Source organism: Podarcis filfolensis (assembly GCF_964270895.1).
Source record: "Podarcis filfolensis genome assembly, chromosome: 2".
NCBI classification, from domain to species: Eukaryota; Metazoa; Chordata; class Lepidosauria; order Squamata; family Lacertidae; genus Podarcis; species Podarcis filfolensis.
The window spans coordinates 105,376,567-105,953,282 of NC_139605.1; the positions used below are offsets into that span (position 1 = coordinate 105,376,567).

The 576,716-nt window shown below is 45.0% G+C and overlaps 4 protein-coding genes and 1 long non-coding RNA gene across 9 annotated transcripts; 1 reads left to right on the forward strand and 4 right to left on the reverse strand.

Annotated features, from left to right (window-relative positions):
* Positions 1-68,400: 68,400 nt before the first annotated feature.
* On the reverse strand, positions 68,401-71,373 carry NOG (noggin). Its single transcript, XM_083599962.1, has one exon. It carries the CDS (start codon positions 69,786-69,788, stop codon positions 69,114-69,116), a length of 675 nt encoding a protein of 224 aa, XP_083456088.1. The 5' UTR covers positions 69,789-71,373; the 3' UTR covers positions 68,401-69,113.
* A 57,110-nt stretch (positions 71,374-128,483) lies between these two features.
* On the reverse strand, positions 128,484-400,381 carry ANKFN1 (ankyrin repeat and fibronectin type III domain containing 1). Of its 4 annotated transcripts, none has more exons than XM_083598613.1 (20): positions 400,266-400,381; positions 259,623-259,723; positions 247,742-247,949; positions 246,259-246,568; positions 227,999-228,209; positions 222,491-222,685; positions 220,396-220,509; positions 206,128-206,225; positions 203,748-203,838; positions 194,068-194,175; positions 182,489-182,588; positions 178,731-178,863; positions 176,052-176,168; positions 170,276-170,491; positions 160,195-160,361; positions 156,996-157,143; positions 152,560-152,728; positions 143,880-144,046; positions 136,144-136,363; positions 128,484-131,294 (listed from the first exon to the last, which is right to left on the reverse strand). In XM_083598613.1, the coding sequence occupies exons 4-20, from the start codon at positions 246,442-246,444 to the stop codon at positions 130,501-130,503; spliced, it is 3,234 nt and encodes a 1,077-aa protein (XP_083454739.1). In that variant the 5' UTR covers positions 246,445-246,568; positions 247,742-247,949; positions 259,623-259,723; positions 400,266-400,381; the 3' UTR covers positions 128,484-130,500. The 4 variants fall into 4 exon arrangements, with proteins under 4 accessions (XP_083454739.1, XP_083454738.1, XP_083454741.1 ...); XM_083598612.1 differs by lacking the exon at positions 400,266-400,381 and adding an exon at positions 345,902-346,038; XM_083598615.1 differs by lacking the exon at positions 400,266-400,381 and adding an exon at positions 259,994-260,034.
* A 70,120-nt stretch (positions 400,382-470,501) lies between these two features.
* Positions 470,502-488,098, reverse strand: PCTP (phosphatidylcholine transfer protein). The gene is made up of 6 exons (XM_083598980.1): positions 487,718-488,098; positions 480,282-480,399; positions 474,386-474,465; positions 473,907-474,078; positions 471,849-471,916; positions 470,502-470,738 (listed from the first exon to the last, which is right to left on the reverse strand). The coding sequence occupies exons 1-6, from the start codon at positions 488,075-488,077 to the stop codon at positions 470,676-470,678; spliced, it is 861 nt and encodes a 286-aa protein (XP_083455106.1). The 5' UTR covers positions 488,078-488,098; the 3' UTR covers positions 470,502-470,675.
* Positions 488,099-500,531: 12,433 nt separating this feature from the next.
* On the forward strand, positions 500,532-517,685 carry TMEM100 (transmembrane protein 100). Of its 2 annotated transcripts, none has more exons than XM_083599052.1 (4): positions 500,532-500,687; positions 500,783-500,892; positions 510,675-510,859; positions 516,215-517,685. In XM_083599052.1, exon 4 carries the CDS (start codon positions 516,280-516,282, stop codon positions 516,682-516,684), a length of 405 nt encoding a protein of 134 aa, XP_083455178.1. In that variant the 5' UTR covers positions 500,532-500,687; positions 500,783-500,892; positions 510,675-510,859; positions 516,215-516,279; the 3' UTR covers positions 516,685-517,685. The 2 variants fall into 2 exon arrangements, with proteins under 2 accessions (XP_083455178.1, XP_083455177.1); XM_083599051.1 differs by having other exon boundaries at positions 500,783-500,888.
* Positions 517,686-520,670: 2,985 nt separating this feature from the next.
* LOC310755785 lies at positions 520,671-522,101 on the reverse strand. Its single transcript, XR_014544544.1, has 2 exons — positions 521,445-522,101; positions 520,671-521,227 (listed from the first exon to the last, which is right to left on the reverse strand). It is a non-coding gene; the product is annotated as an uncharacterized lncRNA (long non-coding RNA).
* Between the last annotated feature and the right edge of the window lie 54,615 nt (positions 522,102-576,716).

Here is a 576,716-nt window from a genome sequence, read left to right on the forward strand (position 1 = left end):
CCTCGCTAGCTGATACTTCTGGCCCTAACTGTTCCCCTACGAAAAAATTTCACTGCACACATGCTGCTTATATTCCTTGTGTGGGAAAGGCGGTAGAGTACAGTGGTACCTCGGGTTAAGTACTTAATTCGTTCCGGAGGTCCGTTCTTAACCTGAAACTGTTCTTAACCTGAAGCACCACTTTAGCTAATGGGGCCTCCTGCTGCCGCTGGAGCACGATTTCTGTTCTCATCCTGAAGCAAAATTCTTAACCCAAGGTACTATTTTTGGGTTAGCGGAGTCTGTAACCTGAAGCATCTGTAACCTGAAGCGTCTGTAACCTGAAGCGTATGTAACCCGAGGTACCACTGTATTAGGTAAAGGTAAAGGGTAAAGGGACCCCTGACTATTAGGTCCAGTCATGACCAACTCTGGGGTTGCAGTGCTCATCTCACTTTATTGGCCGAGGGAGCTGGCGTACAGCTTCCGGGTCATGTGGCCAGCATGACTAAGCCGCTTCTGGCGAACCAGAGCAGCGCACAGAAACGCCGTTTACCTTCCCGCCAGAGTGGTACCTATTTATCTACTTGCACTTTGAGGTGCTTTCAAACTGCTAGGTTGGCAGGAGCTGGGACCGAGCAACGGGAGCTCACCCCGTCGTGGGGATTTGAACCGCTGACCTTCTGATCAGCAAGTTCTAGGCTCTGTGGTTTAACCCACAGCGCCACCCACGTCCCTAGGAGGGCAGGCCAAATGGCACAGGACATATTTTGCAGAAAGTCTTATGGAGGAATAGAGTGATGGTTGTTGTTGTTGTTGTTGTTGTTGTTGTTGTTGTTGTTGTTGTTCTTCTTCTTCTTCTTCTTCTTCTTCTTCTTCTTCTTCTTCTTCTTCTTCTTCTTCTTCTTCTTCTTCTTCTTCTTCTTCTTCTTCTTCTTTAGGAAGGTCCCAGTAAAAAGTGTGACAGGAACACGGAGATTGCCCAAAACTGCATAAACATGGGGATGTGAGTTGGTGTGCATATACAATGGTACCTAGCTTCTCAAATGCCTTGGTACTCAAACAACTTGGAAACCAAACACTGCAAACCCGGAAGTAAATGTTCCGATTTGCAAACTTTTTTCGGAAGCTGAAAGTGCTCTGTTTTGAGTGCCATGCTTCTGATTTGAGTGCCACACTTTTGTTTTGAGTGTTACGCTGTGGCCTGTGTTTTTGCTATTTATTTTGTGTGTTTGTTTTTGCGGCTCTTTTTGTTTTGTTTTTGTGACGGTGTGGAACCCTGTTCAGCTACTGATTGATTGATTGCGTGACTGCAGTATGTTGTTTATTGCTTTCATTTTATGGATCAATGGTCTCGTTAGATAGTAAAATTCACATTAAATTGCTGTTTTAGGGGCTGCTTTTAAAAGTCTGGAACGGATTAATCTGTTTTGCATGACTTTCTATGGGAACGCACGCCTTGGTTTTGGAACGCTTTGGTTTTGGAACAGACTTCCAGAACGGATTAAGTTTGAGAACCAAGGTACCACTGTACTATTTTCCCAGTCACAGTGTGGATGAGGAAGTATGTGGGATAGGGAAGGGTGAATCATGCAGACAGATACACAGTGCTTGCACACAATGCTGATATTCACACAATTCACAGGTGCCACTCACAGACACATGCAGCATCCACGCAAACAACTGAGCCATGAATGCTGACAATCTTTTCAAAGTTCAGTTGGGATGTTCATAAGTCTCCCATAACATCCCAGAAACTGAGCTAATGGCTAGAGAAGACTAATTTCCATACTGAGCCTATAATTTCATCATTCGCATAGTTACCGCAGCTAGACTGGTGACTGGGAGTGGCCGCTAAGACCATATAACACCAGTCCTGAAAGATCTGCATTGGCTCCCAGTACATTTCTGAGCACAATTCAAAGTGTTGGTGCTGACCTTTAAAGCCCTAAACGGCCTATCCTCTGTATACCTGAAGGAGCGTCTCCACCCCCATCATCCAGCCCGGACACTGAGGTCCAGCGCCAAGGGCCTTCTGGCGGTTCCCTTGCTGCGAGAAGTGAGGTTACAGGGAACCAGGCAGAGGGCCTTCTTGGTAGTGGCGCCTGCCCTGTGGAACGCCCTCCCAGCAGATGTCAAGGCAATAAACAATTATTTTACTTTTAAAAGACAACTGAAGGCGGCCCTGTTTAGGGAAGTTTTAGCTGTATTGCTTTTAATATTTGGTTGGAAGCCGCCCAGAGTGGATGGGGAAACCCAGCCAGATGGGCGGGGTATAAATAATGAATTATTATTATTATTATTATTATTATTATTATTATTATTATTATTATTAACCTTTTTATTTTTTTATTTTTGGAGTAACCCCGTGTCTCAAAAGCTATGGTTTTCCCAGTAGTGATGTATGGAAGTGAGAGCTGGACCATAAAGAAGGCTGATCGCCGAAGAATTGATGCTTTTGAATTCTGGTGCTGGAGGAGACTCTTGAGAGTCCCATGGACTGCAAGAAGATCAAACCTATCCATTCTTAAGGAAATCAGCCCTGAGTGCTCATTGGAAGGACAGATCGTGAAGCTGAGACTCCAATACTTTGGCCACCTCATGAGAAGAGAAGACTCCCTGGAAAAGACCCTGATGTTGGGAAAGATTGCGGGCACAAGGAGAAGGGTACGACAGAGGACGAGATGGTAGGACAGTGTTCTCGAAGCTATCAGCATGAGTTTGACTAAACTGCGGGAGGCAGTGGAAGACAGGAGTGCCTGGCGTGCTCTGGTCCATGGGGTCACAGAGAGTCGGACACGACTAAACGACTAAACAACAACAACCATGTCTCAAGCAATTTCCAAATGTTATCAGAGAGATGCGATGTCCATTTCAGAAAAGCACTAGCAGTTGCTGCATCTTACAATACTATGACATATATTCAATGCTGGTTCTGCTGAATTGAGAAACCTAACTGCTGGAACATCCTAACAAGTCCTGAATAAGGGTTATGCTGTTTCTTCTAAGAACTACGATAGCTGTTCCTGTGACTGGCTTGATGTAGCTAGATTGACGCCAAGTTATATTTTGCATGCCTTTTGCATAAACCCCCAGCAACATTAGGGAGGCATCTTCTCCCTTTTCATGAGTCATCACGGGTTTCTTTTTGGGCGTTGCTTCCCTACATTACGGTGAAGAAGATTCTTGGGCATCATGCATGCTGCCTAATTTTTTTAAAAATGAAAAGTCCACTAGAGGGCATGGTGCACTCTTAGAACCTTTATCAGCCATCCCTTTTCAGCTCACCCAATCACAAAGCAATGGCTGCAATAGATTTGGGTTGGGGTAACGCACTGGAAAGGGAAGATGAAAGTAGCCTGTTTGTTTTTGGGAAAGGGTAGGGCTGCTCAAACTTACCTACCCATGTTCAAAGCCAGGTTCACTATTTGAGAAATGAAGGCTCATTTTCATTTTCATTTTTTTTATTCTTCTTCTAGGGCTCCTCCATGAACATTTTGAGTTTGTCTGACAGCTAGGACTGCGCACAAATGTTCACCTGTTTTGATTTTCAGGTCAAAAGTAGTGTGTTTAGAAATATTTCCTGCGACAAACAAGCCCATATTTGTAAGACTGTTAGTAGTCACATTTTTTTGATCCCGTTTGTTACTATTCCTTTTTCTGCTGCTGCTTTGCTGCCACATTCTCTTCTAAACCACGACATTCTTTACTCTTGGAATAGTCATGTGACAACTGGACACCTTCATCTGCCCCAGCTGCAAAAAAAGGGGGGGGGGCTATTGGGTTTTTGTTTTTAATTTTATTGTGTATTTTGTGGTTTTATATCTTGATTTTTTTCTATGAACCACCCTGAGAACCCCTGGTATAGGGCGGAATACAAATTCAATTAATAATAATAATAATAATAATAATAATAATAATAATAATAATGTCTCTCCTGTATCAGTCTCTACAGCCACAGCAGATGCTGTAAACTTCCAACAGTTTGAACTTACTCCCAAAGGCAAACTCCTCCATTGTCTCCCAATACAGATGGATGCCAAAAAGTCATGTGAATGATCCTGGCTAATCACGGATGACTGGGATGACACTGTGGTGCTATTTTTGGCTACATGATGTCACCGAACGTAAAAAGCCAACTGAGAATGAAGACAGATCTCCCTATATTAGTAACATGAATGATTCCAGCCAATCAGGGATCCTGCTATGCAACCAATCAGGAGCGTCTCCACCCCCATCGTTCAGCCCGGACACTGAGATGCACAGCCGAGGGCCTTCTGGCGGTTCCCTCATTGCGAGAAGTGAGGTTACAGGGAACCAGACAGAGGGGCTTCTCGGTAGTGGCACCCGCCATGTGGAACACCCTTCCTTCAGATGTAAAGGAAATAAGCAGCTATCCTATCTTTAAAAGACATCTGAAGGCAGCCCTGTTTAGGGAAGTTTTTAATATTGAATGCTGTATTGTTTTTAACACTTGATTGGGAGCCGCCCAGAGTGGCTGGGGAAACTCAGCCAGATGGGTGGGGTATAAATAAATTATTATTATTATTATTATTATTATTATTATTATTATTATTATTATTGACTTGTGACAATATCACTGAGGGCAAAAAGAAAAAGCCCACTCAGAATGAGACCAGTGCTTTCTGAATAGGAAGGCACTTCTGATCGCCAAGGTGGGTGGGAAGGGGTGGGGAAGCTTTCTGCCACTGTCAAAAAGTTCATTAAAAAGTGTGTCATTTTGGCTCAGCCCTCTGTGTGTAATTTCATCATGGTCTCATGCATGCCTATAAACTGAGGCTCCATATACCTTTGAATTATGTTCAAAGCACATTCTTTCCCTCAAAGAATTCTGGGTACTGTAGTTTACGCTTTGCAGAGTTGCAATTCCTAGCAACTCCTAACAAACTATAGTGCCTAGAATTCTTTGAGGGGGGAAATACACTTCTAAGGTGCATTAGATGTGTGCACAGTCAGAGTACGTCCTCAAGGAACACTCCAGCGACACTGAGATCTGAATGAAGACCCCTGAGCCCATTGTAGGGCCAAAACAGATACCACATAAACTGAGAGCAGCCGCTTTCCTTTGTGGAACAATTAGGTGTGCCTGAAAATGGAACTTCGTGCTGATACCAAATGTGTCAATCAATCAATCAATCAATCAATCAATCAGTGTGGCCCAATTAATTACAAACAAAGGCTTTCTGGATTTTCCTAGTGACAGTTATCAGCTTGAAGCCAATCAACAAAAATCGATTACCGTTCCCTCTTAGGCACAAAATGTTGAAGACAGGGCCGGGTTTAGGTTTGATGAGGCCCTAAGCAACTGAAGGTAATGGGGCTCTTTATATTTCCAGCTTTATATGTCTGGTCCATGGGGTCACGAAGAGTCGGACACGAATAAACGACTAAACAACAACAACAATATGTCCAGCTGCCCTTTGTCAACAACAAATTGTCCCTGTTTTTTTGTGTTGAATATATGCTATATGGTAATTTATGGACATAATAGGTATCTAAAGCCGTTTGCACATGCAGAATGTAGGCACCCTATATACAGTCATACCTCGGGTTGAAGTTGCTTCAGGTTGAGTGCTTTTGGGTTATGCTCCGAGGCAACCTGGAAGTAACGGAGCACGTTACTTCCGGGTTTCGCCCTTCGCGCATGCGCAGATGGTCAAAATGACGTCACGTGCATGCGCAGAAGCGGCGAATTGCGACCTGTGCACGCGCAGAAGCGGGTTGCATTCGCTTCAGGATGCGAACGGGGCTCCGGAATGGATCCCGTTCGTATCCAGAGGTACCACTGTACAGAAATGAGCAAACCAGTGATATTTTAGGGAGCAGGCTAGCAGGCGGGGCCCATGACTTACATCATAGGAGCCTACACAACACAAAACACCGTTCCTGTATGTAGGTTTTATTTTATTTGTTTTTTATCTTATATTTTGGAAATGTACATCCAGTTTTCCCCCTTTAAATTTTTTTTGGGGGCCCCAAGAGTGTGGGGCCTTAAGCTATAGCTTGTTTAGCTTATACGTAAATCCGGCACTGGTTGAAGCTCACACTGGCTTCACAGTATGGAAAAGAGTCAAACATTCCTTCTGTCAAGTGTCTCTTCCTCCGTCCCCTTGTCCTCCCGTCTGTGTGCTAAGACGGGTGTGAAAATGACGCCACCGAGCTGCTAAGCCGTCAGAAAGTTTCAAACTGCTCCAAGGAGAGGAGCCAGTGGAGCTGCTGAAAACCCTCATTCTGTCAGGGTATTTTTTTTTTTTTTAAAGAGCTGTATATGTGTTTGTGAGCCAAGGCTAGAAGCGCCAGGAAGACTGAGGGGAGAGGAAAAATAACCTCCTTGAACATGCTTTTACGTATTCTTCTCTCCAGTCATCAAGCAGAACCAACAGGAGCTGGCCTTAGGCAAACTGCCTCTGCTGCCAAGGACGGCTCAATTTGCTCTATTTTTTATTTTCATTTTCCCAAGGGACATTTCGTATCCCAAAAAGTCAAAGCCCCATAGAGCGTGCTGGGTGCCCTTAGATCCATGCTTTGTACTTTGAGAGAGGGACGTGGGTGGCGCTGTGGTCTAAACCACTGAGCCTCTTGGGCTTGTCGATCAGAAGGTTGGCGGTTCGAATCCCCGTGATGGGGTGAGCTCCCGTTGCTCTGTCCCAGCTCCTGCCAACCTAGCAGTTCGAAAGCATGCCAGTGCAAGTAGATAAATAGGTACAGCTCCGCTGGGAAGGTAAATGGCGTTTCCATACGCTGCTCTGGTTCGCCAGAAGCTGCTTAGTCATGCTGGCCACATGATCTGGAAGCTGTACGCCGGCTCCCTCGGCCAATAAAACGAGATGAGCGCCGCAACCCCAGAGTCAGCCACAACTGGACCTCCTTTACCTTAAGGAGTCTCAAAGCGGCTAACATTCTCCTTTCCCTTCCTCCCCACAACAAACACTCTGTGAGGTGAGTGGGGCTGAGAGACTTCAGAGAAGTGTGACTGGCCCAAGGTCACCCAGCAGCTGCATGTGGAGGAGCGGAGACGCGAACCTGGTTCACCAGATTACGAGTCTACCACTCTTAACCACTACACCACACTGGGTCCCTTCAGCTGTACAAGTCTATGATTCCAAACTTCAAAACTAAGTGAACAATGTGGCTCTCGAATAAGGAGTTTTATCTGTGAAGCAAAGGGCCTCAAACATCAGACTGAATCTCTCAACTAAGGCTCACTCAGAATGCAACTTACTCACTAGTGCATTCAGCATAGGGATCCTGAAAATAACTGAATTAAATTTATTTTTAAGTGTGATGCTTTGCTTTTTAAAAAATTGAATACCCTAGAATTATTTGAAAAACAAAAAGTAGAGAAGTAAGCAAGTAATATTCCTTGAGGGAACCACTGGGACAGTTGGTATATTTACGTATATTTGTTTATACCACATAACACGCTGACGATCCCATTCTTTTCATCTCTTAGTCGACGCCTGGAATAGAATGATTACTTCTACAGCTCATTTGAATAATTCCCACATATATTCCAGATGTTGGCCACATGGCTTGCTTTAGGATGGTTGAAAAGGGGGGGGGCTGGGTGGGTTTTGATTTGATAACCATATTAATTTTGACACAGATGTTTGTCGTTGCACAGAAAAGAAAACACAAGCACAATACAGTATGTAATTCACATGGAAGAAGCTGGGGGATTTTTGATTTGATCAGGATACAGAAGGCATGTCCAAAGTCCGTTTTGGGGGACTAATTTGGCCCGCCGGTCGGTTTAATCCGGCCCCTGTGGCAGTTTATTTCGTGCGGTAAAATCCTAATAAAACCTTAACAACTTCAATCCTAAAAAAAGGTCCACAACTCACAGCCCTTCACTTCATCAAATCTGGCCCTCTTTCAAAAAAGTTTGGACAACACTGGAATACAGAGAAGTAACACAACTGAACCCCAAGATGAGCAATACTTGTGTCCTAAAGAGCAGAACGCAATTTGGGGGTGGAGCAAGAAAGGATAACTCCATACCCTCCAACATTTCTCCAGTGAAAATAGGGACGTCCTAAGGGGACGCGGGTGGCACTGTGGGTTAAACCACAGCCTAGGACTTGCCGATCGGAAGGTCGGCGGTTCGAATCCCCGTGACGGGGTGAGCTCCCGTTGCTCGGTCCCAGCTCCTGCCAACCTAGCAGTTCGAAAGCATGTCAAAGTGCAAGTAGATAAATAGGTACCACTCCGGCGGGAAGGTAAACGGCATTTCCGTGTGCTGCTCTGGTTGGCCAGAAGCGGCTTAGTCATGCTGGCCACATGACCTGGAAGCTGTACGCCGGCTCCCTTGGCCAATAAAGCGAGATGAGCGCTGCAACCCCAGAGTCGGTCATGACTGGACCTAATGGTCAGGGGTCCCTTTACCTTTAAGGAAAAGCGGGACATTCCAGGATCAAATCAGAAACAGGGACGGCTTCCGTAAATCTGGGACTGTCCTTGGAAAACAGGGTCACTTGGAAGGTCTGGAAATGCTTTCTTATAAACTAAGGCGATGGGGTGCAGGTGGTCTTGTGGTTTACTTCTTTTTAGAAAAAAGAATGAACTATTTATTTAATGGTGTTAATTTCTCTTACTCAGATTAAGACAAAATAAAAATACTTCATTGGCGGGGGAAAGAAAGAGTAGCATGTGCAGCTACCACCCTCAAACGCCCAAGGAATGAGAATCTCAAATAAGGAATCGGGTATACTCAGGTGCAGCCTGAAGCAGGCAAAATTCGTTCCATCATATATGGCATGTGGGGAGGGACTAGCTATGTACCATGGGAAACAATGGCACCGCTTGAAAATGGGACATCTCTACATAGGCTGTTGTTCTCCCTACGTTGATGAGGGGAGGGAAATGTCTTCTGTGGAAAGGGTAAAGGTAAAGGTAAAGGGACCCCTGACCATTAGGTCCAGTCGTGACTGACTCTGGGGTTGCGGCACTCATCTCGCTTTATTGGCTGAGGGAGCCAGCGTACAGCTTCCGGGTCATGTGGCCAGCATGAATAAGCCGCTTCTGGTGAACCAGAGCAGCGCACGGAAATGCTGTTTACCTTCCGGCCGGAGCAGTACCTGCTTATCTACTTGCACTTTGACGTGCTTTCGAACTGCTAGGTTGGCAGGATCAGGGACCGAGCAACGGGAGCTCACCCCGTCACGGCGATTCGAACCGCTGACCTTCCAATCGGCAAGTCCTAGGCTCTGTGGTTTAACCCACAACGCCACCCGCGTCCCGCGTGGAAAGTTTAGCTCAAGTCAATTTCTTCTCCATTATCTAAAATTGTGGAAGACGAAGATTGGGACTTGTGCATTTCATAGCCCAGTTGTATGCATGTTTAGTAGGAAGTGAGTCCTACTACATTCAGTAGTCTGTACAGGACTGCAGGCTCAGAAGTCTGAAGGCACCGTGAAATGTTCCCACTAGGCCAATAAGCTGATTTCCACTAGTCATTAAGTAGGCTGGGAAAGTATTCTTTGGAGCCATCAACATATATTTATTTCCTACAACATAAACCACAACTTCTCCAAAAACGATTGTAATAAAAGGAAGAAGCTCAGTCAGGAGGACCTCCCCACCTAAGGTCACAGCATTGATCGAAGTTCTGCTTTCAAGTTCTGGTTTTCTATGTCTGTGAATCACCCCAGTCAAGTTCCTCCCATGATTCATCAGTCAAATGCAATATTAAGGCAGGGCTAACCAACCCTTCAGATGCTGCTAGACTGAACAGCTCCCATCGACCTTGCTGGCCGCGGCTAATGGGAGTTGGAGACCAGCAACATCTAGAAGGGCCCATGTTGGGACTCCTGTTCTGAAGCCATCTTTGTTACTCCACTACAGTCTTCTGGGTATAGTGGCATGCTGACCATGAGAACTAATGACAGAGTCCACCTTCTCTCCTTCCTCCTACCATAAGAAATATCTGTGCGCTATCCCTACTTAAAATATGGTGACACAATAATTCCCTGCTAAATCCTGGTGAAAGATTAATGCATTTCTTTTACGCTTCCTTGTTTTTATGGCTGCAATCTATGATCCCTGGCTTCTCAGGGGTCATGGGATCCATCCAAGCCCATTCTTAGAGAGAGAGAGAGAGAGAGAGAGAGAGAGAGAGAGAGAGAGAGATCTGGTGCCAGATGACCTTATGAGGCTGGGTGGAAAGGTCTGCATACGGTTTCTTTCTGTCCTTGGAGCTCTGACATCAGACGGTTCGAAGATAAGACATAAGGGGCATTCTGGGAAAGGATGTGAATTCATGGACCTCCCATTCTCCTAACACCCCCCCCCCCAGATCAGGGGGCAAACGTGAGTTGGCACTGTTTATTTCCATCAAATTAGAAATAATGTGAGGGAAATCATAAAATGATGTGTGTGTGTGTGTGTGTGTGTGTGTGTGTGTGTGTGGAAAATAAATAGGAAAATGCCATTTATTTGCTATGTACCCTTTGGATAATTTTGATTCTCAGACACCAGAGTTCCCCAGTAACTGTAGGTTTGATACACCCATACATCAGTTGCCCTTCCAGGTAATCATACCCCAAAGAGTGTACAATAAAAGCAACAGTATTGGTAGAACAGTAATTTCCCCTTCTGGTTCTCATGACATGAATGAAGATGGGCCGTTATTTTAATAGCATGCAGGCTTTGTTGGACATGTATTAAATATTTCATCTGATTCTATTTTTCCTCTGACAAAATCCATAGAACTTTGGCATACATTTTATAAGGAATGGAAATATTTATTTGGATCCACTGTCCAAAATTACGGGATTTCCCCAACGTATATCCCAACACACAGCCTCAATTCATGCGTTCAGATTTCACCATATGGAGCAGCTGAATTGCTGCAACCACACTGGAATTTAGGAAATCAGCACATCTACTGGTGGCCACACAAACTGCAGCATGAGCACAGCCTTACAAATTTATTACATAGTACAAGAGAAACAAACAATAGGATCAAATGAAATAGCTAGCTGGAATAGGTATGGTTAGGAACACTTTAAATGTTACAAAACTCTCTCAATGATACAGGGCAAAATTGCAATACTGTAGTGAGAAGCACATCTCAGCTTTCGGGGGGCAGATGGGCTAGCTCTTTTCTAAGTCCTTAAGGTGATGAATCGGCAGCTAAAGTGTTACCTGTAAGCAGTATGTATATTAAGAATCCAGGTGCTACATGATAGTTTGGAAGCTGCTCGAACACCCTAGTGCTGGCATGAAGTATGCTGCCATACAGCACAACTGCTGCTTAAAAAGATGGCAAGAACTTCAAGAAACACAGTGCACAACTCTTTCTCAGAAGGATGATTTTTAAAGTGTGCAGTTGGATGTAAAATGTGCAGCTGGAAAGATATCTCTGCAGTTGGGAAGCTGTTAATGTGCAGTTAGAAAAGTGGAGGGAAATGAAGCACAGGTGTATATGTTTATAAAGCATTTAAACAACATGCATTGTCAGGGACGGCATTTATGCAAATGATATGAAGGTAGAATGCACCCAGTTTCCGTACTTAAAACAAACTGGCCAAACAATATTGAAACACCCTTTGGGCCAGAACCATAGCTGTCAACTTACAGATTTGAAAATAAGGGACCAGCAGCCTTGAAAATAAGAGAACAGCAGCCAAAATAAGGGATTTTGCGAGCACAGGTATGTTCAGCTTCTGAGCCCCACCGAGGCAAAGGCAGAAAGCCCAGCCAGCAGCCAAACAAAGCCTCAAGCGGTGGTTCCCACAGCACAGCAACCCGGCAAAGGGGATGCAGCAAGGAAAACCACAGTCACCTCTCCGCTGGGAAGCGCTGAGCAAAGGCTAGTCCCCAGGCAATGCGGCCGATTTGATTGGCACAAGGCATGCAAGCTCCACCCCCCCAGTCGTTCTTAGACTCCTTATTGGGTGAGCAACGCAGCCAAGCAACACAGTTGGAGCCTCCCTCCTCCCTGGCCAGCAGGGAGGGAGGGAGAGGAGCTGCTTCCTTTGAATCCCAGGAAGTTTAAGGGACATCATCAATAAGAGACAGCAGCGGGACACGGCGCTGGGATAAGGGACTTTCCCGCCAAATAAGGGACGGTTGACAGCTATGGCCAGAACCTCCTCTACTTCATATTCATCTTTGGACAGGTATTTGTCACCACCCCCCAGTCCAACCCCCACCAATGGGGGAATCTTTTGCCCAACGTGGGGCTCAAACCCGCAACCCTCAGATTAAGAGCCTCATGCTCTACCAACTGAGCTATTGATGGATGATAAGGACTCTTGGGTTTCACAGCCTTGCATAAATCTAGGCACAAAATAAGGCACGAAGGTGCCATCTGTGTGCCATGTCCTGTCCAGATGTGCGTAACCACAACCAACACACATTCATAACTCCTTCTCTTCAGTATAAACGAGGCCATGCCTTTGTTGGTATAAATAACTCTTCCGTGATATGTGATTCAGCAGCAACAAAGGAAAAAAAGATGCGGCTGGATGTCATCAGCACTGGAAAAGGAAGTGCAATGAAATGGGGCTTGAGTGGGAGGAGGAAGAATGAGCAGTCGATGTGCAACAGAGACGATGAACAACCATTGCTTTCCTTTGAGACCAGCCCTTTGACATGAGTCAGAATAGTCTCATGAATGCCTGCCAGCCATGCCACTTGCACCTCACTATTTATAACATCAAGGAGCATGAGCTTTATGAGTAGCTTTCCCCAACTTGATGTCCTCCACATGATGATGATGATGATGATGATGATGATGATGATGATGATGATTTCATTATTTGTACCCTGCCCATCTGACTGGGTCTCCCCAGCCACTCTGGGCAGCTTCCAACATAGATCAAAACAAAACAAAACAAAACAAAACAAAACAAAACAAAACAAAACAAAACAAAACAAAACAAAAAACATTAAACATTAAACATTAAAAAAAACTTCCCTGCACAAGGCTGCCTTCAGATGTCTTCTAAAGGTGATATAGTTACTCATCTCCTTGACATCTGAAGGGAGGGCATTCCACAGGGTGGATGCCACTACCAAGAAGGCCCTCTGCCTGGTTCCCTGTAACTTCTCTGCTCGCAGTGAGGGAACTGCCAGAAGGCCCTTGGAGCTGGATCTCAGTGTTTGGGCTGAACGACAGGGATGGAGACGCTCCTTCAGGTATACTGGGCCGAGGCCGTTCATTGTTTATGTATTCTAAAAATGTAACACTGGATGGCGCTGTGGAGTTCCATTTTAGCCAACCCGATTTCTCATGCAAAGTTTGCAGTGCGTTTAACGGATACGCTTCTTTGATGTGTCTGGATCTAGCCCCATTCACCAGTCTAGCTGCTACATTCTGGATTAGTTGTTTCCGAGTCACCTTCACTACAGCTCCCATTAACCCGGGCCATTGGCTGAGGCCGATGGGAGTTGTATTCCGAAATACCACATTGGTGAAGTCTGGGATACATGTTCCAGACTTTGTCACAGTGAACCAGCCCTATCAAAATGCAGCAAGGAGAAGCAGGATGCTTCGGGAGGCAAACTTTAAAGCAGGGATGAGCAACCTATGGCCATCAAGACGTTGCTGGACTAACCACTGACAAGACTGGCTGAGGCTGATGGGAGTTTGGAGTTTATCTGGAGAGCTATGGGTTGGCCACCCTTGATTTAGAGGGAAATTATATTTGAAGGACACAGTGAGACTTTTAAGAACGTTGGCCTTCACATGGTGGTGGTGGTTGGAGAGAGCAGTTCAGAGTATCTCACTTACCAAAGTTCACAGGTAGACTGAGGGAACAAAAGCTTGGCTACCTATTTCCGCCCAAGTTAAAGGGAAGTGACATAGAATAAGCCTGGCAGGACAGCTCACTCTATGGCATTAAGCCCTTCATGCATTAATTTGACTCAAACATGCTGGTTAGATGAGTGGTTTAACTGGCATTTAGATTTACACATGTTCTACTGAACGGTCATGTTGCCTGTGAATTTGTAGTATTAAAACAAAAAGCCATAATATTACTGGATATTGCATGCACACCTAATTTATCCCACTATATCTAAAGAAGACATGGTAAAACGAAACAATAAAAACCGCTAAATTATAAAAAAAAATGCAGACCTGCTCAGTAAATTTCTCTTGGGCACCCGGAGTGGCACATATGCCATGCATCTGGGGGCGGGATCCCCACGGGGGTGATCAGCATGGTGATCCCCGCCCAGGGGGGTGATTGGCGCAGCGATTGGCAGCGATCCCCGCCTGGGGGGAGATCGGCGTGGCGATCCCCGCGCAGGGGGTATTTTGTCACACACACCCCAGAGATGACACCTGGGCTGGACCACACCCACCGCCCCCCTTCCTACGCCCCTGGGCCTGGGAAGCACCCCCTGGCCAGCCCCAGAGGCACCATTCACCCAGTGAGCTTGTAGCCAGGGTGTGACGTTAACGTATGAGAGAGTGTTGGAGGTGAAATAGTTAAACAGGTTGCCCAGTCAAGACCCAGGGGGTCAGAGGGACTATAAAACCAGCTCTGGGAGGAGTTTGTGGAGGAGTTCATTGGGAGTTGGGTGGTTGGTTGGAGTGGGAGTGAATTGGGCTAGAGATGGGTAGGTTGAGATAAGGTAAAGGTAAAGGGACCCCTGACCATTAAGTCCAGTCGTGACCGACTCTGGGGTTGCGGCGCTCATCTCGCTTTATTGGCCGAGGGAGCTGGTGTACAGCTTCCGGGTCATGTGGCCAGCATGACTAAGCTGCTTCTGGCGAACCAGAGCAGCGCACGGAAAGGCCGTTTACCTTCCCACCGGAGCGGTACCTATTTATCTACTTGCACTTCGATGTGCTTTCGAACTGCTAGGTAGGCAGGAGCTGGGACAGAACAACGGGAGCTCACCCTGTCACGGGGATTCGAACCGCCAACCTTCTGATCGGCAAGTCCTAGGCTCTGTGATTTAACCCACAGTGCCACCCGCGAAATAGGCTGAGTCAGGAACAGTTAGGGGCTAGGCAGACAAGTAAATATCTGAGAGGTGGTTTATTGAGTGAGAGCAGGTAGCGAAAGTTATAGGTCTGGATAGGCACCCCATGAATGTAATTGACTGATCCTCTTTATGAAACCACACACTTGTTAAACTGCAATAAATAAACAAAAGTTTATGTTTCAATTTAACCCTGACTGGACTCAGTATTGTCCCAGGGTGGTGGCAGCGAGAAATAAAGTGGTGGCACAGGGATCAATAGACGGTGAAACGTCCGGGGACCCTGTGCGATCGCCACACAGAGCTGCTGCAACAAACAGCTGTGCAGGCCTTTGGGTGGCAGAGATGCAAGAAGGCATCAGAGGAGGGAGAGAAGGGACAGAGGGACAGAGGCCAGGATTGTCCATGGCACCCCTGACCATCCTTCAGGGCACCCCAGGGTGCCACGGCACACTGGTTGAAAACCACCGGCCAAGAGAAGAGAAGAGAGAATTTTCTTGGGGGTTATTAGGGACAGAACTACCTAAATGGCATAGAATTTTTTTCATTTATGCGACTACAGCAGCAAGAATGTTACTTGCCCAAAGATGGAAAGAAAAAGAAGTCCCAGCAAAGGAAGAATGGATACCAAAACTGATGGGATATGCAGATGTGGTGAAACTTACCAGAATAATAAGAAATCAAGATAACAAACTTTTGATAGAAGAATGGAAATGGTTTATGGAATATTTACAGATAAATTGTAAACAGATAAAAACACTGGATTATTGTTACGCAAGAGTATAGATTTAAAGAAGGTGAATAAATGAGTAATTTAAGTGAATTTGGATATGCAGAAGATATTAAAAATAAATTTAAGGAACCACAGAAAGAGGGGGAAGGAGGTCAAGTTTTAAAATGTCGAAATGATTACAATATTTAGCTAAATAATCTTTAAATTTCTTCCAATCTTCTTGGTACCCCTCTTCTTTCTGATTGCGGATTGTAACATAAGGTAATTAGAAGTCACTTGAAAGTATCAAATAGGCTTAGGATTAGAATAAGAATGAATGGTAAAGCAATATGGATTTAGACTATTAAGAAAAGAGAAGAAGATAGTAAATTGAAGGAATTAATTTTATTAGAAAGATATTTTGGAGAACTGTTACAAGGCGATACAATGAAATTCAGTTAGGGGGGATTTGAGGAAGTCAGTTAAGAATGAAAGTTAAATTGGGTTTTACAAGTAATACGTGTTTATATTTTTGTTTCTTTTTTTTAGTATTGTAATGTGTTTTCTTTTGTGTGTTTTATATGTTATATCTGTTATAAATGTGGGAAATGAAGAAAAAAATTGATTAAAAAATTGTCAAAATGATTGTAAAATTAGTGAAATGTATATATCTGAAAAGCATAAATGACAATTTTTTAAAAGGCCAATCCCCCCGCCACTGGCCTTAGCTCTCTGCTGAATTCCACTGTGAGGCAGGCACATTGGTGGTGCTAGAGAGTTCGCCTAAGTCCTAAGCCCACTCATCTTAATCAAACAGTCATTTCCACGAGCAGCAAATCCACCCATAAATCTTTATTTTGTGCTTTCAAACCAGGCTTTAAAAGACCAGCTTTAAATCCCACACACAGAGCTTTGTTGCGCAGGTGAGCGTGTCTGTGTGTGCATGCATATCAAGTTAGCTTTTAAGAAATGCTCTAAAGCATTGAGTGGCATTGTATACAAGGGAGGAAGGGGGATAAACCCTCTGAAAGAGATCTCTGTTGGCTGCCTCCATTGGGGAAACTGAAGGTGCTCTGAGGCAGACTAAATACTGCGAGCACAACCTCACTTTATATCACAAGGAACCTTCTATATGTTACCCTTCAGGCGAAAATTTCCGAGGGGAATAATTACGCCGGATTCTCAACAGAAATAATGACAATAGTTAGTTATGTTGTTGAGGGGCTCAGCTACGAACCTGCGTCACTCTTTTGCAAAATGTAAACAGAACCCATTTCTAACTGAGAGCCAGTTCCAGGTTTCAGAGAGGAAGGTGGGACATTTAAAATTGCCCACAGTGCCCCGGAGCAGCCATTTCATTGCTCCAGGGCATTGTGGGAAATTTAAAATGGCCAGCAAGGAAACTCGCAAGGGGAGGTGGGGGGAACCAAGGGAACCATTAATATTAGACCTTCACTGTATTGTTTTGGGCTACCTTACCAGGCATGCAATTTTAACATGCAGTTTTGTTATGTGTGATTGTTTTTAAATTCGCTTTTATTCGTGTTTGATAAAGTCTTGTGTCGCCTTAATTCACTTTTTTTACTCTTACCAGTATATTCAAATGCACATTGTAGATTTGTCAACAGCTTAGAGGTTTTCTGTCATTTTGTTAAATAAATAAGGCCTCTTTCCTCACAGAAGCTGACATGGCGCAATCAAGGGAAGCCATTTAAAGAGCCATTGAGAAGTCGTTTAGAACCAAGCCTCCAATAAAATTAAAAACACACAGGTCTTTGATTTATTTTATTTTTTAAAAAACCCAAACCTCAAAACCTATTAAAAAGACCCTGAAAGATTCCCCCAAAGCCTTGGATACTGTTTTAAAAAGATTTTGCTTGGTACCACCTGCCAGATATCTTTTGACAATGGCATATATATGGAAGAGGTACTGGGGTCGCAATTCATTTAGGACTTTAAAGCAGTGTTTGCAATTGGGTTCAGAATTTGGACTGGAAGCTAAAGTGGCTAACAAATCACTAGCACAGCATTGTGAAAATGCCCAGTCCCAGTTAAACAATCTTGAAGCCCAACGTTAGACTAATGGAAGGTTCTATAGACCATTTCCAGAGGCAACCCCATGTATGATGCTTTGCAGTCAACCTTTACTTCAATATTTGGAGGTTGGTGCTCAAGTGTCCATCCTTCAAAGGCTTTCTTACATCTGAACTTTTTCCTTCTCCCAGGCACTCTCCTCCCCTTTAAAAAATAATTAAAAACTCCTGTTGTTTCTGAGTGAAGGGGTATCCTTAACTGTGTGGTGTAGTGTGGTGTAGTGGTTAAGAGCGGTAGACTCGTAATCTGGTGAACCGGGTTCGCTTCCCCGCTCCTCCACATGCAGCTGCTGGGTGACCTTGGGCTACTCACTTCTTTGAAGTCTCCCAGTCCCACTCACCTCACAGAGTGTTTGTTGTGGGGGAGGAAGGGAAAGGAGATTGTTAGCCGCTGTGAGACTCTTCAGGGTAGTGATAAAGCAGGATATCACATCCAAACTACTCTTCTTCTTCTTCTTCTTCTTCTTCTTCTTCTTCTTCTTCTTCTTCTTCTTCTTCTTCTTCTTCATCTACACCAGGGTTGGAGAACCTCTCTCTGGCCCTACAGATGCAGTTGGACTCCAACTCCCATCAGTCCCAGCCAGAATGGCCAGTGGTCAGGAAGGATGGGAGTTGTAGTTCAGCAACATGTACAGTCCCACAGGTTCTCTCCACTCCGGGGCTAGATGAATATATAAATATGCTTGCCCTGGAAAGGAATTCAGTGCTGTCCCCAGCTGTTCAAAATCTGTTGAATGGTCGAAAGCAATGAATTTGTGTGAACTTTTGTCACAACAAGACAGGGGCACCGACTTGCCCCCCCAAACTGAAGGGACTTGGCGTCACATGACGTGTCTTGCCCCTGCCATCAGCGGTAGGAGAAGGGGGGCACAGAGGAATGGCGGTCCCCTCAATATTGGGTGGCTCATCCCCTTGCCCACAAATATTGAGGGGGATACCCCTGCAAGAAGAGGACCACGTGTTTTCGGGAACAACACCTGTTTGGGGAAGGACCAGGTGTTTGCACCTGTGGGTGAAGGGGCAGCCATGATTTGGAATTTCTGCCTCATGCACTGAAATATCTTTTTTCAGGCTTGAAGTTGGGACAGAGCCACCTCAGATACAAAACAACAGATGTGTGATATATATGCAGCCCTTTGAAAGGTAGGGCCCTGTTTAGGGAAGCTTTTAATATTTGATGAATTATTGTATTTTAATATTTTGCTGGAAGCTGCCCAGAGTGGCTGGGGAAACCCAGCCAGATGGACGGGGTATAAATAATAAATTGTTGTTGTTGTTGTTGTTGTTGTTGTTGGAGGACTTTGGGGTCGGCTGGTCTTCCCTAGAAATATTTTATAAGTGAATGTTAGAGGGTTTGTTTATGCTACTCCAGACGCCTGCAAAATATGCTCCTCCCCAACCTATTTTGTATGCAGGCAAGTTGAACAGACTGACCCTTCTTTCCTATTTCAATTCAATATGAACGGGCCGATCTTTCTCTTTCTTTTGCAGCGAAATTCGTATTTATTTGCAGAAGGCCAACCTGGCCAGGGAGGGGTCTTTGCATATGTATGTTAAAAATAAAATGAAATGCTGATATGTTTTTAAAGTTGAAGTGCTGAGTAGGGAAAGAAAAATATCCACCCGCTTCACCTATTTTTACACTCCGAAAAAGTCCCAATATAACCAAGTTACGTAAGTACGCCTGTAATTCCCCCGCCCGCCCCCATCCTCCGTTTCATAATTAACCTGGGAACTTTAGGAATTCACATTCTGAACATCATTCTGAAGAAATATTTCTAATAATCCTCTCTGTGTACAAAGCTGTGTTGCCTCATCCTGCTTCTGGGACTTTATCCATGAGTTACTATTTGGGGAAGCTATTTCCAAATCTGAACAACAATGCTGCATTTAGCACCTTTTATCCTTAAAAATACCCTGCAGAATGAAGCATAGGGGAAAGAGCCTGTGGGAAAGAGGTGGCAAGGAGGAGTGATGGGAATTCTGGAGAATTCAGTTCCACAGCTGCCACCCAGGTTTAGATGTTTGGCTTTCCATGGCTGCCTATCCTTTTGTGACCAATCAGAGTGTTTCCTCCCATCCATGGCAACTTCCGCCATTGCTAATAATGATGACATGGTCTCCTGATGTTATTAACTTCAACTCCCATCAGCCTCAGCAGCACGGCCAATGATCAGGGATGTTGTTGTTGTTGTTTAGTCGTTTAGTCGTGTCCGGCTCTTCGTGACCCCATGGGCCAGAGCATGCCAGGCACTCCTGTCTTCCACTGCCTCCCACAGTTTGGTCAAACTCATGCTGGTAGCTTCAAGAACACTGTCCAACCATCTCATCCTCTGTTGTCCCCTTCTCCTTGTGCCCTCAATCTTTCCCAGCATCAGGGTCTTTTCCAGGGAGTCTTCTCTTCTCATGAGGTGGCCGAAGTATTGGAGTCTCAGCTTCAGGATCTGTCCTTCCAGTGAGCACTCAGGGCTGATTTCCTTAAGAATGGATAGGTTTGACCTTCTGTCAGCCCATGGGACTTTCAAGAGTCTCCTCCAGCACCATAATTCAAAAGCATCAATTCTTTGGCGATCAGCCTTCTTTATGGTCCAGCTCTCACTTCCATACATCACTAGAAGGAAACCTTAGGCTGGGGCAAAGCCTATTTATTTCCCCAATGGGAGTTTCTTCCTCCCTTCCCCTCCCTTCCCCTCCAAAGACCACATCCACAACATACTGCTACAAAAGTTGGGGGCCACCTCCACTTTCTGCCGAGTTGCAGTAAGATTCCAAGTGGTTCCAGGCACTCACCTGGGATCTGTGGCCCTTTGGAGAACTGAGACACAGTGGAGACTGTCATAGCTTTATGAAATATGGTTTATTCACCTATTTACACCTTCAGTCTGCATGGAGGGAGTCCAGATCTTACAGCACGGTCATTTCAAGAGGGGCTTGTCCCTCACATCAGTGCAGCCCTGGAGTCCAAGTCATCTATCCCAAGCTTGCCCAAGTTGGATCACAGTCTTCTCTCTCCCTTTCTTCTTCCCAGCACACCTTGCTAACAGACTCTCTTTTCCTGTCACCTTGCATCCAGTTACCATGGCAACCTTCCAAACCCCAGTCTCCGTTCACACAAGGCAAGAGGAAGGACAGTTCTCTTGCATTGCCAATGGTCCTCAATGACCCTGTATTGCTTCTTAATGGCCATAGCTTGGCCATGTTGGTTTGCATAGGCTAGCCCAGGAATTCCTCTGCAACTTGTATTTCTCCCTCCACATCCCAAATAATCAAAATCCTACCATTTATTAATTTCTAGAGTTTAGGAGGGGGGTCCCCGTCCCAATACATGTAAAGCACCATTGTTAGAATTCCTGCTCCATGATTGCAGTCATGGGATTTTTGTCTATCACATGACGTGGTATGTTTTGACTCCACAGAGTGGGAAGTGATGGAGACACGATGTTTGTGTTACTGTGTTCCATGAAGTGGGACTATTGTCCTTTGTCCTTTTTCTCTTTGCTGTCTGATGCTAGAGAGAGAGGGAGCCATGTTGCAGTGCTCCATGTGTGTTTATATGTAAATAAAGTAGATTAGCCAAAATGCTGTGTTGCTGACATCTGTTACACAACTACGAAGACTTTGCGGATCCCTAAGTGTGCTGATGTCTGTTGGCATCGGTCACTGTGATGTTTGGGCTGAAGAAAGCTTTTGAAGCTCCCGAACGATCGACCAGGAGGGAGAGAACATGCCAGTCGGGCATGTGTCTCTGCCAGGGTCCTACTCGAGAGTAGGACGAGCTCCTGACAACCATCACGCCACTTCATTATATACCGTTAGGCGCCAGGCAAAATCATTCGTCTTCAGCCAGGACTTTGGCTGATTGACACCCAATGCTCTTTTAAAATGTGTTGGGGCAGGAGGCTATTGGGTTGTTTTCGTTTTATGTCTTTTGTGCTTTTATTTTGTGATTTTATTCTGTGAACCGCCCTGAGAACTGCGGGTATAGGGTGGTAAACAAATTTTACTAATAATAATAATAATAATAATAATAATAATAATAATAATACCACTTGAAACAGTCATGGCTTCCCCCAAAGAATCCTGGAAACCATAGGAACCAAGTTCTAGGGGCAAGGGGTCTTTGTCCCCCCAATATTTGTGCCCCCCCAGTGAATAGGCATTGCCATTCAAATGGTATACATGCACATGTCATGTGATCTATTATGCAGGGTGGGGCTTACGTGCCCCACCCCCAAATATTTTGTTCAAGTTGGCACCCCTATTGGCAACTGTAGTTTGTTAAGGGTGCAGAGAGTGAGGGATTGTTTTTCCACAATGAGTTAAAATTAATGTTCTGCAAGGCAACTGATATAACACTATTTGCCAGCGTGCCATTCCAAATGGCAAAGACCCTCCTATAACGTCAAAACTTTGCTTATAAGTTAATCCTCTTCAGCAAAGTTCCCCTGCAAAATTAGTTAGCAGCTTTCTCCTTGCGGATTCTGCCTTGGCCATTGCTTCTGATGCGTTATCCTTTAAAGGTAAAGAGGTAAAGGGACCCTTGACAGTTAAATCCAGTTGTGAACGACTCTGGGGTTGTGGCGCTCATCTCGCCTTACAGGCCAAGGGACCCGGCATTTGTCTGCTCTGCAGACAGTTTTTCTGGGTCATGTGGCCAGCACAACTAAACCGCTTCTTGTGCAATGGGACACCGTGACAAGTGCCAGAGCGCATGGAAACGCTGTTTACCTTCCTGCTGCAGTGGTACCTATTTATCTACTTGCACCAGTGTGCTTTCGAACTGCTAGGTTGGCAGGAGCTGGGACAGAGCAATGGGAGCTCACCCCGTTGTGGGGATTCGAACTGTCAAACTTTTAATCAGAAACCCAAGGCTCAGTGGTTTAGACCACAGCGCCACCTAAGCTTAATTATCCCTGAATTTTCCCTTAATTGGTCAGCTTCTGTTACTCAGTGATGGTAGTAGTAATATTTTCCTTACTGGTTGCTTTTCATTCTGCTTTCCTTTCCTTTATAACAAATGCATCTATTGCACTCTTGAAAAGAACTAAAACAGCCCCCTAAACAGGGAGTATAAACCAAGTTTTATGCATTTCATGAACATTGGTAAATTTGACAAATTGTATGTCTTTTATGAACTTTCTTACAAGCCAGTTTGAGTTTGTTATATGAAGAAAGGTAGGGCACCACATTTTAAAATAAATGCATAAGCATTTTGATACAGCCCCCTCTGAATGTTTATCCCCACAACCTCTTTCCTCTGCAACATGTTACACTGTGATTATACAGAAAGGACGCGTGATAGTAAGAGAGGCACAAAGTTGTTAACCCTCTTACCAGGCAAATGCTTTATTGCAAATCCTCTTGGTTGTGAATTCTCCTGTTCCCTTTTCTTTTACATAATTTACACAATGGGGTGCATTAAAGTGGCTTTTTTATAAACACGGCACATGAGGTGGATGGTTGGCGCCACATTTAAGTCCTTCTGTACCCTAAATCTCCACAAAGACTCTTGTATAAACACTTCTGTTCTAAAAATGAACACAAAACCAGGCATATTTTGTGGCATTATCTCAGGCACTAAAAATATCAGGCTAGCCCTGACAGGGAAACTAGGCCATGTTGTAAGTAGGTGAACACAAGGGCCCTACTCAGATAAATCAGCCCAAGTTTGGAAGGTGATAATGATACCCATCGATAAATGATGGTGGTGATGTTACTCATATCAGGGCTGGAGCATCACCATCATCACAGACCCTCCAGGTGTTCCTATTTTCCAGTGACAGTCCTGGATTTCTGATTTGATCCCAGATAGGACACTCCTATTTTCATTGGAGAAATGTTGGCGGGTATGGACTTACAGTCGTACCTTGGAAGTCGAATGAAATCCATTCCAGAAGTCCGTTTGGCTTCCGAAATGTTTGGAAACCAAAGCGTGGCTTCTGATTGGCGGCAGGAAGTTCCTGTAGCCAATCAGAAGCCGCAGAAGCCCCGTCAGACGTCCAGGTTCCAAAGAACATTTGCAAACCGGAACACTCACTTCCAGGCTTGCGGTGTTCGGGAGCCAAAATGTCTGAGTACCAAGGCATTGAGGATCCAAGGTACGACTGCATATGTGACCCCCGAGTCAAGGAGATATGTAGCTATACAACCTTTAGAAGACATCTGAAGGCAGCCCTCTATAGGGATGTTTTATAATGTTTTAATATGTTTTTATATATGTTAGAAGCTGCCCTGAGTGGTTGGAGCAACCTGGTCATATGGATGAGGTATGAAAAATAAAATCATCATCATCATCAATTGTCAGATGTCAGTGGTGGTTGCTCGTGAGTAACCAGGCAGGACTCCGACCTGTCTTTAACAGGTTTTATTTTGGTGCAAAACTATTTACAGTGCAGAGCCATCAGTTCATGTCTGCCTCAATCGCTAGCAGAATCTGGAAGTGGTTGTTTCCGGGTCCTCCCAGCCTTTTCCTTCCTTCTTTGCATTTTACACCTCTGCACAAGGTGGGCGACGGAAGAGGCGTGCTTCCCTCCTGGCCCGCTTGGCAAGGAGTGGTGCCAAGGCTTCCAGCAGCATCCTCTAGCCCTTTCCCCTCCTTTACCTGGGAGGTGTGGCTTTCCCCACCCTCAGACTGACGAGGTGCAGCGCTGGGGCTCCCAGCAGCACCCTCTGGTCCCTTCCCCTCTTCCCCACTGGAGGTGTGGCTTTCCCCACCGCAGGAAGAGGAACTGCTTCTCAAGATTTTCGGAGGTTCCCTGTATCCCAACTGCCCCTCTGCCTCCCTTCCCTGTTCCGATGGCATCTGTTCCCCTGACATCATTGAATAGGACGTCCCTGTTTTCACCAGAAAAATGTTGGAGGGTATGAAATTTGGATGTGCACCCTGTGTCCTCTTTTGTCCTCTGTTTTGGTGATGCATAAACGGCCAGCTTAGATTCAGCGTGAATGAGTCTTACTCATGGCTCGGGTGTTAGGAGATCTTTTTCAGACCATCTTTAATTTAATTTAGGCGGCTGCCTTTGGGCCTAATTGGAAAGATGTAAGCGCTAGGTAGGCATAGTCACGCCTTATATAACCCAAGCTGTGTGCACCAGTCTTGTGTCACTGCCTGAATCATTTAGGCACGCTTGGGAGTTTACAATTAAGATCTGAACTTTTCAGCAGACGTCGTTTCTGAGCTGCGCAGTGTTTTATAGCCGTCCCGTTGGCTTACGACAATAAATCACAGAAATGACTCTGTGGAACGTTTAGCAGGTATATTTATTAGGAGTTGCTTCCAAACCTGCCATATTTGAGAAGTCAAAATTGAGCCAGTTCTGTCCTTTCCACCCCCCGCCACCCTTCCCGTACTTCTGACTCAATTTTCACTGTCAACATGCTTCAGCAATTCCAGGCAACCAGTGCGATTGGTTACAAGCTTCTGGGTGCGCGTTATGAAATGCTTATGAAATGTGTGTGTGTGTGTGTGTGTGTGTGTGTGTGTGTGTGTGTGAAACCTTTGGCGTGACTGTTTAGTCATCATCTGGGTTGTATTAAGGCACAGTGAATTAACAGTGGATCATCCCAGTACAGCCCATTCTCCCCAGCATCTGCCTCAGCTGGTCCCTGGGCCTAAGAGAAATTCTGCTGCAGGCCTGCATAACCATTCTTATTAAGCTTATGAACTTAACTTGCAATAGATCCCGATTTTTGCAGTAAAGGGTCAACAGGCTGTAGTGATCTCTGGCAGGAAAGCAAGCAAGCCCTGATAAGAAGTAATGACTCTCTGCCAGTTTTATGTACGTTTATTTACAAAAAAAACACATCCAGAGCACGACTTCTCACCTGCTCGCATTGACGATAGTTGGTCAGTCTGAATCTTCGCCCCTTTCACAGCAGGAAGGACGCCAAACCCCACCTTTCCCCTCTTGCCCTTCCGTTCCCTTCCGTTGCCCTCTGATCTTATCCACTCTCCTAGAATGGGGACTGAGAGGCTGACCTCCCTCCTCCCCAGTTTTACTTCACACAGTCTCAGACCTCTGCTTATCTGCTGATTGCCTAGCAACGCTCTGGTTGCCTTCTAGCTCTTCCTCTTCTTGAGAGCTAACAGTGTCTTCCTTGAGAAGGGGGTTGGAACTGCCCTTTCTTGACTCTTGTCAGCCAGCTCTCATCTGCAGAGTCAGTCCCTCGTTAACTTAGCTCAATTTCTGAGTCTGACACTTCCGCTGTGCTCTGGTGGGCCACGTTCCTGACACAGGCAATGTATTATATTCATCAGAAATTATACTCAGATATGTGCAGCTCCCTTTGTACAAATCCCCACTCTGCCTGGGTGCCCATAGGCCAGTCACAGCCTCTCTGCCTAACCAACCTGAAAGGGGTGTTGTGGAGGTTAGGTGAGGAGTGGGGAGAACAACAAACAAACAATGCAACAAACAAACAAATAAATCCATCCCTTGATATTCTTGCTGTTTCCCTCCTTCCCATCTTCCCTTTGTTATCCATTGAGACTGCAACGGACAACAAACTGAGACTGCAAATTTATTGGGGCAGATATTTTTGTTCTTATATATTATTGTGTGAAACACAGAGTACACTGATACTGCTATTATATTTCCTTTCTCTTCTGGGTAGACCCTCTGCTTACTGAGACAGGGATCTCTGATCCCAGGCGTTTCTCTGTAAAGAGTGTCAATCATTGTGTAGGAATTTCCTGGTTGTATGACTAATCTGGAGAATGACAGCTTTCTGCATTTCGTTTGCCAGGAACGATGGCACATCTATTCTCTCTAAGATTTGCTTTGGGGTATTTGGAACAACTCTTGTAACAGATAATAAGAGGGTTATTATATGAATTGTCTGGAGTTTCCAGACGGGCTTTATTCCTACAACTAGGTAATGACTTTTTTTATTCTGCTCCCCCCCCCAATGTTATGTGTGAGTGGCCTTGCAATGTATATTAGAGTTGCTATTCAAAATCCCCAGCCCCACCCCAGAATTATAGGTTAGAGATAGCAATCTCTTAGGTTTTCCCCAGTAGAAGCTATAATAATTATTCTCAATATCTGGGACAGTTTTATCTGTGCAGTAAAAAGGGTGGTTCAGAACTGATTAGTTGGTGGTACTGCATACTGAGTTGGCAGTGAATAATTTTCCACCTTGATTGAGTTTGGCTTGATGACATTTTTTTGGCCAAATCACACTTTTAGATTTTGCTGAACAATTTTGTGGTTAGAATGAGGCTGTCAAATTTAGTTAGGGATGCAATGGATAATTTGATGTCATCCTTTTATAAAAGATGCGTGATTGCTATTCTTTCTTAGCTGCTTTAAAGCTAAGATCTGTTCTCTTATAATGCTAATAGTGCCCATCTGAGAGGTGCCAGAACTGAGTTCTGGCAAGTTCCAGCTAAAAAAATTTAAAAATCACTGTAACTGTGTGTTCTTATAATATTTTGTTTAAGTTGTCTGTTGTTGTTTCAGTTTTCTGTACACCGCTTAGAGATAGTTTCAACATATTAAGTCGAAGGAACATTGGTGGCGCTGTAGTCTAAACCATTGAGCCTCTTGGGCTTGCTGATCAGAAGGTCAACAGTTTGAATCCCTCCAACAGGGTGAGCTCCCGTTGCTCTGCCCCAGCTCCTGCCAACCTAGTAGTTCAAAAGCACGCCAGTGCAAGCAGATAAATAGGTACCGCTCTGGCGGGAAGGTAAACGGCGTTCCTGTGCACTCTGGCTTCTGTCACGGTGTTCTGTTGCACCAGAAGCGGTTTAGTCATGCTGGCCACATGACCCAGAAAGCTGTCTGTGGACAAACACAGGATCCCTTGACCTGAAAGTGAGATGAGTGCCGCAACCCCATAGTTGCCTTCGACTGGAGTTACCCGTCCAGGGGTCCTTTACCTTTTACCTAATATATTAAGTGGCATAGAAATTAAATAATCAAATCAAAATCAAGACAGATGCTTCTGCAATGAGTCCTGGGTGGCTGCCGTTTTAATTACCCATGATGCCCTGGAACAGCAGGCAATTGAGGAGTTGTTCTGGGATGATGACCCTTCAATTAGGCCAGGCCCTTGTTCTTCCTAAGTACAGGAGTTGTCAGGTAGAGGTGTTGCAAGATTTCATTTCTCCCACCAGTGCATTCCTCAAGGTTGCACCAGCACATTGCTCTTTATAAGCACATGTTCCTCTGGCACAGCCTTTCTGTTTTCCTGTCATTATGTTGTCGGTCAAGTGCTGGTTTAATACAGTGGTACCTTGGGTTACAGACGCTTCAGGTTACAGATGCTTCAGGTAACAGACTCCGCTAACCCAGAAATAGTAGCTTAGGTTAAGAACTTTGCTTCAGCATGAGAACAGAAATCGTGCGGCGGTGCGACAGCAGCGGGAGGCCCCATTAGCTAAAGTGGTACCTCAGGTTAAGAACAGTTTCAGGTTAAGAACGGACCTCCGGAACGAATTAAGTTCTTAACCTGAGGTACCACTGTATAAGGGCTGTTGGCAAAATTAGTGTTTTGTGTACAGTTAGCCATCATGGGACAGGGTGAGTGTTATTCAGTTAACAAGGGTTGTCAGACATACAAAGATTATTGTTTAGGATCCAAAAAAGTTCACCAATTATATATACCATGTCAGAGAGAACTTTGTGAACTTTATTGGATCCCAAATAGTGCAGCTGAAGAATACAGCTAGATTTTATGTGTGCAGTTCAAATGTTTCCATCAGTAATCCTCTATTTTGTTCCTTCCAAGAGCTCTCCAATTTGGGTCATTTTATTGCTGTACTGACATTTTCTCCTATTATATCTTCCATTTCCAGATAATTGATACTATTACTTTCAGCGGCTGTGATAGGAAGCCATGCAGTATTTTCGTTATGAGTCATCAGTCTAGGGAAGATCTCCCTCAAGTAGGGTTTAATTTCTTCTTTTTTGCGGCTTCTGTAGTGGAGTTTGTTTGGTTTACTTTGCCTCTCCCACCAGATTTCTTTAGAAATTGCTTTTGATTGCATTATTAAATTGTTTTGTTGATTACGGTTCAGTTTTTATTGGTGTGGCAAGATCGGCACTCAACAAGCTTTCCATTTCTGCTCCTGTGTATCAAGACAATCCACAAACGATGTCATAAAACTACTTGGTTTGATAGTAAACCTTTTAATTACAGCAGGGAGGGGGAATCTGAGGTCCTCCAAATTTTGGTTTAATACTCCCATTTTCCTTATTGGCTGCGCTGTCTGAGGCTGATGGGGGATAGATTCCAAGAGCATCTGAAAAGCCACAGGATCTCTGTCCCTGTATTACAGAGTTTCTCTGTGAAAATTCATATATATGGCAATTCTATGTAGTTCAGCACACAGATCAGATTTTCCCCCTATTTTCATGATTCCTCAGAAATCCCACAGTATTCAGTGGGGGGTTACTGGCTATCAAGTACGCTGTTTAGTATTGCAGCTTCAATCCACCTATGTTCTGATGAATCAGTTCTTTCATTTGCTGGAATATCCTTAAGTTGAGTTCGTCCTTTATCATTAAAATCACTTTTTGTAAGCCATTTTGAGGTTGAGGTTTGTTTGTTTTTACAGTCAAGCGGTATATAAATTTTTATGAAATAAAGAAACAAGCAGCATTTCCTTCTACGCATTTATTCACTCTCACACTTTTTAATGGCACCGGGTCTTGAAAGCACATCTTTATTTATATACATCTTGATACATTCATGAAAGGTATCCCATATGTTATCAAACTCGTCATTGTCATCATCATTACTGCTGCTCTGGTTTTCTCTTACGTCTGCAAAGATGCTGAGAGTTGACTCACTTGCTTCATCATTTCACTTTTTATCTATTTTGCTTCTGTTGGAAAGAATTGGTTTGCAAAGTGCAAATGGGGCAGTTTCTCATGAAAATGGAAAGGAAAGGGAAAAAAGAAAAATTCTCTCCTATTCCTCCCTATAGCTCATTTCCCCTAAAGCCCTTTCCCTAAACTGCAGCTGCATTCCTTGATAACCTGCAAAATGGACCATTGAGTGTTTTTCTTGTTCCTAAGAATCAGTGCTTTTTTCTGGGGTTACTCAGGGGTACACAGCACTGACACCATTTTTTCTAGAAGAAAAGCACTGGTTAAAAGTATGGCACTTGTGTGCGAAGACCCCCAAACCCCCTCCAAAATAAATCACACAGGAAACAGAATATTTGTTTAAGATTTTTGGCATTAATTTGGCCACAACATTATTGTTTACACAATGTGAGTGGTTGCTTAGGCATTGGTTCGGACTACTTGAACCTGCACCGGCAGGAACAGGACTGACAACTGGAACCTCCAGAGGTCAGTAAGGGAAAACATACTGAGGCAGCACAGAGGTGGATTTTCGCCTCTTAGTTCACCCCAAATGCTCCCAGGAACTCTGGCATGGCCCTACCCCTGAGAGGGGATCGGACAGAGCAAATCGAGCCCCTGGATTCCTTTAACGGCATTCCCTAGTAGCAGCAACAAAAATAAGGGGCAGGCACAGCCAATCCGTAATCCCCTCCACCAAAGAATGAACCAATGCCTAACCGCCAGTCTTACAAAGTTGTGACGATTTGCTATACGGTAGCCAAAAACCAAATGGCACCAGCCAATCAGCCAAGTGGCAAAATTCCTTCCCGTCCCCTGCTCCAAAAACAGACCACCCCTAGACAGGCATAGCAAGGTCAAAAACACAACCTTAAATTATTGGGAGGGAGGGTGGGGGATCAGCTGCACGATGCAAAAGAGAAAGTACTTCGCCTCGTGCAGCCTCTTAAATAGCCCCTTAGTTGCCAATCAAACCCCAACCGACAGAAATTTTCCTCAGTAACAAAGGGGTGACCAATGAGGCAAGGAGGTCATCCAAACAGGCCCACCCCAGCAACAAGAAGGCAGTTTGGTGATCTCACCGCAACACATGGCTCTCCATTATTTGGAGGACACGATTTATTGTAACAACCTCACTGTGAGAACCAGCACCGTTTTATCTAGAAGAAAAGCACTGATAAGAAGCCTAGTTTTTGTGTTTTGGTTTGGGTTTTTGAAATGGTTCTATGCATTTTAGACTTACGGATAGTGCCTGGTGGAGTATTTCAACTGCCTCTTATAGGATCTGACAGTGCCACTCCCTGGAAGTTCAGATGTTATCCCACATATACAGATGTTCACCTGCCTGAAACTTGCAGCTTCACTGAAAAGCTGGGTTTTGAGGAGGGGTTCGGAAGAAGACAAGGATTAAGCAACCCGTAACTGTTTCGGAACACGGAAGGAGTTCCAGGCATTTGTTTTAGAAGTTGGAAAAAAATTGAATTTTTAAAAATGGGGTTGTGGTTAAGGAATCGACTAAAACTTCAGAGGCTGGAGATGTGGAAGGGAGGCAAGCAGACTGTCAGACTGATGTCTTCATTCAAGGAGAGTAAACCAGTCACCAACGACTGATTTTTTACTTGAGTCATTTTGTTTGCTGCTGAAATCTGACGCTCCGTAGTAATCAACTTTCTCGCCATCAACTGAACTTCAGACAGTAAAGGGAAATGGGGCGAGAGGGTGGGGGAATCTTGGCATGTGATATTGTATAGCAATACGGAGCAAAGCAGACTTTTCCAGCCATCCTCTCGCCAACTGTACATTCCATCTAGCTTAAGATCGCTGATCATTTATGGCCACTTCATGGTTACAGAGGACTCTTCTGTCCAACTAACTATTTATTCAAGATTCCAGGAATTTATTTTTAACAAGACTTTAAAAATACTGTGTGTGTATATATATGGCATTAATAAAGAGGTTCCTAAAATGCAGGTAGCTTCTTTTTCGGCACAAGACTGACCTCCTGGCGTAAACATACCGTATTTTTTGCTCTATAGGCCGCACTTTTTCCCTTCTAAAAAGTAAGGGAAAATGTGTGTGCGTCTTATGAAGCGAATGCAGGCTGCGCGGCTAAGCCCAAAGCCAGAACAGGGAGACGGAGCGCTGCGCAGCTCTCCGTCTTGCTGTTCTGGCTTGGGGATGGCTGCGCAAAGCCTCCACTGGGCAGCGGGGTGCCTTCACCCCGCTCCCCTGCAGAGGCTAGAAAGGCTGTCCCTGAAGCCAGAACAACAAGAGGCTATCCCAGAAGCCAGATCCCTCTTGCTGTTCTGGCTTCTGGGGTTCAGAATTTTTTTCTTCTTGTTTCCTCCCCCCCCCCCCAAACTAGGTGCGTCTTCTCGTTCGGTGCGTCCTATAGAGCAAAAAATACGGTATATAGGTGCACACTTTCTTCAAACAAACAAATTCTGATTTCTGCCGGATTACAATCAGCACCCAACACAGCGGAAAACTTTCACACAAGATCTCAAAGTGCATCTTTCGGGATCACTTAAAGGTTGCAGGGGTTGACAGGTTGATGCCAATGCAATTGGATTTCTTTGAGCAGGTGTGGAGAGCACACACAACTTTCTGTCACCAAACATTTGTTCACATGGAGTCAGGGACCGTGCTGAGGAGGGCTGCACTGAGGAAGAATGGTGGGAGCCACCCCTCTCCCTCCCCTGATCCTGATCCTAAATCTTCCAAGGAGCAGGAGGACAGTATAGATTTGGAACAGTGGTTTGCAGAGGGGCATAGTTCAGAAGGCAGAAGCTGGGAAATACTGGATGGGGAACAGCTAGGAGAAGAAACACTGGGAGTGAGAGCGTTAACAGATTCACTGTCTCTGGACAGCATTCAACCCCCCTTCTCCAAAGACATGGAGAGCTCAGAAAGCGCAGAGGGTACAAGCTCAGATTACAAAACGTAGAAGTGACGTAGATTAATAGGGATGGAGGGGGGAGTGAGCCTTAATTGGGAGCACCGCCATTTCTAAGTTGACGTGTTCTTTTACTTCTCACTGTGATTTTTAAAGAATCTAACTGGTAAGATGTTCCTTTCATTACTCAGACCTTGTGGGGGGCTGGACTAATTTTTTTTTTGGGGGGGGAATGAACGAATTCCTATGCCCCACAAATAACCCAGAGATGCATTTTAAATAAAAGGATACATTCTACTCATGTAAAAACACCAGGCAGGCCCCACAAATAACCCAGAGATGCATTTTAAATAAAAGGACACATTCTACTCATGTAAAAACACGCTGATGCCTGGACCGTCCACGGGCCGGATTGAGAAGGTGATTGGGCCGGATCCGGCCCCCAGGCCTTAGTATGCCTACCCATGGACTGGATGAACCTATGGCTCCTCCCAACTGTCCAATTCTATGATTCTATGAAATCAAGTATACGAGGAAAGATCCCTGTTTTGTGGTCAGTATTACATTGACCAGATACCTACCAGGGTGGGTTGGCAGATGAAACTACTGGACTATGCAGAGATGGCAAGATTAACTGGGGAAATCAGAAGGATCAAAACTTCAACAAAGAATGGGACCAATTTATATTATATTTGAAAGACCACTGTAAACACTTGAACCCTTTGGCAGGTTTTAAATAACTCTTGCAATGATACATAGATTTTGGATACAATGGAAGACTCTAAATTAGATGGATTTATAAAGGTAAAGGGACCCCAGACCATTAGGTCCAGTTGTGACTGACTCTGGGGTTGTGGCGCTCACCTCACTTTATTGGCCAAGGGAGCCGGCGTATAGCTTCCAGGTCATGTGCCCAGCATGACTAAGCCGCTTCTGGTGAAACTAGAGCAGTGCACGGAAACACCGTTTACCTTCCCACTGGAGTGGTACCTGTTTATCTACTTGCACTTTGACGTGCTTTCAAACTGCTAGGTTCAGGAGCAGGGACCGAGCAACGGGAGCTCACCCCGTCGCAGGGATTCGAACTACCGACCTTCTGATCGGCAAGCCCTAGGCTCTGTGGTTTAACCCACAGCGCCACCCGCACTTATAATAAACTGCTTATAATATGCAGTTTAAAAGTTACTTAAAGAACCCACGGAGGGAAGTCTTGAGATTTGAAAGAATCTTGTGTAATTTTCTACTATGGGTGATTATGAGTGTGAATGAAACCCACTAAAAACTATTTTTTATTATTTTAAAAAAGACCAGGTTAAGCACCAGAGGATTGTCTACTTAAATCTGGTTGAAACTGATCATTATTATCATTTTGGGGTTTATTTTTAGCAATGCATGAGCAAGAAGGTGACATTCAGGAGCACTGCAGTTCCTAGTTTGGGCTGGGTGCCAGCAATGCGTGTGACTCGGCCAGACAAGATGTTTGCCTGTCTCGGTAACTTGAGGGAGCCACTGTCAGTCCTCCAATCCCATGTGAAAAGAAGCCTTTGCCCAGACTCCCTTCTATTTTCTCAGCTTTTACCAGATCCTACCGCCCCCCCACCCCCGCTCCACTACACACATATTTCAACTCTATTTCCAAGTTTTTCACTGCAAGCATGAAGGATAGAGATTGATTTATTTTTAAAAATGAAAGCTGACATTCTTTTGAGGATTCTGAACGAGTTATGGGATTTCATGTTAAAAAGCCAGATTCCACAGTCTGTCTCTGCTCTGCTATTTATGGCCGAATGTGGATTTCAAAGCATTAATTTGACACTCACCTTGGAACACTAGGGTCTATTTATGTCTTAAAATCACAAGCCGTATCTGTGTTCGTTGCACAGGGATGCAGTACGCAGGGCAAACAACTACTTCCAGTATGACATAAAGTTCCTTCTCTACTCCCCGTGCCCCACCCCTCTCTCCCTCCTGTCAAATCCCAATAAGTCAATGGAGAACAAGTCTAGTCTTGTGGATGGGATCGAGACACAGTTTAATTGCAGGCCGCCACATGTTGGGCAGCCTTAATATTTGAGGCTACACCAATGCGTGTTGGCCCCTGATCAAAACAACCATTCATATGGCCATGATCCATACGGATCTCCACTGTGATGCAATTGTAGAAGGCAAGCGTAGTGCAGTGGGTCTGCATCACTCACCTGGCCTCCCTCCAGCCAAGTCGCTGCTGCATCCTGGGATGGAGTGGCGAGGAGGCAACAATTTTGGCATGGTGCAAACGTGCCTGCAGGAGCTGTGGACCCTACCTGCCCGCAGACTGTTTTGCCAGAGTGGTGCATGCTCTGGTTATCTCCTGCTTGGACTACTGCAATGTGCTCTACATGGGATGACCTTTGAAGGTGACCCGTAAACTACAACTAATCCAGAATGCGGCAGCTGGGAGTGGCTGCCGAGACCATATAACACCAGTCCTTAAAGACCTACATTGGCTCCCAGTATGTTTCTGAGCACAATTCTAAGTGTTGCTGCTGACCTTTAAAGCCCTAAACAGCCTCGGTCCTGTATACCTGAAGGAGCATCTCTACCCCCATCATTCAGCCAGGACACGGAGGTCCAGCACCAAGGGCCTTCTGGCAGTTCCCTCACTGTGAGATGTGAGGTTAGAGGGAACTAGGCAGAGGGCTTTCTCAGTAGTGGTGCCCACCCTGTAGAACGCCCTCCCTTCAGATGCCAAGGAAATAAACAACTACAGTGGTACCTCGGGTTAAGTACTTAATTTGTTATGGAGGTCCATTCTTAACCTGAAACTGTTCTTAACCTGAGGTACCACTTTAGCTAATGGGGCCTCCTGCTGCTGTCGCGCCGCCGCACGATTTCTGTTCTCATGCTGAAGCAAAGTTCTTAACCTAAGCTACTATTTCTGGGTTAGCAGAGTCTGTTACCTGAAGCGTCTGTAACCTGAAGCGTCTGTAACCCAAGGTACCACTGTATTAAACCAGCACTTGACTGACAACATAATGACAGGAAAACAGAAAGGCTGTGCCAGAGGAACATGTGCTTATAAAGAGCAATGTGCTGGTGCAACCTTGAGGAATGCACTGGTGGGAGAAATGAAATCTTGCAACACCTCTACCTGACAACTCCTGTACAACTCCTGTACATCCTGAAGCAAAGTTCTTAACCCAAGGTACTATTTCTGGGTTAGCGGAGTCTGTAACCTGAAGCGTATGTAACCTGAAGCGTATGTAACCCGAGGTACCACTGTACCGTATTTTTCACTCTGTAAGACACACTTTTTTCCTCCTAAAAAGTAAGGGGAAATGTGTGTGCGTCTTATGGAGCGCATGCAGGCTGCGCAGCTATCGCTGAAGCCAGCAGAGCAAGAGCAAGAGCCCCTTCCGTCCCTTATCCCGCTTTGCTGGGAAGCCAGCAGAGCAAGAGGCGCTGTGCAGCTATCGCTCTTGCTCTGCTGGCTTCAGCGATAGCTGCGCAGCTTGCTCTGGCTTTTCAGGGAGGTAGGAGAAGGGACGGAGGGCAGCCCGTCAGTCCCTTCTCCCACCTCCTGGAAAAGTCAGCAAGAGCCACTCTATCTTTAAAGAGCTGCGCCAAGGGAGCATATCTGCGGCTCTTGCTGGCTTTTCTTGTTTTCCTCCTCTAAAAACTAGGTGCGTCTTATGGTCGGGTGTGTCTTATAGAGCGAAGACTACGGTACCTAACTTTTAGAAGACAGCAACCCTGTTTAGGGAAGTTTTTAATGTTTAATGTTTTATCGTGGTTTTATTACTCTGTTCGAAACCACCCAGAGTGGCTGGGGAAAGCCAGTCAGAAGGGCGGGGTGTAAATCATCATCATCATCATCATCATCATCATCATCATCATTATTATTATCTGCCAGCTCATTTCCACTCTGCCAGCCTCTGTCCGGGTATGCCTCAGCAACTCTGCTGGATGGAGGTCAGGTGAGCAGTATAGCTCTACCACACCACTACTGGTAGAAAAGGGCAGGCGCAAACCCTCCAAGTGTCCCTATATTCCAGGGTCAGTCCTGGATTTACAGAAGCCGTCCCAGTTTCTGATTTGATCTTGGAATGTTCCGCTTTTCCTTAGGGCGTTTCTATTTTTGTCAGAGAAATGTTGAAAGGTATGAAATTATACAACCCCTGAGCCAAGGAGATAGGCAACTATACAACCTTTAGAAGACATCTAAAGGCAGCCCTGCACAGGGAAGTTTGTAAATGTTTTCTGCTCTATTATGTTTTTATATACATTGGAAGTCGTCCAGCGTGGCTGGGGCAACCCAGTCAGATGGGTGGGGTATAAAAAATAAAGAAGTTGTTGTTGTTATGGAATAGGACATCCCTATTTTCATCAAAGAAATGTTGGAGGGTATGAAACGTTATGCCAAGAAAACAAAAAAAGCTGTGTCCAGAATATGCACCTTAGCCAGCCCCAATGTGCAAATTAGTAGAGTGTTGTGGAGTGAAATATGCTTTGTATACAATTCCTCAATGCACATTGTTGATTCTTCACGGTAGTAGGTGAGTGGGTGGTTTTCAGGGGGAGAAGAGTGGTGCCAGTGGAGGGATACAGGTGATGGGGAATATGAGGCAAGGGTAAGGGAACATGGCTGCTATGCTGGAAAGGAGCAAGTAGATGACGACTATCCTTTGCACTTGTTATCTGCAGAGTTTCAAATGTTTTCCAAGTCCTAAGGACTAGAAATATGCTTTAAAACATGGGTAGGCAAACTAAGGCCCGGGGGCCAGATCCGGCCCAATCACCTTCTTAATCTGGCCTGTGGATGGTGTGGGAATCAGCATGTTTTTACATGAGTAGAATGTGTCCTTTTATTTAAAATGCATCTCTGGGTTATTTGTGGGGCATAGGAATTCATTCTTCTTCTTTTTTCTCCAAAATATAATCTGGCTCCCCACAAGGTCTGAGGGCCAGTGGAACGGCTCCCTGCTGAAAAAGTTTGCTGACCCCTGCTTTAAAACTACAGTGGTACCTCTGGTTCCGGAGGTCCGGCCGTATCCCAAAGTTTCCGCAACCGGAGAGACCGCTTCTGCGCATGCGTGAACGGTGAAACACTTCCCTGTTTGCTGCTTTCGCAACCTGAAGTTTACGTTACCCAAGGGTAACGTACCCTGAGGTTCCACTGTACTTTCACCACAACCAAATCATGCAGAATATGCACAGAATTCAGTAGCATCAACAATCATTTATAGTACATGTCTAGCCACTTATTTGCCCGGGGACTAAGTAAAACTGTAAACATGCACACAACTCAATCCTTTGCATCATTCTCTCTTTAGTGTTAAATCTGAAGTTATATTCGCAATGGGGATGTCCCTCCTAATGCATGGGGATGGGGATGGGAAAGGAGTGGGGAGGGCAGGCTCTCATCTTCTCTGCAGCAATGCCTTGCTGCATTCACCACATAATCCACTGTCATCACATTGGGAATTGTTGCCATTTATTTGGTGGATTAATGTCACGTTAGCAAAGCTCCACTTTTTTTTAAAAAAAAAGACTTTATGATTAGGAAAGTGACAGGGAAACACATTAGAAGTGTGGAATGAATGAATAATGGGAAGATGTAGAAACGCCTACAAGCAAATCTGGGCAGGACATTGCGCAACTCCCACAAAAAAACTTGGTGCAAGCAAATTATCTTGGGTGTTTAGTGTGTAAATGCCATGCTTTGTTCACACACTTCTTACGGGACGACCACATGATGCTGTCATCCATAATGCTTGTTTACAAAGCTATTTTACTACCAACCTTACTGTATGATTGTGAAACATGGACCACTTATAAACACCATCTTCAGCTCCGTGAAAGATTCCATCAACGGTGTCTCCAAAAGATTTTATGCCTCACTTGGGAAGACGGTCAAACTCATGCCAGCGTACTGAAAGAAGCAAAGATCACCTATGTCAAAGCGATGATTCTTCAGCATCAACTTCGTTGGGCTGGCCATGTTGTGCGGATGCCTGATTATTGTCTTCCAAAGCAACTACTCTATTCCAAACATAAAAATGGGAAGAGGTTTAAAAACTCTCTCAAGGCAGATCTTTAAAAAATGTAGTACAGTGGTACCTCGGGTTAAGTACTTAATTTGTTCCGGAGGTCCGTACTTAACCTCAAACTGTTCTTAACCTGAAGCACCACTTTAGCTAATGGGGCCTCCTGCTGCCACCGCGCCGCCGGAGCATGATTTCTCTTCTCATCCTGAAGCAAAGTTCTTAACCTGAAGCACTATTTCTGGGTTAGCGGAGTCTGTAACCTGAAGCGTATGTAACCTGAAGCGTATGTAACCCGAGGTACCACTGTATAAGCACTGACAACTCAGAAACACTGACCTGCGGGTGCTCCAACTGGAGAACAGCCTTTACCAAAGGTGTCAGGGGCTTTGAAGACACTCGAACTCAGGATGAAAGGGAGAAACGAGCTAAGAGGAAGGCACGTTTGGCAAACCCTCACCGTGATCAACTCCCGCCCGGAAACCTATGTCCCCACTCTCGAGGTCCCATGAGGCCTGCATGACTATATGAAAGGACGTGTGGATCCAGAATTGGCCTCCACAGTCACTTACGGATTTACTGTTAACATCGGGTTTATGGAAGACAATCTTCCTTGACTACGAATGATTACCCAAGAAAGAAGAAAGCTGTCATCCAGTCATTGGTATCCTGTACTTCCCCTATGATGATGTAGTATGTGGAGTGAGCGTTCCTAGATGTTACACCAGACCTGTTGGTTGTTTTTTTTTTGGAGTTGCAGTCTTTGGCAATGGCCTTATGGTGGGTGTAATGGGTAGTCTGGCTGTTAATCATTGCTTTTTATGACAACCCCACCTCTTCTGATCTTTGGTCCACCTCTTCTGAGCTTTGGTCCATGCCGTGTGATGGCATCACCTCCCCCCATGCCATTTCTTTTTCTTTGATCACGTATTTTATCCCATTTTTCTCTCTGGTCAGTGGGACTATGTAGGTTTTTGAGTTACTGAGAAAGCCTGCAAGCCCTGTGGCTGAGTGGAGACAATGGTGGGAGGAGTGTCCAAACCCAGGTCAGCCGTGATTTTTTCATGCCGTTTCCAGCTCTCATTGGCCTCTGAGCTATGCGAGTCTGGTTTAAGTTGAGATCTCTGTGTTAAAAGAAGACCCTCAGTGACTCATGTTCCAGCTACAACAAACACAGTGAGCACGTTGGCTGCGTGCTGTTTAAGAGATTCTCTGATCTACAGTAAAGGGCATTACCTTCTTCTTTTGTCTTCTTTTTCTGGCTCTTTCATACCCAATCTGCAGTTTTTGAAGGAAAACGTTTTTCATCCGCCAGTGGAGAAACTCTGCAAGCAGAGAGTCTTCCATCCCCGCTCCCCGCCTGCTTCTCCATTCCTGAAAAAGGACTCACTCATGCTTCGAACTGTAACTTGCGAGTAATTAAGAAGCGCCTATATTCTGTGCACATTACAAGAATCGCAGTGTGTTTGCCTTTCTAAGAAAAGTCATCTTGTGCCTGACACTGTACTTCGACTTCTAATTGGCTTCTGGTGCTTCTTGCCAAAACTCAAGACACATCTTTATTTGTGGGGGAGGGGAATAAAACTTTGCATAATTAATGGAACAACTTATTTCTAAATTCGGCAGCTAGCGCAAGCATGCAAGAACGGCACTCTTTAAATAAACAAGCAAAAGATCCCATTTAGGTTTACAAACATTCACCCTAGTAAAATCTGACATCCTCTTAACTATTGTGCATGGGGCTTCTCCGTAATTTATTTCTGCTGGCGTGAAAAACGTGGACATGTTGGATTTTTATGCAAGTCAATTAAGCTGGTGTGTGTCTGTGTGTTTTAACTGCAAAGGCATGCTTTGCAAATAAGATTACTTACTATAAATTAGTTGAACATAAGGCCCCATTGAGACGAAGACGTCGCCCACTCCCTTCCACATGCATAAGTCTGCAGAACATAGTTCTGCACCTTGACAACCCCGTTCAGCTATGGGGATAGACATATCTTTGGTTTATTCCATGGGGGCTTCCCAAAAAGGGAGAGGAGAAGTAAAAGGGAAGAGAAGCTTAATTAGTATGTGTCTCTAGTCGACACGAAGCCTTTCTTTACACCACCCAGTCAATTTCAACAGGCCCAGCTCTCTTTTGGTGACTGGGGTGGGGGGTGGGGAGGAAGAGATTTTATTGAAGCTAAAAGAAGCTTTAGATGAATTGACTCTTTAGAACAAAGAACTGAAGGATGGAGCCAGGACTAATGGGCTGAGTCATACATACATGCTCATCTAATGTATAAGTGTGCATACTTCAGCCTTTTTCTGAAATTCAAAGCTATTTCTGGGCATTCAACCAGTGTACACTGAAGACATTCACTATTTGCTGTTGTTTAGTTGTTTAGTCGTGTCCGACTCTTCGTGACCCCCATGGACCAGAGCACACCAGGCACTCCTGTCTTCCACTGCCTCCCAAAGTTTGGTCAAACTCATGCTGGTAGCTTCAAGAACACTGTCCAACCATCTCGTCCTCTGTCGTCCCCTTCTCCTTGGGCCCTCCATCTTTCCCAACATCAGGGTCTTTTCCAGGGAGTCTTCTCATGAGGTGGCCAAAGTATTGGAGCCTCAGCTTCAGGATCTGTCCCTCCAGTGAGCACTCAGGGCTGATTTCCTTCAGAATGGATAGGTTTGATCTTCTTGCAGCCCATGGGACTCTCAAGAGTCTCCTCCAGCACCAGAATTCAAAAGCATCAATTCTTTGGCCATCAGCCTTCTTTATGGTCCAGCTCTCACTTCCATACATCACTACTGGGAAAATCATAGCTTTAACTATACGGACCTTTGTTGGCAAGGTGACGTCTCTGCTTTTTAAGATGCTGCCTAGGTTTGTCATTGCTTTTCTCCCACTGTCTATCTTGGAAGGTCTGTGCATTCATATAGTCATGCAGGCCTCATGGGACCTCCTCCGTCACTTCATGTCAGCTGCTGGACAGCAACAATGGGAGAGGGCTGTTGCCCTTGTGATGTCTTGCTTTTGGGATTCTCAGAGACATGTGGCTGGCCTCTGGATGACACAGAATGCTGGACGTTTCATCTTGTCCAACAGGGCTGATCTTACATTCTCAAAACAATACTATTTCATGCCAGTTAGACTAGCTCCAGTCATTTGAACACCACACAAGCAGGTAAAGGACCCATACATAGCATAAGGAGTCCATGTTAAAACAATATCACCTGTGATGTCTATGGGCCCCTAGCAGAGACCTAACAGCTTAAAGTGGGGAAGACCACCCCCCTTGTTCAGCACTGGCTGGTTTCCTTGTGGCTTTTATTTACAATGGCTTTGAATGTGTGGTACGAGGCAGAACATGTGGCCACATGATACTTCATTAGGCCTCCTCATGGAAAATGAAGAACAATCTTTCTTGAATGAAGATGTTTTGTTTCCTACAAGATGCAAAAGAAGCCATGTTGTGTGGCCATTTCTTATTTTATGATGGCTACCAGAGCCTCAAAAATGGCAGCTGAAGCCTCTCTGCACCTCTGAGAGGGCCTGCTGACAGAAATGTCCTAAGGGTCATCCCACAGGTGTCTGTGAGGTGCTTTGAAATGCTCAAAATACACTACATCACAGAAGCACCAAGTGTGTTTCCTTCAACATCTCAAAAGACACCTACAGCAAAAATGTGGGTAATATGTAGATATATACAGTGGTACCTCAGGCTAAGAACTTAATTCATTCTGGAGGTCCGTTATTAACCTGAAACTGTTCTTAACCTGAGGTACCACTTTAGCTAATGGGGCCTCCAGCTGCCGCCACCGCGCGATTTCTGTTCTCATCCTGAGGTAAAGTTCTTAACCCGAGGTACTATTTCTGGGTTAGTGGAGTCTGTAACCTGAGGCGTCTGTAACTTGAAGCATCTGTAACCCAAGGTTCCACTGTATATCTATATTTTATATATTAGTAAATATATATTATTTAATTTTAATTAAGTAAATACATACACACACACATACATTTCTGGCATTTCTCTATATAAGGCAGCTTACAAACAATGAAATGACGATGGAATTGATGTGAAAGTTTCCAAGGTTCAAAGACACAAATGGTGGCATGGCGAGGTGATCTACAGTGGTACCTCGGGTTACATATGCTTCAGGTTACATACACTTCAGGTTACAGACTCCGCTAACCCAGAAATAGTGCTTCAGGTTAAGAACTTTGCTTCAGGATGAGAACAGAAATCGCACAGCGGCGGCAGCGGGAGGCCCCATTAGCTAAAGTGGTGCTTCAGGTTAAGAACACTTTCAGGTTAAGAACAGACCTCCAGAACGAATTAAGTACTTAACCTGAGGTACCACTGTACACAGGACGTGGGTGGCGCTGTGGGTTAAACACATTTCCCTTTAATCACCGTGTTACAAAATAAACCAGCCAAAAAAGAAATGAGACCAATCAGCAGCCTCACTGAAAAAAGGAAGAATCAGGAAAGCTGGGCAAAACCCCTTTGCTGTTTGACTGGCGGATGCCAGGGGCCTGGCTCTTTTCCTACAGCTCAAGTGATGCTGTGGAAGCCGCAGCGGTGGTGGGACTTAAGCATCTTCAGGCCTGGCGCCTCGAGGCTTTCCCTTTCTGCACGTGCGCACTGACTCCAGCACCAGGGGGTCTCCGCAAGGGTGGTTAGATCATTCTTTTCACCCTTCTCCCCTCCCCTTTCGTCTCTGGCTTTTCTTCCGAAGCTGGCAACAAACACGTTGATTAATGGTGTCAGCTTTGTGATGCAGATCTTCGGCTAGCTGGACACATACTGGGGCTTACAACTCACTTTGTCCAGCCCAGTGAGCAGGCATCAGATAACTGTGGCTTTCACTTAACTACCTCCGCTGGAGTGGAGCCAGCGGACCAGAGGTGAAAAGCTCTTTATACCATTACCAATCCCTTTGAGCAGTCTAGTCACTGCCTCCTTCTCTTTCTCCTCCTCCCTCCCTCTTTTGGCTTTCAGTGTTACTTGTAATTTTCAAGACCTAATCCAGCTCTTTCTTATCTTCTCTGCTGCCATAATCCAACAAGGGAGCATGGAAAATAATAATCATCATCATCTTTGGCGATCACTCGTAGCCGATAAAGATTTTTTTCCTTCCAGTAGCACCTTAAAGACCAACTAAGTTACTTCTTGGTATGAGCTTTCGTGTGCATGCACACTTCTTCAGAAGAAGTGTATCTGTGTATCTGAAGAAGTGTGCATGCACACAAAAGCTCATACCAAGAACTAACTTAGTTGGTCTTTAAGGTGCTACTGGAAGGAAAAAAATTTTTTTGTTTTGACTATGGCAGACCAACACGGCTACCTATCTGTAACCGATAAAGATTGTCTTCCATAAACATATTTTGTTGCACTGTGCAAAATATGAGCAAGCCAGGGCTGAACTGATCTTACCCTTGCTGGTACCTTTCCCGGGAAAATCAGAGGCTCACTATGTCAGGTTCCTATTGGAAGACCGGACAAGCGCTAGAATATTAGCAGTAGCAAAGTTTTTATCAGTAGTTGCAAGAATCAATGATCCCTATCTTTTGAACAAAATGCTTGTTTAACCTGGAGGTAGGCTGTATGAATTGTGCATTGCTTTGTAACGATTTGTTGGGTCTCTGGACCGTAATAAAGATTGATTTGATGTCTTCCATAAACACGGTTTTAACAATGAATCCGTAAGTGACTGTGGAGGCCAATTCTGGATCCACACGTCCTTTCACAGTGGGGACATAGGTTTCCGGGCGGGAGTTGATCACAGTGAGGGTTTGCCAAACTTGCCTTCCTCTTAGCATGTTTCTCCCTTGCGTCCTGAGTTTGAATGTCTTCAAATAATAATAATACATTTTTACAAGGGGGCTCTTGGATCTGTATTTGTACAGTAATGCGTGAAATCTGAGAAGCACGCATTTGCACAATGCTGGTGTCTTTGAAAAAGGAGAGAGCTATTATTGGGTGATTATGGCCATTGACAGTCTTGGTTCTGAGTTTGTCATCTTCTCGTTTGTGGCTGGCCAAAGCACAGTGCTCATGTGCAGAATTGCTCTGAGGAGACAACCTGGTATGGACATGATCTGGTCATTTTGGTGGGTAGGCACAATTACAGATGCAGTCAAACTTAGGCAGGACACATCAAAAAAAGTGTTTCAGAAAAACCCATTGTGAACCTCAAAGGGGGAAATTGCGTTCGCGAAAGATGGGACTCCACAGCGCAATCTGGTGTCACAGTGGTAAAGGTAAAGGGACCCCTGAGCATTAGGTCCAGTCGTGACTGACTCTGGGGTTGCGGTGCTCATCTCGCTTTATTGGCCGAGGGAGCCGGCGTACAGCTTCCGGGTCATGTGGCCAGCATGACTAAGCTGCTTCTGGCGAACCAGAGCAGCGCATGGAAACGCCGTTTACCTTTCCGCCGGAGTGGTACCTATTTATCTACTTGCATTTTGAGGTGCTTTTGAACAGCTAGGTTGGTAGGAGCAGGGACCAAGCAACGGGCGCTCACCTCGTCACGGGGATTTGAACCGCTGACCTTCTAATCGGCAAGTCCTAGGCTCTGTGGTTTAATAATAATAATAATAATAATAATAATAATAATAATAATAATAAATTTTATTTATATCCTGCCCTCCCCAGCCGAAGCCGGGCTCAGGGCGGCTAACAACAATAAAACAGTACAAAAGTACAGCACAAACAACACTCTAAAATCATTCATTATAAAATTAATTAATTCAAGCCGCTGGCAACCATTGGGCCAGAGCTCCGCGAAGATTGCCAAGGGAGGGAGTCAGGCTGTGCCCTGGCCAAAGGCCTGGTGGAACAGCTCTGTCTTGCAGGCCCTGCGGAAAGATGTCAAGTCCCGCAGGGCCCTAGTCTCTTGTGACAGAGTGTTCCACCAGATCGGAGCCACAGCCGAAAAAGCCCTGTCTCTAGTTGAGGCCAGCCTAACTTCTCTGAGGCCTGGGACCTTCAAGATGTTTTTATTTGAAGACCGTAAGTTTCTCTGTGGGGCATACCAGGAGAGGCGGTCCCGTAGGTACGAGGGTCCTAGGCCATATAGGGCTTTAAAGGTTAAAACCAGCACCTTAAACCTGATCCTGTGTTCCACCAGCACCACCCTTATAATGCATATAAAATGCTTTTTCTTCACTAATGTAGCTGTGTCCTAAGTCAGACCTGTTTTCAAATTCAAAAATGTGGGAAGGTACAAGCTACAGAGTGATTTTGGAATCACCTGAGAACATGCCATTTAAAAATCCCTATCTATTAAGGTTAGGTTGTTCTGTAGAAATATAAGACATACAGTCGTACCTTGGAAGTTGAACGGAATCCGGTCCGGAAGTCTGCTCAACTTCCAAAACATTTGGAAACCAAAGTGCGGCTTCTGATTGGCTCCAGGAAGCTGCGCAGAAGCTCTGTCAGACATCCGGCTTCCAAAAATAGTTCGCAAACCGAAACAGTCACTTCCGGGTTTGCGGCATTCGGGAGCCAAAATGTTCGAGAACTAAGCTGTTTGAAAACCAAGGTATGACTGTACTGTTGTTTTGTTGGTCTTGATCACTTAAAAACAAACTGGAAAGCAAGCTATAAGGGCCTAATAGGTATTAGAAATGGTGCGGATAATGTCATGATATACTTTGATCACTAGGTGGCAGTAGACTGGGTGGAGACAGGAGTGGCCTGGGTCTGATGTGTTCTTGCTGGAGAGACAATAACTTATTGTCTAAGATCCTGACTGGTATGTCTTTTATGCCTTCCACAACATGGTGTCAGAAGCCAAGTTTCAAACCCACAAATTACTAACAAGGCAAAGACAATGGCATCATTTCTCCAGCATCCAAAGCCTTCAGCTTTAATAATTCCACTGGAAATTATATTTTGGGGAAAGAAAGTTTTGCCTGCTTTTGACTGGCTACAAAACTCCACAAAGAGGAAGGAATAGTGCAAGTGGGGCCTCCGCTAGACAGTTGCAAATGAAACATTTAAAGTGTGCTGTAAAGTGCAAGATACAAATTTGGCACTAGATGGCGACAGTGAGCTATGGCAAATTCAACATATATTTTTAAACGTTTTTTTAAAAAGCATTTTCACACCTTTTTTAAAATATGTATGTAGATTCCACCTACGTTTTACCCATTTAGGATATGGGGAAAGTAGCCAGCGGTGTTTATAAACCCTTTAGCTTTGCTGAAGAGAGTCGCAAGCACAACTATGAGAGTGTTTTGGCCAAACTTGATGCCCATTTCATCCACAAGAGGAATTTGGCTTATGAGAGGACTTCTATCAATTTGCTCAGAAGCCAGTGGAAGGTGATTTTTTCTTTTTAAGGACCTTGCATTAAGAAGCTGAATACTGTGAATTTGCTTATTATTATTATTTTTTTAAAAAAGAGCAACCCCTTAGAGAAAGACAATACTAGACGATGAGCCTTCCAAAACAATGCAGTTAAGAGAGGGCCTAAAGGTAAAGGTAAAGGGACCCCTGACCGTTAAGTCCAGTCGTGGACGACTCTGGGGTTGCGGCGCTCATCTCGCTTTACTGCCCGAGGCGTTTGCTCAACTAGAGGAGCACAGTGCAGGATGTGTAAAACAAAACAAAAAAGGGGCTTTTGCTATTGTTTAGGGAAGTTTCAAATGTCTGATGTTTTATTGCTTTATTATTATTATTATTATTATTATTATTATTATTATTATTATTAATTCTGTTGGGAGCCACCCAGTGTGGCTAGGGAAACCTAGCCAGATGGGTGGGGTATAAATAATAAATAATAAATTATTATTATTATTATTATTATTATTATTATTATTATTATTATTAGTTTTACTGTTTTACCCAGCAGTACAATAGATGGGATTCCACCCCCCCCTTAGGCACTTGCGTCTTTGAAGAATAAACTTAAAACTATTTTGGGACACCTGTTAACTGCAAAATTGATTCAAGAGCTAATGTCACGGTTATTTCAGAGCAGACCTGCACAGGATTCTGAAACCTGCATAGGACAGATATCATTTTATGCATCTTGGGTGCTTTACCAGTCAGACAAGGTAAACAGAGGAGCAGTTTGCATTCACCATGTACAGTATGTGATATGAAGTCAGAACTTGGATAATCTCCAAGCTACCCCAACGGGATGAGTGAAAACAATGAATGAACTACAGTGGTACCTTGGTTTTAGAACAGCTTAGTTTGTGAACAGGGGATGTGGGTGACGCTATGGTCTAAACCACTGAGCCTCTTGGTCTTGCCCATTGAAAGGACGGCGGTTCGAATCCCTGCGGTGGGGTGAGCTCCCATTGTTCTGTCCCAGCTTCTGCCAACCTAGCAGTTCGAAAGCATGTCAAAGTGCAAGTAGATAAATAGGTACTGCTCCAGTGGGAAGGTAAATGGCGTTTCCGTGCGCTGCTCTAGTTTCGCCAGAAGCGGCTTAGTCATGCTGGCCATGTGACCCGGAAAAACTGTCTGTGGACAAACACTGGCTCCTCGGCCAGTAAAGCGAGATAAGCGCTGCAGGCTTCCTGTTGAATCTGTTGGCTGTTGAGTCCCAAGCACCCACACAACACAGAGGTGATATTTGGAGCTTTGGTTTTTGCTATTTTTTATGTTTTTGTATGTGTGGCTTTTTCATTATTTTGACTGTGACTTGTTCTCCATTTAATGGGACTGACTTGTGACTGTGGCTTGTGGCTTCATTTTTGTGACTGTATGGAACCCAGTTCAGCTACTGATTAACTATGTGACCGCAGAAATGGATACAAGCCCCCAAACAATGACTATCATCAGTGCACATAAGAAAAAAATTAATTTTTATTTTTATTGTTTACAATACTCTTATTTATTTTATAGTATAGTACATTGCTTATTGCTTTCATTTTATGGATCAACGGTCTCGTTAGATAGTAAAATTCATGTTAAATTGCTGTTTTAGGGGTTGTTTTTAAAAATCTGGAATGGAATAATACATTTTGCATTACTTTCTATGGGAAAGCACGCCTTGGATTTGGAACGCTTTGGTTTTTGAACAGAACGGATTAAGTTTGGGAACCAAGGTACCACTGTAGGAGCATTTGGAGACACACTGGTCTACTAAAAAGTGATCCTGTGGACTTTGTTTTAAGGCTAGATGTCAAACCACACAACATGCAAACACCCTGCAGAATCTCCTCTCCCTTCACTCCACAAGGTAGAATTGGACCTGGAAGAGGAAGAGGAAGAGGAAGAAGAAGAAGAAGAAGAGTTTGGATTTGATATCCCACTTTATCACTACCCGAAGCAGTCTCAAAGTGGCTAACATTCTCCTTTCCCTTCCTCCCCCACAACAAACACGCTGTGAGGTGAGTGGGGCTGAGAGACTTCAGAGAAATGTGACTGGCCCAAGGTCACCCAGCAGCTGCATGTGGAGGAGCAGAGACATGAACCCGGTTCCCCAGATTACGAATCTATCACTCTTAACCACTACACCACACTGGCTCCCAGTGTGGTGCAGAAAGGATGAAAGAACATGGCATAATAAAAGCAATCATTGAGCCCACATGTGATGTGCACCAATGTTCCCAGTTCATCAAGCAAAATGGGAATTTATGCATCTTTATGCAGTTGTAGTCAGGGGAAAAAAATGCTAGAGGACCTACTCCTGAAAGTGACAGAAGTCAGAAGTATTTATTTTCAAATACTGAACGTTTCAAGCAGTTTCGACAAACCAGAATGCCAAACTTACAACACATTAGTTTTTGTTTTCAGTGCTTACCGTTTGGGATCACATGGGCGTATGAAATTTTTAGAGGCAGACTTCTCAGAGACATAAAGGGTGTCGTCGTCTTCATTGATAACATCCTAATAAATGACACTGAAATATACTCAGAGTCGCAAAGTGATTTCATGCTCTTTATTCAGCTCATAGTGGTGAGGAGGAATGAATGAAAGTCCCCTCAACGTATCTGCTTTATATACATTATTTACACAATGGGCTGCACATGATTGGCTAATTCCGGAATTCTACTGTAAGCCAATCAGGTTGTGGATTCACTTCTATCTGGAGCATGACTGGGTGGTTCCTGCCAACCAATCATACTGCTGCATTGTTCTAGGACCAATCAGACTGCTGCCTTTTGGATCCTATTGTTCTAGGACCAATCAGACTGCTGCAGTTTGGATCCTATTCAACTCAGTACATAACAGACACATTGGATGGGAAGACAATGAAAACATGCCACCCATGGACTTGAATAGGATCCATGAATCAAGAGCTAAGCTAAATAAGGAGAAGTATGTATACTATCTATGGAAGGCTTCAGAAAGCTGAAAGCACCAATCAGCACTGCAAAACTGAGGCATCTTGCGGGAATGATGTTGATGTTTGCAAGAGATCTTCACAGTGGACCAAACCAAGGATAGCCAGTGTGGTGCCCTCCACTTGGCGTTGATGATGTCATCAACTGACCATCGTCATCATCGACTGACCATCATCCCATCATCTCTGACCATTAGTCATGCTGAGTGGGGTTGATGGGAGTTGTAGTCCAAAAGATCGGGAAGATACGAGGCTGGAGAGTAAAGGTAAAGGTAAAGGGAACCCTGACCATTAGATCCAGTGGTGACTGACTCTGGGGTTGCGGCGCTCATCTCGCTTAATTGGCTGAGGGAGCCGGCGTACTGCTTCCGGGTCATGTGGTCAGCATGACTAAGCTGCTTCTGGCGAACCAGAGCAGCGCACGGAAACACTGTTTACCTTCCTGCTGGAGCGGTACCTATTTATCTACTTGCACTTTGTGCTTTCGAACTGCTAGGTTGGCAGAAGCTGGGACTGAGCAACGGGAGCTCACCCCAACCGCTGACCTTCTGATCAGCAAGTCCTAGGCTCTGTGGTTTATGCCACAGCGCCACCCTACGAGGCTGGAGAAAGCTGCCCTAAACCTACCACCACATCCTGGTTTGGGGCAGATGCAGAGACTGTGTTTACAAAGATGAAGGACGTGATCGCCAGTTTCCCAGTCTTAACAGCTTTATGATGTCAACTGTTGTAGAAAAATTGGGGGTTGGCTTTTGTTGCCCAGTTTCCCAAGGGACTCTGAGTCCCCTAAGTCCACGATCAGTCAGAGAAAAATGGATGGAGGCAGGATACACTGAAAACAAGGCAGATTTTTATTTGTCTGTTGCAACACAGTCACCTCCCCTTGCAAGGAGGTGAGAGACCCATTACAAAGGTGTGCAAGCCTCTTTAAAGACTTTTGAAATTGCCCCACCCCTTAACCAAAGACCACCCAAAAAGTATCACAGAAAGAGACAGTCTGCCACAGAAATCTGAGAGCGTGGCTTCTCTCCTGTCTGCCAAGAAACCTGATAATGTTTTACTGATTGCATTACCTGGGCAGTCTAGCCATTCTTTTGAGATGGTAAATACGTTAGTTCTTGATTCCAGGTCACAGGCCCACTGTAGTCATACACAAAATATGCCCTTAAAACAGAATTTGTAGGATTTGTAAGTGGAAGAATTATTGGGGAAAGTATCTCCAAGATATTTTCTTCTGCAGAGGAAATATTTAGAGTCAAAATGGCTTTTGGGGATTGTTATTTACTTAAGTTCTCACCCTGGGCCAGCAGGGGGATACTGTAGATAGCTATGCAAATGAAGGATCGAAAGTGACGTTCAGTGATTGGATAGTTTGTATGCAAATGAAGGATCGAAAAGTGACGCTCAGTGATTGGATAGTTTTAGAACGTTGCAACAGTTACAATTGTTCTGTAGCTCTATATAAGCAGGCTGACTGAGCTCCTCAGTTAGTTCTGTTCCAGCTTACAAAATAAAGAGCTGCTTTGGAGAAATCGCTGTGTCGTCTGCTATGTCAACCCACAGCTTAACAGGGATTGTTCTGCGTGCCCAAATAATGTGTGATTTTCTCAGGGAATATTTCCTAAATTTTGAAGGGTGAAGGGATTGGTTTTCTGTGGAGTGTGTGTCTGTTATGTGTGTGTACCCTGAAAGTTTTACAAAACAACAATGGTTAGCACTGATTGAAGCAGTTGTGGGCTAGGTTGCTTGGTTCAGAATGCATACAAATGTCATTCTGCTCCTGAGATCTTCACTGAAGCAGAAAAATGCAAGGCGCGTGCCTTTAAAAAAAGCATGTGAAACCTTTTTACAGATATATATGTGGTGTACCTTTTTCAGATGATAATCCCTTGGTGGTCATGATAAGAGGAAAATATTTGGACTAAGTGTCATTATAGTGCCAGCATCTTCTAATAAGACTTTTGAGTTTTGGCCCAGTAGCTGAGTATGTTCCCAGAAAAAAGAAGAAGTTTGGTCCAAGTAGGACACCGTATCACGAAGCCAAACAATACATTTCAGAGTTAGAGAGGGAGTTAAATCTTACAGTCCTGCTGTGCACACTTCTCTAACAGCATCTGAAAATAGGCTTCCGAAGCTGTCGGTGGGGAGGAGGGCTGGGTAAGTGTGACAAAATAAATAAGCTTTGGAGATTCAGAACAGCAAGAAATCTCATGCTATATTGGATCATGGTCTGCTTTAGAAATGTTTCAGAGATTACCAGAAAGCACTTTGCTGACAATGCTGAGTGACTTGGAAGGCCTAATAGCGAAGTCCATGATGAAAGAAATCCTATATCTTACCTGCCAAGGACATCAGGGTCTAACCAAATGCCAAGAGTGAGCCAAGCAGACAGTATGATGGCTTGATATTTGAAGTCCTATCAAGAGCAACATATTATCCTGCAACTTCAGCAGGGGGGGAAATAAGCTGACCCAATAATATGAACTTTTAGCAGACTTTGGAAATGGCTAGCAGATGAATTGTGTGAACTGGGATTTTGACACTATCAGACCCACCATATATAAGGTTGCCAGAAGTCCCCATTTCCAAGGGACAGTCACTGTATTTACAGATCAGCCCCCTGACAAAATCCATCTAGTAGGAAGTTGAAAAGTGTCCCCGGATTCATTGAAAAAAATCTGATAACCTTAACAGTGTCCCTGTTCTCCAGGGATAGTCCTAGATTTACAGAAGCTATCTCGGTTTCTGATTTGATTGCAGAATGTCCCACTTTCCCTTAGGACGTCCCTATTTTCATCGGAGAAAAGTTGAAGGGTATGGAATAGGACTTCCCCATGGCTCGCCACCCCCAACAGCTGGAACTCGCCAGAACTCAGTTTTCAGAACTCACCTCTCAGGAGGGTGCCATTGCCATTCTAAGAGGACGATGGAGGTGTTTTCACGATGTTTTCTTAGGATGTCTCTGTTTTCATTGGAGAAATGCTGGAGGGTATGGAGTCACGCGATCCTCAAGCCAAGGAGATAAGTAACTATACAACCTTTAGAAGACATCTGAAGGCAGCCCTACATAGGGAAGTTTTTTTAAAAAAATGTTTAATGTTTTATTATGTTTTGATATATGTTGGAAGCTGCCCAAAGTGGCTGGGGCAACCCTGTCTGTTGCGTGGAGTATAAATAATAAAATTATTATTTTTGTTATGGAATAGTAAGGTAAAGGGACCCCTGGCCATTAGGTCCAGTCGTGGCTGACTCTGGGGTTGCGGTGCTCATCTCGCTTTATTGGCCGAGGGAGCCGGCATACAGCTTCCAGGTCATGTAGCCAGCATGACTAAGCTGCTTCTGGCGAACCAGAGCAGTGCATGGAAACGCCGTTTACCTTCCTGCCGGAGCGGTCCCTATTTATCTACTTGCACTTTGACGTGCTTTCGAACTGCTAGGTTGGCAGGAGCAGGGACCGAGCTCACCCCGTCGCAGGGATTCGAACCACCGACCTTCTGATCGGCAAATCCTAGGCTCTGTGGTTTAACCCACAGCGCCACCTCTTTGTCCCTATTTTTATTGGAGAAACGTTGGAGGGTATGATTCCAGTAATTGGAAAGAGGCTGGTCATTGGGGAGATCTCAGGGTGCTGGAAGAGTTCTTGTTTCAGCCTTTGCTTTAGAATGGAATTTTATCCTCTACTTCTTCCTTGGCTAGTAAGGGGGGTGTTTGTGTGTGTAGGAAATGAAAGGCCTATCTTCATCCTGGCTTTAAAAGGAAGATGGAAACGTATCGAATTCTGCAGCCTCTGCATATAGCAAAGTTCCCTGTGGGCCTTCCATGTGCATAGAGATGATGGCAGTGGTGGGGGAACTCAGTGGGCAGTCAGGAAAGAGTGTGGGCCCCCATTCCCGATGTTTTGCGTCTATTCCTAGCACAGTGCTAGCAGGGGGCAGCGGCTTCCCCTTGCCAGCGCAGCTTTGGTTTGGCTCCGTAGGCAAGCGCCAGAGTTACAGTTTCAGGATGGTGATGTCATGGTAGCTATTTCGACTTCCAGTGGAAAAAACCGTGCCAAATGTCTGAGCTGAAATATCTCCTTTTCATACGAGACCCGGGGATCTTACAAGCGTGACAATGAATGCTACACTCTTCGCCTGGCGCTGCCAGCACCGGGCTTGGTTTCCGATTACTTTCCAAACACAATTCGAGCCCTAAATAGCTGCTTCTGCCCCACATACCTTCGGAGACCCACCTCTTCCTTTCACGGTATTGAAAACCAACCAAGAATGCCCCCTTGATTATACCATCCGGGTGCCAAGTCTACACCACCAGGGTACACAGACAGGCTTTCTCGGTGGCTGCCCAACAGTTGTGGAACTCCCTTTGTTTGGAGACTTGGCAGAATCTAAACCCGAGCATTTTCTGGAAAGTTGTTTTTATCATAATAGTAATTATTATTATTTCATTTTGGGCGAGCTTGCTTTTAATAGCTATACCTCGTTTAAAAAAACTGCAGCGCTTTGTACTTTGGATGTGCCCCTGAGTTATTTTTATTGGAATGTTCTTGCAATGTTCTTGCTCCCCCCCTCCCTGTCCTTACAGGATGAGGCTGCTCAGAAATGGTAATAAACAAGGGGAAGTCCAGCAGTAAAAGGTAAAGGACCCCTGGATGGTTAAGTCTCGTCAAAGGCGATTATGGGGTTGCGGTGCTCATCTCGCTTTCAGGCTGAGGGAGCCAGTGTTTGTCCACAGAAAGCTTTCCAGGTTACGTGGGCAGCATGACTAAACCGATTCTGGCGCAACGGAACACCGTGACGAAAACCAGAGCGCATGGAAATGCTGCTTACCTTCCTGCTGCAGCTGTACCTACTTACCTACCTGCACTGGTGTGCTTTTGAACTGCAGGGTTGGCAGAATCTGGGACAAAGCAAAGGGAGCTCACTCCGTCGTGGGGATTCGAACCACTGACCTTCTGATCGGCAAGCCCAAGAGGCTCATTGGCTTAGAACACAGTGCCCACCTGCATCCCAGCAGTAAGAGCCCACTTGGGGGTGGTCGTCTGCACTGCGCTTCCCTTTGGCTGCCACTGAGCATCACCCAAAGGAGAGGCGAGCTTTCAGTGCAAATGCTGCAGCTGCTATAGTGGCTATAGTGGCAGGAGCAGGGACTGAGCAACGGGAGCTCACCCCGTTGTGGGGATTCGAACCACCGACCTTCCAATCAGCAAGCCCTAGGCTCAGTGGTTTAGACCACAGCACCACCTGCATCCTTATGTTGTTGTTGTTTAGTCGTTTAGTTGTGTCCGACTCTTCGTGACCCCATGGACCAGAGCACGCCAGGCACTCCTGTCTTCTACTGCCTCCCGCAGTTTGGTCAGACTCATGTTGGTAGCTTCGAGAACACTGTCCAACCATCTCGTCCTCTGTCATCCCCTTCTCCTTGTACCCTCCATTTCCCCCAGCATCAGGGTCTTTTCCAGGAAGTTTTCTCTTCTCATGAGGTGGCCAAAGTATTGGAGCCTCAGCTTCACGATCTGTCCTTCCAGTGAGTGCTCAGGGCTGATTTCCTTCAGAATGGAGAGGTTTGATCTTCTTGCAGTCCATGGGACTCTCAAGAGTCTCCTCCAGCACCATAATTCAAAAGCATCAATTCTTCAGCAATCAGCCTTCTTGATGGTCCAGCTCTCACTTCCATACATCACTAATGGGAAAACCATAGCTTTAACTATACGGACCTTTGTTGGCAAGGTGATGTCTCTGCTTTTTAAGATGCTGTCTAGGTTTGTCATCACTTTTCTCCCAAGGAGCAGGCATCTTTTAATTTCGTGGCTGCTGTCACCATCTGCAGTGATCATGGAGCCCAAGAAAGTAAAATCTCTCACTGCCTCCATTTCTCCCCCTTCTACTTGCCAGGAGGTGATGGGCCCAATGGCCATGATCTTCGTTTTTTTGATGTTGAGCTTCAAATACAGTCATAAATAACACCTCATGTGATGGTGACCCTGCTGGTGGCTATACTTCTCTGCACAACCTCAGTGCCTCCACTGTCATACCGAGCTTCAGCTGCCATGCAGATTGAGGATGCAGTATATAAGCCTTTGTAGAGATGTCTAAGCCCCCAGTAGGACTGAAAGCCAGCCCACCACTTCCCCTCTCCTCTTCTTCCATAGAAAGAACACTCAGAAGAATCTCAGAGTAAGGCTACAGGGCACGATAGACCCCTATGGCCCCAAATTAATCTTGCCGAATGGTGGCCGGAAAGATGTAGAATTTGATCTTTTAATTTGGTTTAATTAAGTAATAGCAGGAGAGGGCCAGCACAGAGCAGGAGATGCACAAGCTTCTGTGATGACACACAGAAAATGTCAGGACATCGTAGTTATGCAAAAGCAGTTACAGTACTTGGGCACTCCAAGGTCTCTGGAAGGAAAATAAATTTCCTGGGTACTCCCTTCCTCAGTTTGGCAGATACAGTGGTACCTTGGTTCTCAAACTTAATCTGTTCCGGAAGTCCGTTCCAAAACCAAAGCGCGCTTTCCCATGGAAAGTAATGCAAAACAGATTAATCTGTTCCAGACTTTTATAAACAACCCCTAAAACAGCAGTTTAACATGAATTTTACTATCTAACGAGACCATTGATCCATAAAGTGAAAGCAATAATCAATGTAAAGGTAAAGGGACCCCTGACCATTAGGTCCAGTCGTGGCCGACTCTGGGGTTGCGGCGCTCATCTCGCTTTATTGGCCAAGGGAGCCGGTGTACAGCTTCCAGGTCATGTGGCCAGCATGACTAAGCTGCTTCTGGTGAACCAGAGCAGCGCACGGAAACGCCGCTTACCTTCCCACCAGAGCGGTCCCTATTTATCTACTTGCACTTTGACGTGCTTTTGAACTGCTATGTTGGCAGGAGCAGGGACCGAGCAACGGGAGCTCACCCCATCGTGGGGATTCGAACCACCAACCTTCTGATCAGCAAGTCCTAGGCTCTGTGGTTTAACCCACAGCGCCACCCACGTACCAATAATCAATGTACTGTACTATAAAATAAATAAGACAGTATTGTAGATGATAAAAATTAAAATTATTTTTTTCTTACCTGCACTGATGATAGTCATTGTTTGGATGGGGGGCTTTTATCCATTTCCGCAGTCACACAATCAATCAATCAATCAATCAATCAATCAGTAGCTGAACTGGGTTCCACACAGTCACCAAAACAAATTAACCGAAAAAGCCTCAAAAACAAAAACGCAAAAACAAAAGTACCAAACGTAATGTGTTCTGGAAGTCAGTTTGACTTCCAAAAAGTTAGAAAACTACGGCGCAGCTTCTGATTGGTGCGGGCAGTGGCGTAGCGTGGGGGGTGCAGGGGGGGCGGGCCGCACCGGGCGCAACATCTGGGGTTAGGGCAAATCCATGGGTTAGGGAGCGCAAATCCACGGGTTAGGGGGCGCAAATTACTTGCCTTGCCCCGGGTGCTGACAACCCACGCTACGCCACTGGGTGCAGGCGCCCTGGAAACAATAGCTGACAGCCACATTGGACGTTTGGCTTCTGAAAAATGTTTGAAAACCGAAACGCTTACTTCCGGGTTTTCGGCATTTGAGAACCAAGGTGTTTGAGTACCAAGGCGTTTGAGAACCAAGGTACCACTGTATTGGTAAACAGAAATCATCTGAACACAAGAAACGAACAATGCTCATAAACTTTGAGGTGATGGTGGCCCCCTCAAATATTTTATGTGGGGGTTGAAAGGACCTCTACCCTAGGAGTTGGCTCCTATGGCTGGATCAGACCCAAATGGGGGTCCTGTTTTTATTAAGGGCCAACCAGCTACCTCCAGCGATACCTGAAGCAAGGCTTGTTCACTTTGTACCCACCCCAACTCATGACGACATCACCCATGATGGCATCAGGGCTGAAATGGAGAGTAGAGAGATTATTGTTTCTTGTCTCCTTTGGCCGCTGAAGCTATCAGTGCCTTTCGGGGGGAGGGAATTAGTCTGGAATAATATTCCCCAGCCTAGGCCTCCCTGGCCCCTGCAGACCCTTAAACCGAGTCCACCTCCTTGCAATTTATGGGTTTCTAGCAGGGTGGAATAGGGATGCAGGTGGCACTGTGGTTTAAACCACAGAGCCTAGGGCTTGCCGATCAGAAGGTCGGCGGTTCGAATCCCCGTGATGGGGTGAGCTCCCGTTGTTCGATCCCAGCTCCTGCCCACCTAGCAGTTTGAAAGCATGTCAAAGTGCAAGTAGATAAATAGGTACCACTCTGGCGGGAAGGTAAACGGCATTTCTGTGGGCTGCTCTGGTTCACCAGAAGCGGCTTAGTCATGCTGGCCACATGACCCAGAAGCTGTCTGCGGACAAACGCTGACTCCCCTCAGCCTATAGAACGAGATGAGCATGAAACCCCAGAGTCGTCCGCGACTGGACCTAACGGTCGGCGTACCTTTACCTTTAGCAGGGTGGAATAGGGCTCAGGGGTTGTGCACAGGGCAAGTTAGAGGAGTGTGAGTCCAGGAATGCTCAGAGCCTCAAGCTCAAAGAGGGTTACCAATTTAAACAATTGCTATTTTTATTTTTCCATTTGTCAAGTTTTGCAACCTGTCTGTATGCACGCCAGACCAAATGTGACCGGCGCTTTCATCTTAGAGCTTCAAACGTGAGCAGATAATGTGATCTGGTAAAAGATATAATTGTTCTTGTTAACTGATACCAATTTCGTCATATAAAAGAGCTAAACATGTTCATAATAAAAATGAATGAAAAATATGTTGGTTCTGATGATGGCACAAGATTAGACCATGAGGAATGTGCCCTCTCATCATTTTTTTTTTTAATGACTAGGGTCCTCAAAAGCTGGATCAGAGTCTCTCTGGACCTCTTAGAGCCGTGGTACACGCCCCACAGGAGGGCAATTTTATTTTTAAGAGGGGCAATTTGAGAATGAGTTAGACCAAGCTAATGTCATTTTAGGCTTCCTTCACATGAATAGGAGTTCACTTTTTGAATAATAATAATTATATGTCATGGTGGGGGGGGGCATAGGATTTTAGAGATGCTTAGGTGAGACACGGCCAAAAAAAGGTTGGGAACCACGGTCTTAGAGGGTCTGGATGTGCCTCTGAGAGTCTGAGACCACCATCCTTTCCCAGGCAACATTGACTGTGATCTTGTTGGGGAGGAATCTGGGCAAGGGGAAGATGTGCATCGGAGGATGATGGACATGCATTCATTGAGGAAACCACAGGAGGGACGAGTGTTCTTGAGCTTAGCTCCTGCTATCAGCGGTTCTCAACCTGTGGGTCCCCAGATGTTGTTGGACTACAACTCCCATCATCCCTGAGCTCTGGCCTTGCTAGCTAGGGGTGATGGGAGTTGTAGTTCAACAACATCTGGGGACTCACAGGTTGAGAAAGGCTGTGCTAGATGGTTTCTGACAGGCTGGCCACTGTGAGAACAGAATGCTAGGCTACATGGTTGGGTGGTCATCTGTCATGGATGCTTTACCTGAGATTCCTATATCGCAGGTAATTGGACTAGATGACCATTTCAACACTACAGTTCTATGATTCTTCAGGCCATTGGCTTATCCAACAGTGCTCTTCTTACGTTTTTATCCCTGCCCCCACCTTTTGATGGGAGGTGAAGGAAAGTGGGTGGCATCATGCTTGCTTCCCTGCAGCTTAATGGCCACACTGCATGCAAAGGAAATGTTCTTTGCTTCCAATGTTCTGCAGCAGGGTGGTGATAGCCAGGTCTGGGGGCTTTGGGGAGAAGGTTCTGGTTTATTTCCTAAAAACCACAGTTGTCCAGCATACATTACTGCAGGGGCGAGGAAGCCAGTAGTACCCTGCAGATCTTTAAACCTCTTTAAAGACGCTCTCAAGGCAAATCTAAAAGCTGTCGTCTAAACACTGACAACTGGGAAATACTGGCCTGCGAGCGCTCCAGCTGGAGAACAGCCTTGACCAAAGGTGTCATGGACTTTGAAGACGCTCAAACTCAGGGAGAATCGTGCTAAGAGGAAGGCATGCTTGGCAAACCCTCACCAACTCCCGCCAAGAAACCTATGTCCCCACTGTGGAAGGATGTGTGGATCCAGAATTGGCCTCCACAGTCACTTACAGACTCACTGTTAAGACCGTGTTCATGGAAGACAATCTTACTCAGCAACAAGTGATTGCCAGAGAAGAAGAAGAAGACGACTCTGGAGATGTTGTAGTTTAATTTGATCATCCATCATCGCTGATCATTGGCTGTACCTCTGGTGGCTGGGGCTGATGGGAGTTGGAGTCCCACAACATCTGCAGGGCACCTCCTGTTTAGAGGGGTTTCTCCAGCATCTTGCCCCCTCCTCAAACCTGCTCTGGCATCCTTCCGCCCAGCCTGTGCACAGCACATCCACTTTCCCCTTGCAGAGAGGAGCAAAGAATGAAGATGTCAGCAACGCATTGTGGCCTATTTTAAATTGTCCGTGGAATTGCAAGTCTTCCAAGTGGCACTGCTAGAGGGTAAATTATGCAGTATATCTGCCCCCTGCTTTTTGTATTTAGCATTATGCTTTTCGTTGTTATCACCTCGGAGTTCCCCTCCTCTATGGATGCATGAAAACAATAAAAATATAATAAATCCCTCTCATCCCCGTCATGGCCTTCCGAAACTCTCCTTTGCTTTTGCCTGAAGTCCAAAAGTATCCAGCACGAAGAATATTCTAAATGTGATCATCCATCCAGCATGTCTTTTAGGCGCCACTAAGATTAAATGAAAGAATCATAAGATGGAGGCCTTTGACTTTTAATCCTTTTACAATGGAACCCTTAGATAGTCTTGGGGGCAGGGAGACTCCTATATGAGTAACAGTCCCCCTTGTTCCTCTTTGCTAAGTTAATGAATACATGCAACAATAAGGTACCTGGACCCTCTAACCCTCCCTCTTCCCCCACCTGATTGGAAGGGAAAGCGCATTAAATAAGGGGAAGGCGTGTGGGGCAGGGCGGGGCGGGGGATGCCTCTTGAGCTATGTGGAATTTGCAGGGTTAGACTCCCAGTGAAGAAGGGAAAAAAATCATGTTGAAAACAATTGACGTAATAGATGCCTCCACACTTTTCATTTTCAAATGCCATGGATTTTGAGATAAATACAGAAACGTGCAATACTCCCACCCGACTTATTTTCCCCTGCAGGAAAAAAATGCGCAGGAAGAGTTGCTGTTAACACCCCCACCCTGCTTTTTGGGGGGAGTGCTGCTTATTTATTGATTTGTTCCAAAGTACAGTGGGACGTGGGTGGCGCTGTGGGTTAAACCACAGAGCCTAGGACTTGCCGATTGGAAGGTCGGCGGTTCGAATCCCCGCCACAGGGTGAGCTCCTGTTGCTCGGTCCCTGCTCCTGCCAACCTAGCAGTTCCCCGCCACAGGGTGAGCTCCTGTTGCTCGGTCCCTGCTCCTGCCAACCTAGCAGTTCAAAAGCACGTCAAAGTGCAAGTAGATAAATAGGTACCACTCTGGCGGGAAGGTAAACGGCATTTCCGTGCGCTGCTCTGGTTCGCCAGAAGTGGCTTAGTCATGCTGGCCACATGACCCGGAAGCTGTATGCCGGCTCCCTCAGCCAGTAAAGCGAGATGAGCGCCACAATCCCAGAGTCGTCTGCGACTGGACCTAATGGTCAGGGCTCCCTTTACCTTTTTCCAGTGGCTGCCAGAGATGTATAACTCTGTTTATTTATAAGACTCCAAGCCTGCACAGACTTACCTGGGAGTAAGTCCCATTGGGCTCCATGGGATTTACATCTGAGTACATAGGAGCCAACTCCTAGGGGCCGTAGTCCCTTTGTCCCCCACCCTAAAATATTTGAGGGGGCCACCCCCCCCATTGCTGGGCATTGCCGTTCAAATTGTGTTTCCATGACACATTGTGTGATTGATTTTGCAGGCCAGAGCGTATCTGGGCCCCCCCAATATTTTATTCAAGTTGGCACTTGAAGACATCAGCAATGATTGCGTTTGCAAGGGTATGAGAGTGAGCGAGAGAAAGAGAGAGAGGAGGGGTGGGAGAAGGAAGAAGGAAGGAAGGGATCTGGCCCTTTGTGGGATTAAAGTCTATTGATCGTAACTGAGTGCCCAAGAAGAAATCCTGGCTTGAAAGCCACTGCCCAGGCCTGGGACATGTGTAGCAAAGGTAAGTCTCCAGTGTATACAGAATCTTCCAGTGTCTACAGACAGCTCCACATCTGGAACAAGCAATGCTGCATGGCTGGGGGTGTGGCTTCCAGACAGTGCTGAGTAGGGGTTAGCAACCTTTTTCAGCTGTGGGCCAGTCCACCGTCCCTCAGACAATGTGGTGGGCCGGACTATATTTAGAAAAGAAAAAAAAGAACAAATTCCTATCCCCTACAAATATCCCAGAGATGCATTTTAAATAAAAGCACACATTCTACTCATGTAAAAACACGCTGATTCCCAGACCGTCCGTGGGCCAAATTGAGAAGGCGATTGGGCCGCATCTGGCCCATGGGCCTTAGGTTGCCTAGCCCTGGTGCTGAGCCAAGCACCTCTGCATGAGGAAATAACTTATTGACTAGTGCATTAGAGACATGAGGTTAACTGGGTGCAGCAGGGATTGCCAAGCTAGTGCCCATGAATGCCATGGTGCCAATAAAGGCCTTCATTGGCGCCCATGGGAAGATGCTGCAGGCTCTGGGCTTCCTTCCTTCCTTTCCTATTTAAAAAAGTACATCTCTAGCAGTCCAATAAAGAAAGTTGTGGGGTAAAATCGGCAGGTGCCTTCCAAGCAATTTCTGTGAAATGACACTGAAATGACCTTGTGTATTTTTCCCGGTCCTGAAGAATGCTTTCTGTTGGTATTAGACAGCAACAGCATCTCTCTTCCTCTCTCTCCCTCTCCACACCTAAAATTGATATTGTGTTATCTCCACAATCAGGAGCAGCTGGACATAGCTGACTTCCTATGGTAGGCATAAAGTGGTCAGGGGTGGCAGGCCCTCTAAGTGTCCCTATTTTTCAGGGACAAACTACAGATTTTCAGATTTACAGATTTGATCCTAGAATTTCCCACTACTCCTTAGGACACCCCCATTTTCATCGGAGAAATGCTGGAAGGTATGGTAGAATGTCCCTATTTTCAGTGAAGGAATAATAGAATCTTGGGTCATCTATCCCAAGCAATGCAGGAATCTCAGCTGTTGGAGGGTATGGAGTTACGTGAGCCTCAATCCAGGGAGATAAGTACCGTATTTTTCGCTCTATAAGACGCACCAGACCACAAAATTTTGGAGGAGGAAAACCAAGGAAAAAAATATTCTGAATCTCAGAGGCCAGAACAGCAAGAGGGATCGCTGCACAGTGAAAGCAGCAATTCCTCTCGCTGTTCTGGCTTCTGGGATAGCTGCGCAGCCTGCATTCGCTCCATAAGACGCACACACATTTCCCCTTACTTTTTAGGAGGGAAAAAGTGAGTCTTATAGAGCAAAAAATACGGTAACTATACAATCTTAAAAGACACCTGAAGGCAGCCCTGTATAGGGAAGCTTTTAAATGTATAATAATAATAATAATAATAATAATAATAATAATAATAAAAAAATAATGGCACATCCCAATTTTATCTGAGACATGTTGGAGGGCATGGGGTGGTCATCCCTCTAAGACAATGGGGAGGCATTATGTGTTCTGCCCCCCTTTTACACACACTGGCGCCCCCAGCCCTCTCTCAAAATTCAAAATGCACCCACCACTCCATAAAGCTTGATGAATCCTGGGTTACAGGAAGTGGACTTATAAGGCTTCAATTATTTCTGGTAAAGCCTGGAAGGGTGCAAAATTTACCCGAGGTCACCCAGGCACCGAACCTCAACTCACTTAAGCCAAACTCTATTTTAAACTGACCCACAACACACACCAGTTCAATTACTTTGAAGTAAGTTCACTTGAAAGGAGTGGTGAGGTTTTCTTCTGGCACAAAGTGCGAATGATTCTGATGAGTCCTTGCCACCCTAAATGAAGTGAACTTGGTAATGTGTTGCAGAGAACTAAACCAGGATAATTGGAACCCACCCCCTTGGGTTTAAGTGGGCCAAGGATCCAGATGTTGGAACGCTAATACTGGAACAAGGCTGCAATCCTAGGCATATTTGCTTTGTTCAATTGAAGCTACTTCAAATTAAGGCTGCAAATTTATTCACATAGCCTGGATAGCACAGTTGGTTAGTGCAGGGTGCTGATAATGCCAAGGTTGCAGGTTCGAATCCCGCATGGGACTTTGAAGATGCTCAAACTCAGGACAAAAGCTAAGAGGAAGGCACGCTTGGCAAATCCACACTGTGATCAACTCCTGCCCGGAAACCTACGTCCCCACTGTGGAAGGATGTGTGGATCCAGAATTGGCCTCTACAGTCACTTACAGACTCACTGTTAAAATCGTGTTCATGGAAGACAATCTTACTTGGCGACGAGTGATCGCCAAATAATAATAAAAAGGGACAGTTGCATATTCCTGCATTGCAACTCTTCAATTTTCTGATTCACTTACCTGAGACAGAACACTTAGCAAACAAAGAATGGGGTGTTGGAGAGCTATCAGTGTCCTTGTCTGGGAGGTTGTTGGTGACAGGGAAGCCAAGGGGGTGTTTGGGATATGGAAGAGCAGCTGAAGGAACAAGAGGAAGTATTGATCACCCATTGACTGAAGTATCTGTGATAAAACGTAGGAGCAAATCACAAACATTGGTTTGTCTTTGTAAGGCTGTCCCAACCTTTTCTGGCTGAGTAAAAGGTAAAGGGACCCCTGACCATTAGGTCCAGTCGTGACCGACTCTGAGGTTGCGGTGCTCATCTCGCTTTATTGGCCGAGGGAGCCGGCGTACAGCTTCCAGGTCTTGTGGCCAGCATGACTAAGCCGCTTCTGGTGAACCAGAGCAGCGCACGGAAATGCCATTTACCTTCCCACTGGAATGGTACCTATTTATCTACTTGCACTTTGACGTGCTTTTGAACTGCTAGGTTGGCAGGAGCAGGGACCGAGCAATGGGCGCTCACCCCGTCACTGGGATTCGAACCGCTGACCTTCTGATCGGCAAGTCCTAGGCTCTGTGGTTTAACCCACAGCGCCACCCATGCCTTTAACATGGCATTTGCCAAGCTGGTGCCCTTCAGGTGGATTTTTAAAATATAATTACAACTCCCCTGGGAGTTGGTACCAGCTCAGAGAAGAATTTGCACACTGAGCAGAAGACCAACAGGTGCAGCTCTGCAGGCAGAGAAGTTACTGAGGACGTTTCCCAATTTCTTGTACAGTGGTACCTCGGGTTAAGTACTTAATTCGTTCCGGAGGTCCGTTCTTAACCTGAAACTGTTCTTAACCTGAGGTACCACTTTAGCTAATGGGGCCTCCTGCTGCCGCCGCGCCGCCGGAGCCCAAATTCTGTTCTTATCCTGAAGAAAAGTTCTTAACCTGAAGCACTATTTCTGGGTTGGCAGAGTTTGTAACCTGAAGCGTATGTAACCCGAAGCGTATGTAACCCGAGGTACCACTGTATTTTCAAAAAAGTCCATCGATTTTACTATGAACTTATTTTAGATGATTTGCAGGGTTGCAGTAAGGATTATGGAAATGATGAAGTGCAGCATTTTGAATGCTAAAACAGAAATATATATAGGCTATTTGCTCAGGGAACAAAAATCAACCCTGCTGAATTTCTGGCACGCTGTTATTTGATAAGCAACTGACCAGGAAACAAAGAGGCCTGCCTGGTATGGGATTTTTTTGAACCCATAGAAGCCATTGTGGGGCAGACTTTATGTTGGGGGGGGGGGCAGATCTGAGTTATCTGCAATGCAATTGGCCAGTTAGTTAAGTATTTTTATTTATTTACTCAATTGGGGGGGGCAGCTGTCCCCCCTGCCTATGCCCCTGGCTCTCCCAGTTTAAAAGGAATGAAAAACTTTTGGCCCACCAGATATTTGCCACACAGCAACCTCACATCAGCCCGAGCCAGCATGATGGGAGTTGTAGTCCAACTCTGGTGGTCTAGAGGCTCCCTAATCCTGTTTTGGAAGCACCGACGCCCTTTCCTGGCTCTGTAATTACAGCATCACCAATGTGGACAGAAGAGGGGTTTTTCTCCCACAAGCATGCGTTGTAAAGGAAAAAAGAAGAAATGCATGTCCCCACCTATTTTTCAATTGACAGGGCAAAAGGAACAGTGGAGTGACTGATTCAGATTAGTTGCTCTGGAGTCAGGCACCCCCCAACGTGGCACAGCCTGCCTTTCTAGTCTGGATAGCTCAGTTGGTTAGAGCGTGGTGCTGATCACGCCAAGGTTGCAGGTTCGATCCCTGTATGGGAAAAGCTGCATATTCCAGCATCGCAGGGGGTTGGACTAGATGATCCTTCCAACTCTATCATTCCATGATTCTGCTATTCTTTCCCAGAAACACAACTACAGTGGTACCTCGGGTTAAGAACTTAATTCGTTCCGGAGGTCCGTTCTTAACCTGAAACTGTTCTTAACCTGAGGAACCACTTTAGCTAATGGGGCCTCCCACTGCCGCTGCGCGATTTTTGTTCTCATCCTGAAGCAAAGTTCTTAACCCGAGGTACTATTTCTGGGTTAGGGGAGTCTGTAACCTGAAGCGTCTGTAACCTGAAGCCTCTGTAACCTGAGGTACCACTGTATAGCTGCTTGAGTAGCAAGGGGTGGAGGAAATGGGAGCCACACTCAGGAATAGGAGTGACAGCTTGAACCCGCAACCACGGATGCCTTTTACAGTGTGCATGGTCCCGGCACTGAAATTTGTGGGTGCCTGCATGGGTGTAGCATGGAGTTTTGCTAGGGGAGACAGGACTTGGTTAGGTGGGGCAGAACCGACGTGATTAGTCAGTCAGTTAAGTATTTTTTGTTGTTTTACTTAATGGGGGGGGAGAGCTGCCCCCCTTGGCTATGCCCCATGGGTGCCCGTCCCCTTTCATGGGCAATTTTGTGGGTGCTCGGGCACCCAGGGAGCCGGCACCTATGCTCTGGAAAGTGGAAGGCAGGGAGAGAAAAGAAGGATCTCAACTCCGGGCAATTTGGATGCAAAAAAAGACGGGCAAGGCTACAGCACGGAGAGGGAGGGGGGTGGGGTGGGGGTGCAACGATGCTGGAGGCGCCGTCTTGCTTTCTGTTCGGAAGCCGAGGGGTTAAGCGCAAAGGGGGCGGGCAGGCGGAGAGGGGCGCTGGCTCGCTCTGGCGCGGGATAGGCGGCCGTCTCCAGCGAGCGCTCAAGAACGCGCCGTCGAGGCTCAGGTTTCCGCTGGGCTCGACCACAATGGGAGGTGTCAGAGACACGTGGCTCCTTGTAAATGAGATGTCAAAGCGGTAACCGCTGAGCTGCTCCCTCTCTCCCACCCACCCCCGCCACTCCCAGGCTCGAGGCGTCTCTGCTTTGTGCCTTCCAGGATGGGTGACAGCCAATAGCGCAAGCAGCGTTACAAAGCAAAACCACCAACCAGTCCCGCCGCCTCTCCTCCAAGTTTTAAAACTCCCTTAAGAAGGGGGGGGGGGGGGACGACAGAAAGGAAAAAAGGAGCTAGATCTCACCATGAACCGTGCTCCAGTTTTATGCACACTTTTTTTTTGGGGGGGGGGGAGTCCTGAACGTGGGAGGGCCTTCCTTCCGAGCAAACCTAGATGTGGTGCTGTTAAAAGAAAACGGAGAGTTTTGCCTCCATCAGCGTTCCTGCCCCAAATGCAGAAAGTAGTCAAAGAGAGGCAATGATGCACAGTGGTTAGAGCCTGGGAGCTCAGGTTCAAATTCATGCTCATCCATGAAGCACCTTGGGCAGCCTTCAGGCCAGCCGTCTTCTTTTGGTCTGACCTACCTCGCAGGGGCGCGGGTGGCGCTGTGGGTTAAACCACAGAGCCTAGGACTTGCCGATCAGAAGGTCGGCGGTCGGTGGTTCGAATCCCCGCAACAGGGTGAGCTCCCGTTGCTCGGTCCCTGCTCCTGCCAACCTAGCAGTTCGAAAGCACGTCAAAGTGCAAGTAGATAAATAGGTACCGCTCCAGCGGGAAGGTAAACGGCGTTTCCATGCGCTGCTCTGGTTCGCCAGAAGTGGCTTAGTCATGCTGGCCACATGACCCAGAAGCTGTACGCCTACTCCCTCGGCCAGTAAAGCGAGATGAGCGCCGCAACCCCAGAGTTGGTCACGACTGGACCTAATGTTCAGGGGTCCCTTTACCTCGCAGGGTTGTTGGGGGGATGGAATGGGGAGGGGGGAACCATGGATGCCGCCTGGAGCTCCTTGAAGGAAAGGCGGGATGCAAATTAAGTGTATTAATAAGGTACAGCAAGCTCCCTTTAACACAACCCAACACCTCTGACCTTAGCCTCCCAGCCCAACACCGAAGAGAATCCACAGGGCTCCGTGTTTTAGTGGTTGATTTTAATTCTGAACTGAACTTTTTTGACTACAAGGGAACGAATATAAAGAATAAATAGCAGACTCTCTTCCATTTACAGAGGGTTAAAGACATTCCAACAGCAAAAAAAAAGTTCACTATATACAGTAACACCGTGTCCTAAGCTTTTTATTATAACAACAATAACAATAATAATAATAATATCTTGAAGTCCATAAAAAAAATCCACACGCAACGCACGCATACATTTTCCGAAGAATGGAAAATATCTTTTATATATATATATGTTTCTTTTCTTACCAAAAGTTCACGTTTCTTTTTTTTAAAAAAAAACCTTCACAAAAAAGCGAAGTTGTTTTTTTTAGGGGGCGGGGCAGATGGGGGCCTGTTTGTTTGTTTAGGTTCTTAAATTCCCCTAATATTTTTCTCTGGAATATAAATTAAAAGGAGGGAGAGGGAGCCAAAATACCTTAAAGCGGCGATCAATGAGGAGACTCTTTAACAATACAGTAGACGAGGGTGTTTACTCCACGCTGTAACACTGACCTTTTTTAACAGGAGATTTCAAACGGGGAGGGTGCCTCTATTTATATAGCCACACGCGCGCACTTTCTGTCACCTCTGCACGACTCTCTCTTTCACACACAGACACACGCTCGCAGACATAACAAAGTTACATTCCCCTACACTTTGCAGTGCAGTGCAACGTTTTGAACCGGGAAGCCGAAGAGCTGTCCGTAGTTTTGGAGCTTTTCCAAAGTCCACTACCGCAGTCCGGTTTTAGTTTTGTTTTTTTGTGGGGGTAGAGAAACAGATCAAGAGATTTGAGAGGGGGTGGGTGGCGGGCACGATCTTTGCAGTTTTTTTGTTTTTTTAAAAGGGTGAGGATGGGAATTAAGTGCACCGCTCAGGCAGCTCCCTTCCCGGTCCCCCCACGTCCACTAGCAGGAACATTTGCACTCGGCGATGATGGGGTACTGAATGGGGATCCACGTGCAGCGCTGCCCGCCCCGGCGCTGGCACCTCCACCTCAAGATGGTCAGATGCACCGACTTGGCCGGCTTGCAGACCATCCCTTCGGGGACGGAGCATGACCTTTTGCTGAAGCAGCTGCCCACTTTGACGTAGCGGGGCCAGAAGCGGCTGCCCAGGTCGTTCCACGTGTAGAGGACCGGGCAGAAGGTCTGCGACCACAGCCACAGCTGCAGCTTCCGGCGAAGCTTCTTGCTCAGCCGGTGCTTCTTGCTGGCCTGTAGGCCCCCGTCGTAAAACTCCAGGCTCTTGATCTCGCTGGGCATGGCCCCCGACGGCCTCTGCCTCAGCAGTAGGTCCAGCTCGGCCAGGTCGTCCCCTCCCAGGCGATCGTCGGCCAGGGAGACCGCCATGAAGTTGGCGTCGAAGTGGGTGCCCAGGAGGTTGCGCAGGAGCGTGTCGTTGAGGTCCTTCTCCTTGGGGTCGAAGATAGGGTCCGGGTGCTCGATTAGATCCACCAGGGGCAAGTTGTCGCTGGGCGCAGGGCGGATGTGCAGGTAGTGCTGGCAAGCGCCTCTCTCCAGACGGAGCCCCAGGAGAACTACCAAGGCGTAAATAGTCACGAGCCACTGGGAATGATCCATCCTCGACGGGGGGACGGGGGACGGAAGGGAACGAGGGAGGCTCACCGGGCGGCCAGGCCCAGCAAAAAAGGCATCGGGAGAAGCGCGCAAGGGACGGCGCGAGGATCCGAGCAAGCCGTCGTGGGAAATAAGTAGGGGATGCGCCACGCTCAGTCCCGCGGAGCAATTCGGCGCGTGCAAACGCCTCGGGTGAGTATATGCAAAAAGGGTGGGGGGAATAAAATAAATAAGAAAAGCACACGCCACCAAGCCAAAGCAAACCGTCGCGTTCCGGAGACCTGACGCCTCGTCCGGCTGGGCGCAATTGTTCCTCTGGCTCCCGAGTTGGTTGCGCGGTGTCACTCAGCAAAAGCTTCTTCTGCAAACTTCCCCTCCGGCTCGCGTTTCTCTTTGCAAAAGCCTGCAAAAGCAGCCGCCGCCGCAACAGCAGCCGCCGCCACGCACGTTGGCACCAGCTTGTCTGCTTCGCGAGGATCCAGCGCCTTTAAATTTCCTGCCCGTGCTCCTCCATCACTATGGAAACCACCGACTCGCTCTTTTCCGGCACCTCTCTCCTTTATAAAAAGAAGAAGAAGCAGAGGACAGAGGTGGAGAGGAGGGGGCGGCGGCGATCCCTCCACGAAAGCCAAAGTCCTGCCGGGAGCAGCTCCTGTTGCAAACCTCTGGCCGGACCACGCCGAGCCGTCCACCAAAGCGAGGCCAAGGCGCCGAGCGTCTCTCTGTCTCTCTGCGCTCCGCTGCAAACGTGCCGCTGCCGAAGCGTGGCTGGGAGAGGATGCTCTGCAGCGCGCGCGCGTCTTTCGCCTTCCTGCAGCCTGCAAGGCAAGCAAGCGCACCGCTGCAATCCACGAGGTTGGGCAACTTCCTCGCTCGCTGCTGCTGCTGCTGCTCCTTCTTCTGCCCCTCCGCCTGGCTCTGCTGTGGGTGGGTGGCAGGCAGCTTTCAGACCAAGCTCGCCGAGCTGGAGTTCCGTGCCAGCGGCAGGAGAGCTCTGCAACCTTGCAAGGCACCTAGCCTCTCCATGTGCGCCTCGGCGCGCTCTCACTGGCTCCTTTCACTTTCCTTCCTCCGCCTCCAAGCTCTTTCCCCTCCCCTTGCCTTCCCCCACTTATTGCCCCAGTACCTGGTCGCGGCGGCTGCATTTATTTGCGCCGCTACTACACACACACACACAAACGCGAGCCCGTGATGTAATTCCTAAGCGCGTTTGTTGGCGTCCAGCCCGAGAAGTTCTCTGCAGACGCCTCCTCTCTCCGAGCGTGAAATTGCTGCCTAATGCTAATCCAAGCTGGAGGAGAGAGCGCCCTCTGCTGGGATTAACTTCAGGACCCAGCGGCTGCCGTCCCTTCTCCCTCAGGTAACTTCTTGAAATAGTCCAGGCGTGCAAGAGAAGCGCGGTTGTTACACAAACACTGTCGGGAGGTCTGGGCGAAGCTCTCCCATCAGGCTTGCACCTCCTCGTTTTCTGTCTTCTTATTTTCTTCAAAGGGCAGCGATGATATCCAAGAAATAGAGAATCCCACCCCCGGCAGCAACACATCGCAGGCATCTTACTTCCAAGGCTTCAAAGAACTCTGAATTTCCATAGGCGGTTCTTTCCAGTGCTTTGCTGGCTTCCTCCTTTTCCAAAAGCTATGTCCAAATTTAGGCAATGCAATGTATGTGTGTTGGTGGGCATAGGTGCTGGCTCCTCGGGGTCCTGGGTGCCTGAGAGCGCCCACAGAATTTCCCATGAAGGGACCCAGACACCCATACAAATTTTGGTGGCAGGACCATGCACGCTGCATGACACCCAAAGCCGTGGGCACCCACAGTCGTGGGGCCAAGCTTTCACTCCTGTTGGCAGGGGAAGGGAGCCTTTGGCAAGTCCTATCCTTCCTCTGACAGATCCTGATCTTCCTCTGACAGATCTGACAGATCCTGAAGCTGAGGCTCCAATGCTTTGGCCAGCTCATGAGAAGAGAAGACTCCCTGGAAAAGACCCTGATGTTGGGAAAGATGGAGGGCACAAGGACAAGGGGACGACAGAGGATGAGATGGTTGGACAGTGTTCTCGAAGCTACCAGCATGAGTTTGACCAAACTGCGGGAGGCAGTGGAGGACAGAGGTGCCTGGCGTGCTCTGGTCCATGGGGTCACGAAGAGTCGGACACGACTAAACGACTAAACAACAACAACAACAATCTTTCCTCTCGTCACTGCCGTGCTGGGGCACGCAAAATTACCCACCCAGGGGTGCCAACTTGAATAAAATATTGGGGGGGGGCAGGTAATAATCCACATAATCAATCAGAGACTTGACTCACACATGCCATTTGAATGGCAGTTTCCATCAACTTTGCAGTCTCCTGCTCCCTTCAAATGCGGCAGCTAGACTGGTGACTGGGAGCGGCTGCTGAGACCACATAACACCAGTCTTGAAAGATCTACATTGGATCCCAGTACGTTTCCGAGCACAATTCAAAGTGTTGGTGCTGACCTTTAAAGCCCTAAACAACCTCGGCCCAGTATACCTGAAGGAGCGTCTCCACCCCCATTGTTCTGCCCGGACACTGAGGTCCAGCGCCGAGGGCCTTCTGGCGGTTCCCTCACTGCGAGAAGCCAAGTTACAGGGAACCAGGCAGAGGGCCTTCTGGTACCCGCCCTCCCACCAGATGGCAAAGAGAAGGAACAGCTACCAGACTTTTAGAAGACATCTGAAGGCAGCCCTGTTTAGGGAAGATATTACTGTGTAGATAAAACAGCTTAACACCTGACACAGTTTCCTTACCTCTTTGGATAAATGCAAATATATGTGCGTGGGAGAGAGACGTCTTCACCTCTGCCATTAAAACCTGTTCTGCCTTATTCTTAAGAGAGTAAGGTAAAGGGTAAAGGGACCCGTGACCATTAGGTCCAGTCGTGACCGACTCTGGGGTTGCGGCGCTCATCTCGATTTATTGGCTGAGGGAGCCTGTGTACAGCTTCCGGGTCATGTGGCCAGCATGACTAAGATGCTTCTGGCGAACCAGAGCAGCGCAAGGAAATGCCGTTTACCTTCCTGCAGGAGTGGTACCTATTTATCTACTTGCACTTTGACTTCTAGGTTGGCAGGAGCAGGGACCGAGCAACGGGAGCTCACCCTGTTGTGGGGATTCGAACCGCCGACCTTCTGATCAGCAAGTCCTAGGCTCTGTGGTTTAACCCACAGTGCCACCCGCGTCCCTTCTTAAGAGGGTAGGAGAGTTTGAACCATGATATCTGCTTTCCAGGTCAGCTGGGCAATAATATTTGGGAGGAAACCCTGCTCTGTAGGAAACCAGCAGCATCTTGAAGACCTTGCTCTTGCCAGAACAGGACACGGGAGGCTATGTTGCTTCCAGGGATGTTTTTAGGGGTTGTCCAGATGAGCTGAATCCTAGATCGGTTGTCCCAGGCCCCATATCTCCTGCTCCTCTCCTCCATTTTTAAGCATAATTCTTTAGAAACAACTTTGCACACAGGGTGGCTGGGTGCTCCATAAACTATCCCACTATTTTAAACTTCCCAGAGGCACTCTATAATAATTCTGTGTCATGGGCCTGTATCCTGAGTATACATACCTAGCAATGCCCCTGGTCCCGTTACACCAGGGATGGCGAACTTGTAGCCCTCTGCATGTTGTTGGACTACAACTCCCAACATGCCTAGCTGTTGGCCACAGTGCCTGGGGCTGATGGGAGCTGGAGTCGATAACAACATCTGGAGGACTGAAAGTTCTCCATCTCTTCTAGCTAATGGGACAGTTAACTGTGAATAATACTCATACATTCTAGGGGCAAAGCATGTGACATATTCAGAAAAGGCACATGGGACTATGAATGGGTTAAGTCATCTAGTTCTGTTCCATAAAAGGCCAGGAAATTCCATTGTCATCAGTTGGATATCCTCCTGTGAACTCTCAAGCCCTGTACTCGAAACTGCTTTGAATTCTGAAGACCTCTTGCAACTTCAGACTTAATGGGCAGTGGCAGGTTCTGGAGGTTTCTGCTGTTATAATATACAGTTACTGACTCATGCTTGCGTGCCTGAAAGGGTTAACCTGAGCCCTGAGCTCAGGTTGTCACTGGGTGTGACTTAGGAGGCTCCTAGCAACCATTGCTTCTCCCTTTTCTCTCTTCTTTGCTGCCTTCCTCGAAGAATGAAGTCATGCATCTTGCCTCTCAGCTGCAAGAAAAACCAACTGAATGGAAAATCTTTTTAAAAGGAGATTTTTACAGACTGCATCTCTGCTAAACCAAATATTGCATGATTCTTTTAGTAAGGAAACCAAATTCTTTTCTTTTTAAGTCACTTGGAACCCCTTTTTTCTTTATTTTTAATGTCAATGGATGGAGACTTGTTTGCTATAATTTCTGAAACTCTGAGTAAAACATTCGCTTATTTGCAAAACTAGGTGTCTGTGATTTATTCTAGCCTAAGTATTTTCATGGGGAACATTTGTTTAAAGGTGAACAAGGGCAGATGTAAATTTAACCAAGTTTTAATGTGTTTGGAGTAATCACTATTGTGCTTAACTCTGCTCCAAGAGAATAAGGATCTCTCTTCCAAACTTCTGTCTCCAAAGTCGGCAATGCAAGAGGCTTCCTGTTCTGGTATGGGGCAAGATCAATTCATTATGCCAGGTCAGTGCAGGAAATATTGGTTCACCGTAGATACAATTTTATCACAGGCAACTGTGAGAACAGGATGCTGGACTAGATGGGCCATTGGCCTGATCCAACAGCTGTTCTTATGTTCTTATCAGACGAGGATACCAGGTATCTGTGCATATCTAAAACCACCAGAACGGAAACAGAAGAACCAATCAGGGGTGCCCTCCTCTTGCCCTGAAAGATGCCTTCTGAACACCCCCTCCCCACCTACCGACTCTGCTACATTCTCTGTCCAGAACATACTGTATTTTTCGCTCCACAAGACACACTTTTTTCTTCCTAAAAAGTAAGGGGAAATGTCTGTGCATCTTATGGAGCGAATGTGTGGTCCCTGGAGCCGAATTGCCCAGGGGCAAAAAGCAGGTCATGCTTTTTTCTTTTTTTTTTTTTTTGAAAGAGGGAAGTGGGTGTTGAAACAAAGCCGCTGATCGTTTGCGATCGGGGAGCGAGATAAGGGACGCTAGAGATAAAGGAGGCTGCCTGGGCGGGGGAAGGTAAAGACAGAAAACTTGCAAAGGGGGGAAACAGGAAGACTAAAGCAATAAGGAGAGAAATTAGAAGAAAAGGAGGAGCAAAAAACTGCTCCAGCTAAGGAAAAGATACTACACTAAGGCAAACAAGAGGGAAGGGTGTGTTGAAAGGAAACAGCTGATCAGTGGGATCAGAAGAGAGATAAGGGAGGCTAGCAGAGGCTGACTGGGAGGGGGGAGGTAAAAGCCCATGGAGCCTCAGGATTTTTACATTAGGTCACCCCAAATCCACCCCAAATTCACCATCAGATCACATAGCATGTCCATGGCTACAGCCTGCACCCAAAATATCACGCATCCACTGTTTCCTGGGGCCGCAATGGTGCAAAAATGTGGTTACAAAGCACGGATCCACATGGATCCTCAGGATTTTTGCATCGGGTCACCCCAAATTTACCATCAGATCACATGTCTGTGGTCACAGCACGAACCACAAAAATCATACATCCACTGCTTCGTTCAGAATATTTTTTTTTTCTTGTTTTCCTCCTCTAAAAACTAGGTGCGTCTTATGGTCAGGTGCGTCTTATGGAGCGAAAAATACGGTACTTTCCTGGTAAGGGAGAACATGTCTGCGTTTCAGGTTCAAATTTGATAAAGTGACTATTTCCACATTTACAAACATTTCGCTAGGAAATATCCGAGAATGTGGATGCACTTTGCATTCAGTAGGCACATTTAATTTAGCCAGCAGAATGTGTGTGGCTCAGTACTAGACTTCCATTAAAGTTTAATAGCAGACCCACCACCGCCTTCAATGAAGACTGCATGCGTGATTAATTTCAAGCATCTCTTGAAGTAAATCAGTACTTAATTAAGTACTTTGCTTAAATAGGACCTTGCTTGATAGGTTATCCTTTCAGCGCCCTCTTCTTGGCTCTGAAAATCACTGAAGTTAATAGTGCTCTCCGTAGAGGTATATCAGGGCCTTAAGTGTTTTACTAGAGTACTCTACACCAGTCTCTTGATTTAGGAGCCGCTGAATCCATGAGCATGTTTCTATTTTGGAAAAAAGAGTGCTAGTTTTGTAATATTCCCTGTGATCTCTCTCTATTCTCTCTTCCTCTCTCTCGTCCCCTTACTTGCATTGTAATTATATTTTCAAGAATTAACCCACCTACCTACGGCCATGATGAGTTCTCCAGTCTTTAATCAAAATTAAGAACAGATGTGTTTCTCCTTTTTTTAAAAGGGACTCTGACTCATCCAGATGTTCTGGGTTTGATCCAAGGAGTTCTAGGTGAAAATTCAGAGTCCTGGGTTATATCAAAAGAATCGGTCAGCATGATCATAGCAGCTACCTCTTGGTTAATATTTCTGTGGCTCTGTGAACTATGGGAACTTTATCCAGGTCTCTCTTTAAAAATCAGCCAGTTCCGCTTGTAACGAATTATTTACAAGTATGCAAGTTGCAACTGATACGGGTGAATCATGTTTTGAGTCAAGGACCTCCATTGCATGCACACTCACTCATATCAATAAACCTAAGTATCTAGGTATGCTCGTTCAAGTATATCAGATATTATTTCAACTGCTAGAGTTATTAAGTATGCCTGGTTAATATTTCCACTCACTTCCCTTTGGAGTTGAAAATTGCTTCGAGGTGGTTGGGGAAGCTACAAGGAGAAAAATGTTTTAAATGAGCTCTCTGTCTCCTTTCATTTCATTGCCCAAGTTCTAGATTCTAGAAGTGACAGAAAGCAACGGTATGCTAAATAGGATCTCAGTGAAAAATTATTGGCTCAGCCATCAATAAAATATTATTCAACCCTTCCAAAATCACCCTCTTTGTTTTTAATAAAGAGAAAATAATACAATTAACAAATCTAAACTGGTTTTTTAAAAAATGCTCAGGAAAAAATGAAAGTATAAATCAAGGGTAGGGAGCCTGTACTTCAAGTTTTGCAGATCCTCCAAGTGTCCCTATTTTCCAGAGACAGTACCAGGTTTAAATAATCCACCCCAGTTTCTGATTTGATCCTGGAATGTCCTGCTTTTCCTTACGACATTCCTATTTTCATCGGGAAATATTGGACAATGTGGAGTTATGCAACCCCCAAGCCAAGGAGGTAAGTAACCTTTAGAACACATATGAAGGCAGCCCCTTATAGGAAAGTTTTTTTTAATGTTTAATGTTTTATTATGTTTTTATATATATTGGAAGTTGCCCAAAGTGGCTGGAGCAAGCCAGTCAGATGGGTGGGGTATAAATAATAAGATGATGATGATGATTATCATTTATTATTGAATAGGACACCCCTATTTTCATCAGATAAATGTTGGAGGGTATGCCGTTGTTAGACTACAACTCCCATCATCAATGACCACTGACTGTGCTGGCTGGTGCTGATGAGAGTGGGAGCCCAGCAACATCTCAAGTAACACAGATTCCCCATAGTTGGTATAAGTAAGGTATAACATAGGATAGCATACTGCATTCCTTTAAAAACCCATGCGTCAGGTGTGCCAGGCAAGGAGAGTGATAAAAATAATGCTTTTACATGGTTTGATATCCTTTTATTATTTAAATGATTGTGCAAATCTCAGTCCTTGCAACTGCCACCCTTCATCACACATAAAACGTCGGAAGGACACAATGGGGTGGCAATGATGCTGATTTCCTCTCCCCTTTATTTTATAACGTTACCCTGTTATCCCTGGGTGGATCTACACATAAGGGGAAAAAACCTATTTAAAATAACGTATTAAAAATTCCTGCTCTCTGGCGCCATCTGGTGTTGCATGTTTATAGCACATTCAAATCGTTGTTTCTTTACTAATGTAGCTGAGTCTCCATTACAAGATGACACACTTGGCTCTATACAAAGCTGTGCTTTCTCCTTTACTTGGCAATAGCCCAGCTGGTTAGAGCATGGTGCTGATAACGCCAAGGTGGCAGGTTTGCTCCCCGTATGGGACAGCTGCATATTCCTGCATCGCAGGGGGTCAGACTAGATGATCCTCAGGGTCCCTTTCAACTCCATGATTCTATGTTACTTGCTGTGGCGCTTTGTATGATTTATTTTTTTCAGTGTTTGCTTTTACCTTAGAAAATAACAACACTCCCCCCCCCCCAGAAAGTGATGCTAAAAACAATATCTTGCCACTTTATATGTATCCCCTACCAGCCACCTCTGAACAATTTAATCTGGATTTGCTTTGGGGTGAAAACCAATCTCCCCATGATTAGCCATTCTTTGCCTGATGTGGTCTTCATAATACACACACAAATGTCAAAAGATCATTCTGCCATTGTATGTTTGGCAGGGAGGGAATTCAACAGGAGTTTCCCTTATATTCACTCTCTGGGAGACTAGCTGGTAAGTTTCAGAGAATCAAAGATGGTTGTCTACCTTAAGATTTGTTGCATAGTTGACACTCCTATCATAGCTCAAGGGATCCGCAGAAGGGCAAAGTAGACATTAATACCGTATTTTTCGCCCTAGAGGACGCACTTTTCCCCCTCCAAAAATGAGGGGGAAATGTGTGTGCGTCCTATGGGGCGAATACTGGCTTCAGGAAGCTCTGCGCAACCCTTCGGAGCCCGGCGCCAAGCCGCGCCGGGCTCCGGAGGGTCGTGCAGAGCTGCCTGCACTCCTGGGCTCCACGCAGCTCTGCGCGACCCTCCAGAGCCCGGTGCCAAGCCGCGCCGGCCTCCGGAAGGTCACGCAGAGCTGCCTGCCCTCCCGGGGTCCGCGCAGCTCTGCGCGACCCTCCGGAGCACGCCGCCAAGCCGCGCTGGGCTCCGGAGGGTTGTGCAGAGCTGCCTGCATTTCGAAGCCTCGGGCGCGCTGAAGAGTGCGCCCGGGCTTCGCACAGCTGTCCGCAAGCCTGGGGAGACCGGCGCGGCTCCCTAGGCTTGCGGATAGCAGGCTGTTCTGGGGGCGGGGGAAGCTCGGGCTTCCCCCGCACCAGCCCCATGCCTGTGGGGGAAATAATTTTTTTTATTTATCCCCCCCCAAAAAACTAGGTGCGTCCTATAGGGCGGTGCGTCCTAAGGTAAAGGTAAAGGTACCCCTGCCCCTACGGGCCAGTCTTGACAGCCTGACGAAGCTGCTCTGGCGAGCCAGCACCAGCGCAGCACACGGAAACGCCGATATCCTTCCCGCTATAAAGCGGTACCTATTTATCTACTTGCACTTAAGGGTGCTTTCAAACCGCTAGGTGGGCAGGAGCTGGGACCGAACGACGGGAGCTCACCCCGCCGCGGGGATTCGAACCGCCGACCATGCGATCGGCAAGTCCTAGGCGCTGAGGTTTTACCCACAGCGCCACCCGCGTCCCTTGCGGTGCGTCCTATGGGGCGGAAAATACGGTGCATGTCTTCTTGTTTAGCTGTTTAGTCGTGTCCAACTCTTCGTGACCCCCTGGACCAGAGCATGCCAGGCACTCCTGTCTTCCACTGCCTGCCGCAGTTTGGTCAGACTCATATTGGTAGCCTCGAGAACACTGTCCAACCATCTCGTCCTCTGTCATCCCCTTCTCCTTGTGCCCTCCATCTTTCCCAACATCAGGGTCTTTTCCAGGGAGTCTTCTCTTCTCATGAGGTGGCCAAAGTATTGGAGCCTTAGCTTCAGGATCTGTCCTTCCAGTGAGCACTCAGGGCTGATTTCCTTCAGAATGGATAGGTTTGATCTTCTTGCAGTCCATGGGACTCTCAAGAGTCTCCTCCAGCACCAGAATTCAAAAGCACCAATTCTTTGGCGATCAGCCTTCTTTATGGTCCAACTCTCACTTCCATACATTACTATGGGAAAACCATAGTTTTAACTATACGGACCTTTGTTGGCAAGTTGACGTCTCTGCTTTTTTAAGATGCTGTCTAGGTTTGTCGTCGCTTTTCTCCCAAGAAGCAGGTGTCTTTTAATTTTGTGACTGCTGTCACCATCTGCAGTGATCATGGAACCCAAGAAAGTAAAATCTCTCACTGCCTCCATTTCTTCCCCTTCTATTTGCCAGGAGGTGATGGGCCCAGTGGCCATGATCTTAGTTTTTTGGATGTTGAGCTTCAGACCATATTTTGCGCTCTCCTCTTTCACCCTCATTAAGAGGTTCTTTAATTCCTCCTTACTTTCTGCCATCAAAGTTGTGTCATCTGCATATCTGAGGCTGTTGATATTTCTTCCGGCAATCTTAATTCCGGCTAGGGATTCATCCCGTCCAGCCTTTCGCATGATGAATTCTGCATATAAGTTAAATAAGCAGGGAGACAATATACAGCCTTGCCGTACTCCTTTCCCAATTTTGAACCGATCAGTTGTTCCACATCCAGTTCTAACTGTAGCTTCTTGTTTTACTGCTTCAGAAATAATGGACAGGGGAGCACCAGGACCACTGTATGTTGGGAAGGGACTAACCCCTGCCCCCTGGACCGCGGTCCCATGAAAATCACCCCCATGGCTATTTCTCCTAGGAGGGAAGCTTCCTTTGGCATCAAAGAGGAAGTGTTGAAGCCCACCCTTCTGCATGCTGTGGTCCCAATCCCTCCTGTGGCTATTATTTTTAAAGTAAAAACAATACACATGTGCATTTAATGGAGCGCTGCATTGTGTTTGGCCCCGATTTGTCGCCTGCCATTGCTCCCGACAAAAGCAATGAATGAATTAGGCAATAAAGCTTTCAAAGCCTCCCTTGTCTTCGTTCTATCTGCCAAAAAGAAGACAGACAGAGAATTCTGCCCTGAAATGAAGCCAGGGTGGGCTTCGGCAAGATACGAAACCTGCAAATGTTCATAAAGTGCAGTTGGTAGGGGCAGAGAAGAAATTCAGTTTGGCTTACATCTTAAGGTGAACCTCTTGTCAGTCACACTTCCCAAAACAAAACACAAACCATTCACTGTCCTTTGAAATCCACCCTTCTCCAAATTTTTGCAACGCAGTTCTCCAACCCCCAAAATGGGTGCAATGTGTTTATTAGTGGAAAGGTAGCAAACATGGTGCCCTGCAAAAGTTGTGGACTACAACTGCCATCACCCTAGTCTATTGGCCATGCTATCTGAGGCTGATGGGAGTTGTAGTCCAAAATATCTGAAGAGTACCACATTGTCTATCCTTGTATTAGCGCGAAAGCATCCATACAAATGCATTAAGTAATGAAAACATGCAGAAAGAAGCATTATATTGGGGGAGACTGCTTGCAAAAATGTATATTAGGGGGAACTGCATACAAAAATGTGTACATTAGCAGAAATGTGCTGACATTCCTTGTGATTTTTTTAAAAATAAAAGAAGTCTACAGACTGGGGCGTGGGGGGTGGGAATCCAAACTTGAGATGGTTCAGAATATGGCTTTCTGTGAAGGAGTCTTCCCTCAGCTTTTTAATCAGGGAAGCTCAGTGTACACTCTTGCTATACTGGTATTTAACTCCTGACCAGGCCGAAGAAAATATATGGGGGGGGGGGACACATTTTCAATCGTTGGAAGGGTTCAACTACAAACACACATTTATTACACAACGTGGTTGGAATTGCAGCAGGCCTATGAATTTTGGAAGCAAATTGTGCACCAAGTAACATTGGAGAAGAGCCTCAAAATTATGCCAATCTTATTTAGCTGGTTTGAGGGGGCTGCTTCTGTTGTTGATTGCAGGCTTGCAAATGGGGAAAAAACACAGCACCCCTCAAGTCCCATCTTACACAGGAATGAGGATTGAAGCGTCTGGGTTTGGCAAGATTGGACAAACTGACTGACTTGGATTCTAAGAGGAATGGAAGGGTTTTTAAAAGACATACGGCAACATTTTCCGAGAGATGGTTGCCTTTAGTAAACTGCTGGAACATGAATTGGGGGAAATACAATACTTGGAAGAACTTTTATTCCGGTAAACAACCAATTAGGAAAATAAAAATGTGGGGGAAATGAGAAACTGAGAGAAACCAGATCTTACCCATTCCTAGCAGTTAATACTGAGAATGGTGGTCCATTGTGGGGTCTGTAGTACTCCCAGTTGCCCTGTCTCCACATATTAGATGCCATCAGGGGATTTTTATTCTGATTCAGGGCTTGTGACTAGTGATCACTGCACAAATTTATGGAGGACAAAGCCTACCACAGGAAGCATTCCTTGAATACCAGTTGGTGGGAATGGAAGGTGAGCAGAGAGCTGTTGTGCTCATGTTCTGCCCTGGTTTCTTACAGGCAGCTGGTTGGCCATTGTGAGAAGAGAATGCTGTACCAGATGGGGCATTGACCTGATGTAGTTGGCTCTTCTTATGTTCTTACTAGAAACGCACCATAAAACATGAGTCATAATCAAATGAAAAGAGCAGTATTACTACCTGTGGTTGTTACGGGGTAACTAAGACCTGCAAAGGGTATTTGAGTACACACACATTTTAGACACCTTGGCTATTGACTCCTAAACCACTCACGAGGGACGCAGGTGGCGCTGTGGTCTAAACTACTGAGCCTCTTGGGCTTGCTGATCAGAAGGTCGGCGGGTCGAATCCCCATGATAGAGTGAGCCCCCGTTGCTCTGTCCCAGCTCCTGCCAACATAGCAGTTCAAAAGCACACCAGCACAAGTGGATAAATAGGTACCGCTGTGGTGGGAAGGTAAATGGCGTTTCCATACACTCTGGCTTCCGTTATGGTGTCCTGTTGCACCAGAAGCGGTTTAGTTATGCTGACTGCATGACCTGGAAAGCTGTCTGTGGACAAATGCCGGCTCCCTTGGCCTGAAAGTGGAGATGGGCTCCACAACCCCAAGTCGCCTTTGACTGGACTTAACCGTCCAGGGGTCCTTTACCTTTAAAAGGTAAAGATAAAGGACCCCCGACAGTTAAGATGAGTCATGAACGACTCTGGGGTTGCGGCGCTCATCTTTAGTGGCCGAGGGAGTGAATGTTTGTCCACAGTTTTTCCAGGTCATGTGGCCAGCATGACTGAGCCGCTTCTGGCGAAACCAGAGCAGTGCACAGAAACGCCATTTACCTTCCTGCCAGAGCGGTACCTATTTATCTACTTGACGTGCTTTCGAACTGCTAGGTTGGCAGAAGCAGGGACCGGGAAACAGGAGCTCACCCCGTCGTGGGGATTCGAACTGCCCACCTTCCGATCGGCACGTCCTAGGCTCATTGGTTTAGATCACAGTGCCACCTTAAACCACTCAGGTAACTGAATATCTGCAGGACAGAGGAGAATGGAGTGTGAGGCTGTTCAGCTCATTCTGCTTTGCAGTTTTATTGATTATACAGTACGAAAAGTCATTAAAAAGGATGTTTCTTCAGTAAACAAAGCAAAACAACAGGAGTTTTAAGGTTATGCTCTTGATTCTCAGACAAGACATTGCAGTAAATCTCCTGCCCTCTTGTTCTGTCAATGGGAGCTGAACATTTTGAGCCCCGGGACATTTTGCTGAAAATGTCATTCGATAATCCAATTCGAATCTTCAAAGATCAGTGTCAGTACTGACATTCCGAGTCCTCTCTTTCAATTGATCTTTAAAATACTCACCTCCCCACTCTTTCTATCTGCTTTTGTGTGTCACTCAGCCTTTTTCTCTCTCTCTGCTTCAGTTTCACCATCTAAAAATGAGCATTTGCTGGATCACAATGGCACACCCTCCAACATTTCTCTGATGAAAATAGGGATGTCCTGTTGTTGTTTAGTCGTGTCCAACTCTTCGTGGCCCCATGGACCAGAGCACACCAGGCACTCCTGTCTTCCACTGCCTCCCGCAGTTTGGTCAAACTCATGTTGGTAGCTTCGAGAACACTATCCAACCATCTCGTCCTCTGTCATCCCCTTCTCCTTGTGCCCTCCATCTTTCCCAACATCAGGGTCTTTTCCAGGGAGTCTTCTCTTCTCATGAGGTGGCCAAAGTATTGAAGCCTCAGCTTCAGGATCTGTCCTTCCAGTGAGCACTCAGGGCTGATTTCCTTAAGAATGGATAGGTTTGATCTTCTTGCAGCCCATGGGACTCTCAAGAGTCTCCTCCAGCACCATAATTCAAAAGCATCAATTCTTTGGCGATCAGCCTTCTTTATGGTCCAGCTCTCACTTCCTTACATCACTACTGGGAAAACCATAGCTTTAACTATACGAACCTTTATTGGCAAGGTGATGTCTCTGCTTTTTAAGATGCTGTCTAGGTTTGTCATTGAATAGGGATGTCCTATTCAACAACAACAACAATTTTACTATTTATACTCCGCCCATCTGACTGGGTTGCTCCAGCCACTCTGGACAGCTTCCAACATATATGAAAACATTAACAAAATGAAAACAATAACAAAACATTAAATGTTAAAAAAAGCTTCCTTATACAGGGCTGCATTGAGATGGCTCGGGGGTCAGATAACTCCATACCCGCCAACATGTCTCCAATGAAAACAGGGATGTTCTAAGGAACAGAAGGACATTCTGGGATCAAATGAGAAACCAGGACAGCTTCTGTAAATCCAGGACTGTCCCTGAAAAATAGGGACACTTAGAGGACCTGACATACCCTACAAAGCCTTCCCCAATATGATGCCCACCAGATGTTTTGGACTATAACACCCATCACCCATAAGGTATACCAGCCTCAGGGTTCCGTCCTCTCCCCCATGTTTTTTAACATCTACATGCAGCCACTGGGAGAGATCATCGGGGGGGGGTTGGGTTGGGTGTTCATCAATATGCGGATGATACCCAGCGCTACCTCTCTTTTAAAGCAGAACCAGTGAAGGCAGTGAAGGTCCTGTGTGAGTGTCTGGAAGCGGTTGGAGGATGGATGGCAGCTAACGGATTGAGGTTGAATCCTGACAAGACAGAAGTACTGTTCTTGGGGAAAAGGGGGCGGACTGGTGTGGAGGACTCCCTGATCCTGAATGGGGTGCACAGCCTAGGAGTCATTTTGGACTCACAGCTGTCCATGGAGGTGCAGGTTAATTCTGTGTCCAGGGCAGCTGTCTACAAGCTCCATGTGGTACACAGGCTGAGACCCTACCTGCCCGCAGACTGTATTGCCAGAGTGGTGCTTGCTCTAGTTATCTCCTGCTTGGACTACTGCAATATGCTCTATGGGGCTACCTTTGAAGGTGACTCGGAAACTGCAATTAATACAGAATGCGGCAGCTAGACTGATGACAGGGAGTTGCCACCGGGACCATATAACACCGGTCCTGAAGGACCTACATTGGCTCCCAGTACATTTCTGAGCACAATTCAAAGTGTTGGTGCTGACCTTTAAAGCCCTAAATGGCCTTGGCCCAGTATACCTGAAGGAGCGTCTCCACCCCCATTGTTCAGCCAGGACACTGAGGTCCAGTTCCGAGGGCCTTCTGGCTGTTCCCTTACTGCGAGAAGTGAGGTTACAGGGAACCAGGCAGAGGGCCTTCACGGTAGTCTGCCCTGTGGAATGCCCTCCCAGCAGATGTCAAGGCAATAAACAACTATTTTACTTTTAAAAGACAACTGTTCCAGGACGTTTTTAATGTCTGACGCTGTATTGTTTTTAATATTTGGTTGGAAGCCACCCAGAGTGGCTGGGGATACCCAGCCAGATGGGTGGGGTATAAATAATAAATTATTATTATTATTATTATTATTATTATTATTAGGCAGCAGCTGATGGGAGTTGTAGTCCAACCACATCTGGAGAGTATCAAAAGGTTGCCATAACACTGCAGTAGAACGCCATGGCAAAAGTCACCTTTTCTTAAATGTTTCCAGTGCTCCCTACTTGTCCATTATCTGACAGGTATGTTCATGGTTTCATCACAATGCTAACTCCTAGATGTCGGGAGCACAGGAAATAAGTGGCTGACTAACTAGTGTGTAAGCAACAGGGAACCCCCCTCTGGAAGTTATAAGATAGTCTCAGCAAGGGAGTTGCACTGTAGAATGTAGACATAAATGGATGGAGCTGGCAGGAAACCTGCGGCGGCCGTAATAAATGGCCTATAAATAATATATATTTTCAAGCCTAAGCCCATGATGAATGCTTTAGAGTTGCGTCAGTCCCGAGAGGACCAGTGTACTGATGCAATCGCAATGAGCAACAATGAAGAAACTCTTGAACCACAAACACAACATGCTTCCAAGGAGTGTTAGCTGTGAGATTTCAAAGCCAGGCTGCAAGCTGTATTAACGATCATCCCACACATGCAATACAAGGGTGGAAAAAGAATAGCGTACGTTTAGATTGGCCAATGCCAACTTGGTGGTTGGGGCGGACGAGAGTTGTCATCAAGGCTGGTGGCCATGACTGCCTCCTTTTAGGAGCGAGCTCTGTAGTTACAGCCTGAGGCTCACTATCTCTCCTTTCATCAATTAGAAATTTTTGAATGTGCCATATGGGTGAATAAAATACAAGGAATCTCCTCTGCCATCCGCAATAGCCACCATTAAACACAAATGCACTTTTGCATATGAACTCGTGAAAATATGAACTCCCATCTCATTCCCAAAGGTGGAGACTTTTGTCTTGGAATCTGCATTCGTGCATTCATCTCCTGATAAACTGTTTATCTTAGTTTTTATGAGGGTGCCTTAAAGCAAGCCAGCCAGAGACAGACCTCAACTGTTCGTCCTTTTTTTGGGTGGGTGGGAAAGGGAGTAAGGGGCGTCAAGGTGTTTATACTTCTCCTCTTGGCTCTGTATATCATAGAAGGTGGATTTAACCCTCTGTCTATCTTCCACAGCAGTATCTTCTGCAATAAATTCAGTGCCACAGTCTTTTCCTGGATGTAGCCGCACTTACCACGGAGAAGGAGAGGCAAAGAGTGGCTCCCCCCCTTCTTTGACACACGTAGACACTTAACACTGGAAAGCAAAGTAAATTGAAGCAATTTTGGAGAGGGGTGGGGAGGAGGGTAAAGTCTTGCTTTTCTATCTCTCAGCAACAATCCAGCAAATAGAGATTGATGTTGGTGTGGTTAAAGTGGAGGACAAGATAAGAGCTCTTAAGATGCACAGTGGAGACCCTTTAATGTGGATTGTTGTTGTTGTTTAGTGGTTTAGTTGTGTCCAACTCTTCGTGACCCCCTGGACCAGAGCACGCCGGGCACTCCTGTCTTCCACTGCCTCCCGCAGTTTGGTCAAACTCATGCTGGTAGCTTCGAGAACACCGTCCAACCATCTCGTCCTCTGTCTTTCCCTTTTCCTTGTGCCCTCAATATTTCCTAACATCAGGGTCTTTTCCAGGGAGTCTTCTCTTCTCATGAGGTGGCCAAAGTATTGGAGCCTCAGCTCCAATACTTGGATTAGTGGATTAGTTACCCTTTTGACTTCTCTGTTATATTTGGAGTATGTCTTCACCGTATGGGATATCAGATGAAATCCATGAAATGAGAAACGGTACCAGCTATCGTATCAGTTCACGTGTCTGTCTAGACCAGCCTTTCTCAACCTGTGGGTCCCCAGATGTTGTTGAACTACAACTCCCATCACCCCTAGCTAGCAAGGCCAGAGCTCAGGGATGATGGGAGTTGTAGTCCAACAACATCTGGGGACCCACATGTTGAGAACCACTGCTCTAGACAGAAATCGGGCTATTTCCCTGCTCCACAATTTGCTATTGTTATTCTCCCACCCCAGTGGTGGAGCAAGCCGATTGGGCGCCTGGGGCGGTGCCTGGGGGTGGGGCAAGCTGCCTGTGGGGCAGGGCGAGCTGGAGCAGGATGCTCCGCAGGGCCCCCGAGGAGTCTGCCTGCCTCCTTCCACTCAGCCACCCTACAGCTGAGGGGGAGGCTGCGGACGGACTGTTTGGGGCAGGGCGGAGCCTGTGGGCGCTCAAGCCACCACGTCACTCCCTGGAGAGACCCGTGGTTCGGGTGCATTGTAGACCCCATGGTGAGTGCCGCCCGGCATTTTGTCACCCCCCTCTGCAGTGAAACCCAGGGCAGACCGCCCCCACTGCCCCCACCTTCCTCTGCCACAGCCTCCCCCAGCAAGTTATCCCTCTCCCATGGCATTGAAATGAAAAGTGTACAATTACCTAAGCAATTATGCTATTAAATGTGGCCACAGTGAACAATGTCTTTTGAGGTACCCAAACTGCTGCGGAACAGAAACGGCACTGCTGAGATGAATGGGAAATGATGCCTTTTCACATCCATCCTCAGCTGGGGTGGGTGGAGTTGGTGACTGGAGCAGGCAGGGGTAGCAGCCCCTAGTTATGTATGCATATATATTTATAAGCTGCCATGGAAATATGATGGCTTATATATTTATAAGCTGCCATGGAAATATGATGGCTTATATATTTATAAGCTGCCATGGAAATATGATGGCTTAAGGCTGATACAAACATACTTGCAATAATAAGCAAAGCACAGATTGGGTTTTTTAAAAAATGTGAACAGTAGGATTTCAGATCAGAGCACAAATACATCCCATCTTATGAGTAACATCTTCTAGTTCTCCTCATCTCGGACAGTGCCTCATTGCTGACCCATGGAACTGGGCTTATTTCTCCACTATAAATAACTCTGGATACTTCTGTCTAATCACCCATCCATAATAATGCCATCCCATTTAATGAGGCTTTCCATGTTTATCTCACAGAATCATCAGCAGAGGTGATGCTCTTCTACTTTTTGCAGTTCTGCAAACCTAAGGGCATTTCTTCACCTTTTGTGGCAATAGTGCTTGCCTCAGCTGTAATATACCCATTTTCCTGCAGCAACAAATGTATAGTGTAAATGACAAGCATGTATCTGTTCTCTTTGTTGTTCCGGTTTTTGTTCCTTTTTTTTTTAAGGCAAAAGGTGCTTAGGAGATGCACCATACAAATTAGAGCTGGTGAGAAAGAATGACTTGGTTTGTGAAACCGACAGTCATTTGAAACGGAGCAGCTTTGTGAAATGGCTCCCCAACTTTCAGCACAATCCTGTACCTGTCTACTCAAAAGTAAGCCTCATTGAGTCCAAAATGCAGAAGATGCCTTAAAAATCTTCGAGTCTGCTTTCAAATAAAGCATCTTGGACATTTTTTATTTTTGCAAGACACTCTTGTACATTACGGCAAAAAACCAATGAACCGAAACCACTCGTTCCACTGTGGGCAAAATGGCTTTGAAACAATCGCTTTTGTTTCAAAACAAGCGGCCCTAAAATGTCTTGGTAATGCATAAGAAAACACTGTCCTTGTGCCATACAGCTCTCCCAGTGTCAAACTGGTCAGAACAAAATTCCAGAAAGAGAGAGAGATTTCAAGCTATTTCATGCTTGATTTGACAAGCATGTTTTCACACAGCATTGGTTTGTGACAACCAGGGTAACATGTAAAAATGAGAGGGTGATACATATCTGTAAATGTAAGAAAAAGAAAAAGAGGGAAAGTAGGACCAAAAGGCAGTGGTGCGTGGTTGTTTAGCTCAATTATACCCCAATATCCAATTACATACTTTTTGATGAAGCATTATTATGAGACAAGGTAAATAGGAAGTACGCAAACCCTCCGAGTGTCGCTATTTTCCAGGGACAGTCCTGGATTTACAGAAGACATCCCGGTTTCTGATTTGATCCCAGAATGTCCTGCTTTTCATCGGAGAAATGTTGGAGGGTATGGAGTTATTCAACCTCCAAGCCAAGGAGTCAAATTACTATACAACCTTTGGAGGACATTTGAAGGCAGCCCTCTATAAGGAAGTTTTTCTAAAAAATGTTTAATGTTTTATTATTTTCTTATACAGTATGTTGGAAGCTGCCCAGAGTGGCTGGGACAACCAAGTCAGATGGGTGGGATATAAGCAACAACAACAACGACAATCATCAGCATTGTTATTGATTAGGATGTCCCTATTTTCATCAGAGAAATGTTGGAGGGTATGGAATAGCTCAGTAAAGGTTAAATCCAGTCAAAGGTGATTATGGGGTTGTGGCGTTCATCTCGCTTTCAGGCCGAGGGAGCCGGTGTTTGTCCATAGACAGCTTTCTGGGTCATATGGCCAGCATGGCTAAACCGCTTCTGGTGCAACAGGACCCCATGACGGAAAGCAAAGTGCACAGAAACACCATTTGCCTTCCCGCTGCAGTGGTACCTATTTATCTACTTGCACTGGGGTGCTTTCGAACTGCTAGATTGGCAGGAGCTGGGATGGAGCAATGGGAGCTTACCCCATCGTGGGGATTCGAACCGCCAACCTTCTGATCGGCAAGCCCAAGAGGCTGTGGTTTAGACCACACTGCCACCCACACTCAATACTTCCTCAGGTGGCCTACAGCAGTGTCCCATTCAGCTGCACTCGCCACACCCAGTTCCAGTTACAACAGACTTGCTGAGTTTCCAAGGTGGCCCAAAGGATGGGGAAAGGCTCACCCTTTGTCTTCTCCTCTTCCTCCAGCTGCTCTATAGCATGAGTAGAGAAGGCTCCCCTCTGCAGAAGTTATCCTTCCAATTTGTGGAGGGACCTCAGGGCCAGGTAGCCTCCTCTTGCTCCTCCTTGCTCAGTGATGAAACACAGAAGTAGGATGCTTGAATAGCTCCTGATTCCTGTCCCGCTTGTGTGTTCATTTCTACCCTGGATGGTTGTCTGTGTGGCGCTAAGGCTCAAGAACTGAGAAGGGATACTGCAGACCCTTAATTCCTTCCCTGCCGCCTCTCGCTATTGACTCTGTAAATGATTCTTTGATCAAGGCGCTAAAATAACACCAATCAATAACACTTGGCAGCTCTACTATTGACAGCAGCCTCTACCCTCGCACCAGCCTCCTGGCACCTTTGCAAGTTTTATTACTGATTTTCTGATCTCCCCCTCTGACGGATTGGTGGCTGATGAAACAACCACATACCCTCTTTCTTCCTTTCTTTTCGAGAAAGAAATAGCTTCGGCTCTGATACATATGCATGTGTTAAAAAAAAAAGCAAGCACGCTTTTATCTTTTGCCTAGCAGTTTCGCTCCTTCGTTCTCTCCCTGTGCCCCACCCCAATGGCTTTTTCAACACTCCTTTATGAGACTTGGCTCAGCAAGATCTGAGACTAGAGGGCTGAATCCTGAAAGGATCTGAGACTTTCTGCCGGGATTTGAGCCAGGAAACTTTAGATGCCTGCCTGTTAGTGAAATAACAGACAAGAATCTATTCTGAGATAGACAGATCTTGGATTACCGTTTAAAACAACAGCAGCCCTAAAACAAAAGAGAGAGACAAAAGCTTGGTGCAAATGTATAAGTGTCACGATTATTTAAAGCAGTTGCTTTGAATTTATATCTCTTCGGATTGCCAAAGAATCAGAGCTATTCTATTTAGCCTCTCTCTCACTTTTTTCCCTTCCTGCAAGGCAGGGAGGTGGAGTGAGAGAAATGTTTTAACTTGTTTTGCCCATAGATCAATGTAATTGTTAGCTAAGCAGGATCAGACGACTTGTGGATTGTTCCATCAGCTACATTAATATACACAGTCTTAGTAAAATAAACAGGTGTTGGGACTGTCTGCATGAGAAACATGTGCTCTAGCCCAGAGCTTGTGACCCTTCCCTTCTCCCTCATTCCCCCCGCCCTGAAAAAAGTAGGATCTCATGCACAAACCCTCCAAGTATCCCTGTTTTCCAGGGACAGTCCCGGATTTACAGAAGCCGTCCCAGTTTCTGATTTGATCCCGGAATGTTCCGCTTTTCCTTAGGACGTTCTTATTTTCACTGGATAAATGTTGGAGGGTATGGAGTTATGTGGCCCCCGAGCCAAGGAGATGATGATGATGATGATGATGATGATGATGATGATGATGATAACAACAACAATAACAACAACAATAATAATAATTTATTATTTATACCCCGCCCATCCAGCCAGGCCTCCCCAGCCACTTTGGACGGCTTCCAACAGGATATTAAAAACACAATAAAACATCAAACATTAACAGCTTCCCTAAACAGGGCTGCCTTCAGTTGTCTTCTAAAAGTCAGATAGTTATTTACCTTATTGACATCTGATGGGAGGGCGTTCCACAGGGCGGGTGCCACTACCAAGAAGGCCCTCTGTCTGGTTCCCTGTAACTTGGCTTCTCGCAGTGAGGGAACCGCAAGAAGACCCTCGGAGGTGGACCTCAGTGTCCAGGCTGAACGATGGGGGTGGCCATTTAGGGCTTTAAGGGTCAGCACCAACACTTTGAATTGTGCTCAGAAACGTACTGGGAGCCAATGTAGATCTTTCAGGACCAGTCTTGTATGGTCTCGGCAGCCACTCCCAGTCACCAGTCTCACTGCCGCATTCTGGATTAGTTGTAGTTTCTGGGTCACCTTCAAAGGTAGCCCCACATAGAGTACATTGCAGTAGTCCAAGCGGGAGATAACTAGAGCATGCACCACTCTGGCAAGACAGTCCGCAGGCAGGTAGGGTCTCAGCCTGTGTACCAGATGGAGCTGCCCTGGACACAGAATTGTAACTATACAACTTTTATAAGGCAACTGACAGCTGCCCTGTATAGGGAAGTTTTTTAATGTTTAATGTTAAGTTTTTATGTATGCTGGAGCCTGCCCAGAGTGGCTGGGGCAACCCAGTCAGATGGGTGGGGTCTAATTATAATAGGGCATCCCTATTTTCATTGGAGAAATGTTGGAGGGTAAGACTGCATTGCCCCATGGTGGAGAGAAGAGAAAGTATGAGAGGACCAGAGTGGAACAGAAACCAAAGCCTCTGTAGTTTCCGCCTTCAGTGAGAAACTTACAAGTACAGCACAGATGTTTGTGTTGCCACCTGGGAACTGATGAGCATACATGGCAATGCAAAACTGGTTTTCCAAATTCCAAATGAAGGGTGGCTCTTGGAAAGACTGCTAAGGAAAAACTTCACTGCTTTATAATGCTGAAGAGCCACGGGATCCCCACTAATTCTACACATGAGGTGGGGGTTGCAGAAGCATGTTTCCCCTGGTTTTTCTGGAAGGAAGAGGCGTGGAAATAGATCACCAGAGAGCGACCAAGTTCAGCAGAAGACCTGTAACACCAGGTCAACATTGAGCTAAAGAGATCACTCCATCAGCATAAGTATTTCCACACCGCCCAACATTTCTCCGCTGAAAATAGGGATGTCCCATTCCATAATCACAATTTTACTCTTTATAACCTACACATCTTACTGGGTTGCCCCAGCCACTCTGGGCGGCTTCCAACACATATAAAAACATAATAAAGCATTAAACATTAAAAACCTTCCCTATACAAGATTGCCTTCAGATGGCTCAGGGGTTGGATAACTCCATTCTCTCCAACGAAAACAGGGACATCCTAAGGAAAAGCGGGACATTCCGGGATTGAATAAGAAACTGGGACCGTTTCTCTAATTCAGGGATGTCCCTGAAGATTAGGGATACTTGGAGGGTCTGGGAGGGAGGGATGTCAGTTTTTTACTGCATTTTGGGCTTGCCAGATGGATCAATCTCCTCTCTCCTCTGCCAGTATGTTTTTCTGGGGGGTTCCCCCAACCTCCCTAGAGCCATTTTTTGGTGGGGGGGAAGGAGTGGGGAATTTTTGTTGTCCTAGTGGAAGGCCTTATACTGGCTTCTGCTAGCTGGGCTCATTAGCTGAATCCAACTATTTAGGCCCATGCCATTAACCTCTTCATTTTTCATGTTAATATGTTAAGTCTTCTCTTGCTAACATACCAGAGATTTCCTAGGGTCGGGGTGGGAACCCCAGCTTACTGATTTGTCATGGCCTGTAGTACAGACCCCACAGGTCAACTGGACATCTCATACTGGTGATGTAAAGGTAAAGGTAAAGGGACCCCTGACCATTAGGTCCAGTCATGGCCGACTCTGGGGTTGCGGCGCTCATCTTGCTTTATTGGCTGAGGGAGCCGGCGTACAGCTTCCGGGTCATGTGGCCAGCATGACTAAGCCACTTCTGGTGAACCAGAGCAGCGCATGGAAACGCCGTTTACCTTCCCGCAGGAGCAGTACCTATTTATCTACTTGCACATTTGGTGTGCTTTCGAACTGCTAGGTGGGCAGGAGCAGGGACCGAGCAACGGGAGCTCACCCCGTCGCGGAGATTCGAGCCTTCTGATCGGCAAGTTCTAGCCAAATGTGTTCCAGGAAGCAGCCTGGGTGGCTCAGTTGGTTAGAGTGTGATGCTGATAACCCCAAGGTTGAAGGTTCGATTCCCGTATGGGACAGCTGCACATTCCTGCATTGCAAGGGGCTGGATTAGATGATCCACAGGGTCCCTTCCAACTCTATGATTCTAAGCAGCTTCAGGCATCCTAGGCAGCAAGGCCATGGGTAACCAATGTGTTGCCATCAACTCCAGCCACCGCATCCAGTGGTCAAGGATGGTGATGGAATTGTGGTCCAACACCCCATTCTTACCCCTGGCCTTAGTGAATGGGAGACTATAGACTTTTGCAGCCTGCTTCTGGATTTATTTGGGGCAGCGATGGCAGCAGGGGCATCCAGCTTCGGAAAGCCTTTCTTTTCTGGCAGGCTGAGCACATAGGGACAAGGCGTCCCCTCCCCTTCCTCGTTCTCCCTAATGAAGCATGACTGTAGTAAACCGAAGCTTTTGATCGGGCCTCTTCACATCCCTTTCAAGAGAAGGAGAGTTTCTCTTCCCCCACAGCATCGCCCCCACCCTTCACAATGCTTTTCTTTTTCTTAGATCCGCAATGAATGTCTTGAGTGTGTTTGACCACCTATACGGAAAAAAAACCACACACCCTTTCCTTGGCCCACAACTCATGGGTTGCAGTGAATGTGTGTGTGTGTGTATGTGTGTGTGAGAGGTTGAGTATCAGCTTTGCATGCAGAATGTCTCTGGTTCAATCCTCAGCATCTCTAGGTAGGTCTGGGAATATTCCTTTTCCGTAACCCTAGAGACCCTATTGAGCTAGGCAGACCAATGGTCTGACTTCCTAGTCTTCTCTGTGTCCCCTTAGGTTGCAGTTCTTTACACATACCTGAATGTAGGAGTCACTGAACTTCATGGCACTTACGCCTGAGTAGGTATGCGTACGACTGCAGTTACACTTCCCCAAGATCATTGCATATCTGGCAGCCCCCTAACACCCGACAAAGTTGACTTTCCAGAACAGAGCTTTCCAAACTGTGTGTTGCGGCAGTGTGTAGGTGCGCTCTACGTGGCGCTATCTTTGAAGGTGACCTGGATACTACAACTAATCCAGAATGCTGCAGCTAGGCTGGTGACTGGGGGCGGCTGCCAAGACCACATAACACCGGTCTTGAAAGACCTACATTGGCTCCCAGTACATTTCCGAGCACAATTCAAAGTGTTGGTGTTGACCTTTAAAGCCCTAAACGGCCTCGGTCCTGTATACCTGAAGGAGCATCTCCACCCGCATCGTTCTGCCTGGACGCTGAGGTCCAGTGCTGAGGGCCTTCTGGCGGTTCCCTCACTGTGAGAAGCAAAGCTACAGGGAACCAGGCAGAGGGCCTTCTCGGTAGTGGTGCCTGCCCTGCGGAACACCCCCCTTCAGATGTCATAGAGATAAACAACTACCTGACATTCAGAAGACATCTGAAGGCAGCCCTGTTCAGGGAAGTCTTTAATGTGTGACATTTTAATGTATTTTTAATCTTTGTTGGAAGCCGCCCAGAGTGGCTGGGAAACCCAGCCAGATGGGTGGGGTACAAATTATAAATTATTATTATATTATTATTATTATAGGTGTCTCATGCAAATGCTCCCCCTGCTCCTCCTAGGGTTGGAAAGGGGTTAGTTCAACCTCCAGCTTGCTAGCAAAACCGAATCAATGTGTCACGAAATGATGCGTGTCTAAAAAGTGTGTCACCGACATGGAAAAGTCTGGAAAGCTCTGTTCTGGAAGGAAAGAGGAGACTGAGAGGAGATGCGATAGCCATCTTCAAATATCTCAAGGGCTGTCACATGGAAGAGGGAGAGCAAGCTCATTTTCTCCTGCTCAGGAGGGTAGGACTCGAATCCATGGCTTCAAGTTACAAGAAAGGAGATTCCAACTTAACATTTGAGAAAAACCTTCTGACAGTAAGAGCTGTCCGATAGGGGAACGGACTCCCACGAGAGGCAGTGAATTCTCCTTCCTTGGAGCTTTTTAAGCAGAGGTTGAATGGTCATTTGTCATGGATGCTCTAGCTGAGATTCCTGCAATGGGCTAGAAGACCCTTAAGATCCCTTCCAGCTCTAAGATTCTGTGATTCGAAGGTGTCAGGTCAGCCCATCAGTGCCAGAAGCTTCACCACCACCCTCACAACACCTGGCAAAATGCCTGAGGCAGCAATCTCACAGACACACTCACCTGGCTAGAAACCTCCTTGGACACAGGTAAAGATGCCTAAAGTACAGCTGTTGGTGGTGCATTACAATACCACTATTCATGTGACCTATTCGTGGTTATGAATGTATGTGTGTGTGTATAGGGAGGAGGGGTTTGCCTGCTAGCTTCGCTAGCATACAGAGGCCTGAACAGAGGCAACAATTGTATAATTGCCTGCATCTTCCGATGAAGTGTGGAGGTTTTTTGGGGGCTGGTGGTGGCTAAAGCCTGCAGCTCCTTTCTCCATGCTTCCCTATCAATGGATGTGTTGCATGACTGGAGCCAATATATATTCTGCCATATGCTGAACGATCAAGCCAGCCTGGTGAAAATTATGGCGAACCATCACCTGTTCATTTCACATGGATTCGCCCAATTCCACCTGATTGCTTCAGGCCACAATCCTGCACTGTAGAAGTTGCGTAGGCATAGCTCAGTTGGTTACAGCATGGTGCTGATGATGCCAAAGTTGCAGGTTCGATCCCATATGGGACAGCTGCTGGTTGGATGAGATGGGGGAGGGGGCTATGATCTCACTTTCTTCAGGCCGGGCTGATCATGTGAGCATGTGAGCCACTCCTATGCATGCTGGCTGGGCATATCTTACTCTCAAGGAAGAGCGCTGTCAGATTGCGGCCTCCCTGCCTGACTTGCAAATATCCTGGATAGCCCAGCCCTACCAGAAAACAAAACTTCCCTGACCTTAGTCGGAATGACTCCCGAGTAAACATAGATCAGGGGTCAGCAAACTTTTTCAGCAGGGGGCCGGTCCACTGTCCCTCAGACCTTGTGGGGGGCGGACTATATTTTTTTGGGGGGGGTGGATGAACAAATTCCTATGCCCCACAAACAACCCAGAGGTGCATTTTAAATAAAAGCACACATTCTTCGCATGTAAAAACACGCTGATTCCCGGCCAGATATAGAAGGCGATTGGGCTGGATCCGGCCCCTGGGCCTTACTTAGTTTGCCTACCCATGACATAGATCAACATAAGGCTGTTATGGGTGTTTTGGTTTTTTTTTAAGATCGCCCTGCAAAAAGCAGGAGCACCCAGCTTGTGCTCGATCACCCCCCATCCTTGGGGACGAGGATGGAGGGTTTTCTGTGTCTTCGCTTCTTTTTAAGCTGGTGAATGACATAGCGGATGGGGGCGGCGGAGCAAAGGGGGCAGAGAGTCGGAGCAGCCCCAGTTGTGAAACGCGGGGACGTCTTGGGCGATTACCTTAAAAAGCTTCCCTTCCGTCATTATTCCATTAGCCGCCTCTTGGTAGATCTGTCAGTAACTAATCTGGGACTTATTTGTACAGCATCCCAGACTATTTGCTCTGCTAAGTAAGCCATGAGAACGAAAGGACTGCGCCGGGGGGGGGAGGACGGAGGATGAGGGGGAGGGATTTATTTCTAATTACAGTAGCGCCCTCTCCCTCCCTCCCTCCCTCCCCCGCCCTCCTCCTCTCCCCCCCCCCCGCATTTCGAACTCTCCATCTCTTTTTCATTCACATTCCCCCTCGCTGAAGTTGGCGCCAGGATCACAGGCTTGCCCCTATGTTTATGTCATGGAGACGGAGGACAATATTTCAGTGTGTGGAGCCGAGCCGCGGGAATCCACTCTATAAATCCCACCCCCTCTCTCGCTCCTCTCTCTCTCTCTCTCTCTCTCTCTCTCTCTCTCTCTCTCTCTCTCTTCTCTCTCTCTCTCTCTCTCTCTCTCTCTCTCTCTTAGACGGGGCGCCCCTCCCCCTGCTTCGCTCTCCCCAGGGAACCGCCTGCACCCCCGTGTCTCGATTCCCACTTAAATGAAAGCAAAGGGGTAGATGGGGGGGGGGATTTAGCAAGCGTGCCAAATCGGGGGAGTCTCCTCTCCTCCTCCGTCTCCGCGTCAAATCCCGTGTTTCGAATCTCTCCTCCACCCCGCGCCATACAGTGAAAGGAATCAATTAGCAGGCACGTAGGGGGTAGTTAAATTGCAAATGGGAGAGACTCCCAACCCCCCCCAACCCCTTTCTCTCTTCGTCCCCCCCCCCCGCCACTTTTGTCACTGGAAGAGTTTCTGCTAGGGCCACCCTGCGCGCGCGCACAACACACACACACTCCCTGGAAAAGACGCAACGCCTTTTGAGATGCGGCAGACCCTCCAAGTTATGGTTACCGGATTTTTTTATCAATGAATCCAGGGACACATTATTATTATTATTTTATTATTATTATTATTATTATTATTAAGCTGAGCAGCAACAGGGAGTCAGTAGTGGGGATGGTGAGCCAAAAGACCCTGGATCCAAGCACACATGCATATTGTATAAGGGTGCAAAGCCCTTCTTTTGCACCCTGTGAAACATAAATGCGCAGAGTTTTTAAAAAACTGGGCAATGGCGTGCTGCTCTCCGGTGACTCCTGAGCCTTCCCTGATCTCCTGCCCCCTTCCCCCTTTGTTTTGACAGATTAGGGGAGGCTCGGGAGTCGCAGGTGGGCGGCCGTTGCCCAGGAGGAGTGCAAGGTGTGCGGTTTCTCTGCCAGGCAAGGTGCAAAGCCCTTCTTTCGCACCCTGTGAAACATAAATGCTCAGAGTTTTAAAAACTGGGTAATGGCGCACCGCCCACCTGTGACTCCCAAGCCTTCCCCCTGATCAGTCAAAACAAAGGGGGAAGAGGCAGGAGATCTGTACCACCAGATGTCCCCGGTTCCCCTTTGGCAGTGGCGGTGGCAGCAGCAATCAGCAGCCTGGAGCCAGCCTGGTAGTGCAGTTGGCTCTGGCTGGCTTCAGGAGCTGCTAGCTGCTCGCTGCCATGGCGCCCGCCATTTTTCCTCTCCAGAAGTCCCCATATGATGTGTTGCACACAAGAAAAATGGCAAGGAAAAATGGCGGGCGCCACAGCAGCTGTAGCTCCTGAAGCCAGCCAGAGCCAACTGCACTACCAGGCTGTCTCCAGGCTGCTGAGGCTGCCGCTGACATGTTTCCCAGGAACAGATTTGCAAATCAGGGGACATTCCAGGGACGGAACAGATTTGCAAATCCGGGGACTGTCCCCAGGAACCGGGGACGTCTGGTAACCCTACTCCAAGTGTCCCTATTTTCTGGAGACAGTCCCAGATTCACAGAAGCCATCCCAGTTCCTGCCCTCAAGTCTCCGAAGATACGAATGGCATGTTAAAATTGGAATTGTTTCAGTTTTTCTGTGTTTGGAGCCAGTGGCCAGTTTTAGTTTTTAAGGCAAATGAGGAGGGTATGCCTAAGGCTTGCTTGTAAGCCCCACCATCCCCTAAATGTTTATCTGTGGGCAAAGCGGTGGGGTGGGTCGAATTCCATTCAACTTGCATTTTAATGTGAATCAAAACAGGGTCACGCTTCAAAGTTTTCCAAATTTGGCAGCATGAGGTCTCCAGTCAAGTATTGTGCACAATAATGTACATACCAGGAAAAAGGGTATATTAAAAAAAAAAATGCACACATGTGTGAAAATAATAACATGCATTTTAGGAGGGAATAGTGTTTTGCAAAACACTGCAATGAATTTTCATGGGGAACTTAAAAAAGTAGATGTATGGCAAACTGATGTGGAAATGTGAAGAACTCAATTTAAGGTTGGAAATATGAGCAAGTGGGAGAAACCAAAATGGACAGATTCTCCCACCCTTAATCCATTAGCCAAGGATGTCATTTGTAGGGGACCATGAATGCTCACTGGAAGGACAGATCCTGAAGCTGAAGCTCCAATACTTTGGCCACCTCACGAGAAGAGAAGACTCCCTGGAAAAGACCCTGATGCTGGGAAAGATGGAGGACACAAGGAGAAGGGGACGACAGAGGACGAGATGGTTGGACAGTGTTCTCGAAGCGACCAGCATGAATTTGACCAAACTGTGGCAGGCAGTGGAAGACAGAAGTGCCTGGCGTGCTCTGGTCCATGGGGTCACAAAGAGTCAGACACGACTAAACGACTAAACAACAACAACAAAATGCCTTACCCATTCATGTTTCAGAGGTGATGAATTCCTCCAGAACATGCAGCAACCTCACAGAATCCTTGTCACTACAGTTCCAGGCTTTATTCCATCCCTCCACACATTTCATCCAGATTTACCCTTTCATTGGACAATCTGGGAAGTTAATAAAAGCCCAGCCCTGTTGCGAACCACCTGTTTGAGATATCTCAATGAACCATCTGAATGCACCCAAATCTCTGGAAACCTCCAGTGCACACTGATGGACTTCTCAATAAGCCCATGATTATGGCAGTCACACCAAAGGCACACTCCTCTTTGCTACCTTGTTGCAGTTATTTTGAAATGTTTAAGCAGTGATCACAGCTTTTCAAAGTCCTAACCATGCAACGTCCTTCTTTCTTCTTCCTTACCCCAATTATATTTTATTAAATTTTCAAAAATGTCACATATGCATTCCAACACATAATATTTTTTTTCTTTTGTTTTGTCAACTTCCCATCCTAATTTCTAATGGTGTTTTTTTTAAAAAAAATTTATCTCCCACGCTGCACTCCCTGTCTTCTCTCACTTATATCATGACCATAATACAATAATCTTTAATTCCTTCTGTTGCTCATGGTTCAAATCCTGCTCGTGAATTCATCATACAGTGGTACCTCGGGTTACATACACTTCAGGTTACAGACTCCGCTAACCCAGAAATAGTGCTTCAGGTTAAGAACTTTGCTTCAGGATGAGACCAGAAATCATGCTCAGGCGGTGTGGCGGCAGCAGGAGGCCCCATTAGCTAAAGTGGTGCTTCAGGTTAAGAACAGTTTCAGGTTAAGTACGGACCTCCGGAACAAATTAAGTACTTAACCTGAGATACCACTGTACTATAATATTTCTTTAAATAGCTCAAAAAGGCTTCCATTCTTCCACAAAACAATCATCATTAGGTCCTCTTATTTTAGCTGTTAGCTTTGCTGATTCCACACAGTCCATCAACTTACTCATCGTTCTTCTTTGGTAAGAACTGCTTCTTCTTTCCATGTTTGCCCATAAATAATCCTAGCTGCTGTCCTTACATATGCAAACGGCTGAATCATCTTACTATGCAAGGTCTTTCTTTCTGATACTGCATATTTCCAGGGAAGAGCCTATCTACAATCTATCTTCTTTGCTTCTTTTCCTTTATTCCAGATCACTAAGCCACCGCACCCAAATGTCAAGTGTTTCTTCTTTCCCTTTGCCCTTTTTTCCTAGACCGTCAGACTGCCATCCTTTCTCCCTCCTTCTAAAGACCTCATTCAGCCCAACTGTATGAAATCAGGGTGTATAAAATGTTAAGGTCAACGATAATTTAGGTGATCTCTTTAGTCTTATCTGTGGAGACTCTTTGTGCTACTGTCTAAAGTCAAAAGCTGCATTAGGTAAGTCCTTTTAAATTGGATGTTGTTAACCCTGCTTAATAGGCACTCCAAGCCATAGGATTTGCCATGGTTCCTTATCTAGCCTCAGAGGTAAATAGCAGGGATGCCTATGCTGTAAGAAAGTCTCCTTGCCTCGGGTTTATCTTCTGAGAGGCTGCAGTGTGGTTTGACTGCCCTTGCAGTGATGCAAACTTGCCAGATCCCAACCTGGGTTTCCCACCTCTATCCTTAAAAGTTGAAAGGTTGCTGGAGAGTATGCAACAACAGCAGCAAGAATACTTATTGCAAAGTATTGGAAGACACAAGAGCTACCCACCCTGGAAGAGTGGCAGATGAAGGTGACGGATTATATGGAATTGGCGGAAATGACTGGCAGAATCCGAGACCTGGGAGAAGAGTTGGTGGAAGAAGACTGGAAGAAATTTAAAGGCTATCTTCAGAAATACTGTAAAATTAATGAATGTTAAAATGATGTTGGATTGAAAATAAGTGGCATTAGCAACAAAGTTAATAAGAATATGCAAAAATGAATTGATAATGGATGAAAATATAGAGTTATAATATGTTAAGATACAGAGTTAAGATAAACGAAAGAGGGTAAGGATTTGCTGATTTGATTATTTAAATGGGAATACAAAAAGGGGAGGTGTGAGGAGGCCAAGGAAATAAGCTAATGAGTTCAAAGTTACAAAAAACAAATTTGTTTTTAATTCTTTTTTAGCTATTTGTCTTTTGTCTTTTTATTCTTCTTTTTTCTTTTTCATGTATTTTTCTATGTTCTCTTTTTTGTATCCTTTTCTTTTTATATGACCTTTTTTATTTTGTAAACTTATGTTTTTGTAAAACTTCAATAAATATCTTTTTTTAAAAAAAGAAAGGTTGCTGGAGAAGCTAGATGGTTCCACCCCCCAAAAAAAATAATAATTGCTGTTTGAGATCATCATTGGTGTTCCCCTGGATTTCACCTCTAGATTTAAATGGAGGGAGTTAACAGGGAGGTCTGCAGCGATGAGGACTTTTGCAAATTTATTTCAACAGGCTGCGTACAAACCATAAATTTAAATCTCCCACCAAGGAATCCTGGGAATTGTAGGTTGCTAACTTTGCTGGGAATAGTAGCTCCGTTGAGGGGGAAACTCCAGTTCCCAGGATTCACTGGAGGAACTCATGTGCTTTGAATGTATGGTTTGCATGCAGTTTCAGTTAGCGTTCTCAAAGCAACCAAAGGCAACTTACAGAAATAAAAAAGAAGTATAAATAATCAAGGGGCTGGGCTGTGTCTCTGCTCATGTTGTTCGTCAACCTTTCCTATTTCCTACACCCAGCTCCTTCTACCCCAGTGGCGGACTTGCATTTTTGGGCCCTCAAAGTTTGAGCTGTTATGGGGGCCCCTTTGCAACCAGCAATAATGTCTGAGTAACGGGTGGCGCTGTGAGTTAAACCACAGAGCCTAGAGCTTGCCGATCAGAAGGTCGGCGGTTCGAATCCCTGCGACGGGGTGAGCTCCCGTTGTTCGGTCCCAGCTCCTGCCAACCTAGCAGTCCGAAAGCACGTCAAAGTGCAAGTAGATCAATAGGTACCGCTCCGGCAGGAAGGCAAACGGCGTTTCTGTGCACTGCTCTGGTTCCCCAGAAGCAGCTTAATAATGCTGGCCACATGACCCAGAAGCTGTATGCTGGCTCCCTCGGCTAGTAAAGCGAGATGAGTGCCGCAACCCCAGAGTCGGTCACGACTGGACCTAATGGTCAGGGGTCCATTTACCTTTTAACCACTGTTAGCTTCTTCATTGGGGTTGTTCTGCACACCTTTACATGACTGAGTGTTTGGGGGTGGGTGGGGAATTGTGGTCCAAAACATCTGCGAGGACTCCAAGTTGGCAAAGGCTGGGGTAGAGATTTCTATGGGCCTCTGCCCCCTTTTTTCCTCAGGGAACCAGTCTTTCCCACCACCCAAGCTTGCCCTCAGTGAGGCCTTCTAGGAGACGCAGAATAAGCTGCCCCTTTTCCCCGTTGTTGGGTTTTCTTGGGGATTTCAATTTAGGAACATAAACACAGCCCTCTGTGCTGACTCTAGAATGTACGGTTGCACCCTCTTTTCCAAAACATGACCCAGTTCCTTTATCACCCCATGTCGTCTTTGTCTTTCAAGATCCACACATCTCCTTTTGCTCTTTCTAATACTGGCATTCTGCTGTATTTGGGGCCATTGTCATCAGGACAGATCCACAGGCCAGCTTGAAAGTGTCTGTTGGGAGGTACTCTTCTAAACAGCTCCCTTCGCCTTCTCCCTGCTTTCTAGCTGAACAGGAGTGAGCATACAGCTCCCTTTCTTTTCTTTGGCACCCAGACAGCTCCGCCACTGTCACTGCCCTGCAGTCTTCAGGCAGCTGAGGAATTCCAAAATAAATGAGCATGTTGTAATCAGGAGAGAAAATATTGTGTCCTTGTGGTGTCGATGTTGATTGCAGCTCAGGTCCTCCAGCGACTGCCACAAGTCGAGCTGCATATTTCCCGGCGAAAATATGCCTGGGCCGCTCAGCTTGGCAGGCCCTGTGCTGAATAGATACTTCAGCGGCTTACATGTTAAGCTGCGGCTCGACAAAGTGCTGTTGATGAGCTGGGTTCGGCCAGGCAAGTAGCCCTGACAATCGGCACACAGTCTGCTTCCAAAGCTCGGTGGGCCGCCAAGCCGGGCCGCTGGCCGTGAGGCTCTCCTGAGCTTTTGTGGAAGCCAAAGCCTGACAAGGTCTTGGCAGGGGGAGGCCTGCGAAAGAGGCAACGCTATTGAGCAAAGATCAGCCCGCCCCAGACATTTTTGCGGAAACCACACCGGCAAAATGAACCAAGTAGGTCACTCGCAAATATGCCTGTGTGACCAGCAAGGAGTACTTTGGGAAGAGAACAAGCTGACATTCAGAAGCAGGGAGGGCGAAGAGACGAAACGTCCTGCACCACACGGGTCCACACAGCCTTACTTTCTTTCACAGCAGCATCCGTATGCAGGGATGCAGGCTCGGCAAAGAGGACCAGGGACCAGGCCTGTAGTGAGAAAGCACCCACTTCCATACTACATAGGGGGCTGGTGGCACTATGTTCTAAACCACTGAGCCTCTTGGGCTTGCCGATCAGAAGGTCAGGGATTCAAATCCCCGCGACGGGCTGAGCTCCCGTCGCTCTCTCCCAGTTCCTGCCAGCCTAGCAGTTCGAAAGCAGGCCAGTGCAAGTAGATAAATAGATACCACTGCGGTGGGAAGGTAAAGAAGAAGAAGAAGAAGAAGAAAAAGAAGAAGAAGAAGAAGAAGAAGAAGAAGAAGAGGAATAGTAATAGTAGTAGTAGTAGTTTGGATTTGATATCCCACTTTATCACTGCCCGAAGGAGTCTCAAAGTGGCTAACATTCTCCTTTCCCTTCCTCCCCCACAACAAACACTCTGTGAGTGGGGCTGAGAGACTTCATAGAAGTGTGAGTAGCCGAAGGTCACCCAGCAGCTGCATGGGGAGGAGCGGAGACGTGAACCCGGTTCACCAGATTACGGGTCTACCGCTCTTAACCATTACACCACACTGGCTCTCAAAAGGAGTTTCTGTGCACTCTGGTTTCCATCACGATGTTCCATTGAGCCAGAAGCGGTTTAGTCATGCTGGCCACATGACCCGAAAACTGTCTGTGGACAAACGCCGGCTCCCTAGGCCTGAGAGCGAGATGAGCGCCGCAACCCCACAATCACCTTTGACTGGATGTAACCGTCCAGGGGTCCTTTACCTATACCTATACCAAAGCAGACCACTGATCCTTCTTTTTTAAAAATAATAATATTTTTTATTAATTTTCAATTTCAATCCAATAATAGCCTCATTATAACAATACCGAATTATCATATAATTACTAATAACAATTGTTTGAATACCAAATTATATAATTTACGTGGTCTCCCACATGCTAGAACTGATGGTTTGATGATTTTCTTTATTTCTGCTTTCCAAAATCTTATTAATTTCACTTACATTCTGGTCAGAATAATAATCCCTTATACAACAACAATATTAATAACTTGTATTCATGTTGACACATCAAATGATTTATAAAACTACAAGTGAGGCACTCAAACTATATCCTTGTTCTTCCTGTGTGTGGCAATTATTCTGTCCGTGGTGTTTCTTCCTGTCCTTGTAAAATGTTATGTCTATCTTTTCCTGGTTGTTGTTATTCTCCATCATGCCTTGGGCGGAGCTGATATCCCATTACTGTTTCTGGACCACTGGTCCTTCCGTCTCAGTACTGCCCACACGGATTAGCAGTGGCTCTCCAAGTTCTCTGTTGCCTGGGATTGAACCTGCATTCAAAGCAAGTGTTCTCCCATGGATATATGGCCTTCTCTCCCCCTCCCCTTTAGACATCTCATTCACTTGGGTAAATGTCACATATGAGCCAACCAATCAGGGAAATGGCCTGTAGCAGTTTCCCTGATTGTATAAAAGGTAAAGGGACCCCTGACCATTAGGTCCAGTTGTGGCCAACTCTGGGGTTGTGGCACTCATCTCGCTTTATTGGCTGAGGGAGCTTCCAGGTCATGTGGCCAGCATGACTAAGCCGCTTCTGGCAAACCAGAGCAGCGCACGGAAACACCGTTTACCTTCCTGCCAGAGCGGTACCTATTTATCTACTTGCACTTTGATGTGCTTTTGAACTGCTAGGTTGGCAGGAGCAGGGACCGAGCAACGGGAGCTCACCCCGTTGCGGGGATTCAAACCGCCGACCTTCTGATCGGCTAGACCCAGTTATGGTTTCCTGACTTGCCATGTGGAGAGAACAGCTACCCTTTCCAGTGTTTTTGACCACATGTGATTATGGCTCAAGAACATCTGCATCTCTGGTCAGTTCAGTGTCCCACTCCTTAAACAGTTTAAGGAGGTTACATCTTAGGTATGAATGCCGAAGGGACAATTTGCCCCTCCTTTGAAAAAGTAGGGATTTTGCTCTATGTTGATAGCATTTCTGGAGTTATGATGTGGTTAGCAAAACCCTAACCATAGCAAATGCTCTTAAAATACGGCTCAGCTGAAATGACCCCTTCTTCAATTTCATGTTCTCATCCATAGGCTATGAAATTGGGGAGCTGGTGGGTGCTAGTTTTGTGATTTTCAAAAGTAGGAGCGTGCAGTTTTGAAGGGGAAGGTGAAACTCATGGTAGCATCAGGCTGTCATACGTCCAGAAGCTCAGCATCTTTGCCAAAAAAAAAAAAAAAAAGCTCAACTTTTTTGTCTGGATTTTCACTTTTTGAAATATGGCAACCCTATGGAGCACTAGAAGACAGCCAGCCAATGTGGTTTACTGGCCAGGTCCAGCCCTACGGTTAGGCAAAGCGAGGCAACTATTCCTCCTAACCACAATCACTGGCCATTCCCCTCTTTTGGATGATGAAGCTATACAATGCTGCATGGTATTATCCTGGCCCAAATCAACTAGCTTGCGGTCTTTGATATGATGGAGGAAAACGACCCCGTCATCAGAGCTGAATTAGTGTTTACCTGTCAGTCCCGTCAGTTTCTAGATACAATAGTACCTTGGGTTAAGTACTTAATTCGTTCTGGAGGTCTGTTCTTAACCTAAAACTGTTCTTAACCTGAAGCACCACTTTAACTAATGGGGACTCCTGCTGCTGCCGCGCCGCTGGAGCACAATTTCTGTTCTCGTCCTGAAGCAAAGTTCTTAACCCGAGGTAATATTTCTGGGTTAGCAGAGTCTGTAACCTGAAGCGTATGTAACCCGAGGTACCACTGTATCCTAGATATTCTAGACATTCCGGCATCAAATCAGAAAGTGGGGGACAGCTTCTGTAAACCCGGGGCTGTCGCTGGAAAATAGGGATCTTTAACTGTGTTGCTTGTATTTAACAGTGATTGTTCTTCCTTTGTCGGCATTAGAAGTCATCCCTTTCCTTGTCACTCGCCTGAAGATGCCTCTGTGTGGCTTCTTTGTGAATCCTCGGCATTGATGTACACAAAAGGCGAGCTTGTGGTTACAGCGCTCCTCCCCAGTTTAAATCCTGCGTTGACACTTGGAGACTTTGTAGGAGGTACGCAGGATTTATGCTGCTTTCAAACAAAGTGGAGTCTGGTGTTGCTGTGTGGCTGTGTCCTCCCCCCCCCTCCTACAGCCCCCCCCCCAATGCTTGCCAAATTGCTCCTATGGCCTACCAACAAACCTAAAAGAGGAGGGGAAGAGGTCGGAATGGATGTTCTCTTCGCCCCATGAGGCCTCACAAAAGGATGGCTCTCATGGTTAGTTGCGGCTGCCCCTGGAGGGGAGCGGTGCTGTTTGTTTTCTTTCTGCAGCCCTTTGAAGATCTACGAAGGAGGCAATTTTTATGGTTGATTCATTAGCTAGCTGGCTATGCTCAGCCTTCATCTTGCAGAAATACTGGATAATAATTCCCTAAGCTCATTGTAAGTCTCACAAGGATGCAAACTACAAATAAATGAAGCAACTTTCAAGCTTCCTCCTTTTTAAAAAATAAAAATAAAAAAATATATAAAAAGTGTCCAACCCACTGGGGAAATGTTTTCAAAGTGACTGATCTCTCTCTCTCTCTCTCTATATTTTTTTTTTAAAAAAGAAAGACTCTGGGATTTTTACATTACCACCAAATTGACAGAAAAAGGGATACACAGAATCCGTTGCTTAAATCTGTAGGTGGAGCTGTGAAGTCTTTTGAGCTGAGCTGGGTTGGAGTTTGCAGAGTTTCAAACTGGGTTCTGGTGTGAAAGGTCCATCTCTTGGCAAATGTACTAAAGCGGTCATTGCTGAATAATAAGTGTGCAAAGTCACAAGAGGAGGGGGGAAAAACAACCTTGCCCAATGTGTTGAAAAGCGACCTGTTAGTGAAAAAGGACAACTACAAATGGAAGCGGCAACACAATGTTGCAGAGCGAAGTGCTGATTGCTCAGTAATTCCAACCACACCATTCCCTGCCCCCCAACAGTCGGTTACTATTCCCTGCACACTGACTCTTTCCATTGGTGGGCTGTTTTGGGACTAAAGCCTCTTTTTTGGTATTGTGCAATCCTATCCCGTCTATGACTGCAAGTTGCGTCAGTCAAAGCAGATGGCATTAGTGAGCCTTTTCAGATGCATAGGGCCATCTATGCATAGGGCTAAACAAATGGATGGGGAGCAGGGGCACTTTCCCTTACACAGCCCTTGATCTGTGTCGCACATGCCCTGGTCCCGAATGCTCATGCACTGATGTGCATATCTGCAAAGGGTCAGCGTCTGTGCAGTGTACACACAAAGGCAAACATCTACATCAATGCATGAATGTCTTGCCCTGTGAAGGACCTTAAGGTCCATAAATAGCAACACCCTAGAGGTCCCGGGCCCTAAGGAAGTCAGATTAACCTCAACCAGAGCCAGGGCCTTTTCAACACTGGCTCCGGCCTGGTGGAACGCTCTTGACTCATGAGACCAGGGTCCTGCAACATCTGATTTCTTTCCGCAGGGCCTGTAAGACAGTGTTGTTCCACCTGGTCTTTTGCTTGGAATCAACTTGATCCCCTCCCCCTCTTTCCTTTTTCCTTTCTCCTTCTGTGATGGAACTCCTATTTGGGAACTTCCCTGGCTTTTTTCTGGCCACATAGGACCAGTCTGGATAGTTGGCCTTGGCGAAGATTTGACATTTTCATCCCCAAAAAGTTTTTGATTTGAGTTTCTCCTGAAATGAGGCTGCATTTTAATGTTGTATTTTAATCTTGTTTTAAAATTGCATTTTAATCAATTGTTTTATACCTGGTGTTAGCTGCCCTGAGCCCAGTCGTGGCTGGGAAGGGCGGGGTATAAATAAAATTTATTATTATTATTATTATTATTATTATTATTATTATTATTAGATGGAGGCTGTCTTGGTAGAAGCCAAGAAGCAGAGCTAGGTTTGCCACCTGTCTTATATACAAGGTTTAACTGGAAAGTAGGGTGAGTGATCCCTGTATGTAGCATCAGAAACCCACAAAATGCTCACAATTGTGTACGGAGATGAAGCTGTAACTCGAAAGACAATGTATGAATGGTCCAAGTGTTTCCATGAAGGGCGGCAAGCCATCAAAGATGGATCGCCAACGAGCAGAATGGCGGCAAATGTCGACAGAGTTCGTGAGTTATTGATGTGGGATTGGCGTTTGTCCGTCCGAATGATGGCGGAAGAATTGCATGTCCCACTTGAAGTCATTACTGAGTTGTCCCACCCCTCCATATTCTCCCAATCTGGCCCCACCATATTTCTTCCTTTTTCTAAAACTGAAATCTGCACTGAAAGGGCACAGATTTCCCAACATTTCACACGTCCAAGCTGTTGTGACGAGGGAACTGAAAGCAGTACGGAAAGAGGACTTCTCCAGAAGTTTCCAACAGTTCTACGAACATTGTCAATGGTGCATTGTATCAGAGGGGGCTTACTTTGAAGGCCTGTAAGGCATGTATGTTTGACTATTTATCGATGTCCAATTTCTGTGACCATTCACCGAACTTCTGGTCACACCTTGTAACACAGGGCTGTCCTGCATTTCAGTGTAAAATATGTCCTGTATTGATACAGTTTTGTCCTGTTCTTCTCTCTCTCTCTCTCTCTCTTCCTTTCTCTGCCAAGTTAGGGATCCTCTGCAAATGCATGGGTGCGAAAAGTCACGTATTTAAGCTCTCGGGGATGCGGGTGGCACTGTGGGTTAAACCACAGAGCCTAGGACTTGCTGATCAGAAGGTTGGCGGTTCGAATCCCTGTGACGGGGTGAGCTCCCATTGCTTGGTCCCAGCTCCTGCCAACCTAGCAGTTCAAAAGCACATCAAGTGCAAGTAGATAAATAGGTATCGCTCCGGCGGGAAGGTAAACGGCGTTTCCGTGTGCTGCTCTGGTTCGCCAGAAGGGGCTTAGTCATGCTGGCCACATGACCTGGAAGCTGTATGCCAGCTCCCTTGGCCAATAAAGCAAGATGAGCACCGCAACCCCAGAGTCGGCCACGACTGGAACTGGACCTAATGGTCAGGGGTCCCTTTACCCTTTACCTTTACTAGCCAAGCACAGACAGAATTACAAATTCGTGTGTGCATGTGTGTGTGTGTGACAAACACCCTGTTAAGCTGCAATAGATTGTATTGGGTTGCTTTGAAGTCACTTCAGTGCCAGATGAAAATAAATAAATAAAAACCGCACCCTTCCCAACCTTCCTGCCCCGACCAGCCTTTTTGCAAGAACGAAGGTGTCAACCCTACACACAGCCCGATGCCCTTAGTCCCCTGTGTGTGGATGGCCATGCCTGAAAAGGGCTTCTGCTGGCGGCCATAAACACATTTACTGGCTAAACACGCATAGGATTACGTTGGGCCTTAAAACAGCTGACAAATTCTGAGGATAAAGGCTGGTTTACTCCAAGACGCATTTTTTCCAGGGTTGTAGAAGCACATGGTGCCGCTGTTGCTGGTGTGTGTGGCGGGGAGGAAGTCTGGAGCAAACACACAGGTGCACGGAAAAGAAAGGGTTTCCAAACAAGCTGGCTCCTATGCATAGGAGGCAGTGGCTGGGATTTGTATAGAGACCTTGTTCCCAGACTTGTTTTGCTGGACCCCTACAGCATTGGAAATAAACATGAGCAAGTCGAAAGGAAACATTCTTTCGGCTCACCCATTCTGCTTTTTCGTACACTAAAACTTTTCAGTACCACTCCAATTATTATTATTATTATTATTATTATTATTATTATTATTATAGGTGAACTGTTATTTAGTCCACTGGCAAAGGCAGTGCCTGTACACTGAGGTGACCATGCCTGGTTTGTGGTCAGCGCACTTGATGATGGGCATGGTGGCAGCAGGTGACTCCAGAGAGCCAGCGTGGTGTAGTGGTTAAGAGCGGTAGACTCGTAATCTGGGGAACCGGGTTCGCGTCCCCGCTCCTCCACATGCAGCTGCTGGGTGACCTTGGGCTAGTCACACTTCTTTGAAGTCTCTCAGCCCCACTCACCTCACAGAGTGTTTGTTGTGGGGAAGGAAGGGAAAGGAGAATGTTAGCCGCTTTGAGACTCCTTCGGGTAGTGATAAAGCGGGAGATCAAATCCAAACTCTTCTTCTTCTTTTTCTTCCATGGCCAAGGTGGAAGGAAAAGGCTTTGTTGTATGATGTATCTATGGGGCCAATCCTCACTCTCCTGTTTGAAGGCTATTGGATGAACGGACATAGGAAAACTGCGCTCAGAATTTTGGACCAATAAGTTATCTGCAAAGCATCTCATAGTGTATTGCAGGCACGTCCAACTCCCAAGACACTGCGATCTACTCCCAGTATTGAAAAAAAGGATGTTGACCTACCCATTGTCATTGGAGGGAGGACCAGCGTGTGTGTGGAGGAAGAGCATTGCCCAGAGTAGTTGAGCTTTTTTGGGGAAAATTGCAGTCAGTTGCTCAGGTACTTATAAGGGGAGGGAATTAAATCACTCAGCAGGACATCGGATGCTAACATACACACGCAACACTAAAGAATACGCCTAAAGACCGCCCACTGGACACGACGGAGGGAAAGAACGAGGGGGCCAGGGGGCAGAGACATTCACTGCCCCCCCTTTTTTGCTGTGGACAAAAAGGATCACGCAATCGATCCACCTGTCGATCGCGGTCGACCGGTTGGACACCTCTGGTGGTACAATGCCTTAAAAGGCATGCAACTCAGATTGATTTTTTGATATTTTTTTGCACCTTGCTTTTTTTCAAAAACGTATTTACTATTTTATTTCCCTCAAAAATATTAAATAAAGAAGTACAGTGGTACCTCTGGATATGAACAGGATCCATTCCGGAGCCCCATTCGCATCCTGAAGCGAACGCAACCCGCGTCTGTGCGTGTCGCGATTCGCTGCTTCTGCGCATGCTTGTGATGTCATTTTGAGCATCTGTGCATGTGTGAGCAGTGAAACCCGGAAGTAACGCGTTTTGTTACTTCCGGGTTGCCGCGGAGCGCAACCTGAAAACACTCACCCTGAAGCAACTTCAACCCAAGGTATGACTGTATTCATAAACTGTATACTTTGAGTATGGAAATGGATTTTTTCATTCCAAACATTGATAAACGGAGCTCATCTGTCTATAATATTTTATAGAATATTACTTCTTGTTCTCTCCCATATATATGTGTGTGTGTGTGTGTGTGTGAGTGTGTGTGTGTATCACCTTACTGGTTTAAGAGTTTGGCATTTTAAGAACTTCCATGCTTATTTGTGCCTAATTTATTTGACTTGATTTATTTCTATCTATGATACCCCACCCTTCTGTATCAAGATATACTCAAGACAGTTAATTTGTATAGCTGTTCATTTGGATGAGACATGAGTCTGAGGCAAGTTGCCAAAGTAGCTCAAATCCAAATGCTGACATAGGGGATCCAGCTCTCCAAAAAAATAATGGGTCAATGGTGCCTTGTGACACCAGATGACCACACCTCTGCTCATAACAGTGTATGTGTGTAACAGAGGGTAACATCCTACAGCCGCTTACCCCAGAGTAAGCCCCATTGAGACTTCTAAGGAGACATCTATAGAACTGCATTTAGTCACCCAATAGTCAACCCACGCTGCAGACACAGGATTCTACCCATTCATCAGTTGTCATTTATGTTTTCTGCCCACATCCAGCTTCTTCCCAATTACCTTTGCATTTCACTGTGTGATTTTGCTGCAAATCAAGCAGAAGAACAGAACAATACTGGTTTGTTATTGTTGTTTAAAAAACATACCTTTCTAACCTCTGCAACTATTTGTCTGAAATTGGCAGGCTCCGTCTCCTCAGAAGGACCTGCTATGCTTGTAAAGTTCATCAAAGTCTGACAAGAAAAAATATATTTGCACTTTGCATAACACTACGTGAACTGATACACAGCTCTGCATCGAAATTTGCATGCCCGAATTTTGCAATGTACTTCTCCAACCAAGCAATGTATGCAAAAATGTATGTGTGCATTTAAATGCATGCAAATTGTGAAGGTAATGCATTGTTTTATCATCATGTGAAAGGCTGGGATGGATGAATCCCAAGTCGGAATTAAGATTGCCGGAAGAAATATCAACAGCCTCAGATATGCAGATGACACAACATTGATGGCAGAAAGTGAGGAGCAATTAAAGAACCTTTTAATGAGGGTGAAAGAGGAGAGCGCAAAATATGGTTTGAATCTCAACATCAAAAAAACGAAGATGATGGCCACTGGTCCCATCACCTTCTGGCAAATAGAAGGGAAAGAAATGGAGGCAGTGAGAGATTTTACTTTCTTGGGCTCCATGATCACTGCAGATGGTGAAAGCAGTCACAAAATTAAAAGACGCCTGCTTCTTGGGAGAAAAGCAATGACAAACCTAGAGAGCATCTTAAAAAGCAGAGACATCAGCTTGCCAACAAAGGTCCATATAGTTAAAGCTATGGTTTTCCCAGTAGTGATGTATGGAAGTGAGAGCTGGACCATAAAGAAGGCTGATCGCCGAAGAATTGATGCTTTTGAATTATGGTGCTGGAGGAGACACTTGAGAGTCCCATGGACTGCAAGAAGATCAAACCTCTCTCTCTTCAAACCTTCTTAAGGAAATCAGCCCTGAGTGCTCACTGGAAGGACAGATCGTGAAGCTGAGGCTCCAATACTTTGGCCACCTCATGAGAAGAGAAGACTCCCTGGAAAAGACCCTGATGTTGGGAAAGATGGAGGGCACAAGGAAAAGGGGACGACAGAGGACGAGATGGTTGGACAGTGTTCTCGAAGCTACCAGCATGAGTTTGACCAAACTGTGGCAGGCAGTGGAAGACAGAAGTGCCTGGCGTGCTCTGGTCCATGGGGTCACAAAGAGTTGGACATGACTAAACGACTAAACAACAACAAATGCATTGTTTTGGCAAAAAACTGAATCCACCTATCCCTGGATGAGAGGATGATCTTTTCCTTCAGGGAGGGACAGAATCATTCCCTCCACTGGTGCACTGACCATTCCCTCTGCTGGGAAGCAGAAATAATCCCTTCTCACCTCTTCTTTCCTTCCAGTGCAAGCTGAGTCCTCTTCAGATCTTAAATCCTCTGAACTGGCAACTTCAATCTCACATAAATATGCATGCGCACACATGCGCACAAATACATACATACATTACACTGCTCTGCAGTTGAGACTTCAATTTCTGGATTGTTCAATATTCCTCAGCCCACTCTTCTGGCATGGTGTTAAAAGACTTCATGTTAAGGAAGCTCTGGCAATAACTTCCCACCCTACACTTTTAAGAAGTGGATATATATTTAGAACTGTGATCTATAGCAAAGCCAGCATGGCTAAGGCCATTGGTGTGATCCAGCAAAACAGTTCCTAACGTTTTCTCCTCACCTCCCTATAGTGAGGCAGTGCCCCCCTAGCTGTTGGGGGAAAGCAGTAGCGGGGAATGGTACTAAAATCTTAACCCCTTCCACCATGCAAGTATGAAAGTTAAACGCCAGCGGTGTCGAGAGGACTTGTTCGAATGAATTCATTTTTCACAAGAGGTCTTGATTTTACGCATATGTGATCCTATATACATGCAACTGATTGATGATTAACCCGCTAAGATTTATTTAATCAAGCTACAGCTCCAATAAAATGTAACCACAACATATCCTCTTAACATTAACAATGCTTGTTTTGAAATTCAATCTGGAATAGATTTATGAACAAGCCTTGGAATGTTGCTGTGAATCCTGTTCCACGCTAAAATCTCTTTATCTGTAACCGCTGCCACAGCCTCCATGGTACAACCAAGGGAGCCCATCACATGTGTACAGAATTACGTGTCCATCTCTTTAAAAGTGTGTGTTGAAGAGAGAGAGAGAGAGAGAGAGACTACTGCAATGTGCTCTACGTGGGGCTATCTTTGAAGGTAAGATACTGCAATTAATCCAGAATGCGGCAGCTAGACTGGTGACTGGGAGCAGCCACCGGGACCATAAAACACCGGTCCTGAGAGATCTGCATTGGCTCCCAGTACGTTTCCAAGCACAATTCAAAGTGTTGGTGCTGACCTTTAAAGCCCTAAATGGCCTCGGCCCAGTATACCTGAAGGAGCATCTCCACCCCCACTGAGGGCCTTCTGGCGGTCCCCTCATTGTGAGAAGTGAGGTTACAGGGAACCAGACAGAGGGCCTTCTCGGTAGTGGCGCCCGCCCTGTGGAACGCCCTCCCATCAGATGTCAAAGAGATAAACAACTACCTGACATTTAGAAGACATCTGAAGGCAGTCCTGTATAAATAAATAAATTATTATTATTATTATTATTATTATTATTATTATTATTATTATTATACCAAGCACCCTGAGGCTAAGGTTTTCAGAGTCAAAAGAGTTCAGGGCTCCTGCACAAACCTATATATGCAAGCAACAAAATCATGCCATTGCTGATGGCAATTCATAAATGGAGCAATCTTATCAAGACCTCCAGCTTTGCCACAAATGGAAATATAAATCTCACTGGGAAATACTCTCTCCATAGCATGGTGTGAATCACTGGGGGTTGTTAGGAGATGCTGTTTCTGTTCTTAAAACTGACAAGTATGTTTCTGAGCACAATTCAAAGTGTTGGTGTTGACCTTTAAAGCCCTAAACGGCCTCGGCCCAGTATCCCTGAAGGAGCGTCTCCACCTCCATCGTTCTGCCCAGACACTGAGGTCCAGCTCCAAGGGCCTTCTAGTGGTTCCCTCACTGTGAGAAGCTAAGCTACAGGGAACCAGGCAGAGGGACTTCTCAGTAGTGGCACCACCCTGTGGAACGCCCTCCCATCAGATGTCAAGGAAATAAACAACTATCTGACTTTTAGAAGACATCTGAAGGCAGCTCTGTTCAGGGAAGCTTTTAATGTGTGACATTTTAATGTATTTTTAATCTTTGTTGGAAGCCGCCCAGAGTGGCTGAGGACACCCAGCCAGATGGGTGGGGTACAAATAATAAATTACTATTACTATTAATACTATTACAAATTGCAATCATACAGTTTCAAAACCAATCCTGCTTAGTTACACCTCTACAGTGATGTGTCAAGTATTCCCCCAAATCTACTGCCCACTCTTTGGCCCACCATCTTTCCTTTGTGGGCCCTTCTACTGCCTTCTACCATCTAGCCCCCTCCATTCGACCAGCTGACATCAACAGTGATACTAGTTCTTCACAATGGACCAAGGGTTTCTGTTCGCTTTCATCCAAATGCAACGCCAACATAGGGCCAGGGACCAAAAGCTTGCTATTTATACCAGAGACTCAGAACAACCAAACTCAGAATTGGCTTGCCCTGGTACATTCTCACCACAGGTGAATAAGTGTCCCCCTTTCCCCTCATCCATGTCAGTTGAGAGGGGATAAGGTCTTCTTCATGGAACCAATAATGGCAGAAATCCCTGAAGGGAAACCTCTGCAATGGGGTGCCCTCTCTCAGTAAGAGCCTAGATTTGGATTTTAGTGCTAGGAGTTATAAGAATTAAGGTCGCTTTATTGCAGGAGACTAACATGGCTACTTTCCTGTTGCTTGTACTTTAGCCATTCTGGAATATGAAACAGAATATTGCCTCTTTCCTTCTATACCGTGGTACCTCGGGTTAAGTACTTAATTCGTTCTCGAGGTCTGTACTTAACCTGAAACTGTTCTTAACCTGAAGCACCACTTTAGCTAATGGGGCCTCCTGCTGCTGCCGTGCTGCCGGAGCACGATTTCTGTTCTCATCCTGAAGCAAAGTTCTTAACCTGAAGCACTATTTCTGGGTTAGCGGAGTCTGTAACCTGAAGCGTATGTAACCTGAAGAGTGTGTAACCCGAGGTACCACTGTAATATCCACCCTCGATAAATAGTGGAGCTATGGATTGCCTGCAGAGCTTAGTCTCAGCCAATGTTCAGCTGTGTATTCCATGTGTGATAGTATAGAGGAGAGTGTTTCTGAGAGTGTGAAAAAGACTTTTTAAAAACCCAGTAAACAGCCACTAAACTGCCCTGCTTCCTTGCCCTCAGATTATGAACTCTTTCCACCCTGGATAATGGTATTGTGGAAGGCTGCCCATAGGGAAAACCTGGAGCATATTTGCAATCATTTGGATATATCAACTGTTTAGCGGCTTTGCTATATGGTTTTTTATCTTAAAAAATCAGCATGACAATATATAGGCACATCTATTTCGCATCTTCCCCAAGAGCTGCAAAGATAGAACCAATCAAGTAAATGAATATGGAAAATTACAAAATTTCCAGGAATTGGACATGCCAAGTTTGCTCTAGCTACAACAGAGCACCCAGCAATAACTACCGTATTCCCTAATCCATGAATGAGACTCAGTTAGACATGCCTCATTTCCTGGTCTCATTACAGTTACGGCCATGATAATTGATTTGCTTTGTGCCATTTCCCTTTCTGGATACAGAGAATGGCTTCTCTAATAAATGGGCTTCCTCATTTTACCTTACTTGGGCCTCTGGTTCAATAAGACCTCTCCTCCTACCAGAGGGGAGGAGTTGTGAGCGGGAGCCGGTACCTGCGTCGGCAGGGGGGGGCGTATTCGGCCCCCTGTGTCAGCTATCCCAGCTGCCTTGCCGAGCCCTTCAGCTAGCCAATAGAGCTGGCTTGGGGGGCGGGGTTTAGCTGCATTTAAGCTGTTGCGGCGGCACTGTGCCTCCATTCTGCTTCCTGAATTTGTTGGATCACCCGTCTACCCTCCCTTTAGGTCATATCTATGCTTTGACCTGGGATGCGGGTGGCGCTGTGGGTTAAACCACAGAGCCTAGGACTTGCCGATCAGAAGGTCGGCGGTTTGAATCCCCGCGATGGGGTGAGCTCCCATTTCTTGGTCCCTGCTCCTGCCAACCTAGCAGTTCGAAAGCACATCAAAGTGCAAGTAGATAAATAGGTACTGCTCTGGCGGGAAGGTAAGCGGCGTTTCCGTGTGCTGCTCTGGTTCGCCAGAAGCGGCTTAGTCATGCTGGCCACATGACCCGGAAGCTGTACGCCGGCTCCCTTGGCCAATAAAGTGAGATGAGCGCCGCAACCCCAGAGTTGGTCACGACTGGGCCTAATGGTCAGGGGTCCCTTTACCTTTATGCTTTGACCTTGCTATGGACTTTGGTAGGTTGCCTTGGTTGCCCAGGGGGCCTGGTAGGAATTTTGATCCCTTTGGCAAATTGGCACCAGCCTCTTGGTTTTTTGCCTACCTCGTAGCAAATCGTCACAACTTTTTGGGTATTGCCGGTTAGGCATTGGAATATGTGTGGCGTGTTGAAGGGCAGGTTGTGGCCATCACCTACCTCTCACCTTTTGGGTATTCCGTTAAAGGGATCCGGCGGTCATAGATCTTGTCCTTTACCCTGCTGGTGGCTAGGGCCATGGCATGACCCCCGGTGACATCAGAGGATGCTTCCAGTTGTATTTGCAAGCTCCTCCCACTGGTTGTTAACCCTCAAATGACTCCCCGCTGAGTGGGGTGGAGTCATGTATAGATTGATTGATCTAATGCCTAAGCCAATACCACCCACATGCTGTAACCAATAAAGTTGTGGCCTTCTTTAGCCCATTAACCTAAAATACATGTGTCCTTGTGTCTTATTTATCACTAAGTGGGTGGCGGGTCCTCAACTCAGAACACCATCCTACTTTTCTTAAGTATGCTGAAACACCTTTTAGTGCAAAACGAAGTTGTTAATGCCTCTACTTGATGTCTCATTCCACCAGATCAGAGTTGGAGAAGTTGTGGACCTCAAGATGCTGTTGGACTACAAAACCCATCATCCCTGACCTTCTGGTCATGCTGACTGGGGCTTATTTGGGTTCAAATCCCAAAAGATATTGAAGACCACAGATTCCCCATTCCTGAAGGAGATCTGAGGGCTTGGCTAGTTTCTGGGAGGGAGGGAAAGGAAGAAAATAAAAATTAATTTTAAAAGAGGGGGGGGGGACTCAGATATGAATTATTTGTAAACCCCCATCCTTATACAAGTCCCATCATCCTTAGCTAGCAAGACCAGTGGTCAGGGATGATGGGAATTGTTGTCTGAAAACAGTTGGAGAACCCCCATTTGGGAAACACAGTGCTAGAGGAACAGAATGCTTTTATCCTCATGAACTGCACAAATCTAAATTTCCGGTATGTGACTGAATCCCTCTTTCAAAATACCGACAATCTGGAGGTGACCAGAATCCATTAAAAAAAACAATGCAGAGTTTAGAAAGCATGCTAATAAAACAATGTAAATATCCTTGTGTGTGTTATTTTTTTTTAAAGGTTTTCATTTTATTATTTGAAGACAAAATAAAAAATAAAATAAGGATCATTAAGGAAAGGCAACATTTTAACCAGGAGAAGACGACACATTTGGAATCTGAGAACGGAAAAGTCAAACGGCGGTTGTTGTCATAAGAGCAAATCACAAACATGCTGTTAAAACAGGTCCATTTCACAGTTGGTTTTTTTTCTCTCCAGTTGGTTTTTAAAGCGTTTCAGTGTACGACACAGAGGCAGTTGGAAAACGGAACAGTCCTTCCTTCACAGCAAGACATGACAATTCAGAAAAGAGTTTTGTGGCAGTTGTAAATGCTCACCTCAATGACTTCTTATGCAAAGAAGAAATCATAAGCACCGGTAAGGATATACAACCCAACCAGGCCCCCCCAATCCATCATGGTCCATGCATAAATGCACCAAAGCCAATAAAAACACATGCACAAAAAAGGTGTTTTTTTTTGTTTTAGTTTTAGTGGCCTGGTTTTTTTGGGGGGGGGAGGGGGTTGTTAAATCACCTTTGTGCTACGATAAATGGTTTTTTTCTGTTTTTGCTACATGCAACAAAGCTGTCATCTTTGGAAATTAAAAGCTCAAGGAAGGGCACACAATATTGTTAGAATTCTTTTGGCTTTGGCCCAAGACTCCTTGGCTGCCCTTGTTGTTGTTGTTGTGAAATCTGTTCTCGCACATCAAAGCCGCCCAATGTGCTTCAGTGCTCTTGGTTTGGTGGAGCCTGGGCACTTGGGTTCTGCCTGGGAGACTTCATATTGTAAGGTGACTTCAGTATGGAATGTTTGTTACCCTATATACTGATGCACAAACCCTCAGTTTGGAACCCAATGAAGATATTCCTGTGATGGCCAATTTCATTTCATTCCATGGCATTTTCAGGTGGACTGTTGGAAGCTGCCCAGAGTGGCTGGGGCAACTCAGTCAGATGAGTGGGGCACTTATTATTATTATTATTATTATTATTATTATTATTATTATTATTATTGAATAGGACATCCCTATTTGCACTGGAGAAATGTTGGAGGGTATGTGGATGGGAACCACAGCTCAGTGGTAGCAGCAGCAGCAACAGCAGCAGTAGTAGTAGTAGTAAATTTTGCAATTAACAGGTGTCCCACAAATAGTTTAAGTTTGTTCTTCAGAGGGGGCCAGTGCCTAGGGGAAAAATATGCCATCTATTGTATTGCTGGGTACAACAACAACAACAACTAATAATAATAATAATAATAATAATAATAATAATAATAATAATAATTTATTTATATCCCATCCATCTGGCTGGGTTTCCTCAGCCACTCTGGGCGGCTCCCAACAGAATAATAATAATAATAATAATAATAATAATAATAATAATAATATAAGGCAATAAAACATCAAATATTAAAAACAGGGTTGCCTTCAGATGTCTTCTAAAAGTCAGATAGTTGTTTATTTCCTTGACATCTGATGGGAGGGCATTCCACAGGGTGGGTGCCACCACCGAGAAGGCCCTCTGCCTGGTTCCCTGCAGCCTCACTTCTCGCAGTGAGGGAACTGCCAGAAGGCCCTTGGAGCTGAATGATGGGTGTGGAGATGCTCCTTCAGGTATACTGGGCTGAGGCCATTTAGGGATTTAAAGGTCAGCACCAGGTCAGGGGTGCCAACTTGAATAGCATTTTTTTGGGTGGAGGCAGATAAGCCCCCCACTGCATAATCAATCACAAGACATGGCACATGGACACAATTTGAATGACAATGCTTAGTGGGGGCCCGGCCCCTCAAATATTTTATTGGGGGGCCTGTACGGACATCAACCCCTAGGAGTTGGCTCCTATGTAGTGGAAGAGGAGAATTAAGCAGTGGCTATACAGTTTCTAGGGACGTGGGTGGCGCTGTGGGTTAAACCACAGAGCCTAGGACTTGCCGATCAGAAGGTCGGCGGTTCGAATCCCCGTGACGGGGTGAGCTCCCGTTGCTCGGTTCCTGCTCCTGCCAACCTAGCAGTTTGAAAGCACCTCAAAGTGCAAGTAGATAAATAGGTACCGCTCCGGCGGGAAGGTAAACGGCATTTCCGTGCACTGCTCTGGCTCACCAGAAGTGGCTTAGTCATGCTAGCCACATGACCCGGAAGCTGTACGCCGGCTCCCTCGGCCAGTAAAGCGAGATGAGCACCACAACCCCAGAGTCGGTCACGACTGGACCTAATGGTCAGGGGTCCCTTTACCTTTTTATACAGCTTCTTGTTGCACATGCGGATATAAGTCAAACAGATCAAGTCAAACACTAGGTTGTTTGCAAAGAGGGCCAATCAACAACTCACACCCACCCATATTAATCGCTGGATGGTGCATTAGTATATATGGTAACCTGCAGCTCAATTCGATAAACATCAGAGCAAATCCTATGAAAATGAAAGAGGATTTGCAAAGGCTAAATGATCTGAGAACTGAATCCATCCTTGTATATTTCCTTAAACAGTGGAAAGAAAAATAAACTGAAAATGCATTTCAAACAAGAATTAAAACAGCATTTGATGTCTTAAAAACTTCAAAAGGCTCCTGCCTCAAGATATCTTATTAGACAGAAAATAAAATTCAATTTAAAAACAAAAAAACTAACAACTTTTATGGCTATGAATACAATTCACTCAAATAGATTTAACATTTCTTAGGCTGATCAATTTTTTTCTCTTTAAAATAGCATTTCATACATTTGAAGGTATCAAAAATACATGTTGTCGAAAATTAGATTCATTTCATATTTAGCGTTAAGAGCCAGCCTCTTTCCAAAGCACAAGTCAAGAGGCACAAGAGATAACAACAGTATTTTTAAACATTTTCTGTTTCGTTTTTAGCAATGTATACAGGAAAATATTGTTCGGGATGCAAAATCCCTAGAGGACACTTAACACAGTATCTATTGTGCACCTGTGTATGTACAGAGTTTTTAAGCACACAAAATTGTGCATTTTAATGTACCAAAGTTGAGACTTTTAAACTTACACTCAGTTGCATGGATAGCAACAAGTTACAATAAGAATAGGAACAAGGACAAGGAAAAAAATAAAACAGGCAACTTGCTATATACAAACAAGGCCGGACGGCATTAAATCGGGTCAGCCCAATATGCTTTGCATCCTGAGCAACTGAACCAGCATCCTCTGGGGAACCGCAAAGGATTCTGGGTACATCTATGGAATCCCTTGCTGGTTCAGTGGTAACCCTATGAATATTGTCATCTCAAGCAACCAGTGGGACTGATTTTGTAGTCAAGACGACTCTAGCACTTAATCTGTCTCATGCATTTCACTTTAGATGGTGTTTTCTCTGAGGGGGAAGCCAGGAGCCCCAACGTTCTGCCAAGAGTTGTGTTTCATAAAACATGCTGCCCATAGCTGTCAACTTTTCCCTTTTCTTGTGAGGAATCCTATTCGGAATAAGGGAATTTCCCTTGAAAACGGAAAAGTTGACAGCTATGATGCTGCCAGCCATTTAGATCACAAATTTGACATATAAATAGCATGGTATATGAATATAATTTCCGTATCCTGGACAGAGGGCCAAAACCTTTAGTCAGAGTCAACACCTGTAAGGGGGCGGGGAGGAAATGGGTCAGGATGTCACCAGTTGCTGAAATTGAAGTGGGACAAAAAAAGAGGAAGAAATCAGAGAGTTCTCTCCCTGTTTCGTAGAGAAGTATTGGGTGGAGAAGACTTGTGTCACTCTTGACTCCTCACGTCCATGCTCCTTGCACTCCACTGACCAGTTGAGGGACCCTGAAAAACTGAGCTGGGAGTGGTGGGTGCAGAGACAGCCAGTCCTGTTTTGCCACCTGAGGTGAAACAGGAAGGTGACACCCCCCTGCTATAGAAAGCTTCACTTACTAGGGTTGCACAGTGGTGGCTTCCAGCAAGATCTCACCAGAAGTGGCCATCACAGCTTCTCCTTGCTTCTATGGTGGCAGGGAGGGGTGGTTGTGGGAGTGCCAGGGGGTAGCTAGCTGTGGGGTTCCTCAGCCTGAGGTGGCTGCCTCAGTCTGCCTCATGGGCAGGCCGGTTCTGGTGGTAGTAGTAGGTCTCACAGAATACTGCAGTATTTGTTTTCATGCAACCAGGAGAAGGCAGAACCAAAGACGCAGGCCTTGCATCTTCTTAGGATGCCTGTCTCTGGAGCTTTAGTTCCAGCCGGAACTTGCCGGAACTCAGTTCCAGCACCTTTCAGGTGGGTGCCATTGTGTGGACAGGTGGAGTCCCCCAAACCCTGGGCGGCCCCCCCATGTGGAATAATGACTCAAGACAACGTGCTATGGGATTAAATTGGCCACAACTTTATTATATTTCAGATGTGGGTAGACCTTGGCTCAGGCATTGGGCGTTATCACTCCCCAGTCCCCAGCCAGGGATCTAGAGAACATCAGGGCTATCCAGTGTGGGGATGGGATGGGCTGGCTCTGGAGAACATATGTTCAAGCAGAGATAGCCGCCCCCATTACGCCGCCGTCGCAGGGGAGAGCAATGACGACCTCTTGGCGTACGGTCAAAGTCTCCCCTCAGAAACCCCTTTAATGGGGAACCCTGGTATCACCGCTGCAAAGAGGAAGGGGGCGTGGGTCACCGCTGCACGCCCCCCACCATTCAGGAAGATAGACTAAAGGATTCCGCCCAAGGCCTGATACCGCCAAAGTTGTGACGTTTTGCTACGGGAAAGGCAAAACCTGCCAATGCAGGGGAATTCTTTTCTGGCCCTTCAACAGCAACCTTGACGTAGCAGCGCCCGCATACCTGTGAGGAAAAGGTTAACCTGCAAAATAAGACTTAACTGAGGGTGGGTAGGGTGGGAGAAGCTCTGGAGCCAAGTGAGGATTCCCAGGTAAGATCCTCCCTCTATTGTGTGGGCAGGTAGTCCCTCCCCTACCTGGCCTAGTCTTCTTGGCAACGCTCCCCCCAGACGGGATTGGACAACTGACTGAGGTAGGCAGAGACCTCCAGGTATCCCACCTGGGGGAAGGCGAAGCCAAGCCTGTGCTGATGGAGTCGCACCGGGTCCAGGGGCTGCGCGCGTCCACGCAAAGGGTGCCCCCTGTTTAATGTGGGGAGCGGTCATTGCCACTATAAGAGAACAAGGGAGGCATTTATGGTGAGTTCCAGCACCTATTTTTCTAGAAAAATAGCACTGCCTGTCTCCCACAGTGTGGTTCTACCTTTCAGCAGAATTAGTGATCTCTTTCATGGTGGATTAACTGTCTCCTTGTTCTTCTGAACCTTAGTTTGTCAGCCATTGTGCTCAGCTCCTGCCCGGAACAAGAGTAAGGAATCCAGACCATATTGTCATGGTGTGGGTCTTGGCACACCATGAGGGTACCCAGCCTTCTTGTTGTTTTGAAGAGAGCATCGTGAGCAGAAGCCAATAACTGAGCTTCTCGCTACTCTACCGGCACAGGGGAAATCTGCCGTTGTGACACCACAACATCAGAAGATGAGGCATCCCCTTTTCCTGCCGTATGAAGTAAAAGAGCACAATGACTGAAACGAGAAGGAACCCCACCATGGAGGAACTTGCCTCTGCAACCACACACAGAGACACACAGGGGCCTGTTCTAAAAATATATTTTGCTGATGGCAAAGTTTGACACTTTGCAGAAACTCTGAATTCAGAACCTTAGAAGCCTCTAAGCTGCACAGCATCTTTTTCAAACACACTACAGCCTTGTTGTTAGTAAGGCGGCACTGGAGATATAAATAAATACATACATACATGTATGTATGTATGTGTGTGTGTGTGTGTGTGTGTGTGTGTGTGTGTGTATATATATATTTTACATAACAGTCACAAGCCATGTGTTTAAAAAGAGTTGACCAGCAACTTTGTACATTTTGTGTGTGTGTGTGTGTGTGTGTGTAATACATGCAACAGATAGATGCACCATTTCTTTCCAAAACATTTCTCTTTAAATACCCCAAGCGTAAACGTTCAGGATAAAACATTCCATTCCCTATATACACGAAGCCCCTCTCCCCCTCCCCCTCCTCCCCACCGTTTCGAATCTTTCATTGGCTCCATTTAAAAATATTTACACTTCAGCAATGAAGTAGTAATTTATAGCTTTCTGTGTGGGGTGCCTTTGCTGTATCTACGCATGCATGCATGCAAAATGACCCAATCATTAATGAATGTGTAGTAGTTAATTCAGAAGGCAAACAGAGAGGGGTGTTTTTAACTGGACAGTGTTTGAGCCGGGATTTCAGTAAGTGGGCCAGCCTGACAGCAATGAATGATGGGTGCAAATCTAGCTAGTTATACATGAAAACCGAATTTTAGGCCGAGAATTAATTTGGGAGCTCTTGTGATCTAGAGATACGTGAGGGCTCTGATAGGATTAAGCCCACGTTTACGTGATTCAACCCAGCTTAGTGGCTTTCATTGCAGTGTTATTCATTTCACTTAAACTGAAGCATGTTGATTTATCAGCTTTTAGTCGCAATTGCAGAACAGCTTGTCAGGACCATATCTTTCTTGAACTTCCTTGTATGTATCCATAACTTCAGGGAGTGTGCCTATGTCATTAAATTGCAAGGTGCAAGAGGACAATTAGCAACCCCTAGCGCTGAAACAAGTAAACACCTGAAGTTTGTTGAAATGTAATTTTGCCTTCTGAATTCTGACTGTTTCTACTTTGAAATTTTAATCTTAGGCTCTGACAGGTATGCAGTGCACTCCTGTGCATGTCGACCCAGAAGTAAGTTCTGCAGAGTTTAATGGGATTTGCTCTCCAATAAGTGTGTATAGTATTGCATCTTTAAATATAATGTTGGCATGTCCTGACTGTTCTGAGCTTAGTAAGCTTTAAGTAAGAAATCCCGTAAATTGCCAAAATACTATCAAACGTGAAATGCTGTTGCTTCCCAGCTATCATGTATTGCCCAGTATCAACACTCAAATCCAAAGAATTAAAGTCAAATGCCATTTGATATCAAATGCACATATCAAGTATTTGAACACTTTGAATTTTCAGCAAATATGTGTGCAAACAGCAAGGTAGGGAATACTCAACATCAAAATTTGGGGCGGGGCGGCACAGGGGATGGTTTCAGGCAGTAGGGTTTTTTCAGACTTAGCATCCACCATTGCACTAGAAAACTGACACCCCTCTCTCCCAGACCCTCCAAGTGTCCCTAATCTCCAGGGACGTCCCTGATTTAGAGAAGCTGTCCCAGTTTCTGATTTGATCCCTGGAATGTCCCGCTTTTCCTTACGATATCCCTATTTTCACTGAAGAAATGTTGGAGGGTATGGAGTTATTTGACCCCCGAGCCATCTGAAGGCAGCCCTGTATAGGGAAGGTTTTTTAAAAAAAATGTTTAATGTTTCATTATGTTTTTATATATGTTGGAAGTTGCCCAGAGTGGCTGGGGCAACCCAGTAAGATGTGTGGGGTATAAATAGTAAAATTATCATTATGGAATGGGATGTCCCTATTTGCATTGGAGAAATGTTGGAGGGTATGTCCTCCCTACCCTGATCATCTGGTCCTCACACATAATTTGGTGATAAAACCAACAGTACGATTTGTACAAAGGAGAAACGGTGGCCCTTCAGACTCCAGCTGCTATCAGCTGCAGTCAGTATGGCCAGTGGGAATGGATAATGGGAACTGCAGTCCAACAGCATCAGAAATGCTGCGTTCATTCATCATACCATAATCTCTGGTTAACAAGGGGTCAAGGTTTGTGATAGCTCAGAAGCCTCCAAGACCTGTGCGACCAGTACCAATGGGCCAAAAGAAACTGGCATACTATGCACAGCAATGTTTCTATAACGATAGCTTCCACTCTCTCAAAAAGTGCTAACATCAGCCCTAGGTGAAGCCTGGTCTTTAAAGAAGTTTATGCAAGACGCAGGGCCACCTGTATTTAAAGCAGAACCATATCACTTTCAACAGTCATGTTTTCCCTGCAAATATCCCAGGAGCTGTAGTTTGTAAAGGGTGCTGAGAGTTGAGACCCCCAATCCCCCCAGAACTACAGTTCCCAGAGTTCCCTGTCTACAATACCCAGGCTCTCTAGGGTCTTCTTCTTCCATCACCCCCATAACAAACTACAGTTCTCGGGATTCTTTGGAGGAAGCAATGACTGTTTAAAGTGGTACGATACAGCTTTAAATGTGTCGTCCAGACGAGGCCACTGTATTAAAATGAAATGGAATAAAATGAAAATGTCATCTTTTGTTTGTACAGTAACTATAACATCAGCAAAATGGGGAGGGCAGGGGGGAACACATAAGTTGTTTGGGAATGGAGGTGGTGTTAATTTGGCTAAAAGATCCAGGTTTTTGGCTTGTTTTTACCGCGGAAGATTAGTTTGTAATTCCGAAATGAACATTATTAGATAGTTTCCCTCTATTTTCAGCTTAGTACAGAGACTTAACTGAGATTAATTTCACCCTTCATTTCACTTCATAGATTGCTTCATGATCCAAAATGTCCTATGTAATAATGAGTTAAAGCTCAGATTTCCAGGGGTGTAGAGCGAGAATTTTGGACCAAGGTCACTGTGCCCACTGGGTTTCTATGTGGGGCCACACAGCAGCTAGAATCTTGTACGAACTTGGGCATGAGTTTTGAGGTACGCTTATATTTTAAAGTTTGGTGTCTGCAGTTTCGACTATAATAAATGATGGCAAACTATGGAGGTTAAGAATCATGGTTTTCAAAATGCCTTTTGCTCCAACGCCATAGAGAATACAACACGTCAGTCTTCGGGATTGGTCCCAGGTCGGCGAGAAAAATCATGTCTCTTATCCTGCCTGTTTTATGGGAATAAGCCATCAAACCCCATTGCCTAACAAACCTCTTTTGAGATGCAAAGGAGAAGCTCGCAGGCATCCTACAAACAGAATTGCCAATGCTACCCCTTTGCAGAAGCAATATGTAGATTGCAAACCTCTTTCAATTCTCTATCGCTTTTAACTGTCCTGGTTCCCCACAAAGACCTTTGGGAATGGTAGACTTGTAAGGTGGAGAAAATCATCTGCAGCAACAGCTAGCTGAATGCCATAGAGTAGCTATGACCCAAAGGAATTCCTCTCCCTCTACAGCTGCTCCCAGACATGCAAATATCAAAAGTTAGGGCTTAGTTAGGAATGCTTTGTGCGACAGTTTTATTGCCCTCTCCCCAAAGCACTACCTTTCCCAATGAATGTTTGGGGAGATCTTTGTGTGTGATTCCTCCCACCCACCCTATGGGGGCAGACTGACGGCAGAACAAATCTCCCCCCCCAGCTCAAAACGGGCACCCCTCTTTATCCCCATTCCCTTGGTGTGCCACTTCGTAGCACCAGTCAGCTGCCCCGCTGGCACCGGTTCTTTCTTCAAGCCAGCCTTTTCTGTCCTAACACCAATGAACATGTCCTGTAGCCAATCGTATTGGGGCACACAACGAGGTCACTGACACCATCAAATGCTATCAGCGCCGCGTGAGTTGCCCTCATGCTGAATGATGCTCTGGGACATCACACAGCCCAAATCTGATTTGCTATGTGATGGTGCAACACTTTGGCTAGGAAAGAAGAGTAACCTTGAAACAAAAAATGGCAGCCAATCAGCAGTTGATTGGGGCTGGGAACACTAGGAGTAGGAAAGAAGGCAAAAAGAGAGAGCTCTCACTCCCCCTTTTTTTCTTGCAGGATAAACACTACCATTAAGCCAAGTGAAGTGACTGTCTTAGGCAGCTGATTTTGGGTGAGCTAGCCATTTAATTTATAGTTATGCCAGGGAGGGGAAAAGGCTCTGGATTTTTCAGTTTCAGGTACCAAAATAAATCGACTGGCCACACCATATATCGACATTACACACCATGCTCATCCACCTGTCTATTTCTCCTATGTCTGGAAAGCACGGGCCTGCGGAGTTTTCTGCTTCTCCCACACTTTCTGTGCATGTGTCTGAGTGGTTTTGCCTTTGCCCTGCTGCCCCCCACCCCGGAAAACCCACTCTTTAGCGATAAACGGGAATAAACGGCAATCCGCAGAAAACCCAACTGCTGTTTGTTCCAATTTGGCACGAAATACTGGGTTTTCTTGTGGGAAAGCGGTGGGGCAAATGGAGGAGTAAATGGAGACCTGTGGGTATAGGGCAGTATATAAATGTTAATAATAATAATAATAATAATAATAATAATAATAATAATAATAATGTGTGTTTGGCTCACATTGCTGCTGTTCCTCCTCAGGCAGCAAATGGAGCTGTATCCAACATTAACCCTATTCAAAGCAGACCCATTGAAATTAATGGATCTGGCCAAGTTAGACCCGTTAATTTAAGCAGCTCTTCTCTGAGTATAATCGAAAGCCCATTATCTTGGGACATGAATGTTTTTCATTTCCCTGAAAGCCCCTTTTGCACATGGGGAAAAGAAAGCTCATTGGATAACCTTTCTCCCTGCCCTATTAAAAGCACAGAAAAACCCTTAACCATCTGGGGTCAGCCTCCCTGTTTTCAAGATGGTTGCACAGGCATGCATGTTTCCAAGAGACAAGCCCATTTTTCATGCTGCACCTCAGAAATGCATGGTAAATCTGAACTGCATCTGGCAAAGACGAGAATGCAAAGGTTGCTTTGAAGCGAGACCTCTCTCTTCCTCCATTTGCAATAATTGCGACCACATCCTGAAGGCAGTATTGAGGGGGAACAGAGCCACTGCACAGCCTTAAAGATCGCTGCTGTATACCTCAGCCGTGTTGGAACTGGACTGATCTTCTGGAACCATTCGCTGGCCTGTGGAAATGTGCAAATCTTCATGTCCGTCCGGCCGGCTGCCTAGCGCCCAGGATTTACCATCCTCGCCGGTGCCGTACGACTCCACATATATCCTGCGGATGCTCGGCCTCAGTTCCTGGTATTTGCCTTTCCCTTCTTCCGGGAGGCTCGTAGCGTGAGGTAAGAATGTGCTGCGTGGACAGTCGATGGAGATACTTATCTGCTCGCCGCCAGAGGTAGGCTCTTGCGAGAACTCCATAGCTCGTGTGAGATGTGGAGTATACAGACCTTCGGAGAGGGAGATGGACTGGCTCTCGCTGTGAACGCGCAGCCAGCGATGGTGCCGGCTGAAGTAGCTGGAGTGTTGATGCTTTCCGTGTTTCTTCTTGCCCAAGAAGCTCAAGGGTTGCCTCAAGCTGGCTGACTTTTCCGTGCATTTCGGGGAAAGCCCTCCTCCCAGCGACAGGCTTTGCAGGTGCTCTTTGGACTGATCGACGTCAGCCTCCAAGGTATCGCCCCCTCTCAAGTTCTGTTTGGGAGTCAAGCAAGGCTTGATGTCGTGGATCTGGAGAACGTCTGGCGCGCTGCCGCTCAGGCAGCTCACGGCCTGGTGGGATATGTCCTGCGAGGACGAATAGACCAAATCCAGCTCCCTTGGGCTCAGAGCATCGCTAGAGTCGTAGTCGCTGTCGGTTGGAAGGAAAACTTCCGAGCAGCCTTCTTCATCCGAGTACGGCTGGGAGTCTGCAAACAAGAGGAGGACAACGGATGAGTCACTGGCAGGCTGTACACCCAATACAGTTGTACCTTGGTTTCCGAACAGCTTAGTTCACGAACAACTTGGAATTCGAACGCCACAAACCCGGAAGTAGGCGTTCTGGTTTGCGGACTTTGCCTCGGCAGCCGAACGTCCAGCGCGGCTTCCGATTGCATGCAGGATGCTCCTGCAGCCAATTGGAAGCCGCGCGTTGGTTTCTGAACATTTCAGAAGTCGAACGGACTTCCGGAACACATTCTGTTTGAAAACCAAGGTACAACTGTACATAAATTAGATGCAGTAATAGGGCAAAATTTGTCAAGAGTGATACTAGCTAGTTCTATAATGCTTGTAGTCTGAACAAGGGGGGACACGGGTGTCACTGTGGTCTAAACCACAGAGCCTCTTGGGCTTGCCGATCAGAAGGTCAGCGGTTCAAATCCCCGCGATGGGCTGAGCTCCTGTTGCTCTGTCCCAGCTCCTGCCAACCTAGCAGTTCAAAAGCATACCAGTGCAAGTAGATAAATAGGTACCGCTGTGGCGGAAAGGTAAATGGTGTTTCCATGCACTCTGGTTTCCATCACGGTGTTCCGTTGTGCCAGAAGTGGTTTAGTCATGCTGGCCACATGACCCGGAAAGCTGTCTGTGGACAAACGCTGGCTCCCTCAGCCTGAAAGTGAGATGAGCACCGCAACCCCATAGTCGCCTTTGATTAGACTTAACCATCCAGGGGTCCTTTACCTTTACCTAGTCTGAACAGAAGTCCATATAATTTCTCCTTTGAAATATGACTATGCTGACAAACAGTTGATATGCTTTATTACAGAAGCTATTAAGCAGTGCTTTTTCTGGATGGTACACAGGGGTAGCATACCCCTAAACGTTTTGTGAATCTAAGTTTGGCCTCATTGAGGGGCAGTATTTCAATATGAGTAGGAAAATGAGAGTACCCCTAAACATTTTTTTTAAAGCACTGATATTAAGACAGATCCTATGCTCTAGTTTCCATGAATGCTAAGGCAACTAAGTTGATAGCACCTAGTAAAAAGCAGTTATGGGTTGGTTGGATTTTGCAGAATTTGCATTTATCAGTCTCTTGCAAATTGGGTTTTGCAAAAAATAATAATCATGCAATTTAAATGGAATTAATTCCTTTTGAAACAATGTATGGATGGGATTTCCTGTGGTGTCACACGATATCGCCTAATGAACTCTAAAAGGGGAGGTGCTTAAGAATTTGATGAGAAGTGTGCTACCTATCCTATTTTTATTAAAAAATAATAATTAGGCAGTATTTAATTTCATAGTGGGACCATTGGATTTGGTGTAATTCTGGCCTTCCTTTGTCATCTTCCCATTATGTCCATGACACTGCATCCTGGAATTGTGCCAACTGTAGGGATCTATGCCAGTGTAGCATTCCACTGAAAAAAACCTCAGGTCACAATGGTGTAGGGACACTAGCAATGGTATATATCTAATGTAATGGGCTTCCACCAAATCCTAAAACTCTCCTGTAAGAGTGCTTGCTGCATAGCACTGTGCTTTAGTGTTTGAAATATTCACTTAAAAGTGTACACTGCGAAAGGGGCAAGTACATGCTTGTAGATTCATGTACCATACAGGTATATATTTTTTGTCATGGAGATGTGATTGGCTGTGGCTTCTTGTTCCTTGTATACTCTGTGGCAAATCCAGGCTTGCTGCAGCATAAATCACCTCAAGTATTTGAACGGCTTCCCCAAAGAAACTTGTGGACTGTTTCTGGAACCGTCAGACCCTAGAGTTTAGATCAGAGATGAACTTTTCTTTACATGAATGTCGACATTGTTACCCTCTCTTTCCCCATAAGTTGGAAATTCACAGCTATCTTACAGATTCAGTTTGCTGTGGAGGAGGGATTTCTGAAGATTCTTCTTTTTTGTCATGGAGAAATATTTGGCGCGGTACTAAGTTGGACCTGTACAAACTACAGCAGGAATAGCCAATGGGGTTCCATATGTTTCGGACTACAATTCCCATAATTCCTGACAACTGCCCATACTGGCTGCAGCTGATGGGTGTTGTAGTCCATTTTGAGGGCACCATGTTGGCTACCCTTGCTGCAGATTCTTGACAACGCAACTTCAAAGGGGTAAGCCAATTAATTAGCTTTCCTTTCTGCTGTCTCCAAACTCACCTCAGATATGTTGCTTCCTACTGGAACAAGTCTGGGCAAGTCTCTCCTTATGTTCCATATTTGGTTGCCAAGGCATTATCTTGGGTAATCCTTAACTTTTAAGGTAAAAGGGTGATTAGGAGTATATTGATAAAAAGATGATTACTAAGGTGGGCTCTTAACTATCTTTTCTTAAGTATAGCCTACAGAGACAGCCTTCAGGAGTGGAGCTATCTAGGTTGACTTAGCTGCCAACAAGTCTAAAGCACTTGAAATTCAAATTACCGTATTGGCCTGAATAGAAGCTTCACTTTTCCCCTAAATTCCGACCATGAAAAGTTAAAGTGTGGCTTATATTAGTGACCATACGGTATGCAGCCAGGAGCGTGGGGAAGCGGCGGCCGCCCTGTGCGTAATTCCCCATCCTCTCCCCCAAGGCCAGAAGGGAGAGAGCGAGGAAGGGAAAAGGCTGCTGGCAATGCTGGTGCGGCTTATATTTGGGCCAATACGGTATGAGCTAAAATGATGTATTCACAACGGCTAATATCCAGATTTTGACTTGTTTAGAGTAGACCCATTGAAACTAGCAGGGCATACGTTAGGCAGCTTGTCCCTGGAAAGAAACTGAAAGGGACAAATTCATCCATTCAGGACAGCGGACACCAATGGAACACCTAGGCCAGGCATTCCCAAACTCAGCCTGCCAGCTATTTTGGGACTACAATTCCCATCATCCTTGACCACCGGTCCTGTTAGCTAGGGATGATGGGAGTTGTAGTCCCAAAACAGCTGGAGGGACAAGTTTGGGGATGCCTGACCTAGGCTGATGGAGTTATCTTGGAGCCTGAGAAAACATCATTGATGTGGGAAGTCTGTAGTTCTGACTAGATAACCACAAGAGGCAGCAGAGCACAGGTCCAAAGGTTCCTTCTTAGTTCTGGCCTTGTTGTTCCTGAGGCTCATCTCTTTATAACCATTTGTGTTCTGGGATCCTTTTCTTCTTCATTACTCCGAGCTCGGCTGCCTGCTGCCTGCTCTTCCAATTAGCCAAAAATCTCTCTTTTCTGTGTAGCATTAGATAATGCACCAAACTCTTTAGTTCAATGCTTAATTTGATTTTTGTAAAGATGTTCCCTTGCACAAACCATCTGAGTGCAATTGAAGAATGCCAGCTAAACTAAATCACTAGACCCATGCTGCAGAGAAGCATAGCTGTCAACTTTTCCCTTTTCTTGCAAGGAATCCTATTCAGAATAAGGGAATTTCCCTTTTAAAAAAAGGAAACATTGACAGCTATGCAGAGAAGTCATCTGTCCAAACTGCAAGAGAAGGCCAGAGGAGCAGAGAGGCGATGTGAAGACAGGAGAGGTGTCAAAGGCTGGAAGGAAAATGAACCCACAACCCTCCCTCCCATTGATATTTATTTTTTAATTTCTCCATGAACCTTAAGCTCTGAGCTGCAACATACTAGGAGACAAAGCAGAATTCTACTTCCAGGATGAAGAAGGCCAACACTGAGCTGGAAGTCAATAGTTGGCCCTGAGATTACTTAGCCATCTCCACAGGCATCTTGACATCTCTGTGGCAAGTTTTGCACTCCCAACCTGTATCATTTAGCAGAAGTCACCATGTGAAAAGTGCCCATCAGTTTCCTCATTCCCCCACATGGAATGGACAATCTCATTGTGTAACGGGCAGCATTTGTGTGAGGGACCCTAAAAAAATGGTACAGCTATGGCTGGTGTTGGTGCGTGATCTACATGACAGCTGTGTGGATTGGATCTCAGTATTCTATCGCTGTGTTTGCAAATGGCTAAAAGCAGGCTTCCTCACTCTGCTTTTAGCCATTTGCCTGTGGCAAATAATAATAATAATAATAATAATAATAATAATAATAATAATAATAATAATAATTTTATTTATATCCCGCCCTCCCCAGCCAAAGCCGGGCTCAGAGCAGCTAACAACAGTAAAATAATACAGCATTCTAAAATCAATTCATTATAAAATCAGTTCAAATCAAATTGATGGCCCAAGGCCTGGTGGAACAGCTCTGTCTTGCAGGCCCTGCGGAAAGATGTCAAGTCCCGCAGGGCCCTAGTCTCTTGTGACAGAGCGTTCCACCAGATCGGAGCCACAGCTGAAAAAGCCCTGGCTCTGGTTGAGGCCAGCCTAACCTCTCTGTGGCCCGGGACCTCCAAGGTGTTTTTGTTTGAAGACCGTAAGGTCCTCCGTGGGACATACCAGGAGAGGCGGTCCCATAGGTACGAGAGTCCTAGGCCGTATAGGGCTTTAAAGGTTTAAACCAGCACCTTAAACCTGATCCTGTACTCCAGCGGGGGCCAGTGCAGCTGGTATAGCACCGGGTGAATGTGATCCCGCGGCGAGGACCCTGTAAGGAGTCTCGCCGCAGCATTCTGCACCCGCTGGAGTTTCTGGGTCAGTCTCAAGGGCAGCCCCACGTAGAGCGAGTTACAATAATCCAGTCTGGAGGTGACCGTCGCGTGGATCACAGTGGCTAGGTCAGGGCGACAGAGGTAAATATAAACACAGGCAACCTTATGGTTGCTGGGCAAGTCATAACCTACGATGCCCACATGCTTCTGAGTCAGAAGTCATGGAGAATTGTGCCCTGTTCTTGCCTAGACCGAAGGGGAGTAAAAAAGCTTTTCCCTTACCGCTCAAGACTTTTCTCCGGTGGGTCTCCATCTCTGGCGAGGGTGGTGGGGATGGAAGACAATCGAGGTGAGACGATGTTGAACTTATCTTCTTTTGGATGGGTTCTTCTGACAGATCCACAATCTTTGCTACCGGCAAGCCGGCAGGCGGCTGTCTGTACCGTGCGTATTGTAGTGCTTCATTGATCCATCTCATTTCACGCCAGATTTCATCGATTTGCTATGTGAAGAAGATGGTGCAGATATATATATATATATTAAAACAACATTGGGTTTATGTATGACAAGTTTAAATAGATACCTCATTGTTAATTACAAGAGAAGTGTAATGATCACTGGCAGTTCCTATAGCTTTAAAGGGGGTAAGGAAATCTGTCATTGATGTGGTTCAGCCTCCCCTGATCTCTGAGATGAATAGTCTTCTTGTACTCCCAGAATTATTGCTGTGCCTCAGCCATCAATTTTCTGACAGAGGGCGATTTTTCCCAACTTCTTCTGGCAAGAAAGGTACAGCTTTTCTTTCTTGCTGGGACTCGGCAAGAACAATTCCTGATTCTCTAACATTCCTGATTCTTTACTACAGCCATGCCCAGTGTGGCTAGGGCAACCCAGTCAGATGGGTGGGTATAAATAATAAAATTATTGTTGTTGTTACTCATAGAATCACAGGGCTGGAAGGGACCCCAAGGGTCTTCTAATCCAACCCCCTGGAATGCAGGAATCTCAGCTAGTCCACCACCTTCTGAGGGAGACCGTTCCACGGTCAAACAGCTCTTCCTGTCAGAAGGTTTTTCTGTACGTTTAGTTGGAATCTCCTTTCTTTTAACTTGAGGCCATTGGTTCGAGTCCTACCCTCCAGAGCAGGAGAAAATAAGCCTGATCCATCTTTCATGCGCAGCCCTTAAATATTTGAAGATGCCTATGATATCTCCTCTCAATCTCCTCTTTTTCAGCTCCTTCGACCATTCCTCATAAGGCTCGGTTTCCAGACCTTTGATCATCTTGGTTGCCCTCCTCTGCCCACATTCCAAGCTTGTCAACATCCTTCCTAAACTGTGGTGCCCAGAATTGGACACAGTAATCCAGGTCTGGTCTGACCAAGGCAGAATAGAGTGGTACTATTACTTCCCTTGATCTGGACACTAGACTTCTGTGGACTATACTTCTTATGTCCTCTGCATCAGGGAAAGGGAACCCATGGCTTCTGAGCTGCTGTTAGACTACAACTCCCATCACCCCCAACCATTGGCTCTGCTGGCTAATGTTTATGGGAGTTGTAGTCCAACAATATATGGAGGGCCACAAGTCCCTTACCCTCTACCTTGTGCTGTCTTTGAAAAGTGCTCATAGGCTGCTACTATGGTAGAACACACAGACCTAGAAAGATGCTTTGCAGGGATAGAACTAATTGTCAGAAGGAAACAAAATATGGACCATCAATTTTGTTAGGTGCTAAGTCACATTTTTTTGGGGTGGGGGCGGGGTGGGTAGAAGTGGAGAAGGGAGGGGTAGAGAAAAGATGTGCTTTCCCCCCTGAAAATCTTTCCTCTCCTTATGAGGTTCCAGAAGGGGTCTCATAAGGGAGAAAGTACATTTGGAACCCGTGGAGGGGGATCAATGTATTTGAGGGTTGAACTCTAGTGGGAAAACAGTGGGATGAGGGAAAGGGTTAAGCATTCTGTTCCCTTTCTATTCTGCTTTTCCTCCCAAAGTGGGAACAAACCTACAAAATATTTCACTGCCTGAACATAGTATATAGGTCAGTGCTCCCCCCCCTGAAAAAAAGGTTCCAGTAAGGGAGGGTTCTCATAGCTTGCCAGAACATTAGCTTCCTGGGTTTTAGGAAGGACGCACAAGGCTCTGATTTTTTTTTGGGGGGGGGGGGAGGAAGGTGTTGGTACTGCATACTGGTGCATAACACCAGAAAAAAACCGCACTGTGTGAGGTTATGCCTTTTAAAGCCTCAGATACCTGGCCCTATATCCCTTACAGATCAAAATGTAAATGTAAATCAGAAATGTAGTATGAACACCAACAATTGGGAAACACTGGGCTGCGAGCGCTCCAACTGGAGAACAGCCTTGAATGAACTTTATTACGGTCACAGACCAGGATTAAGAAAAGCATATAGATAAAATAGCAGTTGGGATTTTTGACCGATAATTGTTAGGGCAAATGAGGACAAGGAAACAGGCATAAAACATCCGAATAAAATACAAGATTAAACACAGATAATGGATAGATAAAAAAAACCTAATAATTAAAACAGATAAGAGCTAAAAACCAACAAAGACACGCAGTTAAAACAGCTGTAAGAGCATAAGAACTAAAAGACTCACAGATAAAACAACTATGAGAGGCTGCAGAGTAGAAGCCTCTTAAATAGAGGACACTCACAACATTAAAAACTGCTGTGCAAATATGGTTAAAACAGACAATAAAACAATATACAACACTAAATTTAGAAACAATGTGAAACAATAAACTGTCTCAGAATCACCCATGGAATCACCCATGGAGCCGTGTATGAGAGCCTGCTCCAACAATTGAAACCCTATCTTTTTAATACCACAGAAAAAAGGCCAACTAAACCAAAAACATCAAATAAACCCTGGTTTGATTACACCTGCTTTGAGGCAAAGAAAGCCCTGCAAAATGTTTACAAAGCTGCCCTGACAGCCAAAAATTCTGTCAGACACCAAGCCTATCTTGCTGTCCGTGCCCTAAAAAAAGAGTATAAAGACCTAATACTCCACCAAAAGAATGCTGATACCAGAAAATGCTGGCTAGAATTAATTAGTGCGGCAAAAGCAAAAGATCAGACACTGTTCTGGAAACTGGTAGCTTCTGGCACCCATAAACAGCCTTGACCAAAGGTGTCATGGGCTTTGAAGACGCTCAAACTCAGGACAAAAGGGAGAAACGTGCTAAGAGGAAGGCACGCTTGGCAAACCCTCACCGTGATCAACTCCCACCTGGAAACCTATCTCTCCACTGTGGAAGGACGTGTGGATCCAGAATTGGCCTCCACAGTCACTTACGGACTCACTGGTAAGATCGTGTTTATGGAAGACAATCTTACTCGTCTACGAGTGATCGCCAAACAAGAAGACAGATCACCTCCCCTACAAAGTTCTAACTCAAGAACCAGTAAGACTGTCCTGCAAACGGTACTATCTGTGTATCAGCATCATGGGAACACCACCAAATTGCAACACCAAAGGGAAGAAATCAAGGAGAGATTCTTGGTAGCTGCTCAACCTTTCTGGATTTCCTAACCCCTTGGAGCCAAAATCAGAGCACGTATTGGGATATGTGAAGTCCAGAAGACCAGTTGGGAGTGGCCAGAGGGAGTGGGTATCCCTACAACCCCATAGTGGGCTGCTGTTTTTCAAGACAGCAGCTGTGTGAATGAACTGGCCCAGTGCTGAGCAAGCATTTGGTTTGGTGAGTAATAATATGTGTGTGTGTCTCTGAGAGATACCGTATTTTTCGCCCTATAGGACGCACCAGCCCATAGGACGCACCTAGGTTTCAAGGGGGGGGGGGAATCAAGGAAAAAAATATGATCCCCCCCCGCAGCTCTGGGAGCAGTGGACAGGCTGCACGCAGCCTGTGCGCTACTCCAAGACCTTCTCCTGCTTTTGCGGGAGGTGGCGGAATTCCCCCACCTCCCACAAAAGCCCGCAGGAAAGCGCTGCTTTCCCCCACCGCCAGCCTCAAAGCCGGGTTGGAGAGTAGCGGGAAGGCGTCGTGCGCCTCCCCGCTGCCCCCCATCCTCTGGGGCTGCCGATGGGGGAAGCGCTGTTTTCCCCCACCGCCAGCCTCAAAGCCGGGTTGGAGAGTAGTGGGAAGGCGTCACGCGCCTCCCTGCTGCCCCGCATCCTCTGGGGCGGGCGATGGGGGAAGCGCTGCTTTCCCCCACCGCCAGCCTCAAAGAGCAGACTCTCCTGGCTTCAGCGGAAGCAACGCGAAGCCTCCGGAGTGCAGGCTTCGGAGGCTTTGCGTTGCTATCACTGAAGCCAAGGAGCCTGCATTCGCCCCATAGGACGCACACACATTTCCCCTTCATTTTTGGAGGGGGAAAAGTGCGTCTTATAGGGCGAAAAATACGGTAAATCATGGGGAACTGCCATCCTGTTTGATGGGCATATTATTCACAGTAACTCCTCCCAAGCCTGTTTGATTGTTACCCAGTCTGACCCAATATATTTAATGAAGCTTAAGTATGGACCCTTGTTTCTGTCACCGACACAGCTCTAAAGGAACATTATGCTAATAGCCCAGTCATACGAGCCATGCTTCTCGCAGAGTGCCTGACACATTACTGTACATATAAATTATAACTTAATTGCCATTTCAGCTCCAGATATTCAGCTTAGCTTGGGTCAATCCTGAAATACCCCTTTTCTCGCTGCCCAGCAGCCTGTTTCAGACACAACATACCTTATCTACGGCATATAATTTTTTACTTTCTGGTTTCTCTCCAGCTCCCATTTCAGAACAGCTTTTATGGACTCCCTTTGCTCTTTACAATGTTTGGTTTGTGTAGTGACTTCAGCACTGTCTCAGATCTAGGATCATACAAATGCTCTTGTGGTTTTGCGGTCGCCGCTGAAGATTGCGGTGTGCGCTGGGCCAAAAGTCCCTCCCTCCTCCCAATAGGTGGAATACAGCTGGTTTTAGTTTGGGAAGGAACCTGACAAGTCTAATACACTGTCACAATAATTCGGTACAAAGCACTGTGGTTTGAAAGGCTCTGCTACATTTTCATCCATTACGAACAATCACGAAAGCTACAGCTTGAGTCACTGTCTTCTCTAAGAAGTGCTAGGCTGAGGCCACAACAGACCCCTTTGTTTGAATCCTTAATATTTTCTATTTCATTTTTTAAAAAATTCTCCATGTCCCTATAAATCATGCTGTGTGAGAATTGTGACTCCTAACCTTCTACGGTACATACGGCTCTCTCATTTTGTAATGATTGCAGGCACTTTTGGCCCGGGATTTGGTGTTTTTGTTTTGGTATTTTGGAGCAATAACAAATTTAAGCACAGCCAGCTGTTCACCTCTCTTACGTGCTGCTATGTTTTCTGAAATCGGGAGGAAAAATGGTGGCTGGCAACCATGAAGAAGAAGAAGAAGAAGAGTTTGGATTTGATATCCCGCTTTATCACTACCCGAAGGAGTCTCAAAGCGGCTAACATTCTCCTTTCCCTTCCTCCCCCACAACAAACACTCTGTGAGGTGAGTGGGGCTGAGAGACTTCAAAGAAGTATGACTGGCCCAAGGTCACCCAGCAGCTGCATGTGGAGGAGCGGAGATGAGAACCCGGTTCACCAGATTACGAGCCTACCGCTCTTAACCACTACACCACACTGGCTCATGAAATGAGTCTGTGGGACTGTAAACCTACTGGGATAGTTCAGGTTCACGGTTAGAGGGGGACTACGTACCTGTTGAAATGAGGATGTTACTGGTGATGAACATTTGTGAACATGTGGATTTGGTATAATCAGATCCACATATACAAATTAAAAATGATTAAGCCTTATGCTGAAGGTATGTGTGAGAGGTGGGCCAATGTTCAGCATCTGCACCCAAGATTTGCTCTTTTTGAAGTATTAACTTCAGCACTAAAAACGTAAGTGAATGAATTAATGAATAAGGAAGGACTCAAAAATTGGGACAGGGCATAAAATTAGGCACAGCTGTCTCGGCTACTAGAAGCATCTGCTAATATAAATTATACAAGAAACAAAAAAAAAATAAATCAAAAATCAAAAGGCTGGAAAATGGCGGTGAGATGTACAGGACCACTTGGGTTCAAAAGGCCTAGGTTTTGTATCCTGAACTCTGCTGAACTCTATTCCAGGAGTGGAATATTTGTGTCTCATCAGATGCTGTTGGCCTCCAACTCCCATCATCTTGGACCACTGCCCAAGCTGGCTTGGGATGATGGGAAATGGAGTTCAGCTATTTCTGGAGGACCATAAGTTCTTTGTCTTCTCCTTCAGTCCCAGAATTCTCTCCATTCTAATGGTAAACACAGAGAAATATGGCAAAATTCAGAAGGATATTAGGAACCTGGAAAGTTCTGGTGAATTCTAGGCATGTCTACTCAGAAGTTAGCCTCATTGAGTTCAATGGGGCTTACTCCCAGGTAAATGGGATTGCAGTCAAGGCATGGGATCATATCCACAGGGTCATCCATACGTACAGCATTATACTGCTGCTAGAGTTTCTAGTCATAATTCGGTGATCCTCGTGCAAACCCTACAGTTGTAGAAACTGCCGAAATTCCACCGGTGTTGTTCCAACAGGCCTTTATAGGAACTGATTGGAAAAGGCTAGTATTGTGATGTTTTGTCTTGTTATTATATGTATTTTTACTAGCTCTTTTTATTATGATCAGTTTAGTTAGTGTTCAGCTGCTTTTAAATGACTTATCCTTTCTACGTTTCGAGCTTGTTCTATTACATCTGTAAGCTGCACTGAGTCCCGGTCTGGGAAGACAGCAGGATACAAATAAACAAAGTGAAATAAAACAAACAAACAAACAAACAAACAAACAAACAAACAAACCATAGCCAGAGTAATTCAGTACACACTACCCCCATATGATTCAGTGATTGAATTAGCAGCATTTCAGTTTGTGCTATTGTACTGGGAACTAGGCACTAGGTAAGGTTTGCAAATCGAACCAAATTTCCCCTACCTTCCACTAATTAACAAGGGTTGTAATGAACCGAGAAAATCTCTGCCTAAGCTGCTACTGAACTGAATGGAAGCCATCTAAGAGCAAAGCACTGGTCCATTTTAAGGGTGCTAGGGGACAGTGGCATAGCATCGGGGGGCCACAGGGGCAGTAGCCCCGGGTGCAAAATTGTTAGGGGCATGTAATGTCAACACCCAGGGCTGCCTCAATGCAGCTGTGGGCTTCCGTTGCCCAGCTCTGTTGAAAACAGCTTCTCCATGTGAATCAGGAAGTGACCTCTCCAGACAATGGAATGACTCTTCTTTCCTTAACTCTGCAGCTGCGATCTCTTGGATGACGTGGGCACCATTAGACAGCTGAATGCACATGCGTTCTCTGTCCGTTTCCCTCCCTCCCTTCTGCTCTGTGTGGCTCCGGGCACTGGCAACCCACGCTACACCACTGCTGGGGGAGGACAGCTTCCTGGCGAACGGTGCTCCATACCTGATCTGTTTGCCTCCCACCCCACCACCTTCATGGGTCCCCCAAATCTCTTGCCTAACCCAGCTGCTGCTTCACATCACCTCACAGTAGGGCCGCCTCTGTCAAAAGAAACAGTTGTTGGCGGGGTGTGCATCTTTCATTGCAGACTGACAGTCGGAGTGGTTGTGGGGCTTTGTGACATTAAGAGAAGAAAGGCTACGACCCAGCCTAAATTGAGTTTTTTTCTTTTGCTCATATTAGAGAGGTAGGGGTGGGAAATGGGATTTATAACCCAAACTGACACGCTTCTCTGCAACACTCCAGTATAACTGTCATATGATTTTATCCATGAAATTTCTCTCAGAAAGCAAGCAAGGGGAAAGCAGGGTGGGGTGGGAGGGAAGAGCTGCAGAGTGGCTATTTCATAAAACCCAAATTGTATTTTGACACTAAACGTCTTTATGCTGTGCCTTTGCCCAACAATTCTCCATTTAGGTTCCAAATTACAGCCCCTGCTAGAAATCACCTTTGACTAGTCGGAAAAACAGACGGTTACCTGTGTGTAATCTAGGACTTGCTGGTGTCTTTGTTTAGCTGCAGCGACTTCACTGTCTGAAATTGCTTCCCTTAGGGATTGCTGGGTGCTCAGAAAATCTAGCTCTATGACAGCGGAAAGGCGGCAATACAGACTAATAAATTTCTCCTTGTAACTGCAAAAATGAACTGTGGAGACAACAAAGCACAGAAGCAAGTGTGTTAGAAAGACACACAGACACAGAGGCAGCTCTCAAAAGCCTTACCTTTCTGAGGATCTTGAAAGAAATAATTGTCATTGCTTGTGTTTATCCCAGAAAACAAGTGTTTTATATCTATATCTATATCTATATCTATATCTATATCTATATCTATATCTATATCTATATCTATATCTAAAAGGTTATAATTCCAGAGGAGCAGCAGCGAAAGCTACAGAGAGTCTTGTGGTACCTTGAAGTTTAAAAGATCTAATAGTGGACTAAGCTTTCGTGGACCTGGTGCTTCAGCAGAGTGCCATTCCGTGACATATTGTTCCTGGTTAAGGTATTTATGGTCAGTCCAGTGGATTTGGGCATATGACAGTGAAGACTTGGTCCACAACCTTTCCAATAATTTCTTGTCCATGTACCTGGGGATGCTGACCAAGCCTATTTTGTCTGTCCCTGTAACACACTGAGAAGTTGATGGGGTGGTGGTGGTGGAAATCTAGAGCTCCCCCAAACCCCAGAATAGCTACAATCACATTCCAAAATAAACACATCCTTGCACATGAGCAAAGACTGCATAACAATGGAGCTGGCCCTCAGTCCTATGGTAGGGTCGTGGGCAGATGATTCTTCATTTGTGCCTTTTTAAAAAAATGGAAGTGACTAGGATTGACCAGGGATCTTCTGCATGCAAAGCACATGACCCCTTCTCTATATAACCGCAAGTATTTTTAGACATTTCATGTAGATAATGATCTAATGATGCCTGGACATTCTGAGTGCATGTTGGCCAAAGTATTGCTCTCTTTATTGTTGACATGCTATCTATCCATCATCTATCTATCTATCTATCTATCTATCTATCTATCTATCCATCATCTATCTATCATCATGTATCTATCTATCATGCATCTATCTATCTATCATCTATCAATCAATCAATCAATCAATCAATCATCTATCTATCTATCATCTATCATCTATCATCTATCATCTATCTATATCTATCTATATCTATCTATCTATCTATCTATCTATCATCTATCTATCTATCTATCTATCTATCTATCTATCTATATCTATCTATATATCATCTATCTATCTATCTATCTATCATCTATCTATCTATCTATCTATCTATCTATCTATCTATCTATCATCTATCTATCTATCTATCTATCTATCTATCTATCATCTATCTATCATCTATATCATCTATCATCTATCTTCTATCATCTATCTATCTATCTATCTATCTATCTATCTATCTATCTATCTTCTATCTATCTATCATCTATATCATCTATCATCTATCTTCTATCATCTATCTATCTATCTATCTATATCTATCTATCTATCTATCTATCATCTATCTATCTATCTATCTATCTATCTATCTATCTATCTATCTATATCTATCTATCTATCTATCATCTATCTATCATCTATCTATCATCTGTCTTTGGCTGTGTTAAATTTGTGCTTCTCTTGTGGGCTGTAACTTCTCCTCCAAAGATACACCTCTTTCCCAGGAAAATCATGGTAGCATTTGAAACAGATGTGTGGAAGTGTGGCACTATGAAGCCTCACTCCTGCAAGTGCTCCTTTAAGGCAGGGATGGAAAACTTTTTTTTTACTCCTGTGGAAAGCATGTGGTGGCAGCTGCGGGTGGGTGGTCAGAAGCTGCTTGGTGCGTTGGAAGGAGCGTGGCTCACATGGGGAGAAAGTATGCAGAGATGACTTTTGCTCTGCAAGCCATCCTCCATATCACCATTGCAGGAGAGGGCAAATTCAGTAACATTTTGTAGTGGCTTTGGCACCCTGAGTGGGCTGCGGCGAAGACCTCTGAGGGTTGCATATGACCAACAAGCAGCAGGTTAGCCACATGTGCTTGAAGGGGACCAAAGGTGCCAACCTGTGCCGGTGTCATCACATGTGTGCCATCACATTGCAACATCATGAGCAGCCAGGGTCTCCTTCCACAGCAGGAGGAGGATTAAGAATGGCCATGAAAACCATGCAGTGCTTGGCTCCATGTTCAGCTCCTTTGCCCTCTGTTTGTTTGAAACATTGGGGGCAGCCCTCCAACAAATTATTGAGGAGTCCTAACATAGCTCGGCCCCCACGAGATGGCACCCCTGAAAGTGACAGCACATACCATTTTCAGGTAGAGTCTCAGTGATGATGACCTGTATTTTCCAGTCTTAAGAACAGAGGAGAGACTGCTGGATCGGGTCAATGGCCCTTCTAGTCCAACATCCTGTTCTCACTGTGGCTGACCAGATGCCTGTGGGAAACTCATGAGCAGGATTTGAGCACAAGAGTTCCCTCCCTTACTGTAGCTTCCAGCAATCGGTCTTGAGAAGCACAAATTGCCGCTTCCAGCCATGCAAGCAGAGCATAGCCGCACTGGCATCCTCAACATCCTCACAGTTAAAAGAAGAGCCCGGTCTTCAGAATTTGGTTGTGTGTTTTTTTAAACTGCCCCCCCCTTTGCATTCTGCCTGATGAAGAGTTCGAAAATATGCAGACTTTCATTACATCTACAGAAGCTGGCCCAATTAAAAATATCACCTTACCTATAATACTTGCCGATCGGAAGGTCGGCAGTTCGAATCCACTCAACAGAGTGAGCTCCTGTTGTTCAGTCCCAGCTCCTGCCAACCCATCAGTTCAAAAGCACACCAGTGCAAGTAGATAAATAGGTACCACTGTGACGGGAAGGTAAATGGTGTTTCTGTGCACTCTGGTTTCCGTCACGGTGTCCTGTTGCGCCAGAAGCGGTTTAGTTATGCTGGCCAGCTGGCCACATGACCTGGAAAGCTGCCTGTGGACAAACGCCGGCTCCCTCGGCCTGAAAGCGAGATGAGCGCCGCAACCCCATAGTCACCTTTGACTGGACTTAACCATCCAGGGGTCCTTTACCTTTACCTTTACCTAGTTTGGTATACCTTTCTGAAAAAAAGGATTTTGAATTCCCCCCACCCCTCATGGAACTGAAAAAGAAAGCCCAAGAATTGAATCAGAAGGACTTCCAGCCCCTCCTTCTTGTCCATGCTGCTTTTACCAGGTGTATATTCTTTCCCATGTAGGCAATCAAATTTTCTCTTAGCACATCACTAGTCGAACAGTATCCCTGTCTTCACAGAATAATGCAAGGGTGTGTGTGTGTAATGCTAAGTTGGTTGCACAGAGGAAATAGCTGCATTTGCATGCCTCAAAAGTGACTTTTTGCATCATTTTTCCTTCCAGGCAATCAATACTGTAGTTGGATGGTTTATCAATGCTTTTGCAGGGAATGGGTTTATTTTTGCAGGAGCCATTGGCACTAGTTTTGCACTGCATGCTCATTCCCTGTGTTATCCAATTTTCACAGCATGCTGCAATGGCAGCAACGTACATAAATGACTTTTTAAAAGGTGAACATGGAGGAAAACAGGGCAATCTGTGGGGATTATTAGCCTTATTAGGCAAATGTGTAAATCGCGTGATAAGAGAAAGGGCTCAGTTGCATCAGAACTGCAGTTCTGGAAGGAGCAGCAGGGAACTTTCCCATTCCATCAGTGAAAGGATTTCTGCTTGTCTGATAGGACGTCCTCCCTCTCTCCCCCATGTACATGTCCCCAAGTCTGTCTCAGATGGCTGGGAGAACCCCTAGAAGAGATTTAAGGGGGTGCATGTGGACAGGGAGAGGCAGAGAACATTCCATTTCACAAGCAGAAATCCCTACAATGATGGAAAGTTTGTCGTAGTTGCAACCAGGGTCACCAACACGCTCTGCATATGAACTTCAACAAGACATCTGTCTGGCCAGATCTCTAACTCAGTGTGCGCAGTACTTTAACACTGATCCCTAACCCAAGGTGGCAATGCATGGAAAAACCGATGAATGCCCTCAATAATTGTTACTAATCTTACTGCCATATTCCGAGTGAACCCACTGAAATCTATGGACTTAAATGATTTAAATCAATTAATTTCAATGGTTCTGTTCTGAGTATGAAACCGGCTATGGCCCACAGAAATGCAATTAACTACCCTCACATTTCCTTGTTGCATTGTTTCAAAAGCCTGCCAAACCTATTTGACCAGAGATGGTGCGTAAAACCAACAAAGAGGTGCTCGGACAACTGCAATATGCTCTACGTGGGACTACCTTTGAAGGTGACCCAGAAACTACAACTAATCCAGAATGTGGCAGCTAGACTGGTGACTGGGAGTGGCCGCCGAGACCACATAGCACCGGTCCTGGAAGACCTACATTGGCTCCCAGTACGTTTCTGAGCACAATTCGAAGTGTTGGTGCTGACCTTTCAAGCCCTAAACGGCCTCGGCCCAGTATACCTGAAGGAGCATCTCCACCCCCATCGCTCAGTCCAGACACTGAGGTCTAGCACTGAGGGCCTTCTGGTGGTTCCCTTACTGCGAGAAGCAAAGTTACAGGGAACCAGGCAGGGGGCCTTCTCGGTAGTGGCGCCCGCCCTGTGGAACACCCTCCCATCAGATGTCAAGGAAATTAGCAACTACTGTACAGTGGTACCTCAGTTTAAGAACTGTCCTGTTTAAGAACAATTTGGTTTATGGACTCTGCAAAACTGGAAACAGTGTCCCGGTTTGCGAACTTTACCTCGGTCTAAGAACGGAATTCGAATGGTGGAAGGGCAATGGTGGCAGGAGGCCTCATTACGGAAAGCGCACCTCGGTTTAAGAATGGTTTCGGTTTAATAACAGACTTCTGGAATGGATTATGTTCATAAACCAAGGAACCACTATATCTGACTTTTAGAAGACATCTTAAGGCAGCCCTGTTTAAGGGAAGTTTTTAATGTTTGATGTTTTATCATGTTTTTAATCTTCTGTTGGGAGCCACCCAGAGTGGCTGGGGAAACGCATCCAGATGGGCGGGGTGTAAATAATATTTGATGATGATGATGATGATGATATGGGAGTATTTGCCCCTTGGGAACCAAGCCCCTTTCGGTTCTGTGAAAATCTGTGGTCCATCACTAGCATTAAAATGTTTGGAGACACAAACTTTTCATATCTCTTTCTGAACATTGCATATGGTAGGAAATCAAACCAATCTGTTTTGCAAAGAGATCACTAGCAGGATGATCTCAGCCTACAACTCAAAGGAGAATAGTCCTGACTCTTTCTGCTCCCCTCCCAAACATCTAGCTCCTGCAGTGGTCCAGGGAGCAAGCAGCATGTGGTCTGACAGCTCACACCAGACGTGTGGCACCATTAGTGAAATTGCAGCTGCCGCTGCAGCTTCTCGCCACTGTGGTTGGAAGCCAGGCTGTTAATGTTACTGTAACAAATGTTGCTTCGACATTGCCTTTTGCGGTTTTGCAATTACAGATTCAGTAGCCGCCAACTAATAGGGAGTGGAAGCTTCTAATATTCTGGAGGTGAATCACAGCCATTTTATAGGCACTGGGGAGAAATGTGCAATAAATCAGACAGAAAATGGCCTCCACTCTAGGGCACAAGATTGGTTGCTTTTTGTTGGAAAAGTAAAATTGGGCTTTTATTGGAATTCTCCCTGCAGTACTACAAAGCCCCCACACCATAAATTCACCGCATTGAGAGACAAATGAGCAAAGTCTGCTGAATCCTCATTGTGTACGGCAAACTACTTTGCCATCTCCATTGCTGCTCTAATCTACAATCGACATTAAAAAAGTTTGTGATCTTGCCTTGCTTGATCTGTTTCTAACATGCAGACTTGGGTCCCCTTTAAGGGGAAAAAAGATGCTAGTTCTCTGTGTTACAGACCCTCCAAGTGTGCTTATATTCCAGGTATAGTTCTGGATTTACAGAAGCCAAGGAGATAAGTAACTATGCAACCTTTAGAAGACATCTGAGGGCAGCCCTGTATAGGGAAGTCAGATGGGTGGGGTATAAATAATAAAATGATGATGATGATGAAGGAATAAGACGTCCCTATTTTCATTGGAGAAATGTTGGAGGGTATGGTATTAAATACTGGAAAAATATGTTGAAATGTAAGGCTGAACTCATAATTTTTGAATATCTGAGGCTACCAACAGTGTTGATTCATAGTTGCTGGTCACAGAAGGCGTATGGTGATCGTGGGAGATTAGCCTGGCAAATTTGGCCTGTGCATTAGTCATACCCCAAGAGCTGTGGTATGTAAGAGATGTAACCACCTTGCCCAGAAACGAGCTTTATGAATGACTCATAAAAGAGAGCTGGCAAAGAAAGAACACATTATTCTGGGAATGGCTCAATCTTCCTATAAGTTTATATCACTTAGTGTGTGTATTAGGGTTATAACAGTCTTACAACTTCATGTTCCTATAGCTTAGTTAGATAAACTATTGCCTAAAAACAAAGGAATGAACTGTCATTTCCATATTTGGGGGGGGGAAAGGTCACCCCGAAACCAATAAATCAATTTTTGTATATGTAACTGTATAATGTATTATGTAATAGGCACAGCCTGGACAGGAAAAATAGAGGTTGCAATTTTTGAAAAACTTGTACAATGTACATCACTTCTTATTGCTTAGAATAAATTGAGGTTGCAGTTTGTCTTTGTCTCTGCTGCAAGCATCATAGAGTTCCCACATCACTTTGATTGTGCATTCTGTGCACTGATTACTTCTTGTTATCTGGTCTATGGAGGCCTGTTGCTTCCAGTGATTCTCCAATACAATACATTACAGCTGTCTAGGAAGTTCCAGACAGCTGTAAAAGTTCTAAACAGTTCCACAAAGTTTTTCAAAAGTGCTAATATACTTATGTAGTAATGTTACATACATGCCGATTCAAACTTTTCATTTCAGGGTGACTCTTTTTCACAACTGAGAACAATTAGTCCCTTCTGCAAGGTTTCTGAGCAAAAATTCATCCCTTTACATTATAGGAAATCCTTCTTGAAAAAGTTATAAACCTATTGTGCATGCGTGTGTTTATAGATATGGGATAGCTTAAGGGTAAAAGACCCCTGGATGGTTAAGTCCAGTCAAAGGCGACTATGGGGTGCAGTGCTCATCTTGCTTTTCAGACTGAGGGAGCCGGCGTTTGTCCACAGACAGCTTTCTGGGTCATGTGACCAGCATGACTAAACCTCTGCTGGTGCACAGAGGACCGTGACGAGTGCCAGAGCGCACAGAAATGCCATTTACCTTCCCGCCACAGCGATACTGATTTATCTACTTGCACTGGTGTGCTTTTGAACTGCTAGGTTGGCAGGAGCTGGGACAGAGCAACGGGAGCTCGCCCCATCGCAGGGATTTGAACTGCTGACCTTGCGATCGGCAAGCCCAAGAGGCTCGGTGGTTTAAACCACAGCGCCACCTGCGTCCCTTATACCTATGGAAACATGCATGAAAGATGACTGTTACTTGTAAGGAGGGGGCATGGATGATAGGGTGATGGTGACAATTCAGTCTCAGTGGCAGAGGGGTTTAACCGTGCAAACCAGCAGCACTGTATAGCCACATTGCGCATCATGCACAATGCTATCACGATATTTGCATGGTCTGTTTCATGAATATCTTGGTAGTTTGCTGCTTGAAATCTGCCCATGCTTTTCCTAGTACTGGATCTGTTGGAGAGAAGATTAAGGAAGCTTTTGTTGAACCAAATCAACCATCTGGCTCTGTATGTTTTCCCCTGACTGGCTGATACGGAATGCTTCCTGGCATTTCAGCGGCAAGGGCTACCAACCAGAAGACTGTGCTTGCTGGTGCACATTCCCAGACCCTTATGGAATGAGAGAAGCCACCAGCTCTCTGTGGCACTCCAGATGTTACTGGACTTCAGCTCCTGTCAGACCAAACCATCATCATTAGGGATGATGGAAGTTGTAGCTCACCAACCTCTGGAGAGTCACACCTCTGTTCTAACAGCTGTGAGGTCTTCTTGCATCCCATGAACGGCGTGTAAAACTCGGGATTATGTGCACTCACACTTATCCTACTGACCGTCAATACTGCTTGCACAACAGTTGTCCAATTTCAATGGGACTAAGTCTGGATCTGGCCGGATAACAATAAATAAATTCTACACCAAGCTCAGTTCCGTAATCAAATTGGTAGTGGAGAGGCAGTCGGAGATGGGTGATCCACCTTCCTCGACCATATTTTGAAATCAAAAGCCCTGCTAAGTCAGCTTTGAATCGTTTTGCTTTCGCCAAATGTCTCCTGAACTGCCCATTTCAATATTCGCTATTCTTCATGCCTATAACCAAAGGGCCGTGTTGTTGCTCGATAGCTTGTGGACTGACTGGCTTCTACATTCCTGTAGTTATGACTAGAGCATGTAACCTGGTAGCTACGCTCCTTCTATTACTTGTCTGTAGTCGGAGAGAAAAAGTGTTGTTGCCAAGAAATCATCACGTGATCTATTGACTCTCCGCTGGGACGGGGGGGAGGCGAGGGGCTGGAGGGGAACAGATACAACTTTGTGATTTTATTATAAGGCGACTGGGTTAATATTTCTAGGTGAAGCAAGGTAGTATACCGAGTTCAAACATCTGAAGAGGGAGGTTAAGGAATCCTGAGTGCGGGGTGTAAGGGTTATTCTGTCCTGGGGCAGTGCAGACGTCGTCTGAGGCAGGGAGCAGGAGAAGAAAGGACACATTGTGACCCAGTTCCAACACCTCCTGTGTATACAGACGGAAGAGCTTAGCCTGCAGAGGAACACGCACAGAGAAGAAATGGGGGTGGGCGCGGGGGGGGGGGGAGAAAGGGGAGGCGAGAGTTACAGCATCGTACTTATATAAACAACCCCCAAAATTGTATAAAACATTAGCGCAAAGTTGCACAGCATCAAGATATAGGGGTTTTTTTGTAAAAGAGAAATGGGGGGGGGGATATATACCTGTATATGTGTATATATATATATACACACACACGTGTTTGTGTGTCTATATATATATATATATATATATATATATATATATATATATTAGGGGGGGGGAGAGAGAGAGAAAGGCCATGTGTGTGTTAATTTTGCTTCATAAAATAAAGATTTAATGCTCCAACGTTCCACATTAAAAGACACACACGTACGCACAACACAACCCCTTGCCTCCCCCCAGAAAATAACATTTATGTTTCTTATTAGCCAGAAAACGATCACACTCCATGAGCTTTTCAAGATTATGATTGTATAATTATGTGAAAACATGAAAATGAATTCAATTAAAAACCTTTAACATTCAATTTAGGAGCTGGTTAGCAAAACTATGCAGATCTCCCCCCCCTCTCCTTTTTTTCTTTTTCTTCTTGGCTTGCTTCCTCCCTTCCCCTCCCCATTTTCTCCCTGCAGCCTGTCACCAAATGGGGCAATGAAAAAGATTTAACAAGCCGCACTGAGAAAAATGAAAATGAAATAAGTATCAAACAGCAAGAGGCATATGTTTGATTAAAATCGACTTTGATGCTAAATGGAGGCGTCGAATCAGCTAGGACCATTATCTAAGCTTGTCATCTCTCCCCCATTTCAGGATATCAGTCCTTTGTGTAGGGGTGTATATGTGTGTCAGGCTCACCAACTCTATTTTGCTGAGGTCTCTACAGCCCCTCAAATGTCCACTGGGACAAGGCTCAGCCCCACAATCTTGAGGGAGCAGAAGAGGCCTGGCGGGAAGTCGCCTCAGGCTGCATGACCATCTCTTGGTGCTGTGAAACCTGGAAGGAAGTTATTCTGGGGCAGCAGAGCGTTGGGAGATATTGTGTGGACCAGCGTGTACTGGCATACGAATTTTGCATTTTTTGAGACTATGGCCATCTTTGACCAACAAACACTCTGATTTGGAAGCTATGGTAGAAGATCGAGATTTCTATTCTTCTATTCTATTCTATTCTATTCTATTCTATTCTATTCTATTCTATTCTATTCTTATAAATTAAGTTACGTGAATCAGCACTACAAGAAAGAAGTGTGGTAGTAACTTACATGGTCTATGTTTCCTAAATCAGCTTCAGCTCAGGGGAATGGATTTTAGGTGATATAGCCACCAATAAACCATGTGTGGATGATCACATCTCAGTTTATTAAGCAGAGATATGCCTGAGCTTTTTTTTGGCCTGAGAATGTGGCTCCTTTGTTCCTCTTGTTGCTACGAGCTGCAATAAAATGGGGGAAGCCTCTAATTAACCAGAGTTTCTCATTCCATCTGAACCAAGAAGCTATGGTTATGGCTTCAGAACAAGTCAAGCTATTGAACCAATGTTTTAAGTTTGTTCGTTTAATATCCTGGTTTGTTCTGAACCCGGTAACCACAGTTTCCCAAGTTTGAACAGAACAGGAAACTGTGGTTTAATTGGAAGCTTCCTGGTTTAATTGTGGCTTTGTGCACCAGCAAATATGATTTATGATTGTTGGGAGTACATGTATGTGTGTATGTGTGTGTGTGTGTACACACACACACACATTCATCCGAGGTTGTCTCACTTTTTTATTTCTTTTAATATATATCAAACAAGACTAACAAAATATTCAAAGAAAGAAAGAACTTGAATTGTTGAATCGTTGGAATACAATTTATCCAGAAAAATCTTAGCCTGCTTGAACTAAATCCTGGCCCACTCCTTTTGGATCAAGGATTGATCCATATAGCCTCCAAAATATGTCAGAATATGGTAGCATTCTATTACTGTGTTTTATTTATTTGTAAATTTCAACCATACCTAGTTCCAGCCCACCAACAGGCTTTCATGGTGGCATACAAACTTAAAACTACAACACAAAAGGATAAAACACAAAGAGAAACATCTGCAACAACATGAAAAATGAAGAAATAACAGCTGCCAATTATAAAACAATCGGCCATCATCTGCCCATGTAGAAACTTTTTTGGTTTTGGAAAATGTCTTCAGTCAAGCTTTTTTTTTTGGGGGGGGGGGGAGAACTGCCTAGGAAAGTCCAGCAGCTCTGAAGAAACCATCAAGAATGTGTCTTTGCAGGATCTAGCTATTTGAGCTTGCTATGTGGGTAAGTACAGGCAAACAAGAGCTTTGATTTACTGGAAAGACTATGATGGGCATAAAAGAGGTGGCACATTTAAAGTATGCTGGGTATAAGTCAGAGAGCCTGGCTTACTTAAGCAGCATACTGACATTACACATTTTAACATTCACATGTACGCATGTAAAGGGAAAGGAGCCCTGGATTGTTAAGTCCGGTCAAATTCGACTATGGGGTGCGGCACTCATCTCTGCTTTCAGGCCAAGGGACCCGGTGTATGTCCACAGAAAGCTTTTCCGGGTCATGTGGCCAGCATGACTAAACCGCTTCTGGTGCAATGGAACACCATTTACCTTCCCGCCGCAGTGGTACCTATTTATCTACTTGTGTTGGTATGCTTTCGAACTGCTAGGTTGGCGGGAGCTGGGACAAAGCAATGGGAGCTCACCCCGTTGCATGGATTTGAACTGCCAACCTTATGATCGGCAAGCCCAAGAGGCTTGGTGGTTTAGACCACAGCGCCACTCGCGTCCTGCCCTGTATGCATGTAGATCTGATCAGTGCATGGAGGTCAGGAGTGGTGTCAGCAGAGGCAAACAATGGATTTTACAGTGGTACCTCGGGTTACAGACGCTTCAGGTTACAGAAGCTTCAGGTTACAGACTCCGCTAACGCATAAATAGTACCTTGCGTTAAGAACTTTGCTTCAGGATGAGAACAGAAATCGTGTGGTGGCGGCACGGCAGCAGCGGGAGGCCTCATTAGCTAAAGTGGTACCTCAGGTTAAGAACAGTTTCAGGTTAAGAACGGACCTCCAGAACAAATTAAGTTCTTAACCGGAGGTACCACTGTATTGATTTACTGAGAACTTCTTTGGGATTTATTTATTTTTAATGGAAAATGGCAGGAGACAATTTAACTAAAATTAGATGAAATTCCTCCACTGATTAACCACACATCTTGTGTCATCTGCAAAGGGTTCATCAGGCCTCCATTGATACTTAAATGACTTTCTCATAATTCTTTTCTACGATAAAAATGGGTGGATGTCACTAGACTGGAAATGTTCCCGATTCAGGAGACTGTGACTTGTACCACTGAAGATGACTGCATCAGGATGCTTGCAGTTCGCTCTCGTGGGCTGAATAGGGGGATGTGGTGAGAGAATCATATCATAGCTAGATTTTACAACCAAATCTTTCTTGCTGCATGCAAGCACCGAGCACAGCACTGCAAAGGTCCACAGAGTTACCTGAGCATTGGCTCAGTGAAATGCTCCTCCACACTTAAGACTTTGGGACTTGGGTGCACAAAGAAGCAGTGGCACCATTGCATCACCTGTCCTTACAGTCAAACTACATTCCACACACTTTCAGGGGTGTACAAGACCCAGTTGTAACAGGACTTTGCCTCCTTATGGCAGGCCATTTCATTTACATGGTGCTGATTATTGTCCTGCCTGGTAGTGATGTACCGTGTCAGGGTTCTGCTGTGGATTCAGACCCCTCTGCAACTCCGAGCATCCTTTTTTGAAAACATGGCAATGGCAACGCAGCCATGATGTCTGTAATGGACCCAGAATTGGCCTCCACAGTCACTTACGGATTCACTGTTAAACTGTGTTTATGGAAGACAATCTTACTTGGCTACAAGTGATTGCAGAAAAAGAAGAGGAAGAGGAAGAGGAAGAGGAAGAGGAAGAGGAAGAGGAAGAAGAAGAAGAAGAAGAAGAAGAAGAAGAAGAAGAAGAAGAGGAAGGGAACCCTTATCCATTCAGCCTCTTGTGGATGAAATGAAACCCACCCTTCCCATATAGGCCACACACTGCACCAAACAAACATGACCTTCAACCAGCCCTGGATTGTATGGTTCTGAAACAAAATGGCAATGATAAGCAAGAATATATTTACAATTCAAGGCATGAGGAAGAGCGTGATGTTCAAATTCATCCACAAATCGAAAGTGTCACAAACAATGCATCGTACCTGTCGTAGAGGAAGACTGATCTGTTTCAGGAGAGCTTTCACTGCCATCTGGAGCTCCACGAACAGTTGAGTTGGACACTCTGCGGAATGATCCATATTTTCCATAGATTCCGAGCCAGAAAGACTTTGGATCCATTCCCACTCCTCTCTGTATACGGAGTGAAGTTTAAAATTAGAAATACAACAAAAGTTCACTGCACAAGGAAGAATTTACTGTACGTATGTTTGGGCTCTGTTGAAGTTTTCGTTCTCAGATAGTAAAAAGATTTCTAAACTTATAACAGGCCCTATTGCTTGTGGTTAAAAAAAGGGCCAACTTTCTGATTTCATTCTCGTCGAGTGCGCATATCAAGCCGGAGACTTCTTTACCAAGGTCTTAATAATAATAATAAAAAAGCCTTTGAAACATTTCAGCTTTCTTTGACAAGAGGGCTGTTCCATGTTTCTATAATCTTTTCGCACACGCGCCTTGGGCTACGGTGGCATTTTTCCAGGGGTCTCTGTTTTCTCATCAGGCATTTGATTTCTAGCACTGAACATAGCCAGCGAAAACTGCTTGGATTTTGGTAGGCACATTTCATGCCCAGGCCCCCTCCTTATGCATGGGCAAGGAGGCAGCCTTGCCTGTGATTGTATGGAGAGAAGGCAGGTTGAGGTACGCAGCTGGTCATTGTGCATATTTCTGAGCCTGCACTTATTGATAGGCGAGCGGGAAGGAGGCATGCCAAAGTCGTGGGTGAGCTCACTGGGTGCCTAAGAGCTCAGCATCTTCCTTCCATCTTCCTTCCAGACCCATTTGTGGCTTGGCTTACCACCCGCCCCCTCTGATCACAGTGAAGAACTATCCAGTCATTGGGTGAGACCAGTTGAACAAAATAACACAACACGATGGCCAATAGCAATGGCACTAAACACTATTGATAGACTAATACAAACGATCAGAAATTGCAGCCAAAGTCTCTAAATCTTCTTCACCAGTCGCAGTGGAATAATTCAAAAGTTTGAGATATACATAATCTGTCACCAAATATTGCCGGAACAGAGTTTCAGGATAACCAATCTGTTTCGTTCAATGCTTCATCGGTCAATCTTGATCAATTCTTCATCAGCCAGACTTGTAAGAATTAATATGATAAGGATGCAGTTCAGTTTCTTAACAAGCATATTCTGATCCAGAGCATATTTTCTACAGTGTTTATATTTATTTACGTGTAAGATTGGCTTGTTAAGAAATTGAACTGCATCCTTCTCACGTTAATTCTTACAAGCATTGAACGAAACAGATTGTTTATCCGGAAACTCTGTTCTGGCGATATTTGGTGACAGATTATGTATATATTGAACTTTTGAATTATTCTACTGCGACTGGTGAAGAAGATTTCGAGACTTTGGTTGCAATTTCTGATCGTTTGTATTAGTCTATAAATAGTGTTTAGTGCCATTATTATCAGCCATCGTGTTGTTATTTTGTTCAGCTTGTCTATATTGCAACACAGGGGTCTGTTTACGGATTGGGTGAGACCAAGCAGGAAGTCAACCTCTGCCCCTGAATGGCTGTGGGATCCAGGTCAGTTGGTTTGCCTACTTCACACCACAGACAGTGAACAGGTGTTGTAAAATTGGTCAGGTGAAGGGATAGTGCAGGTAAAGGATTTTGGCAACTACCCTGAGGAGACAGATGGTTGAAAGGTTTCCCTGGATCAGTCTCCCAGGTGCAGAGGGCTTGAGGGCAGGAGACAGAAGCCCTTTGAGGTTGAACCAACTCAGTGATGAGCATCTGGGAAGATGTGTGTGTGATGATAGGGACAGGATACTTCAGGAGGTGTGGCTAGGAGGAGCACATGTTAAGGGCAGGAGAATCTGTCCATTTCTACTTTTCTCCATTTCCCATTTTTCCCATTCAGTCCTCCATAATTCCACATCAGTTCATATTTTTTTTGTGTTGGTATCTATATCTATGCCTATATCTATATCTAAACCACTCATGAAAATTCATCAGTATTTTAGTGCGAATTTTGCCTGATTTCTGTGCTAAATTTCTGTACTAAATTTTGCCTGTTTGCCCCCTTTCCACGCAAAGCGATTTCCTCTGATACCATGCTTCTTTTGGTATGTTATTTTCACAAACATATGCATTTTAATTGACACTTCACCCTAGTATATACACTCTTTTACAAGGCACATGACTGGAGAACTGCATTGCAAAATTCAGAGAGGTGAGAATTTTGAAGGTTGGCTGTGCTTTGGTTTGTGTATTCCTAGGTCTGCCCCTGTAAATGTAGCTTTGTTTGGGAAATATTCTGTGATCCCACCTAGCAAGAATGTGGATGGGGAACCAGCTGGGAACTTCTGCCATGCTAGGTAAAAAAAGGTAAAGGTGAAGGAGCCCTGCATGGTTAGGTCCAGTCGAAGGCGACTATGGGGTTGTGGTGCTCATCTCGCTTTGAGGCTGAGGCAGCCGGCGTTTGTCCACAGACAGCTTTCTGGGTCATGTGGCCAGCAGGACTAAACCACTTCTGGCTCAATAGAACACCATGATGGAAACCAGAGCGCATGGAAACACTGTTTCCCTTCCCGCCACAGCAGTACCTATTTATCTACTTGCACTGGCGTGCTTTCAGACTGCTAGGTTGGCAGGAGCTGGGACAGAGCAACGGCAGCTCACCCTGTCACAGGGATTCGAACCGCTAACCTTCTGATTGGCAAACCCAAGAGGCTCAGTGGTTTAGACCACTGCACCACCGGCATCCCTTCTGGTATGCTATCCTGAAGTTGCACTGCTATACATATTTGGCTGCCAATAAACTCCATTGACAACAATGAAACTTACTTCTGAGTTGACATGCATTGGATTGCAAGTCTGCAAGTATCTTGGGTGTAATAAAAAAAATCTATTTGCCGCTTTATAAAAGTAAATCTGAATGGCAATTTCAAGTTCACTACCATGCATTTAAAAAGTTCAGTGAACTAGTTCGGTTTAGTAAGGTAGGAACTGGAGCTGGAGTTTAACTCCTGCCTTTGGTACGGATTCTTTGGCACTGTCTCTGCTGCTTTCAACTTTATTTCCCTGTGTGTGAAATGCCAATTAACCCTATACCCGTATTCTCTATTCAGTGGGGCTCAATCCCAGGTTTCTGGGTCAGCAGTCCCCAAAGTGCTAACTAAACACTAGGTAGGGTGGAAATATTCCTTCACTTACCTGGACACATTGCTGTTGTCTCGGATTTTAACATGACAAAGAATGTTGGGCAGCTTTTGCAGCACCAGGACTTTTATCTGGTCCACTGAGCTGCAGAGTTTCAGGTAGCCTAAATAGAGGCCAGGAGCCAGGCGCTGTTGGCTCCTTCTGTGATAGGAAAGAGTGTCCTGTTGGAGAAGAAGAAAAAAGAGAGAGGAAAGGATCCTCCTTCAGCATTGGCCTAGATAAACTTTTTGGAATTGCTCCCCTAGAAAATGATTTTTTAAATAATAATATTTTATTCATTTTTCCCATATAGAAAGTTACATTTGTTACTCAACAATTATATTCCAATTCAACGAAACTAGTGGCTTCCCACTCACCCAGCATCCATGTTTATAACCCAAATCACATACAATTGCGTTTTAAGGTTCCGTCTTACCCCATTTCATCCCCACTAAAATGTTTCATAATATATTCTGCTGTTTTCTTACATTTTGAACCCCGCTGTGGTCTTTGCATATGGGAAATAGCTTTTCGTATAGAGATTCATATAAGAGATTCTAAATTTGTATCTTTTATCAGTGCCGTCAATTTTGACATTTTCCATAGAAAACGGGTTAAAAAAACCCCGACAATGATATTGCAGGAAGAGTGTGTATGCGTATAGTGGTACCTCGGTTTTCGAATGTAATCCGTTCTGGAATACCATTCGGGTTTTGAAGTGTTTGAAAACCGAAAACTCAACAACCAAAGGCTAGGTCTCAGGGTATTGCATTCAGCAGAAGCCGCGTGGCATGTTCGACTTCTGAGGCGTGTTCAAAAACTGAAGCATTTACTTCCGGGTTTATGGTGTTCGAAAACCGAAATGTTTGTCAACGGAGACGTTCGAAAACCGAGGTACCACTGTATGTGGTTTTATATATATATATCTCCCTGCCTCTTGGGTTCCACTTTCCCTCCAATCACTGACTTTGGTACTGCAGCTACAGACATGTGCCTTTTGCTTTTGTTTCCGAAAGATCCATTGAAGTAAGCTCTCAAAATTAAGTGTGGAAAGGCTTGTGCATTTAAAAGTAATTTTTGGTGGAACTGCTATTGACAGGACTTGCACGAACAGTTGTATTAGAGGGAAAATAACATGTGGAGGAGAGGGGGCGGGCCTCCATGTGTTCAAGGGTGTGTGGAGATCAGGGGCGGGACCAACGAATTGCAATCCCGAGCCCTATAAATCTGTTGATTTGTAGACTAATGTTCGAGTGTCCTCTGCACAAAGGTGTCCATCTTGCACCGATTTATTTTTTTTTGGGGGGGAGCCTCAGCTGATGCAGCAGAAGGAATCTGCCGGCGCATTCACAATGGCTTCTTGTCAGCTTTGAGCCATGTATTTAGAACTGGAAATGATCCTAGACCTGTTGAGTTAAGTGCCTAGCTCTAAATGAATGAGAAAAGCATTCTCATTATAATTAATACATGGAAGATCCAGCACTAATTAGTCTCCCACCCCACCGCTTCAGCGTTAGGATGGAAGCCAGTTACAGACAATCCCACAGTAGTGTCCAATTAGCTCAGCTGCCAGGTACAGAAACTCATGGCTAAGAGTGTCTTTTTCATCCTTGCTAATGTTCTCTGTTCTCCTCAAGCGTATAAACTAGTCCCTCGATATTTGCTGAGGTTGACAGGAGGGGGCCAACAGGAGAAAACTGGAAATGCCACCAAAATTTGCTTTAAGCACAATTTCGGAGGTGAATTTGGAGGGACCTGCAGAGGTTAACTATCTGAAGGAACTTAGGGAAGCGGACTTTTACTTTCTTGGGCTCCATGATCACTGCAAATGGTGACAGAAGTCACAAAATTAAAAGATGCCTGCTTCTTGGGAGAAAAGCGATGACAAACCTAGACAGCATCTTAAAAAGCAGAGACATTCACCTTGCCGACAAAGGTATGTATAGTTAAAGCTATGGTTTTCCCAGTAGTGATGTATGGAAGTGAGAGCTGGACCATAAAGAAGGCTGATCACCAAAGAATTGATGCTTTTGAATTATGGTGCTGGAGGAGACTCTTGAGAGTCCCATGGACTGCAAGAAGATCAAACTGATCCATTCTGAAGGAAATCAGCCCTGAGTGCTCACTGGAAGGACAGATCCTAAAGCTGAGGCTCCAATACTTTGGCCACCTCATGAGAAGAGAAGACTCCCTGGAAAAGACCCTGATGTTGGGAAAGATTGAGGGCACAAGGAGAAGGGGACGACAGAGGACGAGATGGTTGGATAGTGTTCTCGAAGCTACCAACATGAGTTTGACCAAACCGCAGGAGGTAGTGGAGGACAGGAGTGCTTGGCGTGCTCTGGTCCATGGGGTCACGAAGAGTTGGACACAACTAAACGACTAAACAACAACAACAACAACATCTCTAAAAGAGAAGTCGCAGCAAATGAAGAATGGATACAAAAACTTATAGAATATGCCGAAATGGCGAAACTTACCGGAAGAATAAGAAATCAAGATAACAAGCTTTTTATGAAAAATGAAAATGGTTTATTGAATATTTACAAATAAATTGTAAATAGATAAAAACATTAGCAGGATTATTGGAATAACCTGCGGTATCATAAGAGTATATATTTACAGTAGACAATTGCCATATTTTTCGCTCCAAAGATGCACCTGACTATAAGACTCACCTAGTTTTTAGAGGAGGAAAGGGGAAAAGCCCCCTTTTTTGAGGATCAGCTCACAGTTGTTGAGCTTACTTTGCAAAGGGAAAAAAAAATCCTGTTTTTATGGGGTTCAACTCACAGTTCTGCAGCTTCTTTAGGAAAGGAAAGGGAGCCGTTTCTACCAGTTTCCAGACAGATAATCTAATCCGCCAGTCACATGTCGCTGGGGAAACAAACAGCCTCCGTCTGCAGAACATTCAACAATGGAGGCCTGGGCAAGGGGGTGGGGCTGGAAAGGGAGCCAGCGATCGACCACACATTCGCTCCATAAGACGCACAGACATTTCCCCTTACTTTTTAGGAGGAAAAAAGTGCGTCTTATGGAGCGAAAAATACAGTAAATAAGTTAAATGAATTTGGATATGCAGAAGATATTTTTTAAAAATAAATTTAATGAACCGCAGAAAGCGGGGGAAGGAAGTCAAATTTTGAAAAGTTAAATTGATTGCAAAACTAATGAAATGTATGAACTCAAAAAGTATAAATTAAAACTTAAAAAAGAAAGAAAGTAGTTCATCGCACAGTGCATAGCTAAACTGTGGACGTTGCTCCCACAGGAGGGAGGTTGGACTGGGTAACCCTCGGGGTCCCTTTCAAATCTACAATTCCATGAAAGAGGTAGTGGCGGCCACCAGCCTTTCTGGCTTTATAGGCAGATTAGACAAATTCACTTTTGTTAAGAAACCAGAAGCCTTTCTTTTAGGGATTACAGGAAAAGATATAAGAAGAAAAGACTATAAACTTTTCCAGTATGCAGTTACGGCAGCAAGAATTCTATTGGCCCAGAAATGGAAACAAGAGGAAATACCGACGCTTCAAGAATGGAGAATGAAATTGACTGACTATGCGGAACTGGACAAATTGACTGGGAAAATAAGATATGCCCGAAACCAAAAGTTCATCGAAGATTGGGGAAAATTTGTAGATTATCTGAAAAATGTATGTGAGGTTCAAACAACGCTAGTGGGGTTTCAAGAAGCACTGTAATTTTTTTTAAAAGGTATTGCTGAAAGTAAATAGAAAAAGGAGGGAAGACAAATGGCAGTGCAATTAAAGAAATGCGTATTAAAGGGTAAAAATGGATGATTATCAGAGAAGTTGAAGGAAGTCCAAAATTTGAATTTTGTTAAAATCAGGTAAAATTTGGATAAAATTGTATGAATGTATGGAAAACTAATAAAAATTTATTTTTTTAAAAAAAAGACAAATTCACGGAGGAAAAATGAGTCCCAGCCATGATGGCTGTGTTCTACCTCCACTGCCAGAGACATTATGCCTATACTACTTGCTGAATTCGCAGGTCGACAGAGTGCTGTTGCGCTCAAGTCTTGCTTGTGGGCTTCCCCCAACCATCTGGGCAGTGCCTGTGGGAACAGAATGCTGGACCACATCAGCCTTGGGACTAGGTGGGCCTTTGGCCTGATCAGGCAGGGATCTTATATGCTTATGCCGTTCTCACTGTTAACCTTAGCATTTGAGCCTGGATAGCTCAATTGGTTGGAGCGTGGTGCTGATAACGCCAAGGTTGCAGGTTCGATCCCCATTTGGGACAGCTGCATATTCCTACATTGCAGGGAGTTGGACTAGAGATGGTCCTCCAACTTTAGAATTCCATGATTCTATGTAGACTCAACAGAACTTTTTTGAGAGCCAGGAACCCATGACCTTGCGAACAACTGCTCTATGTGGTGGTCTACCAAATCTATGCACAACAACATCTCTCTAGCCACTAAAGAGTACTAGAATGACTCCACCTACCCAGGCTAGCCATTGGCTCTCCTCCTCAGGAAGGGTTGTCTAGAAAGGCTTTCAGCTCAGGGTGGGATCTTGCTCGGCCAATGATAGCCTTTACTGGCTCTTTACTGAATGTCTGCTGTTGACTTCGCTCTGGTGTCAAGATGACCCTAGCAACATTTCCCATGGGGGACAGAGCGATTCTCCACACGCCCAAGTTGCCAGCAGATGTTTGCCTCAAACAATATAAAGAAGCGATCTTTTTGAAAGTCTCACTGAAAGTTTGCACAATTTCTCAGGGGCACCTCGCACATATTTATGGAGTGTATGAATACAAATTGATTGGCATCTCAGTATTGGCAAGGTTTGGCTCAAGCTAGGCTTGAAGTAAAATGCTTTGTGAGCCCACACAGCCAAAAATTGGGTCTAGAAAATGTTGCTTACATTTCAGCACCTGAAAAGCAGAAGCATCATTCTTCTAATTCAGGGTTTCCCAAATCTGGGTCCCCAGCTGACTTTGGACTACAACTGCTATCATCCCTGACCACTGGTCCTGCTATCTAGGGATGATGGGAACCGAAGTCCAAAGTCAACTGGAGACCCAAACTTGGGAAATCCTGCTCTAGTCAGTGGCTCCAAAAGCTGGCAGTGAGCGATACCCTATTTTTAAGACCATTTCCCTTTCAAAATCAAGCCTTGACCACTTGAGATGCCTTCCTGGATCTCCTGTCCTGTGTATCTTTTTCTATCCTTTCTTCTTCGTTGAGAATTAAAACTGTTTCTACATATTATTTGCACCCCAAACTCCACTCAGATAACCTAAATTCTTCCGCAAAGACCTTCATCATGATAAGAGCAGATGAAATAATTGCCTAGGTGTACCGACAGAAAAAGGGCAACATACACTTCAAACGTCAGAAGCAGGAGATGGGCAGGTGCAACACTGGAATGTGGTGAAGAAATTGCCCCCTTCCCCCATGCTTGGGTACCAGGTGGCAGCCAAGTTAGTGCATGGGCTTTTGATGCCACCCAGTGGCAGTGGCTTACAAGTGTCAACAGTGAGCTACAGCTGCAGTCCATCGAGAGCTAAAACATTCTGGAATAAGATGCATGCTGATTGAGCAATGGACATCTAGGTGATTGGCCAATTGCCAGTTTTGGATGGGGGATGTGGGTGGCGCTGTGGGTTAAACCACAGAGCCTAGGACTTGCCGATCAGAAGGTCGGCGGTTCGAATCCCCACGACGGGGTGATCTCCCGTTGCTCGCTCCCTGCTCCTGCCAACCTGGCAGTTCAAAAGCACACCAGTGCAAGTAGATAAATAGGTACCACTCTGGTGGGAAGGTAAACAGCGTTTCCGTGCACTGCCCTGGTTCGCCAGAAGCGGCTTAGTCATGCTGGCCACATGACCCGGAAGCTGTACGCCGGCTCCCTTGGCCAATAAAGCAAGATGAGCGCCGCAACCCCAGACTCGGTCACGGCTGGACCTAATGGTCAGGGGTCCCTTCACCCTTTACCTTTATACTCATGAAGGAGCAGGTTTATTGTCCAGAGGTACCCCTGTGGCTAAGGCTGTCTTTGGCCAGCTTCGGTTGGTAAGACACGTACATCCATTTCTGGATCAGGTTAGCTTAAACCAGGCTTCTTCAGCCTCAGCCCTCCAGATGTTTTTGGCCTACAACTCCCATGATCCCTAGCTAGCAGGATCAGTGGTCAGGGATGATGGGAACTGTAGTCTCAAAACATCTGGAGGGCCGAGGTTTAGGAAGCCTGGGCTAAACCCTGTCATCCATGTGCTGGTGACCTCAGGATTGGATTACTGCAATGTGCTCTAGGTGGGGCCGTCCTTGAGGCTGACCTGGAAACTGCAGCTAGGGCAAAATGTGGCAGCTCAGTTGCCCACTAGGGAGGGGAGTTATGCTGCTGCCAAAGCAACAGCACTGCCTACCAATTAGGTGCCAGGCTGAATTCAAGGTTGAGTCCAATAAACCTGAACGATAGCTTCATTCCCTACATATCCAACTGGTCACTGTGTTTTGCAGGGCAGGGCATCCTGCATATGCCATCCTACCAGGAGGTCTGTTCCGCGTGGTATAAAAATTGGGCCTATAGTGTGGTGGCACCTGCCGCTTAGAAGTCTCTCCAATGCACATTGGGCAAAAACCTTCTCTATGGGGTTTTGGCATCTGCCAAAGAGGTTCAACTTTCAACTAGCTTCCTAAAAGCTTTACCCCAGGGTGGTATCTGTCCTGGATCTGAATTGATTTCATGCATGTGTTGTTGTTTTAAACTGTTTTTATATTCAGAGTTGTTGTTTTTTAAAAAAGTATTTTTTACATGCCATTGTTTGCTACTGTTTTTATATATGTTGCAGATCCCTTTGAGAGGGCTTAGGGGAAGCGATCCATAAATGAAATAAACACATTGTCAAAACCTTTTGCAAATGCCACTTTGCAAAAAAAAACCTGCAGCGCAAGCTCGCAGTGGTCTGCCGCTGCTATTCTCAAGGGCCCAGTTTGCCAATCCCCTAGAAGCTGTGGTTAAGAGTCCTCAGCCCTATGGAGAAAGTATCCAATAAGCAGATCATTGGGTACTGCTCCTTTTTGTGCTTGGAAATACAATGCCGTTAAAACTCCTGAAGACAATTGGTCCACGTCAGACTGATGTCAGGGAAAGTCCTGGACGCGTCAGCCCTACTGGCTGCAAAACTTTGCTGCCGGAATAAAATCAGCCACCTAACATGAGCCACTTTCCATTCTTGCAACACAAGTATCTTTATGATCAGAAAGAGAACACCAAGTGGGCTGGCACCACCCATTGTCATGTACTTACCGTATTTTTTGCACCATAACACTCACTTTTTTCCTCCTAGAAAGTAAAGGGAAATGTCTGTGCGTGCTATGGAGCGAATGCCTACGGGTGGCGGGGGGGGGGGATCTGCTGCAGTTGTGAGCAGAGGATCCATGGTTCCCCTTCCTTCCCTCCTCCGTGGCTCGCTTTGAAACAGCAAAGCGGGGGAAGAGCCGCTGTGTGGGGAGGAGAGAGGGACAGAGAGCCTGCTTGCTTTAAAGGAGCAAAGCGGGAGAGGAGAGGTTGGCTCCTTTAAAGCAAGCAGGCTCTCTGTCCCTCTCTCCTCCCCACTCAGCTTGCTAAATAGCATTGTTAGCAGCATCCTTCTCCACACACCCCACACGTGCTCCTTGTCCCTTGAGTGCTTTTCCTTCCCTCCGCACTCAAAACGTGGTTACAAAGCACGGATCCACATGGATCCTCAGGATTGTTGCACTGGGTCACCCCAAATTCACCATCAGATCACATAGCATGTCCATGGCTACATCTTGCACCAAAAAAAATCACGCACCCACTGTTGCCTGGGGTCGCAGTGGTGCAAAAACGTGGTTAGAAAGCATGGATCCACATGGATCCTCAGGATTTTTGCATTGGGCTACTCCAAACTCACTGTCAGATCACATGTCTGTGGCCACAGCATGAACCACAAAAATCATACATCCACTGTTTCGTTTAGAATATTTTTTTTCTTGTTTTCCTCCTCTAAAAACTATGTGCGTGTTATGGTCTGGTGCGTGTTATAGAGCGAAAAATACGGTAACTAGCGTCTATAAAGCAAAAGAAAGAAAGCATTAGGGGCGCAATAGATAGGGACGTGGGTGGTGCTGTGGGTTAAACCACAGAGCCTAGGATTTGCTGATCAGAAGGTCGGTGGTTTGAATCCCCGCGACGGGGTGAGCTCCCGTTGCTCGGTGCCAGCTCCTGCCCACCTAGCAGTTCGAAAGCACATCAAAGTGCAAGTAGATAAATAGGTACCGCTCTGGCGGGAAGGTAAACGGCATTTCAATGCGCTGCTCTGGTTCACCAGAAGCGGCTTAGTCATGCTGGCCACATGACCCAGAAGCTGTACGCCGGCTCCCTCGGCCAATAAAGAGAGATGAGCACTGCAACCCCAGAGTCAGCCACGACTGGACCTAATGGTCAGGGGTCCCTTTACCTTTACCTAGATAGAGAGCATTCCTTAAAGATTACTCTAATAAATGAAGCCAGCTGCCATCCTGAGTTATGTGTGCCACTGGAGAGGGTGAGAATTAAGGCACCCGGCCCCATGCCTTCACTCCTGAAACTGTTGCATTATCTGCCATTGCTATGCTTGGCTCCAAGCAAGGCAATCAGATCTTCATTGTCACAAGCTTTTCATGAACAAAATACCCATTTGATGATCATTAAGAGAACTGCCCCCTGCCCGCAATGGGAACTTGGTGGAAATGTGATCAGACCTGGGGTGGTTTTTTTGGGGGGGTGGGGTGGGGGTTGGTCCTTATATAAAAATATACTCTGTTCTCCTCACCCTGCTTTTTCATACGTGTAATGCATTTTGAATACCACAAGCCTAGCGTAGATCCAGTGAGCCTATTTTCGCTCTCACATCTCTTTTAAATTAGGCAAAAGCCCCAATGGGGAGAGCGGCGATGTGGTTTATTATGAGCTGCTGATTTTCAGTGCTTAATTCCGATTGCTCCAGCTGGCTTCTCCGGAGCCATTATGGAGTTAAATGGGTCGGCGAGATAAATGCTCGCAATAGCTAATATAGGAGGGAGACAGAAGCAGGGCTCCGTTGAAGCCAGGGAGTTGGCTCTGGTTTCTTGTGCCAGGGCTGCCTGTGAGGTTTTCCTGCACTCCCAGTTTGGCATTTCACGCTCTACCAAGCTATATGAGAAGAAAGGGCCATGGGATCATATGCCAGGACACAGTTTCTTGGCTGGATGTCTTTTGGTCCTGATTGTTAAAGTGCCACAGCCACCCTGCTTCTTGTTGAACATTTTCTGGCATTCAGGTTCTGTTGTTTTTGCCTAGCTCTCTTGAAATCACCATCTTGCTGAGCCTCTGCCTGATTTTTCTCCTCCTGCATTTGTCCCCATCTTTCTGCTTTTGCCCAGAATTCTTAACTCGGCTTGTTTGCCTGGTGTTCCTAGGTGGGTGTCGATTCAGCAAAGACTTTCGAATGACTTGGGCTATCCAGACCTCCCAGTAGTTGAACTTTGGCCCCTTGGCAATTGGTCCGACACTAAGTTCAACCAAATTAAATCTTGATCTGGTGTGTGCATCTGGGGCTGAGCCCAGCCGGTGCAGTGCTGATATAACGTTGGCCATTGTCCCACCCGTCATATGGGCTGTGCCCCATAGTGGTTGCTCTTTTTGAAAAAGAGAAAATTGGCTGCCCATGCCCCAAAGACAAATTTCCACTAAACAGCTCAGAGTAGGCTTCCTCCAACTCAGCCCTCCAGATGTTTTTGGCCTACAACTCCCATGATCCCTAGCTAGCAGGACCAGTAGTCAGGGATGGTGGGAATTGTAGTCTCAAAACATCTGGAGGGCCGAGGTTGAGGAAGCCTGAGTTAGAGTATGGTGCTGATAACCATCAAGGTCGCAGGCTCGATCCCATATAGAACAGCTACATATTCCTGCATTGCAGGGGGTTGGACTAGATGACCCTTGGGGGTCCCTTCCAATTCTACCATTCTATGATTCTGTAGTGAGCTGCATTTCAGTTGCTGGGTCCCCAATTTTCAGGGTCCTTCCCCCCCCCCAGAAGGAAAGCTTGGTTAGTTGAAAAGTTTAACATAGCAAAAAGATACCTGGATTGTGATGAGCAAGATGTCCAATGCAACTGGCTCTTCCGGTGTTGAAAGGGATTTCCTCTGGCTTTGTAGTTTGGATATCTGCATCCACTTGCCATTAAAAAAGGAATAGAGAGTCTCCACTTCTCTTATTGTAACTATGATGATATTGCCATGCCGGTCCTTGATTGGTTCATAGTAGACTCGGCCCAAGTTGTGTGTACCAAGCAGATTCTTTATGCGGCAGGTGGGAGAGATGGGAAATGAAATACATCAGAAAGCATCATTATTGGCTTATTTTCACAAATACTGGTATATATACACCGTCGATGATCTGGGGACCTGAGTGGAACTGCTACCAGAACAGCTGGCCAATGCAAGAGGAAAGGACAGCATAACAGCTGGGCCTTTAAAATATCCACAACATCAGCTTTACACCTTCCCCACTTTTGCAAGATGGTAAATTCCAAACATGAGCAGCTGGCTATATCCCTCCTGGTGAGTCTGCAGATGTGCTGCAATGACAGACTCACTGTGCCTGGTATATCGGTTTTTGAATGTCTCGGAAGTCAAACATTTTGGTTTTTGAACGCCAAAAACCCGGAAGTAGCTGCTTCCATTTTAGAACGCTTTTTGGAAGTCGAACGTGCCACACGGCTTCTGTATTGAGTTTTCCGTAAGTAAATGCTTCCAGGAGTAAATGAATTGGTTTTCAAACATTTCGGAATGGTCTTCCGGAACGGATTACATTTGAAAACCGAGGTACCACTGTATATCTTGTCCAGTAATTATGTAACCGCAGTTCAAATACAGTCCTACCTTGGTACTCAAATGGCTTGGCTCCTGAACAAATCGGCTCCCAATCACCGCAAACCCAGAAGTGAGTTTGCGAGTGTTCTTTGGAAGCTGAACTTCCGATGCGGCTTCCGCGGCTTCTGATTGGGTGCAGGAAGCTCCTGCAGCCAATCAGAAGCCGCACCTTGGTTGTCGAACATTTTCGGAAGTCGAACGGACTTCCAGAACAGATTCTGTTCGACAACCAAGGTATGGCTGTATACCTATATCAATCTATACATACACACATATATAGGTCAGAAGACATTGTAAAGACGAAGGGTGACATATGTGCCATGACCTTATAGCAACTATGGCCGTTGGTCCATCTAGACCAGCATTTCCTGGTAGCAACAGCTTTCCAGGATTTATGATACTCCCTTCTGCTGGGGTTTGAGCATGGATCTGTCTGCACACTGAACATGTGCTCTGCCGCTGAGCTGCGAACCCCTCCTATGCCACTGAGCCGAAAGTGAGGCAAACGTTCCATTCTGCTGCATTGTTGCCAGTTAATTGACAAACACAAATGGAAAAGAGAGAGAGAGAACAAGAAAAGGAGTCTGGCATAGGCCATAAATCACATCGCACCGAAACCAATGGCAAAGCTCCCATTGAGCTTTAATGGAAATGGACCACATCCATTGCCTTAGATCTCTTCTCACAGATGGTAATGGGAGTTTTCACACTTACTTCAAAGGAAGGAGAATTAATCCAAGATGGAGATCCGTTTGAAACTCTCTCCGTGTATCCCTCAGTGCAGCTCAGGAAAAGTTATGCCAGGACGGCTGGGTAGAATATGTATGAATATTTGACAGCAGGGGTGGGGAACCTGTGGTACTCCAGATGTTGCTGACTCCAACTCCCACCAGCCTCGGCCAGCATGGCCAATGGTCAAGGATGATGGGAGTAGTAATTAAGCAACATCTGGAGGGTCACAAAGGTTTAGATCTGTGGTTTATAGGGCTGGTTCACATGTTAGACTCTATAATAAGGCAGTACATGCTCGGAATCTTCTCTTGACCGTAGGCCAACATACAGAGAGAAACTATTGGGATACTCTCCTTTCGTCATCAGTAACGTATCTGGGTTTCTATCTTCTTAAGCGGAAAGGGCATCAAAAATACAGCCAAGTCTGAAAGGTGCCGTTTGCTGGAGTTGTTTAGGGCTACAGAATGTGTCGATTTATCTGGAATATATTTCTATAAAAAGCACAGTGTGTTCGAGAAAACAGCTTCGGCCATGAATATGAAAGCATTCTGGCAGAATGAATGAAAGCTGAAGGGGGGGCGGGGAGAGAGACTTTAAAAAGGAAATGAAATAATATCGGCCTAAGGGCAAAATGAATGGGAGATGTACACGGGTTCTATGGCTGCGCAGCTGCCATTCGTTTAATACTGTTGTCATTGTTGTTTTACATTAATATGCTGAAACTAAAACATTCAAAAGTTGTACATAGTCAACTGCTAAGATGAATAATTTCGAAGGAGCCACAAAAGTTAGCCTAAAAGTTGTCCAGTTTCACATATTTTATTCAACTGTTCTTTTAACCGGTGGATATATTTTTTTATTTCCTTCTGATACTTGGCAGCAAACATTCTTGCAGCAGTTACCATGTGTGAGATCAGTTCTCTGTCTTTATAAGACAATGGACCACTGCATTCTAACAGGACTTCTGCAGCAGAACTTCCTGCAAGATCGTGATTCTGGCCAGGTCAACATCTCGGAGGAATCTGGCGGGCCTTTCTAGATGTGTACAGGCTAATCACCACTGGAAACAGAATGCTAAACTAGGCAGGCAATTGCTGGGGTTCGTATCCATCAATAAAGTACCTCCTTATAAGGCATGTTGACTCCGTAGCAATCAGCTCCTGAAGAGATGCCCAGATGTCTCAAAAAGAAAAAAAGAAAAATCCCTAGCATTTAAAATATGCTCCTTGCTTTGGAAGTTCTCAAAAGATCTACAGTCAGCGAGTCAGGGGTGGGAGCTGTTTAAAAGGAAAAAGCTGAATTGACAATGTGGCACATTGTACATGTATGAAAGCAGAGCGCCTGGACATTAACCTTAATGACATTCTCATCTGAGAGATAAAGCCACCCTGAGCTGACTTTATCTGCACTTAGCAGGCACTATTTACTTCTGAACAGCATTATTAAAATTGTTTATAACCAGAGCACTCCAGAGCTGCCCGACACAGTGACTGCCATTTAGAAATGGCTTTAAGTAGCTATTTTAGCTGTAGGCATTGCCCTCTACTGCACACAGTAGGCGTTCTGTATCCTTACGGGCCCTCTTCTCTTCGGCTGCCCGTAAAAAGTTGCTCAGAGAGTCGGATAGACTTATTTTATTTATCATAAAGAGGTCGTATGAACACGTTTAGTGCTCTATTTCTTTTGCCACAGGGGCAACAGACTACAACTCAGGGCCTCTTATTCAGGCTGGCTGTGCAGCTGGGCACAATTTGCACATGCGGGCGAGGGAGCATGGGATTTTTAAAGCCGAATTCTCCACGGCATTCATTTCTCACACAGCGAATGGTGCATTAGGTAGAAAATATTGAGCTCTGCAAGCCAACTTGTGGGTTGGGATGCTTGTGTAAGCATAAACCTGTAAGCATCTGAGCATCGACGGGAAACTAGACCCCCCATGAGACATGGTGAACTATTCTTCTCTGCGAAACAAGGGATGGGGATTGGATCTGGCCAGCTGGCTAAATCTGACAGGTGGATAGGGCCAGGGGCTTAGAGCGGGGAGTGCTAGGGGGACCATGGCCCCAGGTGTACAACTTTTGAGTGGGTGTGAAGCAAGTGCCCTCACCGCAAGCACCCCCAGCATGGCTCGGCCCGGTGTTCCTCTCCACCCACCAAGGGCCATGTTGGCCAGTGGGTCTCCCCTCTGTGCGGGCGGAGAGGCAGCTCAGCATGACCCCACTTTGATCCAGTGGGGGGGGGGGAGTCACTCTGGTCACGTCGACAGTGAGGGCTGGGCTGGGCTGGAGCCCTCCCTCCCAGTGTGTGTGCACCTGCCCTGGGCACCGAAAACCTCTGCTACGCCACAGGGTAGATAGGGCATCTCATCTGTTGATCACTCGATGTTGCAGTGATGTTAGTTGAACAGTTTTGATGCACGTGGCTTGCAGAGAGCTGATCATCAGGGCTTCAAAGCACTGTGGACAACTAGGTACAGACTTCGGTGACCAGCTGGTTGCTGGGGCATGCAAAGAACTGCATAGGGCTTTGAAGGTGCCCTCTACCACTTTTTGGCCCAGCTGTGTTTTTACCTGCCTCACACTTGATATCATATGTGATTTCAAGTGTGGGGCAGGTGAGTGTAGCTTAGCCATAATGGGCCAAAGGGGGAAGTCTGGTGGGCTGCATCAGGCCTGTGGGTCACAGTCCCCACCTAAAATGTCATCAAAATCAAACGGTAGCAGAACCATCACCTGGGGTTCCTCCTGGGTCCTGCAGGTGCCTATCTTAAATCCACCATAGTCCTGGGACTGATGGCAGTCTTCTTCAGACAGTCTTGGGACTGGATTGTCATGTGCCTGCTAAGGTACTTGGGAGTCAGAATCATTCCCTGTGGTGGTTGGAGCCCACTGGGGATTGGAGGTTTGGAAGGCAAAGGAGACTGACAGTCAATGATGCCAGCGCCATTGAGAGAGCTAACAAATTCCAGTTTTGTCCCTCATCCCCTTCCCTGACCAGAGGTGCTGTCTTGCACTCAGGATTGAGGGCCCCATTGCACAAGTGCGATGTTATGCGCACATCACATGTTGTGTGTGTGTGACTTCACATTGTCGGGAGGAGGCTGAGCATGGAGCGCAATGTGACACAGCTTCCTCTCTCTCACTCAAGAGGAGCCGGCCACTGAACTGTGCCATGCTTGGCTCTGTGTTCAACCTCCTCATTGAGGGGACCTAGCCCACTGGCAGCAGATCTTGAGGTGGCTGAAGACACCTCCACCTCTAGGAGTTGGCGTGCCTGTCTCTGTTGAGTTCTACAAAAGCAAAACATTGAGACTAAGTACTGGGTGTAAGTTGGAAAGCAGGTTGGGGATTGGGGTGACTGAGGCCTGACTGAGGCTGGTGGGGCAGCGTCCCATTCGCCCCAATGGCTCAGCCTCTCCACTTGTTTCTCCATGAACATGGCGTCACTAGGAACGGGAGGGGCAAGTCACACAATCTGACAGCTCATATGGAGGATGACCTTCCAAGGACAAGATGAGAGGACGGCCAGGAGGCCTCTATGGCACAATAACCTAGGGGTGCGTGTGTCTATCTCTGTGTATGAATGTGTGCAGGTCCTGGCAGGTCAGGTCCTGCCAGATCCATTCAGCCCACAGACCACCAGCTGACCACCATTCAGTGGCATAGCGTGGGTTGCCAGTGCCCGGGGCTGCACAGAAGTGGTGGGTGGGTGGGAGGGCAACAGACGGAGTACGCATGCGCATCCAACTGCCTAACGGCCCCTGCATCAACCAGGAGATCGCAGCCACAGAGATAAGAAAAAAGAGAGAGAGATGTTCCATTGTCTGGAAAGGTTACTTCCTGGTTCACATTTTCAACGGAGCCCAGTAATGGGCTGTATTGAGGCAGCGCCAGGTGTTGAAATTTTGCACCTCTAACCATTTTGCACCCGGGACAACTGCCTCTGTGGCCCCTCCCACACTATGCCACTGCCACCATTCACTTACATTAAGCATGTAACCTGAGCTATTTATTTGCTGTGTCACATTTAATTTCTCCCCCGCTTCTTTCTTTCTTTTTTTCTTTCTTTCTGTTATTGACGGCCTGCAAGCTCTGGCTGGCATGTCGGACTCTGCTGCTTGCTTCGCAGCAGAAGATAATTCTCCCCCAGAGGACAGGAAGTGCTGAAGCAAGTGACAGCTGGCAGCCTCCTGCCCTCCGAAGCCATAAACCTGTGGAAACCTGCGACCGAAAAATACACCGGTGCCACTGACCTGTAACTGGGCCGTCGCAGAGAGCATTTTCTGCCTGGCTTGGAGGGCGGTGGATGATGACACGGAGACAGACATGTTTTGTCTCAGCCACCTGATATCATCCCACATACAAGAAAGCTGCAAAATTTGGGGTGGGTAGTTGTGGGGGAAGAGAGAAAGAGAGGATTTATTTTCCCCCCAAAAAAGTAAGCTGCTGTTCATTTTGTAGTTCTGTGGGTGGCACTGTTAATAAATGATCAGAATGACGTTGTCTCTCGCCAACGTGAACAGCACACATCTCTCCCAGTCCATCTGTGCACCCATCCTATTAAAATATAGGTCACTGGGTGTTGTCAGTGGGGCCCAGAAGTGACAAGAGGAAAGGGTCACATTTGCATCTGGTACTTCTTAACTCTTCACAAATGTCTAGCCAGCTGTTTGAGACTCTTTCCTCCCCCCTTTTACCATGAAGCTGTAGCTAATACCAGCCCCATGTCTATTTCCCTTTGGGATTTTAAGCAATAAAATACTGTCAAAGGACATCTGTGCCATTATGGCCCAAAGACTTAGTGGGATGGGGCAAGGCTCCCTCAGTCAAATCCCAGACGAATCAAAACTGCTTTACAGGGGCAATGAATGAATGAATGAAGGGTCTTCTAGGAATAGTTTGAAAGTATCAGGGTCCATAACCAGAACACTATGGATTGATTTATATCCCACCTGTCCTTCAAGGAGCTCTAGGTGATGCACACAGCTCCCCTCCCTCACCAATATATCCCCACAACAACTCTGTGAGGTAGGTTGAGCATTGGTGATTGGATCCTTGGTGTCTAGCTCTCTGACTACCACTCAGTGGCCCTAACTATAATTACATCTTGCCTATGGTGTAGGCCCCCTTCAGTGCCTCATTCCTTGTTTTGTAGTACCTTTATTTAGGTAAAGGTAAAGGGTTGCGCTGTGGTCTAAACCACTGAGCCTCTTGGGCTTGCCGATCAGAAGGTCAGCGGTTCGAATCCCCGTGACGGAGTGAGCTCCCGTTGCTCTGTCCCAGCTTCTGCCAACCTAGCAGGTTGAAAGCATACCAGTGCAAGTAGATAAATAGGTACTGCTGTGGCGGGAAGGTAAGCAGCATTTCTGTGCGCTCTGGCTTCCATCAAGGTGTTCCGTTGCACCACAAGCGGTTTAGTCATGCTTGCCACATGACCCAGAAAGCTGTCTGTGGACATACGCCGTCTTCCTGGGCTTGAAAGTGAGATGATTGCCACAACCCCATAGTCGCCTTTGACTGGACTTAACAGTCCAGGGGTCCTTTAGCTTTACCTTTTTACCTTTTATTTATTGGCACTGAGGATATGTTGTCTTTTGTATAGTAACAAATGTTACAATCCTTAGAAATGACAGCTTTGAAACGTCCTATGTTACATCTCAAAGAACTACTTTAACCCCACAAAATTGTAATTGGGGTTATAGAATCATAGAGTTGAAAGGGACCCCAAGGGTCATCTAGTCCAACCCCCTGCAATGAGGGAATCTCAGCTAAAGCATCCATGACAGTTGGCCGTCCAACCTTTGCTTAAAAACCTCCAAGGAAGGAGAGTCCACAACCTCCTGAGGGAGTGCGTTCCACTGTTGAACAGCTCTTACTGTCAGAAATTTTTTCCATAAGTTTAGTTGGAATCTCCTTTCTTGCAGCTTGAAGTCATTGGGTTGTCATTGTTTTATTTAATACTGAATTTATTTGAGGCAGAGCGTTAATACAGTCATACCTCGGGTTACAGACGCTTCAGGTTGCGTTTTTTTGGGTTGCGGACCGCCAAATCCCGGAGGTACTGGAACGGGTTACTTCTGGGCTTCGGCGGCCGCGCATGCGCAGATGCACTAAATCGTGCTTTGCTCATGCGCAGAAGCGCCAAATCACAACCCGCGCATATGGAGACGCACAGACACGAGTTGCGAACGCTGCAGGTTGCGAACATGCATCCTGCACATTGCTCACCAAAGCCAGAGATTTATCTATTGGTTTAGGGATGGGAGGCCTTCTAGTTTTGAACATCTACTTTGGTCCCAAGCACTACACCAGAATTACAAGCAGTGGCGGAGCTTCATGCTCTGGCACTGGGGGGCAGAGAGCAGGTGGGGGCATGGCTGGCCTCCTGGGGGCGTGATGTGCGTCCGGGGGGCGTGGCGCATGTTCTGGGGGTGTGGTGCACTGCCTGCGGGGGCCTGACACCCAGCGCGGGCGCGGGGGCAGACACGATGGCACCCCACCAGGATCATGCTGTCAGGGGCGGTGCACTCTCCCCGGACCTCTCTTCCTCCACCAGTGATTACAAGTCTTATGACTTCTCTCCTCCATTAATCCCTTTCTTCCAGCCGAGTTTGTTCAAGCATTCTGCCTCCCAGGGAGGGTGCAATGGCTAACTTTTTATTTAGCCTGTAGAAAACTGTCTTACCATGCCTGGCTCTTCTCTACAGTCTCAATTCCACCTACAGTTCCCTACAGTATATACGTATGACTTGGCTCACAACAACATATTCTCACACAACACAGGAATGCACGTCGGTGAGAAGGGGGCCTGGCTGTCGGTGAAAAGGAAGTAGATTATGTGCATTGCTCCAAACAAGACACCGCCGCCCCCTTGCACTGACCCAGTCAGTTGAGTTTGATCAAGAGGAGATGGCAGGTTATGTTTAAGGTACCTTTGTGAACCAGAGGAAATCTTGCATAATGGAACTGGCGTGAGAATCATCGATTTCCACAATCGGGATCTGATCTTCGTTGGTGACCAACATATTGTCTTTGTAATAAAATATCACAGCTAAATAGAGCCCTCTGAGGGGGGAAAAATGAGAAAAGAAGGTGATTCGAAGGCTGTTCTGGGAAGGCCAGAGAATTTCAGAGCTAGAGAGAGCTATTTCGTTTGCCTAATCCTGGCCTCGCAAATGACTGAAGCAACAGATTTCACTTTGTCGTTCCCAGAAATGAGAATTTCCCAGAAACATCCCAAAACTAAATTCCAGCAAATACTGCAAAATAGCTTCAAATATGTTGGAGTTGATACTGCCTTCCCTGTATAAGCAAAACAACTCACAATGTCAGTTTTTATAGCAATTCTGTTTAGACAAGTGGTACGGCAGGATTTTTACTTTTCTGCCTTTGGAAATCAAGCATTATGTGTGTGTGTGTGTGTGTGTGTGTGTGCACGTGTGTGTGTGTGTGTGTGTGCGTGCGTGTGCGTGTGTGCGTGTGTGTGTGTTATAAGTCAGTGGCTTTCATTGAGGGAGTAGTCATTTGTTTAGTCATTCATTAAAAGTACATTTATTTTGTTACTCATTCAAATCAAATTAGATTTTGTTACTTACATTGTTTTAATATTTCCCCTCTTTCTAACTTTCAACTTTTCATTGCCCTTTCCACTGTGGCAGTAGACTTCTCTTGTCCATAATTTTACTGCTCCAGAATGCCCTGGGTATCGTGTTGTCCCAGGACGTCCTGGGGGGAATGGCATGCCATCCAACATTTCTCTGATGAAAATAGGGACAGCCTATTCAACAATAAAGGGACGCGGGTGGTGCTGTGGGTTAAACCACAGAACCTAGAACTTGCTGATCAGAAGGTCAGCGGTTTGAATCCCCACGACGGGGTGAGCTCCCGTTGCTTGGTCCCTGCTCCTGCCCACCTAGCAGTTCAAAAGCACGTCAAAATGCAAGTAGATCAATAGGTACTGCTCTGGCGGGAAGGTAAACGGCGTTTCCGTGCACTGCTCTGCTTCGCCAGAAGCGGCTTAGTCATGCTGGCCACATGACCCGGAAGCTGTACGCCGGCTCCCTTGGCCAATAAAGCGAGATGAGTGCTGCAACCCCAGAGTCGGCCACAACTGAACCCAATGGTCAGGGGTCCCTTTACCATTTACCTTTATTCAATAATAATAATAATAATAATAATAATAATAATAATAATAATAATACGCCCCCACTTGACTGGGTTCCCCCAGCCACTCTGGGCAGCATCCAACATATTTTAAAACATAATTAAACATTAAAAAAAATAGGGACTTCCTACCATGCCCTCCAACATTTCTCTGATGAATATATGGATGTCCTAATGAAAAGCGGGATATTCCAGGATCACGTCAGAAACTGGGACTGTTCCTGGAAAATAGGGACACTTGGAGGGTCTGAGATGATTGTTTGTGGGGAGGCAAGCTCAATGCTATTCTTCTTGAAAAATTGGTGCTGGAACTCACAATGAACTTGTTCTCTTACAATTGCAATGGTGCCCATCTGAGTGGTGCTGGAACTGAGTTCTGTTAAGTTCTGGCTGGGGAAACAAGCCCTGGAAAGCTGTCTTTAAGGGGAACTTGTTTTTTCCCCCACCCCTAATAAGCTTCCAAAGGTCCCCCAGAATGCAGTGTGAAAAGAGTTAATCACAGGACCTCTTGATTTATAGCAATATGATTCAGTGCTACGACCACCCGAATCAATGGGGTTATTTTGGATGTGCGCTAGTGCAACAGAGCATCATTTTGTTCAGCGTATCTGTGGCACTGTTTACATAAAATTCATTCCTTTTAAATATTTACGTTTGTAATTAGCTACATACATTAATCAGTGGATTTAGTGAATTGAAGAACCTCTGGGGAGCTTTTTGGAAAGAAACGGCCTCTTATCAAAATACAAAGGGGGGGGGGGAGGAAACAAACCAAGCACTCTCGGTGATGAAAGAAGACAGAATCCAGCCCTGTGCATAACTTTCATTCACAGAGACCAAAGCTTCCAGAGGCAGGCAGGTTATACTGGGACAGGGGAGGACAGCCAAAAATATTAGGAATCTCAGATATGGGTTTGATCAGGAAGAAAACATTCAAATGGCTTTCTGCTGTCATTTTTAAAGCAAAGCAAGCCCAGGAAGTCATTCATTTTCATCAAAGGGAAACATCAGTGCCACCCCCAGATACTGAAAGGGCTGCTATCACATAAAAGACCATGGAACAAATTTGTTTTCCGTCGCTCCAGAGAGTAAGACCCAAAGGACAGCAAAAGGTTTTGCGTTAAACATTGGGAAGGATGTCCTAACAATCTGAGCTAGAAGTGAATCCCAAACCCTCCAAGTGTCCCTGTTGTCCAGGGACAGTCTTGGATTTACAGAAGCTGTCCTGGTTTCTGATTTGATCCCGGAATGTCCTGCATTTCTTTAGGATGTCCCTATTTTCATTGGAGGGATGCGGTTGGCACTGTGGTCTAAACCACAGAGCCTAGGGCTTGCCGATCAGAAGGTCGGCGGTTCGAATCCCCGCGATGGGGTGAGCTCCCGTTGCTCGGTCCCTGCTCCTGCCAACCTAGCAGTTTGAAAGCACGTCAAAGTGCAAGTAGATAAATAGGCACTGCTCAGGTGGGAAGGTAAATGGCGTTTCCGTGCGCTGCTCTGGTTCGCCGGAAGTGGCTTAGTTATCCAGTTACATGACTTGGAAGCTCTCTGTGGACAAATGCCGGTTCCCTTGTCCTATAGAACTAGATGAGCGCCGCAACCCCAGAGTCATTCGCGACTGGACCTAATGGTCAGGGGTACCTTTACCTTTATTTTCATTGGAGAAATGTTGGACGGTATGGAATTATGTGATCCTCAAGCCAAGGAGGCAAGTAACTATACAACCTTTACAAGACATCTGAAGGCAGTCCTGTATAGGGAAGTTTTTAAAAAAATGTTTAATGCTTTATTATGTTTTCATATATGTTGGAAGCTGCCCAGTGTGGCTGTGGCAACCCAGTCAGAAGGGCGGTGTATAAATAATAAAATTATGATGATGGTGGAATAGGATGTCCCTATTTTCATCGGAGAAATATTGGAGGGTATACAACCCCATTGACTTCAATAGGACTTGCTCCCAGGGAAGTATGCCCAGTTTTGAAGCCTTCTGCGCTAGACATTGAAAGCAGTATCCAAAATGGCATGATTCCCTCAACTCTTGGAAACTGCAGATTATTAAAGGTGTTTACAGTTGTTCAGACCGCTATCCCCTGCGTGCCCCTCCCCCCGTCTTAAAACTCCCAATTTCCTGGGAAAACAGTTTGGTCTCTAATCAGCTCTGAGAATTGTAGCTCTGAGAGGGAAATAGGGGTTTCCTAGCAACACTCAACATCCTTAGAAAACTACAGCCCCCAGAATTCTTTGGGGGAAGCCATGACTGCGGCCCAAGTTAGACTTTTAATTTACCGAATCCCGTAAGATCTGAAGGCCATGCCTTGACCCTTCTCAGAGGACGTCTGCTCCTCAGTGAGTTTCCTTGCTTCACCAATGTCATCCGGTGAAGCCTTTTTCTACGTGACTATTGCCCTGACACTCAATATTTTTCTTTCTCAGTGCTGAGCACTTTCTGAAATCAGGCCTAGGCTTACGTAAGAGAGAAGCTCTGGGGAGCTCTGGCTACATAGTTCAGATTCTGCCACACCAGACAAACCTTTTCAAAGTCTTCACAAACTTGTTTGAAGAATGGAAGAGGTGCTTCAGGCTTCTTGAGACAGATTGCTTGCGACCTGCGTTCTGCAATTTAGAACTATCTGGAGACGCGAATGAAAAAGAAACAAACGAATAACAGAAAAGAAAGAGAGAGGTGTGATTTTGAGTTTTACAGAAATATTAGGCAGCACATTTATTTGTTTTTTTGAGACCACAGACCCTCCAAGTGTCCCTATTTTCCAGGGACAGTCCTGGATTTACAGAAACCTTCTGATTTGTTCCCAGAATGTCCCACTTTTCCTTAGAATGTCCCTATTTCCATCGGAGAAATGTGGTGTGGTAGGAAGTTCCTATTTTCACCTGAGGGTATGGAGTTATGTGACCCCCAAGTAGGGTTGCCACCTTTGTTCTGGCAAAATACAGGATAGGGTGGGGTGGGGCAGTTGGGGAACGATTTTCCCCCCACCTGGTGCTGAAGTGACTTCAAAGCAATCCATTGCAGCTTAACAGGGTGGCCCCTCTGGAATTTGTCACACACACACAGACACAGACCCGAATTTGTAAATCTGTCTGCTTGGCTACCGAGAGCTTAAATACATGACATTTCACACATGCATTTGCAGAGGATCCCTAACATGGCAGAGAGAGAGAGAGAAACCACCTGAAACACAGGGCAAAGCTGTTTCAATACAGGAAGTAGCATTTTACATTGAAATACAGGACAATCCTGTGTTATATAGGACAGGTGGCAACCCAAGAAGAAGAAGAAGAAGAGCTTGGATTTGATATCCCGCTTTATCACTACCCTTAGGAGTCTCAAAGCGGCTAACATTCTCCTTTCCCTTCCTCCCCCACAACAAACACTCTGTGAGGTGAGTGGGGCTGAGAGACTTCAGAGAAGTGTGACTAGCCCAAGATCACCCAGCAGCTGCACATGGAGGAGCGGAGACGCGAACCTGGTTCACCAGATTACGAGTCTACCGCTCTTAACCACTACACCAACCCTACCCCCGAGCCATGGAGATAAGTAGCTATACAACCTTTCAAAGACATTGAAGCAGTGGGGGAAATACTTGCTCTGGCACCTGGAGTGGCGTACGTCCAGGGGCGTGGCTGGCACACGTCCCGGGGGCATAGCACGCCACCCGCAGAGGGCATGGCATGCGTCAGAGGTGTGTGCATCAAGTGGTGTGTGCCCCGGGGCATGCGCGAAGAGCGACGAGTGTCCCAGGGGTGCGTGGCGAGCACCAAGTGTCCCAGGGGCAGAGGCGGGGCGGCCACAATGTCACCCCACCGGGATAGCACCCAGGGCGAACCACCCCCCGCCCCCTTCATCTGCCAGTGGATTGAAGGCAGCCCTGTATAGGCAAGATTTTTTTTAAATGTTCAGTGTGGCTGGGGCAATCCAGTCAGATAGGTGGGGTATAAATAATAAATAATAAAATGGTTGTTATTGAACAGGATATCCCCAAAAGCTACTGTGGGTGTCTTCCAACATACAGTGGTACCTTGAGTTACAGACGCTTCAGGTTACAGACTCTGCTAACCCAGAAATAGTACCTTGGGTTAAGAACTTTGCCCTTAGGATGAGAACAGAAATTGTGCGGCAGCAGCAGCAGCAGCAGGAGGCCTCATTAGCTAAAGTGGTACCTCAGGTTAAGAACAGTTTCAGGTTAAGAACGGACCTCCAGAACAAATTAAGTTCTTAACCCGAAGTACCACTATATATAAAAACATAATAAAACAGTAAACAGTAAAACTTCCCTACACAGGGCTGCCTTCAGTTGTCTTCTAAAGGTTGTATAGTTACTTATCTCCTTGGCCCAGGCAGGAGATAGCTCAGTTGGTTACAGTTGATAATGCCTAGGTTTCAGGTTTCCAGGTTTGATTCCTATATGGGGCCGCTGCATTTTCCTGCATTGCAGGGGGTTGGACTAGATGATCCTCAGGGTCCCATCTACTATTTTATGAAGCGGATGTAGCTAGGAAGGCTTGGGGGTCTCATACCTCCATACTGTCCAACATTTCTTTGCTGAAAATAGGGGTGTCCGAAGGAAAACTGTACCTTCCAGGATCAAATGTCTTCTGGAAATCTGGAGACTGTCCCTAGAAAACAGGGACACTTGGAGGGTCTAGAAAAGACACCCCCCCATTAAAAAAACTTATTTCATGCCGTGCTCCAAAACTGCACTTTGAGTGATGGAATATAGGGCAACCAAATTCCAGTAGCAATCACTCTCCATTAATGCCAATGTAAAGGACACACAGGAGAATCATGTACCCTGGCAGATCTCACTATTCAATTTGTCTGCTCTGGAAAGGAACAATAACTAGATAGCAGCTACTGAATCCTTTTCCTGTGGCAGATTGATTATTCCGCTTTACAAAGCCCCATTGTTTTGATTGGCAAGATCAAAGGTTGCACAAGGAGGATCCAGATTAAATTTGAAAATGTTGCCAGGCTTACCTTTCTTTGCTGAAGAAGATGGGCAGGGGGAACCCTGACATCTATTTTTTTGTGAATTCTCAAAAGAGATTTCTCCTAAACTTGTCACATGGAAGGAGGCATCCGACTGCCTCTCCTTAACAATTCTGAACACATATGTCCAAAACCATATGTGCATTCAGCAATTTTTTTATTAAAAGAATATGAATACATTTGCACCCTAATTTGCACATTGGAAAAGGAGATAGAAATGGGGCATAAATTTAGCACCATTATCCTAATGCAAATATAAAGAACATTCAGATGCTGATAAATAATTCCCTTCCTGGACGGGGATAGCTTGACCACCAAAATGTTTTGGTGACAGAGGTTTATTTTTTGGGGGGCGGGGGAGTTATAACAGTAGGGCTGCTATACGTCTGGGTTTTCCTGGACACATCCGGGATTCGTCGGTTGGAAATAAGTGTTTGGACGGAATTTCCGAAAATCACGAAAATGTTCGGGATGTATGGCAACTCATTGTGGGATGTGATCCATGAGAGGCAGTCAAATACAACATTCCTTGTTTTCCTAGAGTGGCCATGCAAGGGGGTGTTTGGTTCAGCCAGTCGAAACTTCCTGTTCCTCCTGGGATTATCCCCCCATATGGGGTAGATCCGCATGTACATATTTGTAACTAAGTCTGCCTTCAGGGATCCAACTGTGAACTGATGTAAGGAAACTTCTTTTATTGACTTTGAATAAGATTGTGGTGTCTTTATTCTTTTAAGAGGGATTCAAGGGAACTTACTAGGAACGTACAATTCAATCTGAGACAGACTGTATAATTGTATAATAGTGAGAGGCTTACACGAGCCTGCAACCAGCTATCTGCTGTGCATGTAAAAAGGGGAATGTAAACTCTGCTAAGTAAAGGAACTTGCTAGCGCAAGTTAGGAAGGATATTAATTAATCATATATCCTCTTCTCCCACCCTGAACATTCCCACATCCATGTGAGAAGTGCTGGTTTTTTGGTGAATTTCCTTAAAAATATCTCAGAAACTTAAAACCAGAATCCTTTCTCCTAGGTATCATGTCAGAGGAAATAAAAAGAACGGTCAGACCAATATTTATGTATGCAACTACGGTGGTAAGGTTATTGATTGCCAAAAATTGGAAAAGCAGCAGCGTCCCAACTAAAACAGGCTGGTTATCTAAAATGATGGAATACTTCCATATTGCCAAACGAACAGGGAGGATAAGAGGAGATATGGCACAAAAAGTGAAAAAGGAGTGGGCTATTTTTAAGGAATACATCAAAATTTATGTGGAAAAAGTAGAATTTCTGACAGATATTGAGTGAACCCAGAAAATGATTAGAGTGAAAGGAGAGAAAGTCAAGATAGAAGAAGAGATTAAAGAAATAATGAAATGCGTTTAAGCTAGTTGGAAAAGCAAAGTAGCGTAACAAGAATGGCTGGAAGTCAAGTCACTTGGTAGGTGTCCGTGTGGGGTAGGTGTGTAGGTATGTATAGGCAGGTATTATATAGAGTAATGTAGGTATGTTTTATGTTATGAAAATAAGGTAGTGTGTTGTGTATGTGTATTGTGCAAATGTACATGTATGTGTTTTATCTGTTAATAAAATTAAAATAAATAAATAAAATAAAATAAAAATATCTCAAAAACTTCATTTTGTGTGCGTGGAGATTCTGGATTTTCACTTTTTGAAATATGGCAACTCTACGTAGCAGTTGCCTTGGTAAGTAAAGGTAAAGGGACCCCTGACCATTAGGTCCAGTCGTGACCAACTCTGGGGTTGTGGCGCTCATCTCGCTTTATTGGCCGGGGGAGCTGGCGTACAGCTTCCGGGTCATGTGGCCAGCATGACTAAGCCGCTTCTGGCGAACCAGAGCAGCGCACAGAGACGCCGTTTACCTTCCCGCTGGAGCAGTACCTATTTATCTACTTGCACTTTGACGTGCTTTTGAACTGCTAGGTTGGCAGGAGCAGGGACTGAGCAACGAGAGCTCACCCCGTCGCAGGGATTCGAACCGCCGACCTAGGCTCGGTGGTTTAACCCACAGCGCCACCCGCGTCCCTATAGTTGCCTTGGTAGGATCATTCATACTTACTCTTAGCTTGGAAGCAAATGAGTTTTAAGTATGTTATTTGCGTGCAACCTCAGATAAGTTAGGAGCATGCCTGTATGAGGGAGTCCCGTCTTTCTGAAGAGAACGCACCTTAATACATCAAGAAATATCAAGTAATCATACTACTAAAATAAACAGGGTGGATTTAAAGTGGGGAAAGCAACCCGTTTCGCTAGTCAAATGGTTTGGCTCCACTCCACCAGCGTTTTAACGGCCACTGCGAAATGATCTGCATACAAAAACTGTGGCAATTATTTCCACCCTGTAGATTGCTTTTGTTTTTACAATCTTGTATAAACAGGGACAAGAAATACCGACGTGGGATTATATGGCCACATATATGTAATAATAATAATTTGGGAGTCACGGGAAGAAGGCGTTTGAATGGCCTGCCATTTAATTAGGTAATAAATAACGTGGCGTGGTACTAATTGCATGGCAGCAAAACGATATGCAGATGCAAAGCTGCATCAATAAATGATAAGGCCACAGAAGCAGAGAAAAACCTTTGTGCAAAGGCTGAAGTGAGCACCGCAAAGATTAGGCAAAGACTGGGGCATCGAGTAGCCTTTGCAAACCAAGGCATTTGGAGGGCACCCGGTTAGTGAAGGCTGAGCTCATTTTCGCTCCCCTCCAAAGAAACACTCAAAAACCTGTTCTGTGCTAAGCAGCTCAAGAAGATGGTTTGCAGGTGGTCCATATAATTTGGCTTTGTCGTCTCACTGCGTTAAAACCAACAATATAAATGATCTGGGGAAGTGAGAGGGAAGGGAATCCCGGGAAGATGTCTGGCAGATAAATCTGAGCTTTGGCAAAATAGGTTTGGCGTCATTCACAGAGGGCACATTTTAAAGAGCAAACTTGATCGCAGCAGTGGAAGAGGCCGTAGGGATGGAAAGAAGCAAGCCAGCAAAGATGAGACGGCCTACATGATCCTTTAAACCAGGCATAGGCAAACTCAGCCCTCCAGATGTTTTGGGACTACAATCCCATCATCCCTGACCACTGGTCCCGTTAGCTAGGGATGATGGGAGTTGTAGTCCCAAAACATCTGGAGGGCCGACTTTGCCTATGCCTGCTTTAAACACTAGGGCAGGGTTTCCCAAACCTAGATCTCCAACTGTTTCTGGACTACAATTCCCATCATCCCTGACCACTAGTCCTGCTAGCTAGGGATCATGGGAGTTGCAGTCCAAAAACAGCTGGAGTCTGCTGGTCTGAGACATGTTTCCATTGTAATAATAATAATAATAATAATAATAATAATAATAATAATAATTCTATTATTTATACCCCACCCATCTGGCTGGGTTGTCCCAGCCACTCTGGGTGGCTTCCAGCACATATAAAAGCAGAATAAAACATCAAACATTAAAAACTTCTTGATACAGGGCTGCCTTCAAACGTCTTTTGAAAGATATGTAGTTCTCATTAGGATTATGTAGTTTTCATGAGGATTTTAGGGGGGAAAATGCATATTTCTGCAGAAATGCGAAGAACTGATTTTAATACTGGAAAAATGAGAAATTTTGAGAACCAAAATTACCAGATTCTTTCATCTCTAATGTGGACAGGGCCTAAGAAAGAAGTGTGTCCCTAATTTAAGTCAAAATAGATAGATAAATGATAGATAGATGAGAGAGAGAAAGAGAGTGAGAGAGAGAAGTGTCCCAGGGTTCAAAATCTGAGAAACAGACATGTTTCCAGCATTCCAATACAGTGGTACCTCGGTTTAAGAACAGTCCTGTTTAAGAACGATTCGGTTTACGAACTCTGCAAAACCAGAAGCAGTGTCCTGGTTTGCGAACTATGCCTTGGTCTAAGAACGGAATCCGAACAGTGAAAGGGCACTGGAGGCGGGAGGCCTCCTTAGGCAAAACATGCCTCAGATTAAGAACGGTTTTGGGTTTAAGAACAGACTTCCAGAATGGATTAAGTTCGTAAACCGAGGTACCACTGTACAGTGGTACCTCGGGTTAAGTACTTAATTCGTTCCGGAGGTCCGTACTTAACCTGAAACTGTTGTTAACCTGAAGCACCACTTTAGCTAATGGGGCCTCCTGCTGCTGCCGCACCGCCGGAGCACGATTTCTGTTCTCATCCTGAAGCAAAGTTCTTAACCTTAAGCACTATTTCTGGGTTAGCGGAGTCTGTAACCTGAAGCGTCTGTAACCTGAAGCATATGTAACCCGAGGTACCACTGTATTCCAACGTTCTCTGTAACAACATTTTGACACATAAGAATGTCAATAATCTGCACCGGAGCAGCTGTGCAATATTGCCCACCGACTTCCTATTGCAACTGCAACATGAAAGTCTTTGCTCTGCGCCGGCTTCTGTTCAGGACACCAGCATTCATATAACTTAGCATGCAGCAGCACAGCTAAAAGCCAGCCCACATGTTGATGAAGGCTTGTGGGCCGTCATGCCCAGAGAGGGTAATGAGAATAGGCCCCTAGATGTGGGCTAGCTCTGCCTCCGTTCCAACCTTGCCTTGAAACAGCCTGCCGTTCAAAGCCAACCCCTCTGCCCTTTGCCAAATGAGGTAAGGGCTGGTTCCGCAGCTCCCAGATCAAATTACTATTCAAACATTTTTAAGGATTAGCTTCGGACTTAGTCCGTCAGTATTTCGCTGGACAAGTGCCACCGAAAAAAACCAAAACAAAAAAACAAAGGGTAAGCATTACAATGAAAAGTTTTGATTTCTCCCCTTCCTACCTTAGATCATCACAACGATACGTTGAACTACAAAGAGTTGATTTGAAATGTAGGATTGGAGAAGGACGAAAGCTGGGCTGGGCTGGGCGGAGGAAAAAACTTCTTCAACCTTAGGCCCATACAATGCCAAGCAATCTGTAATTGTAGTAACCTGGTTACGCTAGTTATGAAGACAAATGGGTGAGCTTGTTGCTTGTAATCATCCATGTTTTCCCTCCACCGGAGATTAAACTTTGGAAACCAAAGCTCTCTGTCTCTCCCAAGGATAACGGCAAATTACAAAGCAAATTCTAAAGCCACAGCAGATCCGTTTGCAGAGCCTCTAAAATGCAGCCGGCATGCCAGAGTTGTCAAAGGTTTTCCTGGAGATGTTTCTGTGAGGTTGTTTACATTGTTGTCTCCTAGGGTCAACTTGATACGAGTTCTGTTCAGAGGTCCTATGTGCTTAAAGCAGCCTCTCTTCTTCAGAGGTGACCCACAGAACACAGGAGAATTGTGAGGACTGCGTGATGAGGACACTTGACAGGACTGCTGCTCTCTCCCCTCTCGCGCAGGTGCAATTGTGCAAAGGAGATGCCCAAACAGAGATGATACATTGTTGATGGCATCCGTCTGTCTCGAGAGACAATGGAGTGCGCATCTGGGTGTGAAGCCAAGCCTCTGTTCCAGCAGCACTTGGGTGCCATCCTGAGCATTGTGTATGTAGCACCTGGGCTGCCCAGATGACCAGATCACCTTCTCAGCCTTGCTGGAGTGCTCCAAAGGAAAACAGAACGATACATTTGGCACCAGCTTGGCTGCAGGGCTTGGCTGCAAGGTGCCATCCAACTGCCTTTACCAGCTGCACTGGCTCCAGGTGGAGTCCAGGGTCAGGTTTAAGGTGCTGGTTTTGACCATTAAAGCCCTATGTGGCCTAGGACCCTCATACCTACTTCTCCTGGTATCCCCTGCGGAGGACCTTAAGGTTCATAAATAACAACATTTTGGAGGTCCTGAGCCTCAAGGAGGTTAGATTGGTTTCAACTAGGGTCAGGGCCTTTTCAGTACCGGCCCCGACTTGGTGGAACACTCTGTCACAAGAGACTAGGGCCCTGGAATGGTATACAAAAGGTGAACAGGTTAAATCCATAATGATACACTGGGCGAGGGACTTGGGGGCACAATATTCAACTTTTAGATTGGGAAAGGTTATAGAAAACTGATTTGAAATTCTCAGCATGTTGCACGCTGAAAGAAAACTATATGAAAAGGATGTACAGGTGGTAATTGACTCCTAGTAAGTTAGCAAAAATGTATTAGACAAGTACAAACATCTGCTGGAAATGTAAAGAAAAAGAAGGTACCTTTTATCATATGTGGTGGTCATGTAAAGAAATAAAAGCATTCTGGGAAATGATATATAATTAATTGAAAAAAAAATGTTTAAAATAACTTTTATTTAAAAAAAACCCAGATGCTTTCTTATTAGGAATTGTAGGTACCAATATTCCAAAAGAGTAGAAAAGACTCTTTATGTATGTGACAACAGCCACACGGATGCTACTAGCCCAGATGTGGAAAGAAGACAAGGTGACTACCAGAGAGGAATGGCAAACTAAGCTGTTGGACTACGCTGAAATGGCAAAACTGACTGGAAAGCTCAGGCACCAAGAAGACAAAAACTTTAAGAAGGAATGGGGAAAAATTATAATTTATTTAGGAGACCACTGTAAGCAGATGAAAACATTAGCAGGATTCTAATAACACTTGAAATGTAACAAACACTATGGACAATATGCATAGGTACAAAATATGGATTATGAAATAATATGCAGTTGAAAATGTTGACAATAAGACCCATGGAGGGGATCTTATAACTCTATGCTTGTAAAATCAAATAAAAATCATTTTCAAAAGAAGGAAAAGAAAGTAGCTTGCTGCACAGTGATAAAATTTATGTACGCTGCTCCGCCAGATTTCCTCTCTGGCCCCACCCACCACGATATATGGTCTTGGGTCAGTGTTTCAAAATCCAATGTTGTCTTCAGGCTGAAAAAGCTTTTCACTCCTGGCGAGGTTACACCAGAGAGGTGGTGCGAATTGCTCACCTAACCACCGTCGTAACGCATTTCAGAATGTCAAATCGCACATATGCTCACTACAGTGAGTTCGCACATCACCGTGGCAGGTGCCACCAAAGTATAACAAAGAGCAGCGAGGAAAAAGAATGGTTTTCAATAGGACGCATTATAAAACAGATTGCTTTACGGGGACCCTAATTAGAAGGTGGCGAGGAGGGAAGGGGGAAAAGAAGCATTTATTTCCATGCAACATTCCTTTCCTTTTTCAAAAGGGCATTTTCACATTGAGCGTATGTTGCCATAGTTACAGCAAAGGAACACGCAGACCTTTGCTAGTCTGCATTGTTGCATATTTGCACACATAAGAATCGAGGGCTCCTTGTGCAGAATCTGCCAAGGCGAGACAGTAGAGAGGCGAGGACAATCAGAACTCTGTAATAATTTGATTTCTCCTATTAAAAAAGCAGAGGGGGGGTTTGAAGTTCCTTTGTCACAAAGCCATAATTTCAAGAAAAACATTATATATATTTTTTGGGGGGGGGAGGTAATTAAAAATATTTAATCGCATTTCAACAGCTCACAGAGAACATGGGCTTTTGGAACGTATCTCAAGCTGCTGCCCTGGTTTTCAAAGGCATATTGTCTCCCGTGAATGAAGAACAGAGAACTTGCTGGGCTTTAAACTGTCTCTACATCTAAGGGAACGGGGGAGACAGTTTCATTTAAAATGCAGCAATTTTGCTTTTTCCCCGCACTCATTAGGGTGCCTCTTTTTCATTACATGTTGGAATGGCTTCCTAGAGAATTTATAGCACCTGTTTTGCTGGCAGCAGCCACACTGCTTTCGTTCAGTCCAAAGGTTGTAACACACAATATTAAAAGTTAAAACCACGGCCAGCAGCAGTAATGGGTGGAGTCAGAAAATTACCATAAATTACCCATCATTAAGGGATGCGGGTGGCTCTGTGGGTTAAACCACAGAGCCTAGGACTTGCTGGTCAGAAGGCTGGCGGTTCGAATCCCCGCGACGGGGTGAGCTCCCGTTGCTTGGTCCCAGCTCCTGCCAACCTAGCAGTTCGAAAGCACGGCAGTGCAAGTAGATAAATAGGTACCGCTCTGGCGGGAAGGTAAAAGGCGTTTCGTGCGCTGCTCTGGTTTGCCAGAAGTGGCTTAGTCATGCCAGCCACATGACCCGGAAGCTGTCTGCGGACAAACACCGGCTCCCTCGGCCAATAACACGAGATGAGCGCTGCAACCCCAGAGTCGGTCACGACTGGACTTAATGGTCAGGGGTCCCTTTACCTTACCCATCATTGAACCCTGCTGCCATCTTCCCTGCTGGTGGGTATCTATTATAGCAATTTATTGCTCAAGTTTGGGGGGGGGGCGGCGGAATGTCTCCTCCCACAAACCTTACTTGCTGTGAGAGGCTGGCTGCGGACATGCAATGGTAAGGGAAAGCACTTTGTACATGTTCTGGAGCAACGCCTCTTTTTTCACGTGCCGTTGGGGTGCAAAGGAACCACGGGCCGCCTCTTGCCCAAGTGTCCACAAAAATATGGCACTACCACAGCTAATTCTCCCCTGGTCTCCTCGCTGGCCCAAATAGGACTAATTTAGCCAGCTAGCCTTGGTGATCATCTAATGTTTATTGGATGGATTTCCCCCCTAAACTGATTTTTGAATTCTGAATTGATTGTTATTCACGTTTTATACTGTCTTTTATGCTGTTTTTTGTTGCATTAATTAAGTGTTTTAAATTTGTTGCTGGCCGCCCTGAGCCCGGTTTTCTGAACCGGGAAGGGCGGGGTATAAATAAAATATTATTATTATTATTATTATTATTATTATTATTATTATTATTATTACCAGCCCTGTTAAGGCCTGTTTTCTGTCTTTGCCAGGAAGTCTTTATACATATTAATTGGCGTTTGTGATCTGAAACAATTTACTGGGCAGGAGAGAGAGAGAGAGAGAGAGAGAGAGAGAATGAGAGAGAGGCTTTGGCGAAAGCTTCTCTTCAAATGTTTGCCGCGTTGCCAATTGGGAGAGGCAAGAAGAGCGAGATAGTCTGCTAAAGTGATTCCAGATGGGCCAATATTAATATCTTTCTCTTTCTTGATGAATGAGACAGTATGGCCCAGATAGGAAGCTGCTAAAATTACAGGCGCCACGGAGACTTCGCCTGGTGCCCTACCCCACGGAGGATACTTTATCCTTACCTCGGCAACTGTAACTAGGACGAGATGCCCTAACCTGCTGCAGCAAACGTTCCAGAGCCTCGACCTGTCCCCTGTGCCTAGGCTCTCGACCATCGTAGTCTTTCCAGTCTGTTGAGCGAAAGAAATAAGCAATGTGAAATGCGGCAGAGGAAAGGGAGCCACGCAGAACGTTTCTTTGCTCTCATCGTCTCCTGGCTCCGGACAAAGTTGGCCAATAAGCCTGGTTTTTTTTTAAGTTTGTCCTTGATCAGAACGCTGTGAAATTCCCTCCCAAATAGCTACTGCTTCTACTTTACTACCATTTTGGAGATTTGATTTGATTTTTTTCAGAAAAAAACCCACACAGGGGCCCCTCCCCAAACTTAGCATTTAAATAGTGTTTCCCAAACTTGGGCCTCCAGCTGGGTTTTTTTGGACTACAACTCCCATCATCCCTAATTATTAGGACCCATGGCCAGGGGTGATGGGAATTGTAGTCCAAAAAAAACAACTAGAGACCCAAGATTTAAATGCTAAGTATGGGGAGGGTCCCCTTATGAAAATTGGAAATAGAATTACGGAAAGCTATTCTGATCCATTCCACTCTGTGGCAGACATTTTCAGTGGCAGTTCTCTGTCTGAGGTATGCCCTCCATGGTCTCCATCATTATTGACTTTTAGGAGGAATTTGAGAACATCCCTGCTTACCCAGGGCTGAAGGCCACCGCTCCTGGCAACCCTGACATCACTGAACAAGAGAATGTTTTAATTACTTTTAGAATTTTACTTTAAAAATATTTTGTTGTGGATGTGTCTGTTGCTCTGGGCTCCTTCAGGAGGATGAGCAGGATATAAATTCAGTAAATAAATATATCTGGTTGTCAGGGACCATGTTGAGGAGGGCTGCACTGAGGAGGAATAATAGGAGCCACCCCCTCCCCCTAATCTGGATCTTGAATCTTCCCAGGAGCAGGAAGACAGTATAGACTTGGAACAGTGGTTTGCAGAGGGGCATAGTTCAGAAAGCAGAAGCTGGGAAACACTGGATGGAGAACAGCTAGGAGAAGAAACACTGGGAGAGAGAGGGTTAACAGATTCACGGTCATTGGATAGCATTCCTCTACCGCCCTCCCCAAAGTCAAGAAGATCTCAGAAAGTCTCAGAACAGAAAGCACAGAGGGTACAAGCTCAGATTACAAGATTTAGGAGTGATGTAGATTAATACGAACAGAGGGGGTGCAAGCCTTAATCGGGAGCACCGCCATTTCTAGGGAGACATGTTCTTTTGTCTCTCACTTTGATTATTAAAGAATCTAGGACATCCCTTTCATTTGATCTTCTTATTTACTGCCACGGGTGAGTAAGCCAATTCCCCGAAGCCTGACACTGGTGCTAATTCCAATGGTAATTGTTGGAAACATACCAAATCAGGAAGGCAAGGCATATGGTCTCATTCCTGTTGTGTCCCAAGCTACTGCAGGAGATGCACATTATATCAGAAATGGTCTCCCAATCCAAAACCTCCCCAATTACGAGTTGTATTGAGTCGGACCATTGATCCATCTATCTGACTAATGGCAGTGGCTCTCCAAGGCTTTAGGCAGGAGACATTCCCAACCTGGAGATGCTGGGGACTGAACCTTCAACCTTCTGCATGCAAGGTGGGTGCTGGACCACTGAGCTATGGCCCTTCCCCATTCATGCAATGAACCTCAGGTCCTGACATCAATAATAATAATAATAATAATAGTAGTAGTAGTAGTAGTAGTAGTATTTGTACCTCGCCCATCTGACTGGGTTGCCCTAACCACTCCAGGTGGCTTCCAACATATACAGAAACATAATAAAACACCATTTAAAACTTCCATATGCAAGGCTGCCTTCAGATGTTGTCTAAAGGTTGTATAGTTACTTATCTCTTTGACATCTGAAGGGAGGGCATTCCATAGGCCACTGCTGAGAAGGTTCCCTGTAACCTTACTTCTTGCAGTGAGTGAACTGCCAGAAGGCCCTCAGAGCGAGATCTCAGTGTCCGGGCTGAAATGATGGGGGTGGAAATGCTCCTTCAGGTATACTGGGCTGAGGCCATTTAGAGCTTTAAAGGTCAGGACCAACACTTTGAATTGTGCTCGGAAACATACTGGGAGCCAATGTAGTTCTTTTAGGATCAGTGCTATATGGTTCCAGTGGCCACTTCCAGTCATTAGGTCAGCTGCTGCAAACATGTGGCAAAGGAGTGGGAAAGCACAAGTCCTCTTCAGGGATGAGGCCCAAACAGGCTATATGTCCGCTCCACTTCACTGTAGGGAGGAGTTGCGGTGCACCACGTGGCTACCCACTCTCCTCCGGGGGCAGGGGACAAAGTCCCGTGTTGCCTGGAGGATCCCGGCTATGTCAGCAACCAGCCAGCCAATCCGCTGGCTGGGGGGGGGGGCGGGCACATGGCCGGGACCCATTTAAACAGAGGTGCGAGCTGGAGAGCTTTCTCTCGGCTCGCTTCCTCAATCTCCTGCTCTCCCTCCCTTTTTTGCAGGTATTCTTCATTGCCCTTGCTATGGACCTCAGTTGGTCGCCGTTGAGGGGCCTGGTAGGAATTTTTCCACTTGGCAAACTGGCATGAGCCATTTGGTTTTCGCCTACCTCGTAGCAATCATCACAACTTTGTAAGGTTTTGCAGTTAGGCATTGTTTGACCTTGTGATGGGGGAGGGGAGGTGTGGCCATCACCTGCCCCTCCAAGCTTAAGGGTATTCCGTTAAAGGAATCCAGGGGTGTGGATCTTGTCCGAAGCCCAGGGTGGGGCTAGGACCATGACACAACTCTGTTGGGAACCCTGGGGGGAGCTTGAGTTGGTTTGCATCGACGGGGCTCCCCCTCCGGTGGTTTACCCTTACCGGACTCCCTGCACAACGGGCAGGAGTCAGATATATTCGGGTCCATTCAATGCCTAAGCCAATACCGCTCACATTCTGTAATCAATAAAGTTGTGGCCAAAATTTGCCCAATAACATTAACCTAATTATCTGCGTCCTGGTGTTTTATTCTTCAACGAGGGGGTGGTTGCAGGGTCTCGACACGCAAATCTCCCAACCGGTACAGAGGGTGTGGGGCTGTACACAACACCCCTGCTTTGAGTAGGGTAGGGAGTGTCTATGTGCTCAACCAGACATGCCTCAACTCTCCTGCAACCTCTGAAGAAAAGCTCTTTTATGCCACACTAAGCTTGGTACGCGGGTGGCGCTGTGGGTAAAACCTCAGTGCCTAGGACTTGCCGATCGCATGGTCGGCGGTTCGAATCCCCGTGGCGGGGTGAGCTCCCGTCTTTCAGTCCCAGCTCCTGCCCATCTAGCAGTTCGAAAGCACCCCTAAGTGCAAGTAGATAAATAGGGACAGCTTACTGGCGGGAAGGTAAACGGCGTTTCCGTGTGCTGCGCTGGTGCTGGCTCACCAGAGCAGCTTCGTCACGCTGGCCACGTGACCCGGAAGTGTCTCTGGACAGCGCTGGCCCCCGGCCTCTTAAGTGAGATGGGCGCACAACCCTAGAGTCGGACACGACTGGCCCGTACGGGCAGGGGTACCTTTACCTTTTAAGCTTGGTACCATATTATTGACAAGGCAGGTTCTTCTGCCAAATGTCTTCCACATTCTGGGGGAATCAGCTGGCAGCTCCTTATTGGGTACCACAGGGCTACTATTTGAATTTTAACAACAGGCCAGCAAAAGTCCTTCATTCCCTGCTGACTCTCTCTCTCTCTCTAAATTTTTTATTTTTACATTTTACAATATTTCAACAACAAACATTAAATCTAAACAAATTCAACCTACATTTTCTTCGAATTCCCCCCTCCACCTCTCTGTGGTTCCTTATTTTAATCTTGCTGCATAACCAATTCAAACCTATTTACAAATTGAACCTTTTTACTCCCTTTAAGTTATTTCTCACTACCCTGCTGACTCTCTTGTTGGCAAGAAGAGAATAATAATTTTGGTCAAGTTTAGGCAACTCATTGTGACCTCTCCCCCTCTCATGGGTGCTACGTTTAGCTGCTATTTTTCACACCTCTTTTAACGGAAAAGAATAAAGTTAATAACCCACTTCGGCTCTGCAAATAAAAGCATGCTGTCGGCATGTTTGCCTATTGACAGACTCTGCATAGCTGGCACAGAGTATGCGAATGCATTCAGCGCTACCCAATGGCTGACGTTTTGCGAACGGTCCGTGCTGGGTTAGTTTACATTGCAAGCTCATGAACCAATATTTCATAGGAAGGGCATGGCATTCCAGGGAAATAAAGTTGCGTGTGAAGACCCCCCAAACCACCCCCAAAATAAATACCTAACAGACACAGAAATTTAGTTTCTGGCAATAATTTTGGCCACAACTTTATTGATTACAGCCTGTGAGTGGTTGCTTAGGCATGGTTCCTGACTGCTTGAACCTGAACTGTGCCAGGAACAAAACTGACAACTGGGCACCACCAGAAGTCAGTAAGGGAAAGCATTCTGGAGGAGCACGAAACTGGGTTCAGTCTCACAGCTCACCCCAGATACTCCCAGGGACTATGGCGTGGCCCTAGCCCCTGACAGGGTTTGGACAAAAGCAAGGCGAGCCCCTGGATTCCTTTAACGGAATTCCCTAGCAGCAGCAATGGGGGAGCAGGCGCAGCCAACCGCTTCCCCTCCACAAAACATCAAACCAATGCCTAACCACCAACCTTACAAAGTTGTGACGATTTGCTACACGGTAGGCCAAAAACGAGAGGCACCAGCCAATCGGCCAAATGGCAAAATTCCTATCGGGCCCCTGCTCCAAAACAGACAACCCCTAGACAGGCATAACAAGGCCAAAAGAACAGCCCTACGTATAGGGAGGGAGGGCGGGTGATCCGCTGTACGTCGGAAGAAAAAGAAAGCTCCCAATGACATGCAGCAGCTTAAATCATAGCTGTCAACTTTTCCCTTTTCTTGCGAGGAATCCTATTTGGAATAAGGGAATTTCCCTTTAAAAAAGGGAAACGTTGACAGCTATGGCTTAAATATCTGCATTATCAGCATTGGGAGGCTATTGCAATAAACTGACGAAGTCCAGTAAGATAAGGTAGATGGATTAAACTGAGGCATGAAAACAGAAAAAGTGACTTCCGGTCTGCTGTGAAGGGAAATGGTGGCGAGCTCCGTGCCGTCCTATTAAGGAAGGACATGGTCCAGGTTGCCAGGGCTTGGGGGTGAGCCCCTCAGTAGCCAATAGACAACCCAGCAGGCCAAATTTCTGCCCTGGCAACCAAGGGGCAACCAATGGGGTGTTGTGGCTATCCAAACGGTCCCGCCCCACAACAAGGAGGCAGTTTAGGTGATCTCACAACACATGCTTTCCATGATAGAGGACACAATCAGGCAAAAACCACTCTCACTACCTCTCTCCCATTTGCAACCAAAGGCCACAAGATGACACCATGACCGTTTTGTCTTTTCACACATCGTCTTGTTTTACGAGGTGTGTAAAAGACGATGATGTTCACCCGCAACTGTATTTGGGTGAAATATCTGCATTATCAGCATTGGGAGGCTATTTCAAGAAATTGATGAGGTCGACTAGGAGAAGGTAGATGGATTAAACTGAGGCATGAAAACAGAAAACGTTTGTGCAAACTTAAGATCCCAAGCATTCACTGTTGGATGAATAAATAAACTTACGTAATAAAGTGGTACCTTGGTTCTCAAGTGCCTTGGTACTCAAACAACTTGGAACCCAAACACTGCAAACCCGGAAGTAAGTGTTCCGGTTTGTGAACTTTTTCTGGAAGTCGAACGTGCTCCATTTTGAGTGCCACACTTCCATTTTGAGTGTTACGCTGAGGTCTGTCTGTTATTGCTATTTATTTTGCATTTTTGTTTTTGCGGCTCTTTTTGTTTTGTTTTTGTGACTGTGTGGAACACAGTTCAGCTACTGATTGATTGATTGACTGCAGTACATTGCTTATTGCTTTCATTTTATGGATCAATGGTCTCGTTAGATAGTAAAATTCATGTTAAATTGCTGATTTAGGGGTTGTTTTTAAAAGTCTGGAACAGATTAATCCATTTTGCATTACTTTCTATGAGAAAGCGTGCCTTGGTTTTGGAACGCTTTGGTTTTGGAACGGACTTCCAGAACGGATTAAATTTGAGAACCGAGGTACCACTGTAAAATGAGAGAGGACTTATTCTAGTTCTAGGTAACTAAATGACCTTTGGTCATTTAAAGGGTGGGGGTGGGGTGAGTAATTCCGCTTTTGACAAAAGGGAGGCTATTTCCCAGTATTTGATTGCCATATCTTCTGTTTTAGAACTGGTCTAAGCATTATCTTTAACATACAGAGGAAGCTGGAAATGGCTTTTGGGTGGTCGCTTTTCCACCAAGGCCAGCCTCATGTACCAGTTAATGGTTGTGCATTGTGGTTGGCACCTGGCATGCCAACTTTTCCTGGCAGCCCTAAATATAATGAGATCAGCTGCTGCACACCATTTCATGTTGGTGGCTTGGAAAAGCCACAGAGAGAAGCCGTTTCCAGCTTGCGAGAGTGGTAAAAGTAATGTGTAGACCAATGGCTAGCCTTCTGAATTTGGAGAAAGTTAAGGAGAGGATCCGATCATGCCTCTACATTTTAATATTTCTTTTCAAAGAAAACAAAATCTTACACACACAGAAAACCCTGTATGGTTTTAAAAGAATATGGGTGTAGGGGATCTTTTTCATTCACATTTTCCCATTTCTGTGTTTTGTCATTTTGTTGTGGCCCTGAACGAGCGAACCGAACCTGACCTAAGGAAGCTGTCTAGGAAGTCAGCCCTATAGGATGAAACTGGGTCTAATTCTGAGTAAACATGCACACAATTGCATTGCACAAGGCCATAATGGAAGTGTAGTAAATAATACTTGGAGAAGTTCTTCCTAACTGTTTAAATATGTTTCCATGTGTGTTCTTTTTATAAAAAGAAATCAGCAATTTTTAATACACATTGCTTTACACAAGTCAACTGTGTGATGCAGCAGCAAAAAAAGCTATTGCTATTCTAGGCCGTGTCAACAGAAGTATAGTGTTCAGATCAAGGGAAGTAATAGTATTACTCTACTCTGCCTTGGTCAGACCACACCTGGAATGCCATGTCCAGTTCTGGGTGCCACAATTTAAGAAGGATGTTGACAAGTTGGAACGTGTGCAGATGAGGGCAACCAAGATGATCAAGGGTTTGGAAACCTAGCCTTATGCGGAACATTTGAAGGAGCTGGGTATGTTTAACCTGGAAAAGAAGAGACTGAGAGGAGATTTGATAGCCATCTTCAAATATCTCAAGGGCTGTCACATGGCTGTCTGATCTAGGAAACTGTGGTTAACAGCTCTGAACTAAGCCAGGATCTTAAACGAACTTCAAACTATGGTTTGGATTGTTCCAAAGCTGGTAACCATAGTTGTCCGGTTTGGACAAAATGAGAAGCAATGGTGAATTGGAAGCTTCATGGTTTAAGCCGCTGTGGGTTAAACCACAGAGCCTAGGACTTGCCGATCAGAAGGTTGGCGGTTTGAATCCCCATGACGGGGTGAGCTCCCGTTGCTCAGTCCCAGCTCCTGCCAACCTAGCAATTCGAAAGCACGTCAAAGTGCATGTAGATCAATAGGTACCGCTCCGGCGGGAAGGTAAACGGCGTTTCCGTGCACTGCTCTGGTTTTCCAGAAGTGGCTTAGTCATGCTGGCCACATGACCCGGAAGCTGTACGCCGGCTCCCTCAACCAATAAAGCAAGATGAGTGCCGCAATCCCAGAGTTGGCCACGACTGGACCTAATGGTCAGGGGTCCCTTTACCTTTACCCACACAGAGAGTTGTGTGCACAGGCAAAAGGTTTGTTCATTTCTCAGCTTGTTAAGCCCATATATGATAGCCTTTACATATGGCAATTACCACAAATCCAACTGTTTTGGTTTAGCCCCTTCTTCTTCCCCTATTAAACTGAAATGAATCCTAAGTGCGTGGAACTGCTTCTATTCCTATTTACCCAGTTATGCTCACCTCTTACTTTCCTCTTTAACCTGCCCTCTCTCTTGATTGTTGAAATTTAGACCAGAAGCTCCTTGGGATAGGTAGCAAGTTCCCTTCCCCAACAATGGTACAGTACAAAGTACAGTACATTTCTGAGCACAATTCAAAGTGCTGATACTGATATTTAAAGCCCTAAACATCCTTGGTCCAGTATACTTGAAGGAGCGTCTCCACCCCCATCTCTCAGCCCAGACACTGAGGTCCAGCTCTGAGGGCCTTCTGGCAGTTCCCTTACTGTGAGAAGGGAGGGTACAGGGAACCAGGCAGAGGGCCTTCTTGGTAGCGGCACCCACCCTGCAGAATGCACTCCCATCGGATCTCAAGGAGATATGTAACTATGGAATCTTTAGAAGACATCTTAAGGCAACCCTGTACGGGGGTGTTTAAAATGTTTAATGTTTTAGTATGTTTTTATATATTCTGGAAGCTGCACAGAGTGGCTGGAGAAACCTAGCCGTATGGTCGGGGTACAAATAACATCACCATCATCATCATCATCATTATTAGAAAGAGCTATGACCATCAATGGTGCTACACATGTAAACAAATGAACATACACAACTGGGTGTGAGAAAACCATGGCTCAGTGATACATCATTCACTTTGCATACAGAGTATTGCAGGCTCAAGCCAGGGCAACTCCAGGCAAAGCAAGGATAGGCCAAACTTGGTCTGAAGAAGAAGAAGAGTTTGGATTTGATATCCCGCCTTTCACTCCCTTTAAGGAGTCTCAAAGCGGCTAACATTCTCCTTTCCCTTCCTGCCCCACAACAAACACTCTGTGAGGTGAGTGGGGCTGAGAGACTTCAGAGAAGTGTGACTGGCCCAAGGTCACCCAGCAGCTGCATGTGGAGGAGCGGAGACACGAACCCGGTTCACCAGATTACGAATCTACCGCTCTTAACCACTACACCATACTGGCTCTCAGAGAGCTGCTGCCAACCACTATAGGCATTGCTGAACTAGATGGACCAATTGTTTGACTCGGAGTAAGGCAACTTCCTGCTTCCACATGTAAGTTCTTGAAGGATCAGATATTTCACAGACAGCCAAACACAGGGCTAATTGGGAGGTTGAAAGCACATAGACTAACTATCTCTATAAATGCATTCCTTTTTTTTTTTCTTTTTCTTTTTCTGCCATGATCATTTCACCTTGGCTGAACTAACCTTTTAAATGTCACTGTATTTATTTTTTAAAAATAAATTTTATTAAGTTTTACAGAGAGAAAGACAAAATTTAATATCTTTTCCCTTTTAAAACCAAACCAAGACTTTTATCTAGATACAATAAAAATCCAAAAAGGGGTGAATAAATAGAGAAAGAAAGAAAAATAAAGAAAGAGTAGAAAAGAGGTGAAAAGAGAAAAATAGAAAATTAAGATTCAGAAAATAAAGAACTTCCAGTTCATCTGACTGCTATATAAAAACCAATATTCACTTTCTCCAATCCAATATAACACCCCACAAAGCCAGTTTCTATAAACTAACATTATCTTCAATCCTCAAATCCAGATCTCATTATTAAATTCCACTTTAAAAGAGAGGGGAAAAGAGAAAATGAATGCATGTTGTTCAAATAATACAAGCAGTCAATGTTGAAATAGACAAAAACTCTTAACCTACTTGAAGGAGAAGCACAGGGGGGCGTGGAAGTCTGAGGCTGCCCCCAGCCTTTCATGTTATAAGCATAAACTCGGACATAATAGATTCGGCCCTGTAATGAGAAAATAAAACAGATGACCCCAAGTTTATGAGCACGGGCAAAACACGCATTCCATAGTCATGCGGCTACCCATTGACAAAGGAGCGAGCCCAATGACCCAAATACATTTCTTGTAACCTGTTTTATAGCAGGGCTGTGCTGAATGTTCACTAACGTTTGAAATTGGCGCATTCGAGACAGCTGAAGCAACTGCAGAACATGCGGCTTTGCTTATGGCTGCCTGTGATGATAACACATCAGCCGTATCGCTGTGGCATCAGCAAGAAAAGCTTGCAGGTTGCCACAGCCAAGCAGCTTAAGTAGAAGGGAGAGCAAAGGAGTCTGAGAACAGTGAAACCAATAAGATGAAGAAGCAGAATTAAAGGAAGAGAGGGAAGAATACAGTGGTACCCTGGTTCCTGAACACCTCCATTGTCGAACGTTTTGGTTCTCGAACGCCCCAAACCCGGAAGTAAATGCTTCCGTTTTTGAATGTTATTCAGAACTCGGACGTGCGACACGGCTTCCGCTGTGTGCAAGAAACTCTTGCAACCAATGGAAAGCCATCCCTCAGTTTTTGAAGATTTTGGAAGCCGGACAGTCTTCAGGAATGGATTATGTTCGAGAACGGAGGTACCGCTGTATATATTGTAAACTGTCTTGTGATCTTTGGAGGAAGGGTGGTATAGAAATTTGAAAAATAATAATAATATTAATAAGGAGGGAGGAAGACCTTATTGAGAAGAAACAGCAGCTAGAGAAGCCAAATGTTGCCAAATGGCATTGAAACAATGCTAATAATATCATAGCAAGTGTCAAAAATCGACTTTTCTTCTGTTCCTTCACTGTCCACAGTGGAACGTTTCAGAAACAAAGCTTGCCCCCAAACAAACACAAAGGTTACCCCAAAGAAATATGAGGCATAAACTGCTTGAGATCATCACCATCATTATTATAATAATAGAAAAACGTGTTGGCCGCATGTTTTATTCATGTATTGGCGCTGCATTCTCCATCATTTACAATTGGCTTCACCTTATCTCTTACAATATTGCATACTGTATCTCTGGGACCCTGAGAAGTAGTTTAGATTAGCTAGCACTGGGCGGTGCATGGCTTTTATTATTCTTGTAGGTTGTATAAATTGCTGATGATTTGCCTCTAAATTGTCTCTCAAGGAACAGCTCCTGAAACAGGTCAAAGGGAGGTCTATGGGATGTGCACGTTAGGGCTACAACCACAGTCTTCTAGGTCAACAGAGGTACCCTGTTTTTAGACGTTCCACAGAGCTATAAGGAGTTGCCTTCTGCTGAGCCAGGCTAAGGCCCAAACTACACATGACATAACAACCTGGGAATTGTTGCTTTCCTGGGATCTACAGGGCTTTCGATCTCCACTCCTGCCCCAAAACACCCCATTTCAGCTGCTGCCTCCCATGGACATGAAGCTGGGGGGAAAATATTATCAAGGAAATCCACCAAAGCATTTGTTCAAAGCTAACCTTTGCACAAATCAACAACAACAAAAACCCAACTGTAAAAAGACACTTTTAAAATCTAAGCTTCAAACCCCAAGATGTTAAATGTTGAATTTAAAAGTCAGTTTAGAAGAACTTAATGTGTCTCCCTCGACTAACACAGGTTTTTCTTTAAATTAAAAAAATGCAAACGATTTTGAGACAGGAGAATGTATCTGAGATTTCCCTCCAGCTGTAAATATTGATGAATTTAAAAAATAAAAAAACCCTGTTACTGATGTCGAAAGTCACATTCAGCTGCTTATGAAGGACCGAAAGTTGAATGTGAAGTGGACATCCTTATATGCCCCCCTCCTGAGACTCTCCATAGGGAGATCATTGTCCATCAGCCACCCACTTTTAATCTCTATAAAAACACCCCTCTCTCCTTTTAAGTTGCTGCAGCCAGCGACTTTTGTTTCCCCAACAAAGCGGTGGGGATGGAACTGTTATTTTAGGCATCAGACATGGAGTCAGGATTGGATCTCTCCAAAGCCTTTGATCTGCCCTAAGATTAGCCCATGATCCACGGCACAGCAGCTTTAATTCCACTCTCTTCAGATCTCCCCCACTAATACAGCGACTCACAAAACAACCTACAGCCAACCGCCCATCCCTTTGTGGTTTTCAGATGCTGGGTACCAGACACAATGCGTTTAATGACTGGCAGCCCTTGCCAGAGGAATGGCGCTCAGCTGTTCTCCTCGAGCAGCTTAAATTCAAAGTGGGCAGTTTTGTTAGTGTTTGGGGAGCAGCACAATCTAAATTAAGGCCTTGTCATTTACCATGGTGAGTCCGGTGATGGTGCACCTCATAGACTGAAGGTTATCCGTGATGATTTCCCCAGCCAAAGGAGAAAAGTCTTCTGAATAGCTCCATTCCGCTAGGAAACAAAATCAAACAGTGGAAAGGTTAACTAGACATCAATTGTCTAAGAGAGGAACATTCAGCTAATTTACGTCATCTCTCCCTTGTTTGTCTCAGGCCTCTGTGTCAATGAAAGCGTTGAAGAAGGTTTTTTTGCATGCAAGTTAAGCCAAGCAAACATTTGCACTTTACTCTCGCAAAGAGAAAGGGAATTTTGGCCTGCAAGCAGCTAAGCAAGTACGTGGATCTACTGGTTGCAAATCAGCCAACAATTCAGTGCTTAGGAGGTGACGTTTGGTGGGGTTCACAGTTTGAAGCAACACAAGAGGACAGTTTCGTTTGTCTAAAAGTAGAATAAAATTATTGAACCACTGAATTCCTCACATACAGACACACAATGAAGGAGATCGGAGCTGATAATTACTTTGGAAAATCTTTAAGCTTGAAACTTAGGCATTGGGGTTCATCAAAGTTTGATAAAAACATACCCACTCTTTTCACTTTTTCCTACAGATGTTGTTCTCTGTTCTGGGGACAGCAGAGATCAATTTCCCTGATTTTGCTGGGTGCAATAACTAGAAAGCCTTTAAAATGCAATGTGTGTGTGTGAGTCCTTTGCGCCTGTTTGCAACGCCTCCTGAGATCACTGAAATCACATACCCATTCACCAGAAGAACCATTTTGAATCAGAATTTCTGCAAACACCAAAAACCTGAGATTGTTTCAAAACTGAGCTGTGTGCATTTTTGAAGAATACTATTAAATTAAATCAGGTGCTGGTTATAGCTTACCGAGCTGAAGACGAGCAGAGGCAGCAAATTCAGAAGAAGTAATCTTAATGAATAAAGGAGGCTGCAGATCTAAGACCACTTTATCTATAGTAAGAAGGCAGAGCAGTCCTAAACCCTTGATATGCTAGCCAGAGCACACATCTAGCCACTGTGCTGTTGCTTTTAAACGAGAAGACAGAGTGGACAATAGCAAGTCTACCTGCCTCCATTATATACAAAGGAAATAATACTGAGCCTCATAGTTTGCAGGGCTGTTACAGCAATAATGAAATGTCACACTTTGATGATTGATGACAATAGGACCTAACTACCGTATTTTTCCATCTATAAGACGCCCCCATGTATAAGACGACCCCTATTTTTTTGAGCCCAAAATTAAGAAATAAATATTTTAAACATTTCGTGTATAAGACGACCCCCAATTTCAAACTTAAATTTTTTTGGGGGAAACATAGTCTTATAAGTGGAAAAATACGGTATTTTGCAAGGATGGACACCATAGCAAAGAAACTAACTTACGGGCAGCTTCCCTGTATCAAAATAAGGCCCAATTGCTACAGATATGAAAGAAAGAAAGGGCCATTTCCACAGTGGCAGGTTCTGCAGGTTCTCCTGGCTCCTGCATTGTACACTTTTAGGCGTCTGGCGAAAGCATTCCTCTTTAACCAAGCCTTGGGCTGATTAACATCCAATGCCCTTTTAAAATGTGTTGGGGAGGGGAGATTATTGGGCTGTTCTTGTTCTTATTTTTACTATGTATTTTGTGATTTTATCTTGTGAACTGCCCTGAGGCCTGCAGGTATAGTGCAGTATACAAATTTCAGCAGCAGCAGCAGCAGCATCCCTGATTATTTACTGTGAGAACTAGGGATGATGGAAGATAGAGTCCAACAACATCTGGGAGAGAAGAAGAAGAAGAGGAGGAGAGGGAGGAGGAGGAGGAGGAGGAGTTTGGATTTGATATCCTGCCTTTCACTCCCCTTAAGCAGTCTCCAAGCGGCTAACAATCTCCTTTCCCTTCCTCCCCCACAACAAACACTCTGTGAGGTGAGTGGGGCTGAGAGACTTCAAAGAAGTGTGACTGGCCCAAGGTCACCCAGCAGCTGCATGTGGAGGAGCGGGGAATCGAACCCGATTTACCAGATTACGAATCCACTGCTCTTAACCACTACACCATGCTGGCATCATAATAATAATAATAATAATAATAATAATAATAATAATAATGAAAACAACAACAATAATAATAGGTTTCCCCAGCTACTCCAGGTGGTTCCCAACAGCATATTAAAAACATGATGAAACATCAGGCATTCAAAACTTCCCTAAACAGGGCTGCCTTCAGATGTCTTCTAAAACTCAAATAGTTGTTTATTTCATTGACATCTGATGGGAGGGCATTCCACAGGGTGGGCGCCATGACCAAGAAGGCCCTCTGCCTGGCTCCCTGTAACCTCATGTCTCACAGTGAGGGAGCTGGACCTCAGTGTCTGGGCTGAATGATGGGGGTGGAGACACTCCTTCAGGTATACTGGGCCGAGGCCATTTAGGGCTTTAAAGGTCAGCACCAACACATTGAATTGTGCTCAGAAATGTACTGGGAGCCAATGCAAATCTTTCAGGACCGGTGTTATGTTGTCTCGGTGACCACTCCCAGTCACCAGTCTAGCCAACCTTCTCATAAAAATCTGTCACAGAACCTGGCTTGGTGGGCTTCTTTTAGCTATGTGACCAAGGGCAGCAGATACCCAATCACATACAAGTGTCTGCCTTGAGCCAAAAGTGACACATGTATTTTGCATTATGGTTTTTCACAGGGCTCCAGACATGGGTTCAACTTCTGAGACTGTACACAGCCTTTCAAACATAATGTGAGAAGCAGCGCTCAACGAAACATTAACTTTTGTCCATTAACCTTGAGCTCCCTGAAGCTCTAGCAACACAAACGCCTCAGACTTTATTGAGAGCCACAGAACTATCTCCAGCCGCAGCAATGAAAATTTAGAGGCTGTTAACAGAACATCTTGTATGGGGGTTCTCGCACTGGCGCATAGTAGCCTTTCATTACAGAGTGCCTGTAAGTGTCATTATATTTGATGGCCTGTCACATTTTCCATTGTAAACCACAATTTTCTGGGCTTTATAACTTTTGCTGCATTAAATCATTTCGAACTAAAGCTGGGTATACAAGCTGCCAAAACAGACAAGTTCCATTACTGGGCCGGCATAAAATGGGAGAAGACCGTCCTAGGTTGTTTAATGTCAAACCAAAAGGAATGTGCATTCTTGTCAGAAGACCCGTTCTGGGAGAAGAGAATAATGGGCTTTAATCTGGGGCCATTCTTTGTCGTCATGTACAGTGAAACCATACGGCGCAGTGCGGAGGGATTTACTGTTGGGAATCAAAGGGAGCTGACAATAGTAGGATCATCAAGAATCAGTGCTAGCTATAGTGAGTTCTAGTCAACTTTCTAAATCAAGATGTTGGGAAGGAAGGGGGGAAAGGGAGGAGGGCTCCATAAATTGTTTTTCATATCGCATTTGGAGGAAGAAGAAAAAGGATGACTCTGGAATCCCACAAAGTCTTCCAAACCTTGTTGTTATTGTTGTTGAGTCGTTTAGTCATGTCCGACTCTTCGTGATCCCATGGACCAGAGCACGCCAGGCACTCCTGTCTTCCACTGCCTCCTGCAGTTTGGTCAAACTGAAATAGGGACGTCCTATTCAACAACAGCAACTTCTCTTTTAGAGATGTTGTTGTTGTTGTTGTTTAGTCATTTAGTCATGTCCAACTCTTTGTGACCCCATGGACCAGAGCACTCCAGGCACTCCTGTCTTCCACTGACTCCCGCAGTTTGGTCAAACTCGTGTTGGTAGCTTCAAGAACACTGTCCAACCATCTCGTCCTCTGTTGTCCCCTTCTCCTTGTGCCCTCCATCTTTCCCAGCATCAGGGTCTTTTCCAGGGAGTCTTCTCTTCTCATGAGGTGGCCAAAGTATTGGAGCCTCAGCTTCGCGATCTGTCCTTCCAGTGAGCACTCAGGGCTGATTTCCTCAAGAATGGATAGGTTTGATCTTCTTGCAGTCCATGGGACTCTCAAGAGTCTCCTCCAGCACCATAATTCAAAAGCACCAATTCTTCGGCAATCAGCCTTCTTTATGGTCCAGCTCTCACTTCCATATATCACTACTGGGAAAACCATAGCTTTAACAATACGGACCTTTGTTGGCAAGGTGATGTCTCTGCTTTTTAAGATGCTGTCTAGGTTTGTCAGCACTTTTCTCCCAAGAAGCAAGTGTCTTTAATTTCGTGACTGCTGCCACCATGTGCAGTGATCATGGAGCCCAATAAAGTAAAATCTCTCACTGCCTCCATTTCTTCCCCTTCTATTTGCCAGGAGGTGATGGGACCAGTGGCCATGATCTTCATTTCAAACCTAGGGTTGCCTTATTTCAAGGAATGAAAATCCAGAGACAGAAGTCGTTGGGCTCTGTTTTACATCATCTCCCCCCCCCCAAGGAAGTTTTTTACCTATTTCTTAGGGAAATTGCAAAAAAAACCCCACTTCCGATATGGGCTGCCCCCATGTTTGGGTTTTCCTGGACATTTTGGACGCTTTTCAAAAATTCCACCCGGATGCCATTTTCGAAGGACGAATCCTGGCTACGTCCAGGAAATCCCAGATGTATGGAAGCCCTATCCAAACCCATCATGAGGTAGAGGTCATCAAAAAAGACAAAGAGCCTATATCAAGGGACCAAAACTATCAAAAGTGATATGGCAGTGGCTTAAATAGCACGTCAGTCACAGCCAGAAAATAACCAATGAGTCAAATGCTCCAGCGTCCAGCAATTGTTTTAAAGGAAAAGGAAGTCTGTTTGAAAGGAGGTGTCTCTATTCATTCTGCCTTTAATTGGCCTCCCGTGTTTCATGAAACACTCAGACATTGCTGTATCCCAGATATTATTCTTCCATATATTCAGGGGCATTTCAGTCTGGTTCGTCCATTGGTGAGCTATCACTAACCTTGCTGCGGTCAGTGAAACGCTGGTGAATTTTCATGAGAACGTTTAAGAAAATATATTCGCAAACTGATGAGGAATAGTGAAGAACTGGACTTGACTGGGAAAACGAGAAACTGAGAGAAACTGAAAATGACATCTTCGCCCATCCCCCCACACAAAGTAATGTTTGTGTGGAATTTCACATGAAACAAAGTGCTCTTATGCTTACACTGGTAAAGGTAAAGGGACCCTTGACCATTAGGTCCAGTCGTGACCGACTCTGGGGTTGTGGCGCTCATTTCGCTTTATTGGCCAAGGGAGCCAGCGTACAGCTTCCGGGTCATGTGGCCAGCATGACTAAGCCGCTTCTGGCAAACCAGAGCAGCACACAGAAACGCCGTTTACCTTCCCACCAGAGCGGTACCTATTTATCTACTTGCACTGGTGTGCTTTCGAACTGCTAGGTTGGCAGGAGCAGGGACCGAGAAACGGGAGCTCACCCCGTCACAGGGATTCGAACCACCGACCTTCTGATCGGAAAGTCCTAGGCTCTGTGGTTTAACCCACAGCGCCACCTGTGTCCCTATGCTTACATTGACCCCAGCATAAACTGGCTTCTAATCCTGGTTTAAAAGATGAGAAAATGAGTGTAAAGGGTATCATCTACCACCTATAAAGGATTTTGAATGTTCACTCTTTTAAACTGGCGTATAACGAAAGGGCTCAATGGCCATCTTCCACCTCTTTAGTATTTTATTTTCCTTCTATCAGAATGTGGCATATATCTGAAAGCAGTTCCCTGGACCTTGTCAAATTTGCAGAGATTCAGCCCTTAAACACTGCGAGTAGCTTTTTAATGCACTGGGCAGTGTTATCAAACATGAGAAATAGCCTGAACTGAATGCCCTGGAAACATTTAAAATGCAGGTGTAGATGTTTGGGCAAAACAGGTCATGTAGTGTTATATTTTTAAAGGCAGCAGCAGGGGCGAAATATTGTACAATACTCTTAGATAATATTTGCTTTTCTCCTGGTAATAGCTTTCCTTACCCATCAGCTGGAAGGGGAAAAAAGATGAATCCCGATTCCCCATGGAAATGCAACACATTTTCAGTAATGCACGCAAGAACCAGGATGTACTTACCAATAATGTTCAAGAATTTCAAAACAGTGTGAAATACTTCCAACAGGCTGGGTATTATTATCATTTCTGTGTCACTACTGCAGATACTGCAGATAAATTCCACTACTTTATCCTGCCTTTAAAGGGTCTCCTTCTTTTAGAGATAACATTTTAAATATATATATATATATATATTTATACTTCTCAAGTTTGTACATTTCACAATCATTTTGACATTTCAAAGCTTGACTTCCTTCCCCCTCTTTCTGTGGTTCCTTAAGTTTTTTTTAATATCTTCTGCATATCCAAATTAACTTAATTTGCTCATTTATTCATCGTCTTTAAATATATACTGCAGGTTCCTGCTGATTATTACAATAATCCTGCCAATGTTCTAACATGTTTACAATTTATCTGTAAATATTCAATAAACCATTTCCATTCTTTTATAAAAGATTTGTTATCTTGATTCCTTATTCTTCCGGTAAGCTTTGCCATTTCTGCATATTCCATAAATTTTTGTATCCATTCTTCCTTTGCTGGGACTTCTCTTTTAGAGATAACATTGTCTGAATAAGGGGGCAGAAGGAGGAACAGAACTCTTCCTTGTATGCAAGAATGGACAAAGGGCTCTCAATATATTGGGGAGTGAAAAGTAAATTTTCACCTGTGGAATGTTCTTCATTATGAAGCATATGGAGACAAGTTCCCTATTGACTTCAGAGATTGGGATGATAGAGGCATTTTATTTTATTTTGGTCGCGCTGTAATACCATCATCACCTAATAGACTTTTAAACTGTAAACAACAGTGGGCCAATTGCGTCTCTTTCAGGTGTGTGCAAACCCCCCAGTAGAAATCTCATTAGTCTTTTCAAACTTATTTTGCCCATCCTTGAAATTCCTCAGGTGTTTGGCCTGAAAGGAACTCACTATCCATTTCACTTTAAGGTGCAATCTGGTAGCCGCCATCCCTTGAAACATTCTGTCCATATGACCAAACTCTTCATCCTCCTTTGTGATTTCTCAGATGTGTTTCCTGAGGAGAAACACTCACATCCACTTCAGATTTCACTTTGGGTGAAATTTCTGTGGCCAAAAACGTACGGCCAGCGCAACTTTCTGAACCCATCTCTCAATCTGGGATTCAATCAAGACGAGCCTGCTTTTATAGCCTAACGTTAATTCTAGGAGGCTGCTGAATTTCTCCTGAGAAATTTCATTATTGACATGAATTCAGGTGAGCTGTTCTTCTGACGTGTATTGCCATCTGCTCGTGCACATACTGTCTCAGTAAATAGGCCCACAGAGGCCAGCTTGGCAACCCTTGTGCGTATTATCTTCCAGTAAATGTGGTCCATAAAAAGGACCTTCTGTCACCTCCCACCCTCAGGCAAATTGTCACAGCAAGTGGAAGTCTAGCTATATGCAACAAAGTAGTAGCCCAGATATGAGCGACTTATGAAACAATTTCACATTTCATCATACGTTCTCCAGAGTTATATTGCACAGAGAGAGGGATGGAGTGATTATATATATATATATATATATATATATATATATATATATATTCTGGACAAACTACATTTAGGACTTATGCTTAGGACTATTTTCTTTTCTTCCCTAACTAAATCTTTAAATTCTTGTTAAAACACTTCTAGATGGTGCTTAGGGATCAAAGAAATTCTCTCCTCAGCATGGGGCCTCTTAAGCTGTGAAATCTTACTTTCCCTGACAAAAGCACTGGCTTTGAGGTGAAAGATGGAAATCAGAGGCCTCAGAGGCTGAGGGATAAGAGCTCAGGGAGGCTAAAACAAACATAAACACTGACTCGGGCCTTTTTAATGTGACTTACTGTTATATAATGACACCAAGAAGCAGTTTTACCCAAGAGACAGAGTCAACCTCGTCCAACATTTTCTACCTGAGTGGCAGCTGCTCCCTTGCACCTCAGATCTGAGCATAGCTGTCAACGTTTACATTTTCTTGCGAGGAATCCTATTCGGAATAAGGGAATTTCCCTGTAAAAAGGGGAAACATTGACAACTATGGATCTGAGGTATGCAGAGTCATGTGGTCCATCTATTATATGGAATGCCATACGTAGGCAGTTGGATAATACCACCCAAAATGACAGAAGATGAAAGAATCCCTCAAAACTCTGTTTCTTTCTGAATGTGTCAGGTGCTTTGCCTGAGGAGGAACCTTCATATTCACTCTGGATTTTGCTTTAGGAAATCTATCGACACAGATTGGCTTGTTTTGCTTTAGGGTTAAAATTTGGTGGCAGCTTTGAATACGGACTATGAGAAATGGAAGCATTAAATGGCCCCTCTCTGTTTGAACTAGGGCTCCTCACACATGCTTCTGAGCTGTGCTATTTTCTAGAAAAAGCGAAATCACCACAAACAGCTCCCTTGTTCTCTTATAATGGCAATGGCACCCACCTGAGAGGTGCCGGAAGTGAGTTTCAGTGAATTCCCGCTGAAAAAAATCCTTGCTTCTGGACAACCTAGAAGATCAGGCTAGGGGTTAAAATATAGTGTTGTTGTAAGTTTAGCGAGGAGGGACACGGGTGGCGCTGTGGGTTAAACCACAGAGCCTAGGGCTTGCCGATCAGAAGGTCGGCGGTTCGAATCCCCGCGATGGGGTGAGCTCCCGTTGCTCGGTCCCTGCTGCTGCCAACCTAGCAGTTTGAAAGCACATCAAAGTGCAAGTAGATAAATAGGTACCACTCCAGTGGGAAGGTAAACGGCATTTCTGTGTGCTGCTCTGGTTCGCCAGAAGCGGCTTAGTCATGCTGGCCACATGAACTGGAAGCTGTACGCTGGCTCCCTCAGCCAATAAAGCAAGATGAGCGCCGCAACCCCAGAGTCATCTGTGACTGGACCTAATAGTCAGGGGTCCCTTTACCTTTACCTTAAGTTTAGGGAAGCAATCTCAAGAGTACTATCTCCCTTGTGAAGTCATGTCAGGCAGATCCATCTATGGCAGGCATAGGCAGACTCTGCTCTCCAGATGTTTTGGGACTACAACTTCCATCATCCCTAGCTAACAGGACCAGTGGTCAGGGATGATGGAAGTTGTAGTCCCCAAACATCTGGAGGGCCAGGTTTGCCAATAAAAACACCCACTTCCGATATGGACTTCCAACAAAACACTAAAATACAATAACCTATTAAACATTAAAAGCTTCCCTAAACAGGGCTGCCTTTAGATGTCTTCTAAAAGTTTGGTAGTTATTTTTCTCTTTGACATCTGGTGGGAGGGTGTTCCACAGGGCGGGCGCCACTACCGAGAAGGCCCTCTGCCTGGTTCCCTGTAACTTGGCTTCTCGCAGCGAGGGAACCACCAGAAGGCCCTCGGGGCTGGACCTCTGTGTCTGGGCAGAAAAATGGGGGTGGACACGCTCCTTCAGGTATACTGGACCGAGGCCATTTAGGGCTTTAAAGGTCAGCACCAACACTTTGAACTGTGCTCAGAAACGTACTGGGAGCCAGTGTGGGTCTTTCAAGACCAGTGTTATATGGTCTCGGCTGCTGCTCCCAGTCACCCCTTCTGCCGCATTCTGGATTAGTTGTAGTTTCTGGGTCACCTTCAAAGGTAGCCCCACATAGAGTGCATTGCAGTAGTCCAAGCGAGAGATAACTATGCCTGATCTGCAGTTTAGAGCACAGATGGGGAACCTATGGTTGTTCTCCAACTCTTTTGTAACCGCCAGCTACTGGACATGGCTGATGGAATTGGAGTTGAACAGCACTTGGCGATCTACAGGTTCGCCACTCCTGGCTGAGAAAATGAAAAGAAAAGCATTGCTATCTCCTTTGCAAGCTGCACACAACTTTAAGAGAATGCAGGGTGCCAAACAGGTTTCACATCATATCAGGCAATGATGGTTCCAAATGCTGGATCAGAACAGCCACAAATCACAAAGCAATCAGGCGGTCAAGGAAAGAGCAGCTTCCCATTTTGCTGTTGAAAAGAATAAAGTCAATTTCAACACATAGGCCTACTTGTTGAAGTATGGTTTTTAATGACAACTGATAACGAAGAGCAAGGGAACATTCATAGACTTGAAAGCTGGGGATTCTGAAAAAACACTTACATGACTAAGTAGAGCAGAGTGGCATTGAAAAATGATTTGCAGTTCATTTGATGCTTTTAAAAATTCTACAGTATAGTGGCCAATTCCAAAGGTTGGGGTTCCATGGGGTGGGGGGTATATAAAAATCCTTAATGAATATTACCCATGCATCCCAGAACCAAGGCCGTCTAATATTATCACATTGTTTTCAGTCTTGAGTACCAGGTTTGCATGAGGTATGGGGTGGCTGAGTTTAATCACCAGGGTGCTGCCTAAACACAAGACTTTTCGGTGCAAAAATATGGTGCCTGTCATTATGGATAAATAGAGAAATCTGAACAAGACTAGTGCCTCCAGCAGAGCACTTTGAACTAGAAAAGTAAAGTAGCAAAAGGAATAATAATAATAATAATAATAATAATAATAATAATATATTTATACCCCACCAATTTGACTAGGTTTCCCCAACCACTCTGGGCAGCTCCCAACAGATTAAAAACTGAATAAAATATCAAATATTAAAAGCTTCCCTAAACAGGGCTGTGGGGTGGGTGCTTAACCCTTCTCCTGCCACCCTGTTTTACTCCCCAAACCAGAAATATGATGATGCCTTTGACCAAACGCAGCAATGTAGCTAAAACCTTACCAAAATTACACATTTTGCCCCTGCCATCTGCTTTCACTCCTGCAGTACTCTAGACCTATGCAGGTCTAAAGCAACAATGGGGTAAAAAACAGCTAGGGAAAAGAAAGTTTTTGGGAAAAACGACTGGCAAGGGAAGGATTAAGTGTTGCCATCCATCCCACGCCTCCTCTGTCACAAAACACTGGAGTGTGCTGTCCCAAGGGAAAATGGGTCAGAGAGTCCTCATTACTTACCCCTAAGGCACAGTACCTATTAAACATACACATGATATGTGCTTTAATAATAACACAAACCATGCCAAAAGACAAGGTCTGTGGGAAGGGGTGCACTTTGCTCGTCCAGTGCCACTGGGACAAACCTATCAATTTCAGTTTCTCTACGTTTCTCATATTTTTGGAAGCCAACAGTTTGGTCCTCCACATTTACACATCAGATTGCATTTTTTAAAAAAGCTGCATGAAAATTGCACTGTATTGCAAATTTCTCCAAACATTGTTGTATATAATAGTGCCTACTTTTTGCAAAGCAATTTCCTCTAATACATTGTATTTCTGTCTGTTATTTTCATGAATATGTGATTTTTAAGGCACATTTCACGTGTGTGTGTGTGTGTGTGTGTGTGTGTGTGTTTCTCTGTGTGTACAACGCATTCCTTGGTTTGCAAATTATATTGCAAAATTCACAGAAGTGCAACTTCTGGAGGATGGCTGTGTTTTGGTTTGCGTATTGTTTCAGAAGGTGCAAACTAGGTAAGTTCACTTTTAAGTGTGGACTGAATCAATTTTTCACCCCCATCCCGAGTCATATGCCACGCTTTTATTATAAGCAATAAAGTTAACCAATCTGAAAGCAAATCCTAATTTCATAAGGGAAGCCATAAGTAGCTTATTTTTGGTATTGGTTTTACCTTTACTTTTCTTTTCTTTTTTTTGTAGCAATAAAGTGTGGCATTGAATATGATTCATAGGAACTGTGATCATAAACACTTTAACTTGAAATAAGTAATAGTTGCTTCTGAGTGCTTGACTATTTGGCATGTTGGAGCATGCCGAACCCATGCCTCATCTTTCCCCTTCTTCTGAGAAACTTTAATTTGAGGTTTGTTGGATGGAAGACTGAAAGTAGACCTGGGATTGAAAACATCTAACTCCGCATTCGAGGAACTGCATCCTTCTGGATGTTGTTTGAGCAAACTTCTCATTGGCCATGCAGGTTGAGGATGATGGAAATCGGAACACCCTTCGGAGGATACCAGATCTTAACAATCAGCTAATTTGCTTTCTCTCTCCCCTAAAAAGTTGTGGTTGTTTTTTTCCAATTTCCTGGGAGTGGCCAAATGATAGAAATTGTTCTAAATTCTTAATTTCTAGTTCTGAACAAACGCGTTGAGAAAAATCAACTATTCCCCATTTTAATGGTTGATTAGATCTGTTACCGGGACGCGGATGGTGCTGTGGGTTAAACCACAGAGCCTAGGACTTGCCAATCAGAAGGTTGGTGGTTCGAATCCCCGCAACGGGGTGAGCTCCCATTGCTCGGTCCCTGCTCCTGCCAACCTAGCAGTTCGAAAGAACGTCAAAGTGCAAGTAGATAAATAGGTACCGCCCCGGCGGGAAGGTAAACGGCGTTTCCGTGCTCTGCTCTGGTTCGCCATAAGTGACTTAGTCATGCTGGCCACATGACCCGGAAGCTGTATGCCGGCTCCCTTGGCCAATAAAGTGAGATGAGCGCTGCAACCTCAGAGTCAGCCACGACTGGACCTAATGGTCAGGAGTCCCTTTACCCTTTACCTTTTAGATCTGCTACCTTTCCCTTGACTAGACTCTGTGACTGTGAATCAGCTGGATAGTTAGCTCATGACATACTCAGACCACCATACTAAAGTGTTGATTTTGTTTTATTTTTTAAAAGCACTAATACGGGTTGTTTTTCTATAAATGTTAATATGCGATAGCAAAGCATTCTGTGTATCTTTGTTTCCCCCAACCTTTATATTGTTTCCAAATGTTTCCTTTGTTCAGGGGCTAATATATATCCCTTTCTTGCTCTTGTTTGAGTAAACATGATTAAAGCCAGGCTGTTAGTTTAAAATGTGTGTTCTTGTTGTTGTTGTTAATTTGATTTATATCCCGTCCTTCATCAAAATATCTCAGGGCAGTGTACAACATTAGAAACACATTACAAAACTTCAATGGTAAAAACAAAATTAAAACATACTAAAAAGCATACTGATGGGCAGCCCAATAGTAAAATAATCATAATAAAAACAGTCCATTCTTCAGGATAGAGCTGGTTCTCATGCAATCACATTATGCACAAAAGCTGAACTCTGATGTCAGACATCCCTCAGTGATGTCTCACACCAGAGTGGCTGGGCAACCCAGTTAGATATGTGGGATAAAGTAATAAATTATTATTATTATTGTTATTATTATTATTATTATTATTATTATTCATTGCATATTTACAATGCTACTAACAAGAGCAATCCTATTAACTTCCTGGCCTCTTAAATTTGGAAGTCATGTCCCTACCAGAGAAGAATGGCAGATTAAGTTGATGGACTATGCCGAAATGGCTAAAATGACCAGAAGAATCATAAATCAGAAAGACCAAAATCTTAATAAAGAATGGGGAAAATTTATAACTTATCTTCAAGAGCATTGTAAACAGTTAAGACCGTTAGTAGCATTGGAATATCACTTGTAGTTGAATAGTGGATTTTGGATATAATGGAGATGTAAAAGATTTGGATCATCATAAAAGATGCAGGAGGAAATGATTAATAATAAGACCTACAAAGGGGAGGATGGAAGTCCAGGAGATTCCTTGGAATCTTGTTTTTTATTATCTATGTTCAATATATGACTGTTAAATTTTAATCTGAAAAACCAAATAAATAACTTTCAAAAATAAAAAGTCCTTCTCGGACTGAGTGCTCGGTCACATGGAATGGAAAGCCAGGAAGGGACCTGGGTGTCCCATTTGCAACCTGCCCAGCCCTCCTGAGGGACGCGGGTGGCGCTGTGGGTTAAACCAGAGAGCCTAGGGCTTGCCGATCAGAAGGTCGGCGGTTCGAATGCCCGCAACGGGGTGAGCTCCCGTTGCTCGGTCCCTGCTCCTGCCAACCTAGCAGTTCAAAAGCAAGTGCAAGTAGATAAATAGGTACCGCTCTGGCGGGAAGGTAAACAGCATTTTCATGCGCTGCTCTGGTTCGCCAGAAGCAGCTTAGTCATGCTGGCCACATGACCCGGAAGCTGCATGCTGGCTCCCTCGGCCTATAGATTGAGATGAGCGCCGCAACCCCAGAGTTGGCCACGAATGGACCTAATGGTCAGGGGTCCCTTTACCTTTTACCAGCCCTCCTAATCAAACCTTACTTTGTCCTCAGGCAATTCTCTCGATGATCTTACTCAACATTTGACGCCGTACCATATTGTTAACCTGGCTTGATTTGTGAGATGGTTGCTGTAAACAGGCCATCTTAATCAGACAGGTCTCGTCAACGCAAAGCCATGAAACCAACCCAAAGTCAGTACCTTTATATTTGGTCACCACTGCTGAGTTCATGCTATGAGGTTCTTGGAAAGTGACAGTGAGTGATGTGCTGCTTGTCACCATGAGGCAGACGTTGGTCGGTGCCTCGGGGGCTCCTGGGAGCAAAGAGAAAACATTGTGTTACAGGCGGAACAAATACTTTTCAAACAGTGCTCATCAAAGAAACGTCCCCAAACCATACAAAAAACTGGTGAGCTTTCATATGGTGTTGATTTGAACGCTACTAGGCAGTCTATGCTAATGAGATCAGATGGACGCTATTTGTTTGTTTGGTTGCCTTCATCTCTTTTGGATAATGCTAGCACCCCAGAAATCAAACATTTCCTCGATATATGTAAATAAGAAACACACAGATGCTTGCCGAGATCAGTACTAGGACAGATAAGGAACCAAAGAATGCGTTAAATTTTGTTACTTATTTTTGATCTGCATTTCAAATTATTGCTGAATAAGCAAGCACATTTATACAGCAGCTCAAACCATTGCTTTATTTTCTACCCAGTGAAAACAATTATCTGCAGCAGTAGCATGGCCATCTTTTACACTTTTGCCAGAGAGTAACTTCCCAAAAGCACAAGTGAACTTATTTTGGCATCTAGCTATGTATAAGGTTGAAGTGTAAGCTTTATCAAACTGTAGTAATTGAAACAAGTTTGTTTCCGTATTATATATATACACACACACACATATATACATACACACACACACACACTTTTCAAATTTATACATTTCACTAGTTTTATACATTTCACTAATTTTACATTCATACATTCATTTTGACATTTCAAAATTGACTTGCACCTCCCTCTTTTTGTGGTTCCTTAAATTTATTTTTAATATCTTCTGCATATCCATATCAACTTAACTTGCTTATTTATTAATCTTCTTTAAATATATACTCTTGTAAAACTTCAGGTTGTTACAATGATCTTGCCAATGTTTTTATCTGTTTATAATTTATCTGTAAAGATTCAATAAACCATTTCCATTCTTTTATAAAAGATTTGTCATCTTGAGAGAAAAGCTTTAGGGAAATCACTGTCATAAAGAATATGGCAATCGTTTAATTAAATAGTGTTATGTACTGAGCTTGGATCCTAGAACAATAGGCAGGTAGGATCCTAGAAGGCAGCAACTTGATTGGTCTGCAGGAGCTGCCCAATCCGGTTTGAGGAGGAAGTGAATCAGCAACCTGATTGGCCCGCAGGAGCACCCCAATCAGGTTCCAGGAGGGGAGTTGAATCAGCCAATCATGCGGGACCAATTGTGTAAATAATGTATATATAGCCAGAGGTTTTGGGGGGAAACTCACTCACTGTTGACCATGAGCTGAAATAAGGAGCATGAAATCAACACACAACTCTGAGTATATTTCAAATACTTTTAACTGTTTTTAGCCTATTAATTAATCTAAAGGTAAAGGGGCCCCTGACCATTAGGTCTAGTTGTGACCGACTCTGGGGTTGGGGCGCTCATCTCGCTTTATTGGCTGAGGGAGCTGGCGTACAGCTTCTGGGTCATGTGGCCAGCATGACTAAGCTGCTTCTGGCGAACCAGAGCAGCGCACAGAAACACCTTTTACCTTCCCGCTGGAGCGATACCTATTTATCTACTTGCACTTTGACGTGCTCTCGAACTGCTAGGTTGGCAGGAGCAGGGACCGAGCAACGGGAGCTCACCCCATTGCAGGGATTCGAATTGCCAACCTTCTGATCGGCAAGCCCTGGGCTCTGTGGTTTAACCCACAGCGCCACCCACGTCCCTATTAATTAATCTAGTAAATGTAAATTCAAATAAACATTGCTGCATCTCTTAAAAATAAAGGTGTCTTCTGTTTTGTATAGTAGAAGCCTTAAGAAAGCATCATGTACTTGCAGATGCTGATTTACAGCTATGAGAAATGTGGCTCCCTGTCATCTTCATGAACTAGATAAGGTCTTCTCGAATCCCACCACCCACATTACTTTAAGTTTCAGAAGGCAACTTGTTCTATCCGCACCAGTACCCCTGGTTTTAAGACTGAGATCTACTGCTCTGCATGAACACCAGTGAGGATGAATAATTGGTTTTTCTTACTGGAATGTTCATAGCCCGATTTCATGCGCTTGTAGAGTCGGTGTCTCCACTCCCAGGTCTTCAGCTGCTTCTCCTTCTCGGAGCTGTCTGTGCTGAGCCCTTCATTCATTACTTCTGCAGACAGATCGCTGACTCGTTGCTGGGCCTCTTGAACTAAGCTGCTCAGATGGAGCGACCTGCTTTCCATGCTGACAACTGGCAGGGGAAGGGAAATGTCAAAGTTAGCACTAGGACTTTGGCATGGCAAAATTGCAGATTTCATCCACTTGACCAGGGGTTAGGGTGAGAAGAGAAGAAGAAGAGAAGAGTTTGGATTTGATACCCGGCTTTATCACTACCCGAAGGAGTCTCCAAGCGGCTAACATTCTCCTTTCCCTTCCTCCCCCACAACAAACACTATGTGAGGTGAGTGAGGCTGAAAGACTTCAGAGAAGTGTGACTGGCCCAGCAGCTGCATGTGGAGGAGCGGGGAAGTGAACCCGGTTCCCCAGATTACGAGTCCACCGCTCTTAACCACTACACCACACTGGTGAAGTGCAGGGGAGAAAGATCAATGTGCGGGACTAGTCTGGCCAAAATCCTTTTGCTGTGACCCAGAAGCGGAGCCCCACCAGCATGCTCTATCACACTGCAAGAGACTCTGAAGAACAGAACACAGGAAGAAGAGTTTGGATTTGATATCCCGCTTTTTCACTACCCGAAGGAGTCTCAAAGTGGCTAACATTCTCCTTTCCCTGCAGGTTCTGCAGCTTCTCCTGGCTCCTGCATTGTACGCTTTTAGGCGTCTGGCGAAAGCATTCCTCTTTAACCAAGCCTTGGGCTGATTAACATCCAATGCCCTTTTAAAATGTGTTGGGGAGGGGAGATTATTGGGCTGTTCTTGTTCTTATTTTTACTATGTATTTTGTGATTTTATCTTGTGAACTGCCCTGAGACATGCAGGTATAGTGCAGTATACAAATTTCATCATCATCATCCCTAATTATTTACTTTGAGAACTAGGGATGATGGAAGATAGAGTCCAACAACATTTGGGAGAGAAGAAGAAGAAGAAGAAGAAGAGGAGGAGGAGGAGGAGGAGGAGGAGGAGTTGGAGTTGGAGTTTGGATTTGATATCCCGCCTTTCACTCCCCTTAAGGAGTCTCCAAGCAGCTAACAATTTCCTTTCCCTTCCTCCCCCACAACAAACACTCTGTGAGGTGAGTGGGGCTGAGAGACTTCAGAGAAGTGTGACTAGCCCAAGGTCACCCAGCAGCTGCATGTGGAGGAGCGGGGAAGCGAACCCGGTTCCCCAGATTATGAGACTACCGCTCTTAACCACTACACCACACTGGAAGAACATAGGAAGCACTAAGCCTTACAAGGAGCGCTTGAAGGAGATGAGTATGTTTAGCCTGGAAAAGAGGTGACTGAGAGGAGATATGAGAGCCATCTTCAAATATCTTAAGGGCTGTCACATGGAAGAGGAAGCATGCTTGTTTTCTCTTGCTCTGGAGGGTAGGACTCAAGGCAATGGCTTCAAGTTACAGGAAAAGAGATTCAGTCTAAAAATTTGGGGGGAAACTTGACAGTAAGAGCTGTTTGGCAGTAGAGCTGACTCCCACGAGAGGTTGTGGGCTCTCCTTCCTTGGAGGTTTTTAAGCAGGTGTTGGGTGGCCATCTGTCATGGATACTTTAGCTGAGATTCCTGCATTGGAGGGGGTTGGATTAGATGGCCCTTGGGCCCCTTCCAATTCTATGATTCTAAGGGCTATTTAGGGACACGGGTGGCGCTGTGGGTTAAACCACAGAGCCTAGGACTTGCCGATCAGAAGGTCAGCGGTTCGAATCCCCATGACGGGGTGAGCTCCCGTTGCTCGGTCCCTGCTCCTGCCAACCTAGCAGTACGAAAGCACGTCAAAGTGCAAGTAGATCAATAGGTACCACTCTGGTGGGAAGGTAAACGGGGTTTCTGTGCTCTGCTCTGGTTTCACCAGAAGTGGCTTAGTCATGCTGGCCACATGACCCGGAAGCTGTATGCCGGCTCCCTCGGCCAATAAAGCAAGATGAGCGCCGCAACCCCAGAGTCGGTCACGGCTGGACCTAATGATCAGGCGTCCCTTTACCTTTACCTTAAGGGCTATTTATTAATCTAGAACAATTATATCTTGTCTCCCACAACAACTTTCAAGTTGCCTTGTAACAACCATTGGTACCATAACGAAACCACAAACAAATCCAGCTAAAAATTATATAAACATTAAAGATTTGTTTTAAATAATATAATTAAAAACCCCATCCCAACCTTAGATGTACTTGCTAACTACATATTGAGTGCATCATTTAAAGGAAAATGTAAAGAACCCCTGGACGGTGTCCAGTCAGAGAAGACTATGGGGTACAGTGCTCATCTTGCTTTCAGGCCGAGGGAGCCAATGTTTGTCCACAGACAGCTTTCCGGGTCATGTAGCCAGCATGACTAAACTGCTTCTGGCGCAACGGGACACCGTGACGGAAACCAGAGTGCACGGAAATGCCGTTTACCTTCCCATTGCTGCAGTACCTATTTATCTACTTGCACTGGTGTGCTTTCGAACTGCTAGGTTGGCAGGAGCTGGGACAGAGCAACGGGCGCACCCTCCATCTAGGGGATTCGAACCGCCGACCTTCTGATCGGCAAGCCCAAGAGGCTCAGTGGTTTAGACCACAGTGCCACCCGCATCCCTATGAGTGTACCCTTTATGTAAGTCTGGCCCTCTGTATCACTGATCCGCTGCTGGGCAGGGAGAAGGGAGAAAGGAAATTAAATCCAGCTCCCTGGTGGTGCCAAACTGCTGGATGGTAACTGAAAGTTCCCAATCACATATGCAGGACCCAATCATTTTGCACAATTCCCTGACCTGCTGAAGTTATGGGTATGAGGACGCAGGGTTTAGCCTTCAGGTGGCCCCTAGATGGATCGAAACGCCAAATTTAAAAAATGGCGATAAGTGCAGAGCAATATTATTATTTTTTTAATGGAAATGAAGTGGTTATAGATTCGCATTCTCTGTGTTCATAGGCATGTTTGCATTAATGACAGGAAATGAATATAATTTATGATTGCCCCCGCATGCCATCAGACTACATTTGTTTACCGATGAAGTCAATGAAAAATTAGTTTAGTCTTTTTTTCTCTTTTTTTCCCTGACTGCTGTTTAGAACACTCAGGACTGTGTTTTCCTGCAGATCTGTCATGCCTAATGAATGTTGCTTCAGCCGTCAATCACGTACTCCAAAACCCTGTCACACTTTTTTTTTTCCAGTCACGAACCCATGACAGAAAAATAAACAAATAAATATAAAACTACACAACTCTTTTCATTGAGCAGCTATACTATACAAGGAGTGGGGGTGGGAGCGGGAGCAGGGGGTGGGGATGAAAATAATCTCCTGGGAAGGTTAAAAGAGCCCAGGATAAATGATAATGTAAGTGCTGTGGACATAGCAAAGCAATAAAGGTACACCAATTCTGGCTTTTTTAAAAAGGGAGGGGGGGAGTAATGCACCCTCACATACACGCACAGTCCAGTGGAAAAAAAAAATCGGCAATATTAGTAGCCTCAAGGTGCAATTTCCTGGAGCTCAGAGATTGACAGGTCAGTACTAAATGCTGTTAATTTAACTAACTCCAAATTAATGGCAGAGTCTGCTCAGTCCGGACCCCTGAAAACACAGTTTCATTATGGACATGCTGGGAAAGACCTAAATATAGGCATTGACGGTCTCGAGCAAAATCTGTGGGCTTCGGTGTATTTTTAGCCACAGGTAAGGCGTCAAAATGTGTGTCATGGATTAATGGGCTTGGCAAGCTGCTCGCTCTCCCCTCGCAAACAAACAAGCAAACAAAAACAAAAACGGACTGAGACCGTCCCATGAAAGAAGACAAAGGACAGTTTCATAAGCCACTTGTGAAGTGCTCTTAGTGTATTAGCGGAGTGCTGATATTGGACAGGAATGGGCCTTCAGTAGCAGCCAGCAAAGCAGACATAGCACAGCCACGCATGTAAAAATACAAGGATTTCATTTGTCTCTGGCTGTCAGTTTTCCCTCTCCCAGCCAGGGCTCAGCGAACTTCATTCGGCTTTCATTGGGATCCTGCAAGACCAAAAGCACAGTCCCAGGGCTCTAGATTCTGGATTTATTTATTTGTCTTATTTATTGTGCAGTTGCTCGAGGATCTCGTGTGGCTCAGTGCTATTAAAGGACAGACAAATTCAAAGGTCGCAATTTATCACACAGCCCCACATCCCACTGAATTTTCAACTGGACAAATTAACTCACTGCTTAGCATTCATGCAGTGCTAACCGAGTGCTAGGTGCTGCTCACATCCAAAGGGGGCTTTCATTCGTGCATAGAAGACTTTTTGTGCAATTCTTACAAAATATCGAAATCACAGTGCATTTTGGGGACTATATTATACAGCCCATGGGTAGGCAACCTAAGGCCCGGGGGCCAGATGCGGCCCAATCGCCTTCTAAATCTGGCCCGTGCACGGTCTGGGAATCAGCATGTTTTTACATGAGTAGAACGTGTCCTTTTACTTAAAATGCATCTCTGGGTTATTTGTGGGGCCTGCCTGGTGTTTTTACACGAGTACAATGTGTGCTTTTATTTAAAATGCATCTCTGGGTTATTTGTGGGGCATTCATTCTCCCCCCCCCATAAAGTTTGGCCCCCCACAAGGTCTGAGGGATAGTGGACCGGCCCCCTGCTGAAAAAGTTTGCTGACCCCTGATATAGCCCTTTTTCGGTGGGGAGCAATTTTAGAGCAAATTTAGCTACTCAAAAAGCAATAGGTGCATGGGTCTCCATTTGCAAGGTTCTGAAAAGCAAGCTTGTCTGATGACACACACATCTATTATCCAATTACAGCTAGAGCTGAATGGAATTTGTGCCCAATTTTGAAGCTATTTTTTAAAAATAATAATAACCTGTAACTGGATAATAGATACAGTGGTACCTCGGGTTAAGTACTTAATTCGTTCCAGAGGTCCGTACTTAACCTCAAACTGTTCTTAACCTGAAGCACCACTTTAGCTAATGGGGCCTCCTGCTGCCGCCGTGCCGCCGGAGCACGATTTCTGTTCTCATCCTGAAGCAAAGTTCTTAACCTGAAGCACTATTTCTGGGTTAGCGGAGTCTGTAACCTGAAGCGTATGTAACCTGAAGCGTATGTAACCCGAGGTACCACTGTACCTCGAAGTAAGTATGTTTGCATAAATATCCTAAGGCATGATTTACAAGTTAGCCTCCGTTTTTCCGCTCATGTTAATGGGGTTTAAACATGGGCACAGGGCTCTGAATCTCCAGGGACTGTACGCTCTGCGCATCATGCTTGGGCCCTGCCACAGGACATATTTCTCTCCGTAATGCCAATTGTCATACGCAAGTCCTCATGCACCTTATGCCTAGACACAACTCCCCACTGTGCTTGCCTGACCCTTTTCTGTACAATTCAGCTACAGTACGCATTCTGCCATACTTACAGTGAGGACTCTCTTTTGCCCCAGCCTTCAAAAGAATCTTGGCAATAGGCACATTATTTGTCAGGATGGCGATGTCCAGCGCAGTTAGCCCCTCGCTGTTAGGAGTGTTGAGATCCAGCTCCTCGGGTGTGTATTGATAGAGGAGAATCTGGACAGCGTCCAGGTCTTGCTGCTCCACAGCTTCCAGCATGGCTTCACAGCACTGAAAGTTCTGTTCATCCACATGAGATTTTTTTTTTTTAAAAAATAAACAACACAAAAGCTGTCAACATAACTGTGCATCTTAGCATCTCTTCTCACATTTTTACTTTTATTTTTTCAATCATAAGCTCACAGAAACACACACACACACTTAAAATAAGGAAGCAGAACCTTTTTCAACCTGAGAGTGATGTTCCTCCATGATACAGCTTTTTTGGACAGGCAGAACTGTTACCTTTGTACAGTAGTGGCGCTGTGGTCTAAACCACAGAGCCTCTTGGACTAGCTGCTCAGAAGGTCGGCGGTTTGAATCCCCATGACGGGGTGAGCTCCCATTGCTTTGTCCCAGCTCCTGCCAACCTAGAAGTTTGAAAGCACGCCAGTGGAAGTAGATAAATAGGTACCCCTGCGGTGTGAAGGAAACAGCGTTTCTGAGCACTATGGCTTCAATCACGGTGTTCTGTTGTGCCAGAAGCAGTTTAGTCTGATGGCCACAGGACCCAGAAAGCTGTCCATGGACAAACGCCAGCTCCCTCGGCCTGACAGTGAGATGAGTGCCGCAACCCCATAGTTGCCTTTCACTGGACCTAACCTTTACCTTTTTACCTTACAGTAGCTTACATTCCCAGTAGTGATGTATGGAAGTGAGAGCTGGACCATAAAGAAGGCTGATTGCCGAAGAATTGGTGCTTTTGAATTATGGTGCTGGAGGAGACTCTTGAGAGTCCCATGAACTGCAAGAAGATCAAACCTATCCATTCTTGAGGAAATCAGCCCTGAGTGCTCACTGGAAGGACAGATCGTGAAGCTGAGGCTCCAATACTTTGGCCACCTCATGAGAAGAGAAGACTCCCTGGAAAAGACCCTGATGTTGGGAAAGATGGAGGGCACAAGGAGAAGGGGACAACAGAGGACGAGATGGTTGGACAGTGTTATAGAAGTGACCAGCATGAGTTTGACTAAACTGTGGGAGGCAGTGGAAGACAGGAGTGCTTGGCGTCCTCTGGTCCAGGGGGTCACGAAGAGTCGGACATGACTAAAAAACAACAACAAAGCTTACATTCCACCCTCTCCAAATGTTTCTTTGTGCACAAACACCTTTGCACCAACAATAGGAGCCAACTCCTAGGGGCTGTGGGGCTTTGGTCCACACAATAAAATATTTGAGGGGGCTGCCCCCCAGTTAATGGGCATTGCCATTCAAATGTTGTGCGTGACCACATTGTGTGATCAACTATGTGGGTCAGGGCTATACTGGCCTCTCCCAGTATTTTATTCAAGATGGCACCCCTGCCACCAACCCAGAGCAAGAAGAATTGCTACAGGTAAACAACATATTCCAGCCAAACTAAGCAGGGTGGTGAGGACCAGAATCAGTGAGGAGTATGGTTAGGGAAAAGAGGTGTAGCCGGTGGAAAATCCTGAGGGGAGAATAGACTGGAGGGCAGGATTTGACCAGTGGACCTGAGGTTTGCCACCGTTGAACTAGAGTATCGCTAGCCCCAAATCAGTGCTGGTTGTGTTATGTTAACACAGAGAAGCATGTTTGGGAAGTGGTGATATAGTTTTGCTCTCTCTCTCTGTGTGTGTGTGTGTGTGTGTGTGTGTGTGTGTGTTTGTGAATGAATGAGAGAGAGAGAGAGAGAGTGCAGCCAATTTTAGGAGAGATGCATCCTGCAGGGCTGGTGAACATCAGAAAAGACAACCTTGGGAAGAGTGTGTGTGTTTTAAATTCAAAATGGCGCAACTGATGGTTTCTTTATCTCCACGGCTAACAATGCAAAGTATCATAGTCATAATCAAAGGGGTAGGATAAAAAGTTTAATATCCAAGAGACAAAAACAGAATACGGTTACAAATTTAGAAGTGGAGGGAAAGAACATTTATAAACCAAATGAGATTAGAAACTGTTTTCAGAGTTATTTCAGGAGACTTTATGCACAAGGGCCGGTGAATGAAAAAGAAATAGAAGAATTTCTTAAAAAATATGGATTACAAAAAATTTCTGAACAAAGTAAGGTGATTTTGAACCAGAAGATAACTGATCAAGAAATTGAGGGAGCCATTCAAAATATGCAATTGGGAAAATCTCCAGGACCTGATGGACTGACCTCCAGATATTATAAGGCTTTGAAAGAATGGCTTATACAACCGTTGAAGGAGGTCTGTAACGAAATTTTAGAGGGGAAGAAGGCACCTGAATCGTGGAAAGAAGCGTATATTACACTTATACCAAAGTCAGAGACTGAGAAGAACCAGGTTAAGAACTACCGCCCTATATCATGACTTAATGTGGATTACAAAATTTTTGCAGACATTTTGGCAAAAAGATTGAAGAGAGTTTTGGTGGGGGAGATCCATAAAGACCAAGCGGGCTTTCTTCCAGGAAGACATTTGTCAGACAATGTGAGAAACATAATAGATATTATGGAGTTGCTGGAAGTTAATATTAATACTAAGGCAGTATTAATATTTGTGGATGCGGAGAAAGCCTTTGACAATATTTCTTGGAGTTTTATGAAAAAGAATCTCCAAGGAATGGGGGTAGGCCAAGGTTTTGAGAATGGTATAGGTGCAATTTATTCTGAACAAAAAGCAAAACTGATTTTAAATAATGTGGTAACAGAAGAATTTGCTATTGAAAAAGGGACACGACAGGGGTGCCCAATATCCCCATTACTTTTTATATCTGTCTTGGAGGTTTTATTAAACATGATCAGAGGGGACCAGCTGGTTAAAGGGATTCAGGTCGGAGCTAAACAATATAAATTGAGAGCGTTTGCAGATGATCTAGTATTAACTTTACAAGAGCCAGACACTAGTACGAGAAGAGTTTTAGAGCTAATACAAGCATTTGGTCAAGTAGCAGGATTTAAGTTGAACAAACAGAAAATGAAAGTATTGGATAAAAACCTAACAGTTGCTGAGAGAGAGAAGTTCCAGAGTGAAACTGGTTTAATGGTAGCAAAGAAGGTGAAATACCTGGGGATTAACTTAACATCTAAGAATGTGAACTTATTTAAAGACAATTATGAGAAATGTTGGACAGAAGTTAAGAAAGATCTAGAAATATGGTCAAATTTGAGACTTTCCTTGTTAGGCCGAATTGCTGTTATTAAGATGAATGTGTTGCCGAGAATGTTGTTTTTGTTTCAAACATTGCAGATTTTGGATAAAATGGATTGTTTCAAGAGGTGGCAAAAAGACATATCTAGATTTGTCTGGCAGGGCAAAAAGCCCAGAATAAAATTTAAGATACTAACTGATGCAAAAGAAAGAGGGGGGTTTGCCCTGCCGGACTTAAAGCTGTATTATGAATCAGCGGCTTTTTGCTGGCTGAAAAGCTGGCTGCTTCTTGAAAACACAGACATTTTGGATTTGGAAGGGTTCAATAACAGATTTGGCTGGCATGCATATATATGGTATGACAAGGTTAAAACCCACCAAGGTTTCAAAAACCATATCGTTAGGAAAGCATTATACAATGTTTGGATTCGGTACAAAGATTTGTTGGAAAACAAAACCCCTAGGTGGTTGTCACCAATGGAAGCTAAGGAAGTGAAAAAACTTAATATGGAATCCAAATGGCCAAAATATTGGGAAATTATAGAACATGAGGAGGGAAAAGTGAAATTGCAGAGTTATGAGAAATTGAAGTCCAAAGTAAGAGACTGGCTTCATTATTACCAGATAAATGAAGTTTTCAAACTGGACAGGAAAATTGGCTTCCAGGTGGAGAGGTCAAAATTAGAAACAGAGCTATTGGAACCCAATACTAAGAATCTGTCAAGAATGTATAACTTGCTGTTGAAATGGAATACACAGGATGAGACGGTTAAATCAGCTATGATTAAATGGGCACAAGATATTGGTCATGACATTATGTTTGCTGACTGGGAACAGTTATGGACTACCGGTATAAAGTTTACGGCATGTAATGCCTTAAGAGAGAACATTATGAAAATGATCTATAGGTGGTACATGACCCCAGTCAAACTTGCAAAAATTTATCATACGCCCAATAATAAATGTTGGAAATGTAAGGAAACTGAAGGTACTTTCTACCATCTTTGGTGGACGTGCCCAAGGATCAAGGTCTTCTGGGAAATGATTTATAATGAAATGAAAAAGGTGCTTAAATGCACATTCGTGAAGAAACCAGAAGCCTTCCTCCTGGGCATGGTAGGCCAATTGGTGTCAAGGAAAGATAGGACGTTATTTATGTATGCTACAACAGCAGCAAGAGTACTCTTAGCAAAGTATTGGAAGACACAAGAGCTACCCACACTGGAAGAATGGCAGACCAAGGTGATAGACTACATGGGACTGGCTGAGATGACTGGCAGAATCCGTGACCAAGGGAAAGAGACGGTGGAAGAAGATTGGAAGAAATTTAAAGTTTATCTTAAGAACTGTTGTAAAATTAATGAGTGTTAAAATGTCTTGGGTAATGCAAAATAGAATTGCAGTGACAAACAATTGGATATGAGAAAAAAGATTTAAAGAAAGTGCTATAAGTAATTGAAGTTAGGGGTTGCTGGAAAGATTTAAAACAGGGATGCAGAAAGGGGAGGTATGGGGAAGTCGTTGAAAGAAGGTTTAAGGAAAAAAAGGATAAGAAAGTATACGTGTTTATATGTTTGTTTGTTTATGTATTGTGTTGTATTGTCTTTTAATATGTGTTGAAAAACCAATAAAAAATTTATATATAAAAAAAGTTTAATATCCAAGGTGTTTTGGACTTCTTGGGTACTTCACGAAGTAGTTTCAAATACAGAAGTTCAACAGCCTGAACTGTTAAAATAAAATAAAGGATCAATATCGGAACTGATGCTTTTGGGCTAAATAAGAGTTTTGGAGCAGGACAAAAGAAAAACAGCAACCCCTGAAAACCAGAGCACAGGAAGTCAAACAAAATTGTTTAATTTGGTATTGAATAATTGTCTTCTTTAATTGTATTGTAATTTGGTATTGTATTAATGATGCTTTTATTGGATTGTTATAAATTAAAATTAATAAAAATTATTATACAATAAATAAATAAATCAGATACAGAAGTTCAATCTCTTTTTCTACATCTTTCTCTTTTCTTCTGTACCCACGACTGTGTTTGAAATTTGTATTGTTTGCTGTCCCAGGCTACCCCTGGGATGAAGGGCAGAAGAACAGGGAGATAAATAAATACTTGCACCATTGGCTCAGCTATTAAACTTTTTTTTTCTTCCACTCCTTTGCTTCCTGACCCCTCCCTCACTGAATTTGCCTGGGGGGCTCTCCTTTTTGATGCAGTCTCAATCATGATCGATGATAAAATATCATAAAACATCAGATCAAATCCCGATATAAAAGCATAATAAAACAGTAACTGTAAATTCAGCAAAATTATCTGTTACAGCCCAAACAGAAAGGTTTTTGTCACACTTTAGGGGGACGGGAATTAAGTGTCATTTGGGAGGGGGTTGGACATTTGCCTGAATATACAAGACCTTTAAAATGTGGAGCTCTGCAAGACCTTTAAAATGTTAGAGCTCTGCACTAAACATGTGAGAGTCTTGCATGTGCATCTCTCAGTCCTCCACATTTTAAGTCTTCATCTCTTCAGGCAAAGCCTGATTAGGGCTTTTATTTCCTCATTTTCAGGTCACTTTAATCTCTGGTTCACCTCCAGCTTATGAATCAGAGATTGAATCAAGTTTGGGGCTTTTATGATGAGATATGTCACCTCTGTGATGCCTATTCAGTCTTAACAATATTCCTAAATTATTGGTCTTAACAGCAGCCTGTTGGAGTGAATGCTGCATTATCTTGCATAATTCATTTTTTTATTATTACAAAACAGCAACAACCCACACACCACCACTTCTAGGTCTCTGGGAGAGAGATGCCCCCAAATGACTGGAAAAAGCCTTATATCATGTTTTATTATTCACTTTGAAATACATTTACTGGGCAGTTCAAAGGGTTTTTATCAATTTAAGCAAATCTGATCTTCTGTGGGCTGAACAGCTGAGATCTCTTGAGTTTGTATAGAAGCAGAGGAGATATAGCCATTGCTTTTTCACTCTGAGAAAGAAAAAAAAGGGAAGCAAGGATCTGATATTCCTGGTCAAACTATTGCTGATGTTAAATATGTCTTTGCAGTTAATATGTAGGCTTTAAAAAATGCAAATTGCATCACCTGGGGGAGCTAATAGTTAATGGGATCAGAGCAGGGATGGGGGGAATGGTTATTTTAACCCTTTCTTTTTGTGGTCCTGAGGAAAATCCTTCTTCTAAACCAGCAGTTGCTTTGGAAATAAGTTCCCCATTGTCTCAAAAGTTAACGCTAGCTTTACCTCTGTAAAAGTAGGCTAGTTTATACATGCCCTCACACACCTCCATCCTCCATCCGGACAAGTGAATGACTAGTTTGCTATACAGTGGTACCTCGGGTTACATACACTTCAGGTTACGTATGCTTCAGGTTACAGACTCTGCTAACCCAGAAAGAGTACCTCGGGTTAAGAACTTTGCTTCAGGATGAGAACAGAAATCACGCAGTGGTGGTGCGGTGGCCCCATTAGCTAAAGTGGTACTTCAGGTTAAGAACAGTTTCAGGTTAAGAACGGACCTCTGGAACAAATTAAGTACTTAACCTGAGGTACCACTGTAATCCCACTCACCTGTCAAACTTGGCTCATGAAGGTGTGGGGAAGATAAAGATATGGCCCACTGGTCAGATTCAGCATCCCACTCCAGTTTACCCATTTATGTGAAGGGAAGAACAAATGGGCTGTACACACTGGTGTTAAACTCATGCAGAGGATGGTTTATTAAGCCATGCAGTTCTTAGCTTATTATTCCATGCAGTTGTGGCCAGCATGGTCTCATCGCTCCAAAGGTAAAGGACGCCTGGATGTTTAAGTCCAGGCAAAGATGGCTATGGGGTTGCGGCGCTCATCTTGCTTTCAGGCTGAGGGAGCTGGCGTTTGTCCACAGACAGTTTCTGGGTCATGTGACCAGCATGTTGTTGTTTAGTGGTTTAGTCGTGTCCGACTCTTCGTGACCCCATGGACCAAAGCACGCCAGGCACTTCTGTCTTCCACAGCCTCCTGCAGTTTGGTCAAACTCATGCTGGTAGCTTCAAGAACACTGTCCAACCATCTCGTCCTCTGTTGTCCCCTTCTCCTTGTGCCCTCCATCTTTCCCAGCATCAGGGTCTTTTCCAGGGAGTCTTCTCTTCTCATGAGCTGGCCAAAGTATTGGAGCCTCAGCTTCACGATCTGTCCTTCCAGTGAGCACTCAGGGCTGACTGCCTTAAGAATGGATAGGTTTGATCTTCTTGCAGTCAATGGGACTCTCAAGAGTCTCCTCCAGCACCAGTGACCAGCATGACTAAACCGCTATTGACACACGGAGCAATAGTGACAAGTGATAAGGTGAGCTCCCGTTGCTCTGTCCCAGCTTCTGCCAACCTAGCAGTTCAAAAGCATAGCAGTGCAAGTAAATAAATAGGTACTGCTGCGGTGGGAAGGTAAATGGCATTTCCATGCGCTCTGGTGTCCGTCCCGGTGTTCCATTGTGTCAGAAGCAGTTTAGTCATGCTGGCCACATGACCCGGAAAGCTGTCTGTGGACAAACGCCGGCTCCCTCGGCCTGAAAGCAAGATAAGAACCGCACGCCATATTTGCCTTTGACCTATTTGCCTTTACTTTTACCTTTTTATAGTTCCAAATCACCCAGAAAATAAATGCAGGTTGGACAGCAAAGGATGGGGACGGAGGTACTAGCTCCCGCACAATGGACTGTTCAAGCCCATAAAAGAATGATCAAATCTTCCTGTTCGCAGCAGCTAAGTACACGAGTGAGGCAGAAAAGGACAAGGCTTAGGCAGTGAAGAAACACATCATCTTTTAATTGAACAGGAGAGAAACAGGTGCAGAAATATAATATGGCCTGCAGGTTTTTGTTTACAAGAACATCTTTCTAATGCTCTGCAGTGGTACCTTGCCAAGTTCTGCAGAGTTCCTTTTCAGTATCCCTTTGTGATAATTAGCTAGTAGCACTGTTCTAGTTTTGGAAGAAAAAAGGAGAGAATTATTTCCACGGCAAGGCCCAGCTGAGGTTGAGCATGTTGGGAGCTCTGTGGGAAGATTGCGACAATATTGTCTGGCCAAACAAAGTTGGTTCTACCGTGGACAAACCAGGCCAAATAATTTCCCCTCATATGCCCTTGCTTCACAACCAGAAGAATGGCATCTTTAGGTTGGCTTAATTGGCTTTAGGGAACTGTGGTCTGATCACTACTTCCTACCCTGAAGACTATTGTGCCAGTGAATTTCCTATCCTGAGGAGGAGAAGTGACTCCGTGTGTTTACCCCATGAGCATGTGATGTTGGTAGTGGGGTCAGAGAAGAGTGGAAATAACAACAACAACAACAATTTATTATTTATACCCCGCCCATCTGGCTGGGTTTCCCCAGCCACTCTGGGCAGCTTCCAACAGAATATTAAAATACAATAACCTATTAAACCTTAAAAGCTTCCCTAAACAGGGCTGCCCACAGATGTCTTCTAAAAGTCTGATAGTTGTTGCTCTCTTTGACATCTGGTGGGAGGGTGTTCCACAGGGCGGGTGCCACTACCGAGAAGGCCCTCTGCCCGGTTCCCTGTAACTTGGCTTCTCGCAGCGAGGGAACCGCCAGAAGGCCCTCAGCCCTGGACCTCAGTGTCCGGGCAGAACGATGGAGGTGGAGACGCTCCTTCAGGTTTATGTTTCATGTCATTTCTGAGCATCTAAACTCAACAAATTAAGGGACTGTATACGGGATGCTGTGAGTTGTGGGTAAAAATAATGGGGATCTGGGAGGTAACTGTGCTGTCGAGAAGGTAAGGACATGGTGTTTGGGTGGATTTCCATACCTGAGATGGCAACTAAAGTATAGCAAGACAGCTTGCAGAACCAGGCATTTCCCATAACCCAACCCATATAAACAAGAGACCAACAAGACTGGTTTTGTGTCAAAACAGACCACAATTTTACTGACTACAGATGAAAGAAGTTTGGCTTGGGCGTGGGGCAATCTAAATACTTCCGGCCCGCCCGCTGGAAGTGATATGTGGACAATCCAGGGAAGGGTTTGTAAGACTTACATCAAATAGGGTGACCCCCGCAGGGACTGCCGTTTGGGGGAGTGCCTTTGGCCCTGGCTCTGCCTGGGCACGCAGACATGGCCACTCCCCCCAGATCCCTTTAACGCAGCCTTTCTCAACCTGTGGGTCCCCAGATGTTGTTGAACTACAACTCCCATCACCCCTAGCTAGCAAGGCCAGAGCTCAGGGGTGATGGGAGTTGTAGTCCAACAACATCTGGGGACCCACAGGTTGAGAACCACTGCTTTAACAGGATACCCCAGAATTTGGAGGGTCAGGCGGAAACTACAACATCCTCTCCATCCAAAACAAAGGATTGCCCCTATGCCCAAGCCCAGTAGTGACATTGCTATGAGGTAGGCAAAACCACCAGATCAGAGCCAGTTAGCCTGGTGGGCAAATTCCTACCCGGCCCCTTAAGGAACGGCAACCACCATAGCCACAGCAAAGTCATTGACTATCAACTTAAACTGAGGGTGGGGAAACTTGGCGAAGGAACGAACAGGTAGTGCCCCAGGTGCAGGCAAGGGGCGGATCTGAGGGAAGCCTACCTGCTCCGTCAGCTCCGCCCCCTGGCACAGCCAAGTCCCAACCTGCATCCCCATGTGCCAAAGCAGGCTGCAGGCTAGGATCCGATTTCTGATAGGCAGTTGGAGTTTATGCCCCCTCTGCCTATCAGGAAGGGTATTGAAGTTCCAGTTCCCTCATCGGAGTCCCAGCAAAGCCTCTGCCGTCTCCCACCACACCCACCACACCAAGAGGGGTGAGAGGACTTCTTGAATCCTGAGGAGCGGAAGGAGGATATGGGAGAACAGGAGAATGTTTCAACACATGTTGTTCAGGCAGGAGCAGACAACATCTTTTGCTTGTGAAGCACGCCATCTCCATCTGATGTTGGGCTTCAGGATGCAGAGGTTGATGATAGTGCATGCTCAAAAATGGGTGGCGGCGTGCAAGCATCGGCCCATTACCGAAGACCCTCTTTCCCCAAAAGTCTCTCATGGTAGGTTGATGTTTCTCTGCCAAGCAACTGTTTCAAGGCACAGCCTCTTGAAATCAGCAGAGACACAATGTCTCCGCTAATTTCAGCAGGCAGGCTTTAAAGAGCCTGCAGCCTTCGGGGATTCGTGAGCACACTTTGTGAGCACTCGCACAGGCCCTTGAGGTTTCCTAAGCAATTGAAAGAATCCATGCAAATCCCTGATGGCTTTTGAGGCAACCAGAGGTGTGCTCCTCAGGGCTGGCTTAAGACCTTTAGAGTCGCCAAGCACTTAAAAGATTTGAGTGCCCCCATATACATCTAGTTCAAAATATAAACAATAATAAATTGTAAATATAATTTTATCCCCCCCCCCCATGAAACAAAACTTAGGGTAATCTTATGTAACACATCTGCTTCTATACTTAGTAGAGATAAGGCAGGGTTAGGCAACCTAAGGCCCAGGGGCCGGATGCGGCCCAATCGCCTTCTCAATCTGGCCTGTGGACAGTCCGGAATCAGCATGTTTTTACATGAGTAGAATGTGTCCTTTTATTTAAAATGCATCTCTGGGTTCTTTGTGGGGCCTGCCTGGTGTTTTTACATGCGTAGAATGTGTGCTTTTATTTAAAATGCATCTCTGGGTTATTTGTGGGGCATAGGAATTTGTACATCTCCCCCACCCCCAAAAAAATATAGTCTGGCCCACCACATGGTCTGAGGGACGGTGGACTGGCCCACAGCTGAAAAAGGTTGCTGACCCCTGAGATCAGGTATCCAGTCTGCCTTGTTGCATGGAGGTTCTGTTGGGATTTTTGATATACTTCCAACTGAGAAAACGAATGCTCAACTGAGCAATCTGTGACCACTAATGTTAAAAATCCGGCAATGGAAAATTTCTGTGGTGCTTCCCTTCTCTTGATGCCTTAAACACGGGCTTATTTTGCTTAATGGTTAATTCAGCCCCCTTGCTCATCCATCCCTTGTGCCATTCCCTGCCTGATCGGTGTCTTGTATGTTAAAGGGGCTTGCTAAAACAAAACAAAAAACAAAACAAAACACAGGGGCAATTTAACATGGTGAAGCTTGTGGCTCAGCAGCTAGTCATTTCTAGGCTAGAAAAGGGAGTTTTGGGGTGTGTGTGGGGGGGAATCAAGGACTGGAGCCATCCTCTACTCCAAAGTTGAACCCCAAACCAATGTTCTGCCCCGCTCAGCCTCAGTCCTCTGTGTTGGTGGAGGCAAATAAGCAGTTACAGGGCAGCAAGTGAGACCATGAGTGGAATTGGTGCAACATGGGTATGGGAATGTTCAGGGAGGCAGGAGAGAATATATTGTTTAATAATATCCTTCCTAACTTCCTAACAAGATCTATAACTTAGCAGAGTTTTACATTCCCCTTTTAAACGCACAGCAGGTAGCTGGTTGCAGGCTTGTTTAAGCATCTTAATATAAGATTCCTGGTAAAGGTAAAGGTAAAGGTACCCCTGACCGTTAGGACCAGTCGCGGACGACTCTGGGGTTGCAGCGCTCATCTCGCTCTATAGGCCAAGGGAGCCGGCGTTTGTCCGCAGACAGCTTCCGGGTCATGTGGCCAGCATGGCGAACCAGAGCAGTGCACGGAAACGCTGTTTACCTTCCCGCCAGAGTGGCACCTATTTATCTACTTGCACTTTGACGTGCTTTCGAACTGCTAGGTTGGCAGGAGCAGGGACCGAGCAACGGGAGCTCACCCTGTTGTGGGGATTTGAACCACTGACCTTCTGATCGGCAAGCCCTAGGCTCTGTGGTTTAGACCACAGTGCCACTCACATCCCAAGATTCCTGGTAAGTCCCCTTATACCACTCTTAAAAGAATAAACACACCACAATCTTGTGTAAAGTATATAAAAAGTATATAAAAGAAGTTCACGCACACATTCAGTTCACAGATGGATCCCTAAAGGCAGACTTAGTTACAAAATATATGCATGTGGATCCATCCCATATGGGAATAGTCCCTTTGTCCTCTGTTGGCTGAAATCCACCAGAGCATCTCTAGCTAAAAAGCTGCTGGTCCAATGACGGAGGAGGTCAAATACAGAGGAAAGGGAGATGGTGTGCTGCGTGCCTTGCCCTTTTGTTACCTGGGCAGGTAAGGTCACGCCCACCTCTAGTCACATGCAAAGTAAGTATGTCCCAGCCCAGGAGGAAACAGGAAGTTCTGACTGGCTGGACCAAACATCCCCTTGCATGTCCACTCTAGGAAAACAAGGAATGCTGTACAGTGGTACCTCGGGTTAAGAACTTAATTCGTTCTGAAGGTCTGTTCTTAACCTGAAACTGTTCTTAACCTGAGGTATCACTTTAGCTAATGGGGCCTCCTGCTGCCACTGCCGCACAATTTCTGTTCCCATCCTGAAGCAAAGTTCTTAACCCAAGGTACTATTTCTGGGTTAGCGGAGTCTGTAACCTGAAGCGTCTGTAACCTGAAGCGTCTGTAACCCGAGGTACCACTGTACTTGTACTTATGTATCACATCCCACAATGGGAACCCAGTAAATCTCAACATGTCTAAAATTATTCATAGCTATATAAAAAGATCAAAAGAAAGAAGTGGAGGACCCTCTTAGCACCTACTCTTTCTGTATTTTTTCTTGCCTATCTTTTTCCCCACTGTATCCACTATAAATAGATACATTTGCATGGCTGTTTTCGACAGTCTGTCAAAAGATTCTCAATTCAAACTCACACTTTTTTTTTTTTTTGCTTTCCATGTGGGTTGGTTTCAGGCTTTCCCTGAGAACTTGAACTATAACTTTGGGAACTCAAAACATTTGTTTTCACCCCAGCAGCATCCTTTCGGGATAGAATACACAGAGATGAATAATAATACTGCTATTATTAATAATAATAATAATAACAGCAGTAACATTCCTCTTCCTCCTCCAACAATAAATGTCTTATCTCACGCAGAATACATGGGAGTGGCTACATTTTTATGTGGCAAACAGGGATGAGAAGGCAGGGTGAGAGACAGAATATGGACCCAAACCTGAGAGGTTCTCACAAGGGCAGAAGGCTTTCCAGAACAGATCTCAGATCCATTCTAGAAAAAGCATATGAGACAGACCTAGCTAGCACTATCTTGAGATGCCCATTGGCTGACAGAATCAACTGAAAGATAACATTTTAAAACCCTGATGCTGAAATTCAGCAATTTGATACTGAATGGGCATTTTGGTTTTTATTTGAAAGCTTCTAGTTTATTGTGATGCAGTTGGATTTGGATACTGGCGATTTCTCAAATTATTTGAGGGGAAGAGTCAATCTGAAAAGAAATTGCGAGCATAAATGACTCCATCTATAATCAGAGCTAGTCTTCCCTTTTGGGATTGGGTCCAGTAAAGAAAAGGAGGTAGGCAGGTCACAGTGACCACAAACCATTATCGACTTCTAATGTGTTTTCCTGGGTTGAAGGAAATAAAATGGTTGGGTCTATAGTTAGAACTATAGCACAAAATAAATTCCTACAGCGTCCTGGCAGAAAGATAAAATATTCCATTGGTATTTACACCCTCCCACAATCCTCCTAAAAGGAGGAACAAAATGGAACAAGACACATTTTTGGTGTGTGTGAGTGTGAAAATTGCAAGGAATGTGCATCTCTACTGAGATTTCAATTTAGTATCTTTTCTAAGAACTGAACTGACACAAAATCAACATTATGTGAAAATAAAACAAATAAAGACAAACGTGTCGTTTACACAAACTGTCATTACAGATGGCGGGTTTGGGATCTGATAGTCAAATATCCCCTCTTTCCCTATCCTTATCTAAATAAATAAATAATAAATAAACTTTTATTTATATCCCGCCCTCCCCAGCCAAAGACGAGCTCAGGCAGGCTAACATCAGATATATAACATTGGTATAAAATCAAACAATAATTAAATTACCTCCTAAAAACAGGTCAGAAATCAAATTAAAGTCTAATTAGATGGCTTTCTGCAGGGTTAGGGTTGGGAACAGTAAGTGCTCATTAGCCCAACTGTTTACGCTGATCTTATATAGGCTTGTGAGAATGCTGGGAGGCCTCTTTCATACTAGTTCTTAGGCCTCTTTAATACTAGTTCTTATACAAAAAGAGAAGGGGAGTGTCAGGCTGAGCCCTGACCAAAGGCCTGGTGGAACAACTCCACCATGCAGGCCCTGTGGAAAGATGTTAAATCCCGCAGGGCCCTGATCTCTTGTGGCAGAGCGTTCCACATGGCCGGGGCCAAGGCCGAAAAGGCCCTGGCCCTGGTCGAGGCCAGCCTAATCTCTCTGAGGCCCGGGATCTCCTAGGTGTTATTATTTGCAAACCGTAAGGTCCTCCGTGGGGCGTACCAGGAGAGGCGGTCCCATAGATATGAGGGTCCTAGGCCGTATAGGGCTTTAAAGGTTAAAACCAGCACCTTAAACCTGATCCTGTACCCCACCGGGAGCCAGTGCAGCTGGTATAGCATGATCTAGCCTTTTTTCTTTAGTACGTGACAGGGTTTAAGAAATTAATTACAGAATCCCATGCTTGCATAGTCAAATGGCACAGCTCAGGAAAGTTTGTATCCTTCTCAATTGTTTGAGTGAATTATGTAAAAGAAATTAATTCTTGCATGCAGTGACAGGTGGTGCCCCCTAGACCTAATAGAGCAGCTAGGAGGTCACGGGGACAATTATTATTATTATTATTATTATTATTATTATTATTATTATTATTGAAGTCACAGGGGTATGGCCAAGCTGTTCTGGTTTTCTCCCCATCTCTCTCTCTTGCAAAGCTACTGTGAACTTTGAAGATTTGCATTTTTACAAATACTTAGTGCCTAACTAAGCTATGTGCTATGGTGATAGTTATGAGATACAAAACAATCCACACACGCACACATACTTAGGGTGGTATTCAAGTCATGACCGACTCTGGGGTTGCAGCGCTCATCTCGCTTTATTGGCCGAGGGAGCTGGCATATAGCTTCCCGGTCATGTGGCCAGCATGACTAAGCCACTTCTGGTGAACCAGAGCAGCACACGGAAACACCGTTTACCTTCCCGCTGGAGTGGTACCTATTTATCTACTTGCACTTTGACATGCTTTCAAACTGCTAGGTTGGCAGGAGCAGGGACCGAGCAACGGGAGCTCACCCCGCCGCAGGGATTCAAACCGCCGACCTTCTGATTGGCAAGTCCTAGGCTTTGTGGTTTAACCCACAGCGCCACCCACATCCCGAATGACTGGGTAGGGCCATTAATTTAAACAGGCTACCTATGAGCCAGTGTGGTGTAGTGGTTAAGAGCGGTAGACTCGTAATCTGGTGAACCGGGTTCGCGTCTCCGCTCCTCCACATGCAGCTGCTGGGTGACCTTGGGCCAGTCACACTTCTCTGAAGTCTCTCAGCCTCACTCACCTCACAGAGTGTTTGTTGTGGGGGAGGAAGGGAAAGGAGATTGTTAGCCACTTTGAGACTCCTTACGGTAGTGATAAAGCGGGATATCAAATCCAAACCCCTCCTATATTGTGCTCTGATCATCATCTTATTGGTAATGATGATAACCAAGCATTCGTGCAACAATCCTGAGTTGAATGAGGATGCTATTGTGAGAGGAGGATAAGGATGGGATAACAAAAGCATTCAGCTAAATATTATACTCCTGCAACAATGATGATAACCATGATGATTTTGTTGAGACTGGTAACATCAACACATCCTCCAAAGTAAATGGGGAACTGAGCAACACATACTGTCCAATTTGCCTCGCAGCTCAGGTTCTGCAAATGTTAAAATTTGCTTGCTTGCTCGATCTTTTTAAAGAAATCTGGGAATCATGGTTCATCAGAGGGGGGCCAGCCTTCTTGCCCCCTCTCGATGTCCATGCTCTATAGCTGCCCCTGAATGCTGGTTTCTGCCACTGTCCTGAACCATCCATAGTCTTGGTGCTGAAGGATTCCCTGTCCTTCACACTTCTCCACTGTCTCCTTTACGATGGCACCATCTCTTTCAGGAGCTAAGTTATTGCTGAGGAGAGGTGATTTGTTTGAAATCCCTAGAGCTGAATGCACTCTGGCCATTAGACAATTTGACTCTGTGGCTTCCACTGATCCTTTAGGTGAATTAGTAGCCCAGATACACCATGATGATAGTCAAGGAAGAGAAAGAGAGAGAGAGAGAGAGAGAGAGAGAGAGAGAGAGAGAGAGAGAGAACCATCTCCTTCAGACTGTCGTAATACCAAGAGAAATTGCGATCTCTGAGTCAACATGAAAATTAGGCAGCACTATGTCAAAAATGACTGGAAAGATCAGAAACCAGGAAGACCAAAACTTCAATAAGGAATGGGGGAAATTTATAGTTTATCTTGGAGACCACTGTAAACAGTTAAAATCATTAGCAGGATTGCAATAATACTTGTAATGTAACAAGAACTATAGATATAAGGGAGATTAAAAAACCAGATTACCATAAAAGATGCAGTAGAAAAGGACTAATGATGGAACCCACAGAGGTGTGGAGGGAAATCAAAAGATTCATGGGAATCTTTTTTCTTTTTTGATTGTGATGTGTGGTATGAGTGTAAATTTTAATTTGTAAAACCATATATATATATAATTAGTCAGCACTAGGTAAGTATCAATTAATAATATTCAAAATAAGATATTATGAACATACACTTTAATAGTCACAATTAAGATCACAGACCCATATACATGCTCATCATATATGATATGGAGAAGTTTAAACACACACACAAACAAAACAAAACAAACCAGAAAACGAACATATTTTTTTACATGGCCACTATCATACTTGAATCTATGCCTATTCCAAGATGCCCTGTGTGATGTCAAAATTTGGTGCCTCCTGCCTCTGATGTTTCCATTCTACATCATAGTTGCAGTGCCCCTGAGGCTCTGTGCCCAGTGCAACTGAACCGGTCACACTCCCCTAAATCCATCTCGGCTCATCCCATAGCCAGAAACAGAGAATGGCCTACCATTTAGGCGTTGGGAATCTGCAGCTCTTCAAATGTTACTGGACTCCAGCTCTCCCAGCCTCAGTTAGCAGGGTCCATGGCTGGTGATTATGGGAGTTGTAGCCAACAACATCTAACTTCACTCATCCTTAACCATTGGCTTAGTTGGTTGGAGCTGGTTCCCCACTTCTTCACCCATTCATATAGATATATATTTCCAGCCCAGTGGATGAAGGACCTTCCCTGGAACCCGAAATGTTCTACATCCTAAAGTGTTTATCCATACCTTTACAGCTACATTCCCTGCTCCTCATAGTACAGTGGTACTTTGGTTACAAACTTAATTCATTCCAGAGGTCTGTTCTTAACCCAAAACTGTTCTTAACTAGAGGCGTGCTTTCACTAAGGGGCCTCCCGCTGCTGGCCCACTTCTGGCATGCGATTTCCGTTCTCATCCTGGGGCAAAGTTCGCAACCCAGGGCAAATACTTCTGGGTTAGCAGAGTTTGTAACCTGAAGCATTTGTAACCCGAAGCTTTTGTAACCTGAGGTACCACTGTAACCTCCAGCATTTTGTAAACAAAACAGGGATCCAGAGTGGGTAAAAACGTAGTGGAGAAATGATACCTACTAGAGATGGGTGTGAACAAACTACAGTGGTACCTCTGGTTACATACTTAATTCGTTCCAGAGGTCCGTTCTTAACCTGAAACTGTTCTTAACCTGAAGCACCACTTTAGCTAATGGGGCCTCCTGCTGCTGCTGCACCGCAGGAGCACGATTTCTGTTCTCATCCTGAAGCAACGTTCTTAACCCAAGGTACTATTTCTGGGTTAGCGGAGTCTGTAACCTGAAGCATATGTAACCTGAAGCATATGTAACCTGAGGTACCACTGTACTGGATCTAAACTTAGAGAAACACATGATTAATTTGATGTATTTCAACAATAGTTGATTGAAATTACCATTGAAGACTTTCGGAGACTGAGGCGGTCTGATCTGGCTCTGAAATAGGCCTCATCAAAAGACGAGTGGCTTCCCTTCAGCTTCTCTGAGAGGTTCCGATAGAGTCGCTTAGCGGCGTTGGGAGAAGACGGGGGATTGTTCTTTTTCGACTGGGAAAGCTGCAGGCTCTGCATTTGCTGAGTCATATTTCACGCGGCAGTTCCTGTGCAGAAAGCCGGTACGGCTCTAGCACCGGAATATATGTGGGGTTGAACTTGCTGAGTCAAGTCATTAGAAATATATGGAAATTCTTCGTGAAATCACCAAATTCTGCAATCAGAAGGGAAAGAAGAAATGAGGCAAAAATTATTTCCCTTTAAACATTTCGTCGGTGTTTCTACGTGAAATATCTGATCAGGATTCATTTAGAGAGGATTTGAGAGTAAACGTGGGAGTTCATAGACCTCATTGGTCAGTGCCCTGATCTCCCAGAAGCACTTGCAACAGAAAGCAAGAGGAGGCTGGTGCCAATTGATCAACCATCATTTTTAAAAGTGGCTTGAGAAAGGAACAATGGTTCAGTGGTAGCACACATGCTTGAAAGGATTAGCTAGCTGGTGACAGAGTAGACAGTACAGTACAGTACGCTGGAAGAAGCAAAGATCACCAGTGTCGAACAATGATTCTTCAACATTGACTTCATTCGACTGGTCATGTTGTGTGGATGCCTGATTATCATCTTCCAAAGCAACCACTCTATTCTAAACTTAAAAGTGGAAAGCGTAATGTTGGTGGTCAACAAAAGAGGTTTAAGGACTCTCTCAAGGCAAATCTTTAAAAATGTAGTATAAACACCAACAACTGGGAAACACTGGCCTGCAACAGCTCCAATTGGAGAACAGCCTTACCAAAGGTGTCATGGGCTTTGAAGACACTCGAACTCAGGACGAAAGGGAGAAATGTGCTAAGAGGAAGGCATGCTTGGCAAATCCACACCATGATCAGCTCCCGCCCAGAAACGAATGTCCCCACTGTGGAAGGACGCATGGATCCAGAATTGGCCTCCACAGTCACTTATGGACTCATTGTTCAAACCATGTTTATGGAAGACAATCATACTTGGCTACGAGTGATCACCAAAGAAGAAGAGAGTAAGATAGTATAGGTCAGAGCAGACAGCCCAATACTCTGACCCGTTAAGACAGTTCCTTTGTGTTTCAAATGACTTACACTGTCTGCAGCCTTTTAACAACAAATGGCAAAACCACACTTTGTTTTTTTAATGCTTGAACACATACCGTACAAATTTATTGATTGATTTATTAAATTTGTATACTGCCCTTCATCTGAAGGCCACAGGGCAGTTCATACCATATGTGTACATATGTGCACAGGCAGTACACAACATATGTGTACATGAAACAAAACCCATCTCTGGGGAAGGGTGGGCATTGCTAAAATCAAACAAACTCAAATAAAACAACACATTAGGATTTTACTTACTTGTTCATTTTTATTTTTGCAGGCACTTTCAAAGTAGCAATATTTATACTCTTAGATGAAGTGGAATAACTTGGGCCTACAATTTCGAAATGAGCACTGAAAGGTTACTACACAATTGTTGCCATTGCTGAAGTCCCGGGACATCAGAAGAAGAAATTTGGGTGGTGGGAGCATAGGAGGGAAGGAATCAGCTCTGCCCCATAGATTTCTGAAAGAGAAATAAGGGGATATTTCACAATAGTACTCTCATTCTAAATGGAGGTCATCTGAAGGACATCTTATAAACTTTGATGGAATTAGCTTTCAAGTAGAAAACCTCAGGGTTGCAGCTCAACTTTACTGTCCATCTAATTATTCAGTTATAATCTATACGTGAATATTGCATTTCCTTGAAATAACCGCAAGGATTCAGCAATAAATGGGTGGGTGGAGGATAGGCTGTATGTCTGGGTTGGTGGAGGCAACTTGCCCACCTTGCTTCTTCTGGTACAGCCTATGAAATCCCCAGCCATGCTTTGGATAATAGCCACTCAAGGAACTTTAGCATTTTTCTCACTGAACACTTCTCCCTCACTATCGAAGCAGATTGCTTCACTTTGCTCTTAATTGGTCTTTTAGTACCAACCAATCAGTTCCCCAATTTCACAAATTTCTCCTCTTTTCTGCTGTGATTGGCGTGGGGGCAGCGGAGGGGAAGGGCAGCGAAAAAGGCATTTCAGACGTGAATTGGGTCTGGTTGCAAATAGCCTCACACATTTCCTAGGTTAATGAAGTATTGTAAACAGACGGGTCCCCTAAATGACGAACATATGGCGAGAGACAGGGCCAATAATTGGGGTATACAATGAGGAGAGTACCTCATTAAATCCAATTGACAGTGTCTCCAAAGAGAATTTTCTAAAAGATGCTTCTGCTGTAAGAGTAGATGGAAGAGAGACGATTTTTGTGTGTGTGAGGTGGGGGATTTAACAGTTTTCTAGGACTCCAGTACTAAGTTATTCTTGGCTTGTTACTTAGATAGCGTAAAGCATTGGAAAGGAATCATTTCAATTCCATTTTTCTAAATTGAATTCTACAGGCTATGAAATATGTACATGTGTGTATATTTGCTTGTTTCCCTTATTTTCTGCTAATCAAAAGCCCTTAGAGCAGTGAGGGCCAAACTTGGCCCTCCAGCTGTTTTGGGACTACAACTCCCATCATCCCTAGCTAACAGGACCAGAGGTAAGAGATGATGGGAACTGTAGTCCCAAAACAGCTGGAGGGCAAAGTTTGGCCATCACTGCTATAGAGGCACTGAAGCTCCACTGCAGCCACTGGAAATCTTGTTTTCCTTGCGTGGCATTGCTTAACTTTACAATCTTGAGGACTAGAAACTTACTTTTAAACAGAGAAAGCACTGACCCTTGAGGATGATGAACTCTGCAGTAAAAAAATTTGGGGGGGGACTTTTGCACAGTAGTGGACACTGGGGCTCCACAGGTGTGGCTGCCCAGCTAAGGCTACATTGTGTTTCTGACTTCCCAGTACCACATGTAGCTGCGGTACAGGCACAGGGTTAGAAGCATCTGTTTGGCTGTGCCATTGTGCCAACATCCCTGCTCCCTTGCCCCTCCCTCCCTTGGCAGCCAGCAGTGGCACACAGCATTGGGAAGCCAAGAGACCAATGCTCCACCCAGCAGCTACCGCTTGTGAAAGTCCAGTCACAAAACACACACAGTTCCTCTACAAGCGGCATACATATTAGACGGTTGAAAAAGTCTGCCTTAGTTGTGGTGAACCAATTATCCTGGCACGGTCAGGAAAGGTATTGTGGGAAAGCTGAGAGGGGTTAGGAAAATAATAGCTGTGTTTGGGGAGCCTGTGAACTTTTGCTTGGGGGAGAGGAAGCTTACAAAATGCCCACTAGCACAAGGATAGATGTGTGTATACTTTTAAGAGCATCTCCCATATCTAGCTTTGGACCAGAGGTGCCAAGTTGCACCCAAAATCGGTGCTTCCACATTACAGGTGAGGTAAGAGGTGTGTCATGTGATGTTGGGGGCAGTCTAACAGGACAACTCTGCTCCTCCTTTAACCACATGGTGCCCCTTCACAATTTGAAGAACTCTTACAAAATAAAGAAAAGCTTTAATATAAAGTGTAAAATTTGTCATTAGAGTGGGAAACAAAAGACGAGCTTGTCAAAGCCTCTGGACACACTGAGCAGTAGATATAGGACAAAACATAGATTTTCATCTCTGGGAAAAACTTTGGGAGAGTGACCTGAAATTTACAGTAAGGTTACTAGACATCCCTGTTTCCCAGGGACAGTCCCTGGATTTACAAATCAGTCCCCTGACAAAATCCATCTATTTAGTAGGAAGTTGAAAAGTGTCCCAGGATTCATTGGGGGAAAAAATCTGGTAACCTTAATTTACAGCATGTTATTTCTCGAAGGAGAACTATCTGAAAATGATTTACAGATAGTAGCTAACTCCAAGTAGACTTGCTAAGACACGTAAGACAAAATCAGATAAGTGTTGGAGATGTAATGAGACTGAGGGTACATTTTATCGTATGTGGTGGACCTGTAAAAGGGTAAGAGAGGATTGGGAAATAATTCATAATGAATTGAAAAAAATGTTTAAAAGTACTTTTCCAAAAAAATACACACCAGAGTCCTTCTTGTTGGGGATAATTAAGACAGAAATTCCCAGGTGTCAGAAAAGGTTATTAATGTATGCCACTACTGCGGCCCATATTTTGTTAGCCCCAAAATGGAAAACAAGCGAGGTCCCAACCAAGGAAGAATGGCAACTTAAACTGACAGAATATGCACAGCTTGAGGACCTAACTTATAGAATAAGAGAACAAGAAGAACATACATTTAAAGAAGATTGGAAAATGTTTATTGAATATATGGAGGAGAATTGTGTGCATTTGAAAATGTAGGCAGCATTAAGATAAATTCAACAGTGTAAATAAGTTTGACAGGTGTCATAATGGAATACCGAATGGTTTAGTTTATATAAAATATGCAGGGATTTATGTTAGGCAAAATAAACCATGGAAAGAGAAGGAGGGAAGTCACTGATATTTTGAGGTTGTTTAAATGAATACTCTAAAACGTAAAACAGAAAATTTAATTAAAAAAAGGTCTGTATAGTTAAAGCTATGGCTTTCCCAGTAGTGATGTATGGAAGTGAGAGCTGGATCATAAAGAAGGCTGATCACCGAAGAATTGATGCTTTTGAATTATGGTGCTGGAGGAGACTCTTGAGAGTCCCATGGACTGCAAGAAGATCAAACCTATCCATTCTTAAGGAAATCAGCCCTGAGTGCTCACTGGAAGGACAGATCGTGAAGCTGAGGCTCCAATACTTTGGCCACCTCATGAGAAGAAAAGACTCGCTGGAAAAGACCCTGACATTGGAAAAGATGGAGGGCACAAGGAGAAGGGGACGACAGAGGACGAGATGGTTGGATAGTGTTCTCGAAGCTACCAGCATGAGTCTGACCAAACTGCGGGAGGCAGTGGAAGACAGGAGTGCCTGGCACGCTCTGGTCCATGGGGTCACGAAGAGTCGGGCACGACTAAACAACTAAACGATGACGACAATAGAAGGGAAAAAACCACATGGGCCCCCTTCACACAAACATTGCCTGAACCGGGCAGCCATCTCCTTGCTGTCTGCTGTATCTTCTAGACCCTTTCCCCCGATCTTCTCATTATGCTCAACTGCCATCAAAATTCTGTGACAGACGAAGGTGATAGACTATATGGGACTGGCTGAGATGACTGGCAGAATCCGCGACCAAGGAAAAGAGACGGTGGAGGAAGATTGGAAGAAATTTAAAGTTTATCTTAAGAACTGTTGTAAAATTAATGAGTGCTAAAATGTCATGGGTAATGTAAAATAGAATTGCAGTGATAAATGATTGGGTAAGAGAAAAAGGATTAAAGAAAGTGAATCATAAGTAATTGAAATTAGGGGTTGCTGAAAAAGTTTAAAATAGGGATGCAGAAAAGGGAGGTATGGGGAAGTCGTTGAAATAAGGCTTAAGAAAAAGAGGTTATGAAATTATACGTGTTTACATGTTTGTTTGTCTATGTATTGTCAGTTGTAATGTGTTTTAATTTATGTTGGAAAATCAATAAAAAATTTATAAAAAAACAACAACAAAATTCTATGAGTTCACAGGTTCCTGTCAGGCGGGGTTTGCCTGTGCGTTTTCATACATATCATTTCCTGCATACCAAGGGCCTCCCTCAAGCATGTAGAAGAAACTGATTTTATTTCACTTCCAAACTGATAGGTGCTCAACCACCCAAGTTTGAAGGAACTGTGGGTTGTCAGAGCATTGCTAATTAATAGCATTCCATGCATTTTAACTGCAAATTTGCCTGTTTTATAACCATTACTTGAGGCACCCAAGCAAACCTTTACTTAATGTCCCTATTAATGCGGAATTCATTGACATGTTTATAATACTTACAAGTTATTCACAGTTTTGTTCATGGGAAGGGAGACACACCATCTAACTGCAGGATATTTCGGGTTGACTTATAAACACCGCGACCCACCTGAACAGGCTTTGTAACTCACTTATGGGTCGGGACCCACAGGTTGGGAAATGAAGTCCCATTGCAGTCAAGTGCGAATCCTAACATCACTTGTGTGTGGACTAAGGGCTATTCTTTGGTTTTGCCAATCTCAGCTTTAACTTAGATGAGATTCAGAGGGTGTTGAAACATGTTTGAATATGGCAGAAGGTTGTATGACAACCTAATTCAGACTGAAAATATATTCTCTCTTTTACAGTGGTACCTCTGGTTATGAACTTAATTCACTCTGGAGGTCCGTTCTTAACCTGAAACTGTTCTTAACCTGAGGTACCACTCTAGCAAATGGGGCCTCCCGCTGCTGACGCACCACCACCGCCGGATTTCTGTTCTCATCCTGGGGCAAAGTTCTTAACTCGAGGTACTACTTCTGGGTTAGCAGAGTCTGTAACCCGAAGTGTTTGTAACCCGAGGTGTTTGCAACCCGAGGTACCACTGTATTTACCTTTGCAAAATCCCAGAGGGCTTGTGTTATGATTCTGAACATTTGAAGCTGGCATCCATGAAAAGGGTGTGTGCGTGCATTCATGTCAAAAGAACAATGGCAAGAAGAGCAATTTCCAAAACTGAATCTCTGCAGAGACTTGAAAGTTGTAAGGTAATGTACGTCTTGCTTTGTTTCTAAAAACCTGCTACTTCTGCAGATGCCTAGACTACATCCTTGACACATGACTCTCTTGTCCAGAACTGTCCCGTGATAGAGAACATTCATTGTCAGTCAGTGGACTAGATCAATGGTCTGGGTCAGTGTAAATCTACTTCCTATGTTCTTTAAGGATGTGTGTCAGCATCAACAGGCTTCTCAGAAGTAATCATTAAGAGGCCTCCATAGTTCTATGATTCCATTATGGGAAGTGCTCTCATAACATGAGAAGTTGAATCAGATATTGTAAAAGGCACACAAAGGCATTACATACTCTCACTGGAAAGTCCCCAGCCTTGAACTCAAAGCTCACAAAAATCCAAACATCTGAAAGGCTGCATTAGCAGTGTTTCTTTATTTGGAATGACACATCATAGCACACTCAGCCAAGATGCAGTGGAGCAATGGAGAAATCTCTGAGACAACAATGGGATATCAGCTCTACCCAAGGCATGATGGATAACAGCAACAACCGGGGGAAAGAAAGACATAACATTTTACAAGGACAGGCAGAAACACTACAGACCGAATATTTGCCACACACAGGAATAACAAGGATATAGTTTGGGTTCCTCAGTTGTAGTTTTATAAATTATTTAATGTGTCAACACGAATAGAAGTTCTTAATATTGCAGTTGTTGTATAAGGGATTATTATTATGACCGGAGTGTAATAGAAATGAATAAGATTTTGGAATGCAGAAATAAAGCAAATAATCAAGCTATCAATTCTAGCACATGGGGAGCCCACCTTATCTAAATTATATAATTCGGAATTTGAACTATTGGTATTAACAATTGAATTATAAATTGCTATTGCTATAATGAGGCTATCATTGGATTGCAATGGAAAACTAATAAAAATTATTATTATATATAAAACAAGATATCCCATTGAAAAGAAACACATACATACACACAGAGAGAGAGTTTTAACACACCCTTTCCCCGTATATACTAATTTCTGTACAATTTTCGGGGTGGAGAACAAAATTCAGAGAAACGTGAATTTCAAAGCATTGTTGCATCTCAGTTCACAAATTGTTTCAGGAAGAGTAAATCGGTAAGGTCGGCATTAGAACGTGAATTGAAGAAAATGGTACCCTTATCCCAGCTTAGTCCCCTGTAAGAATGTAGAATGCCAACTGGGGTATAGGATAGCCAATCAGAATGAGGAAAGAGAGGGAAAGGAAGTGACTTCTCCAAGAATGGGGAATAATATTGTGTTGTCTTGAGCTACATCCCAGAACCTTCAGGCTTGGCAGGGGTAGGGTGGCAGGATGGACAAAACCAAGATGTTGCCCTTGGACACCCAACGGGGCAGACTTTGGTAATCCTTCATAATATGGTGCCCTGTGTAAGACCAAAATTTGGTACCCCCCCAATGGATCTTCTCAATTATGGATCTTCTCAATTTTATGCCTCTTCAGCTCAGCACCCTGTGCGGGGGAACTGCCCGCACTGTCCTAAATCCAGCATAGCACCTACTTGGTTTTCCGTGCTCTAAAACAACTCTTTCCCCATAATTACTCACCAAGAAGCTAGGAGAATCTGCAACTCAGCTGCTGGTCTCTTTTGATTATTTAAGAAAAGAATCAAGTGTGGGAAGGTGTGAGAGTGGCAGTGAGACAGAAGAACATGCTGAAGGGTTCAGGGCTGCCTGGTTTAATTTCTATGGGAATATGGCCTTATTCACAGACTTTTGGGAGGTTTCTACGGCAGTGTACACGCCGTACATTTAAAGCATCCTAGGAGCTGGAGCTTACCCCTTACTGATCTATAGATCCTAGCAACTTCAAAAATTGTTATTCCCAGGATTCTTGAGGGAAAGTCATGTCCTTTAAACGTGCTTTGTGTTTGTGGTGTGTTAGGTTACAACCCCCCTAACAACCCCTCCATATGGCAGCTGCATTATACTATATGGGATTGCCATATTCCAGAGGAATCTCTCCTCCCACCACTTGATATTTGGGACTTTAGATGTTGGTGTAGAGGTCCTCCACAGGATGGCCATGATCTCAGGTGGGGCAACAGGAAGCTGGTGCATGGAGGGGGGCCTGTTTCAAGTGACTGGTGAAAGTCTGCCTTCAAGGGGCTCTAGGAGGTTTGGGAGCCCCACCACTGTGATGGCCTGGGACTCGGGCTCAGACTTGGAACCAGAGGAGACTCAGTCTGCACTGGATCCTTTGCCTCAGCCTCAGGCATCACTTGAACCTAGTCTGGGGCCTGATCCTGAAGAGTCCAAGTCTGCACAGGTTCCCCTGCAACAAACACCAGCTGGGCCGAGTCAGGGGCCTGGGCCTGCCCTGGCTCCAGATGCGGGGATTGCCTCATTGCCTTCAGCTGGGCCATTGCCTACAGCTGCTCCACTACTGGTTTGGTCAGGGGATGCTGAGGCGGCCCCTGGGTCTAGTAACCCACTGACGTCTCCAGAGCTGCAGAGACTAAGGTCTGAGAGAAGGAGAGACCTGAGTACTTGCAGGAGGAGTGCTCGCCTTCAGGCAAAACAGGCAAGTGAGTTGCCAGGGAATCAGGATTGGCCGCTAACCTGACAAAGATAAAAGGCTGTCGGACCCCACCCCAGGTTGCAGGAGCAACATTGCTGTATGCTAGATCCAGTCTGAGATCCTGTACCTGTCCTTGCCTGGTTTCCTGCCTTGTGTCCTGCCTTGGCCCTGTCAGACTGACTCCCAGTGGAACCTTTGGATTCTGGACCGGTACTGGACCGTGTTTCACATGTTACCCCCGGCCCAGCACAGCCACTTCAGGGAATGAACCTTAGGGCAGTTGGTTTCATCCTTCCATAGCTGTGTTCTTAGGCCGAAAGAAAATGAATGCCTTCCTTTCTATAAACACCTGCTTGGTTTTGAAAACTGGCAGCAACAATTCTGCTGGGACCGTAGAACAAAACAAGGAAGTATATTCTGGCCTCAATCATCAGCTAGGCATCCAAGGGTCCTTATCCCCTAGGATTAACATTGCAGCAAGGTGAAGACCAGTCTGTTCCCATCCATCATAGATAGCTCAGTTGGTGGAAGATGAGATTCTTAATCGCAAGGTTGTGGGTTCGAGCCCCACCTTGGCCAAAAGATTCCTGCATTGCAGGGAGTTGGACGAGATGATCCTTATGGTTCCTTTCATCTCTACAACTCTATGATTCTATGATCGGCCAAGGAAGGAGCAGTCACTACTGCAGAGAACTTGCTCCCCACCACCCACCAGACGGATCACTCTGCTCCAATCACCTGTTTGTTTCGTACAATAGAAGGAAAGGTAAGCACACTCTGGTCCCATTCATAAGCAGGGAGATCCAAGGGCTATGAGATATTTCTCTCTAGATTCACAGCCTGCTGCGAATCCCCTTGAGAATCATGCGATTGAAGGGTTTAAATAAATATCAAATAACAAACAATGCAGGAAATTGCTTGCCTGGTAATGCCATGGGGCAGCTCCTATTGAATCCCCTGTGGAGATGGAGTTCATGTATCTCACTCTGGTGAGGAAGAGCATGCATTGACAGAGCATGCAGAAGATCCCAGGTTTGAACATCAGCATCTCCAGGTAAGGGCTGGGAATGCCATCTATCTGAAGCCCTGGGGAGTCACTGACAGTCAGTGTAGGCAAAGCAAAGTGAGATGGACCAATAGGCGTGCTTGATATAAGGAAGCTTCCTATATGTCACTCATGCTTCCTCAATCTGCATGTGTAGCAATGGTGCCCCAAACCCTTAAGCTTCATGCTCAATGGTGCTTTTCCTGCAATGTCTCAGAGTGTCACAGTCAGGCTGGATGAGCTGGGAGCCACCAGCCCAAGAGTCCCACAGGGAGGGATCGGACCGGCTGGATGAAGAAGACTGGTGGGAGCCTGCCTCCCAAGAGCCCCCCAGAGAGGGCTCCGAAGATGACACCTTAGAGCCCAGAACCTGGTGGTGGGACACTGAGGAGCAGTCAGTAGATGGGACAAGCTGGGAACTGATAGATACAGGAGACTTGAGTGATCAAGAGGGGTCAGGAGAAGGAGGGCCTTCAAGAACAGGATTAGCTGAGAGTCACAGCATGTGCACAGTCACAGTCCTGCTGACTCTCCTTGCCCTCTGACTCCATGCTAGAGGAGGGTCCTGCACACTGCTGAGCAATGCACCAGACAGGCCCAGAGAAGAAGCACACCCCCTCGACACTGCCTTCGTCTGCTTGGGAGGGATCCAGAGTGAGACACTACAGGGGAAGGGCATGCCTAGAGCTTAGTTTCAGCAATGCCTTCATTGAGTTAAGACAAAGCAAGGACATTGCTGTGTTGTTTTTTCTGCTGATAAAAAGCTAATTTCATCCTGTGCCTTCCGTGTGTGTGCCTGCCCTGTGGATGACAGTACTTGTTGACAGCTCCTTGACACAGCGGCACCACTTGTTGCCACTTCTCTCTTCACTGAAACTGTCCCCAGAGACTCCTCCACCTCCTCCTTGCCTTTGTCCCCGACTGCTGCTGCTTCTTAAGGACGTAAAGAGAGTCCTTCTGGATCAGGACAAAGGCCCACCTAGTCCAGCATCTTGTACTCACAATGGCCAACTAGATGCCCCTATGCTATGGGAAACCTGCAAGCGGAACCTGGGCTCTTGCAACTTCTGATACCCAGTGCCTCGTACTCAGAGACATACAGCCGCCTGCCTTTCTCTGCTGGCAAACCCGCTGCAGCTTCCTTCTCTTGCTCGGTGTGCTGCAATCATTAGAGTGTCAGGCTAGGGCCTTGGAGACTCTAGTTCAAATCCCAACTCAGTCTTGAGGCTCTCTGGGTGGCATCTCTCAGCCTTACCTACCTCGGAGGGTTGTTGGGAGTAAATAATTGAGAGCCCTGATAGAACCACATAACAATAAGCAAACATAGATAGCTCGGTTGGTTAGAGCATGGTGCTGATAATGTCAAGGTTGCAGGCAGTGGAGGAACTTCATGCTCTGGCACTGGGGGGCGGAGAGCAGGGCTGGTGCACGTCCCAGGGGCATGGTGTGCCACCTGCAGGGGTGTGATGTGGGTCCTGGGGGTGTGGCGCCCAGCGCAGGCAAGAGGGCAGCCACAATGACACCCCACTGGGATTGCGCTGCCGGGGGCCGTGCGCTCCCCCTGCACTCCTCTTCCTCTGCCAGTGGTTGCAGGTTCGACCATCATCTGGGACAGCTGCGTATTCCAGCATTGCAGGGGGTCAGACCAGAGGATGCTCAGGTTCCCCTCTAACTCTACAGTTCTATAATTCTATACACAGAAGAACATTCCACTTCCAGCTACAGTGGATGCTTGGGTTGCAAACGTGATCTGTGCGGGATGCACGTTCACAACCCGCAGCATTCACAACCCATGTCTGTGCGTCTGCGCACACGTGGGTTGCGATTTGGCACTTCTGCACATGCGCAAAGCGCTATTTAGCGCTTCTGCACATGCGCGGCCACCGAAACCCAGAAGTAACCCATTCCGGTACTTCCGGGTTTCGGCGGTCCGCAACCCAAAAAAAACGCAACCTGAAGCGGCTGTAACCCGAGGTATGACTGTACTCCTGAACCATCCAGGATTCTCACAGGGCTTCACCAGCCACACCTGTGCCATGGCTCCCCATGTTCTGTGTAACATGCACCACAGCTGCTTGCTGGAGCTGAAACCTGGAGGGAATTCTTTGCAAAAGCTGGCCGTAGCTGACGCTAGGTGGTGCAGCAAGCCCGTACACCGGAGGACTCTCATCTCCGGGGACCTCGGATAACAGCCAGCTTGGGTCACAGCGTAAATGAGGTGATGTGGGCACAGCCCCCTAGCCGCTCCTCATGCCCGTTCCATTGCTTCATGGTCCTCAGTGCCGTTTATCCAAGCCGCTCAAGTGATCAAATCGCGGGGGCATCTGCGGAACGCAGCAGGAGGGCATGCATTCCGGTTGCTCGTATGCTAATTGCATTTAGCCGTTTGGCTCCCTTGGTGCCTTTCCCCTTTTGTCAAGAATTAATGTCACGGTGGCAATAAAGGGGTGATAATGAGTGTAAATAATCCAGTAACTTGCCGACCGCACAAACCTTACACTTCCAGGAAGGGGGGGGGGGGGAGAGAAACAGCCCACACTGCATTCTGCAGTTCCTAACATTATTACTGTACTTGCGCACATATCTGTAATTCTCCTGATACTCATACATGTCATTAATCATAAAGCATGTGCCTGGGGCATCAGTCAGCCCCACATAGCATTGCATGTCAACAGCAATGTGCTTCTTCGTGTAGATTTATTATACAAGGGTGCATTTGCAGGAGGTGTAAGCTTAAACCCTAACCTTTGACACCCCTCTGTCTTCCACGCAATGAACGTCGGAGGCAGTTTTCTATCTCAAGATTGAGGAGGGGAATTCCTAAATGTCATGCCTGTCCCAATTGACATAGGTTTGTAGCGGTCCTATATATACATACGCCTACAGTTCCACGGTACAACTCAAGTGGGCACACGGGACAGCGAGCTTCTTAGTGAGGTTCCCGGAAAGCTGCATGCACAACAGGTAGGAAAACATCGCAGCAACATTTCTACAAGGTCCATCTATCTGCCAGCTGTTTTCTCCCCTCCCCCTCCCCTTAAGCTATAGGATGTGCATGTTAGAGAATTAAATTTCACTCACCAGTTGAGGAGGAGGAGGCTGAAGAGAAGCAAGTTCGTGCCAATTGTCCACTAATTTCATTCAATACATAGGTTTCTTTTGAGTGTTGCTGTGTGCTGAAGCTTCCAGGCAGAAAGAGAGGGAGAGAGAGAAAGAAAGAGAGTGAACCTCTTCCCTATACTGAGCGAATGATTAATATATAAATATATATATATACATTCACCATCAGCAGGGGCTGAAGTTGAACATCAGTACTGTAAAAAGCTTTATGCAAAACGTAAAGCACGCAAAAGAACAGAGAGGAGGGCTAGCAGCAAAATGAGGCAATATCCAAATAAACAGAATTGAATTCTTTAACACTTTCTGCCCTCTTGGCACTGTAGCTAATATACCCGCTTTTCAGAGTCTTGTTTTGTGTTGTCAAGGAAGCCTCTGGCTATATGATGCGATCTGCTGTTATCCTGTTGTATCTCTCAGAACTGATCAGACCAGCGAGGAAGGAGAGAGAGAGAGAGAGAGAGAGAGAGAGAGAGAGAGAGAGAGAGAGAGAGAGAGAATTGCCCAGAGTAAACAAGAACCAGAATGGTAAGCAACTGTCACTCTGGCTGATCAAACAGGCAATAATAGAGAAGCCATTTAAACAACCACCACAATTAGTTTTATGTGAAATCCCTAAGAAGGTAAGAACTCTGAGCCCATCACTTGGTCCAGCAGTTTATGGTTACATCTGATGAAGTGGTCTCTCATTTGCCCCACTTCCGGGTCCACTGCCTGAAATTGCAGCAACAAAGCAACAGCTACATCCATAGCTCTGGGACACCTGCAAGATAATGGGAAAGAATCCCAGCCAGCACTGAACAGGTTAGCACCCCAAAGGTTATGAAATCTGCCCACACGCAAACCAAAACATCGCAGCTCCAATTAAGCTGTAGCAAATCCTAGCACACATCTTTTGCAGTGCCTTGAACTATGTGATAAAAAAGGCATTCGTAAAATGTGCAATTTGAAAGAGGCTTGTGGTGTTGTGGTGTGTTGCTGTTGCTTTTTTAATGGACTCTCCTAGGGTTTCAAAAGTACCGTACGCTAAAAATACAGCTATGTGTTTTATCTAAGATAAAAATGACTGAACGCCATACTATACAGTCCTGGTTCGTTTCAGCCAACCGTAAGAGTCCTGTTAAGCACCTAGCAACAGAATAAAATTAAGAGAGCCTTTAGGACATTCATTGCAGATCCTGCCATTTTCAATCGTCTGCAACATTGTTTTATAATGCTCCTGTGTATTTTCTGGGAGTTTGGTTATGCAAGGCAACCAATGGGCTCATCCGCTATGTGGAATCATTTGGAGAAGTGCTGAGATCCTACGAATTGCTGAGCAACCCCTTTCTCTTTAGTTTTCAGCATCTTCCGGAACGCCTACAGGCAAAGGCTTAATATTACTTAATGGGGGCTAAGCATTCCTTAATCCACATCATTAACCATCATGTCAAATGCCCAATTCAAGGTGTTTAAAGAGGGAGAAAGAGGAGCTTTCAAGGAACACTGATGACTATATTGGAGATCTGCAGTGTGAGCATGGAATCCAGGTGGTGGCAGCTTACGCCAGACTAATTCATGCAACATTTAAGTAGGCAGCCTTGCATATAGGCAGAGCTGGTGATGATAATGCAGTCTGTCATTATACAGGCTGGTTTGACAGGACAAGTAGGCACTTCAGAATCTCTGGACTGTGGCTGTATGAAATCTGGATGCTTTGGGTAACAGGATACGCTACCCATGAAGGCTGAAATTCTAACCCTGAATACCCTGGAATAGATCCCATGGAATTCAATAGGACTAACTTCTGATAAGGCAATGATTACTGCAATGCGTTATACGTAGGGCTGCCTCTGAAGACGGTTAGGAAACTTCAGCTGGTGCAGAATTCAGTGGCCAGGTTGCTCACCGGGGCAAGACAGTTTGAGCATATTACACCAATCCTGCTCTGACTGCACTGGCTACCAGTGAGTTTCCGGGCCCAATTCAAAGTGCTGGTTTTGACCTATAAAGCCTTAAAGGGCTCAGGACCGCAATACCTCAAGGACTGCCTCTTTCCATATGAACCTACCCAGACCCAGAGATCATCTTCTGAGGCCCTTCTTCGTGTGCCTCCTCCTCAAGAGGTTCGGAGGGTGGCAACACGAGAACGGGGCCTTCTCTGCAGTGGCTCCCTGTTTGTGGAAGGTCTCCCTAGGGAAGTTCCCCTGGCACCTTCATAATACACCTTTAGGCGCCAGGCAAAAACATTCCTTTTTAACCAGGCATTTGATTGATCTGATTTACATCCTATGCCCTTTTAGAATGTGGTTTTTGGGGGGAGGGTATTGGGTTGCTGTTTTTACTTTTATTAGGTATTGTATGGTTTTATATCTTAATTTTATTATGTGAACTGTCCTGAGACCCCTGGGTATAGGGCTCTATATAAATTCAATCAATCAATCAATCAATCAAGGCATGGTCAGCCTTGTACCATAAATCTCTTCCACCTCTCTTGCCTGCCTTCTCTATCAATCATTCAACTCTGCCCGACTCCCATAACCTGAAAGTTTCTACACAACCCACCACCCAAGCTCTAGATTTATTTATCCCCCAAGAGTTAAATTATTCAGGAATAACTTATTCATGGCCATTTATCTGCTGCCTCTTATCAGTGTCCAGACATCCTGCTTCACACGTTGCCCTGGTGATATAGTTGTCCCCAAGGTACCTGAGAAGCTGTTTATGTTAGAGGTTCCCTGGGAGAGGAGACATGAGTGAGAGGCAATTGCCTTGTATAGTAGTATGTCGGGTTACATACGCTTCAGGTTACATACGCTTCAGGTTACACACTCCACTAACCCATAAATAGTGCTTCAGGTTAAGAACTTTGCTTCAGGATAAGAACAGAAATCGTGCTCCGGCAGCGCGGCAGCAGCGGGAGGCCCCATTAGCTAAAGTGGTGCTTCAGGTTAAGAACAGTTTTAGGTTAAGAACGGACCTCTGGAACGAATTAAGTACTTAACCCGAGGTACCACTATATAACTCTATCTAGGGTCATGCACATGAGATATGGCTGAACAACCAGCTTCTTCCGAGTTTCAGAAGGAAGCAAAAAAACAACCCCCGAGTCTCTTCCCAAAAGTGATCTCCTTGTGTGAGTTGCGCATCTGAGCATAGCATCAATGGCTCTGTTTCTGTGAAAATAAAATTGGTTGCATTTAATGGAAGTAGATGTGTGATCTTGCATGAATGAGTTGGAGGCACCCACTTATTCTGGTAGATCACTTGTATAAGCAAGGTTTTCCCTCTTCAGTTGCCCACGAGCTAATAATTGAAACCACCTCTGAGTCGCCGTTTCAGCAGATTTGGATGCAAGACCTGAATTGGCCTGGTTCTGGGTTGTTATTTTGGGGTGGCGGTGATGTCAATAATCTTATCTGAAGCCCATGCAGGATTTTAGTAGCAACTGAAAACCCAAAAATAGCTATGAAGGCAACATATGAACATCACAGCTTAGAATGATAATTTCTAGCATCATAAATATATACATAGTTCCCCATCCCTATCTGTCAATGGGTACAACAATATTTTTTTCTAAATTCACACAAGAGACTTGTAATTCATATGATCCTTATTTATAAATTTAATTATATGTCAGCACCCATGTGGTGAAGTCATACTGACTCACATTATGCATATATGAATGTTTAATGTCCTAGTATTTTTAAGGGTGTTCACACATACAAACAGCCTCTACACATTCCCTCCTGGTGCTGCTTGGGTACATGTGGCAAAGAGCATTTTGTGAAGCCTTAATCCACTCTTGCATTAATTTCTATGATCATGACACTGCCATTCAACATCCAAGGATGGTTTGAGTGCACAATAGCATGTACGAAACACCTCTGGTCTGGCTGTTGCAAGAGAAGAAAACACCATCAATTCTCTGTACTATTTAATGGCTTAATCAAACAAGCAGGAGAAGTGAGGAAGTTGTTGAGAGGGCCCAGCTCTGCTCAGTTTCCAAATATCCCCTGGTTCTACAGTGGCTGGTTATTGTTGTTGTTTAGTCGTTTAGTCGTGTCCGACTCTTCGTGACCCCATGGACCAGAGCATGCCAGGCACTTCTGTCTTCCACTGCCTCCCGCAGTTTAGTCAAACTCATGCTGGTAGCTTCGAGAACACTATCCAACCATCTCGTCCTCTGATGTCCCCTTCTCCTTGTGCCCTCCATCTTTCCCAGCATCAGGGTCTTTTCCAGGGAGTCTTCTCTTCTCATGAGGTGGCCAAAGTATTGGAGCCTCAGCTTCAGGATCTGTCCTTCTAGTGAGCACTCAGGGCTGCTTTCCTTCAGAATGGATAGGTTTGATCTTCTTGCAGTCCATGGGACTCTCAAGAGTCTCCTCCAGGACCATAATTCAAAAGCATCAATTCTTCGGCGATCAAACTTCTTTATGATCCAGCTCTCACTTCCATACATCACTACTGGGAAAACCATAGCTTTAACTATACGGACCTTTGTTGGCAAGGTGATGACTCTGCTTTTTAAGATGCTGTCTAGGTTTGTCATTGCTTTTCTCCCAAGAAGCAGGCGTCTTTTAATTTCGTAGCTGCTGTCACCATCTGCAGTGATCATGGAGCCCAAGAAAGTAAAATCTCTCACTGCCTCCATTTCTTCCCCTTCTATTTGCCAGGAGGTGATGGGACCAGTGGCCATGATCTTCCTTTTTTTGATGTTTAGCTTCAAACCATATTTTGCGCTCTCCTCTTTCACCCTCATGAAAAGGTTCTTGTTGCTGGTTATAAAACCCAACAAAACATAAAGTGAATGTGCAAAGTTTGGCAAATGTTGACATTCAGATATGAATGCTGTCAGGTCCAGAAATAAATGTCTACTTTTTTATTGATGACAATCACACTTAGGTGTCCATGTCAACATTTTTTGACTTTTTGAACATTCATGAAATTTGATATGAGACTGTCAGCATTCAGCAAGTTGTTGCCTTTTACAAATGAACAGCCCTTTTCTAATATCTTATATACATTTTGATTCTTCTTGTAAATGTGGCACTTCAGGAATGGTTAGCCTATAAGTAGGAAAAGCTCTCTTTCCTCGATATCAGTATTGAAAAGGATGAGTCATTCTTACTGTGCTTGGCCATAGGATCCTTCGGAGAAACCTGCCTGGCCATTTAGGAAAGATCATGCAAGACTCTGATATGGAATCGAACGTGAACTTACCTATATGAACAAATACAGAATTGGCTTTAAAATGGAAATTTTCTGAACTCTCAATAGCCTATAACTGGATCTATCACTTCCTATGCATTCCAACTAGTCAAAACTTACACATTCAGTGAGAATGTCCAACAGAAGGCAAGGAACCAACAACTTCTAGGAAACTGTGGGTGCTATTTATTCAGCTTTGAATGTTACCTTGTTTCAACCACCTTGCCTTTGCACTTACAGTGGTACCTCGGGTTAAGAATTTAATTCGTTCTGGAGGTCCATTCTTAACCTGAAACTGTTTTTAACCTGAGGAACCACTTTAGCTAATGGGGCCTCCTGCTGCCACCGCACTGCTGGAGCACGATTTCTGTTCTCATCCTGAAGCAAAGTTCTTAACCCGAGGTACTATTTCTGGGTTAGCGGAGTCTGTAACCTGAAGCGTCTGTAACCTGAAGCATCTGTAACCCGAGGTACCACTGTACTTTCAAGATGGCCATAAGGAATTAAAAGTTGAAAGCAGCCACAGGCTCCCAAAATCTAAGCCCAACCTTCTTTCCCCACCTGAAGTTGTTCCTGTCCCAGGAGCAACCACAGGCTAGTTCATCATCAGCAATCTTATTTATTCCACAGCACAGAACAGAGCAGCAAAGCAATTGCCTTTCTTTAATGAAATTGGTCTGCCTACCTGTGGTTGAGGACAACCACAAATTGTTTTCTTCTTATTGCTGTAGCGTCTAAAATTATGCATTTTACCAAACAAATAAGACGGTGGCTAATATGCTGGGAGCTGGTTTCTGTTTCAATTTATGACAATTTTTGGGCTTTGAAATGTGAGCTGCGCCACTTGCGAGGCTGGTGGGCGAACTCTGCAAGCAAAAAGGAAATGTTTTCTGCTTATAGCTTGCTTGCTTATCTATTATCATTTTTATTATCCAGAGCCCTTTGCATTTTACAAAAGTTGATCACAGGGCAAAGTCCTCTGCTGTTCTTGGAATCCCATCTAAGTTGCTATGAAATGAAGAAATGACAATGGTCAGGAAATGGGGCTAGCTTGACAACTTTGACCAAAACTCAAAAAAGACAACCCTACTTTAAATCAGAACAAGTGGAGGTGGTGAATGTCCTGTGTGAGGGTCTAGAGGCAGTTGGAGGATGGATGGTGGTTAATGGATTGAGGTTGAATCCTGACAAGACAGGAGTACAGTGGTACTTCAGGTTACAGACGTTTCAGGTTACAGACTCTCCTAACCCAGAAATAGTACCCGGGTTAAGAGCTTTGCTTCAGGATGAGAACAGAAATCACGCGGCAGTGGCGCAGCGGCGGCGGGAGGCCCCATTAGCTAAAGTGGTGCTTCAGGTTAAGAACAGTTTCAGGTTAAGAACAGACCCCCAGAATGAATTAAGTTCTTAACCTGAGGTACCACTGTACTGTTTTATGGGGACAGGGGACCTGCGGTTGTGGGGGGCTCCCTGGTCCTGAATGTAGTAAAAACAACAAGGTAAAGGATCCCTGGACAGTTAAGTCCGGTCAAAGGCGACTATGGGGTTGTGGCGCTCATCTTGCTTTCAGGCCAAGGGAGCCGGTGTTTGTCCACAGCTTTCTGAGTCATGACTAAACAGTTTCTGGTGCAACAGAACACTGTGATGGAAACCAGAGTGCACAGAAACGCTGTTTACCTTCCTGTCACAGCGGTACCTATTTATCTACTTGCACTGGCGTGCTTTCGAACTGCTAGGTTGGCAGGAGCTGGGACCGAGCAATGGGAGCTCACCCCGTCACAGGGATTAAAAATGCCAACCTTCTGATCGGCAAGCGCAAGACATGGGACATGGGTGGCGCTGTGATCTAAACCACTGAGCCTGAATGCGTAACTGCTATAACTGTGTTGCTATTATTTGTAGGCCTGATTCACAAATGTGGGCACATAATTTCCTTTCCACAGTTGATTACTAGACGTTTAACATTACCGGGCTGTTGAATGCACAAACTGATTCTGTTGCAAGACGTGTCTAAGCGGCTATCACCAAGGCATCAACGTTGCACACGTGAATATCCCTTATTCAATGTCACATGAGACGCGTGGGCAAAGTGTCGCAATTTAATTACTAACGTTCAAGCCACATAATAAATGATCCTGATGTTATCTTACTGAATGCTCATTTGAAACACACGCCACATGGTGCAGCTACAGGCACTCCCTGGAACAAGGGCTGCTAATGTGTAAGGCCTTTGCAACCGGGTTAATAGATATTTGCAATAGTAGTGAGCAACTTAGCTGGCTTAATTAAAGAAAGGACTTTTGTTTCACTGTTAGGAACTCATTTCCTCCTGGGTCAGGATTTGGTGCTTTTTCAGCTATCACTCAACCCTCCGCTGTACTTAATAGTCTCCGTTTGGGAAAACATATTAAATGTTACTGAAAGAAAATTACTTGAAGGGGAGACAAAAAAAACCCCACCACCCAGTTTCCCGTATACACATTTATATACGTCTATGTACGCAATACATTGTTCATTTATCTGTATCTATCTATTAATCTAGTTTTATGTCTCTCTCTTTCCCAACCCACTCTCCAAATAGTGGAAAATGCAAGGAAGCCCTAAAAAGACTAGTTTCTCCTCCTTTTCAGAAGGAAGCATAGTACTTTCATAACCGGCTTATTTATAAATGCTGAGGTTGAGGAAGGCTTAAGGGGTGCAGCAGTTCTGGGATGCTTGGAGAATTTGCACAGCATAAAATCCTTGGTGAATATGATGAATTAATGGATTGGACTGAGCTTTTCTGCAAGTTTATACACTGATTCAGACTGAAGACGTGGTTTCTCAAACTCTGCAGTAGAAAAAGGCATACCACAGTATAAAAGCGTAAGAACACTAGACTTAATTATGCACATACTTCCTGGTCTTCTGATCCAGAGCTGGTGTGGACATTACATTTGCCATGGGGTTTAGCATTCTTGCAGTGGCTTTCCCATTTCCTAAGCATTTTGCCTGCTAAAATTTATCGCATACTCCAGGGAACATCATGCTTTCTGCCAGCAAATGATATTGACAATGGAGGGGACAGGGACTTGTTACATTATGACCTCCGACTCACAGTGAGTTATAATATATGGGGGGGTGGGAAATTTGCTCTTGTCCCAGAGTGACTGTGAATAGAGAAGAAATTTGATTCAATTCCTACTTTCTGAAATAATATAAAAACTTGAAACAAAGCCATTTTGGGGAAACTTTTTGCTTCTCTGAATTTTGCAATACAGCTTTCTAGCCAAACAACACGTACAAAACCTCAAACACTAAAGTATGCATAAAATTGCATATATTAGTGAAAATGGCATACAAAAATGTATCATGTTAAGGGAAACCGTGTGACAAAAATGTTGTTGTTAGGAGAAATTTGCACTCAAATGCTAATGAATTTTCAAGATGACTTTAAAAAACTGATATGGAAATGTGCAGAACTCAACTTACATTGGAAAAACAAGAAACTGAAATTGACAGATCCATTCACCCCCAGATTCAACCCAGAAGAGCAGAGAGAGATTAGAGATCTGCATGGGGTAATTTTGCCATCAGGTATCAACAGTGCCATCTGAACACGCCTCCTATCACAGATGCTATGTAACTTCAGAAAACGGAAGAAGGGTAAAGAGTGCTAATACAACAATAAGTTGCTCACTAATTGAAGTGAGTCTTCATCAGTTCATGCACATGCTATCAGCTAATTAGCTGACTAATTAATGTAGCGATCACAGATTGACAATACAGGCAATATTTCTAAAGTATTTAAGTAAGCCAGCAGAGCCCATCAGCTAAATAAGACTAGGATTTTATGGCTTGCTTGGGGAAATCAGCTTAAAACCACATTGTTCTAATCATGCAATGTGCACTCACATGAAACAGCTTGGATTTTATAGGGACGGGGTGGGGGACTTTTTCAGAAGAGGTGGGAAAATTTAGCACATCCCAAGCTACTTAGCACTCAGCTCCCACGGAAGGTGGTCCATTAAGGGCAAATGGAGAACTGCACCACCAGCTTCAGTCTGCTCTCAGCCACTCCCCTACCTGCCTGCCTTCCAACTTACAAACAGTTCAGGAGATGGCACTGCCTGTCAGCTGCCTCCTTCTCTTCTTCACTCTCAAGGTTGCCCTTGTAGAACTCAGCAGGAAAGAGGATGAAGGCAAAGCTAGAATTAGCTGGTTGTGCCCATCATTGCCTCTGGCTCTAACTGTTTGCTTTCCCTGTCCTCCACCCCACCAGCCACAGCAGGCACTAGGCACTGGGCTAACTTCAAAAGCAAGTGATAGCTACACAATGAGTAGTAGTAGTTAGTAGTAGTAGTAGTAGTAGTAGTAATAATAATAATAATAATAATAATAATAATAATAATAATAATTTGTTATTTATACCCTGCCCATCTGGCTGGGCTTCCCCAGCCACTCTGGGCGGCTTCCAACAAAATACTAAAATACAGTAATCCATCAAACATTAAAACCTTCCCTAAACAGGGCTGCCTTCAGATGTCTTCTAAATATCAGGTAGTTGTTTATCTCTTTGACATCTGGTGTGAGGGCGTTCCACAGGGTGGGCGCCACTACCGAGAAGGCCCTCTGCCTGGTTCCCTGTAATTTGGCTTCTCGCAGTGAGGGAACCACCAGAAGGCCCTTGGTGCTGGACCTCAGTGTCTGGGTAGAACGATGGGGGTGGAGACGCTCCTTCAGTTGCCAACCTCTCCATCCCTCAATCCATACGTTCATCTGATGTTGAGGACCCCTCAGATAAAAAGCTTGCCACGTTACTCTTGCCCCAGATGCAACCCCATGTGATTCAGAACTGTGGATAATTTCACCACGGCAGACAGTAGGAGAAATTGGTGAAAGGCAAACTGTAGCAGAATAGAAACAGCGCTGCGTGTGAGTGTGGCGTTTGCCCTCCTAGGTTTGTGACATCATACTGGGTCATAAAGAAAGGGTTAACTAAGTCTAAATTGATTAACCAATAGGAATCCAAGGGGAGGAGTTAGAGTTAGAGTTGTTAAGAAGTCAGTCTGGAGTCAGAGAAGGATAAGTCTGTGGGTTGGGCTAGTTTGATGTGAGAGAGTAAGAGAATCTGTTAAGAGGAGTCAGTTAAACAGTTGGGATAATCAGTTAGAAGGTATTAGGAAGGTATAGGCCGGTAAAGAAACTAAGGTTAAGAAACAGACAAGAAAAATTATCTGAAACCATAAACTTGTTAATGCTTATAAAATAAACTTGTTTATTTGGTTTAATGTTAACAACTGTCTGGACTCAGTGTGTATCCGAGAGTATCGGGTTGGTGGCAGTGGGGAAGCGAGCACAGTGATGGCACAGGGATCAATAGACCGTTAAACGTCCGGGGACCCTGTGTGATCGCCACAGTGAGAAATCCAAGACAGAATGGAGAACAAAGCTTTCTTGCCTCCCTAGTTGCAGTTTGAAATGGTGTGTGAATGCACCTTATGAGTCTAATCTAAATTCCTTTAGAATAAGCTGACTGCTCTGCAGCATTTGGAGGAGAAATGAATTAGTTCAGGGCAATTGTCTATGGTAATATTATCTCAGATCAAAATGCACAACGCAGGAGAAAAGTATTGTCTGGTCTACAGGTGAGAGGACCACACAACTTGCCACTTATGGTTACTTCCACCTCCATGATCCTACCAGCTTTCCCAGCATGGTTCCCATTGGAACCATGGGTGCTTCATTGAGTAGCCATTTCTCAAGCATGACTTCCAATTTAAAATATACACCCAACAGTGCAAAAAGCAGGAGGATATGATACGACATGGGGACATCGGAAGAAATGGTCTCTTTCCCCACAGATTACGACTATCCTTACAACCCACTGTCACAGTTAGCCTACAGCTTCTCATTATGTCTGAAAGATGCCTGGACAAGTTTAAAGCCAACAGCCATTCGTAACGTTTCCAGCTCTCGAAGCACGATTCTTTCAGAAGGCACCGGGGAAAGTCAAGGAGAATAAACCAGAGCGAGCTAGAAGCCGTGGAGAACACTGACAATGTCAAAGTGGAGCCTAAAAATAGAATGTTCTTCTACTCCAGACCCAAGAAAATACATACCAAGGGAATTTTAAGCGTGGCAAGAGCAAGGATACGCTCAGGTAAAGGGGAAACAGAGCACATGTTCTTGCCTAACTAATCACGCTGTAATAGTGATTAGATAATAGCCATTTTCACAGGTGTTTGGGGTGTATGTACAATTAATCTGGGGAGAGGGAGAAAGAGAATGGGATTGTGCTTTTAGCCCCCAACCTCAACCATTGTTCCTTTGTGAACAGATTCTCTATGTGTACAAATTGTACATGCACAGGTTCCCTTACTTTCTCTCCCCACAAGTAGGGCGGAGAATTTTATGAAGCCACAGAGCTAGCATCGCCTGCTTTACCCTGAATGCAAGTTTGAGCCACACAATCCAGTGTGGTGTAGTGGTTAAGAGCGGTAGACTCGTAATCTGGGGAACTGGGTTCGCGTCTCTGCTCCTCCACATGCAGCTGCTGGGTGACCTTGGGCCAGTCACACTTCTCTGAAGTCTCTCAGCCCCACTCACCTCACAGAGTGTTTGTTGTGGGGGAGGAAGGGAAAGGAGAATGTTAGCCGCTTTGAGACTCCTTCGGGTAGTGATAAAGTGGGATATCAAATCCAAACTCCTCTTCTCTTCCTCTTCTTCTTTAGTCCAAAGGAGGAAAACCCGCAACTCCCCAGATGTTGTTGACTCCAACTCCCATAAGCCCCAGCCACCGAGACCAATGGTAAGGGATGGTGGGAATTGTATTCCAACAACTGGAGGGACACATGTTCCCACCCCTGCTTTTAGCCCAATAAGATTTATTACCAGGGTAATGTACAAAAAAAGAATGATAAAAAATAAAAAATAAAAACAGCTTAAAAGCCATTAAGGCTGCAAGCCTGTATGCTTGTATGTGGAGCTTAATGGGCTTACTCCTGAGTTGGCATGAATAGGCTAGCACTGTATACAACAAAAGCCACTAATATCAGCCAATTGGCAACAATATACAATTCACAGAATTCTGTATTAATTTATGTGCATGTTGTGCCTAACCAACTCCTGGGGTCCAGGTCCCTTCGCCCCTCCCCCTAAAATATTTGAGGGAGCCAGGGAGGCAATGCTGATAGACATTGCCATTCAAATGTTGTGTGAGTGCTGCATAACAACAACAACAACAACAACAACAATTTTATTATTTATACCCCACCTATCTGCCTGGGTTTCCATAGCCCCATTTGATTGATAGGGCAGGGCAGGGCTACCTGGGTTCCCCCAATATTTTGTTCAAGTTGGTACCCCTGGTTTTGTTTATTCTTCGCGCGGCTGGTAATCTCTGGTGCTTGTAGTGTTTGAGGAAATGTGGCGATATATTGCTCTGAATTTGACATGGATGAGACAGGATTTAATTTGCTCACATGCTGAGAAACAAATATGTTTGCTTTTGCCCATCCATGAGAAGAAAGGGGCTATAGTTGGCTGAATTATTTCTCAAAATAATTGCTCATTTTTAATTATTATGCAGCACCTTCTAGCACAGAGCACAATTCCAGCGTTAAAATCATAAGGGCATGCTCCGAGGGGCATAAAGTGAAAATTAAACTGGTTGGTAGTAAGATAAAAAAAGTCACTGAAGCATGAAAGCAATTACAATTGGTTTTTTAGTTATTAACACTACATAAAATGCTATTAACTTATTTTCACCTCTAATTATGGAAAGAAGGCCCAACACATACTGACACCTGACAGTACTCCCATATCTGTCATAGTAAGGTCTGCCATTATTCCAAGAATAATGCAGGAAGAAGAGGAAAGCAGAAGATGTCGCCAAATTGATTTGTAAAGCCTAACAACCAATAGCCTTTGCATAGCTTATGCCTGTTCAAACACCCAAAACCTCAAACACCCCTCCTGATTATGATGCTATCCTCTTTTGAAATATTTTGCTTTAACCAGAAGGTTGGTGCCTCAAACTCTACAATTCCATGATTCTGTGAAAAAGAAGGATGAGGAGGAAGAGAGAGAAAATTCCAGAAAAAAAGGCTGGTTGAGATCCCAACTACCTCTGAAGAAGGTTCAGAAACTTCGGCTGCTGCAGATTTTGGCAGCCGGGTTATTCACCAGGTTAAGACAGTTTGAGTAGATAATGCCAACCCTGACCCGACTTGCACTGACCGCAATACCTCAAGGACCACCTCTCCCCTTATGAACCGACCCAGACCTGGCGATCATCATCTGAGGTCCTTCTTCACGTGCCTCTTCTGTGTGAGATCCGGAGGGTGGCAACATAAGAACAGGGCTTTTCTGTGGTAGCTCTCTGTTTGGCGAATGCTCTCCCTAGGGAGGCAAATTTTAATAATAATAATACAGTGAATGCTCGGGTTGCGAACGTGATCCATGCGGGATGCACGTTCGCAACCTGCAGCGTTCGCAACCTGCAGCAGCGCATCTGTGCATGCACGGGTTGCGATTCGGTGCTTCTGCGCATGCACAAGGCACAATTTAGCGCTTCTGCACATGCATGACCTCTGTAACCAGGAAGTAACCTTTTCCGGTATTTCCGGGTTTTGGAGCGTCTGTAACCTGAAAAAAAGCAACCTGAAGCGTCTGTAACCTGAGGTATGACTGTACCGGTCAAAAACTATATGGGGGATGAATCTGGCACTTGCCAAGGTCTTCTGACAAATACCTCCACTGAGGTCGACATTTTCTTGCAAGTGTTGCAGAAGGAGAGAATTATGAAATGCACCCTCAGCCTAGTCAGTTGAGATCAGGGGTAAGCAACCTAAGGCCCAGGGGCCACAAGCGGCCCACGGGGGTCGTTTAACTGGCCCACAAGCCACCCCCGAACCGAGTCACCCACTTGGCGAGTCCCCACACACTGCGCTAAATCGGCGTGGCGACTTGCTTCCATGGTGCTGGAAGTCATGTCTGCGCATGCTCAGATGCCAAAAATCGCATCTGCGCAGACACAGACACCAAAAATCGTGGCTGCGCACACTATCTGGCCCACAGAGGGAGCTCCGCTGGAGTGAACCGGCCCAGGTGAGGTAAACCTTCCCGACCCCTGGTTGAGATGGTTCAATTTGGAATTCTACTTTTGTGGTAAGCAAGGATGCAATAGAAGCCTCTTTCTTTCTGAGCCTCTAGTTATGCAATTGGCAAAGTAGAGGATAGCTCTATGGAAGCATTATGCAATCAACTATTCAAGTTGACAAGTATACTCTCGAAGTATACTCTCAAAGCTTTTACCCAATTTTGACGAAGCAGAACAAGATTCAGTGCTACTTCCAGAAAAACGATACGCCTCGTGGAAAACTGTACTCCAAAATAGCCTTCTGATATGGGAAAGGCACTCAGATAAAGGGTGACAAAAATATAGGGCTCAATTTGGATTGTTTGCTCCCTACCAAAGTTTAGTAGGCATTTACCTGAGGTTTAAATCAATATGACGCAGGAAATGTCTGATGAGATCTCCTGACATTCATGTTTTCACTTTCCAGCAGCTGTAGGGGGCTCTGATTTTTATCAGAGCAGCAGTGTGCACTGTGTGCAATTTAGTCCTTTTCCCCATGCTGTTTTCTCAATCTAAATCACTCCTCTCTCCAAGCTGTTGCTAGCACCCATAAGGAATTTGTGTGTGTGTGTGTGTGTGTGTGTGTGTGTGTGTGTGTGTGTGTAAACAGGTACAGATGTTCATGCTATCCTGTGTGGCTGGAGCCTTTATCAAAGCATTTCCCAGTTGCAGTTGTTGATCCAATAGGAAGGAAGGATGTTGTTGTTGTTTAGTCATTTAGTCGTGTCCGACTCTTCGTGACCCCATGGACCAGAGCACGCCAGGCACATCTGTCTTCCACTGCCTCCCGCAGTTTGGTCAAACTCATGCTGGTAGCTTCAATAACACTGTCCAACCACCTCGTCCTCTGTCGTCCCCTTCTCCTTGTGCCCTCCATCTTTCCCAACATCAGGGTCTTTTCCAGGGAGTCTTCTCTTCTCATGAGGTGGCCAAAGTATTGGAGTCTCAGCTTCAGGATCTGTCCTTCCAGTGAGCACTCAGGGCTGATTTCCTTCAGAATGGAGAGGTTTTATCTTCTTGCATTCCATGGGACTCTCAAGAGTCTCCTCCAGGACCATAATTCAAAAGCATCAATTCTTCGGCGATCAGCCTTCTTTATGGTCTAGCTCTCACTTCCATACATCACTACTGGGAAAACCATAGCTTTAACTATACGGACCTTTGTTGGCAAGGTGATGTCTCTGCTTTTTAAGATGCTGTCTAGGTTTGTCATTGCTTTTCTCCCAAGAAGCAGGCGTTTTTTAATTTCGTGGCTGCTGTCACCATCTGCAGAGATCAGTCTACATCCCAATTCCAAAGAAGGGCAGTGCCAAAGAATGCTCCAACTACCGCACAATTGCACACAATTGCTGAGTTTCCATTCACCTCTTGTTTCAGGAAGTGCAAAGTAGCCAGACTGAAGTGCTTCCCCATCTCTAATGCTACTCTTATGCTACTCCCCTCAGTGCTATAAGTTTCTTCTGCTCTGTGTGACTGTGTGGTTTAACTAGGACAATTTCCAACATCAGTTTCAGAACTGGGGCATGCAGTTTACTGCAGCTTTCCATTTGTATCTGCCCACCCCACCCCAGCTCTCTGTCTTTTGCAGTAAAACACTGCAAAAAAGCAATTGTACACATAATGACTGTGTTTTACTGATGGGAATATGCACCTGTGCACATGCATAAAAGACCGTGCAAAAGGAATATTGCTACAGCTATACAACATCAATTTCAGAACTGGGGCATGCATTTTGCTGCAGCTTTCCATTTCTATCTGCCCAGCCCAGCTCTCCACCTTTTGCAGTAAAACACTGCAAAAAAGCAATTGTAAGCAGAGACATCACCTTGCCAACAAAGGTCCGTATAGTTAAAGCTATGGTTTTCCCAGTAGTGATGTATGGAAGTGAGAGCTGGACCATAAAAAGGCTGATCGCCGAAGAATTGATGCTTTTTGAATTATGGTGCTGGAGGAGACTCTTGAGAGTTCCATGGAATGCAAGAAGATCAAACCTATCCATTCTGAAGGAAATCAGCCCTGAGTGCTCACTGGAAGGACAGATCCTGAAGCTGAGGCTCCAATACTTTGGCCACCTCATGAGAAGAGAAGACTCCCTGGAAAAGACCCTGATGTTGGGAAAGATGGAGGGCACAAGGAGAAGGGGACAACAGAGGACAAGATGGTTGGACAGTGTTCTCGAAGCTACCAGCATGAGTTTGACCAAGCTGCGGGAGGCAGTGGAAGACAGGAGTGCCTGGCGTGCTCTGGTCCATGGGGTCACGAAGAGTCGGACATGACTAAACGACTAAACAACAACAACACACATAATTGCTGTGCTTTACTGATGGAAACATGCACCTGTGCACATGCATAAAAGATCGTGCAAAATGAATATTGCTATAACTATATAAGCAGAGCAACATCACTCTCCCCCATCCCCACCTGTAAATACGTTTTTTAAATATGTACCAGGGCACATGCCCAGTGTAAAACACCACACCTGACTAATGCCCCTGATGCACACATGTTCATTATAAAACACTGCAGGAAAGGCAATATAGAAGCAATAGCACACTTGAATATTTCTTGCAATTTTCTATGATGTATCAGCATTGCCAAAGGAAGAAAAAGACAGGTATCTGCAGAAGGAATTGAAAGCTGTGGCAAAACTGCAGGTAGACCAACTCTGTACATCAGTTGAAAGGTTCCTAATGCATCATATGCTCTTTGGAGGGCAGGAGGAGATCAGATGATTTGCAATCGCAGTCTAGGGAGACATTCAGACCAGGACAATTTCAGGAGCATCCTTAGGTATCACCATGAGCTTCTGTGAACACCTACTCGAACTTTCAGCATCACCATGATATCCTAGTATGCCCTTAAGCAAGAAACCATCTTGCAACCTCAGCGTAGACACACGATTCACAAAATGGGAATAACCAAAAAATGGTCCACTCTACAAGGTCCATGAAGGGATTTTAGAATTAATATACAGTCCGTTCCAAAACCAAAGTGTTCCAAAACCAAGGCGCGCTTTCCCATAGAAAGTAATGCAAAATGGAATAATCTGTTCCAGACTTTTCAAAAACAATCCCTAAAGCAGCAATTTAACTTGAATTTTACTATCTAACAAGAATAAACAGTGTACTACAGTCACACAGTCAATCAGTCAGTAGCTGAACTGGGTTCCACACAGACACAAAAACAAAACAAAAAGAGCCACAAAAACAAAAACACAAAATAAATAGCAAAAAGAGACAGACCTCAGCATAACACTCAAAACGGAAGTGTGGCACTCAAATCGGAAGCGTAACACTCAAAATGGAGCACTTTCAGCTTTCAAAAGTAGTTTGTGAACCGGAACACTTACAGTACTTCTGGGTTTGCAGTGTTTGGGTTCCAAGTTGTTTGAGTACCAAGGCATTTGAGAACCAAGGTACCACTGTATGTAAAACTGGGTGACTAGGATTTATTCATGCTTACCAAGCTCTATCAACCCCCGCACAAATTATCCACTAAATATGATTTTCTGAAATTTTTTGGCTTGAGATGCAACTAATAAGCAATCGAATGTGGCACATATCCATAGGCTGCGACGAAGGCAGGGAAGCCAGGAGGAACTTAAGATGCATTAATAGAGGAATCTGAATTTGCTCCACCAAATCAGGATAACAATTGTTATATTATGTTACGATACACAGCTGTTCTCAGCTTTCTTGTCGTCAGGGCAGACAAAGCGACTCTTTGGGTCATTACATCATCCTTTCCCACTGAGGCAAAATCCACATGCTTTAAATAGGGATTGATAAGATATCCCAGCTAGAATTGGGGGCAATATTTTGCCCTTTGTGTCTGTGTTAAAAAATGATCGCAGGAAAGGCAGCAGTTCAGGTCCTCTCCTGATGCATATTCACAAAGACGCAGTCTGTCTGCCTCCCATCCCCATCTCTCCAAGACCCTTTGGTCCTGCATTTATCATTGCCTGGTTGTGCTGACATGCACAGGAAAATTCAGACCTGAGATCTATTCTTAACTACCACTGCAGCTGGAGCTGAATCTCCTCCTTGACAAGTGGATCAGAGCCATTCATCTTTTGCTCCATATGCTGTGAAAAACGGCACACAGCTCCTGAGCATTGACGTAAACTTGAACGACGCCCTCTTCGCTCACCCCCAAGCTCCCAACCCACGAGCCGGCACTCTTAAAGACCCTCCCAATACAGTGGTACCTTGGTCCCCGAATGGCTTAGCTGTTGAACAAATCGGCTCCCGAATGCCGCAGACCCAGAAGTGCCGTATTTTTCTTTTCCCTTTTTAATATAATTTTTTATTAGTTTTTTTAAACATATCATTTTCAACAGTAATTAAACATACTTTTACATCTTATTCAAATTTTTGACTTCCATCAATCCTGTCTGAAAATTTTCCAACCTAATCTCTCAGTATGCATTTCTTATCTTCCCTATTACATTTCAAACTCATGACCAATATCTCTATCTTTTTCTACTTTGTAACACTTCGTATATTTCTCCTTACAAAACTTCTTGTAGTCCTACTAGCGTAATTTGTTGATTACAGTTGCTCTTCAAATAATTCATATACTTCTTCCAATCTTCTGTAAATCTCTGGTCCCGCAGGTTTCGAATTCTTCTTGTCATTTTGTCCAATTCTGCCGTATTTTTCACTCCATAAGACGCACCTGACCATAAGACGCACCTACTTTTTGGAGGAGGAAAGGGGGAAAGCCCCATTTTTTGGGGGTCAAGCTCACAGTTGTGCAGCTTCTTTTGCAAAGGGGAAAAGCCCACTTTTTTTTGAGGATCAGCTCAAAGTTGTTGAGCTTACTTTGCAAAGGGAAAAAAATCCTGTTTTTATGGGGTTCAACTCACAGTTCTGCAGCTTCTTTCGGAAAAGAAAGGGAGCCGTTTCTACCAGTTTCCAGACAGATAATCAGCCAGTCACATGTTGCTGGGGAAACAAACAACCTCCGTCTACAGAACATTGCACAATGGAGGCCTGGGCAAGGGGTTGGGGCCAGAAAGGGAGCCAGCGACCACACATTCACTCCATAAGACGCACAGACATTTCCCCTTACTTTTTAGGAGGAAAAAAGTGTGTCTTATGGAGCGAAAAATATGGAAGTGGCTTACACGGCTTCCGATCTGAGTGCAGGAAGCTCCTGCAGCTAATCGGAAGCTGCGCTTTGGTTTTTGAATGGTTTTGGGAGTCGGACGGACTCCCAGAACGGATTAAGTTTGAGAACCAAGGTACCACTGTACTTAAATAGCCTGCGGGATGCTAAAGGGCTATTTGTGTATGGTCCTTGCACAGTACAGAAGTTCCAGATTTCATAGAATCATAGAATCATAGAGTTGGAAGAGACCACAAGGGCCATCGAGTCCAACCCCCTGCCAAGCAGGAAACATCATCAGAGCACTCCTGACATATGGTTGTCAAGCCTCTGCTTAAAGACCTCCAAAGAAGGAGACTCCACCACACTCCTTGGCAGCAAATTCCACTGTCGAACAGCTCTTACTGTCAGGAAGTTCTTCCTAATGTTTAGGTGGAATCTTCTTTCTTGTAGTTTGGATCCATTGCTCCGTGTCTGCTTCTCTGGAGCAGCAGAAAACAACCTTTCTCCCTCCTCTATGTGACATCCTTTTATATATTTGAACATGGCTATCATATCACCCCTTAACCTCCTCTTCTCCAGGCTAAACATGCCCAGCTCCCTTAGCCGTTCCTCATAAGGCATCGTTTCCAGGCCTTTGACCATTTTGGTTGCCTGAGCCAGAACTTGGGTTTGCTTATTTATTTACAGGTGGGGTTGGAACTCTACTGTCCAGCCAACGCTTGAATCCAGCGTATGGAAAATTTGCAAGTAAAGCATTCTATTACTTACAAATGTGTGGTCTTTTTCTATGCTATGGGAAGTGGGAAACTTTGGAAGGAGCTTTTAATGGAACTTGCTTGGAGGGGTATATTTTAAAGGTCTAACAGCCTATATTTCCATGCTTTGCTTTGCAGCATGATTTGTCATGTTAAACCTCTGCTGGGGTTCTCTCACCAAAGAGTACTTGCCGCAGACTTGGATCTTCAGATCCAAGAATAATTCCCCCCCCCCCAGGTTTCCCATTTAAGATAATTATGTGTACTCATCATGAGCACTCATTCAGGAAAGCCACTTCTGCCTAAGGAGGAGGTGTGGTTGCAGGCTTCACACCGCCTCCAAGTGTACGGCAGGTGGAGGCCAGCCCAGCGTGATTGGGGGATTCCCAGCTGCGTCACCCCCTAGCTGGCCAATTGGCTGGCTCGGGGGCGTGGCCTGCCCTACGTAGGCAGGACGCAGCCGGGGATCTCCCTCTTTGCCGCCCGCATTGGTATTGTTCTGTAGGTGGAAGAGGAGAGGTAGCGCCATCACCTGCCCCACATATTGAAGGGTAGTCCATTAAAGGATTCCGGGGGGCGTGGCCCTGTCCGAAGCCTGGGAAGGTGAGGGCCAAAGGCGGTGACCCCGGGGGAGTTCCTACTTGATGTGCATCAGCAGGACTCCCCCTATCGGTGGTTAACCCTTCCCGGACTTCAAGCAGATGGGCTGGAGTAGGATATAGTTGGTTAGGTCCAATGCCTAAGCCAATGCCATTCATCACCTGTAACCAGTAAAGTTGTGGCCTTATTTAGCCCATTAACCTTAATAATTGTGTCATGTGTCATTATTTACACCTGGGGGGTGGGGTCGGGAACTCGCCATGCAAGTACTCTGTATTTTAAAGGGGAAACTGCCACTTTCTCCATGAGTGCCTTTCGGGACTGTTGCTTTGTTCATCGAGGTGGGTTAACTTCATTTCTCTTAGGACAAAAGCAGCCAGGTTGGGCTCTGATTTTGTTGACTGATTGGTTGGCTGATAAGCCACTTCTTGAGTAGAGTTCCTAAAGCAGCTCCCAGCCTACTATAATTACATTATACAGATACCGTAATTACATTATGCATTATTAAAATTTGAAACAATCAAATTACAGGCCACTGGGGATTTGAATGTCTTCCAGGGAACTGTGTGATACCTTTAAAAAAATGAGGCAAATCTCAGTCCCTGCTGTCTTTCTAAGACACAGGGAAGATAAAGATGCCAACTACTGCATCTGAAGCAGATATTCACATCCACACCCCCCAAAATCCCTCTAAATGTAAGTCATTCAAAATGGATTTTCTGTTGCAAGGAAAACTCTTGCAACCCATTTCAATAGTATCAGCTGCAACCATTAGTGGCAAATATGGTAAAGAATTAAAATCATATTTTTGGCACTCATTTCTTATCATAAACACCTGCAAAATAGTTAAGCTTCCAGTGTTTCAAATTAAAAACAAGCCCTTGAGTGTTCTGCAGATCCTAAGAGTTTTCACACCCTGATGGAAGGCTGTGAGGTCTAAACAGATCTGACAACTACAGGGATCATTAATCAGATGACACAAAACAACAACCTTTCTCTACACAATATCAGTAGAAGTGAGAGCTGTCATTTAATGGCATATCTAATGCAAACTGCTTTAAAAAAAGCTATCACAACAGAATGTTAACTGTTACATGTACACTGTGGCTTCAACATCTGGAGAAACAGACTGCAACTACAGAGGTGTGGTTTGAGTAACAAAAGCTTTCTCAGAATTGCAGTTGGATTTATAAGCTTTTACAAACTCTGAATTTCAGTATTCTAACATGCCCATTTCCATTTACTTTGTTTGGTCATTTAGTCGGGTCCGACTCTTCGTGACCCCATGGACCAGAGCACACCAGGCACTCCTGCCTTCCACTGCCTCCCGCAATTTGGTCAAACTCATGTTAGTAGCTTCGAGAACACGGTCCAACCACCTCATCCTCTGTCCTCCCCTTCTCCTTGTGCCCTCCATCTTTCCCAATATCAGGGTCTTTTCCAGGGAGTCTTCTCTTCTCACGAGGTGGCCAAAGTATTGGAGCCTCAGCTTCAGGATCTGTCCTTCCAGTGAGCACTCAGGGCTGATTTACTTCAGAATGGACATGTTTGATCTTCTTGCAGTCCATGGGACTCTCAAGAGTCTCCTCCAGCACCGTAATTCAAAAGCATCAATTCTTCAGCGATCAGCCTTCTTTATGTTCCAGGTCTCACTTCCATACATCACTACTGGGAAAACCATAGCTTTAACTATACGGACCTTTGTCGGCCAGGTGATGTCTCTGCTTTTTAAGATGCTGTCTAGGTTTCCATTTACTTAATCTCCACTAAATTAAAGATATTTTTTAGAAAGAAGCAGGGAGTCACAGCACTGACGTCTCACTGTCAAACAGCAAAGCTGTTTGATGACACCACCCAACCCCTATCCTCCTCTCTAACATTCCTTAATGTCACACACACACATACACACACAGAACATTAACGGACTTTAGAGAAATTGAGATTCATCAGAGTTGACCACATTTGCACGTTGCAATACACCAGCATGCCTGTCCTGCTTTACTGTGTTAGTGAAAAGAACACAAAAACATGCATTACATTTGTGGAAATCGTTTGCAAAAATGTGTATATTTGTCAAAATTGCATAAAGAAAAATGTGTATATTAGGAGGCACTCACACTAAAATGCTGGTGAGCCTTCACGGTAATTTTTTAAAAAAGCATAATCACAAATTGCTGCAGCAATGTGGAAAACTGAATGTAAGAGTGTAAAAATCAGAAATGTAAAGAACCAAAACTGACCAGTACATCAAATCTAACCAAGAAGTGCTAGCTTACTGTAATTTGAGAATCTGGGCTCCTGGTTCGTTGTTCTGAAGCAAGCCAAGCTTATAAACCAGCCTTTGAAGTTTATTTATTTATTGAAAACAACCTCTGAAGTTGGTTTGGAAACTTCAGCTGATGCAAAATTCAGTGGCCAGGCTGCTAACATGGACAAGGTGGTTAGAGTATTTAATGCCAATCCTGGCTCAACGGCACTGGCTGCCATTTGGTTTCCGGGTCCATTTCGAAGTGCCAGATTTGATGTATAAAGACTTAAATGGCTCAGGACCACAATACACAGGACTTCAAGGACCACCTCTCCGCATATGAGCTGACCCAAACCCTGTAACAATAATCTGTGGCTGTTCTTCATATGTCTCCTTCTGAGAAATCTGGAAGGTGACAACATGAGAATGGACATTTTCTGCTGTGACTCCCCACTTGCAGAATACTCTCCCCAGGGGGGCTCGCTTGACACCTTTGTTATATCATTAATATGGGGTGTATTTTTGTGTTTTTATATTGCAACCTCTCTGTGAGCCTCGGATGAAGGCTAGTATATAAATAAATTAAATAAATGTTTTTACTCCCTCTCTTCAGCCTCCCAAAAGACTCCCATAGCAGGGAACAAATGCCAATGACAACAGACCCTCCAAGTGTCCTTATTTTCCAGGGACAGTCCTGGATTTACAGAAGCCATCCCAGTTTCTGATTTGATCCTGGAATGTCCCGCTTTTCCTTAGGACATCCCTACTTTCCCCGGAGAAATGTTGGAGGGTATGTGATAAGACAGTCCCTGTCCTCAGGCTTATCTAAAAGAAATGACACAAATGGAAATGAGATTGGGAGGGAGGTGGAAACTATCACACTTGGGCTCTGAGAAAATGAAGAGGAGAGAAATGGAGAAATGAGAGTAACAATGGATAATAAGTGTGAACAAATGCAGTAAGGTAAAAGAACTAGGTTTCAGCTAATGTGGCTACTTCTATTCTTCCAGGTATGGTTCAAGATGCCGGCGTTGCATTAAAATGGCTTGTTCTCAGGGACCACCTTTTTCATTATGCTCCGCTGCGACACCTAAATCAAGCATCCTTTTGATTTTTACCAGATTGTACTGCCACGAGCTCAAACAAGAGGCACAGATAGAGACTAGAGGCTTTATTGATGGCCACACCACCTCTCTCTTCAGTAGAGACTTTCATCAACCACTGAAGCCAATTCGTTTCTGGAAGCTCTACAAGATGTCCATTTGGACTAGCTTATAATAGCCAAGGATGAGCAGATATGGGAGAATCAGTTGGTTTCTTAAATGGAAAACAATATCCTCAATTCCTAGAATGGGGTGAGATATTGTTGTTTAGTCGTTTAGTCGTGTCCGACTCTTCGTGACCCCATGGACCAGAGCACGCCAGGCACTCCTGTCTTCCACTGGCTCCCGCAGTTTGGTCAGACTCATGTTGGTAGCTTTGAGAACACTATCCAACCATCTCGTTCTCTGCCGTCCCCTTCTCCTTGTGTCCTCCATCTTTCCCAGCATCAGGGTCTTTTCCAGGGAGTCTTCTCTTCTCATGAGGTGGCCAAAGTACTGGAGCCTCAGCTTCAGGATCTGTCCTTCCAGTGAGCACTCAGGGCTGATTTCCTTCAGAATGGATACGTTTGATCTTCTTGCAGTCCATGGGACTCTCAAGAGTCTCCTCCAGCACCATCATTCAAAAGCATCAATTCTTTGGCGATCAGCCTTCTGTATGGTCCAGCTCTCACTTCCATACATCACTACTGGCGAAACCATAGCTTTAGCTATACGGACCTTTGTCAATCTGCCCACAAACTGAGATCCAGCTCTGAGGGCCTTCTGGGGGTTCCCTCGCTATGAGAAGTGAAGTTAAAGGGAACCAGGCAGAGGGCCTTCTTGGTAGTGGCACCCACCCTCTGGTTCCAGACCAACCGGAACCAGAGTTTTAGTAATGCTTTACTTGGAAGTGACTCCAATTGAGCTCAGTGAGGCTTACTCCCAGGTGAATGGGCATAGGATTGCCGGCTCAGTCACTTGTTCCTCCTAGCAATCTATTAGATACAAATAGTATTAGATACAAATAGGCTGCTCAACAGCATCAGTATGTGCCTTATTTTAATCCTGTTGCTTTCTCCTCTTCTCCCTCCTCTCCCCAATCAACACAAATATAGTTATGAAAACCAGTTAAAGCCCTGTTTACATCCACTTGAGGTGCCCAACTAATTTTGGGCTGATGCTGTTGTGGTTCCATCAGCCAGTTTGGCCATTTCCTTGTGGCTCTTTCACCCACCTATCTGCCAATCTACCAAGGTCCGAAGTTCCAGAGCTCTGGAGCAACAGTGAGGCAAGAATGTTTGACCTTACTGTAAACCAGTAGCATGTGAAAAATGATTTTCTTTGCCTTGGCAAAGAAAAAGCATCTTCCTCTTCCTGTCGCCTGCAGCAATGTTCCTGATACGTCTATATTAGTATATACATAGTACTTATTTCATTATATACAGTGGTATCTCGGTTTTCGAATGAAATCCATTCCGGAAGACCATTCGACTTCCGAAACATTTGAAAACTGAAGCAGTTACTTACGGAAGCATTTACTTACAGAAAACTCAATATGGAAGCCTCATGGCATGTTCAACTTCCAAAAAGCATTTGAAAACTGAAGCAGCTACTTCCGGGTTTTCGGTGTTTGAAAACTGAAACGTTCGATTTTTGAGACTTTGAAAACCGAGGTACCTCTTTATATTTTTTATACATACATATATATATATATATATATATATATATATATATATGTGTGTGTGTGTGTGTGTGTGTGTGTAACTTTGTATTAATGTAACATTTTTGTATGCAACTCTATGTTTTTTGTAATATTTTGTTGAAGTTCTCTGACGTTGCTTCAGTTTTCTGTACACTGCTTAGAGATATTTTAAATATACTAAGCGGTATAGAAAATCAATAATCAATAATCAATACTAGCAGAGGGACTTACGTAAAACATGGCTGGCTCACTGTGGCTGGTCTTGTTACCTTTGGAAGAAATACCTGCCTGCCCCAACTTTCTTTGCAACTGAACTGAGAGTAGCAGCATTTTAGTTCCAAACAGAGGAAGCATCTCCCCATGCAATTGTGATACAGAAAGGTGGAGATGGAGGTGGGTGCTAATTCACAGGCTGGGGAGGCTGTTAAGAATCCAGTGTATTGTGTGTGGAGGGTTGTTAAGCGTATTTCATTTTCCTTGTAAGCTTCCAACCATCGTCATTACAGAGTTGTAACAGTTCTAACGTGAGGGTAGTCTTGGAGAGATTTTGCAGACAGGACTAGGAAAGGATTAACTTCAAAAGTTAGGGTCACCCTGTGTCCTGCTTTTCAGAGGCCTATTTGAAGAGCTGTCACAGAAGAGTCCTCTGTTTGAAATACAGACAAAAGAAAACACTTTTTCATGCAGCACAGGCACATGTGATCCGTGGACTAGGGGGACTAGTCTAGTCCCCTAAATGTTCCCGGTAAATTGGTATGTTAAGTGTGTACCTTTTACTCCAACCCGTTCATATTATATCATGATATTTATCACGCTGAAGGGGCAAATGCTCTCTGTTTGAGAGCTATTCCCAGTTCATTTCCTGCTAAATCCATGGCGTCACAGCGTGCAAATGCATCGGTCCCTGCTTACGACGCTGCTGATGAATCATCAAAGAGAGCAGCTGGGGCTGAGGAACAAGAAAGCAATAACTTGTCCATCAAGAGAGGTAACTACAGGGGGATTGCTGGCATTTGGTGCATGACGTTTAATGTGTCTCCTTGCGTTCTGAAGACACCGCCACATGGTTCCCCCTGTGGCTATTAAAAGTGTATATTTTCATGTGTTGAAGCGCTTTCCAAGCACAAGTCAAAATGTTGGTGCTGACCTTTAAAGCCCTAAACAGATTCAGGCCTCTACAGTCATACCTCGGGTTAAGTTGCTTCAGGTTGAGCGTTTTCAGGTTGCGCTCTGCGGTGACCCAAAAGTAACGGAATGCATTACTTCTGGGTTTCGCGCTCGCGCATGCGCAGACGCTCAAAATGACATCACACGCTTGTGCAGAAGCGGCGAATCGCGACCCACGCTCGCACAGACGCGGGGTGCGTTTGCTTCAGGGTGTGAACGGGGCTTCGGAACGGACCCCATTCGCATCCAGAGGTACCACTGTATATCTGAAGGAGTATTCCACCCTGTCATTTAGCCTGGACACTCAGATCCAGGACTGAGAGCCTTCTGGGGGTTCCCTCACTGTGAGAAGTGAAGTTATACGGAACCAGGCAGAGGCCATTCTTGGTAATGGCACCCGCCCTGCGGAATGCTCTCCCATCAGATGTCAAGGAGATAAGTAACTATTCAACTTATAAAAGATATCTGAAGGCAGCCCTGTATAGGGAATGGTTTTTTTGTTGTTATTTTTTATGTATGATGGAAGCCGCCCAGAGTGGTGACCCAGTCAGATGGGTGGGTTACAGATAATAAAATTAATAATATTATTTATTGCTACATTTAAATCTTCTTGTACATTTTGATAGTATTTGTGAAGAGACATATTTCTGTCCCAAAGCACAGGACTGATTCACTACCCACCACTATGACAATAAGATGTGTATCTGTATCCTCATCAATCACCCTGTTGATATCCTACCATTCATCTAAGGAGCTCAAAATGGCTATTTCATCCTCATAGCAAAACAACCCCATGCAGTGGGTTTAGCAACAAAAGGGCTACTGGTCTGAAGACCTCCCCCGTGATGAGTTCTTATTTTAGTCATGGAAGTTGCTGTGGGTGTGATGAAATATGTCTGCATTGCTTTTTTATTCATTTTAATCAACATGGATAGCAAACTATAGTTGGGAGTTACTGCCCCAATGCAGTTAGTTTACACATCACTTGGGAAGACAGGCAAACTAATGTCAGTGTCGAAGCAATGATTCTTCAACATCAACTTCGTTGGACTGGTCATGTTGCGTGGATGCCTGATTATCGTCTTCCAAAGCGACTATACTCTATTCTGAAGTTAAAAATGGGAAGCGTAATGCTGGTGGTCAACAAAAGTGGTTCAAAGACTCTGTCAAGGCAAATCTTTAAAAATGTAGTATAAACACCGACAACTGGGAAACACTGGCCTGCAATCGCTCCAGTTGGAGGAGAGCCTTTACCAAAGGTGTCATGAGCTTTGAAGACACTCAAACTCAGGATGCAAGGGAGAAACATGCTAAGAGGAAGGCATGCTTGGCAAATCCTCACTATGATCAACTCCTGCCTGGAAAACTATATCCTCACTGTGGAAGGACGCGTGGATCCAGAATTGGCCTCCACTGTCACTTATGGACTCACTGTTAAGACTGTGTTCATGGAGGACAATCTTTACTCAGCTACGAGTGATTGCCAAAGAAAAAGAAGGCAGTCGTCTTGAAATTTGTTACATTTAGATTATTATATACGTTTCAGTTCATATGACAAAAAGGAGCATATGTAGCTACTTCTTTGTCTGCATTGTGTTTTTTTTTACGCAATGAAACAGCAAAGATTAGAAAGTCACAAAAGAAAATGCACGTTCTTCTGAATTCTAGGCAACCGTTTACAGGTTGCACTAGAGTGCATTGCAATTGCTGGAAGGTACATCTTGCCTGCTGTTAAAACGGAGCCTTTCACCTTTGAAAGTTGGTCCTTGCTCAGTCACCATCTCACCTCCCCCCTCCCCATGACATCAGGATGCCTGGAGCCCAGCAGCAACCCAGCCTCCTGGTTGCAAGTAGTGTCAAGGTTCAGAAGCAGGTATCCGAGCCCTGTGACGAATGAGTCTCTGTGTTATGTGAGACTGTTTAAACAAACACAGAGATGCTTTCAAATGCAGCCTGAATACCTAAGATCTTTCCCTCTCCCTTCTTCTTCTTCTTCTTCCACTCTCTCTCCTCCTCCCTCCTCCCACCCTCCTTCTCCAAAACAGAAGATTAAGCTCGCCATAAACATGAACCGATGAAAAGAATTCGCATGGAGCTCTGAGTGGTGCCACAGGGAATAGCCGCTGGAGAATTACAAATTGCTTCTGGAGACACTAGTCTCCCTTTACAGCACATTAACATAAAAGTACACATATCTTCTTTCTATAAGGCACTAACTTGTAAATTAACCTTTAATGGAGTATAAATGATGTCCTGAAAGAACTGCTTATGCAGCAATATTTATGATCTAGAAAATTGCAAATATTTACAAGATCATAGGTGTTAATAGTCTGTCAAAAATGTTTGTATATTGTACATACATTAAACCCCCAGTTAAAGGCCACGCTGGGGGGAGGAGACCACCCTCTTTCAAGTCTAATATAGGATTTCATTTGCATGCCATATATGCCAATCTCTATAATTAGACTCTATCTTAAGATATACCAAGACAATTTTAGAGGGAAAGGTAACTTTCTCGCCAGAGTCCATTTATTTTACAGCTCAGCGCTGCCTGCCTGTGTGAACTGTCTGCTACATGATATTGTCTGGGGAAAATTAGCCTTCCATAAAAGATCTAAGGTTTGTTCCAGCAAATTGTCCCATGGCCAATGCAGCAATCTCAGTGAAAACAGAGGAATGTTCAGGCAGTTACAAGCACTGGTTGGAGTCAGTGACTTACTTACTCTAGAGAAGCCCCACTACTGGCGCTCATGCAAATTTCAGACTTCCGGGTTTTACTTTTGAGGCCATACAATACCCTGCAAGTAACACATAAAATCTATTTTTAGAAAGCCAAAGAAATAGCATAATCAGGGCCTTTGGAACTCAAAAAACATATCCCAATAGTTTCCTGCTCTGTTCTGCGATTAGGTGAGATCAGTAAGTAAATTTTTGAATGCTGAATGTGCAAGTGACTATCTAGAGACAATGGGTAAAACTAACACCACTAACTGCTGGATAAATGTTTAATGGTTATTGTATTTGTTTAAAAACCATTTTTTTTAAAAAAAGAGTGGCAAACCATTCCTATCACTGTCAATGGTCCTCAGGGCTGGATTTAGGTTTGATGAGGCCATGCAACCAGTCCATGGCACCCTATATATAGAAATGAGCAAACCAGTGATATTTTAGGGAGCAGGCTAGCAGGCAGGGCCCATTACTTACATCATAGGAGCCTACAAAACACTGTTGCTGTATGTAGGTTTTATTTTATTTGTTTTTTATCTTATATTTTGGAAATGTACATCCAGTTTTTCCCCCTTTATTTTTTTGGGGGCCCCAAGAGAGTGGGGCCCTAAGCTATAGCTTGTTTAGCATATACGTAAATCCGGCACTGATGGTCCTCTGCAAGGGGATGATGGGTTTGTCCTCATGGGGCCCTCTTCCATTTTGGACATTCTGGGATTCCTTGGTAGAGAAGAGACATAGAATCAAAGAACTGAAGGGCTAGAAAGGAACCCTGGGGGTCATTCCAGTCCAAACTCCTCGAATGTAGGAATATGCAGTTGGTTCATCTGGGGATTGAACCTGCAACCTTGGCGTTATCAGCACTGCACTCTAACCAACTGGGCTATCCAGAGTCCCATGGAAAGGTTGTTGTTACATATGCCAAGGGGTCCTGTGCTTTTTGGACCTTTTAAGCTCCTGTAGTTTGAATGCAGCAATGATTTGGGAGGTGGGGCTTGATCCAGACATTTTGCATAGCAGTAAAAGGCTACTTACACATTCCCCCCCCCAAAGGACAAAGGGGTACACGGATTTGCATAAAATGTACACCTATAAATTTACATCTATAAGTGCTAATGTATTGGTAAAGTAAAGGTAAAGGGACCCCTGACCATTAGGTCCAGTCGTGGCCGACTCTGGGGTTGCAGCACTCATCTCGCTTTATTGGCCGAGGGAGCCGGCATACAGCTTCTGGGTCATGTAGCCAGCATGACTAAGCCGCTTCTGGCAAACCAGAGCAGCGCACGGAAACACCGTTTACCTTCCCGCCGGAGCGGTACCTATTTATCTACTTGCCCTGTGACGTGCTTTCGAACTGCTAGGTTGGCAGGAGCAGGGACCGAACAACGGGAGCTCATCCCGTCGCGGGGATTCGAACTGCTGACCTTCTGATCGGCAAGTCCTAGGTTCTGTGGTTTAACCCACAGTGCCACCCGCGTCCCTAGTAATTGCTATATTTAAACAGAAATACATTTCTCACACTGACCAGGTAACATATGTACCTGTTAAATCGATCCAGCTTCAAGGCCGTCTCTCTCCTCATGGCTATTCATCTTTAATCCACATTTGGGCCAGACAGCCCTTCAATTCAAAGGCCGGCTTCTATAAAGCAACACACCTGGTCACTCTTAGCACCACAGATACTGAAAGTGATGTCAGAAGCCTGTGTCCCAAGTCTTTCAAGGGCTTAGCAATGACTCTCTAGATTGTACAAGCTCTAATTTCTGAACTGCATCAGTAGAGCGTAGAGCAAGGTTTAAAGCAATGCACCATCTAGACTGGTTTTATGTCGGAACTGGGAATCCGTTTGCATACTGGGGAGCATATTACCTTCTGGGCAACCTTTTGGAGGCCACAGGGCAGTGGTGGGCAGGACCACAGACAAGAAAGAGCAGAGCAATGAATGTGGATTTGACCTTTGTACAGTAGAATAGTTTCCACCCATGATCACACACCCCTCTCCATCTTCCTTTCAGGCATCATCTGCACGATCTCTATTGAGCTATCATGCCCTCCAATATTTATCCGATGAAAATAGGGACATCTTATTCTATTATTATTACTATTATTATTATTAGCCCACCCATCTGACTGGGTTTCCCCAGCCACTCTGGGTGGCTTCCAACACATATAAAACATAATAAAACTATACAGGGCTGCCTTCAGGTGTCTTCTAAAGGTTGTAGAGTTACTTATCTCCTTGGTTCAGGGGTCGCATAACTCCATACCCTCCAACATTTCTGTGTGGAAAATAGGGACATCCTACAGTACCCTCTAAAAGGGACGCAGGTGGCGCTGTGGGTTAAACCACAGAGCCTAGGACTTGCCGATCAGAAGGTCGGCAGTTCGAATCCCCGTGATGGGGTGAGCTCCCGTTGCTCGGTCCCTGCTCCTGCCAACCTAGCAGTTCGAAAGCACGTCAAAGTGCAAGTAGATAAATAGGTACCGCTCCGGTGGGAAGGTAAACGGTGTTTCCATGCACTGCTCTGGTTTACCAGAAGCGGCTCAGTCATGCTGGCCACAAGACCCGGAAGCTGTACGCCGGCTCCCTTGGCCAGTAAAGCGAGATGAGCACCACAACCCCAGAGTCGTCCGCGACTGGACCTAATGGTCCGGGTACCTTACCGTACCCTTTAATATTTCTCCAATGGAAATAGGGATGTCCAAAGGAAAAGCAGGACATTCTGGGATCAAACCAGAAAACGGGATGGCTTCTGTAAATCTGGAACTGTCCCTGGAAAATAGGGACACTTGGAGGGTCTGAGCTATTTTAATGGAACCTCTTGAAAAAAAGACATCCCATTGTGCTGAGCTCCTTTACCACCCCATACAATTTAATATCTTCAACCTGTATTATTCACACAGTTTATACTGGTTTAAACCGAGAGTCTCTTATTTACACCAACAGAGGGCCCAGCCCAATTTACTGGAGATTTTATGTTATCCAATAAATGAGATCAAAAGCAGCTCATTTCCTAACTTCACAATGGATTTAATGCAACCACCACAAAACACTTCTAGTGAACCACAGTTGCTGAAGCTTTCAAGTTTACGTTGTTTGTTCTCTAATCCAGAGGACCTTCAAATAATCTAATCATATCCCTCTCCCAACCCCAAAAGAAAAACACGACATACAAACCCCACAGACAAGGCATACCAGGGGAACAATAAAAGTATGGTTTCTCTCAAATCACCAAACACTTTTAATTTTCTTTGAAATACAAGGAGAGCATAATCTGTCTGAGACTTGATGCTGTATAAAATCATTAAATGCCATGAAGTGGCTTGACCTAGGCTCCTCTTAATATACAGCAAAAAGTCAGAGAATGTCCATGACCGACCATTAGCAAACAAAATAAATCCACCTTGCTGAGCTGCTCTCACATAACTGGCTGAATTGGAAGAAGTGCCAAAGATCCATATTGTGTGAGTGTCTGGAGGCGGTTGGAGGATGGATGACAGCTAACAGATTGAGGTTGAATCCTGACAAGACAGAAGTACAGTTCTTGGGGGACAGGGGGCAGGCTGGTGTGGAGGACTCCCTGGTCCTGAATCGGGTAACTGTGCCCCTGAAGGAGCAGGTGTGCTGCCTGAGAGTCATTTTGGACTCACAACTGTCCATGGAGGCACAGGTCAAATCTGTGTCCAGGGCAGCTGTCTACCAGCTCCATCTGGTATACAGGCTGAGACCCTACCTGCCCGCAGACTGTTTTGCCAGAGCGGTGCATGCTTTAATTATCTCCCACTTGGACTACTGCAATGTGTTCTAAGTGGGGCTGACCTGGAAACTACAACTAATCCAGAATGCAGCAGCCAGACTGGTGACTGGCAGTGGCCACCAAGACCATACAAGACTGGTCCTGAGAGATCTGCATTGGCTCCCAGTACATTTCCGAGCACAATTCAAAGTGTTGGTGCTGACCTTTAAAGTCCTAAATGGCCTCGGTTCTGTATACCTGAAGGAGTGTCTCCACCCCCATCATTCAGCCCGGACACTGAGATCCAGCGCCGAGGGCCTTCTGGTGGTTCCCTCGCTGCGAGAAGTGAGGTTACAGGGAACTAGGCAGAGGGCCTTCTTGGTGGTGGCACCTGCCCTGTGGAACGCCCTCCCAGCAGATGTCAAGGCAATAAGCAACTATCTGACTTTTAAAAGACATCTGAAGGTGGCCCTGTTTAGGGAAGTTTTTAATGTTTGATGCTGTATTATGTTTTTAATATTCAGTTGGAAGCTGCCCAGAGTGGCTGTGGAAACCCAGCCAGATGGGCGGGGTATAAATAATAAGTTGTTGTTGTTGTTGTATTGGGATAACAAACCATTATTTAAAGCCTCGTCACTTGTTCCATTAAAAACTGGAATGGGCTTCTCTTTATATGTCTTTCCAGGTGTTTCCCACTTCCACTCCCCCAACCAGTGATGATGTATGAATTAGTTAGGCTTCATTTATACTTGGAAATTTGTGCTGGAGCACAGCAGTATGTTAAAATAGCGGCAAACAGCTGCTTGGGGTGTTTACCTCCTGCTTTCCACTCCTGAATAACCTCTGACTTTGTCCATCAAAGGTCTCGGCAAAATATCCCCTCCCACAGTGGGTTTGATGACTGCACTTCCTGCTCACTTCCTGTTTACACTGGCTCAGCTTCTCCTATATTAAACACGCCCCCTTAAACATGTCCATTGGATGACAGGACTAGACACCCTCCAGCCCATTATGAGCAGGGGAGTGGTGCAAAGACACCTCTCTGTGAGCAGATGTGGCAGAGGCTGGTGTAGGTGCCTTTTCCTCTATTGGAGGGGCTCTTGACAGGAGTATGCCCACACCATGTTGTGGTTTTGTCCCTTTTTCTGCTCATCTATCTGTGGGAACCACTGTGCTGCACATCCGCGGCTGCCATTTTTCAAATGTGCCCATTAGCCCCCAAAGTTTGGGTACATCTGAGGTGACCTCCACTTCTTTGAGGGAGACAAATTTCATGAATTGGGCCCAGTGAAGGATGCACATGCAAGTCCCTTCAGCATGGAAAGAAAATTGTCGTCAGGGTTACTATGCCTGCAGATCAGCACTAAGAATGAAACGTGGATCTTTGCTGAGCTTTTAGTATTTGCTGAATCACAGCGATGAGATCTAGCGGCGCTTTCACAGATCCCTAAAATAAGCCATTCAATAGGAGAGTTGCAACCTATAACACATCTTTGTAGGCCTTCTTTGTTCCTGGCAGTCTTTCTGTGGACTTTACATGTAACTTAAGCACAAAACCAATAATAGATATTACTACCTGTGGGTTGTTGTTTTTTTTTAAAAAAAAGCTCTCTGTTTTGGCATTAAAGAATTCCAATTGTCCTGTAGACTATCAAAGTTCTCAAAGCTTCATGTGTCTGGTGCCACCATCTGAACCAAATTAACATCATGAAACTAAGATTTCAAGGCAAATAAAAATACTATATCATCTTAATAAAAGCATCATGTGGCATGGGAAAACGAAGGCAAGAAAGATATAATTTTATAGGCCTTGCCCCTGCTCCTCTTACTGCAAACTGAAATTTAAAACTACTAAAAGAAGCACACGTCAGGAGCCACATAATGAATCTGCTAGGAATATTGGGCCTGGCTTTTGAGATCACTTTAGACAAAAGCCTTTGGAAACAATCGGGAGAATTGCAGGACTATAGCGAATAGCCCTCATGGCTTTGAATTGTGCGGGTCAAGCAGTCTATATCGTCTTTATCAAAGTCGTGCTAGAAGGGAGGGGGTGAGATCCTCATAGGCAGCTATTTCAAGACAGATGCCAGAAGATGAAAATGGGGTCATAAATGTAACTCTTAGTTTTATAACATCCTTATAAAATGATCACAGGAAGCTGCTCTTTGGACACCATTATGGGGTGCTCTTTGACAGAAGGAATAAAAAGAGAAACAAAGTAAGAACACGGAACTAAAACAACAACAACAACAACCAAAACTGAGATCATGCTGGAACTCAAAAACTCGGGGAAATGCATACAGTTCACTAAATAGAGCAAAGCCATTGTTTTAAAAATAATAATTGCAGAGGGCAATATTAGGGATGAATGGCTAGAATAAAAAGGGATGAATGGCTGCCAATGCATTTCTTCCTATATACATTAAAACGTAAGGCTGTTGTCAGGCTGGAGTTCCTGTGGCTGCCAATAGGTAACATAGCAAGCAGGAGCTGCAGTCCCTAGTCTTCAACGATATCTATTATAATTTGGGTAGGGATCCTGTGGCCTTCCAGATGTTGTTAGACTAGTCACTGGCCATGCTGACTGGGAATGAGGGGAGTGGACTCAACTCAATCAATTTCTTGAGTGCCACAGGTTCCTTGAACCATTGTACTAAAATAAGCTGCATCATATGATACCACCACACTCTTAGTTTCCTCACCTCTGCTAGTAAAAGCTAATGAAGTGTGAAGGAGAAACTGAGCTCAGCCGCATCATAGCACACATTCTCTTTTGCTAGAACTTGCCAAGAAGACGAGGAAAGGAAACACAGGGCTGTTGCTCTAAGTAGCAGCCACATTGGTGGAGACAATATCTAGTTATTTCTAGTATGGAAATTGCCAACATCCAGACAAACCTCAGAGGATGCACCAGCCAGGAAGCTAGACAAAGACTTCATTCTCTCTCTTAAATGAGAGCAGAACAGTAACAGGAAGCTCCAAACGATAACTAAGTCCAGCGCCACCCAGTGACTAAACAACAGAATGACACTATCCACCTAGGACCATGCTAGGTCATGCCACACATAAATGGAGGCCTCAGCCAAACAACAGAGGTTGGTGGTGTTATTGAAGAACTTCACTACACGATGTGCAAAAGCCCTAGAGAATAAAATAACTTGACAACTTTACCCTTACCCTTGTAACTGGTAACAAGGACTGAAAGCTTTATTAAATGGTTAATTTAATCAATTGAAACTACAATTGCAGCTCATACTAAGTTGCCTCTCCACCCCGCTCCTGCAGCATATTTTTGCTACATAAATTAAGTGCATGGTATCATTATCATAGTGGCGCTGTGGGTGGCGCTGTGGGTTAAACCACAGAGCCTAGGACTTTCCGATCAGAAGGTCGGTGGTTCGAATCCCTGTGATGGGGTAAGCTCCCATTTCTCGGTCCCTGCTCCTGCCAACCTAGCAGTTCGAAAGCACATCAAAGTGCAAGAAGATAAATAGGTACCGCTCTGGTGGGAAGGTAAATGGCATTTCCGTGCGCGGCTCTGGTTTGCCAGAAGCGGCTTATTCATGCTGGCCACATGACCCGGAAGCTGTACGCCAGCTCCCTCGGCCAATAAAGCGAGATGAGCGCCGCAACCCCAGAGTCGGCCACGACTGGACCTAATGGTCAGGGGTCCCTCTACCTTTACCTTATCATTATCATGGATAGCATGTGAGTAATCTTGCCTTGGTCACTTCTCTTCTCTTCTCTTCTCTTCTCTTCTCTTCTCTTCTCTTCTCTTGCCACACCCCCCCCCGAAACCCCAGTACAAGACTGTTTCATGGCACAGTTGGTCTTCACCTGCTTGCAAATTCCTATTGCTGCTGCAGTGAGGGTAAGGTAGGACTTGCTAACTCCGAGGACTGCAAGCAAGAGGGTGCATGTATCAGACACAGTCTTTCAAAGTCCACTGTAAATCTCTCTATGTAGGACTCCTGAAGTTCTAGACAAATAACTGAGATCTGACCATGTTCGATTTAGCTTGAAAATAACAGAGAGATGCTCAGTAAGGCCAGGCAGGAACCAAGATTTCATTTATCAAAGTAGGGTGGTATTCAGTCTTGATCACTGATTGTTTAGGGGCCCTTGGTCATCTTCACTGAGGCCTGTTAGGTCAGCCTGTTACTGCTTTGGGAGGCCTTGAAGAGCAACATAGGTAGGAAGCAATTGTGGGAAATCAGATACAGACGACACCCCACTTATGCTGGAGTTTGACTGCTCAGCCTCCCCGCCTAACAGCTGATGTGTGGGCAGGGTTGCCACCTTGAATAAAATATTGGGGGGATCCAGGAAAATCCTGCCCCGCATAATTGATCACATAATGGGCACACACATACTATTTGAATGACAATGCCCATCAACTTGAGGGGGGAGGCCCCCTCAAATATTTTATTGGCTCCTATGTGCACAGGAATTTTGCTGCTGCTGCTGCTGCTGCTGCTGCGCTACCCCACAAATCAACTGTTAGGCAAGAAGGCTGAGCAACCTCAACAAAGCCCCACTGTGCCTCTGTCTCATGAGCAGACCCTCCCCAGAACCCAAAAAGGATGCCTCTTCGGGTTCTGAGGAGGGTTTCCCCCTGAGCCACAAGGACTTCCCAGCTCTCTCCTGCCACTTCCAGGTTCCTGTTGCCATGCATGTGTGTGGTGATAAATTGCACTCAAGTGGGGAGTTGCCTGTACATTTCTGGGGCAATCAGATGAGTCTGTGGCAGGAGGTAAGGCCCATCCATGCAACAGGCCCTGTTCCAGTGCTTTGATAATGTCACATAATAAAGCACAACATAATGTCATTTCTGAAACATCTGTAAGAGCTTTAAATGGTACCCAAACTGAGGATTCCTAGATTAGCAGTTAGGCACAATTGGTTGAAACAAAAGACTAAATTGTAGGCTGTTAACAAAAGATCAGTTTAACTCATTTTATATACCCAAAATAGTACTCTTGACTTCAGCCTTGGTCATAGGAAATACTAAAAGGCAAACATTTGCTATTGAGAAAATGAATATGTTTTGAGCAAAGAAATAAGGCAATAATTTGCCACACTTGACTTAGCAAGTGATGGGGGAGGGGAGGGGAGGGGAGAGAGAAACAACTCATTTCAATGAATTATCAGCTCCTTCGCTTTCATTTGGCTCCACCTATCTCAATTCACTCAAAGTTGTTCAGCAACAAAGTATAATTAATTTTCTTTCGTGGACAGCAAAGTCATTTAGCGCGTGGATATAGCAACAGTTTGGGCATATTGTAGCTGACAGTTCAAACAGTAATTATTATCTGCCAACCGTTTGCAGAAATAAAATTGCGATTTGTAATGCAAATGAATTCCCAGGAGAATAGACAATGGGATTTCAAACAAAAGGGTAAAAAATAGTGCCGTGGATGAACAATATTAAGCGCTCTGTTCAGGAAAATACAAAGGTCGCATCTCCAATACAGAGGGAAAGCACACTGAAACTCTATTTTCAAAGGGAATTATGTTTAATTCTGTGCTGGATGACAGCCAGCGTGTAGTGAATTGATATACAAGTTGTTGTATGAAAAGGCCAGAGTAAAAAATGCACACCATTGAGGATTTCATGGATAAAGAAAGGACAGCCCTGTATACTTGTATACCACCCCTATTTTCTAAGAGACGGATGGCTAACCTGTCTGTCTCCAAATATGGCCAGACTCCAAATTCAAAGTGCTTAAATATTCCTCTGCCATTGTTTAAAGCTGCCATTTCCCTCTCAGTTTCCTTCATCTCTGTTTTACTCAAGCTTCTGCTGTTTTTTCAAGCCACCACTTTCCCCCTCCTCAGTCCCACACCATGCCCACTGCTGTTGTGCAATCTGCCTTCATTTTTTGCTCTCCTACCCTTCTATGGCTTCATACAAATCCAGGATTGTGATGTGGCACTACAATTCATCCAATGGAGGCTGTGCAGGGGCATCCATACATTTTTACTATACAGTCGTACCTTGGTTATCGAACTTAATCTGTTCCGGGAGTCTGCTCGACTCCCAAAACCACACGAGAGCCAGTGTGGTGTAGTGGTTAAGAGCGGTAGTCTCATAATCTGGGGAACCGGGTTCGTGTCTCTGCTCCTCCACATGCTGGGTGACCTTGGGCCAGTCACATTTCTCTGAAGTCTCTCAGCCCCACTCACCTCACAGAGTGTTTGTTGTGGGGGAGGAAGGGAAAGGAGAATGTTAGCCACTTTGAGACTCATTCGGGTAGTGATAAAGCGGGATATCAAATCCAAACTCTTCTTCTTCTTGGAAAACAAGGCGCGGCTTCTGATTGGCTGCAGGAGCTTCCTGCACTCAATCAGAAACCACAAAAGCTATGTCAGACGTTTGGCTTCCAAAAAAAGTTCACAGACTGGAAGACTTACATCCAGGTTTGCAGCATTCAGGAGCCAATTTGTTTGGCAGCTAAGCTGTTCGATAACAAAGGTACCACTGTATGGAGAAAAATGTTAGAAATGATCACCTTCAGGATTTTCATATGGATAGCCCCTATTTTAGTAACAGCAACTTAGCATTTACGCAGCACTTAAGAGTGTTCGGAGAACTTCACTTCTATTCTCTCAACAATTTTTACAAGAATCCTCACACTGAGGCTAGTCGAGACCACATAAAACCGGTCTTGAAAGACCTACATTGGCTCCCAGTACGTTTCCAAGCAAAATTCAAAGTGTTGGTGCTGACCTTTCAAGCCCTAAATGGCCTCAGCCCTCTATACCTGAAGGAGCGTCTCCACCCCCATCGTTCAGCCACTGAGGTCCAGCACCGAGGGCCTTCTGGCAGTTCCCTCCCTGCGAGAAGGGAGGTTACAGGGAACCAGGCAGAGGGCCTTCTTGATAGTGGTGCCTACCCTGTGGAACCCAGCCAAATGGGCGGGGTAGAAATAATTGATGATGATGATGATGATGATGATGTCAGCTTTATCCTCATGTTGCAGATGAATGACTGAGGCTGGAGCTATACAGATTTTTTTTTTTAATGGTCCACCATCTTGCTCCTGGTGTGGTCTCCCCCATCCACCACCAGAGGACAACATCTTGAGAAGGAGAAACCTCATTTCAAAAAGTTTTCTTTGTAGGTTGTCTTTGCAGTTTTATCATATAGTTTATAGATCATTAACTTGCAGGTTGTGAGGGTCACTCAAAAAGCATATCAATAAAATAAAAAGAGACAGAATATTAATCCTGTGTGATATTATGATGGTGACGCCAGCTTTTAAGAAGACAAGGGCTTGTACCGCATAATCCTATACATATTCATGTTTATGCAAGTTCTACTGTTTCCAAAGAGGATTTACTTCCTTGTAAGTAATTTTAGACTACACAAATTCACAATGACTTATTAGAAAGTGCATTTTTTAAAAAATAATTACAACCCTGAAAATAATCAGAGTGCAAACACAAATTCCATCTCATTGTAACCACAATCCTCTTAAAATACACTTGTGATTTCAGCAGAGATTAGGAAAAGGCATCCCTTTAGTAATGATTTATTCATCCATCCTTTGACAAAGGAAAGAATGTGTGTATCTGCTGTATAGACTGGCATCAGGAACGTCTTTCAGGATCAATGTCTGTAGGCTCTGTGATAAAGGATTTACAGTGAGGTATCCAAAACATCTTTGTTGTTCCTTCACGATGAATGCCGATCCGTATATTTTCAGCGGATGACTTACATAGCCTTACCTTGTCTGATAAATCAATACAAGCACTACTTTAATGCCAACCATTGGGATCAGCCTTGTTTCTGTAGCTTTGCAAGACTGCAAAACATTTCCTGGAAACAGAATATACTGTTGGATTGGTGGAATCCCAACTTTCACTTACACTGGCGAAATTGGGCAATAGCTTCAGTATTACAGCCCAAGGGCCAAGCTACCTTGCCAATTACCTATAATAATAGTAGGGCAGGTGCTTCACCACAGAAAGCACCTTCAAGAGGGAGCAGTGGTGCAAGGTCGGTCGGTGAGTGAGAGGCCATATTTAATTGTTCCTCTGCTCACAGATTTTCCCTAAAAGTCTCCAGCTACTAACTCTTGGGGTTCCTGACCCATGTTAGAGTTCTGATATGTGTGTGTGTGTGTGTGTGTGTGTGTGTGTCCCCAGAGGTTTAAAAAGAGGTTTAAAGACTCTCTCAAGGCAAATCTAAAAAAAAATGTAGTATAAACACCGACAGGTGGGAAACACTGGCCTGCGAGCGCTCCAATTGGAGAACAACCTTGACCAAAGGTGCAATGGGCTTTGAAGACACTCGAACTCAGGACAAAAGGGAGAAACGCTCTAAGAGGAAGGCACGCTTGGCAAACCCTTACCGTGATCAACTCCTGCCTGGAAACCAATGTCCCCACTGTGGAAGGACGTGTGGATCCAGAATTGGCCTCCACAGTCACTTATGGACTCACGGTTGAGACTGTGTTCATGGAAGACAATCTTACTTGGCTACGAGTGATCAAGGAAGGAAGTGTCAGGAGCTCGTCCTACACTCAAGTAGGACCCTGGCAAAGACACAAACCCGACTGGCATGTTCCCTCCCTTCTGGTCGATTGTTCAGGAACTTCAGAAGCTTTCTGAAGCCCAACCTCAGCAACTCAGCATTTTGGCTAATCTACTTTATTTACATATAAACACACACGGAGCACTGCAACATGGCTCCCTCTCTCTCTAGCATCAGACAGCAAAGAGAGAAAAAAACCAAAGGACAATAGTCCCACTTCATGGAACATAGTAACACAAACGTCCTGTCTCTGCCACTTCCCACTCTGTGGAGTCAAAACATACACCGTCATGTGATAGACAACAATCCCATGACTGCAATCATGGAGCAGGAATTCTAACAGGAAGGAAGGAAGGAAGGAAGGAAAAAGTGCGCCCAGGAGTACAGGGGTTGCCTGTGCATAGGGGAAGGGTTAAGCTCCATTCTGCTCACCACTTCTCCCATTGCTAATTGCTCTCCTCAAGGTTGTTTTGTTTGAGCAAACTAGTGGTAGACCCAAGTATTTAGCTGAGATCCACACTCCACCCCCATTTGCACTTTCAGAGCTGGGTGAGGTTGGCACAGGGCAATCCTTTTTCTCTCAAGAATGCCCTGGAAATCATGCAGTGCCATTCCCATGGGTCATTCCAGACCACATTTTCTTAGGGAACGACAGGCAGGCCACTGCTGATAGACAAGCTGCAATTTAGAGTGATGGCTTAGGTGGAATCTAGACACACATGTTGTGAAAATACTTAATTTTTTTTTTAAAAAAATGTATGTTTTGGAAAAAAATACATTGCATTTGACATAGCTCACCATAGCCATCTAGTGTCACATTTGCATATTGCACTTTAGGTAAAGGTAAAGGGACCCCTGACCATTAGGGCTAGTCGTGGCCGACTCTGGGGTTGTGGTGCTCATCTCACTTTATTGGCTGAGGGAGCCGGCGTACAGCTTTCGGGTCATGTGGCCAGCATGACTAAGCCACTTCTGGCAAACCAGAGCAGCACACGGAAACGCCGTTTACCTTCCCGCCAGAGCAGTACCTATTTATCTACTTGCACTTTGGCATGCTTTCGAACTGCTAGGTTGGCAGGAGCAGGGACCGAGCAACGGGAGCTCACCCCGTCTTGGGGATTTGAACTGCCGACCTTCTGATCGGCAACTCCTAGGCTCTGTGGTTTAACCCACAGCGCCACCCGCGTCCCCTGACTTTTACAACACACTTTACAACACAGTTAAAATGTTTTATTTGAAGCTGTGTAGTTGAGCCCTTTGTTGTTTTTCTGCCCAAGTTGAAAAAAAAGTGGGTGGGGAAAGAAGAAAAAGTCCTCAGCGTCCACAGTGAAATGCAAGTCCACCCCACCTGAAGATGCTGTGACATTTGCCCTTTCCTGACAGTTGCCAATTCGGGGGGAGGGATGTGCACAGTCCTGCAGAGGTCAGAATTCTGCAGAAAGTGCCATTTCTTCATAGTTCCTCTCACCAGATTCCCGCCTTGTAAATTCTAAGTGCGCATGAGAGCAGGACAGAGATACTGCCCCATGCCATTCCTTATCATCTGAGCTATGAATTCCCTATGTGGGATTTGCAGAATAATACTGGTGTCCTAGCTATGTGGGCAAGGTAGTTGTGGATGCTATTATTTGCACCAGGCCCAGGGTTGGTGTCAAATCCTGTTGTCTTCAGGAGCATGGACTTTGTCCAGAGATATATAGAATATGGAGGAAAGGGGGCTATTTCCCTTTACCACCTTGTCCCACCTTGTCCCACCCATATCCCACCCTTTTCCAGCTGTTCCACGAGCATATCTTCACAGGTGGAATGGCTACTTTGTGTTGTGTATTTGCTCTTCTACTGGTGCAATGAGGCTTACACCAAATCCTGCAATCCCTCCGCCAGTGAAATTTGAGATAAGGATTGGGCCCTTCGTATCTAAAGATCCAGTCGAACCTTGGTTCTCAAATGCGTTCCGGGAGTCCGTTCGACTCCCAGAACCATCCAGAAACCAAGGCATGGCTTCTGATTGGCTACAGGAGCAGCCAATCGGAAGCTGCAGATGCCATGGTGGACATTCCAAAAATTGTTTGAAAACCGGAACACTCACTTCTGGGTTTCGATCATCCGGGAGCCGATTTGTTTGGGAGTCAAGGCATTTGAGATCCAAGGTACCGCATTTCTCTTAGAAGAAATGATGATACAGTGGTACCTCAGGTTACATACGCTTCAGGTTACATACGCTTCAGGTTACACACTCCGCTAACCCAGAAATAGTGCTTCAGGTTAAGAACTTTGCTTCAGGATAAGAACAGAAATTGTGCTCCGGCGGCGCGGCGGCAGCAGGAGGCCCATTAGCTAAAGTGGTGCTTCAGGTTAAGAACAGTTTCAGGTTAAGAACAGACCTCCAGGACGAATTAAGTACTTAACCCGAGGTGTAACCCGAGGTACCACTGTACTCCAAAAAATTTATTTGTATTTATTTTACTTAAGCAGGGGAAACGACCAGTAAAAGATTGCTTTGCACCATCCATTCAGATTTATGTTGCTAGGGAACAACATAAGAATGCTACCCTCATATTTTGGAAGAACAAGAGGGGAAGGGAGTCCAAATAGCATGCTGTTTAAGAAAGTACATTTCATCAGCTATGAAGACTTTGAAAGTGTCTATTGCTTCAGACCTTTCAATCACAAAAATGTGTTTGTGTTTAGGTGGCTGCTTTGAAAGCCAATCATGCTCTCTCTGGAAACCTAGTAGTCCCCAACCTTCAAGAAAATACCTGCAACTCCATTCTTGGAAAGAAACATAGAGACCCCACTATATTTTACACTGACACATTTGTAAGTAGAAAGGTGATTGAGAAACAAAGGGAAATAACAGCCTTGCAGTCAGTGTTGCTTGGAGATTCTAAGAAACAAAATAACAAAACAAAACAAGGATATAGCTTTGAAGTCAATGGTTCAAATAGCAGTTTTGAAATGTTCAGTCCACCATCTTAATTAAGATGCATCTGATGGTATCTTCACATAGACTAAAACCCATTATTTCATCTCAGGAACCATCAGTGCAATGATACCTTCAGAGAAGTCCACACCAGCTTGATTCAAAACAGAGTCCAACACTACCAAAATGTCAACCCTCAATTCTGCCCCTCAATTTTGAGCTGCCAACTGAATTTCCCTCAACAGAGAGTGAACGTAACTACTTCTCCAAATTCTCAGGGCAGAAGATGTGACTCCAGGAATACTCAAGGAGTTGCTGCCTATTTCTTTCCAGTATGCATACATGTGCTCAAGCAGAGACATACTATATTCTTTAAAAAGAAGAGGAAGAGGAAGAGGAGGAGGAGGAGGAAGAAGAAGAAGATTGTTTTTAGTTGTAGATGTTTTTATTGCTATATTGTTTTGATGTGTTCTATAGGAAGAGATTAATTCAAGGAACCGAAATAAATTAATGCGCATACACTCTGCCCACATCCAGGCAGAGAACTCATCATGTGTGAAGCCATCCAAGCAGCAGAGGTGCAGCTAGGGGTGGCCCATGGGGCCTAGACTCCGGGGTCTAGACCCTGGGTCTTTTGTGCTGGGTTCCAGATCTTCTTCCCCTTTCTCCTCCCTTTTAATACCTTCCCCCCAGTTTGCATACAGAGTGACTGGGTGCAGAATGTAGGCTGGATAACAGTCACATCCATTGGTATCCCATATTATGCCTCTGGCTGAAACTGGCCCCTGGAAGGTTGCCCACAAAGAAATTCAGCCCTTGAGCTGAGAATGGTTCCCCACCCCATAGGTAAAGGACACCTGGATGGTTAAGTCCAGTCAAAGGCAACTATGGGGTGCAGCGCTCATCTCGCTTTTTAGGTCAAGGGAGCTGGCATTTGTCCACAGATAGCTTTGCGGGTCATGTGGCCAGCATGACTGAACTGCTTCTGGCACACGGAGGACCATGACGACTGCCAGAGCGCATGGAAACACTGTTTACCTTCCTGCCACAGCAGTGCCTATTTATCTACTTGCACTGGTGTGCTTTTGAACTGCTAGGCTGGCAGAAGCTGGGAGCAACGGGGGCTCACTCCGTCGCGGGGATTCAAACCGCCAACCTTCCACCCTATTTTAAACAAACAGCCCTTTGTGCCTTGAGTGGTTTCCTATTCACTTTGTCTAGGATAAAGTACTAACCCCAGTGGTGATGTTCTATTACCATGGATGAAGGCGGTTTGCCTCTGAATACTAATTGCTGGAAACTGCAGGAAGACAGAGGACTCTTGTACCCAGATCCTGTTTGAGGGCTTCACACAAACATTAGGCTGGCCATTGTGGGAACAGGATCATGGACTAGTAAACCTGCCTCTATTGACCTAGGCCAGTGGTGGCCAAACTTGGCCCTCCAGCTGTTTTGGGACTACATTTCCCATCATCCCAGACCACGGGTCCTGTTAGTTAGGGATGATGGGAGTTGTAGTCCCAAAACAGCTTGGCCACCACTGACCTAGGCTTTCCTGTGCCCTCCACCTCTGCTGCAGGGTGACTACAGTAGCCAAGACACAGCTCTGCCCCATGTGCCAGGCATAGGATCCCGATTCCTGATTTTTTTTTAATGGCAAATCTTTGTTTTCACCACTCCAGCTAATGCAGATTTCGTCAAAGGAGCAGGCTGCCTAAAGGACGCTTTGTACAACATTCCCTGCTGCATTACTCAACATCCTTTGATCTCTCAGAACGCACTGTGAAAAACCCACAATTGGAACGAATAAAGGACCCTGCAGTACATACACAGTAAGTAGCTGGTAATACATAATGGGTCTTGCTACAAGCTATGAGTTTCCAATGAGCTCGTTGCTTCCCACTACGTCCTGTTTCATGTATATGACAAAGCTGAAGTCCTTAAACGCTGGGGGGCACATCTTGACACTGAGACCATTCCGTGAGGGAGCATACATTTGAGACATTTGTTCACAAAAAGATCCAGTAGCTGAGGCTAAGAAAATGAGGAATCAGCATATGCCCTGGAATACAAGGGGTTTTGGGTGTGTGTGTGTGTGTCAGTCTTTCTACCACTGAATGATAAAGCAGAAATGCCAGGTTAAATGTTTCACCTGCAAAAAAAATCTTATCTGTCCATGTTGTGCAGAGAACCCAACATGGTACTGGATTGCAGCATATGGCTAGGCTTTCCTCATTCAAGTTTACAGTGGTACCTCAAGTTACAGACGCTTCAGGTTACAGACTCCGCTAACCCAGAAGCAGTACCTTTGGGTTAAGAACTTTGCTTCAGGATGAGAACAGAAATCACGTGGCAACAGTGCAGCGGCAGAGGGAGGTCCCATTAGCTAAAGTGGTACCTCAGGTTAAGAACAGTTTCAGGTTAAGATCAGACCTCTGGAACGAATTAAGTTCTTAACCCAAGGTACCACTGTATTTATCACCAGTTGCAGAACGAAAGCATGATTCTGTATTAGAAGTGACTTGCATTGTCCCCAAAGCTTTGCCGCACCTCTGTACCCAACCCAGTGCCTTCCAGATGTTGTGGAAGCATGGCTAATAGGGGTGATGCGAATTGGAATCCAGCCCCATCTGGAAGGCAGCAGGTTAAAGGGAAGGCTGCTGCTGATGGATGTTTTGGAGATTCCTCCTAAACCCCTGGAGCAGATTTGGGGAGTGCATGGAGTCCATGGGCAAAGAGGAGGGGTGGGGAGTCCCGTTGCAAAAGCAGAAATCTTTCTGCTGGCAGGACATAGCCCTTGAATATTGCCCTGGTTGCTAACAGGCGCATCAAGTTCCATCCCACATTGCAGGTGCCCAGTGCATGCATGACGTCACATGCAGTGTGTGACGTCACACGCCCCCACCACAGTGGGAAGGTCCAACAGAGCACCCTGCTATAGCATGCAATGCACTGGGTTGGCTGGGCACCCACACTGAAATTTTTGTGGGGGCCCAGGCACCCAGGGCCCCCTATGGTTGCTAACCACACGACTAGTGTAACCTGATTAGGCTCTAACAGAAGATCAGGAACACCCTGTTTGGGAGAACATTAGGAGGAAATACCAGAGGAGTGCTTCCTTTTTAATTACGCAGGAGATCAGCCTAGTACTAGTGAACAATTTTGGTTAACGTGTCAGAGGTCTTGTTTTTAAAACCAGAGGGGTGCAGCTGTTTAATGAACATCTGTACCCACCTTCTTTGTCTTGCTGAGGTTTTGTCTCTGTTTTGGGAATTGGGGAACAGGCAGCAGCATAGGACTGCTGACAGGAGTACAAGACTGATTATGTACCCTCCAACATTTCTCTGATGATGATGATAATAATAATAATAATAATAATAAATTACTTATACCCCGCCCATCTGTCTGGGTTTCCCCAGCCACTCTGGGTGGCTTCCAACACAATATTGAAATAAAGTAATGCATCAAACATTAAATGCTTCCCTAAACAGGGATGTCCTATCCTATTATTATTATTATTATTATTATTATTATTATTATTAGTCCCCCATCCATCTGATTGGGTTGCCCCAGCCACTCTGGGCAGCTTCCAACATATATAAAAACAAAATAAAACATTATATTTTTTTAAAAAAAACCTTCCCTATACACGGCTGCCTTCAGATGTCTTCTAAAGGTTGTATACTTACTTATCTCTTTGGCTTGTGGGTCACTTAACTCCATACCCTCTGACATTTCTCCTATGAAAATAGGGACATCCTAAGGAAAAGCAGGACATTCCGGGATCAAATCAGAAACTGGGACGGCTTCTGTAAATCTGGGACTATATCTAGAATATAGAGACACTTGCGGAGAGTCTGTGGTTATGCCATGGCCAGGTCCATGGGCCTTTCAAATTTGGTGACAAATGCGAGCCTTGCTGGGATTGACTCTACTCAGGGACTCTCAGGAAGAGCTCCAGAATGTAGCTGATTGATGCCAAAAGCAGGACCTCAAAACTGTGCAGCCTAGCTGACTGGCAATGACTTTTGAGCCCTGCTGGGATCGTCTGTGCTCCAGAGTTTCTGACTGGAAACTCCAGAGTGTGTCTGATCCCACTTGAAAGTGGAGCTTGAAATCAAGAGATGACTTGTCAGGAGTCGATGATTCAAGCTCCACTTTGATTGGGTGGGATCTTCCTTTGCAACACAGCTTATTCACCACAGATATCAATGTTTCTTTATCTGGGGAATTTTGAACATACAAACCAGGGCATCATTTCCTGGAACTGTAGATTATTCATTAGAGAGCAGTCTCCTTTCCCCAATATATGCATATATATTCACATTATGTAAAAGTTTTTTTTTCTAAAGAAACAACACAAAGAGTATTTTAACACAAAGGACTGTGTTTAAAACATTCATTCTGCATGTGTCTAGATGCTGAAATGCCAAAAACGACTGTCACAAAATGCCATCTAAATGCTAATTGCACAATTACACACACCATTATCAACAAGAAAGTACTGAAGTCTGCAAACAGCAATATTGATTTGCAGCTGACATGCATATCAGTTGCAGGTTAAGAATCACATTTGCATTGCTCTGTGACTGACACCGATCCAGCAACCACAAATAAAGCAAATACACACACACACACACACACACACACACACACACACTACAAAGGAGCCACACATTAATAAGCACTAGAGATAGAGAGAGGCTCATCCGAGTTGGGGGCACGTGAAAACGCATTAAAGAAAATGAGAAAGAAATTAGAGACATTTCACACATTGTACTGAAACAAAAGCCATTGGAAAGAGATAGCTTGTCATAATTATGTTGATAATTTTAAACACACTTTGAAGTGCTAAGTTAAAATTCAACATTATGAATAAGCTGAGATGCTCAGATCTTGTTTCCAATATAATTCACAGTTTGCAGTTCCTTGGTGGGACGGCAGCTTAATGATGATGTGGGCAGTTGCCTTAATTCATGAATCTCCCCCATCAATACGGAGGGAAGTACTATTTCTTACAGTCAAGCTGAAATGAGACAGTTCCCAACAGCTTCCTGCAGCAGAGTGTAGCCACTGCAATGTTTGTGAGTGCCCAGCTCTTGTTGCTTTTTTAAAACATAAACCGTTCACATGTGCATTATAAACACTAGTACCCTGTTCAGGCATTCACCATACAACACAATGAGAAATGCCTGAGAAGATGGAGAGCAGGGGGTACACTTGTTGGAAGAGATAGGGAAGAAATTCGTTCATTTTACACTTCAGCTTGACCGTGCCTCACTTGCATTTCCTGAACCAAAATGAAAATGAAAATGCAGCTATCTTTCAAATTTTACACCTTTCTGAATTTTGCAGTGTGGTTCTCAAACTAAAACATGGATATCTATCTATATGCTATTTTTGACATTGCAAACATTTTTTGTCCATTTTCTCCATCTATATATCTAAATGTTTATGATATTGAAAATAGCATGTATAGATAGATAGATGATAGATGATAGATAGATAGATGATAGATAGATAGATGATAGATAGATAGATAGATATAGATAGATAGATGATAGATAGATGATAGATGATAGATAAATGATAGTTCTTTGCATATATATGTAAGGTAAAAAGCTAGATGATATAGATAGATGATAGATAGATAGATGATAGATAGGTAGATGATAGATAGATGATAGATAGATGATAGATAGATGATAGTGCTTTGCAGATATATGTAAGGTAAAAAGATAGATAAATGATATAGATAGATGATAGATAGATGAATGGATGATAGTGCTTTGCAGATATATGTAAGGTAAAAAGGTAAAGGGCCCCTGGATGGTTAAGACCAGTTAAAGGGAACTAAGGGGTTGTGGCGCTCATCTCGCTTTTAGGCCAAGGGAGCCAGCGTTTGTCCTCAGACAGCTTTCCATGTCATGTAGCCAGCATGAATAAACCATTTCAGGCACAACAGGACACCGGGAAGGAAACCAGAGCGCATAGAAACACTGTTTACCTTCCCGCCACAGCAGTACCTATTTATCTACTTGCACCGGTGTGCTTTTGAACTGCTGGGTTGGCAGGAGCTGGGACAGAGCAACGGGAGCTCACCCCGTCGCAGAGGTAAGCCACTGAGCCTCTTGGGCTTGCCGATCAGAAGGTCGGCAGATATGTGTATACCTGGTGTTGCTTGGGAAGTCTAAGAAACAAACAAACAAACAAACACCAGTGCAGTTTTGAAATCAGTGGTTAAAATCCGTGCAGTTTTCTGCAATGGAATTTCCCCATCTCCTCCCTGCCCCCAACAGCACATCCTGTGCCCACCTCAGAGCACCCTCTCTCTGGAAACTCCCAGAACAGGTTTAGGGAGTGCATGGAGTCTGAGAGAGGGAGCCACTGTAGATAATGGAAAATAGCTGACATATATTAGGTAGAACTTTTTTTAAAAAAAATACATACCATATTGGCTGGAATATAAGCCACACACACAAATAAGCCGCACCTTTAAAATTTGACGGCTTGAGGGAGGCTTGGCAGCCACGGACGGGATGGGCGCCATTGCCTCACACTCCCAGGCTGCTCTCTGGGGAGGGAGCTGCGCCGCTTTGCCGACGGCGTAAGGTTGTGAATATAAGCCGCACTTTAACTTTTCACAACAATAATAATTTTTTTATTCGTTTTCCAATTTCCATCCCTATCTTTTGGTCCCTGTGGTGTTTGCTCTCCTAGGTATGTGACATCATACTGGGTCATAAGGAAAGGGTTAAAGGTAAAGGGTAAAGGGACCCCTGACCATTAGGTCCAGTTGTGGCCGACTCTGGGGTTGCGGCGCTCATCTCGCTTTATTGGCCGAGGGAGCCGGCGTACAGCTTCCGGGTCATGTGGCCAGCATGAATAAGCCGCTTCTGGCGAACCAGAGCCGCACACGGAAATGCCATTTACCTTCCCACCAGAGCGGTACCTATTTATCTTCTTGCACTTTGATGTGCTTTCGAACCGCTAGGTTGGAAGGAGCAGGGACCGAGCAACTGGAGCTCACCCCGTTGAACCACCGACCTTCTGATCAGCAAGTCCTAGGCTCTGTGGTTTAACCCACAGCGCCACCCATGCCCAAGGAAAGGGTTAACTAAGTGTAAAATGACTAACCAATAGGAACCCAAGGGGAGGAGTTAGAGTTAGAGTTGTTAAGAAGTCAGTTTGGTGTTAGAGAAGAGAGAGAGAAGATAAGTCTGTGGGTTGGGTTAGTCTGATGCAAGAGAGTGAGAGAATTTGTTAAGAGGAGTCAGTCAAACAGTTGAGATCATTAGTCAGAAGGTATTAGGAAGGTATAGGCCAGTAAAGAAACTAAAGTTAAGAAACTGACAAGAATTTTATCTGAGAAACCATAAACTTGTTAACGCTTATAAAATAAACTTGTTTATTTGGTTCAGTTTTAATAACTCTCTGGACTCAGTGTATACCCGAGGGTATCAGGTTGGTGGCAGCGGGGAAGCGAGCACAGTGGTGGCACAGGGATCAATAGACCGCCAAACGTCCGGGGACCCTGTGTGATCGCCACAGTCCCACTCTTTTGATGACACCCACTTCCAATCACTGAGCTCCACCTCTGCTGTCCGTAGCAAGAAAAAGGCCTGCGGTGAGATGCCTTCTGTGCTCGTAGAAGCTCCTTTCATGATCAGGATGAACACCTGAGCAGGGCTAGAGGCTTCTTCAGTTCCTAAAAGAAGCTTGACATCAAAAGCTAATGGAATCTGCTTGAGGTTGTAGTGCACTGTGTCCCAACTTTTCACACAAGTGAGAGCAGCGAGGGAGTAGAGTTGAGCGTTCTCCATGGGGACCTGACATCACAGAATGCTCTCCTGAAAGAATCTGCTTGTCTAGCCTCTTTCTTGCTAGATTTTTTCCCCTGCCAGGTAAACACATATTGCTTTTTGAGAATATTATGGCCTGGATTTGATATTGCCTAACTTGACCTGTATGGTACTTTACTTTGAAGTGAGCGCGCTGTTCCATAGGCTGCTGCTTTGTTGTGCCTTTGTGTGTTTTTGCACGGGGTCCTTTTTATTCTAGGTGGTCTTTTATAGTTTCCAATTTAATTTTAATTATATACACTGTTTCCGGTGCAATATCTGGGAGAGAACGCAGCTTACAAATGCTAATAATAATCTTCGGAATCTAATTGCAGCCATGATACGCTGCACTGCAATATGATGCTTATGAAGTTTATGGAACTCTGCATAAATGTTTGCTGATCGGAATCTTTAACAGCAAAGAAAGGAAGAAAGGAAGAAAGGAAGGAAGGAAGGAAGGAAGGAAGGAAGGAAGGAAGAAAGAAAGAAAGAAAGAAAGAAAGAAAGAAAGAAAGAAAGAAAGAAAGAGAAAAGTAATGTTCCTAGGGATATGAATGTAATTCTGATGAATTCTCATTTTTAGGGCCTTGAACATTTCCACCTTGATCTACTCCTGGACCCTAAATAGGGGGCTTGGCTTATTCTTTTGATATTGTCCATTTCCTGACCCTCCACTCTTGGTTCCATGGATGAATATTAGCTGTATTCACAATTGTATGCACAACTGCAACTACTGTGGATTACACTTCCCAGAACACCTTCCTGCGGCAAAAGAGAGGACTGGCACTCAGTGCAAAGAAATAAAGCATGATTTTGAGAACAGAAAGACTGTAACAAAGAGGTAGACCATCTGGGCAACTGGATAGCTCAGTTGGTTAGAGCATGGTGCTGATGATACCAAGGTTGCAGGTTCAATCCCCATATGGACAGCTACATATTCCTGCATTGCAGCAGGTTGGAAGAGATGATTCTCAGGGTCCCTTCCAGCTCTACAATTCTATGCTTCTATGCTTTGTAGGCAGAATATCCCCGCCAACTCCAGTAAAATAGAGAGACCCCTGTCTGAATCCCTGCAGAGCCTCTAGTTCAGAGAATACTGAACTAGATGGACCAGTGGTCTGACTCAGTATAAGGAAGCTTCACAAAGAGCCTGCTGGATCAGGCCAATGGTTCACCTAGTCCAGCCAGCATCCTGTTGACACAATGGCCAACCAGATGCTTATGGGGAACCAATAATAATAATAATAATAATAATTTTTATTTATATCCTGCCCTCCCCAGCCGAAGCCAGGCTCAGGGCGGCTAACAACAATAAAATAATACAACATTCTAAAATCATTTCATTAAAATTAATTCAACTCAAATTGATGGCAACCATTAGGCTAAAGTTCTGTGAAGATTGCCAAAGGAGGGAGTCAGGCTGTGCCCTGACCAAAGGCCTGGTGGAACAGCTCTGTCTTGCAGGCCCTGCGGAAAGATGTCAAGTCCCGCAGGGCCCTAGTCTCTTGTGACAGAGCGTTACACCAGATTGGAGCCACAGCCGAAAAAGCCCTGGCTCTGGTTGAGGCCAGCCTAACCTCTCTGTGGCGCAGGACCTTCAGGATGTTTTTATTTGAAGACCGTAAGTTCCTTTGTGGGACATACCAGAAGAGGCGGTCCCATAGGTATGAGGGTCCTAGGCTGTATAGGGCTTTAAAGGTTAAAACCAGCAACTTAAACCTGATCCTGTACCCCACCGGGAGCCAGTGCAGCTGGTATAGCACCGGGTGAATGTGATCTCGCATCGAGGACCCCGTAAGGAGTCTCGCCATGGCATTCTGCACCCGCTGGAGTTTCTGGGTCAAGCAGGACTTGCAAGCACAAGAGAATTCTCCTATCCTTTGGCTTCCAGCAACTGATATGCAGACAAACCTTCTTCTTCTGTAACTGGAATTACGCTGCAGTGACATATCTAGTTGGCACTGAGCCAAATGTACTAGGGCATAGGGATGCCGGGCGGCGGCGGCGCTGTGGTCTAAACCACTGAGCCTCTTGGACTTGCTGATCAGAAGGTCAGCGGTTTGAAACCCCGTGATGGGGTGAGCTCCCATTGCTCTGTCCCAGCTCCTGCCAACCTAGCAGTTTGAAAGCACGCCAGTGCAAGTAGATAAATAGGTACCGCTCTGGTGGGAAGGTAAACAGTGTTTCCTTGCACTCTGGTTTCCGTAATGGTGACCCGTTGCTGGCCACATGACCCAGAAAGCTGTCTGTGGACAAACACTGGCTCCCTCGGCCTGAAAGCGAGATGAGTGCCGCAACCCCATAGACGCCTTTGGCTGGGCTTAACCATCCAGGGGTCCTTTACCTTTACCTTTTTACATAACTATGGAATGGTTTTTCAAGGTTGCCATTCTGCACTAATGGGAAACATGCCTTAAAAGCAGAATGTATTCTAAATTAAAGCAAATATTAACGTACGTCTCTTGGTTTTCTTTGCCACACTTTCATTGTAGACAAAAAGGTTCAAATGGAGGCATTTTCAAAGCTAAGGGTGAATCCTTACTCTCCCCATTCATGACTTCCAAATGCAGGCAAGGCCAGCTGATTACAGTTCCATGCAATTCCATACAATTCTATACTAGCAGTCTCTTTATTTTATTTTATTTATAATCTTTTTAATTCAGTTTTACACTACACATTAGACATAATCATCAGCATTTAGGATTCCCTGAATCCTTAGACTTCCCTCCACCCTTCCATTGTTTCTATAATCTTTTCAACTGCATCATATATTTTCTCTATTTTTCTTAAAATAATCCATTTTTACCTTAGTTTCTAGTACATTACAAGCGTTACTCAAATCCTGCCAAAGGTTTTAGTTGCTTACGGTGTTCTCTTAGGTAAATTGTAATTTCCCCCCATTCCTTACTAAAGTTTCTCTCTTCCTGGTTTCTGATTTTCCAGGTCATTTTTTGCCATTTCTGAGTAGTCCATCATCTTCATCAGCCATTCATCTCTGGTCAGGACTTTAACATCTTTCCATCTCTGGGTCAGTAGTATCACCCCTGCTGTCGTCGCATACATAAATAATCGTTTCTTCTCCTTTGGTATCTTATGCTAGCAGTCTCTTTAGTTTGGTACCGCAAACTCTAACTAGCAGAAGCTCTCTACCATTTGTGGGTAAGAAGATGCATTGGGGCTGTTGAGAATTCTGTTCCACCTTAAGGAACAGATGTGTGGAATTGTTGCATGTCACATGTCTGTTTACATTCCAGCCCAGTTTGCTGGGAACTTCCATTTGTGTATAGCTTTCGTTTTTCCTGATCTCTCTGAGACGACATGAAAGAGAGACAACATGTTTCTTTGTTCTGATTTATGTTTAATAAATCTGTAGTTATAGTATGACTTCACAAGCCTCACGCCTATTCTGTGTGCGCAGTACACTCTGCTAATAGTGTGTCCTGGCTTTTGAAGTCTGGGTCGCTGATTTACATCAGAGCATGGGCCAATGGATGGAGACGGCACAGCTGGGGCTTGCTAGCTGGCCTCCCAGCCCTCTGCATGTTGACAGGGGCTGAGTTGGAAACCTCGTACAGGCAATGGATGTTCTCCTTTTTAATGACAGAAGCACGGAGTTGAAAGAGCCTGATTGCCATCTAAGTGCATCTACTGGGGCAGAACCACTCACCTGTCAGTTGCACACTATAGAACAGGGATCACTGATGTCCCTGGTCAATCATGGTCGATCTTGTGTTCCTGATTGATTCCCCCCCTCCAAAAAACAACTTTGGTCAATACAATAGGTAGATCACTGCCAACTCTTTTTAAGTGGGATTTGATTAGACATGCTAGAGAACATAATGTACAATATAGAACATAATGTACCACAAAGAGAGAGAAGACTCAGCACACAGCAGTGAATGCAGGGTCAACTGTTTCAAGGAAGCAATAAATAAATAAATAAATAAATAAATAAATAAATAAGCAAGCAAGCAAGCAAGCAAGCAAGCCAGACACAATCACAATGTGGGAAAGTCCAAAAGAGAAAAGAAAAGCTTCTTTACCCAGGATTCATAGTGAAATGGTTAGTGCTTCAGCACTGGAAAGATAAGAACATCACTACAGTAGGACTTTTAAGTAGACTTTTAATTCAAAGGGTGGATGACCTTCAGCAGATGAGATCCTCAGAGACTGCTGAACAAATACAGATTTTGAAGAATTTCACCTTGTCCATCCATGACACAGGCTCTTTGGCTCCCTTTCATGCACCTTATCCTTGATACTTTCTTGATTGCTTTCAGAGCTATTGTGAAATCACAGCCCTAATGCTGCAGAGGGAGGAACAGAGTCAGGGTGGAGAGTACTCAAGGTTGGCCAAGTTATTTTGATGCACAAAGCACACATCCCAGTAGGTAGGGATGGGGGAGAAAATAGTTTTAGTTTGCATTCACAGGCAAAGCTACCTAACTTGCAGCTTCTGAAACAATATGTGAATTGAAATACAGCCATCCTTTGAAATTCACACTGCTTGGAATTTCGCAGCGCTGTTCTTCAGCCATGTAATGCATAGAGTTTCCATACCAACACACATATTAGTGAAAATACCATACAAAAGAACGCATCATATCAATGAAAACCACTTTGCAAATGTGTGTATAGTACGCAAAATTGCACACAAAAATGTTTACATTTGAAGAAATCTGCACTAAAACATTGCTGAATTCCCATGAGAAATTTTTACTATTTTTATTATTTAATTGCAAACTAATGTGGAAATGTACAGAACTTAAGACAGGAAAAATAAGAAATCAAGAGAAACCAAATTTGAGAAATTCGCTCATCCCTACCCACAAAGCACCTCTCCATCCACCTCTCCAGAGCAATAAAAATGCAGTAATGAATAAAATAAGCTAGCAATTTGCTGCCCCATCATGACACTCAAAATGTGCCACCTGAGGCAACTGCCTCACTCTGCCTAATGGTAGTGTTGGCACTTTTCACATTCCTTCTTCCCTAGGCTCTTCCCCTGTTTCCTTTCCTTTATTTGTCTTCTTTTTCTGGTTTTACATGCTTTTGCTTTTAGCTTTTAGACAGTTGTGTTACTTTAATTAAAACAATAGTGAGGAAAGGTGTAAATACAAATACATAACACAACCACTACCTACCCAAAAACAACAAAACCACAGGACCTCAACTGAATTTGACTAGAGATAGGGACACAGGTGGCACTGTGGGTTAAACCACAGAGCCTAGGACTTGCCGATCAGAAGGTTGGCAGTTCAAATCCCCATGACGGGGTGAGCTCCCGTTGTTCGGTCCCTGCTCCTGCCAACCTAGCAGTTCGAAAGCACGTCAAAGTGCAAGTAGATAAATAGGTACCACTTCGGCGGGAAGGCAAACAGCGTTTCCGTGCACTGCTCTGGTTCGCCAGAAGCGGCTCAGTCATGCTGGCCACATGACCTGGAAGCTGTACACCGGCTCCCTCGGCTAATAAAGCGAGATGAGCACTGCAACCCTAGAGTCGGTCACAACTGGACCTAATGGTCAGGGGTCCCTTTACCTTTTTATCCAGTCCAACCTTGGGCATCTGCTCAACCTGTCCCCCAAATCTTTCAAAGGGGAAGAAATGGGGAGGAGTGCAACTGACATGCCACCCCATAACCCAACCCTGGTCCTTGTGTGTTCCTAAAGGGAACCTGAGAGAACCTTTGTAGGCTATGCTCTGTTCTAGCAGCAAGCAATTCCTTCTGAATTTCTGAATCTCACCAGCTTTGCTTAGTATGGGCTTCAAGCATGTATCTAACTATAGCTTTCAGAGGGTTCAATTCAGTTGGAAGCAGGGAGGGCAAGATTATCAGCTGTTTTCCTTTAAGGAGCTGTTGTGTGTGCACAGAGGGAAATATGCCAGTAATTGCAGCAAAGTATATATCTGTGCTAATAAAACAGTAGTGGGAAAATAGGCTCAAGATCCCCGAACAACTGCGGCAAATGCTTTTCACATTTACTGTATTGCTGCCTCCCTTGCGTTGACAAAATAAGCTATCCCACAGTACATTCTCATGGCCTCTAATGTAAAGAACCGCTTACAGAAACCTCCTGGTGGCTTTTGTGTTGCCGCTAGCCTGTGTGACACATTAAGTATATAATCACGCAGAGGAATCTGATACACGCTGAAGTACAAAATGTATCGGGCAAAAATTGCCTTTCTGTAAAGGAAAGGAGTAGGAGACGCAAGCCAGTCATGCAACGTTTCATTTCACCCAGTGAGAGATTAAATGGCTTCTTTACCAGCCAGAAAGCTATAATAATTGTATGCGTGACATACATTTTCAGGGTGGTTCTTAGTACTCTGTGTGGGGTTTGGGGGGAAGCTGAATTGTTGTTGAGCATGAAAATCATGACTCTCTCACTCATTCACATGTTTATTTTTGCTTCCTCAATCCCATTGCACTGAGACTTATTCCATGGGGTGTCTTCACGTCATGAACCACTGTGTACCTCTCATGATCCCTAGTCACTTAACGTTTTTGGGGTCTGTCTATTTAAGGCAGAACGTCGTGCACCAATTGCGGTTGAAATGGTTTTAATATGTCTCGTGGTAATGAGGTCATTAGCAGTGCCTCCAGGCCTTCATACTGAATCCATCTGCCTTCGCAGTGAGAACAGCAGCCAACATCTGTTGGAACAAAGGGTTGGGTTGCATGTTAGGTTGTGCCTGATGTTGGGGGTGCCGATGGCAGTGGTGTCCCCTATGACCAGCTCTCCTCTTCCTGTCATGACACCTTCCTGAACATTAATCCTTCTTTGTACAGTGATGCTGTGCCATGTTTCATTGTTGTATGTCTTAGATGGCTGGCCCAGAGCTGGTGAACCAATGACCAATAAGGTAGGCTCAGATGTTGTCATGGGGCTGCCAGGGAATGCTGAGGGAGGGGGAGGAACAGGAGCCTTTAGAAAAGACAGGGGAAGGAGAGGAGGACAAGGAAGCTGAAGGAACTCAAGCGGTGAAGATACTCCCAGATGCTGGAGAGCATCAAGACCACTCTACCAGTTCAGGGACAGAGGGAGATTTGATGCTCATTCCTTCAGCACAGGACAGGAGGGGGTTAAAACGTAGGGAACAAAGGAGGCGTTTGGGGCTCCTCTGCTGGTAAAGGTAAAGGGTAAAGGGACCCCTGACCATCAGGTCCAGTCGTGACCGACTCTGGGGTTGCGGCGCTCATCTCGCTTTATTGGCCGAGGGAGCCGGCATACAGCTTCCGGGTCATGTGGCCAGAATGACTAAGCCGCTTCTGGTGAACCAGAGCAGTGCATGGAAACACCGTTTACCTTCCTGCCGGAGTGGTACCTATTTATCTACTTGCACTTTGAGGTGCTTTCGAACTGCTAGGTTGGCACGAGCAGGGACCGAGCAACGAGAGCTCACCCCGTCATGGGGATTCGAACAGCCGACCTTCTGATCAGCAAGTCCTAGGCTCTGTGGTTTAACCCACAGCGCCACCCACGTCCCTCTGCTGGAGGAGGAGCCAAAAGCTCCCGCTTCCTGGATCTGCTACCAAGGATTTGGACGCATGAAGCTATGTTCTGTACCTTGTAAATATATCTCTGAGTGAGCAGAGGTATTCCTTGCGAAAGGCTTCCAGACCCATCACAGATGTTAAGGCATAGTTAGAAGGCTATAAGCATTCGCCACTGGGTATCTGAGTTCTCAAACATTCACCAAACTTTTCTGGGGCTATTATTTGTAGTTAATGTCCACATGCATCAAAATGTAGAATATTCACTGTACCACAATAGATTTCTGAAAAAGATTTTTTAAAATCTAAAATAATCCATTTCTCACATGCTTGAGTGTGCACATAAACCCAATAAAATTTAGTCTCACCAGTCCATTTAAACCATACGAACCCAGTAATTGTGGCTACAGCCCATAAGACCAGAGACAACCTGAAAAATAGCACTGCACAAGACAAATTTCAAACTCTAATCCCGTGGTTCCGATTGTGGGGCACACTCCCCACAGGGGGCAATTTGATTTTTAATGGGGGCAATTTGAGAATGAGTTATTAACAGTTAATGGTCTTTTAGGCTTCCTCCACATGAATAGCAGTTCACTTTTTTAATACAGTGGTACCTCGGGTTAAGTACTTAATTCGTTCTGGAGGCCTGTTCTTAAACTGAAACTGTTCTTAACCTGAAGCACCGCTTTAGCTAATGGGGCCTCCTGCTGCCGCCGCGCCGCCAAAGCCCAATTTCTGTTCTCATCCTGAAGCAAAGTTCTTAACCCGAGGTACTATTTCTGGGTTAGCAGAGTCTGTTTTGTGCTGGGAAATGTCATTTTGAAAGGCTTGGGGACCAGAACGTTTCCAAGCCGAGGGGCAATGCCACTCAGAAATGACTAGGATCTGCATCAAGAAATCACTTGTGTGCTATCAGTATCAAATCTCGCACTATGCAGCTTCCATGATTGGCTATGAAAGGCCCTTTCGCTGTGTTTGCTTGTTTACTTTTAACACCTGGTCCTTTTTCATGTTGATGATGAAGAAGAAGAAATTCCAGCAAATGCAGCTCATTATAGTTAAGGGTTGGAAGAATCTGAAAAGCTGCATCAGGAAAAATCCCCTCTTTTACACAGCTGTAAGAAGAATTCCAATGTTGAAAGGCCAATTAGTCTTAAGGCACTAAGACCAAATTAAAGGGAGAAAAAAACTCAAACCAAATGCTGGTTTTTTCAGCCTCCCTTCATTCACACTGGCAGACAAGTTAGCAGCGCCCCAAACCAAAAAATCTGGATGCATGATTCATGTTGTCAAATTTGTATTTGGCAAAGGAGGCGGTTTCAGATATTGCAGATCTCTTTTTCAGTTGCAAAGTCATGCCTCGGATGATTACCTTCCAGTTTCTTCACTCAAGTGAGTTCATGTCAAATCTGGAGGTATAAGAATCAAGATGTGGCAAAGATGAGATTCTGAGTAGTTACTTCTTTTTTACAGCTTATTTAAGAGGGTGCTGAACCACTGGCCTACAAGCCAGTTCTGGTCCCCAGGGCTTTTTGGGGGGTGGGGGAGGGCTGGGTGATATCGGAAAATCAGGGCAGCTATAAAAGTTTGCCTCAATCTTGCTTTTTTTATTTAGTTCCATAAGAAACAACCATAATGAACAACTTCCAAAAACAGAAAGTACAAAATCAACAGCTCTGTTAGCCTTAGTAAGGGTAAAGGTAAAGGTAAAGGTAAAGGTAAAGGTAAAGGTAAAGGTAAAGGGACCCCTGACCATTGGGTCCAGTCGTGACTGACTCTGGGGTTGAAGTGCTCATCTCGCTTTTTTGGCTGAGGGAGCCGGCGTACAGCTTCCGGGTCATGTGGCCAGCATGACAAAGCCGCTTCTGGCGAACCAGAGCAGTGAACGGAAAAGCCGTTTACCTTCCCGCTGGAGTGGTACCTATTTATCTACTTGCACTTTGACGTGCTTTTGAACTACTAGGTTGGCAGGAGCAGGGACTGAGCAACGGGAGCTCACCCCGTCACGGGGATTCAAACCGCCGACCTTCTGATCGGCAAGTCCTAGGCTCTGTGGTTTAACCCACAGCACCACCCGCGTCCCTTTAGTAAGGGTTATTTTTGCTAAATGCAATAGTTTACCTATAGTTTGAAAGTCTTCCCTGCTGTCTAAGAGCTAGCTGAATTTATATGCCCCTTTTCAATTTCTGATTGTGCCCAGAGTAGCTCACAACAGATATCAGATAGATATATAGATATAGATACACACACACACACGCACGCACACACAGTGGTACCTCTCGTTATGAACTTAATTCATTCCAGGGGTCTGTTCTTAACCTGAAACTGTTCTTAACTAGAGGTGTGTTTTCGCTAAGGGGGCCTCTAGTTGCTGCTGCGCCGCTGGCACACGATTTCTGTTCTCATCCTGGGGCATAGTTCTCAACTCGTGGTAACTCTTCCAGGTTAGCGGAGTTTGTAACCTGAAGCGTTTGTAACCTGAGGCGTTTGTAACTTGAGGTACCACTGCGTGTGTGTGTGTGTGTGTGTGTGTGTGTGTGTGTGTGTGTGTATGCCACAGCGCTTGGCAAATTGCAACATGAAAATATAGTCAGATGCATAAAAAACCAATTGCACAAATTGTGGAGACTGCTGGAGCATATAATTTCTCAGAGAAAAAACACATAAGCGGCTTAAAATCTGTCTTTAAGTTCATTTGTTCAGCAGGGAAAGTCATTACAAAAATAATTCTCCACCACCAAACAATAGAAACCCATAAAAGATATAGCATTTAAAAGCAATACAAATAACACATTAAAATGTTATTTTATTCCTGATATAGAATTTAGCCAAGGCTATAACAGCAGCATGAGCAGAACACACTCCTTAGGAAGAGGAACTGCTAAATTACTTATATTCAGGACATTAATGAAAACCCTGATTTAGTTGACCAACTGCAGTCAAGCTATTAAAACCCTTTAATAACTCTTTCTAAACTTTGCCATAAATCCAATACAGTGATGAGAGTCATCTATCACACTTTTTCTGCAACTACGAAATCTTTAAACTATTATTCAATCTCCTCGTTAATCATGTCGGAAGCTTTTCTGTCTCCGCAATCTCAAGCCATAAAGATGTTAAAGCTTTCCTCTTGCTGGCATCTCAAAGCTCTGTCAAATCACCTTGAACCATATTGACATGCTGGCAAGAAAAGCAGACGATTTCGATGCCACAACACGAGGCAAATCTTGCTGCATATCTATATCCTATAGTCTCTGCTTACATAAGGATTTAGCAACAACAATATTCAATGATAAGGGCTAATTCAATTCAAGACCGTGGAATAAAGCAAAAGGATACTGTGTACTGTGTTCTAATTTGTTGATTTTAAACCAGTAACTCAATAAAGTAAAATCCCTAGGCAAACTGGAAAGCAAGCTGCTTTGCTTCTAACCAACACAGCAGGCATGGATCTAGGAACAGACAATATTAGCTGCTTAATATAATATTTATGCATACAGTTTATACACACAGTTACATTACTCAAGTAATGTAATTAACGTATTTGCAGAGTTTAAAATATCACCAATGCTGGCGATAACCACAGCAGAATATGTTGAGCGAGCTCATTTGAACAGGAGAGCTATGTTTTTTTAAAAAAAATAGGAGAAAATCATCATCATCCTTTTATTATTTATGTAATGAGCACCTGATTGGGTTGCTCCAGCCCACTCTGGGCGGCTCCCAATAACATCCACAAAGGAAACATACTCAAGATTACTTAACATGGATCAGTTACATTTTAAGCACTCTAAAATATATCGTGTCTTGCTCATAATGGTGTAATGCTAGTTGTAATTTAGACATCTTCCCTTCCTTGGGGTAAAAGCCAACGCTTGCTTAGTAACAGAGGCCCTAAGGCAGTCTTTCTCAGCCTTGGGTCCCCAGATGTTTTTGGCCTACAACTCCCATCATCCCTGACCACTGGTCCTGTGAGCTAGGGATCATGGGAGTTGTTGGCCAAAAACATCTGGGGACCCAAGCTTGAGAACCACTGCCCTAAGGTCACATGAGTTCTTGAAGTCCAGGTGTGCTGGTCCCATGGGTTACCCGAGAGGCGAGGTCCAAGTCCGGTCCGTGGTCAAAGGCGCAACAAGGAGGCAGTCTGTAGTAGCTGAAGCTGGGTGCAGGGCAGGGAGTCAGGTGAAATCAGGAGCTCAGGCAGGAACTAGCAACCAACAATGTTGCTCCCGCAACTTGGGACTGGAGCTGGCCGGCTTTTATCTGCCCCGAGGCATAGGGCAGCCCCGATCCTCTGGTGACTCACCTCTCCTGGCCTGGAAGTGAACACTCCTCCTGCGGGAACTTAGCTCCCTCCGCCTCTCTGCCCTGAGCCTCTGCAGCTCAGGAGAGGCTGGAGGGTTACCGGACCCAGAGGCAACCTCAGCTTCCTCTGATGGGGCTGAGAGTGGAGCACCTGCAGGCAATGGGTCCTCCATCACCTCAGGAGCCAGAGCAGACTCAGCTGATGCCTGCACCTGAGGATCCAGCACAGGTGAGGACCCTTCAGGTTCAAGCCCCAGCCCTGGCTCAGCTGGTTCTGGAGGCGGGGAATCCTGTGCAGGCTGGGATCCCTCAGGTTCAGCATCCAAGTCCGAATTCCAGGCCATCACACCAGGTGTGTGACACCTGTGAACCTCCAGATGTGTCATAGGCCCTGAGTGGTGGGGGTCTGGCCAGGCCAGGTGACCTCCCAAGACACCAGGGAGGGAGAGATAGGGCTGGGAAGGTCTCTGCCCAGGTCAGGAGAGCTGGAGAAAGAGAATCCAAGGGAAGATCCTAGTGGGAGGAGTTTCCTATGTCTAGTCCCATCTACCCACCAGCCCACACAGCATGAGCTCCACCTACAGAGGTAGGTTCTAGCTCATCCACTTTGCCACGTCAGAAACTATGTACAGTCCCACCTCACCGAGGGATGGGAGAAGGATGGGGGTGGCGCTGTGGTCTAAACCACTGAGCCTCTTGGGCTTGCCGATCGGAAGGTCGGCAGTTCAAATCCCTGCGACGGAGGGCGTGCCTGCTGCTTTGTCCCAGCTCCTGCCAGCCTAGCAGTTCAATAGCACACCAGTGCAAGTAGATAAATAAGTACCGCTGTGGCAGGAAGGTAAACAGCGTTTCCATGCACTCTGGTTTCCATCACGGTGTTCTGTTGCACCAGAAGCGGTTTAGTCATGCTGGCCTAATAATAATAATAATAATAATAATAATAATAATAATAATAAATTTATACCCCGCCCATCTGGCTGGGTTTCCCCAGCCACTCTGGACAGCTTCCAACAAAATATTAAAATACAATAGTCTATTAAACATTAAAAGCTTCCCTAAACATGGCTGCCTTCAGATGTCTTCTAAAAGTCTGGTAGTTGTTTTTCTCTTTGACATCTGGTGGGAAGGCATTCCACAGGGTGGGTGCCACTGAGAAGGCCCTCTGCCTGGTTCCCTGTAACCTCACTTCTCGCAGCGAGGGAACCACCAGAAGGCCCTCGGAGCTGGACCTCAGTGTCCGGGCTGAACAATGGGGGTGGAGACGCTCCTTCAGGTATACTGGGCCGAGGCCGTTTAGGGCTTTAAAGGTCAGCACCAACACTTTGAATTGTGCTCGGAAACGTACTGGGACCCGGAAAGCTGTCTGTGGACAAACGCTGGCTCCCTCGGCCTGAAAGCGAGATGAGTGCCGCACCCCATAGTCGCCTTTGACTGGATTTAACCGTCCAGGGGTCCTTTACCTTTACCTTTTACTACCTCCCCTGTCCTGTCCGCCACTGAGGAGACAGTAACACCTCCTTCATCACTGAGGTCTTGCCCAATAATCAGAACCACTTGTCATGCTAAGTCGTGCCCACTACTTTCCCTAATAACAGGACTGCAGAGGCTTTTCGAGCTTGGACTTGCCGGAACTCAGTTCTGGCACCTCTCAGGTGGGCGCCATTGCCACTATAAGAGAACAAGGCTAGGCGTTCTTGAAAAATTGCACTGGTTAGTTCCAAACAAAACAAAACAAAAAAAATGAAACAAAAGAGGGCCATTAAAATGTGAGTAAGGTTTCTGCACAAACACTTCCGAACACTCAAAGGGAAAGGGCAGCTGATGCCTCAAGGTCTCTGCCTGTCACTCTGTTTCTATCCATTGCTTCCTTGAGCTCCCTCTCTCCCTCTCTCTCTCTCTCTCTCTCTCTCTTTCTCTCTCTCATACTGGCTCGGCACCTGTCATCTCTTTTTTATGTTTCATGCTGCAAACCTTTCAAGACAATGCCTGTAAAGAAACTAATGCAGTGTTGCTCTGGCCGACAACATAGTTCCTATGTATTCTTCTAATTCAGATGCTAAAGAGGTTTCAATGTGGCCCTCTACACACTTCTGTGAGGCCCTCAGAACTCTCCCAGCCCATTCTTCCTCCCCAGCCTGGCTCCCCCAAATCGTCCTGAAGAAGAAGAAGAAGAAGAAGAAGAAGAAGAAGAAGAAGAAGAAGAGGTGGAGGAGTTTGGATTTGATATCCCGCTTTATCACTACCCTAAGGAGTCTCAAAGCGGCTAACAATCTCCTTTCCCTTCCTCCCCCACAACAAACACTCTGTGAGGTGAGTGGGGCTGAGAGACTTCAGAGAAGCCCAAGGTCACCCAGTAGCTGCATGTGGAGGAGCGCCGAAGTGAACCCGGTTCACCAGATTACGAGACTACCACTTTAACCACTACACCACACTGGCTCTAGGGCTTTTGCTTGGCTGGTAATGTGTCACTGAATTGTGCTAATGTCTCTTGTTTGCATAGATGTTTTTGTGGGGAGGAGAGGTTAGAAACCTCTGACTTCTGGGTAGGTGAAATGTCACCTAGAAAGGTAAGAATCTCATTCCTTGCTCCACCCTCTTTTTTTGCTATTGGGCCTACCCACAAAGGAATGCAGTCCATGGAGCTTCAGAAGGTTCCTCAGCCCTGCTCTCAACAAATCCTAACATAGAAGATGTGAAGGCTACATATTCTGAAGTCTTGGGCTATGTCAGCATTTTGTGATGCTAGTCCCCATGGGTTTCTCAACTACCTCTGGTTCTGGACTGTGTGATGCCAAGCTCAGAATCCCCAGAACGTTATCCCTAAAAACACCTCTTTGAGAAAGCCATTCTAGACCACCTTTGAGAAAGCCATTCTAGAACACGGAGCCAAACACACCTTTGCTGTGACAATCTGAATGTCAAGGGGCTGTCAATGAGCCAGGGCAACCACAGGGCAGGCACACACATGGAAGGCGTGGAAGGCAATTAGCTCTTTATTAAGAGAAAATAACACAGCAGAGTCCTCTGGTTCGCCTTAATCCAGCTGAGATGTCGCTGAAACTGATCCCACTCTGGATCCCTCCCAAGCAAATGTTTTAAGTACATTATGTTGGTATGGGAAACTGTTGTGTGATGGGCCAGTGGCCGTAATAAAGTTCAATACCAATACCTCCCAAGCAAAGGAAGACTGCATTGAGGGGGTGAGCTCCTCCTCTGGGCCAGTCTAGCTCATTGCTCAACAATGTGCAGAGCTCTCCTCAATCAAGGTGTCAGAGGGGAGCAGAGCCAACGGGACTGGGATTGACTTTCCGCTGCGCAGCTACCTCTGACTTCTCTGAGTCTGCGCTCACACTGTGACTCTTAGCCTCTAACCCTGTCCTGGAAGGGCACCCTTCTCCTAACACACCTTGATTGCTCAAACCCTCGGTGTGATGGCCTGGGATTCGGACTCGGATGCTGAACCTGAGGGATCCCAGCCTGCACAGGATTCCTTGCCTCCAGAACCAGCAGAGCCGGGGCTGGGGCATGAGCCTGAAGGGTCCTCACCTGTGCTGGATCCTCAGGTGCAGGCATCAGCTGAGTCTGCTCTGGCTCCTGAGGTGATGGAGGACCTATTGCCTGCACATGCTCCACTCTCAGCCCCGTCAGAGGAAGCTGAGGTTGCCTCTGGGTCCGGTAACCCTCCAGCCTCTCCTGAGCTGCAGAGGCTCAGGGCAGAGAGGCGGAGGGAGCTAAGTTCCTGCAGGAGGAGTGCTTGCCTCCAGGCCAGGAGAGGCGAGTCTCCAGAGGATCGGGGCAGCCCTATGCCTCAGGGCAGATAAAAGCCGGCCAGTCCCAGTCCCAAGTTGCGGGAGCAACATTGTTGGTTGCTAGTTCCTGCCTGAGCTCCTGACCTGCCCTGGCTCCCTGCTTGCAAGCCTGTTCCTGACTTCACCAGGCTCCCTGCCCTGCACCCAGCTTCAGCTACTACAGACTGCCTCCTCGTTGCACCTTTGACCATGGACCGGACTTGGACCTCACCTCTTGGGTAACCCACGGGACCAGCACACTCTGCTTCTAGCACCTCCTAGATTCTCCCTTCCCCAGACTTCAGTATCCCACCACCAGGATCCAAGTCATCATCTTCTGTGCCCTCCCTGAGGGGCTCTCGGTTGGGCAGTTCCCACCACTCTTCCTCATCCATCCAGTCACTGACACTAAAGCAAGTGTTGTCAACGTGGTGCCTGGGAGCACAGATATGCCTGTAGGGGCCTTCCCTGGTGGCCCATAGGGTTGCTTCCCACTGCTGAAATTAGACCCAACAGAAGCATCCCGTTGTAGTCAACAATTGAATAGGTGGCAAATCATGCTTAGCTACGGTGGGTGGGTGGGGAGGCCCACAACCATTTCTTGCATTCACAAATGTGCGCTCAGTCCCTCAAAAGTCGGGAGTCTCTGCTCTAAAATTGCTGAATTTCTTGTGGAACTTTAAACCCCACACAGAACTCAGGAGAAGAATACTGCTACATGCAGAGATGCCCTACTACTTGGGCAGAGGGAATTCTGGCCGGCGGAATTCAGATTGCAGGCAGGATAAAAGCAAATTGTGGAGTGGAACACTTTCCTATTTAAAGCACTAGGAAAGCATGCAAGCTCATGCAAGTCCATGGTCTACTACCCCTAGTATCACAAGATTGTCATGAGAGCACTTAGACTAAAATGGTCAGCCAAAAGCTCTATTTTTCTGGTTTACCACAACAGTTATTAACACTGGGCTTCAGTAAATCAAATCATTTAATTGGACAGCGCCTATATGATACCAGGCAACAGAATAATCTGGCCACAATAAGGACATTTTGTCCATGGTACGATTATTTTCCACCTAGTCATTTTGACACTCAGGCACCCTATTCACAAAATTATAGAATTCCAAAATACAGGCGTGCTTTCACTTTCGCAAGATTGAATATACTGCCTTCAGCTGTACTTGAGGGTCGATTTTAAAAAAATTCCACTGGAAAAACGGTTATGTCCCTGTCGAGATGGCAGTATTGAGTCAGTGGCTCGCGTCCTTCTGGCTTGCCCTCTTTATAAAGATTTGAGGAGATTATTACCCCTCTATTATTGTCCATGCCAGGGGTTGCTCAATCATTGCTACTGTGTTTTAGCAGATCAAGATGATCAGGCAACAGCAAAAACTGCAAGGTTTTTTAGCGAGGGCAATTAGAATAAGATCTATTATTTGATTATTGATATAAACCCCCCAAATGTATTTTCTAAAGTTAAGTTTTTACCTCTCTCTTCAATACATTTTATTTTATTGCTACAGCTGGCGGCTGATGCAAATAAAGATTATTCTGATTCTGATTCGTGCAAGCTCAGACTCTAAATAAAAATCAAATGATAATAATAAAATAATATGGGGTGGGGGGAGGGGCGGGAATGTCCTAAACCCGAGTGCTCCTGCCAAGCAAGTCAGGGAATGTATTCCTGTCTCCTATACCAGAGGGATGGACATCCCGCTGACTAGCTGATAGTAATGTAAAAGACATGAACAATTTAAAAGAGCAGCTTTTTCAGATAGTTAGACAGAATTAGAACTCAGGATTTAATTGGTCAGAATGGATCCCTATCCAGTATGCCAACATTGCCCTCTTGTGGCCCACATAACTATGCATAGAACTGGGCCACCCAGTTCCCACTGATCCAAGAATTGCCATCTTAAATATTATACCCAGACAGAAATAGGAGTTTATATAGAAGGTCTTAATAATCTCACCGGTTTTTGTAGCAGGATAGGAAAAGTTTTATTCCTTGGAATATATATATTCTAAGGTTCCTCTTTTGACAAACTTTCTTAGTGAACTATAGCGTTCCAAGGAAAAGCTAGAGGACTTCTATGTAATTTAATGGCATTCTGGAGGCAATTCAAATAACATCATTCATTCATTCTTGCCCGACTTTCACCATAAGGTATTGGGGAGAGTTAGCAATTTAAAAACGTGTTATTAAAATATAGGTTAAAACAAATTACAAGCACGACAATGGGTCAAATAAAAAATTATTGCAAATTTGGGATTGGCAAGAAATTAAGAAATGAAACAAGATTGCCCTCCTGAACTTTTACAGCATTTCCAGCTATTTCCTTTACTCTAGTTATGCAACCACCATTAATACTTCCATTCTGCCTGGATTAGAAACTCTCTCTGCCTCATTCCTCAATACTATTGTTATCATCTCTCCTAGAGAAGCAATTTTAAACAAATATGTGCCTTTGCTGCTCAAATGCGTTAATTTATACCAATATATGCAAATTTTAAATGTGCACAGACTAGCACTGGTGTGAAAATTGCAGAAAAACGAGAAGCAGGTTGTGATTGTTTATAGATGGCAAACTGCACAACGATTGGGACTGAGGCTGTGACTTTTTGCATCTGCCAAATGCCAAATTCCAAATCCTGTAACCTGTTTGCAAAACCCAAGCCCCTGATCCCATTAGGAGCCACTAAGAAGAGTCCTACTTGCCCCTGATCTCAGAGTTAACATACAGTCATTATGACTAATAACTGTGGAACATCTTATTCTCCCTGGATTTGTCCAATCCCCTTTTAAAGCTATCTAAGTTGATAGCCATTGCTACATCTTGTGGTAATGAAATCCACAATTTCATTAAATTTGGAATGGAGAAGTACTTCCTCATTGTCTGATCTGAATTGCCTGACATTCAGCTGCACTGGATGACCCCAGGCTCTAGTATTAGGAGAGATTGAGAAAATGACATTCCCCTAACTTGATCTCTACACATCTCCCTCTCCTCATTACTGACTTCCTAAATAAAGTTCTTCAGCCCAGACACAGAGGTCCAGCTCCCATGGCTTTCTGGAGGTTCCCTCACTGTGAGAAGTGAAGTTACAGGGAACCAGGCAGAGGGCCTTCCCGATAGAGCCCACCCTGTGGAACGCCCTCCCATCAGATGTCAAGGAGATAAATAACTATACACAGGGCTTTTTTTCAGCCTGAACTCGCTGGAACTCAGTTCTGCCACCTCTCAGGTGGGTGCCGTTGCCATTCTAAGAGAACAAGGGAGGCGTCCATGGTGAGTTCCAGCTCCTCTTTTTCTAGAAAAATAGCATTGACTATAAAACTTTGAGAAGACATCTGAAGGCAGCCCTGCATAGCAATTTTTAAAAATGTTTTATTGTGTTTTTATTTCTGTTGGAAGCCATCCAGAGAGGCTAGGGTAACCCAGTCAGATGGGCAGGGTATAAATAATAAAAATATTGTGCGTAGAATCATAGAATTGTGGAGTTGGAAAGGACCCTGAACTGCTAGAATTTCTGCTCCGTGGTTGCAGTCATGGGATTGTTGTCTTTCACATGACGGTGTACGTTTTGACTCCACAAAGTGGGAAGTGACGGAGACAGGATGTTTGTGTTACTGTGATCCGTGAAGTGGGACTATTGTCCTTTGTTTTTTCTCTTTGCTGTCTGATGCTAGAGAGAGAGGGAGCCATGTTGCAGTGCTCCGTGTGTGTTTATATGTAAATAAAGTTGTTGTTGTTGTTTAGTCGTGTCCGACTCTTCGTGACCCCATGGACCAGAGCACGCCAGGCACTTCTGTCCTCCACTGCCTCCCGCAGTTTGATCAAACTCATGCTGGTAGCTTCAAGAACACCATCCAACCATCTCATCCTCTGTTGTCCCCTTCTCCTTGTGCCCTCCATCTTTCCCAACATCAGGGTCTTTTCCAGGGAGTCTTCTCTTCTCATGAGGTGGCCAAAGTATTGGAGCCTCAGCTTCACAATCTGTCCTTCCAGTGAGCACTCAGGGCTGATTTCCTTAAGAATGGATACGTTTGATCTTCTTGCAGTCCATGGGACTCTCAAGTGTCTCCTCCAGTACTATAATTCAAAAGCATCAATTCTTCGGCGATCAGCCTTCTTTATGGTCCAGCTCTCACTTCCACACATCACTACTGGGAAAACCATAGCTTTTACTATACGGACCTTTGTTGGCAAGGTGATGTCTCTACTATGTAAATAAAGTAGATTAGCCAAAATGCTGAGTTGCTGAGGTCTGTTACGCAAGCTGCACACACTCTGCGGATCCCTAAGTGTGCCGGTGTTTGTTGGCATTGGTCGCTGTGATGTTTGGGCATTAGAAAGGTTTTGAAGCCCTTGAACGATCAACCAGGAGGGAGAGAACATGCCAGTCGGGCAAGTGTCTCTGCCAGGGTCCTACTCGAGAGAAGGACGAGCTCCTCTAGTCCAACCCCCTGCAATGTAGGAATATGCAGCTGTCCCATACAGGGATTGAACCTGCAACCTTGGCGTTATCAGCACTACACTCTAACCAACTGAGCTATGGTGAAGAAGAAGAGGAGGAGGAGGAGGAGGTTGGCAATAGCAGCGCAGTGAGAGATATTGGGGAAGGAGTCTATAGAGGAACGGATGGCATTCAATGGATACCCAAGCCTGGAATGAGCAAAAAAAGAGAGGCCAGATCAGGTACATAAATCCAAAAGTCCATCTCATACCTGATCATTCAGCCATTACCATACACACATGCCCAGTCCTCCTCCTTGTCTCCTTCTCTGCTTTCAACTTCAAGAACAAAAGATGGAAATATAACATGTTCTGTCTCCACTTCCAGAGGCATTTTGCTGAGAATCTCAGATGGGCAGAGCGCTGTTGTGCTCAGGTCCAACTTGTCCCATAGGCATATTTTTGGCCAGAACAGGATGTTGGCCAGATCCACCAGGGTTCTATATCATTCAAAGCAGCCTCAAGAGTGAGATTCCTATGGAGAAAACTCCCAAGAAAACAGTGAAGCAAAAGCTGGAAGCAGACAACATTATTTCCCACCTCCGCCGCAGCCCTAACCACAATTTTGCTCATGTACGGATGTGGCGTGGCAAGGCCTGATCAGCACAGGCTGCACATGCCATTTTGCCAGTGATGTGCATCTCTAACTGTTTTTGGAATGAGGCCATGGCCCTCCAATGGAAGCTACTTTGACACACCCAAAGAAAAGATGACAGGCCGCAAGCAGAGATGGGGGGAGGGTTTGTTTTGCCCCTGAAGAAGAGGAGAGAAGGAGTTAATGGATTGTGACAGAAGTTAGTCACATCTCCTAAATGCACTCCAGGGGAGCTGTCCGTCGCCTGTTGCGATGGTGAAAACAGCACAGGAGCTGCAGTGGGATGGGTCAGGTAAGTAGAGATTTACACAGGTAGGACTGACACCCTGAGTTACACTTTTTCGCTCTGTTAAATTATGGACAAAAATCAAACAACGTTCCAGAGTCGTAGCAAGGCACTCAAAGGCTATTGTTGTAAAGAGGCTCTTGTGAGCAAAACAGCATTCATCTTCAATCTCTGTGGAACAATTTCTACAAGTTAAATGCATCTCAGGTATCCCTCGGGACGCTCAAGGCCATTGCCTGAGATTCCGCTCTGAAATGCACACACACATTTATTCTGTGCAGGTTGGCCTTATAATCCAGTTTTGATTCACTGCTAAACTTGCTAATGCACGTTAGCGGATTTGGGAAGAAAAGAAAGGGGTGCATTCTGAGCACTGGTTCAGGGAGCTCTCCCTAATGCATGTCAACAGGGGGATGAAAACATTGCCAGCTCAACACTTCAAGCATACTTGTCAAAATCTGGTAAGCATTAATACAGCTGTTTACCATTAACATTTGCTGTTATTACGAACCAGTTATTACGAACATCAGGGACGCGGGTGGCACTGTGGTCTAAACCACAGAGCCTAGGACTTGCAGATCAGAAGGTCGGCGGTTCAAATCCCCGTGACGGGGTGAGCTCCCGTTGTTCAGTCCCAGCTCCTGCCCACCTAGCAGTTCGAAAGCACATCAAAGTGCAAGTAGATAAATAGGTACCACTCTGGCGGGAAGGTAAACGGCGTTTCCATGCACTGCTCTGGTTTCACCAGAAGCGGCTTAGTCATGCTGGCCACATGACCCAGAAGCTGACTGTGGACAAAGCCAGCTCCCTCAGCCTATAGAGCGAGATGAGCGCCACAACCGCAGAGTTGTCCGCGGCAGGACCTAACGGTCAGGGGTACCTTTACCTTTGGTATACAACAGGGGTAGGGAACTAGAGCTGGCAGGCAGGCTTGATCCAAATGCCGCCCCCACCAACTTTGGGGCCAACTTTGACAGATGGGTTTGATCACACACTGGGCAATCCCGTGAGATTATTATGATGTCAGATGACATCAAAGGGATTTGTTGCAACTGCCAATCAGCTGATCAGCAAGTAACGAGTTTCAAGTCTTGTCCTGCAGCTGCAGTTTGGATTCAAGCCACTCCTGCAGATCGATGTTCTTCTGCAAACTAGAAGGTGGTCTGACGAACTTTCACAAGCAGACAAACCAGGACAAAGTAGTTTGCAAATAGACAAAGTGGGGCTTGCAGGGAACTCCTTTTAACGCTTGCTTTCAGGGCCAATTGGTTGATTAGAATTAAGCACATCCTCAAAGACCAGCTGAACTGAGTTGACGGAAAAACACCGATCCACACTGCCACAGCTGTACTAGGGAGTTCTTGATGGGAAAATATCCTCTAGGATTTCCAGGCATTTGAATGGAACACCCAAAGGGTCTTGGAGGAAGCACAAAGCTGCTAGGCCAGCTTTATTTTGGGGTTTGGACAGGAACAGCCAAAGGGTACATGGCCCCAGGTGAGCCAATGGAGTGGTCCTCCTTAGCATCTCAGCTATCTGATGCAGCCAAGTGCAACTATGAGGAGGATATGCAAACACACACACACACACACACACACCATACGTATATAATTTTACAATACACTCATATATCCTAAAATTCAAATATCTGATTCTCCAGATATTTGACTACAGATTTTGGGCTCAGCTACCAATTCCACAACTGGCACCCTTATTTCCAGAAGTGCAGTGCCTTTCAACTGTAGAGACCCACCAGAGGCATAGCATGTGGGGGCCATGGCCCCAGGTGCACACTTTTGAGGATGTGCTGGCAGAGAGCTCTGGCAGCTGAGGTGCGGCAACAGGTGGGTTGGTCTAGCAAGCAGGTGGAAAGAGGGGGCAAGCCAGGAGCCTGTTGGAGGCAGGCTCTGCATGTGCCCCCCTGGCGCACTCCCCCAGTCCACCAGCAGGGGGCACAACACTTACCCCACCCTGGGAACTGGCAACCCACGCTATGCTACTGAGACCCATTGAGAACCACACAATTCAGCGATCTGCTGTGATGCATTCCAAAGCAGAACACAAATTCACTCCCATTTTCTGTTGGACAAAGAGATCTGAAAGCTCACCTAGGCTTCCTATAGCAAACATCCAAGCCAACGGAGGGGAAAGTTCTGTACGTAACAGAAGTCATACTGATTCCACAGACAGAATCTTACTGTCTTGTGGAGGCTGAGTTTTATCATCGTTTAAACTTTTCTCCCTATAACCTGCTCTCCTGGGACAGCCCATTTTTCACTTGTGTTGAAAGTTGATCATCCATCATCCTCTCTTTTAAAGGAGATCCGAACACAGCCTCATAATAAAACAGAAGAGACAGAGAACTGGTTGATCCCTATAAACAATGTTTAGCTGTAAAGATGTGAAAGGTGGTTAGAGAACCACATGCATTAATCTTCCTCTTTAACATCTGAGACTGCAAGGCTGCACTGTATGCCCTGGCAAAGGACAATTCAGCACAGAAAATACAATGCGACAGTTATGGGATATATATATACCCCCATTCTTAATTCCAAGGGCTCTAATTATACCCCATGGATTATAGGGCATTATTTTAAAACTGTTCCCATTATTGTCTATGGTACAGAAGCATAGGTTGGAAATAGAGCTATTTTGCTCTCACTCTAACCCCGCTGCATTTTCAGAAGTCTTTTCCGATAAGAGGAATCTCAGGTGTGTAGAAGGTGACATTGGCTTCTTCATTCACCATCACCTGTGAGCCTGATTGCTCATGTGTGTGTACCTAGGGAACAGTGTTCTCTGGCAAGGTTATGTGGTCAAGGCAAGATTTTTATTACAGTGTGGATACTACTACTACTATTACTACTAATAATTTTATTATTTGTACCCTGCCCATCTGATTGGGTTGCCCCAGCCAATCTGGGTGGCTTCCAACATGTATGAAAACATAATAAACCATTACACTTTAACCCAGCCAGATGGGCAGGGTATAAATATAATAATAAACACAGCGGTACCTTGGTTGTTGAACTTAATCAGTTCCGGGAGTCCATTTGACTCCCGAAACCTTTCGAAAATCAGGGCGCAACTTCCGATTGGCTGCAGGAGCTTCCTGCACTCAATCGGAAGCCGTGGAAGCTACGTCAGATGTTTGGCTTCCAAAGAACGTTCAAAAACTGGAACACTTACTTCCGGGGTTTTGGCGTTCAGGAGCCAAAATGTACAAGTACCAAGGTGTTCAAGAACCAAGGTATGACTGTAATAGCAACAACAACAACAATGATTCCCTATACAGGGCTGCCTTCAGATATCTTGTAAAGATTATATAGTTACACATCTCCTTAACATCTGATGGGAGGACGTCCCACAGGGAGAGGGCCACCACCGAGAAGGCCCTCTGCCTGGTACCCTGTAACCTCACTTCTCGCAGAGAGGGAACCACCAGAAGGCCCTCGGAGCTGGACCTTAGTGTCCGGGTTGAATGATGGGGGTGGAGATGCTCCTTCAGGTATACTGGACCGAGGCCATTTAGGGCTTTAAAGGTCAGCACCCAACACTTTGAATTGTGCTCAGAAATGTACTGGGAGCCAATGTAGGTCTTTCAGGACTGGTGTTATATGGTCCTAGTGGCTGCTCCCAGTCACCAGTCTAGCCGCCACATTCTGCATTAGTTGTAGTTTCCAAGTCACCTTCAAAGGTAGCCCCACATAATTAGGGATAGGGGAGAAATTAGATTCACACTTTCTAAAATAATATGGAAAGCAGAACACAGCCATCCTTTGAAATTCTCACTTCTCCAGTTTTTGCAGTTCAACTTTCCCATTGGATAATGTGTTTAGGAATGTATATGCTGCTAAGTGTGTCTGAAAATGCACATATTAATGGAAGTAATGTGACAAAATGCACCAGGGGAAATTGCATTTCAAAAAATGTGTATATTGGGCAAAGGCACTAACAAAAAATGTGCATATTAGAATAATTTTACACTAACATGCTGGTGGATTTTGATGGGGACTTAAAAATAAAATAAAATGCAAAGTTGCAAGGAAATGCAGAAAACAAAACCAGAATTGACAGATTCCACTACCCTTGTTTATAACAGAATACCACTACATGGTAAGGACTTGCATTTGTGTATCCAGCTGCAATATTCATGTTAATATCCTCACAGTGTTGTCATAGCACCAAGCTATGTTGGCATTTCACCAGTGCAATCATTGGTATGGTCCACGCTAAATATTTCTGCAATGACATAGCCAATCTTGGGGTCAAGCTATAAATTTACCCATTTAAAAACAACACTTTGCCAAATTAAACTAACTCAAAATTACACACGCGCATCTAAATTTAGAACCGCTTCTCAGACACCCGCAAGATTTCCAGAGTGACCAAATGAGAGTTGCATTTTCCCAATCAAACAGCTCCTGCCCATGAAGGACTCTGTTCTTTCCGTATTCAGATTATCTCACAGGTTGCACTTGGAACATGTTATATAACCAAGGCTAAACTGCAGAAACAAGTGCTTCAGTTAAGGACTCCTGCAGAGAGCTGGGAGGCAGGAAGGAGGGGGGAATAGACAGTGCTCTCACACAACATCAACACAGAGAAGAGCGAGAAGTTGCTATTCAGACACTAAAATCTAGACCACCCGTGGCTTCACCCAGTGATTCCTGGGATCTGTGGAATGTTTAGGTGTGCTGGGAATTGTAGCCCCGTGAGGGGTAAACCACATTTCCCAGGATTGGGGGGGGGGCATATGCATTAAATCTGTGGTAAGGGTGTGAAAGACAGGGAAGCTTCCCTTCGCAAGAAGAAACCAGATCTCACAGAAAGTGCAAGAGTATTTTTCAATTTACAAAGGAGAAGCCAGTTAAAACTCATGGCTTTTCTCCCTTCAACATCTCCTTGATTCATAATGTTTATACTAAATGGAGTGGGGGGCAGGAAAACACATTTCAAGCCCCCATGAATTCACAGATAGGTTTTCATATACAGTGGTACCTCGGGTTACAGACACTTCGGGTTACGCATTTTCAGGTTACGGACACGCCAAAACCCGGAAGTACCGGAACGGGTTACTTCCAGGTTTCGGCGTTCGCGCATGCACAGAAGCACTAAATCGCGCTTTGCGCATGAGTAGAAGAGCCAAATCACATCACACGCATGCGCAGATGCGGCCCTGCAGGTTGCGAACACTGCAGGTTGTGAACGTGCCCCCCTCATGGATCACATTCGCAACCCGACATTCCACTGTACAGTGGTACCTTGGTTCCTGAATGGTTTAGTTGATGAACAAATCGACTCCCGAATGCCACAAACCCAGAAGTAATTGTTCCTGTTTGTGAACATTTTTCAGAAAGCCACTCCCGACATAAGGAGGGGGGGTTGCGGGCTCACGCCCACCTACATCCGCACGGGGCTGGCTGCGGCCCCGCACGACTTGGGAATCCCGGGCTATATCATCCCCCGCGCCAGCCAATCGGCTGGCGGCAGGGGCAGGGTTAGGGTAGATCATTTAAGGTTGGGGCAGCCGAGTTCGCCCCTTTCTTCCTCTCAGCCAGCTGCAGTTTCATTCCATTTCGGCTGTCGGCATTGTTTCCGGGGCCAATCAGCCAATCAGAAGCCACGCTTTAGTTTTCGGACGTTTTGGAAGTCAAACGGACTTCCAGAATGGATTGAGTTCGAGAAGCAAGGTACCACTGTACACGTGTCTCCCCACTTAAGGTACCTTTGACTCACACGTGACCAGGTATACATGCGGCACTGGGAAATCAATCAATCAATCAATACATTTAAATGGCAAACAGGTGTGAAAGGGGCAAAAACTACCTGAAGAGCAGGAAAACTGTGAATATGGTGTGGGAAGAGTGGGAAAATGGCTAGCTATCCCATGAGCCTTTGCACTGACCTTTGAGGACTGTGGACAGTTGGAGTTTGCTGTTTCCATATCATCCTCCAGCACTTAAGAAACTGAGAGCAACCACTGTCAGTCTGGTAAGTGCTGCTGGTTTTTTAAAGGGCTTTTCAAGAGTTTCCAGAGGTTTAGAGGGGGGGCACTGTGGGTTAAACCACAGAGCCTAGGATTTGCCGATCAGAAGGTCGGCAGTTCAAATCCCCATGACGGGGTGTTCTCCCGTTGCTTGGTCCCTGCTCCTGCCAACCTAGCAGTTCAAAAGCACCTCAAAGTGCAAGTAGATAAATAGGTACCACTCTGGCGGGAAGGTAAATGGCCTTTCCGTGCGCTGTTCTGGTTCACCAGAAGTGGCTTAGTCATGCTGGCCACATGACCTGGAAGCTGTACGCCGCCGGCTCCCTCGGCCAATAAAGCGAGATGAGCGCTGCAACCCCAGAGTCAGTCACGACTGGACCTTATGGTCAGGGGTCCCTTTACCTTTACCTTTACACACTTTGTAGATGGTGTCCCCCCCACTATACGTGGTTTCATGTATACATGTGGTACCTAGGAACGTAACCCCCACATATCTGAGGAGATGCCTGTAATGTGTTTTGACCTGGATTTAAATTAAATTTATTCAACGACTTTATTTATTTTGATCAATGAAGGATAATAAAGGCAGGTATACCATTCCAAAGAAGGCGAGCTTTTACTTCTTTTCTTAAGAGTTATGTGCGCCCACATTTCAACTAGACAAGCAAATAACTATGTTCCAAGTTGCGTGGCATTTATCGACTACCCAACAGCTTCATTTCCATGATGCGAAAGCTGTGCTTTGGACAGGTGGCAGTATTTCTCATCACCGTGATTCCTCCACAGGTTTCAAAATGCATATTTCCGTGAAAACAATACAAACAACAGCTAAAACTGAATCCCCACTGCTAAAATTGCTCTGTGTAGCATTGCAGAGTAAATTACTCGTAGCAATAATAGTCAAATTTTTAAAGGTAGCAATGTCGCCAAAGTTTGTAATTATGGTCATAATATCAGCTCAGCCAGCTTGTAACATTTGACTGAATTTTGGAATAAGTGGATACATCATTTCTGGCCCAGAATCTTCCTCTAGCCCAGGTTAAAATCAAACAAGGACATCTCTTACTCCCTTGGATATAGGCTTCCAATCTTGTCATGCTCCCAGTGATAATACTGGAGGCAAAAATAGGGCCAGATCTGGGAAGCGGGCTCAGGAAAATTAGCTACTTTCCTGCCTCTCTTTTTCCTTTTTTTTAAAAGCTTGGGGCAGTAGGTTAATCGCTAATTAAATGTACTAACCAAAAGTACTAATGATTGCTGTACCAATGATGTAGACTGGTCTACCCCCTGCAAGGACTCCTCCACAGATACGGAAACATCAGAAGAAAAATGAGATCTTATTCCAACACTATAACTACTACACCACACAACTGGATAACACAGCTCTTTCAATTCTTCATATCCTCTTCCTCCTCCTCCTCACCCAGTTCTGTGAGCAGCTCTTTCTCTGAATCTCATCCTGTCTCGTAAATGTAGGTGGAATGCAACTGAATTTCCAGCAAGATAGGATTCATTCATTCCTCAGCAAACACAGCACTCTACAGCATACAGAGAGTTAACGCATCAGATTTTCTCAGAAAACTGGTGCCTGACTTAGCAGGATCCCTTCAACTTTCAGCTACAAAGGAGAATGTGACTGTGTCTTCCTGTAGCTGTGTACATTATCCTAATAATTATACTTTGCGGTGTCAACCTTTCTGCGGAAACTGTATTTATTCTCGAGAGATAGATTCAGCCTAGATGGTAAATCATTTCATCTTTAAGTCCTCTCAGCAATGACAATCCTGCCATGCGCAAGTGATAAAAGCCAGAAAACAGACCTGTAAGCCATTATCTTTCCATCTAGACTCCGAATTCTCCAATTCCTTGGCTTCCAGCCACCTACAGAAATTTCTGTAAGCTGTTTCTGTCAGTCAATGACAATTTGTTTCTCGTGATGTTGCGGAGGGGGGTGGGGTGGGATTAGAACTTCAAAACCTCAACTAAAATAAAATGCTTTTTCCAGTTCACATACTGCTTTAAAAAAGGAAGGCCCCGTGAGCTCCAGATATCTGTCTCAGGAAGATTGAGCACAATAATGTTGGCACAGTCGCTCCGAAGAGTCATCTTCATTCAACATGCTTTCAATTTGGCTCAGCACAAAATAAGGTATCTTCCAAAGGGAAATTGGCTAGTTTGGATGCAACTTTCCTCGCTTAAGAAACCATAGTTGATTAAGGGGATTATTGTTTTCTTAATAACCGAGCTTGGGTAGAAGCTAGACAAGGTCACTTCTGCTGCTCTTGTCAAGATGCTGCAACTTCAACAGTTGTTTATTATGCTGGAAAACAGGAAAGAGCTGGCATATTCCACCCTTGATCCATACCTCATGTTCCAGGTTTCAACACTCATCTCTTTAAACTAGGGATGCCATAACTTGTGGCCCTCCAGTAATTGATGCTCTACAACTCACATCATACCTGACCATTGGCCATGCTGGCTGGGGCTGATGGGAGATGGAATCCAATAACATTTGGAAGGCCTGAGACACTCCCCTCTGGCTTTAACCACAGCTCCTCAGGCAGGGTCACTTCTGACTCATTAAGGTGCTGCTTTTTCAACAGCAGGGGGACATGGGTGGCACTGTGGGTTAAACCACAGAGCCTAGGACTTGCCAATCAGAAGGTCGGCGGTTCGAATCCCCACGACAGGGTGAGCTCCCGTTGCTCGGTCCCAGCTTCTGCCAACGTAGCATTTCAAAAGCACATCAAAATGCAAGTAGATAAATAGGTACCGCTCTGGCGGGAAGGTAAACGGCCTTCCCGTGCGCTGCTCTGGTTCGCCAGAAGCGGCTTAGTCATGCTGGCCACATGACCCGGAAGCTGTACGCCGGCTCCCTCGGCCAATAAAGCGAGATGAGCACTGCAACCCCAGAGTCGGCCACGACTGGACCTAATGGTCAGGGGTCCCTTTACCTTTACCTTTTTCAACAGCAGGACCTGTAAAGGTAAAAAAGGTAAGGGACCCCTGGACGGTTAAGTCCAGTCAAAGGCAACTATGGGGTTGCAGCCCTCATCTCGCTTTCAGACTGAGGGAGCCAATGTTTGTCCACAGACAGCTTTCCGGGTCATGTGGCCAGCATGACTAAACTGCTTCTGGCGCAACGGGACACCATGATGGAAACCAGAGCGCATGGATACGCCATTTACCTTCCCGCCACAGCAGTACCTATTTATCTACTTGCACTGGTGTGCTTTCGAACTGCTAGGTTGGCAGGAGCTGGGACAGAGCAACGGGAGCTCACCCTGTTGCAGGGATTTGAATCGCCGACCCTTTGATCAGCAAGCCCAAGAAGCTCAGTGGTTTAGACAACAGTGCCACCCCCGTAGGACCTGTAATGAGACTTCGGTTATAGTAGACATAGTCAGGTATGGCTCCAAGGTTTTAAGTCTTCTAAACTTGAGGAGCTCGGCTTCCCACCCAGAACAGGAACACACTCCAAGACTGGAAAAGGCACACCACACCACACCACCCCCCAGAATAGTCCCATCATCACAATGTGAGACCGCAAAGGATCATGGGGTGCACCTCCCAGATAATAATAATAATAATAATAATAATAATAATAATAATAATAATAAATTTATTTATATCCCGCCCTCCCCAGCCAAAGCAGGGCTCAGAACGGCTAACAACAGTAAAAATAGCACAGTTTACAAAAAAATCACAGATAATTAATTGAAATACATTCTAAAATCAATTCAGAATCAAATTAATGGCAACCATTGGGCTAGAGTTCTATAAGGATCACAGAAAGAGGGGGTCAGACTGTGCCTTGGCCAAAGGTCTGGTGGAACAGCTTTGTCTTGCAGATCAGTAGATGGCTTCGTTGGTTAGGTACATGTGAATTATCAACATCTGTGGACCTGTTGGTGCCATGCAATTGAGTCTTTTGCTCCCTTCAGCTTTACTGATTCACAGAGGATTGCTCTGCTTACTGTTTAACGTTGCTTGCATAACTGTCTTCTTCAGCCCACGTTCACTTTAACAACCAACACTTCCACTGTCCACTTCATCTGTCTGGTGAATCGACTCTTTTCCATGAAAGCTCGCGCTGCAATACATTTCCTAATTGGTGCCCCAGGATACTTACTTTGTGAGAAGTTCGGCTTGCTAACCAAAGTTCCGACTCCACAGAATGTGGGCATTATCAATGTCAATTCCCTACACACTCCCACAGGCACAGAACCCCAAAGGCACACTCTAGAGGGAAAGGAGAAAGACCTCACAACTGCTGCTATTGCTGTTTGGGGAACTGGGAGACAAGTGAGCCCTTTCCCCAGAGCTACTGCAAATTTCTTTGGCAATATATGCCCCCACTCTCAGATTATTCATACCCATTCAACAATGTGATTAAAGAATCACTGGCTGACAAGTAAAGGTAAAGGAACCCCTGACCATTAGGTTCAGTCGCGGTCGACTCTGAGGCTGCGGCGCTCATCTCGCTCTATAGGCCGAGGGAGCCGGCGTACAGCTTCTGGGTCACGTGGCCAGCATGACTAAGCCGCTTCTGGCGAACCAGAGCAGCGCACGGAAACGCCGTTTACCTTCCCGCTGGAGTGGTACCTATTTATCTACTTGCACTTTGACGTGCTTTCAAATTGCTAGGTTGGCAGGAGCTGGGACCGAGCAATGGGAGCTCACCCCGTCATGGGGATTTGAACCACCGACCTGCCGATCAGCAAGCCCTAGGCTCAGTGGCTTAACCCACAGCGCCACCCGTGTCCCTGGCTAACAAGTAGCTAACTGGAAATCTCATTGTGCCCATGCTGAGGGAAATTATTTTACACAACTTCTAAAACAAAATGCCTGGTCTTGTTAACAGAAAAGCCAAGAGTGAATAAGATGTTAGGGAGATGGGGGGGCGTTGCCCGAATAAGGGCTTGCATCTGGAACTGAATAGTGAAGAACTAGTGCTATAATGAGGCAAGTTGAGATATGCGCTGCATGCATATCATACATTTAAATCACATTACTTCATCCCAAAGAATCTTGGGAACTGTAGTTTCCTAAGGGTCCTGGAATTGGTTGGGGAAAGGGGTTCACAACTGTGAAGGAAACTATAAAGAAGATAAGATTTTTAAAAAAGGCTGTTTTGGTTTGAAAGGAAGGAAGAGAGGAATCACAGAAAGGTGGGAAGGAACAAAAACGGGGGTTCAAAACTGGATCATATTGAACGGACATTAAATATATATCCCTCAAAACAGGTCCTTCCCATTTTCAAAACTCAGCAGTGTTCCATATTCCTGCCTCTCATCTCCCTTCAGGGCAGGAGTAATCAAAACAGCAACCTGCTCCAAATCCATTTTCCTTTGGCTTGCATTCCTGATGCCAAATAGTTTAGCATTTTGCGCACAGGACAGGTGACCTGATCTACAAAGTTGTCCTTATCATGAATCCCAAGCTATTTGCCCAAGCCTGGTTCTCCACTAATAAACAACCTGGAAAACATCTTTACTTCCTTCTGCAGCCTTCCATATACCCCATGGATTTTCATTATGAATCAATTTGGCACTGTACATTTTGTTTAAGGAGCCAGATGTTTGCTGCATTACCTTGGACTCTCGCACGGCAAGAAATCTGATAACAGTGAGCTGCAGCGAGAGCACGTTAACACCAGCGCACTTCTAATAGCCTGGTGCAGAAGAAACTGAAGCCAAATTCACATGGTTAATCCTAACAAAAATATAATAGGAATGTGACTTGAAAATCCCTCCTTGCCACTGGATTGCTCGATGGATTTCCACAAGTTCATTTTTATATAATGGATGCAGAATTCACATAATATTGCTCACTGGATTTCCACAAGTTCATTTTTGTGGAATAGATGCTGAATATGACCTTGATCCTATCTTTCAAAACAATCAGCACCAGGAGTAAAACACACAAACACACTTTTTTAAAATAAAAAAAAAATGGAAATTAAACCTGCCTTGTTGCTTTGAATCGTTTTGAACTACATGCAAAAATTTCAGTTTTTGCATGCCACAAGTGGTCTTGATCTCAAAAGCTACACTGATGGTATAACTCTATGTGGGATTAACTCAGTAGTGCCCCACTGAGTTCCTTGAAGATTACTCCCAGCAGGTAAGCATGCAGAGGACAGCAGCTTGAGCGAATGTCGATGCTACAATCAGTAGCAGTCCTTGAAGCATACAGTAATTAGCAACACCCTTGTGACATACAGTTCCAAGTTGACGGGCGGCAAAACTGAAGCTGCATTCAAAAGAAGATTTTGACTTGCTAGAGACCACATTGTACGAGCCCAGATGCTCAGCCCTGCAATCACCACTTCAGTGCTTCTGCACAACAAACTCTGTGATGGAGATAAACCACCACCACCATCATTCATGATTACAGCACTCAGTGCCAACCCCCTGCTATCGAAAAAGAAAGAAAAAATGAGTGCAGAATCCAGTAACATAGCGGCACAAACTTTTCCCTTTCTCTAAACAACCTGAGTCGCACTCTTCGGTTTACTTACCAGCTAGCATCCTAGGGTTTTTTTCGCCCCTCCTCTCACTTTGACTGCAGAACATCTGCCTTCTCAAGCTGGTGCCGTTTGCTGGGTAGAGTAAGTTGTTTTTCAAAAAGGCTGGCTGCAGTTTCATGCCCAGTTTTCGAGTTCCTCTGTTCAAGAGATGCCGTGCAAAAGGCACTAAGTCGAAAGAAAACGGGAGAACGAGAGCTTTCTGAGAACCTCCACATGGTTCCTGTTGCTAGGGGAACCACTCCCTTTGTCTGCATAGCTTAAGAATGGCCGCCTCATTTGTAGAAGCTGGCTCTCAAGTACTGCAAGCACCAACGGCAGTGTCAGAAGGGGACACAGAAGGGGGAAAGAGACAAGGGTCTGGGATCCATAGACCTAATTATAATAATTATAAATTTTGAAACAAAAATGCAAGCTTTGGTCATGCTACTGAAAGAGATGTCAGCAGTGTTGGTTAGGAGCTGTCCACATCCCCCATCTCGGAGGATTCCCTAAATATTTGATTCCTGCTTCGCTAGAAACCTGTGAGTTGCCGCTGTTTGTTTACAAAATCCTGTTGCTGCGGAAAAGTTGGCAAAATGTTGCTTTGCTCTGACCTTCTGTGAAGAAGAGTGTGGCACAATTGGCTCACCAAGCAAACCCATTTCGCATTAGCCTACAAAACCACAAAAAAAAATAATCATGGAAATGTTCCAGTATAAGAAGGGACCCACAGATATGCCAACAGGCCTGAGGAGGAGGGAAAGATGTCAAGTTTCCCGAGGGAAGCAGGTAGCCATCCCCTTGAAAGAACTGCTGGGAGACAGGGTTTTTAGTGTAAGAGCTCTTTTCAGAATCCAAAAGACTGGAAGAAAGAAACTATCTTCAAGGCAAGGATTGGGAGCCTGTGGCTTTCTAGACTCCCAACAGCCCCAGCCAACATGACGAGTGATCAGGGAACTGTAGTCCAACAACAATTGGAGGGAACAAAGATGGCGGAACTGAGGTGGGTGTCTTGATGTAGCCATATGGAGGAGAAGAAAGAAATTGCAGTGAGGACCCACCCTAGGAACAGACTGTAGCAAGGAACACAATGTCATTTTCCTTATCCGCTTAGAACTGGTTCAAATGCTGGTAAGGATATATGGTACAGTCTTCCCTGGGACTGTACCATTTCCAAAGAACATAGGTAAAGGTAAAGGAACCCCTGACCATTAAGTCCAGTCGCGAACGACTCTGGGGTTGTGGCACTCATCTCGTTTTACTGGCCGAGGGAGCCGGTGTTTGTCCTCAGACAGATTCTGGGTCATGTGGCCAGCATGTGGTGAACCAGAGCAGCGCATGGAAATGCCGTTTACTATGCCACTGGAGCGGTACCTATTTATCTACTTGCACTTTGACATGCTTTCGAACTGCTAGGTTGGCAGGAGCTGGGACCGAACAACGGGAGCTCACCCCGTCATGGGGATTCGAACCGCTGACCTTCTGATCAGCAAGCCCTAGGCTCAGTGGCTTAGACAACAGCGCCATCCGCGTCCCTATATCCAAAGAGCATACGTGCCCCCATTTCAAGTTTCATCATGTATATAGAATGTGCCTCACATGGGAACATGCCCCATTTCAGGCTAAATGGTTTGTGATTTAGAAGTATATAAATACTTTTATAAATAAATACCCCAGACAGAGAGTGGTTTTTTTGAGGGGGGAGGGTGCCAGGAGAGAAACCATCAATTTGTTTAGCTCCCGAAGACCTCTTTTTATTCTGCTGGCATCCCATTTTAGGAGTTTGATGCACCGCCCGAATATATGACCTATTCTTGTCACATCTTATACTATATAATATTATTGTAAGAACATGGTCAACATTCTGAAGTTTGCCTGACTGCCATTAGGGTGATTAAACATTTTCCACCCAGGTTGTTCTATCTTTTAACCTCTCTCTTTCTCTCCAGTGGTACAGCTAGTTAATTTTAGACCCTGAACGTCGTGGTCTTATGGGCTCCTTCCCAAGCGGGTCATAAGTATTGTTTGAACTTCAGCTAACGTTTTTCTTCTCCCTCTGCCCTCTCATCCTGGCCCGTTCTGTTTTACAACTTCTTCTACATTACTGATATGCTGGAGTGAGAAAGGGCAACCCATGACCACTCTGATGTTGATGGGCTCCACTCCCATTAACGCTGACCAGTGGTGGACCTTGACGTCTCAAATTTCAGTGACAACCTGTGCAATGGCAAAATCCAGCGCATCCCTGCCTCTCACCTTCCATTCGACGACATAGTGCTATGGCAGCCCAGTAGTTCTGCATCTGGTGTGGCCGACCCAATCGTGCTCCAACAGCATCTTGAGGGGCACAAGTTCCCCACCCTTCTGCTAATCTTTTTTTTTTTTTAAAGCAAAGTCAGATTGCCTTCCCTGTTTTGTTTTGTTTTTAAGACATATTCGGAGCATGTGCAATTTCTCCCTTTGAAAAACTCACTCAATTCACAGCACCATTGTGACTATTGGAATGAAATGGGATTTGCTTCGGTTGGCCGGATGCTCCTAAGCACATTTACTTGGGAATGAGCACCAGTGTGTTGTAGAAACGAACGTGTTTTAAAATTAAAATTGATAAAACGAGCACCTCTAACCATTTAGGTGGCTGGCCAGCTGGCCAGCTTCCCACTGACTATGAAATAATAATACTGTATAATAATAATAATAATAATAATAATAATAATAATAATAATAATAATTTATTATTTATACCCCACCCATCTGACTGGGTCTCCCCAGCTACTCTGGGCAGCTTCCAACCAAATATCAAAAACAATACAGCGTCAGACGTTTAAAACTTCCCTAAAGAGGGCCGCCTTCAGGTGTCTTTTAAAAGTAAAATAGTTGTTTATTGCCTTGACATCTGCTGGGAGGGCGTTCCAAAGGGCAGGCGCCACTACCAAGAAGGCCCTCTGCCTGGTTCCCTGTAACCTCACTTCTCGCCCTGGGAGCTTGACCTCAGTGTCCGGGCTGAACGATGGGGATGGAGACGCTCCTTCAGGTATACAGGACCGAGGCCGTTTAGGGCTTTAAAGGTCAGCACCAACACTTTGAATTGTGACTGGAAAAGTATTGGGAGCCAATGAAGATCTTTCAGGACTGGTGTTATAGGGTCTCGGCGGCCACTCCCAGTCACCATCTAGCTGCCGCATTCTGGATTAATTGCAGTTTCCGAGTCACCTTCAAAGGTGAAAGGATCCTGCAGCAACCAGAGATGGCGCTTGGTGGGCAGCAAGATGGTCAAGTTGGCAGTGGGGTTTCTATCATCTGCCACACTCTGCACTGCCATTTGTGGGGTCCCTGAACTTCCACCATAACCACACTATTCTCTCTCTCTCTCTCTCTCTCTCTCTCTCTCTCTCTCTCACACACACACACACACACACACACACACACTCCTCTCTTTAAAAGAACAATTTCCCCAGTGCAATTATTTCTCACTTTGATGCCAGAGAGAGAGATAAACAACAGCATTTTGTGTCTGGAGCATTGCCTTCAATCTTGTAGTAAAATACCGACTGAGATTTATTCTGCCATAAATGCTCTAGAGTTGAACAGGGATTGTTAAAACACTCTGGAAATTATAATAATGATTTAAATAATAATAATAATTTATTATTTATACCCCACCCATCTGGCTGGGTTTCCCCAGCCACTCCGGGTGGCTCTCAACAGAAGAATAATAGTAAGAATAAAGCGATAAAAGATCAAACATTAAAAAACTTCCCTAAACAGGGAAGCTCTGTGAGGGGAACAGGAGGCTTCCGAACAACTACAGCTCCCAGAATTCTTTGGTGGAAGCCATAACTGTTTAACGCGGTATCATAGTGCTTTAAATGTACATTATGGACACACCTTAAGACTATGTGAATAATACTCTCCTTTATCCAAATGTTTGGTTATCAAGGACTTTGAATGTCTCCCCAGGATAGTTCTCATAAATGAGGCTGTCTTCCACTTGATAAGTTACAAAGAGTCATGTCTTGGTTTTCAAAAAAAAAAGAAAATTAAAAAAAGAGAAAACGTTCCACCTGGAGACAGATATTTATTTTTAATGTCTTTGTCTTGAATAATAAACAGAGGACAGACATATCTATATCGTGAAAACGCTGACTGACAGGTCCCCTCGAAGCAGCGATTTAGCATGTTTTTCCATAGCCTCATTCTACAGACTCCGCTGCTTGTTTATTAAAGTAAATAAATAAACTCCAGTCACGCAGCGCTAGGTGATTTCTAGCCGTGTGTGGGCAGTGGGTGTGAGGAGAAACGAGCGCTAATAATTTTATATCCCAATGCGAGGTTTGAGAGCAAGGCTCTCTTGACGGCTTACAGAGGGCCTTGGCTCTGGCATTCCTATGCTAATGCTTCATGATACCCAAGCCCAGGCAGCCGCTGCTTAATGTTTTCTTTTAACAGACGTGTGGAGAAGCTTGGCTTTCATGCTAAGTGAGGTTTTATAGCAGCCTTACTCGTCTCAGAAGTGAGGGAGCAGCTCTTTAGCGAGATGAACAGTTCTCAACAGGCGCAGCCAGTTTCCTTTGTTGCCAAGAAGTTTTCCCCTCCTTTTCTTTCTTTTTTTGGGGGGAGGGGGAGGGGGGAGGGTGAGACACAATATCATTTTCAAGGCATGGAAGCGACAATGAGAAACTGAGGCCGCGTTCAGTTTGGTTTCTGTGAGGTGCCTGGTTTTCATTCTTTCACACTTTAGGTGACTTGTCCAACATCATTAAACCGGTCATGATGTGTGGATGCCTGATTGTCGTCTTCCAAAGCAACTGCTCTATTCTGAACTTAAAGCGTAATGCCGGTGGTCAACAAAAGAGGTTTAAAGACTCTCTAAGGGCAAATCTTTAAAAATGTAGGATAAACACCGACAATTGGGAAACACTGGCCTGCGAGCCAGTGCACATAAAGTTGGTTTGAATGGAGTAAAGTTTAAAGGGACCCCTGACCATTAGGTCCAGTCGTGACCGAGTCTGGGGTTGTGTGCTCATCTCGCTCTATAGGCTGAGGGAGCCGGTGTTTGTCTGCAGACAGCTTCTGGGTCATGTGGCCAGCATGACCAAGCCGCTTCTGGCAAAACAGAGCAGCACACGGAAACGGCGTTTACCTTCCCGCCGGAGCGGTCCCTATTTATCTACTTGCACTTTGATGTGCTTTCGAACTGCTAGGTGGGCAGGAGCTGGGACCGAGCAACGGGAGCTCACCCCGTCATGGCGATTCGAACTGCCGACCTTCTGATCGGCAAGTCCTAGGCTCTGTGGTTTAACCCACAGCGCCACCCACGTCCCTTGAATGGAGTAGAACGTCCTTAATCTTATTTAGTCCTGTTACAGCTTGAAGTCCATGCAAAACGTATTCTGATTAGCTTTCAGTTTTCAATCCAGTGTAATCCATGCATTTAATCATTGTGTCTTAACTTCATTAATTGCAAACTCATCCTTTATCCATGCTAGTCCGTTAAATATGCTTTATTCCAATGGAAGTAATGCCGCTACCATACCCCCGGACTCAGGCTTCTTGACAGCAGAGGAACGCTGGGTCTAGCGTCTGAGAAGTTCTCCCTCTCCCTGCTCGCTACTCGCGGTCAGTTCTAGGGTCGTCTCTTCCACACCGCAACAATTCCTTTTCATCTCGGGATCCCCTCCTGAGATTTCAGGGTTTGCATAGCCTGGTTCCCCCCTTAAAGTCTCCAGGGCTGTCTGAAGCATATGTGGCGTAGACCGTTGATCATCTTGGTTGCCCTCCTCTGCACACGTTCCAGCTTGTCAACATCGTTCTTAAATTGTGGTGCCCAGAATTGGGCACAGTACTCCTGGTGTAGTCTGACCAAGCTTGGTCCCAGCTCCTGCCAACCTAGCAGTTCAAAAGCATGCCCCAAAAAGTGCAAGTAGATAAATAGGTACTGGACTGGACTTAACTGTCAGGGGTCCTTTACCTTTTGAATTCTTCCCTTGACCTGGACACTATACAGTGGTACCTCTGGTTACGTACTTAATTCGTTCTGGAGGTCTGTTCTTAACCTGAAACTGTTCTTAACCTGAAGCACCACTTTAGCTAATGGGGCCTCCCGCTGCTGTCGCGCCGCCGGAGCACGATTTCTGTTCTCATGCTGAAGCAAAGTTCTTAACCCGAGGTACTATTTCTGGGTTAACAGAGTCTGTAACCTGAAGCATATGTAACCTGAAGCGTATGTAATCCGAGGTACCACTGTACTTCTGTTGATGCAGCCTAGAATAGCATTAGCTTTTTTTTGCTACTGCATCACACTGTTGACTCATATTATATGCATATATTGTGCGCACTTCGCCCCAGTGTATGCATTTTTGGACGCATTCCTTGACTGGAGGATTGCATTCCAAAATTCAGAGAAACGTGAAGGAGTCTTGCAGTCATCACACACCTGCCTCCCTTCATCCCATGACCGGTGCAACTGAGGGCATAACTAGACCTGATGTCATGAGATCTCTGACTGGATCATCTAGAGCAGGCATAGGCAAACTCCGGCCCTCCAGATGTTTGGGGACTACAACTCCCATGATCCCTAGCTAACAAGATTAGTGGTCAGGGATGGTGGGAATTGTAGTTTGAAAACATCTGGAGGGCTGGAGTTTGCCTATGCCTGATCTAGAGTCTCCAAAGTTTAAAAGCAGCCATGCCAGGTGTGGAGTAAACTGGGGCCATAGTTCTAGGGCAGCCTTTCTCAACCTGTGGGTCCCCAGATGTTGTTGAACTACAACTTCCATCACCCCAACTACAACTCCCATCTGGCAAGGCCAGAGCTCAAGGATGATGGGAGTTGTAGTCCAACAACATCTGGGGACCCACAGGTTGAGAACCACTGTTCTAGGGGAAGACGGTTAATTATTTTCTAGAGCAGAGCCAGCATTTCTCTGAAGATGTTTTTATGAGATACTTTCTGATTTCTTTTCTTTTTCTCTGAATCCCTCCTCCCCGCATTTAGTAGTGGCTGCCCATTTCACACTACAATGCCTTGGATATAAGGCAGGGCTCTTTTTCAGCTAGAACTAACCAGAAATCAGTTCCAGAACCTCTCAGGTGGGCACCATTGCCTTTACAGGAGAACAAGGGAGGTGTTCATGGTGAGTTCAGGCACCTCTTTTCTAAAAAGAAGAAGCAGCACTGCCTGTGGTTAACAACAGCAACAATAATCTGATTAGTTGCATTTTCCTCTTTAAACCTGCCTACTGTCACTGCCGGTTGTGAGCCCCACCCCAGAATCAGAATCAGCCACTAGCCAAAGCAATAAAATAAAATAAAATGTACTGAAGAGAGAGGTAAAAACTTAACCATAGAAAATACATTTTGGGGGTTTACATCAATAATCAAATAATAGATCTTATTCTAATTGCCCCCGCTAAAAACCTTGAAGCTTTTGCTGTCACCTGATCATCTTGATCTGCTAATAGAAAGGACACAGTAGCAATGGTTGAGCCATAGCTGTCAACGTTTCCCTTTTTTTAAGGGAAATTCCCTTATTCTGAATAGGATTCATCGCAAGAAAAGGGAACAGTTGACAGCTATGGGTTGAGCACCCCCAGCATGGACAATAATAAAGAGGTAATAACCTCACTCCTCAAATCTTTATAAAGAGGGCAAGCCAGAAGGACGTGAGCCACCGACTCAATACTGCCATCTCCACAGGGACATAACCGTTTTTCCAGTGGAATTTTTTGAAATCAACCCTCAAGTACAACTGAAGGCAGTATATTCAATCTTGCAAAAGTGAAAGTGCCCCTGTATTTTGGAATTGTTAAATTTTGCCAGTAGGGTGCCTGAGTGTCAAAATGACTAGGTGAGAAATAATCATACCATGGACAAAATTTCCATATTGTGGCCAAATTATTCTGTCACTCAGTATCATATAAGGTAAAGGGACCCCTGACCATTAGGTCCAGTCGCAGACGACTTTGGGGTTGCGGCGCTCATCTCACTTTATTGGCCGAGGGAGCTGGCGTACAGCTTCCGGGTCATGTGGCCAGCATGACTAAGCCGCTTCTGGCGAACCAGAGCAGTGCACAGAAATGCCGTTTACCTTCCCACCGGAGCGGTACCTATTTATCTACTTGCACTTTGATGTGCTTTCGAACTGCTAGGTTGGCAGGAGCAGGGACCGAGCAACGGGAGCTCACCCCATCGCGGGGATTCGAACCGCTGACCTTCTGATCAGAAAGCCCTAGGCTCTGTGGTTTAACCCACAGCGCCACCCGCGTCCCTTCGATATCATATAGGCACTGTCTAATTAAATTATTTGCTTTACTGAAGCCCGGTGTTAATAACTGTTGTGGTGATAAACCAGAAAAGTAGAGCTTTCAGTTGACAATTTTAGTCCAAGCGCTCTCATGGCAATCTTGTGATACTAAGCGTAGCAGACCAGCGCCCCACCACAAAAATACACTGTTGGAAAGTTTCTCTCCCCGCCTCTTCCACATTAAATGATGTTTTCTGAAACCCTTTCAAGATATTTATTCACTGTTAAATGAAAGGAACAAGGTTTCTTAAGGAGAATCAACAGCATATTTATTTTTTTTTGCTTGCAATATTCCATAGCCCCTCAACTTTCTTTTAGCTTATTGTTGTACTGCAATAATCAAGAATCTCAATACATAAACAATCGTGCTAAGGGTTGGCAGTCTTGACCACCTTCCCAGTGGAGAGATATTGGCTCTGATAACTGACTAATAACCAAAAACTTTAGCAGATGCTATTTTATAAACACATTTTAACCATAATATTTTTTCTCTGTGCCAATTTTTTTTTAGGACCTCTCTCTCAAAGGCTCATTTAACTTAGCCGACTATCTACTCGGCACCCCCAACATATAACAACCCTGGAGCTTTCTCTGATTAAGAGACGTTGATGGCATCAACAGTCTGTTCGATATTATCTTTCGACTGCCTACCTTTTCAAACAAGTTGGCCTTGCTTTTGTGGTCTTGGCAGTAATAGCAATTGGGGAGCAGGGTTTGGTTTTCTTAAATACCACTCAATGTCCTTCCTAAAAATAACACTTGCTTTGGGGGATAATGTTTTGGCTCTGAAGCTACTGTTAGTTCCCTGTCTTATAAAGAAAAGGTTATGCAGACAGCATCCTTGACAGAGAAGTATGCTGCAATTCACAGGAGAGTTACGTTGCAATTATGGAAGAGGAAGAACCTTCCAACTTTGAATTCCAAAGCAGACTCACCTGAATCAGTGCAGGCTGGGTGATATATCAACATATCATCCGAAGTCCATATAATGATACAGTGGTACCTCGGGTTACAGACGCTTCAGGTTACAGACTCCGCTAACCCAGAAATAGTACCTCGGGTTAAGAACTTTGCTTCAGGATGAGAACAGAAATTGCGCACAACGGCGGTGCGGCAGCAGCGGGAGGTCCCATTAGCTAAAGTGGTGCTTCAGTTTAAGAACGGACCTCCAGAACAAATTAACTTCTTAACCCGAGGTACCACTGTATTGGTTTCATAATTTTTGACCTGGCAATGTATCACAAATCATGGAGGGTGTGTGTGTGTGCATGTGCACTATGCGAAATTAGGGTTGCCATACGACTGGGAATTCCCAGACATGTCTTCTTTTTGGGTCCTACATGCCCATCCGGGGGAATTTTACATTTTAAAGCAAATGTCCTGGATTTTGGTTTAAAATAAAATATTATTGTGCACGGGGGGCTCTGGCGTGGGCAGTTCAGGCTCAGTGGCAGCGAAGGGGCTATCAGGCAGCAATCACCCTAAAAAAGCTCAACAAATTTTAGTGTCCGGAGTTTTACCTCTTGAAATATGACAACCCAATGCAAAATTCACAATGTGGGGGAAACCGTGATGCCAGCCAATGCTGCATCCTTATTTCAGACATTGTGATATATCAGCATAGTGTGATGTTTGGCTGGTGATATGAGCCTCTTGGGCTTGCTGATCAGAAGGTCGGCAATTCGAATCCCTGCGACAGGGTGAGCTCCCATTGTTCTGTCCCAGCTCCTGCCAACCTAGCAGTTCAAAAGCACGCCAGCGCAAGTAGATAAATAAGTACTACTGTAGCAGGAAGATAAATGCTGTTTCCGTGTGCTCTGGTTTCCGTCACGGTGTTCCGTTGCGCCAGAAGCTGTTTAGTCATGCTGGCCACATGACCCGGAAAGCTGTCTGCAGTCAAATGCTGGCTCCGTCGGCCTGAAAGCGAGATGAGTGCCGCACCCCATAGTTGCCTTTCATTGGAATTAACCGTCCAGGGGTCCTTTACCTTTTACCTTTATATCACACAGTTGAAAAACAGATTATCGCCCAGCCCCCACTGTTTGCTTGTACAAAGTTCCTTTCTTATTTCAGACATTGTGATATGTTTGTATATTGTGACGTTTAGCGGGTGATATCCTGCAATGTTAAAAATCAGGTATCTCCCAATCCTAATCATGGGTCCACTTCAGAGTTCCCAGTCCTGCTGGTCCCCTTTATAAGGTGGTCCATGGGTTGCAGCATTGCCTCTGTTCCCCTAACATATATTTCTTTTCTTCAAGTGTTTAAAAACAGGTTGCCTACAACCTGGAGTGGCTGCAGGGCAGCTGTGGGGTCCCCCCCCCCTGTACATTCTGTCAGGAGTTCAGCCTACACTCAAGTAGGACCCTGGTAGAGACACATGCCTGACTGACATGTTCCCTCCCTCCTGGTCAATCATTAGGGAGCTTCATAAGCTTTCTTCAGCCTGAACATCACAGCGACCGATGCCAACTGACACCGGCACACTTGGGGATCCACAGAGCTTGCGCAGTTGCGTAACAGACCTCAGCAACACAGCATTTTGGCTAATCTGCTTTATTTACATATAAACACACACAGAGCACTGCAACATGGCTCCCTCTCTTTCTAGCATCAGACAGCAAAGAGAAAAAGAGCAAAGGACAATAGTCCCACTTCACGGAACACAGTAACACAAACATCCTGTCTCCGTCACTTCCCACTCTGTGAAATCAAAACATACACCATCATGTGATAGACAAAAATCCCTGCAATCATGGAGCAGGAATTCTAACACATTCCACCCTGAGATTGATAGAATGTCATTGGGCCCACGATGATTTGCTGTACAGTAAACCTGCACCTATGGGGACGCGGGTGATGCTGTGGGTTAAACCACAGAGCCTAGGACTTGCCGATCAGAAGGTCGGCAGTTCGAATCGCCGCAACAGGGTGAGCTCCCGTTGCTTGGTCCCTGCTCCTGCCAACCTAGCAGTTCAAAAGCACATCAAAGTGCAAGTAGATAAATAGGTACCGCTCTGGCGGGAAGGTAAACGGCGTTTCTGTGCGCTGCTCTGCTTCACCAGAAGCGGCTTAGTCATGCTGGCCACATGACCCGGAAGCTGTACGCCGGCTCCCTCGGCCAATAAAGCGAGATGAGTGCTGCAACCCCAGAGTCGGCAACGACTGGACCTAATGGTCAGGGGTCCCTTTACCTTTACCTTTAACCTGCACCTTATGAGCATTTAACTTGTGTGCATTCAGCTTTATGTACTTGGCAATAACAATATTTTTTTAAGGGGCGGGAACAGAAAGTGGGTGAACATCCAGGACGAAATGATTTTGGCATTTCCTCCTATGATTGCACCCAATGTGTTGTGACTATACAGTGATATAAATACACACCACTCTATCATAAAACTATCAAAGCAGCTTACAGAATAAAAACATGAAACATAAAAAATAATAAAAAGCTGACAACAGTTAAAAACATACACCAACAACCCTTGTAGAATGATGTACTCTTAACTGACGGCATAGGTCTGACAGCTTTCACCAGGTGTTTAAAAGCTGGAACATAAAGCACCTGCCCCTTTTATACAGAAAATGGGCATGTGCGACTGTGACTGAAGCAGGTCAGCCAACTCCTTAAAAAAGAGAAAAACTCAGAATGATTTCTTCTGCCTGGCAACGTCTCCAGTTTCAAGCTTCGTAGCTACTTCTCAAAGTGTTGGTTAAGTCTGCCAGGTGAGATTCCCAGCATTTCGCCAACTTCCCTGGCCTCAGCCTACTTTTAACATGTTCTGCTTGGAATCTCCCTGTATCTTCACAAAGACATTTTTAAAGGAGCCAATTATAAAAGGGTTTCAGGGCTGGCCCAAGACATTTTGGTGCCTGAAGTGGAACGGCAAATAGTGCCCACGCCCTCAGTCAATGTGCACAGTACCCAAGGGGCTGGTCGAGTTATTTTGGCACCAGAGTCTGGGAGTAAAAATACAATAATAGTAAATTAAACAATTTGCTGTCTTTTCATGACCCTCAACATCAGCTGTCTGAGTCGACTGCCTGACTCTGTCTAATGGTAGTCCCCCCCTTTAAGGGGTCTAATTATAAAACGAGCCCACTGGGTTTTTCTTATTATTTATGGCCATATTTTTTCACTCATCTTTACATTGGATGCCAGTGAATTTGAACTTCTTAGGAAAGTATCGCTTTCTGCAGAGATGTGTTGCAGCAACACATTGCTCATCCCCCCCCCCCCCGCCGCCGCAAGGAAGCCTTCTATTTATATGTAAAACTCTGAAAAGAGAATTTGTGACTTGCTAATAAATGCGTGCTATTTAAGGCTTGTGATAGAGTTCACAAGGCAGGGAAGTTCAAAAAATATTTTTATGTACAATATAAAATATAGTGTGGCGTAGCAACCTTTGCTCTCCTTGTTGCAACCTTATTATTTAACATTTATTAGAAAGCATTTATAAACCACAGGCAGTTTTAAAACTATGTTGGGTTGTTGTAAGAAGGTTCCACTTGCAGGCTACACATGGTTTGATCGCTGTGAGAACAAAAGTGCTGGACTAGATGGGTGTTTGACCTGATTCAGTTCTTTATTGTGAAAGAATTGCAGGATTTGACCCCAAACCATTTTGTTCATTTATGGCTGAGTTCACCGAAAAGGGTTTCACATATGAGGAGCAGGCTGGAGCAGTGGCGTAGCGTGGGGGGTGCAGGGGGGCGGGCCGCACCGGGGGCAACATCTGGGGTTAGGGCAAATCCATGGGTTAGGGGGCGCAAATCCACGGGTTAGGGGGCGCAAATCCACGGGTTAGGGGGCGCAAATTACTTGCCTTGCCCCGGGTGCTGACAACCCACGCTACACCACTGGGCTGGAGTGGTATATCTGCAACACCCAATTCACATATGCGCACTACTGCAAGTGTGTGTGTGTGTGTGAGAGAGAGAGAGAGAGAGAGAGAACGAACACCACCCATAAGAAAATGATCGCTATTCCAGTGCATTTGCCTTGCAGACCACCAGCGACTCCAATTCTTGGGCAGCAAGGTGATTAAAAACACATACTGCGTGATATCCAGTGTAAATCACAGGCATGGCACGGGGGGGGGGGGGATGGGACTACAGGGGTGGTCACCCTGAGCGCAAAATTGTTAGGGGGTGCAGAATTTCAACACCCAGTGCTGCCTCAAGCCAGCTATGCACTTCCGTTGATGGGCTCCGATGAAAACAGCTTCTCCATGCGAACCAGGAAGTGACCTCTTTAGAGAACAAAAATAATCCTATTCTTTTCTTATCTCTGCAGCTGTGATCCCCCTGGGTGATGCCATTAGGCAGTTGAATTTGCAGGCATCTATTTTCCTGCCTCCCATCCCACCTCCGAGTAGCCGCGGGTGCTGGCAACCCACGCTATGCCAGTGGTGTAAATTCTACTCCAGGCATCCCCAAATTTGGCCCTCCAGATGTTTTGGGACTACAGTTCCCATCATCCCTGACCACTGGTCCTGTTAGCTAGGGATGATGGGAGTTGTAGTCCCAAAACACCTGAAGAGCCGAGTTTGGGGATGCCTGTTCTACTCAGAGCAGACCCATCGAAATTAAAGGACTTAAATCCACGATATTTTGGGGGGTCAACAAAAGCTCAATAACTTTGCCCCCTCCCCCCCCCAAAAAGGGGGAAAGGGAAAGCTCAACTTTTCCCCCAAAAAGCGCAACAACTTTTGTGTCCAAATTTTCACTTTTTGAAATATGGCAGCCCTATATCACGCCAAACAAACAAACAAACAAACAAATAATTTATGGGTACCATGCGAAATGATACTTGCAGTAGTGCAACAGCATCTAGAGGATACAATTCCCATCATCCCTAGCCAGTATACCCAACAGTTTGGGATGATGGGAGTTGTAGTCTGACAACATCTGGATAGCCCCAATTTGGCTATCCCTTGACTATCTAAGACAAGGCTAATCAACATTGTTTTGGAAAATAATGAGGCCACAACCCAACCCCTGGCTGCGGGTGCTTTAATAGCATTAAGTGCTAGAGAGTGCAAAATAAATTATGAGTGCTGGGATCTGACTAAAGTAATTACAGTCAATGTCTTGTTCAGGCATGGATCTACTGGAAACTTTGAGCAAAAAGTAGCATGGAAATGGTAAAAATGGAGAAAGCCCCCCCCCCCAATCTGTCTTTGTAAAAATAAATACATAAATTAATTTACCATGAACCAACCTGACACCCTTAATTAATACACAAAAAATTAAATTAAAGCATCAGGATTCCTGCCTGTAAGTCAATGTACTAGGTACTGATAAAACTATTCCAGCAGAAAAGCTAGGAAATATTCATGCTAATCATATCATTAAGGCCCAAATTGATGCTTTTGAATTATGGTGCTGGTGGAGACTCTTGAGAGCCCCATGGACTGCAAGAAGATCAGACCTATCCATTCTGAAGGAAATCAGCCCTGAGTGCTCACTGGAAGGACAGATCCTGAAGCTGAGGCTCCAATACTTTGGCCACCTCATGAGAAGACAAGACTCCCTGGAAAAGTCCCTGATGTTGGGAAAGATGGAGGGCACAAGGAGAAGGGGACGACAGAGGACGAGATGGTTGGACAGTGTTATAGAAGTGACCAACATGAATTTGACGAAACTCCGAGAGGCAGTGGAAGACAGGAGTGCCTGGCGTGCTCTGGTCCAGGGGGTCACGAAGAGTCGGACACGACTAAACGACCAAACAACAAAGGCCCAAATATGCATTTGTGGGGACGGGTGTTATGACATCCTCTTATTCCCTGCCCTGACTCCTGCTCATTGACTGCCATTTGTAGCAGATGATGGAGAAACAACGAATATGGCAGCATCAAATCATGAATTTCTTGAAACAACCAGTAATGGACATTGGGTAAGCATAGATAGTTACATGCCCTATAGCATCCTCTCAAGTCCAAAGTTAGAGACTAAGAACCTAAGATTATACCCGGATGGTCGCCAGATTCTGTGTACAGATCTGTAGGCGCAGCCCATCCCCCAACCCAAACTAGTTCGTTAAGAAAATCCCCAAACTCGGTTCCATGGGTGACTCTGGGTCATCTCTTTGGGGTACCTTATCTCAAAGTTTTAAGTGTCTATACGCTTATCACATTGATAAATTTTAAATTTATTGTTGTACATTGTTTTAAATGTTTGTTTTCCTTCTGGGATAGTACCCCCAAGTGTGTTTTATAAGCTGGTCTCCGACCGTAATAAATTATCTATCTACCGTATTTTTCGCTCTATAGGATGCACCGGACCACAAGACACACCTAGTTTTTAGGGGGGGGGGGGAAACATGGAAAAAAAAGATCCGCTTCTCCCAGAGCTTCTGGGGCTGTCAGGGGAAGCCCGGGTTCCCCCCCACAGCCCCAAAGAGCAAAGAAGCCAAGACAGCTAGCGGGATCCATCCTGCTGACTGTCTTGGCTTCCTCTTTAGCCGCGCGCAACCTCTCCAGCCGGGATGAATCCCGCTCACTGTCTTGGCTTCCTTTTTAGCCGTGGGGCTGGGGTGGGGGAAGCCCGAGCTTCCCCCAACCCCAGCCCCCAGAATAGGTTGGGGAGCAGTATTCCCTCCTCCCTCCTGGGGAAAAGCCCGCAAGAGCCGTGTGGCTCTTGGGGGCTTTTCCTGCCTGCCTCCCCCCTGCATTCGCTCCATAGGACGCACAGACTTTTCCACTTAGTTTTTAAGAGGGAAAAAGTGTGTCCTATGGAGTGAAAAATACGGGACCTATCTACCTAAGATTATAATGGCAGGCCCAAGATGACATGGATCAGAATTGACCAAATTTGGATTACTAGAGGAATGGCACCAAAGATAAAAAAAGTGGAGATCTGCCCTAAAACTTGCTCTGACCATAATGCTGTAAAGATGGAGATGAAGCAAATAACAACCGGCACCTTCAGATGGAGGATGAATGACACCTTATTTAGAGATGAAGAAGTATACAATAAGGCCCAAAAGACTTTAAGAGACTATTTTGAATTAAATTTGCCAACAAATGTGGAAAAAAGAGTAATTTGGGATGCAAGTAAAGCTGTGATGAGAGGGTTTTTGATACAACAGAATGCATTAAAAAAGAGAAGGCAAAATGAGAAAAAAGATAAAATTTTGGAGAAAATTAAAGAAGGTGAGAAAAAATTGAGAGCCAAGCTGAAGTCACAAGAGATTCTGAGAGAAATAAAGATTTACCAAACGCAATATATGGAATTGATGAATCAGGAAATAGAATGGAAAATTATCCTGGTCTGGATAATATTCATAGAGTTGGAAGGAACCCTGAGGATAATCTAGTCCAGCCCCCTACAATGCAGGAATATGCAGTTGTCCCATGTGGGGATTGATCCTGCAACCTTGGCATTATCAGCACCACGCTCTAACCAACTGAGCTATTTGATCACCAGGAGAAACCCCCAGAACAGTATGCAGAGGAGAGGGGGGATAGTTCCAACTGGCAAGCTTAAATGCTTGTGCTGGAAGAACAATCAGAAGAGCGTGCTGTTGAATTCCTCACTTAGAATGTATTTAAACAGATATTTTGTTTTATGTCAAAATAAGACATTTCTATTCTATCCTAAACTATGCGTTTCAAAACACATTTAGGGGTAGTTTTCTGAGCTGGAAATGGCAGCACTCGAATTTGGAGAAACGTGAAAATGAAAGGATAGCTGCGCTGCGACTTGCGGATCATGTCTAGAAAGAGCTAACTCCTCAAGTGTAGGAATGATCGCTGGGTTGTGGAGCACACTCCTGCCCGCGGGCAACCTCAGCTGTCTGCATGCATGCCCTTGGGGTGCAGAGCACACTCCCCCTTCACAGATAAAGCCACAGCTATATGAACATCTTGCCCTCTATCTAACCTTTTTCGGTCTCAGTAGTCTGCCGTGTCCTGTCTCTGAGACCTTTGTCTCCTTTGGCATACATTGTGCAAGGGGAAAATGACGCGGTGGAAACAGGTGCCAAAATAACTTTGTGCCTCCCCACAATCTTGGGACTGGAAGATCTGTAAAGGTCACAGCCCAAAATGTATCTGCCTGGGTTTGCATATTGTGTCAATAAAAGGAGCCTCCACAAAGCTAGCTGGCAGCTTGCTTGTGCACAGCTCACCTGCATTATCAACTCCTGCCTCATGTCCTCCACTTCACTCAAGCATCCTTATTTGAAACCCAGATCTCCAAGGTCAGTTCTATCAGCCATCTACAGATCTGGCACCAGCCCCTGGGCTGCTCTGTATGGAACTGGTTACTGTATTCTATACATGTGTACTTTGAAGCAAGCGAGTTCAGAGGAAATTACTCTCAGGTAAGTGTGTGCAGGGTTGCAACCTAGAGGTATCATTTATCTGAGCTGTTCTCCAAAGCTACAGACTGAGGCCAAGTGGCAGTGATGGCCCCAAGAAACCTATCTGTAGCTGAGCAAAGATTTGAATCCAAACCTGTGGGTTCATGTCCATGAAGCCGCCTCTTGATGGTACTAACCTTTGTACCTCTTTATCTAGCAACTATCATCCTGCAACCAAAGGTTTGCTGATTGATTCGAATCAATATGTACAATTCAACCAACCTGATTGCTCCATGTGGATCTCCTTCGTCAGCCCTTCCTTTCCTATAAGCTCCTTACCCGCCCAGTCTGTGCCAAAGAGTCGCCATGGCACTGGCATATTCCCTTTGTGTGTGGGGATTTGTTATTTTGTGTTTTTATACTGTAAACCGCCCCATGATCCTCAGATGAAGGGATCAAAGAGTTGGAAGGCACCCCGACATTCATCTCGTCCAACGTCCTGCAATACAGGAATCCTGCTCATAGTCATCTCTGTTTGGGCTCAAACCACCAACTTTCTGGTTAACAGCCAGATGCACTGATCATTGGTATAAATGTATCAAATAAAATAACAGTTCCTCAAGCCACTTCATATTTAAAGTTAAGAACACACACCCCTCCAACTAGAGGAACCTGTGAATCGTCCTAAGTCCTGCAGATATAGGGCAGTGTGTATAATAATAATAATAATAATAATAATAATAATAATAATAATAATAGGTGAGGGAAGCAGATCTTTATAATTTGGAAGTTTGGCCCTCCCAGCAATGAGAATTAAAAGGCAACATATCACAAAGGAAGGATAATTTCTTACTGAGATGGAAGGAGGCAAGGGTAGCCAACTCTAGATGCTGTTGGACTACAACTCCCATCATCCCTGGCTATGCTGGCTGAGTCTGATGGGAGTTGGAGTCCAATAGCATCGGGAAGGCTGCAGTTTCCACATTTTGAGATGTTAATGCTCTGAGCTTGATTCCCTTTAACTGGCACTCCAGGCTGTGTTGGCCTGGCCCAATTAATTCCGATCACGGAGGGGCTGAAGTGGGACATCTGCTCAAAATATGCCTCTTTATTAATGACAAATAGAATTACTGTTCCAGGATGCCCGACTTGTAGTTAAGCTATGCATTACAAAATCAAAGTGAACATTTGTATTCTGATGTGCCCGTTACCTTTGCACCCTGTCCGTGTCACTACCACTAAGTTATGATTAATAATGCACCGGCTACGAATTAGATTGGATTGTGCTTCCATGTACGCTAAAGGACTTATTCATCATTATTTGCACATATGAAACTCACACAATTAGATTTATTTATTTATTGCTGGTGTAGCTTTCAAAGCAAAAAGCAAAAAACCCTGAGAGCTCAGTTTTGCTTAGGGATGTAACGACATCTTATCCAGTCCTCTGGCACAGATTAAAAGCTAATTACATGAAGGCATCTATCAATTTCACATCCCTGTTCAAGCTTGCTCTCCAAATGTCTGCTGGAACTGATCCATGAAAAAGCATTCTCCACAAACCTCGAGTTCCGCTGGAATCTATATCAGGGGTCAGCAAGCTTTTTCAGCCGTGGGTCAGTGCACCGTCCCACAGACCATGTGGTGGGCCGGACTATATTTGGGGGGGGGTTTAACAGGGAGAAATGTAAAGTATTGCACTTGGGCAAAAAAAATGAGAGGCACAAATACAAGATGGGTGACACCTGGCTTGAGAGCAGTACATGTGAAAAGGATCTAGGAGTCTTGGTTGACCACAAACTTGACATGAGCCAACAGTGTGACGCGGCAGCTAAAAAAGCCAATGCAATTCTGGGCTGCATCAATAGGAGTATAGCATCTAGATCAAGGGAAGTAATAGTGCCACTGTATTCTGCTCTGGTCAGACCTCACCTGGAGTACTGTGTCCACTTCTGGGCACCACAGTTCAAGAAAGACACTGACAAACTGGAACGTGTCCAGAGGAGGGCAACCAAAATGGTCAAAGGCCTGGAAACGATGCCTTATGAGGAACGGCTAAGGGAGCTGGGCATGTTTAGCCTGGAGAAGAGGAGGTTAAGGGGTGATATGATAGCCATGTTCAAATTTATAAAAGGATGTCACATAGAGGAGGGAGAAAGGTTGTTTTCTGCTGCTCCAGAGAAGCGGACACGGAGCAATGCATCCAAACTACAAGAAAGAAGATTCCACCTAAACATTAGGAAGAACTTCCTGACAGTAAGAGCTGTTCGACAGTGGAATTTGCTGCCAAGGAGTGTGGTGGAGTCTCCTTCTTTGGAGGTCTTTAAGCAGAGACTTGACAACCATATGTCAGGAGTGCTCTGATGGTGTTTCCTGCTTGGCAGGGGGTTGGACTCGATGGCCCTTGTGGTCTCTTCCAACTCTATGATTCTATGATTCTATGAAATGAACGAATTCTTTTGCCCCACAAATAACCCAGAGATGCATTTTAAATAAAAGCACACATTCTACTCATGTAAAAACATGCTGATTCCCGGACCGTCCACGGGCCAGATTGAGAAGGCGATTGGGCCGGATCCGGCCCCCGGGCCTTAGGTTGCTTACCCCTGATCTATATTATCCACTTGATTAAAAGGTAAAGGTAAAGGGACCCCTGACCATTAGGTCCAGTCGTGACCGACTCTGGGGTTGCGACGCTCATCTCGCTTTACTAGCTGAAGGAGCCAGCGTACAGCTTCTGGGTCGTGTGGCCAGCATGACTAAGCCGCTTCTGGTGAACCAGAGCAGCGCACGGAAATGCCGTTTACCTTCCTGCCAGAGTTTTACCTATTTATCTACGTGCTTTCAAACTGCTAGGTTGGCAGGAGCAGGGACCGAGCAACAGGAGCTCACCCCGTTGCGGGGATTCGAACCGCCGACCAGCAAGTCCTAGGCTCTGTGGTTTAACCCACAGCACACACACCCCGTCCCTTCCACTTGATTATAAATAAATAAAAATGAACGATACCATGCAGTGACTTTAACTTTCTTAGGCTAATTTTTAGCAATGGGTCACACATCTTTATTTCAAAAGCTCTTATAAACAACCTTCTGGGGACCACATACCACTGGTGGGTGGAGCCAAAGGAAAAGGTGGGTGGAGCAATAAACCTGGAAACGTTTATAAATAGCGCTGCCAGATCAGAAGCATCGTAGACCCTGAGATTTCAGGACCCAAAGCAGAGACCTTGGGGCAGCCCCTGGATATATCATGGAAACAGGTCCTGGAGATGGAGGTTAATTGGGAGAGGGCAGCAGAGGAGGCCACCCACCCGGTGTCTATGCTATAATTTGCAGACAGCTCCTGCCGGGTTGAAGCCTGCAACCTTCCTCATTCATTCATTCATTCATTCATAAATAAATAAATGCAATCTTGCACACCTGGAGATGCACCACCCTGCCACTGGGAGGGAGACAAGCAAACCTGGAGGGCTTCAGGTCAGAACCAGGAGATCTGACAGCTCTGTTTCTAAAGCTAGCTATATTCCATACATAAAGCTATAAAGCCATAAAGCTAGCTATATCCATACACACAGCAGCCTCTCTATTAAGGCAAGGAAAAAGCATTATTATAGTTGAAGGACACACTCCAGCAAGACTACAATTTAACAGAGATGCCAAGAGGTTTCCCTGTGCTTGGTATTCCCACTATTGGCAAGAACCAGGATTGGCTCCAGGTTTCTGGGGCCCCTTGGGCACAGGGTATGTTGAGCTCCTTCTTGCTCCCTCCCTTTCCTCATCAAACCATTTTGCTCCTCCTCCAGGGCTCCACCCCTTAAAAAAGAAAACCAACCTTGACTCCATCTTAAAGATTTTATTTTGAATTTTAAAATTTGTTGCGGTAAACTTACCTGTTTTGTAAGCCCCATCCCCGAAGGATGCACTATGATTTGCCATGCTAATTCTAGGCAGATTGTATTGATAGACTGGGATCATCCACACAGTGGACAGACAATTGGGAAATAATTCTCAATTTTGGCTGCTTCTGTTTGCTCAATTCTCTAATGCTTTCATGCTCAAAAAAGTGTGTGTAGGATAAGGTTACCAGATATTTTTTCAATGAATCCAGGGACACTTTTCAACTTCAGTAGGAATGATAGGATTTTGTCAGGGGACTGATTTGTAAATCTGGGGACTGTCCCCAGGAAACAGGGACGTCTGGTAACCTTAGTGTAGGGGAGTAAAATCCTATGATTTTGCAGAGATCTTTGACAGGGGGCAGGGGGCACTTAGAATTGACATCACTTCTCCACCAGGATTTCCAACTCACAATTTAGCAAGCTGTATTGAAATATTAGAAGGCATTCTAAGATTGATCTAATGATGCCTAATTATCTTGTGCTATTGCATCAAAGCACTTACGTAAGCCAAAGACAGAATAGTAAATGAAGGTTATCGTCTCAAACTAAAGACTTAATATCCATTTCTTAAAAAAAAGAAAAAAGTCTTTCATAGTAATTCAGCTACAATTAATCTGTATTTTTAGCAAGCGTGTACATACTTTGAAAAAAAACAAACAAACCTGGTGCACGGAAGGTACTTCCACATCACAGGGCTCACATGCAGAGGAAACAAAAGCTTTCATGTATATGATATATATATATGAACAGACCCACCACAAACTTCCAGGATGCTTCAGCCCAAGTTCCTTCTGCACAAAGAAGAAGAAGAGTTTGGATTTGATATCCCGCTTTATCACTACCCGAAGGAGTCTCAAAGCGGCTAACATTCTCCTCCCCCACAACAAACACTCTGTGAGGTGAGTGGGGATGAGAGACTTCAGAAAAGTGTGACTGGCCCAAGGTCACCCAGCAGCTGCATGTGGAGGAGCGGAGACGCGAACCCGGTTCACCAGATTACGAGTCTACCACTCTTAACCACTACACCACACTGGCTCCCCAAAGCATTTGGGGAGAAGGTGTGTCACTGAAAGGAGGAGACTTGGAGCAGTTGGGCTATCTCACATACCTTCCAGCATTTCTCCAATGAAAATAGGAGCGTCCTATTCCTATTATTATTATTATTATTATTATTATTATTTTATTTATACCCTACCCATTTGACTAGGTTGCCCCAGCCACTCTGGGTGGCTTCCAACATATATAAAAACATAATACAACGTTACAAATTAAAACAACTTCCCTATACTTCAGATGTTCTCTGTTTTATTATTTATTCTTTTATTTGTATTTTATACATTTATTTACATATTATACATTTATTTTATTTTGATAAAGTAATAATCATAAATAAATAAGAATAAAAATGTGTACCCTACCCCATTCCATTGTAACTATCCAACCTCCCAAAATTTCAACAACTCTTGTGATGGTTTGACCCATTTCTGTTTTCACAGTACAAATTCTACAAACACCCTCCATATCTCCTCAAAATAATTTCTCCTGCATATTCCCTGTCTTACCTTAATGGCACATGTTAATTTATCATTAATAGCTATATCCCACACCTCTTCATATCATTCTTCCATTTTATATTCTGCTTGCCCCTTCCAATTCCCAGATTCCCTCTAAAGGTTGTATAGTTACTTTTCTCCTTGGTTCAGGGGTCACATAACACCACACCCTCCAATGTTTCTCTGATAAAAATAGGGACGTCCTAAGGACATCCTATGGTCTGAAGCTCAACATCAAAAAAACTAAGATCATGGCCACTGGTCCCATCACCTGGCAAACAGAAGGGGAAGAAGTGAAAGCAGTGACAGATTTTACCTTCTTGGGCTCCATGATCACGGCAGATGGTGATGGCAGTCACAAAATTAAAAGACACCTGCTTCTTGGGAGAAAAGCGCTGACAAACCTAGACAGCATCTCAAAAAGTAGAGACATTACCTTCTCTACATAACTATAAGATCCATATAGTTAAAGCTATGGTTTTCCCATAGTGATGTATGGAAGTGAAAGCTGGACCATAAAGAAGGCTGATCGCCGAAGAATTGATGCTTTTGAGTTATGGTGCTGGAGGAGACTCTTGAAAATCCCATGGACTGCAAGAAGATCAAACTTATCCATTCTGAAGGAAATCAGCCCTGAGTGCTCACTGGAAGGACAGATCCTGAAGCTGAGACTCCTATACTTTGGCCACCTCATGGGAAGAGAAGACTCCCTGGAAAAGACCCTGATGTTGGGAAAGATGGAGGGCACAAGGAGAAGGCGATGACAGAGGACGAGATGGTTGGACAGTGTTCTCGAAGCTACCAACATGAGTTTGACCAAACTGCGGGAGGCAGTGGAAGACAGGAGTGCCTGGCATGCTCTGGTCCATGGGGTCACGAAGAGTCGGACACGACTAAACAACTAAACAACAACAACAAGGAAAAATGAGACATTCTGGGATCAAATCAGAAACCAGGATGGCTTCTGTAAATCCGGGACTGTCCCTGGGAAAGAGGGACACTTGGAGGGTCTGAGCTCATTTCACAGAAATGGTGGGCGAAAGGTTCACATTTTGGTTTATAGCTTTTTTCAAGAACACATAGAAGCTCGCTGTTGTTTCTGAATGAAAGCCAACTGATGGCTTTCTGTTCAAAAGAATTCTACCGATTCTATGAGCCTGCTGGGCAGACAGAAGCTCTTCAGGAGGACATGGAGCCAAGCCAGTGAGGACTGTGGCCTGGGAAAGGAATATAGCCGTGGGGGCATATGCCATCCCCAGGCCTTCAGTCCCCAACCCAGTCCTCACACTTAATTGGTAATTAAGTGCCAATGAACCCCATGAAACTTACATCAGAGATCATGATGTATAGGTTTGGGCTTCTGTTTCTTTAAGACAATTGTTGCAGATACACATTCTAAACTAATGATGTACTGTAAGAATTGATAACAAAACATTTTCAAAAGTAGTGCATTTACTGCTTCAGAGTAAGATATAAAACTTTTCTCTTATTTTTTAAAAAACGTTTTCCTTCATGTAATTAAACTGGAACTATTTTTTTTTTTAAAAAATGTAACATTTCCCCCCCTCTCAGTAACATATATCTCTGTGAGATTTTTTATACAGTTGTACCTTGTAAGTCAAACGGAATCCGTTCCGGAAGTCCATTTGGCTTCCAAAACGTTTGAAAACCAAAGTGCGGCTTCTGATTGGCTGCAGGAAGCTCCGGCAGCCAATCGGAAGCTGCAAAAGCCCCCTCACACAGGTGGCTTCCCAAAATTGTTTGAAAACCAGAACACTCACTTCCAGGTTTCGATCGAGCTAATGTGTTTGGGAGCCAAGACATTCGAGATCCAAGGTATGACTCTCTCTCTCTCTCTCTCTCTCTCTCTCTCTCTCTCTCTGTGTGTGTGTGTGTGTGTATCTCCAACTGTGAAATTTGTCATCAAATTTCAAGATTTGGAAACTCACTTACAACATCAGCCAGTTCTGGAGTTCTCATCAGTCCATTTTGCAAGAAAGGGAGCAAGGAGTGGGAGAGGTTGATGAGCAGCCCACAAAAATATATCAAGTTGACTACATTTGATCCGCCAAGCCAGACCAATTGATCACAAGGAAACATTCGCTGGACGCAAACTTCTTGCCAGCTTTCCTATCAAACACAAGCAGCCTGACACTCTCCTCTTCCCTTCTCTGCCTCATAAACAGCCCCACGAGCCGAACTGTCAAGACGCCACACGATAGCTGCCCCGTTACATCTCTTCCTCACATCAGAGAGTGCAAGAGCGTTTCCATTGACACTAATTGTAATTTTTTTAAGCCCCCCCCCCCATGCACATGTTGCCATGCACAGTAACTGATATGTTATGCATTTTTATGGGGATTGGGTTGGTGGGTGTGCAGGGAGAGGAAAGATGCTGTCATTGCAAAATGATAAACACTGCCCACCTTTTTTATATTTAATAAATATGTAACCGTCAAAAACAGCTATACATGCAATACTGTACTTCGCCTCTCCTCTAACCCCCCCCCTCCATTTTTACATCACCGTAATCACCTCATAAATATTTAAATGGACCCATTTGCTGTAACTATAAAAGAACCGTGCAACCTTGTTGTCATCTAGACACATAAGCCGCAGTGGAGTCAATGAATTTCAACAGTCACTTAATATCGCAAGCCGCAAGCCTTGCCTTAAAACCTGCCAACGACTGTCTGCCAGGAAGCTCTACCGTAGCATTTCGGCTACCTCCTCCTCCAGCCCAGGGCACGAGATTCATTATGAATGCGAGCATTGCTGCTCTAATTAGGCCTGGGAGAGGTTTAACAACCATGCTACAGTCCTGCTGAGGACAAATATAAAAATAAACCCTTGTTCAAATTAGCAAGGTGAAGGGAAAAGGCCTAGAAGCACCAACTGTCTGACCAGAAGTGAAACAGTCCTAATCCACAGTGAGGTTATTTTGCTTCATAAACTGAGTACCTTGCCTGCAGGAGGTCCCCCTGTAAAATGAATTATAGTAAGCTATATGTGATAATTAACCGTGCATTAGCAAATATCTCGAAACAGGGGGGCTTCTGTTTTCTCTGTATTTTGACTAATAAAAGCATGAATTTGTTCAACAAATGATCATTTAGGCCGTGGAATGCCAAGCATATTGGAAGAACACAGTAAGCAATAGAATATTGTAAGAGGACTAAGAATTTCCTTACACAAACAGGCCGTTTAATAGGCTGGCTCCATACTATGTTATTCACAGCACTAAGAAACCACAGTGTTGGGAAGACAAATACAATATACATTTAAAATAATATCAACCTTGTACTCTTACTTACATTAAAAATGCTCCACATGTGACAATAAAAAAAATCCTAAAAGTTTGTAAATATATATATGTATACACACACACACACACACACACACACACACACACACTTAAAAGGAGAGAAAAAACGAGGAATGGTGGAAACCCAGAATAAATTTCTCTGGAACATAAACAGATGGGGTTATTTCCACCATCTTCATCATGTGCTGTAATTAGGCAAAGTGGTTGTATAATTACTGACACAAGACTAGTATGCGAAAGGGTGACGTGATGAAAAACTTCACTTCCACGTGATGATGAATAGTTGACTCATATTGGAAACAACACAGGATAATGTATTTCTTGAGCCTGATCTTATAGTTCCAGCCTCCCATGTCTAGAACACACAGACAGGGCCGGGTATCATGGCACAGACTGTGTAAGGGGGAAACAGACAGCATAGATCAGTGGTAGGGGAGCTCCAGTCCACGATGCTAATTATGTCTGGCAGAGGTCCCAGTTTTGCCTACAAGGCCAATCCTGACAAGCCACACCCACCTGCTTCACACCCAAATGTCGTATGTGCTACCAGGTGCAGGGCAGGTATAGATGCAACTACTTGGTGCAGAGTTTAATGTGTCTTCCCAGTCGTCTCTTCGCAAGCAGGGCTCCTTGTCGGTGCCAGTCAGCAGAGGAAGGGGGTGCGGGGAGTGTGGGCTGCCCCAGGTGTCACCACAAAGGGGGGTGACAAAATGCCAGGCAGAACTCACCGCAGGGCCTGCAGTGCACCTGAGCCATACGTCTCTCCTGGGAGAGACACGGTGGCTTAGCTGCACACAGGATCCACGCTGCCTAAATGGTCCACCCGCTGCCTCCCCACTCCTAGCTGTAGGACGGCTGAGTGGGAGGAGACAGGCAGACTGAGGGGACTGGCTTTCAAGGGATTTCAGAGGGGCTCACTGTACTACCAAGCAGCTGAGGGGCAGCTGGAGGAAACCTCCTTTGAAGGCACGCATGCACCCATCGTGAATCCCCCCAGTGGCGCTGAACATGTAAGGTAAGGTAAGTGCTAATCAGCTTAATAAAACTCAAATAAAACTAATCAGCTTAATAAAACTCAATAAAACTCAAAGTGATTGACTGGTGAGCGGTCCCACCTACCTGTCAAAGGTCACTGCAGGTGGTGGAGGGAAAAAAAGATCTAGCCAGTTGGCTGGATCCAGTTTTCCACTCCTGGCATGAGTCACTCAGCACTTTCTGGCACAGAACTGGGATAGCAGATTCTGGAGGAAGAGGTATATAATAATAATAATAATAATAATAATAATAATAATAATAAACAAAACAAAACAAAACAAAAAACAAAAAAAAACATATACAGTGGTACCATATGCTTCAGGTTACATACGCTTCAGGTTACAGACTTCGCTAACCCAGAAATAATGCTTCAGGTTAAGAACTTTGCTTCAGGATAAGAACAGAAATCGTGCTCTGGCGGCATGGCAGCAGCAGGAGGCCCCATTAGCTAAAGTGGTGCTTCAGGTCAAGAACAGTTTCAGGTTAAGAACGGACCTCCAGAACTAATTAAGTACTTAATCCGAGGTACCACTGTAATTTATTATTTATACCCCACTTATCTGGCTGGGTTTCCCCAGCCACTCTGAGCGGCTTCCAACAGAATATTTAAAAACAATAGTCTATTAAACATTAAAAGCTTCCCTATAAATGGGGTAGATGAGGAGGAAAGGAGGAGACAGCAGAGGGAAGCCTGTCGGAGGAAAGCCCTTCCCCATCAGTGTCCTGAACCCCTGGGCTACCTGGCAGCAAGTCAGTATGCCAAGTCCTAAATCCAGAGTCAATCCATGGGGACAAAGTCCAAACTGAAGCACAGTCCCACAGAGAACCTGGGGCATCCATGCTGAGGTTCATCAACATGGGCAGTTGAGCAGACACAGCAACTCAGCTCTGTTTCCCATTTGTGCTTTGCATGCTGATTGTAGCATCTGGGCTTGATGAGGCAGGTGACCCTCACCTGTCCTGAGCCTACTCAAGCTAAGGAAGCACATACCTTCTCCCAGAGCTAGTGAGCCCCACCTGGCCAGCTAGTGAGCTAGGCTATGGGCCCCTGCCTGCCTCAGCCTCCTAAATAATCCCTCCCGCTGCTCCCTACACCTTATAATAATTTATCATAATAACAATTTATTCCCAGACCATCTGGATATGTTTCCCCAGCCCCTTTGGACAGCTCCCAATAGAGTATTAAAAACACGATAAAAGATCAAACATTAACAACTTCCCTAAACTGGGCTGCCCTCAGATGTCTTCTAAAAGTCAGATAGTTGTTTATTTCCTTGACATCTGATGGGAGGGCATTCCACAGGGCAGGTGCCACTACTGAGAAGGCCCTCTGCCTGGTTCCCTGTAACCTCACTTCTCGCAGTGAAGTAACTGCCAGAAGGCCCTCAGAGCTGGACCTCAGTGTCCAGGCTGAACGATGGGCGGTTATAGCTTGCCATGTTCATGCAGATGTTTATGTTGAACACTACAAATGTTTCATAAATAAATTGCACTTTTTAAAAAGCAACAAATCTTTATTTTGCTGACAAAATAAAATATTTGCCCTAACAATACTTAAATAAAGCACGCACACCCAGAGAGCCCGCTTAAGAACATGCAGCATGCAAACAAATGATACCTAGATCTCCAGATTGTGTAAAGCAACTTAGCTTCCACATACCCTATGAGAACCCTGGGTGGGCATCCTCGCTATGTGTACAATAACTGATTGGCTGAGACCTGTGTTTGATCTTCAGTGAACTAGCATCGCAAGGGATTAGGTGGGATTAACCACTAGGCTAAGGACGCCAAACAGTATAGTCCCCAGATACATTGTTCATAAAAGAGGCACACTCAGAAGAAGACAATGTTCTGCTTTGCTGAACCATGTTCCATCAAAACCAACCAGAGCTCAAACCTCATCACATTACAGAAACAAGTGGCCGCAGAGATAGGTTTCTGACCTGTGTTGAAATAATGATAGCCACAATCAGTGCCTAGCCCATGAATATTATGCTATACAGGCATCTAGAGATATGGAAACAATGTTGAAGGGGAGAGATTCACTTTCGTTTCAACCCTAGAGATCTAAACAGCACCAAAGATACTGGGAGTTACGTATGAATTACAAGATTCAGGTAGGTAGCCGTGTTGGTCTGACGCAGTCGAAATTTATAAAAAATATATAAAAATGTCCAGTAGCACCTTAGAGACCAACTAAGTTTGTTCTTGGTATAAGCTTTCCTGTGCATGCACACTTCTTCAGGTTACAAGTTAGTTTAGGGTTGCCATATTCTTTGCAAAGTTGTTGAGCTTTTGTTAGAGTTTTGCCCAAGGTTGTCAAATTCAATAATAATAATAATAATAAAGTTTTTTGAGCTATTTTAAAGGAAAGTCACCCAAAACGACACTGCCATACATCCAGATTTTCCTGGACATTTTAGCGATTTTCACCTGGACAGTGCTTCTGACTGCAGGATTCTGGATATGTCAACTTGTTCAAGATCCTTCAGCATGAATAAAGCTGCAGCCCTTGATCTGGCGTCTTGCCTCTTCATTCTTTTGTCCATTTCATAATGCGGCTTTGCATTCCTTGGGTACCGGCCAATTTAATTGTGTGTGACAGCCACGATCAGCGGTTTGGCCAGAAATATTGGTGGTCCTGATGAATAATTGCCAGTCATTAAGGAGCACCTTCCTCATGCATGGTTCTTGCCCAATATCTTCACTCCTGCAGCCACTCTCACTGCTGAAGAGGCAAGCTACTGTTTCAGCTAAAGTTTTTAAACTCAACACGCTATGGAAACGTCAAAGATATATTCAGATCTGCAGTTTCTGCTTTCATTTTTTTCCCATTGTCTTGAGGACCACATTGAAAGTATTTAAGAGGCTGTTGGTGTATCCTAAAAAATAGAACCAGACATCCCATTCCAGTTATGTAAAGGGTAAAGTTGCTTGCAAGGTCTCCAGAGTAATAACTTTGGAAAGTGTCTTGCCTGGACCTCTCTCAAACCCGGTGCCATGACGGAGAGAAAGAGGGCGCAAAGATAAAAGAGAAGCAAACACTTTCGAAAGGATTGCCCACAATAGTTGGGAAGAAAACAGAAATTTCTGAGTATCGAATTGTTTCAGCCCAGCACTTAGATACTGCCAGCAGGTTGCGAGGATACTGTACAGAACTCAGATGAACACAACCCCTGCCCAGAAATTTTATGAGAGCAAATTATCAGTTTTAAGGATAAGGGTAAAGGGACCCCTGACCATTAGGTCCAGTCGTGGCCGACTCTGGGATTGCAGCGCTCATCTCGCTTTATTGGCCGAGGGAGCTGGCGTACAGCTTCTGGGTCATGTGGCCAGCATGACTAAGCCGCTTCTGGCAAACTAGAGCAGCACACGGAAACACCGTTTACCTTCCTGCTGGAGAGGTACCTATTTATCTACTTGCACTTTGATGTGCTTTCGGACTGCTAGGTTGGCAGGAGCTGGGACCGAGCAACCGGAGCTCACCTATCATGGGGATTCGAACCACTGACCTTCTGATTGGCAAGTCCTAGGCTCTGTGGTTTAACCCACAGCACCACCCGCATCCCGTTTTAAGGTGAACACTTATATATGTTTGCCTAAGAAAACCGCAGGGTCAAATCCAGTGTACTGACAAATCCAGAAGTGCAGGGTCTCTTCATGATATTTTTTCACAGCACATTTGTGAGTACCAATTAATTTATTTTATTAATTATTATTATTATTCCTTCCATCTGACTGGGTTGCCCCAGAAACTCTGAGAGGCTCCCAATAAAACATTAAAAACACAGCACAACATCAACCATTAAAAAACTTCCCTGAACAGGGCTGCCTTCAGATGTCTTCTAATAGTTGTTCATCTGTTTGACATCTGGTGGGAGGGCATTCCACAGGGCGGGTGCCACTACTGAGAAGGCCCTCTGCCTGGTTGCCCATAGCTTCAAGTCTCTCAGTGAGGGAACTGTCAGAAAGTCCTCGGCACTAGATGTCAGTCCAGCAGCATAGCTAGTCGCTGGGACGCCCGGGGCAGCGTGCCCAAGGCGGTGGGTGGACGCAACCCCATGCCGCTGTCGTAGCCCTGTGTTGCCAGCCACGGCAGAGCTCAGTGGGGGGAGAAGCCAGCCAACCAGTTGAGTCTCAGGGGGGTACTTGCCTGGAGACAGAGCTCATATGCAAGGTCTGGTCCAGTCCAGTCCAATCCTAAGGTCAGGATTATCTCAGTTCACATAGTCAGACAATTTGGGTGTCAAGAACACTGAGAGTCCAAGGTCACGAGAAGCAAGAAGCAGCAAGGTTTGGCCAGGAACGACGAATGTTGTTTCCAGCAACTGGCTGAGGCTGGAAACCCTACTTAAGAAAGCTGGAGCCAACTGGTTCTCAACAGGAGCAAGAAGACTGATCAGCAGCAGGTGGAGCCACTTCGCCTTCTGCTCCTTCAGGCTGCTGCTCAACAGGTGAAGCCGACTCCTGGGCCATGATAGCCGCCTTTTCGAGCGGTGTGGTTCCTGCAGGCACCCAAGCCATCGCGTCACTCCCAGGAGAGATGCGTGGCTCGGGCGCGCTGCAGGCCCCACGGTAAGTGCTCCCCCCCCTAAGTTGTGCCCAGTGCAACCCATCCCCTCGCCCCCCGAGCTACACTGCTGTCTCAGTGCCTGGGGTGAACAATGGAAGTGGAGACGCTCCTTCAGGTATACTGAGCCGAGGCCATTTAGGGCTTTAAAGATCAACACCAACACTTTGAATTGTGCTCAGAAACGTAATGGGACCCAGTGTAGATCCTTTAGGATCACTGTTATGTACAGTGGTACCTCAGGTTAAGTACTTAATTCGTTCCGGAGGTCCGTTCTTAACCTGAAACTGTTCTTAACCTGAAGCACCACTTTAGCTAATGGGGCCTCCTGCTGCCACCGCACCACCAGAGCCTGATTTCTGTTCTTATCCTGAAGCAAAGTTCTTAATCTGAAGCACTATTTCTGGCTTAGCGGAGTGTGTACCCTGAAGCGTATGTAACCTGAAGCGTATGTAACCCGAGGTACCACTGTAGCCTCGATACAGCCCAAACGGTTTATGCTATCGGACTTGAAAGCACCAGCCATCGATTTGGCACCATGGGCATGGCTCCCATTGCAAAAATAGGAGCCAAAGTCCCCAATTCCAGCTGCTGTTTGCAGAGATCCAGCAGTCGAAACCACGTTTCCCACACACACACACACACACACACACACACATACCTGTTTACATGCACGTTTCCTGGTTTACCAATTCTATGCACAACAGCCCACACTGGGTCAGAGTAACTCTGTCACTCTGTCTCCAATCAGCTTAACTTGGTATCAAAAACTGAGGCGCTGTGCCTCATCCGAATGATTAATTTGAATGTCAAAATACGCTGTGCAAAATACACTATCTGTCATATTGTAGGTCCTATTGATGTTTCTTATCACGTTCATCAAAAACACCCAGTTGTAATTAATCCTGTGTTTACTAGTCTAATCCCTTCACAGTTATTACTTCTTCTTTTTCTGAAGCAGCATTAATTTCCTGAGTCTCTCTGCATCACGACTCGGTTTCTTTTCTTTAATCAGATCAACAAAATTAAAAGGCCTTCTTCCGATACATGAATATATATTTTTCCTGCTGAGAAAGAGAAGTGAAAATTATATGCACTTGTTTCTTTCCTATGGCAAGCGTGCAGGCTGTATTTCACTCTGGAAGCCTCTGAGCATGGGCTCACGTAGGCAAACAACGTATGAATAGGACAGCCACTGATGGCCCACAACAACCCCTGTCACCATGTTGGCATATTCCCCAGCTATCACAGTCGGAGGAAATTGCTTCTGGCTATATCTGCAGTCATGGCATTGACGCATTACATTTTCGGCAGGAAAATGCAGTCCCAGGGGATCCAAAACAAAAGGAATTGTTTGAACAGGCAAGACTAAAGTTAGTTCTGCGACTGAGGCCTGTTAACTTGAAGACTGGTGTGCACTACACTCTTGCACTAAACCTACATGTGATGATAGATAGGGGGTTTCCTTTTGTGGAAGGGCCTTTCTCTCCCTATTAAAAAGAGTAAGTGATTAGCTGTTTTGTATAAAAGCGCATCTATAGTTCATCCCTCAGAAAACCGCATACGTTAGTCACTCATCACTCAGCTGGGTGGGATATTAATAATGATGATGTAAGAGGAGCTCCTTATTTTCATTGGTTAAATGTTTGAGGGTATGTCGACTACGTTTAACAAAAGTGCTGGTACTGTGCTGTTTTTATTGTAATTATTTGTATGGTTTTGACAGATCTTTACACACACACAGAGAGTGGTGTGTGTGTGCGCGTGTGGTGTGTGTGTGTGTGTGAGAGAGAGAGAGAGAGAGATTTAATTGTATTATCACAGAACCATGGAATCATAGAGCTGAAGAAACCCAAGAGTCACTTAGTCCAATCCTCTGCAATGCAAGAATCTCAGCTAAAGCATCCATGACAGATGGCCAGCCAACCTCTGCTTAAAAACCTCCAAGGAAGAAGAGTTCACAAGCTCCCGAGGGAGACTGCTCCACTGTTGAACAGCTCATAAACATTTTCCGTATGCTTAGGTGGAATTTTCTTTCTTGCAAAGTTAAGCCATTGGTTCGGGTCCCACCCTCCAGACCATGAGAAGACAAGCTTGTCCCCTCTTCCATGTGACAGCCCTTAAGATATTTGAAGATGGCTATTATATCTCCTCTCAGTCTCCTCTTTTCCAGGCAAAACATATCCAGCTCCTTCAAGTGCTCCTCGTAAGGCTTGGTTTCCAGACCCTTGATCATTCGGATCACCCTCCTCTGTACGTGTTCCAGCTTGTCAACATCCTTTTTTTACAAAAATTGCAGTGCCCAGAATATGAGGGGTGAGGAATCTGTGGCCCTCCAGATTGGCACTTACTGTACCTCTCTGGTATGTTCTGTTAGAGGGCTAAGAAAACTCATTTCACTGTGGTACTCATGTGGCTAAATGCACATTCTCTCCCTGCCCTGAGAGAGCAGCAGTCTCTTCAAGTGGGATACAAGCATCTTCCCCCACCCAGCCTTTGAACAAGGCCTGAGAACACTGTCAAAGGAGATGCCTCCCTCTTTCCACTTCTGTGTGTGGACTGAAGCATCAGGAACCCTCAGCAGCTCCCTTCTCCCATTGTGTTTTTTCCATTTGTCTATTCTACCTGGAATGTCTGGAATTTTTGTGCCTATCTTGCTAAGAATTTCTTGCTTTTCTGCTCACTGGGGTCCCCCCCCCCCATCTACCCATTTCATTTTTCTACACACCTAGGTTTTCTTTTAATCTAAATGATCTATGTGCCACATTTTCTCATTTGCTTTTAATTTCCAGTAAATAGCAGGGCTGCTACATCATGATTTATATATTTTCTTTTATTTTAATTTTTTGGAGGGGGAACAAGACTGCCTTTCCTGAAATCATTAGACAGGACTTTGAAGGAACTATTTTGGGAGTTACACATCATGACTCATCGTGACTTAACGGGCAGGACCTTTATGCAGGACCTTGTGGGAGGGGTGTGAAGAAGGAGGAGGAGGAGGAGGAGAAGGAGAAGGAGAGGAGGAGGAGGAGTTTGGATTTTATATCCCACTTTATCACTATCCTAAGGAGTCTCAAAGCAGCTAACATTCTCCTTTCCCTTCCTCCCTCACAACAAACACTCTGTGAGGTGAGTGGGGCTGAGAGACTTCAAGGAAGTTGACTGGCCCAAGGTCACCCAGCAGCTGCATGTGGAGGAGCAGGGATGCGAACCCGGTTCACCAGATTACAAGTCTGCCGCTCTTAACCACTACACCACACTGGCTGTGAGCAGACAATCTGTTGGGGATGTTCTAAGGATCCCTATGTCAAATGTGGCTCTAGGGCAGACTTCCTCAACATCGGTCCTCCATATATTTTTGGCCTACAACTCCCACGATCCCTAGCTAGCAGGACCAGTGGTCAGGGATGATGGGAACTGTAGTCTCAAAACATCTGGAGGGCCGAGGTTGAGGAAGCTTGCTCTACGGAGTTGATTTCTGCTCTGTTAGCAGGAGTGGTAGCATGGAAATTCCCTTTATGGTAAAAAGCTTTGGTTTTTGCTACCTTATTAATCAGACTCCCTCTGTCAATCAACTGCTTATTTGACTCCACTCTAATTATCCTCCGTGTATTAGCTTTGCACTCTGTGCTTTTGCATAAATCCTTCCCTTGTTGTATTTTCTAAAACAAAGGTGTTTGGGCAATGCAATAGGGATAGAGGGGTTTTGTTGTTAAATGGATATGGAGGTGCTATTATAACCAGTGTGCAAAGGCAACTTTTTACCGATCAGAAGTATCGCACTCGTACGTTGCATTTCAAACTAGAAGCCTTACATCCATCTGGCAGAGAGCAAGACTGCCCCCTTTTGGAACTTTAAAGCCCAGAGATCTGTGCCTTGCAAAGTATTTCTTAATCCCTTCTCAAGATGTGTGCCTCATCGAGGGATTGGTTGCATTTCCTACCATTGCCTTATACTGTGATTTTTCTTGCATTCCTTAATAAAGGAATAGACAGAGAAGAATTCAGCTCTTCTTTGCCAGCCACCGCAGAAGTCTACAAGTGAGTTAAAAGGTGAACCTTCCAAGGAATGCAGCAATGAAAACTGGAATATATTATTTTGCCCATTATATTCCCAGTTGGATAATTGTATTAAGCAGCCACTAGAGACAGGAAACTATGATCTGCAGTAAACTGCTCTTATTTTTGCTGAAGATTCAAAAGACACCTTCAAGAAATGTTAAAACATGATTAACCAAGAAACTAACTTCCAATTCCCCCCCCCAAATAAAATAGCTCCAAAACACAATTATTATTTTTCTATCCATATTTAACAGGGAAAACACTCAAGGTCCTAAATGGGATATTTGATTGCCAGGATTTTCAAACTAGTCAATTTCAAAGAGTTCAATAATGATTCTGAAACATCAAAAGAAGGCATTTTATTGGAACTTGTTTACTAAACTGTATAAATTACTGAACCAATAAGTTGTTTAGCTGGATATAGTTATGTTATTTATGATAACAGGAAGCACACAATACCAAACACAAGACAGGTTTGCCATATTATATTCCTCAAAACAACCCTAGGTTGAAGGATTATACCTGGCCGAAGGTCACCAAGTGAACATTATTACTGACCAAAGATTGAACCACGATTATGCTCTTAAGTCTTAAAAGCCATAGTGCCCGATTCTGGCATGAAGGCCGATTGTAAATTATGTTTTCGCATACCATAATAAACAGATCAGTTGATCTAAATGTTTTCTCAGTTGCCTTAAACATGGTCTGGAGTGTTTTTTTTTTTTAATAATTTTTATTAACTGGCCAATCACATCAAATTAAATCACATCACATAATTCCAAATTACAAAGCCAAATTTTTAAATTTTGTTGGGGGAACCCATACTTCAAGATCCACAGGGGGATTCAAATCATCTTCTTATTACTGCGTTAATGTCCAAATCAGTCCCATTCCACATCATATCTTGTTCATATAATTTCTATTTTTCCTTTACGATCTCTTCTGTTAGTCTCCTTAAGCCGATAAGCAAAATAATAATCCTGTGTGGATTTCCCGTTCCTCCACTAAGTCCACATGGTTTCCATATATCTCCTTTGTAGATAGCATCGCTCTTTCCATCATGAATTTGGCATTTGTCGCTCTTAAGTCCCACCAAGGAGTTGATCCACGATATGTAAACAACTCTATTTCTCTCTTTCTCCTCCCAGACCCAAGAGCTCCAACAATGCCTCCCAAAATGGCGACGGCATTTTTAACTGCGTCATTCCAAAACTCTTAGCTTTCCAGCTTCATCTTGAAACATTGCTTTGGTTCGAAAGTTTATCTCCACACAGCCTTAAATCCACAGCTTAAGTCCTTAGTTTCTGACTCATTAGGGGAGGGGATTCTTGTTAAATCACATAAGAAAAAGGAAGGCAGGTTTTTCCCCCTCCCCCCTCAGTCATTTGTCATACCGTATCTTGACGTATCTTCTCATATTTTATTCTTGTCTTGTTATCAGAGATCTCTTCTGTCAGCAGTCTTTACTCCCCTTTTTCCTTGAAGCATGTGCAATTTATCTCGTCCAAATTGTTTCTTCTGAAGATGCTTGCAACTAGCGGCACGAATCAGGAACGACGTCCAGGAGTGCCGGAATCCCACAGGAGGGCTTTGTGCCTAGTGCCCCCACCCCCACAAATTCGGGGGTGGTATAGGGCACAGCAGGCAAGGGCCGTCCCCCCCACAATCCTGGGGGGGTTAAGGAGGCTAATTACCCCCATCATAGCCTCCAAATTACCTCATGTGGGTCGGAGAGATGTTATTGTCAGCCATCTTCCGATGCACCACCTAGTGGCCCCCCTAAACATGGTCTGGAGTGTTGCCCAGTATATGCAGTGTCCACCTTTAGAGCAAATGACCTCATGGTATTTTGAATTCATTTCGAAAAGCTACAGACTTTCCTCCTTTCCCCCCCCAAAAAGGCTAAGGTGTTGAAGCAGAGCTTCCTTCCACCACTGCTCCTAGCTTCCATTATGTATGTATGGTTATTCTATTTTAGAAAAAAAATCAGTGCCAGAGCTTGCAGCATCCAAGCATAAGGAGACAATCATTTTCACCCATGTTTCATCTGTGCACAGTCCTGAACAAGTCGAAAGCCACTTGCCAAACTCATGTTTAGGACATGCATCTGAAAATGTGTCAAGATGTGACACCTTCAGGTAAGTGTGGAAGAACCTGCCAATTTTGGCTTCTCGGTTTTCCAACCTGTTTGCCCCATTTCCACAACTATTTGGTTTCTTCCCCCACCCCCTTTCAAGAGTCCCCATTTTGCACACATTTCTCCGATTATGTGTGTGTAGGGGGGGTTGTATGCCATTTTGCAAGCAATTCCCCCAACTTTCACCAAATGCAGTTTTATACACATTTTTGGGGAAGGTAGAGCACCGCATCTTCACATCCAGAAAAATATGGATTTTGGTCCACGTATTGGTTCAAGAAGGAGAAAGTAGGACCAAATGGATTTCTCCCCCATCGCTATCTACAGGCCAGTTGCCAATGTTCATTTTAGGAACATGTGGCAGGGAAAGGAACATGAATGGAAAGCACCTGCATGATGAACAATGGGAGACCTTGACTTAATTTGAGCAAGAGCTCATTAACTCTCCTTTCTCAGTTCTCAGTCCCTCTTCAGAGCTTTGGAACACCTGAAGACATAGCAATGTCGAGTCTGGGGTGTGTGTGTGTGTGTGTGTGTGTGTGTGTGTGTTTAAGGGGGGATGAATCTTTGCAGACGTTCAGAATTCATTTTGCTCACCAATAAGCAAACAGCAGCACCCTTTGCATGCATCTGTTTAATAATTGCTCATTTTATCTTATTTATCAGTCACCTTTCAGAGTTGCCCCTCTCAAACAGACAACAAAAATGCAGGGGTAGAGGGAAGAATATCAAAGTCCAAACAGCATGGCTTCCAGTCTTTCAAACAAAGAAGAACAGGGAAATAAAATTGGACCATCAATCTAAGTTTTGCTGCCTGAGCAAAGAACAAGATTGCACCCCTCCTTTCCACATACAGAAGCTGGCTGGACTACTACTCCCAACTCTGGCAGTGGCATAGCATCTTCTCCACTGCACCTGAGGGTAGCAGGCTAGCTGATGGGATGCATGGCCCTTAAGGTTAAAAAAAGGTAAAGGCAAAGGACCCCTGGAAGGTTAAGTGCAGTCAAATTCAACTATGGGGTGTGGCGCTCATCTCACTTTCAGGCTGAGGGAGCCAGCGTTTGTCCACAGACAGCTTTCCGGGTCATGTGGCCAGCATGACTAAGCCGCTTCTGGCACAACGGGACACCGTGATGGAAACCAGAGTGCATGGAAATGCTGTTTACCTTCCCGCCGCAGCGGGACCTATTTATCTACTTGCACTGGTGTGCTTTTGAACTGCTAGGTTGGCAGGAGCTAGGACAGAACAATGGGAGCTCACTCCGTCACGCGGATTCAAACCGCCAACCTTCTGATCGGCAAGCCCAAGACGCTCAGTGGTTTAGGCCATAGTGACACCTGCATCCCACCTGTGAGGCACACACACACCTCTGATCTCCAGCAGGAGGGAATGGCCATTGTAAAGTTGGGAGGATTGGCTGTGGGAGCTGCCTCTGCTGACCTTAGAACCTGTTGTTGGAGGTATTTGCTTCATGCTGCCTAATAGTAGAGCCGGTCCTGTTAGCCAGTAAGGGAGGAAGGACTAAGGACACACACAAAGAGAGCTTTTTTCTGGACAGCAAGTCAATCCACATGCCATATTAAAAACAAACAAACTCTAGTTTGGCAAATAATGAAGAGTTGAAGGCAAAATACCCCCTTTGGTAATTTTTCATAACAGTATCTGTACCACCAACCATGCGCGGTCCAGCCCACCGCTCCCCCAAGAGCAAATTGGTGCTGCAGCGAGTTGCCCTGGACCCAACCTTGCTTCCTGCATCTTCCATTTTTCTAATGCAGTATAATGGCGCTATGATCAGCAATTAACCCCAGATGTTTTCCATAAATGCAAAACTGTTGTCCGCGGCATTTCTGTCAAAACTGGCAGAGGACCAAAGCTTCACACAAAGTCTAGAAAAATAAAATAAAATTAGGAACGACACCCCATTAAAATAAAACCAAACAAAAATGAAATGAAATGAAAGCCTAGTATTTTACGGAAAAGCTGCACAGCACATAGAAAGAGGCAGATGAGCGAGGGGAAAGCAGCCTTCTAAGAAAATAACACTTTCCATAGATTTCTCCCAGGGGGGAGTTTTCATTCGGCGAAGGATACAAAGCTTGGCTGCGTGGATTTCATGACCTTGAGGCAAACCCTGAGCCATTGATTTCAAAAGGAGATACTATACACTGCTTTTTAGCTTTTATGTGTCAAGTCTTTGCACTGCATTTTTTTAAAAAAGGAATATTGATTTCTCCCTTTATGAATCTCATTTACTAATAATGTCGGGGGGGAGGGACGCTGTGCTGGGCACCCTCTCAAAACTTCCAAAGTCTGTGTGGGTGCTCACCAGGGACATTTGCTGTGTTGTTGTTGATGATGTTGATATTATCATCATCACCATCATTATTATTATTGCCTGCTATCTGTTGTGCTGTTCATGGTTTTCTTTTTATCAGAGTTTGCTCACATATATATCTGGAGCAAAGTGGTGTTTTTCTGTGAATCCATGGTGATTCAGGTGAGAAGAGGGTGCCTTTGTCCAGGAATGAAAGGCCTTTGAACCTGGGCAAAGAGCCTGAATTTGAGATGGGAGCTGTGTCCATCTTTTCCAACATGAGAGGTAGAACTTTGCTTTGAAAGTGGGGGGGGGGTGCAGAAAAGGAAGAAGGTCACTATTAACAAGAACCTAACACTCAAAGCCACAGGCAGCAGGCCTCATCCTGGTCATTGCTGATTTACACCGCTCAAAACCAAACTGAAGTCTTCCGTAGCCAGTTCTTGATAGCAGTGATTCTCAATAGCTTTACACTATCTCCTACTGTTATCTCTTTGAATACACAAAAATTTTCCTCCTCCTTCTCTCCCAATAAGCAGAGAGCACTGTAGCCTTTGGAAGACTATCCAGTTAATTGTGGCTTGTGCGTAGTCTCCCACAGAAAAGAGGCTACTTCAAAGCTAAGATGTTACCCAACTTAAAAACACAGATGGGGGAATGTTTTCTTTACATTTCTCTCCCATTTCTTGAGTCATATGAGCAAATCAAGCGATACTCGTGTTTGCAAGATGTTCTGCACATGAGGTGCATGTGTGTGTATTTAAGGATTTACCTCTCTCACTGGTGAGCTACCAAGTATATTTTAATAACCAAATTGAAGAAGTACCTAATAAAGGAGAATGCTACTGTTGGCACCTAGACAGGAAACTGAGAAGTCACAATCAGTCTTTCCTGCTATTGTGAGATGGATTGTATTTCTATTTAACCTATAGAAATTTAAAATCTGCATTGATACGTTTTTATTAGCACCTGCAAAATTCATGCAAATCTGTATCCACAATGCACATGGAGGTAAAAGGTAAAGGATCCCTGGACCGTTAAGTCCAGTCAAAGGCGACTCTGGGGTTGCGGCACTCATCTTGCTTTCAGGCCGAGGAAGCTGGCGTTTGTCCACAGACAGCTTTCCGGGTCATGTGGCCAGCAGGACTAAACCACTTCTGGTGCAACGGGACACCGTAATGGAAACCAGAGCGCACAGAAATGCCATTTACCTTCCCACCACAGCAGTACCTATTTATCTACTTGCACTGGCATGTTTTCGAACTGCTAGGTTGGCAGGAGCTGGGACAGAGCAAGGGGAGCTCACTCCATCACAGGGATTCGAACCGCCAACCTTCTGATCGGCAAGCCCAAGAGGCTCAGTGGTTTAGACCACAGCGCCACCCTCATAATTCTCTCCCTCTGCCAAAATGAAACACATGTGTACAAGCCTGACATTGTTCTGTGCAAGTTGGTCTCTGTATCCTTTCCCATGATACCCAAAGCTGGAGATGCAAGATTTTTGCTACATCTGATGGTAAATTCTATACACATCATCAGAACCACACCCTCACTTCTACAAATTTCTCTCTTTTTTAAAAATAATATTTATTAACAGTTTAAAGACTATAAAAGAAAAAAAATTTCAACAGAACAATACAACACTATACAAAAACAAAAACACTACGTAACACTAACACAAAACATTAGATTAACAAAACAAAACAAACACAATTTAGAACACATCCAATAATTTCAATCTCTTAACTTTCATTCACTTGTTTCCACGACCTCCCTTTTTGTATTCCACTTCAATTAACTGTTTCAGCAATTCCTTTCCATCTTCCTCTGTTTTCTGTCCTGTAATTTATCTTAACTTACTCTAACCTTATTTTTTCCCTTTAATACATTAAAAATGTATTTGTACTTAATTCCTTATTACATTTCTGCTAAAGCCATATAACTTCATTCCAGCATTTTTCTAACATTCATTAATTTTACAGCATTTCTGTAAATAATCTTTAAATTTTTTCCAATCTTCTTCCACCGACACTTCTACAAATTTCTCAGAGGCAGCTCTAGTGCTTTGACATGCTCTAACTGGGACTTAGCAAGCAGACTTTTCCACTCGTAATCCCTGTTATTTGCAATTTTGTGAGAACACAACAGCAGATTTTCATAAATAGCTTGAAGATACTATTGAGGACGGAAACACAAAGGTTTCCTAATAGCAATAAAGGAACAATCACTGCCAAAGACCCTGTCATTACATTCTATGGAGGTGGCCACTGAAATTATGGGTAGCATCGAGAGAACACTTAACATTTTGCTATCGTCAAAGCATTTAATTGCATCCTCAAAAACTATTCAGTCCTCGGTATTTAATCATGCCACAATCTCCTGGTGATTTGCAATGGGAAGAATCAGGCAAAATTATTTAGCCACTTATTTCTTAAGCCATGTTATGATTACAGACATGTGCAATAACCAGGAGAGGTTATTATGGGCTACCAAGTGTTTTTCAAGCAATCTTTTGCAGTGTGACAGTTCTGAAGGTGTTGTCCATGACTCTTGCCATTTTCCTCGCAGCCGGACAGAAATTTCCAGATATGAGCTGTAGCTTGGAGGTAAAGCACACCTTTTGCATGCAGAAGGTTTCAGGTTCAATCCTGACACTTCCAGTTAAAAAGAAAAAGGAAATCAAGAAGCAAATAAACGGAATGGCTTCTGCGTCCCAGGGGGGCTGCTACTAGTCTGAATATGACTTGAGGGACAAACAGTCTAGACTTTTTTTAAAAAAAAAATGATATTTATTACTTTCCCAGCAATTTAAACACTACAAGAGAAAAAAAAGTTAAACAAAACAATACAATACAATAGAAAAACAAAAACACTACATAACACTAACACTAGGACATTAAACCAACAAAACAAAACAAAAACAATTTAAAACACAGCAAACAATTTCCATATCTTATCTTTCATTCACTTGTTCCAACGACCTCCTCGCACCTCCCTTTTCGTATTCCACTTCAGATAATTGTTTCAGCAATTCCTTTCCATCTTCCTCTGTTTTCTGTCCTGTAATTATCTTAACATATTCTAACATTATTTTTCCTTTTAATACACAAATAATCTATTTGTACTTAGTTCCTTATAACATTTCTACTAAAGCCATATAACTTCATTCCAACATTTTTCTAACATTCATTAATTTTACAATATTTCTGTAAATAGTCTTTATCCACCAACTGTTCTCCCTGGTCTCGGATTCTGCCAGTCATTTCCGCCAGTTCCATATATCCATCTTGTTCCAGAATTTCCCAATATTTCGGCCATTTGGCCTCCATATTGAGCTTTTTCTGCGCCTTCGCTTCCATTGGTGACAACAAAAGATTTTATTCCTTCTCAGCAAAACAGTCTAGACTTGTACAAGGCAGAAACCATAATCTCTGCTTCTGCACATGCATAGGTAACGGTAAGGCTGCCTTTTCTTTTCTTTTTGCCTGAATATTTAAAAACCGCAAAGCTGTTGTCGCATAGCAATTACGAACACAAGCTGAGTAAGCCCCTCATTTAAGACTCAGCTACAAATTCACTTGATGGACTAGGTAAGCCATTTTTTCTACATGTATAGGTCTGGCTCTCATGACATGCTAAGCCAGGCACCCCCAAACTCGGCCCTCCAACTGTTTTGGGATTACAACTCCCATCAGCCCTACCTATCAGGACCAGTGGTCAGGGATGATGGGAATTGTAGTCCCAAAGCAGCTGGAGGGCCAGATTTGGGGATGCCTGTGGTAAGCCAAGTGTTGGCTTAGTAAGACAATGAGCATGTATAGGCTCCCAGGAAAGAGCTCACAACCATTTTACTCCTCTTCTGTCCTTTTTGCTGCTGCAGTCATACCCTCCAAAATTTCTCTGATGAAAATAGGGACATCCTATTCATATAGGGACATCCTATTCAATTTTATTATTTATACCCCACCCATTTGACTGGGTTGCGCCAGCCCCTCTGGGCGGCTTCCAACATATATAAAAACATAATAATACATTAAACATTAAAAAAACAACCTTTCCATACAGGGCTGCCTTCAGATATAAAGTTGTTTAGTTACTTATCTCCTTGGCTCAAGAGTCGCATAACTCCATACCCTCCAACATTTCTCTGATGAAAATAGAGATGTCCTATTTGGGACATTCTGGGATCAAATCAGAAACCAGGACGGCTTCTGTAAATCTGGGAATGTCCCTGGAAAATAGGGACATTTGGAGGGTCTGACAGCGCCAAGCTAAGCAAAGATAAGGTTTAGCCAAACCAGGGCTTGTGGTTAAGCACTCTCCTCACAAACCATGGGCTATAACCAGTACTATTTTTCTAGAAAAAGAGGTGCCGGAACTCACCATAAATGCCTCCCTTGTTCTCTTATAATGGCAATGGCGCCCACCTGAGAGGTGTTACAGAGCTAACCAAGAACAAGCGTTGGCTGCAGCTTGTGATTAGCGAAGAGAGACCCTTATGAACCCCGGTTTGGAAAACTTTCTGAGGCAAATATTGACTTGGGTTAGCAAAAGAACCCAGGGAGGAGCAGAGACAGTAAGCACACTTCCATGGACTCACTAACCCAAGGCATGAACCAGGCCCTAATATGGGAACAATACGGACCTAGAGTAAAGGATATTACTTGCTGAGCTACTATATGAAGTACCCAGGAACAGCATCTTACAATTACTCAATTACTTCAACTTTCACTACAGGCAACAGGCTTTCCATGTGCTATATTCCACCATGCAGTAAATGTATATAAATCTGGCATTCCACAACATGCGGTAATCTGAAACTACCTCAAAGGACTGGCTGGGACTGAAATAGCTGCTTCGGCTCATATGAAGGCTTGATCTAGCCCAGTAGGACTTTTGCTCCCCACTTTTTAAACAAGTGAGTTCATTGCCATGCCGTATATGGGAAAACTGCTTCTAAACTCCTTGTTTTCAAACCACCCCTTATTCCTTTTCATGTACAAGGTACTTTGTGAATGGCCCCATGGATTTTATATTGATTGAATGGGGACATGCATTGCTGGCAATTCCCTGGGACATCAGTCCTCCAGGCAGAAAAGGAACGAAAGCAGGAAAAGGAGGCACAGGAAGGTGGAATCAGCTGCCATGCATAATTGCTCCCATCCAAGACCTGTTGCCACTCTGCTTATATCCCAGAGCATTCTCCAAAGCATTGGGACGTTCAGCAACTGTGGCAGATGGAGAGACAGGCAATGTTGGTGGCTCCTATTCATACTTCTCTCACTTTTGTTACAGTGACTCCCTTTCCTTCATTTCCCACAAAACAAAAAGAAGCCAGGTTCCAAATTTGCTTTTGGTTACCCCAAACTCACAACACCTATTATTATTCTCATTCTTTGTAGTATTTGTTGTTGTTTTTCACTTTCAAGCTCTTTTGCTTCTATTAAATCTAGTCTCCGGTATCAGGCTTCAGGCCCAGAGACCAACAACACCTATTTTTATAAGATCAATGAATTCTTGCCTTTTTTATAGGAGTGTCAGCTATTGCAAGGTTTAATATAAACATGCCACATGTAATTATTTGCAAATTTTACCCTTCCTTCCTTCCTTCCTTCCTTCCTTCCTTCCTTCTCTCTTTTTCTTTTTCTTTTTTTCTTAAAAAAGGGCAACCCTTCAGTAAAAGTATCAGAGTGGCATACAACAAAATATTAAGGACAGCAATATGAAACCACAGTTAAAATGAGTACAAAGGAGAGAGAGAGAGAGAGAGCGCTCAGAACCTATTATGGGGAATGTTCAAGCCATTGTTTTTCTTGCCTCAAAGAGACTTCACCATGACCAGAAGTTCAAAAATTCCTAATCTAAGACACTGGCCAATTTTCACTTTAGAAAAAGCTGTCCTATAAAGTCTGCATGAAGCCTGACTCATTTCCCTAAATGCTGCGCAATGTCTACTGTAGTGAAGATCACTGGCAAAAAGGAGAATTTCTATGAGCACATACACTTTGATGTCAAATCATCAGAGCATGCTTTTTCTTAAATGCAATTCTCTTAGACTTTTAGGCACAATTCCACCAGACACACAAGTTTTTCAATTAATTTTGAATCAGAAAAAGGCTGCCCCCCCCACTTACTGTATATTGCATCCCTTAAAAGTAAAGCCAATTTCCTTTGCATCTCATAACATTAGTCTTATGATAAAAATCTGAAACTGTGGTTCTTCATTCTTTCAAGAACTTGGGGGGAAATGCTTTCAGAGCCTTGAGGCATGGGCATAGCCAGGGGACAGCTGCCCCCCTAAATCAAGTAAATAAATAAAAATACTTAACTGACCAATCACAACACAGATAGCTCGGTTCTGCTGCCCCCCCAAAAAACCCCCATAAATACTGGCTAACCACAAGAGGCAAGGCTTATGGCTACAAGGATTAATGCCTCCTTCATCGCGAGACCTACCTCCCCCACCCCAGACTTTGCAAGTGTCCCTATTTTCCAGGGACAGTCCCAGATTTACAGAAAGCATCCCAGTTTCTGATATGATCCCGGAATGTCCCTCTTTTCCTTAGGACACCCCTGTTTTCATTGGAGAAATTTTGGAGGTTATGGGAGGACATCCCTATTTATTTATTTATTTTAAAAAAACAATAAATATGTTTTGCTACATTTTGTTCAGGCCTCCATTTCCAATCTACTAGGCACTGTGGGAGACCTGCTAACCCCAGATGTACTGACATTTATTTACTTTTAATTTTAAATACAGGGAGCTTGAAAGAAGCCCCGATGTGTCCTTGGGCTTTCCTTTATTGCAACCCGATTAGCTTCACTGCTAGGTGATAAACTATCATAAATGTATCTTGCATTAAAGAACAGATGTTCCCTCCTTGACTTTTCCCTTCATGATAAATGCATTTTGAAACTGAAAGGCTCGCCTCAAAGATAGAAGGCCATGCCCAGCAAGACTTTGATCCGGAGTTTTGTTAAGAACTCTCGACACAAATGAAAGGTCTGTAACTTGGATAAGAAGTATCTTATCCTTCCTCCAACCCGATAATAAGATACAGTAGTTTCATTTTGCAAACACACAATAAAACTAGTCTTGAGACAGCAGGCACTATAAAGGCTGAGCCTGTTGATTCAAGTGTCTTCCCAGCTGCCACAATGGGGAACGTAGGCCCAAGCCCTGCTAAATTTTGGCCCTTGCGTTGCCAGAGTAGGTCACAGGGTGACGACTGTGGTTAGCCACTGTATATGTTAAGGGTTATTAATGCTTTAGTCAAAATGGAAAAAGGGAAAAAATAAGTAGAACCAAAGAAAACAGGCTGTGGCTTTCTTTGGCCACAAATTTGTTTGGGTTTAAATAAACCAGATTGATTCCATAGCCCTTAAAGCAACCAACATTCCCACTGGCAGGTGCTAATGATGTATCAGATTTGTACCTGAGGCATATACATTGAATTATACCTGTTTGAATACTGTTACCCACTCTGAACAACTCAGACCTCCAAGTATGCCTTTTCCAGGGACAGCCCTGGATTTACAGAAGCCTTCCCAGTTTCTGATTTAATCCTGGAATGTCCTGCTTTTCCTTAGGACGTCCCTATTTTCATCAGAGAAATGTTGGAGAGGGTATGGAGTTATGCAACCCTCAAGCCACGGAGATCAGTAACCATACAACTTCAGAACATACAAATTCAGAAGACATCTGAAGGCAGCCCTTTATGGGGAAGTTTCTTAATGTTGAATGTTTTATTACTTTTTAATATGTCGCCCAGAGTGGCTGGGGCAACCCAGTCACTTAATCTGGACCTGAGCTTCTAAGGTTTCTATCTTACTTTCCAACCAGCGACATGTTGGCTCATTTGTTCGACCTAGTGCTTTTTATTTGAGTTATCTGCTCTCAGCAACTGTAGTTAATGTTTAGTGTGCCATGCTTAATGACATCACCAGGGACACAAAGTGTGTACACACACACACACACACAGAGAGAGAGAGAGAGAGAGAGAGAGAGAGAGAGAGAGAGAGAGAGAGAGAGATTTCACACACACATTTCTGAAAGGGCAAGATTTAATCCCAGAACCAAGATGCACATCAAACTTATTTGTTAAAAAGGCTGTCACATAAAATAGCTGTTGAACTGCATTCAACTCTGGATCCCGTTGCTATTCAAGAGGAGCTGTGCAATTAAATCCTGCCAAGCATATTTCCCACCAACCTACCTGCTTTTTAAAAAGTTAGCTCTTTCCTCCATTACATGCAATTACAACCAGTAAGGCTGTGGACCGGAGGGTCTTTGTCAGCTAAAGCACCAGGGAATTTCCATTGTGCTTTATCTAAAGTGTAAGCTAATAAGCAAGACTAGCTACAGAATGCATCCCGTAGCTGCAAGTTGATTTGATTATATATTGCACAGAGGGAATGCAATGACTTTATCACAAAAGTTCCCTTACAATCTGTGAAACAGCAAGCCAGTAACCCGAAGGTTACCTTGACTATACATCTTTTGTATGTATGAGAAAACAGGAAGTCAGCATGTGAACATTTTCAGAAGAGCCATGAGTCTGATGCAGGAGGAATTGCGCTGTGTTAGTAGTTGCTCACTGGGTTCTCTTGAAGGGCAGAAGTTTTATACTATTTTTTTTGTCTTAAAAGCATATGGAATATCTGAGACAATCACTGAAGAACCAATCCATTCACCCTATATCTAATCTAATCTTATCTTATCTATCATCTATTCCAGGCATAGGCAAACTTGGCCTCCAGATGTTTTGAGACTACAATTCCCATCTTCCCTGACCACTGGTCCTGTTAGCTAGGGATGATGGGAGTTGTAGTCCCAACACATCTGGAGGGCCGAGTTTGCCTATGCCTGATCTATTCCATAATACTTGAAAGCAAAGGTCCGATTCACACACACCTTTGGCATTTTTCACAATAAGAATGTGCATCACCAAAGACAGGACCAAAGATTTGCATGTGCTGATTTATGTGTGTAGGTGCACATTTAGAAGTAATTGCTATAATTTAAATAATTAATTGCTCCACAATGGGAAATATCATTAGTTATTATTTAATTTTATTTATTTAATTAATCTGTATACCACCCTATCCCCATAGATCTCAGGGCAGTCCACAGCATACAATTACAATACGAAAAACACAAAATACATACTGAAGGACAAAAAAACAAACCAATAATCCTTCCCTTCCACAACACATTTAAAAGGGCATCGGATGTCAAGCAGCCAAAGACCTGGTTGAAGAGGAATGTTTTCTCCTGGTGCCCAAAGGTGTATAATGAAGGCACCAGCTGAACCTCCCTGGAGAGAGGATTCCACAAATGGGGAGCCACTGGAGAAAAGGACTGTTCTCGTGTGACCACCCTCCAGACCTCTCGTGGAGGAGGCACATGAAGAAGGACCTTAGAGGATGATCTCAGGGTCCAGGTAGGTTCATACTCTGGCTTGAACTCCACAGAAATGGCAGTCAATGGTTCCCAATTAGCTAAGTACTGTAGACCTCCTGTTTTTCTAAAGCCAAGCCATGGATTCCCTACTTTTTAAATTTTTGATTTCTTATAGGGTTGCCATATTTTGAAGAGCAAAAAAGAGGACACATTTACCAACTTCTCCTTTTAACTATGGCTTGCTATGACGACTCTCATTTTATATACCCATGAAAAAGAGGACGTGTCCTGGAAGAAGAGGACATATGGCAACCCTACGGGTAGTTTTTGTTATGTGAATGGTGCTGAAGACCCCGTGAGTGGGTTATGCAGACCTCCTGGAGTCCACGGACCACCGCTCCGGGGAATGAACAAAATACACTTCTAGTTGGCTGAAGCTGCAAAGGGAAAAGTTACAAACCATAATCTGCCAGAAGGAGATTTCACCAGGATTCCTGAGACAAACAAAAGCGCTGCAGTATCTCGAAAGTGATTTTATTTATACACACCATTAAGCCTTTAAGAGGACTCCCCCGAGGTTGCTCAAAGTCAGGGTAAACCATGTAAAACTCAAAAGTGATCAATAAAAACATTCATAAATGTTAGTCATAAGCTTAATCATAGGTTGTTGTCTACTTCTTCAGATGCTCAAGACTCAAGAGTATAACTATGAACTGAAGATTTTTAACAGGAAAGCTTAAAACTTAAAAAAATAAAATGCCTAGCCTATAATTGAAATGAAAAGCAGGCACCAGCTTTCTAAGATTTTAACAATATCCTCCATAGGAATATTTTCACCTTCTTACCCATCTATCCCCAGTCTGCCCAAAGGTCAAGGCCAGGGTGTTCCCAAATTTCCAGGTTAAATTTCAGCCCAGTCTCCTTAGGAGGCTACAGTCAGCAGTGTCTTATTTTCAAACCCAACTTATCCAACGTATGTGTGTGTATAAAGGACCCCTGGACGGCTAGGTCCAGTCAAAGGTGACTATGGGGTTGCAGTGCTCATCTTGCTTTCAGGCCCAGGAAGAGGGCGTTTGTCCACAGACAGCTTTCTGGGTCATGTGGCCAGCAGGACTAAACTGCTACTAGCACATGGAGGACCATGAGGAATGCCAGAACGCATGGAAACACCATTGACTTTCCCACCACAGCAGTACCTATTTATCTACTTGCACTGGTGTGCTTTCAAACTGCTAGGTTGGCAGGAGCTGGGACAGAGCAACGGGAGCTCACTCTGTCGCGGGGATTCGAACCGCCGACCTTCTGATCAGCAAGCCCAAGAGGCTCAGTGGTTTAGACCACAGTGCCACCTGCGTCCCTGTGTGTGTGTGTGTGTGTGCGACCTCTTATCAGTAAGTGACGAATGTTATAGAAACACATCACCAGATTAATATTATTATATATTTATTTACACTCCACTTTTCCCCCCAGATAGGACTCAATGCATGATTCTAGACAGCAAAATCACCTGCAAAAATTCATCACACACTTGCCAGTTGCTTTGGCAGGCATTTGGCCAAAAGAGGTTGCAAAAACTTGAAAAACTTGAAATATATGGACTGTCTGTGAGCACTGATTATCCGGCAAAAAAAGTTGGTGCAGAAAATATTCCCTAAAATATAAAGATTGAGAAGCATTGCAATATATAAAAATGTATCAACTTTCAAGACCACCAACCACTAAATGCCAGTTCAAATCAATTATCACATGCTGTCAAGTAACAAATACTAGAATCAACTAACATCGGGTCCCAATGACTGGGTGAAGATTATATGAAAAATGCGCAAGTATTAAATAAATGGAAGATATAACATACCCTCCAACATTTCTCTGATGAAAATAGGGGTGTCCTATTCCATAGTAGTAGTAGTAGTAGTAATAGTAGTAGCAGCAGTTGTTACTATTGTTGTTGTTACTCACCCATCTGACTGAGTTGCATCAGCCACTCTGGGTGGCTTCCAACATATATTAAAAAATAATAAAACACTAAACATTAAAAACTTCCCTACACGTGGCTGCCTTCATATGTCTTCTAAAGATTGTTACTTATCTCCATATCGTCCATCATTTCTCTGATGAAAATAGGGACATCCTAGGGAAAAGTGGGGCATTCCGGGATCAAATCAGAAACCGGGACAGCTTCTGTTAATCTGGGACTGTCCCTGGAAAATAGGGACACTTGGAAGGTCTGATTTAAGACATCAACATTTGCAATGTCAAATTATATATTGTTATGGGAGCAAATTTGTTTTGTGAATGGACCTGACTAAAAGAAGGCAATTTTTAATTGCCAATGTGTTCCTTTTTGATAAACACAAAATGTAGCACAACGACTTGAAGTGCGCTCCGTTTTCAATTATCCAGTGCAATTATTCATCCCCCCCCCACCTAACTAGGAGGTTAATTAATATTGGGATATAATGTGCGTTGTTGCTAAATGCGTAGCTTTCATTTCGCACCATGGAGCTGAATTTCCCCCCAAAGGGAGCTAATTCCAGTAGTCTGAATCATAACACATTCAAGGCATTTAGTTTTTTCTCTGCCATCAAGAGAGACACAGAGCTGCCATAACACCTCAAAAGTGCAGGAGTTACAGGTGCATGCAATATATAATTTTGCCTTCGTTTTTTGCAGCAGCCTTGATCTTTGTAATGGGGGATTGTCATTGCTCTTGCTACGAACACAACTCTCAAAGCTGAAAACACAATTGTTTGCTGAAGCTGCCTAAACACTAAGCACTCCTCACCCTTGCATAGCAAGCGTGGACAATGTGGAGCCCTCTAGATGTTTGAGGCTACATTTCCTATCATTCCTGACCATTGGCCATGCTAGTTGGGGCTGATGAGAGCTGTAGTCCAAAAATCGCAGCTGTTAAAACGCTCGCAACTATATGAGCCATGGACGTCATCACGACAGGGTGGGTGTGGTGGGAAAGTTCGTCACAGTGAAAAAACGATGCCTAGAAGTCACGTAGTGGCCAGCTTCACTATGCCAAGCAATGAATATGAGAACTGCACTGGGATGTGCAGAACCTGTCTGCTCCTCATTTAGGGCTTTAAAGGTCAGCACCAACACTTCAAATTGTGCTCAGAAACAGCAAGTATGTGTGTGTAGGGGAGCTGATTTGGAGTTCTGAACATTTACTTTCCAAGTTCTGTTTAAGTTGCCCTCTAAAGCTCGTGTTAGCCATGGGGGCAAGGCAACACAGTGCAATACAAGGACCTTCATTCCCCCCCCCAAAAAAAACCCCACACTTTCATGGTAAAGGCTTGTTTAAATTGGGGTGGGTGGCAAGGGAGGGTTAACCCCTTCCTAGTGCACTATGGTCCTGGTCTAAACTGCCCCACACCAGCTATTTTTAAGGAAACAAAGAAATTCTGGTGACAAAAGCATGGATACCACAGGGCATGTTTGGCCCCGACTAATTGTAAGAACGATTTTACTTTCTTGGGCTCCATGATCACTGCTGATGGTGACAGCAGTCACGAAATTAACAGATGCCTGCTTCTTGGGAGAAAAGCAATGACAAACCTAGACAACAACTCAAAAAGCAGAGACATCACCTTGATGACAAAGGTCCGTATAGTTAAAGCTATGGTTTTCCCAGTAGTGATGTATGGAAGTGAGAGCTGACCGTAAAGAAGGCTGATCGCCAAAGAATTGAGGCTTTTGAATTATGGTGCTGGAGGAGTCTCTTGAGAGTCCCATGGACTGCAAGAAGATCAAACCTTTCCATTCTGAAGGAAATCAGCTCTGAGTCCTCACTGGAAGGACAGATCCTGAAGCTGAGGCTCCAATACTTTGGCCACCTCATGAGAAGAGAAGACTCCCTGGAAAAGACCCTGATGTTGGGAAAGATGGAGGGCACATGGAGAAGGGGACAACAGAGGATGAGATGGTTGGACAGTGTTCTTGAAGCTACCTACATGAGTTTGACCAAACTGCGGGAGGCAGTGGAAGACAGAAGTGCCTGGCGTGCTCTGGTCCATGGGGTCACAAAGAGTCGGACATGACTAAACGACTAAACAACAACAAAATTGTAAGAACAAGTGAGATGCAACAAATCCTACAGCCAGAAGAAATCAAACAGCTTCTCTTGGAAGGCTGTACTTATTTGGTTTCTAGTCAGTAACATCTTATTAAAGCACAACACTCTTTGCCAATATTTCTCAGTTTCAGAGCAAGACGTGTGTTGGAAGAGCAGGAAGCTTGCCGGGGCAAAAGATGCAAAAATCCAATTCTTTCAAAACAGACTTTTTTTAAAAAAAAAATAAAATGCCTCTGCTGTACTTCTTTAGAGATATCTATTCAGCATTTCAGGTTTGGGGGTAGCTACCTATGGGTAACATGTAAACTTTGAGGAGCTCATTTTAAGGAAACAAAAAGAGAACCGAGCATTTTAAAATCATGCACAGTTACTTACATGTGGCGTGGCTTCTGCTTGTCTGTGTCCCCAAATCTGCCTTCAGATGCTTTTTGGTTTGTGGATGACACAAGCCTTCCTTAAAACAACCCCCCCCCTTTTATTTTTCGCTCCTGAGGGCTGCTCATTCCCCTGATGCCCCCCCTGACTCACTGATTCCAGCACTAGGAGCTCTGTTGCTCCCCTAAAACAGGCAAAGGCTTGGCGATGTCATCTCCCTGTTGCTAGGGATTAACACTAGACGAGAAAGACAACTGATAGCCTCTGTATACTCTGGAGGTAGCAACCTGAGATGAAAAGGCAACACATTCTCAATTGCAATAATGTGCTGTTGCGTATCATCTGTCTCCTGTTGGCATTCTGAACCTTGGGAAGCCTACAAGCAATTATTCATGAACCCCTAGCTGCGTGGATAAAGCTGGGTGCAACCATCATGGATTCGTTCAACAAAAGCCTGACCACATTATATGCACTGCACACACACACCTGGGTAAACGGTTTGTTTTAGCAAACACACAATCCTGCTGGTTTTCTCTTTCTTTTAGATTTATATTCCACTCTTCCCCCAAGGTGCTCAGGGCAGTTTGTGTGGTTTTCTCTCCTCCCTCCATCCCTCCCTCCCTCCCTCCTTTTTTTTTTAATCTTCACAACAGGAAAATGTAGGTTAGACTAAGAGATCCTAGGGAACCATGAAGAGAATATTAGCTCCACATTTCTCAGATAGGTGCAAGCCCTCTCTGTGGATTATTTGCACAAGGGGCTATAGAAGTGCATTAATGCTGTGGGGTTGTGTGTTCTTTAGCCCCACCACCTCAGGTCATGCAACTCCTCTTGGCCCCTCATATCCTGAGGATCATCTCACCCTCAGGATTGTGGGTGCCCGCCACCACAACGTGGACGTGCGACGTCACACACACACATACACCTGCAACACCAGAGGACACTGGAGAGCGGGGAAAAAAACATCCTTGCGATTTTCTAGTGTTTCTTTTCCTGTGTTATAATGATTTAATTTCTGATTTATTTATAACGGGTTTTCCCCCTTTATGTAGATCCACCCTTGGTTTCCTGTTCTTCCTTCCTTCCCTCCATAGGAGCCAACTCCTAGGGGCTGAGGGATCTTCGGTCCCCCTGCTATTCTCAGCCAGCGAGACACCCTTTTTTTTGTGGAGAGGGGCTCAGACTTGGAAGCCCCACTCCCGGAAAAGGGTTCCTCGCTCGCTGGTTGTGGACGGTGGAGCTGAACTGCTTCTCTCTTGGAGGTGCTGCTGCCTGCCAGCTTTTTTGATTGACTTTGTGGATGCCCACCCCCACAGTTATATTATTGTGGGTACCCAAGCAACCAGAAGAGGGACGCGGGTGGCGCTGTGGGTTAAACCACAGAGCCTAGGACTTGCCGATCAGAAGGTCGGCGGTTCGAATCCCCACGACGGGGTGAGCTCCTGTTGCTCAGTCCCTGCTCCTGCCAACCTAGCAGTCAAAAGCGGGAAGGTAAACGGCGTTTCCGTGCGCTGCTCTGGTTCGCCAGAAGCGGCTTAGTCATGCTGGTCACATGACCTGGAAGCTGTACGCCAGCTCCCTCGGCCAGTAGAGCGAGATGAGCGCCGCAACCCCAGAGTCGGTCATGGCTGGACCTAATGGTCAGGGGTCCCTTTACCTTTTAAGCAACCAGAACCCCTCTGCAGTTGGCTCCAATGCTGAGGATAATTTCTGAAGTGGGAAGCCTTTTCTGTGCATGGAGTTTCCCACATGCTTTAGAAGACTGGTCTCATGAGATTCCACACCCTGCAAGGGCTCTACACAGATAGAAGAAGCTACCTACTTCAGAAAGTATCCCTCAACACACCAGGGGCCAGGAGCAGCGGCATGATATGATGGCTAAACACAAAAGGACTGCAATACCTCAGGGACCACCTCTTTCCATATGAACCTACCTGGACCCTGAGATGACCGTCTGAGGCCTTCCTTCATGTGCCTCCTCCTCAAGAGGTCTGGAGGGTAGCAACACGAGAACGGTCCTTCTCTGCAGTGGCTCCCCATCTGTGGAATGCTCTCCCCAGGGAAGTTCGCCTGACGCCTTCATTGCACACCTTTTGGCGCCAGGCAAAAATGTTCCTTTTTAACCAGGCCTTTGGTTGACCTGATTGACATCCTATACCCTTTTAATATGTGGCTCCTTTTTGGATGGGGTGCTGCTGGGTTCTTGTTCTTATTTTGATTTTATATATTCTGATCTTTTCTGCCCTGGGACCTCCAGGTGTAGGGCGGTATATAAATTCAATAAATAAATAAAATAGAAGGGAGCTGTACACAGTGGTGGCTGGTGCCACTCATGGCTGCTGATAAGGCAGAAGGCAGGGAGATCAACAGTAGGTGGCGCCGCAGCCTATGACAAGTGGAGCCAGCTAATCCCAGTTTTCACTCTACCTTCCTCCTTTCGAGTTCTGTAAGGTCAGTGCTGACATTGAGGAGGAAGAAGCTGATCGAAAGTGCTACCTCCTGGAATGGATGAAAGGAAAAGGCAGGCAGCTGGGGGCTGACTGTTGATGGAGTTGTGCTCCATGATTGGGACCAGCCATTACTGGCTATATCTATATCTATATCTATATCTATATCTATATCTATATCTATATCTATATCTATATCTATCTATCTATCTACACACATACCCACATTCCTCATGTGTTGGGTAACTCCATATCTCAACCAGTGATCAAAATTAGCCAGGCATCAGGCGCATTTTGGACCTGGCTATTGGCCACTTACAAGGGACGTGGGTGGTGCTGTGGGTTAAACCATAGAGCCTAGGACTTGCCAATCAGAAGGTCGGCGGTTCGAATCCCCGCGACGGGGTGAGCTCCCGTTGCTCCGTCCCTGCTCCTGCCAACCTAGCAGTTCGAAAGCACGTCAAAGTGCAAGTAGATAAATAGGTACCGCTCCAGTGGGAAGGTAAACGGCGTTTCCGTGCGCTGCTCTGGTTCGCCAGAAGCGGCTTAGTCATGCTGGCCACATGACCCGGAAGCTGTACGCTGGCTCCCTCTGCCAATAAAGCAAGATGAGCGCCGCAACCCCAGAGTCGGCCACGACTGGAGCTAATGGTCAGGGGTCCCTTTACCTTACTTTATTGGCCACTTGGAACCAAGTGAAGATGCCTGAGTGTCAGGATGGTGCATGACATCTCTATCATCTGTAGATGCATGCCTGGGGATCATTGGCTCTGGACTGTTTTCACACGAAATCACATCCTATAGAATTCTATCAGTTATATTTTATCTGCACAGTCAGAATGAATTTCAGGAACCAATTGTTTTTTCCTGTGCAGCCTGAGCAGGAGCGGTGAACAAGGTTATAGTGAATTGTTGTAGCTTATCCTCACTTACCCCACCACATTGTCCTGCTCACAGTTGTGAAGAATATTCTTGCGTGATGAGTGGTCCATGTCAACATTAAGACTGGATCAAGTGACGTCTTTTCTTTTTAAGTCCTCAAAGTTCTTCACCTAGCTCAAGGTTCGTCATCTGAACTAGCCAGTTGTTTAACTGAGAATCAAGCACAGTCAGTCCATCATTTGAAAAATAAGACTTGAGAGCTGTCTTGTCCCAAAACAGCAGCTAGACATTCCATTTTGGCAACTGTAACTTTGGTTTAAGAAGCTGTTTGGCGCCTAGCTTATATATCTGAGTTTCTAACACTGATTACAACATCCCACATTCAGCCACACCTTGAAGGACTGATCTGCCCTGATGCTAAAGATTCACCCATCCTTATGCATATTAGCCAGTTTATCCCAAAATGAGACACAGCAAATGACACTTAAGCCTCTTCTCTTGCTGTGTGATGGACACGGGTGGCCCTGTGGGTTAAACCACAGAGCCTAGGACTTGCCGATCAGAAGGTCAGTGGTTCGAATCCCCGCGACGGGGTGAGCTCCCATTGTTCGGTCCCTGCTCCTGCCCACCTAGCAGTTCGAAAGCACATCAAAGTGCAAGTAGATAAATAGGTACCGCTCTGGCGGGAAGGTAAACGGCGTTTCCGTGCGCTGCTCTGGTTTGCCAGAGGCAGCTTGGTTATGCTGGCCACATGACTCAAAAGCTGTACGCTGGCTCCCTCGGCCAGTGGAGCAAGATGAGCGCCGCAACCCCAGAGTCAGTCACGACTGGACCTAATGGTCAAGGGTCCCTTTACCTTTACCTTGCTGTGTGAACACCAGGACAGGCTTTGTAAGAACATTTGTTTTTGTGAACACACCCTTCAGCTGTTTCCCATCATTGCAAATCATGGGCAACTGCTGCAGCCCACCACTAGTAAACTCACTAGGCAGAAATTAACCAGGGAGCATGAATCTGGAGCCACCCCTCACTATTCCCAAAGCACTGTTGTGCAAACAATTGTGGCTTAGGGCCCTCGTATTTACGGGACCGCCTCTCCTGGTATGCCCCACAGAGGACCTTAAGGTCCATGAATAATAATAGTTTAGAGGTCCCGGGCCCTAAGGAAGTCAGATTATCCTCCACCCGGGGCAGGGCCTTCTCAGTGATGGCTCCGACCTGGTGGAATGCTCTGTCCCATGAGACCAGGGCCCTGCAGGATTTAACTACCTTCCGCAGGGCCTGTAAGACAGAGCTATTCCGCCTGGCTTTCAATTTGAACTTAGCCTGATCTTTTATTCCCCTTCCTTCCTTCCCCCTCCCCTTTTTATGAAGATTACCCACTCTGGGATCCCACAGCTAATTCTCCCCTGGTCTCCACACTGGCCCAAATAGGACTAATTTAGCCAGCTAGCCCTGGTGATCATCTAATGTTTATTGGATGAATTCCCCCTCCCCCAAATTGATTTTTGAATTCTGAATTTATTGTTATCCATGTTTTATACTGTATTTTATGCTGTTTTTTGTTGCATCAATTAAGTGTTTTAAATTTGTTGTTAGCTGCCCTGAGCCCGGTTATTATTATTATTATTATTATTATTATTATTTAGTGGTGTAGTGGTTAGAGTGTTGGGCTGGAACGTGGACACCAGGGTTCAAATGCTCACTCAGCCATGAAGCTCACTTGGTGACCTTGGTTCATTCACTGTTTCTCAGCCAAACCATACCCCACAAAGCTGTTGTTGCAAGGGTGAGATGAGGGTGAGGTGAGAGCTGTTTACAGCACCTTGAGTGCATTGGAGGAAAGGCAGAGAATTGAATGTAATAAATATAAATAGTACCATTTCCTGTTTCAGTGTTATTTTTTACCAATTTAAGCAACAGCTGTTCCAAAATGGCCAATTTATTTGGGGATACACAAGTTTTTTACATGCTGAGATTAAAAAATAAATAAATTGCCAACATGTTGGTATTTCTCACAAAGTACATGGCTCTGCAGTGCCATTGTGCATGCAAAAATTCCCAGAATGATTACTGATGGAGAGTGTCATGGGCCCTGTAACCTATGATCTCTGTAAGAAAGCTCATCGTCTTCTGCAATCCTAAACACTTCTACCTGCAAATCCCTCAGAAACCAATCAGATTTATTTCTGAGTAAATATAACTTGTATTGGACTGCTACAGTCTACCAGCAACACCTTGGAATTTTGCAGAAGCATCATATAGAGATCCTTGAGCCTGCTTAGCTTGAGAGATATCATGGGAATTTAGATTACTAATAAACATTCTCATCAAGGGCTGGGAACTTTAATGCATTATGGTTTTGCATTATTTATGGAGAGCTGTTCTAGGCAAGACCATTGCACTTCTACAACTCTTCATTTTCTTAAAAAAATAATAGTACTTAATGTACTCAAGTTTTCAAAGGCTGATCAAATCCCTTGGAGTTAACACTAGCCATGCAGAGCAACATAAAACATGAAGGGATGAGCGGGTGGAAGTTTAAAAATACACACTTTGATCAAAATGAAGCTGTTGCCTGTTTGATGCGAGAGTTTGATCATCAATTGCCAAGCTCTCCGAAAACCAAAATTTCAGCACAGGACAATAGGTCTTTATCTGGAGCCAGGGCTAGATTTAGGTTTGATGAGGCCCTAAGCTACTGAAGGTAATGGGGCCCTTTGTATGTCCAGCTGTCCTTTGTCAACAACAAATTGTCGCCGTGTTTTTTTTTTGTTTGTTTTGTTGAATATATGCTATGTGGACCTAATAGGTATCTAAAGCCATTTGCACATGTTGCCATGCAACTAGTCCATGCAGAATGTAGGCACCCTATATATAAAAATGAGCAAACCAGTGATATTTTAGGGAGCAGGCTAGCAGGCAGGGCCCATTGCTTACATCATAAAGTAAAGGTAAAGGGACCCCTGACCATTAGGTCCAGTCGTGCCCGACTCTGGGGTTGTGGCGCTCATCTCACTTTATTGGCCAAGGGAGCCAATGTACAGCTTCCGGGTCATGTGGCCAGCATGACTAAGCCGCTTCTGGCGAACCAGAGCAGCGCACGGAAATGCATAGGAGCCTACATAACACAAAACACTGTTGCTGTATGTAGGTTTTATTTTGTTTGTTTTTTATCTTATATTTTGGAAATGTACATCCAGTTGTTTTTCCCTTTAAATTGTTTTAGGGGGCCCCAAGAGAGTGGGGCCCTAAGCAATAGATTGTTTAGCTTATACAATGGTACCTCAGGTTACAGACTCTTCAGGTTACAGATGCTTCAGGTTACAGACTCCGCTAACCCAGAAATAGAACCTCGGGCTAAGAACTTTGCTTCAGGATGAGAACAGAAATCATGCTCTGGCAGCGCGGCGGCAGCGGGAGGCCCCATTAGCTAAAGTGGTGCTTTAGGTTAAGAACAGTTTCAGGTTAAGAACGGACCTCCAGAACGAATTAAGTTCTTAACCCGAGGTACCACGGTACATAAATTTGACACTGTCTGGAGCATTTAAGAGCTTGAAGACAGAAGCAGTCCATCACGCTTACATTTAGAGCAAAATCCCAGTGAAGGGACCAAAGGGTTGACAGCCCTTAGCAGTATATCACGTTTCTGATATGAGTAAATTCCACCATGCACTTTTAGGAACTGCATTGGGTCAATAAACCGGAGGACTGGGAAAATCTGAACTATATTGATCCCAGCCTGTGCGCACAAAGGCTTCATGATCCCTGCCCAAGAGGGCTTTTGCAGTTGGCTCAACCAAGCCAACTGCCCTGCTGAGCTCCACACACACATTTCCATTTTTGTGCTGAGGACTGCTTCCTAACCTAAAAGGGGGTAAGCTCTCGCAAAAAACGGAAGCTTCCAACCCCAACCTCCCAACCGGCAACGAAATCAGGATGACACAAACAGAGCTATATTCCATCCTCCTACGGCAGAAACGGAAGGCGGAAAACAATTTGCCAGAAGCACAAACACAGCAATCGCCACGGCTGCTCCCACAGAGACACACGCCAATTACGGCACTGTTTGGGGAGGAAATTATGGCTCCAGGGATCAGGCATCAATCATTGCACAGGCACGAACAATGAAACCAACAGTTTCCTGCCCCCTCCCGAAACTCAAGGCCAAGGCAGAAGGCAGGCAGAACAGACAAAACAGCAGCTGCCTCCTCTTCTCAGCTTCTTCCAGCTCCCTGTTCTTGTAGCCCCAATTGAGGATGGTCCATTAGGTCTAAAATGAGCTTGGCAAGAGAAAGATGAGAGACATGAGGCCGAGCAATGCAGAAGAGCTGAAGGCTGCTATTGAAGCTTCCTGGTCTTCCATAACACCTCAGCAGTGCCACAGGCTGATAGCATCCATGCCACGTCACATTGAGGCAGTAATTGATGCAAAAGGGGCCCAAACCGAGTACTGAGTACATGTGCATGCTTCTACTTCTCAGAGGTCCAATATTGCTCTATTTGCAGTCCTTGTTTTGCTGATTTCATTTAATATTCTAATTTTCTGAGATTGTTAATTTGGGGTTTTCATCGGCTGTAGGCCATAAACATCACAATTATAACAAATAAAGGCTTGACATATCTCGCTTTGCATGTCAGGAGTCTATCTCATATATTAGTTTCACCTTTTAAGTTGAATTACTGAAATAAATGAACTTATCCACAATATTCTAATTTTCTGAGTTTCACCTGTATATTTAAGCTAGGTGTCAAATGGCTCATTAAACCAAGCTAACAGTCACCAAAACAGAATGACTAGTTGGCCTTTGGGGAGCAAGATGGCTCTCAAGTCTTATTTGTCAAATGATGGACTATGATTGATTCTCAGTTAAATATCTGGCTAGTTCAGATGACAAACCTTGAGTTAAGTGGGACATCCCCCCCATACTCTTCTATGGTTATTAAAAGAGACAGTCTTATCTCTAAACCCAGTAGTACTCATCTCCCAACAAATCTACTCTCTTGTGTGATTCCTGAAGCTTGGCACACACTTCAGTTGTCTTTGCCAAAGCGATATCTTTCATTCCTAGCTATCTCTCAGTTTGCGCTCATGTATCCCTAGGACAATCCGATCTGAGTCAGCAAGCTCTCCAAAGTTACAAGTCTTGCTCAGCCTTCGCAGATCAGCAACGGAAGCTTTATAAGGATTCAGCCTCACGTTGGCTTCCAGCACGAAAAACGTATTTCAGAAGTCTCCTTTTGCTTCATGTACAGTGCTCCTTCAGCCTGTTAACCACAGTATCATATTTCGACTTTTCTTCTGCAATTAGTGAAAATGTGAAAATTAGTGAAAATAAAATAATAATAATAATAATAATAATAATAATAATAATAATAATAATAATAATATCTTTATTGTCATTGCCCCCTCTCAGGGACAACGAAATTACTTGACTGCTCCATAAAAACACTAATTAAAACAATACAGTATAGTACAGCAAGGAAGATTAGATGACTTTCAAAGTCCAGGCTTCCCATTCAGGGCCGAGATCGCTCTGGAAAAGAAGCTGTTCTTAAGACGGCTCGTTCTTGTCTTCATCGTCCTGTATCTCCGTCCCGACGGCAGGAGCTCGAAGAGACAGTGACCAGAATGCGATGGATCTTTTACTATGTCCAGTGCCTTCCTATGGCACCTTGTGGCATAAATCTGCTCTAAGGTGGAAAGTGGGCAGCCAACAATGCTCTCTGCTGCCTTAACAACTCTGCACAACCCCATCCTGTCCTGGGTAGTACAGCTTCCGTACCACACACATAAGCCATAAGTGAGCACGCTCTCAATGGCACAGTGATAGAAGGCAAGCAGCAGTTTCTGCGGAAGATGGTTTTTCCTTAGAATTCTCAAAAAGTACAGTCTCTGCTGCGCCTTCTTCACAAGCCCCCTTGTGTTGACACTCCAGGACAGATCCTCTTGTAATGTAACCAATCAGCAGCTTGGGGCCTGAAAGATTCGATAAGAGACCTGCTTTCCTTTTATCTGTCTTCCCTGTAGCTCCATCAACAGCTCAAACTGCTGTTTAAATATTCTCCAACTGTCTGCAGCATGGTTGGAGACAGGGCCGGATTTAGGTTTGATGAGTCCATAACATAGCTGTCAAGCGTCCCTTATTTGGCGGGACAGTCCCTTATCCCAGCGCCATGTCCCACTGCTGTCCCTTATTGATGAGGCTTTGTTTGGCTGCTGGCTGGGCTTTCCGCCTTTGGCTCAAAGGGGCTCAGAAGTTGAACATACCTGTGCCCGGAAAATCCCTTATTTTGGCTGCTGATCCCTTATTTTCGAGGCTGCTGGTCCCTTATTTTCAAATCCGTAAGTTGACAGCTATGGTCCATAAGCTACTGAAGGTAATGGGGCCCTTCATATGTCCAGCTGTCCTTTGTCAACCACAAATTGTCACTGTTTTTTTTTTGTGTGTGTGTTGAATATATGCTATATGGTAATTTATGGATCTAATAGGTATCTAAAGCCATTTGCACATGCAGAATGTAGGCACCCTATATATAGAAATGAGCAAACCAGTAATATTTTAGGGTGCTGGCTAGCAGGTGGGGCCCATTACTTACATCACAGGAACCTACACAACACAAAACACTGTTGCTGTATGTAGGTTTTATTTTGCTTGTTTTTTATCTTATATTTTAGAAATGTACATCCGGTTTTTTTTCCTTTAATTTTTTTGGGGGGGCCCAAGAGAGTAGGGCCCTAAGCTGTAGCTTGTTTAGCTTATACGTAAACCTGGCACTGGTTGGAGAGATCCAACATGTCTGGGACTCTACCATGGTTCTTCAAACACTTTCAGGCTTCACAATTGGTCTGTGGATCTGCACCCTACTCTGGCACTATGCCTTGCTTACTTGTGTTGTGGAACAAAGCTAAAAACTGCTGTAAGCTGACAACAAATGTTTTACTGAGCTGTAATGCCAGAAACCTCCACTATGGTTGACCATCTTCCTCTCCGTAGCTGCCCACACCTCTTCACTTTTGTTCCTTCCAGCCCAGCTTTCATTTTATTTTTTTTTAAATCATTTTCATTTGGTTTTACAAATACAGAGTTATAAAAAAAGAATCGAAAAATATATCCATACAGAGAGATTCCTCCGAATCTCAGGACTCCCACCCCCCCTCCATGTGGTCCCATTTTGACCATTTATTACTACATATTCTTCCATGTTGTTGTTTACTCGTTTTGTCGTGTCCAACTCTTCGTGACCCCATGGACCAAAGTACACCAGGCACTTCTGTCTTCCACTGCCTCCCACAGTTTAGTCAAACTCATGCTGGTAACTTCGAGAACACTATCCATGGGACTCTCAAGAGTCTCCTCCAGCACCATAATTCAAAAGCATCAATTCTTTGGCGATCAGCCTTCTTTATGGTCCAGCTCTCACTTCCATACATCACTACTGGGAAAACCATGGCTTTAACTATACGGACCTTTGTTGGCAAGGTGATGTCTCTGCTTTTTAAGATGCTGTCTAGGTTTGTCATGGCTTTTCTCCCAAGATTGCTTTTCTCCCAAGAAAATTCTTCCATACTCCAACTTTTATATTAAACCATATTATCCATGGTAATTGTTACACTACAAGTGAAATCAAAATCCTGCTAATGTTTCCATCTGCTTAAAGTGGTATTCTAAATAACTTATAGTTTTTTCCCATTCTTTTACAAAGTTTGTGTCCTCTTGGTTCCTGAGTTTTCCAGTCAGTTTTGCCATCTTGGCATAGTCCATCAGCTGGGTTTGCCACTCCTCTCTGGTAGAGATTTGTGTTCTTTCCATCTCTGGGCTAGTAACACTCCAGCCCAGCTTTTAAAGGAGCCTTGCTTTCATCTCCCTTGTTGTTGATGTTGTTGTTTAGTCGTTTAGTCATGGCTGACTCTTCATGACCCCATGGACCAGAGCACGCCAGGCATTCCTGTCCTCCATTGCCTCCTGCAGTTTGGTCAAACTCATGCTGGTAGCTTCAAGAACACTATCCAACCATCTTGTCCTCTGTCGTCCCCTTCTCCTTGTGCCCTCAATCTTTCCCAACATCAGGGTCTTTTCCAGGGAGTCTTCTCTTCCCATGAGGTGGCCAAAGTATTGGAGTCTCAGCTTCAGGATCTGTCCTTCCAGTGAGCACTCAGGGCTGATTTCCTTCAGAATGGATAAGTTTGATCTTCTTGCAGTCCATGGGACTCTCAAGAGTCTCCTCCAGCGCCACAATTCAAAAGCATCAATTCTTCGGCGATCAGCCTTCTTTATGGTCCAGCTCTCACTTCCATACATCACTACTGGGAAAACCATAGCTTTAACTATACGGACCTTTGTTGGCAAGGTGATGTCTCTGCTATTTAAGATGCTGTTCATCTCCCTTAGTTTAACAAAATTCTCATGATACTTTTGGGAAAGAAATGCTGTCCCTTGTGCAGAAAGGGACATTATTTTTTTATCATAAGAAACAAGTGGGAGCTGCAATGAAATGCTGCCAGGTGGATTGCTCCTCCTCAAGATATGCCAATCCATTCACCTTCTCTTCAAGGCCCCCCTTCTACAGCCACCCACCTCTCTGTATCCATCGAGCATGATCATGGTTCATTGAGCTGCTTTGGGGGCTTGCCATTGTTTCTTCAATCTATACACCTATACAGGCATACCTCGGCTTACAGCCGCTTCAGGGTGCATTTTTTTGGGTTACGGACCACCGAAACCCGGAAGTACCAGAACGGGTTACTTCCGGGTTTCAACGGTCATGCATGCGCAGAAGTGCCAACCCGTGTGTGTGCAGACATGGGTTCCTGCATGAATCACGTTCACAACCTGAGCGTCCACTGTACACACTTTGGAAATTCTCTGAGTTTGCCAATGCCTTCCTTTTATTTCTGGATGGTGCTGTTTTGGCTGCATGACAGGGGTGCCAACTTGAATAAAATATTGGGGAGCAGGTAAGCCCTGCCGCACATAATCACATTTGAATGGCAATGGTCATCAAGTTTGGGGTCCCCCTCAAATATTTTATTGGGGGGGACCGAAGACCCCCTCAGCCGCTAGGAGTTGGCTCTATGGAGGGAAGGAAGGAGGGACAGGAAACCAAGGGTGGATCTACACACAGGGAGGGGAAAACGTTATAAATAAGTCAGAAATTAAATCATTACAACAAAGGGGGGGGAACACTATAGAAAATCGCAATGAATTTTTCAATTATTTTTTTTGCTCTCCCATATCATCTGGTGTTGCATGTTCGTAACACATTCAAAGCACTCTTTTTTTACTAATGTAGCCGAGTCCCAATTTAGCACCTCAGAAAGCTCTGAGTGAGCATTCAGACAGAAGTTCTTGCCTCAGTAGACAGAATGGAGATATGTTACCAAAAGATGATGTTAGAGCCTTCTTACAAAGGCAGACAAGGCCTATTCTGCTGTAGTCTCCACTGTTAAGTTGTGGGGGAACATATCAGACAACACAGCGATTCTTCAAAGAGCTCTTGTTTATTCACAGGCCAGAACAGAACTGAACTGAAGGGTTCAGCCAGCCTGCTTATATAGAGCTCCACTAGAACGCAACAGTAACCATTTTCTGTAACTAGCCAATCACTGAATGTCACTTTTGATCCCTTATTTGCATATGTGGACCTGAACTATCTACAGTATCCCCCTGCTGGCCCAGGGTGAGAACTTCAGTACATAACATCCACCTTTCAACTTTGAAGGAGCTGGTTGTACTCCTTAAAGGACCACAGCTGAATTCATATTCAAAAACTTGTCTAAAGCTAAAGAGAGAGCTGCACAGCTGGGAGGAAGGAGCTATGGCTATGACTTCCATGGCGTCCAGAACCTTCTCCCTATCTCTGCCCCTGACAGACACAGGCTAGACCATGGGTAGGCAAACTAAGGCCTGGGGGCCAGATCCGGCCCAATCGCCTTCTAAATCCGGCCCGCGGATGGTCTGGACCATCCTCACAAAGGACCAACACTGCTTCGTTGTTAAGTATAAAAGTTTTTATTGAAGTTCAGTTTCACTTCCAGAGCCGCAGCGCGCAGCTCCACGTCTCAAGTGTCAGACCGCTGATGCTCCGTCTGAGTCTCCTCCCCCTTGACACCAATTTAAGATTCTAGCCTTGCTCCACCTTCTCCGCTGCTCCTTCCTCCTCTGGGTCCGCCTGCCCGCCGGGGTTCCGCCCTTTCTAGCCTCTTCTCCCGCTGATTCCCCTGAGCCTTCTCCCTCCCTCCGGCGGGCTTTAGGAGCTGGTTCCCCATCCGGGTCTCCTGCTGTTCCGCGCGCCTGCACATTTGAACTTGGCGCGCGCGCCCAGCCAGCAGCTTTCCTCCTGACCGTTCCACTGCTGCTGTCACTGCTTCCCCCTTCGGGGGGGCTAGCTGCAACTGACCTCCCCTCCGTTGGAGGCGTGGTCAGCCCTGACTCCCTCTCTGGAGGAGACACTGCCCCTGACACATGTGACTCTTCCCCCCCACTACGCTCTGGTGGGGAAACTGGTCCCGATCCTCCACTGCTGCTTTGGGGTTCCCCTCTGGCTCCTTGTTTCTGGTGCGTCCCCCCTGGGACCCCCCTTGCCCTGACCATCGGCGCCCCCTTCTGGGAATCTTCTGATTCGCTGGAGAAGCTCATGGAATCTCTCGGGCCACTGTCATACTCCCCTACGCTGCCCTCGGATTCTTCCCCTTCGCTCTCCCAATCCTCTCTCCCCAGTGCTCCTGCTCCTGATTCCCTGACATCCATCCCCCCCTCGAAGCCCCCCCTTCCCCCCTCCCCCTCTTCGGGTGTGGGTTCCGGGTGCTCCAGTCCTGTGGGTGTGAGTGCGGGATACCATTCTTCCCCCCTGGTGTGTAGCCGGTCCACTGGATCCGGCCGAACCGCAACGGGCTCGTCGACGTCGATTTCCTCTGCTTCCATCTCTCTGCTGATGTGCTCAAATCCAGGATCCTCCCCCAACACGTCCATGTCCTCCCCTCCCCCGGGTACCTCTGGTGAGACTGCTTGCAAAGGTCCCCGCAGCAGCTCCCTGCACCACCCCACCTCCGGTTGAATGTCCCACCAATAGGAGCGGTCTGTGGCAAACCCCGAGAGAGACCCCTCCGAGGAGCTAGTGTCCGGCGTCGTCTCTTCAGCTGATGAAAAACCCTGGAACGTACTGACTGACAGTGTGGGTGTGAAGAGCCAGTCGTCGAAATACTCTGCCGGCATAGGTCTGTGTGGGAAGAGTGCATGGAACTCGTCTTTAAGATAGTGCTCCTCCACGGCATAGCACGGTACCCACCTGTTGGCACTGGCTGGGGTACCTTCCCTGGGCGGGAGGTATTCCACCCCCTCTTCCCCCCACCTCGAGTCCAAAATCTCTGTGACCTCGTTGAGTGGCGTCGCCCTCCATGACCCCTCCCTCTTCGGAGATTCGTTAAGTGGGTCTGGTGCGTTCCCTGTCGCCTGAAACCTGTGGGGTTCCCTGTAGGGTGTGAGCACTGACCTATGAAAGACTGGGTGCATTCTGGAGCCCTCCGGGAGTGTCAACCGGAAGGCCACTGGATTGATTTGCGCCGCGACCTGGTAAGGTCCCAGCTGCTTGTGCTTGAGCTTCCTCTTAGCTAGCGTCCTGGCCGGCACTGCCTGGGCTGCTAACCAGACCCAGTCCCCCACCTGGATGTCCTCCCCGACCCTCCTGTGCTTGTCTGCCTGCATTTTGTAGGCGTGTTTCGCCAGTTCCAATTGCCTTCGGAGTTGCTCGTGGACCTCCTGTAACTCTGCTGCCAAGTGCTCTGCTCCCCTTGGCTCCCCCTCCCCCTTCGTCTCTAACCCCGGGAAAGTTCTGGGATGCCGCCCATTATTGGCGAAGAACGGTGTCACTCCTGTAGATCCGTGCTTCGTGTTGTTGTGGGCAAACTCGGCCAGCGGTAGGTAGTCCACCCAGGTCGAGGGTTGTTGATTGGCGTAGCATCGCAGGTACTGCTGCATGATGGCGTTGACCCTCTCCGCTTGTCCGTTGGTCTGCGGGTGTCGTGCCGACGCTAAGTTGATCTTGACGTTCAGGATGCCCAGCAGCTTCTGCCAGAAGCTCGAGACGAATTGGCGACCCCGGTCGGACAGGATGGACCGCGGCAAGCCGTGAGCTTTGAACACGTGGTCTATGAACAGCTTGGCGGTCTGTTCCGCTGTGGCCACCTTCGCGCACGGAATAAAGTGCGCCATCTTGGTGAACATGTCTACGACCACGAGCACCGCTGTTTTGCCTCGCGAGCTGGGCAGATCTGTGACAAAGTCCAGGGCCACTTTCTCCCACGGTTTGAGCGGCGTCTGTAGGGATTCTAGTAGACCCGCCGGCTTCCTGTGTACTGGCTTGGCCCTTTGGCAGGTGTCACACCTGGAGACGTAATCCGCAACTTCTCCCCTCACCTTGGGCCACCAAAAGTCTCTGGTTACTAATTCCGCCGTCTTGTCCTTGCCGAAGTGCCCAGAGCTGGGCGCGTCGTGTAGCTGCTGCAAGACTTTCGCACGGAGGTCGTCTCCGGGCACGTAGAGAGCCCCTCTGCGGATGAGCAGTCCGTCTCGTATCTGGAACTCGTCGTCCTTCGCTGTGCCTTTTCACACCTCCTCCATCTTGGATTGTGCGAACGAATCCGTCTGCAGCGCTCGACGCACCGCGTCCAGGTCCACGGCCGCTGAAGCGCACGCCCACGCTTTCGGTGCGAAAATGTGCTTGGCCGCCACCGGCGCCGCTTCGTCGAGATACTGCGGCTTCCTGGATAGTGCATCCGCCATGACGTTGTTGTCTCCCGGGATGTATTCTATCCGGAAATCGAAATCCGCAAAGAACTCTGCCCAGCGAATGTGTCTCTGGTTCAGGAACCGCGCCGTGCGGCAGTACTCCAGGTTCTTATGGTCCGTGCGGACTTGCACTGTGTGTCTGGCTCCGACGAGGAAGTGCCGCCACGCCTTGAAAGCTGCATGAATGGCCAGCAACTCCCTGTCCCAGATGGTGTAGTTCTGTTCCGCCTTGCTGAGTTTCCTGGAGTAGAATGCGCACGGCCTCCATTCCCCTTGCGGATCTTGCTGCAACAGGACGGCCCCCACCGCTCTGTCCGAGGCGTCCGTCTCAACCCTCATTGGTCTGCTGGGGTTTACATGTAGCAGCTGTTCTTCGGACGCGAAGAGACGCTTGAGTCTCTGAAAGGACTGCTCCGCCTGGTCCGTCCAGGTGAACTTCTTCTTCTTGGAGCTGAGGGTGTCCGTGATGGCCGCCGTCTCCTTCGCGAACCCTTTGATGAACTTGCGATAAAAGGACCTCCTTCCGATTGCGCGGGCTCTTCCAGTCCAACACCGCGCGGACCTTGTAGCCCAGGAAATCCACCTCCGTCATGTCGAACTGGCACTTCTCTAATTTGGCGTAAAGTCTGTGCTCCCGTAGCCTCTGCAGGACCTCCTTGACGTCCCTCTCGTGAGCCTCCTGCGATCCCGAGAAGACCAGGATGTCGTCCAGGAAGCAAACGCACTTCTTGTAGAGGAGTCCCGCTAACACGTGATGCATGAAAGCTTGGAAGGTATGGGAGCCATTTTGCAGACCAAAAGGCATTACGCGATATTCATAGGTGCCTAAAGGTGTAAACATGGCTGTCTTCCACTCATCGCCCTCCCGCATGCGTATAAGGTTGTACGCCCCTCGTAGATCCAACTTGGTGAAGATCCGTCCCTTCCTCACCGTCGCGAGCAGGTCGTCGATCTTGGGCATGGGGAATGCTGCGGGCTTTGTTTTGGAATTTATGATCCTATAATCAACTATGAGCCTGCGTTGGGGCGTGTCCTTCTTCTTCACGAAAAACACGGGACTGCCCCCCACTGCGCGCGCGCCCAGCCAGCAGCTTTCCTCCTGACCGTTCCACTGCTGCTGTCACTGCTTCCCCCTTTGGGGGGGGCTAGCTGCAACTGACCTCCCCTCCGTTGGAGGCGTGGTCAGCCCTGACTCCCTCTCTGGAGGAGACACTGCCCCTGACACATGTGACTCTTCCCCCCCACTACGCTCTGGTGGGGAAACTGGTCCCGATCCTCCACTGCTGCTTTGGGGTTCCCCTCTGGCTCCTTGTTTCTGGTGCGTCCCCCCTGGGACCCCCCTTGCCCTGACCATCGGCGCCCCCTTCTGGGAATCTTCTGATTCGCTGGAGAAGCTCATGGAATCTCTCGGGCCACTGTCATACTCCCCTACGCTGCCCTCGGATTCTTCCCCTTCGCTCTCCCAATCCTCTCTCCCCAGTGCTCCTGCTCCTGATTCCCTGACAAGTGTGTTTTTACATGAGTAGAATGTGCCCTTTTATTTAAAATGCATCTCTGGGTTATTTGTGGGGCATAGGAATTCGTTTGGTTTTTTTCCCCTTCAAAATATAGTCTGGCCCCCAAAAAGTCTGAGGGACAGTGGACCGGCCCCCTGCTGAAAAAGTTTGCTGACCCCTGGGCTAGATACATGCGTTACAGTGTTCTTTCTGAAAATGCTAAAAGCATACAAATCTTTCACTAAACACTTGGAGTGGCAAGATGAAAATGATACACAAGAGCAATTAAGAGAAAAAAGCGTTTACGGGGGGAAAGGACAAATAATTGCTTGGCACTATTAGAGTCGGTAACAAAATGGATGCCATTACCATATATATTTTCAACTGGAAAGTGGGCACTCTTCCACGAATCAAATTAGTTGCTGTTTGGAGGAAGAACTATGCAAATTGGATTATTTTGCTCCATGTGTATTAGTGGCTTTTAATGTACTTAACCAAGCTTACTTTAATTTTGAAATTGACACATTTGCCTGAATGAATGAAGCTGGAGTAGAAAATCCCTTCAGTAACTGAAAGAGTCCATAAGCCCTTTTGGCCTCTTATGGCTGTTGAACCACTTGATTCCCTTACGAAAACCCCAAAGAGAATTCCAGAAAGGACACGAGTCAACAGCAGAACACAAGGCTCTTAATGGCTGCAATCCTAACCCACTTATCTGGGGTTAAGCCCCATTGAATTAAATAGGATTTCTGAGTACACATGGGTACTCATGTATTCATTTTTTATTCTCTGCATTGGTTCTCTCTTTCCTGTCACAACCTATTTAAACTAGAGTTGTGCTGAAAATTTCAGAAATTGTTTTTCAACAACAGCAACAATTTACTGTTAGTACCCCATCCAACTGACTGGGTTGCCCCAGCCACTCTGGGTGGCTTCCAACAGACTCTAAAACCACAATAAGACATCAAACATAAAAAACTTCCCTATATTTGGTGGGGACCAATGAAACCAGCCCCAAAAGTAATGGAATGGCTCTCAAAGTTTTGTCAAAGGGTTTTATCAGCTATCTCATTTTAACTTCCATTCCTCAGCTCTTTCCTCAGTTGGTGGGGGCATTGTTTTGTTGGTTTTTAACTATTTACTTGTGTTTTTACCTTGTATTTTATTCTGTGGACTGCCTGAGGACTTGTCATAAAGAAAGGTATATCAATCAAACAAACAAATAACGCAGCAGAAAACTGCCCCGTTTTTTAAGGAGAATATTTTTGTGAAACTGGGAAATGAATGAATCCCAGTTTTAATTAAAACCTGGGGTGGGGAACCGGTGGCCCCCAGATGCTGTTCAACTACAACTCCCATGATCCTTTATCAGAGCTTTTTTTCCTGCTGAAACTCACTGGAACTCAGTTTTGAACCTCTCAGGTGACGCCATTGCCATTCTAAGAGAGCAAGGAAGGCATTCACAGTGAGTTCTGGCACCTCTTTTTCTAGCACTGTTTTGTGACGACCCTTGATTAAAATCTTTCTGTTGACTCTCAATGTTTCCATTCACTCATTTCCATTCATCTCCCAACTCTTCTCTCTCTTCATAGCCCTCCTCGCTCTTTTCTCTCTCTTTTGATACCATTTCTTCCATGAATGCTAAAGTTAGTAACCTACTTAATATCCTCTCTGTAATGCAATCCCTTACATGGCGCTGTGGGTTAAACCACAGAGCCTAGGACTTGCCGATCAGAAGGTCAGCGGTTCAAATCCCCATGACGGGGTGAGCTCCCATTGCTCGGTCCCAGCTCCTGCCAACCCAGCAGTTCGATAGTATGTCAAAGTGCAAGTAGATAAATAGGTACTGCTCCGGCGGGAAGGTAAACGGCGTTTCCGTGCGCTGCTCTGGTTCGCCAGAAGCGGCTTAGTCATGCTGGCCACATGACCCAGAAGCTGTATGCCGGCTCCCTCAGCCAATAAAGCGAGGTGAGCGACGCAACCCCAGAGTCGGTCGCGACTGGACCTAATGGTCAGGGGTCCCTTTACCTTTACCTTACCATTGCAAGTTTCTGTAATATGTCTCCGTTTAGCTGAGAGTGGCCACAAGGGAAGGGTTGCAGCTGATCAATAAAGCTCAGCTTCAAGCCCTGGTATTTCCAGGTCAGGCTGCGGGGAAAAACCTGTCTGAAACTCTGGAGAGCTGCTGTCAGTCAGTACAGACAAGATGGATCTAGATAGACCCAATAGTCTGACTCAATATAAATCAGCTTCACATCGACTCTGTGGAGAAGGTCTCTCTAGCATTCTGGATAAGTTGGAAGGACACAACAAACGAGCAGCTAGTGATCTGCAAATTTACTCCAGGCTCCCAGAACTTCTCCATGGAGCAATTCATCAATGCCAGCAGGGTTATGGTAACCCCAGTTAAAAAGGGTCTGGCGAGTACGTCTGGCAGCACTGACTCAGAACAAGGTACACCCAGACCAAACAGGAGGAAATGGAGACAAAGTCTGGGTGTTATTGATATAAGACTGTATTTTTACAAGGCTAATAAATGCAGTTTCTGCTCATTCCTTTAGGTGTGTGGAAATCTCATTTCACAATGGCACATTCCTGAAGAGCAAGGTTGGCACATGCTGCTCAATAACAGATTTAAAATTCAGCAGAATTTTCCTAGTCACTTTCTAAGTTGAACTACAGCAGTGCAAAGCTGATTCAAGGAGAGGTGAAAGGGCTCCCGTATAACTTTGCATGCTCCTTCCATCCCCCTCCTCTCGTAGCTTTGGGCTGCTTCACAAGGGAAATGGCAAAAAGATGACGCTTAAAAGAAGATGTGGTCTCCTGATATCATGTTGTATTGCATGCTTGGATGTATTATGAAAAGAACAACGCTTCCTGAGAAGATGTACAGTGGTATCGCAGGTTACATAAGCTTCAGGTTACATACGCTTCAGGTTACAGACTCCGCTAACCCAGAAATAGTACCTCGGGTTAAGAACTTTGCTTCAGGGTGAGAACAAAAATCGTGCTCCAGTGTGGTGGCAGCCGGAGGCCCCATAAGCTAAAGTGGTGCTTCAGGTTAAGAACAGTTTCAGGTTAAGAACGGACCTCCAGAACGAATTAAGTTCTTAACCCAAGGTACCACTGTATATTTCAATACAAGATGGGATTCTGAACATGCACAGTGTAGTTTTAGTTTAAGCAGGGGGTGTTGTTTGTATTTGTGCCCAAGTCCATGACACTAATTGCAACTGAGAAAGAGCTATGCAAATGTCACACAAAGGCCAATTTTAAAAGGTCTCAGGGAGCAATATATATTGTTACAGATGGGAGGGGGACCCCCCCAAATCCTAGAAATTAATAAATGGTTGGATTTTGATTAATTGATATATGGATAAAAGTAAAAACTGCAGAACTGTGCCAGACGAGGAACCCCTGAGATTGCTTATGCAAGCCAGCCTGGATGTCTTCTAAAGTTACTTATCTCCTTTTGGGGGGAAGCGGGTGTCACATAACTCCAGTGCTTTTTTCTGGGGGGGGCACAGGGGTACGCATACCCCCTAAACATTTTGTGACTCTGAGTTTGGCCTCATTGAGGGGCAGTATTTCAGAATGAGTAGGAAAATGAGAGGACCCCTAAACATTTTTTTGGGGGGGGGAGAAATCACTGCATAACTCCATACAGTCCAACTTTATCAGATGAAAATAGAGACATCCTAAGGAAAAGTGAGGGGCTGCGGGTGGCGCTGTGGTGTAAACCACAGAGCCTAGGGCTTGCTGATCAGAAGGTCGGCGGTTCGAATCCCCGCGACAGGGTGAGCTCCTGTTGCTCGGTCCCTGTTCCTGCCAACTTAGCAGTTCTAAAGCACTTTTCCCAATGCATTTTGTTGTCCACTTGGGTTGTATTGAACAGGATGCTTCTTTTACTGTGAATGCAGATGCTCATTCACATCCAGTGCCACCAGCTGTTACATGTGACCACGTGTCCCATGACTAAAGATCACTCCAGGGCAGTCTTTCTTTTTAAAAGGCTGCCAAAAAAATAATAATCTGTTTGGTCGAAAGGAGAACTAACAGACACAACATTTTCCAATTAATGCAGCAAGCTGTCATAACCATCTTAACATCGTCAGGGAATCTATCCTAGTTAATATCTTGCTGATTTGCTAGATCTGCAGGCCCTCAATACAGTTAACGGCATTGTTGATATCTGGAAGTTTAATCGATTTCCAGGACCAGTTGTGGACTGCAAGAAGATCAAACCTCTCCATTCTGAAGGAAATCAGCCCTGAGTGCTCACTGGAAGGACAGATCCTGAAGCTAAGGCTCCAATACTTTGGCCACCTCATGAGAAGAGAAGACTCCCTGGAAAAGACCCTGATGCTGGGAAAGATGGAGGGCACAAGGAGAAGGGGACAACAGAGGATGAGATGGCTGGACAGTGTTCTTGAAGCTACCTACATGAGTTTGACCAAACTGCGGGAGGCAGTGGAAAACAGGAGTGCCTGGCGTGCTATGGTCCATGGGGTCATGAATAGTCAGACATGACTAAACAATTAAACAACAAGGATCAAAGAAATAATTACCTGGAAACCACTATGGTCAAACTACAAAAACCAGCGTCTCAGCCACAAATAATTGAAAGAACATTCTCAGCGTCTAATATCTCACTTACTCTTTACTCTTTCTTTCCTGGGAGCTGTTAGCAGCAATGAGACAATTTGTTTCATTTGATGAAAAGAAGCCAAGTCACTCCCAAGGCGATTAAAAGGAAATCGCACCAACGCAATAGTAAGTATCTTTGCCTCTGTCATCTCACCAACAAGCCCCCCAAGTGCTATTGTGGATGAATCACGATTTCATCAGGAAGCAGTAGGCACTTTGATAGCTTTAGCTAATTCAAAATTATGAAAGGTAATTACCATTGTAACCTACTCTGGCCTGAGATGTGCCATGGCATGCAGACCAGGGTGAATAATCCTCTTGCCACATTAACTATAATACCAAAGGAGGCATAACTGAACAACTGAACAGCATAGCTGAAAACTAAGGGCCACATAGCAAACCGAGCAGCAATGAGCGACTTAGCCAAGCAGTTCCCAGTGTCTGTTTTCACAAATAGAGCTTCAATGATGGGTCACGCGAGCATTCAAAAGCTTCCATTGATCATGTGTTGCACACACAGTTCTCCACAACACGAACCTTATGGCAGGGCAATTCCTGGTAACTCTGCTCCTTGGAGAAGCCAGCACAGTTATTTGTTTAAGCAGAAAGAGATGTCCCTGAAATCCATGCTTTGACACATGCTGTGTAACTCTGGGCAATGTGCAATAGTATCGTTACATCAGAGTTTGTTCAGAATGCCATCATCATGCTGGCTGACTTTCTGATAAACTCCTTGGTCCTTCTGGATCATGTACGAGCTTGCAAGCTTCCTTGCACCTGCCTGTCTAATAATACTAATACTAATAATACTAATAATACTAATACTAATAATACTAATAATAATAATACTAATAATAATAATAATAAAAATAATAATAATAATATATTTATACCCCAGCCACTCTGGGCAGCTCCCAACAGAATATTAAAAGCACAATAAAACATCAAACATTAAAAACTTCCCTAAACAGGGCTGCCTTCAGATGTCTTCTAAAAGTCAGATAGTTGTTTTCTTTGACATCTGATGGGAGGGCATTCCACAGGGTGGGCGCCACTACCGAGAAGACCCTCTGCCTGCTTCCCTGTAACCTCACTTCTCGCAGGGAGGGAACTGCCAGAAGGCCCTTGGAGCTGGACCTCAGTGTCTGGGCTGAACAATGGGGGTGGAGACGCTCCTTCAGGTATACAGGGCAATGGCTGTTTAGGGCTTTAAAGGTCAGCACCAATACTTTGAATTGTGCTCAGAAATGTACTGTGAGCCAATGTAGGCCTTCGTGCCTGTATCTTGGTGTGTCTCATTTAATGAGCTCTAGGAGACCAGGGCTGGGAATCTCCAACTTTACACCTTCTCTCTGTCTACAGTTCTCACAGGTAAATCTCAGGTCCTCTTGAAAGATCACAGAACGCACCAGGGTGCAGCACTCAAATGTTTGCATCGCCAGGTATGTTGTACTTTAGGATTCAATGGGACACTGCGGGAGATTCTAGGACATGCCTGCCAGATTGTATGTCCCCTGCTTCCTTGGCACAATAACAGCATTTAAAGTAGCATCAAGCAGGTTGTTCCAGCAGTGCAAGAAAACTAGAATGTTCTCCTCCTCTCCTCCCCGCCATGCCCTCCCCCCAAAATTTCCTGGCAAGCCCTCCAGATCAGAAGGACCTAGTTTGAGTTGCTACAGCCTAGGGCTGGCTCAAGAACTTTGTGATTTTCCTAAAAAGAAAAGCTCGAAAATTTTGGGGTTTTACTAAAGAAAGCTCAACAACTTTCGGGGTGTCCTGGTTTTTACTTTTTTAAATATGGCAACCCTACTGCAGCCATTTCTTTCCATTAGCTTTCATGTGTTTGCAAATTGGAGCAGAGGTACAGAGGAGTCTAAATACAAAATTGCCTAGCATACCATGTCCAGAAAGTGCTGTTGGCATTTCTGTTTAAATGTCCACCTACAAAACATAGCACGTGATTCCTCAGAGGTATGGTGACAAACATCAGGTATAGGTCAAAGGCTTCAAATCTCACGCTGGGATTGTTTACCATTTCTCTGCACTCCAGCCTAGAGGCTTACAACTGTATTCTGTATTACAAAATAGATTTTGCAAAGGATAGGCGACAGAGGTTTGTACATACACACAAACCGAGCGTCAAGCATCAATAGCAAATTTGTGGCAGTTGGCTAAATATTTCAGGAAACAGTACATGGCAAGGAATGGATTGATTTGCTTTTGCTTCAGATAAACAGTAACAACTTTTGTCTAGGAACATACAGTTTTAAGTTTTAACCCCCTTGATGTTACAGAATACAACAGCACTGTGCAAGACTGTAATTGAGGCAGGGGACCCAGAGGGAATAAAATGTATCTACCAAAACCAAGAGGTATTTTAGAAGAGGGAGAAGTGATAACATTTTCAGCTTTTGTTCTTGTTTGTTGTAGCAAAACCAGATTGCTCGCTGGAACAAAATGCAAGCATTTGATCTCCTATGCCCTGCAAAACGATGCAGCTGTAACAGGCTTTCGTAATGAACAATGCACATTATAAACCTGAATGCATCGATCCTGCATTGTTGTGGTATATAGGGTCTTTTTCTGATTCCTGCTGGCAAAGTTTGCCTGCTCAGACTAGCTGCTTTATAGCACTGAACTAACATTCAGAGATTGGGGGTAAGGCCAGATTTAGATAAAGAAAGGCCCTAGGCTACTCCACTTGTGGGGCCCCTTCCCACCCCCCACCCTCACAACTAGAAGAAAATGGAAGAGTGTTATAAACAAAATTGAGTGAAGCCAAAGATGATGACGGGCATTTAAAATTCTACAGTTCACAATTTCTCCTCCAAAGGACATAAGATATTATTGTTAAATACCGTGGGGATTTTAAAAAATGCATAAAATTAACACTGAAAAACTTTTGCAATAACTGAACTTTGTAAACCTTTTGTGGCCTGGCATTTAACCATGGCTCAGCATCCTCTGAGGATAAACTTTGGACCTCTTGGAATCTTGAAGGTTCCCAAACCTTGTCTGAGTTACTAACAACAGCTGTATCTGCTATGACTGTTTTAGCAAACTCTTCAGCATACCTTTTGGGTGGTTTACCCTTTGTGGCCCTTTCAGATCTGCGTACTATACACAAGTCTTCCATGCTAGGCTTCTCCTCTTTAGGAGAATGGTGGGCCTGGGCAGGCCGGAGGCTGGATAGTTTTGATGAACTGCATAAGCATTTTTAGTTTGCTTTCTGTAGGCAGGCCGGGTCATCCTCTTATATACCTGCTGGGATTGACAAGGCATCTGACCCTCACCTGAATCTCATAGCTCTCCTGTAGCTGCCTCTGATTAGTTATCATTTAACTCTTGGGGAAAATAATTAGCATCACACGTCATGTGCATGGAAGTTGCTGAACCAATTAACCAATTAGAAGGATTACTGTTAATAGCACCAGTTTTCCTATAACTTGATATTGCTGGATAGTTTTGATGAACTGCAAAAGTTTTTTTAGTTTGCTTTCTGTTGCCACCCTGGAACTTTTCTTTATTAGTGCCACTTTGTTTTGTACGATTCCTTGCAAATGAAGGAAAGCAACTTTTCTGCTTTTCTGCTTGTATATGTTGATAATATCATTTTGGTTACTGAGGACAAACAAGATTGTACAAAAACAAAATTGGGTGCAGGCCTGGCCAGGACATAGGCGTCCTGACTGTGACAAAGGTGACCTGTGTGCTTGCTTGCTTGATTAACAGCTGTTTGGAACTTCAAGGTCCCTGCTCTCCCTTCTTATGGTCTTTGTACTGGACCTGGAGACTCCAATAGAGAGCATTCCATGTCAAGAAGGAGGGCAAGTGGGCACTCTATCAAATGACAGGGCAGGAGTTACACGGAGCAGGGCCTTTTCACTGGTGGTGCCCATTGTATGCCTCGCTCTTCCCAGACCTGCTTTTTTTAAAAAAATAATTTTTATTAACTGGCCAATCAAATCAAATTAAATCACATCACATAAATTCCGAATTACAAAGCCGAATTTTAAATTTTGTTGGGGGGACCCATATTTCAAGATCCGAAGGGGGATTCTGATCATCTTCTTGCTACTGCATTAATGTCCAAATCAATCCAAATCAGTCCAAACAGAGTTCATAATTCTATCTAGTCTTATCTTGCTGTTTCCACATCACATCTTGTTCATATATTTTCTCTTTTTTCTTTATGATCTCTTCTGATAGTCTCCTTAAGCCGATAAACACCAATAATAATCCTGTGTGAATTTTCCGTTCTTCCAATCCTCAAATCAAGATGGTTTCCATATATCATCACCTTCATAGATAACAGCGCTCTTTCCATCATTAATTACAGAACTGTCATTCTTAAGTCCCACTGAGGAGTTTCACCCACAATATAAAAACAGCTCTATTTCTCTATTTCTCCTCTCAGACTTAAGTCCTCCGACAGAACTTCCCAATATGGCGACGGCATTTTCAACTGCGTCATTCCAAAGCTCTTATACATTCCACGCTCTTCTTAAAACATGCTTTGGTTCGAAAGTTTATCTCCACACAGCCTTAAATCCACAGCTTAAGTCCTTAAAACGACAATTCTGACTCGTGAGGGGAGGGGATTCTTGTTTAATCACATAAGGAAAGAAAGGAAAGTTTCTCCCCCTCCCCCATCAGTCATTTGCCATACCGTATCTCGGCGTATCTTCTCATGTTTTATTCTTGTCTTGTTTTATCAGAGATCTCTTCTGTTAGCAGTCTTTACTCCCCCTCCTTCCTTGAGATATGTGCATTCCTTCATCCAAATTGTTTCTTTTGAAGTTCTTGCAGCTAGTGGCGTGGATCAGGGACGGCGTCCAGGAGTGCCGGAATCCCATAGGAGGGCTTTGTGCCTAGTGCCCCCATCCCCACAAATTCGGGGGTGGTATAGGGCACAGCAGGCAAGGGCAGTCCCCCCCACCATCCTGGGGGGGTAGGGAGGCTAATTACTCCCATCATAGCCTCCAAATTACCTCGTGTGGGTCGGAGAGCTGTTATTGTCAGCCATCTTCCGATGCGCCCCCTAGTGGCCCCCCAGACCTGCTCTTTTTTGGCTTGTATTTTGGAGCTTTATAATTTAGGAAGACTTTGGAAGAACTGGTTGACAAGTCTTATCAGTTGCTGACGTATGAGCGGATTTTATTTGCTGCTATTCTGTGCTTCTGGTGCACCAGGGTTTACACCAGCATAATAGAGTTGGCCAGGATGCCAGAAAGGATGCAATTTACGAGCTTTCTCCATTACCTGCACAGCAGGGGGTGTTCAGTCAACGGTGCAAAGCTGAGCTGAAGCATTCCCTGCTGGTTACCTGCTTTCAGCAATAGAGGTCGCTGCTTGGTAGTACCCAATTGATTAGCTGTCAGATTCTAGAGCTCCCTATTGATGGCTCTTAGGTAATTCACAAAATATAGAGTCCATTCATAAAACACAGTGTTCATTCATAAAGCAGTAACAGAAATCTCCATTGCTACATATTGGGTGTATATTTCAGTGGTTGAATGTACAAGTTTATGGCCATGCTGTAGTGTAGTGCTTATGCGACTGTGAATACAAGGTGGCTGGGCTCATTGTCTCAAGGTTTGGGGGGGGGGGAAGAGGTGACAAAACTGATTTCAAATAAGTACCCCCATTTATTTCCATAACAAGTCCTTCAGTCTGTACTCTGAATGGTGACACCAGGGACCTAGAAGGTGCAGGGCTTGTCAGTCCAACCCCTGCAGTCTCACCAGGGCTGACCTTAAGGCAGTTGGAGCAATTGGGCCAAATTGGGCCCCGTGGGCCGCTAAGGGGGCCCCTGCACCAGGGCAATCTAGATAGATTTTATTTATATCTATAAGATTTTGCAGACTTTCACTATGAACTGGGGCCCTACCCCCCCCCAAAAAAAAATCAAGTTGCACCGCACTGCTTCAATTTGGGCCCCACTGGCTATCCCTGAATCTAATAGTTGCTGGGCCTGAGTTGCCTTGCCCTTGAAGTCTTGTGTTTAGAATTTTGGGAGAGGGGAGACTGCAGCCCTGGGGAGAGGGCAGGCTGGTGAGGCCCCCTAGATTTAGAGGCCTGGGTTGCTCTGCCCTCACATGAAGTCTTGGGTTTGCAATTTTGGGAGATGGGAAACTGCCCACTGAGGAGCGGGAGGGCTAGCGAGGCCCCCTACATTTAGAGGCCCTAGGCTTCAGCCTACTTAGCCTATATATAAATCTGGCACTGGTTGGGGGGTTGGGGCTGGGCGTGCAACAATACTTTATACTCTACTCCAATTTTTTGCGGCCGAGGGAGCCTCTCACATCCCTTCTGCATTGAAGGTATACCACGCAAAAGTGGTTTCCACCCTCTGTTATGCTGCCCCGCTCTGGGCCCCAGGGTCCAATTTAACATCACTGGGGACATTGCAGAATCAGTTTCTCCGTCGCCTTCTGAAACTCCCCATGTGTGTGAGCAATGCAGCCATACGTCTGGAGTTAAGGATTGCATCATTGGAGACTGTCATCTGGAAGCGAGTCTTTGGCTATTGGCTGTCCAGCTGGCATAGGCTTCCCGACCATTACCTTTTTCAGTGCCTCTGGCGGGACGTCTTTGTCAATCCCTGGGTAGGAAAAATCCATGCCAAACTTCTGAGCATCGGAATTTCCCCAGCGGACTCCTTAAAGATGAACTTACGCTCAGCCAAAAGCCTTATTGAGCAAAGATTAGCGGACATTGAAAATCAACACACCCTCGCCAGGGGTGGGGGTGTCTGCTCCCCCAGGTATCACGGAATAACCCCACCACTTGGCCTTCCATCATACATGTCATCTCTTTCATCAGTACCACACCGACTTGCATGTATTCGTGCAAGGTTCAATGTCTTTCCATCGAACCTGCTGAACCACAGATTTTCCAAGGGTTTGGTGTCTCCGCTATGCGTGTGTGACGGGGAAACTGTTGAATCTCTTTCACATATAATGTTCAACTGTCCCCTACATAGCATAGCCAGGGCTAAATTCCTGGGTCCTGCTTTACTGTGCTTGGTTGGCAGGCCTGTTGAGTCACACGCCGCACTGCTTTTGCAGGATACAGATCCTTCTGTAACTCTGCAGGTGGTGAGATTTCTGAATGCGGTTATCTCACACTCAAAAACCACCAAAAAACAATAACAACATCAAAACTGATTGGACCGTTATGATGAGAGTGCATGTCAGAGTTCGTCTTCAGTTTTCCTTTTCTGTGATCCGCCCCTTGGAGCTCTCCTGGCCCCAAGCTGTCACTTGGCTCTGCTCAATGACCCACCCTTGCATCGTGGTGTTCACCTTCTGTTGTCGGATATATCTGTTTTTATGTCTCTGTGTTTTTATGTTTGTACATATTTTATGGGCTAATAGCCGTAAATAAATAAATAAATAAAAATTGAAATTGAAAATTGAAAATTGACGGATGGATTTCACTTGTTGGAGAACATTGTGAAAATTTATTCTGAGCACCCTCTCCAATCAGAAATGTTAAAACTAAGGAAAGGGTAGAATTTGACCTGCCCCTGAATGAGCCCACTGGACCAGATATTATTATTTGGTTTGTTCCAACTATCATCCCATTTCAGGGTGGGGTTGGAAATAGATCCCTCCCCTCCCCCCCAAAAACCCCCAGTTGTTTCTATGAAAAGACGCCTTTTCAAGAATAACTGCCCAGGGTCATTGTTTCCTCTAGCTGCTACTGCTTTTCCTAGTCACTGCTCTTTCCTTTTTACAGAAGAAGAAGAAGACGAAGACCCCACCCATCTGGCTGGGTTGCCCCAGCCACTCTGGGCAGCTTCCAATGTTATATCAAAGCATAATAAAACATTACACATTAAAAAGCTTCCCTATACAAGGCTGCCTTCAGATGTCACTGTGAACCTAGTTAGATGGTTGGTTATTAAAAGCTTCTGTCCCACCTTATATAGGAGAAGGAACCGAAGGTGTCTAAAAGCCAGCGTGGTGTAGTGGTTAAGAGTGGTGGACTCGTAATCTGGGGAACCAGGTTCGCATCCCTGCTCCTCCACATGCAGCTGCTGGGCGACCTTGGGTTAGTCACACTTCTCTGAAGTCTCTCAGCCTCACTCACCTCACAGAGTGTTTGTTGTGGGGGAGGAAGGGAAAGGAGATTGTTAGTCTCTTTGAGACTCCTTAAGGGGAGTGAAAGGCGGGATATCAAGTCCAAACTCTTCTAAAAAGCTGAAACACTTTGCAGTGTTGAAACCAGTGCTATTTTTCTAGAAAAAGAGGTGTCAGAAGTCACCATGAAGACCTCCCTTGTTCTCTTATAATGGCAATGGTGCCCACATGAGAGGTGCCAGAACTGAGTTCTGGTGAGTTTTGGCTGCAGGAAGAAAAAGCCCTGATTAAAACATACCTTACCTACCATTATTTTAAAAAGAACCCTCATATTAAACACCGATAGTAACGTTTTCTGGGATCACCAGTCAAAACAAGAGCAGCATTAACAAAAGAGTGTTCAGCCAAATGTGTTATTGAATCATCATGTTTTTGCCAGCCGCCTAGACAGATGTCCGTTGGCACGGCAGACAAGGCCTTACACCTACTAGTTCCTTACCAGGCGAAAACTGGGCTGAGGAATTTGGAGTAATGCCTCAGGTGATTAATGGATTAAGCGGGGAGGGAGAGGGAGTCAACATTACTGCCCTACATAACATAGCCAATCACATTTGGTTATATGGTGAAGTCATTGAGGGGAACTGAGGTCAACCAATGGTGGAACTATTCCTTGTTTGTCCCCACCATCTAGTAACGAGGAATACAGCTTCCGAACACATCTATGGGTAGGGAAAACATGGCTCTCTCCACGTTATATCAGCTGGATCACACACCTTCTGAATGTACCAGTTTGTCTCAATTCAAAGTTGCAGAGAACCACAAAAGAGTCATCTGCCAAACACACACAACCCAAGAAAAGGCTTTGTTGCCTCAAGAAAGTCGGCTTGAGCAAGCCAGACATGAAGCGGGAAAGGATAGCATACGGCTCTGCCGTCACAGTAACCTTAAGTAAGGGCTGTCATTTCCTTCAAACCCTTTTCTCCCCACTGATTTATTATACAGCTGTTCTTAAATTGAATCGGGCTGAAGCTTGGCATGCGAGCTGTCAGCTAGATGCAATTTTTGGCTTAAAAAATGACCTCTTGCTGTAGGTTAAACCATTTTGTTAGTTCTAATGTGGTAAAACAAACAGAGACTCGTTGGATGGGTTTAGAATAGATTTCGGTTTTGTCCTGTTATCTGCAGACTTAGGAGTGCAGGGAGAGACTTTTCCTTCTTTTTTTACAAGACACAACTGTTTGGAAAAATCTTAAGAGCAGATTTCCTGTCTTTCATCTATACAATAAAGTCAGCTGAGCAGGATTTATATTATTCATTTTTACCAGAATTCTCTGTGCCTATCATAATATCTGTTTTTAAAGCCCTGCCACAAACCCGTGGATAATGCCTTTTCTTCTTTCATAAATGGCAGTTGGTTCACCATCTCCCTCTAGTTAAGCCAGGTAAAGGTACCCCTGACAGTTACTGGCCGAGGGAGCCGGCGTTTGTCCACAGTTTTGCCAAGTCATGTGGCCAGCATGACTAAGCCACTTCTGGCGAAACCAGAGCAGTGCACGGAAACGCCATTTACCTTCCCGCCAGAGCGGTATCTATTTATCTACTTGTACTTGATGTGCTTTCAGTCCCAGCCCCTGCCCATCTCAGAGTTAGATTGTGGTAAATCCCCCATTGGCTCAACCGTGTTTCCCAAACTTGGGTCTCCAGCTGTTTTTGGACTACAACTCCCATCATCCCTCGATAGCAAGGCCAGTGGTCAGAGATGATGGGAACTGTAGTCTGAAAACAATTGGAGACCTACATTTGGGGAACCCTAGCTTACATAGAATGGGGCTGGATCCAGAACCAACATAAATACAAACAGGAGCGGCAGGAATTTGGGATGCCAGAGAATTCTGATGGAAATGGGAGTGGAAATTGCCAACATTTGCTTATTTGTCCCATGTCTGGAACAGAAATCAATTCAGTGAATATGATCAGTATTCACTGCTGTTGTTTTCAGCCGGCAAATAATATCTCAATCGATTGCTCCTCACCCTCGTGGGGAGGCGGTGTGTGTGTGTGTGAGAGAGAGAGAGAGCCCGCATGCAGGCACACCACCTTTCCCGTTTGCTATTCCTCCACTCCAAATCCTACAGCTACATGACTTGAACACTGCACACACACACACACACCCCACACCGTCTCCCAGGAAGCTTCCAAGAGCATTTGACCCAAGAAACACACAGAGTTGGTTGAGACATTCTGCTGCCCGAGGCAAAAGACAAGGTAGAGCCTCCCCGCCTCCCATGTTCAGAAGGTGACTGGATCCTGACAAGGAGGATGGATGGCGGCTAACAGATTGAGGTTGAATCCTGACAAGACAGAAGTACTGTTTTTGGGGGACAGGAGGCGGGCAGGTGTGGAGGATTCCCTGGTCCTGAATGGGGTAACTGTGCCCCTGAAGGACCAGGTGGGCAGCCTGGGAGTCATTTTGGACTCACAGCTGTCCATGGAGGCACAGGTCAAATCTGTGTCCAGGGCAGCTGTTTACCAGCTCCATCTGGTACGTAGGCTGAGACCCTATCTGCCTGCAGACTGTCTCGCCAGAGTGGTGCATGCTCTGGTTATCTCCCGCTTGGACTACTGCAATGTGCTCTACGTGGGGCTACCTTTGAAGGTGACTCGGAAACTACAACTAATCCAGAATGCGGCAGCTAGACTGGTGACTGGGGGCGGCCGCCGAGACCATATAACACCGGTCTTGAAAGACCTACATTGGCTCCCAGTACGTTTCCGAGCACAATTCAAAGTGTTGGTGCTGACCTTTAAAGCCCTAAACGGCCTCGGTCCAGTATACCTGAAGGAGTGTCTCCACCCCCATCATTCTGCCCGGACACTGAGGTCCAGCGCCGAGGGCCTTCTGGCGGTTCCCTCATTGTGAGAAGCAAAGCTACAGGGAACCAGGCAGAGGGCCTTCTCGGTAGTGGCGCCCGCCCTGTGGAACGCCCTTCCAGCAGATGTCAAAGCGATAAACAATTACCTGACATTCAGAAGACATCTTAAGGCAGCCCTGTTCAGGGAAGTTTTTAACGTGTGATATTTTACTGTATTTTTGGTTTTTATGGAAGCCGCCCAGAGTGGCTGGGGAGGCCCAGCCAGATGGGCGGGGTATAAATAATAAATTATTATTATTATTATTATTATTATTATTATTATTATTATTATTATTATCGAGAGCTGACTCAAACTTCAATGCTGGCAACAGGACAGCAGCATCCCCCAGCACACTAAAGGGCTGCTTGCTGGCTTAGGGGATGCAAGGCAGGCCTCCTGGCACATCAAATCCTGCCCTCCAAAGAGGGGAAGAGCCAAAGACATGGTCTGATGACCCTCAGCAACTGCTGCCTGAGGCAGTTGTCTCTAGGGCCGGATTTAGGTTTGACGAGGCCCTAAGCTACTGAAGGTAATGGGGCCAGCTGTCCTTTGTCAACAACAAATTGTTGCTGTTTTTTTGTGTTGAATATATGCTATATGGTAATTTATGGACCTAGTAGTATCTAAAGCCATTTGTGCATGTTGCCATGCAACCAGTCCATGCAGAATGTAAAAAGGTAAAGGTAAAGGACCCCTGACAGTTAAGTCCAATAGCGGATGACTCCGGGGTTGCGACGGTCATCTCGCTTTACAGGCTGAGGGGGCCGGCATACAGCTTCCGGGTCATGTGGCCAGCAGGACTAAGCTGCTTCTGGAGAACCAGAGCAGCGCACGGAAACACCGTTTACCTTCCCGCTAGAGCAGTACCTATTTATCTACTTGCACTTCGATGTGCTTTAGAACTGCTAGATTGGCAGGAGCAGGGACTGAGCAATGGGAGCTCACCCCATCGTGGGGATTCGAACTGCCAACCTTCTGATCAGCAAGTCCTAGGCTCTGTGGTTTAACCCACAGCGCCACCTGCGTCCCTTTACTTAACAAGGGCCAATTCACACAAACCAGAGGAACATTCTGAGAAGAATACAGGTGGGACAGATGGTTGCTACGATGCACTCGTGGTGTTAGTGCCTTCCCATGAGCACAATTTGCAGCTTAATTTCATATATTACTATGTCATCATTCAGGCTGATTCCAAAATTTGCACCTGTGATCTAAATGTGGGCTGAGGGCAGGGCCGGATTTAGGTTTGATGCGGCCCTAAGCTACTGAAGGTAATGGGGCCCTTTATGTAGCAGGCGGGGCCCATTACTTGCATCATAGGAGCCTACACAACACAAAACACTGTTGCTGTATGTAGGTTTTATTTTACTTCTTTTTTATCTTATATTTTGGAAATGTACATCCAGTTGTTGTTTTTTCCTTTAATTTTTTTTTTGGGGGGGGGCCAAAAGAGTGGGGCCCTAAGCTATAGCTTGTTTATATGTAAATCCAGCACTGGTTGTCTCCCTCTGCCCAATGGTTGTGCAGGCTCTGCAAACACACATTTTGGCATGTTTCATGAAAGGCCAGCTATGGGGTGTGAGTGAGCAAGAGAAACAGAGATATTTGGAGCCAGGCAATGGCAGGCAACAAAATCACACACAGCAGCTACATCTCTACTCTAAATTTTCTCTCTCCCAGTTGTGTTTATTTTATTTTATTTTTTAAAAAAATGAGTAGGAGATAGATTTTGTGTATTATGTAGTTAGTCTCAACCTATGATGCTCTCCACCCCTTTTTAATTCTTCCTGTATGGAAGGTTAGGTTGAGCGGTAGGGACTCAGCCAGGGTCACTCATGAGCTTCGTGACAATTTGAATCGGAAGGTCCCTAGATCTAGACTCTGACATTCTAACCACTGTACCACACAGCCCCTAAGTTGCCTGCTGGTTGTGGCCCTCCCACCAGCATTCTGCCAAGAACTGTGCCTACATGGGTAGCTGCTTAGGGATGGGGAGCAGGGAGGGAAATGCTATTCAGTTCACATTTTAAAATTTCTTAATTAAATTGTAAGTTCAAAATCTCTCAAACTTCTATCGGCATATGCACAAGATTCCAATACAAAAAATCCACTCATCAAAAATAAATAAATGTATCTAACACTTAAGCTGGTGTTGTATAGGTTTCATGAATCGTCATTGTACGTTGCAGAAAAGTGTAAGTTGGTTTTTAATGCAAACATACCTAATGGACACTGAATCAGTGAATCAAAATTCTGCTCTTTTTCAAAATGCCATTCTCCAATCAAAAAAAAATGTGTATATGAAATGCATAAATAAGTGGAAAATGTGCACTACAATGCTGAGTTTTCTAGAGGACTTAAAGACATTTCTATTTTTTTATTTTATTTTTTTACGAACTGATGCAGAAATGTAGTGAGCTGACCCAAACATTGGAAAATGAGAACCTGAGAGAAAAACAAAATTGACAATGTTGTCCATCCCAGTTAGTGTCACACCAGGACTAGCTATGGTCAATACATTGTTCGCCTGACAGATTACGTCTGACAGGGAAAAAATGTTATTTGCCCCTATTGTAGGAGTGTGAGAGGGTAGCAAGGATCACCAAATACCTTGTGTGCATTTGGAGACACAATTATTCCTCCCCTCACACATGTCATGTGTGAAATGAAGTGGTGTGCTTGATGTGTTTTACCACAGCAAACATCAATGTAGCTACAGCAACACCGACTGCTGCGCAAATGAAAGGGCTCCTTCCCGAGTGTCTTTTGTCAGCCCTTCGCCATATATTTCTAATGAGGAGCTGGCTACTTTAAACAGTTACGTGGTTCTGAACTGTACACGGGGAGTGTAAAAATTGCCATCTTAATTCTTAGTGGAGACTTAAGACCATGGGTAGGCAAACTAAGGGCCGGGGGCCGGATCCGGCCCAAACGACTTCTAAATCTGGCCCGCGAACGGTCTGGGAATCAGCATGTTTTTAGATGAATAGAATGTGTCCTTTTATTGAAAATGCATCTCTGGGTTATTTGTGGGGCCTGGTGTTTTTACATGAGTAGAATGTGTGCTTTTATTTAAAATGCATCTCTGGGTTATTTGTGGGGCATAGGAATTCGTTCATCCCCCCCCAAAAAAATATATAGTCCAGCCCCCCACAAGGTCTGAGGGACAGTGGACCAGCTCCCTGCTGAAAAAGTTTGCTGATTCCTGCTTAAGATGATTGCAGGCAGAATTTCAGTGGCTGGGCCAGTCAGCTTCGGTACGTGGAATAAGGAAGGGACGCCATCTTGTCCTTCAAAATGGCAGCAAAAAACATCACGGGCCATTCCAGTGAGTCACTGAGGTAGCTGAACGAAGCGCTGGGCCCTGTTGTATCACAAGCACCTGTTGTAGCCCCCAGCCGGCTCTCGGAGCCATGAGAGAACAGCTGCCTCTTCAGTGACCCAGAAATGAATGGCCTCTTGGACGACAAGCCTGCTTTGAAAAAATTGGGAAATAATAGGAGTTTAGTGCAGAAGTCATTAAATGCCGTTGACTTGCCATGTAAAACAAGACCACTGGAATGCAAGACACCTAGCCTGGGGCCAGCAACACCTTTGGTTTTTTACGGCTGTTTTCAAACTAAAATTAACCATCGCTGTAATGAAGAAGTATGTCAGGAAAAACAATAACGGGTTGGCTCCATTCCTAATGGTGGACATTCCCACCCCCTCAGCTAAACACAAGAGAAGAGATTTGTTAATTTGTGTATGATGGAACAATTTCCCTGTTTATCTGCGTCTTTGTGCCCTTCTTGCCCAGAAGTTGTGGCTTGTGTTGCGATGGGTGAGCATCAGTGAATCCACTCAGCAACGAAGTGTTGCAAAAACAGCGAGAAGGCCAGAGCCAAAAGGAAATTTATAATCTGCCTGGAGTAGCTGCCTTGTTAACTTCACTGAACTATTTCATGGTTGGCTTTCAACTCTTCCCATTCTTATCGTCATATCCAACTAAGCTCAATTACAGTCGAGTGTCTCTGGCAGAAGTATTCCAGCAGATCCTGCAGAAGATCTCCTATCAGTAACGAAGGCTTGAAGGCAGACAAAAGGTGTGAGTGCTCTTACTCCTAGTAGTAAGATCATATGTCGCCACAATCTGTCATCCAAGTATTCTATGTCTTATGTTTATCATGAGCATCTGAGTGTGAGCACATGTCTGCCAGGGAATCGACTTTCATGGGTTGTTTTTTAAAAATAAAAAACACACAAAACATTTAAGGCTATATATAATTAGCACATGCTAAAACAATATTTAGACACCTTCAGCTTTAATACACTGGGTAATAAAGAATTTACCGTACTTTTCCGTGTATAAGACGCCCCCATGTATAAAATGCCCCTATTTTTGGAGACTCAAATTTAAGAAAATGGGTGGAGATGGCACAGAGTTGTTGAGTTTTATTTGTGGAGGGTTGCTCAGAGTTTTTGAGCTTGGGGGGGGGGGTTACCCATGGTTGTTGAGCTTTTTTAGGGGAGATTGCCAAAAATCACTCACCTGCATGCGTCGCAAAATCTACCTCTTGTCTGCCCCTCACCGGCAGAAGCTGCCAATTGCCCGCCCAATTGCTGCAGCGTCAGCCAATCTACACCACCCATTGACGCAGCAACCAATAATACGCACAATAGCCACTAACAGCTGTGGCTGCAACCAATCAAACTTCCATTACAGTGGTACCTCTGGATGCGAATGGGATCCATTCTGGAGCCCTATTTGCATCCTGAAGCGAACGCAACCCATGTCTGTGCGTCTGCGCGGGTCGCGATTTGCCACTTCCGTGCATGCGCCTGACGTCATTTTGAGCGTCTGCACATGCGCAAGCGGCGAAACCCAGAAGTAATACGCTCCGTTACTTCCGGGTCGCCACGGAGCGCAACCCAAAAATGCTTAACCTGAAGCTACTTCAACGCGATGTATGACTGTATTTTTAAAGGAAAAAACCTAGTCTTATACACGGAAAACTATGGTCCTCTGTACTTGAACTCAAATACAGTGAGTAATTCCAGTGAGGTAGTCATGTTAGTCTGTCACAGCAACCATACACAAACACACTCAGAGTTTCTTAGCACCATAAAGTCTTCGAGATGTAGTGTGGCATAAGCTAGCTGTTGCAGACTAAAATCCACTTTATTGATGGTGCTCCAAGCCAGTCCAAACCAAACGTAATGTTACAGATAACAAGGTGTGCTGCTACCAGCTCCTTCTTATCAACCAAAGAGGATTTACTAAGGTTCATTTATGTTCTGTCTTTTTTATTCAGATTCTTTCAGCTTCACATGAAAGGAAAACAAGGACAACTGGACATGGCGAATTTATCCATAGACATTTCATTATTCCCACAAAAACCTGGGTCAGGTCTGATAAACAATGCCATTAAAGGGAATGCTTTGATGTGCCCCAAATCAAGCCATTACATATATAAGATCAAATTTTTCTGCAGGGATGGAAAACATGTGACCCTCCAGATGTTACTAGACTCCCGCCAATCCCAGCCAGCATGGCCAATGTATGGGGGGAAATATAATGCAGTCATACATCGGGTTACGAACGCTGTGGGTTGTGCGTTTTTGGGTTGCAGACCACGCCAAACCCGGAAGTACCGGAACGGGTTACTTCTGGGTTTCAGCGCTCACGCATGCGCAGAACCACAAGATGACGTCACACGCATGCGCAGAAGCACCGAATCACGTCATGTGCATACACAGATGCGGTGCTTCTGGCTATGAACACTGCAGGTTGTGAACATGCCTCCCGCACAGATCACGTTTGAAACCGGAGGTATGACTGTATAGCGATTACCCATGGGGGTAATTAATGAAAGACTTGGGTGGATCCTTGGAAACAATACATGGGGATAAACCAGCAAAAGAGAGCCCCCAGCACAGTGTAAAAGTCACAGAACCAGGCAGTAGTGTAGCATGGAGATTTAGGCTGTTAAACCTTTTAAATATCCTGTTTATTCTGCTACCAAAGCTTCCCTGTTTCTATCCCCTCTTAGCTTGAACTGACCACACAGTAAGTTTAAATGCCTTACTTGCAAAGCTCCAAAGGTCTGCCGCATGCATTATTCCATGCAGCAGCAAGAAGAGCACAGGAGGAAAATCTTGTGATACAAAATATAGTGAAATAGGTCTAAGCATGTGGTGTGAGCTTGTAGCGAGGAAGCTCAGTCACATCCTATCTTGGTGAATTCACATGGTGAAAAGGAATGAGTAAAAGAGGGAACTTAACTTCCTTCCTTCCAGGTGAGGGGTGTGACTTAACTGAGTCTAGGAACACAGCTCTGTGGTCTTAACCCCTCCACGCATTAACTAGCCCAATGCTTGCTAATTATGTATGACTGCCATTTGCAAACCATGGTCAGGGATAACATCTGTAGGGTCACAGGCTCAGCACCCCTGCTTTCTTGAATAAAATCAATTCAAAGCGTCTTTTTGGAGAAACTGTAGACTCATTTAAAAGGGGGGAGGGGAGGACATTCCAGAGTTGCATAAGCTATGCTCGAGCCAATTTTAAGAATTCTTTTTCTACATCTCATTGAGAGCCACCTTTCATCATCATCATTTCAAACATAGTTTTTCCCTATTGCACACTGCTGCATAAGGATGCCAGCAGATTCGTTCTTTGCTGTCACACCACCTTACGAACAATATATGTCTGAGAGTGGTGCATCACATTGAAGACTTTCTGGTACTCAGAATGCAAAAGGCGCAGATGTTACATGGCCAATTACACTGTGGGACTTCCCCCCCCCCTCGATTCTCAGCCTGAAAAATCTGCTGGATAATTGTCTTCCAAGCTAAGGGTTCTACACTGAACAAAAGCTGTTGGGTTGTGTATACCGCCAAAGTAGAAACTGGTATCCAATTACAGGTGGATATAACATCCAGAGGGGTCCTATTCAGGGCTCTCTGGAGGCAGTCTTCAGCACATGAGTAGCCAACGTGATGCCCTCCAGATTCCCATCATCCCCAGCCAATATAGCCAATAGCCAAGGATGATGGGAGATGTCCAACATCTGGATAACAACAGGCTTGCTACCCCTGAACTAGCACCAGACCTGCTGTACCACTTCCCTGTTGTTCACTGCTAGCTTGCAAGACAGATCTTTGTTTCAAAGGCAGCATCTAGGCTGGAGTACCAGCTTACCTGAGCTGGTACTGCAGCCTAAATGCTGCCCTTGAAGCTTTGCAAGCTTGCAGTGAACAGGTGGTCCCAAGAGACAGTCCATGTCTATCAAACCCTCCAAAGACCTAGTCTCAGACCTAGTCCTTCAAGTTCGAGCATCTTGCCTCTAGTGTGGGGGTGGTGTTTAAGCTCTTGTTCTTGGTCTCTGCCTTGGCTCTTGGCACCAAACCAGTTTCATCTATGTATCTGCTTCTGGCCCATCTTGACCTGTCATCACTAGCTTGCTACTTGATCCCTGGATGCTTTTGAGCCAGTTCTTGTTTCTGGTCCAGTTAGGTTGACAATCAACTCTTTGCTCTGCTGTGTTCCAGACCTCCAATTCCTAGATCCTGATCCTTGCTGAGACTTGAAGAGGTCCTCTGAAATATCCATCCTCTGTACTACAAATCTGCAAAATAGCCAGTTAGCCACTGCCTTGTAAGTATCGCTGGAGGGGAGGGGAGCAAAGAGCCTGCTAGATGTAACAGGAAGGTAATGATAAGCCACAGGAGCCATTCTTCTTACTAGTAACTTCTCAATGTAGCATTATGGCATCTGCTGTTTCTTCTCCTTTTGTGGCATGCCATATCACACAACAGGAAGCAAAGCACGGTGCAAGGCAGTGAAGTCATATTGTGATGTCCTGCTTTTCAAAGCCATAGCAAATGGTAAACAGCTGACATAGCATTGTGCTTTGCTAGTCCAAAGAGGAGAAAGACTGAAGGTGCTATCAGACAAAGCATTCAGGATCAAAGAAGAAAGGGTTGGAGGGGTCTGCAGGTTGGTGGCGGAGCTCAAGCTCATTCACATGGTTCTTTCAATCCCATTTCAAAAGAGCTCATTTGGTAGCAGGATTGAGAGCAGCCTCCGCCTGAAAGGTCTCTCCACTCACTTCCATCTGCTCAGACACCAATGGTCTTCCTTGGTGGGGCGCTTTTTGACAATGCACATTGCAGGCATGAGGAGCGCCATCCATATTGTGCACACGGCAAGGGCAAAAGTTTAGCTGCACCTCCTGTCCTGATCTGTGTTACGGGCCCCACACTGGCTATTTGTAAAAAAATAAAAATTGAAAAATCCTGCACTTGAAGATAAAGTTCAGCCCTCATAGGTTCATGTCATGCCTCAAGTCAGATTTGGTTAAAGACCGAGCTTTGTTCTCCAAATGCGTTCTAGGGATTGTTTGACTCCTGGAACTGAGTTACTTTCCACTTCTATTGGACGATAGTTGTTTGCTGAGCCCACTTGCAATTTGAACTCTGGGGGTGAGGGAGTCAGGGGTTTAGTTTAGGTCCTTCTGCTGCTTTTGAAAGGAAATGTAGTTGCCCATGGATGCATTGCACATGTTAAAGGTAAAGGTAAAGGGACCCCTGACCATTAGGTCCAGTCATGACCGACTCTGGGGTTGCGGCGCTCATCTCGCTTTATTGGCCGAGGGAGCCAGCGTACAGCTTCCGGGTCATGTGGCCAGCATGACTAAGCGGCTTCTGGCAAACCAGAGCAGTGCACGGAAACGCCATTTACCTTCCCGCCGGAGCGGGATTTATCTACTTGCACTTTGACGTGCTTTCGAACTGCTAGGTTGGCAGGACCAGGGACCGAGCAACGGGAGCTCACCCCGTCGCGGGGATTCAAACCGCTGACCTTCTGATCGGCAAGTCCTAGGCTCTGTGGTTTAACCCACAGCGCCACCCGTGTCCCTTGCACATGTTGCACTGATGCTAAAGGCAATAATTTACACAATTCTCTGTTTGTATTCTGCTGAAAGTATTAAAGAACTCCCCAGTAGCTGAGAAGCAGAACAGTTTTCTTTGGATTGGAAGACTGCAGGTTAGCCTCATTCTAGCAGGTAACCTGAGGCCAGACAACTCACAAAGTCACCTTGCTTTCAAGAGACCTGTCGAATTGCACAGCTGCCACAGAAATGAAGATATTGTACTTGGGACAAGTCCATGAAAACACCTTAGATCGTTTTTGCAGTTTTACTGATCTTAGGAAGTTGCCATACATGCCATTTAAAACCACCAACAAAACCCTCCCGTTTAAGCCAGAGACTTTGACAGTGGCATGTCTGTCAGCTTGCCTGCTGAATGCTGTCAAAAACCTGAACTGGCAGGGCACTTGCTGTCGTCGACCTCTAACAATTCAGAGATGTGAAAGTATTGAAGGTCTTTGAGCATGGAGAAATACTTTGGGGGTTTTTCCCACCCCTCTTACATAAATGCAGGATGCCAACCTTGCTGCATTTTTAAAAAAGCAAAGAAAAAGCAGAGGTTGAAGCAGAAGATGGCTTTGCTGATAGGTGGACAGCAATAAGCTGCAATGAATGACACCAAATAATGGTCATGACTGGAAATGTCTATACCAGCAGTGGGAATCCTGTCATCCTCTAGATGGTGCTGGACTACAATTCCCATAATTCCTACAATTCCTGACCATGGCAGGAATGGCCATAAGTTGCCCATCTTTGATCTATGAAACGAGAACAGGAGAACCATCTTTCCTTGGTTGAGGCCAATGGTTGTCAGTGGCCAGTCAGAAGTTCCCCAAGAGGACATGATAATGACAGCCATTTCTTGCTGTTTGCAGGGACACTGTTTAGGAGGGGAATACAATGATGTGGCAGTCCCTCTACCTGCCTCCCTTTTTGGGCCACGTGTGATTGTTTTTAAGAAATAAAAATATCTCTGGTTGTTATGTAGAGACAGTCACATATCCCCTTCCCATAAACTGATTAGGTAAGAGGCCAAAATAAAGTAAAATCATTGTGCTCACCTCAGAGGTGTTTGCAGGCCCAGTCACAGAGCCATCCTTCTCCCTGGCAGCAACTAGATAACCCCCTAGCAGATCAGACTTAGGCAGGCAACCATTTGGCCACAACTTTATTGTTCATGGCTGTAAGTTGAATCTAGGGTCAGGTATTGGGTATATATCCATTTCAGCCTCCTGTCAGAGGGCTGGAATCTCTGCAGGGTTGTGCCAGGATTATGGCCTCCCCAAACATTGATCAAATGAGGTATCCATCCTAAGGCCACCACTGGAAGCTCTATGATCCATCTGCCCCACACTTGGCTCCTGGCAGAGACTTCCACTGAGACCCCCCTAACGGGGTACTCCGAATACACCATTGGATCAGTACTGGGTGATGCACCAAATCACCCAAATTTGAAGACTGGGATTACACCTTTTTAAGTGTTGCTGGCCGGCTGGCTAAAGCAGTGGCCAATGCTTGGCTGGCCAGCAAGGAACCTCCCCATAACATCAGCCCTAGTTGGCCCATTTGAACCCAACTCACTGGCCAGGCAGTCACGCTCCCATGGCTGCGACACCCAGGGGGGATTCCCCATCGGGTGGCAACTATGTGGGTCTGGCCACCAGGAAGGAGGTGGAGACACTGCCGGAGGAAGAGGAGTGTGGAGGGAGTGCACTGCCCCCGGCAGCGTGATCCTGGTGGGGTGCCATCGCGGCTGCCCCCCTGCCCATGCTGGGTGCCCCAGCACGCACGCCAGCCCCACCCTCGTCTGCTCTCTGCCCCCCAGTGCCGGAACATGAAGCTCTACCACTGGGTGGAGAGCGATGGTCCACAGCCGATGCCCACCGGCGCAATGGTGAGTTCCATTCTTAGTGGTGTTGAGCACATCTCATGGTGGATTATGTTCCCCTCTTGCGCCTGAAGACAGGGAACAAGATGGAACATTTTTAATAATTCTGATTGTGCTCATTACAAATTTGTGTTTGTCACTTCAATTATCTTTTCGATAGAACAAAGTGAGATCAAAACGGGAAACAAGTGAATGGCTAAAATGCCCAAATTCCTCATAGTCTATGAAATACTTGTAAGCTATAGATGCGTGTGTGTGTGTGTTTTTCCCTTTGGCACCATAACATTTCATTGCTGAGGTTGAATAAGCAGACGTTCGATTGCTTTTGAAGCATTTCACAGTCACAGAGCAGAAAAGATACACTTTGTATGCGTTCTGGCATGTGCTGCCAAACCACAGTAGCTGCCGCTGCTTCTTTCTGGGTCATGAGCATTTAGCTAAGGGTGACTTAATTTATTCAATTAAAGCAGGAATATGAAGGTTTGTGGTCAATCTATGATATTACCTTCCAGCTTGGCCCTCATTGTCTGGTGGCTGCCTCATATACTAGCAAGAAGCAATGATCCGTGTTGACTGATCATGTACCAGCTGATGAAAGCAATTTATTCCACATACTCTGATTATCCAGCCATAACTATAATTGTCGTGTAGAATAATAAAACATGTGAACTCACCCTCGGTTTCTGCTGAAGTTACATAGCAGTGAAAATAAAGAAGGGGGAAATAGGGAACTGCTTTATACTGAATCACACCACTGGGCCATTGAGCTTAGTATGGTCTACACCAGGGTTTCCCAAACTTGGGTCTCCAGCTGTTTTTGAACTACAATTCCCTGTTGGGATACTGCTAGGGAGATGGGGGCATCAGGCAAGCCCCCAGCTGGCTCCAGCCACCGGCCAGCAGCTGGGCGATCACCGGTCTCCCCTGGAACAGCATCAAACAGCGACACGAGCCTCAGATACGCTCTATCAGAAGAGTGAATAAATCATCTCGCAACAGAAGTGGCGGACAGAGCCATGTGTAAGCATATTTACAGCATTTATTCAGCATAGTTCAGGAACAAATAAAAAAAACATGTCTGCTTCCCTTCGTGTCCAGCAAAACAGCAACACAAAAGCAATATACAAAACAGAAGTTCCCAGCAGACTGTGCTGGAAATAAACAGACATGTGACATACAGCAGACATGCCTGTACCCTTTTAAGGTGGAACGGAACTATATCATAACACCCTCCCCCTTTCCATGTAACCCATAGTAGTAGTAGTACCTGTGGACCTATATCCTGACATCCCCATCATCCCTAGCTAGCAGGACCAGTGGTCAGGGATGATGGGTCTCCAACTGTTTTTGGACTACAGTTCCCATCATCCTTGACCACTGGTCCTGCTAGCTAGGGATGATGGGAGATGTAGTTCAAAAGCAGCTGGAGACCCAAGTTTGGGAAACCCTGGTCTACACTGACTGTGGCTCTCAAGGGTTTCAGACCAGCATCTCTCCCAGCCCTACCTCGAGACTCTGAGGACTGAACCTGGGACCTTCTGCATGCGAAGCACGATTCTCTATCACAGATCCTCCAAGTGTCCCTGTTTTCCAGGAGCAGTCTGGATTTACAGAAGCCATCCAGTTTCTGATTTGATCCCGGAATGTCCCGCTTTTCCTTAGGATGTCCCTATTTCATTGCAGAAAGGCTGGAGGATATGGAGTTATCCAACCCCTGAGCCATCTGAAGGTAGCCCTGTACAGAGAAGTGTGTTTTTAAAAAATGTTTATTGATTCATTATGTTTTTTTATATGTTGGAAGCCACCCAGAGTGGCTGGGGCAACCCACTCAGATGGGTGAGGTATGAATAGTGTAGTTATTGGATAGGACTCCCTATTTTCATCAGAGAAATGTTGGAGGGTATGCAGTCATGCAAATCAAGGTGGCAACACACACAGAGAGAGACCGCTTGTGGATTTGATAGCTTACACAAAGAGTAAAGGGACCCCTGACCATTAGGTCCAGTCGTGGCCGACTCTGGTGTTGCGGACTCATCTAGCTTTATTGGCCGAGGGAGCCGGCGTACAGCTTCCGGGTCATGTGGCCAGCATGACTAAGCCGCTTCTGGCGAACTAGAGCAGCGCACGGAAACGCCGTTTACCTTCCCGCCGGAGTGGTACCTATTTATCTACTTGCACTTTGAGGTACTTTCAAACTGCTAGGTTGGCAGGAGCAGGGACCGAGCGACAGGAGCTCACCCCGTCACGGGGATTTGAACCGCCGACCTTCTGATTGGCAAGTCCTAGGCTCTGTGGTTTAACCCACAGCGCCACCCGTGTCCCTACACAAAGAGTAGCTGTGTACAATTAGCCTAGTGGCTGCCCCGCACATTCCCATTATACTTGGAGGTGCTGCCAGTTCATGCAAACCAGGCCTGTCTTTCTGTCTGTCTCCTTTTTGCAATAAAAATAAATAAACCACAGTTGCTCTCTACAAAATGCCTGCCTTTAATTATTCACTTTCTTACAAGCAAATTCAGATTTTAACTATCCAGATTTTTTACTGAAATAAAAAATCAAGGCATTGTTTATAAGTCTTTCTAGGAAACAGGGCATCATGGGTAGTCTTCCCAGGATCAGCTCCAGAAAGAGTCTTTGCATGAGACACCCCGTAACTGCCCTTGCATGCAAATTTGACCAGAATAGTATTAGCTGCAAATTTAGAAGCCAGCAACTTCTGTGTGTGGACTGCATGTGTGGACTACATGCTCTCCCCAAATGGTGAGACCATGCTTTTTTCCTTTCAAAAGGGATGGACAGGTCGGTCCATGGGTTCAATCCATAGGCCTGCTCTGTTCCATTTTCCGTTAGTTTTTAAATTAAAACCGGCACAAAAATTCAGTTCTCACTGTGCATGTTTCCCCCTAAAATGCATATATTATGTATGCATTCCCCCCTAAAATGTATTTTGTATGTAGCGCCCTCAGTGTTGGTGCTGACCTTTAAAGCCCTAAACAGCCTTGGCCCAGTATACCTGAAGGAGTGTCTCCACCCCCATCATTCAGCCCGGACACTGAGATGCAGCGCCGAGGGCCTTCTGGCAGTTCCCTCACTGCAAGAAGTGAGGTTACAGGGAACCAGGCAGAGGGCCTTCTCGGTGGTGGCGCCCTGTGGAACGCCCTCCCATCAGATGTCAAGGAAATAAACAACTATCTGACTTTTAGAAGACATCTGAAGGCAGCCCTGTTTAGGGGAGTTTATAATGTTTGATGTTTTACTGTGTTTTTAATATTCTGTTGGGAGCCTCCCAGAGTGGCTGGGGAAAACCAGCCAGACGAGCGGGGTATAAGTAATCTATTATTATTATTATTATTATTATTATTATTATTATTATTAATGCATTTTATCTACATTTACTCTAAAATATGTATTTCACCTAAAATATGCACCTTTCTGCACATTTTCATCCGAGCCGACAACTACCATGGAGAATTCAAACAAGTCCACAGCTCAAAGGGTAACTAGTAGACACAATGCCCCACATTAATTCTCCAGAAAACAGCATCCCAATATCATGTCTGCCTTCCAGCAACAGCTCTGCTCAGTCATTCACACCCTCTCTGTGTTCCAACTATTTGTTCCAAAGTTGCCTCCATTGTTACCTCACACACTCACCCCTCCCTCCCTTCAGCGGGAAGGGTTGCTATCCATTTTCTTGGTTCAGAACATTCCGGACAAATCTCCAACTATTTGACACCCATTCATTCTCATTACAATATATTATCCCAACTACCTTTGAGCCATTAGCCGGAATTTCACTTAAAAAATGGTGTTTCTCCCTCTTCTAGGCTCACGTTCATAGTAACGTACTGAAAACAAGAGCACCTACCTTTGCCAACATCTGATTTTTTTATTATTATTTTTTTAAAATGCTGATCCCTGGGTAGCGAATGGAGCCAGTTCAAAACAGGTCACGGGGAGAGCTTAATAGGAATCTGGTAAAAGAGAACTGGTTTAGATGTTACATTCTCTACAGAGGTGCTGATCCCTGTTGCAAATCTCACCCCCTGCCACTTCCCTCAGCCAAACCAATAAAATACTAGCTAGTTGAAAACTGTACTTGTTGGGGGGGGGATATTGTTCTGCTTCATAATCTTTCAATAGTAGCTCTATGACTTTAAGACTATTTTTGTGTGTGTTTTTAGACACATGTTCTCTCCTAGACAGGCCTCAGCCCTTAAAGATTTGAGTATTACTTGAGCTAAATCCACATAAACCTTGGTTGCTGCAGCTCAGCCTGAAGTGCGCACTGAAGAGCTGACAGAAAAATTCCATTTGTATAACTTGCATTTGGTGACACACATTAATGGTATTAACCTAAATACCCAAAGCCAGACATGGCGAGTCAAAAAACAGCCCCCCTCCTTCCCCTTTGCTGGGGTGCAATATGAAGTGTAGGCCAATCTGTTTCCCAAAGTGAGCTGCCTCACAGAAATCTTTTTGCAGGGGAATGTAAACATGAGGACTCCAAAGAGGAATGACAGCCTTGAAAAATGGCCATTATAGGTGAGAATCGTGGATTTACACATCTTCCACCTTCCTCAATTGTCTCTCACTGCTTCATGTCATTAAAGGTAAAGGGACCCCTGACCATTAGGTCCAGTCGTGACTGACTCTGGGGTTGCGGCGCTCATCTCGCTTTATTGGCTGAGGGAGCCGGCGTACAGCTTCCGGGTCATGTGGCCAGCATGACTAAGCCGCTTCTGGCGAACCAGAGCAGCGCACGGAAACGCCGTTTACCTTCCCGCCGGAGTGGTACCTATTTATCTACTTGCACTTTGAGGTGCTTTCGAACTGCTAGGTTGGCAGGAGCAGGGACCGAGCGACGGAAGCTCACTCCGTCGCGGGGATTCGAACCGCCGACTTTCTGATCATTCTGATCATAATGACCTTCAGGTCATTAAAGCCCCATTATAAAACTTAGTCTTTATTTTTTTAAGGTCAGGATGTGCGGTGAGACTCATTCCACGTGCTTACAAAATCTTTATAAGGAGGTTTCCAACGTTTTGAGGAAGATGCACAGCCTCCTCATCTCACCATTGCCAGGTCGGATGCCGTGCTTCTTCCCAATTCCTTCTGTCACCATAATGTGCTATCTTCTCACTGTTCATACGCAGCTAGATATGTTGAACTCTTCAACCATGTCTCCTTATTCCCCCCCCCCCCCGTTTTTGAGGAGTGCGTGTGTGTGTATGAAAGTGTGTTGCCAAGCAACCTCCAGATTCACTCTTAACAAACAATTGCTGGTTAGCTACCGACAATATCTCCCAAACTGATACCTGGAACAAATGTTTCAGGTGCCCATTAGTCGGAACAGCCTGGGCAGACTCTATTTTGCTCGTGAATGTTGAGGGTGGGGTGAGGAGTGCTTTCAACCCTCCACTTGGAAGACTAGAGTTCAAATATTCATAAAAGTACGGTGGTAAAATCAGGAAGTTTGGGCATTGATCCCAGGTCTACTGCAGACTTTCAGACTTATCTTGGATGACTTATTTAAACTGTCTCAGCATATATTCCCATTTTCCAGCCACTCAAGCAGAAACAGTAATATTCTCTAGTGTGACATCCAATAATTGCCTTCTCCCACTCCTTCAGACTGAATCAACTCCAGGTCCAAAACCGAGCAATGAATACCCCCTTCGCTTAAGAAGCTGGGAAGTCTCCAGTATTGTTTGTATTGCGGTAACAGTAAGAACAGAAGAAAAGTTAACCACAGAAATGGAAGGAATACAAAAGTGTAGACTAGATAATGATGACATTTTCAGGCCCTGTCCTATCAATCGGCAGGGTGAGTTGGCCTGCTCAGTCAGCTGATTTTAGTGTCACCTGAAGGGTAGCTAATTGTTAGTTATTTGTCTTATTGTTGTATCTTTACTCCCAAGGAGAGATACTTGTGGGGTTTTATGCCCCAGAAGGCAAAATAACTTGCACAATCTTGGCCATTTTGCACTTTGACTCGCAGTGGGGCAGAGGAATGATATTTGCTGTTCAGCCTCAGGCAGCAAAATGTTCTGGATCGGCTCTGCCTTTCTCCCTTAAGACCAGTGGCGTAGCATGGTTTCCCAGCACCCGGGGCCACGCAGAGGGGAACAGACGGAGTATGCATCCGTGTTACCAAGGAGATCACAGCCACGGAGATAAGAAGAGTCGCTCCATTGTCTGGAGAGGTCACTTCCTAGTTTGTATGGAGAAGTCATGTTCCACGGACCCCAGAAACAGAAGCATGCAGCTGTATTGAGGGAGCACCAGGTGTTAAAATTTTGCACCCCTAACAATTTGACCCCGCTACACTGCTGCCTGAGACCGGATACTGTTTACCTAAGGTAGCTGCAGCCCTAACAGGGGGCTATCCAATTTTACCCCCTGCTTCCGAAGAAGATTCTGCCACATCCTGACAATTCGCTGGAATGCTGTGCAGTGCTAACCTTTCAGAAACCCTCCCAATCCTTAGGATCACAACTCAGGAAGAGAAGTGGACCCCATCCTGAGAGGCCCACCTAAGAGTGGTGTTGAGGCAGAGCCACCAAGCCACCCTCCTGACACCAGCATCACTGGATGGGGCTCGGCAGGGGGCTGACATGGTTGAGGCTGCAAGAACGTGCCAGTGGAGTCAATCCGGCACTCCCATCAGTGTGTCCACTGAGCATCAACACCAGTATTGGGAGGAAGGCTCCATCCCATTGTACAGGCTGCTCCTGCTACATAAAATAGAGTTCACCTAAGGCCACAAGGTGGGGGGGGGGTGAGGAAACAAATACAGTATGCAAAAGCTTGTTGTATGGCAAACTCTGCCACAGTATATATCAGTAAATCACAGCATACATGGTAGAACTGGGCTGTTACAAATACGTACTTACTGAACAGATGTACTGAAAAATAAACTGTTTGTTTCAGATTATTTTCAGAGATGATTTATGCAAGGTCCACCCACCCCGTGTTTAAAACAGTTGCCCTTTGTGCAATCCTTGGCTGAGCAGCGTGGGGGAGCAGAGTGATCAATATCTGTCCTTATTCCTTCTGAGATCTTTAAATGCACCCTTCATTTATTTATTTCGGTCTTTAATGCACCTGGTTCTTGTAAGGTGGTCACTTACCAGTTACCAAAATATGAGGCACTGCATCATAAAAAAGAGGGCATGCTAATTTTGCATATAGAACAACATTTAGAAATAATTACTATAGGTCATGAGTAGGCAAACTAAGGCCCGGGGGCCGGATCTGGCCCAATCGCCTTCTAAATCCGGCCCGCGGACTGTCCGGGAATCAGCGTGTTTTTACACGAGTAGAATGTGTCCTTTTATTTAAAATGCATCTGTGGGTTATTTGTGGGGCATAGGAATTTATTCATTCCCCCCAATATATATATATATAGTCTGGCCCCCCACAAGGTCTGAGGGACAGTGGACTGGCCCCCTGCTGAAAAAAGTTTGCTGGCCCCTGCTATAGGTTATATAGAAATACAATACATCTGGCTGGGATAGCTCATTTGGTAGAGAATGAGGCTCTCAATTTCAGGTTTGTGGGTTCGAGCCCCACACTGGGCGAAAGATTCCTGCTTTGCAGGGGGTTGGACTAGATGACTCCTGCGATCCCTGCCAACTCTACGATTCTATGACTATGGCGAGGAAGACTGAAAGCAGGGGACCTGCGTTTCTGCTCTGTCTGTTGCCCAGGTGCTGTTGATGGTCAAGACCCTCCTGGCTCTACCTTCACACAGTTCTTTGTCTTTCAACCTGATTTGGACCAGAAAGTCCTTCAAGGAAAGATCAGTCTGGGGACATATAAGCTTCCCAGCTTCCTTGCAGAGTTTGCCTTACACCAGGGTTGTCATCCAGTAGCATCTAGAGGGCCACAACCTTAATCATCCCTGAGCCACGGTTGGTGAAGCAGTCATGGGAGTTGGACCAACAATGTCCTCTTAGCAGCTATCCATAGTTATTAATCTCATAATGGCTGGTTGACGTTAAAGGCCGCAACAGCCTCCTTTAGCTCCTACATTGTAAAAGTGGCAGGAGAGGGTGAAAAATCACAGGGTTGACTCTAACCCAGCGACTTTAAAAACAACTTTTATGGAAGGGGGGAGGGCAGGAAAGGTAGCCTTTTCGAAAAACAGGTCAAAACCATTATTTTCCCCTTGTATTTTGGTTTTGCCAACCAAAATGTAAAAAAAAGGTTCCGACTATATGAATCTGATCATTTGATTATTATTATTTTTAAAGACAACCCTAAAGTTTTCTAATTTTTCCACCACATGAGCTTTTATGTTAAATGAGAACATTTTAAAGAAGGCTCCTGAAATATTTTCCTTCTGACAGCACACAGAGAAATATTACTTATATTTTCAGATATGTTCCTCCCCTCCACCTCAGTTCTCATTTTGACCGGCTCTGATGAAAAATTTGTTTTCCAGCTTCATAAACATTCTTTAAAAAAAAATCAAAAGAATCCAGTCTCAGAATTATTACCACAGTGCCCTCTGGAGTTAATCATACATATGGAAAGAAGCTTTAAAGGAACTGCTTCAGCATTCCCTTATAAATAGCTGTAAAATAATATATACTAGCCAAATGTAAGTACTTTAAATCCAATTGATTTCAATGGAAGAGATTTAAGCTCTAATCCTATACCTACTTAGATGTGAGTAAGACCCATTAAACTTGCCAGGTGTGGGATTTCTACTGCCAAGAATATACTTATTTCTCTTAATGAAATGGCTGAGCAGGAACATGCCATGTTTCTATTTAATACAACAACAACAGCGTCAGATTGACTGGACTTCAATGGAATTAAGGAATGTGGTTTTGCAGCCTGTAAATCACTCATATTGAATAGCAGAGGAATCTCCACTGCAGTGTCCAGTGTGGCGGATGTAATATGGTTGTAATTCACTGTCAGAGGTGCTAGGTCTTCATTTTAAATCCTTCAGGTGAACTTCGCTTACGTTATAGTCAGCACAGACTCATTGAAATTCATGGACTTTGGTCCATTAATTTCAGTTGCTGTACTATAAGTATGACAAACTATGGATATTACTCTTTGCATTTAAACAGGTATTTTAGTTTTCTCAAGACAGTGGCAAAGTGAATAGGATATGGATATGGATTTTTCATGTCCTTTGGGGGGAAATATCACAAAGAACATTTTGCCACACGTAGTTGAACCAGGCACTGAAGTCCCGTCCCCCCAAGCCAGATTGTGGATATAGTTTGCCTCAATATAAACTTCAATTGTAATTAATAGTACAGTTAATGCGACAACAATGAAAACCAACACCCATGAACCAAATAAGGAAATAAACCAAAAACGAAAGAGAGAAAGCTCAGTCGAGTAACTCTGGGCAGGGGTAGCCAACATGATGGTACCTGTCAGATGTTGCTAAACCACAACTTCCATCATTCCTGACCACGGGCTGTGTGAGGGCTGATGGGAGTTGGAGTCCAGCAACAACTGGAGGACACAACGTTAGCTGCAAGAACAGATGTCACTGGGCAAACATCTACAGTCAGCAAGACACAAGGTGTAACAGTTCAAGGGAGCAAGCCTAAACCCATTTAAAGGAGAGCTGAAGGGTGACAACAGGGGAAGACTTTGGTACTTCTAGTGCCCTGAGCCAGGTGAAAATTTGGCACCCCAGCCCTCACACCATGCCAGGCTTTGGGAAAGAAGCGAGGGCTCCGGCAGAGTCCTAGAGCCCTTAGTGCATTTGCTAACTAGACTTTGGGAGGGAGATGGGGGGACTCTAGAGGCTTGTCAAGAGATCTCACACCTCCTTCTCATAGCCAGACAAGCACATGCTGGATGCCCAATGTGGGGAAACTGGTCGCACTGCCCTAAAACAACCTCTGGGTAACAAAAGACAATGGAACTCCCTCTTGAAGGTGTTTTGATGAAGGAAGGTGAGAAATGGGTGAGGCTTTGAATCCACAGGATCCTAAGCCTTTCCCCGACACACCTCTAAATCAGCTCTAAACTTATGTAAGCCCTATGGTTAATTCTCCCCACCTGCACAGATACCTCCATTGGAAGGAAAATTAAATGGGTGGGAAACTAAAAAAAAAAGACCCGACCACAAAACACAGGGGCGGACAGTGGGGACATCACTCACTCCACACCTTCTGGCCTGGTCATCTGCTTAGGAAATGGCATGTCCTCCCACCCCAGAGACTCTTCCTGCCTTCATAGCCTCCAGGAGATTACTCAGTTAATCTCACTCAGTCAGAAACATTTGATGCCCATGGTTCTAGATGGGCTCTACCCTGCCACTAATGCTACTGTTATTACTGCTACAAAGCACTATCCGTGTGCAGATTGCTTTTCAAAATATCAGAGGACAAGTCCCTGTCCCTAAAGACCTTACAATCCAAAATTTGATGCAGGTGACAGGGATAACAACAGAGGAAATGGGGAGAGATAGAAGTAGGAATGAGCAGGAGAACAATCTGCATGCATGCAAGGCACACATTCTTAGATGTAGTTACATGTGTCACTAAACTCTGTTAGCTTTTTCTTTTCTTTTTGCAGGTTGGGGGCCAGTAGAGCTGGAAATGGAAAAACAGGCAGACACGGCAGCAACGGGAAGCGACCAAAAACTGACAGAGGAGTGGGATTGTGTAAAGGAGTATATGAAAAAATATTGTACTGATATAAATATATCAATATGCAATGAATGAAGTTTGCAGGGTAAAGATAGGGAGGAATTGGTTATAAGAGGTATAAAGGTAAAATAATATTAATAACACAACAATCAAACTTAAAATGAAAGGAGGATGTCATATACGGGTGGAGGGAAGTCAAGATTATATGTAATTTTGTTTGGACTTTTGTATTATGGATTAATATTTTTCCTTTTTCATTTGTGGCTGTTTTTTTCTTTCTTTTTCTTTTTCTTTTTTTGTTGATGTTGTCAATTCTGTTTGTTTCCAGTTATTGTAATTAGCAATAAAATAAAAGCAAAGGGAAGCATTGCTCTAAAATAGATTAGGTTGCTTAGAATTGAGAAGGAACCTGCATTTATCTAGATGGGGGAGGTATTGGCTGGAGAACTGCAAATTCCTGAGGATGGCTGTGTTTCAGTTCATGTATTGTTTTTCAAAGTATGAGCTAGGTAGGTTCATCTTCAAGGCAGAAATCAATTGGATGTCTCCCTCATCCCTTGGTATCTATCATGGGTGCGTTTGGGTACCAGTTTAACATCCCATGTTCCTAACATGGCCTCTGAGTGAGGCAGGCTTTGTCTACAGAGATAAGCGGCAGGATTTCTGGGCTCCCTCGCCAGCATTCAAAGTGCAAAACCTTCTGCACTTGACTTGTAAGAAGTGCTAGCAATTTCCTTTTAAATGCAAAAGAAAGGAACCATATAAAAGAAGATGACTCACAAAGCATTACAGCTATGGAGCTCAAACTGCCCTGGCCCTGCCAGAGTTGCTTTGAAGAATCAAGCTGCCACTTCAATAAGATTTATCCAGGATCAACAGGTTAGTCTGTTGTCTGTCCATCCTCCCACATTTTCCGTGCATCATTTTCTTGTCCCGAGAAAACTTTGGCTGCTAAAATTTATTCCTGACTTCAATTTAGCAAGCATGCACTCTAAATGTGAATTAGGTGAACATGTGAGGGAGTAAGGTAAAAGGTAAAGGACCCTTGGATGTTTAAGTCCAGTCAAAGGCGACTATGGGGTTGTGGTGCTCATCTCACTTTAGGCCGTGGGAGCTGGCGTTTGTCCACATACAGCTTTCCGGGTCATGTGGCCAGCAGGACTAAACCGCTTCTGGCGCAATGGAACACCATGACAGAAACCAGAGTGCACGGAAACGCCATTTACCTTCCTGCCACAGCGGTACGTATTTATCTACTTGCACTGGTATGCTTTCGAATTGCTAGGCTGGCAGGAGCTGGGGCAGAGCAACGGGATCTCAATTTGTTGTGCGGATTTGAACTGCCAACCTTCTGATCGGCAAGCCCAAGAGGCTCAGTGGTTTAGACCACAGCGCCACCCACCTCCCTACATGTGAGGGAGTGTAGTGTGGACAAGCAGGCATGCTATTGCTGCTCCGGTTGCCCTCCATGAGTTGGAGGGCAAACGTCTGAAACAGGGAACCTCCTGTGGTCATGGAGGCTCCCCACACATCTTAGACCCCTGATTCTGCAGGGTGGACAACCTGTAAGAGGGCAGGTTCGCTTCAGAAGTTAGCCCTCCAACTTGTGCATGGCAATAAGAGTTATAATGTGGAGAGGGAGCAACCACACCCATCCCTGCAGGTTTAAGCATTGCAAAGAAATGTTCAGAACATTTCACCATTAAAATTAGTTGCCATGGGGATTTATGGATGCTTCCTTCTTGTGTGCAGATATGATGAGGAGACCTTAGGCAGAGGATGGTCTGATTCAGGGCAGGAAATGGTGCCCCTCAAACTCTGCTCCTGAAATATACTCGGAGTTGAGTGTTGATTTCATGCTCTTTATTTCAGCTCATGGTAAACAGTGAGTGAGTGCTTTCCCCCAAAACCTCTGGCTATATATACATTATTTACACAATGGGTCCCGCGTGATTGGCTGATTCACTTCCTCCTGGAGCCGGATTGGGCTGCTCCTGCAGACCAATCAGGTTGCTGCTTTCTAGGATCCTACCTGTCTATTGTTCTAGGATCCAAGCTCAGTACATAACAGCTTCTCTTTTATTCACTGGATTTAAGGTAGGGTTGCCGTATTTCAAACAGTGCAAGTCCAGACAGAAAAGTTGTTGAGCTTTTTTCCTTTGAAGTTTTTGAGCTATTTTTTAAGGGAAATCGCCAAAAATGACACTGCCGACATGGGTTGCCCTACATCTGGATTTCCCCAGACCTGTTTTTTGTTTTGGCAATTTTCGCCCAGAGGCGGCTTCCGCTGGTATTCCAGATATCTTCAGGAAATTCCGGACGTATGGCAACTCTAGTTTAAGGATGCTAGCATAAGGAATGCCTTAAAAGACAGAAGGGATGGGAAGTAACCAATAGCCTCTAGCCTTAGGAGCAGGGATGGCCACAGTACAGCGATATTCTATGTCCTGAACCCCTGGCGTACCTGACAGCAAGACAGTATGCCAAGTCCGAGGGTCACTCCACACAAGCAAAGTCCAAAGGCCAGGAAACACAGCCCAGGGTCAATCCAAGTAGCCAAATCTGAAGTCCAGTAGGCAGGATACAGTCCAGAATCAAACCAGAAGCAGTCCTGTAGAGGTCCAGGAGCATCCAAGCCCAGGTCCATCAACATGGGCAGTTGAGCCAACAGAGCTCTACTGACTGCAGCATCTGGGCTTGATGAGGCAGGTGACCCTCACCTGTTCTGAGCCAAATCCAGCTGAGGAATCACAGATCTCCTCCCATAGCTATTAAGCCCCACCTGGCCAGCTAGTGAGCTGGGCTGTGGGCCCTCTCCTGCCTCAGCTTTCTGGAGCATCCCTCCAGCTGCTCCCTATGGCTCAGAGCGTGTTTGAGGAGACAGGGAGGCCTCTGGCTCTGGTGATGGGTCCTGCTGCTCTGGTTCCTGTGTGCGCTGACCCCCATCCCCTCACGATCCTCCGTCACCCTGTGCTTCCTTCTCCATCCCCTGCTTGCCCCAATGTGTCCCGGTCCCAGCTCTGCTGGGATCCTCTTCCTCCTCCCCATCATCCTGCCAGTTCATGACATTCTATCACTAGGTTCCCACAAAAGAACAGGGAACTGAAGGCAGAAGTGCTAGGTTCAGTCATGGAATTTCTTCCAAATTTTGGCTGGATATGGCATTTCTCTCCTCCATCCTTTGTCTTGTGGCTCTTCTTTTTGAGATCTTTTTTAAAAATCACAAGACAGCATGCTTTCCTTTAATCTTCTTGTTCCTAGGCAGTGGTATTTTATTACAGGTATTTGGAAGAAAACATTTGCTTGGTGCAAGAAAAAGCCACAGCCTGACATCCCATAATGCTCCCACGAAAGGTTTAATCTCTCAGCCTGGCAAGGTTTTAGACTGAGCACTAGATGGCACTAGCATATTGGATTCCCACCCAGCAGCAAAATCCATCCTTTCTCCAACACACTGTGTGATAGAAAACACAAATCAACAGCAAAATTGGGGCAGACGTTTTGAAAAAGAAAAGTGCATTCATTTTCAGCTGCAGCTGATTTAAACTGACTATAATATAATCCCTCTTGCTTCATTCTACCATTTGATGGCAAGGAAAGCATTCTTTGTATCTTGGCTAAGGTAAGTGTAGCTATTGCCATCTTAAGATGGGAAATTGGAGGGTGGGGAAAATTGCTCAGAGCATTCTGAAAGCAGAGCAATTGTGGTACAAAATTGACGTATATCAGTTTCAAACTATACACCTCACTAAGCTTGGGTACACATTGCTGACTTAAAATTCAGCAAGGTCATTCCCTCCATGGTTGTATTTAAGCTGATTTGCCCATCGTTGTATATGCATCAGCAGAGGTTGGTGTTCGCTAAAGTCACCACCCACTGAATGCCCATACTAGTGGCAAGAGTCAGGGCAGTGATGTCTTTGCCTGATGGAATTGCCTGGTTGGTTTTCCCACCCTGCCTCCACTCCCATAAATCCAGAAGGAAAAGGAGTTTCTCCAATGTACACACTCACAGCAACTTGAATCAGGATTGAATAATAATTAAATAATAATAATAATAATAATAATAATAATTTATTATTTATACCCCGCCCATCTGGCTGGGCCTCCCCAGCCACTCTGGGCGGCTTCCACAGAAACCAAAAATACAGTAAAATATCACACGTTAAAAACTTCCCTGAACAGGGCTGCCTTAAGATGTCTTCTGAATGTCAGGTAGTTGTTTATCGCTTTGACATCTGCTGGAAGGGCGTTCCACAGGGCGGGCACCACTACCGAGAAGGCCCTCTGCCTGGTTCCCTGTAGCTTTGCTTCTCACAATGAGGGAACCGCCAGAAGGCCCTCGGCGCTGGACCTCAGCGTCCGGGCAGAATGATGCCCGGGCAGAATAATAATAATAATAATTTATTATGATACCCCGCTCACCCCAGCCACTCTGGGTGGCTCCCAACAGAATATTAAAAACACCATAAAACATTAAAAACTTCCCTAAACAGGGCTGCCTTCAGGTGTCTTCTAAAAGTCAGGTAGTTGTTTATTTCCTTGACATCTGATGGGAGGGCATTCCACAGGGCAGGCACCACTACTGAGAAGGCCCTCTGCCTGGTTCCCTGTAACCTCACTTCTCGCAGTGAGGGAACCGCCAGAAGGCCTTCGGAGCTGGACCTCTGTCCGGGTTGAACGATGGGAGTGGAGGCACTCCTTCAGGTATACTGAGCCAAGGCTGTTCAGGGCTTTAAATGTCAGCACCAACACTTTGAATTGTGCTGGGAAACTTACTGGGCACCAATGTAGGTCTTCCCGGACCAGTGTTATGTGATCTCAGTGGCCACTCCCAGTCACCAGTCTGGCTGCCGCACTCTGGATTAAAGTTTCCAGATCACCTTCAATGGTAGCCCCACGTACAGCGCATTGCAGTAGTCCAAGCGGGAGATAACTAGAGCATGCACCACTCTGGCGAGAGTCTGTGGGCAGGTGGAGTCTCAGCCGGCGTACCAGATGGAGCTGGTACTTGGGGAAGCTGAATTGGGGAAAACTGTGTAAAATACAGCATTTCACCAGAAATTATAGGATAGCTCTGGTTCCTGGGACTGATTCAAAAATGGGCATTGGAAGTGCAACAGAGCCTGAGTAAACAGGAAGTAATGTACACACTGCCAAAGATCAACGATCCTCTGCTTCCAAGAGGACAGAGTTATAATGCAACTTCAGGGATTAGGGATCACTTCCCCCCTCCCCTCCCCTGCCTCCAACTTCTTCTCTTTATCTATTCAAAATTCATATCCTGCCGTTCCTCCCTAAGAAACACTATAAAATATAAATGAACAATAGAAAACAGTAAAATATCACAGCAGGCTAGATAACTCCGAGGCCAATTAAAGAAGTTTAACCTTACTTCGTTTATCTAATATGTGCAAGTGTAAAATGTTTTAACACAGAATGAGCCTCTTAACAGATGCCATTTCTCATGTCGTGATTTCAGGAGAGCTGCATCTTTTCCGCCTGAGAACCATCGTTCCCCTACGCTGTCTGAATTCAACAAGTTTCCACTGCCAGTTTCCTCTCAATGGCGGAGCTGCTTTTCTGAGTGTTTTGCTGTTTGTGAATATTGCCTGAGCAGCTAGTCATTTTGCAATGCCATTCAGAATTGTGTGTTCCCTTAAAGTTTAGACATCAGACTGACAGGCCTCTGTACAGCAGTACAGCAGGTCTCTGTTGTGAAAAACCTCCAAATACAAGAAACAACCTCCAGATACGAGAAACAGCCTCCTCGCTGCAGATCTCAGAGAGTCTCAACAGCAGGCTAGAGAGCTGGAAGGATCAGAGCAGCTGGCTAGCCCAATAGAGTGACGGCAGTGCAAAAGGAAAAACCCAACCCTCTGGGTTTGTAGAGGGGAAACATGCCACAAGAAAGAGGCACCAGCTAACACAAGCATCAAGGGACCCATCTGGCCTGCAGGCATCAGGCAGACTAAACCAGCATGGCCACCACTTGAGAGAGGCTGCTTTCGGCCACCCAGAAGGCTCCTATAAAATTCATCAGAGTGTTATTTATATGGCACTCTTCAAATCTTCAAAGTGTTTCATTTGGATCGTCTCAGTTATTGAGATGGTGACTTTCCCCCAGCAACTGGGTGATCACTATGCTAAAGTGAGACACAACACACACACACATACACACACATACTTGCTGCAAAGCATCAGGGGTTCAAAGGAAGCACTCGGGCAGCACAGTTTCAACCCACATACATATGTCAAGACCTAAAGGGTCACCTCTCCCTGTATGGACCAATCTGGACTCTGTGCTTCTCATCTGAAGCCCGTCTTTATGTCCCCTACCCCAGAAAGGTTTGGAGGGTGGCTTCAAGAGAATGGACCTTTTCCGTGCTGGCTCCCATTTGTGGAATGCTCTCCCCAGAGCTGCTTGCCTGGCACCATCACAATGTCTTTAGGCACCAAGCAAAATCATTCCTCTTTACCCAGGCCTATGGCTATTAAATAATCTATGGCCTGTGAAAGTGTGGGGAAGAGGGCTGCTGTTACGATGAGTGTTTTACTATCAGGCTGTCTGTCGTAATGTTTTTTATTATGCTTTCTTCACTGACTTTCTGCTGAGGAAACTGAACCCTGGGTAAGCACTTGGAACCCCTAGAGTATCTCACAACTCGGAAATTGGGGTGACATAAACAATCTGTGAATATCTATCTCACCACTGGCTTAACAGTCATTTCACGTCATCAAGTACCTGCCATTCTGTGAGGGAGGGAAAAACTTCACTAATGAATGCTTCTCAGCACCCTTTATTGTTGTTGTTTAGCCGTTTAGTCGTGTCCGACTCTTCGTGACCCCATGGACCGGAGCACGCCAGGCACTCCTGTCTTCCACTGCCTCCCGCAGTTTGGTCAAACTCATGCTGGTAGCTTCAAGAACACTGTCCAACCATCTGGTCCTCTGTTGTCCCCTTCTCCTTGTGCCCTCCATCTTTCCCAACATCAGGGTCTTTTCCAGGGAGCCTTCTCTTCTCATGAGGTGGCCAAAGTATAGGAGCCTCAGCTTCATGATCTGTCCTTCCAGTGAGCACTCAGGACTGATTTCCTTCAGAATGGATAGGTTTGATCTTCTTATCAAACTACAATTCCCAATATTTCTTGGGTGGTGTGTGCAATGACAAACAAGTGGCAGAAAAACAAAAAAAGCACACCATTGTGCAACTTTGTAAACTAGCTGGACCTTTTATCTGTGGGCAGTGCAATTTCTTTTGGCATTCAGCAGCCACTGGACATTCCTGCCCTTTACTATGCAACAATGGAAAACAATGAGCCTTAAAAACAAGCCACTGGTAGCGCTGGTTTTGATTGTACCCTGGGGAAATTTTTTTTTCCCTTTTTTCAATTCGTTCCCCACCCGCTACAAAGTATTCTCAAAGCAGCTCTCAAATGTCAAGCAGATGACATTCGAGTTTATCAAAATCCATACCATACTGTTGCATTTTAGAAAGTGCCTTCAGCAGCTGGTGAAATCTCTCTAGCAAAAAATAAAAAAAAAACAAAGTAGCAGAGGATTCTCTATGACATCACTTTTGCCGACTGCCATCTGCAACCAGCACACATGGTAGCCTACAGCTGTTTCTAAGACATTAATCCTGCCGACAGGGCTGCTGAGATATGGCTGCAGTTACTGTCTCTTGGTACCCATGGGGCAGGAAACATAATTCTAAATTTCATTTCCCTTACTGTGATGAATATATTCTCTCTCTCTCTCTCTCAGTGTCTGTGTGTGTGTGTGTCTGTTGAGAGACAGGGTAACAGAGAGAGCGTTAATTTTGCGGCATATCATGAAGAGATTTTTTCACACTTACAGGTAAGAGTTACATAAGTAGCTATAATCTGCAGGAAAATGAACAGCCCCATGAGATAAATATTATTTTCCCTCTAGGCAATGGTAACTATCCTGATTCTACAGTGCCATTGCTCCCCCCCCCCAAAAAAAAACCCCAGAGAGACACACTGTCTCACTTTGTGCAGTATTAAAATCTGTGTAACTGAGTCCTCTTGAACTGAGCGTCATTGAAAAGTTAAACACTGTTCAGATAAAGCCAGCTGAGTTGTTTGTTTTGTTTTAAGATGCTTTTCCTTTTCCTAGCTTTCCATGGGGGTCACAGCACAAATGAAGCATTTCCCACCCCACCATTATCTGAGATAGGAGCAGGGTTTCTTGTCTACCCCCCATCTGTGTGTTCCCTTCTCATGCATCTCAGTCTGCTCACTGAATGGGATCAGATTATTCGGTTCAGCAATGACCTCACATTTCCTTTTGCTGATTGTAATTTTCTCCACCGATGGGATGATATAGCAGAAACGCCGCAAACCCCGATTTTTAGACAAGTCATTGGCCTCTCCTCTCCTTTCTTTTCTGGGCATCTTCCAAACCTTGTATAATATCAGGAAAAAGGAAACTGAATGCTGATGTGACTTGTCAGATAAAAGCAAAGTGTTGCGTCCGCACTGCTTTCATTTCCCAAACTGCTTGCCGTTCCAGTCTGTGGGGCTTTGCAAATGGTGAGCGGATGACGCTGCCCTTGGATCGTACACTCTACCTGAGTCTCTTTCCTAATGCTTTGATCCTCTTTCCTGGCCACTGTATTCCTGTACCAAGCAACTTCCTTTAGCATTTCCTCATTGCTGAGGCTCTGTCCCAGGTGTTGATTTCTCCCCGTTTTTGTACAGCCACTTTATTCAGGTTGGTGGCATTTGCTTCCCACAGATGCATTTCAAACAAGTGATGGCATCACTTTTCTGAAGGTGTCCCCCCCACCCTGCTCAAAACCAGATTCAAGCACCTCAAACCCTTTCCTCTCAAAAGCTCTATAAAGTCTGGGGTCCTTTTGGTTCTGCATGGCAAACAGAAACTGAGCAGGAAGACCGAAGACTCTCACATTCATTGAAAATTTTATGGAGATTGTTGTTGTTGTTTAGTCGTTTAGTCATGTCCAACTCTTCGTGATCCCATGGACCAGAGCACGCCAGGCACTCCTGTCTTCCACTGCCTCCCGCAGTTTAGTCAAACTCATGCTGGTAGCTTCGAGAACACTGTCCAACCATCTCATCCTCTGTCGTCCCCTTCTCCTTGTGCCCTCAATCTTTCCCAACATCAGGGTCTTTTCCAGGGAGTCTTCTCTTCTCATGAGGTGGCCAAAGTATTAGATCCTCAGCTTCACAATCTGTCCTTCCAGTGAGCACTCAGGGCTGATTTCCTTATGAATGGATAGGTTTGATGTCCATGGAGTTTTCTTGGCAGGGATACTGGAGTGGCTTGCCGGTTCCTCCTCCAGGTGGTTCACGTTTGGTCAAAACGCTCCATCTTGGGTGGCCCTGCGCGGCATAGCTCATAGCTTCTCTGAGTTATTCAAGCACCTTCACAAGGCAGTGGAGATACATCCTCATATGAATGTGGCAAATGATGTTCGAATGCTGGATTCCACCATGACCCATCCTGTAAGCTAACTGTGGGGAGCTTTTCACACACACATTCCTTGTGTTGTTCCTTTCTTTCGAAATGCACATGTCCACACATAAGCCAAGGATCATAAATTGGGCCACAATATAGCTCCCCGACCGAACCTCAGCTTGACCAGATGTAGCTGAAACCACAGACTAAGTACTCAGGTCTGCCAGAATGAAAAGTGTGTGTATACACACATGCCGTGTATGCACAATCTATTCCCGAGAAAACCTACTGCAGCATATCGGATTTCACGTTCCCCACCCCCCAATGTTAACCTTTTCCTATGTCTGAAAGAGAGGAAAATGCCTTTGAATGCGTCTGCTACCCTTTGTACTGAGATCAGATGCATCAAAGGCTTTGTAGTTCCAGCAGTCAGTGCAAAGGATGAAAGTTTCGCCTGTGCATATAAATTGGCTGGACTCTTGGTTTGGCTAGAGCTGCTGCCAGAAGTCTGAAAGCACATGATGTTTTTGTTTCTAAATCAGCATTCCTTGGCACCTCTTCTGGGTTCGTGTAATTTCTAGTAAAATGATGAAGGGTTTAAGTTAAAGCGTCGCCCTATGAGGAAAAGCTATGAACTTATCAACAGTGTGGAAAGAGAGAGGGAGGGGAGCCCCTCTTCATTTCCCTTCCTTTCCTCTCTTATTTGGTGATTGGCGTATATATGGTAAAGGTAAAGGTACCCCTGACCGTTAGGTCCAGTCGCGGACGACTCTGGGGTTGCGTGCTCATCTCGCTCTATAGGCCGAGGGAGCCGGTGTTTGTCCGCAGACAGCTTCCAGGTCATGTGGCCAGCATGACTAAGCCGCTTCTGGTGAACCAGAGCAGCACACGGAAACACCATTTACCTTCCTCCTGGAGAAGTACCTATTTATCTATTTGCACTTTGACGTGCTTTCAAACTGCTAGGTTGGCAGGAGCTGGGGCCGAGCAACGGGAGCTCACCCCATCGCAGGGATTCGAACCACTGACCTTCTGATCGGCAAGCCCTAGGCTCTGTGGTTTAGACCACAGCGCCACCTGTGTCCCCTATGTATATATGGTACTAAGGTTATTTTGAACCTTACAAACTTATTCAACAGAAACTATAAATAAATACTGTGGGGGGATGTTTTCCCCTTCTCTTGTAGAAGTTGTTGACCTTTGGCTTCATCCAATGATGCTGACGCAGCCTAGTGCAGGGGTTGCCAACCTAGCGCCCACAAAGGCCTTCATTGGCACCCCTGGAATGAACCAGAATCCTCAGATTCCCAGTTCTCTCTCTTTAAAAAGTAAGCTTCCAACATTTTTAGAACCTGTGATATAGGGCAAAAGTACAGATTTTGCCCTATATCAAAAGTACAGATTCTTCCATTTTTTAAAAAAAGAGAAATCAGCCTGCTCTATCCTTTCAGTGTTTTACTTTGCCTGCTCCCCAAGGAAATATCGCTCCCTGAAAAAAATAAAATCCTGCAGACACCCAGCTGTGAGAGAGGGGGAGCATCGTTTGGGAGAGAGGGGGAACGACGGGGTTGTGTGACAGAATGTGGTACAGAGTGTGGTTTGTGAGAAAGGGAGAGGTGTGTTTGGGAGGAGAGGGAGAGGTGTTTATCTGAAATGTGTGTATATGAGCGAAGGAGGGAGAGATGCATGTGTTTCTGTGCTCTGTATATGTGTGGTTAGCATGTGCGCAAAAGGGGGGGCACTTTGAATATTTTTCCTGGTACAGTGGTACCTCAGGTTAAGAACTTAATTCGTTCCAAGGTCTGTTCTTAACCTGAAACTGTTCTTAACCTGAAGCACCACTTTAGCTAATGGGGCCTTCCGCTGCTGCCGCACCGCCGGAGCACAATTTCTGTTCTAATCCTGAAGCAAAGTTCTTTACCCAAGGTACTATTTCTGGGTTAGCGGAGTCTGTAACCTGAAGCGTATGTAACCTGAAGCGTATGTTACCTGAGGTACCACTGTAGTAATGTTCCTGCTTGTTATTAGATAGCAATAGCATTATTGTGTATGCCTGGGAAACCCACGTTGTGTGAACTCCACAATATTGAAGTCAGCAGGGTGACTATTTCCTCTCTCATTTTGTGTTATGCCACCCGCCCCCCCATGGCAGCCATGTTGTGTTATGCCATGCCCCCCCCAAGAGAGACATTTTGTGACTGGCGCCCACAGCATTTTCTCCAATTTAAAAATGTGCCCTGTGTTCCTAAAGCTTTGGCAATCCCAGTCTCATGCTTCTTTAAACAGCATAATTCTTTAAGAGAATTAGCTACCAAAATATATGATTATGGCTATCTACTTTGATGGTTTTGAAAAAATATTGGAAAGATCTATGGTTGGGGGTGGACCCCTATCAAAACAGCTGTTTATTCACGATAGCTACATGTAACCTCTTTGTACAATAGCAACATAGCTCTGATTCTCAAGATAAGTCTCTATTTTTATGGGGGGTGGGGTTTTCTTTTTTGCATTTTTCCTGTAGAAATAAAGAAGATTGACTTTCCAACACATATCAAGTGGGGGGGAAAGATTCCCACCAACCCAGCCATCAGCTTTCTGAAACAATGTCAGATCTGCACTCATCACAGCTCTGCCTCTTGCAAGATGATGTGCAAAGGGAAATACAAAGCTGGCTTATGCTCAGGAAACATCTGGCCAAACTTTTAATTCTCAAGCAGGTCACTGGCCATTCTCGGAGCTGATGGAACAGCAAAGTGTGGGAAGACAGGAGTATAGCCTAGCAGACAGCTATGGAACGGAAAGAAGTATTAGGAAATGTCTTCTTGCTGGTTGATTTTCTAAGGATTTGCTTCCAAACTGTAGCATGTGGTCATAATTTTGAGCTTCCGATGGAAGAAATTACATTGTGCACAACATTTCAAAACTAGCTACCAGCAGAATTGTCTCGATGAACACTGCTTTGAACATCAACGGGACTGGTGGTTTGCAAACTTTCAGTGTAACTGACTATTTGTTTTCTCAATATGGTTATTGTGCTATGTTTATCTGATAGAATAGTTTCAATAATAATGATGATGATGATGATGATGATAGCTAGCCACACAATGAATATGAGGCAGATCTCTGCTGAGTTGGTAAAGAAGTGTCTCTTGTAGGGGGTGTTTTATTGATATTAATCTTTGCGTTCACAGAAGGGTTGATTGGGGGGGGGCCACAAATCTCCCAAACAAGCCATGGGTTAAAATTAATTACTGGATTTATTGATAAAAGTATACATGTACCAATGTTGACCGGAAAATGAGATTAGTGGAATATGCAAAACATAAAGCAGGCCTCCACTGCGTGTCACCCATAAAGCCAAACACAGCACACCAGGTACAAATGGCGGCTCAATAAAATCCTGTTTTGTTTTGGCTGCCTGCCTAGGACTGGGGGAAGGGGCAGGTACCAAGCACTTGGCAGGCCAATGCATGGCTGATGGGTTGAATCTGGCTTGGCAAATTGACTCATTGTTACAGATACATATTCATACATCTTCATTCAATACGGAAGTTTGCTGTACCCATTGCCAGGATGCAGTGCCTACTTTTGCTATACTGCACAGACCTGAGATTGTTCATAGAGGAAACTTTCTCCTCCGGTTTTTTTTTTTCAAGGTTAAGGGGACCGCATAGAACTGTTTCTGTTAAGCGAAGTTTAGAATTATGCTACAACTAAGAGCTATTGGTCCTACTGCCTGTCCCCAGTCCTTTCAATCTAGTTAATAATGTGTATGTCAGAGCCCTCAGTTAAGGACAAAAAAACATACTGAGACTTGTGCTGTTACTTTAGCCTGAGAAGCATTTGTGAAAATAAACAGCTTACAAGTTTGTGGACATAGAGGGAAAGAGTCAATGGTGCCTGCTACAGTAGATAAAACATCACATTGAGATACAGAAGAAAGTCCACAATGGGACCTGTGTATCCACAAGCAACAGCTTCCTCTGTTGTTAAGATGGAGCAGAATGAAAGAGATCTGTGCAAACAGACTAACTAGCTCACTTCAAATGTCTCCCGCAAGAAATAATAATGTTAATGCCTGTTTCACACAATACGAAAAGTGGGACACATGAGATCGTAAACTTATCTGGGCTGATTAAACATAATGACTATGATCCAGCGAACATGTCTGCAACAGGGCTTTGCATTCTTCTTTTTCCAAAAGCTTTTGCTGATACTGGGGGGAAACAGTGCTATATACCCAGGGTGTTGTTTACCTGGATGAGGCACCAACTCTTGAGAACCAAGAAAGCAGACAGATATGGCAGGAAATCATGTGATCTGTCTGCTAGGTCTTGGGCCTGGGTGATCCAAAACCACCTAACAGGGAAGATGCAAGCAGAAATATAAAAATCTGAAAATAAGACAGTTTTTCAACTCTAACGTCGTTTGTTCCAGTCTCGGTGGCACAGAATGTATTGTTATATTTGCGAAGCTGGGCATCAAATGTGGAAGGCACACTACACGGAGAAAAAACAAGTCCCACAGCGTTACCCAGTGTGCCTTCAAAGGTTATTAGCAAAGTTATTGCTAATTATTTTTGTTTTGCTCAGATGAATAACTTGACATTTGAAATCTTTTCGCACAATGGGCCCAACCCCAAAGAAGAAGTTAATTGTGTTTATGTCCTGCTGAGATTAATAGCCTTTAGTCACAACTAATGGATGTCAGTGGGGTTTATATAACTTTCGTTGGATGTCAGCCAGTTGTTTTGTGACTATTTATTCCAATAAAAGATAACATCTCATTTGCTCATTGAAAATACTGTCCACTTTAGCTTTTAATGAACTGTTTAAGTCACATTTCTTAGAAGACAGCAGAGGAACAGAGTAAGGAGGCGGTTGGAGGATGGATGGCAGCTAACAGATTGAGGTTGAATCCTGACAAGGCAGAAGTACTGTTTTGGGGGGACAGGGGGCGGGCGGGTGTGGGGGATTCCCTGGTCCTGAATGGGGTAGCTGTGCCCCTGAAGGACCAGGTGGGCAGCCTGGGAGTCATTTTGGACTCACAGCTGTCCATGGAGGCGCAGGTTAATTCTGTGTCCAGGGCGGCTGTCTACCAGCTCCACCTGGTATGCAGGCTAAGACCCTACCTGTCCGCGGACTGTCTCGCCAGAGTGGTGCATGCTCTGGTTATCTCCTGCTTGGGCTACTGCAATGCGCTCTACGTGGGGCTACCTTTGAAGGTGACCCAGAAACTGCAATTAATCCAGAATGTGGCAGCTAGACTGGTGACTGGGAGTGGCCACCGGGACCACATAACACCGGTCCTGAGAGATCTGAATTGGCTCCCAGTACATTTCTGAGCACAATTCAAAGTGTTGGTGCTGACCTTTAAAACCCTAAATGGCCTTGGTCCTGTATACCTGGAGGAGTGTATACAGTGTATTACACCCCCACCATTCAGCCTGGACATCGAGGTCCAGCGCCGAGGGCCTTCTGGCGGTTCCCTCATTGCGAGGTTACAGGGAACCAGACAGAGGGCCTTCTCGGTAGTGGCGCCCACCCTTCAGATGTGAAGGAAAGAAGCAGCTATCCTATCTTTAAAAGACATCTGAAGGCAGCCCTGTTCAGGGAAGTTTTTAATATTCAATGCTGTACTGTTTTTAACACTTGATTGGGAGCTGCCCAGAGTGGCTGGGGAAACTCAGCCAGATGGGAGGGGTATAAATAATAAATTATTATTATTATTATTATTATTATTATTATTATTATTACTAAAGAAGAGATCAAATAAAAGGCATCCAACAGTTCTATTTAGCACTGTCAACCAAAGTACAGCTAGTGTACTTTCTATCTTGAGCATCTTGATGCAGAGCTCAGAGTGCACAGCAATATGGGTTTCTCTGCTAGTTTCAATGAAGGGAGAAGTTCTGCATGCACAGCACTCTTTGGGCATAGTGCTGTTCCCTCTACTGAAGTGATGCATTAGAGCTCCTGTGTTCAAAGGTGATCATTACACGAGGGTGGGGGAACCACAAACAGCATGCCTCAAATGTTGAAATGACACGTGAAAGCCCTCAAAAAATTAAATGGCAGTGCATCAAACAGATGGAAAATGAAAAATGAAAAGTTTTAATATGTTTCATTGTCACATGCCTGGGAACTTACATGGCTCATGATTACTATCCCGAAAGGCAGATGTTATTCAGTGATGTGTCCATGGCTCATTATCCATGCAAAATATACCTTTAAGCTATCAATCTGGATCACATTCAAGGAGCAGTTTTATCTTTTGCGGTAACTGTGGCAAGCTTTCTCCATATCAATCAAGAAGTTAGGCACTCCAGTCTGTAAAGAAAGGGATCACAGAATACTTATGCATCTACACTTTATGGCCTAGTAGGCAACTACTGGTGTTCAGCTGTTTGTTACACCTATGCCACTTCAAACACAAAAGTTATTGTGCTCTGTGCCTTAAACAAGCATTGTAAACCAGGTTAGAGGGGGATTCATAACTGGTTTTTAAAATTCATTAATCCTGGTGACCCTCCTACACAGTAGCAACATGCCACCACCATTTGCAGCTTTCAAAATATACAGATTTATAGGATCCAAACAATATCCCATGCTGCTAGCAGCACATGAAACAAAGGTTTAGAAGAAAGTGTTTTTGTTTGATATTATCAGTGAGAGTTGGAGGCTCTGAACAAGTTACCTAACTGGGCAGGGAAAGGATAGAAATGAAAAGATTAAAAGGGAAAGAAATGCACAAGCAAATCCTAAATGTGTATCGTTCCCTGAGGGATTTCTGCAGTAGAAAAGTTTTGTAAGTATTGGCCTCTTTAAGGCAGTATACTTGGTGCTGTGGGAGAAGCCCAGAGCACAGCCCTTCCCCCTGCACTAGCAGGATGCCACCTTCAGGTGAGTACTGCATGAACAGAGCTATTTCTCAGACTAGCAACTGACAATAGGGAATGGACACAAACAAGTCTGGATTGTTGCTCTGTGCTCTATTCTGAGACTGAGAGAAGATATGATAGCCATCTTCAAATATCTCAAGGGCTGTCACATGGAAGAGGGAACGAGCTTGTTTCTCCTGCTCCAGAGGGTAGGACTTCAACCAGTGGCTCAAAGTTACAAGAAAGGAGATTCCCACTAAATATCAGGAAAAATATTCTGACAGAAAGAGCTGCGGAGGTTGTGGACTCTTCTCCTTTGGAGGTTTTAAAACAGAAGTTGGCTGGCCATCTATCATGGGTGCTTTAGCTGAGAGTCCTGCTTTGCAGGGGGTTGGACTAGATGAGCCTTGGGGTCCCTTCCAATGCTACAATTCTATGACTCTTCCCCTTTCAGTACCTGTAGTTCTGCCTACAGTGCTGGCAACATAGAATCCGGCCAGAAAAGCCATGGGCATAGCCCACTGAGTTGGTTCCCTACAAATTCCAGCCCCCTGCTTACCTTGGTTCCCCAGTTGACAAGCCACGAAGGAACCTTGCCACCAGGGTCATCAAAGTATGACATGAAAACTTCAAAGCAAAAGAAAGGAAGAAAAGAGGCAGAAATCTTATTTAAGCAACAGCAGCTATTCATTTATATATCTATTTTGTGGTCACCTGACTAGCAGCTATCTAAGCTGCTTTTAGTGTTGTTATTTAGAACCATAAATGTGCAGAATTTATTCCATTATTTCTCTGGAGTTTTCCACTGTTCCATCCCATGATATCAGATATATTTGCTGAAACCCCTAAACGGTTTCTGAACGTCTGCATGACTGCGAGAGTTGTTTTTTTCTTTCCCCAAAAAGCTCTTCTCCTCCACCCTCTTCAAGTGTGCAGTGTTTTGTACACCCAACTGCTGTCCCTGTAAGTTCAGAACTAATTGTACATTGTCTGGTCCCAGGTCAATAGCTGCAAAAAGCAGCAGTGAAAGGAAAACACTTTATTCGCATTCAGCTCTGCTAAACTGTTAGCTAAACTGACAGAGGCCTCAAAAATCCTTCTCGGTTTCATCTCTGGAGTTATAGAGGCCTGCTGCAGAGTTGGAAGGGAAGTTTCCCAGTTTCAGCAAGCTCTGCCACTTTTGCACATATCCAACCACATGTAATTTTTCTCTCTCTGATCACCAAGAGGAAGGGATTGTGCATACAACAACAAACGATTCCCCCTGCCAACCCCAACCCTGCAAAAATTTCTATTAGAAAGAATTATGAATAGTTAGGGCCTAGGATACTTGAACCCATTAGCACAACTGAAATATCTGCATCAGAAGTCAACTTTGCACATTAATGGGGCATCTGCAAGTTTTCCTAGTCTTAGAAACGAGGTATGACAAGAACCACAAAGCTAGAAGCGATATGACTGGGCTGGGGAGGTGGTAAAGAGGGGATTTAACTTGTTGTCTCCACTTCAGTCCAATCAGGATCACACACCACATGCCCCTAGTGGCTGCTATGTTCCTTGGGACAAAAACTTCCACTGGTGCCAATGGCAGCTTTCTTCTCTATGCAAATAGCAGCCACAGTGGAGGAGATTCAAAAAAGCGCTGTGGGGTTTAACAAAGAGTTAATCATTAATTTTCCTATAACCGCCACAGTCCTGAAACAAATTTCTCTCCCTGCAGGTATTTACTTCTACAGAATAAAGAATGATCATGCCATCACTAATTTTGCCCCTAAAGAATTTATACAAATCTGGTCTGATCACATTGTGGTTAAGCAACTCCTGTTACCAGATTACACAAATTAGTTGGCTGGGATGAGCAAACATGCGTGCATAAGAATTAACCACCCAAAATATTGGATGCAAGCCTGTAGTGTTATTTTGTACACACCTGTTCAACTATCCTGCTTTCAATCTTAGCAAAATTTGTTAGTGTTAAAAAAGCAAGTGAATATGTTTTTCACAACCCTAACTTGTAAATTTAACATTTCTGCTCTAAAAAGGGATGGGCGTATCTGCCATTTGCAGTTGACAATTTTCTGTTTCTCCCAATCATTTTGCACACTTCTGTTGCAATTTGTAAATTGGTTTTCTAAAATAATCAGCAAAATTTGCCAACATTGTAGTGCAAAGCTCTCAAAATAAGCACATTGTTGCATGTCGTTTTGACAAGTATACACTTTTAATCAATAATTCTTAATGTTTTTATACTGTTGTAAACTGCTTAGAGGTTGTTGTGTTTACAGTCAAGCAGAGTAAAAAAAGGTTAAATAAATATAAATAAGATTTGCAAGCAACTTCCCCTAATATAATACATTTCTGTATATTGTTTTCTTTAATATGTGCATTTATATGCACACTGTATCCTGAAAAATGCATTTGTGTACATGTTACTTGGCTGGGAAACTATTGCAAAATTCAGAGTAATGCAAATTTCAAAGGATAGCTCTGCTTTGGGTTTGTGCCTTGTTTTGAAAAGTGTGTATTAGGTAGGTTCACCTTCAAATGTGAATTGAACTTTCTCCTCATGTCTAGCTCTAAGCAGGTATTTCTATAAAGTTCTTTACTGATTTCTTACCTTTGGAGCCTTTCTTGCCATCGCTTTCAAAGGCCACACATTGTTTATAATTCTTTACTCTAACAATCCCAGTCTTCTCTGGGAATTTAGAGGTATTCACGCTTTTAGCCAATATAACATATATCTTCTTCCCTTCAAGTTCCATATCTTTACGCTCACGAACGAAAACATACTAAGGTGAAGTTTAAGAAATAATCAGGATGTGCCTGTATATATAATATGCATATATAATCGAGACAGAAGGTATACTGGTGCAAATACGAAAAGCAATCCTGTTTCAAGAAGCCTGCATTAGTTTTTGCTCCTCAAAGGGTATGACAGAATATGGTTCACAAGAATGCGCATCAAAGTCTTAACTTTTTCTTTTCCCTTAAGAGTCAATTTTTTTTACCTCATTTAAACTTGCAGAACTGTGCTGTGAGGAGTTTGCGGCCTCAAATATTAAGAGCAAAACTGCAACCCAAGACTTGAAAGGATACATCTCTATTTGCCATGGGGAAAGGGAACTTCACTTCCCAGCGGATTACTGTTCTGCCCTCAAAAGGTTTCTCACTTATATCTAAAAATCGGAGGGGAAATGCGTTAGATGCAGACTATGTTTTATTCAGCTGGACTTACATAAGGTTTTCAATGCATTTGGTGAATTGAAAATGTGAAAGGAGTCAGACACGAATCATAACTGTGTATGTGTCAGACCTCAACAAGGGTCGGGCACAAAGGGATAGACATAATTGGTTCTTTTTTAAAGAATATGACCCAAAAGCTCATCTAGTCAAGCATCCCGTTCTCACAATGGCCATCCAAATGTGTATGGCGAACTCACAAGCAGGACTCCCCCAACTTGTGTTCCCCCAGTAACTAATGTTCAGAGGCACCAGAGGCAAATACAGTAGCACGGCCAGTAGCCATTCATAAAGTTATCCCCCACTATTTGTCTAAAACCCCTTTAAAACCATTCAAGTCAGTGGATAGTGTCATATCTTGCGGTAGCAAATGCCCATCTAACAGTGGGTTGTGTGAAGATTTCCTTTTGTCTCCCCTATATCTTCCAACATTAAATTTCATTAGATTATTGTTTTAATATGATTATCTATTGAGTTTATATACCGCCCTATACCCAGAGGTCTCAGGGCAGTTCACAGAAAAGATCAATATATGTAATAAAATAAAAACAACAACCCAACTTCTCTGGGGAGAGCATTCCACAGATGGGGAGCCACTGCAGAGAAGACCCCGTTCTCATGTTGCTACCCTCCAGACCTCTCGAGGAGGAGGCACATGAAGAAGGGCCTCAGAAGATGATCTTAGGTGACCCCATGTTCCAGTATTATGGGGGGGGGGCAAATTTCTTCACATTAAGCAAAATCCTATTCACCTCTATTATGTCCCTCCTTACTGATCAGGCCTGTCACGACCTGTTCAGACCCTGCAAGTGTATTTGTGAAACTAGGATTTTCCTCTCCCGTGTGCATCATTTGATACCTGCTAACACAGAACTGCTTTTACCATATTAGTGCTCTTTCACCCAGTTTGGAGAAATCAGGCCTACAACAGCCCGATTACTTGAGAGGACATTTGTTACCGAGGACTATAGAAAAGAAAGTTGATGCCAGGCCTAATCAAGGAGAGAATTCTAAAACGGCAGTGCCATGACTGAAAAGGCCCTAAATCAGTAATTCCCAAATGTGCCCCCCCCAATGGATCACTGATGAAGATTGTGGCAGACCACGGTTTTTTTCTGCCTGTTGTACAGTTTGTAATGCACCATGCTAGACGCTATACAGTTTTTAAATGCATTTTACAGCTTCTTTTATTTCTCATATATTGTATTTTACTGTATTCCATAGAATTCCAATCATGACACAATAGATTACAATAAAAGAAGCAATTCAAATGCAATTTTAAAAAAACAACATGAATATTTAATGCAATGGGAGTGTCGTCGCCAATATTTAACCAAACACCGACATGCCAGAGATCACCTGAATTATTCTTGCAGTCCACTGATAGTTCACAAACCATGGCTTGGGAAGCCCTGCTCTAACTTAAGCCTTCTTCTCAAGTAGATAGGGTTCATGGACAGATCTCAAAAGTTGGGGAAGTTCCAATGGGGCAGGGAAAGGTATTTTCTAAAGTTCCTTATCGTCCCATTAGCTATGGCAGGCAGACCATAAAAGTCACTTCAGATGCTGTATTTTCTCCAATGAATGTGAGAATGGCTGCATGAGGGACTATTTTGCTGCAGACACATATGCTGAGATGCCAGTATTCCTCACAAATATATGAAGGGGTCTAACAACAAGTTATTGTCTTGGAAGACATTATTTCCATGTGATGCAATATGTAATGCCAGCTGTTTGATGGATAGTGCTGTTCCCACTATAAGACACCAAATAATATCACATTTTCCACCAGAGGTCACTGGAGTATTAACTTGGTGCCACTTGACAACCTATTCAGTTTCCTACATCTTAAGCAGCAAGCAAACTCAAAATTGAAGGTGTGAGAAAAAGAGTAATATTTGACATGTTCAATTTAATGGGCAATACAGGGAGTTCCACTTTAAATGGATATGTTCTCTCACATACCAGAAGGACAAACTGTACCCTATTATTTGAGAAGACATGCTATTATTGTATCTTAGGTCATCCTATTACTTGCAGAGTCTAGCTTCTTTCAGTATTCCCCGAAGAGTGAGATAGCCTAGATTAAGGAGAGTGAGGATGGCTTGCTGGTTAATATGTCTCTGGTATCTGTAAATCTGTTCATATTTTTACCTTTGTTCACCTTTTATTGCCTTTCCAAAACAACCTTTCCAAGCTCACTATCAAAGCATGGGCTGCCAAAATGTCCATGGGTTCAAAATCTGGGGAAATATGGTGACATAAGCTACAGTGCCCTACTGAGATGCATGGGTTCTCAGATCACATGTTTGTTTGTTTTTCCAAATCTCCTCACTGCCCCATAAAGCCCTTCCACACTGGGAGTCCTTGGAGAACAGCACCAAAAAGACATGAGAAGTTGCTACTGAAAGGACATTTTTGCTTCTCCCCCTGCTAATCTAAGTGGCCCAATCGGTAGGCTTCCAGCATAGACACTAAGGTGAATCCTGCCCATAGATATTAAAATCTCATTATTCATTACGAAAGTTGCTAAAATAATCTGCCCCTTCATTTTAGTACACTGGAGATCATTGAAATGTTTCTTCTTGTGAATGTAGAGTCCCGCTGGGGAAAAGGTGGGGTATAAAATTAATAACAATAACAATAGTAATGTATACTTTTGTTCCTTAAAATTGATTAATCAAAGTATGCAATATTTTCTATGCACACACACAAATCAAAACTTCGTTCTTTGTGGAAGTTCCACAGTCTTAAGTTAAGAAACGCACCAGAAATATATTAGTATTCACCTTTTGAAAACATCTTGTCTGAATGACAATGGACATCTAATATGCTATATATATTGATACTGATATATTAGATAACGTAGATGTGAGCATGGCATCACACAAGAGATAACGGAAGATATTTGAAACATTCCCTGCTTACCGTAGGCCAAAATATGTGAAGCTCTGCAAATCAGACATTGTGAGTCATTTGCAGATGGGGACATTCATATCCTATTGCCCCATCATGTTGAAGTCATGGGTTTCCTTCCCCACCCTTCGTGTCTGTGGCATGCAGCAATAGAGTGTCATCCCAATGGAAGATAGTGTATCTGCTCTTATTAATCTCATAATAGCTAAAAGTTAGCCAAGATGACCAAGCCCTCCCCGTGTATCTCAAGGGACACTCAAGTTAACTTCAACATATAATCGATACAAGTAGACATAATGGGAAAATCTACATTACATGATAGGGAAGAGCAATTGATGCAACTTGGAAGTGCTCTGTCAGTAGCGTGAACCAAGGAAAACTCAATATATAATTAGAACAAACCTATTATAATCGAATATAGGGAGAGACAGTGCAGTACAGGCAGTGTCCTAAATCACTTGAGCAAAAGAGGTGGGTGAGGGCGGTGGCTGGAAAGCAGTTTCCACCAACTCAAGAAAAGCAGAGCACTATTTCTTTGGAAGGATACATCTTAAAATGCTTTTCCATGGCTGCTACTTAGAATAAATGGCTTTCCAACATCAATCGATGTCACCAAATTCAGTGTGGTGTCTTGAGAAATGCTCTCTTGGTCTGGGGCCGAAAAGTCATTGCCATCTTCTAAAAGGTCTTAGCAGAAACATGTCATCAGGACTAGCTGTGAATGAAGGAACTCCAAGAGTACAGTGGTATCTCTAGATGCGAATCGGATCCATTCCGGAGCCCCGTTCACATCTAGAAGCAAACGTAACCCATGTCCGCACGTCTGCGCGTGCCACGTTTCGGCGCTTATGCGCATGCGTGTGACGTCATTTTGAGCGTCTGCGCATGCACAAGTGGCGAAACCCGGAAGTAACGCGCTCCGTTACTTCCAGGTTGCCGCGGAGTGCAACTCGAACGCGCTCATCCCAAAGCACATTCAACCCGAGGTATGACTGTAGTGGTTTCAGCAGGGAGTAATCTTAGGTACAGTGGCACCTTGGTTTGCAACTGTTTCGGATTACAACCGTTTTGGATTACGATCACGTCAAACCCAGAAGTGTCTATCCCCTTTTTTTTTTTTTTTTTTTTTGGATTACAACCCATTTATTTTTTTTATTACGACCAATTTTTTTTTTGAGGCCCCAATAGCGAAAGCGCACCTTGGGTTTCAACCTGTTTTGATTTACAACCGGACCTACGGAACGGATTATGGTTGTAAACCAAGGTATCACTGTACTGCTACAGCTGGATCACCATATGATACGTTGCACAACTAGATAAGGATCTCATGTATAGTTTATATGGAAAGACAAACAGTCACTTGTTTAAACTAAACATGGAGAAGAGAACCGGAACTTTGAAGTTTAGGATAGGGATGGAAATGCACAAGTGTCATTCCGTTAAATAAAGATGTACACAACAGTATGACATGACACCACCTCTGACAAATTTCACCTAAGGCAAATTTTGAGGCAAAAGTGGAAGTCTTTGCTCAGGCGAAACTGCATCGGAATTAATGTTGAGGTAAAACAATAACTTCCAAGAGGACTCATGCTATTTCACAGTTTCACACACCCCTAAGTTGCCACCAAATTCACCTTTAGTGATATTAAGAGGCAAACGTGGAGGCTCCTGCCCATGCAAAACATATGAGGAACTCTGAGGGAAACCTGAAGAATTTCAGTAACACTAGTTAAATTTCATAGGGGCATCCCTGATTTGGAGGAATGGAAATCCATGTAATGAAAATTATTATAATTGTTTTAGGCAACCAACTGGACAAAAATAAGGGGAAATTCTCTCTAGAATCAAAGAGATCAAAGCTAAAGAAGGTCTTAGATTATAGTAGCCAATTGCAAAAGAGGATAGGCTTCTTCATCTTTTCATCGATATTCAGGAGAGGGAATTTCAGCAGATGTGGCTTGCATAACACATGTGATTCCCTTTGCCTCCAAAACTATTAAAGTTTCTGCTTTTGCATCTGACTGCTCTAACAATCTAATACAGTGGTGCCCCGCAAGACGAATGCCTCGCAAGACGGAAAACCCGCTAGACAAAAGGGTTTTCCGTTTTGGAGGTGCTTCGCAAAACGAATTTCCTATGGGCTTGCTTCGCAAGACGAAAATGTCTTGCGAGTTCCTGCGGGGTTTTTTCCTTTCCCCCCCCTTTCCCCCAAGCCGCTAAGCCGCTTATCAGCTGATCCACTAAGCCGCTTAACGGCTGATCCGCTAAGCCGCTAAGCCGCTTATCAGTTGATCCGCTAAGCCGCTAAGCCGCTTATCAGCTGATCCGCTAAGCCCGCTAAGCCGCTAAGCCGCTAATGGGCTTGCTTCGCAAGACGAAAAAACCGCAAGACGAAGAGACTCGCGGAACGGATTCTTTTTGTCTTGCGAGGCACCACTGTAAAAACTGGTGATTAAGGGGGTATCAAACACTAGGCCTCAGATTCCCCAGATGTCATATAATGATGAAGAGACAAGTCCATTTACCCATAAACCAACACGAGAACAGTGTTGATGGATCTAAGAAAGTTGGTTTTAACACAAAAAGTGGCTAGTAAGAAAAACATTGCTTCTTATTTGTTTTTCAGGGCATCACAAGTGGATGACTATATTAGCATTAATGCTTTGGTAATGGAAATCTACTTCATGCATTTTTCATACTGAAAAACTGTACAGAGCACTTTAAAGAGCAAAGTAAAAGAATCTTCAAAACGATGGTGGTCAAGGAGCGGAGGACAGGAACCTATCACAGCAACCAAAGAAAATGACATTTTGGTCTTGAATAATTTACTGACCTCTAAGATACCGGTCCCATTGTGTTCTGTAGGTTAAATCCATGTACACTTCTGCACATACATCTGGGGAACAATCACCAAGAGTGGCATAGACTTTATACTCGTACAGTCCAGATTTCTGAAAAAGCAAGAGCAATAGGAGGGAGCGGGTCGGGGAGAATCAAGAATCCTGTATTTCAGGCCTTTGCTTGGTTGCACTAGCAATGTCCAAAAATACTCTTTTACACCACTGTGCTTGCACAATGAATACATTTACAACATACAAATATACTCTGTGATGTTTGCGTTAAAACAGAGGCGAGTTGGTCCATTTGCCTAAAGAACTGGACTGCCCTATGACAGACTTATCTTAGAATATATACCAATCTCTCTGCTATATCTTTTTTTCTCTATAACCCTAAACATATTACTCAAAAGCAATAATGCTTTCTCATATTTACACACTAGGTGCCATAGAAATCATCCTATATATAAGTTGGTGTTGTAAATATAACTCAGTTGTTTATTTTAAATATCAGAGACTACTGTATAGTCAAATGAAAGTCTTATCAGCATCTAATCCCCCTTTATCCTTTGAAACATAAACTGCAGCAGGAGTCATACTTCTGTTATGATAGTCAAGTGAAACAATAAATATATATTTCAGCACTCTGACTGTATTCTACATTTGTTAGACTCCACCAAACCACCACCCCCCATCTTCACCCTGACCAGTCCAGAAAAATTCATGTTATTTATTTTGTTTTATCTGACTTAGTGGAGCCCTCTGCACAAATCAAATAACCCTTACACTAAGAGTTGGATAACCCTTTGTTCAGAGAGTTGCATTATTTGCTAGCAATACCAATTGCAGAAACAGAAGATTTTTGGGTCTAATTCATCGAGGAGATGCAGAAATGTCAAAGCACAGTACACGTGAATGGAAATTAAGCTACCTTTTACCCTTTTCAGTCTTGTACAGTATTCTGTAAAATATTTTTTAACAGAGCTCTGTTATCATGAACTTTCTCATTCAATAAACATCACTTCATCCTTCAGCACTGTCAGCTAGACCCTTTATGAACCCAACATTTAAAGAAAGGAAATATTTAAAATAAAGATACGGCATGACTCACACAGCATTTTGTAATAAGGCATTACAACACTGCTTCACAAACAAATTCTGGCAATGTGAAATAGACCTCCACCCAAGCCTACGCCCTCCGGAGTTCTATTTTCCAAAGATACATCAAGCCTGCAATTATTTAAGAGTGATTCCTGAAATTTTACACTTTGTAAAATCACTCTACCTCCTTTACTGCAGAACATTACAAGAAGACTCTAGACAATCATCTACCACAACAGATGGTTTTAGTTGTAGTTTTAGTTCACAAGGCTTGCAATATCTCAGATAATCTGAGCTTTCAAAGGTTAGCAAACCTATTTTCCTGTACGAAGGGAATGTGAATATCAACTGAAAGTGAGATTATGACGTGCCTGGAGATTACAGGAGATGTTTGTTTAGAAGGCTGGAAAACATACAGTACCATGAAGTGTTCTCAGACTGGGCCATCGCAGTAACAAAACAAAACAAAACTGTTATAGTCTGTATTTTGAAAACAATAAATTCAAAAGACAAACCACGGCCTATAGCTAGTCTAGATTTTAGTATGATCCCACCGCTCTAGCAGTGTTAGTTGCTTTCCACCACGAAGAGACTTTCCTGTATTTAGAGATTTCTACCAAAGTTGCTACAGTTGCACAGATTTCTTTAAAAGCAAAAAGAAAGGCGTGGGTTACAAAATATTTTGGACTCTTTGAGAGCTTTTTCTTTCTGGTTTATTTTATAGATTTGTTTATTTGTATGCGATAAAGCTGGCTTTAGTCAGCAAGCAAAGCCTCTTTTTTTTTCTTTTTTAAAACAACTCTGGGACACTTGCTAGAACCCTTAATGTTCCAGGTTTCGTTTCCAAATCTCTGTTCCTTAGGCATGTTTGCAAACTGCTAAATTATTATTACAATAATTTTATTACCCAACCTTCACCCTATGGTCCCAGGGCAGGTTACAACTGTTTAAAATACAACATTAAACATTTTTAAAACTTACAATTACGCACCCCTCCAAAAAAACACACAAAATAGGGTGTGTCCTAAAATTGTACATCTCAGGTGTCAAAGGCCAGAGCAAAGCATGCTACCACAGTATGATACCACCACAATAGTTAAAAAAGCTGTTCATCAGAGAATTAACAAGCCAACCCTAATTAAAAAGAAGCGCAAATATGTGAAGAAAAGCTATGTAATCCCAACATCCATATGCCTACTTATTTTGCATTCCTCTAATTACAGTGGTACCTTGGTTGAAGAACGGCTTAGTTTATGAACAACTTGGATTAAGAACGCTGCAAACCTGGAAGTAGGTGTTTTGGTTTGTGAACTTTGCCTTAGAATAAGAACCATGTTTCGCTTCCTGTTGAGTGTGTTCCATTTGTAAACCGAGTCCCCCGCTGCTATGGGAAAGCATGTATTGGTTTAAGAACACTTTGGTTTAAGAACGGACTTCCGGAACCGATTAAGTTCATAAACCAAGGTACCACTGTACCTTGGTGGATTATAAATGGATTATAAGTGGGTTCCACCACTTATGCTACCTGCCAACTTGTTTTAACTTTCACTGCTGGCATAAGTCTACAAATTGCAGCGTTTCTTTTGCTAAAACAAATACAACAAATTGCTTCCTTTAAAACCGAGCCAAGTATGACATCTGCCTACTTTCTTCTTGAGGGATGATACTGCATTCCAGTCTCCAAACAATCACCATGTAAACTTAGAATGACCTCCCAGGCAGGGCTTAAATGGCCTTTGAGCCTCACTTGGGATGACAGTATGATTGTTCCTATAGTAGAAATCAGAAGAGAGGCATTTCTCATTTCAATCATCAGTCTGACCAATGCAGATCTTGTATTCCCATGAAAAAAACAAATTAAACATACAAGCCACATGTGAAATTGTTCTTGATCCGTGTCAGCATTTGCTGACTGGACAGAATTATCACACCAACAAAACAACCTAGCATTTAAAATACATTACAGTGGTACCTCGGGTTACATACGCTTCAGGTTACATACACTTCAGGTTACAGACTCCACTAACCCAGAAATAGTACCTTGGGTTAAGAACTTTGCTTCAGGATGAGAACAGAAATCGTGCTCCGGCGGTGCGGCAGCAGCAGGAGGCCCCATTAGCTAAAGTGGTGCTTCAGGTTAAGAACAGTTTCAGGCTAAGAACGGACCTCCGGAACGAATTAAGTACTTAACCCGAGGTACCACTGTAGAGTGGTACCTTGGTTTACGAACTTAATCCATTCTGGAAGTCTGTTCTTAAACCCAAAACCGTTCTTAATCTGAGGCATGTTTTCCCTAAGTACTTAACCCGAGGTACCACTGTACTTCCAAGCCCCCAATTATCCAAATTCCTGTCGTATCTAATACAGCAGGGCCATGCAACACACACCAAAATAGCGGAGGCTTCAAGCATTCCACCAACGCACGTCCCAATTTTGATAGCACTTCGGTTGGTAAAGAATTGGGCTTCCTGCCTGCGCTAGACTCCACTTCCAGGCATTTCTGCCAGCTGCTTGAATCACGCTGTCTCTGACCACAGGCAGCCCACAAAGTTTTCCTCTTGGCCAATAAACCAGCAGGGCTTCAGTATTTCAGTATTTCAAGGCAGAATGCCCTGCTGAGTTGGCCAGCTGTTTATCCTGAAGCGGAAGCAGTCTGAAATCTGTGCTGAGTAGGCTGGGATTTGTCCTCAAACGTATACAAGAGTGAAATCAATTTAAAACAGACAGATCTGGGCCAGACAGATCTAGGAATATGATGGCAAGGACTGGCATACAGGCTTCAGAAATGAATTAAGAGTGGCGTGGTTGCTGCCATCTAGGGCTGGGTGATACCTGGTTTTCAATATAGCGATATATCATGATGTCTGAAATAAGGATGGAGCTAAGTAGAGGCCCACACTGGCCCACGGCCAAGATAGCAGCATGGTACTTTTCTACCTGAGTAAATAAGCTCATGAAAAGAAATTACTGGTAAATGGAGTAAATTTGAACACACAAGTGCAGCAAGCAGAACTCTTCTGGGAAACAAGCTACTTGAAAGTAGGTTGCAGCGTTTAGAAAATAAATATTGTTCGTCTTCTAACTCTCAAGCCCACTCCTAGATTTTTTTAAAAATGCAGTTTTTCCAAGGACACAAACTGCTTTGGAAGGGAGGGAAAGAATAAACTCTGCCTGTGTCTGTACTCGTGGCGTTCTGCCCACCTCCCTGACCCATTCAAGGATGCTGTGAAAAGAAAAAGAAAAAGCTAATCCTTGAACCAAGGATTAGATCAGCACAAGTTCTCAAACATTGTCCTACAAAGCTTCCTGTGAAAGGGAGCAAGGGAAAAGAAAAACAGGCAACTGTGTTGCACCCCCATGGTTAACAAGATAAAGTCCAGCTGTTAGTACTCAAGTCTCAGCTCCTCTCAGGTCTGGGAAGCAGAAGACTAAAAGAAAATAGAAGCCTCAGGATCATGAAAGGTCATGAAGGACGGGATGACACAGAAGCAGAACACCCATGAAAAATGGAGCTAACCCCACTATGGTTACAGCAAAATTCTTGTCGATCTAAATCCAGAAGCACCCTTGAGATGCAGGTCTCCACCGTTCCATTTCAAATGGAAATATATAGCAATTTAATCCTTAATCTGTCTGGACTGTAAGTAGTTTTACAGGAGGATCACTTTGAGGAGGGGGTAAAGGTAAAGGTAAAAGGACCCCTTGGTCCAGTCATGACCGACTCTGGGGTTACGGCGCTCATCTTGCTTTACTGGCCGAGGAAGCCGGCGTACAGCTTCCGGGTCATGTGGCCAGCATAACTTAGCCACTTCTGGCGAACACGGAAATGCTGTTTACCTTCCCGCCGGAGCGGTACCTATTTATCTACTTGCACTTTGACGTGCTTTCAAACTGCTAGGTGGGCAGGAACTGGGACCGAGCAACGGGAGCTCACCCCGTCACTGGGATTCGAACCGCCGACCTTCTGATAAGCAAGTCCTAGGCTCTGTGGTTTAACCCACAGCGCCACCCGCGTCCCTAGAGAACGACTAGCCAATCTCATTTCCTAAATCAAGTTCTATAGTCATAGTAAGTGCCGCACATCCCTTCTGCTTGAAGTCTGGCAAGGTGGAGGGAGCAGAGGACACTCCACACCCAGCCAGGTTTGACCCACAGGCTGTCAGTTGCTGATCAGTACTCTACAGAAAGCTGTCGGTCCCTATTTTATGCTTCCTATCTGGAATACCCAAATACTGCTACTACATCTCAAGGGAGGACCCTGTCTATTTCATGGTCACATAATGCACACTTCCCTGCCCCTCTGTTCCCCTTGGTTGATTCTGTCTATTTGTTAACTCCCACACCAGGGCATTAACTGGTTGTTTTTTTCCTTCCTGGCAGTGCTATTATGTCCCTAACATCGGCATGACAGGTAGAAACCCAACAGGTAAGCTGCTCCCTATTACTGCATCTTTGATTTCTGTTTTTCCTGTACACAGGAACAATGCATAGAATCATAGAATCATAGAGTTGGAAGAGACCACAAGGGCCATCGAGTCCAACCCCCTGCCAAGCAGGAAACACCATCAGAGCACTCCTGACATGTGGTTGTCAAGCCTCTGCTTAAAGACCTCCAAAGAAGGAGACTCCACCACACTCCTTGGCAGCAAATTCCACTGTCGAACAGCTCTTACTGTCAGGAAGTTCTTCCTAATGTTTAGGTGGAATCTTCTTTCTTGTAGTTTGGATCCATTGCTCCGTGTCCGCTTCTCTGGAGCAGCAGGAAACAACCTTTCTCCCTCCTCTATGTGACATCCTTTTATATATTTGAACATGGCTATCATATCACCCCTTAACCTCCTCTTCTCCAGGCTAAACATGCCCAGCTCCCTTAGCCGTTCCTCATAAGGCATCGTTTCCAGGCCTTTGACCATTTTGGTTGCCCTCCTCTGGACACGTTCCAGTTTGTCAGTGTCCCTGGCAATGGCCAGGGGCTGCCTTCTGGCATATGTTTTGCAATACTACACACGTATCCTTTAAAGTTCACTCACAAAAAATCTAATACTGAAAAGAGAGGTGGAAGTAGATCTTAATTTTTCAAATGAGGTTCATGCCTCTGAGCGAGTCTTGTATCTGTCCTGGAAGGAAGAAGCCCTGCTCCTACGTGGGTGTGGATAAACAAAGAAGGACTATATAATGGAGGGCAGGATTTTTTTATGGCAACCCTAGGAACAATAAAGATCTACATTGGGATCTGCTGCCCCTGTGGATCCTGCTCCAAGAGGCAATCACCTTACCTTGCCAGCCCTGTTTTGTTTGATACAGTGGGGCTTCTCCTTAAATAACAAGAGGCTGCTGTTGCCCAGCACTTTGTGATCTATTTCTTTGAAGAAGAGACATGGCCCAAAAACGAGAGCAGACTGTAGTAGAGAATAGGAGTTGGCAAACCTGATGCATTCCCCACTCCTCCAAAGGCTGGAAGTGGTTTTGAAGTGCAACGGAGGCCTCAGGCTCAAAACCCCCTCAGGAACAAAGCTCTCAGCAGGATGGCCTGGGGCCAGTCAGCTTTCTCTTGGCCTTGCCTACCTTGCAGGCCTGTTGTGAGGGCCATGAGGCACGAGAGGTGGGGAGCCCCACTGGCCACCGTGGAGGAAAGACCAGGTGGAAGTTTGGCCAGGGGGCTCTGAGCTGCTGTCCCACACAATGTTTCTCAACCTTGGGTCCCCAGCTGTTTTTGGACTACAATTCCCATCATCCCCAGCTAGCAGGATCAATGGGTGGGAATTGCTGCGGAAACAGCTGGAGACCCAAGTATGGGCAACCTGGGCCTAGTGTTTCTCAACCTTGGGCCCTCAGCTGTTGTTGGACTACAACTCCCATCATCCCTAGCTAGCAGGACCAGTGGCCAGGGATGGCGGGAACTGCCACAAAAACAGCTGGAGACCCAAGTATGGGCATCCCTAGTGTTTCTCAACCTTTGGCCCCAAGCTGTTGTTGGACTACAACTCCCATCATCCCTGGCTAAGCAGGATCAGCAGCAGGGAATGGTGGGAACCTCCACAAAAACAGATGGAGACCCAAGTATGGGCATCCCTAGTGTTTCTCAACCTTTGCCCCCCCCAGCTGTTGTTGGACTACAACTCCCATCATCCCTAGCTAGCAGAATCAGTGGCCGGGGATGGCGGGAACTGTAGTCCCCAAGCAGCTTGGAGGCCTCCTCTTTCCCTGGCGTTTCCACGGCAACGCGGCGCCGGTCCTCAGGCTCCCTTGCTCCGCCTAGGCCTCGGCGGCCCTTTCCCCCGCTTCCCTTCTGCTCCGGCCGCAGCGCCGTCGCCCCTGGCCGGCCTCGCACCTCGTCGAAGAGCCGGAAGATGCAGAAGCTGGGGGTCTCGGCCATGAGCTCCCAGGCGGCCCTGGCCGCTTCCCGGGGCTTGGTCGACTCCCGGCAAACGGCCAGGAACTGCTCTTCGCCGAAGGGGCCGCGGGCTTGCTCCGCCTTGCGCGAGGAGCAGCACGTGGAGGACGAGGACGAAGACGAGGACGACGACGACGAGGGGCCGGCGCTGGCGCCGCGGGACATCCCCGACCACACGGGCAAGCAGCGGGCCGGCCACCACCGCCACCTCCGACGCCCGCCCTTCGCCTCCTTCGCCGGCGGCAGAACCTTCGGGCGCCTCTGCAGCAGGGCGCGGAGGGCCTCCGGGGGGCACATGGCCCGCGGCGGCGGCGGCGGCGGCGGGGGGCCTCGACGGCGCCGGAGGCCGAGCTGCTCGCGACGACTTTCTGCCGTCGAACGGGGCGCGGGCGGGGGCGGTGCCGCGGTTAGAGTGCCGGGGTAGGGACGCCGAGGAAGGCCTGGGTTCAAATCCCTCCCCACCACCCTCACACCCTCGAGGGGGTCTCTAAAGCTCGCTTGTCGTGCCTCCCAAGCGGGGTCGTTGTTGGGGGGGGGGAGTGTGCTTTTTTGTAGGCCGCCCTCCAGGATTTAATTTTTTGGGGGTTGGTGGGGGGGCAGAACCGAGTTACCTGCAACTCAGTTGGCCAGTTAAGTATTTTTTATTTATTTACTTATTTTATTTTAGTTAAGTTTTTATTTATTGACTTGATTTACAGGGGCTGATTTACATTTAATGAGGGGAAATACAAAAACGAGAGAGAAGGTAAAAAAAAGTGGTTAGAGAAATGCTAAGAATAAAGTAATTATGTATGGAAGTCAGAAAGAGGGGCGGAGGAGGTCGATGCTCTGTTAGAGCAATGCTTGGGGTTGTTGAATTATGTAATGAAACTCTGATCATGATAAAATTGAAAATGCAATAAAATTATTATTTTTTAAAAAGACTTGATTTATAGGGGCAGCTGTACCCCCCCTTGCTACGCCCATGCTGCCCTTCCCTTTGGTCAAAAAGTTGGGGTGCTGCTGCACAGGGCACCCCCTCTGCTGTTTGTCCTATTGTTGTTATTGTTTTTTTTTTAATAATATTTATTACTTTTAAAAGTTACAAAAAAGGAGAAGAAAGAAAGAAAAAGACAAAGAACAAAAAAAAAACAAAAGAGAAGAAAAGCAAAAACAATACAATACAATATATATTGTATATTGTTAGAGGTTAAAACATGTTTTGAGTTCAAGCCCCACCAACCTCTTTCTGAAAGGGTCTGCCCTGCGACATGTGAAGGAAACATGGTGCCCCTGAGTCTATGCAGAGTGCACTCAGGTTCTCCTTCCCTGCCTTGGAGTGTGTGTCCCATGGGTTTCATTTGAGCCAGGAGGACCAGCCTGAACATAGGAAGTTACTATATGGGGGCCAGGAGAGGGATTTATCTGGGGTTTGAAGAGTCCTGTTCACCATGACCTAGCCCCCTGTCCAGCAGTGCATTTTTCTCATCCCTGCTGACACTTCATACATGAGATAATACACCTGTGAAACACTTAGTGATTACATTGCAGTAGCTGCTGCCACCTCCTTCTGTACTCAACATAACTTGGATGGATTAGAATCCCCATTTCACCGGTAAATAATCCAGCTTTTTGCTGTAGGCGAAACAATGATTTACAGCCCCCTGGCTTAAGAGGAAAGCCAACCAGAGCTCAGCATTTTCCAAGGATTCCCCACCTGCAGCTGAAATAGCTATTAAGTTCTGCCAGGGTTCTCTGGATGTTGAAGTCAAGAGTTTTCTTTCCCCTTACATCAGTTTGAAGGGTGGTGATTACTCCCAGTCTGAAGGTGTTGTGCATTCAATCTGACTAGGGAAACTGAGGTTTTGAATAAAGTATTTGAAATGTTTCCAGATTATGCCTAGATGATTGCCTTTTCTATGCTTTCGTCTTGCACTCTGTTATCTGCCAGTAAGGATCCTCAGTTGCTTTAATGTGTTGTAAATACAAATAACTGAAAAGAACTAAAATTAAATGAATAGAGGGAGAAATTCTAGGGCTTCTAAGTCATGCTCAACAATCAGACCAAACAGTTGCTTTTTAATAGTGTTGGATGGGAACTTTATGGTTGCTTATCTTGCATTTTTTAAAAGTCTTCTGCAAAGGCTGTGATTGTGACTGTTAAGTTTTATCAGTAGTTTTACAGGGAACGTTCTGCAAGATTATGTTGCTAATGTAGTGTGGAAGTAGCTGTTGCTTGGCAATTCAACAGCAACCCACATGTAAAGAGAGCGAGAGCGCAAGAGCAGAGCATCTCTCAAAGCTATCCTTATTAGAATAGTATTAGCATGTTTCCATGTGCATTGTACCCCTTGGGTGAAAGATTGGGTTTTAATGGGTTATATATTTTATGGCTACATGAAATGCCACATATATTTTTCTCCTTAATGTGTGCTACAGGTCTTCTTGGCCAGGATCCAAAGAGTCCAAGTGCTCACTGCTTCTGTAAGCATATTAGTCCCTTCCAGATTTCTTCTCCGACTGCTGCACTGGAGATTATTACTGAGCATCTTTCAAATTCCCAGAATGACTTTACAAAGGATGAAAGAGGCGCTGGTGGGAAGTGGAAACCACAGTAATGCCATTCATGAGTCTTTAGATCCCACCGTCTTAACTCTGCAGAGTTGTTACACGCACAGAGGGAGTTCAGCTGCATGCACACAAAACATTAAAGCAGAAGTTGTAGTGGATTTTTCTCCTTTTGCCATGTACTTGACATATGTGTTGGTGATTTGAACACCAATTAGTCTTGCTCCCCAGCTATGCTTTAGGGAAGGTTGTTCACCATTTTAATTCTGTGTTCTTGATTTAACTATGCTCACCTTAAAAAGAAAAACTCATTTTAAAATGTTATGGGGGGTACAGGTTCATGACAACACATGTGCTGCCCAATTGGTGCTGTGCATAACTGCCTTTGTTTGACCATTTGCAGCCTCCAGATAACCTCACACAGCAGTTTTCATTTAGATTGGAGATGGGGAAACAGTTGCCCTCCAAAAGGGCTCCCAGTTCCTATCACCCCCAGCCTACATGGCCTGTGGTCAGGGATGATGGGAACTGCAGTGCAGCAGTGTCTCAGAGGCCACAGGCTCCCCATCCCTGATGCAGATGTTGAAAAAGAGGAACTTGTGACAGCCTATAGTTCAAAGGTCATGAAGTGGAACAGCAGTTCCCTAGCACTACCTTTGGGAAGTTGATCCAGCAGGAATAACTCAGGCCACTGCAGTACAGTGCCTCGCACTCCCAGTGGGAAGGGAAGGAGATAAGGAAGGGCAGGCACAGAAATCACCACAGGCTGCTTCAACTGGGGTCCCTCTTTCTCCCTCTGGCCAACTGTCCTTATATGTTGATGTTGCTGTGTATTCAAATGTGCGTTGTTGTTATTTGAAAGCTACCTTAGAAGCTTTAAAATAAATAATTGTAATAATAGTAATAAATTTTATTTATACCCCACCCTCCCCAGCCAAGACCGGGCTCAGGGCGGCTAACAACCAATAATAAAAACAAGTTGATTGAAATACAACTTTAAAAACAAGATTAAAATTCAACATTAAAACATTAAAATGCAGCCTCATCACAGGAGGAGAAAGGGAAAAAGAAAGAGGGGAAGGGAATCAAATTGATTCTGAGCCAATGGACAGGCGGAACAACTCTGTCTTACAGGCCCTGCAGAAAGAAATCGGATCCCGCAGGGCCCTAGTCTCATGAGACAGAGCGTTCCACCAGGCCGGAGCCAGTGTCAAAAAGGCCCTGGCTCTGGTTGAGGCTAATCTAACTTCCTTAGGGCACAGGACCTCTAGGATGTTGCTATTTATGGACCTTAAGGTCCTCCATGGGGGATACCGGGAGAGGCGGTCCCGTTGGTACAAGGGTCCTAGGCTGTGAAGGGCTTTAAAGGTCAAAACCAGCATCTTAAATCTGACCCTGGACTCCGCCGGGAGCCAGTGCAGCTGGAAGAGCACTGGGTGAATATACTCCCATGGCAGAGACCCTGTGAGGAGCCTCGCTGCAGCATTCTGCACCCGCTGGAGTTTCTGGGACAGCTTCAAGGGCAGTCCCGCGTAGAGCGAATTACAGTAGTCAATCCTGGAGATGACTGTTGCATGGATCACTGTGGCCAGATCAGGGTGGGAAAGGTAAGGGGCCAACTGCTTAATGTGGCAAAGGTAGAAAAATGTCGCCTTTGCTGTTGCAGTAACCTGCACCTCCATGGAAAGGTAAATAATTAGCAAATAATGCCATTCAGAAAGATGAGTCACATCTGAGAAGTGCAGAAGAATCATCCGGGTCACATTCCCGCTATCCATCACTCAGCATAGGGTATCCTGGTTTTGGCCCCCCAGACCAGGCCAGAAGCCAGATTGGAATAGATCTGAATAATAGGTTTCATTCAAAAACACCTGGCTAACCCACTGTCGGGATGCCACAATGTGCCCAGAGACCTTGCCTATCAATGGTAAATTAATCTTGCACAAGGTGATCATTGCTGAGACCTGTAGGCTCATGCAGTCTTCTGGTGTTTTTAGGAGTCTAATAATGCGGGTGGTGCTGTGGGTTAAATCACAGAGCCTAGGACTTGCTGATCAGATGGTCGGCGGTTCGATAGGGTGAGCTCCCCTTGTTCGGTCCCTGCTCCTGCCAACCTAGCAGTTCGAAAGCACGTCAAAATGCAAGTAGATAAATAGGTACCGCTCTGGCGGGAAGGTAAATGGCATTTCTGTGCGCTGCTCTGGTTCACCAGAAGCGGCTTAGTCATGCTGGCCACATGACCTGGAAGCTGTACGCCGGCTCCCTCAACCAATAAAGCGAGATGAGCGCCACAACCCCTGAGTCGGTCACGACTGGACCTAATGGCTTCTTTAAGTGCTGCCAAAGTGCAAAGGGATAGAGTTGGATTCGGGCAGAGGAGCCCAGGAGGAAGAATAGGTGGTCAAGTCCAAAGGAATGGGGTGATGAAGGCAAGGGGGATGAGGAAAACAGGGGCAAGGGAAACAGAACTGTTAATAATAATAATAATAATAATAATAATAATAATAATAATAATTTTATTTATATCTCGCCCTCCCCAGCTGAAGCCGGGCTCAGGGCGGCTAACAACAACAAAACAGTACAAAAGCACAGCACAAACAACACTCTAAAATCGTTCATTATAAAATTAGTTAATTAGTTAGATCCCAAAACTAAGAACTTGTCAAGAATGTATAACTTGCTGTTGAAATGGAACACCCAGGATGAAACGGTGAAATCTGCTATGATTAAATGGGCACAAGATGTTGGACACAACATTATGATGGCTGACTGGGAACAGTTATGGACCACAGGTATGAAGTTTACGGCATGTAATGCCTTAAGAGAGAATCTAATGAAAATGATCTACAGGTGGTACATGACACCAGTCAAGCTTGCAAAAATTTACCATGTGCCCGATAATAAATGCTGGAAATGTAATGAGACGGAAGGTATATTCTTTCACCTTTGGTGGACATGCCCAAGGATTAAGACTTTCTGGGAGATGATTTATAATGAAATGAAAAAGGTATTTAAATATACCTTCCTGAAGAAACCAGAGGCCTTTCTCCTGAGCATGGTCGGCCAATTGGTGCCAAAGAAGGATAGAACTTTCTTTATGTATGCCACAACAGCAGCAAGAATACTTATTGCAAAGTACTGGAAGACACAAGATCTACGCACCCGGGAAGAATGGCAGATGAAGGTGATGGACTACATGGAATTGGCGGAAATGACCGGCAGAATCCGAGACCATTCAGAAGAGTTGGTGGAAGAAGATTGGAAGAAATTTAAAGTTTATTTACAGAAACATTGTAAAATTAAGGAATGTTAGGAAGATGTTGGAATGAAGTTATGTGGTTTTAGCAGAAATGTTATAAAGGATTAAGAAAAAACAGACTGTTAATTGGTGAAAAGAGGGAAAGTAAAGTTACATTATAGTAAGATAAGGACAAAAATTGGAAAAGATGGAAAGGATTTGCTGAAATAGCTACCCGAACTAGAATACAAAAAAGGGAGGTGTGAGGAGGTCAAGGAAACAAGTGAATGAAAGATAAGTTATGGGAAGGTTTGTTGTGGTTTTTTTTAATTGTGTTTATTTTTCTGTTTATTTTTCTTTTTTCTCTTTTTTTTCTTTTTCATTATTGTGATGTGATGTTTTGTTTTTGTTTAATATGGTGTTCTTTGTTTTTTCTTTTTGTAACCTTTAAAACTTTAATAAATATTATTATTTTTTTAAAAAAAAAGGAAAACAGGGGCAAGGGGCCACTTGATCAAAAAGTGGAGATATAAACCTCAGTGAGATAGGAGGACTAAGGTGGTGGTGTTTTTTGCTTGCTTTATTAAAGTGTGTATACATAGCCTTGGAACAGGACTGGGTTTTAGAAGAAGAAAAGTAGACCTAGTAGCTTTGTAGTTGTAGATCAGGGATGAAAACCTCATGGCCCTCAGCTGTTTCATAAGGAGGTTCTCCATCCCTGCCATAAACAATACGGAGTCAATGAAGCAGGAGAAGTCAAAGAGGTAAAGTCTGGGATTAAAGTTTGAATGCTGCCTTGAACTAACTAGCCATATCTGCAGGTCTCTTAATTCCCGCATAATTGCACCACAGCAGGGGCCTCAATTTGATTTGGTCCTACTCTGGGGCTTATTTTGTGTAACCGTTTGCAAAGCTGGTGTTTTGTTTCATTAAAAGAAAACAACAACCCAACATTGTTCTTTTAAGAAGAATTGAAGCCACCTAAATCCAGTGTCAGCTGCATTGGTTCCAGTCTCCTTACGTCTGCCTAATTGGAAAACATTTGGTATTTCAAAGGGTCTTTTGGCATTCTCACAAAGCACTCGAAACAAATCATGATTATGAAAAGTTACACCCTATCCTTGGATTTGTTAGTTTTCCAGGAAAAGAGACCTTGTTTTCTTAATAACAAGGGGGAGTTTATTAAATCCAGGCACTGACTTTATTGCATCTGGCAGACAGCGCAGTGAGAAATAAAAGACTTGCTCCTTGCTTTCACACAGACCTTTTTAAATTCTGCCTCCTGGCCCTTGCTGGGAATTTCCCATTCCAAACTTCCTATGCTACTTGTGGAAGAGTGAACACCTCCCCTTTCCATGTTGCCATGAGGATTTATGCAAGCATTTTGGCAAACAAGTCACGTTCCCTCTTTCTCCTCGTTGAGGCCAGCCAGCCGTGACAAAAATGCAGATCGATATGATTTGAAGCCCTTGCACTAGAAACCGCATGGCATATGAGACCAGCTCCAGAGACTATCAAAGTTCAAAAAACTTACCAGGGCTTCAATGGACCATAAGGGCAGTGGCTACTAAAAATGACTTAATCTCCATGTACCGATCCACGTGCACCCCATTATATTTTAAACTTAGAGAGGCCCATGAACATATGTTTTACTTCAGTGCATTGACTTTTGTACAACTCCGGAAAGCTTTTACAGAGTTACGATTAAATACAATAAACTCTGCTTATAGAGATGGGAGACATAGAGGTGTACCAGTAAATGAACGTGTTTGTATTAGGGGATGCCCTGAATTAGAGGACCTTACGCATTATATTTTACACTGCCCCTTATATAATGAAGCAAGAAAACAGTTTTTGACACCTATAACGACAAGGTCCCCTGGCCAGAACCCTTCTGACATTCTTTATCTCCTCGCAGACATAGATAAGTATGTGACCTGGCGTGTAGCATTTTTTGCAACTGCCGCCAGGAAAATTTGAAAAAATTATATAGCCGAGATAGCTATCAACTGTAAAGGAGATGAATTTATTTGACCCCATCTACACTAAGCTGTGGGACAGGGGTGACGCTGTGGGTTAAACCACAGAGCCTAGGACTTGCCGATCAGAAGGACGGCGGTTCGAATCCCCATGACTGGGTGAGCTCCCATCGCTCGGTCCCTGCTCCTGCCAACCTAGCAGTTTGAAAGCACGTCAAAGTGCAAGTAGATAAATAGGTACCGCTCCGGCGGGAAGGTAAACAGTGTTTCCGTGCGCTGCTCTGGTTCGCCAGAAGCGGTTTAGTCATGCTGGCCACATGACCCGGAAGCTGTACACCGGCTCCCTCGGCCAATAAGCGAGATGAGCGACGCAACCCCAGAGTCGGTCACGACTGGACCTAATGGTCAGGGGTCCCTTTACCTTACACCAAGCTGTATCTTTCTCACTAATCTTTGTACATAATTGTCTATTGTATTATTTAATATATTAGTTGCCCCTCGGTGATTTTAGCTTATGAATTTTATTGTCTAATGTTTCAATTTGTATATTATAGCTTTGTGCAGATTAGGTCATGTTTTGACAATGTAAATGTTTTAAGTTTGTGTATCAAACTAGTATATATTTTACTGAATGACATTGTATACATTGCAGCAGCCTTTGGCTATAAGCAATAAACTTGACTGACTGACTTATTGCACATACAGAAGCTGACCAGATCGGTTGTTGAATCTCATTTCTCTGGAGGTGACAGGACAGCATCTTCCACTGCATCCAAGGGGAAACTGACTAGCTTATGGGATGCAAGACATCTCTTCCCTCCAGCACTTTGCCTGCTAGTATCCACTGCCTCCTCACTTTGCCTAATGGTAGGACCGGTTCTGTCCTGAAGAATATATTGCTCTAAGAGCACCACTGTGCTGATCTTTCTCAGAGCAGCTTAGGAAGCCAGAGGTAATGTGAGAGGATACAAGCTCCATGTCTTCCAGATTAATGGGGTCCAATGGCTTGCCCAAGAGCCCCCAAAATACCGGACATGAGCCCTGAACGCACTGTCGCTGAGCCCAAAAATAAATCTGTGGCTCAGAATTTAGAAAGGAAGAGTTCCCCAGCCCCTCATCACTGAGGACCATGCTCCTCTGCAGTTGGTGGTGGTCTGGTATCATTCCTGTAGGATTTGTGGGAAATAAAAAATAGTGACCACCAGTCATACAGAGAAGCACCATTACTATCAAAGCCCACATTTTTTCCTAAATCTCCCATTCACCAAAATGTTCCTCCCCAATTTTTGTTTTGCCAGCTGCAAATGGGGCAGTGAAATGTCGGATATCGGAGAGTATTCCTGGTCAGCAGTATCATCATCATCATCATCATCATCATCATCATCATCATCATCTTGATTCACTTACAGTGGTACCTCAGGTTAAGTACTTAATTCGTTCCGGAGGTCCGTTCTTAACCTGAAACTGTTCTTAACCTGAAGCACCACTTTAGCTAATGGGGCCTCCTGCTGCTGCTGCGCCGCAGGAGCACGATTTCTGTTCTTATCCTGAAGCAAAGTTCTTAACCCGAGGTATTATTTCTGGGTTAGCGGAGTATGTAACCTGAAGCATATGTAACCCGAGGTACCACTGTATTTACTAGCTTTTTACTAGTTTGTATACCTGTGTATTGTTGATTGATTTGATTATTTATATTCTGTATTTTTTGCTTTAATATTGTAACTTTGTGTTGTGAAATGCCCTGAGACCTATGGATATGGGGCGTTATACAAAACAAACAAACAAACAAACAAGTGTGTGTGATTGTGAAGAGTCTGACATACTTGGAATGCACTATGTAAAATGGCAGGTCAGGCAGGAAGGAGGGAACCGGTTTTATTTCCGACTGAGCAGATGGGTAGAAGCCTGTTTGCATGTTTTCCCTTTTGACGCAACTTCTTCTAATAGCAAACTCCGGTGGTGAGTGGTGATGGAAATGAAGTGAAAACAGGACTGCTTAGAATCCAGAGTGTGGCAGAAGCAAACTATCTATCTATCTATCTATCTATCTATCTATCTATTATCTATCTATCTATCATCTATCTATCTATCATCTATCTATCTATATATTTTTTTCTGGGGTATGCATACCCCTAAACATTTTGTGAATCTAAGTTTGGCCTCATTGAGGGGCAGTATTTCAATATGAGTAGGAAAATGAGAGTACCCCTAAACTTTTTCTCTCTTTTTTAGACGCTGGTGACAATAATGGTGAGCCCTTTAAGAAAAGTGGATTTATAAATTAAGAGACTATATAGAATTGGCAAAATTAACTTCAATTATAAGATATCAATCAAATCAAAAGTTAAGAACGGAGTGGAAGTATTTTGAAGATTGTATGTCAAAATATTGTTCTAAAAATGACATGTTAATAGGCTTAGAATAAAAAACGTAAGCAATAACAAAACCAATAAAGAAAGAAGGAAAAATCAGAATTTAACAAAAATAATTTATTAAAGAGTGCAAGGGAAAAAAGGTAGAAAGAAATATAAAGAAGTTGAATTGCTGTGGAGAGAAGTAGAGGGGTGGGGTTGGGTTGGGTTTTAGAATTGTGTATAATTATGCAGCTGTTGTAATTTAGATATTTTATGTGAGGGAATCATTGGGAATTTGGGTTATTAGGTATATATGTTAAGTTTCAATAAAGCTCTTTGAAAATTAAAAAAGAGAGAAAAAAGGCTGAAAAGCAGAGAATGTTTAGCCTAGAAAAGAGGCCGCTGAGATATGATAGCAACCATCAAGTACTTGAAGCCCTGTCACACAGATTTGCAGCAAATTTGGAGCTTGCTGCTGTTGTTTGCTGTTGATTCATTGGTTCAAATGACAATAAATGGGATTCTTACTGATCATTAGGAAGAATAGCCCCTCCTCTGACTGGGGAAGATCCTTCCCCACTTACCAAAGGTGTCATGGACTTTGAAGATGCTCAAACTCAGGCCAAAAGGGAGAAAGAGGAAGGCATGCTTGGCAAACCCTCACCATGATCAACTCTTGTCCGGAAACCTATGTCCCCACTGTGGAAGGACGTGTGGATCCAAAATTGGCCTCCACATTCATTTACAGACTCACTGATAAAGGCTGTGTTCATGGAAGACAATCTTACTCGGCTACAAGTTATCACCAAATAAGAAGACTTGGCAGAGGTTGACCTGCAAACATTGGTACCTGAGGAAAAACTTTGCCCTGATATCAGCTGGGCATGTAAGTGTTATGGGGAGCCTGGCAGTGCGCAGGGTTAGCTTGTGCGATCAGCGTCAGAGGGAATGGAATTATCTGACCCCCAAAGCCATCTGAAGGCAGCCCTGTATATGGAAGTTTTAAAAAATGTTTCATGTTGGCTCCCAGTACCTTTCTGAGCACAATTCAAAGTGTTGGAGCTGACCTTTAAAGCCCTAAATGGCCTTAGCCCAGTATACCTGAAGGAGCATCTCCATCCCCATCGTTCAGCCCGGACACTGATGTCCAGCTCCCTCCCTGGCAGTTCCCTCCCCGTGAGAAGTGAGGTGACAGGGAACCAGGCAGAGGGCCTTCTCGGTAGTGGCTCCCAACCGTCAGATGTCAAGGAAATAAACAACTATCTGACTTTTTGAAGACATGTGAAGGCAGCCCTGTTTAGGGAAGTTTTTAATGTTTGATGTTTTATTCTGTTTTTAATATTCTGTTGGGAGCTGCCCAGAGTGGCTGGGGAAACCCAGCCAGATGGGCAGGGTGTAAATAATAAGTTATTATTTTTATTATGTTTTTTATATATGTTGAAAGCTGCTCAGGGTGGTTGGAGCAATCGTCAGATGGTGGAGAATAATAATAATATAGGTAAAGGTAAAGGGACCCCTGACCATTAGGTCCAGTCGTGGCCGAATCGGGGGTTGTGGCACTCATCTTACTTTATTGGCCGAGGGAGCCGGCATAAAGCTTCCAGGTCATGTGGCCAGCATGACTAAGCCACTTCTGGCGAACCAGAGCAGTGCACGAAAACGCCGTTTCAAACTGCTAGGTTGGCAGGAGCTGGGACCGAGCAACGGGAGCTCAACCCGTCGCAGGGATTCGATCCGCCAACCTTCTGATCGGCAAGTCCTAGGCTCTGTGGTTTAACCCACAGTGCGACCTGCATCCCCAATAATAATCCAGTGGTACCTTGGGATGCGAACGGGATCCGTTCTGGAGCCCCGTTCGCATCCTGAATGGAACGCAAGACGCAACAGCGTGTGTGCTTGGGTCACGTTTCACCGCTTATGCGCATGCGCTTGACGTCATTTTGACTGCGCATGCACAAGCGGTGAAACCCGGAAGCGCTCAACCTGAAGTGTATTTATCCCGAGGTATGACCCACAGGACGCGGGTAGCGCTGTGGGTTAAACCACAGAGCCTAGGACTTGCCGATCAGAAGGTCAGCGGTTCGAATCCCCGCGATGGGGTGAGCTCCCGTTGCTTGATCCCAGCCCCTGCCCACCTAGCAGTTCAAAAGCCCATCAAAGTGCAAGTAGATAAATAGGTACCGCTCCGGCGGGAAGGTAAACGGCGTGGTCATGCTGGCCACATGACCCAGAAGCTGTACGCTGGCTCCCTCGGCCAATAAAGCGAGACGAGTCAGCCACAACTGGACCTAATGGTCAGGGGTCCCTTTACCTTTACCTTTACCTTATGACTGTATAGGCTGTCCCTATTTCCATCAGAGCAATGTTGGAGGGTACCCTAATGTACGGGTTACACACACGCAGCGGAACTAAATGTTAAACACCCTCCTCTGGGGGAGCCCCTAAAATGAACCATTCTGAACTTTCTGTCTCTCTCTCCTCCCTATCTCAGAGTCAGGCAACAAAACAAAGGATCTATTTTCCTTTTCTACTGCAAAACGTCTTTCTGTGGCGCCTCCCCCTTTTGCACAGCCCCCCAATCAGGCCAGTGCTACCAATGATGAGTGTATGTTCCCTCCCACACAACTTTCCTTTAATCCTGTGAAATTGTCTCCGGTCCCTTGATCTTTTCCTCTCTCCCACTTTTTTTTTTAAACTCCGGCTCAGCAGTTTGTTTACGGTCCCTTGCTTCCCCTTCTTCTCGCGCTGCCGGACAAGTGTCTGCCCAGTGGCATTCCGAGCGAGCGAAGGTAAGCTGCGCGCACGGCTGGCTGGATTTTGTCCCTTTTTGATTCTTATTTTTGTTCCAATTTTTTTATATATATATTATTATTTTTTGCTCCAGCTGTTGGTCGCGCTCGAGGGAGGGAGCCCAGCGCCAGAAGCGTCGGCGGAGATCTGCCAAGCATTTGCTGAATGGGAGAATATTCATCGCATCGGAGCTTTTGAAAGTGGGTCTATTTATTTTCCTTCTCTCCCCGCTCTTCGTTTGCTATTGTATTTCGCCTTTTCTGCTTCTTAAAAGCGGTGGAAGTATTAGAGTGGATGGGGAAACCCAGCCAGATGGGTGGGGAATAAATACATAAATAAATAAATATATTATTATTATTATTATTATTATTATTATTATTATTATTATTATTAGTACCCGCGCCAACTCCAAATTTCACTTTTCCTGGACTTTATATCAAAATGCCATGCTATGATACTATAAGAGAAAACGACGTTCTTTCTTTCTTATGAAACGATGTGCTTGTGATAAACTTCGATGGTGGTGGAGTGTTCAAATGAGAGATAAATTGGGCAGCGAGCACTTTTCTTAATGGCTTGGGAAAAAGAGACCACCCCCATCCCTCCAAGATTTCTTGGTTTCCTAGTCCTCTTACACTCTCCCCCTTTTGGGCTCCCAACAGTGCAATCGTCTGCCAGTCTACTCGGAAGTAAGTCCCATTGTGTGCAGCGGGGCTTACTCCCAGGTAAGTATGCATAGGATTGCAAACGTAGGGCGACTTACTGGACAGTAAGCCCCCATCGAACACAATGGGACTTACTTCTGAGTAGACACACGTGGGACTGGAACTTATGGTTGCTACTGTAATAATTGAATTCGAACCTCGAAAGAGAATTTCCTAAAAGTTAATGCCCTGGGAGAGCTAAGCCTGTGTTTTCAGAACTGGCTTCTCTACTAGAACCATGGGAGGGAGAGACTGACCAAATATAAAAACCCTTTCCCTATGAATCCCCATTAGAATCTTATTATTGAACCCAGGTCTCTTGTCGCCTTGAGAAATATATTAAATATTCTGCATTTCTCTATGTTACTGTCCTAACAGTTTAGCAGTTTTCATCCTGCAGCACACACAGGACCAGAGTGGTCTTATTTTATTTTGTTTTTTGAGATTAGGGGAAAGGGGGGGGGGCATGAACTTTTACTTTTAATGCTTGTATTGTGGTGTACAAGGACACCTCCCAACAAACCAAGTATGCAGGGCTACGCTCAACAAAAAGATCTGATCCGGTAGACATGTGGCTCAAATCACCTGACATCAAATGATCAAAAAGTGTGTGTGTGTGTGTGTGTGTGTGTGTGTGTGTGTGTTTTGGGGGGGAGGGGATTGTGGTTGCCAAGCAAGGAGCAAGGGAGATGGCATGGAAACTCTCCTGTACGTTACAATTTTCTTAAAAAGCAACAGGTCTCTGTTTTATTTATTGGTGTGTGTTTTTAAGTGGGTAAGCGGAAAAGCAATTTAACCTCCTTCTCCCTTCCCCATACAAATACTACTGCTCTAATTATAGCATTAAGGCTGCAAGCCCATGCAGACTGTGTCAGGAGTAAGTTTCATGGATAGAGCTTACTTCTGAGTAAGTTGCATGCGATCACATTAAAACTGCAGGCAACTGTTACACCCAGCAAGGGTCTTCTTCTTCTTCTTGTTGCTTATTGTTTACTGGATCTTTGTATTTTTAAAGAGGAGCAAGGACACAAGTGGCAATTCACATTCTTTCAAAGGTGCAGAGTGTTGTAGTTAGTCATGGAGATTTACTCTGCATGTGCTCAGTGACTTTCTCAGTGCTTCAAATACCCCCAGGGCTACACCCTAGCCTGAAAACAGGTTCTGGGGTGACCACAGATTTTCTTGATGATGATTTAATGTTCTGTAGCCCCAGGAATGTGTAGGGCACATTATAGGAGACATAAATGCCCGGAGGACTTGCGGTCTAGTTCATACAGTTCTTGTGGAGTATAAGGAGACATTTGAGAATGTATAGCAAAGGTTGGTTAGAAGGGATTTTGCAGGTGATGGAGGGACAGCTTAGATGGTACTAGGGCAAATCTGAAAGGGGGCTGAAGATAGAACCCACTCCTCACCCTCTCCAGAATATCATAAGGTTAGATCCATTTTGGTGGTCACAATCATCCCGCCACAACCCCTGTCCGTAAAACTCTGCAAAATATCTGCAAAACTTTCCTGACGGGAGATGACAGTGGGACAAGATGAATGCCTTATGGACCACCGCAGCCTTCTGAAAAGCCAGCTATTATCTGCCTCTGGCCTTGGGTGAAGAAAATAATGTGGCCATTAGAAGGACACTGAATAGATTAGAGAAGCGTGTTCTGAACCCACATGGAGTGTCGTGGCAGGAAGACATAGGAAACAGTGCTTTTCAGACTGAAATCTCTCAGAAGAAAAATTTCTTACTTCATTAGTGGGGCATTACTTCCAAGTAAATATGCTTAAGGTTGCAGCTGTTGGCTGCAATTGTGTTCCCACTTACCTGGAAATAAGACTCATGGAACTAAATAGCGCTTACAATCTGAGTAGACATGCCTTGAAATGCGCAGTCAGTGACAATCTTGCATATGTCAAAGCAATATTTATCGTCCTAACTCCCGTTGCGCCTGTTCTATATTACCTCTCCTGAATCAGTCCTGACGCATAAATCAGTGCTCCATTTATTCCTAGTTGATTACCGCTTATAAAATTGGTGAAATTTGAAAGTGCTTACTGCTATGTACTCAATGCTCGTTCTGCTTGGGGTTCTTCAGCTGGGTCCCATCCAAACTGACTAGGTCTACATCTAGGAACACAGGAAGCTGTTTTATACTGAGTCAGACCATTGGTTCATCTAGCAAAGTTCTGTATGCACCAGGGCCCTCCAGAATTTGCTGGACTACAACTCCCCAAAGCCCCAGCCAACAGAGCCAACGTTCAGAGGCACTGGGATCTGTAGTCTCACCGCATCTAGAGGACCATTGATTCCCCATCTCTGTTCTGTGCTGCCTTGCAGTGGATCTTTGGGATTTCAGACAGGAGATGTTCCCAGCACCACCTAGAGATGACAGTAATGCCTACTGCATTCATAACATGAGATAACCCCTCCTTTGACACCAGGTTTCCCAAACTTGGGACTCCAGATGTTTTGAGACTACAATTCCCATCACCCCTGACCACTGGTCCTGCTAGCTAGGGATGATGGGAGTTGTAGTCCAAGTTTAGAAAACCCCGATTTGACACAACATCACCTACATCTAGTAAACAAATCTGAACAAAAGCTTGATAAAAGGGTTGTCTGGAAGCTCTGCTTTGTCTCCAGCCTCCTCAGACATCCTTAAACCTTTTGTCTTTTGGGATTTTCTGTACTAGCTAGTGAACTGAGACTGACAGATTGCATCTCACATTTTGCCTCGAGGCTGGTCAGTTTCATCTCAGCCACGTGGTTCTCCTTTATGCTAGCACTGAAACACCTATCGGCTTGGTTTTAAACAGGGCCGCCCTAGGTCCAGAATTTTACCGACATAGCCGGGATCTGTCCTTCAAAAATGGCGTCTGGGCGGAATTTTCGGAAAGCTGCAAAAATGACGGGGGTATGGCAGCCCATATTGGAAATGGTGCTTTTGGGGGGTGATTTTCCGGCGGGCAGGGAACCTTCATGGGGGGGGGGGGATTGTGCAAAAGCTCAACAACTTCCCCCCTCAAAAGTAACAACTTTGCCAAACAAAAAGCTCAAAAACCTTTTTGTGTCTGGATTTTCACAGGGAGAAATGGTGTCTGTTACATGTGAATGACATATTGTCCTATATTGCCTTTAAGTTGGTTTTCCCAAGACCTTAGGTGCAGTTGCATATTATGCAAACAGAATCATAGAGTTGGAAGGGATGCCCAAGGGTGATTTAGTCCAATCCCCTGCAGGAATCTCAACTCAAGCATTATTATTAATAATAATAATAATAATTTATACCCCGCCCATTTGGCCAGGCCTCCCCAGCCACTCTGGGCGGCTCCCAACAGAATATTAAAAACACGATAAAACATCAAACATTAAAAACTTCCCTAAACAGGGCTGCCTTCAGATGTCTTCTAAAAGTCAGATAGTTGTTTCTTTCCTTGACATCTGAAGGGAGGGTGTTCCACGGGGCGGGCGCCACCACCGAGAAGGCCCTCTGCCTGGTTCCCTGTAACCTCGCTTCTCACAGGGAGGGAACCACCAGAAGGCCCTCGGAGCTGGACCTCAGTGTCCAGGCTGAACGATGGGGGTGGAGACGCTCCTTCAGGTATACTGGGCTGATCCATGACAGATGGATACTTTATACGGGATTCTTCACAACATGTTTGCCCTGGGTATAAGAGAGCTTAAATGTCTGGTGTGGGTGTGACCAACAGCTGCTTCAAAGTCCTGTGGCTGGCACTACATGACTAAACCTGAATGGCGCACCATGTGCACAAATGGCTCCTGTTGCTAGCAAGGACATGCCACCCAGCAAGTGGGTGCTGGGTGGCATCTTTACAGGTCTGCCACTCCTATGTTTTGGTGGCGCAAGACAGAATATGTGCACACATGTGCGCCAGCCCAAAAGTGTGCTGACGATCTCTGCTTGGGAGTCAGTTCCTCTGAGTCTAAAAAAAGTGATTGCTGAACTTTCCATAGGTATTTGAATCATCCCTCGACTTGGCTTGCCTGTGAGGTAGAGGGAGAGTCTTGTCCTATAAACCCTGATCGTGATTGAAAATAGATCGTGTCTCATTGACATGCTCCACTCTTTTGCGTTCGTTGGGGCATCATAGCAGGGCTTTGTTTTGTTTGCAGGTTGGGTGATGGATAACCCTCATCCTAAACACATTTACTTGGAACAGAATATTAAGGAACAGCACTCCGTGGAACAGGGATGTCAATGGCAGTGTACCTAATCCTGAACTTGCATTTAAAACTCCTTGTTGTTGTTTAGTCATTTAGTCGTGTCTGACTCTTCGTAACCCCATGGACCAGAGCGCGCCAGGCACTCCTGTCTTCCACTGCCTCCCGCACTTTGGTCAAACTCATGCTGGTAGCTTCGAGAACACTGTCCAACCATCTCGTCCTCTGTCGTACCCTTCTCCTTGTGGCCTCCATTTTTCCCAACATCAGGGTCTTTTCCAGGGAGTCTTCTCTTCTCATGAGGTGGCCAAAGTACTGGAGCCTCAGCTTCAGGATCTGTCCTTCCAGTGAGCACTCAGGGCTGATTTCCTTCAGAATGGAGAGGTTTGATCTTCTTGCAGTCCATGGGACTCTCCAGAGTCTCCCCCAACACCATAATTCAAAAGCATCAATAGGATCACTTAGTCCAGCATTTCCCATTCTGGCCAGCAGCAAGGCTCTGGGGTGCTATCTGGATTTTTTAAACTGAAAATCTAAGATAGATCTTTTGTATGTGCTCTGTCTTGGAGCTACATACAGTCCCTTCCCCTAAAGGTGTAACTTATCTTCCCTAAATTTCATAGATTTGTCTGGGAAAGGAACTCGGGGCCTCTTAAGCAGCTGCTTCCTCCATTGAAATGAACAGGGTAGACCGGGAGGGTATAGAAGATCCAGGTGTGTATCAGGGCTGCCAGGATGAATTGCTGGAGCAGAGCGAGGAAACATGACTCAGCAAAATAAAAGAAACACGACCCAGCGGAATAAAGGAGGCCCATTTTGCACTACTATTTCAGTTATTTAAGCTCTCGTAGACAATTCAGCTGTGCAGTTTCGAGAACCACAATGGGAAAGGAAGGACAGATTAATGTTTTCCTCCAATGACCACTATTAAGGCTGCTCCTTTGGGACGTATCATGTGTGCTAGGAACATGGGGATTTGCTTTACAGTGGTACCTTGGTTCTCAAACTTAATCTGTTCCAGAAGTCCATTCCCAAACCAAAGCGTTCCAAAACCAAGGTGCGCTTTCCCATAGAAAGTAATGCAAAATGGATTAATCCATTACAGACTTTTAAAAACAACCCCTAAAACAGCAATATAACAATAATTTTGCTATCTAGCGAGACTATTGATCCATAAAATGAAAGCAATAAACAATGTACTTCAGTCACACAATCAATCAATCAGTAGCTGAACTGGGTTCCACACAGTCACACACAAAAAAGAAAGCTGCAAAAACACAAAATAAATAGCAAAAGCAGACAGACGTCAGTGTAACACTCAAAACGGAAGTGTAACACTCAAAATGGAGCACACTCAGCTTCCAAAAAATAGTTCGCAAACCGGAACACTTACTTCCGGGTTTGCAGTGTTTGGGTTCCAAGTTGTTTGAGTACCAAGGCGTTTGAGAACCAAGGTACCACTGAATATCAGAACCACTAGTTCATCAGTCATGTGTACACTGACTGACTGGTAATGGCTGTCCGGGGTTTCAGGCAGGAGTCACTCCCAGCCCTACCTCAAGTTGCCAGGGATCGGGACCTTCTGCCTGCCAAACAGAGGCTCTGCCACTGAGCTACTAACGGTCACGGCGCTGAATGTTGCTCTTCCTCTTGAATATCCCACACCTTTCCAGCTTGCGCCGGCTGCCGTGTTGAAATGGCCCTAACAATCCCTCGGAACCACACATGCGTACCAAAGGAATGTCGAGTAAGCTTAGTAACAAATCTTTTGCTGGTTCAGAAGGTTAACCCGGCTGCCTGGCGGTTTCACAGCTGTTGCTCCTGTTGACAATCGCTTTGGCTCTCTCTTGGCTGAGATGTGTCACGGAAAAGTGTCTGCCCGGAGTTCTGGCTCGTCGAAGCGCAGGTGGCTGAAGAAATCTCTTAAACATGTTGCATTTAAACAGGGTCTTCTCCTAAACTGCCACCCAATGGGGCATGGCTTAGGGCTGGGGTGTTTGTTAGGAATGAATGTTTTTTCATGATAGTGTGTGTGTGTGTGTGTTTGTTTGTATTCTAGAGACAACCTGTGGAGGACCCATGGAATCTAACTTTAGTGCTGTGCTTCTTCCAGCACTACCTCGGGGATTTTTCTGACCAAGGATGGGAAATACCGTATTTTTTGCTCTATAAGATGCACCAGACCACAAGACGCACCTAGTTTTTGAAGGAGGAAAACAAGAAGAAGAAAAATTCTGAATCTCAGAAGCCAGAACACCAAGAGGAATTGCTGCACAGTGAAAGCAGCAATCCCTCTTGCTGTTCTGGCTTCTGGGATAGCTGCACAGCCTGCATTCGCTCCATAAGACGCACACACATTTCCCCTTACTTTTTAGGAGGGAAAAAGTGAGTCTTATAGAGCAAAAAATACGGTATCTGTGACCAAGGCATCCTTGAAACTATAATCAATTATTTCAACAGGCAACAATGTTTTGAAGCGTTGCTTATCCCATTCTACGATAATTGCATTTCTGCATTTCAAGCTCTTTTCCTCTGCAGCAGACCCTCCAACATTTCTCCGATGAAAATAAGGACGTCCTATTCCATAATAGTAATAATAATTTTATTACTTATACCCCGCCCATCTGACTGGGCGGCTTCCAACATATATAAAAACATAATAACACATTAAACAACGTCCCTATACAGGGCTACCTTCGGATGTCTTCTAAAGGTTGTATAATTACTAATCTCCTTGGCTTGTGGATGGCATAGCTCCATACTTGCCAACATTTCTCTGATGAAAATAGGGATGTCCTAAGGAAAAGCGGAACATTTCAGGATCAAATCAGAAACTGGGACAGCTTCTGTAACTCTGGGACTGTCCCTGGAAAATAGGGACACTTGGTCTTCTGCAGCAACAGACTGCCACATTTATTTTCAGTAACTTAAAAAGAAAATAACCTTCTCAGTGTTATTTCTGCACCTTCCTGCTGCTGCCACTAAATGGGGTATGGATGCGGAAAGGAAAAAAATTTCGTAATGGGTTTGTGTTCACCTCTACATAATTCCATCCTTATTTCAGACAAAGTGATATATCCGTATATCACAATGTTTAGCTGGTGATACATTGCTATGTTGATAAGTAGATATCTCCCAGTCCTACTCCAGTGCTGGGCTTCTTCCTGCACAGAGGGAAATACGAACCTTTTATTCTGACTACTGCAAGGATGTGTGGTTAGGGAAAGGGCAATCATAGAATTGTAGAGTTGGAAGGGGCCCAACTCCATCTAGTCCAGCGCACTGCAATACTGGAATCACCCGTGTTCCCTCTTCTCCCAGTGATTGCCTCCAAGCTGTTGCTACTCCCCTCAAAAAATCTGATTTTTGCACAGTGGAGGTGTGCTCAGGAAAGTGTGAGTTAGCACTCGCTTTCAAGCGCCGCCATCATACAAATCGGAGTGAATTCTTATTAAATAGACAGCGTGGCCTCATTGCCCTGAAAACAGATCAGGCTGAACCCTCAATAAACAAGTCTTTTGGAAGAATGCTGTATCTCTTTGTCAGATAAGGCTGCTTGTGGGAAGAATTATTTGGAAAGCTTTATGGTGAGCAGTGAGGTCCAGCGCCGAGGGCCTTCTGGCGGTTCCCTCGCTGCGAGAAGCCAAGTTACAGGGAACCAGGCAGAGGGCCTTCTCGGTAGTGGCACCCGCCCTGTGGAATGCCCTCCCACCAGATGTCAAGGAGAAAAACAACTACAGTGGTACCTCGGGTTACATATGCTTCAGGTTACATACGCTTCAGGCTACAGACTCTGCTAACCCAGAAATAGTGCTTCAGGTGAAAAACTTTGCTTCAGGATAAGAACAGAAATCTTGCTCCAGCGGCGCGGCGGCAGCAGGAGGCCCCATTAGCTAAAGTGGTGCTTCAGGTTAAGAACAGTTTCAGTTTAAGAACGGACCTCCGGAACGAATTAAGTACTTAACCCGAGGTACCACTGTACCAGACTTTTAGAAGACATTTGAAGGCAGCGCTGTTTAGGGAAGCTTTTACTGTTTAATAGACTATTGTATTTTAATATTCTGTTGGAAACCGCCCAGAGTAGTTGGGGAAACCCAGCCAGATGGGCAGGGTATAAATAATTTATTATTATTATTAAGAAGGAAGGCAATAGCAGGCCACACAACATGAACAATGGAACTTGTGGAGCTATGGATGTCTGTTCTATGAACTTCTAGAGGAAAATGTTCTACTGAGTTTTGGAAATAGCCTGGAATCAGGGTGATTCCCGTGGGTGGGGAGGGAGATCTGGCAATATTTGATTCCAGAGAATCCTTCACAAAGTGGTATTTTATTACGGAAAATCCCTGAACCCCACATTTGAGGAAGGAGAGATCCTAAAGTATGTGTTTCCTACCCACTGTGAAGCAACAGAACTTTTCTTACATGGAATGGTGTTGAATGGTTCATATAACTATAGAGTTCTTTTTTTAATATATTTTTTGTTTGATTTTAGAAAATGTAAACATACAACAGGAAGCAATTCAAAATCCAAATATCGAGATTGCTCTGAATCTCCTGACTTCCCCCTATCCCTTCCATGGGTCCTAATAGTAATATTTACAACTGCGTACCAATACTATCCAAGTTTTATCCTTCCAAATTGTCCATGCTGTCCATCAGTTTACAAGTGTGGTTAAAATCCTGCTAACATTTTAACCTGCTTACAATGTAAATAGAATGTAAACTTTTCCCACTCTTTTTTTAAAAAAATTGTCCTCTTGATTTCTAAGCTTCCCAGTTTTGCCATTTCAGCCTAGTCCATCAACTTGGTTTGCCATTCTTCTCTGGTTGGGGTTATTTCTTCCTTCCATTTCTGGACTAATAGCACCTGTGCGGCTGTTGTTGCATACATCTTTTCCGATCCTTTGGCATCTCAGTACCTGTTGTAACTAATAAGAAGCCTTCTGGTTTTTAAACAAAAGTTATTTTAAACATTTTTTTCCATTTCTTTATATATCATCTCCTAGAATTTTTTTATTGCTTTGCACATCCACCACATATGATAAAAGGTACTTTCGTATAACTATATAGTTCTAACATCACATCTTCTTCCTTCCTAGGTCACCTCTCTATCTCGTCCTCTGTCTGGTTTTAAAAAGAAAAGGAAGCCACATAAAATTGGTTTATTTCTGGTGTTTGGGAGAAGAGGTGGTGGTGGGAAACCCAGTGAAGATTTCCAGAACATACCCTCAAGTTTATCTCTTTGCTCACCAAGCCAAGCCGTCATGGACTTCCTATGGATGAGGTAGGTGGATACAGGTAGTGGTGTGTTGGTTGCTTGCTGTTTCTTAATTTTGGAAGCAAACAGGAGGATCTCTCTGTTGACAGCTGGCAACCCTGGTCAAGTCTAGCACTCGCTAAGCTGGAGCTACCTAAAGTAATATGCCATCCCAAATAGGTGCTGTGTGCCCCCTTTTCCCCCTCTGCCTGGGCAATTTGTGGAAATAAAAGTTGTCAAAACAGCAGGAGAAGGGATAGGAAAGCAGGTGTGTGTGCTTTGGAGTCGAAAGACAGAGCTTTACCAAACACAAGCACACAGATTTCCCTGTCCCTTCTCATTTGCAAAGATGCTCGGGCTGCTTACTTAACTGAGAGTAAGTGCACTGAACTTACGTACAGGTGTAGGGTACAAGATGGGCAAAGTATTATTATTATTCTTATTATTACTATTATTATTATTATTGGAATAGGACGTCCCTATTTTTGTTAGAGGGTGTGATAAAGCACTGGTGGGTTAAACCACTGAGCCTAGGGCTTGCTGATCAGAAGGTTGGCGGTTTGAATCCCCACGACGGGGTGAGCTCCCGTTGCTCGGTCCCTGCTCCTGCCAACCTAGCAGTTCGAAAGCACGTCAAAGTGCAAGTAGATAAATAGGTACCACTCCAGCGGGAAGGTAAACGGCGTTTCCGTTTACCTTCTGCTCTGGTTCGCCAGAAGCGGCTTAGTCATGCTGGCCACATGACCCGGAAGCTGTACGCCGGCTCCCTTGGCCAATAAAGCGAGATGAGCGCTGCAACCCCAGAGTCAGTCACAACTGGACCTTTACCTTTACCTATGATAAAGCACTACTGGGTCACTGCCACCAGAATTATATGTGGAACCCCAAAGCAATTCTGTTCTGAGATGCCTCTAGCCTCCTGAGCTGTAACTCTGGAAAGATACGCAGGAATCTATAGGTCTAGTTCTGTGACATAGCTAAGCCCACAGACCCTTTTAAGCTACGTAGACTTGTGGCACCTATGCCACAATTTGGGCATCCCTACCATAAAACGATTTCCAAGAGATGTATCTATTGAAGAATCAGATGGGCAACCTCTAGGTGCCCTTTATATGTTGCATCCATGCCTGGATAGCTCCACTACTACTACTACTAGTAGTAGTAGTAGTAGTAGTAGTAGTAATATATTATTTATTCCCCACCCATCTGGCTGGGTTTCCCCAGCCACTCTGGGCGGCTCTCAACAGAACACTAAAAACAGAATAAAACTTCAATCATTAAAAACTTCCCTAAACAGGGCTGCCTTCAGATGTCTTCTAAAAGTCAGATCGTTGTTTATTTCTTGACTTCTGATGGGAGGGCATTCCACAGGGCAGGCGCCACTACCGAGAAGTCCCTCTGCTTGGTTCCCTGTAACCTCACTTCTCACAATGAGGGGACCGCCAGAAGGCCCTCGGCGCTGGACCTCAGTGTCCAGGCTGAACAATGCGAGTGAAGACGCTTCATCAGGTATACTGGGATGAGGCCGTTTAGGGCTTTAAAGGTCAGCACCAACACTTTGAATTGTGCTTGGAAGCGTACTGGGAGTCAATGTAGGTCTTTAAGGACTGGTGTTATGTGGTCTCGGCGGCCACTCCCAGTCACCAATCTAGCTGCCACATTCTGGATTAGTTGTAGTTTCCGGATCACCTTCAAAGGTAGCCCCCCACGTGGAGCACATTGCAGTAGTTGAGCATCCCCTTTCAAGTGCATTTCCTACATTCTTTCCTATGCCAAGGAAGCCCCTCCCCCCTTTTTTTGCATGGTCTCTCATCCCTCAGCACTGCTGTCGTAGAACCATAGAATTGTAGATCTGGAAGGGACCAGCCCTCATGCAATGCAGGAATATTTACCTCAATATGGGGCTCAAACCGACAACCCTGAAATCAAGAATCTCATGCTCTGCTGACTGAACTGTCCCATGTTCAAGACCTGTAATGTTATAGCTGCATAATGGGGAATGCTGCTTTCATGGCACTGCAAGTGGCGGCTGCAGGCCTGACTCTCATATAGCCTCATTCTTGGCGATTCCTTTCCATCATGGAGGGATAAGTGATAGAAAACCTTTGGGTTTGGTGTTTTTTTTTTGCTGGGAACCATCTTTCCCTGTGAAGGGTGCCTGCCCAGTGTTCTTTACAGAGCACAGTCCTCTGCTTGAAGGCATCCTCTATTTAAAGGGCTGCTGTGTCCAGTTCAAGTCCATTTTAAAGACAAATGACCTTAAAAAGGAAGGACTGAGCTCTTGAATTTGCCCATCAAAAGTTAGCAGCTGGACAACAGACTTGGTGATCATGTTGCTTTAAGAGCAGCAATCCATTCTCCAAAAAGAGGTGTGTGTACTAGGCATAAAAGGGCAAAGGAACTACATGGCATATGAACCCAAATTGTCCAAAATAGAATTGGAACATCCTTCTGTGCTAACAAAAGTCTTCGTTAGATTCTCTCTGTTGCCTGCTAAATCTACATGGCACATAGCTTGTGGTGATCACCTGCAGCAATACACTTTGCAGCACACTCACTGTGATGAAGAAACTTGTCAGGGTGCAATAAGGTCTCTTTTACCATGACTTTAGTCGTCTTCAATAAACCCAATTGAAAATTTGTTCTGATTGTGGAATAGTTGAGAGGGTTAAATATCTGTTGTGAACCTCGGAACTAGCCAGGATTTTTCTTGAAAGAAGCATGCAAGAATTTCCAGAACAATGCCACATTTTTTTTCCATTTTTTTTCAAAGTTTCAAAAAAAAACCCAACAATTTTTTTACACACACGTTTACATTAAATCATAGTCCATATCAGTACCTGTATGGGGTTCCCTGAACCCCCAGACTTCCCCCCACGCCTCCCTTGGCTTCCAAAATTTATCTTCCTTTTTTTTACTGCATCTAATGACATTTATCTAAATTATTACACTTCCATTTTATCCTTTGCCGTTTTAAATTACAAGTGCTATATCAGTCCTTCTAACATTTCTACAAAGTTATGCCATTCTTTGTTGAATTTATCATCCTCTTGGTGCCTGATCTTCCTAGTCAGCCCTGCCATTTCCACATAGTCCATCATCTTCATTATCCATTCTTCTTTCGATGGGGTTCTTTCTTTTTTCCATCCCTGAGCAAATAACATTCTTGTCGCCGTCATCGCATAGATAAACAGTACTTTTTTATCCTTCGGTAATTCTTCTCCTGTTAAAGCTAATAAGAAGGCCTCTGGTTTTTTAACAAAAGTTATTTTAAACATTTTTTCTTCAGTTCATTTTAAATCATTTCCCAGAAGGCCTTTGCTATTTTACAAGTCTACCACGTGTCACATTTTTAACAAGAAGGAAGAAACTCTCTCAAAAACTAATATTGGTCAGATCACCGCTCCTTCTCTAATCCCACGTAGCAACGCAAAAAGGCAAGATTTTTCATCAAAGATGGTGTGTTTTTTCTAATGAAGTCCACTTTTAAGTGGAAACAAAATGGCCTTAAAAGGTTTTTTTCTGAGAACAAGTTAAAATGGAAGTGAACAGAAAAGCAGCTACAACAAGCGCCATAGTCACTCTGTGACTCACCATCAAAGAATCTGAAATCAGAATTAATATTTGCAGAAAATGAGCTTGTGGGGGGGGTTGTGTGTGTGTGCAAGGAATGCTTGATAAGCAGTTAAGCAAGCTTGAATGCTGCTGGGCCCTAGGAAATTGCAAATGAATCTTTGTTCTTGCTTATTTGGCAACTATTCCTGACCAGCGGGTGATATCTGATGATTTAGGCAGTGATGGCAGTTTACTATGCAACAGGCAAGAACAAAGACTGATGAGAAATGGGAGTGTGCAAAAAAGGTTGTGAAGTGTATATAGGCTTCGTTTTTAAAATGCATCAATATTGGATGTATTATTGTGTAAAACAAAACCCTCCCTGTGTTTCATAGCTATGCTCTTCTTATATAGAAGCCATAAGGGTTTCAGTTTCATTAATTCACGGTAAATGATAAAGTGGACTGCATTTTAAAATCGCCTCTGAGTATTAAAACTGTTGATTGCTGAGATATATGTGTCTAAGAAATGTGAATGTATCTATCGCTCTAAGGACAAATTTAGGTAACTTCTGCTTATCAGTTTTGAAGCAAAAATAAGGTATTGGTTTCTATAGATCCGAGGTGGAGCAGATATATATGTTCATAACTTAAGAGAGAGAGAAATTTTAAAAATCAGGATAACTGTCAAGGAACTATGAACCTCCAGACTTGGGCTGTGTATGTATTTTGCTCTGGCTCCAGTGGGACACCCACAGTGTTTGAAGCTGTGGACACAGGATGTTAGCCACAATCCGTATTTATCCTGTGGTTTCTTGAGAAATATTGCTGTTTGATCAAACCTGCCCTCAGATCAAACCAGCTTCCATTTGATTCAATAAGTAAGCTGCAGTTAAGCTGAGGTCTATAGCAATTGGGTGGAGACATCCAACCCGCTGCTATGTACATCAACATAAAAGTGCAACTCGAAACACAACTTCTCTGCATTTCTGTTGAATTAAGGGTAGCAAAAAATGAATTGAACCAATGTCCAGACTTTCAAAAACATTACTTGCAGAAACGTATCGTTCTAGATCAGGCATAGGCAAACTTGGCCCTCCAGATGTTTTGGGACTACAATTCCCATCATACCTAGCTAACAGGACCAGCGGTCATCGATGATAGGAGTTGTAGTCCCAAAACATCTGGAGGGCCAAGTTTGCCTATGCCTGTTCTAGATGAATTAAAACATAATATTTATAGTCATATGCTCATCCAAGCATGGGCTTACAAGTCTCTTCATCTAGCTTCTAAACAACCATGTTTTCCTTCCTTTCCAGAGCTCAGCACTCAGTCTTCTGTATCTCAGTTAGGCCATGCCTTGCAGCTCCTGTGAGAGATTTCCTCTTTTACTTTCTCCTGCAGCTTCGCTCTCTTTCTTTCAAGCTGAGAAGAAGCACTCCAACACACTATCCAACTTAGCAGTGTTCACAGTGGAGTCTAAAACACAGTCATCTTGCTTCACATAAAATGGAGTCTCTCCTTCACTAGATGGTCCCATGTGACCAACGTTAGCCAATCCCATGAGAACTACTAGAGAACTCTCTAGAATTCAGTTGCCAACCAAATTTAAGCACATAGTAATGCATGCAAGCACTTACAATTTCAGTGAATTAAATGACCGTACTTCACCATTTCAAGCTGCTAATGTGTGCATAGCCTTTGTTGTTGGCGGTTGAGCCTACAGAGAGAAGAAATTCCAAAGTTTCACCCCATTGTCTGGGTGAATCATTCTAAAATCCACCCTCAAACACTCACCCATTCCAATGCTTTCCCCCCCTTTCCACAGCTGAAACGTTTTCAACAGCACCCGGTCTACCTCCAGCCGCGCAAAATCCAACCAGAAGTTGCAAGATGACCGACGAGCCCATCAAAGAGATCTTGGGAGGTTCCAAATGTCCTCAGTGTGCAACGCTGGAAAAGTGCAACAACAATGACTGCAGGGTGACAGCCGTGCCTCTGGTGAGCGAGTGCCGGCTGACAGCCGCCACGGGGGGAACCGAACTCTCCTGCTACCGCTGCACGATCCCGTTTGGGGTGGTGATCCTCATCGCCGGGGTGGTGGTCACAGCGGTGGCGTACAGCTTCAATTCCCATGGATCCATCATCTCCGTGCTTGGGCTGGTCATCCTGTCCTCCGGACTCCTTTTGCTGGCGTTGAGCGCCTTATGCTGGAAAATCCGACAGAGGAGCAAGAAGACAAAGAGGCGAGAAAGCCAGACGACTCTAGTGGCAAATCAGAGGAGCCTGTTTGCTTAGAACAGAACTGCAAGCGAATAGGGATGGGATGGGAGAGGTGGATCGCGGAATGGACGAGCCTATTTATTTGCAGTTGGGCTGCAGGATTTTATTAATGGCTGAATCGGATTTATTAAAAATAGGAGCTAAAACACGCTTAACAGCTCAGGAGTCCTTGGTATCTGTTTAATCGCAAGCGTGCTTCAAGATGCACTAGTTTCGGTGTTTTGCGTTGGGTTTTTGTCCTCCTCCTCTTCTCTTTCAGCTGACTTCTGTCTTTCAGTAACCCAACTTGCATTGCAACGGTCAAATGTTTTTGTTTTCATTCTTTGAGGGGTGGAAGGGAGTTGCCCTCCATTTTGTAGTGCAATTGTGGCCAAGCACCCAAGTAAGAAGGCCCAGATGGGAAAACGTAGTCTGGTCAAAGTTAGCTGCGGGAAGCTGGTAATGCATGTCTGAAAAATTGACAGAAGCCAGGTAACCCACAATGGCCGGTTCTCTGATTTGTGGTAGAATTAACATGTTTCATGTGTCTGCATGTGAAGAGAAGCCTGGTTTGATTATCCTTTCCTGAGAAGGACTGTCTTAAAAACTTGGGACAAGGTGTACAGACACTTTTATTTATTCATTATTAAATTTATAGCCTGCCCTTCCTCCAGAGGGTATTTAAGCTGTCAGTGTTGATCTGCCATAAATTTGGAAGGGACCATGGCTGCATCTTATGTGGAGTTGGCAGGGAAAGGGTCAAATTCCCCCCCCCCAACAGCTGCCTCTGTGCTTCAAATTCTGCTAGAAAAAGTAGCTATCATTCCTTTGTTCCGGTAATTCCTGTGCATTCTGCAAATCAGGGGTAGGGAACCTGCGTGGACCTCCAGATGTTACAAGACTCCACATCCCATCAGCCCCAGACAGCATGACCAATGTTCAGGGATGATGGGAGTTGTAGCCCCAAAGCAGCTGGAGGTAGATAAGTCCCCCAGCTCTGGTGTTTCTTCCGGATTAAATAAAAAAGTTGCACAGCATGCCATGTTAAATCCAAGTTTGTTTGCTTTGACTGTTGAAAATTGTCCTCCTTGCCGTCGCTCAGGGAAGCACTTTCCTCTTTCCAAGGTAAGGAAAACTCCTCTGCCTGCAACTCTCCCTTCTCCCTGCTCCAAAAAGACACTACCTGCCACCCAACAGACCCGCCAAGTGTCCCTAATTTTCCAGGGACAGTCACAGATCTACCGAAGCTGTCCTGGTTTTTGATTTGATCCTGGGACATCCCACTTTTCCTTAGGACAGACACCCTTATTTTCATCAGAGAAATGTTGGGGGGTATGGAATAGGACGTCCCCAGGGTTTGTTTGCTTTTCCAGCCGGAACGCAATTCCGGCACCTCTCAGGTGGGCACCATTGCCGTTATGTAAGAGAATAAGGGAGGCATTCACGGTGAGTTCCGGCACCTCTTTTTCTAGAAAAATAGCACTGGACCGTCCCCGTTTTCATCTGAGATATTTTGGAGGGTATGGAATAGGATGTCCCTATTTTCATCGGAGAAATGTTGCAGGGTATGTAGCAAATATTTGGACAATACAGTGGTACCTTGGGTTACATACGCTTCAGGTTACATACGCTTCAGGTTACAGATTCCGCTAACCCAGAAATAGTACCTCGGGTTAAGAACTTTGCTTCAGGATGAGAACAGAAATCGGGCTCTGGCAGCAGCAGGAGGCCCCATTAGCTAAAGTGGTGCTTCAGGTTAAGAACAGTTTCAGGTTAAGAACGGGCCTCCGGAACGAATTAAGCACGTAACCAGAGGTACCACTGTATTGGAGAAGAATATCAAGAAAAATCAAGGATGTGACCCAGTGGTTCCAGGGACCTGCTCCTTAGCACTGTTTTTCAACAGATGACAAGCCTATGGACCAGCTTTTCCCTCCGACATGTTGCCCTCTAGATGGTGTTGGACTCCCCGCAGCTCCAGCCAGCATGGCCAATCGCTAGGGATGATGGGACTTGGAGTCCAGCAACACCTGGATTGCAGCAGGTTAGGAAAACTGTCATACATGGCTTTGACTTACATATGTAGAGTTGGGGCTCCTCGCCCCTTTCCAAGGAACTGTGATAGCTGCATCAGCCCGGTTCTTGGGTATCAGCTTGGCTCTCCATTTTGTTCCCGTGACGTTTCTCTGTGGTACTTTGTAAAGAGTAATATTGATTTTCTTTTCTTTTTTAATGATTATTTTATGGGAAGGGTTGCTATTGTTTAGATACAGGGTGCTCTCTCTGTACTTATTAGCCCGAAGTAAACAGAAAGGTATGTTTATAGCTTTTTTAAAAAGTGACCTTTTTTTTGTAAGTTAACTATTATAACACTGTCATACTTAGCACTTTGGGTGGTTTTGATATAAAAAAAATGGTTTCTAAAAATTGTACCCTTCATTTTAAAATAATAAACCATCTCTGCTGCTAAAGCATTAGAGAACCTAGTCCTTTGCATCCTGTTCTGAAGCTTTTTGCCCCGGTCCATCAAAGACAATCTTTGCAAATAGGTGGATTTTCTTTGTGATGCTCATCCCAGCTCCATTGAATTGGATGGCTGCATCTCATACAGGAGAGGAATCACAGTGCCATCCAGGACAGTTAGTTGGCATTGGTCAAAGCACGTCAAAGGTAGGGTAGGGTCTTTATCCATGCCTGAGCGCTTCTTTTTTATTATTTATTTATTTATTATTTTGACAGAGTAATAATCATAAATAAATAAGAATCAAAATGTGCACCCCACCCCTGCGACCATTCCATTGTAACTATCCAACCTCCCAAAATTTCAACACCTCTTACGATGGTTTGACCCTTTCTGTTTTAACAGTACAAATTCTACAAACACCTTCCGTATCTCTTCGAAATCATTTCTCCTGAATATTCCCAATCTTAACTTAATGGCACATGTTAATCTATCATTAACAGCTATATCCCACACCTCTTTATACCATTCTTCCATTTTATATCCTGCTTGCCCCTTCCACCTCCTAGCTATCCTAATCCAGGCATCTGTCAATAAATTTGTGAGCAAGTCCTTCATAGCGAGGAATTATGTTCACATGTGGTGGGGGTGTAAATATGTACAATTTTTCTGGGAAATGGTGTTTAAGAAGATAACAGAAATCACTGGGTTAAAGCTGACCAAAAGTCCAGAGATATTATTATCAATTTAAGATGGGGTGAAATGTTCACAGGCTATGAAGGCCTGAGCGCTTCTTAAGCTATGGATAACTTTCTTTTTGCACCTTTAAACGCTGACCCTTATCTTCTGTAACTCATTCATGGAACTCACTATCAAAGGATGTGACAGTGGTTGGTAGTTTATAGGCTGTTTTCAATGGGGAATTGATTGAGGATGGAGCTCAATTTAATATGTAGATTATATATTATAAATTACATATTATAAATTTGAAGGAAGTGCCTTTGATTTGTGTTGTGGCATCTTACATGATAGAAAACAAGGTAGAAATGGATGGTGGACATCTGTAGGGTTCTTACATTTAAAGGGTACAGACATGGAGATTTTGCTGCCATATTGTTAATGATTTTAAAGCACTCTCTTGGATAGAAACAAGATTGTGGTCCAATCCTCTGCGGAATAGGAAGAAACCCTACTTTTTCCAATAGGGCTTCCTCCTAGGTAAGTGTGCACAGGATTGCAGCCTTCAAATGATTGCACACATCATACTGTCTTGCTGTGCATTGACCAAGTTTCAAAACCATGCCCCGAAGCATATGCCCCTGATTGTTACTTCTTCCAGATGAATGAAACCCTGAAGCCCATCATTGCACAGATAGCTAGCTTATGTTTATATATTGCTTCCCACCGGTGCCTTTCTTCTGAGGAAAAAAAAAGTGGGGGAACTCACCACCAAGTTCATTTGTTCATTTATTGAGGCCCAATCGCAGTGCCACCCCCACCCCAACCCCCAGGCAGCTGCTAAACGTAAGGTGTGTTTAATAAACTCAAGCAGACAATGATCTAGATTAGAAATGACCACAACTTTATTGATTACAGATATTCTTCTTCTTCTTTGGCGATCAATCGTAGCCGAGTAAGATTGTCTTCCATGAACACGGTTTTAGCAGTGAGTCCGTAAGTGACTGTGGAGGCCAATTCTGGATCCACACATCCTTCCACAGTGGGGACGTTGGTTTCCAGACGGGAGTTGATCACGGTGAGGGTTTGCCAAGCATGCCTTCCTCTTAGCACGTTTCTCCCTTGCGTCCTGAGTTTGAGTGTCTTCAAAGCCCATGACACCCTTGGTCAAGGCTGTTCTCCAGTTGGAGCACTCGCAGGCCAGTGTTTCCCAGTTGTCAGTGTTTACACTACATTTTAAAAAATTTGCCTTGAGAGAGTCTTTGAACCTCTTTTGTTGACCACCATCATTATGCTTTCCATTTTTAAGTTCAGAATAGAGTAGTTGCTTTTGAAGACAATAATCAGGCATCCACACAACATGACCAGTCCAGCGAAGTTGATGTTGAAGAATCATTTACAGATATAGACAGATTTTCAGCTCAGGCATTGGGTGTATATCTGTTACAGGCCCCGCAAACTAACAAAAAATCAATTATTTAATTTTTTTAAAGGCAAGGGAATTCAGTTCCCCTGAGTTCCTACTGGGGGGGAAAAAAAGCCCTGCTTCCCACAACCAGAGGTGTTCTGATGCTATTTTATAATAACGAAATGCAGAATATCCCCTTATCCCTTGCGCAGCACTGTTCAAGCTTATTTTAAAAATCCATATACCCACACGTATATACCCCTCATAGCTGAGATCCCTGGCGTTGTAAAGTGGAAGCTGTGATTTAAATAGAGCAGGCGATACCTATGGGAGGGGATGTTTAGAGTCAGTATTTGTGTTGCTACACTCCGCTGTTACCAGACGCTATAATAAAATCGCTTGCATCAGAGGAAAGCTGACCACACATTTTAGCACTTTTCATAGCTCGGACTTAATCACGGCAGGAAGCTTTCCTGCTACTAGGGGAACATATTGCGTCACCAGAACATCTGACACGGGTATCGTGTGTCAATCACTTTGCTTAAGGTCATTAAAAATATTAGGGGGTGTCCTCTTACAATATAAAGCCTTTGCACGGAGCGACAATTAACGGGGCCCGTAGCAATGACAAATAATTGAACAGGTGGATTAAAAATAAACATCCCTCCCGTTCGTAGCGTGGAAAGTGATTAACATCAGCAATACTCCGCAAGCCGATCTGTTGCTGAAGGGACAGCATTTAGCAGGTTTCAGCATGGGAAATAAAAATGATATCTTCCGACGCTGTTCCCCTTTCTGTTCCACCACCACCTCGTCATTTACTTAGTGCAGCAACCTGCTTTGGTCATATTTTGAGTTTAGATGGACTGAAAACTCAGTTGGGAGACTGACATTAGCCCTACCCTCACCCCCGCTCCAACTGACACAGGTTTTTTTAAAACAAAAATAATTTTTATTTCAGTTTTTTTAGGTTACAAAACTACGTACACTGTCTCTTCCCCCACCCCACCCCCACCCCGATCATAGAGTTGTTTCTGTAGATCAGTTCATTCAATGTGAGACTTTACGGGTGTATACAGTAGAGTGGTACCTCGGGTTAAATACGCTTCAGGTTACATACGTTTCAGGTTACAGACTCTGCTAACCCAGAAATATTACCTCGGGTTAAGAACTTTGTTACAGAAATCGCGTCGCGGTGGTGCAGCAGCAGTGGGAGGCCCCATTAGCTAAAGTGGTGCTTCAGGTTAAGAACAGTTTCAGGTTAAGAATGGACCTCCAGAATGAATTAAGTATGTAACCAGAGGTACCACTGTATAGGTTTGGGGGAGAAGAGAGTGTGGGGTGGGGTGGTAAAAATTGCCTTCTTTTACTTAGTGTATGTGGGGGGGGGGTTGTGTTGATGTTGATATGATACAGCCAAGCTTGTCCAGGATGCGGACCTCATCCCATGATTGCCTCTCTTCAGTGGTTTTTGTGAGGCTTCAAAAATTCCCTAAACCTGTTTCACGAGACATGATTGCACATGGCAAGTTGGTGAGAAACCGCCCTCTTTAGTTGACTGGCATTTGATAACCTCATGTGCAGATCACCTTGAGACAGTTGTTTAGCTATTAATAAATCAAGGATGATTATGGCGGTGGTGATAATTAATCAGTCGAGGAGGAGAGTTTTGCGTCTATCTCTCTGTGTGTGCATGCATATGGGGTAAGGTAAAGGACCCCTGGACGGTTAAGTCCAGCCAAAGGCGACTATGGGGTTGTGGCGCTCATCTTGCTTTCAGGCCTAGGGAGCTGGCGTTAGTCCACAGACAGCTTTCGGGGTCATGGGGCCAGCATGACTAAACCACTTCTGGCACAACAGATCACCGTGACGAAAACCAGAGTGCACGGAAACACCATTTACCTTCCCACTACAGTGGTACCTATTTATCTATAGTGGTACCTTGGGTTACAGATGCTTTAGGTTACAGACGCTTCAGGGTACAGACTCTGCTAACCCAGAAATAGTACCTTGGGTTAAGAACTTTGCTTCAGGATGAGAACAGAAATCGTGCAGCGGCAGCGGGAGGCCCCATTAGCTAAAGTGGTGCCTCAGGTTAAGAACAGTTTCAGGTTAAGAACGGACCTCCACAATGAATTAAGTTCTTAACCCGAGGTACCACTGTACTTGCACTGGTGTGCTTTCGAAGTGCTAGGTTGGCAGGAGCTGGGACAGAGCAATGGGAGCTCACCCCGTCGTGGGGATTTGAACCACCTACCTTCTGATCGGCAAGCCCAAGAGGCTCAGTGGTTTAGACCACAGTGCCACCCGCGTCCCTGCATATGGGGAGAATACACTCACCACTGAAAGGTGGGCCCTGGAGAGTTGACCAAGGGTAAACCATAGAATCATAGAATTGCCGCCTCGGAAAGGTACCGTGAAGGGTCCTCTAGTCCAACCGCTTGCAATGCAGGAATCTTTTGTCCAACGCGGGCCTCAAACCCACAACCTGAGATTAAGATTCTTGTGCTCTACCAGCTAAGCTACTCAAATGAAGCCTTTGAGACCAAATAGAGAGAGAGAGAGAGATTGAGATTGCCAACCCCTGATCTAAAGCACACATGTTTTGGCTTTGCTTCAAAAAAAAAAATATCAAAAATTCACAGTGGCTCACAACAAAAATATGATAAAAGTACAACAACATTGCTAACAGTGCAAAGTTATTTGCCTGCTCAGAAGTAAGTCTAAATGAATGCAATGCATTGGAAGGAGAACTTGGGGAGGGAGCATGAGTGATGATGTCATCTGCCATGTGACTGATGGACGCTCCTCGCTCGGGGAAATGAATGAGGTGAAAGTGAGGTTTTTCGAACTATGCTAGATTAATGGAGAAGAAGTTGGAGGAGGGAGATAATCACGAAGAGGCCGGATACTTCGTTTCTTTCCGACGTCACACAAGCAGTTCGCACAAGAGCATTTCTTTGCCAGGTTGTCGGGATTTCTTAAGAAAAGCGAAAGGTTGCGTTTCAGCTGGCTGGAGCTCTCTGGTGAAAGTTCAATCGGTTTTACAAGTGGAATTTATTCCGTAAATGTTTATACAAAGGCTGTCAGCTGATCCTACTAAACTGAGTATTATGCTATATAGTGCTGCTATTGGCAGGAGGTCTATACGTACATAAATGGTTCAATACAGCGGCCTGCATTTCTGGAGACTTCTTGGAGGTGTGGCTTATGAAGACTTCCCTTGTAAGCTCCTGCAGTTAACAAAATTACCACAACACCACTATTCCTATGTAAATAAGGAATGGCGCTTAAATGACTAGAATCAGCAGAACCTCATACCTCTCCCAACCATCCAACTATTTACCCCAGGCATAGGCAAACTCAGCCCTCCAGATGTTTTGGGACTACAACTCCCATCATCCCTGACCACTGGTCCTGTTAGCTAGGGGTGATGGGAATTGTAGTCCCAAAACATCTGGAGGGCCGAGTTTGCCTATGCCTGATTTACCCCTTCCAGACCTTTCAGCCCAACCACTGGTCCCCCAAATTCCCTTCCACCACAGTTATGAAGCAGGCTGCTATAGGAGCACTCCAGGAGCAACTGAAGAGAGAGAAAAAGATTAGAGTCTCATCTTCCCTCTTCCGCCTAGTGGCAGCTGGAGAAGAATTTAGAAGTCACAATACTCACCTCATTATTTCTGATTCACAAAGTAGGAGCACAGCAATAATTGCCTTTTGGTAATGAATCTGTCATCTTAGGCAGGCCATCTCACCTTGTTGATTTCAGCATCCAGGTAGGCTCATATGGAGACAGGCGGTCCTTGAGGAGAATTTTCATGACAACTTTCTCTTTAAACCACAATGCTGTGGAAATGGTGAATTTTCATGATATCCTTTTATTTAAACCACAATGCTGTGGAAATGGTGAATTTTCATGGGGAATTTTCATGATAACTTTCTCCTTAAACCACAATGCTGTGGAAATGGTAATTTTCATGGGGAATTTTCATGATAACTTTTTCTTTAAACCACAATGCTGTGGAAATGTTGAGTTTTCATGATAACTTTTTCTTTAAACCACAACGCTGTGAAAATGTTGAGTTTTCATGATAACTTTTTCTTTAAACCACAACGCTGTGGAAATGTTGAGTTTTCATGATAACTTTTTCTTTAAACCACAACGCTGTGAAAATGGTGAGTTTTCATGATAACTTTTTCTTTAAACCACCACGCTGTGCAAGTGTGACAAACAGAACTCAATACGGGGGGGACGGGACCATTTTGTCCCTCCCTCCCGCCCTCCCTCCCCACCCCCAGCGCAAACCCTCCAAGCCAGCCACAACCATTCAAATTCAGCCATATTCCCCTTTCTGCCTCAAGCACTCACTTTGTGAATTGAATTAGCAGCTTTCCTGGAAAACTGGCCTGTGATGACATGATTTCCTTGTGAACTCCATCCACCTGTCATGTTAAAGTTTGGGAAGCTGCCAGAACTGGCAGGAAATAATAGGCAGCAGGATACTGGTGTGTGTCAATGCCCCTGACCCTCCCATTCCTGAACATGAATAAGTTTGAAGCTCGCAAGGCGTCAGAGCCCATCAGCTCCTGGATCCACAGAAGCATATGGGTGGGATGCACAGCTATTAAAATAACATCCAGCCGGCCAGGTTGCTGCAGAAACCTTTCGCAGCATGGGAAGCACAAGGCGGTGACATTCTCTCCGGCTGGTGGCTCCCCACGCATCCCTTTGTTCTCTGGCAGGCGTAAGGTTCTGACCGGTTCTAAATGAAGAACGAAACACAATCCCTCTACCAGTCACTGTTTGACACAAGCTGAAATCAAAGTTCACCCAAGGGAAACATGAAAACGAATGGTCACAGTTTCCATGTTTCAAAAGCTCCTCTTTAGAAGGAAGTGTGGTCAACGGCAATGCTGAAAAATATCACAGTGGAAACGGGTTTCCAGATGATTGCATTGTTATTTTACAGCTTTTGTGGTGTGGGACACAGGTGGCGCTGTGGGTTAAAGCACAGAGCCTAGGACTTGCCGATCAGAAGGTCGGCGGTTCGAATCCCCGCGACAGGGTGAGCTCCCGTTGCTCAGTCCCTGCTCCTGCCAACCTAGCAGTTCGAAAGCACGTCAAAGTGCAAGTAGATAAATAGGTATCGCTCCGGCGGGAAGGTAAACGGCGTTTCCGTGTGCTGCTCTGGTTCGCCAGAAGCAGCTTGGTCATGCTGGCCACATGACCCGGAAGCTGTACGCTGGCTCCCTTGGCCAATAAAGCAAGATGAGCGCCGCAACCCCAGAGTCGGTCACGACTGGACCTAATGGTCAGGGGTCCCTTTACCTTTACCTATGTGTTCAAAATCATCATCATCATAATTTATTATTTATACCCCGCCCATCTGGCTGGGTTTCCCCAGCCACTCTGGGTGGCTTCCAACAGAACACTAAAATACAATAACCTATTAAACATTGAAAGCTTCCCTAAACAAGGCTGCCTTCAGATATCTTTTAAAATTTTGGTAGTTGTTTTTCTCTTTGACATCTGGTGGGAGGGCGTTCCACAAGGCGGGTGCCACTACCAAGAAGGCCCTCTGCCTGGTTCCCTGTAACTTGGCTTCTTGCAGCGAGGGAGCCACCAGAAGGCCCTTGATGCAGGACCTCAGTGTCTGGGCAGAACGATGGAGGTGGAGACGCTCCTTCAGGTATACTGGACCAAGGCCATTTAGGGCTTTAAAAGCTGTCAACATGGTTGCCTACTTCAGGTAAGTTTAACTGTCAGGGAACTGCCATCGGAGCCAGAGGCAGAGGGAAGGCTCCAGAGGGATGCCGGAGAGGGTCCCAGTAGGGAGAGAGGCAGCCCATCTGTTGGGGAAGGAAATCAGCGTAGCACCAGTGGAGAAGGGGGGCAGAAGGGGGAATCGGCGAGGGGGCTCCAGGACTCCTCGCCGGAGACCAGCGGGGAGAGCACGGGTCCTCCGCTGCCCACACCCTCCCTGCGCAGAAGACTTCCGCGCAGGGAGAGTAGGAGGAGACTAGGCGTCAAAGAACTTCTTTGCTGGAAGAAGTTCAAGAAACGCCCACTGACGGATTCTGCCAGCGATTGAGACAGCCACGGGTGAGAGGCTGTCCAGACAGAAAGGGTTCACCCAGGTAACCTAGCCAGGAGTGGCGACAACTTATGCACGAGCAACCCCTAGAACCATTACAGCAATCCGTCAGTCACCGACGTTGCTTGTGCGCAGCCCCAGAGAGGCAGCACGATGAGCCAAACCAGGACAGCCGGAGAGACGGAGCAAGCAGCTGGAGTGCAAAGTCTGGTAGAGAGGAACCGAGACTTGGAACAGCATGCAGCTCTCCTGACGGCGCGGCTGGACGAAAGACGGGCTCAGGATGCGCAGGTCAGACCCACCCCCATCGCAAGGAAAGTACCGGGGCTGGTACACAAGTTTGGGGGGAAACCCCAGGACTACAATGTGTTCTGAACGGAAATAGAGAACGCTTTGGAACTGCAGCATAATGACTTTGCTGATGACGGGGAGAGGGTAGCTTACATTGTGGGGCATCTGGAGGATGGGGCGCGCGAATGGATCAGGCCCCTAATGGCGACGCAAAATGATGCCTTGAAGGACCTTAAGAAATTCTTCCAGGCAATGAATGCGATGTATTCCAGTGAAGTGGAGCAAAGTGTGACTCGGCGGGAACTGATGGGGTGCAAGCAGGCGAGCCAGTCAGTTAGAGACTACTGGTCGCACTTTGCGATGTTGATCCACCGGCTCGGCTGGAATCTGGACTCTGAACCGATACAAATGTTGTTTGAGGAGGGGTTGTCCCCAACTGTGAAGGACGAGTTGTCCCGCGTGCCCCGCCCATAGTCGATGGATCAGCTGACCAAGGCTGTGCTTGCAATTGGAGTACGGCAGGATGCGCGGGCTCAGAAGAAACGCGAAGTGAGAGGGGAACGTTGCCATGACTACCGCATTCCTGAAATACCGAGACAGCTTTCCCAGGCGTCAGAGCCAATGGAAATTGATGGCGCGCGTGCGCGCGCGAGGTTTCAAACTCCAGTGAAGGTCACAAGAGGGAGGGGAAGGATTGGAAAACCACCAAGAAGTGTTTCCTCTGCCAGCGGCCAGGACATTTTGCCAGGGTCTGCCCTCAAAGAAAGGCCTGGCAAGGGATGGTGGGGGCTGCTGGCTGCGAGGAGAAGGGGGAGGAAGGGCAGGTGCAGGGAAACGACAACGCCTGGCTGCCAACCAGCAGGGGCAGCAGCCAGGCCAGCAACCAATAGAAGTGCCCCAGCCTGACCCTCCCAAGGCAGCTATAGCCATAGAAGTGGTGCTAGAACTCCCGAATGGGCACCCAGTCAAAGTTGAGGGGCTGCTGGATTCGGGCAGCTCCTGCAATTTCTTCAGCAGGGACTTCACTCTGGAGCACCAACTCCACCTGCTGCCCCTGGATTTTCCCTTGCAAGTGACCACCATCGATGGCAGGGAACTTCTGGGGGGGGGGGAGTGACACACCAGACCCCGCCAATGTGAATGAGGGTTTCCAGGCACACGGAGACCATTGCCTTTCACGTGGCCACACTGTCAGGACCCCCAATAATACTGGGGATGAGCTGGCTGGCACTGGATGATCCAGTAGTGTCATGGCATCAGCGGTCAGTCACCTTTGGGTCAGCTTACTGCTTGGAACACTGTCTGGGGGGGGGAGCACCCAAGAATGACAGTGGCCAGGGTGGCTGGGCTGGCTGTGGAACCAAAAGGGGAGGTGCCACCACAATATGCTGACCTGAAGGAAGTCTTCAGCGAGAAGGAGGCGGATAGACTACCCCCCCATAGGCCCTTTGACTGCCAAATCAACTTACTCCCAGGGGCTCAGCTGCCGGTGGGTAAGCTGTATGCCATGTCTGACCGGGAGATGCAGGAGTTGCAGCAATTTATTGACAAGAACCTGAAGAGGGGGTTCATAAGGGAATCAAAGGCGGTGGGGGGCAGTCCGGTGTTCTTTGTGGACAAAAAAGAGACTAATCAGCTCAGGCTAGTTATGGATTACAGGGGGTTAAACCTGGTGTCAGAACCCGTGACCTTCCCAATGCCCAGGATTGACGACATTTTAACACGGGTGAGGCAGGGGAAATTTTTTATCAAGCTGGACCTCAGGGGAGCGTACAATTTGATTAGGATAAGGGAGGGGGATGAATGGAAAACTACCATGTTCACCCCCCTGGGGGCTTTTGAGTACTTAGTCATGCCATTTGGATTACAATCGGGCTCCGCCTGCTTTCAAGCATTCATGCACCACGTGTTGGGGCCCCTGCTGTACAAGAACTGCGTAGCCTTTTTGGATGACGTCTTAATCTATTCGGAGAATGAGAAGCAACATGTCAGAGACGTCAGGGAAGTGCTAAAGAGACTGCAGAAGCACCAGTTGTGGGTCAAGCTGGGAAAATGCCAATTTCACGCCAGAGAGGTCAGGTTTCTGGGGTACAAGTTGTCAGACAAGGGCCTAGCTATGGACCCAAGCAAGGTGCAGGCAGTGCTAGAATGGAAGGCCCCCAAAACCCGGGAGGATGTGCAGAGGTTCTTAGGGTTCAGCAACTTCTACAGGAAGTTCATCAAGAACTTCGCCCACTTGACAGCGCCCATCACAGATTGTCTCAGTAGCAAAAAGAAGTTCGCGTGGACAGAAAGTGCCCAGCAATCCTTTGAAAGACTGAAGAAGGCGTTTGCTTCGGAAGAGCAGCTCCTGCACGTTGATCTGGAGAAGCCCATGAGACTGGAGACAGACGCGTCTGACTGAGCCATTGGAGCGGTCCTTTTGCAGCCAGGGGCCAAGCAGGGCTGGAGGCCGTGTGCCTTTTTCTCAAGGAAGCTGAGCAAGTTGGAGCAAAACTATACAGTTTATGACCGTGAACTGCTTGCGATCTATGCGGCGTTTCGCCGATGGAGACATCTGTTAATAGGGGCGCAGCACAAGATCCAGGTTTGTACTGACCACAAGAACTTGGAATACTGGAGGACCGCGCGAGTACTCAACCAGAGACAGATTCAATGGGCTCAGGAGTTCTCCAAGTTTTCCTTCGAGATCCGATACGTGCCAGGAGAGGAAAACATAAGAGCAGATGCTCTCTCCCGGAAGCCGGAGTACATGGAAGGAGAGGGACCGCCGGAGATCCGACACGTGTTTCCCGAGAACCGATGGGTGTGTGGGGGAGCGTTGGTTGGGAAACGAGAACTGGCCGGGCTTACTAGAAACGACATGTTCGATCAAACGAAAATCAGGGAACTCCGGGACGGAAGGGAAGACCATGGAGGGTTTGAGGAAAAGGAAGGGGTACTGTACTATAAGGGGGCGCTGTATGTACCGGGGGAGACCTTGAGGGGGAAGGTACTCAAACAACTCCACGACAACCCAACAGCTGGGCACTTTGGACAGCACAAAACCATGCTGCTCGTCACCAGGCAGTTCTGGTGGCCAAAGGTGAGGGAAGACATACGGGAATATGTACTGGGGGGCGACCGCTGCCAGAGGGCAAAGGGGGAGAGGGCTGCCCCCGCAGGGTTACTGGAACCCTTACCCACACCGGGAAGACCCTGGGAGGTGGTGTCCATTGATTTTATGACAGATTTGCCCAAGTCAAGGGGGAAGACAGCAGTCATGGTAGTAGTCGATCTACTGACGAAGATGTGCCATTTCTAGCTTGCTCACATGCGGTGATGGCAGAGGAGACAGCCAGGTTGTTTGTGGATCACATCTTCAGGCTGCATGGGACTCCCTCGAGGGTCATCTCGGATCGCGGGAAACAATTTACTTCAAGGTTCTGGAGGAAGCTCATGAGCTTACTGCAGGTCAAGGTGGGCTTCTCGACGGCGAGGCACCCAGAAACCAACGGACAAGCAGAAAGAGCGAATAGTATACTCCAGCAATACCTACGCTGCTACGTCAGCGAGAGACAGAACGATTGGGTAGAGAAACTAGCGTTGGCTGAATTTGCGTACAATAACGCTGAACATGTGTCCATGGGAATGAGCCCGTTCATGGCCAATTATGGGTGTCACCCCAGGGCCTTCCCGGGGAGGGGGGAGGAAGCATGGAGTGCACCCGCGGCAGAGCAGTTTGTAGAAGAAATGGAGGCCTTGCACCAGCAACTCAAGATGAACTTGGAGCGGGCCAAGGAAGTTTACAAGAGGCAGGCGGACAAGCACCGTCGGGAGGGGGAAGCCATACGGGTGGGAGACCGGGTGTGGTTGTCAACCCAAGGGTTGCCCCTAAAGGGAGGGTGCAAAAAGTTGCAGCCGAGGCGGCTGGGGCCTTTTGAGGTAACACAGCAGGTGAACCCCGTGGCATTCAAGCTCAAGTTGCCTGACAGCATGAAGATACACCCGGTGTTCCATAGGTCCCTACTTTCACCGTACAGGGAGGGGCGGGAATTTCAGGGGCGGGAGGGAGGAGCCACCACCCACCCGCTGGTAAAGGAGAGGGAACACCGCAACCAAGTCACGGAAATACTCGATTCAAGGTGGCGAGGTCGCCAGGTGGAGTACTTGGTAGCTTGGGAGGGAGAACCCAGGACAGAAAACACGTGGGTCCCCGCTGAATCAATCAAGGTCGGCTATCTGGTGGGAGAATTCCACAGTTTGTTCCCGGATAAACCAAAACCACTAGCGAGATTCTGGGAGGAAGAATTTGGGACCACAGACGACGAAGGGGACTTTGTGGGTTTTCCTGCCTCCGAAGGGGAGGAAGGGGAGGTGTCAGAGGGAGAAGAATCAGACTGGGAGGCCCACCCCGCGGAAAGAGATCGGAGCGGGTGGGAAGCGGGTTTTGAATCCTCAGAGGATGGTGACAGCTCCTTCAGCGGATTCCCTGCATCGTCGGCTGAGGAAAGGGACGAGGTTGAATCGGAAAATCGGGCCGGGGTGGAGTTTTGCGCTCTCACATAGATCAGCTGGCTCCCACGAGAGCCTGGGACCAAAAAAATGAGCGTCTTAATTTTGATCAGTGGGATGTTGGCAGGTATGCTAAGGTGAAACGGCTTCATCCTGGGAGATACTTCACATTTTATGGGGCAGCAAATCCTCTTAGACCACTGACTGCAGCAGCTCACAATCAATCCATGGTTCCTGCTGAGTGTACCTTTCCATGCATCTGCAAAGAACACGCTTCTCCCTTTACTTCATTGCAAATTATGCGCGCAGTACATGGGCCTGCTCTGCTTGGGGAATCTAGCACCACCACCACCACCAAAATTTTATTATTATTTATTATTTATACCCCCCCCCATCCAGCTGGGTTTCCCCAGTCACAAGTTTGTTCTCATGTTTATGTATTGATTAATTAAATTAACATATTTTCCCGTGTATAAGACACCCCCATGTATAAGATGCCCCTTACTTTGGGGGGCCCCAAATTTAGAAAATGGGCACATGCACTATCCATGTATAAGATGCCCCCAGATTTTTAACCTTATTTTAAAGTAAAAAAAAATATGTATCTGGTCTTATACACAGAAATGTACAGTAAATTTATCACGCCAATCCTGTGCAAAAGCCACAGGATGGTTGGCAACAGGCAAATAGATTTAAATAGTAATGATAATAATTTATTATTTATACCCCGCCCATCTGGCTGGGTTTCCCCAGCCACTCTGGGCAGCTCCCAACCGAATACATAGCATCTGTAAAATAACACAACCCTTTAAAACATTTTTGTAGAAGCAATCAGGTCTCACCTCTTCCAAACGCCCCCCTCAGTGTGTTGTAACCAACCACCTAAAATAGTGTTATATGTGTGGATACCAGCTGATGACAACAGACACTAATAAAGTAATATTCCTTGGTGTTTTACACATTTAAAAAACAGACACCCCCCAAGAGATTTTAGCAAAATGAAGAAAAGGAGTCTAGCCAAGTCAGAACTGAATTGATATTGCTGTTTTCCCTCCAGGCACTAATTTTAAATTAATGCATCCCCCCCCCCCGAAATTCATAAAAACTTATATATTTTTATGTTGTTGTTGTTGTTTAGTCGTTTAGTCATGTCTGACTCTTCATGACCCCATGGACCAGAGCACGCCAGGCACTTTTGTCTTATATTTTTATACCATAAAATAAAAGAGGGTCCTTCATTTCCTGGGGAAAGCCATTTTAGCAGCCATCAAAACAGCGAAACACACACAAACAGCCTCAGAATGTAAAGAATAGGAGCCAGAATGTAACCAGTGGCTGGACACCTGATATTTAGAAGCTTGTTTCCAAACATGTTATGCTTCACCCAACACAATGCCAGGCTATCTCTGAGGGGAAACTGAGCTGAAATGGATGCTGAGGAGGCAGAACTGGTAGCCCAGCCCTCCTGATGTTGTTGGACTACAACTCCCATCATCCTTGGCCATTGGCGCTGATGGGAGCTGGAGTGCAACAACACAGATTCTTCATCCCTCGCTTAGAGCAAGGTAGCATAACAGGACTCACAGACTGATTTCTGAAAACAGCATCACCTGCTGCTGGAAAAGCAACATTGCTCACTAAGTTCCCCATGGCATTGTAGAACATGGTGGATGTTGGGAGTTCTGCGTACCCCATCTTGTATCCTGTCCATGTGCATAATTTTCAGGCAGGAAATGGTTTTTTTGGTGGTCCCTGGCATCCCCACCTCCTTTCCCTTGGAAATTCCCCAAAGGCGAGAAAATACCATCGTTATTAGAATGGCAAAGTAAACTCGGTGCATTTGTGGAAATGGCAAAATTGACGGCAACTATTAGAGGCCATTCAAATCAGAGAATAATTAAAGAGTGAGAGGGAGTGAAGGAATATGTGAAAAAATATGGTTCCGGAACTGGAATATTAATAGATAACGTGTAAAACGAGCAGGGGTAAGAAAGGAAATAATAAAGGAATCAGCTGAACAATGATTAAATTATAACAACACAACAAGATGGAAGAAGTAAAATAAAAATAAAAAATGAGATCACACATGGGTGAAGGGGAACAGGGGGTGTAGGGGAATTTAAAATATTATTTATAATAGAAAAGCTTTAATATAAAATTTCTAACTGTGTTGCATTTGTATACAGCAAAGTTTAGAGTAATTAGGTATATTTTAATTTAGTTAATTACGTAATAGCTTTATGTTAGAAAATGAATATGGATGTTGAATTTGATGTTTGTAATTTTTCCTTTTTCGGTTTTGAAAAGAAAAGAAATTCTCCAAAGGCTTCTCAACCATTTAGAAACACCATGAATCTTCCTTATTGCAGCTGGCTTAATTTTTTAGTGATGGAGATTAACCTTTGGGGGATTGTATGTGAGTAGTATCTCGCTTGGTTGTCCATAGGCTTCTCTTTTCTTCTTATTACTTTATTACCCAGCAGCGTACTTCAGGATGGAAGATTGAAATAAATGCAGCGCCAGAAAATATAGTCTACCGGGAATCGCAATGAACCTGGCTCTGTATTCTGTCAGAGAAAGGAGAGCAGCTCTGCTTCCCCAGGCAAATACAGAGATGTCTGTCTAACATTTGGCAATGCTAAGCATGCAACCCAAAAAAGAACCTTTATTTCCGGGGCTTGTGGAAGGAAGCCAGGGTATGTCGGAATGGCATTCTGGGATTGCGGCTGAAAGGAAACTGTTTGTTTGTAAGCAAGCCATCATCCATCTGCATTTAGTCCTGCTGCTACTATGGAGGGTTTGATCCTGCAATCCTCGTTCTGGCAAATCACGTCCCAGAGAGAGATGCGTGCCAGACTGGGATCACTGGAAGTTTTTTTTTGCCCGAGATACTTTGGCTTTTCAGTAGCAAAAGCAGCCTTCTCATTCAAACGCCCACACACGGTATTCACAAAATTAACCCGGGGAAATTTTGTCCTAAATTCCTCACGCCTGCTGAGCCACATTCCTGGAAGAAGAAGAAGAAGAAGAAAATGTCTCCCGACCAGCATGACTCTTCTGAGATAAAGTTTCGTGTTTTCGTCATGAAACAAGATACCCGATCAGATGTTGGCTGTCCTGCATTGAACGAACCTTCGTGAATCATCACCAAACCTTCGTGAGTTGGGATACATATTTAGATGCAATCTGGCCAGTGTTAGTTTATGGCTTAAAACAGGCTTCCTCAGCCTCGGCCCTCCAGATGTTTTTGGCTTACAACTCCCATGATCCCTAGCTAGCAGGACCAGTGGTCAGGGACGATGGGAATAGTAGTCTCAAAACATCTGGAGGGCCCAGGTGGAGGAAGCCTGGCTTAAAACTTTAAGCAGTTTCAAGGCCCAGTGATTTTAATGAGGAAGTAAAGCCACTTTCGCTCTAAGGAGGAAGTGGGGTTGCGGGCTTCACAGCCCCTCCACGTGCGCTGTTGGTGGAGGCCAGCCCCTGTGCGATTGGGGGGATTCTCGGTCGCATCACCCCCTGGCAGGCCAATCGGCCGGTTCAGGGGGCGTGGCCTGCCCTATAAAGGCAGGACGTGGCAGGGGATCTCCCTCTTTGCCGCTCACCAGTTGTTCCTGCTTTTCCCACTCTCCCGCCCTATACGTTTTCATTCTTTGACCTTGCTATGGACCTTGGCTGGTCGCTGTTGAGGGGCCTGGTAGGAATTTTTCCACTTGGCAAATAGGCACCAGCCACTTGGTTTTTGCCTACCTCAAAGCAAATCGGCACAACTTTCTGGGTATTGCTGGTTAGGCATTGGTTATTGTTCTGTAGTTGGAAGAGGGGCCATCACCTGCCCCGCATATTGAAGGGTAGTCTGATAAAGGATTCCAGGGGGCGTGTCCGTGTCCGAAGCCTAGGGAGGTTAGGGCCCCTGAGTGGTGACCCCGGGGGGAGTCCCTAGTCGATGTTCATCAACAGGACTCCCCCTATCGGTGGTTAACCCTTCCTGGACTTCGAGTGGACTGGCTGAAGTCAGATACAGTCACTTAGGACCAATGCCTAAGCCAATATCGCTCATCACCTGTAACCAATAAAGTTGTGGCCTTTTTTAGCCCATTAACTTTATAATTATGTCATGTGTCATTATTTCCACCTGGGGGGGGGGACTCGCCACACATATACGCAAGCCTATCCTTATTTGGGGGTAAGGCCTTTTGAACAGAGTAGGATTTACACTACATCCTATTAAGTAGACATCAAACTGTGCCAAACATCTCCCCATTGCAATCAATGGGTCTTAACTTTAGTTCAGTCATATGCATTGTTTGAAACACTCCAGAGCAGCAATTTCTCCTAGGAACAAGGACACTTTGGGACAACCTTTGCTAGTATGTTTTATCTCCTGCCTTTTGGCTCATAAGATAGAGTAGCAAACCTTTGGAAATGTCTTCAACGTCTTGATCTCTGCTTTAAAAAGTGATGGAAAAAAGGAAAGCAACATGCATAACCCAGCCAAAACCAAAGACTATTGCTCCCTCCCTCCAATTGGTAGGCAATGAAGCTGTCAATTTCAGTTTCTGCTCGTTTCTCATTTTTTAAATCTTAATTTCAGTTCTCTCCATTCCACAGTAATTTACAGTTTGAAGGGAGGGAAAGTCAGGAAAATTTATCAGCATTTTTGTGCCGTTTTCTCCCAATATGTAAATTTTAATATGCAGTTTTGACTAATATACACATTTCTGCAAGCATTTCCTCCTGATATAATGCATTTTTGTAAGTTTATTTCACTGCATGCATTTCTTAATAACATTTCTCCAAAAAAATACATTTTTGTATATGCGGGCAGGAGAACTGCATTGCCAACTTTGGAGAAGTATGAATTTCAAAGGATAGCTGTGCTTTGGTTTACATATGGGTTTGGAAAGTGTGGTTAGGTAGTTTATTGTTAAAATGCAAACAAAATCAAATTTCACCCCTGTCTCTACCCACCACTTTCACTGAGAAAGTTGGGCTAAACTTTCCCAATGAGACACGGGGGACAACTCACAGCACTCCTCCAAAAAAACCCATAATGAAGGAACTAAACACACCTTAGCAGGGGAGGACTTCTGGGTTGGCACCTCCGGCAATGGCGGAGCTCCTCCGATCGGGAGGAACTTGCTCCGTAGAAAGCAGGGTCTGACCGCCACGGCGAAGGTGGAGACCCACTGAAATCACAAGCGGGAGAAGCTTGTGAACCTGGGATTCGGCTGGCACCTTTTGCGCCTCCCCTACTCGTGGGGAAACCCTGTTTTGGGGATCCGGAGCGACGTGGGGTGAGTGGCGCAGTGCTTTGAATCGACTGCTTCTTTCACGGAGTGAAGCCGCATTGCTGTTGCCGGAGAGCACTGACTTTTTCCTGTGGACAATTGGATTTTAAACAACTACCCGTGAGTAGAACGAAAAATTGGATCTTTAAATATCTTAATTTGGCACCGAAGCGGGAAGGTCATAAACAGGAAGTCCGCCTTCCGCTTTTGTAAATAGACTGAAGCAAAGACGTTACAAGCTAAAGTCTTTGAAAGCTTTTGGCAAAGGATTAAATTTCCATCGGTTAAAAATACAAAAACCCCCTTGGGTGCAGGAGAAGAGGGGGAAAATTTTGGACCTAGTGAGCCTGCAGGAGAGAGTGAAAAATCAAATTGCCACTGCTCTGAACCTGGAAATGGGCTGCCAGATGACGTTTGGGGAGAGTTCATTGACAGAACGGATTTGACAGCTAGCGAAATAAGAGTAAGATACTGTTTCCATTGTCCTCTTCTGCGTTTAAAAAGGAGGCAAAGTAACTGAAAATTGAAACTATTTTATTGCTTGAGTTGTGCTTGAAAGAACTGATACAAGTGGAGACTGTTTCCCTCTAGAGGGAGCTTTTGAAACCGTTACAGGAGTGTAACTGGGAGATCTCCAGCTGCAAGATAAGGATTCTGAGAACCAGAGATTGACCTTGGACCATTCAAAATGTTGATAGGAGAAGCCATTGTGACGGTATTATGTAAGATAAGTTATTCGCTGGAACAGCTTCATAAGAAGACGGATGACATGTCTCTTAAAATTGACAATTTGGAACAAAAAGCGACCAATTTGAGACAAAAAGTGAGCACCAACATAGAAACAATTCAGGACTTGGTACAAGAATCTACTTTGGCAGGACAAATTGTGAAGGAGAAAGAGAAAGCTGTGGTTGTTGACTCTAAAGTAATACAAGCGGGATCCTCAGTCCTACAGAAGCAAATTGAGGATTACAAGTTGAGGCCTTCTATGATTGAATCCAGAAAAAGCCAGATTTTGAGGACTGGATCCCGGCTTGGACGGAAGAAGGAAAGTTGGAAAGATCCCTCTATGCAGGGATTAACTGACTTGTGGGACATGGACTTGGGTCTGGAGGAGATTGGAGTTCTGGGGGCCTTTGGATTTGGAGGAATTTCGAAACATGTCATGAAACATCTTATGGACCTCAGTTTCAACTATGGAAATTTGGCTGATCTATCTAGGAGGAATAAAAGTGTTGTTAGGTTGGAGTTTTCCCGAGATCTGCTCTTTGGCATTAAAGAATATGAAGAAGATCAGCAGAAGGGACCTGGAAAAGAGTTAAGAGCCTCGGACATAAGATCTCCAGGTTGATGGATTATATGGAATTGACAGAAAGGACTGGCAGATTCTGAAACCAGGGAGAGGAGATGGTGGAAGAAGATTGGAGAATTTAAAGTCTATATATAGAAATATTGTAAAATTAATGAGTGATAGAAAATTGGTGGAAAGAAATTTTATGGTCTTAGCAGAAATGTTATAAGGAGTTAAGCATATATAAGTATTTTAGTTTTAATGGAAAATAAGGATAAAAAATATGTTAAGATATTTATAATATGACAGAAAATATAGAAAGATGGAAAGGATTTGCTGAAACAATTAATAGAAGTGGAATACAAAAAGGGAGGTGAGAGAAAGTCGAGGAAACAAGGGAATGAAAGATAGAGCATGGAAAAGCTGTGATGTATGTGTTTTTTTAATGGTTTTTGTCTTATCTTGTTTAGGGTTAGGGTTTTGTTTAGCTTAGTTTAATGTGGTTAGTCTAATGCGCTTAGGCTGTGTTTTGTATTGTTTTTATATTGTATTGTATTGTTCCTTTCTTTTTTTGTTTTTTCTCTTCTGTCTTTCTTCTTTTTCTTTTCCTTTTCTGTAATTTTTAAAAGCAATAAATATTATTTTTTAAAAAAATAAACACACCTTAGCAGGGACTGTTGTTGTTGTTTAGTTGTTTAGTCGTGTCCGACTCTTTGTGACCCCATGGACCAGAGCACGCCAGGCACTCCTGGCTTCCACTGCATCCCACAGTTTGGTCAAACTCATGTTAGTAGCTTCGAGAACACTGTCCAATCATCTCATCCTCTGTCGTCCCCTTCTCCTTGTGCCCTCCATCTTTCCCAACATCAGGGTCTTTTCCAGGGAGTCTTCTCTTCTCATGAGGTGGCCAAAGTATTGGAGCCTCAGCTTCAGGATCTGTCCTTCCAGTGAGCACTCAGGGCTGATTTCCTTCAGAATGGATAGGTCTGATCTTCTTGCAGTCCATGGGACTCTCAAGAGTCTCCTCCAGCACCATAATTCAAAAGCATCAATTCTTTGGCGATCAGCCTTCTTTATGGTCCAGCTTTCACTTCCATACATCACTACTGGGAAAACCATAGCTTTTACTATACGGACCTTTGTTGGCAAGGTGATGTCTCTGCTTTTTAAGATGCTGTCTAGGTTTGCCATTGCTTTTCTCCCAAGAAGCAGGTGTCTTTTAATTTCGTGACTGCTGTCACCATTTGCAATGATCACGGAGCCCAAGAAAGTAAAATCTCTCACTGCCTCCATTTCCCCTCCCCTTCTATTTGCCAGGAGGTGATGGGCCCAGTGGCCATGATCTTAGTTTAGGAGGGACTACGTTCCATAAAGTACCAAGAAGGACCTGTCATGGCACAACACCATCAAGAGCGCCTCCTCTGCCAATTTTAGGGTCCAAATAAATTGATGTCAGGGGAGATTCTCTTTTAGGTACTTAGGTCCCAGGTGTTTTTTTTTAGTGCTTTTTACACCAGAACTTACACTTTGAATAGGGCCTGGTAGCACACAAGCAGGTACTGCAACACTTTCAGGGCTGGTGCTACATGGTTCCATTCAGCTGCACTAGGATATTGTCTGGGAATGGACTCAAGACGACAAGATGGAGGAGGAATGGTGGAGAACCGCCTCCCCCTTCTCCTGATGCTGCAGGAGAAGAGGAATGCAGCATTGATTTACAGCAGGGGTTTGAGGAAGGTCGCAGCTCAGAGATAGAAGAACAAGAGATTTGGGAAGTGTTAGAAGAAGGAGACAGAGGCAGGGCAGCCAGCTGACACGTTGTCACTGGAGAGTATTTCTGATCCCCCTTCTCTCAGAACTCGGCGTTCATTAAGAGTGCAGGAACAGAGGACTCAGCGACAATTGGCCGCAAGCGGCCACCGTAAAGGGAGATGCTGTGGCTAGGGAGGAGGAGCTTAGTTGGAGCAACGTCATTGTCTGGGCTTGCTGCGTTCTTTTGTCTCTCGCTATTATGAATTAATAAACTCATTAAAAAACGGACCCCGCCTTGGTTTCTCTGCTCTTGCTGCAACTGGGGGAGTAATAGCTTTCCTGCAGCCTTGACAGATATCCACTACAACTAGACTGTGGTCACATCTGCATCCATCCCTGCCCCCCACCTGCGAGGTCAGGGCTACACATCCTTGTTTATGTAGATCATCTATGTCAAGGACATGTCATATTCCATCAAGATCCAGAAATGATAATACAGTGGTACCTCAGGTTAAGTACTTAATTCGTTCTGGAGGTCTGTTCTTAACCTGAAACTGTTCTTAACCTGAAGCACCACTTTAGCTAATGGGGCCTCCTGCTGCTGCTGCGCCGCCGCCGCGCGATTCTATCTATCTATCATCTATCTCTATCTGTCATCTGTATATCTAGACGACTGTGTGTTTATTGATTTTATTAGTTCCCATATGATTAATAGATTTTGTATACATAAAATGGCTCTTCGGTGACTGGGAAGGTTGTGGGTGGGATCTCTAGGCCTGGGGGCTTTCAAAAGCAAGCTGGACAGACACCTGTTAGGGATGTTTTAGGTCTAGGATATCCTGCCCAGGGACATGGTCTTGAACACAGTAACCCATTGGATTCTGTCCAACACTATAGCATTCCTCTGCATCTTGGTAACCATACCATTTTAAACGAGTCTGGACCAGCCCCCTTCATAATAGTAAAATGTAGATCTCTTTTCAAATGTCCTGCTGGCAAATTACAACTTTCGAGAAAGCACTATCTTTATCTACCGTGCAAGAAGAAAAGGCTGTTTGAGACCACAGTCACACGGTTGGCTTCTTGAAATAAGATTGCAAATAGACTTCCTGCTGTCCTAGCCACTTAAACTAAAAATAGACCGTTTTTCGTCAGAATTCCTGCAATTGGATCAATTGCTTCCTGATCTGGATGCGAAATCGTTGCCGCTTGATTGATGTGACAGCTTGATGTGACAAAGGGTTAATAAAACCTAGGCTAGAAATAGATGTTCACATTGTACCATCTGTGTCTTCCAAGCCTTAAGAGGAGGAGGGGGGCAGTACCGTCTGACAACTCAGCAAAGGTGGAGCAGTTGTTCCACTAGGTAAATCCAGGAAAGAGGTAGAAGCAGGTTTGGCCTGTGAGTTTGAATGATTTACATATTCTTTATTGGGCAAAGGTGAACTTGGCACTCTGGGATGGGGAGCCACTTGGGGGACAATCAGTTGTGGAGAAATAGTGGGCCGGAGAAGGATTCAACATTCCTTTCCCTCCCAAATGCCCACATTCTTGTCTCTGGCCCTGATTGCTCCTACAGAATATGGCTTTTCAGAATGTATGTCAAGGTGATGCTACTTGCTTATCTGTTAGCCCTCAGCCACAGAACAGAAGTCAAATGTGACTTGTGACAAAGATGTGGAATGGGCATCGATAAAATGGACTATCGCTGCCCCCCAACTCACCACCACACAACCTTCCTTCCAAGGAGTACAATATGGCAATCTTGGTTCTCCCACTCTCAGTTTTATCCTCTCACACAACCCTGGTTAAGCTGAGAGACCATGACTGGCCCAATCTCACCCAATGAAGTTCATGGCTCACTGTGGATTTGAACACCCACCTCCCAAGTCCTAATCCAACAACACTCTAATGGCCACACCACAACTTTTTCCCAGTATGTGTGTGTTTTAGTTTCTTTTTCCTTTCATTTTCCTTGGATAAATCAGAACCAGTGAAGGCAGTGAATGTATTCGGCGGTGGTTGGAGGACATTTTATTTATGGACAGATTAAAATTTTTATTTCAAGCTGTGTCTCTGAAGAATGGAATGCATACAAAGTTCCAAACTTCCTTATCGCTTGTTTGTGGGTTGCTGTTTTTTTGCAGGAATTTGATACTGACCGTTACGCAAAGAGCAACCAATGGCCTCGCCAGCTGAAGGAATGTGGGGTTTTTCTACCCACTTTAAAAGAAAAGGAATTTGAATTGGCTCCAGAACCCCTTTAAAAACAGAGAGGGAAGTGGGGGGAACTATTCACATAGTAAACCCTATCCTTCCAGCCATACAGTGGCTCCAAGGCATCACCCATTTGTCATTTCAACCACAATCTAATCAACTGCACTGTTGAAAACAACCAGGCCTGTCAATGGTGCACAAAGGGGTGGCTGTGAAATGTCAGTCTATCACCAACAGGAAAATCAACATTCCATGGTGTTTATGGACCCAGCTTTGGGATACATTAGCCTAACCCCAAAAAACACTTCCTCAGCGATAGATGTTGACGTAACAGCAGACTATTGAGATCCTGTCAACTGAGGTCAGTTGTTGTTGACTTGTTAGATTATAAACGGCCCCGTGAAGTAGTCTCTCAAACCAATGGTTCATTTCAAGGTGATGAGGGGTGGAGAGATTCCAGGCTTCGACCCATGCTATTTTTCTAGAAAAAGAGGTGCTGGAACTCAACATGAACACCTTCCTCGTTCTCTTAGAACGGCAATGGCGTCCACCTGAGAGGTGCCGGAACTGAGTTCCAGCTGGAAAAAAAGCCTGATACTGTCTGGAGATGGCACCTTCTAGGTCAGCAAACTTTTTCAACAGGGGGCCGATCCACTGTCCCTCAGACCTTGTGGGGGGCCGGACTATACAGTGGTACCTTGGGTTAAGAACTTAATTCGTTCTGGAGGTCCATTCGTAACCTGAAACTATTCTTAACCTGAGACACCACTTTAGCTAATGGGGCCTCCCACTGCTGCCGCGCCGCTACCGTGCAATTTCTATTCTCATCCTGAAGCAAAGTTCTTAACCCGAGGTACTATTTCTGCGTTAGCAGAGTCTGTAACCTGAAGCATCTGTAACCCGAGGTACCACTGTATTTTTTTTTTTGGGGGGGGAATGAACGAATTCCTATGCCCCACAAATAGCCCAGAGATGCATTTTTTTAAAAATGCACACATTCTACTCATGTAAAAACGCCAGGCAGGCCCCACAAATAACCTAGAGATGCATTTTTAATAAAAGGACACATTATACTCATGTAAAAACACGCTGGTTCTTGGACCATCCTCTGGCCAGATTTAGAAGGCGATTGGGCCGGATCCGACCCCCGGGCCTTAGTTTGCCTGCCCGTGTTCTAGAATGAAAACCGGGATGGACCATAGATCAGTGATAGAGCACATGCTTTTCATGAAAAAAAGGTCCCTGGTTCATTTCCTGGAGTCTTTAGGTAGGGCTAGGAAGACTCCTAGCTATAATTTGATGGAGCACTAAGGAGATTGTTCCACCAAGCAAGCAAATAAGGGGGGGCAACCTACCCTTTCTTCCCACCCACGCTGTTTTGAGGGTTCTTCCAACCCTCTACAGGGTTTTGAGGGGTCTTCCAACCCAGTTGTGCCTAGCAAGCATCCTTGCATGGGCTTCTACCGGCAGAACTAGTTACCGTATTTTTCGCTCTATAAGACGCACCAGACCATAAGACGCACCTAGTTTTTGGAGGAGGAAAACAAGAAAAAAAATATTCTGAATCTCAGAAGCCAGAACAGCAAGAGGGATCGCTGCACAGTGATCTCTCTTACTGTTCTGGCTTCTGGGATAGCTGCGCAGCCTGCATTCGCTCCATAAGACGCACACACATTTCCCCTTACTTTTTAGGAGGGAAAAGGTGAGTCTTATAGAGCAAAAAATACGGTAGTTAAATCTGGTCCTGAGTCATTATTTCCAAATTTGCATATACATTACTAATGCAGATTTGTATCTTCCTTCAGCTTCTTTTTTGGCAATGCAAATCCTAATTTTTTGGGCACTGCTGGGACCAACACATTAGTTGTTTTCTGGCACTGATCAACAATATAAATTGTTTTTGCAACCAATCCCTCCCTACTGCTGTTTTCATTTCATTTTAAAATTGAAGCCAGTTTAAAATTATCAGGAATAACAAAATATGCAACAAAAGCCACATATTATAGGCAATTTGATTTTTTAAAAAAAGGTTATAATGAGCAGTATAACTGGGGAAAAACCAATTTGAAATGGATAAACATGAAACTCATAAGACCATTTTGTAGATTACAAGTTAACATGAACTGAACCAAATATCAGCAAATGATTAAACAGTCCCTCCCAACAATTACAAAAAAAGCATTGAATAATTATAAACACCCAGAACAATAATACCAAAGAAACAATACATACATAATGTCATTGCAAAAGATATATTTCTTTCTTTCTTTTTTAATGTGGAGGAGTTTAAAGTCCAGGGTGTGGGAAACATCTGAAAAGGAAATTCTATAACAAAAACAACCATAGCTTGTCACATCAATTTCACTGAAAACTATAATAGTAAGTAAGTACAAGTAAGGATGCCTGATGTAATCCAGGCTAATTCTACCACAAAGATCATGTGTGCTTAGTGCAACATTCTTTGCACACTTCTGAATATCAGTGCAAATCCACTAGGATTGCAGGCTGCCTTCCCGGGGGGGGGGGGGGGGTGGGATGGCCAGTGAGCCAGGTGTTTCTTTTCTTAATTGCAACTCATAAAATTGAAAAATTGTGCCTGCAAGCCATCACATGCTTACAAGACAGATGCCTGTTACAGCAGACATTTTCTCTGTCAGAACATACAACCAACCACCCAACCTCTAAGACCTGCTTCACAAGCACAGATGGGTCTCAGCTACATTAGTAAAAACAGAAATGGGGGAAAGAATTTTAAATGTGTGATAATGCTGTGACACCAGATGGCGCTGTAGAGTTTGGTCTTTTGGCAATGTGATTTCCCCTTACGAGGTTCACAACACGTTTTCCTAAAACTGTTTTTTACGCATCTAGATCCAGCCATGAAAGCTTTCGTCACTTCTTCTTGATGTCTCAACCATTTGTGATAAGAAAGTGATAAGAAAGTGATAGCAGTGGTCCTGTAAAGGCTGCTTTCAGACATGTTGCAGTCATTCGCTGATAAAGATGCATGTTTGAACAGAGCAAAAACATATTACTGTATTATTTTTTACTCATTGTGGCAATATCTCAGTAGAGGGCCTTCTCGGTAGTGGCGCCCGCCCTGTGGAATGCCCTCCCATCAGATGTCAAAGAGATAAACAACTACCTGACATTTAGAAGACATCTGAAGGCAGCCCTGTGCAGGGAAGTATTTAATGTGTGACATTTTAATGTATTTTTAATCTTTGTTGGAAGCTACCCAGAGTGGCTGGGGAAAACCAACCAGATGGGCAGGGTACAAATAAATAATAATAATAATAATAATAATAATAATAATAATAATAATAATAATTACTGCAACTGTTCTGAAATCTGGTGGGATGGTGATGGCCAAGGGAAATGTCACAGGTAATGTGACCAACCAGTGCTCCCAATGCCTTCATTAGTTAGACGTACAAGAGAAAGTGGCTTAAGTATATATTTATTAGGTAGGGTCGCCATACGTCTGTAATGTCCAAGATTTAACAGGCGAAAAGATTGTCCCCAGAGAATTTTGGAAATTTTGAGTTTGATGGCCAGAATTTTACTTCTAGAAATATGGCAACCCCCTATATTAGGGATGAGCCGAAACATCTCACAGTTTTTCAGAAACACTTTGGCAGTGCTGAAAAACACACCTCGCTTTTTGATGCTTCGTCAGCACATCTTGTGGAAATCTTCACCTGTTCAACTTGCCCTTACTCTCCATTGACAACATTTGCCTCCACTTGCATTGTGATTCCTGGCTGAGCAGTACTGTCCATGTGCCTAGTCCAGGAAGAAGGAAGAAACAGCAGCTGTAGGCAGTGGTGTAGCATGGGTTGCCAGCCCCCAGGGCCATGCAGAATGGAGGTGGATGGGAGGGAAATGGACGGAGTACGCATGCACATTCAACTGCTTAACAACATCCACGTCACCCAGGAGATCACCCAGGAGCTGCAGAGATAAGAAAAGAAGAGTCATTATGTTGTCTGGAGAGGTCACTTCCTGGATCGCATGGAGAAGCCATTTTCAACGGAGCCCAGCAACGAAAGTGCACAATTCTATTGAGGCAGGACTGGGTGTTGAAATTTTGTGCCCCTAACAATTCTGCGCCTGGGGCAACCGCCCATGTGCCCCACCCCCCACTACGGCACTGGCTGTAGGAACCCATGATGCCAAATGAAATATTGGTGGTGGGGTCTTATTTTTTGGGGGGGGATTCTTCTAGGTTTGTTTGGTTTTTTTTTTTACTCCAAAGGGGAAACTGGATAATATATGTTCTACTCTACCTGTAATATAAACCATCTTGTTCATCTCATTAAAATGAAGTATGTTTATTGTTTTCATGCACATCTTCTATATTTCTTCAGAATATGCTGGCTTTTCTTTTAATAAAGGTAAAGGTAAAGGACCCCTGACTGTTAGGTCCAGTCGCAGACGACTCTGGGGTTGCGGCGCTTATCTCGCTTTATTGGCTGAGGGAGCCGGCGTTTGTCCGCAGACAGTTTTTCCGGGTCATGTGGCCAGCATGACTAAACTGCTTCTGGTGAAACCAGAGCAGTGCATGGAAACACCGTTTACCTTCCTGCTGGAGTGGTAGCTATTTATCTACTTGCACTTTTTGGCATGCTTTCGAACTGCTAGGTTGGCAGGAGCAGGGACCGAGCGACGGGAGCTCACCCCGTCGCGGGGATTTGAACCACCGACCTTCTGATTGGCAAGCCCAAGAGGCTCAGTGGTTTAGACCACAGCGCCACCCGCGTCCCACCTGGCTTTACTTTTAAGCCCCCGTTAAATTTTATGTTAAATAAAACTTGTGCTTTGTAGTGAAGTCAGGGTTAAAATGTCTTTGTTAGTTAGTGATGCCAGGGAAAGATTTGTGAAGCGTATAATCACATTCATCTGCCTGTGAGGTCCGCTGCACTGTACATAAACCATCCAGGCAGTCTAAACACAAACCCTCCTCTCTCCTCTCTCTCTCCCTCCCTCTCTCTCTCTCTGTGTGTGTACCCCTTTACTTGGAGAGGCCACGAGACGCTGGATATGCCAAGGATCACGATGGCAAGTGTGCCAAAATGTGTAAGCTACAGGGGAAAATGAGCAAAGTTGGTCTGCAAATCGAGCCTCCTCAAAACACAGGAAATTGTTTGGTTTGCAATCACAGCAAATTACGGCTTGCTTTCATCCTAAAGTCACTAACGAGGACTCTTTTTTTAAAGGCCTTGCAAGCATTTAAAACAAAAACAAGCAGCAGAAAGGCTGGAACAATTCCACGAATTCAACCAGGTTACATGAGCCTAACGTAAAGCAAAGCGTCGCTGTTCCCTTTACACGTAGCATGACTAATCTGCAAGGGCAAAAACCGTGGACATGCTGTTCCCAACAGCCTACACAATGATTTGCAAGGGGGTCGTGAACTATGGCTTTCTACCCCAGCTCACATAATGGAATGGAACAAACAGGAGTTGCGGTTAACAGCACTCATGTACTTAGCTGATATGCTGAAGACATCCATCTGCCTACGTCAGGAACCGAGGTTTATCTCAACTGACCGAGACGGTTGCTGCCAATGCCAGCATCAAGACGAGGAAGAAGAATCCAGACATGATGCTAAACGTGACACTTGCTGCTGTATCTTTTTCAAAACAATTAATAGTGGGTATGGACTGATTTTTATCTGGACCTCTGGGCACAGGGAGGGGGGTTTAACCCTTTGCTTCCCTGCTGTGGGGAATGTCAGGTTTCAAACTGAGTACCATGTACCTTCCAAGTGCACCTATTTTCCAGGGACGACCCAGATTTAGAGAAGCCGTCCCAGTTTCTGATTTGATTCCCTGTCCTGCTGTTGGACTTCAGGGAGCAAGTATGGTGATAAACTGGATAAACCTAGAAATTAATAAATGCTTGGATTTAAGTAATTTGTGGTATGAAGGGAAAAAGCAAGCTGCAAAGGAATTCCTGGGCCGGCTTATGCAAAACAGCCTGGCTGGCTGGGGGGAAGAGAAGACCTGTTAGCATCACAAAAAGTTGTTGATGGGCCATAGAAGCAGACTCTCCAGGTGTTCCTATTTTCCAGGGACATCCATGATTTACAGAAGCCGTCCTGGTTTCCGATTTGATCCTGGAATGTCCCACTTTTCCTTAAAGGTAAAGGTAAAGGGACCCCTGATCATTAGGTCCAGTCGTGGCCGACTCTGGGGTTGCAGCGCTCATCTCGCTTTATTGGCCGAGGGAGCCGGCGTACAGCTTCCAGGTCATGTGGCCAGCATGACTAAGTCGCTTCTGGTGAACCAGAGCAGCGCACGGAAACGCCGTTTACCTTCCCGCCGGAGTGGTACCTATTTATCTGCTTGCACTTTGACGTGCTTTCGAACTGCTAGGTTGGCAGGAGCAGGGACTGAGCAACGGGAGCTCACCCCGTCATGGGGATTCGAACTGCTGACCTTCTGATTGGCAAGTCCTAGTGCCACCCGCATCCCCACTTTTCTTTAGAATGTCCCTATTTTCATTGGAGAAATGTTGGAAGGTATGTAGTTATCCAGCACCTGAACCATCTGAATGCAAACCTGTATAGGGAAGGTTTTTTAAAAAAAATGTTTATTGTTGGAAGCCTCCCAGAGTAGCTGGGGCAACCCAGTAAGATGTGTGGGGTATATGGCAGATGAAGATGATGGACTATATGGGACTGGCAGAAATGACTGGCAGAATCCGGGACCAGGGAGAAGAGTCGGCAGAAGAAGACTGGAAGAAATTTAAGGACTATTTACAGAAATATTGCAAAATTAATGAATGTTAGAATGATGTTGGATAGAAATTAAGTGGTTTCCAGCTGTAATGCTTTAAGAATATGGAAGAAGGGTATAATTAGGTAAAAAAAAATAACTAAAATGGTGTTGGATTGGAAATAAGTGGTACTGGCAACAAAGTTAATAAGAATATGCAAAAATAAATTGATAAATGGATGAAAATACAGAGTTATAATATGTTAAGATATAGAGCTAAGATAATTGAAAGAGGGTAAGGATTTGCTGATTTGATTATTCAAATGGGAATACAAGAAGGGGAGGTGTGAGGAAGTCAAAGAAACAAGCAAACGAGTTTTATGTTATGAAAAATAATTGTCTTTAATTTTTCTTGTTGTTTCTGTATGTTTTATTTATCTTTTTATTTTTTATTTTTTCTCTTTTATTATTATGTGTTTTTGTATATTTGTCTTTGTAAAATCTTAATAAATATTTCTTAAAAAAAAAAAAAGATGTGTGGGGTATAAATACTAAAATTATCATTATGGAATGGGACGTCCCTATTTTCATCAGAGAAATGTTGGACGGTATGGTACCATGGCTAAAACTTGGATGAAAAGACCAAATTTTCTACAGAGTTGCCATTCAGACTTCCTAAATAACAATTAGCCAGAGCAGGTCATGTTAGAGGTCAGCGTTGCTCTCTGTTTCGAGTAGAGATGAGGAAGCAAAATAACCTGCTTTCCCCCAAAAAAATACATCACACAGACCTCAAGTTGCCTGAGTGAATATAAAAACCACTTGGGGGGAGTTGAAACTGTCCAATTCACAGACCCAAAGCCAGTGCTTTGTTTCTGGGGGGGACACAGGGGTACATATACCCGTAAACATTTTGTGAATCTTTGTACTTTTGTCCATTTACTGTACAGTGGTACCTCGGGTTACATATGCTTCAGGTTACATACGCTTCAGGTTACAGACTCCGCTAACCCAGAAATAGTACCTCGGGTTAAGAACTTTGCTTCAGGATGAGAACAGAAATCGTGCTCCGGCGGCACGGCGGCAGCAGCAGGAGGCCCCATTAGCTAAAGTGGTACCTCAGGTTAAGAACAGTTTCAGGTTAAGAACGGACCTCCAGAATGAATTAAGTACTTAAGCCGAGGTACCACTGTATTTATTTTTCCCAATTTGAACTATAAAATGGTGATTTTCTTGAGTCAAAATGAGAGTAGCCCTAAACATTTTTAAAGAAAAAAAGCACTCCCCACAGCACAACCCCAACCATCAAAATGTACAAGCGGCAGGGCTTTACTTTCAGCCTTGCCAGAACTCAGTTCTTGCGCCTCTCAGATGGGCGCTGTTGCCCTTGTAAGAGGATGAGGGAAGTTTTCAAGGTCCAGCACCAACCAAAATGTTTATTCGGCTTTACGCCCATCATGAAACACAACACAACAAAACAAATCAAAACAAATGAAATCAAATCAAATAAAACAGCGGACTCGTACAAGCCACAACTAGTATAACACAGTTCACAACTCACAAGGACAGATATTAGCCATTCATAAGAAAAGTTTAAGATTAAGATTAAAAATTTTAGGCACTACACTAAAATCAATATCTGATGCCATTATAGAAAATTCTTATAACTATCAATAATCAACTAACATTCCATTCCGTCTCTTGTACGAGAGGACGGCTGTTAGGAATTTAGCAACCTGTAGGGTAATATAAGGATCCACATCTTGAAGAACCCAGGCAAGCTGTAGGTCTACTGATTTGTCAGCCATAGGCTGGATTATGGAGTTTAGTATACTAGCACGGGCTGAACTGTACAAAGGGCAGATAAATATAACATGATGTAGAGATTCAGATGTTTTCATTTCACATGCACACATTGAAGGGACTTGGCCCTTAGTGAATCTATGTCTCAGCACGTTTGTTGGAAAGACATTAAACCTAGCTCTAATGAAGGCATATCGGTGAGATGCGGCCATAAGCGATGTTAAGTAGGACGGAGCGCGGTAGATAGTGGTTATGCGGATATTTAACGGCGAGCAGACTCCACCACCAGCTACGAAATTTTGGTATAGCTCCGCATCATCCAGCCTTTGATTTATAGTCCAGCACCTTTTTGCCTAGAAAAATAGCACTGGCAAGGGGGATGCAGTAAAAGAAATGGGTTGGGCAGCCTCCTCCAGATGGGCTGTGCTTCCTGCATCCATTCTCACAGAAATCAGGCAGGGCTGTTTGAGTTTTCCTGCTTCAATTCTCATGGCATCCCTAGTTTTGAGCAGTAAAAAAAAAAGGTAACGGTAAAGGACCCCAGGACGGTTGTCCAGTCAAAGGCCAATATGGGGTTGCGGTGTTAATAATAATAATAATAATAATAATAATAATATTTTATTATTTATACCCCGCCCATCTGGCTGGGTTTCCCCAGCCACTCTGGGCAGCTCCCAACAAAATATTAAAATACAATAGTCCTTCAGATATTAAAAGCTTCCCTAAACAGGGCTGCCTTCAGATGTCTTCTAAAAGTCTGGTAGTTGTTTTTTCCTTTGACATCTGGTGGGAGGGCGTTCCACAGGGCGGGCGCCACTACCAAGAAGGCCCTCTGCCTGGTTCCCTGTAACCTGGCTTCTCGCAGGGAGGGAACCGCCAGAAGGCCCTTGGAGCTGACCTCAATGTCTGGGCAGAACGATGGAGGTGGAGACGCTCCTTCAGGTATACTGGACCGAGGCCGTTTAGGGCTTTAAGGATCAGCACCAACACTTTGAATTGTGCTCGGAAACGTACTGGGAGCCAGTGTAGGTCTTTCAAGATTGGTGTTATGTGGTCTTGGCAGCCACTCCCAGTCACCAGTCCAGCTGCCGCATTCTGGATTAGTTGTAGTTTCCGGTCACCTTCAAAAGTAGCCCCACTCCCTTTCAGGCCAAGGGAGCCGGCGTTTGCCCACAGACAGCTTTCCGGGTCATGTGGCCAGCATGACTAAACGACTTCTGGCACAACGGAACACCGTGATAGAAACCAGAGTGCATGGAAATGCCGTTTACCTTCCCGCCACAGTGGTACCTATTTATCTACTTGCACTGGTGTGCTTTTGAACTGCTAGGTTGGCAGGAGCTCGGACGGAGGAACAGGAGCTCACCCCGTCGCGGGGACTCCTAAGGACTGTCTGCTTCTCCCTGGCTGCAGCCCTTGCCTTGGACTTGCCTCATCTCACCCCCACCCAGAACCATAGCTGGGGGGGGGGAATAGTCAGGTTTTTTGTTCCAGGTGAAGCGTCCAGAGGGGCAAAATTGAGGATCCCACACTGTGTGTTTGTATCTTTGAAAGAAAGTCTTGTTTTGCCCCTGCTCCCATCAACTTACTTTCAGAACCTTCACCCTCCCAAGACTAGGCAGGAGCTGGTTTTGACCCAAACCCCAGCCAGCAGCCTGAGCAGCTTCTCCTCATTCCAAGCCACGCTCTGAAATCCCCCTTTCAGGAGGCTCTGGGCTAGAATCCAGCCCACGGTTAGCCAACTGCTGGCAGGACTGTTGTAAGAACCCCAGTCGCCTGCGAGATGTGCATCTGTGTGATGCAACAAAGAAAGTGAACTCCGTCCCATCTACGTAAACCTACTCTGTGGGGATGTGGAGGGATTAAATCACGCTCTACGCTCATTAGGAACCCCCCTGGCTCAAGACGGTCTCCGCACGAAATGAAAAAGCTTGTTTGAGCGAGAGGCAGAGATTGAAACCGCAGTCACGTTCAGAGCGAAAGCAGCTGGCTCTTGTTTTTAAATCTGCTATCTAGAAAGACGAAGAAGGGGGAAAGACGGCCTCCTTTCATGCAGAGGACATAAAGACCTCCAGCTGTCCAGCCATAAACATCTCCGAATTGGGTCACTTCAGAGCAGAATTTCCTCTTCTCTGGTAGTCAACATGGTACCCTCCTGAAATTGTCAAAACTGGTGGGAGGCATGATGTCAGCTGCCCGTGATCTTTGGAAACTAAAATAATGAGAGGCTATTCCAAATTTCAATTTGTGGTGACACTAGAACTCTTTCAGTGGATGAGCTTTTATATTGTGGGTGGACAAGTGATGGTTTATGGGTGGCATAGCAAAGAAAACAAATGATGCTGTGTTGGCTTTAGGTCAGGGGTCGACAACATGGTGGAGGATTGGTTTCCCTTTCTCACAAAGTATTTTTCTTGTAAAAAAAAAAAAGAGACCCCCCCCATATCATGTTTTATACATAAATAGCTAGAAAAATGCAACCTGTGCTGCTGTTAGAAGTAGTGCGACTCATGCAACACGTTGGCGATTAATATACACAGAACAATAATTATACATATTTTATCAACCTTCTGAGAAAAATACAAAACATTAAACAAAGCCACAAAGACTTGCAAACTACCCAGCCTAAAATGAACTTATAATGTCTGGTTTCAATAGATTTTTCAAATGCTTAACTCAGTCTTTTAGATAAGTTCATGAAGATACCAACAAAAGGTAAGTTTGGTGATATTCACAATACTGAGAGATGCTAAGCAAATCAGTCTCTTAAGCTTAAGCCAAGAAACAGTATTCCCTATAAGAATGAATATCAATATATGTATCAAGACTTTGAGATTAGACCACTGAAGAAGCCCGGAAAACTATCTTGGGGGTGTGCTACCTGCAAGCCCCAGTTAAAGGGCTCCATTGGGGGTGAACAGTGGCCTTTTGATTACTTGGACTGCCAGGGCGAAATAGGTGCAAAATGCCGGCACCCTGTCATATACATAAATAGGGCAGGTATGTGCATAAATTGATGCTTTTGAATTATGGTGCTGGAGGAGACTCTTGAGAGTCCCATGGACTGCAAGAAGATCAAATGTCTCCATTCTGAAGGAAATCAGCCCTGAGTGCTCACTGGAAGGACAGATCCTGAAGCTGAGGCTCCAATACTTTGGCCACCTCATGAGAAGAGAAGACTCCCTGGAAAAGACCCTGTTGTTGGGAAAGATGGAGGCCACAAGGAGAAGGGTGCGACAGAGGACGAGATGGTTGGACAGTGTTCTCGAAGCTACTAACATGAGTTTGACCAAACTGTGGGAGGCAGTGGAAGCCAGGAGTGCCTGGTGTGCTCTGGTCCATGGAGTGACGAAGAGTCGGACACGACTAAACAACAACAATGTGCATAAATGCACATGGCTGCCCAGTCACCTCTAGATTTAGCTCAAAAGGCCAATTGAAAACAGGGTGACCTTCTTCCCATAAGACAGCTTCAAAGGCCTGGTCTACACCTGAGAATGGGCTGGTGGATCTGGTGGGCTAAAAATGGATTGTACCACTTCAGTAGGCAGGTAGGGGCATGTCATTTTGGAATGTTCCAAGCTCCTGGCAAGTAGAAAGCTATCAGCCCTATGAGTGGGCTTGGCTAAAACCTCCTGGTGCGTTAGTTGCAATCTTAACAAAGAAGCATTCAGAAATGGCATCTCCTATCTCCTGTCCTTGTACTCCAAAGTCATACTCTATAAGCTAAGTATTCTACCACTTGGTTCTGCTGCAAGTATAAACCAGGTGCTATAGACTGTTTTCTGCCCTCCCAATGTTTTGTCTTTTGGTTTGTCTCCACCAAACAAACCGTAAGTGGCAACTCAAGAAGAACCCTTGGTTTCAGCTTGTGGTTTTTAGGCTTAGCCCCAGGTAGCATGACAGGAACTAGGGAGAAACAAAGTAGAAATTATTTTTGCTCTGGGTACCCACACACTTGCTTATTCTCAAAAAGCCATAGTTTGCCTTAGCGTTACATGCAGACCAGGCCAGTGTGTCCAATGGGGTTTCCTTCCAGATAAACGTATATAGGACTGCAGCCTTGAAAGAAACAAAAACACAACAAATTGAGATCTCTTGCCTACAAAACTAGCTTCAAAGGTAAGCCTCACTCATTTATCTCTTCCTCAAGCAGGAGGGCTTCAGGATCAGGCCCTTAGACTGCACTGATGGAAAATGTCAAGGTGTGCCAGATCTGGCAACAAAGGGTCACACAAGTGGATAACAATGATGTAATGGGAAGTTTTGACACACACACACACACACACACACACGATGAGAGAAGTGTTTGTTTTGGAGCATCCCTCCTATCTATCACTGGGTAAGGCAAAAAGTGTCATCTGTTTAGCAGTTTGCAAACTGGAGGCAGAATTATCACACCCACAGCTTGACAATGACATCTCAGAAGCATGCGTTGGGAGAGAATGAGGAAAGAAGAGCTTGCAGGCTCGACCCTGTCTTGAAAACAGTGCCTATTATCATTCAGTAGACAAGAAGGCATGGCTGCTTGAGAGTGTCTTGAACTTCTGGGGATGAGCAAAAACATTCTCTCCTAAAATTAATTGCTTTGATTATGCAGACATTGGTGAAGATCAAGAAGGGCTTCCTTCAACTGTCTTTACTTAAAAGGTAAAGGGACCCCTGACCATTAGGTCCAGTCGTGACCAACTCTGGGGTTGCGGCGCTCATCTCACTTTATTGGCCGAGGGAGCTGGCGTACAGCTTCCGGGTCATGTGGCCAGCATGACTAAGCCACTTCTGGTGAACCAGAGCAGCGCACGGAAACGCCGTTTACCTTCCCTCTGGAGCAGTACCTATTTATCTACTTGCACTTTGACGTGCTTTCGAACTGCTAGGTTGGTAGGAGCAGAGACCGAACAACAGGAGCTCACCCCATCGCGGGGATTCGAACTGCCGACCTTCTGATCAGCAAGTCCTAGGCTCTGTGGTTTAACCCACAGTGCCACCCGTGTCCCTTTACTTAACAAGGATCAATTCACACAAACCAGAAGAACATTCTGAGAAGAATGAAGGTGGGACAGGTGGTTGCTACGTTGCACTCATGGTGCGAGTGCCTTCCCATGAGCACAATTTGCAGCTTAACTTCATATATTACTATGTCATGATTCAGGCTGATTCCAAAATTTGCACCAGTGAGCTAAATGTGGGCTGAGGGCAGGACCGGATTTAGGTTTGATGAGGCCCTCAGCTACTGAAGGTAATGGGGCCCTTTATATAGCAGGTGGGCCCATTACTTGCATCATAGGGGCCTACACAATACAAAACACTGTTGCTGTATGTAGGTTTTATTTTATTTGTTTTTTATCTTATATTTTGGAAATGTACATCCAGTTTTTTTCTTTAATTTTTTTTGGGGGCCCCCAAGAGAGTGGGCCCCTAAGCTATAGCTTGTTTAGCTTATGTGTAAATCCAGCACTGCCTGAGGGTGGTGGCTGGGACCATTGGAACTGGTAGGGAAAAAGGTAGATCTACAGTAAGCCCAAGTGGCTCAGTGGTTTAGACCACAGCGCCACCCGATATAGTTAATTGAGACCACACATTTTATTACAGAAGTAAATACATATTGCTTAATAATAATAATAATAATAATAATAATAATGGGAATTGAATGGATCTACGCAGAGTTTGGCATATGAAACAGGCTCCTTAGTCTGCCTGCAACTCAACTCATATACCAAGAGAGCAGGGATGCATTCGAAAGAGGGATAAATTGCTAGCGGGGCACATGGTGGAGTAATTTCATTACTTCCTCCCCAGGCGTCAAACTCATGGAGATCACTAAAATTGCAGTTTAACATGTCCACTTGAATTGGCCTTAAATATTCTCTGAGACAAGAAGATGGAAACAAGACAGTTCGGGAGAGAGGAGCTGAAATGAAAAATTCAGCGAAAGGCTCAGCATAGGACATACGTAGCTGAAGTGAAGGAGCTTTTTAGGTTCAGCCTTCATTCAATAACTGCAGTCTGTGTGGAAAAAAGACCGTGCAGAAGCACTGCAGATAGGCTGAGACTGTTAATGACCCCTAGCTAGAACACAGCTGCGAAAGGTCTTTCATTGCGTTGCATTCAAAAGTAAAGGAAACTGCATGCAAAGGGCTGTGTTAAAATAACACGATGGGCTTGACTTAAATTGGGAAAGGAAGGAAATTCTGGGTCAAAGGAACTACACTGGGACCCCAACTAAAGGTTTAATGGTACAAATTAACTAAGGATGAGGGATTGCCCTTTATGTTAAACCCTTTCGCACAATCTCACAGTTCATCCAGATCTGGTCATTCAACCATTTTCTTCAGGACTGATATAGACGCACGCTGGTTTGATTTAGATGCAGACTAAAACAAACCAAAGGGACGCGGGTGGCGCTGTGAGTTAAACCACAGAGCCTAGGACTTGCCGATCAGAAGGTCGGTGGTTCAAATCCCCGTGACAGGGTGAGCTCCCATTGCTCGGTCCCTGCTCCTGCCAACCTAGCAGTTCGAAAGCACGCCAGTGCAGGTAGATAAATAGGTACCGCTCCGGCGGGAAGGTAAACAGTGTTTCTGTGTGCTGCTCTGGTTCGCCAGAAGTGGCTTAGTCATGCTGGCCACATGACCCGGAAGATGTACGCTGGCTCCCTCGGCCAATAAAGCGAGATGAGTGCCGCAACCCCAGAGTCGGTCACGACTGGACCTAATGGTCAGGGGTCCCTTTACCTTTACCTTTAAAACAAGCCAAGGGAATTTTGTTTTCCCAATTCAGCTCTGTGGTGAGTGTCATTTCTTAGAGGCTGAAGAAGGCAAGTGGAATGACCCTGAATGAACAGCCAAGTCAAGAGAAGGGGACAAGATTTAAGGATGTGGTGTGAGCATACGAACATGAAATATATTACGGTCATAGACCAGCTTGAGAAGCACAAATGGAATTACAGTCCCAATAGCAAAACAAACATTTAAAACAATATACAATAGATTTTAAGTTTAAAAGTGTGATAGGCATATAAACACATAAAAACTTTAAAATAGACTAACTTAGAGAAATGACCCAAAGTCACCCATGGATCCGGGTTTGGGAATTTTCTTTACAAACTAGATTGAATCAGGGGATGGTCTGCACCTACAGATCTGTGCACAGAATCTGGCGACAATCTGGGTCGTCTTGTGGTCTTTGCCTAACAGGAGAAGATCAAATTTTTGCTTTTACTGGGAGGACAGCAAGCCTCACCAGCAGGGGGTCAGTGGTTTCTCTACGTGCCTCATCATAAAAGGGACATCTAAAAAATAGGTGTTCAGGGCTTCCTATATCCCCCAACGGACAGGCGCAAATTCTCTGGTCATATGGGACTTTTTAAAAGGATGCTTCTAAGACCGGCGAGGGCAGAGCCGAGCTTTTGGCAAGTTTTTTCTTGCATTTTTAGATACAAGAAAAAAGAGATATGCTGCTGGGGCAGCTATATATCTCTCAATTTCTACAATTTTGTAGTCGGGGTACCTTAAGCAGACCTGTTGTCTCTCGGTGTCTATAATTCTTTGCCTAACCATTGCTTTTGCTTGGCCCAAGCCCAGACTTAGAAGGGCTTAAGGGGCAAAACCCAGTTTCAGAAGAGTGTTCAGGACTGCTGTCTGCCAGCCTGACTGGAACTGGTCACAAAGGATTAGTGGAGCAATTTCAGTGACAGCCGTTTGTAGATTGATGTTAGGCTGATGTGAGCCTTCACTCTCGTCATCCCCATTTCTAGTCTGATCCATGTGTCTGATACGCATCTGGGGACTTGTAGGAGGGTTCTGAGGACTTTGGATTGCACTCTCTCGAAGGGGGAGAAAGCAGAGGATGGTAGGCCAAGAAAGGATCCATAAAGGAGCTGTGCCAACATTTTGGCCTTGTATAATTTGTGTGAGCATAGTAGAGTTCATATGCTAGAACATTTAGAACAGGGATGGGGAAACCGTGTCGAGCTGAAGCTCCCATCATCCCTGACCATTGGCTTTGCCAGATAGCAGACCCTCCCAGTGTTCTTATCTTCCAGGGACAGTTCTGGGTTTACAGAAGTCGCCCTGGTTTCTGATTTGATCCCGGAAAGTCCCACTTTTCCTTAGGATGTCCCTATTTTCATCTGTGAAATGTTGGAGGGTATGGAACTCAGTTCGGCACCTCTCAGGTGGGCACCATTGCCACTGTGGAGAACAAGGTGTTCATTGTGAGTCCTGGCACCTCTTTTTCCAGAAAAAGAGCACCGGATCTCCCTATTTTCACCAGAGAAATGCTGCTGGGTATGAGATAGGGCTAATGGAGTCCACAAATATCTGTATAAGAAGAGCCTGCTGGATCAGGCCAAAGGCTTGTCTACTCCAGCAGCCTGTCCTTTTAGTGGCCACCCAGGATTTAGACCAGGCATAGGCAAACTCGGCCCTCCAGATGTTTTGGGACTACAACTCCCATCATCCCTAACTAACAGGACCAGTGGTCAGGGATGATGGGAGTTGTAGTCCCAAAACATCTGGAGGGCCGAGTTTGCCTATGCCTGATTTAGACCATCCCTGATTTAGACCAAAGTGACACTTCTTGGGCGTGTTCTTGTGATCAAGGCTGATATGTGCTGGTTTCTTCTGCCAACATGCAATCAAAAACCACGTTGGGATGTTGGTGTGTGTGGAGGTTAAGAACGTAGCGAGCTTTTGGCAGTGAAGCAGCTCAATATATGTTGGATCCATTCATAAGACTGTCATCAAAGTAAGTACAAAAACCCAACAACCTTGAGATTGGGGAGAGCAGTGATGGTGTCACAGGACTGATCTTCCTATCCGCATGCCTTTGCTCAGCCTGGAAAAACAAGAGCTACACGCACACCAGTTTTAGCTGCCATCCTCTGAGCAATGAGAGAGGATTATGTCCTAAAGCCCATCTACTATCCCAAGCCTTGGTCAAGTGTTTGTTGTGGGTGTTGCTAGTGGAGTCTGTAGTCAAAGGGAGTTTCTCAGGCATGCTGGTGAGTCATCTGATATGCAGACAGAAACCTTACGTACTGGGCCCTCTTGTAGAGATGTCGATGCTGGATGGTGGTTGCTATTTAAATCATCAGCAGAAGTGTCAATGTATCTGTGACATTTTTTAAAGATGGTTTGGGAAGCCAGGGGCTGATAAATGATTCTTCCATCCATCCCTGCTAATTTTGGATTTGCAGTGTTTATAAACAGGTGCTGTAACATCCCCTGGTTCCATGGAAAAATGCACGCGTGGAACCAAAGAAAGCTTGCATAGAACTCTTCCAGGAATTTCACGGCCTAGACTTAAATTTGTTTAGAGGGAACTAGATAGGCCTAGTCATGCTCAAACGCTTATTACACTCAGGTGAATTCCATAAGCGTTATCCAGATGTAACCTTTGAACATGTGCTAGGTGCAATGCAGTTCCTCCAGATGACAGTATATATCATCGCAGTGCTTATATATAGTGCACAATATAATTTATTGTAAGAGCCTGGAATAAGCATTCCAAACATTTGGGAAAAACAGAAGCTCACAAGGAGAGAGCTTTATTTACAGAGGCCTAGAGAAATGAAGAGCGAGGAAAGCAGCAGAGAACCCATTTGGCAGATGACTAACTTGTAAGGGCTAGACTAAATCTTACATGAAGTGGGAGCCTAGCAATTCTTCTTGAGCATGAAAATGTATCTTGGACCTGTGCTTTCTAGGTATGGGACAAGCAAAAGGGCGGAGGAGGCCTTAGACACCACACTGTCACTGGTAGCTGGCTTGGACAAAGTACTTCAGTGGCCTCCTAGACCATATAATATGGGTCCTGAAAGACCTACATTGGCTCCCAGTACGTTTCCGAGCCCAATTCAAAGTGCTGGTGCTGACCTTTAAAGTCCTAAATGGCCTCGGCCCAGTATACCTGGAGGAGCGTCTCCACCCCCATCATTCTGCCCGGACCCTGAGATCCAGCTCAGAGGGCCTTCTGCGAGAAATGAGGTTACAGGGAACCCGGCAGAGGGCCTTCTCAGTAGTGGCACCCGCTCTGTGGAACGGCCTCTCATCAGATGTCAAGGAAATAAACAAATATCTGACTTTTAGAAGACATCTGAAGGCAGCTCTGTTTAGGGAAGTTTTTGATGTTTGATCTTTTATTATTATTATTGTTATTAATATTCTGTTGGGAGCTACCCCGAGTGACTGGGGAAACCCAGCTAGATGGGCAGGGTATAAATAATAAATGATGATGATGATGATGAAAGGAAGTGAAGAAATTGAGAGTCTGTGTATTCCACCAGGTAAAAATCTGTTCAAGGTCCATTCCTGCCTGTGTGTGGTCTAATGCAACAGTGGTTTGAGAGGTAACACTTTGCCCATCTTCCAAGTGGGGATGATCTCAAAAATATAATTGTGTGTTATTTAACAAATGTGTCAGTGGGCCATGGTACTTGCCAGACCCAAAAACACTGAGATATTTGAGATTCTGAAAGCAATTTTATTTATTTATTTATTTATTTATTTATTTACATATAAAACATATACATATACATTTACACAATGCACATACATAACACACTACCTTATTTTCATAACATAAAACATACCTACAGTACTCTATATATTACCTACCTATACTGTACATACACACCTACCCCACATAGACACCCACCAAGTGACTTGACTTCCAGCCATTCTTGTTACGCTACTTTATTTTTCCCACTAGCTTAAACACATTTCATTATTTCTTTAATCTCTTCTTCTATCTTGACTTTACTCTCCTTTCACTCTAATCATTTTCTGGATTTACTCAATATCTGTCAGAAATTCTACTTTTCCCACCTAGATTTTGATGTATTCCTTAAAGATAGCCCACTCCTTATTCACTTTTTGTACCATATCTCCTCTTATCCTCCCTGTTAGTTCGGCAATATGGAACTATTCCATCATTTTAGATAACCAGTCTGTTTTGGTTGGGACGCTGCTGCCTTTCCAATTTTTGGCAATCAATAACCTTGCCGCCGTAGTTGCATACATAAATATTGGACTGACCGTTCGTTTTATTTCCTCTGACATGATACCTAGGAGAAAGGATTCTGGTTTTTTCCCCAAATGAAAATCTAAACATCTTTTTCAGTTCGCTATAGATATTTTCCCAGAATCCCAGCAAATTTAGGTTGCTCGGCAAGAAGGCAAAGTCCAAAACTAAGGTATCGTTCTCAGAAATGCTACCTGTTCCATGAGCAAGGTCAGCTGCATAGTCTTGATGCATGGCTGAGACAGTAGTGTAGGGCCAAGAGTCCAGCTGTGTTAAGCACCATTTGCCAAGAAGCTGAGCCTATACAAAGGACATTGCTCCACTTGGACTGCACTAAGGCAGGTTGCAGGCACTCTGCCTCTGAAGGGTTGCAGAGCAGCTTTTAAATTGACCTCTGAGAGGAAGCCAACAGGGGCTCTTGTGTGCTCAGAGCACAGAGGAGTGTGCTCTTGATGTGGAACAATTTGTCATTCTTAGGGATTATGGTGTAAATGTTCCAGGTCTGTTCAAAGCAAAGAGAATGTGTAAACCATGGCAATAGACATAGAAATGTAAATGACAGCTGTTTGAAGAGTCCAAAGAGTCACGGGGGGGGGGGGAGATATAAAATGAGGATTTGGAGAGGAAAACAATAGAATCATAGAATCATAGAGTTAGAAAGGACTGTGAAGATCATCTAGTCCAACCCTCTGCAATGAGGGGATATTTTACCCAGCGTGGGGATCAAACCCATGACCTTGAGATTAAGAGTCTTACTCTCTACCGACTAAGCTCATACAGTGTTCATATGCTAAAACTAGCAGAGTCCATGCCAAGATGCCATCAAAAATAGAGAGAAAAGCCCCTCTCCTTTCAGATTCTTGGATTTTGATGAAACTGCCTTATTCTCAAGTCGACTGTTGGTCCATCAATATATTGCTGTTGAGGCACCTGATCAAGGCCTGTATTTTAAAATGAGCTTAAAGATATATTTGCAAATGTTTGTATGTTTTATGCCAGGCAGAAAAGCAGCTGGCTAAGGACTTTGGCAGATGTTTATCCTCCTGGACAAGGCCCCCCCTGATTTATAGCAGGAGCCAAAATTATCAAAGTTGTAAAAGGGAATTACAGGCTGGGAGCAAAGGTTACTGACCCTACATATTAACAGAATACAATCAAGCTGCAAAAACACTAATTAAGAGTTAGTAAATAGTAGGATTTATTGTTTAACAGAAAATAATACCATGTGCCTCCCATTAGAGACTTTAGCCACATTTTCCTAAGGTTAAAGGGCAAGAGCTAATGGGAAAAGCAGCTGGCCAGGAAAGGAGGGTGTAAACTGAAGAGTTTTACTTTGAAAAGGATCTATGTTAATGTATGAGATTTGTTGGCTTAAATGTAATTATGCAAAGGATTTAGAAAGTAAGAAATGTTAGATTCTTATGTTAGATTCTTATTTCATTGATGGTGTGTGAGAATGTGAACCCAAGATCTCTGTTTAAGACAAAATGTTTAAGCCATCTGTTTTAGCCATCTATTTTGGAATGGAGGGGCAACAAGGGCAAAAGGTGATCTGGTAATTAAGGTGCCTTGTCGAGGCAAATGTAAGATATATGGCTACTTGTTTGCCATTTATGGATAGAAGGAAATATAGCTCTTTGTCTCCCATAAAAGGTAATAGGAAATGGGTGTATCTTTTATGATTGGTTCTAGCAAACAGCCAATAGGAATTTCAACCAGGCTGATTGGACAGAGGCAGCCAAAGGAGGAGCAAGGGGGCTGGGCTGAGGAAATATAAGTGCTGACCATCAGGGCTGGAGTGGGCAGAGATTTGGTAACCATATACCACTGTCTGACAAATAAATTATTATTTTAATTTCTCTATTGCTGCGTTGAATATTTCATTCCAGCTAAGCTTTACCAAAAGCAGGGTGCTACACTGTCTCCTCTAACTGGAAGTGGTTCTCCATGGTTTGGCTGAAGGCCTTGTCTCAAATAGCTTCAAAATGGGATTAGACAGATTAATGGCTGATGAAGTTGTCCATGGTTGCTAATTATGGTGATCAGGAGGACCACAGGCAGCATGTCTCTGAATACCAGTAACCGGGGAAAGAGCTGTTGGATCCAAGTCCTTCTCGCAAACTTCCCAGAAGCATCTGGTTGGCCAGTGTAGGGGAAACTGGATTCTGACTAGATCTGGATTGGGTCTAATCCCCTCGGACTCTTCTTATGCTCTTCCTGGGTCTCATTTTAACCAGAGATATGAGGGATGAGACTTGGAATATTCTCCGTGCAGAGAATGTGTGGTAAAAGGTAAAGGTAAAGGGACCCTGACCATTAGGTCCAGTCATGGCTGACTCTGGGGTTGCGGCACTCATCTCACTTTATTGGCCGAGGGAGCTGGCGTACAGCTTCTGGGTCATGTGGCCAGCATGACTAAGCTGCTTCTGGCGAACCAGAGCAGCACACAGAAACGCCGTTTACCTTCCTGCCAGAGCGGTACCTATTTATCTACTTGCACTTTGACGTGTTTTCGAACTGCTAGGTTGGCAGGAGCAGGGACCGAGCAATGGGAGCTCACCCCATCACAGGGATTTGAACCGCCAACCTTCTGATCAGTAAGCCCTAGGCTCTGGGGTTTAACCCACAGTGCCACCTGCGTACCGCTGTGTTATCATAACCCCTTCCAAGATGCATAAATGTTGGCCACCGTGGCATGCCTCACCTGTGTAAATCCATGCCTTCTATGGTTAGAAGTGTGGTGTAGTGTGGTGTAGTGGTTAAGAGTGGTGGACTTGTAATCTGGTGAACTGGGTTCGATTCCCTGCTCCTCCACATGCAGCTGCTGCATGACCTTGGGCTAGTCACATTTCTTTGAAGTCTCTCAGCCTCACTCACCTCACAGAGTGTTTGTTGTGGGGGAGGAAGGAAAAGGAGATTGTTAGCCACTTTAAGACTCCTTAGGGTAGTGATAAAGCAGGATATCAAATCCAAACTCCTCCTCCTCCTCCCCTTCTTCTTCTTCTTCAGTTGCTCCAGTAGACACTTGCTTCCAAGAAGTCTAGCCAACTGTAAGATGTCTCATCAGTTACATCAGGAGAGCACACAGCATTACTGCTGAGGCACATACACCAAGATGTTGTTCCTACAATAATTCCTTAAAGCAACACACTTATCTTTGATGCATTTCCAAAGAAAAGAGAACGTTTAATTTCCCCAGATTTTTACTGGCACACTTCCTATGGAAAAGGACATTGCAAAATAAACACAGCTCTCCTTCTAAGAGAACCACAGCACTGACCACGGCGTTGCCACTCAGAATTTCCTTTGCTCTGTACAGCAAATTCCAATTCAGCACTACACGGACTGATTAATATTCTACAGCCTTTTAAATGTGCTTATGGAAAAGGGGCGTTACTGCTTTTGCTGTTTCGTTTTTTTACTTCTTCACTTGTTTTTATCCTGTATTTTATCCTGGCCTCCTCGCTGGCCCAAGTAGGACTAATTCAGCCAGCTAGCCCTGGTGATTATCTAATGCTTATTAGATGGATTTCCCCTAAATTGATTTCTGAACTTTGAATGCTATTGTTATTCATGTTTTTATACTGTATTTTATGCTGCTTTTACAATTAAGTGTTTTAAACTTGTTGTTAGCCGCCCTGAGCCCGGTTTTTGAAAACCGGGAAGGGTGGGGTATAAATAAATTATTATTATTATTATTATTATTATTATTATTATTATTATTATTATTTGAACTGCCCTGAGATCTTACGATGAAAGGAGTTATATAACTAAATAATTCAGAACCTTCAAATAATAATGGTAATAGTAATAATAATATTAATAATAATGAAGTTACATGAAGGTATTTGACAGAGCATAGCATTACTTCTGCATGAGGCCAAGGTATTTTATTCCACAATATATCTTTGTCATTAGGTCTCAGCAGTATCACCAGGGGAATATATGATATAGAACCAGGGTTGTATTCTATACTAGAATTCTATACCGCCTCAGCCCAGTATACCTGAAGGAACATCTCCACCCCTATCATTCAGCCCGGACACTGAGGTCCAGCTCTGAGGGCCTTCTGGCGGTCCCCTCTCTGTGAGAAGTGAGGTTACGGGGAACCAGGCAGAGGGCCTTCTCGGTAGTGGCACCTGCCCTATGGAACACCCTCCCATCAGATGTCAAAGAAATAAACAACTATCTGACTTTTAGAAGACATCTGAAGGCAGCCCTGTTTAGGGAAGTTTTTAACGTTTGATGTTGTATTGTATTTTTAATATTCTGTTGGGAGCTACCCAGAGCGGCTGGGGAAAGCCTGCTAGATGGGTGGGGTATAAAAAAATGATGATGATGTAATACTCAGAGTAGACCTATTGAAGTTAAGGGGCATTACTAATTTATGTTTATTAATTTCAATGGGGTCTACTTGGAATAGAACTCTACTTACTGAATATGACCCAAGGGAAGTGGTTCTACACTCCAGAAATGTGTAATGAATGGTACATTTTAGTTTAATTTTTCAAAAGAGTAGGAACTCCCTGTCTTCTAAAAGCCTTTAAAGCAATATGTGTGAATAAAATATTCCTGCATCCTTAGATATGATAATTTCAGTTTGGACACACAAGGCAACATCACCAGCACAGAGCCTGCTCAGTTTCTCAACGGGTTTAGAGGAACACTCCACTAACAAGGTGTGAAATGTGTGGCCGATGTCAATAAGCATTTCATCAAGGCGGATCATTTATGGAACACCCATTCGTTGAAATGAAGGCTGCTTTCTCATGTAGGAGGAGGAACTGTAATCCCATTACCTGTATCGACTTTTGGAGTTCATCCTTTCAGGTGTATTTTCAACGCCGTTATTGGAGCCAATTATAGGGATTTTGCAAATATGTGAACAATCCCATGCAAATCAAGTTTCTTGCAAAGGCTGGAGATTGGTGACATTTATTTCAGTAAGGGCTTGGATGTCTACATGCATTGCACTGAAAAGGCCATTTGTTTATTTCCTGGTAGGTCTGGGATAGGCTCTTTCCCAAATACATGGAGAGACACACAGGATATGAATGTGAAAAAATAATGCCCTTCCTTGGGACATCTGGTTGTGCTCTTCGCTTTCAGAGACTATGTAAAGCCATGGCTTTTCCACCAAATGTTTTAGAGGAAGGGGCTAATTTCTTGAAGGTTTTGTCCTGCCTCTTTTTTTTAATAGGTTCATTAACCTTAAAGTGCAACCCCCCCTCTCTTCTTGAGAATGGTGAAGGTGCAATATAAAATGTTGTGTATACAAAAAATTAATTCCAAGTTGTGTCTGTTTTTCTTTTTTTAAAAGACTTTAAAAAATCCTGTAAAAGCAGTGCATTGTAAATTGGTTGATCTAAAGAAGCCAGCGTTGAGGAAATTCCAGATTATTCTTTCTTCCATATGGAACTGGGTTCTTGGTGAGATATTTATTGCCTCTTCTTCCATTCTTGCTGAAATTTAGTGCTAATGTTTCTATAATGTTTTTGCTTTAAACTATTCATTAGCAGCCTATATTGAGCCTGGTTATCTGAGGTCATCATTAAACCCTTTAAACGCTGGTGTGATACAAGCCTGTAGTTTGTCACGTTCCTTGGAAACTTTAGCCTTCTTGGTGCCTTCAAAAAAAATACGTGTGAGCTTAAATTGTGTAGTGGGCATTCGGGCATATACGACCCACACCCTGTCCCTGTTCCTACTAGCTTTATACCCCTGCTCCAAATCTTTTCAGTAGCTGAACATGCTTACAATTCTCACTGCAATTGGGAATGTCAATTGTGCAAAATTCCGGATTGTGGGGAGGATTCTATTTTTATATATATATAGATATTTATTAGATTTTCCAATTTTATATAAACACAAAAAGAAAAAGAAAAAGAAAAATATTAAAAACATTAAAAACATTCTAAGAGGATTCTAAGAGTCTTCAGCATAAGGTGGTTAAAATCCTCCTCCTGATCTTTGTGCTAACTTTAAAGAAGCTCCTCTTTCCTACTTCTATACACACACACACACACACACACACACACACATAAGTTTTTTTAACATACCATTTTCAACAGTAATTAAACATACTTTTACATCTTATTCAATTTTTTGGACTTCCATCAATCCTGTCTGAAAATTTTCCAATCTAATCTCTCAGTAAGCATTTCTTATCTTCCCTATTACATTTCAAGCTCATGACCAATATCTCTATCTTTTTCTACTTTGTAACACTTCGTATATTTCTCCTTACAAAACTTCTTGTAGTCCTACTAGCGTAATTTGTTGATTACAGTTGCTCTTCAAATAATTCATATACTTCTTCCAATCTTCTGTAAATCTCTGGTCCCACAGGTTTTGAAACCTTCCTGTCATTTTGTCCAATTCTGCATAGTCCATTAATTTCGTCTGCCATTCTTCTTTCGTCGGAATTTCTTCTTGTTTCCATTTCTGGGCTAACAATACTCTTGCTGCAGTTGTTGCATATAAAAAAAATTTAACACCTTGCCTATTAATGTCCTGACCCAAGTAAAAATGCTTCTGGTTTTTTAAAAAATGTATATTTCAACATCTTTTTCATCTCGTTATATATCATTTCCCAAAAGTTATTTACTTTTTTACATTCCCCTCTTTCCTACTTTAAGCCCACATACATTCTTCTGAATTCCTGAAGAGGGCTGTTGTTGCTAGATATTGTTATTGATTTAGAGGGACCCCCCCTAAACCCTAGGAATTAATAAATGGTAGGATTTGATTATTTAGGATGTGAAGGGAGAAATACAAGCTACAGAGGAATTCCTGAGCTAGCCAATGCAAAAAAGAACATGGCCAAGTTAGGGCCATTAAGAAACAATACAGAGCCATTGAGAGCCATTGACATTGCAAGAGAACTGTCCTTCACCCTAGACCTGAGGTGTATACAGAGACTGGGGGGGGGGTTGGAAGGTTGCCAGGATAACTGGGTGTGAGGTGGCAGGAAAAGAGAGGTTTTAGCAGGGTGTTCCGGGAAGAAGGAGGAGGAACAAAAACAGGGATTCATCTTGGGCAGGCTGGCTGAAGGTTGGTTGCTCTGCTGTGGGGGAGAAGCCCCTCTTGAAATGACCATGCTGTAAGATCAGATCTGGACTCCCTCCATGCAGATGGGACGTGTAAATAGGTGAATAAACCGTATTTCTTAAACCTATGACAGTCTCTGCCATAGCTCAGTTCTCCAAAGGAATACAGATACTAGGTAAGTGCCTGGAACCCCCAAGAAACTTGCAGAGAGTAGGGGTGGTACAGACTTTTGCAACAATATGAATGAATGAATGAATGAATGAATGATTATAGCAGACCCTCCCAGGGTTGCCTTTTTCCTGGAACAGTCCTGGATTTACAGAAGCCATCCCAGTTTCTGACTTGATCCCAGAATGTCCTGCTTTTCCTTTGTTGTTGTTGTTTAGTCATTTAGTCGTGTCCAACTCTTCGTGACCCCATGGACCAGAGCACGCCAGGCACTCCTGTCTTCCACTGCCTCCCGCAGTTTGGTCAAACTCATGCTGGTAGCTTCGAGAACACTGTCCAACCATCTCGTCCTCTGTCGTCCCCTTCTCCTTGTGCCCTCGATCTTTCCCAACATCAGGGTCTTTTCCAGGGAGTCTTCTCTTCTCATGAGGTGGCCAAAGTATTGGAGCCTCAGCTTCAGGATCTGTCCTTCCAGTGAGCACTCAGGGCTGATTTCCTTCAGAATGGATAGGTTTGATCTTCTTGCAGTCCATGGGACTCTCAAGAGTCTCCTCCAGCACCATAATTCAAAAGCATCAATTCTTCGGTGATCAGCCTTCTTTATGGTCCAGCTCTCACTTCCATACATCACTACTGGGAAAACCATAGCTTTAACTATACGGACTGCTTTTCCTTAGGGCCTCCCTATTTTCAAAGAGAAATGTTGGAGGGTATGAAACAGCTGTGGAAAGATGCTTAAAAGCCAAGGAGGTTGGTTGCTTTTTACCTCCCAACACTTCACTTTTGCACCATTTCCCTTCATATGCTACCATGCTCCGAAGCCCTAGTTCAATCCCCACTGATTGATTGATTGATTGATACAATGCCCTTGTCCTTTTGACTTCTCAGCAGCACATCACCAAGAGGGATTTCAAAATAATCGCCTCTCACGTTATTAGTGGACTTTGGAAAACAATCTGGGGTTGTCAATCTGCATAAGATGCTATTAGAAACTGTACGTAGAAGGTAACTTATGTTTCCAACACTAGAAATGTATTACAATTAAAAATGAAAGGAAAGGGAAATGATCTTTCCAAAGAGTCCTATTCTTGCATCCTAACGGGGCAATTTATTTCATTCTTAAACAATTTCATGCAAGGCTTGCACAGTTCCAAGAAAAGATTTATTATAATCAGAAAGGGCGGGGGAGTCCTGTTCCTTGCAGCAACAAAAAGGGATTTTATTGCCTCTGTACCATTGTATTCTCATTAACCACTCTTTAAAAGCAATTAATGAAGCCACCAGGTTTCTCCCTCTCTTTTTCGTCATCTGTGTCCGTGGGTGGAGTCTCCGGGTGTTATCTGAACAGCTGATCTTTCCCACCAAAAACTCTGGTGCCAGGGTGTCCGATAACTCACTGGCTGCTGGAAGTGCGCTTCAGAACAAACACATTGAATTACCCAGAGGATATTTACAATTGCTGACCCAACTCCCAATTTCCGCATTTTAAGCCCCTTTCAAGACAATGCACGTTAAGGCACCGGTCTCTCCCCTCTCCCTCCCCGAGATTGTACTCTCAAGAAAACGGATTACAGACCCGAGAATGAGAAAGAAAAAAGAAGAAGAAAAGAAATTGGTGCCTTTAGCTTTGTGTGATAGGAAAGTGAAGTTGGAAAGAAAGTGAGAAATTTTTCTCAAGGGCTCCTCTCCTCTTTTGGCCTTGTGTTTGTTTGTTTTTACAATGATATCATTGGTCAGTTTGACGGAGGGCCTCCGCTCCTTAAACATCCTGCATAGCCGGCTGACAACAAATTGTGCACCACGCCCTGAAAGCTGGGCCTGGGATATGCCTTCCTTTGCGAGTTAGAAAGCCTTTAAAAAATGTATTTATTTAAGCACAATTCTGCGTCTCAAATGCAGGAGTTTGCATGCACTGAAAAGCTGAAAGGTAACCATGTATACAAACAGAATAAAACAGGCCATGGTTGGCCAAGCCTTAGCATGGTGGGACTGACGCCAAGTGGGAGATATTTCTTGACACTCCTGGACAGAAATGCAAAAGGCAGTCTGGGGGCCTGAGAAACTTAATTCGTTCTGGAGGTCCATTCTTAACCCGAAACTGTTCTTAATCTGAGACACCACTTTAGCTAATGGGGCCTCCCGCTGCCGCCACGCGATTTCTCTTCTCATCCTGAAGCAAAGTTCTTAACCCGAGGTACTATTTCTGGGTTAGCGGAGTCTGTAACCTGAAGTGTATGTAACCTGAAGCGTATGTAACCCGAGGTACCACTGTATGCCCATTTGAATGGGATGAATCAATCAAATTGGTTCAGAAGGTACTATTTCTGGGTTAGCAGAGTCTGTAACCTGAAGCGTCCGTAACCTGAGATACCGCTGTAGTGTGATGATGACAATTAATTAATTATTATTTATTATTTATACCCCACCTATCTGGCTGGGTTTCCCCAGGCACTCTGGGCGGTTCCCAACAGAATATTAAAAAGACGATAAAACATCAAACATTAAAAACTTCCCTAAACAGGGCTGCCTTCACGTGTCTTCTAAAAGTCAGATAGTTCTTTATGTCTTTGACATCTGAAGGTCCTCTGCCTGGTTTCCTGTAGCTTCACTTCTTTCTTGCAGTGAGGGAACTGCCAGAACTTAGGCCCTCGGAGCTGGACCTCAGCGTCCGGGCTGGATGATGCGGGTGGAGACTCTCCTTTAGGTATATTGGGCCAAGAAAGCAAGCACCACAGAATTTGAATTGTGCACCAACACTTTGAATTGTGCTCAGAAACGTAATGGGAGCCAACATTAAACATTTTTAAAAACTTCCACATACAGGGCTGCCTTCAGATGTCTTCTAAAAGTCAGATAGTTGTTTATGTCCTTGACATCTGATGGGAGGGCATTCCACAGGGAAGGCGCCACTACCGAGAAGGCCATCTGCCTGGTTAGAGAACATTTCTTCACACACGACACGAGAAGAACACGATGGTGTAATATGGATGTAAATTGTGTCTTCAGAGAGACATCCAGCTGAGTTGCTTCAGGCGGTTGTGCCAGAAGTGGTGGGTGAGCCTCTGGGAAGAAGAAGAAGAAGAGTTTGGATTTGATATCCCGCCTTTCACTCCCTTTAAGGAGTCTCAAAGCGGCTCACATTCTCCTTTCCCTTCCTCCCCCACAACAAACACTCTGTGAGGTGAGTGGGGTGAGAGACTTCAAAGAAGTGTGACTAGCCCAAGGTCACCCAGCAGCTGCATGTGGAGGAGCGGAGACGCGAACCCGGTTCCCCAGATTACGAGACTACCGCTCTTAACCACTACACCACACTGGCTCTGGACCGTTGGCAGCATACTAGGATCCATTTACAGGGCGCTTTGAGGATTCAGCCACTCAGCAGTGTAGTGCTTTGGATCCTGCGGTCATTGCGGTTCCAGCTGAGGTGTCCAATGCGGTGCCTTCTTGTGCTCTGGGGGACCATTTCCTGTTTATACAGCCTGACGAGTTAAGGCTATGTCCTGGGTTAAGGCTATGGTCTTCTCTACGGCCACCCATAGCTATAGTGATGGGTTCTTTTTGCACAAATATCTTTCAAAGTGGCTTGTGCAGGTAGCATTCTTTTTAAAAAATTATGCTTTTCAGGTTTATACATTTCACTAATTTTATAATCATCTTCACATTTCAAAACTCATAATGTTTATTAAAAATCCTTCATTTTGGATTTAAGAATATTGAACAAACATATTACAACAACTGAAGGACGTACGTTAATGAAATTTTAAATAGTATTAAGTACATGTAGAATGTAAACATGACAAATGCGTAAATATAAAGAAAATACAGAGAAACCTGAAGAAGGAGTGAGGGAAGTACAAATCTGTTTAGAGTTAAAGTATTAAGGTTAAAAAGAAATAAGGTATGTATTATGTATTATGCTGGCAAAATTTGGAAAATCTGTAAAACCAATAAAGATCATTAAAAAAAATAATTTCTAAATTATTGACTTCCTTTCCCCTCTTTCTTTGGTTTCTTAAATTTATTTTTAATATCTTCTGCATATCCAAATTGACTTAATCTGCTCATTTATTCATCTACTTTAAATATAAAGTGTTATAAAACTGCAGGTTATTACAATAATCCTGCCAATGTTCTTATCTGTTTACAATTTATCTGCAAATATTCAATAAACCATTTCCATTCTTTTATAAAAAGTTTGTTATCGTGATTTCTTATTCTTCCGGTAAGTTTCACCATCTCTGCATATTCTGTTAAGTTTTTGTACCCATTCTTCCTTTGGTGGGACTTCTTCTTCTTCCCATTTTGGGGCGAGTAACATTATTGCCACCATAATAGCATACGCGAATAAGTTTCTATACAGTTTCGGTAGTTCTGTCCCTATACTTCCCCCCAAAAAGCCTCTCTCTCTCTCTCTCTCTCTTAACAAACATTATTTTAAACATCCTTTTCAATTCATTATATATCTATCCCCAGCATTCTTGTGTTCCATGCCCGTTCCCTCACTCTGAGCACAAATGTTTCACACACGTGACTCACAATGTCTTGGGTTCCCACCTCGGTTTTGCCAGTGTATACTTGGAGCCATTCCAACGAAATCAGAAGCAACTTCCCTTTCCCATTCCTTCAGCTGAGGTGCCTCAATCAGATCCTGCCAACTATAAATTGGAAGCTATTGGAAAGCCAAAGATTGTTTCCATCTTGCAAGCTGGTTCAGCACCTCAAAGCAATAACTCACTGCTTAAATCAGTAATGACTTCCAGCATTAGAAACCTCTCCCCAAAGCCCACACAAACTTTTCCTCTTAGGTTATCCAGAGATCAAGATCTTAATGTGGAAAATCTTCTGTGCATTTGCTTCAATGAATTGCCTTACTTCAGTGTAGAACAAGGGCGGTCCCTTAGGCCTCTTCTTGACATTGACCAGAGAAGCAAGGTCTTCTGGGTAGTTCCTCCACCAAAATCCTGCGGTGCAGCTAGGTAATTTTTGACCTTGGACTTAATGACTTTGCGAAGGAGGCTCTTTAGACAGACATGTGCATTCCTTCAGTTAACAACCACACAGTTACTGTTTCTCTTCTCCCACTCGCTGTCATTCTGTGCTCTGCAACTGCTTCCGAGTCCCTGATATATTAGAGAAACAAACGAATAAAAACAGTTTGCCAACCCTTGATTTATTCATTCCTAAAAGAAGGAAACTTTCTGAGTGTGTGAAGTTTCACTTTTTAAAATTCCCTTACTCTACATTTCTACGAAATCACGGCACCGTCATGGCTGCAGAGGAATAAGATGGAGTTTGCTTCTGATGGCTGATGCTAAACACATTAAGGGCTTGTCTACACTTCTACTTGTCCCACTGCTACCCCCCCCAGGGGGGAAAACCGCTTTGTTGTTGTTTAGGCGTTTAGCCGTGTCCGACTCTTTGTGACCCCGTGGACCAGAGCATGCCAGGCACTCCTGTCTTCCACTGCTTCATGCAGTTTGGTCAAACTCATGTTCGTAGCTTCAAGAACACTTCCAACCATCTCGTCCTCTGTCGCCCCCTTCTCCTTGTGCCCTCCATCTTTCCCAACATCAGGGTCTTTTCCAGGGAGTCTTCTCATGAGGTGGCCAAAGTATTGGAGCCTCAGTTTCATGATCTGTCCTTCCAGTGAGCACTCAGGGCTGAGGAAAACCACTATCTACCACTGAATTGGAGCAGATGTCAATTCAGGTTTTCCACAGATGGAGATTGGTCCGATTCAGCAGTAAAGAGGAGGGGCAACCCATACATCTCTCCACCCTAAATATGATCCCCAATACACTTTCACAGCAGTGTAATGAAATCTTATGCTGGGAGGCAACTGTGCACTGATTTAAATGTGTGCCTTACCATTACAAAGTTCCTCCTCCTGATATTTTGCCAAAATCTGCTTTCCTATAATTTCCACCCACCCATCTTATCCCTCCTGTGGAACAGCAGAGAACAAAACAAAAAAAAATTTTTCCTTCCAGTAGCACCTTAAAGACCATCTAAGTTAGTTCTTGGTATGAGCTTTCGTGTGCATGCACACTTCTTCAGATACACTGAAACAGAAGTTGCCAGATCCTTCTATATAGTGAGAAAGTGGGGAGGGGTATTACTCAGAAGGGTGGTGGGAATGGGTGATTGGCAGATAGCTGTGATGAGCCTGTTGACGACTCTTAACGACTGCAATAGGTCTTACAGAGAACAAGTTTGCTTCGCCTTCTGCGATGCACAGCCCTTCAGATAGCTGAAGACAGCTGCTGTGTCTTAACTGCCTCTTCTCCAGGCTGAACACACGAATCATCGTGACAAACCATAAATGTATATCTAACCTCCTGCTCATGCGAGGCTCGTTTCACTGAAAGCTGGAAACGACGATCCCAACCAAATCGGCCAGTTTATGAATCTCCTTTGCTCATGCAGTTTGCTGCATCTTTTTTTCCATTTCAGCTAATGAGCTATGGGTCACACGGTGTAACAGCTAAGATTATATATATTGACTTTGGATCCTCCAGCTCTAATCTGCTTGACGAGACGCCAGTTTACATAGCATAACAGACTTTCTCTTTTTATATTCTGGCTCATTTCCTTATGGAATTATGTTGACACAAACCATGCTCTTCAGGCGGCTGTTTCAACAGAGCGAACAGAAAAAAGAAGCAAGAAATATCAAAACCAGCATCTATGAGCAATTCAAGCATCCCAACACAGCTCAAGTCTGTTGTGACTTACAGCCACCTAGTGAAATATTGGAGGGGACACACGGTTACCAGTGACCCATCCCCCCACATTTTCCTGGTAATGATGCTTGCCTGCTGGTCAGGCACCTTTGTGGGACAGCGCCAGTACCAGCCCAGGATCGGGCTCGCTGGAGGTGAGGGTTTTTTCTGGGCCTGCGTGAACCCGGCTTGTTATAAGAAAAACCTGCTCCTTTTCCCTTATGGGGTATCCAAGAGCCTGTATAGAGTATTTAAGTGGGTTCCCTATCGGCAGGAGAAAATAACAGAGGCCATCCAGAGTACAGTGGACGCTCAGTTTCCGAACGTGAACCGTGTGGGAGGCACGTTTGCAACCCGCAGCATTCGCAACCCGAAGCGTTGCTTGCAATTCGGTGCTTCTGCGCATGTGCAAAGCACAATTTAATGCTTCTGCGCATGCGCAACTGCCAGAACCCAAAAGTAACCCGTTCCGGTACTTCCGGGTTTCGGCGCGTCCATAATCTGAAAAAATGCAACCTGAAGCGCCTGTAACCTGAGGTATGACTGTATATTGAGAAGCAAAGCAGCTAGTAAGCCTGATCTTTATTAAACTGTTGCAACAGG

Bases quoted from the DNA above. Each gene is read 5' to 3' on its own strand.
- ANKFN1 (XM_083598613.1), bottom strand. From the start codon at position 246,444: ATGACTCAGCAAATGCAGAGCCTGCAGCTTTCCCAGTCGAAAAAGAAC. The intron at 220,510-222,490 runs GTAAGAAAAACC...CTTTGCTCCCAG, and splicing joins ATCGGGCTATGAACATTCCA to GAGCCCCCGAGGCACCGACC. The intron at 170,492-176,051 runs GTCAGTGGCACC...TGCCGCATAAAG, and splicing joins CTGCGACGGCCCAGTTACAG to AATCTGCTTGGTACACACAA.
- PCTP (XM_083598980.1), bottom strand. From the start codon at position 488,077: ATGTGCCCCCCGGAGGCCCTCCGCGCCCTGCTGCAGAGGCGCCCGAAG. The intron at 480,400-487,717 runs GTGCGAGGCCGG...TTGCTTTTTCAG, and splicing joins TCTTCCGGCTCTTCGACGAG to AAATCTGGACTGTACGAGTA. The intron at 471,917-473,906 runs GTAAGAAATCAG...TTTGCTTTGAAG, and splicing joins TGGCAAGAAAGGCTCCAAAG to TTTTCATGTCATACTTTGAT.
- NOG (XM_083599962.1), bottom strand. From the start codon at position 69,788: ATGGATCATTCCCAGTGGCTCGTGACTATTTACGCCTTGGTAGTTCTC.
- TMEM100 (XM_083599052.1), top strand. From the start codon at position 516,280: ATGACCGACGAGCCCATCAAAGAGATCTTGGGAGGTTCCAAATGTCCT.